The 438,061-nt window shown below is 41.1% G+C and overlaps 8 protein-coding genes across 10 annotated transcripts; 4 read left to right on the forward strand and 4 right to left on the reverse strand.

Annotated features, from left to right (window-relative positions):
• Positions 1 to 13,897: 13,897 nt before the first annotated feature.
• Positions 13,898 to 27,642, forward strand: LOC124134349. Its single transcript, XM_046499114.2, has 8 exons — positions 13,898 to 14,024; positions 14,546 to 14,624; positions 15,435 to 15,551; positions 17,800 to 17,922; positions 22,085 to 22,180; positions 24,359 to 24,481; positions 26,526 to 26,615; positions 27,365 to 27,642. Exons 2-8 carry the CDS (start codon positions 14,549 to 14,551, stop codon positions 27,517 to 27,519), a joined length of 780 nt encoding a protein of 259 aa, XP_046355070.2. The 5' UTR covers positions 13,898 to 14,024; positions 14,546 to 14,548; the 3' UTR covers positions 27,520 to 27,642.
• A 1,705-nt stretch (positions 27,643 to 29,347) lies between these two features.
• LOC124134298 (growth factor receptor-bound protein 2-like) lies at positions 29,348 to 58,064 on the reverse strand. Its single transcript, XM_046499036.2, has 5 exons — positions 57,921 to 58,064; positions 49,736 to 49,833; positions 45,948 to 46,073; positions 43,482 to 43,653; positions 29,348 to 42,069 (listed from the first exon to the last, which is right to left on the reverse strand). Exons 1-5 carry the CDS (start codon positions 57,996 to 57,998, stop codon positions 41,905 to 41,907), a joined length of 639 nt encoding a protein of 212 aa, XP_046354992.1. The 5' UTR covers positions 57,999 to 58,064; the 3' UTR covers positions 29,348 to 41,904.
• A 15,217-nt stretch (positions 58,065 to 73,281) lies between these two features.
• Positions 73,282 to 93,652, reverse strand: LOC124134297 (mitochondrial uncoupling protein 4-like). The gene is made up of 10 exons (XM_046499035.2): positions 93,509 to 93,652; positions 85,542 to 85,661; positions 85,047 to 85,109; positions 84,311 to 84,395; positions 83,165 to 83,287; positions 81,473 to 81,585; positions 80,325 to 80,409; positions 79,725 to 79,814; positions 77,288 to 77,390; positions 73,282 to 75,679 (listed from the first exon to the last, which is right to left on the reverse strand). The coding sequence occupies exons 1-10, from the start codon at positions 93,603 to 93,605 to the stop codon at positions 75,608 to 75,610; spliced, it is 951 nt and encodes a 316-aa protein (XP_046354991.1). The 5' UTR covers positions 93,606 to 93,652; the 3' UTR covers positions 73,282 to 75,607.
• A 129-nt stretch (positions 93,653 to 93,781) lies between these two features.
• LOC124134296 (growth factor receptor-bound protein 2-like) lies at positions 93,782 to 117,299 on the forward strand. The gene is made up of 5 exons (XM_046499034.2): positions 93,782 to 94,068; positions 103,915 to 104,009; positions 104,103 to 104,231; positions 105,461 to 105,650; positions 107,066 to 117,299. The coding sequence occupies exons 1-5, from the start codon at positions 93,991 to 93,993 to the stop codon at positions 107,231 to 107,233; spliced, it is 660 nt and encodes a 219-aa protein (XP_046354990.1). The 5' UTR covers positions 93,782 to 93,990; the 3' UTR covers positions 107,234 to 117,299.
• A 20,514-nt stretch (positions 117,300 to 137,813) lies between these two features.
• LOC124134295 (growth factor receptor-bound protein 2-like) lies at positions 137,814 to 156,598 on the forward strand. The gene is made up of 5 exons (XM_046499032.2): positions 137,814 to 137,930; positions 143,674 to 143,771; positions 145,649 to 145,774; positions 147,592 to 147,766; positions 148,847 to 156,598. The coding sequence occupies exons 1-5, from the start codon at positions 137,853 to 137,855 to the stop codon at positions 149,009 to 149,011; spliced, it is 642 nt and encodes a 213-aa protein (XP_046354988.1). The 5' UTR covers positions 137,814 to 137,852; the 3' UTR covers positions 149,012 to 156,598.
• Positions 156,599 to 162,182: 5,584 nt separating this feature from the next.
• LOC124134294 (nucleolar protein 12-like) lies at positions 162,183 to 168,421 on the reverse strand. Its single transcript, XM_046499031.2, has 5 exons — positions 168,306 to 168,421; positions 165,441 to 165,546; positions 164,379 to 164,552; positions 163,302 to 163,393; positions 162,183 to 162,339 (listed from the first exon to the last, which is right to left on the reverse strand). The coding sequence occupies exons 1-5, from the start codon at positions 168,386 to 168,388 to the stop codon at positions 162,219 to 162,221; spliced, it is 576 nt and encodes a 191-aa protein (XP_046354987.1). The 5' UTR covers positions 168,389 to 168,421; the 3' UTR covers positions 162,183 to 162,218.
• A 13,586-nt stretch (positions 168,422 to 182,007) lies between these two features.
• Positions 182,008 to 334,854, forward strand: LOC124134291 (guanylate cyclase 32E-like). Of its 3 annotated transcripts, XM_048392142.1 has the most exons (22): positions 182,008 to 182,403; positions 249,513 to 249,678; positions 285,047 to 285,472; positions 291,506 to 291,809; positions 293,123 to 293,284; positions 294,361 to 294,527; positions 297,281 to 297,422; positions 299,423 to 299,574; positions 301,691 to 301,790; positions 303,359 to 303,428; positions 307,731 to 307,833; positions 312,616 to 312,912; positions 316,709 to 316,780; positions 317,544 to 317,706; positions 319,615 to 319,764; positions 321,845 to 322,022; positions 324,014 to 324,154; positions 324,665 to 324,788; positions 327,741 to 327,984; positions 329,097 to 329,195; positions 331,419 to 331,510; positions 332,995 to 334,854. In XM_048392142.1, the coding sequence occupies exons 3-22, from the start codon at positions 285,092 to 285,094 to the stop codon at positions 333,454 to 333,456; spliced, it is 3,603 nt and encodes a 1,200-aa protein (XP_048248099.1). In that variant the 5' UTR covers positions 182,008 to 182,403; positions 249,513 to 249,678; positions 285,047 to 285,091; the 3' UTR covers positions 333,457 to 334,854. The 3 variants fall into 3 exon arrangements, with proteins under 3 accessions (XP_048248099.1, XP_048248098.1, XP_046354985.2); XM_048392141.1 differs by lacking the exon at positions 249,513 to 249,678; XM_046499029.2 differs by lacking the exons at positions 182,008 to 182,403; positions 249,513 to 249,678 and adding an exon at positions 277,582 to 277,706.
• Positions 334,855 to 336,875: 2,021 nt separating this feature from the next.
• On the reverse strand, positions 336,876 to 381,108 carry LOC124134293 (guanylate cyclase 32E-like). Its single transcript, XM_048392143.1, has 21 exons — positions 379,181 to 381,108; positions 367,577 to 367,880; positions 365,563 to 365,715; positions 364,634 to 364,827; positions 362,259 to 362,394; positions 360,855 to 361,003; positions 359,885 to 359,981; positions 358,686 to 358,764; positions 357,629 to 357,743; positions 356,161 to 356,319; positions 355,141 to 355,245; positions 354,666 to 354,737; positions 353,530 to 353,695; positions 352,435 to 352,584; positions 348,994 to 349,177; positions 347,960 to 348,100; positions 347,263 to 347,386; positions 345,005 to 345,248; positions 343,211 to 343,309; positions 342,232 to 342,323; positions 336,876 to 339,941 (listed from the first exon to the last, which is right to left on the reverse strand). Exons 1-21 carry the CDS (start codon positions 379,550 to 379,552, stop codon positions 339,249 to 339,251), a joined length of 3,828 nt encoding a protein of 1,275 aa, XP_048248100.1. The 5' UTR covers positions 379,553 to 381,108; the 3' UTR covers positions 336,876 to 339,248.
• Positions 381,109 to 438,061: the final 56,953 nt, after the last annotated feature.

Consider the following 438,061-nt stretch of genomic DNA (forward strand, 5'->3'; position numbering starts at 1 on the left):
AACTTCGTTATACCGTTATCGTCGTTATACTTATATCTAACTTCGTTGTACCGATAACTGACTTTGATATACCGATGTCTGACTTCGTTATACCGATATCTAACTTCGTTATACTGGGACTTAGAAATGGGAACCAAAGTGCTGGAGTGATGGCAGTGATGTTTGCATTTCAAATATAACTGAATAAACAAGAAACAACATAACTGATAAGTAAAGACATTATTCCACACAGCTGAAGGGGAGGGGAGGGGGAGGTGGGGGGGGGGGGGGGGGAGGGCAGGCACGGGTGGCCCAGTCGTTTAAGGCGCCGCGATTCGCTGTGCAGAGTTGCGTCACATGGTCACGCCAGAAACCTATGGTTGTGGGTTCGAATCCCGGTTCGCCCCGATTATCTTTCTAGGTTTGTCAGCACCATACCCGTGCTCATGGGTTTCACCGAAGTGGTAAACGACTGAGACCTGCATCACTTTCTTCCCACATTAATGAGTGAGTGAGTATGGTTTTACGCAGCTTTTAGCAATTTTCCTGCAATATCACGGCGGGGGACACCAGAAATGGGCTTCACATATTGTACCCATGTCGGGAATCGAACCCGGGTCTTCGTCGTTACGAGCGAACGCTTTAACCACTAGGATACACGACCGTCCCCTTCCCACATTAAGCTGACACGTTGTGATATAACTGAAATAATGTTAAAAGCGGCGTTAAAACCCAACTCACTCACTCACACAGCGGGAAACGGCATGACGACTGAGATTCTGACGTAAGTAATGGGACATTATTCGTGAATGACACATGCGTGGGCTATATTTTTCACCGCATTTCAATTAATTACGTTAGAGGGAGTGAGTATGGTTTAAGCAATACTCCAGCAATATCACGGCGGGGGATACCAGATTTTGGCTTCACACATTGTACACATGTCGGGAATTGAACCCGGGTCTTCGGCGTGACGAGCGAACGCCTTTAACCACTAGGCTACCCGACCGACCCTAAATCACGTTAAAATCATTGATGGTTAAATTACCAAACTAGTAGAACATGACAATGGCTAGAATATGACGCACGAGTCTATTGATGTTACTCTAAAATGTTCCAGAAGTATGTTTCCAAATACGGAATAACATATCCCACAAGTGTTGCTTAACATTTGGCCATCAGTACATGTATATGGTTTTTTTATTAACACCCCACAACCCCCCCCCCCCCCCTAAAAATAACAACAAAAAACAACAACAACAAAACACAACCACAGCCACGTGCAAGAACAATGATGCTTATATTCGTATCCATCATCTCAATTGTTCCCGAAGACATTGTGACATCAGCGTGCGACGTCTAATATTTCCCGGCGTGGAAGGTCGTCAAAACCCGAGACTGATATCCTAACACACTTCAGCAGTCATGGTCAATTCCTCCACCTCGACCATGTCAAGAGCTAATGCTTCCCATTACCCTCAAAGAATTCTTTAAGCGTCACCCCTACCCTAACTAGCAAGTAGGCGTGATGGACAAGTTGACCGCGGGTCATCCAGTGACGTGTGACAGCCGACATTGTCCGCGGCGTGTCACGTGACCCTCTGACCCACGTGTTCCGCACGCGCCGGTAGTTGCGTCAGTGGGAACAAAGCGTTGGATGTGACCTTGGTAGGCATATTCTTTGACGTGGCACGAGATGTGTGAAGTAGACCGGTATTTAAAATACCTCACCGGAGAAAGTACACTGGTTTCCGACAGTCGTGTTCAGCGGCCGTTTAGACGATGATAAACGACCGTGTTTTATTTTTTTGTGTGTTAAACGGCGGCGGGGATTTGACCTGAAGGCCGTAAGAAGGGGTTACTAATTTAAATTGAGGGTTACTAATGCTAAGTAACAATTTGCATGGTGCTACAAATATTTCTATGTTCGGGGGGATTTAACATGATTAACACACATATCGTAGCTTAACATGACAGAGAAATCTCTTTATGTGCATCTCAGAAAACGTGATTGTATTAAATGGTTTGTTTTAAAAGAAGAAACGCCTCTATTGATTGTTCATAAACTGAAGAGCAAAAGAAACTGTACCCCTCAGTTTTTTTACTCTTTTTTTTGTTTGATTTTTAATTGAAATATCTAAAGTTGGCGACATCATATCCAAAACATAAACAGTACTGGCTCTTAGTGAGCACTCTGAGAATACTTCTACATGGTTTATTTTTAAACTAATTAATTCTACTTAAAACTTTTAAAAATTAAAAAACAATTTGCGTAATACACAACTGATGATAAGTATTTCAGACATCTTAAATTTGAAAGTCAACAAAGTTGCTTTTTTCGGCACAAATTTACAATATTTTAAACATAGCAGGGGTCGTGAAGTTGCAAATTCATTTCTTACCCCCGTTTTCATTGAAGCAATATAATTTTTACTCAAAATTACCCAGCCACAGATTATTTTTTGCCAACTGTTTCGAGAATGAGTGATAGTTAAAGAGACATAATCAAATTTGTCAAAAGATCTTTCAATATTTAATTATATTAAAAAGAACTCGGTATGGTTTCCGTTTTGAGCCCGATCCGAATAACAAGACGCTAAAGATAGCCACCGAATCCCTCTCACGGGGTCGGGTGATCAGGCTCGCTGACTTGGTTGATGCATGTCATCGTATCCCATTTGCCCAGATCGATGCTCTTGATGTCAATCACTGGATTGTCTGATCCAGACTCGGTTATATACAGACCGTTGTCATATAGCTGGAATATAGCGACGTTAAACAACAAACAAACGAACATTAGCGATAGAAATTCTGCGCTAAGTTAACGATAGGAAACTTCCGAAACAAAGCTTTAGTGACAAATGGGTTTTGGGTGTTTATTAAACCGAATACACTGGTTAATCTTAAATAAATAAATGACGCGTATTTTATGTTAATATACCTTACATAGAATGCGTAATAAAGTGCTTTATTAAAACTTAATAGGTTTCCGCCTGCTTGATCAGTACATGTCACAAAATACCATGTTCACGCATGGTGAATTAAACTGAAAGTGGCACGTGCAGTGCGTTGACATAAGAGCAACTGAAGGCTCTCGTCCAATGAAACATCGTCATTTGATCAGGTGCTTTCTGACAATATCCTGATGAAACTTCCAGTCACTACAGTACATAGTATCGCGTGCTGCACGTGCATGCCATGCAAAATGTGATATTTGGCTTTGATTTAAGCAAGATCGAGACTTCGTGACAGTGGATTGTCCACATATACATATATTACCCCGAAAACCTCCTGTCGATTGTTATATCACATGACACAAGTATTTTTCGAACATATTCAGGGAAGCGTGACGTTTCCGTGAAAGAAAGGGATCCATCAATGTTCAAAGAGTTTTTCATCGTTCTCGAAATGTAGTTGTTTCTTTTAAGAATTGACTTCAATATTCATTTGCGTTTATGGACGTATGAACGTAAAACCTTGTGTGAGGAGTGTGCAATCATTTCTCATAAAATGTGCACACTGATGTCAATTCTTATAAATAAATAAGTCAACAATAATAACATATTCATCACGAACAAACTACTGCAGACAACGACACCAAATCAGTGACGTCGTTCAGCGCAATGACGCAACACACGACGAATGTCGCCTACTATTGGCGTGGTCAAATTGTTTCAGGTTTATGGAAACATACACGCCCAACAATTCCTTTGTTAGTCAATCAGTCAATCACTTGCAATGTATTTATTTATGAATAACACCACTAGCTTGGATAATAGTCGCATGTTTTGGCGGAATTGCACTTCTCGTATATTTTGCAATTGCATTCTGCAACTTTAGAGAGAGTGAGAAAGTATGGCTTTTCATTGCTTTTGGCAATATTCCAGCAACATTCCAGCACTATTACGGCTGGGGACATGATAAATGGGCTGTAATTTTATGTGTTAAGATAAATAACATATAGTATCAAGTACAACATGCTTTTTTGTAGATTCTAATTTGGAATAAGACATGGTCTCAAATGAGATATTAACGAACAACTAATTTCAAATCGAATTATCTAAACTAATTATTTGGAATAATTATTGATTGAAAATAATTGTAATATGCACATTTCACCATTGTATACATACTGACTTATCCCGGGTTGAGTTCCCGGGACTGATTTTTATATCTGATCTTATCATTCATTCTGACAATGATGCTTCGACGGTCCACATGTGTTCTTCTTTTGTGATTAATAAAATATGATAAACATCGATGATTAAGAGAGTGAGTATGGTTTTACGGCACTTTAAGCAATAATCCTGCAATATCCCCGCGGAGAAAACCAAGAGCAGGCTTCACATATTATACCCAATCGATCAATAAAGTGTGTTGCATATTGAATCATAGATTTCTGCACTTTCAAAGATGCGTCAAATCTCACTCACTCACTCACTCACTCAACCACTCACTCACTCACTCACTCACTCACTCGCACCCTCTCACAGGTGTATATTCTCGGAAAAATATATTAACCACACAAACGACAAATGCAGTTATAGTGATAAAATCTTCGCACAATTGCACTAATCAGCCGAACACCAACACCCGTATAAACACGGGTAAAAGAAGCTCCACTTTGTTCCCTGTCCGGACAATTTACCGCCCTGCTCTACCCGAGCTCATTATCCCGTGATTGTTGTCTTTTTAAGAAAAATCACAACCGTACACGACCGTGTTGGCGTGAAAAATTACACTTCCACGCCGTCGGTAATTATATTTTACGTTTCACTTTGATAAAATCATTTTAGAAATGATTGTTGCATTGTCAATGTTTCCGGGTGGATAGATCCGCCATTAAACACACACTAGGCTCGCCCCCTGGCGGTGACCTTAGGTCATAGTTACTTGGGGTCACGGGTAGGCGTGTGTCGGTGGGTCACTCCCTAGTAGAGGCACAATTCTAGGCCGGAGAGATTATTTCTTAATGAGATTTCTCCATACATAAATCTTGACTAAAGATTAATTGTCCAGCTATGGTGTTTGGTGAGTGGAGTTATGGCGATGAAGGTTGCGAACTCTCCAAGGGCAGGTAACCAGTACTTGACAGACTAGACAAAACAATGTACGAGCGTCTTTTGTCGACAAAATTCTAAGTATTGTAATAAAACGCCTTTGCCTAGGGAGAGAGGGGACAATTGATAGGTATTGTCTTGGGGTGAAGATAAGTGAACCATTTCTTGGTTTAACGCTTGAAGCTTTTGTGTCGTTCTAGTGCACATCTGTCACCTATGGGGCTCAAATGTTTGAAGTTTGATAGATAGATTGATATGATGCAGTCAATGATTATAATAACGTATATTACAGGTGACAATTTTTTTACGGCTTCGGTGTCTGACAAATAAAGAAACGCATTAATGATATTAAACTGATAACATAATTACAAAGTATTAGAAAAGGTCACACAAACACAATAAAAAAACATTTTAATGATTCCGCTAACGATTCCCGTCTCAAACATCACAACTAATGCATTTCGGGACTTTTTTAGCAATTTTCAAACATACACCGGTAAATCAACTAATGAATTAAACACATGTTCTGATAGCACCCAATCTCTCTATCAAGATCGCTGTGGTGATCATTATTTGGAACATTTCTATTTGTGTAATCACGTCACTACAAAGATATGGATTATAAATTTAATTTAGTTCGTATGGCAAAAACATGTTTTTCCATGTTGTATTGATTTCCATTTAAACATTCATTTCGCTGCACACACAGTTTTGATTGCAATCTACAGGAGTTTTTTTTTCTAGTTTTTAAAGATAACAATCTACATGCACCCGATTTGTTAAGTCAGGTAATAATGTTAATCCCAATAGTTAAAGAATCAAACATGAAAATAGCAGATGCGATATGTCACTTCTCGCTCACTCGAAAACATGGTCGGGATTACTTGAGGCTATGATCTAAGGGAGATAACTCGAAAATAGCAATGGTAAATATTGTGCCGTGAATTCGTCTCCATTGTAAAATAGTTACTTATCTGACACTTTATGTGAATTTAGAGGCATTTATTACATTGAAATTAATTTTATTGGTCAAATGTTTCAAAAAAAAGTTTTATATACATAATTGATATTCCTTTTCAATAAGTGTACAGAGAATATAATGGAAAATGTATCTTAAAAACCTCAAAACCAGCATTCTTGACACATTTTATTTACATTTAGTGTTTTTATTTAAAACATGTTAGTGTATTTCGTATTCTTTCAAAATAGGACGATATTGTTTATATTGTTTTAAACATGCCTGCGTTGATGAAATATTTTGGGGAAATTATTTTATTGTAAATATAATTTGACGAACAAAGAGTTTTCCACCGTGTTGATGCATCGCTTCAAAGGTTTACTTGTATGAACACAATTTATAACTTCTTTAACGATTTCTGAAGGTTTCGCTCATACCAAAAGTGTGCTGATCTCGAGGGTCCTCGTATTTTTATCAGCAGGACATTTAAAGTATAAATATGAAGTATCAAGACATGTGCCGGAGTGCCCCATGTTCGAGAACTAGGCTTTAACGTCGTGTCCAAGATTATTGCACTTATATAGTGACGTGCATGCACGTGTGTGTGTGTGTGTGTAGCTGCTTGTACTAGTCCGGACTGTTGCCGATTTATAGTGCTAGCCTACTGAGATACCATGCCGCAGTTTAACATGAATACCCCACTCAGACACAGTATACGGACTCCGAGCCGACCAGTCCTTGTTTAAGCCCCTCAATGCCGAGCCCCAGACAGGGTAACAACAAGTACCATCTTTTAACGTCTTTTGGTATGACGCCACCGGGCATCGAACCCCGGACCTTCCGCTCTCCGGGCGGACGCTTTACCACTAGATCACAGCGGCGGTCTCGAGAACTAGAGTGCTAGAGAGCTTGCACATGTCCGGACATAAACTTTATTCACAGTGCTAGCCTACTGAGATACCATACCGCAGTTTAACATGAATACCCCACTCAGACTCAGTATACTGACTCCGAGCCGACTAGTCCTTGTTTTAGCCCCTCAATGCCGAGCTCCAGACAGGGTAACAACAAGTGCATCTGTTAACGTCTTTTGGTATGACGCCACCGGGCATCGAACCCCCGACTTCCGCTCTCCGGGCAGACGTTTTATCCACTAGACCATGGAGGCGGCCGACACAGATTCTACCGATCATCTTAAGGTATTACTGTTGTGAATATATGTACCTATATTTAGCATCTCTATTTGCTGTAGTATTCGTAGTATGTTGATCATGTTGAACTATGGAATACCTGGACGACGACAATACTTAATACACATAAATGCACGACATGCTTGTACATAAGCATGGCCACCTGTGATCTGGGTTAGAAGATGTCTTCAGCAACCCATGCGTGTCGTTAGAGGCGACAAGCGAAATCGGGCGGACAGGCTTTCTGTCTTGATTGATTCGTGTCATCGCATTACAATAGCGTAGATCGATGCTCATGATGATTGACAAGAAATAGTTCTCTATCTTCACCCCAAGACAATACCTACCAATTGTCCCCTCTCTCCCTAGGCAAAGGCGTTTTATTGCAATACTTAGAATTTTGTCGACAAAAGACGCTCGTACATTGTTTTGTCTAGTCTGTCAAGTACTGGTTACCTGCCCTTGGAGAGTTCGCAACCTTCATCGCCATAACTCCACTCACCAAACACCATAGCTGGACAATTAATCTTTAGTCAAGATTTATGTATGGAGAAATCTCATTAAGAAATAATCTCTCCGGCCTGGAACTGTGCCTCTACTAGGGAGTGGCCCACGGACACACCCAAAAGGCGACAAGCGAAATCGGGCGGACAGACTTTCTGTCTTGGTTGATGCTTGTCAGCGCATTACAATAACGTAGATCGATGTTAATGGTGTCAATCACTGGATTGTCTGGTCCATACTGGAATATTGCTGAATGCGGCGTTAATGAACAGACAAACCAGCGAAATCATAAGCGTGGCACATCAGCAACAAATGGAATTCGTCCTCCCCGACACCAGACGAACAAACACTAAAATATTCTTCTTTGCGTTGGATGGTAAATTTCCTTCCAAACCAAATTCCAACTGGCGTGAACTACATCTGCACTGTGCAAGGCATGTACTGAGTTTACTGAAAGAAACATAAGCCAAATAATGCTCACAATTAATTTCGAACTTAAACTGTGCATCATTTTCGAATAATTACATGCATCGCCATACTGCCTTTGCTGTGGAAACATATTACTAAAACGCCTGTTATTTCCAAATGAATGTGACATCCCGACGTCACCAGAACATTTATATTTAATATAGTATAACATAAAATAAAAAAAGTTATTGTTATTCGAATCTGATATGCTTTAAATTTATAGAAAATGGTAACAATCAAATTCACTGCACATTTAAAAATGTTTTCTTTTTCCCCCGAAAAAGTGTTGCTTAAACTTGAATGATGTGTTTGTTTGTTTGTTTGTTTGTTGTTATACGCCGCACTCAGCAATATTCCAGCTATATGACGGCGACCTGTCAATAATCGAGTCTGGACCAGACAATCCAGTGATTGACATCGATCTTCGCCACCGGGATGCGATGACATGCATCAACAAAGTCAGCGAGCTTGACCCTCTGATCCCGTCAGTCGCCTCCTACATGGTCGCCTTTTGCGGGTTGTTGAAGACCTATTCTCCCCAGGCGAAACTTGAAATAAATTTATTAGGATTGCCAGTTATCCCGAGCTTTGTGCCCCAATAAGAATCGATGGGGGCTGAAATCTGGTTTTACGTTGCGTTTAAGATTATGGCAGTTATATAGCGATGTACGTGTGTGTATGTTGTACTAGTCCGGACTGATGCCGATTTTATAGTGCAAGCCTACTGAGATACCATGCCGCAGTTTACCATGAATACCCCACTCAGACACAGTATACTGACTCCGAGCCGACCAGTCCTTGTTTTTGACCCTCAATGCAAACGCCAGGGTAACAACAAGTACCATCGTTTTAATATTATGGAATGACACAGCCGGGGATCGAACCCCCGACCTTCTGGACCACGGAGGCGGTCTGTCCCATTAAGTACCCATAGTCTTTCTGCATGGTTTACAATTTATTAATGAAAAGTTCTGCAGAAGTCTATGATTGTCATACCTGACGACTAAATGGATCGGGTGGTCGGTTTCCGTGACTTTGTTCATAACGTGTCAACGTACCCTGACGGCGTGGATCCGGGGTAGAATAGGTCTTCAGCAACCCATGCTTGCCGTAAAAGTCAACTATGCTTGTCGTCAAAGGCGACTAACGGGATCGGGTGGTCAGGCTCGGTGACTTGGTTGATGCATGTCATCGGTCCCAATTGCGTGGATCGATGCTCATGTTGTCAATCACTGGATTGTCTGGTCCAGACTCGATTATTTACAGACCGCCGTCATATAACTGGAATATTGCTGAGTGCGGCGTTAAACAACAAACCAAACTAAAACCGACGGCGTGGTCGTTGCTCGATTATATACAGGCTGCCTTCATACAGCTGGACTATTGCCAGACCCACACACACACGCACACGCACATGCACACGCACCAACATACGCGCGCACGCACGCACGCACGCATGCACTCACACACACACGAATAGGCTCCAAATACAGGCAAATCCAAAATCATTTATGTGCGCTTCCATGAGCCTTGGTTATTGCAAATTGACGCTCTGATATTTCTCTGTTTATCAACCTTTCTGTTAGGGAGTGAGTATAAGCTGTACTTTATACTCAGGCATATTGCAGCTTTAAGTAGTCTGGAGCATAGTATAGCATTTGTTGACTATACTCGAGACAATCACGCTCTGCCTGCACCAGAGTGCCATTCTGTACGTGCTGGGGAGGTGATGGTTGAGTGATGAGGGTGGGTCATCCTGGCTGACCCCCTCCGTGACACACAGGGACATTAGACGTAAAAGGGTGGCGGGATCTGGGCAGCGGTAGGAAGGGGTCAAAGTTACTTCGTGGGTGAGTCACTCAGGAACAATAGGATTTAATTAGGTGTATGGGTAGAAACGGGATTGAGATTAGGTACCGCAGTAGAAAGTAGATAAGGATAATACAAGACAAGAGAGAGCGTGGTAGATACACATAGGAGAGGGTGTGGTAGATACACACAGGAGAGGGTGTGGTAGATACACACAGGAGAGGGTGTGGTAGATACACACAGGAGGGGACGTGGTAGATACACACAGGAGAGGGTGTGGTAGATACACACAGGAGGGGACGTGGTAGATACACACAGGAGAGGGCGTGGTAGATACACACAGGAGAGAGCGTGGTAGATACACACAGGAGAGGGTGTGGTAGATACACACAGGAGAGGTAGTGGTAGATACACACAGGAGAGGGTGTGGTAGATACACACAGGAGAGAGCGTGGTAGATACACACAGGAGAGGGCGTGGTAGATACACACAGGAGAGGGTGTGGTAGATACACACAGGAGAGAGCGTGGTAGATACACACAGGAGAGAGCGTGGTAGATACACACAGGAGAGGGTGTGGTAGATACACACAGGAGAGAGCGTGGTAGATACACACAGGAGAGGGCGTGGTAGATACACACAGGAGAGGGTGTGGTAGATACACACAGGAGAGAGCGTGGTAGATACACACAGGAGAGGGCGTGGTAGATACACACAGGAGAGGGTGTGGTAGATACACACAGGAGAGAGCGTGGTAGATACACACAGGAGAGGGCGTGGTAGATACACACAGGAGAGGGAGTGGTAGATACACGCAGGAGAGGGCGTGGTGCTTGTTTGATATAGAGCTAGCCCGCAATTTTACACGGGTACTACACTCAGACACAGTATGCTGACTTCGAGCCCACAAGTCCTTGTTTGAGTCCCCTAATGCCGAGCGCCGGGCAGCGTAACACTAAATACCATCCTTGTCATGACATGGCCGGGGATCAAACCACCGACCTTCCGCTCTCAGGGCAGAAATTCAGATACGGAGTGTATAGCACACATTGGAAGCATGAATCATTTGGGACTTGTGCATCACTGTTTTGGGGGAACGTCAGTATCAATAAGCGTTGGTTCTGCTTAACGCCAATAACGTCTTGATTCTTTGTTGATGCGTGTGGCAGCAGACATGGGCCACATTTCAAGGTCAGAGTTGTGACCTCCGTGTCGTGTGAGGTTAACACGGGTATTCACGCTAATGATGAATAGTTCTGGGGGAAGTAATTAATTGATAAGTGAAGAGGAATTTTGACACGTGGTCAAGTTGGTTGGTCAAGTGGTGTGGTCAACCCTGAACGTGGCACACGTCCACAGATCGAGGGGTCAGAACCTCAATATGGTGACAAACGTTCCATTGTGTCACTTTGAAATTCCAGTTTTCATTTTTAGTGAGTGAGTGAGTGTGTATGGTTTTACACCGCTTTTAGCAATATTCCAGCAATATCACTGCGGGGGACACCAGAAATGGGCTTCACATCATTTTTAGTAGTTTCTAAAAAGGTCTATATCAAAGAATATTTTAGGGAGCATATAAACCTCCATAGCATTCAAACCGACACGTTTTGAAGCCGAAGCTGAATGTAGAATGGCGGTGCTGTGATTACCGCCCCGAATTTCAGTTATACATGTATTATTGTTAATTTGTATGTTGCTTAACGCCGCACTCAATATCAATATCAACGCTAGGTGACGGCGCCCTGTAAATGATTGAGTCTGGACCAGACAATCAAGTGATCGATATTGTGAGCAGCGATCTAAATCATCAGGGTACCAGGCATGCCATCAACGTTAACCAATCACCGAGCCTGATCAGCCCATCCATTTGGTTGCCTCTTTAGAGAACCATAGACTGCTGGGGGCCTGGGCCAAACCGTCATCGTCTCTGACGTCCAGTTATATCACGACGTGTCAGCTTAATACAGGATGCAAGCACAAAGTGATGCAGATTCCGTGGTTAAGCTGCAACAAACAAGAGATCGGGGCGAATCGGGCAGTGGAAACCGCGATCAGCGGATCTTGGAACGACTAAGGGAGACAACTCTCGGCGCAGCAAATGTCAGCCCCTTGCCTAAGTGTATTCCAGGAACAAGGAGAGATATATATCACTATGTCCCGGCAATATATACGCAATTATTATTTTTACACGCGTTTTATTTAATCATGAATAACGGCGTATTTCTCAGTTGGATTGAACATACATTAACAAGACCGAGTGTTATGTTTTCCTTTGTTTGTTTGTTTGTTTGTTGTTTAACGTCGCACTCAGAGATATTCCTGCTATATGACGGCGGTCTGTAAATAATCGGGTCTGGACCAGACAATCCAGTGACTGACATCATGAGCACCGATCCACGCAATTGGGATACGATGGCATGCATCAACCAAGTCAGCGAGCCTGACCACCCGATCCTGTTAGTCGCCTCCTACAACAAGCATAGGCGCCTGTCGCGACAAGTATTGGTTGCTGAAGACCTATTCTAACACGGGTCGAGTGTTATGTAGATTTGGCGAAACAAAGAAAAAGTGTGGTGAACGTGTGGGTCCTGTACCACACGGACATTCCGCCCGTATTACGATGACACACTATGATAGAACTGAAATACCGTTTAGGAGTTTTTACTTAAAGTTGACAGAGAAAAAACAGTGGAGAATAAAAAATATTTTGACACTTTTCAAAATATAATATTTTTAACGAAGATATATCTACGGGGCACTTTATATTTCATTTTTGAAAAGAAGTGCTAATTAACAAAAAGTATGCGTGAGATCTGCCTTTAAAACAAACTCGCTCATGAATGTTCAGTGTGCCTGCAGTACATGCGTGCATTAGTAGATTATTTTACGTACGCTTCAAGTACAGCTCTTCATCAACATCAACGCTGATGTTTGCAATGTGGCCATGTTGAGTGTGAAATACTGATGAATATTAATACAATGAATTAATAACATTCAGAACTGTCTCAACTGTTTTCCACTTGTATTCGTACCTAGTTGGTTTAAGATATCTATAAGGCGACAGCATTACAAACAACAAAACAATAAGGAAAAGAATTTTCATCATTAAAATATTAAAACAAAGGATTGTACAAAATTAATGATGCAACTAATTAAGCATTGAAAAAGATTAACATAAAGTTATCATAAAAGTTACATTAGGTAAAGAAATGACTTTCATATTCTGCCATATTAATATGTATATTGTTGGATAAAAAGCAATATTTACAATGCTTCTAATAAACATGTGGTTTCAGGTTTTCTTTTGTTGTTGTTGTTGTTGTTTGGAACCGACGGTGATCTTTTGATTGAATGTCATTTGTGTCATACATGTGCCAATTAAAAAATAAACCCTTTCAGAATTTAATTTATTAATCTTATATTGCAGCAGCATTTTATGAATTCAACATTTGCGATAGTTACATATTTTATTTCATAATGTCGATCTAATTTTTTATTTTTATTTCAATTTTTTATTAAATTAACACACTAAGCAGCAGTTTTAAATTCTGCATGTCAGGTTTTTTTATTTATATATATATACGCTAGTTCATAGTGCCTCGTGTTACATGTTCTATAGAGTTGTTATATGTATATGCATGCAAATGCATGTATATTTACCTCTATTTCTTTATCAGGAGAGAAAGGGATTAAATAGGCGTCAGGAATTTATTACTCTTTCACACCTCGCGTAGCATGTGATAATAAAATTAAGTCAATAGTTTATTATATATCCATGATATATATACATTTCTTTTTCTATTATATTGTTCGTTGAGTCACCGGGCCTAGAGATGAATCGATGGCATGCTCACCAGTTGGTGTCCTTGTGATCGCGAGAGGTATTGACTGGTGGTTCAAACCTTGGCTAAACCTTGCGACGTTCATGGGAAGATCGCAAGCGAATTAAGATTTTATTACTGAACACAAAGAACACCTGTTGCCAGAAATCAGTCGATAGATTTAAGCCTTGGTTGCAAGTTTCATTATTGAAACTGAAGTTGTCCGGTCACCACAGTAAGTAAAGCTTTCATATAAATGTCACTAGTCACATATATTACATGGCTATGTAGAGAACTGTATTCAACGAAATATCTGTGCCATGTTTCTCTCCACATTAAAATGACCAAATAAAGGGAATAAAGGATTTTGATCAAATACGGGATTTTGTCTGTAAGAGAATAGAACCCTACATTATAAGCATTAGTGATATTAAAAATTATTCCCATTCAATATGATATACATTGCATACTGAACAAAATAACGTGTAGGATCTTGAATATAGTTTAGGATAATTTTATGAAATTGTGTGATCAGTTTTCACGACAACAAAAATCCCCGAAAATATTCACGATCCCGAACTTTTTGGCTCAGAATGTAAAGGATATAGGTCAGTGATGCAGGATAATTATTCCACTATACAAAACTAATAATGTCTACAGTGTGAAATAGATAGCACCTATCAACTGAAATGTTTCATTTTTGGTATACAACGTATTCGCTCAATATTTAATCTTTTTTCAAAATATGCTTCGTAGGCGATGTCGCCACATTTTTATAAGGCGGTGACTCTGTGTGTCGTTATCGTCTCTTTATCAGGACACAGAGTGAGAAGAGGTAAGTACTGCTTTTCTAAACATATTCAGAGTTCATAACCACGTTAAATATGTTTTCCCGATTATCGATCATGCGTAGAACGTTACACTAGAGGTTACCGTCACTGATGAATGGACAGGGTAGTTTAAGGACACTTTTATACCCACAAGATCTGCATAAATTAAGAATTGAGCAATACCTTTAGCAATTGTTTTGCATGTTATCAAATGTGTTCATATGAATGTGAACGAGAAATTGCTCATCTCAGTGATTTATGACTTATGACAACACTAAATGTATAGGTAAGTATACAATGTGGCATAAAGACTGATTTTAGAGGGGATGTGCATAACAACAATACAAGCATACGGTAAAAAAATCATCCTGGGTCACTGACTTGTTAAAAACATGTTCAAAGAGCTTATTTAAAGTTGTAAAAATCTGCCTTTTTCACTCATTTTAGTCATATTTATTTATTTGATCAGGTCAGAATTCCAAAAGTTGCAAGTGTAAATAGAAATAAGACTAGTTGGAATCATATATTTAGCTATTTAGATACTTACTTTGACCTTATATACGTTGTAATTCACCCACATCCTATCATTGGGATTAATTACTTTAACATATATTACCACCCGCAAATACAATCTGTCAACATCTTTCAGTCTTAGAACACAACTAATGTCGTCATTAAAAAGGAAAACTTTGTTTCCGTGTCCTTACGTCAGGAAAACAATCCGAACAAGACACTGACATAATTGGCTGAAACGTACTTCTAATATATGCTCTAGCTGAAAGATGTTTCTGCTAATGTCTCTGCGTTACCTCCAGACGTGAGTGACGGGTGTCAGGGTGCTGATGGGCGCCACCACGAGGACAAGGAGGTGTTCAAGGTGGGGTGCTTCAAATACAGGTGTGTCCACGGTCACGCAGCTCTAGAGAGGGGAGGTAAATGTCTTGCTGCTGCTGCTACTACTGATACTACTGTCTCTTCGACTACTACTACTACTTCTACTACTACTAATACTACTACTACTACTACTACAACGATAACTACAGTTACTACTAGTGCTGCAGCTACTACTACTACTACTACTACTAATAATAATAATAATACAACGATAACTACAGTTACTGCTGCAGCTACTACTACTACTACTACTGCTACTGTTACAACTATTACTACTATGGGTACAATGTGTGAAGCCCATTTCTGGTGTCCCCCGCCGTGATATTGCTGGAATATTGCTAAAAGCGGCGTAAAACCGTACTCACTCACTCACTCACTATTACTACTACTGTCAATACTTCTTCTACTACTACTTCTACTACTACTACTACTACTACTACTACTACTACTATTTTTACTACTATTAATACGTCTAGAACCACCAACAACAACACTACTACTACTACTACTAGTAGTACTACTACTACTACTACTACTTCTTCTACTATTACCACTTCTACTACATCCATCTCTACTCTACTATTTCTGCTACGGAAATTAATAAACCCACTATTAATACTAATACTTTTACCACTTCAACCACTACCACTACTACAACTGTCACAAGTACCGCTACAGCAACACAACAGTGATCCACTACAATGACACACCAGTGATCCACTACAGTGACACTACAGTGATTCACTACAATGAGACCAGTGATCCACTACAATGACACTACAGTGCTCCACTACAATAACACTACAGTGATTCACTACAATGAGACTACAGTGATCCACTACAATAACACTACAGTGATTCACTACAATGAGACTACAGTGATCCACTACAATAACACTACAGTGATTCACTACAATAACACTACAGTGATTCACTACAATGACACAACAGTGATTCACTACAATGGCACTACACTGATTCACTACAATGAGACTACAGTGATCCATTACAATAACACTACAGTGATTCACTACAATAACACTACACTGATTCTCTACAATGGCACTACACTGATTCACTACAATGACACTACAGTGATCCACTACAATAACACTACAGTGATTCACTACAATAACACTACAGTGATCCACTACAATGACACTACAGTGATCAACTACAATAACACTACAGGGATTGACTACAATGACACTACAGTGATCCACTACAACGTCACACCAGTGATCTACTACAATAACACTACAGTGACCCACTACAATGTCACACCAGTGTTCCACTACAATAACACTAGTGATTCACTACAATGTCACACCAGTGAACCACTACAATAACACTACAGTGATCCACTATAATGACACTACAGTGATCCACTACAATGTCACACCAGTGATCAACTACAATAACACTACAGTGATCCACTACAATGAGACTACAGTGATCCACTACAATGTCACACCAGTGATCCACTACAATAACACTACAGTGATCCACTACAATGACACTACAGTGATCCACTTCAATGTCACACCAGTGATCTACTACAATAACACTACAGTGGTCAACTACAATAACACCACAGTGATCAACTACAATGAGACTAAAGTGATCCACTACATTGACACTACAGTGATTCACTACAATGACACTACAGTGATTCATCAAAACAAGAAACATGTAGTTGCTATTTCCTCTTACCATTTTTTATCAATTTCAAGATTGAAATCGAATTTTGGATGCTAAGGAATTTCAAGCATTTACCGTTATCACTAATTCCACTACCACTGCTGCAGCTACTACTGCTACTGTTACTTCTACTACTACTACTACTACTGCTGCTACTACTGTTACTTATACTACTACTACTGCTGCTGCTACTGTTACTACTACTGCTACCACTGCTACTGTAACTAGTAGCATTTACCGATGTGTGTGTGTGTGTGCGTGCGTGCCTGTGTGTGCGTGCGTGCATGCGTGTGTGTGTGTGTGTGTGTGCGTGCGTGCGTGCGTGCGTGCGTGCGTGCGTGCGTGTGTGTGTGTGTGTGTATCAATCAATATCGATAACTCTAAATTGTTTCCAGATATCATCATCCGATAACATTTTGGTGACACCACTAATTCTTTATTACTGGAACAACTTAATAATTGATTCCATAAAATGAATTGTAGAACATTAAAAAGGGAACTAAAAGGTGTCAAGGATAAACGAGTGGAAGAAAGGCGACTCGTAATCAGCTGCAAAGTTAGTTGCACGTCACCTGTCTATTTCAGGATGTCCGAACCCGCTCGCATCTGCTGACTGCCTGGACATGGGGGAGACCTACCAGAAAGACTGCTCCACCTACACCTGCGTCATGGAACACGACGACCACTTCATTCGAATCACCACCCCCAGTAAGCTTACATGGGTCGCTTGCACGTGTGTTGAAATGTAACAACAATAACTGCTCTCCTTATGCTAAAGGACGGGTGGCTAAGAAATATGAGACTCGCTGAGTTGCGTCCCTTCGTCATGTCATGATCCGCTGAGAGTCGGTTCAAATCCTAGGTTGCGTTCAATTTCAAAACCTTGAGCTCGGGTGAGCCCGTGTTGACCAAGGTAAAACCCATGTTAAGCTTGGTTAACCAATGTTAACTCATGTTAACTGATTTACGTCATACTTCGGTTGACCTAGATTGCCCATACCTACTGAATCCTGGGGTGAGGTACTTTGGTTCACGACCTTCAGGTGACGTCATCGATAAAACCAATTAGTTTCATATACTGATTAAATCATGATAAAAGAGCATTTTAATGAATAATAATGAAGAACTTATTGACAGTATATATGTATTCTGAATGATTCCCGGAAATTTAATTTTCGATTATTGATATGAACACTTTAGAATCAATTATACAACTTCGTTGATGATTTTGCATATCTGATATTCTACGCGTTTGTTTGAACTTGCTTGTTCTTTTACATGCATAAAATAGCAAAGGCACAATGGCAGCTTTGTTAAGCAATGAAACACTTGTTAACATCTCCTAGTCGTGTGTTATAGCAATGCACATAGCTGATGTTATTCTGCTCCTTCTAAACTAATGTCCAAAAGAAACGATACCACACATTTTTCTAAATATTTTATTATGAAGAGTTAATTTTCGTCTGAAAAGGTACTTTTTCGTATCCTACGTTCCAAACCAAACGTATTCGGTCGATAAAACCGGGAACATTTGATCAATTGAGAAAAAAGCGTGCAATTTGCCCAAATGACGTTCCGTCCCGTAACACGAAATGCACGTGCATATCTTCTGTATAAAACTGCTGACCCGACACGTTGGGATCACAGCAACAAAAAGCACACAAAAGAAATGCCACGTTTGACAGCGATTGAGAGAGAGAGAGCCGTAGGAATGCTCCAACAGGGAGCTACGCACCGCGACGTCGCCAGAAGGTTAGGATGCGCACGCATAACCGTCACCAGGTTAATGCAGCGGTTGCGTCAAACAGGTCGGACAGCAGACAGGCCGAGAACCGGTAGACCACGGGTGACCACGCCTATTGAAGACCGCCACATACGGGAACTTCACCTTCGGAACCGCTTCGTAACGGCGACGTTAACGGCACGAACGGCACTGGGACACGTGATAAGTCGACAAACCGTGTACAGGATGTTCACCGGACATGAACCCAATCGAACACATGTGGGACATTCGCGGCCGCAAAGTCAGGAATCGCCCTGTGCCTCCAGTTAACCTCCAGGAACAGGAACAATGCCTCCTCCATGAATGGCAACGTATCCCCCCCCCCCCCCCCCCCAACATCATCAGACGTCTGACGTCATCAGCTCGTAGACGTGTACTAGCGTGTATTGACACTTACGTTGGACATACCCGGTACTAACGTGGCTTTGAGACGTGTGTTGTGACATTTTCCACACTTGACTCATCAACTGTGTTCAAATGAAATTTTCATTTTGGACCCCCCGCGTCTTTACATGTCTGTCCTCATGATTGTAAAGGATTGATTACAATGAATTTGTGTACACATACTGTGAAAACATTACTCACAAGTCATATACCAATTTTAAATGCCTGTATCGTTTAGTTTTTTGGTAATGTCCTTTCAAACACGTGGTATCGTTTCTTTTGGACATTAGTTTAGCAGCGGGGGTAGAATAGGTCTTCAGCAACCCATGCTTGCCGTAAAACGCGACAATGCTTGTCGTTAAAAGGCGACTAACAGGATCGGGTGGTCAGGCTCGCTGACTTAGTTGATGCATGTCGTCAATCCCTTATTGCGAGGATCGATGCTCATGATATCAATCACTGGATTGTCTGGTCCAGACTCGATTATTTACAGACCACAGTCATATAGCTGGAATATTGCTGAGTACGGCGTTAAACAAAAAAACCCAAACCAACCTCCTGGCAGCCGCTATTATATCACAAGTTGCATTTTATGCGTTTTATTTCGGGCACTGCTCTTAATTATCCTTGAATCGTGAATACCCTGGTTGCCAGAAATGTGGTACCCTCGGTTGACTCAGGTCACTGAAATTTTAATAATCAAACGAACCTAGTGTTTGTTTTGTTTGTTTGTTGTTTAACACTGCACTCAGAAATATTCCAGCTAAATGAAATAAGGTTTGTAAATAATCAAGTCTGGATCAGGCATTCCGGTGATTGACAACATGAGAATCGATCTAAATTGGGATCGATGACATGCATCAACCAAGTCGGCGAGCCTGACCACCCGATCGCGTTAGTCGCCTATTACGACAAGCATAGTCGCCTCTTACAGCAAGCATGGGTTGCTGAAGACCTATTCTACCCCGGATGTTAACGGGTAACGAACTCAGTGAGTCCTTCTGATCATGATTCTTGATTTGTCAACACCATACCCTTGTTCTTTGGTTTCACCGAGGTGGAAAATGTCTAAGGCCTGCGACAATTAAGGTCGCCCTCCAACAATAAGCTGACACGTGGTGGTATATACTTATCAAAAGAAGTTAAGGAACACCCGATCTGTTCATGGCAATGACAGATTAACTGTAGTCGCATGAGAACATCCGGTGTCCCTTAACTTCATTTGAGTTCTATAACTTAAATTCTACTCACACCCTCGTAAACGTGACCTTTCACCCTCTCGGTAGCGTTTCCTCCGGTTTTACACGCGGGTGGCTGGTATGGTGGAAGGGAGACCCGATGGGTTCATGAAAGGAAGTACTTCTTGTTTGTTGTTTTACGCCCCACTCAGCAATATTCCAGCTATATGACGGCGACCCATAAATAACCGAGTCTGAACGAGACAAACCAGTGGTTGATATCATGAGCATGTCACATGCAGTCGGGCTACAAAAAAACATGCTGCGTGTTGATTTTTCGAACAAACATTATCAACTATTTATATGTTACTTGACTGTTCAATCTTCACAATTTCCTGTAAAAAATAATAAATAAGGTTTGCATAATTTAACAACTGCAGATACAACGCAGGAATATGAATGATGTCCTTGTATTATAAACTGCCTGGCAAAAGATTATATATGCACCCATGTTTGATGGTGGCTATACATTAAACAAACAAGAAATGGTTATTCGATAGTTATTTGTCAACACGGGTTGAAATCAATCAGTATCCAGTAGTAAAGTAAAGCTGGTGTGTGACAATCAATGCACTTAAGTGCGCAACACAAGGGAAGACAAACGAACTGACAGAGCGTTACACTGCATTGTGTAGTGACCACGCCGGAGACGCCACGCCGGTCATGCAACGCTACGACGTCGTCGACCGTGACACTTGATACAATACCTTCCCTTTGTATTCTTTCAACATAAATATGTTTCATGTTGATTTCATCGTTATATTGAGAAACACGCGAGCAGCTCAATCTTGATATGTCGAAGTCAAAAGCTTTTATGAGATCTCCTTCACTTTTAATGTCTAACATAATGGTAGTGTGGGCGTTAAAATGTAGGATCAGATTTCAAAGTATTGCAGAATGAAACCTTGTTAATTCGAACTTCACATCTCGATGTTCTTTCACTTCGTTTATCTCGAAGTACGGATAACCCGACATTTATGCATTGAATTGAGGATTTCTATGTATTTTATGTAAAAACATATATGAAATGTGGCATGTATTGTTCCACCTTGTGCGAAGCAATCGGGTGTGAAACGGAAATCCCAACTGGCTGCATACTGAAAATAGGATATGTAAGGAACCGTTTCTAAAATTAAAAGTGACGCGTCGCATATACAACCAGGAACCAGTTTATACTACAACGGTTTTATAGTAGCGGGTCATACTTTACGCTCTCCATTTGGGAATTAGATATCGTTGTGTGGATACGTTCAGGATGTTTTTCATTTTGTTGAAGAAATAAATATTGTTTTATTAATTTTTTCAACTGTTACAAGTTGAAGATTAGCTATATTATTTTTTTCAAATATGAAATTATAATTGTGTACCTGAAATATTGCAAAAATATTTCTGAAATAGATTATTCATTTTGTGGTGACGTATTTACCGCTACATCCCGTTGATTACGTCATCAATCTGTTCCCAGGGTGCAACGTCAGTAACGAGTGTGTGAATGTCGACACCATCACGTATTGCAACGAGTGCCTCCCTGGCGCCAATGGACACCCTGTTCTTAACAAAGGTAAGTGTTACTTTGTCGACATGTTTATCATCCTGATTAGTCCAGGGTATTATATATGCATCTTTATCTGTACTGACAAATATCCTGCTTAAATTCTAAACATGTTTAGATTATGGGGATTTTGTGTTTAGCTGGGGCTAAAACAAGGACTGGTCGGCTCGGAGTCAGTATACTGTGTCTGAGTGGGGTATTCATGTTAAACTGTGTCTGAGTGGGGTATTCAAGTTAAACTGTGGCATGGTATCTCAGTGAGCTAGCACTATTTCATATATGAAGATCCTAAACGTGTTTATAGATGCAAGTCACCAAATATGTATTCCGATTAGGATTTAAACACATTCCTAAACATGTTTAGATCTAAACATGTCTTGTATATGTTTACATTCTTGACACACTTTTCACAGTGAGGTAGTCAGTCCGTGAACAGTTAGCTTTGCATCACAAGACAAGCAGGTCAAGCAAAGTAAAACCTGTCATTAATCAATTGATGATCGATCAATCAATCACCATAAGATTTATATGGTTATATGGATTTCCGACCCTAGATTCTATCAACAGGATCGAAATCTTCTTGACCAAGTTGAAATTTGCCATCAATAAATCATATTGAGAAACATCTGTTGGTCATTTTGGTCTGACCATTCCGTTATTATTTTTTAAATAACATGTTCAAAAAAATAATAGAAAACATAATTTTGCCTCCGGTTTTACATCCAACATTTATTCTGGGTGTCCTGGCAAATAATGTGTTGTTAAAAAACAAAACATTTTATCTCCTCTTTTGAGAGAAGTTTAATGACTGAAAAATATCTCTCTCACCGACATAGGTAATTTCCAAAGAGTGAGTGAGTTGGATTTAACGCTGCGTCGAACGGTATTCCAGGTATGTCGCGGCGTTTCAGCTTGATGTGGGAGTAAAACCCGAAGTGATGCAGGTCTCCGACATTTACCACTTTGGTGAAACCCACGAGCACGGGTATGGTGCTGACAAACCTAGAAACATATTGGGGGCGAACCGGGATTCGAAACCACGATCATGGGCTTCTGGCGGGAACTATATACACAAACAGTCCGCTCAGATTGTGAAACTGAAAGATTCGATGTTCCCGAATGTTAGTTTCGTTGTAAACGGAAACCTAATATAACCACAGCGACATCCTAGCTGATGCAATTTGGATCTTTCTGCCCATTTATGGAAGACACAATGCACAAACATGCAATTCAATGTAGGAAGCTGGAAGTGACATCGGGAATACATGGCTTTCTGAAATGCATGTAGCAGTTTTCCTTACTGTTACGAAAAAATACATTTAAAATACAGCATTTGTTCGCTTATACGAAGCTTTTGGGATTTAAAAAACAGAAATCATAAGATAGTTGTCGGCAACACCTCGACCTAGATTCGTCAGAGTGTAATCAGACCCCATTTCCACTTGTAATAAAGATGACGCAACACATATACAGCCGGTAACCAGTATATACGACACGGCCGTCATTGTACGTCGGTAGACCGCCTCCGTGGTCTTGTGGAAGAGCGTACGCCCGGAGAGCGGAAGGTCCAGGGTTCGATCCCCGGCCGCGTTATACCAAAAGACGTTAAAAGATGGTACTTGTTGTTACCCTGTCTGGCGCTCGGCATTAAGGGGCTAAAACAAGGACTGGTCGGCTCGGAGTCAGTATTCATGTTAAACTGCAGCATGGTATCTCAGTGAGCTAGTACTATAAATCGGCATCAGTCCGGACTAGTACAAGCAGCCACACACACACACGTGCATCCACATCGCTATATAATCGCAATAATCTTGGACGCGACGTTAAACCCAATTTCACCTCACCTCACATTGCAGGTCGTGAGACATTGGTAACTTCACAGTTAAGAACGGGACAACGCGTGTAAACACAGCAACACACACTGTGGGGAATCCTGGATAAAATATGTCCCCAGTTCACCAGGCTAGTCGCAAGAGCCGACTTAAATGGGGTTTGGGTGTTTTTAGTTCTGTGTGACATGACTGAGCGTGTCATCGTACCCCGACGGCGTGGAATCTCGGGGATGTGTCCTTCACTGGTTTGGCTGGATCGATTGCATTATTTTCACGCCTCTGTGGAATACTTGAACATTTTCAAACTGCGGAGTAAAATATCATTCAGCCACTCATTCATTCACTTCATTTTCAGCATGCAGAGTGGAGGACAAGTGCTACTCCCTGGGGAGCGTTATCAGGGAGGACTGTGTCGATAAGAAATGTGTTGAATTGCCAACGGGAGCTGAGTTTCAAGAAATTCCATCTCAACCAGAACGTAATGCCTGTCTAACTCATTCTATTAACTGAGATACTATACATCGTGTATGCTGTTGTCAGTAGATTGCTATTATTACTAATTACTATACATTATTTTATGTATTATTTATGCATTGTAGGCTATATGTTGTGTGATGAAGGGTTTATGCTGTGGGACGTATGTTGTAGGATATATGTTGTGTGATGAAGGGTTTATGCTGTGGGTCGTATGTTGTAGGCTATATGTAGCGTGATGAAGGGTTTATGCTGTGGGACGTATGTTGGAGGCTATATGTTGTGTGATGAAGGGTTTATGCTGTAGGACGTATGTTGTAGGTTATATGTAGTGTGATGAAGGGTGTATGCTGTGGGACGTATGTTGTAGGCTACATGTAGTGTGATGAAGGGTTTATGCTGTGGGACTTATGTTGTAGGATATATGTAATGTGATGAAGGGTTTATGCTGTGGGACTTATGTTGTAGGCAAGATGTTGTGTGATGAAGGGTTTATGCTGTGGGACGTATGTTGTAGGCTACATGTTGTGTGATGAAGGGTTTATGCTGTGGGACGTATGTTGTAGGCTACATGTTGTGTGATGAAGGGTTTATGCTGTGGGACGTATGTTGTAGGCTACATGTTGTGCGATGAAGGGTTTATGCTGTGGGACGTATGTTGTAGGCTACATGTTGTGTGATGAAGTGTTTATGCTGTGGGACGTATGTTGTAGGCTATATGTTGTGTGTTGAAGGGTTTATGCTGTGGGACGTATGTTGTAGGCTATATGTTGTGTGTTGAAGGGTGTATGCTGTAGGACGTATGTTGTAGGCTACATGTTGTGTGTTTGAGGGTTTATGCTGTAGAACGTATGTTGTAGGCTATATGTTGTGTGTGAAGGGTTTATGCTGTGGGACGTATGTTGTAGGCTACATGTTGTGTGTTGAAGGGTTTATGCTGTGGGGCGTATGTTGTAGGCTACATGTTGTGTGATGAAGGGTTTATGCTGTAGGACGTATGTTGTAGGCTACATGTTGTGTGTTGAAGGGTGTATGCTGTAGGACGTATCTTGTAGGCTACATATTGTATGTTGTATGCTGAAGGGTTTATGCTGCAGGACTTATGTTGTAGGCTACGTGTTGTATGTTGTGTGTTGAAGGGTTTATGCTGTGGGACGTATGTTGTAGGCTACATGTTGTATGTTGTATGCTGAAGGGTTTATGCTGTGGGACGTATGTTGTAGGCTACATGTTGTATGTTGTATGCTGAAGGGTTTATGTTGTGGGACGTATGTTATAGGCAATATGTTGTCTGTTGTGTGTTGAAGGGTTTCTGCTATGGGACGCATCTTGTAGGCTACATATTGTATGTTGTATGCTGAAGGGTTTATGCTGTAGGACTTATGTTGTAGGCTACGTGTTGTATGTTATGTGTTGAAGGGTTTATGCTGTGGGACGTATGTTGTAGGCTACATGTTGTATGTTGTGTGTTGAAGGGTTTATGCTGTAGGACGTATGTTGAAGGCTACATGGTGTATGTTGTGTGTTGAAGGGTTTATGCTGTAGGACGTATGTTGTAGGCTACATGTTGTATGTTGAAGGGTGTTTGCTGTAGGACGTATATTGTAGGCTACATATTGTATGTTTTATGCTAAAGGGTTTATGCTGTAGGACTTATGTTGTAGGCTACATGTTGTATGTTGTGTGTTGAAGGGTTTATGCTGTAGGACCTATGTTATTGGTTACATGTTGTATGTTGTGTGTTGAAGGGTTTATGATGTAGGGCGTATGTTGTAGGCTACATGTTGTATGTTGTATGCTGAAGGGTTGATGCTGTGGGACGAACGTTGTAGGCTACATGTTGTATGTTATGGGATGCATGTTGTAGGTTATATCTGCAGTCTGTGGGCCGAACGATGTAGGTTCTATGTTGTGGGGACAGACCCGTACATAGACTGTGTGTTATATACCGTAAACTGTATGTTGTATGATGTAGGATGTGTGTTACCTGATCTAGGCTATACCTGTAGGCTGTATGCTATATAATGATTATCGTGCTTATGTTGTAGGCTGCATGTTGAACCATGATGGTGCATGTCTGGATGTGGGCACAACTCATGACTGTCTCACCTGTAACGCCGATCTGACAATTACAACAGGTGGGTGGATAATCAGTGCTTCTGTCATCTGCAGTAATAAAGCTGTTTTGGACACATTGGCGTGTATGTTGCATGGAAAGTTAGTTAGATTCATTCAATGCCAGGACATATAATGTACTTGGCGAAAATGGGATCATTGGGAAACATGGCGATTGGTGAAAACAGGGAGAGGGGAAGGGAGAGGGGGGGGGAGAAACATAGGGAGCTGAGGAGAGTAGAGACATGAAGAGAATGAAAAGAGATGTACAGGGAAGAGAGACGTCGAGAAAGATGGAGAGGATAATTTGGTGAGATGAAGAGAAGAAAGTGAGAGGTAGAGTGAAAGACGGAGAGACCAAAGCGGAGATGGAAAAGACGGGTAGATTAGAAGAGCAAAACAGAGAGAAAGAGAAAATATGGAGGGGTGGGGATAGTGGAGAGAGGCAGATAAATGAGAGGAAGGGAGTGGAGATAGAAAGAGGGGAAGTAAAAAAAGAAAGGAGGGGATTAAGAGAGGAAGAGATCTGATAGTTAGGGAAACGGATAATCAGAAATCTGAAGAAGTCGGATAGGGGAAATCATCTGATAGTTGTGGAGAATGGGGGGAGAAAGTCATCAGTTGGGGAAGGAGAAAGCATAGTAGAATAGTTGAAGCAGAAGGGAGCTGTATCAATTTAGTGATCAAAGAACAGGGGATGAACAACTACTCACACCTTTAAGATTTAACACACTATTTAAATTATCTCAATTTAACCCCATTGTATTTGCAGCTTGTGAGTTCCACGATCCTGTGGATGGCATCAAGTGTGTACCAAATGGACAAACATCTCTCCATCTGTCTGAAGGCAAGAAGCACCGCTGTGAATGTGGCGTTCTACCCGATCACACATCCATAATGCACTGCTCAGAACCCATAAAGGATTAACAATGTGTTGGCATGTAATCAAGGATTAATCACCAAAGTGAACATCACAGTTATCTCCTCACTGAACACAATAAATCGGTTGAGAGTTACCTATCTGTACCAGTTGACTCAAGACCAAACGAAGGGTTACGAGTTTGTTTTTCTGCAGATCACCCATCAAGTCCTTTTGACATCATCACAGCAAGCTATTGATCCAATACAATTACATAAAACGGTATGGACGATGGATGACCATGACGGACTACAAGACATTCCAAAGTCATCCCATCGTCTAACTGATCCGACCCGTGAAGATCCGAGGTAAAATAGGTCTTCAGCAACCCAGTCTTGTCGTAAAAGGCGACTATGCTTGTCGTAAGAGGCGACTAACGGCATCGCTGACTTGGTTGACGCATGTCATCGATCCCAATTGCGTGGGTCGATGCCCATGATATCAATCACTGGATTGTCTAGTCCAGACTCGATTATTAACAGACCGCCGTCATGTAGCTGGAATATTGCTGAGAGCGGCGTAAAACAACTAACCAACCAACCAGCCAACCAAACCTTAGTGATCCAGTGTCTTACATTGGAAATGTCTACGACCGGTCAGTTCAGGATCTCCTTCACTTTAGTTGACTTTAGTTTAACTGAAATCCTGTAGGATGTAGGAGTCACACATAACACAAGACAGAAGTCAGCCTCGATTATCCAGAGCATTATGTTCGCATTCTGTGTTGATAAATACCCTGGATCCACTGACCACCATTGCTTGGTTTTATCAGGTGGCATGACCACCTCGGTCTTTCCAATCTCCAACCTCATAATGCTCGACAGTAACTGTATGGCTGCTGGAACTAGATCTCTGGACACCATTTGAGCTATGGTTGCACGTATATGTCCACAGTATTTATCCTAATGCAATGGAGATATCATGCACTGTATTATCGTGCGAAATCTCTCCTGCCTCTTCAACATTTTGGAGATGTACATTGTACGCATGTGGGGAATTGAGCCCGGGTCATCAGCATGATGACCGAACACTTTAACCACTAGGCTACCCTAACGCCCGCCACAGATGGGAGAGATCGGGGGAAAAGGATGGCTTCTAACAGTGTTTCAGTTGATGACAATGTCAGCAAAAGGTGGGGGACAGCCTGAAGTGATCGAGGTAGACATTTCCAAATTGGGTGGAACCACGAATACCGGAATGCTGCTGAGACCAAGAATAACAATATTGGAAGAAAGCCCACATTGCAGGTCTTAGGAGATTTCCAATCTCCGACCTCATAATGCTCGACAGTAACTGTATGGCTGCTGGAACTAGACCTCTGGACGCCATTTGAGCTATGGTTGCACACAGGTCCACAGTTTTTATCCTAATGCAATGGAGATAACATGCACTGTATTATCCTGGGAAATATTTCTGGTGGAGCACCTCGGGTGCCCAGCTCCGCTGCTGGTAGTAAAAAGGTGCAGCCTGTCTTGCTGCCCTCGTGGATAAGTGCTCATGCTGTCAATCACTGGTTTGCCTGGTTCAAACTCGACTTACAGGCTTATCAGACTTTGGCATTAAATAATGTCACTCACCCACTCCGTCGCCTTTAACAGGATCGGGTCGCCAGACTTACTGACTTGGTTGATGCATGTCATCATTCCAATTGTGTGGATCGATGCTCATGATATCAATCACTGGATTGACTGGTCCAGACTCGCTTATTTACAGACCGCCGTCATATAGCTGGAATATTTCTGAGTGCTGCGTTAAACAAACAAAGAAACACTCACTCCATCTCACTCACTCACTCCATCACCCACCACAAACTGCCCCAAAACAACAACTCACAAATAAAGTATGTATACAATTTATTGTACAGATAAACCTCTGATACGCACACACTAAAATTATCTACGTCGGAGCCAAATGATGTAAGCATGTATATATCAAAATGACAGCTACGGTTACAGTGAGAACTGTCATATAAACGCACAATATATAAAAATACGGGCTCTTGTATGCTGGCGGACATTGGCAACAGGAACACAGCCTGTACACTGCAATGACTACGGCCAACACACACTGCATGTAGGTAATCCTGTTAGCATTGTACACTAGTCGCTGAAAAACACATAGGGTAATGTCTAAATCCAAAAGTCCCCTAATACAGAATGCATTCCCGAGCCATCATATCTTACAATAGACTTGACACAAGCGTAGATAAGACTGCAGTAAGTATGGTGGGCATGAGGTATAAATCACTCCTGACTACACATTTGGGGGTAAATTAGGGACTGACTACTTGATATTAGCAGGTTGGGGGGCATAGGGGTGAGAAATAAAAAAATAAAATAAAATAAAATAATTGTAATTTTTGTTACACTTTACATGCTGGACGTTCTTATTATTTAGTTCCTTTCAAAGAAAATAGTTTTTGCTTTCAGTCTCAAACCCCTCAATTTCCCAGGATGCTATATGGTCAGTCCCTTAACATTGGCACATCACAGAGGCTACCATTGTACTGCAGGACATGCAGGACCCAGGACATATATAATATACCTTTACTCCAAAACTGTCAACAAACATGTCGATATACTTCAGCAGTGTTGAACTCATGTCAAAGATGGTCCACAAGAGATTGATATCATATTCCCATATATATTTCATCAGCAACATGGTACATTCATACTACAGTGGCATCAATGGATCTATTTAATTTACAAATTACTCACAAGCAGTCTCTATTAAGTTAGTGAGTGAGTTGGATTTTACACCACTTTTAGCAATATTCCTGCATTTTCACGTTAGAGAGGACACCAGAAATGGGCTTCACACATTGTACCGAAGTGGGGAATTGAACCCTGGTCTAGCGAACTCTTTAACCACTAGGCTACCCCACCACCCCAGGTTTCTATTGCCAACATTGTTTCCATGGTAATAAGAATGAAACCCTATCTAACTTTTCAGGTACCATATTTTCTTGAGTATAATGCGCACCCCCCTCTAGCGGGTTCAATATTTTGGAAAAAAAGAATCTATTTATATTTTGGCAAAGGTTTCTTCACAAAGTCCAAGGAAACTTTCTATAAATTTCTACAAGATAATGATGCCATCAATTACCCTTTTTCAGAAAAGAAGCATATTTGCTTAAAGGCAAGTTATTTATAGTGTTAGTGTTGTGTTAGTGTGATAATGAATTCATATACACAGTGAAATTTGGTTATTCCAGAACCCATAAAATCCAGAACTCCCTGTACTCCATGCGATAACTCTTGGGAACATTTACATCAAGTTTACAGGAACATTCATTTGTTACTCTGGAAACATGTTCATCTGGACGATTTCTCTGGGAAATCATATCGTCCGGATTAGAAGGGTTTCAATTAAGATCACTCACCCAAGTTAATAGAGTATAATACTTCAAGTATTATATACAGTGCAAATAATTGTACAAGCTCAGTAAAAGCAGTAGCTTCTGTTATTGTTACTATTAGTCAAGTACAATTATTCAGCATATTCAACTGGAACAACGTATTGGTAATATTGAAATCATTTCTTATTTAACACACGAAAGCCCAGTATTGTTATAACAGTACTTCTGATCACACTAATAGCAGTAAAGGACAGGCTTCAGGATGAAGTTCAATGATACCTTCAAAGATGCTGTCACGTGGACAAAGCCTCATCACTACAGGTGGGTATTTTCTCTTTACTTTGATTCATTCTAACATGTCAATATTGCAGGACAATTCCACGTTCTTATATCATACATACTACTCAAAAGAAGTTAAAGAACACCCAATTCTTTCATGTCTGGTGATGAAGGAGTAAGCATATACTGCAAATGTGTTCCTCATAATAAAGAAGTTGACATCCATATATTCTCTTCCTTATGATTAATCTGTCATGTCATGACAAATTAACTCTCATATGAACATGATGAAAGAATTGGGTGTTCTTTAACTTTGAGTAATATATATATATATATATTTAATGTCTCTCTGTATCCTCTTATAGTGACGTTAAGTCCATGCCTGTTTATCTCAGGTGCAGAAATACTAGCAATAAATCAATATAGACATAAGCAGGGCACTAACTTAGTGACATTGAGTAAGCCAGTTTCTTGAGGACACAACTTATACTAAGTCTTGTATAATCAGTAAGCCAGTTTCTTGAGGACACAACTTATACTAAGTCTTGTATAATCAGAGCATTAAGGCGACAGGTTTAATATTGAAAAAGCAAACTTTCTGTGTGAAGAATGAAAAGGTTTGATCATGTCAATTTCGTCAACCCAAATATCTGACACCATTTGGGAAACAAAGAAATTTAAACCTCCTCATTACAAAAGTGGAATATATTGACATGATGAACTCGTCTCTCCTGGACACAATGATAAAATTACAAAAATGTTTCAATTTGATGGGGTAAAATACCTGTCAAAAATATTTACAAAATAGGCAGCTATTTTGAACTGAAACGGAATAATTCTTTTTTTTTTACAGTTCTAAAAAAAACTGGCCCTTGAAACCTTAAGCAAGTTATAATTATTCTTTGTAAGAAGTCAATTTTCAAATTTTAACATTTTTAAAGAAAGCAAGCAAATCATAAATTCATAAACTCAAACAGTACAATGTTTCGTTCAGAATCCATCCTCATAAGAAAAACATCACAGTTGTATGAAAATTTAGGATTATGATGTACTGAAGATGACTTCAAAAGCAACCATCATTCACAGGCTGAAATAGCCACATGAGGGAGAACAAACCAGACAGAACAAGTCGGGTCTACACAACAGAAGGAGAGGATGACACAGCTCTATATCCTCCACAACACTGGAACGCATGGGCAGGCCTATCAGACAAAATGAGCAAAACGTCCAATGCTGACAACTTTGCATGGTACAAAACATATATCAACACTGCAGACAAATATTACTTTATGCAATGATGATCTGATGTGAAGAGCAAGTTCGGTTTAAAGTCACACCTTAACAATATTCCAGGGCCCACATGCACAAAGCGATCTTAGCGCTGATATCGTAACTCCCATACTTTAACATAGGCTTAACGCTAAGATGGCTTTGTACAAGTGGGCCCAGGCATATAGGACACACAGAAGGGCTTACCCTTTGCACCCAGTGTGGAATCGAGCCTTGGACCTCTGAGCCAATACTTTAACCACTAGGCTACCCCACCTACCTCCCAGTGTTAAGCAATACCGGTAAGTGTTTAGAGTAAGCAAGGAATAGTTAAGTCATGCCATAAATTTGCTAAAAACTGTCACTTTAGCAGCACAGACAAAGCTACATGAATACAGCGTTTTGTCAAATACTGATCTTAGGCTATATGAGTGAGGGACAGTATTTGTGAGTGAGTGAGTGAGCTGGATGTAACAGTACTTAGTTATCTCATAGCATGTCAGATTAATGTGGCAGATAGACTTCCTATTTAACACTTTACCCAGATCCTGGCCTGGGTAAGGGAGGCAACTCTACACAAACATTGCACAGCCTTAGAAATTCTGCATCTTTCAACACTGCTGACAAATGAGCTACTTGTTTCAACAGTTAAATAACTGTTTTACTATGAACACTGATAGCAAGTAAATGAGAACAACAAGACATGTAAGAATTCATATTTCAATGGAGTGAGTGAGTGAGTGAACAGACTTAACACTGTCCATCACCCATAGCAAATTCACATCACAGGGGACACACTAATAGTACAAATGCAATACAACCACATTGTCCACACAGACAGTATCATGTTCATCATGTTCATCTGATGCTTATCAAGGGCTTTTACCCTCCACAATCATCACTGACAATGGGGCTGTATTTGTACAAAGTGTGTGGGAATATTCAGAGTTCTGCCTCTGTCATAGTCACAGTCAGTCCCTGCTGTATTCCATGGCAAAAAAATATCTAAATTCTGCAGTCAAAATGAGTAAATTATGCAACCAAATTTTAATAATTCTGCATACAATTCTGCAAACCTTTAAGCTAAGATTTTGTGAATGTCGTAGTTTTGCACCTGGTTGACTTGTGGCGGGCATTTTTATGATAAACTTATCCACGGCAAGAATAGCTTATGGATGTGAATCTGGAGATCACTGGTGTGAACATACAGACATGCAATGAACCAAAGTCAATTTCACTTCAAAAACAAAATCACGTTTACACGTTTAAAACCAGCTTTTACTCACATGTTAAACTTCTGCAGTGTATTTGTCGAATTCTGCAGCTGATATAGGCAAACTTCTGCATGAGTTCTGCACAAAAAGCGATTTTCTGCAAGATAGGTACATTTGTGCAAAATATTCGGAAACTGCAAAACACGGAATACAGCGGGGACTGTACAATACACATTTAAACACAAACTGATCAACAGTCTGCAACAGTTGGCAAACACAATACAAAGATAATGAGGACACTTAAATCAATAATTAATGATCAAATCAATAATTTCTAGTTGTGATGCTGAATACAATGGAACCTTGGTAAAACAGATCTTGCTATTGTGGACATGGTGGAAATCACAACTTCTAAAAGGTCACACACAAAATAATTTTCTTTAAAACACAATGTCTTGTTAATCTGAATTATTTTTTTTTGTTTTTTTAGTTCATACTTATGATGTGCACAAATCTGGATATAAGAGGTTCAACTGTATTCAGGTCACATAATCTATTGACATATAATCAGACAAGTTTATCAACCATTTACACAAACAACTTGTTCTCAAAAGAACATGTGAACTCTAAGCATGGTAAGAGGGTGACACGATATTGGATCATCAGAACAACATGAATTGCAACTACGGTTTCCCTTTAGTTTATTCTTTGGTTTAGTCATAATGCATCATCACATATGTATCAACAGATTCATGATGAGAATTATTATAATTTTGACATAAATTTACTCATTTATCATCACATTATTGATGAGTTTCAACAGATCATTACAAGACTGAACCCCTTGGAGTCGACACAATAATGCAACCATCTTCATCTTATTGTACAGCCAATGAATTGTGAACTGATATCACAAATATGAATGGAGTTTTGATTGGGCAAGATATGCTACCAACTGATTGGCTAGGCACGTCCACATGACACACAGTCAGCCATATCATCAGCTGCAGATAAACAACTATTTTAAGAATTGGAGATTCAAGTCATTGTACAAAATTTTAGAAAAAGGAGCCTAAAATGAAGACAAATATACTACTCAAAAGAAGTTGAACACCAATTCTTTACATTTGACTATAGGTAATCTGTTACGTCATGATTTTTATTAGGATATTTTAGATATGACTATGACAGCTTAACTATAGTCATATGAAGAAATTGTGTGTGCTTTAACGTCTTTTGAGTAGCATAGATTGTTTCTCTCGCTGTCATTATTAAATGTAGTGTAAATACCTAAATCACCAGCCTCCCTACACCGACGCGCGATTCAAGAAATGAGGGCTGTTTGCAGAGATGAGAATCTTCTGCGGATCTGTGAATTTCCATGAATTTTAGTGACCACAAATTTGTTAGAATTTTATGGCTTCCTCCCTAAACACCCCCCGATTATTGACCACGCTCCATTGCAAAGATGTGTCAGGTACAAAACAAATATCTATTCTCATTCCTGTGTCTGTGAGGAGGGGTACCGGCATGCAGTCAAGCACTATTGTGTCATACACGGAAATCCAATTGTCTGTGACATCAATGTAAGATCAGATACTGACAGATTCCTTGTTTCAGTATCATTTATGTAAATATAAATGTAGCACTTTTTCAGGATGTCTTGAAGAATTCCTAGATATCAAGGTCCCAAATAGTGGTTTCAAAGAGTTGACCCGATAAGCTTGATCAATTCTTCAAGACCACGTATCCAACACCACTTATCTGTCAAAAGTGAGTATCTCTTTAAACGATTCTTTAGTTATAACAATGTTTGTAACCTTAATAGGTTAGGAATGCCAAAAGTGTCTTGGTAAAAGAAATTGAAAAGTTTGGGGAAGACACACAGATGAGGAGCTGACACACTAAAGACCATAGTCAGGATTTGAATCCAAGATCAGCAGATCCTGTCATGGTAAAGGGATGCAACTCTGCTTACGATAACTATACTACACCTGGTTATGTCAAAACTTCAGATGATGTCACTGTTTCTCATCAACATGATCAAGTCAAACGCAATAGTGCTGGTCTGACCCACTGACTACCGTATGCAACATAATAAGCACCCACGGCAACATTTGCAAAGATATTGGCTAGTGAACAATCCCAATTAGCACCCCTTCCAATTAATCAATGTACAGAAGACTTATTTATTCGCGTATAATACACACTCGTGCATCCTTGATTATGGGCATTTAATTCTGGAAAAATATATCTGTCATACTTAAACATTTCATGCTGTCAGCATAAAGCACAAAATTTATCTTTAAACTCTGTTTTTTTCACTAAAATAACATTCTAATAAGAGCCCCCTATTTCTAGTTTTGAGAGCGCTTATGTCGAATACGGTAAGTCAGCTGATTCACTTCACTTCCTCTACATTCTGCCGCTACCGATATCTTCATGATCTCCATGTTTGGTCAGCAATATCACATGTCGGATTGTTCCCTTTAACCAATTCTCTTATTCAGAAGGAAAAAAAGTCATGACAAAAAAGGTGTGTTTTTCCCCTGCATCAACAACTCGTGAAAATTCAACTTGGAGTTGTCCGTAACATTTAACAATGGTCAACTCTGTACACATATGTCTCCAAAGCTGCATAACAAGCAGATAACATCACTGGTAACCATGGTAACATTTCAACAAGGAATGTTGACCTATGAAGGTTTAATCTCGGCAAATTGAGCTGTGATCCTTTGTACATAACACTCACATCAATGCCATTTTTCACACAATTCTGCAATTGATTCTAGTACTACCGGGTTAATTATCATAGTTTTCCAAACCATAGTGCTTGCGGTCAAATTTATAAAAAAGAAAAATTATTTTGACCAATTTTGAAGTCAATTTTATTCATGAAATAAGTCAGACTTGATATGAGATAAAAAAGATTATATTTTAATAAACGATTTGTAATAAGTAATAAAATCTCTCACTGTAATGGCTCAATTTAACTGACTGTACAAGCCGGCTTGATAAGTCTCAAACGAAAGTAGACTTCCTGCCATCATATTTGTCCCTTATAATCCGCTATCAGGTTCATCAGCTCCTGTTCAGTTTCAATCAGCGAAGTTGCTGCTGTTGAACAGAATGAGGATGTTGAGACGAAGGCTCAACATCTCTTCCTCATGCTCAATTGCAATGTCGAGGTGCAAACTGTTCTACAATCTAGATAATTAACACTTACTGAACATTGTTAAGAAACAAGAAGTTAAAACCTATTGTGAGTGACCCTAAGTCATGCCTGGTTCAAAATAACACATTGGACAAGCTGAGACAATAATACCTGGTTTCCGGGTTGTTGAAGCTGAGTGGTACATGTTGTTATCCTTACCTGAAAGTTTCAGTGATTGAGGAAATGTTACAACCAATTCGCCAAATTCAAACAGAATGCTCCCCAAATATACTACTAAAAAAAAGTGGAACAACCACCCAATTCTTTCATATTTCTGATTAACTAAAGTAATATGAAAGAATCAGTTGGTCCTTAACTTATTTTGAGCAGCAGGTAAAATGCTCTGTATCTGTAAACTACCGATCCTAATTTACAAAACTTTATTTCATGCATATGTTATGCCAAAGTCACATCAGACATCATCAGACATCATCATCATCATCATCATCATCGTATTCACAATTAGCCTGCATCATCATCATCATCATCATCATCGTATTCACAATTAGCCTGCCATACTGGATACTACATTTCTTCTTAACATGTATAACTTGTCAAAGGCCAAAATAACGATCACTTGAACAGTCAATCATGTAGTCTTAAAAGATGTGATAGTGACACGAGCATAATCCATACCAAACAGCTAAAGCCGGGTCCATTACACACAAGAAGTTAGGTCTTCTATATACATGCTGAGATTAGTAACCTTCTAGCAGTGGAATGAAATGTGCCAAGGAAATCTAATATTGTACATTTTGTAAGACTCTCTGCCTGGCTTGGTCACCTTGAGTATTGTGCCTATGACAAATATACATACAATCACCATGACTACACATGGTGATACACAGGCCGATACTCTGCAGCAAAATACAGTCTGGTTTTAATCCAGTTCAACCTGACGGTTCTTGCTCAGGTGACTCTTTTTTCTTACATACCTTTTTTCATTTCCAGTTTTATCAATTTTATTTACTAATGACCAGATGACACTGTGGTTCAGAAAAACTAACTTACGAAATAAGAAAAGCCCTATATCTGTTTTTTTAAATTACAAAAAGTTAAAAACTGATGAGAAAGTCATGCACGTACATCACAAGATGGATGTGCCCAGTGGGGATTCCAGGTCAGAATTGGTCTCCAGCAACCATTGCTGGTAAAAAGGGGCAACCAATGGATCGGGTGGTCCAACTTTGTGACTTTGTTGATAGTATATCACTGGATTGCCTGTAGGGCTGGGACAGCAACTTGATCGGCTGGGTCCTGAGTAGGACCCAGGTACCACACAACTACCTGGACCCATGGTTAGTCACGTGATATACTGTTTAATGACATTAACAAAAAATAAAACTCCATGGTTACACTACAAGTCACTAATGTTCGCATATCTTTCTGACTATGCAAGCATTCATTCTGAATTTAATATGTACGAGTAAGGACAAAGCATCTATGCATGATCAGATCTTTTTACATATCTAAATAGTTTTTGCCAGGGCTGCGGAAACACAATTCCTACCGGGTATTTGGATATTTTGTACCCAACTCGTGAGAGTAGGGCCAGGTAATAGGGTGTTGGATACCTGGGTAGTAAATTTGGACTCATTCCAGCCCTTATTGCCTGGTCCAGACTTGATTGTTACCCGCCGCCTTCATATGGCTGGAATATTGCCGAGTACGCCATTAAACAACAAACATAACATATATGTCTCCGTATTAGTAATGTTCCTATCCTTTGTCATGCAGGATCATAACGATCTTGTTCCCCATCTATAGGAGCCCATGACAACAGCTGTCCACAATATTTACATCAACAATATAGATGTCTTAATGCTGATTAGCTAGTAACCATGGTAACCAAAACAATCATATTTCCCAATCTCCTCCAGAATACTTCTCAAACAAAATGCCACTTGTACATCCCTGTATGTTCCATTGAATATACATCTTATTTATCAACTTTCTTAGCACAAAGAGTCATTCTTTATCATGAAATGACCTCACCAAGACCTTCAATATGAAGTCTCCACAGACTACGACAGAGGTGACTCATGTCAGTCTACTGTCTACGTAACAGATGGTGAGGTTAGCATGGTTAGAACTGCAAAGATGCACTGCATCCCGGACGATGGTACATCACTATACTACATCGCAGTAAGATGCAAGATAAGGTACTCTCAAACACAATCTGTGAGTGAAGGAGTTCGATTAAACGTGATTTGAACAACAATTTAGTTCTATCACAACAAGTCAGCTTGATGTGGGAGGAAAGCCCACCAAAGTGACGCAGGTCTTAGAAGTTTACCACTCTGGTGCACAAACCTAGAAGCATCACCAGACCAAACGCGGGATTTGAACCCACAATCATTGGTGTCGGCATTCCTAAGAGAAACAACTCTGCAGAGCAAATTGAGACACCTTAGAGTGAGTGAGTATGGTTTTGCCCCGCTTTTAGCAATATTCCAGCAATATCACAGCAGGGAGACACCAGAAATGGGCTTCACACATGGTACCCATGTTGGGAATCGACTCTGGGCCGACCCCGGGTGAAAAGCCAACACTTTATCGGTTTGGCTACCCAACCGCCCCACGACATCTTAGATGACTGAGCCACTTGTTGAAATGAGTGAGTCAAGAAAAAACATGCTTTGTCATCAATGCATAACTGCCTGTTGATATGGTGGAGCATTGTATACTGTAATAATCACTCTTGTCCAAACACTAAAAAAAGGAACCAATTACTTTCCTTCGGGGGATGAGGAACACAGTCTTAAATTAACAAATGACCGATTGACATAAATGTGTAATGCGTGAGTGAGTGAGTTGGGTTTAACGCCGCTTTTAACAGTATTACAGTTATATCGTGCGTGTCAGCTTAATGTGGGAGGAAAGCCCGAAGTGATGCAGGTTTCAGACGTTTACCACTTCGGTGAAACCCATGAGCACGGTTATGGTGCTGACAAACCTGGAAACATAATCGGGGCGAACTGGGATTCGAACCCACAATCATAGATTTCTGGCGTGCCCAAGGGACGCAACTCTGCACAGCGAATCACGGCGTCTTTAGACAACTGGGCCACCCGTGCCCCCAATGTGTACTGCGACGAAGTGTTGTGATGTACCGTTAGTTCAGTGAACCATGACAGTCCTACATCTACATGTCATCTTTCATTCACTGTCACTCACTCTACACTATAGCTACAAAGTAGTAGTTAGGATTATTCTAGAATTCTGAGTACCAAGGGTAGAATACATCATATATTTTTTACTCCAAAAGATGAACACAAAACACGTCTTTATGTCAAAATACATTCACCTCCAATCATACTTTAATATGTTAATGAAGGATATGGTGTACTTTCACAAACATTTGAGAAGAAAACATGTTTCTGTGAACTGCATTAATCATTTGGAAGTTGAAAAGCCTGTTTTTAAAAAAAGTTCAAGGATTTTCCAAGCTCTTTATCCTAATTCATTGGGCCTTACAAAGTATTTTTTTTTAATTTTACTTTTTAAAAATAGCATGATCATGATCCAAGCCTTAATTATTACATTTATTCAACTTTGTTAAAGTGCTTTTCAAAGTATTTTCAAATTTTATGCTTTTCAAGAAGACTCTTAACCCCATTTGGACACTACTGAACCCACCTGATGTGTGTGGTATGGCAGAAATAACTTTTTAGACATGCAAGATGAGCAGGAAAGATTGTTCTCGCAAACCTGACTTTAACCTACACAACATATACAAACAAATACACATACGGGCCAAAAATGATAGGTGACGGCACAATTCCTGGATCTCAAAGACATAATCATAATAATCATATACAATAAGCATGGAAAACAGAACAATGATCATAATAGTTGCTCCTTTTCTCAGTCTGTATCAGTTTTTTGTTGAATAGGTGTAACCATGGCAACCATGTACACTATGGTACATACTGCAATACAAGGATCACAATATGGTACATACTGCAATACAAGGATCACAATATGGTACATACTGCAATACAAGGATCACAATATGGTACATACTGCAATACAAGGATCACAATATGGTACATACTGCAACACAAGAATCACAATATGGTACATACTGCAATACAAGGATCATCACTGATCACAATATGGTACATACTGCAACACAAGGATCACAATATGGTACATACTGCAACACAAGGATCACAATATGGTACATACTGCAATACAAGGATCACAATATGGTACATACTGCAATACAAGGATCACGATATGGTACATACTGCAATACAAGGATCACAATATGGTACATACTGCAACACAAGGATCACAATATGGTACATACTGCAATACAAGTATCACAATATGGTACATACACTTTTGTTCATGTGCATCTCAATACGAACCATATTGTTGAACCCTAACATTCAGACATATCTTAGTATGAACTGTTTTGTTAAACATGAGTGTTCAGATGTACTGATTTGAACCGATCGTTACACCCCTAACCTGTATACAGACACATCTCAGTATGAACTAGTGATTTGAACCAATCGTTACATCCCTAACATACAGACACATCTCCGTATGAACTAATGATTTGAACCAATCGTTACACGCCTTACATACAGACATATTTTCATCATCATCCCTATCACTACATCCTATCAACACTGATCAACCAGGCACATCTCAATATGTTCAGCTTATGTATTACAACTCATCTCTACCTGTATCTCTACCTGTAACAGCAGCGGAACCAGATAACATGACTTCACAAGCCTCTATAGTATTTTTCTTCTTTTTTTTTGTTTTGTTGTAAAAATCAATATCGACCATTTAAACAAAGTATGACAATCCTTCTACAGTACCCAATGACAATGACATATAAGGAGAATATGGGTAAATAGTCAAACATCCCCTCTACTGATCAGGTGTGTGGTCTCGAGGTTGAACAATGGCATCGGTTGACCAAGGAGCGTGATCTAAACAGAGCGTCTTTCGTTACACCACAATGTCCTGCAAACTGATGTCACAAACCGCACTGAGCTCCAATGTCAAATTTGTCAACTCTTCGCGAGAGTTCCTCTTATTCCTGGACGTATGACGCAGGGAACAATCCTGTCTTGCCATCCTTCTCTCCCTTCCACCAGTCTTTGTCCACCTTCTGTACCAGTTTGACCGTATCGCCCCTGCTTAGTGGCAGTTCCTCGTCTTCTTGGGGGGAAAAATCAAACAATGCCTTGACAAAGATCTGGAATCAGAAACAAGTAAGGATGATTTATGGTACCTATATCTACAGAGATTTATCTGGCATTCCAAACCTAGTCCCTTTGGCAGGTACTGGTAAGTTGGGGGCAAAATTTCGATTATTTTAACTTATTATTTTCTTCATTACAGAGGTATTTTAGTCATTCTTTCAATGTTTGTTTGTTTGTTGTTTTACGCCGCACTCAGCAATATTCCAGCTATATGACAGCGATCTGTAAATAATCGAGTCTGGACCAGACAATCCAGTGATTGACATCATGAGCATCGATCCACGCAATTGGGATACGATGCAACCAAATCAGTGAGCCTGACCACCCGATCCCGTTAGTCGCCTCTTACCACAAGCATAGTCGCCTTTTACGGCAAGCATGGGTTGCTGAAGACCTATTCTTCACGGGTCTCTTTCAATGTAATAATGTAAAATCAAGGTTAAAAGCATCTTCATCTTCATTGATCCTATCACTGTAAACATGGTCTACAAGGAACACTTTTTATTTTTTCTACCAAGAACACCAACAAAACAAGTGGGAACACTTGGTTCTTACATACAATGTGAGTATTATTTTGTGGATTACAGACCTATGCTTCATAAAATCATGTCATATAATCCAGGAAATTTGAAAAATATTTTGTTTCATTTGCAATAAAAAACGACAGATGCACAGAGTGTAAAGTGATTCTCAGATGCCTGAGAAACATTTTATTTTTATTTTTTAGCCTAACTGGCACAGCAAGTTGTCACAGACAAACCAGTAACTGACAGCATGAGCATCACACAATACTGTTACCATGGTTAGTGTATTTCCCTAAAGGAGGTAACTCTCCTGTGAAGGGTGGCCCTAGCATACTGGCTTGTTGCAAATAGTGAGTATGGTTTTACGCTGCTTATAGCAAAATTCCAGCAATATCAAGGTAGGGGACACCAGATATGGGCTTCACACATTGGACCCATGTCGGAGATCGAACCCGGGTCTTCGGCGTGACGAGCAAACGCTTTAACCACCAGGCTACCCGACCACCTCACGTCGCAAATACAGTTACATGATTAATCAGGTTGTCATTGGGCTTGAGCATACAAACCATAGGCTAATAGCATGAGCAACAGCAACACAACTTATATCAATTATTAATGTTCAGCATGCTCAGGTTGTTTCTCAAAGGAAGGAATAATTACTATACAGTCTATAAACCTGTAACCATGGTAACAGGAGCAGAGATGACATGACACTTTTGATACTGCAAAAATACCACTCCAAAATGATTTCGATAGGGTTAGTCAGATATATTTGAATATACACTTGACACATTATGAAAATCGTTTTTGTGTATCTTGGTAAGATAAAAATGTCCCTATCAGAAGTGGAGTAGAATACATATAATAAAGAAATGACCTACTTCTTTGTTGGCATCCACCATGTCCTTCAGGTAAATTGTCTGTCCTCGGCTCACTGATGCTGTGCGATGGTAGGTGATAAGGTCATTGAGAGAGTTGAATTTCACTACCCACATAAAATACTTTCCTGATCCGTCACGCAAGACCTTAAAATGCTGAACGTTTTCTTGGAATCTGAAGCAGCAGAAAAATGGAAACAATTGACTGGTTGTGTGAGGGATTTAACGCTGTTTTGAACGTTATTTCAGTTGCATCACGGCATGTCAGGAGGAAAGCTCCAAGTGATGCAGGTCTTTGACATTTACCACTTTGGTGAAACCCATGAGCGCAGGTATGGTGCTGACAAACCAAGAAACATAACCAGAGCAAATCTTGGAATCCAACCCAGAATCATAGGTTACTTGTTCAACAAAAGGTGCAACTCTCCGAAGGAAATTGTGTCATCTTAGACTGTCTGTTACAAGAGTGAGTGAGTGAGTGAGTATGATTTTACTCCGCTTTTACTAGTTTTAGCAATTTTCCAGCAATATCATAGGGTCAACAAAAACGATGTGATGAGGGTGACAAGCCCTTACCACCAGGCTGCATCGCTGCCCCAGTTGCAATCTCATTAAAATCAGATCATAGTTCTCGCAACCACTAAACTAAGATCTGAGGACATTCCATTACGGGTCAAGACAGAACGACCTTTCGCGAATTTTGACCGACCAATGAAATTTCTGACAAGAAATTGACATTAGCCAATCAGAAGGCAGCTTTCTCGAGCTTTACAACACTAGTTTCAAACTGACGACTACACTTCGAAACATATTTTGACGTATTCTCGATTTAAAAAAATTAAAACTGATAACAAGAACACTCTGGAATGGCTTATATATGGCCTAGATTGTATGGGTATAATCATAAAACCCGTAACTGTCATTCGGAATACCTCGTGTTAAATATTTCGTAATTGTTTAATTAGAAAACACATTCCGACTGTCACTTTCATGATCTGGTAAACGACGTTCTGATTGGTCGGATGAAAGGTCGTTCTGACGTGACCGCTAATGGGATGTCCTCAGATCTTTGTTTAGCAGTAGCAAGTACAAAGATCTGATTTTAATGAGATTGCCCCAGTTGATACATGTAATGACACTTACAACATGTACAATACCATATAATACTGAACAACAGGTTGTGCCGAAACCTGTGAGTCAACTAGCAAAGTTATTTGACATCAGTTCCAGTAGAAAAAAGTAAGACTAGTAGTACAAAAAAAGGCTAGTAGTATAAAATAAGGGCTATCTTTAGCTGATGTTGCTGGACATGTCAGATAGAAATTATACAAGTCTTTTGTTTTAGACAGATAGTTCAAGTAGCAGACTGCGCTTGTTGTAAGAGGCGACCAACAGGATTGGGTGGTCAGGCTTGCTGACTTGGTTGATGCATGTCATCGTATCCAAAATATGTAGATCGATGCTCATGATTTCAATCACTGGATTGTCTGGTCCAGACTCAGTTGTTTCCAGACTGGCGTCATATAGCTGGAATATTGCTGAGTGTGCCATTATCCGGGTTAGAATAGGTCTTCAGCAACCCATGCTTGCCGTAAAAGGCGACAAACGGGATTGGGTGGTCAGGCTTGCTGACTTGGTTGATGCATGTCATTGTATCCAAAATATGAAGATCGATGCTCATGATTTCAATCACTGGATTGTCTGGTCCAGACTCAATTGTTTACAGACTGGCGTCATATAGCTGGAATATTGCTGAGTGTGCCATTATCCGGGTTAACGCCGCACTCAGCAATATTCCAGCTATATGACGGCGGTCTGTAAATACCAGAGTCGGGTCAAAACAATCCAGTGATTGATATCATGAGCATAGATCTACGCAATTGGCAAGCCAATCAGCAAGCCTGACCACCCAATACTGTTAGTCGCATCGTACGACAAGAATGGTCGACCGAAGACCAATTCTAACCCGGATCTTCAAGGGGACAAGCATGGCTTGCTGAAGACCAATTCTAACCCGGATCTTCAAGGGGACAAGCATGGCTTGCTGAAGACCAATTCTAACCCGGATCTTCATGGGGACAAGCATGGCTTACTGAAGACCAATTCTAACCCGGATCTTCATGGGGACAAGCATGGCTTACTGAAGACCAATTCTAACCCGGAACTTCATGGGGACAAGCATGGCTTACTGAAGACCAATTCTAACCCGGATCTTCATGGGGACAAGCATGGCTCACTGAAGACCAATTCTAACCCGGATCTTCATGGGGACAAGCATGGCTTGCTGAAGACCAATTCTAACCCGGATCTTCAAGGGGACAAGCATGGCTTGCTGAAGACCAATTCTAACCCGGATCTTCATGGGGACAAGCATGGCTTGCTGAAGACCAATTCTAACCCGGATCTTCATGAAGGTGACCTGCACCCTGTGACATCAGTTAAACAAGTTTTGGGGTTTCCATGACTTACTTGACAGAAATTGAAAATTCTCCTGGAGCACTTTCACTGTTGCGCACAAGGAAAGCCCCATCTGGTTGGTAGGAAGGCAATAATTTCCTTTCTGCTTCCAAGCGTGAAATACTGCCAATGTACCAGCTGAAATGAACATAGTTTTGACATTGAAAATGAGATAAATATGAGAAATATGTTCATAAAACCGTGACTGGTCATGTTCAACAGTTTAATGTCATCGCAAGCATCACTATCAGCACTAACACATATTCTACTTCTAACAACTGGAACCCCTTCAGTTGCAGAATAAAGAAAAAATCAGAGCTATAGATCTGCGTCTGCTTGCGTCTCCCTCTCCATTTTTATTTGCAAAAACTAGCACTGTAAGAATGGCACTATTTTTTTAATCACCAATCAGTGACTGTTTAAGATACCATATGTACATTGACTATGCACAATACGCTTTTCAATTGGCATCTAGTATGTTTGTCGCACAAGCTTTCTCTGAATGTAACTGTTGGTAAGTGAATTTCGCGATCAACTGATACACAATCATTTTATCTAACAGTTGTAATATACACAATCGTTTTATCTTATGGTTGTAATATACCCATTAAGTATATTTTAATGGCGTATTTATAGTTTTTGTTGCTTATTTGATATCCTGGGATTTGATTTGTCTGCGTATTTCAGTTTATTTAAAGCATATATTACACAAATAAGCAGCTTATCTCGAGCTCTGAAAATAGTGCCACAGCACTGTAGCTCAACTGGATACTTAGTCAACAGTTTAAAACTGTACTGCGTTAAACAATAAACAAACAAATGAACTGTTTCACCTGCTTGATAAAGGTGTTAGGATCTACACCGAAACGTCGCACTAATTGTAATAAGGAAGTTGTTCATCGATAGAACTTGTCTTACTTCAACAGTTTGAAATGTCAATAAAGATAGATATTTAACAATTCAACAAAAGTTGCTGTCAGCATTTATAAACCAAATATGTTCTGCAATAATGAGGACTAAAACGAGCACTAAAATCTAATGACTGGAACAAAATATGATGTAATCAAAAGATTAAAGAGTCAGCTTCTTCAGTCTGGCAATTTCAGAGAAGACGTTTACAGATCCAAATAAGCATTTTGATAGAACACAAGAGCATGGTCATAAACTATTCATATGCTGATAAAAGGCCAAAATTTAAAATAATGTAAAATTGGAACATAATGGGTTGAGAACCACAAACCATGCTAACTATACATATACCAAATTTCATTACAGTATACCCCAGGTATTTAAATTTTCATTGTGTTATTGTAATTCTTGCATTCAGAAAAGCTGACTTGGGTCACGATTTGTGGCGTTCATTTCCCAATGGAAGAAAAAAATGAAGCCACGCCCTCTGAAATGGACTATTTTCATCACTGTGGAATGTCGGGGAATCCCAATTACAGTCAAGGGAATTCCCTTTCTGCTCACCTGTATCGTCATGATGTTATCAGGCCTGGTCACAGATTAGTGCTATTTTTCAGTATCAAGCATACTAACAAGGAAACACAGTTCATACAGATCACACATCGTTTTTTTTATTCATACCTCAATGAACTGGGGAAAAATACATACTCAATCCTTAATTTGGAACAAAAATGGCTGGATAATTATAACAAAAGCCGTATCAGCTTTAACCAAGGTCGAGGTGCAAAGATCAAATACATTCAAAATTGAAATATGGGGAAAATCAGAACATGTGTGAGGAGACCTCTCCTTACTACACATATAACAACTTGCATTATATGTTGGACAAACATGGCTGTTTAGTAAAATGAAGTTCCGTTTTAAGTATGGTCAAAGTGCAAAAGTCCGCAGAAACTGAACACATGACTCGCACTAGTATCTACACATCCACAAAATGTCATCACATTGTGAACTAAAATGACTAATGACCATGAGTAGGTTTTTGAATGACTGCGAGGTTTCATTTGTTCAATGGTGTCTAAGGAGGAGAGGTTTCATTTGTTCAATGGTGTATGAGAGGTTTCATTTGTTTAATGGTGTCTGAGGAGTAGAGGTTTCAATTGTTCAATGGTGTCTGAGGAGTAGAGGTTTCATTTGTTCAATGGTGTCAGAGGAGGAGAGGTTTCATTGGTTCAATGGTGTCTGAGAAGGAGAGGTTTCATTTGTTCAATGGTGTCAGAGGAGGAGAGGTTTCATTTGTCAAATGGTGTCTGAGGAGTAGAGGTTTCATTTGTTCAATGGTGTCAGAGGAGGAGAGGTTTCATTGGTTCAAGGGTGTCTGAGAAGGAGAGGTTTCATTTGTCAAATGGTGTCTGAGGAGTAGAGGTTTCATTGGTTCAATGGTGTCTGAGAAGGAGAGGTTTCATTTGTCAAATGGTGTCTGAGGAGTAGAGGTTTCATTTGTCAAATGGTGTCAGAGGAGGAGAGGTTTCATTGGTTCAATGGTGTTAGAGGAGGAGAGGTTTCATTGGTTCAATGGTGTCTGAGGATGAGAGGTTTCATTTGTTCAATGGTGTCAATGGTTTGTTTAGTGTGCGAGGAAATGCATCTTGAGAAATATCGGCACATAGTCAATGTGCAAAGGTCAAATGAGGGTTAAACTTTAACTTACTGGAAGACACGGAACATTTTTTATCAATGAGTAACATAATATTCAAATTGGGTAGTGACAGTTTCTTTTAGATAAACAGGATAATTTTACTCCCTTGGGTCCAGTGTTATGGGGATCTTCACAACAATGAGTGTGAGCAGACACTTTTTATAAATAATTCTGCTAAAAATGTTTCAGGTAACTTCTAATTTGTATCAGTTCATGTGCTGCCCCAAGTGTGCAACACGTCGCATAAACTGACTAACAACAAGCAGACATAGCAGCTTTCTGATGCATTATTCACTGCAGTAGAAGTCATGTATGCGTGATGTCAGTGAATGATGACAAGTTGAAACTCACCCAAGTACTTACAGCCTTTTATATATTAGACAGCAAACTTCATTGTATTTTAACTCAAACCATTAAACTCTTATCGTAGTTCCTCAGATGTAGTTCTATTATTAGACAACCCATGCTAAGCATTCCATGTTACAGCAATGTGCAGGTATTGATACTGTAATACCATGAGCCTCTATGATTGTAAGTTATCGTGTTAGGAATAAACATAAAACCCAACAAGACAGTCAAGCAGGTGACCCATAAATAAGTTGTCGCATTCCGACATTATAAACGTTGAAAATTTGCAAAATATAACAATCTTGATTCAGTTGAAATAATGCAAAAAGTTACTTGAGAATCTACAAGGAGTTATGATAAAACTGAAAACGTAAGCAGCCTTAAAACATCTGCCAGATAGTCGGGCAGATAGAGGAAGCTTTATGCAGCCCAAGAAAAAACTTACCAACCACGGCAGGCAGGCATTTTACAATAATAGAGATTTGAGTTTAAATACAATGAAGTTTGGAGTGACATGCGGCAGTAATAAGTATCCTTACAGTGATAATCAGTCATTCTATTTTTGTGTCAGGGCTAAAATCTCGAAACTCTTCACTATCTGATTAACTAGGTCATCTGCTATGTCAGTCATTATTCTTGTGAAGCCATTCGAAATAAGAACAGCAATCTGATAGGCTATCGCATTTTCTTTACAATGGTCAAAACTAGAGCTCTACACAGGGTGGCATCACGATCAATCAATGAAAAGTTGGCTTGAAAAGTCAAGGGCGAACACTAGACTTTGATATTGGCTAATGGACTCTCCTGCCTCGGGACGATGGGTCTGGGGGTAAAGACGACCTACCTGTTGGGTTTCAGGGTGATGTAGTTTGCAGGGACGTAGCCCTCTTTCCCTCCGTACTCGGCCTTGTACCAGTTCTTGTCCTCATCCATGTTTAACACCTGGAAACCATGGAAACATGATGTACATCCTTATCATTTCACAACAATCAAATCTGATCATGCTGATTGGCTAGTCCTGTTCTTGGAAAAAGTCCTTGTCATACTGGTGGGTGTGTGAGGCTGCACCAGTGCAGGTAAAACATTGCTAGTGCAGGTAACTGTTATTGCCATGTTGCACCCAGTGCAGGTAACATTTCCCACCACAAGTGCACAGCAGCAGTTATATTTGATAAAAAGTGGAAAACTGAATTCTTTTAGAACTGGCTGCAAATCTTTTTGAATCCAGAAAAAAAGAGACCTTGAAATTAGTGAATCAGCAGGTCTGAATGCAGTGAACTTGCAGAACTAATTCTTCACAATTACCACTAGAACAGTCACTCATAAGGTTACAATCACATCAAACAGACACTTTGAAACCTCTTTTTTAAGTTGTTTTCTGGATATTATGATGTGGAAAGCAATATACAGATTTACCCAAAATAAATATGGGTGCACATGCTAAAGTTTGTTTTCCCTCTGAATTTATTTAATATCCAAAATAACTGAAAATACAGTGTTTCAATTAATAAAATGGTGCAGCCAATATTTTGGTGGTGCAACCTGATTAATTTACTTGGTTGCACCTGGTGCAGGTGGTAAAGCAGAGTGAAATCGTACCCTGATATACCTAATATTGACACACAAAAATAAATACAGTAAACTATGTATATAATAAACATGATTATAACATATTAACAGATATACTGAACCGTTCTTTAGGTCCTGGACATATGCTGTCTATATGCTGTCTACATGCTGTCTATATGCTTATAATGAGGGGCGGTTGGGTAGCCTAGTGGTTGAAGCGTTCGCTCGTCACGCCGAAGACCCGGGTTTGATTTCCGACATGGGTACAATGTGTGAAGCCCATTTCTGGTGTCCCCCGCCGTGATATTGCTGGAATATTGCTAAAAGCGGCGTAAAACCGTATTCACTCACTCACTCACTATAATGAACTATGGTTATAACAAACTAGAATTAGAGCTCCCTTTGAGTTTGTTATAACCATAGTTTACTGTATTAATAACCTCGTTTTCATACCGATAAGTTGTTCCATGTGACGATAAGAATGAAGTGAAATTTATGGCCCATACTTGCCCAAAATGGCCATAATTTCATAAACATGAAATGCCATGAAGACAATGTCTTTCCCAATCACAGCTACCATGGTCAGCTGTTGATCAAATGGTCAATGACAATATTCAGATAACTCTGAGCGTATATAACAGTAGTGTATGCAATAATCATAATAATTATCATGATGATGTGTTTGAAATAAACTATGTAAACAAAATTTGTACTTGAGGCCACTGGCCCATATACACAAGAATATTATAGTATAACATCTATCAGAGATGAGGTTCGTACATGTATAGGATATCAATAATTATTGTACACTTTCATTGAGGAAATCCCATTGCAGTTTATGTCATGTTACATACAAGTAACCTGTTAAGACAGGAACTGCTGCCCTACATTTAGAGCTTCATGGACAAAGAATTGAAGCTTTTCAATAACAGACTTATTTTTTGAAGACATACAAAGGAATGTAAAGAACATAATGTGATATACCTGTTAGCATGGTTAAGGCTGGGATGGGTAACTCTGGTACTCTAGTCAGGTGGGTCCTGAGTAGGACCCGGGTACCCACAGGACCACCCTGAGCCGTGGTTAGTCACGTCATATATTTTTTAATGACAAAAACAAAATAGGACTCTATGGTTACACTACAAGACACTCATGTTTGCATTTCTTTCTGACTATGCACCCAAACCTTCTGACCTTTGTACATGTGTAGGTTTGAATAAAGATAAAACTTCAGTCAAATTCAATGTATGCATGACCAGATCATTTTATACATGTATCTAAATACATTTTACCAGGGCTACAGTCAAACTATTCCCAATCGGACATTTTGTACCCAACTCTTGAGACCTATAGCTGGTACCCTGGTAGGGTCAGGTAATAGTAGCATGGGTAGCTGGGTAGTAAATTTGGACTCATCCCAGCCCCTACACCTGTATACTGTACAGAGAGATACTCAGAGAGATTTTTTTACAACTGGACAGTGTAACAATGTTAACCAACCCTAAATTCAATGAATTACTCCTCCCCAAAATAAATCATGTTTATTGCAACACAGGACATCAAACACATGAAAAACCACCCTAGATCAAGTAATCTGTCATTGATGGATTGGACCTGACACACTTTTACACACAAGCAGTTCTTAAGAGCTTCTCTCAAATCCATCACTGGTTGACAACTGTCAAGAAGACCCACACTTACCAATTAGGCTAGTTTGTGTTACGAAACCAGCCCTGATTACATATGACATGTTTACCATGTTTACCATGTTTACTAATTGAATTTGATGTAATTAATCAGCTGCAGCTGGCAGCTGTGAAACACTATCACGACAGTTTAAGTCCATGTGTGCATGACCGCTGACCTTGTTACCCGGAGTGATGGATTTGGCGGATTATTGAACTTGACCTGTATCTACATAATCAAATCTAAAACTGTCATTGACCATGTTGACTGTTGACTGATTGAAATATGGAAGCAGATCGGGTAACAAAACTGAACATTGCTACAAATATTATTAGGATTATCATGTTGAAAATAGTTACCATGATTAAAAATATTAAATCAACATGATCAATTTTCATTGGAATTTTTCATATTCTATTAAGTTTATACATGTTAATTGTTATATTCATGCAGAGTTAAAGAGGGATTTGGTTCAGACAAATCGGCAGTCCAAGTATTATATATATACTACTCAAAAGAAGTTGAAGACATGGTCATGACAGATTAACTATAGTCTTTAGTTCTTTAACTTCCCTTGAGTAGTATAGATTCAAGTCATTCAAAACCCACCTTTGTGTGTCTGCTAACAACATTGCACAGGGAGATATCTAGGATTGAAACTAAATGCCCTTGGCAGGCAAATTTTGGGGAAAAATCATCACTAATCTCTCTGCCACTGAAGCTGGTTGGCTAGACTAACATCGAGTCTCTGAAATGAACATATCGTAGAGAAAAAACAGTTGTTCAATTATCTTAATAAAAACATAATAAAAGGGAGCCCAGAGACTCTCTTCAGTTTCAGATACTGCAGTAATCTAGACTTGCCAAACATCATAGACTTGCATGGGCTATATTTGATATATATTTGTATCAGGGTCTGTAAGACAGACTACAGGTTGGCTATACCTTTATACTTTACTCTGGTTATTACTGGTTACAAGCGGAAAAAGTTGGAAGAATGATTTTGGATGATAAATAGAATCTCACCCTTGTGTCTTTTGATATTAAATATATCGACACAAGGCAATTAAACTTTTTTAACTCAGAGGCTTTCAGAGGAGTTAAAATAATAAATTTGAAAAAAGTTTTAAACTGAAACCCTTGGGAGTTTAAAAAGTTTTATCGACTTGTGTCGATATATTTGATATCAAAGACAGCAATAAGCAGTGTCTAGAGACTCTGTACAGAACACGCTGGTGGTGACAACACATCTCCAATAATGTGATCCATGTCTTCCTATTTCTATTGATATTGTTCAGCATCAGTTGATGAACTGGTTCTGAAAATAAATCTGAGGATTTTCTAGTACGGTCCTAGCCAACAGCCTTATTACATGATTAATACCTTGATTAATATCTTTCATATTTCTGACGTTTCAAATTCTCCATATATCATAAAGTAATTTTGTTTAGACTCACTTGGCATAGAGGAATTGAAAACTATCTTGTCCAAAGAGACAACCTTGGACAAGTTAGAGTGAAATTCATCTCAAACTTACGACATATGTGTCACATAAGATTCTGTTCCATTTCCTAACTTTACTATTGCAATCACTTTCTAAATGTGTTTTGGGACTGTGAACAGTCAGAGTGACCTCTTGTTTATGTGGCTTATCAAGGAGGTCAATTTACATAACATGCATAAGGCCATGCTAACTCCATGAGTGAGCGAGTATGGTTTTACACAGTTTATAGCAATATTCCAGCAATATCATGGCAGGGGACACAAGAAATGTTGGGAATCGCACCCGGGTCTTTGGCGTGACGTGCAACTACTACACTTAACACAACAAATGGTTTCTAGGGCTGGTACGAATCCAAATTTACTACCCGGGTACTCAACATCCTATTACCCGACCATATCTGGGTACCCAACACCCTATTACTCGACCCTACCCGGGTACCCAACACCCTATCACCCAACCCTTCCGGGGTACCCGACCCTACCTAGGTACCCAACACCCTATTACTCGACCCTACCCAGGTACCCAACACCCTCTTACCCGACCCTACCTAGGTACCCGACACCCTATTACCCAACCCTACCCGGGTACCCGACACCCTATCATTCAACCTCGGTACCCGACACCCTCTTACCCAACCCTACCCGGGTACCCGACACCCTATTACCTGACCCTACCTAGGTACCCGACACACTATTACCCGACCCTGCCCAGGTACCCAACACCCTATCACCCGACCCTGCCTAGGTCTTAACTATTGCAGGAGTCCTGTCAAAAGCTGCAGAAAACGATCTGATAATGCATACACTGAAGTTGACAGAAGCTATATCATGTATATCTTTACTCAACAAATAAAAGTCAGAAGGAATGCTTGCACAGTCAGAAAGAAATGCAAACATTTAGCGACTCATTGTGTCCTTAAAATATCACATGACTAACCATGGGTCCGGGTAGTCCTAAGGCTACCCAGGTCCTACTCAGGATCCACCCGATCCAAGTCCCCGAGTTACCATGGTTACCCTAGTAGTTTCCTTATCCTGCACTTGTAATTGACATTAATACATCACAAGCATCAAAGTCAGAATAAATCATGAAAAGACCATTGATCCAATAATGAGATCAAGACTGATGACATGCTTATCATAGTGATACATTATCCATCAGCTTAAATTAGCATTGTGCCAATATCTACCATCCCACACTGAAGCACATGTAACACATGTTGTGTCTCCTTGGGCAAGTGACTTTGTTCGAAATGTGCATCTGTTAATCTGGTAGGATGAGATGGCAATGTGGCTGTTAACCTTCTTGTGCCTGACAGGCAGCTTGGGTTGTATACTCCCCAGGGAGCTGAGAATGACTGTCGAGTGACCAGGGAAGTAATAACACTTTGAGGATGCCCCTGTGTGGTTTGGAAATATGCACAACATAAATGGCCTATAAGCATGATAAGTAGTAGTAGTAGTAGTAGTAGTAGTAGTAGTGTGCTTCCACAGTAAACATCTTCCCGAGGCTAGAGAGTTAACTGACAATAAAAGTCCAGTTTCCACCCTTGCCGAACTAGGCTGGTATTATGGAGTTACTGTTTGGCTGGACTAACGAGTCTATGCATAGACCAATCAAAATCTCGCAACGAAATCGAAATCAGGTTCGTAAACTGTCGTGCAGATTTCGGTCGAATGCAGGATTTGCAAAGCATGTGCACCGCCAACTCGTTGTCAACAGATATTTTGCAAACCTTTTCATGTTTTTAATCAAGGTGCTCGCGTGATTTGATGCACTTCGCGATGTAAGACCCGTTTTATCACAATATAGATCTTGATTATCAATCCTCTCATCTTGACTGGGGCCGCCATTTTGTTTAAAACAAATGCAAGTGATGGAATCGGATTGGTCCATAGGAGAGGCTCAAAAGGGACATAACTCATAATAACCACCGGTGGCGCTACAATCGAGCCCAGGAATTCCAGCCTAGTTCGGCAAGGGTGGTAACTGGACTTTTAAAGTCAGTGAACTCCCTTGCCTCAGGAAGGTGACAGTAGATGAGGGGATGAACTTAGGTAAATTTGAAAGAAACACAACTGTGTTTAGGCTGTAAGCTTGTTCAGTGCCAATGTTGTATTCTAAATTTATCAACAACATGACTAAGCATGCTAAGTGTGTGGGTAGATGGGTGTGTGGGTAGATGTTTGTGTGGGGGTGGTTGTGGGTAGATGTTTGTGTGGGGGTGGTTGTGGGTAGATGGAAATGGGGAGCTGGATGGTGGGTTAGTCTCAGAGCTATGGAATTACTGTGTACTTTCTTCATTGATCCCGTTTGGACATCCACCTTTATAACACCTCCCCCAGTACACTTTGGTTTTGTCATCAGTAAATCTAGTTCCAGAAACTGATGTACTGTACTAGTAATATCACACCCACTGTTACAATTAACTAGGGTGGTGTATTGCCTGGTATTTAGTATTGCAATATTTCCGATATATTGCAATAGTCTGTATTGTGATACATATTGTGATACATATTGCAAGATATTGCCATTAACATACTGTTATGTTTTCTTCAAGTTTCAAACTGCCCTTCATCATCGTCAAAGAGCCAAAACAGCTCCATACTACAGCAACGCTTAATCAAGGGAGGTAATACAGTGACAAACAGCAGTGAATACAAGAAATATTATTCTGTAGGTTAGTTGTACAAGGAAGATATTAATTTGTTTCATTATTGATAAATCCAAAAGAAATACACTTATTGAAATATTTTGTTTCACATTCCGACCCATTTAGAAAAGAATACATAATGACAGCTTACATCACGGTTCACTATGCGTACCTCTGTGTGTGTGCATGTAGTCACTGATAAACCAAATATGAGATAAGATTATCATCCATTTTGGTGGAAGATGTGAGGAAATATTTATGTTTTTAATAATATAACTTTCAGTTTCAAAGAATGAATGTGATCCCCTGTTTTGTCATCTTAGCACACATGACAAATACCAAATCACACACAGAAATGGACGCAGATATTCTAGAAGGAGCATAAAGGGCTCACAACATTGATTACATTAATCACATTTAAGTTCAACCTGCTTCAAATCCACATGTAACCAATATGAGAACCTCCATCATTTTACCACTCAATCATTCACAAGAAAAATATGATATGACAGGTAATTTAATATTTTATACAAACATCTAACACAAGATCTAAGATAATAGATATTTCAATAATAATTTTCTGTTCTGTGCTGTCTATTATTGTTCTCTAATATTACATAATAGTCAAGAAAGTTTGGTACATCACTAACTGATTGGCAATTATGCTGGCAAGTTTTCCTACAAAACGTGGAAAAGAATATGGCCTAACCTTGTATATCATTATTGTGGATGAAGACCTCGACTAAGTCCTGCACCATGACTGTGGAATATATTTATTTTATGAAAAAATAATAATCTAGAAATGCATACAAAAGCAAGTCTAGCCAGCTCAAGCTAGCTCTATTCCACATGAAATCAGCATAGGGAATTTATTTTATTTTTAGAGTCAAGAAGGATATTGTGTAATATAAGATTTCAGAGACTAAATGTTAGTCTAACCTCGACTGTGAGTTTGTTTGTATAGAATATTAGTTACATGGTCCTGTGTTGTTGACTGCATGTGTAACATTTGTGTAAATGAGTTGATAACATGATAATTATCTAAGCATGATAAAAATCTGGATACACTGTGCAACTTTATCAGTTAAATGGAAACACATATCAAAAATGTTAAACTTTAGGGGTATATACACCAGTTAGGGGTTTATACCCCAGTTCTACAATGGCAAAATAATCGTATGAGACAGATAAACACAACGAACAGGAAATACACGCAATACCATGACAAATGATGACGCCGACTCGTATGTTGCATTATGTCTATATTCAGGCCTAAATACTTCAATGATGTGTAATATTATGAAACTGAAACTTATTCTGAACTTTAAGTCAACAATTATCGGTTAACATCAATGACAGTAGTGATCTATTTAATCAAAACGGTTCCTTGGGACACTATTTATAAAAAACAATCACAAGGACGTGCCCCTCTTGGAGCGGATGTGATATTTTACGTGACACAAATTCTACGCAGATTTGATACATTGACTGAGACAAAATCATTCGACCAGGAAGTGAGTCAAGATACCCTTAAAAGTCACCATATCCATTCATAGGAACCCTGAAATAAGTTTTTGATTTACAAATGATTTGTCTTGACTCGATAAGGCACCCTACCTTGATGACGGAGTTTTTTCCGAAGCTAAGTTCATCCTCCGCGGTAGCATTGAAGTCGTGGTTGCAAGAGGCCTCCATTTTGACGTAGACAACTGACTTCCTGCAAGGGAGTAAACAGCCCTTAGCTCCACACAGGGGAGATAAATGGTCGGTCGCTATACGAGATTATGCTATCATGCGTCCATACAGTGTAAGGAGCTTCTTCTGAATCCGACAAGGCACGATCAGTGTTGAAGAGTCGCAAATCGAGGGAAGCGCCAGTATATTTTCCTTTATTGTGCGTGACTTTGAGATCCGGGGCGAAACTATCATTTCAGCAGGAAAGCAATTGCTTACAACTAAAAAAAGCACAAATTTTAAAAGTAAACCTCAATTTACCATCTATGCAGTAAATTATTAATTCAGACTCTACACGGTCAAACAATGTATTTATTGTCTAACTTGAAAATCGGATTCTTTTCGCACAAGAATGAAAAGTCATGTAAAAACACAAAAGTAATATCGATTCGTTTTTAATTTTTAAATTTCATTTGTCGTCAGAAATGTTTCTTGAATGAAAGTCGAAAAATGTGTTGGGGGAATCCTCGTATATATATTGATAAATGAAACATTATAATAATTAAATTACCAATATCAATTAAAATCTAACGTAAACTGTCCCCAAATGCACGAAATAACGTTTAAGAGCATCTAAACAAAATTATTTCTGGTGAAACCAAATGAGTGAGTGAGTATGGTTTTACGCCGTTTTGAGCAATATTCCAGAAATATCACGGCAAAGGACATAAGAAATAGGCTTCACACATTGTACCCATGTGGGAAATGGAACCCGGGTATTCGGCGTGACGAGCGAATGCATTAACCACTAGGCTACCCCGCCGCCCCTAAACCTAATGAGCGAACTCAGTAATTAATTAAGAGTTTACTATGACTTGTGTATCGAAAACGAAATAATAATGATAATAATAACTGACTCAGAGGTCCATCCATGGTACGAGCTAGAATATGTTGATGGCGTCGTGGAAAATGATAATTAGAAAATTCTTTGGAATAGGCCCTTTTCAGCCTCAGACCTATCCAGGCCAACAAACCTGACCTTGTGCTTTTCGATAAGTCCAATGAAATCATTAATATCATTGAATTCTCTGTCCCTTTTGAAACAAATGTCATTGACAAGATTCAGGTAAAAAACCCATCCAATATGCGGACCTCACTTACGAAATGTGTCCAGCATCCGCAGGACCAAATTGTCCGACTCCCCATTGTTCTCGGTGCCTCAGGTTTGGTACCTCCCAATCTGTTAACTGACATTGGGAGAGTACCGGGTTTGCTACCAGGAATACAGCCCTTCTGACAATCTGGGTAATGCAGAAGGCCGCAGTGTTGGGGAGTTTTCACATTCTCAGAAAGGTTCTGGGTGGGTTTGACTAGGCAGCGCTTCCTGGGGAGAAGCCCCTTTCGCTGTCTGGGCTGCGTGTAGAGGGGGCAAGGGCTACTAATAAAATGTTACTCGATGATTATGTATTTGATACGGGTATTCCAGTTCGTAATGATCAGTAACGTTTTGATAACGTTTGTAATTTCTGGGTCAGATCCAATTTTCAAGGGTATACTTTCCTTTGGCCGGCAGTTTAGTGACCTTAAATCTCCCAATAGTAGGAAATATGCGTGAGTTCTGATAATCCGCCAATGCTGATTTAGAAATAGGCAATTATATGTGGGAGATTGTAACATGAGATTAGCTGTTCTGTGTGAATGCGTGATGTAAGTTCTTTGGTGAGGGATATATTCCCAACAAATAATCCCTAATCCCCAGCATCAGGTAGGTTATTCAACATAATACCCATTGTTATTTAGGGAAGAATGATAACACATCTATAAAACGTTAACCCTACAAAGAAACTTCATTGAATTTAACATATTGTTCTGGTGATGTAAGCGCCGAGACGTCAAATAACCGAATCCCGGCAGTGCTAAGGGGGGCAACTCTGCAAATGGCGTCTTTGGACTACTGGGCCCAGCGATCCTCAGACACGCAGTGATTGGTGGGATAATAAACATAGAGTAATGACAAAACTAATTTTCAAATCTATGATTTACACCACATGACTTTATTGTTAATGAAATCTCCATATGACCTTTATCTCTTTTTTTTGTAAATTCACCCATCTGATATCACCTTTCACAGAACCGTGAGTGTGCCGGTGGAATATATTTCCCGGCCACGCTTGCATAATATCCGACTGAAATAAGATCATGGAAACTTTAACAGACGACTGAAAGAAGGACACACTGTCGCACGGGTGAACACTGTGTTAACGGTGTCAAAGTTTAAAATATATATCAATAAATACAGAGCAGAAGCAATGCTACATTACCTTTTGTGCTCAACGTGTCACGTGATTGTAATGTTTTGTTTTCCTCTTTGTACAAAAATGAAACAAACAAAAAATAATTATTCGATGGTGATGTTTGGATACGTTTCCCAGTTGCGTTTTGAACCTTGAGTTTGTTGTATTTAGTACAAATGTCTCGAGGAAATCTTTAGAACTGAACATTCAATTTGTGAGCATCTGGCAATTGACAAAAATATCATCTTGTCTAAGTGACTATTACGAAGGTATTCAGACTGTATTAGAAACACTGATGTGATTCGAGTTTCATATGCCTCTTTATCAGGGTCATATTTGCCCAATCATGTACATATTGACATACTACACCCTGTTAGTTGTCATGGACACGAAAAACAAAAAGTAAACAAATAACACCACCTTTCAAAGGTAAATAACTATTGGAGAGGGAGTGAGTGAGTGAGTTGTGTTTAACGCCGCTTTTAACAGTATTTCAGTTATATCGCGGCGTGTCAGCTTAATGTGGGAGGAAAGCCCAAGTGATGCCGGTCTTAGACGCTTACCACTTCGGTGAAAAACACGAGCATGCTGCTGACAAACCTAGAAACATAATCGGAGCGAACCGGGATTCGAACCTACATAGGTTTCTGGCGTGTCCAAGTGACGCAACTCTGCACAGCGAATTGCGGCGCCTTAGACGCTCTTCTATAGCTGTTCGGATAAAATTTGTGGTTTCCACCTCTAATGTCTGTAAAAGGAAATTTAAACTATACTCTTCATCTCGTAATAAGCGTCTAAGTTTCTCAGAAACTGGCCGATTTTACTCAGACTTTAGGTCCTTTATTTCACAAGTTCACAATGTCAAGGCCAGTGACATTGCATGTGTCCGATGTTCAAGTGTAACACGACATACTTCCTTTAATGGAGGGGGGCACGGGTGGCCCAGTCGTCTAAGGCGCCAATATTCGCTGTGCAGAGTTGCGTCCCTTGGGCATGCAAGAAACCTATGATTGTGGGTTCGAATCCCGGTTCGCCCCGATTGTGTTTGTAGGTTTGTCAGCACCATACCCGTGCTCGTTGGTTTCACCGAAGTGGTTAACGCCTGAGACCTGCATCACTTCGGGCTTTCCTCCCACATTAAGCCGACACGCCGTGATATGACTGGAATACTGTTAAAAGCGGCGTTAAACCCAACTCACTCACTACTCCCGTAATGACTCGACAGGTTAGGCACTCACAGTTTACAGTGCTGGTAATTACCAGTCGACATGGTGTCTGATTTTGACTGTTTAACAAAGAAAGAAGCAATTGTTTAAAAAACATCAATTTTTAGATTTATACTCATCATTAATATGTTTACGAGTTCAGCAAATTTTATTTTATTTTGTTTGTACTGACTTCAAAGTGCAAGCACTTGCTTTTTGTGCCTCTTAGTAGCAACGACACTGGTAGTGATATAGGTGTACCAACATACACTCGCTCTCTCAAAGATCCACCCGTGAATATCCGGGTTAGAATAGGTCTTCAACAACCCATGCTTGCCGTAAAAGGCGACTAACGGGATCGGGTGGTCAGGCACGCTGACCTGGTTGATGCATGTCATCGTACCCAGATTGCGTAGATCGATGTTCATGATGTCAATCACTGGGTTGTCTGGTCCAGAGTTGATTATTTACAGACCGATGTCATATAGCTGGAACATGGATGAGTGCGGCGTTAAACAACAAACACACAAAGATCAAGCTGACATGCCGTGATATAACTGAAATGGTATACTTTCTCCTGTTTTTGCCTGTACTAAAGCCGAGAGTGGCGGTGGGGTCAACAGTCAAAACATGACCTTATACAGGTTCTCCGCTTAGCTTTTATGAACCTGTGTTAACAAAACAGTGTCAATTTGATATCAACACATGCTCTGTATTCCAAGTCACATTCAAGTTTGTTTGTTTAACGCCACCTATATTCCTAACCGGAATCCCTTGGTTTCATATAGTAAGTACACTGACACTTTAAAAGATGCGGTTTATATATTAACCACTCAATGAATGAATTTGCATGTAGTGATTTTTTTCTATGTAGAAGTCTAATGAGATCAAGTTGGCTACGTTTTCCTTTATTCATTGTTGACTTTTGGGGCTGCAGGTGTCCTTGTAGATCCAGGGGTTACAATTCGCTGTACAGAGTTGCGTCCATCGACCACTTCAGGATCCGCTGGTCATGAGTTGTGATCTCTATACTGGTGAGTTTCAGGGAAATGGTCAACGTCGATCTTTGCTTTCCTCCCACACCAAGCTGACACATCGTGATGTAGCTGAAACTCTTTTCAAAGCGGCGTTAAACAAAGCTGTGTACGAGTACCAGGGTACACAAAACAGATATCGTTGTCAACTGCATTTCGTTCCACTATCAAAATTTTCCACATAATGTGGCTTTCGGTTAATGTTGTTTAACGCCGCACACAGCAATATTCAAGATATATGACGATGTTCTGTAAATAATTGAGTCTGGACGACACAATCCAGTGATTGATATCATGAGTGTCGATCTACGTCGATGACGCGCGTCAACCATGTCAGCGAGCCTGATCACCCGATCCCGTTAGTCGCCTTTTTATACGACCAATTCTTAACTGGGCCTTCACGGGGTTTGAATAATGCGTCAAAGAACGGGAAAGCAAAACTGAAGGAATATTTGTTATGGCCGTCATGCACTGATTTCACATGACATGCATACTTTCCAAGGTAAATCCAACTAAATTACTTGATTTGCAGATCCGATAAAACAAACCATAAAAACGACATCTGTAACGGTAGATAATTGTGTGTATCATCTTCTTCTCAAAATGTACAGTTACACTGACACTAGTGGCTGTGTATACTCACCCACTCTCCCCAGGAAAAACTAAATCCCGGGGGATAAGGATGGTGTTAACCAGATCATTGTGTTCTGCACGTCATTCTTTAACGTGGCAAACGTTGCATGTGTTATATCACGAGGACGATATTCCCGCATGACCTCGCAGGTTTATTCATTCTCATTCCGTTCTCCGAAAATGATCCTTGTCTGAACTGCGTAACGTCCTCACATCAAATACAAAACACGGAAATGATTTAAAATTAGTTATTAATAGAAGTGGACAAATGCATTGGCTTTACACTAGGATATTACTAATACCGTATACCGGCGTAAATACACGGAAGCATAGAGATAATCACATCAATGCTCTCACACTGACTTTTCAAAGCGAATGTCACACACTCATACACTGATTTTGTGAAGCCAGAACCATCTTCCCGAGGCAAGACAGCTAACTGACTTTAAAAGTCCAGTTTCCACAGCCAGAACATTAACACGCAATGAATATACTGAAGTTTATTTGTTGTTTAACGCCGCACGGAGCAATATTCCAGCTATACGACGGCGGTCTGTAAATAATCGAGTCTGGACCAGACAATCTAGTGATTGACATAATGAACATCAATCTATGGGTTGCTGAAGACCTATTCTCTACCTTGATCTTCACGGGTCTGACCGTCATACTGAAGGGCATTCATCAGCTGCATCCACAAAATCAACAATCAGTTGTGACACAGTGGTCAATGTGGTGCCACAATTTGTTCTACATTGTTTTTGTTTGTTGTTTAACACCGCTTTGAGAAATATTCCAGCTACATGACGGCTGGTACATAATCTGGACCCACATATCCAGTTGTCGATATTGCAAGCAACGATCCACCCGTTGGGGTACCAGGTCACGCTACCAACCGAGTCACTGTGTGTGACCATGTGAAATATTTGTTCCCCGCTTACAGCCAATATAGGTTGCAAGGGACCTATTTTAACACTACTGCTTGTAATAAATAGCTGCTTCCCTTAGTTCTGCCACTATACATGGGATCCAAACCCACTTACGCCCTGAATACAAAATCTTGCTTTATCAGCACCATATCCCTGCTAGAGGGGTTCACCTTAATAATAAACATCTATGACGATCATCAAATTAGGTTGAATGCTGCCTTTGAAACTTTGAGAGTTGACAATGTTAAATGTCAGGAGCAATATTCCAGTGGTCTGTAAATAATCAAGTCTGGACCAGACAATCCAGTGATTGACATCATGAGCATCGATCCACACAATTGGGATCTCTGACATGCATCTCACCAAAATACAAATGGTCAATGACCTCGTCACTTTGGGTTTTCCTTGCACATATGGTAAGGTAAGATAAGTTGAGGCAAGGTGAAGTTGGGTCTAACATTGTGTTCAAGATTATTGCCCTTACAGCGATGTGTGTCGGCCAGCTGCTTGTACTAGTCCAGACAAATGCTGATAATATAGTGCTAGCCCACTGAGTCTCTATGCAGTTGGACATGAATAACCCATTCATACATAGTTTACTGACTCAGTCCTTGTTTTCCCCGTAGAGCCGAGGGCCAGGCAGGACAAGAACAAGTACCATCTTTTGGTATGAGGCGGCCTGGGATCGAACTCCTGACCTTCCACTCTCCGGGCGGACGCCCTACCACCAGACCACAGAGGCGGTCGATAACATCATGACGATACAGGTGACCAGAAGGGGAATTCACTTTGCTATAATTGGGATTCCCCCACATTCTATAGTGATTCAAGTAGTCCATTTCGGAGGGTGTGGCTTCATTTTTTCTTTAATTGGAAAATGAATGCAAAAACATGTGATTAATTCAGCTTTCTGAATGCAGGAATTACAATGAACACAACAAAAATTAAATTATGATGTAATGAAATTTGGTATGTGTAGTTAGCATGGTTTTTGGGGCTTAACTCATTGTGTTCCGATTTTTTTTATATTTAAAATTTTGATCTTACTGTTGCATGTTGACTGTACTGAAAGCTGAAACTTGTTATGGCCATATGTGAAATGGCTGCAGTACTGCAGATGCTCTATCACTAGACCACACCATATATAGTGTATGTGGTGTGTGTGTGCATGTCTGTCTCTCTTTGTGTGCGTGTCTGTGTGAGTGTCTGTGCATGTCTTTCTTTGTGTGTGTGTGTGTGTGTTTCAGAGGTGCAGTGATCTGAAGCAGCTCAGCACAGCTCCAATAGGAACTACTTGTACAGTCAAACTGACGAGAAGACAGTTAGCTGAAGATGATTGTAGAGTAATTGATTTCTATTGATGTTTTTGTTTACACTTTTATCAAACACTTGTGTCATGATAATGCCAGGGTTTTTGGACAAGCAAATCAATGCAGCAAAGTTATTCTAACGCTTTCCCATGAACTGACTCTTCCAGAGATGCAACCCTTCAAATGTTGTAAATGATTACAAACAAGACCGCATTCACCTGAATGTTTTATTTCCCCTGAATATAGTGTCTCTCAGACAAAATGCCCTCTAAAAAAAACAACAACACATATACACATGTGTAACAAGAATGGTGTACAGCGTACTGTAAGATCCATTATTGTTAATGAGATTATAACAATATACAAAACATTTACTCCAGTGAGGAAGAAGTGATGCGCAAAGTGCAACCACTATGACATTATTATATATATATATATATATATATATTCTGTAACACTAGGACAAGGCAAAGTTGATTAAAAAAAAAAAAAATTCAAAAATTCTGATTGTACACTTTTCTGATGGAGCATGATGTGATTGATTTCAGACCAAATTACAGAATACATACATGACCTGTTAAATAACAAAACATCTCCATGTTCTGCATGAATGCCATAAGAAACTGTCTGTTGGAATTGTTAACATATTAAGTAAAGTTCATCATTATGTTTTCTCAATCTGACAAAAAGTAATTGATGAATACTACAACATACATTGAGCACAAAACATGTGCACACGCAAGCACGCACGCACACATCCAGTTATACATATGAACATTCTGTTATCACAGAAGAGACATCAGTCTTTACTTCTCTGAAGACAAATTCTAACGATTATCAATAGAATATTGTCATTGAAGGCAGAAGAATTCCTTCCACTTTATGTTAAAAAAACCCTTTACAATATATTTTACCTGACTGACAATACTTATACTAAGAGATGACATGAATGTTTACTTTCAGCAGAGACCATAAACTAATTTTATGGTCTGTTTTCAGTTACCATTAGTATGTTGACAAGGCAATTATCCAGCAAGAGACATCATGCAATAACTGTCATCAAGCATGACATACATTGTTATGAAATGACAAGTGACAAAGGAACAGTAAAAGTGCAGTTTAACTGCAACATAAATATCACATGCCCCCTACATTAATACAATACATCTTCCCATGAAGAGTTCCAGTTTCCAGGACCAGCCACATCATCTTCCTATATAGAGTGTGTGAATGTTGTTTCATGCCACAATCCACCTCTATCCAGGCATCCTTGAATAGTTGAGTCTCGGCCATACAGACAAGTGATTGAGCAATGATCCATACTATGATGACACATAAGTTAGCCAGGTCACACACCGAGCCATCTGATCCACACAGATTACCCTTGATTATCTACACCATCCCGAATCCTTGATTATCTACACTATCCTGCATCCTTGATTATCTACACCATCCTGCATCCTTGATTATCTACACCATCCCGAATCCTTGATTATCTACACTATCCCGAATCCTTGATTATCTACACTATCCCGAATCCTTGATTATCTACACTATCCTGCATCCTTGATTATCTACACCATCCCGAATCCTTGATTATCTACACTATCCTGCATCCTTGATTATCTACACTATCCCGAATCCTTGATTATCTACACTATCCTGCATCCTTGATTATCTACACCATCCCGAATCCTTGATTATCTACACTATCCCGAATCCTTGATTATCTACACTATCCTGCATCCTTGATTATCTACACTATCCTGCATCCTTGATTATCTACACCATCCCGAATCCTTGATTATCTACACTATCCCGAATCCTTGATTATCTACACTATCCTGCATCCTTGATTATCTACACTATCCTGCATCCTTGATTATCTACACCATCCCGAATCCTTGATTATCTACACTATCCTGCATCCTTGATTATCTACACCATCCCAAATCCTTGATTATCTACACTATCCTGCATCCTTGATTATCTACACCATCCCGAATCCTTGATTATCTACACTATCCTGCATCCTTGATTATCTACACCATCCCGAATCCTTGATTATCTACACTATCCTGCATCCTTGATTATCTACACCATCCCGAATCCTTGATTATCTACGTTATCCTGCATCCTTGATTATCTACAAACCCATGAATCCAGTGTATCATTATCCAGTCTATGATGAAACAGATGCCAATCAAATGACAGTGTTCTTTCATGATTGAAACAACTGATTTGTCTTGTAGCATAATAAACGCCTCCCCTGTCTCATACAACAGAAAAAATATCTTCCAGCTGAAACGTCATTCCTAACAATCTTCTAGTAAATAAATTGAGTGCTTGCTTAAATATGGTCATCATTTTGAAAGTAGATCTAAGCGTTTACAAGAGCATTTTGATTAGTTGTTGACTTCAAGGTACCGAGTGAGCAAACTTCTGTGGTAAGCAGGTAATGATGAAGGTGGAGCTGGTGATGCTGCTGTGGGTTTGGTGGCAAATAGGTTCAGGATTTTTATCAGAATAGAATGACAATATGATTAACTGGATAATTGAGTAATACCATGACGTGACTATTTTGAATATAACCGACACAACAGCAATATATCATAACAGTAAACCATTCAAGTTCATCCATAGCAATCTGACAACAATAGGCAACCATCTTCCTTGGAGGTAGAACTGGACAAAATACAGATTATTGTACATAACTATTTGAAAATATTCATTGAAAATAGTATTTGCACTCTACATAAATTCTTTTAAGGCAAACATATCAGTGTGTAAAACAAATATGTAAATGGTCAAAAGAACCAGAAGCTCTTCAAAATCCCTTCCCTGCAACAACAAATTGGATATGTCAAAGATTGTCATTCTTTGCCTATAGAATCATTATTCTAATTTAATTGATAATACAGTGTTGTAAATACCTTGAATCAGTTAAATGTTCAAATATTGTTCGCAGCTGCAAATATTCTAAATATAGACTGTGCCTCGGACTACATGACCAATACCGCTGTTTGTAATTTCAGCGGTCACAGGTTACCCTCTCGCTTGAACCGCTGTGGTCTGATTCCCAGGTTAAAACTTGCAACTACACTGTAAAGCAGACATATTCACAGGTGATGGTTGAGGATAGTATAAATGAACCCATGAATTATGGGCGATGAATCCTCATGAAACAGCTCTTACAACAACCACCAAAGGCCTGAAAGCATACTTAATATATTTCTTATGATTAACAAAATTAACCCATAGCAACTATCAAACAACAGGATTGACACAGAACCTCCATTTGTCCGAGTGTAGTTTCTGCCATTTGTCCGAACTCTTGACCTGTTGTACTTTCATGAAAGTGAAAGACGTTATTCAAAATATTGTTTTAATGTACATTCTCTTAAGTGCAATTGCCAAAATAGTTGGATCCAAATATTCGCTGTGAGTAGAAAACATGAAAGATGGAATAAAATTTTCAGAATTTTTTTTTAAATGGATCTAAAACAATTGCAACACACAATAGGCGAAATAAGTCTGACATGGTCACTCAAAGTGAGGATCACATCAATATCTCTGGAAATGTAACGTGGCATGTCATAAAAGTTAACAAAAACCAGTTGATGACTAATTCTCACCTGAATGTTGGGGGCATGGCAAACTCACTCTGGTAACAAGAGATATTAAAAAAGCTTACTCTCTGCATATCATTTAATCAACATATTTTTTTATTCTTCCAATAAAACCATGCAAAAGATGAGGGTTAATTACAAAAACATAAAAACATATCATCATGTATACCAGTACATTAACGTCTTAAAGGTTCAGGATAAAAGACACACAACACCCAACCTGGTTCCTGTTTGAACATAATAACATTTACAACATACAGCTCAGTTTTTATCAAGAGTGAGTGGGTGAATATGGTTTTACGCCGCTTTTAGCAATATTCCAGCAGTATCACGGCGAGGGACACCAGAAATGGGCTTCACACATTGTACCCATGTCGGGAATTGAACCCGGGTCTTCGGCGTGACGAGCGAACGCTTTAACCACTAGGCTACCCAACCGCCCCTTTTTTATCAAGAAACCAGATTGATAACCTGTTTAAAAATGGCACATAGTGTGCTGAAGAGTAATCATGGTTATGAGTAGTTGTACAATGAACACTCTTCTACCGTCATCAGATACAACATCAAAGCATAGGACTTACCTGCTTACAACACTGATGACAGTGATAATCGACAGATGGTATCTGAATCCTTGAGGCATGAATACAAGTTTTTGTCTAAATGTCACATGAAATTTCCAGTATGAACATGTAAAAAGTAGGATAAAGGACATTTGAAACAATGGTTACTATGTAGCAGCATTAATCTACTTATAAATTCAACAATAAAACGCAATTCTTACAATATGGGGCTACAGATCGACCCATTAAAAATATCTGCCAATGTGAGCTGTAGGATTTGCAGAGTACCCGGTATGTAGAACTACTTATCTGATTTGCTAAAAATCAGGATTTTTTAAAAACCTATAAATAACAATCTTTTCTAAATCAATACTATGTTTTATTTCATTGAAAGTGAAATTTAAAAGAATTGCAGTTTTGTGTGGTTACCACCTTGTTGTCCAAAACCTCTTAACTCCTCATCCAAAGATTACTTCCAAAAAGTATATGTATTCGGAGGACAGAGATTAAGGAACACACTGGGACATAGTTTCTAAAGTTTAGTAACTTCCAAACAGATGAATAGTCAGTGTTTTTGACTGAGTCATCACAAGACCTGATTTGTTTACCATCTCTATAGGCAGTTTGACATTACATCTACAGTCGTGCCTCGTTTATACGGACACTTGCGTCATTTCACAATTCGTCCGTATAAACAAATTTCCGTATAACTGAAACCAGCTTCTTACTTGAAGAGTTACTTCCCTTCAATTATGCAACTCATGACAGATGACAGAGCAAACAGATACATCCACTCAATCTTTATTCAAGACATACACGTTTCAAAAATTCTGTCATGGAAGTTTGAACTTTACCACATTTTGAGGTTTGAATTTTAAACAATAATTCCAAATTGTCCACATCGCCTGTGTTCTCGTTATATGTAATCAAGGTCTCTATACAAGCACAAGCTTCCTTGTGAGTGACTGTAGTGGGTTGGAGGGGCTGCTCGTCTTGGTCATCGTCTGGGATTACATGTACAATAAACAAGCGAAAGCGAGTCATATACCAGAACTATTCACAAGTTTAGTAGTTCGTTTAGTATTTATAAGCTTCTCTCAGTGATCTATCATCTCTACACACAACGTTGTTGAATAGGCCCAGAGATGTTGAGAGTTTTCAATTTTTGTTCTTGAAACTTGTTCCCCCAGTACATAAGAACACGCTTTGGTATTACACGATGTGTAATACAGCTGTATGTTTATTAAACAAGGGATCTCTTCATGGGCAAAAAATAAATGGAACATATCAAAACCTTAAAATCAAAATCATATCACTGATTTCATGAGTTAAAGCATCTTCCTGAGGCAAGAGTGTCCACTAGGCCACATTAAAGCCTGGACTAAGATATAGGCTAGTGGACACTCTCACCTCGGGAAGATGGGGTTATGGTAAATGTAATGTAACCAAAAATCAAAGCTGTGGTACCTACCGGTAATCAACAAACAAATTATTTGTCAAAAGCACAAACATTCAACAACCATGGCATCAAATGGCTTGCTTATTCCCTTTGCCTGTTTCCATAATGTAAATATCTGAAATAATATAGATGAATTGTGCTTGCTTGATACAATTTTTATTTCGAATATATTGTTACGATATGAACACACTCAGCTTATAATCTCCGTATATTTTTATATAATATGGTGATTGTAGCAAGTTGATAAAACGGCAAAATAAATATGCAATTATGACTGTGTCTTCATTCTTGACAACCTTGTGAAGTGCTATAATAATTAAAGGAAAAACACTGTTCACCCAAACTTATGAAACACCATAATTTCATGTGATTCAAAGACACTCTCTAGCAGCTACTGAAATCATGAGTGGATGACGTGATCAATCGAAGACTGCAGCATTAATAATGCATGTAGGCACAAGGGGAAGCAACTTTGGTTGGAGCTGAATTTATGAGTGTGTGTGTGTGTGTGTGTGTGTGTGTGTGTGTCAAACACTCTGAGGCGATGTAGTGCAGTAAGGGTTTGTATACATTCATAACCCCGGGCAGCACAGTGTATGTCCTCAATAATATCGGTCACACTCACAGATACATGAAGGTCAATGGTGCAAAAATATACACGTTTGTTGTTTAATATACCACTTTGAAATGTCACACACCTATATGAGAGACGCCTGTTAAAAACTGAATGTAATCACACACCCAGTGATTGAAATAATGAGCATCGATCCATGCTATCAGAGTACGATCAATTTATTTCAACCAAGTTACTGAGGTTGAACACTCGATCTCCTAAGTCACCCCTTACAGCAAGTACCGGTATAGGTTTCTGGGGACCGGACCACGACACATATAGGTTATCGTGGACCGGACCACGCTATACATTATATCACCCCTTACAGCAAGTACCGGTAGAGGTTTCTGGGGACCGGACCACGACACATATAGGTTATCGTGGACCGGACCACGCTATACATTATATCATCCCTTACGGCAAGTACAGGTTTCTGGGGACCGGATCACGACACATATAGGTTATCGTGGACCGGACCACGCTATACATTATATCATCCCTTACGGCAAGTACAGGTTTCTGGGGACTATTTTAAAACAGGTTCCAAAGGGGTTTACATGCATTGCAGAATGCCAAAATGTACACTGACTAACCTAAAGGGGATGAATACATTATGGCCACTTTAGTTAAATAATTTCCTATTAATCACATACTTCCTCTAACTATTTCCTCCACTGAATCCTGACACAATCTAATTAATTTCATATAAGAAGACGCCCACATGAGTCGTGATCTTTCAAAATGCTATGTTGAGAGGAAGTGTTAGTTACAAAAACAACATTTTTATATTGTTTTCTGACACATAAAAAACATGTCGGTATTGGTAAAGTGTGTTGTAAATTTCTGCTTTCAATGCGACAAAATTGCTCTACATGTGGACAATTGCTTTACATGTGGACAATTGTTTTACATGTGGACAATTGTTTTACATGTGGACAACTGCTTACATATGGGCAATTGCTATATGTGTGGACAAATGCTTTACATGTAGACATTTGCTTTACATGTGGACAATTGTTTTACATGTGGACAACTGCTTACATATGGGCAATTGCTATATGTGTGGACAACTGCTTTACATGTAGACATTTGCTTTACATGTGGACAATTGTTTTACATGTGGACAACTGCTTACATATGGACAATTGTTTTATATGTGGACAACTGCTTACATATGGGCAATTGCCTTACATGATGACAATTGCTTCACATGTGGACAATTGTTTAACATGTTGACAAGTGCTCTACATATGGACAATTGCTTACATATAGACAATTGCTATATGTGTGGACAAATGCTTTACATGTAGACATTTGCTTTACATGTGGACAATTGTTTTACATGTGGACAACTGCTTACATATGGACAATTGTTTTACATGTGGACAATTGCTTACATATAGACAATTGCTATATGTGTGGACAATTGCTTTACATGTAGACATTTGCTTTACCTGTGGACAATTGCTTTACATGTGGACAATTGCTATACATGTGGACAATTGCTATACATGTGGACAATTGCTTTATATGCAGACATTTGCTTTACATGTGGACAAATGCTTTACATGTGGACAAATGCTTTACATGTGGACAATTGCTTTATATGTAGACATTTGCTTTACATGCAGACAATTGCTATACATGTGGACAATTGCTTTACGTGTTGACAATTGCTATACATGTGGACAATTGCTTTATATGTGGACAATTGCTTTACATGTGGACAATTGCTTTACATGTAGACAATTGCTATACATGTGGACAATTGCTTTATATGCAGACATTTGCTTTACCTGTGGACAATTGCTATGCATGTGGACAATTGCTATGCTTACATATGGACAATTGCTTTACATGTTGACAATTACTATACATGTGGACAATTGCTTTACATGTGGACAATTGCTATACATGTGGAGAATTGCTTTACCTGTGGAGAATTGCTATGCATGTGGACATTTGCTATGTGTGTAGAATTGTTATGCACAATAGTCAAATGCTACACATATGAACATCTGAAACACCCATGGAATGAGTATGGTTTTATGCCGCTTTTGGCAACATTAACCACTAGGCTACCCCACCGCCCCGAAACACAGAAAATTTATATACCTTTGGACAATTAATACACACATGAACAGCAGCCATGCAATAACTACAGACAATTGATACACATATATATTTGGCATACTTCATTGCACATATGGACAATTGCTGCATACATAATCAGCTGGTTTTAATTACTGCAGACACAGCAGTTTCCTGTAACAATATCACATGGCTTATCGTGTAGCTCGAACACTTCCTGTCAGCACTCTCCAGGTTACAAGACAGTGCCTGTAGGCGTGTTACTCTGGCACAGCAAGCAATAGGACAACACATCATGAGCTCTTGTAGCTACGTATTGGAAGGAACTACAAATATTCTGTTCACATGAACACGAAGAAATAACTTCTTACGAGCAGGAGGGACTGACCAATTGATATTTGGTTAGATGGGGCTAGGATCTAAAAAATATATAATAATTTGAAAGAAAGTACTTGAGAAAAATCATATGGCTTCAGGTTTATTGGATGCCCTGAAATAAAATATAATCTCTTTTGTATGTCTTGATGCAGTGATTTAAAAAATATTTTTACTCTAACAAAAAACATCTCTTCCCCCATACCACAAATTAACTAGTCAGTCTCCAACTGATGAAGAGATAGTATGACTGAACAACTTCCTTTGTACAATGGTAGAGATGGATCTCTACTGGAACACATTTGTTAGTTAGTAGATGATCCCCCATACTATCTTGTCATCAGCTACATATCCAACGATTAAATGCCACTCAGAAATCCCAAATAGTAGATATCACAAATATCAGACAGGTCAGAAACTAGAAACTAGCTCTTCTAAAAATAACAACGATGGATTTTCAAACATGCATCTCACTTTGTCATGATCGATGATAATTCATTTTAGCTACCTCCTCATAAAACTGTACATGGATAATTGAGGCAGTAACACACAGAATAAACAATAATTCTGACTGAGAAATCCTACTCCACAGCATAAAATCATGTTAATAAATTCATATTTCATTTGAAAATGACATCTATATTGAGTGTGAAATAATTTTCACTCAAGATGCATTATTTCATAAATTCCTTGTGTTTTCAAAGAATCTATAACTAATTATGACTCAATCATAACCTTCTCATCAAAGTCACAATTCAAGTAACTCCAATATATTTTGAAGCATAATACACTCTGTTATATTACTGCATTCCAAAACAGGACAAAATCAATATTAAATTATTGATCTTTACAAACAGGTCATGTTAGTGTGAACTGGACCACAGGGTAGGATATATTTTACATACTTTCACTCAAAATATTCGAATCATTTTTAATGAGTCATACTTCAAGCTAATGATTTAATATCAGTCAGAGACTAATGTAAAGTCAATTGCTTCATTATTTCATAACATGTTTCAATCAACAGAATTATTGTTTGTGAGCAATACATGACTCTCAATTGTGTTTCTGACTCTCAAACAATATGCAGTGAGTAATCATGACTCCCATTCTTCAGATGAAATCCTTGTTTAGGCCAGTGTAGTTTAGTGAATAATGGATCATACCAGTGCATTTTAGTTTTGCCTTGATACCAGTGTATTTTCATGTCACATGATCATACCAGTGTATTTTAGTGTAAACTGGATCATGCCAGCCTTTTTAGCGTAAACTGGATCCTGCCAGTGTATGCTAGTGTGCAGAATGTGCATCACATGCTGCCTTCTGTCAGCTGTCTTCCAAGAGCAGGTCATGGTGGATATGTTTCAGCTTGTGAGTGAGTGGATGGGTGGGTGGGTTTGAGTGAGTGAGTGAGTGAGTGAGTGAGTGAGTGAGTGAGTGAGTGAGTGAGTGAGTGAGTGAGTGAGTGAGTGAGTGAGTGAGTGAGTGAGCTCAGTGGAGCTCAGAAGGACTTCACTCCTGTCATCTTGCGAACCTGCTCATAACTCAGCCAGAACACCAAGGACCAGGGAGCCTGTAATCAAAATATCTCTAGTAGCATCACCTCCTATTGAGTGAGTGAGCATTATTTACGCCACTTCAGTAATATTCCAGTAATATCAAGCCAGGGTACTCCAAAAATGGGCTTCACACTCTCCACCGACGTGGGAACTCGAACTGTGGTCTTTGGCATGACGAGTCAACACTTTAACAACTAGGCTTCCCCCAGTCCTTCCTCACATTGAGACTAAAGCATATCATTTACCTGTGATACATAAAACATATACACAAAGGATACTTTTGTCTATTTCTATTGACATGATCTATATATATATATACCAAACACCGAATTATTGCACAAGTTTGATCCAATATGGTTAAAATTGAAAGGAAGTATATTAGTTCAGCCAATCTGGTGATAGTTTATTTAACACAAATGTTGGATTAGTGAGTTGGGTTAATGCTCCTACAAAAGACAGTATAAGTGGGAGGAAAGCCCAAAGTGACAAAGGTCTAAGACGTTTTCCACTTTGGTGAAACCACCGAGCACAGATTTGGTGCTGACAAACCAAGCATGAATTTGGGTTTCAAACACATAATCAGCACATTCTGGCAAGAACAATGGATGCAACTCTGCACATCAAATGGCTGTTCCTTAGACTGAATGTGGCCTCCTGAGACAAAGTCCAGATGCACTGAGGCTGGTAATGGTAGCGACAGTCTCTTTTACATGACCCATTACAACAAAGGGATGATGGATTCTATAGATAAGAAGCAGCACATAGGGTGCTGGCCAAATGGCACAATGTACACCCTAATGCAGCCATCCATGCTGAGAGATAGTGCCCAAATAGTCGCAACCAACATACATAGTCCCAGGTAGCTCCGCACACCATCACCAGCAACTGCAGATGTGCCTGAGCATCACTCCCACAGGATTGTAGAGGCAGGACATTGTTCGACGGGACACTCAGTAGGTTTGCTAAAACCCAAGTTCCAGGCTTCTTCTGTATCATGAGCAACAAACCAGTAGATGTCAGATGGAGCCATTTCTCTCTTCTCAGTTACTCTATCAGCAGACTGGGCAGAAGATGTCTGGCAGAAATGGGGAGTAAGCTTCAAACAAAGGAAGCACCATGTGGCAATATCTGCACTGAGAGTGTAGGCCTTGAGATCTTTACCATTTGACAATATCTGTGGCCTTCTGTAGGTGATCTTTTGGCTTCCTGATGTTGGTCATAACTATCCATGGATTCCAATTTGAATGTAATCACCAGAACATACATGTTGAGCTGTGGGAAAGTTGCCTCCAGCCTAGTTATGTTTACAAGACCAGAAAGAGCCAAGAACAGAATCCTTGGATTGAAAAGGTCACTGCCTCTGCCACTCCTTTCTTGAGAAACTCCACAAGGGGTGGAGAAGACCAATCCATCATTCAATGGTACCAACGAGCACCAAAACGAAGAAATGGTAACCCATGAAACTGAATGAAAGGACCTAAAGCACTAAGGATTATACTTTTACGTAAGTTTTTTGGGGTATAGGGATGAACAATTCATAAACTCTACATTTTACTATGTACATATATTTACTAGTATTTCACATACAGTTATCTTAAGGATATCAACATGTCTACACTTACCATTCTTGCCCAAATAGGCAGCAGTCCTTTATATAAAGCAAAGAATCCTTCCTGAGATACAGTCTTTATTACACAGTCAACTGACCCTTTGTACACCAGACCTCTGAAACAATGAAAAAGTCAACTGACCCTTCGTACACCAGACCTCTGAAACAATGATACAGTCAACTGACACTTCGTACACCAGACCTCTGAAACAATAAAACAGTCAACTGACACTTTGTACCTCTGAAACAATAACACAGTCAACTGATACTTTGTACACCAGACCTCCGAAACAATAAAACAGTCAACTGACCTTTCGTACACCAGACCTCTGATACAATGAAACAGTCAACTGACCCTTCGTATACCAGACCTCTGAAACAATAAAAGTCAACTGATACCAGACCTCCGAAACAATGAAACAGTCAACTTACATTTTGTACACCAGACCTCTGAAACAATGAAACAATGAAACAGTCAACTGACATTTTGTACACCAGACCTCTGAAACAATGAAACAGTCAACTGACATTTTGTACACCAGACCTCTGAAACAATGAAACAGTCAACTGACCCTTTGTACACCAGACCTCCGAAACAATGATACAGTCAACTGACCCTTTGTACACCAGACCTCTGAAACAATAAAACAGTCAACTGACACTTTGTACCCAGACCTCTGAAACAATGAGACAGTCAACTGACACTTCGTACACCAGACCACTGAAACAATGAAACAGTCAACTGACCCTTTGTACACCAGACCTCTGAAACAATGATACAGTCAACTGACCCTTTGTACACCAGACCTCCGAAACAATGATACAGTCAACTGACCCTTTGTACACCAGACCTCTGAAACAATAAAACAGTCAACTGACCCTTTGTACCCAGACCTCTGAAACAATGAGACAGTCAACTGACACTTCGTACACCAGACCTCTGAAACAATGAAACAGTCAACTGACCCTTTGTACACCAGACCTCTGAAACAATGATACAGTCAACTGACCCTTTGTACACCAGACCTCTGAAACAATGAGACAGTCAACAGACCCTTCGTACACCAGACCTCTTAAACAATAAAACAGTCAAATGACCCTTTGTACACCAGACCTCTGAAACAATGAGACAGTCAACTGACATTTTGTACACCAGACCTCTGAAATAATGAAACAGTCAAGTGACCCTTTGTACACCAGACCTCTGAAACAGTGAGACAGTCAACTGACATTTTGTACACCAGACCTCTGAAACAATGAAACAGTCAACTGACCCTTTGTACACCAGACCTCTGAAACAATGAGACAGTCAACAGACCCTTCGTACACCAGACCTCTTAAACAATAAAACAGTCAAATGACCCTTTGTACACCAGACCTCTGAAACAATGAGACAGTCAACTGACATTTTGTACACCAGACCTCTGAAATAATGAAACAGTCAAGTGACCCTTTGTACACCAGACCTCTGAAACAGTGAGACAGTCAACTGACATTTTGTACACCAGACCTCTGAAACAATGAAACAGTCAACTGACCCTTTGTACACCAGACCTCTGAAACAATGAAACAGTCAACTAACACTTCAGTCCTCTGAAACAATGAGACAGTCAACTGACCCTTTGTACACTAGACCTCTGAAACAATGATACAGTCAACTGACCCTTTGTACACCAGACCTCTGAAACAATGAGACAGTCAACTGATCCTTTTTACACCAGACCTCTGAAACAATGAGACAGTCAACTGACCCTTTGTACACCAGACCTCTGAAACAATAAAACAGTCAACTGACACTTCCTACCTCTGAAACAATGAAACAGTCAACTGACACTTCGTACCTCTGAAACAATAAAACAGTCAACTGACACTTCGTACCTCTGAAACAATGAGACAGTCAACTGACACTTCGTACCTCTGAAACAATAAAACAGTCAACTGACACTTCGTACCTCTGAAACAATAAAACAGTCAACTGACACTTCGTACCTCTGAAACAATGAGACAGTCAACTGACCCTTTGTAAACCAGATCTTAGAAACAATAATTTTCAATGTATTTTCTATTTTTTTAACATTTTGCAACACATTTTTGGTAATGACCTCTGGGTGGATACCGGTATTCATCTGATGTGCTCAAAATTAAAACCATATTTCCTTGTAAAGAAGGAGCTAATATGAACATCTACTAAACATTTGAAAGCATGATGCATGATTTGAAGGTTTTGAGTTTGGCACAGTCAATTGAACTGCAGCTGTGGCCAATTTAAATTGAAAGACACACAATGTTGTTGTTTTCTCAGAAAGGGGGCATCAAACATTTTGTTCATTCTGGACATCCAGCATGCTCAACAAACAGTTTATTGTTTTCATGACAACCTGAGACAAAATGGCTCTGTCCCCCTACCCCAGAATATGGTTGGTCCCTCAGCAGACCAGCTACAGACTTACCTGCCATTCTCTGTGGGCTGGTTCATAACTCGTGACTTCACAACATCAGCTGGCGTACCCACCAGTGCTGCTACAACCCCCGAACATGCACTGTGTACGAAGAAGCAACATCCCATGTACTAAATCATAACTAGTTCTGATTGACCCAAATAGTATAACTGTCACAAGTATGGAGTAACAACACAATTGCCTTTGGATAGTAACAGAAAGTTTATTCCAAAATACATTTACAAGCTGCCCCAATAGGATAATTACTCCTCATATTGACCCTCAACTAAGTAAACAAATGGCAACTTTTCTAAAATAAATTTCATGAATAATACAAACATTTTGTTTTTGAAAGGTAAGAATGCATTTATTCTTTTCTATTTTCCTTTATTTTATCCATGAAGGTGTATGGTTATATAAACAGGGATAAAACTGAAATTTCAAGTATTCTTTCATGTTTTTCTTCATGATCTTTCTTTAAAACACTTAAACTTTTCAGCATAGTTACACGCGGATTAATTTGTATCTATTTATCCAAGTTACATTTACACAGGTATAAGTTTTGTTGTCTTTTTAGCTTTAGTGTAGCTAGCTAACTGACAGTCTAGCTACCTTGCTAGCGTATGCGTCATATAGTTGTCCTCAAGGCTTGTGTGAGCAAGGATCTTGTGTTTGGCAGTGTCGTATGTTGCAAGATCTGAGATCAAAATCACATTGATACATATCACACATGGTAACCTGAAAATATCAAACAACTAAAACGAACGGTGTATTTGACTTAAAACTGTGACCCTGCTGATTTTGGTGTCATCTTATCCCAGAAGCATGAATCAATGTGAGTGATATCAATCACTGGTTTGTCTGATCCAAGCCTGATCACTTACAAGTATATATTCTCCTTGATGATAAAAATGGAACAGAACAAAATCAGCATGGTGTTTTGTTTCAAATTTCAAATTGGACTGTACACTCGAATTGCAAGATCCATACTTCTATTTATATACATATATAATATATAGGACGGTGGTGTTTATTCAATCACTTTTCTACAAAATGGTCATAATCTCTCAAATAAAACTGAGAATAATATATTTCATTCATAAGGTTTGCAAGTGTAGTGAACTGAAATTCATATCTATTTACTTACAACTGACAAATAGCATTGTAATGATTCATCACAAGTTGACCTTATGATATGATTCAAGCGTTGTATTATGAGTTTAAGTATTGATGTGAGGTGAAATGGGTATTAACATTTCATTCCAGGTAATTCCACTTATGTAGTGATGTCCACACACTTGTGTGTGGCTGCATGTACTAGGTCTAGGTCATGAGATACCATGCCACAGATTAACATGGATTCTACACTCAGGCACTCCGACTTAGAGCCATCCAGTCCTTGTTTTATGCCCTTAATGACGAGAGCCAAGGAAACAACAAGTACCATTTTTAAAGGACTTTTGGTCCCTCCACTATCCAGACAGATGGTTTATCAACAAGACCACAGAGGCGGTCGTATTGACTTCTAGGGGATTAATGATTGAATACATGTTGCCGAATGCAGTAGTCAACAATATTCCAGCTGTATCACAGCAGCCTGTAAATAATCGAGACTGGGCCACAAGAAACAGTGATTGAAGGTATAATCCATTCTTACTGTCAACATGCATATCACACATGGAGAAAATATGTTGTAAAAGCCCTGTTGACAATGAAGTGGTTTTATGATAGTGAAGTTCAATATCTAGCGTGCAACTGACCTCCCATGTTGACAAGTGCTGCCCTCTGTACATTGGGTATCCAGCCCCGCCACAGTCCTCGAACTCCGCTCTCCTTCAAGATCTGACGAAATGCCTGACCTGCATTTTTCACTCTGCCAAAGGTAAAAGGACAAAGTTAGAAGGAAGTTTTTAAAGTGTAACTGGAGGACGAAATACTGCAACATAATATCTTTTCAGTAACTTTCTGTCAATACTTATTCAACTTCCCTTTGCCCTTCCCAAAATCTATTCCATCTTGAATTATTATCCGATGTTTGACCTTCGCCACACAAACCAGCGATAGCCTCCAAGTCCGGCTGTCAAGTGGCCTCTCAATTAGTTCCTGATTGTAGTTTCATGAAAGTGTTCATTAGATAGAACGGAAATATTTTTCCTCCACACACAGAGATAAACATATTGTGTTTTCAAAACAGAGCTAGTCTACCTGTTAATTAACCAGAAACCAGTTGAACAAACGAACATAAGATAAAAACAAGTTTAATTCTAAATTCATGTCAGTCATCCTCACACATTCAACACATTGATATTATCAGTCAGCTCCATATACCATCCATATGATATTATCAGTCAGCTCCATATACCATCCATATGATGTAATCAGTCAACTCCATATACCATCCATATGATATTATCAGTCAACTCCATATACCATCAATATGATATTATGAGCCAACTCCATATACCATCCATGATATTATGAGCCAACTCCAAATACCATCCATGATATTATGAGCCAACTCCATATACCATCCATATGATATTATCAGTCAACTCCATATACCATCCATATGATATTATGAGCCAACTCCATATACCATCCATATGATATTATCAGCCAACTCCATAAACCATCTATATGATATTATCAGCCAACTCCATATACCATCCATATGATATTAGCAGTCAACTCCATATACCATCCATGATATTATGAGCCAACTCCAAATACCATCCATGATATTATGAGCCAACTCCATATACCATCCATATGATATTATCAGTCAACTCCATATACCATCCATATGATATTATGAGCCAACTCCATATACCATCCATATGATATTATCAGCCAACTCCATAAACCATCTATATGATATTATCAGCCAACTCCATATACCATCCATATGATATTAGCAGTCAACTCCATATACCATCCATATGATATTATCAGTCAACTCCATATACCATCCATATGTTATCAGCTACCAGCACATTGAGATCACCAGTCACCATCTACCTGGATTGTTTGCCTACCTAACTGGATTGCTTGCCTGAATACCTGATTGTTTGCCTACCTACCTGGATTGCTTGCCTGAATACCTGATTGTTTGCCTACCTACCTGGATTGCTTGCCTGAATACCTGATTGTTTGCCTACCTACCTGGATTGCTTGCCTGAATACCTGATTGTTTGCCTACCTACCTGGATTGCTTGCCTGAATACCTGATTGTTTGCCTACCTACCTGGATTGCTTGCCTGAATACCTGATTGTTTGCCTACCTACCTGGATTGTTTGCCCACTTACCTGGATTGTTTGCCCACTCACCTGGACTGTTTGCCCACTCACCTGGACTGTTTGCCCACCTACCTGGATTGTTTGCCCACCTACCTGAATTGTTTGCCCACCTACCTGCACTGTCTACCTGGTACCTGGGTTATTTGCCCACTCACCTCGGCGGCTTGCCTTCCAATTTGCGTTTGCCCTCCATCTGCATCTGTACCTTGATTAGATCAGTTGGACTGGCCACAAACTGACCTGCAGCACCAGCGATCACCCCAGCCAGCGATGCTTTCCTGAAGCCAAGGGTTAACAGTTGATGGGTAGTTAATGTAATACAGCTAAATACTGCCTCTAATGTTTACGCAGACAACGAGAGTCACTGAGTGAGTTAATATTGTTTCACACAACAAAGGTCAAACTTCCACCTGAGGGACTGACCATTGATGTTCTGGAGGGGGTGGGACGATGGGGGCACCTGGTATTTTGTATATAGACTAGACATTTTTTTCAGTTACAGCTGCAAAAGAAGCGGTTTTTTTAAATTAATAGTATGAGCCTTAATATTCATAATACAAAAAACTTTGCAAAACATGTAATTTCTTTGGCAGACATTCTTTTCTTTTTTAACAGTCTGAATCTTTTCAAGCTTTTTCTGGGTCAATTTTTTTTAAAAACATCCCACTAATCTGTATGTGATTTTGAAACATATAACAGTAAAGAGGTTTGGGAGAATCTGCAAACCCAACAGGCATTTCACAGTGACATAAAGAGGGAAGTGCATGTTAATGAATGAGGGAGAGTGTTGAAAACTGAATTAGAAACATCTACAAACTATTGAAAGTACAAATGAAACATTTCTCATCTACACATATTCCAAGGTACTGCTTTATAAATATCTCCAAAGGCAACTTACATACTTTTTATATAAAGATTAGTAATTATGTATACATGATACAGTCTGAGTAAGCAAGGATTTGGTTGGTTGGTTTGTTGTTTAACGCCGCACTCAGCAATATTCTAGCTACCGGTATATGATGGCGGTCTATAAATAATCCAGACAATCCAGTGATTAATATCATGCACATCTATCCACGTAATTAGGATCGATGCGAGCATCAACCAAGTCAGCGAGCCTGACCACCCAATCCCTTTTGTCGCCTTTTACGACAAGCATAATCGCCTTTTACGACAAGCATGGGTTGCTGAAGACCTATTCTACCCAAAACTTAACACATTTATTGTCCTGTTGTGCCATCAGGCTTCCTACCAAAAATTACAATGCCACAGTGCCATAAGGGTTTCTACCGAAAACTTACCACACTGACAAAGTGCCATCAGGGTTTTTACCAAAAACTTTGTCTCGGAGGATTTCATAGAATGTCATTCTGCATCCCGTATACACTGTAATCAAACATAGGGTACATGCTTCTACTCCCAAGACTAGGAACTCAAAGTACAACAGTCAGCCCTTTCACAATCATATTAGAATCAACACAAACTGGACCAAATGATCATCAATCATGGGACACAACCTTATTTTCCAATCCCAAGTTTCAAAAACACGACAATCAGCATGAGTGAGTGAGTTTGGTTTTACTCCGCTTTTAGCAATATTCCAGCAATATCACAGCGGGCGACACCAGAAATGGGCTTCACACATTGTACCCATGTCGGGATTCGAACTCGGCATGGTGATAAGAATATTAAATTCATTACACATTGAATTGGATGAATATTTACCAGGACAACCTGATTTAGTGACTGACTGACTGACTGATGTTGCATTCAGCTGGCCAGGTGGTTCAGATGCCATGCAAATATGACATCAACCATTAGCATTAGGCTGTCATAATACGTCTATCTCACAGGTGTTTCAGTGCACTTTGACAAAGTTTTTTTACCGAACCAAATGAGACCGATAACTTTCTGTATTCACAATGTCAAGAAACATTACATGTGCCATTGAGTATCTGTTGCTATAAAATTGTAACATTTGAAATCGTCTTTAATAACCACAACAACACCAGCAAATCCAACCTGATAGACACATACCTATATGTCTGTAGAGAGCAGGGGTAACACCTTGCCACAGTTTACGGACACCTTCTTCTTTCACTGGCAAACAAAACAAAACCAACTTCAAATGTCTGGTGCAAGTGCAATGAGCATGATGAATGTGCAAACTGAAGCCTCAGATGCAGATATGTGACAAAAAAATAATTCTCAAGACTGAATTCAGAAAACATAAAACACCAACGCCAGACAAGTCTCATTTATCTGCCAAAACAGATATTCCAATGGGCGTAAAGCGCAAAATAGCAGCAAAATTTATGTTTGAATCACTGAAAATCAGTGGTGACATCAAGTGTTCTCAAAAATGTTTAATGTCAAATTGCAAAAGTGACAGTTGTATATAAAGGCTCTTGTAAGTTTAAAGCTGCAAGTTACAATGGACCTAGGGCACATGGCCTTTCCTTGAGCTGAAGATTCATACAGTATGTGTCTGCCCCCAAAATCATCATTGATGAAGGCATCCTAATTGCTTACCAATACCAGCAGCTGTTGCCAACATGCCCCGATGGGCCGGAGGTCGACCTTGGTCAGTTTGGAAAGCCATCTCCCCCTGGATCTGGAGTCGGGTCTTGGTCAGGTCGAGTGGGTAGGTCACTGAAAACATGCAGGGTGAGTGAATTGAGTCTAATTCCGATGATGTTGGAATACTTTCTCTTTTGGACCCTTTGTTGGCCCTCGTTGTTATGATGCTGTTGCTAAGGAAGTAAAGGCCTGATTGGATAAAAATCATGATTGCTGCATTTGGGTGAGAACCTTGAATGTTCGACCTTTTTACTCTCCACTTATACTCCGTTCACATGCACAACATTTACTCACGTAAATAATTTTGCACATGTGTAACTGAACATATGTGTGTATATGTAAATTTACTATGCGTTTACATGACAATAGGTGTGTAAATAAGGTATGTAAATGGTGTGAGGAACACATATTCATCAGTCTGTTCACGACGTTCAACATGAAAAGCTTGTTTTCCAATCAAAGTCGATTGGAAAGAGAGTTACTTTACAGAAATCTTCACATGAAGCAATGTGTGCAAAATTTTGACTCCTTGAAATCCAAGGAAAACACTATCTGCCCAGCTCTGGATGCCTGTATGATAGTTGGTATGGCTCTATACTGAATAGCGTCAGAATACAGAACTGTTGCCAATTTGTTTGGTGTTGGCTAATCAACACATACATTTATTAGATCACCCTCTGACGTTGGCATGACAACTTGTACATACAGAGCACATTTGCATTTCCATTTGCACCAGCTCCAGACATGATGCAAATCTGCTCAAGTGTAAATATACACATGAGTAAACACGTTCACGTAACAAGTGTACTCACGTGTGTATATTTACACACATATGCAAATATACACACATGTATAGAGGTGCATATGAACGCGGTATATTAGTAGTCCTGCAGTTAGACCATTCCTAGTGTTTCAGATAAGACATTATCCTGTTAATGCATAGCATGCTGTTTGTAACATATACTATACTATAGATTACTTCAGTGATGAAAAATAAACAGTTATGTTTCACATGTCCATAAAATCACATAATGTATAACTCAAGCTATTAATGGGTCTCAGTGTGTTCCTAGTAAACATTTCTTTAATGTGAATTTCAGCTCACCATTATTGTTTTAAACATTGTTTTAAGTGCACAAGGAAACTCCAATGAACTATGGCTAAAGGAGTGTGTTACAGTACTTTGGACAGTGAGTGAGTGAGTTTTAACAGTATTCCAGTTATATCGCGGCGTGTCAGCTTAATGTGGAAGGAAAGCCTGAAGTGATGCAGGTCTCAGACGTTTACCACTTCGGTGAAACCCACGAGCCTGAGTATGGTGCTGACAAACCTAGAAACAGAATCGGGGCAAAATTTGAACCCACAATCATAGGTTTCTGGCGTGCCCAAGGGACGCAACTCTGCACAGCGAATCGTGGCGCCTTAGACGACTGGGACACCCGTGCCCCCACTTTGGACATTGCTTGGCCAGGGCTTCAGATGATTGTATGAGTCATTTGAGTGCTTACTTGCATGTTATCATTCACATAGTTGATAGTTTTCTTTGAGTATTCAATATATAGTTAATCACTAGGGTCCAATGGGGAGATCTTTGTAAGAAATTCTACTTAAAATTCAATTTCAGGTGACTTAATCTGTATCTGTTCATCATGTGCTGCCCCAAATCAGTAACATGTAATGTATGCATAAGCGATATTCATGACAGTCACAATAAGCAGGATGCAGTGCCATTTAGCAACATCCACCATGGTGTTGTTATGCTTTTATTATTTTCATATTTTTCATTCATATTTGTATGTGAACAAACAGTCTGGCAAGCTGACATGATGTTCAGTCAGGCAAGTAAAACATGAATAACATTATCAATTTGGTAGAATGGTAATTCAAAATTGCAATTAAAAGAGCATTATCTTTTTTAATAATCTACTAATTTTTAAAACAAATTAGACGCAGTCACTGAACATCATCATTTGAGGTTTAACACTGTTACCATGGTTACTACCATCGTTGTAATACATATTGATAATTATTATCATGCTAATCATTCATGTGTTCCTTTTTTCAATTTATTAAATACAATTGTTTCAGACCTTCACCTGTCACTTACCATCACCTTGCTACTATACTCAGCTGCATGCACATAATTAACAAAGCTGCAGAGCTCCAGATAAGCTGCGTATCTGCGTAAAATACGCATCAGAAATGCAGAAATATGCAGTAAAATAATATCCACGCGTATCAAATACGCAACAAACATTACAGATACGCTACAAAAATAAAACTTGTGTGTATCATCAAAATATTGTGAAGTAACCCTGCGTATTCGATTGGCAAATCAGCAACTTATTTTGAAATTATAAACGGGCATTCCATCAACCTTGCCAAACTCTACAATTACGGTTACATCATGATCATTTGCCATCACACTTTCTTGTGGAAGTATTGTGGTATTTTGGAGTCCTATAAAGCTCTCGAACCCACACAACACAAGTTTGCAGGGACCAGATGAATAGTGTTTTAAAATATTTGAGTTAAATATCCACATGTGTAAAAACTAGTGGGTAGCAGAAATTTGAATACCCAGATAGAATCACTGAAACCCAGTGATTTTAAAATGCATGGGTAAAATACCCACAACACCAAAAGCTTATCTGGAGCTCTGACGCTGTATGTCAACAAACCCACCAGGAAGGAACAATCAGCTGATCCCAAAGCTTCTGAAGGCCATTAAGTGGATTATTATTATAACTCAGAACAGACATGGTCATCCCTGATCTAACGCTGCATCAGGAAACATATATTTCAGGACAATACATGCACATGTATATATATCATGGCAACAGAGCATGGATGCATGGCAACATCATTATTCCTATTGCTAAATCTGACACCGATGTTCACAATCCTCTGTCAGACAGGGTTATCTCTCTTATTTCTGTACCCTGTAATATTTATTGTGACATTTTAAATGCGAGATTGGATGAGTGTTGCGAAAGAAATAATATTTTAGCTGAGGAGGAAAACGGCTTCAGAAAAAAGGAGCTGTTTGGATCACCTCTACAGCATTTGTACAATAATCAAAACTCAAAAACAATAAAAATTGTCAACTTTTTGCTGTTTTATTGACATGAAAAAGGCGTTCGATAACGTAAACAAAGATTGTTTATGGTTTGAAATATTTAAAAAATGGCATAATTGGAATAATGTTTGAAGCTGTTAAAAGTTTATACAGCAATGTGAAGTGCGCTGTGAGAGTAAATGGTTTGCTTTCACCCTGGTTTAAGGCCCCACAGGGACTAAAGCAAGGATGCCTTGTCTCTCCATTATTGTTCTCTATTTACATCAACGACCTGGTGGCCAAAATAAAAAGCATAAATTGTGGTATTATGTTATCATGGTTATATGCTGATGATATTTTATTATTGGCGCCCACAGAGGATAAACGTAATCAGCTTGCTGACGGGGTTAACCTCTTTGGTCATGTGGACAAGGCGTCCGACCTCGGATCAGAAGGTCCGTGGTTCGAATCCCATCACGGGACTCGGACATTTTATGGCCGCTACATTGGTGCCCAGCATGGGGCTGAGCACGTTCATATCAAATTTGAACAAAATAAGCCTCAGTACCCTATTATGCAGCCCTGGACGTGCCTTCTGTTGACGAGGGAGTATGTAGCAGGACGTGGAGTCATCCCTCAGATGACTTCCTTACCTTGTCAGCTTGGACGGGGTTAACCTCTTTGGTCATGTGGACAAGGCGTCCAACCTCGGATCAGAAGGTCCCTGGTTCGAATCCCATAATAGGACTCGGAAATTTTATGGCCGCTACAAACGCAATGTGTGAATGTATGCCAGATTTCTTAAACTTATCTTCAACAGAGAAATTTATTACATTACTCAGATGTGAACAGGGTTATTAAGTAAACATTTGTAAACTAACTGATCAAATGTTCCAAAGGCACTGTGTGTGTAAGGGGGGGGATGTGGGGGTATGGTGTGTGTGTGTGTGTTCGTGCGTAAGTGTGCCTCTGTGTGTCTAATTGTTTGTATATGATTGCGTGCGTGCATGACTGCATAAGTAATTTGGTGTGTGTGTGTGCGGGCGCCTGCATGTGTGTATATTCAATGAATCCATAACTTAATCTTAACTTTAAACATTGTGTTGGTGTATGTCTTAATCTATCTTATCCGGATCATGACATTATGCATATGATTTCATGTCTAGTGTCTCGTAGCCCATACCTTGTCAGATGTTATATTTTATTGTTTGTGTACGTGTTTTAGTATGAAGTGTATATAACATGTGACACTATAATAAACATTATTCTCTCTCTCTCAGATTGGACTGGCTTGGTCAGCGCACCTAGTGAAAGGGAGACAAGTTAACTAGATCGCCCCTTGACAAGCTGCCCTCAGGTCACCCACCTTTAGACCATAATTCAAGTCAAACATGGATTAAGTAGACATGTTAATTAGTTAACAAGCAGCATGCTGGATCCACTGGCTGAACTGCATGCACCACTGCCAATCTCATTAAAATCAGTTCTAAGTTCTTGCTGCTGCTGTACAAAGATCTGAGGACATCCCATTACGGGTCATGTCAGAACGACCTTTCGCGAACTTTGACCGACCACTGAAATGACTAACAAGAAGTTGACATCAGCTAATTAGAAAGCAGCTTTCTTGAGTTTTACGGCACTTGTTTCAACCTGGCGACTTCCATTTCAGACTACGTTTGAAAAATATGTTGGACACAGTTCTCAATTAAAATTTTGAAAACTGAACAAACGAACATTCCGGAATGTCTAATATATGGCTGAGATCGTATGGCAGTGCTTCCCAAATATTGTGCAACTACGCCTACTCTGTTCAAATGTTTATCCCACGGAAGCAAGACATAGACGATAATTTTGACGGAATCAGTCATACGGACTGTAACTGTCTTTCGAATACACCATGTTAATGTTTTTGAGTTGCATGATTAGAAAACATATTCCGACAGCGACGCTTTGATTGGTCTGATGAAAGGTCGTTCTGACGTGAACCGTAAAGGGATGTTCACAGATCTTTGTTTAGCGATAGCGAGAACTAAGATCTGATTTTAATGAGATTGGCACCTCAGCTTGCATTACACGGTACTGAGTGAAAACGTTCAAAAGTTCAATCAACAAGTGAGTGAACATATTAATCATTTAGTCCAATTTGGGCTACAAAAGGGATTACAGACAAGAAAAAGTATTCCACCATGGAAAATGTGCAGGTTGATTTACAGTTTATTCTGAATTCTGAGACGGATCAGCACTTGGTTTTTGACGGAAACAAGTAAGACCAGAGCCAAACTTCCATTCAACCAAACACAAAAGATGACTTTGTCATGAACCACAATTATATGTCTCTGAGCAGTGGGATCCCGCCACAAATCATCTCGAGGGGTGCATCCAAATATGTTAAAATTCATTGAGATACTGCAGGTTGAGCAAGATAATACAACGACCACAATCCACATGATCCAGGTAGTTTGATGCCACCCAAGAAGAAGAAGAAGAAGAAGAAGTACTGAAACCAGCGGCCTCACAAGCAGGGAGTCACTGTTAATGGTACCCAAACAGAATGTTAGTCGTATAAGCTTCTAACAGACATAAATTGTCATTTTAATTTTTACACAATGTCAAGATCAAAGGTCGTTTCACACACTCAGCAATGTATGCAATGTTATTTTTGTAGGATTAACAGAAACAGCAACACTCTCAAATTGTCCGTTTCCCTTTGTGTCAGTACAGCTGCCAAGCATTACAAGTCAGCCAATAAAAACATTTGTCACGCATCATTGTGCCCTTGCGCCAGTAACTTTAGGCCACGTCCATGAATAGTTTTGTTTGGGAAATCTGATTACAGAGCATGTGATTTCAACACTTTTACTTGGACATATTTTTCTCTCTTGGCAATTGACTTAACTCTGTGACAACTGATATTCGCAACCGAATCACAATCAATTTTTTTCATGTTACTTGCCCTTAAAGGATGTCAGCTAGTATGGCTTTGTTCACCGCACTACTCTAGCTGTTAGGAATCAGGAGTGTATCAAGACATCGTTTAAGTCTATCTATCGCTAAGACCATGTAATCAAATACGCAAGAACATTACAGATACGCTACAAAAATAAAACTTGTGTGTATCATCAAAATATTGTGAAGTAACCCTGCGTATTCGATTGGCAAATCAGCAACTTATTTTGAAATTATAAACAGGCATTCAGTCAACCTTGCCAAACTCAACAATGACAGTTACATTATGATCATTTGCCATCACACTTTCTTGTGGAAGTATCGTGGTATTTTGGAGTCCTATAAAGCTCTCGAACCCACACAACACCAGTTCGCAGGGACTAGATGAATAGTGTTTTTAAATATTTAACTTAAATACCCACATGTGTAAAACTAGTGGGTAACAGAAATTTGAATACCCAGATAGAATTACTGATACCCAGTGATTTTAAAATGCATGGGTAACACCAAAAGCTTATCTGGAGCTCAGATTAAATATAATATATTTGAAAAATACCTATATTTATAGAAAAAGTTAAATACTCAGCACACAGATCAGCAGATATTTAAAGGAAAATGACAAAATTATTAAAACAAAAAAATTCTGAATGCGAAATTGCATCACAAGATTCATATTTCTATTGATTTGACAATGACAAACAAATAATTGCATACCCTCTGATGTGTTTTCAACACTCATGACAGGGAACAAGACGTATCACTATCATGTGTGTGAAGGTTAATGCCTCATGCAGCAATAATGCTGCTTCATGACGAAGGTCGGCAAATAATCCAGTCTGAACCAAACAATCCAGTGATAGACATCATGAGCATTGTTCCATGCACAGGGGCCAAGATGACATGAAATCAACCAGGTTACCAAGCCTGATCACCCGATTCATTTAGTCGCACCTTAAGACAAGCATATAGGTTTCTGGAGGATTAATGTTCTTATCCCATAAATTGTGGTTCCCTGGCAATGCTTGGTCTAATCCACGACCTAAACTCTTCAGTCCCTCTTTTAAAAAACTGCAGCTAATTGTGATAATATATCGACACAGAAATTTACTGCAGGCCATAAGGAACCATACAAATTTAAAACTATGCGCCAGACACAAGATCTACCTGCCACGGGCCTAAGGGCAAGCGCTTATTTCGAACACTGGTCATATACATGTCTTATTTATAGTAGTGGGTTCGAATCCCAGTTTGCCCCATTTATATTATGTTTCTAAGTTTGTCAGCACCATAACTGTGCTCATGGGTTTCACAAAAGTCGTAAAGTCTGAGACCTGCATCACTTCGGGCTTTCCTCCAACATTACTGGTATACTGTTAAAAGCGTTGTCAAACCCAATTAACTCACTCACATTTTTAGCCTATAATCCTTGAACAAAATTCAATTTAAATGCTAATAAAATGAATACAAAAAAAACTCAATAAATCTACCTGACATGAGAATGCAAACGAAAACTACGGTAAATACTGTGAGACAATATATATATATATATATAATAAAATAATAAAGTCCACGTTAGTCCATCATCTTCTTTATATCAGTTTCATACATAGTACTTTCGCTGTCTCATGACAGCTCTTCAGTGTAACTGACAATGACACTGAAGAGCTGTCATGAGACAGCGAAAGTACTATGTATGAAACTGATATAAAGAAGATGATGGACTAACGTGGACTTTATTATTTTATTATATATTACATGTACACCGAGTGAACATTTACCTCATTTTTGTATATATATATTCTGTACAATCCCTAATGTCCAAATGTTGCACGAACCGTGCAGAGTCTTTCTGAAGCAAACTAGTTCAGAAATTTGTACTTTTATACGTGACATTGGTCACCTCCTACAGTCTTACCCGACTCTGCGACAACTGCAGCAACAGCAGAGAGGCTGTACTTGAAGACAAATGTCTCTCGGGGTCGACTGTTTCCGACTGTCTTGGAGCTCTTCATGATTTTTAATGGATGTTTACACTTCAGATATTGTCAACCAAAACACGTGTCTGGTGCATTATGGGAAATTTACCAACCCGGCAACTTTGCTATTTTTAGAAACAGGTGCCCGTCTGCTTCTAAACTAGTTCTTCTGTTATAATACGCAACCGCAAGAGAACCTTTCACCATCTTTTATTCGAAGACAAAACACAGTCAAATATGTACCTTGGACTTTCCCAAACTGCAACAATTTATGAAAACCTAACTAGTGTGCCAATACTTCATTTGTTTACGTAAAATTTGAAAGAAGAAACTGTAAGTCGTATTTCAGTTTGTATTATCTTTGTGACGTTTCTTTTCTGTGGGGAAACTAGGGTACGCAACTCTTGTCACAACAAACAAGATGGAGGCGTCTGCAGCCTACGAGTTCAAAGCAACTCAACCCGACGAACTTTCGTTTCCAAAGGAAGCCACATTGAAGGTATTTAAACAATATTGTACACACAACCATGGTGACAAGTAGTAACCCATGTGTATGAACTTTTAAGTTGACATATTTATTCTAGTTGACAGAATTGGTTCATGTAATTCACTTCCTCCTTCCTGGATGTGAACTGTCAGCTATTACAATACATATCGTAGTATGATACGTCAATTTGAAGTATGAATCATAGCTTCACTGGACGACATCCCATATTCGGACTCTAAAAATCATATACGGCAAATTTCAGGAGGGAGATATTGCTTAAGTTTAGTGACAATAGTGTACAGTGAGTGTTGTAGAATAGCTTGCATGCCGGCTGCCTAACCAGCTATCTGTCAAATGTCAATTATCGATGAAATCTTGATAGAACCAACAAAAGTTTTGAGAAAATGATTGTTTATTGGGTTCTGTAGAATCACAGTAATGAAAATGACTATTTACTTAGACATTTTGTGCCCAAACCCTTTAAGACTACTTGCCCAAACATGGCCGTTATTATCATTTTCAGTCGATTTTAGTGTTGTTATATGGACTAATATTTTCTGAGCTTACTACCTTCTGACTGGTGGCAGACTGCTTTAGTTCTTAATACAAGCACACCCTTTACCTTCATTAGAAACATTTGTAGACTGAACAGAGATTTATCTAGGATTTCAAACTAAATGCTCCTGGCAGACAAATTCGGGAAAAAAATAGTTATTTTGTTCAAAATTGGGATGTTATTGGTCCTGTTATCAGCGATATACAGGAAATCTCTACAAAGCCATAAAATTAGTTGTTACTTTTAATAGATCTATATATAGAATTATTAATTCGAATTTGTTTAATTCCATTGTAGGAATTTTTTAATGACTATTGCAGTAGGCTTGTGGTCAAATATTGGCATTTGAGCAGGTCTTATTAAGTCCCTGATGTATGAAATAAATGAACGAAAGTGAACACACTATACTTCATGAACATGATAAAAGGAAGTGGAGAGTGTGTGTGTCAGTTTCATTGTGTCAGCAGTAGGAAATGTATCTTATCTCGCTTATGCATACAATGAATGAAAGTGTGTGGATGAGCGGATATTGCTTTAAGTTTGGAAACTGTTCAGTACCAAGTATGGGAGAAAAGATCATAACTTATTTAGGTTCACGCTGACGCAGCATTATAAATTAGTTTTCTTCTCATCATGCTCATTATGGTCCCAAACAAATTCTGTGATTCCACAGTTATGGAAATATTTGCAGAAAAACTTCCTGCAGAATTGTAGAAAAATCATGGAATTTGCCTTTTTATCTGTACATGGTACACTAATTTTTTTCATTATTTTCAAGCTTTTAAAACATACAAAATATGAATCCTACAATAAAACAAAATTTGAAACAAGTAATTCTCACTTTTAATCGTTCTTGTGGTATTACGTCTACAGGGCTAGAAACTAACAGTTTTCGTCCACTAGTCCTTATAATGATAACATATAGCAAAACCCTTAAAAAGGGCAAATTTCTACTAGTCCTTATGATACCTTTACCATTGGGCAGTTTGGCAAGGACTTCAGGACTAGTGCCATTTTCTAACGCTGGTCTACATAAACTATGGTTACATCTAACTTTAAATGTGATTAAAATTTTAAAGAACAAAAATGAGTTTGTATATATTTTTGAGGGGGAAATGGTTATGTTGTTACTGCAGAACTTACTGCAGGATGTTGTAATTTGATCCACAGAATTTTGATTATTTTACCACAGAATTTGTCTGCGGCTATCATTAACATGATTATCTTGAAGTATTTAAATGACTATGTCATGTAAGTACTGTCAAGTGAAACAATAGGTTATGTTAAAATCAGAGTATTACTGACATGAGCTTATATCACAGGAACTGAAATTAACACAAGCCCTCTAGTCCAACTCCAAGCAGGGGCCCCATACTACAAAGTGATCTTAGGCCTCAGACATTTGTAATTCAATGTTAAAGTATGGGAGTTACGAAGTTGTCAGTGCTAAGATTGCATTATGGAACAGGCTCTGGTTTATATTTGCTGTTAACAATATCCCGATGAGAAGTAGAATTGCACTATATTTTGTTTTGTTAGGTTGGGGGAGAGGTGTTCCCATATGTTCTTACTTGAATCTGTACAGGCTATTAGGCAATGTTTTATACATATGTACTCAACCACAAAAGAAACGTAAGTTGTACATAAAATACAGATAATGATAAGAGCATAAAAGATATGAAGATAATATTAACAATTTATAACAGAGAAAGAAAAATTTGACAACAAATGGGCGTTGATTGTTTGATGACAACCATCCGTGTATTGAAAAATGCCCCCGAAAACAGGGTACCCCGCCAAATCAGAAAAAATGACAAGAATCAGTTGTGTCCATCAATAGCTTGTGGCCTCTGTTAGCTGTGCCGCCCATCACTGTTACATTGAGTCGACAAGTCTTTGGAAGAAGGCTTGAGGAATCCCGTTTCATTCCCGTACCGAAAAGGTCTTCAAGTTCCTGAAGTTTATGTGGCTGCCTTGCATCCTAAAGATGTCTCCCAATCTCGTCCCAGACATGCTCAATCGGCACCAGGTCCTGTGACAAAGACAGCGAGGGCATCACAGGAATATTATTCACTTTGAGGAAGTCCATAGAGACCCGTGCTGTATGGGGATGAGCTTTGTCCTGCTGAATGACCTGGAGGTTGAGGTTGACCCAAGAAGAGAGGTCTGATGTAATTATGAAGAACATCATCCCTACACATGACAGTACATGCTGATGGAACACGTGTAGAGGGGTCCTGTGATGATAACTGAAGCCTCCCCACACCATGATGTTTCCTCCTCCCCACCGGTCGGCCTGTAAGATACAGCAGTAACACTCATTACATCGTTTCCACATTCTGATGCAGCTATAGGCATGAGGGAGGTTGAACCTTGATTCGTCTGAGAAGACAACTTGTTACCACTGTTGACATCGTCAACGCAGATGCTGTTGGGCCCAATGCAGATGTTGTTGGCCGTGATGTTGAGTCAATAAGGGCCTGACAGAAGGACAGTGACATCTGATTCCCGCCTGGTCAAGCAGATGTGTCACCTGGATGTAACTGGAGTAGTGACCAGCAGCCTTCAAGCCTTTTGATAGTTTGGGATTAAAAAATTAATTTTTTTTCGAGTTTCCATGGCAACGACTTTGACTTAGACTGAAAAAGTCCTCGTTTCCTGAGCAGATCTTGAAAACCGTACAATATTTCTTCACCATGTTTCCTTAGCAAGAGCATAACTCGGAAACTGCTTACATATTCTACAAAAACATCTACGCAGTGTTGTCTGAAAACCATTACCATAATTACCTAATTGAGATCTATACCACTTGACAAAGGAACTTGGTCAAGATATATGGTGAATTATTGTGGAAATACACTTTACAAGTGGCACCTGAACTAGCCTACTTCATTGCAGTGCATGGTGGTAACATAAACAGTGGCACCCGAACCAGCCTACTTCCTCACAGTGGGTACCGGTAACATGTACAAGGGCACCTGAACCAGCCAACTTCCTCACAGTGGATAGTGGTAACATGAACAGGGGCACCTGAACCAGCCTACTTCCTCAAAGTGGATATTGGTTACATGAACAGGGGCACCTGAACCATCCTACTTCCTCACAGTGGGTAGTGGTAACATGAACAGTGGCACCCGAACCAGCCAACTTCCTTGCAGTGGGTAGTGGTAATATGAACAGGGGCCTCGAACCAGCCAACTTCCTCACAGTGGATAGTGGTAACATGAACAGGGGCACCTGAACCAGCCTACTTCCTCACAGTGGGTAGTGGTAACATGAACAGGGGCACCCGAACCAGCCAACTTCCTCACAGTGGATAGTGGTAACATGAATAGGGGCACCTGAACCAGCCTACTTCCTCACAGTGGATAGTGGTTACATGAACAGGGGCACCTGAACCAGCCAACTTCCTCACAGTGGATAGTGGTAACACGAACAGGGGCACCCGAACCAGCCTACTTCCTCACAGTGGATAGTGGTAACATGAACAGGGGCACCCATACCAGCCTACTTCCTCACAGTGGATAGTGGTTACATGAACAGGGGCACCTGAACCAGCCTACTTCCTCACAGTGGGTAATGGTAACATGAACAGTGGCACCTGAACCAGCCAACTTCCTCACAGTGGATAGTGGTAACATGAACAGTGGCACCTGAACCAGCCTACTTCCTCACAGTGGATAGTGGTAACATGAACAGTGGCACCTGAACCAGCCTACTTCCTCACAGTGGGTACCAGTAACATGAACAGTGGCACCCGAACCAGCCAACTTCCTCACAGTGGATAGTGGTAACATGAACAGTGGCACCTGAACCAGCCTACTTCCTCACAGTGGATAGTGGTAACATGAACAGGGGCACCCGAACCGGCCTACTTCCTCACAGTGGGTACCAGTAACATCAACAGTGGCACCTGAACCAGGATACCAGTAACATGAACAGTGGCACCTGAACCAGGATACCAGTAACATGAACAGTGGCACCCGAACCAGCCTACTTCCTCACAGTGGGTACCATTAACATGAACAGTGGCACCTGAACCAGGATACCGGTAACATGAACAGTGGCACCCGAACCAGCCTACTTCCTCACAGTGGGTACTGGTAACATGTAATAGGGCACCGGAACCAGCCTACTTCCTCACAGTGGGTACTGGTAACATGAACAGTGGCACCTGAACCAGGATACAGGTAACGTGAACAGTGGCACCCGAACCAGGATACCAGTAACATGAACAGTGGCACCTGAACCAGGATACCAGTAACATGAACAGTGGCACCCGAACCAGCCTACTTCCTCACAGTGGATAGTGGTAACATGAACAGTGGCACCTGAACCAGCCTACTTCCTCACAGTGGATAGTGGTAACATGAACAGGGGCACCTGAACCAGCCTACTTCCTCACAGTGGGTACCAGTAACATGAACAGTGGCACCCGAACCAGCCAACTTCCTCACAGTGGATAGTGGTAACATGAACAGGGGCACCTGAACCAGCCTACTTCCTCACAGTGGATAGTGGTAACATGAACAGTGGCACCTGAACCAGCCAACTTCCTCACAGTGGATAGTGGTAACATGAACAGGGGCACCCGAACCGGCCTACTTCCTCACAGTGGGTACCAGTAACATGAACAGTGGCACCTGAACCAGGATACCAGTAACATGAACAGTGGCACCTGAACCAGGATACCAGTAACATGAACAGTGGCACCCGAACCAGCCTACTTCCTCACAGTGGGTACCAGTAACATGAACAGTGGCACCCGAACCAGGATACCAGTAACATGAACAGTGGCACCTGAACCAGGATACCAGTAACATGAACAGTGGCACCCGAACCAGCCTACTTCCTCACAGTGGATAGTGGTAACATGAACAGTGGCACCTGAACCAGCCTACTTCCTCACAGTGGGTAGTGGTGACATGAACAGGGGCACCCGAACCAGCCAACTTCCTCACAGTGGATAGTGGTAACATGAACAGGGGCACCTGACTCAGCCTACTTCCTCACAGTGGGTAGTGGTAACATGAACAGTGGCACCCGAACCAGCCTACTTCCTCACAGTGGGTACCAGTAACATGAACAGTGGCACCCGAACCAGCCTACTTCCTCACAGTGGGTACCAGTAACATGAACAGTGGCACCTGAACCAGCCTACTTCCTCACAGTGGATAGTGGTAACATGAACAGTGGCACCCGAACCAGCCTACTTCCTCACAGTGGGTAGTGGTAACATGAACAGTGGCACCCGAACCAGCCTACTTCCTCACAGTAGATAGTGGTAACACGAACAGTGGCACCCAAACCAGCTTACTTCCTCACATGGGGTACTGGTAACGTGAACATTGGCACCCGAACCAGCCTTCTTCCTCACAGTGGGTAGTGGTAACATGAACAGTGGCACCCGAACCAGCCGACTTCCTCACAGTGGATAGTGGTAACATGAACAGTGGCACCCGAACCAGCCTACTTCCTCACAGTGGGTAGTGGTAACATGAACAGTGGCACCTGAACCAGGATACCGGTAACATGAACAGTGGCACCCGAACCAGCCTACTTCCCCACAGTGGGTACTGGTTACATGTAATAGGGCACCGGAACCAGCCTACTTCCTCACAGTGGGTACTGGTAACATGTAATAGGGCACCGGAACCAGCCTACTTCCTCACAGTGGGTACTGGTTACATGTAATAGGGCACCGGAACCAGCCTACTTCCTCACAGTGGGTACTGGTTACATGTAATAGGGCACCGGAACCAGCCTACTTCCTCACAGTGGGTACTGGTAACATGAACAGTGGCACCGGAACCAGGATACCGGTAACATGAACAGTGGCACCCGAACCAGGATACCAGTAACATGAACAGTGGCACCTGAACCAGGATACCGGTAACATGAACAGTGGCACCCGAACCAGCCTACTTCCTCACAGTGGATAGTGGTAACATGAACAAGGGCACCCAAACCAGCCTACTTCCTCACAGTGGGTAGCGGTAACATGAACAGTGGCACCCGAACGAGCCTACTTCCTCACAGTGGGTACTGGTAACATGAACAGTGGCACCTGGACCAGGATACCAGTAACATGAATCATGTCGCCCGAAGCAGCCAACTTCATCGCAGTGCATGCTGGAAACATGAACAGGGGCACCCGAACCAGCCTACTTCCTCACAGTGTAAGTTTGTTGATGTGCTTGATGTTTTGTGTTTCACAGAAACACACATCAATGATTACAGTGAAAGAGACCTGCCAGGATATCAAGTCTATCCAGGAGACACTACACATGGTATTGCTGTGAATGTTTCAAGAACAGTGTCCAGCTATGTGATGTAATGTCATCTCGCAGTATTGAATATATTTCCTTTCTTGTTGGCAAGTTGTGCATTGCTTGTGTGTATGCTCCTCCAAACATGCCAAAAGTGTCATGGATTCGGTTGAAACTTCAGGATCTCTCCAAGCAGCATGAATGTGAACATGTCCTAGTTACTGGGGATTTTAACTGTGATCTGAGTGAAAAGCTGTATCTTGAAGATTTCTTTAATGTGCGGAAAATGACTCAACTTATTCACTCTCCAACTCACTGTCTAGGAGCTACACTGGACTTGCTGTTTACTGATCATGTCTGTGCTGTAGCATTCCAGACTCCAGTCTACTACTCAGATCATCAGATGATTGGTGCTGTACTTCTCAGTACACTTCATGGTGACCCCTGCTCTCATTAATCTCTAAGTAAAGTAAGAACTCCCTTACTTCTCTGATTATTGTTTAAGTAATAACACAACTCATTACTAATACAGTTACATATTCTATCATAAACTGCAGAGGGCATAACAACACCAGTAATAACTTTATTAGTGCTGCAATTACGCCATTTACAAGAAGGTCCAGTGAACATAGTTCACAGGAGCTAATGCATTGCACACAACCGGACATGTAATATTGGCAGGGGATATGATTATTTGATGCTTGTTATATTTGCCTTAGGGCTCCAGATATATGTTTGAGACATGGAATATTTTCCCACATGTTGTCATTCACATTGGTGATATCAGTATATTTGCGCTCTCTTGGGTCCATAGAGTAAGAAGCATTCATTACACATCAAGAAAAGCCACTGAAAACGACATTCAGCTGTCTATAATAAATTAATAATTACTAATACACCTGGGTTCTCGAATCATTTGTCAAGGTTGTTTTAAAAGCAGTCATCTGTATGTAAAAACCTACATATACAGATAACCCGTAAGTGAACAAAATACTGAAGTCGCGGAGACATTTTCAGAAAAGCAATTTGATTTATGTTTAAAATAGGTACCTTTACATGGTTAGAACTAAACTCAAAAGCTTAAATAGCCTGACTAAAGATAGAATGCCATGGTAATGTTAAAACAAAGGGTAAATTTGTAAATTTGTACAAGCCCACAGGAATTTGTACTATAGCCACAGGCTACCAGGTTAGTGTTAAGTTCTTACTCTGTTTTTGTCAGTTAGTGTGGAAATAAATAAATAAATATATGAGTATTTGTAGGCAGATTAAACACGCTTATCAAGAAAGAAAAGCAGATGTTAAAACAAACAACAAAATATAATCCTGCTAGACCTTGGAGGGTACTTTGGATATATTAACAGTGACTCTCATTCTAACACTTCGTTATCAGTCAGAATATGTGGTTTGCATATTTTAATGAAATGTTCAAGTCGGACAGCTAAATATCAATGACAATCAGATCAATAGTGATGACACTTTTAGATGAAATTGTTTCTGTTATCCAGAAATCACCTATTTAAAAGCAATGCTGGTGCAGATGAAATTTTAATGGAAATGTTAAAATATACATCAGGCTGTTTTATGCGGTTTCTTTTTCACCTTCTACAACTCTGGTACAAAAGAAGCGAATAAGAAATTTCCAGACAATTACAGGGGCATATCAACATTAAGTGTGATGAGGAACAGACTTTCTGCTTTGGCAGAATTGAAGGACAAAATACCTCATTCGCACGCAGGTTTTATCCACGATAGATAAAATTTTCACTCTATTATCTATTATGAGAATGTGTTTGTTGTCGTAAGTACTCAAATATCTTTCAGGTTCAAACGATGTTTTATATTGTTATACATCACATATCAGGTGCGATTGTTGAATGTTAACATCCAATTTTCACGAAATTCATTTACAAGCAACGTTTTAGATACCTTAATAAAAGCTATGTTGTCCCCAACCGACTGATTTGACTATAAATCCCAAACCATGGAAAATAAAATGTTATAAACAGATGCTTCCCAAGTATTATGACCACTGTTGTTGAAATACATCAATATGTTATATATATACCATTTGGGGGATAAGCCCTTAGTGCATTCTGGTTAGTTTTAACCAATACTTAATAACACTGACTTGGCAATGACGTAAAGCAGGTAGAGGTAATTTTCACCTTTTAAAAAACCTTTACTTGACCAAAGATGAACTCATTCTAATAACTTACCCCCATACTTCTTCTGAACCATATAAGACTAAGAGAGTATTTGCAATACCTGTGTATCAAATATTTTAAAATATACATTTGGATCAACCATTCCAGTCTTATTAAATCATGACATAAACATATGATAAACGTATCGTGTACCGAACGTGCAGCTTGAGGTTTCAAATGATAAATGTAGCGCGACCAAGGCTCGCTAAATCCAATGTTTATTCCTAATACAAGATATTTACCACCCCCAAACACACTTGTGTGATAACCTCTATGTATCTGAAAAATCCCAAGTATATTTAGCTGGATGTGTAAACTCACTCTATACAAGAATGACATCATCAGCAAATTACAGTAACAAAATTTCATAAATATCAGGAATAATAATGTGCCATGTTTACTATGTTTAAGTATAATGTTTGATAGTTCCCCTATAAATAGGGAAAATAACAAAGGGCAAAGTATGCAATTTTGGCGTACACCATTTGGACATTCAAATAAATCTGTACATGAGGAAGTGTGTTTAACACATAATGTAACAGAAGAGAAAATGGCTTCCATTGCTGATAACATTTTTCCACCCGGGCCATTACATTGGAAATAATACCATAGTTTATCTCTTTTTACACAATTGAGGTTTTCTTCAACATGTTTAGGTCCGTTAGGCGTAAATGAATCATATATTGTTTTCCACTTTTTAATCAGTGTTAAAATTTAATGATTTAGGGGGTCCCTGGATTCAAATACAAAAGGAGAAGACCTCAAGGGGACCCTAGGATCCCATTCATTATGAACACTGCTGATCAACCTTATACATGTGTTTCAGATTCTCAACACTGAGGATCCCCAGTGGTACAAGGCTGAGTATGAGGGGCATCAGGGCTACATTCCTTCGAACTATGTACACTTTGACGAGCCACAGTGAGTCCAACCATTTCCACAAAACTCTGAAGTAGTAAATGTGTATGGTTCATATCCTTTGAACTGTGTTGACTTTATTGACTGTTATTTCAGGTGGTACAAGGGCAAGATTCCACGTTCAACAGCAGAAGAGATGCTGTTATCAGGCGGTTCGCAACCTGATGGAGCTTTTGTTGTCCGCAAAAGTGAATCGGATGACAATGGACACTCACTTTCTGTCAAGTAAGTTTCAATTACAATAAGTTGCAATATATCACGGTGGTTATATTGTTATCAAGGTTCGAGTTAAGTAGTGTGTTTCCTACCATGGAGATCCCAGGTTAGAATTGATCTTCAGCCAACCATGCTTGTCATAAGAGGCGACTAATGGAATCTGGTGGTCAGGCTCTCTGACTTGGTTGATGCATGTCATTGTATCCCAATTCCGTAGATCGATACTCATGATGACAATGACTGTTTGTCTGCTTTAGACTTGATTATTTACAGACCGCTGTCATTTAGCTGGAATATTGCTGAGTTGTGGCGTTAAACAACAAACAAACAAAGTAGGCTATTTCAGATGTGATAGGAGGCATGGGGATGTCAATTCAATCTGCAGGGTTGTGTCACTTTATAGCTGTAGCAGGGATCCAGGTGCTGTGGTATTCATTCTGAGATTCAACCCTGTAATAGTCCTTGTCTGTCATAATTATACCTCAGGCGGTGGGGTTGCCTAGTAGTTAAAGCATTGGCTTGTCAAGCAGTACATCCAAGTTTTATTCCCCACCACTCTTACTCTAAAATTTTTTTGTTTAATTGTCCCCCGCCGCGCGAAAGCGCGATGCGGGGGATATAGTATTCACGACCGTCCGTACGTCCCACCTGTTTGTTGCCGCGATATCTCAAGAACTAAACACTGGATTGTCTTCATATTTGGAACTATGGTGAATATACAAATTCCGCAGACACCAGTCAGTTTTGGTGACCTTGACCCCATTTTCAAGGTCACAGCAGGCAAATCTGCTTTTGGAGTTGGAAAACGGTGTTGCCGCGATATCTCAAGAACTAAACACATTTGATTGTCTTCATATTTGGAACTATGGTGTATATACAGACTCCGCAGACACCAGTCGGTTTTGGTGACCTTGATCCCATTTTCAAGGTCACAGCAGGCAAATCTGCTTTTGGAGTTGGAAAACGGTGTTGCCGCGATATCTCAAGAACTAAACACTGGATTGTCTTCATATTTGGAACTATGGTGTATATACAGACACCACAGACACCAGTCGGTTTTGGTGACCTTGACCCCATTTTCAAGGTCACAGCAGGCAAATCTGCTTTTGGAGTTGGAAAACGGTGTTGCCGCGATATCTCAAGAACTAATCGCTGGATTGTCTTCATATTTGGTACTATGGTGTATATACAGGCGGGGAACATTTCGTCACTTTGTGACAAATACTTGTTATTTTCAGATATGGAAATGGCGTTCAACATTTTAAGATACTACAGGACCAGTCATCAGGAAAATACCATCTGTGGAACATGAAGTTTAATTCCATTAATAAACTTGTTGCACACCATCGAGATAAGTCTGTTTCCAGACTTGATACCCAACCAAAGATCCTGCTATGTGACATGTCGTCAGGAGGAGGGGGAATAGTGGTGAGTACAAATAATGCAATGGATGTATTCTACCGCTTCCTGACAATCCTGCTGTTTTACGAGAGTAGGTCTTCAAAAACCCATGCTTGCCGTAAAAGGCGCTTATGCTTGTCGTAAGAGTCGACTATCGGGATGCTCATGATGTCAATCACTGGATTGTCTGGTCCAGGCTCGATTATTTACAGACTGCCGTCATATAGCTGGAATATTGCTGAGTACGGCATTAAACAACAAACAAATTAAAAAAAAGCAAAGAGTGTTACAAATACTGCATGCTGGTCTGTTTCGTGGTATTCTACTGCTTGACAATCCTGCCGTATAACATTGAGAGTGCTACAAACACTATGAATAGTATGATATTCTGAAATAATGTTCAAAGCAGTGTCAAGACATTGTTATGTTATTATGCAGTGTTAAAGGTTATAGGGAATCCTGTTGTAGTATTTGAATCTGGGTAACTCTGAACCATGAAGATGTCTGTCTGATTTCAGTGGGGACAAGTACAGTAAACTACAGTTATAACCAGCGGTAGAAATTGGCATTAGTCTTATAGTCCTTTCCAAATTGCCAAATACTTAAGGTATCATAAGGACGAGTAGAAATTTGCCATTTTTAAGGGTTTTGCTATATGTTATCATTATAAGGACAAGTGGACTAAAAATGTTAGTGTCTATCACTGGTTATAACTATGATTTTAGTTCTTTATAACCGTAGTTCATTATAAGCATACATATATGTACAGCATATTTTCAGCAAATGCCCAGGACCAAAAAACTGTACGTTATATCCATCAGTTCATTATAAGCGTGTTCGTTATACTGTTATAAAGATAGTTTGCTGTACGTCATTAAGTTGATCAAGTTAAAAAAACATAATCAGAAAAGTTATTATTTACAGAGTTGTGGCCCTTTAGACATGATGCACAGGACCCCCAATGCTGACAAGTATTTTTGGCAATCACTATGGCTACAAGGGTGACATTATGCATACATCATTAAGGGATAGATATATTTAGGACTTTTATTTACAAATGTAAGCATGCAAAGATGGCAGGGCAACTGTTATCTGACCATGTGGAATATATAAATACATATACAGTAAACTACATTTATAACGAACACACTTATAATGAACTGGCAGGTATAACAAACTCTTTTTGGCTGTATATATATGCCTATAACGAACTACAGTTATAATACTATTAAAAGTATATTAAAAGTCAGTGTCCCTTTGAGTTCGTTATAACCGTATTTTACAGTACTTGAAATTGTTTAGAAGAAAGAAATTGTTTAGAATGTTACCACAGTTTACAGGACTTCTCTAAGAAACCTCTTCTCTTTGAGAAACAGCATAGACTTCCCACAACAGTAAAAGATGATTTTGAAAGGCCGTAAACATATCTATTACATTTCCAGTGCAAGTGTCGTGCTGCATACAACTTCGCACCGAGCGATGCTGAGGAACTCAGCTTCCAGAAAGGGGATGTTCTGAATATTTTGGAGAAGGTGGACGACAACTGGTGGCGTGGTGAGCTCAATGGCAATGAGGGACTCGTGCCAGCCAACTACCTGAAAGAGATGTGATTTAAACTCTGTTAAAGACTTCCGATTATGGGCAACAACTCTTGGTATCTATAGTGCCATGGATACTAAACACTCAATACATATTTGTATTTGTGAAAGATAGTCACCAGCAAATCCAAACCCACCACTATATAGATTAAGATTTCTCATTTTAGTATCTGGTTTTTTTTCACAATTTAGACGTTTCCATTTATTTGTTTATGCGTTTATTTCTAAGCAAAAAACCTAAGCATAGCCTCTTTTTGTATTCATAATATTTATTTTCCAATTGTAGAATGTATATCTATACTCGCTGTTTCTCAGGCATTGGCTATTTAGCTCACCTTACTAGGGTTCATCTGAGCTTGAGTCAAGGCAAAGGAAGCAGTATCTCCATATTTTGAGCCAAGAAATTATATGTTGCAAATATCCAAAAGCTCAGGTGAGCTACAAGTATCATGGGTCAATAGTTATAAAAATATTGCAGACAGTTTACCACGATAGTTTGAAATTGAATCTTTTTATCCAAGATCAGGAATAAATTAATTTCATGCATAAATGTTCCCATTGAACACAAAGAGCATGAGAGCCAAGTATTGGTTTGCAGTATTTAGAGAAAAGGTCAGATTTTCTGATGTTAGAAGGTGTAACAGTGAAGATGAATTTACCTGTAATCCTTCGTTCTGTGTAGTATAATCATTCCCATTTAAGTGTGCTGTATGTTGCACTGGTGCTTTGAATTATGATAATAAGTATATTATCTGAACATGTGATATATGAAAACACTTATAGACATTAATACTTATTAAATTGCCAAAAGAAGTGGTTTTGAATGTTAACAGATTTACCAGGACTTTTATGAGGCCTTCTTTAACATAGCTGTACTGTACAGAAGGATTGTTTGTATCACATCACTGTCTGGTCAGTGGATATGTACTTGCTCAACTGACCTAAGGGTCCATTTCATACCATGGGATGAGAAATTGCTGGCATCAAGATCTGAAGTTTTTGTATTTTTGACTCCTGTTCAAGACAAACAAACCTCTTGGAAAAAAATTAAAAAAGAGATATCTTCTTTACATGAATTAATAACATAGATGAGCTCAGCTTTTTATTTGTAAACTGTACTGGTTGCATGGCAACGTGTACAACATCTGAAGCCATTTGACATGTGGAAAAGAAGCTTTAGAAATTGGATGTTCAAAATGTAAAACTAGCTTCAGTTTATGGCAACTTTTGACTTGTTTTATCAACTGGTTTGAGATATTTTGCGTAATCAACATGTCAAGATTAACATTTTCACAAGAACAGTGGAGAGAAAATGCCTGATGTGTTGCTTGTTCATGTTGACTTTTTTATTTTTATTATAGAGAGACTATGAGCAGTTGAAAATTGTAATACAGACATACAAGGATAACATATTCTTCCACAATGTCAATTACATACACAAATTATGTTTACTACTTGTGCCATATTCAGTTTATTAACACCTTGGGGGCATAAACATTTTGAATGCTGACAGCATATTGTATATTTGTATCTATTTGCTATGCTATACTTCTGAGTTCATCAACATATGGCAAACAGATACAGTTTTCAGTAGAAAGCTTCCAGCTAAAAGCACAAACAAAAGCATGATCATGCATGCACATTTTATATCAGACTCACAGTTGAATGTTTCTTTTAATATTTACATGATATAGAAATAAACAGACATTTCTGATAATATCAGTGCTCTAACTCTGCATAATAGAATTATTTATTGTAGGATATTTACGAAAATACTTTGTTAAAAACTTTTTCTTCAATCTCAGTTGGGATCTCAGACATGGAAAATATGACATAAAAATAACAAAAACTACAGACATGAAGGAAACCTGTTTGAACTTATCAGAGGACACCTGTTGAACAGGTTGTTAACACACCAAATACTGTAATATGTTGATGGATCCTTGTTGGAGGTCTTCATCCTTCTGCTTAGTGCGTTGTTTATATTAATCTTATTTGTGCTATTTTCTTTCATTTTCCTGAGAACAAGTGTTCTTTTTTATTCTTTTATCTCACCACTTACCAGTAGTTTTTTTTGCATTAGACAAGCTGTTCACCAGCTCCACATTTACTAGAACAAGAATGATTTGAGAATTAACTTCAATTTTTGTTGTATTCATAGAAGTATAAATGTAAATAACAGTGTCCATGCTGTGTAAATCTGCTTAGATTTACCAAAGTGTGCACACTGGTTTTTATGTTTATGTTTTTATATATTACAGCTGTACAGTGTTTTGTGTGTTAATGTTTCAGACCTGTCAACCCCTCATCATGACAATGTGGGAGATTTGACTTCAAAATGGGGGAGATTTGACTCCAAAGGGGGAGATTTTTAAGATAGTGAAGATAAGATAATTTCCAACTTTTATTTTTAATAATGTTACAAAGAAAACCAAATATTTTGAAACAATAAATAATCAATAAGTTTCTTATACGTACAGCTTGCTTAATTTCCGTTTGCATTTTCCTCCTCCAAAAATAAACCCAGCACAATCTACCCATATAACTTTCGTTCAAAGATCATCTCAGATAAACGCTAACAGATATTGAAATTTCACAATCGGTAGCTTGACCAGTTGACGACGTGTTCAATCCGACCAGTTGTCAGGCTTCGTTACGATGCAGGTTTTCTGAGTATTTGGCGCGATGTTGGTTACAAAATTCGCCAAAGAAATATCAAATGCATTTATCCTGACGCAACATCATCGCCCTTAATTTCAATAAGATATACTGGGTTTTTTTCTGTCTGCGGCAGTCTGTTGACAGTCCCATTACTTAGCTCCTTAAATTTCCTAGAAATGTTCATGTTATTCCATTCCAAGAAATGTATGCCATATTTGGAAGTACTATTACGTTTTACTACAATTTATGAATGAAATAAGTCTCGTTGTCGTTGTTGACCTTTCTGACCTTGATGTGTATTAATCTCATTGGTTGACTAGTACTGTTGTATGCAAATTAGATTGCAGATCTGGGACGCAAGCAAACTATTAGCCAATCAAATCGTGTAAAATAATCACGACACATTCTCGCGAAATTTGATAAAGTTCTGTTTTGATATTTTCTGTGCACACAAGTCACGATGTCAGTCAAAAGGAAATTTATAAGTTTCACTTTAAACTTTGACTTTGAAATCCTATCTGTGAGGAAGCCTGATCGTGTAACTCATTGTTATTTCGACTACCGAATCAACCAATCACGCATAGTGTTGTTTCTGAAGACGGCGCTTGCAGGACATATTTTGTTTTTATTTCCAAGAGTTCAATGACGTAACTTTGAGGTATGTTGATGTTTTAACAAAGTTTCTGACAAATCTGATAACCAATAAAGTTATGTATAACTGGACTGGCCATATGTATCTACGTTCTTAAATTATGGAAGAATAAACACGCTAAGAACATGAAGACAACAGTTCATTTCATGAAGTGATGAATACTTGGCTGATTTTTCATTACAAGTTCAACCCTTTAGGCACCTGTTAGGACTATCCGAGTTTTCTTAACAGTTTACATTGTTCAATCGTTCACCATATGAATTTAATTACCAGTTGATTACTGGACAAAGGCCCATCTGGGTCCCCCTGCGGGTGGCTGTGATAAGGGTCGCTAATCCGGGAGCCTACCGGACAGATCAGGACGCAAACTTCCCGTTCATTGTTTTCACTCACGGGACAATGGAGGCGATTTTTTTAAATAATGAAAAAATTCTGTTTTGCGGGAGAAATTGTCCATCTTGCGGGAGACTGGGAGATTTCATCAAATTGCGGGAGTCTCCCGCAAAATGCGGGAGGGTTGACAGGTCTGATGTTTAAGTAGGAAGATTGTGAAGTTATTATTTTTTTTGGCAAAACTAATTTCAATATTTGTTTGTGTTTATCGAGTTACAAATGTAAAGAAAACTGTATGGACACTGTCTAAGTCCATGTAAATCTGTCTAAATCCGCTTATTTAATCATTGACACACAAAAATACTGTCAACACCAAATCAATGACATTGTTCAGCATAATAATGCAGCACAAGCCCCTCCCATTCTATTTTCAGCCATTCAGGAAACAGTAGTACGTTAGTGGGTATGGCATAATATTTTGCAAAAAGCATTTCTTGGTTAGCCAATCAAATGACACTTATATGTATCTATATTTTTATCACCAGATTTAGAAAAGAACCAACCCTTTAGGTATATGAGAAGTATTGAAACACAGCCAGTACATAACTGTTAATTGATGATGATATTTCATCCAGGTAACTGTGATTCCACAGGAGTGTGTTGTCATAATCAAAACTGTCTTACGTTAAGTCTGCACGTTCTGTGAATGCTTGATAAACCTGTTGGTGCAAATAAAGGACAAGAGGGAGGCGGTGACATACCTCCGAAATACCATCACATTTAAGCCTCACACAAATAACTTATCATTTGCATTGTAACTACACAAAATGATATGTTCCCGCCAATGTTTGCCATTATGATGATATGATATCAACTTCAATGTACAGTGAAACCCCTTTAATCCAGTTACTTGTGAATTGTGTGATTAATGTCCAGATGTTTCTTTTGTCTGTTTGTCTGTTCTTTAACGCCGCACACAGCAGAATTCCAGCTGGAGCAGACAATCCAGTGATTGACATCATGAACATTGATCACCCACGCTACTGGAAAACGATGACATGCACGTTTGTTGCCCCTTACAAGCATGGGTTGGTGAACACACAATTCTGACCCAGATCTTCTTGGGGGAATTTTAATGTGTTGTTCCTGACATAACTTGTCCTGCAGGCAGGGTTACCAGACTTACAAGGTTTCACTGTATGAGCCCTTGAGCTGTTGATAAAATAATTAGTCTATCATTCTCTCCGATTATGTTTCTAGGTTTGTCAGCACCATACCTGTGCTCATGGGTTTCACCAAAGTGGTAAACGTCTGAGACCTGCATTACTTCGGGCTTTCCTCCCACATTAAGCTGACATGCCGTGATGTAAATGGAATACTATTCAAAGCTGTATTAAAACCAACTAACTCACTCACTCATATCAGCTTAATGCTACTTAGAAATTAGTCAGTAACTTTAGTATCATTATATAAAATAACTGTATAAAACACTGTCGACATATCAGCTGTGATAGAGATTGATGCTGATGCTGAAGTCAGGGCAGCTCTTTTTTTCAGCAACAAATATTTTTAATGTTCGTGCAAGCCATCTGGCACAAGTGTTTCAAGGTTAAAAAATCAGGGTTTTGTTTGAAATTTTATTAAAAACAGTGACCATATCATGCCATTCCAGTGTAATGTGTTCGAATTGTGATATTACGATAAAACATTCAGATTAATCACTGTTTAATTTTGATAATGTAGCTCAAAGTTCAAGTTATCAGGAATTAAGTTTGACATGTCATTGCCATTTTGCGATTATTATCAAAGGTTCTACCGCCTGCCATTCAAATTTAAAGCTGAGTTCAAGGCAGATTTAATGGTTGATGGGTAACTCAGCTAAATGTTCAGTTTTCCAGCCAAAGACACGGTTTGATTCCTCTCATGGATCATTGTGTGCAACACATTCCAATGCTAGAAATACCACAGTATTGCTATCAGCAGAGAAAGACATTTTCACTCACTCACTCACTCACTCACTCACTCACTCACTCACTCTTTCACACATTCACACACTCAAGACAGATTAGGTAAGTTTCTATCCCAGATTAGGTAAGTTTCTATCCCAGATTTTAAGACATGATATGGGACTGGTGGTGTCGGGGAAGAATACATCTTGAAATTGAAGTGCCAAACTGATTGTTTGAAATAAAGCATGTTAAGTGCTATGCCTGTGTCAGTATGGTTGTGTGTGTACACCCAAGTTGTCTCCCTTGTTGCTGGTCAGTCCATAATGGTGTTTTAGCGTGTACATTATTTATGCCATGCTTCCATGTGTGTATGTAGTTTGTCGGCATAAGTGTTACTTTGGACACTGCTATGTCTATTATCTTTGTGACAGTCTTATCTGTATATTTCTTAATGTCTCTTGTGTGTCAGATGATGTGTTTAAAAGATTTCAGTTGTTTAATTTTTGGAACAAAATTTTATTTTTTTCTAAAATAAATATTTTTTGTTATATCTTATCATTTACTTAGGACATTTGCTTGAAAGAGGTCATACACTAAATAAAACTGATCTATATGATACAGACATTGTAACAGCCCATGGGTGGTCCAGTCGTGTAAGATGCTGCGGTTTGCTGTGCAGCGTTGCATCCCTTAGTTATACCAGAATCCTAAATAACCTCCTTGGCAAAGCAATCTTAGTGCTACATCTGTTGTAAGTCTGTGTTAAGGTATGTGAGTCCCACAAAGCACAATGTTCGCTTTGTGGAACGAGCCCCTGCACTGCGTGCAATTCTAAGCAATGATGTCTTCATTGGACACTGCTATGTCTGATATGTCTTTATATATGCTGGAGACAAGCTACATTGGGCTCATTTCCAGAAACAGCTGACAGTTAATAAGGACCTGGGCAATTTGTCTATCTTGATGGATGTCTCATTCTGTTATATAATACCCAACTAAGGATACTGTGCAAGCTCACAAAAATCTGGAGACACCAGCATTTATACTTTTGTTTATAGTTTCTTGAAATGAAGCTTAACATGCATTTGTGTCATGCCCAAATCGCATCTTATTCATACGCCAACATCTCCAAACAACTAGTCTGATTTTTTCCCCATCTGGACACTCAGAATATCCCTGTCAAATGTTGAGTAGCATACATTACAACAGAGGTACTGCTGCCTATATTTGTCATATTGATTTACTGACAGGCTCATGAAAGACGGTACCTCAGAATTTGTTTCTTTATTGATAGTAACTGTAACATATCATTAATTTGTTGTTTTAAACAGGTTTACTAAGGTTACAATGACTTTGACAATCAACAAGAAGAAACATGTTTGTGATTTATTAGATTTTAATGATTTTAAATTTATGTAGAAATCAACCATATTTTTTATTGATCTCCACGTGTCAAAATACTCAACATAACTTTATAAGCATTCAAATTGACAAGACAAGACTTGTCTTCTTGCATTCAAATTATTGAAAATTGACAATGTCTTCATGTTTTAATATATTTTTTGAAGGGCTCTTTCTGTAAGATTGTCACATAACATGGCGTGCATAATGTAATGATGATGTCACTTTGTGACAGAAATTGTGTAAAATTTTGATGTCTGAAATCAGGATTCCGGTGGCCACCACAGGGTAGGTGTTGTTGGGTTATGGTCTTGACCCATCACATTTTCTGTAGAATTTGACTGATTTGTAAAATGCGTAGAGTACTGATTTTGTATGATTATTAAAAGGTCAACAAATGTATTTTTCGGTCAGAAGAGTTTCTTTTTCTATTTTTTTATAAGTCATATATTTTTCATGTTTATTTAATAGGAAATTAACCTCAATCAATCAGACACTTTTTATTTATTTTATTTGCATTGGTATGATTGAAAAGAAATTGAAGTGGTCTAGCCTTAAATGGGTTATATACACGACATCCAATGGATTACACTGACTTTGATATTACTGAGCATGTCTATTATCACTGAGTCTTTATAGAATATCTTGTAATGTAAGCACGAGATTGTACATGTTACTTTGGACCACTCTCCTGACATGCCATTTTATAAACCCAGTGATACACTGGGGAAAGCAGTGTTAAAACATGTAGTTTGAATGGTGAAAAAGATATAATTTGTTTTGTTTGATCTGTTTTTTAGAAGATGTTTGATAATCTGATTACACTTGCTGCCAGACTCCGTTATTGATTTAATGACCGAATACTTTCACAAATTAATCTTTTATCTTGTCTCCTGGATATATCACTTCAAAACCTGTATGCCGAGGAGTACTTTACCATGTCTGTTAATCTGTCTGGAGATTCTTTTGACTTTACCGGTATGTCATTATCACTACTTTTTGCATTCCACCACGTTATACTATTATGCCAAAACTTTTTAAAATATTGTCATGATATTTCTGAGACATTCCTTTCCTAACTCCATATCTTTCAAATATGTACACATATCAGCTGCATAGTCAATCATGCACATGTGTGTGACGTGACCATATGTTGATGTGATGTCACCATGCAGATGTTTGACATGTGACATACATATGGTGACACTGACATGCATATCTGACACCTAACCATGCATACATATGTGACCATGCATATTTGTTACATGTTGTCATTCATATATGTGACTTGTAAGATGCATATTTGTTACATGTAGTCATTCATATATGTAACATGTGACATGCATATTTGTGACATGTTAAGTGTATTTCTGACATGACCTGCATATCTGACCATGCATATTTGTTACATGTCATTATTCACATATGTGACATGTAACATACATATTTATGATGTGACATATGACATGAATCTTTGTGTGACATACTTACATGTGACATGTCCATGCATATATGTGTGACATACATAATAGAGAAATGTGACAATGAATTCATATTTGACATGAGATCATGCATACACGTGAAGTATGACACAATTCAGATACTGTACATATATATGTGTGACCAGGCACTTGACTTAAGACACATGAACGTAATCAGTGTTAAATCAATGCAACACAGTCTTGTATTTTACAGATTTATCAGATATATAGCATTGCTCTTGTAACTGACATATGGCACTACCATTATTCACAGCACTGGTGAATGCATGCTCTCCCACAACTATTTTGTCTCAGGGACGAACCATTTAATATCCGGGGTTGATGGGGTGTTAGGGTGGGGTGGGGAGGATTTGTGTCATGGACAGAATAGTGGTGAGGGTCACTGCTTCATGACCAACATTCTTTTTCTTTGGAACAAGGAGCTGAATACATGTGTTTCAACAAACATTTTATTTAGGTAATCCAGCATGTACAAAATGATTCTTTTCCTGGTATTTCTTGGAAAAAAAATTTCATTAAAAAGAATACCATTAACACCACCACCTACCCACAACCCCCCAATTGAAACTTCAAGTGGTTTGTCCCTTGTATATTTTTATACACTTGTATTTTTAATTTTGTCTCTGTTGTGTTTTTGACAAACATTACAGTAGTGTTTGTACCAGGACTGTTCAGGTGCTTGTTTGTTTGCATTTTCAATGCACTGGTTGTAGACCAGTGTGCTTATACAATTGTGTTTCTACACATGTCTGTCGTGCACCATCCATCATGCCACCACCTCAAGTTAGCATTGAAGAATTTAGGCACAAATAATTGAGAACAATCTCTCATGAAAGGAAGCACTTCGCTATGAGTGGGTTTTTTGGATAGTTTTATGAAATTCATAAGCCATTGATATTTCTCTTAAAAGATTAGAAATATTGGTGAAAAGTAACAATATCAGGTCATATGAAAATGACCTGACAAGTTTTCAGACAGTAACATTAACAAGTATTGACAATATTTAGATTTCCAACTATATCTCAATTTGTGGTCAGGCCATACATATGAATGGGCAGGTACAATACAAAACCAGTTGAGCACCAACCTGCAATGTTTTATTTTTGATTGTGTTCTAAATTATAATATGCCTGTGACATCAGTCGGTTAATGAAGACAGAGAACTACAGAGAGGGTGACTCCATTTATGAATCTCGAGCAGCGACCTCCATATTTGGTTCATATACGTCAAAAAGAAATAGTTTTTCTGTCAGTAAGGTATGCCTCTTATTCAATAGAAGAGAAAACTGTTTGATACAGCTTAAGAGGTCAACAATCATGAGGCTGTTATGTACCATATGTGGAAAAGTCATTTGTATCGTTTGTTTGACATGTGTATTGTATTGATAGCTGTACATCAGTCTTGTAAGATTGGGCCATTCTGCTATGTAATGTATGTTTCGTGATTCAACAAGGAGTAGAATGAATTCCATAGTATTGCTACATAGACAAGTATGATGACATTCCATTTCTGTTTGAAAAAATGAAATGATTGTTATGTGTCACAGTTTCTTTCAGAAAGTAAACGTCAATTATATAAAGGCGAGTTGTGTTCTTGGTTGTGATGATCTGCAATCAAATGTGGTTCTTGTGGGTGTTCCCAACTGGAGCGTGGCTATTATAAGTACATGTAGTACAGCAGTCAACATGTGATCCCTGTGTCTAGCCTGGGTCCCCCACAAGTATTCCTGAGAGACTCAGATCCTGGGACTCACAAATCGATAGATAGGTAAGTTACAGTACACAGCAACATCAGCTCTTGGTTTCAAAGTAGCAATGAGTAAGTGGATGAATGTTGTGTTACATCAGCAATGTCCACAAACTGTCTCCACATTCTCCCTTACCAGTTTTCCATGGTTCTCCTTTTGTGCATGACAGAGACAGAATCCTTGAGGAGGATCAATGTCTGAAAAGATTTACTTCCAAGAAGTAAGTCTTGAAAGTTGCAACTACATGTTCGAGTAGATAAAACCAAATATATATTTTTTTTATTCAGATTTACAGGTTTTAATGACAAAGGTAGCTCTTGCTCCCAGGTAAATGAGTCACATATCAATGTCTGATTTAATATCTTTAGTATAAGTGTAGCAATGAACACAGTCGGTTAGAATGAATTTCATTCGGGAGCATCTGAATGTATTAAATGGTTCCATAAGGCTAATGCTAACTATTTGGTTAAAACATTTGTAACACTGTGTGAAGCCCATTCTTGGTTTCTTTGGTTTTCCCTGTCATATTTCTTTTTAATGAATGACACATTTCACTGAGCACGCCAGTCCTTGTTTTATCCAAAAACTCTTTTGATATGATGCGGCTGTTGATGAAATCACCAACCTTCCACTCCCTGGGCAGACGATCTGTCCACATTACCATGGAGACCAACGGTTCTGGAGGAGACCACTCGGGCCTCCCTGTTGAAATCACCTGTTTTTGTTCACATTAAAATAAGATCTTTTATTCTGATCCAGTACCTGACCTTGTAATGGAGGGAAGGTCAGATCTTGACGGAGAGAGGTATCAAAACAGTGTAAACGTTCAGATTTTAATGAAAGCTGGATGTTTTTACATGTGACATCTGACTTGCTGAAAATCGAGGAATCCTTCATTTTTATTGTGTGGGCAAAGATGCTTTGAATTCACCTAAATGGCCTAAGGAGGGTTAGTCAGATCTTGACAAAGACCAATATTGAGTCAGAAAATGGTTTTAAGTTCATTTAAATGAGTTCAACTGGGTTCCCTATTTACAACTAAAGTAAATATGGCCAGCCAGGTGCTGGTCAGGTGTGTGTAGCTCTAAACAATTGCTCACATCAGCAGATAACACAGGACTTGATCTATGCTCTTGCAGGGTGTCTGTATTAGCCCAATGGGCCTAGTCGACTCAGCGGGTAACTTCTGTCACAGACGGGGGCACGGGTGGCCCAGTCGTCTAAGGCGCCGCGATTCGCTGTGCAGAGTTGCGTCCCTTGGGCACGCCAGAAACCTATGATTGTGGGTTCGAATCCCGGTTCGCCCCAATTATGTTTCTAGGTTTGTCAGCACCATACCCGTGCTCGTGGGTTTCACCGAAGTGGTAAACGTCTGAGACCTGCATCACTTCGGGCTTTCCTCCCACATTAAGCTGACACGCCGTGATATAACTGGAATAATGTTAAAAGCGGCGTTAAACCCAACTCACTCACTCACTCACTCACTCACTCTGTCACAGACTGTCAACCAAAAAGAACAGGTCTTTGAAGTTAAGTCCTGCCTTGCAAGGTCAGAGCATTCACTGGAACTGCAAAACTGTGGCTGGGATCTGACTCAAGTCAGAAAAGTGTCTTGTCATCTAGCTTCTCCAAGGGAAATACTTTTTGCATCTATTTAAACAAACTTGATCCATCAACACTTAATAAGCAAGGGTAAACGACATTTTGATTTTGAGCATTATCAAGGAAAGGGTCTTTGTTTGGAACGAACCCGTGAAGATCCGGGTTAGAATTGGTCTTCAGCAACCCATGCCTGCCGTAAAAGGCGACTATTCTTGTCGTAAGAGGCGACTAACGGGGTCAGGCTCGCTGACTTGGATGATGCATGTCATCGTATCCCAATTGCGTAGATCGATGCTCATGAAATGGAGGGAGGAGGGGGAATAGTGGGGAGTACAAATACTGCAATGGATGTATTCTACCGCTTCCCGACAATCCTGCTGTTTTACGAGAGTAGGTCTTCAGAAACCCATGCTTGCCGTAAAAGGCGATTATGCTTGTGGTAAGAGGCGACTATCGGGATGCTCATGAGTGCGGCGTTAAACAATACACAAAACAAAAAATCAACAAAAAGCAAAACGAGAGAGTGTTTCAAATACTGCATGCTGGGCTGCCATGGTAATGGGCCCCTTTCCGAAAAATGATTTTAGCGCTGTGACCATCGTTAATCTTGGTTAAGAGTGTTTAGTGGAGCGAGCCCATCTGGACCTATTTCTGCATTCTATACCATGAGCATAAATCATGCTTTCTCTGTTTCATATATCCTCTGGCTTTCCTCTGTGATGCTCTGGTGTTAGACTCGATGTAATTACTGGTGACACATTTCACTTTGTGCTCTAAAATGCACCCTGTTTCTGGTAGCTTCAATTACTCTTCTGTTGTTTCCTCGCCTGCTGGACATGATGCTAGAGGTCTTCAAGAATCAAAACGCGACAATGCGAATTTAGCAACTGAAATGAAAATATCGGTGATTGTGTCGGAACAATGAGAGATGGAACTTAGATTCATCTTGGGGAAACAATTGTCAATTGTCAACGAAATGCACAATTATCACCTTGCCTCCTTGACATCAAATGGACAATGAAAGATAAACCCCGAGTGTCTTTTTTTTCTTTTAAGGAAGCAACTAAGCTATACCGAAAGGCTGGGTGACCTGTAGCCGTTGTATAGTATAGCTGTAGGTTTCAATTCCAGCACACGACACCAGTGTTATAACCACCAATGATGAAGTGACGAAAAACTCTACTCTAAATATAGTACAATAATGTAAGTCTTGTTTGGGGGACTGAGCAGCTCAAAGAAAGAGGGGGACACCGCTGGCCCAGTCGTCTTAGGTGCCGCGATTCGCTGTGCAGAGTTGCGTCCCTTTGGCGCGCCAGAAACCTATGATTGTGGGTTCGAATCCCGGTTCGCCCGATTATGTATCTAGGTTTGTCAGCACCATACCCGTGCTCGTGGGTTTCACCGAAGTGGTAAACGTCTGAGACCTGCATCACTTCGGGCTTTCCTCCCACATTAAGCTGACACGCCGCGATATAACTGGAATACTGTTAAAGCGGCGTTAAACCCAACTCACTCACTCACTCAAAGAAAGAGCGCTGATGTCTGCCTTCAAAAAACGCTCTTTCAACTGGTCAGGTGCCGATTGTGACCTACGAGGAGGTATTCCTTGAAGCATCAACATCAACTTACTTCAAGGGAGTCGTAAGCAAAGTGATCTCGCCTGCATAATGGCAATGAATAAATACAAACAGAGCAAACCGTTCATGGTGTGTAGTAAGAGCAGGCTGAACTGTCGACTATTTTTACAGTGCATTTCAATTTAGGGAATAAGGAGGAAGCTACGGTGAAATACAGATTATCTGTTACGAGTGATATAAGTCTCGAACCCTCAACGAGTACAGTTAAATGAGGGAGGGACAGGACCCGTGGGGATTCCGGGCAAGAATAAAGGCCCCCAGCAACCCATGCGTGTCGTTTGATGCGACTAAGTGGATCTGGCAGCCAGGCTTGGTGATTCCATGTCATTGTATCCCATTTGAGTGATCGATGCTCATAGTGTCAATCACTTGATATTTTACAAACCGCCGTAATATACTAGTAGCTGGAATGTTGATGAGTGCGTCATCAAACAACATACAAACAAAAACAACATGGGGGACAGAAAACCCCTAATACTGATATCCGAGTATGAACAATAGATGGCGCCATTTATCATTCCAAGAACCATGTCAGTGTGACACGACATGACAACCTAAACCTGTATGGACTTGATTTATATTTGACTGGGAAAGTCTGATTACTTTGTGTAAGATAATAATCTTTAAGCAGCAAGCTATACCAGATGACCTACCAGCTAAACGTGACATTCATCCCTTGTTACTCGTTGAGGACTGGATCAAGATGACATTTTCAACAAAGAAGAGTGTACACAGTACATCATTAGTATAGGTTAAGGTGCTGTATTTGGCTTGCAGTTACGTCCCTTAGGCGTGACAGAGAACTTTGACCGTGGGTTCGAATCCCAGATTCGCCCTGCTTATGTTTCTTGGTTAACCAACACCATACCCGTGATTGTGTTTTCTGCACCAGAGTGGGAACCGTCTAAGACCTCCATCACTTCGGACTTTCCTTCCACATGGAACTGACACTCCGTGATGTGACTGAATAATACGGTTCAAAGCGGCGTTAAACCACCCTCACTTACAGTTCCTCGAGAAGAAGTATTCTCTTTTTCTTGGGAAATTTGTTGTTTGTTTTAATAGACATTCAAGAGATATGTTTTAGAAATTCAAATTCAAATAGGTTAAATAGCTGGCTATTTTAGGAATGTTACATATGTACCACAGTTAGATTAGGAAAGCAAATTTTATACCTCATGTAAAACTCGTTACAACGCGTTAAACTACGTTGGTATGTTTTGACGAGTGTTTCTTGTGTACACTGTTTGAAGACAGTAATAATAATAATTATAGGCTATCTATACTACTCAAAAGAAGTTAAAGAACACCCAAATAAGTTATCAAAATCACTCAAAAAATAAATCGTGGCCACAGGAACAACACTGATTGGGAAAGATAAGTATTTAATCATGACATTTCATTGACGAAAGAAACGCTGGCATACAGCTGACCAGAGCAAATCAATATGCATTGCATGTACCCTATAAATCAAAAGTCACACACTACAGTTCAGGATAATCCTGTTCCTTCAATATCGGGTAGGCCCACCCCTGGAAGCAATACAGTTCTGACATCTTCTACGCATAGATCGAACAAGCTGCCGCAGTGTTGTCTGTGGAATTGCTTGCTATTCCTGATGAAGAAATCCTAACAGTTGCTGGAGATTAACAGGAGTTGGGTGGTTAGCTTGAACGGCTCTTCCCAAGGCATCCCAAAGATGTTCAATGGGCGCCAGATCTGGCGAATAAGCAGGCCATTGCATAACGGTAATCTGCCTTTGTCTGTGATAGTCAGTGATAATCCGAGCGCGATGGGGTCTTGCATTGTCGTCCTGAAGGATAGCACCTTGACCAATCTGACGAAGTGTGGGCAATACCAGGGGTTCAAGAATCTCATCACGGTACCTGGCAGCATTCAGATTCCCGACAATATGGTACAAAGGAGTCCTATGATTCCAACTGAATCCTTCCCATACCATCACTGATCCCCCACCAAAAGCGACACGTTCACGTACTGTGGCATCAGTGAATCTCTCTCCAGTACGACGCCACACCCGTATTCTTCCATCATTGAGCTGCAAACAGAATCGCGACTCGTCTGTAAACAGTACACGCGACCATTGCTGTCTGTTCCAACGCACATGTTGTCGACACCAAGCCAGACGTGCTGTTCTGTGAACTGGACGTAAAGGTGGTCTCACTGCTTGTCGTCGACTTCTCAAGTGCGCAGCTCGTAAACGGTTTCGCACCGACTGATCACTAACGACAGTGTTATTGACAGCCCTTAACTGTAACCTGAGGTTGTTTGCTGTTGATGTACGCTGCCTGAGTGCTTGGAGAACCAGGTATCGGTCATCACGTTGTGAGGTACACCTTGGCCGTCCAGAACGATGTCGCTCTTGCACTCCGCCAGTGGCAGCAAAACGATGCCAAAGGTGTGAATGACAGAGGGGGTTACCTGCAATCTTCTGCCCACTTCAGGTAAAGAAAGGCAATCCTGGAGCCAACCAATAGCTCGTCCTCTATCAACATCAGTCAGATGTCGTCTCTGTGGCATGGTTTTGGAAAGTGTGATAACACGATCATCATCATCGCCTTCTTAAAGGGAAAGCATGCACGTGCACCATGAACATCACCACTTTCATATGCTGAGCATGAAAATTGTGTTGGTTGTTGCTAAGGACAGGTGCAGCGTTGTGTTTGGGCGACAATATTCCTGTGTTTTGCTCATGTTTTCAATTCATTTGCATGACTACCAGAAGTGTTTCCAGAAAGTGTCAGGAGGATCAGCAATACCCCAGACGTGGTGCAACATGTTGCCAAACATTAGATGATAGTAATGTTATAACACATAATGCCATGACCAATTTGCTAAATCGTGTATTATATATCTGGTGTTCTTTAACTTCTTTTGAGTAGTATATATTGCGTATGTTTTCTCACCACTCAGGGGCATGCTCAAAGCGCTATTATTACCCCGATCAATGTGCACTCAAGAATCATTCTCAGCTCCCTGGGCAGTATACAACCCAAGGTGCCTGTTAGGCGCTAAAAGGGTAACAGCCATATTGCCATCTCATCCTACCGGGTACTCAATCACTGCTGGGTGAACAGAGGCACATTTCGAACAAAGTCACTTGCCCAAGGAGACGCCACACGTGCACACACATAGATCATATCATATCCGGCTACAGTTGGAGCCAGATCAGGAAAATATGATGGGTGCTGAAGGAGTTCAAAGTAATGACTGATGGAAGAGCACACATTTTCTCAGCTTCCCGCGTCTCGTAGTCTTATTTTTATCCCGTATTTGTCTCAGAAGAAGTATGATATGCTCCGTTTATTATCGGGCTGTTTGAAAGATTACCCACCATGATGACACCCACGGCATCCCAAGAAACGGAAGCCATACCCTTTCCAGCCGATGGGACAGTATTTGCCTTCTTTGGTGGTGATGATGTCAAATACTTCATTCTCTTGAGTGGTATCGGTGAAGCCAGCTTAATTGCATTCATAGTCACAACTCGTTGCAAAAATCTTTTTGGATCAGCTTCCAATAGAGCTAGATTATCATAAGACAGGCGGTGTGTTTTTGATCAGATGTCAGAAGCTTTGTAACTTAGCGAGCTGATACTTTTTCATTGCCAAAGTTTTTGTGGTGATGGAATGTACTCACTTCTGGTAAATACAAAGTTTCTGTGGTGATGGAATGTACTCACTCCAGGTAAATACAAAGTTTCTGTGGTGATGGAATGTACTCACTCCTGGTAAATACAAAGTTTCTGTGGTGATGGAATGTACTCTCTCCTGGTAAATACAAAGTTTCTGTTGTGATGGAATGTACTCTCTCCTGGTAAATACAAAGTTTCTGTGGTGATGGAATGTACTCTCTCCTGGTAAATACAAAGTTTCTGTGGTGATGGAATGTACTCTCTCCTGGTAAATACAAAGATTCTGTGGTGATGGAATGTACTCACTCCTGGTAAATACAAAGTTTCTGTGGTGATGGAATGTACTCTCTACTGGTAAATACAAAGTTTCTGTGGTGATGGAATGTACTCTCTCCTGGTAAATACAAAGTTTTTGTGGTGATGGAATGTACTCTCTCCTGCATGGTAAATACAAAGTTTCTGTGGTGATGGAATGTACTCACTCCTGGTAAATACAAAGTTTCTGTTGGATGGAATGTACTTTCTCCTGGTAAATACAACGTTTCTGTGGTGATGGAATGTACTCTCTCCTTGTAAATACAAAGTTTCTGTGGTGATGGAATGTACTCTCTCCTGGTAAATACAAAGTTTTTGTGGTGATGGAATGTACTCTCTCCTGCATGGTAAATACAAAGTTTCTGTGGTGATGGAATGTACTCACTCCTGGTAAATACAAAGTTTCTGTGGTGATGGAATGTACTCTCTCCTGGTAAATACAAAGTTTCTGTGGTGATGGAATGTACTCTCTCCTGGTAAATACAAAGTTTCTGTGGTGATGGAATGTACTCTCTCCTGGTAAATACAAAGTTTCTGTGGTGATGGAATGTACTCTCTCCTGGTAAATACAAAGTTTCTGTGGTAATGGAATGTACTCTCTCCTGGTAAATACAAAGTTTCTGTGGTGATGGAATGTACTCTCTCCTGCATGATAAATACAAAGTTTCTGTGGTGATGGAATGTACTCTCTCCTGGTAAATACTAATACCTACTGAACTAGCTATATGACGCTGAGTCTCTCGCCGGTCGGTCATCAAAATGTCATGGATTCTCTAGGTCATTTCTGGTGATGCCGACGTCACAGGCCTTCTGGGACGGGTGTCGTCACCAAGGCTCTTCCTGTCACGCTTAAACTCTGCTGGCCACCTTTTTTCTGTGGCAAAGGAAGGGGCATCCTTCTCTTTACTGTACTCATATCTTCATGGAGGGCTTTTGGTGTTGAGCCCCTTTTCTGCAAGTTCTTGGTCACTGCACGCTCCTCAAGTTTGTCCATTTTCAAAAAGTCTTCAGCAACCCATGCCTGCCGTAAAAGGTGACTATGCTTGTCGTAAGAAGCGACTAACGGGATCGAGTGATCACTCCCGCTGACTTGGTTGATGCATGTCATCGATCCCTACTGCGTGGATCGATACTCATGATATCAATCACTGGATAGTCTAGTCCAGACTCGATTATTTGCAGATCGCCGTCATATAACTGGACTATTGCTGAGTGCGGCCAAACCAACCAACCAACTGTATAAGTGCAATAATCTTGAACGAGACGTAAAGCACCTTTTCACCTCGCCCACCTCACCAAGTGACACCTCCGTGTTGCCCACATCGTTCTAACAATCACACTTACAAACGACACAAGTTCAGTTTGAATATGCAACACTGATGGATCTATTACAGACAGGTGGAAGCCCCACCCCCATCGTTCCCCTGGAGCCATGTCCTGACCAGGGTCCTGCGAGACGACACATCCATTGACGTCATCTACCCCAAGGCACGAACCAACGCTCTATCAATCAATGTCCATGTCATTCACACCCACAGATTTGTAACATCGATGATAAGCTTATAAGTTCCCTAGCTATGTCATACCGGATTAGATAACGGTTTCTGGATCAATAATATCAGATTAACTGATGCTGGTTGTATAAAGTGCAAACAGATACGTTTTAAAACATATGAGTTTCAATCACGTTTTTAAAAATATTAGTTTAATCAGCAAGGGCGATTTAGTTTGTAAACGAAGGCACCATTCGACGAGGTAGAAATGAAATATTATAAGACCTTATGAGAAATTGCGGAACTTTGAATGTTTCGGCTCTTAGTCATACTGAAAGTCAATCGAGTCAAACTGACATTCACGCATATTTGAGCTATTTGGAAAGCTCGAGAATATTATTAGCTTATGTGTGGGGTATTTAACACAAACTGTTCAAAAGTATTCTCAAGATGTTAAAATTCTAATTAGACATGTGTATTCTAAATATTTTGAAATCGTTGTGTGTATTTTACTGCTAAGGTGATAGAAGCATCATACACTTGCCAGTCTATTAACAGTATTTGTTTATTGCTTATATAGTATTATGGCTTATCTGTACCCCGTGGTTTTCATACTAGGATATCAGTATTAGGGGTTTCCTGTCCCCCGAAGTTGTTTTTGTTTGTTTGTTGTTTAACGTCGCACTCAACAATATCCCAGACACTAGTATATAACGGCAGTCTGTAAATAATCCAGTGATTGACATCATGAACATCGATACACGCAATTGGATTGCCGCTTCTTACGACAAGAATGGGTTGACATCCCCAGGGTCTACAGTAGGTCATGGTTAAAACAAACACGGATATAACGATCTATCGGTTATAACGAACTATTTCGAAAGCCCCGAATGCTTTAATATGCATTGACATACAAATTTGACGCGAGTTGCGAATTCGGAATTACCACAACACAGACATAAAACTCAATAAATTCTTCGTGAGTAACGAACTGGTTGAAGTTGGTGTTAGTCAGCAGCGGTGAATCAAACAAAGGGGATGTAAAAACCTCATTATCACTACAGTACCCGACCCCTGAAGACCCAGGTGAAGAAAAGGTCTCCACCAACCCATGCTCGCCGTAAAAGGTGAGCGTCCGCCCGGAGAGCGGAAGGCCTGGTGTTCGATCCCCGGCCGCGTCATACTGAGAGACGTTTAAAGGTGGTACTTGTTGTTACCCTGTCTGGCGCTCGGCATTAAGGGGTTAAAGCAAGGACTGGTCGGCTCGGAGTCAGTATACTGTCTGAGTGGGGTATTCATGTTAAACTGCGGCATGGTATCTCAGTGGGCTAGCACTATAAATCGACATCAGTCCGGTCTAGTACAAGCAGCCACACACACACACACACACACACACACACACACACACACACGTGCATGCACGTCGCTATATAAGTGCAAGTGCAATAATCTTAGACGGACGCGACGTGGGGCGGACGGGTAGCCTAGTGGTTAAAGCGTTCACTCGCCACGCCGAAGACCCGGGTTCGATTCCCGACACGGGTACAATGTGTGAAGCCGATTTCTGGTCCCCCGCCGTGATATTGCTGGAATATTGCTAAAAGCGGCGTAAAACCATACACACTTGGACGCGACGTTAAACCCAATTTCACCTCACCGTAAAAGGTGACTATGCTTGCCTTAAGAGGCGGCTATGCTTGTGGTAAGAGGCGACTAACGCTATCGGGTGGCCAGGCTCGCTGACTTAATTGATGCATGTTATCGTATCCCAATTGTGTAGATCAGTGCTCATATTGTCACAGGATTGTCTGGTCCAGACTCGATTATTTACAGACTGCTGTCATAGAGCTTGAATATTGCTGAGTGCGGCGTTAAACAACAAACAAAACACAAAACAACGAGCATGTAATAAACTCATTGTCACTGCAGTACACAGATACGTGAACATCTATTAGTGTATGTGTTTACACGTAAGTGTCTGTTTGGATTCAGCATGTGGTGATATCGTGATATCAACACCTTGAAGCACTGCATTGTGTATCTTTATCGCAGATGTACCTATAGGGGCGTTCTTGGTAGAAACAAATAGTGGGTGTTCTATACAGACACACGTTAGGAGTGTTGTAAACAGACACATATAGACTGTGCAGACACACATATAGAACCGTTCGATGCAGACACGCACATAGAGCCCTTCTATGCAGACACATATAGAATCCTTCTATGCAGACACACATATAGAACCGTTCTATGCAGACACACATATAGAACCGTTCGATGCAGACACGCATATAGAACACTTCTATGCAGACACACATATAGAACCCTTCTATGCAGACACATGTAGAACCCTTCTATGCAGACACATATAGAACCGTTCTATGCAGACACATGTAGAACCGTTCTATGCAGACACACATATAGAACCGTTCGATGCAAACACGCATATAGAGCCCCTCTATGCAGACACATTTGCACCGTTCTATGCAGACACGCATATAGAGCCGTTCTATGCAGACACGTGTAGCACCGTTCTGTGCATACACACATATAAGGCTGATGCATGCAGACACAGGCATAAGACAGTTCCATGCAGACACACATATGAGGCTGTTCCATGCAGACACATAAAAGAGTGTTTCATGCAGACACACACATATTGGATTGTTCTATGCAGACACACATATAAAACCATTCAATGCAGACAGGCATATAGAGCCGTTCTATGCATACACATATATCAGCTTTCTGTGCGTATATACACATATAGGGCTGATGCATGCAGACACAGGCATAGGCATAGACTGTTCCACACAGACGCACATAGGATGTTTCCATGCAGACACAAACATAGGACTGTTCCATGCAGACACACATATGGGACTGTCCCATTCAAACACACATATTAGACTGTTCCATGCAGACACACATAAAAGAGTGTTCCATGCAGACACTAACATAAGACTGTCGAATTGTCCATGCAGACACACACATAGGATTGTTCACGCAGACACACATATAAAACAGACAACTAACTCACACGCTCAAAGTACACATCTTGCAAATTAACAGCAAGGATCTTTATATCGTTACAACGAGGTTAAACTAGCGTTATAGCGGAGAGTCACCAGTGGGTCAGTTGACTCCAGCGATCTGTTGTGAACAGGAAACGAGGACGATTCAGTTGCATCAGACTAATTGCCCCGGAAGCGAATATATTTCTACATGGTCACGCTCCTGTTTCCGACAAGTTATGGAAACTAGAGCATGTATACTTACAGGCAAGACCAACTGTACTTTGTCATCATGTTCGTATTCATTGTACTGTTACACGCATAATACAAAACCAGTCCATTCCTACTTTATGCTTTAACGAGACACAGTATAGTTTTGTATAATTTGGCTTCGATGAATTGTATTGACTTTCTAAAAAAATATATTTTTATTCAATTAAAACGGTAACAAATTTAAAATGCAGCTTTTAATATTGCCAAGCATTTTTTGTGTTTGTTGCACAATGTACGAATAAAGGGTCGGTTGTTTCCATTGTCCATAATAAATAAAGATTTACAGCAGTTTGACGTTAAAGAAAATTTTAGGTTATATTTTATTTTCAACCCAAGAAGGCCTTAAAAAGGTTTAAACTACAATTGCATGTTTTCACAATTGTATATTACCTTCCTCAAAATACTGCTGAAGATCCGGGGAAGAATAGGTCCTCAGTAAACCCATTCTTGCCGTAAAAGGCGACTAACGGGATCGGGTGGTCAGACTCGCTGACTTGGTTGATGCATGTCATCGTATTCCAATTGCGTAGATCGATACTCATGATGTCAAACACTGGATTGTCTGGTCCAGACTCGATTATTTACAGACCGCCGTCATATAGCTGGAATATTGCTGAATGCGGCGTTAAACAAACAAACAATCAAAATACTGCTGATAATCTGTTCCACCAGACGCCACCTCACACGACTAAATATGTCCTCTGATCCTCATGCAGACAGTCGATCCACCAAATTGGCACACGATGACATTCAATCAACCAAGTCACCGAGTCTGACCACCCTGTCCACTACGTCGTCTCTCACGACCAGGGCCCCGTTCCTCAAAGCGATCTTAGCGCTGCGATGATTGTAAGCCTATGTTAAAGTATGGGACTTACGATCACCTTGGTGCTAAGATCGCTTTGGGGAACCGGGCCTAGCACAGGTTGCTTGGGCCTATATTTTTACCCGGACTCCTAACGGGTTTTGTCTCAATCAGATTGTACGGGGTACACAGTTAGAAGACTGTAAAGCTTGGAACTTCATGTCATCATAATCATTATCTATTTTCTGTTTTCAGTAAAACTACAAACGAAACATGAAATGATACGACATTCAGTCATATACGAATTGTTCACTTTAAGTTTGTTGGTTGGTTTGTTGTTTAACGCCGCACTCAGCAATATTTCAGCTTTTTGACGGCAGTCTGTAAATAATCGAGTCTGGACCAGACAGTCCAGAGATTGACATCATGAGCATCGATCCACGAAATTGGGATCGATGACCTGCATCAACCAAGTCAGCGAGCCTGACCACCCAATCCCGTTCGTCGCCTCTTACGTCAAGCTTAGTCAAGCATGGGTTGCTGAAGACCTATTCTACCTCGGATCTTCACGAGTTGACAAGCTTAGTCGCCTTTTACGGCAAGCATGGGTTGCTGAAGACCTATTCTACCTCGGATCTTCACGGGTCTGTTCACTTTAAGATGTCGATTGTTTGCATCCAAAGAGCAGGGGAGAATGTGACATTTAGTACGATTAGCAGTTTTTATAAAAGGAAACCAAATTTAACAAAGGATTTCATCTTGATCATAAAATTCGTCTGACAAAAAATAAATGTTGAAACTGTTAGCGTGTTTTATCTGTTCTCTGTGTGAAGCGTTCATGCTGAAAATGGTGATGGGAGCTCACTGATGCGGAAGCACTAAACCTTTCCTTGCGTGTTCAGTGTTATATTCAGGAGATAGACATTATGTTCATGTGGCGAGTGTTTAATTGTAAGGGCTACATTGGTAATGTATTTCCTCTAATTACAATACGCGCACGTATCTTTTTCACAGGCAGCTCACAGGCCCGCGGCTAGTAGAGGCCTCGTGGTAAGTTGAGAAAATAGAATTGTACTATATGGGCCTGTGACTTTTCAGTGTGGAATAAAAGTTATCCTGTTACACAGACCCGTATGTTAATGGAGGTCCGGCGGCTAGTAGAGGCCCCGTGGTAAGAAGAGGCTCGGTTTTTATTGGAAAAACTTAGACCAACAAGCAAATAAAACTGCCGGGCAAAAGAAAGTACATCTATTCACTTGAAAAATGGATTTGTCCAAAATATTACAAAGTTTATCAAAACGTTACAGGACTGAAAACAGTCCCCGAAACACTGCAAACTTAAGGTCCAAAACACAACTATGATTTCCGTATCAAATAAAACAACATCGAATAGCCATATTTTTTTTATTTTTTCATTTTTAACCATCATCACATACTTTCTTTTCCCGGCAGTTTAGTTCAACGGGCTTCATGTGCTTTGAGAAGATCAGCTCCCGAGCTTCCAGTCTGAATCATCTGTGTCTCTGATACATCCACCGAAGATGTATATAACAGTTGGTATACATATCTCGCGCTGGCAGGTATTTCGTGTACATTGTTTCCCAGGCGTGGAATGCGTTATGCATGCACGTGTGTGTAAAGCTGCCGCTTCAGCTGTGTGTCTATTTCTGTGGAAGGTGATGGTGTGGACTGGGCCCCGTCTCTCGGTGTATGTAGACTAAGGACGCGTTTGTTTGTTGTTTAACGCCACACTCAGCAAAATTCCAGCTATATGACGGCGGTCTGTAAATAATCAAGTGTGGACCAGACAATCCAGTGATTGATGTCATGATTGGTTGGTTTGTTGTTTAACGCCGCACTCAGCAATATTCCAGCTGTATGACGGCGGTCTGTAAATAATCGAGCCTGTTTCAACAAAAAAAGAAAGAAACAAAGCCTTCCTAAAAAATGGTCATTAAACGAATTTCAGATGTATTCATGTGAATGAGAACTCTTTCGATACTATTTTTTAGCGATTTTCGTAAATTTATTTTAAATATTTGAACATGAGCAAGTATTTGGCCTACGCTAATTGTCAAAGTGAGTGAATTTAACTGCGCTTTTAACAGTATTTCATGACAGTTATATCGCGACGTGTCTTCTTAATGTGAGGGGAAAGTCCGAATTGATGCAGGTCTCAGACGTTTACCACTTTGGTGAAACCCACGAGCAGGGATATAGTGCTGGCAAACCTAGAAACCTTCGAACCGGCATTCGAACCCACGATCATAGGTTTCTGATGTGCCTAAGGGACGCAACTCTTCACAGCGAATTGCGGCGCCTTAAACGACTGGGTCATCCGTGTCCTCCCTTGTCTTCACAGATGTAAATAACGACAGCGCAAACAACTGTGTCACCGAGATTCTCATAGTTAGACTTTCTGTTCAAATTGGATTTATTGTTTTCATGTTTCGCTCATTTTTAGCTCTTATATGTATTTAGTCATACAAGAAGTGACCGCCTCCGTGGTCTAGTGGTAGAGCGTCCGCCTGGAGAGCGGAAGTTCCAGGGTTCGATCCCCGGCCGCGTCAAACCAAAAGACGTTAAAGGATGGTACTTGTTGTTACCCTGTCTGGCGCTCGGCATTAAGGGGCTAAAACAAGGAGTGGTCGGCTCGGAGTCAGTATACCGTGTCTGAGTGGGGTATTCATGTTAAACTGCGGCATGGTATCTCAGTGAGCTAGCACTATAAATCGGCATCAGTCCGGACTAGAAAAAGCAGTCACACTAACACATACACGTACATGCACGTCGCTATATAAGTGCAATAATCTTGGACGCGACGTTAAACCCAATTTCACCTCACCTCACCTCATACCAGAATTCCCAAACTGAAAAGTGTTAGAAAACAAGGAAACACTGAGTTGTTAAACATCTGACCATGTCTCATACTTTTCGTACCAACTATTTTCTAATTATTGAATTGTCAGTGAGGGAATGAGTTGTGTTTTAGGCCGCAGTCACATATATTCTAGTTATCCTACGACAGCCTGGACACGTTTGTATCAGTGAGTGAGTATGGTTTTTACGCCGCTTTTAGCAGTATTCCAGCCATATCACGGCGGGGGACACCAGAAATGGGCTTTACACATTGTACCCGTAAGGGGAATCGAACCCGGGTCTTCGGCGTGACGAGCGAACGCTTTGACCACTAGGCTACCCCATCGCCCCTGCATGCATAAAAACACGACTCTACGCAAAAGGTCTTGTAAAAAAACCTCCCAAAAACAGTAAAGTACAACATAAGCGTCAAAAGCGTTGTATAAAATATGTCAGTTGCGACTTTACCTCAAGGCCGCGAGATGGGCCATTTCCTATGTACTACTTGCGCCTCTTGACAGATGAGAGTGAAGAGGAAGTGCTTGTTTGATAAAATGGAATTATGGGACAATTTTTGGGGAATACCCTACTTTAATGCCACGTTAATGGAAATCCTACACGTAACGTATCATTTTAGTGCCGCCATTAACAAAGAGTGAGTATGGTTTTACGCCGGTTTTAGCAATATTCCAGCAATATCACAGCGGGGGACACCAGAAATGGGCTTCACACATTGTACCCATGTCGGGAATCGAACCCGGGTCTTCGGCGTGATGAGCGAACGCTTTAACCACTAGGCTACCCGACCGCCCACCATTAACAAAGAGATCATTAAGAATTTAATAAACCGTTATGGTAAATGAACCCTTAGTTAAAGGGGATTTGCCGTAATCTGGTCCTGTACCTAATCCAGTCCGAGCCAGACAAACTAGTGGTTGATAGCATGAACAACACACCCCTCTGTCGGAGCCACACATTTCGAAACTCGATCCTAGTTTTGTCGTCTCTTTCGACTATCATTGGTGCTATTTGGATTTAGCCTGATCACGGAGGACTATCTAAAACACTACTCAAAACAAGTTAAAGAACATTCTAATTTCTCATACGACTATAGTTAATCATGACACGACACATTAATTATAGTCATATGAAAAAATCGTGTGTTCTTTAACTTCTTTTGAGTAGTATATACAGGAAATCTTTAGGTGCGAGTCAGTTCTCCCTTGTGAATGGGATATCTCCAGGAATGCTGCATGGATGCTTGGCGGGTTGAGACAGTGGACACGTGATAACAATTAACAGCAACTCCATTGTGTTATATATAACTATATGGGCGACAAACACGTATCCTGGCACACAAATATGCCATCCATGTGAAACGGGATGTGTGTACGTGATGCCAGGCACGTGACGTGAATGCGTCGCACTAACAGGGTGATTTGGAACCGATGCTCCATCCTCGATAATTCGGTATGTTATATCCCATTATGTTTTATAAATAAAATAGAATGGATATATAATACACTGCAAAAGAAAGCACATGTATATACACTTGAAAATTGGATTTGACTAAAACATTACAAATGTTATTGAAACGTTACAAGGATGAAAACATTCGCCAAAACACTGCAAATTAAAGGTCTGAACCACAACTATGATACCCGTCTCAAATACATCACCATCGAATAACCATTTCTTGTTTGTTTCATTTTTAGCCACCATCAAACATGGGTGTATACTTTCTTTTGCCCGACAGTTTATAATACTGGGCTCCTCCTTCGTTTTCATATTTTAAAAAAATCGAATACCCGAATGAAAAATGTTCAGCTTTAATAACCAAGGTTATTAGTTATTTTGTTATAAACATTTCATAATGGATTCACAAAGATGAGTTGTGTGGTATATACAGAGTTTATGGACATTATTATTATAAATTTAATCATTTGCAACAATTAAACGATTAAATATATTTAAATTCATATTTATGTAAAGTATTTCAGTGCCTGTAACAAAAATATAAATTGTTTGATAGGCATTACTTAGTTGACGGATGACTGTGTCTTGCTTGACAACGGTATAAAGATCTATACCGAAACGTCGCCTTTACAGTATTAAAGAAGTTAATCTATAACTTGTGTTGACTTTAACAGAAATAAAGTTTTACACCGTAATACTTAATTTAATAGCCGAGTAATGACTTGACAACGGGTAATATTTAAGTAATAAGTGAAAACAGCTAGGATATTGGTGAGTTAGTGAGTTTTGTTTAGCACCGCTTTGAACAATTTTTCAGTTTTATCCCGGCGTGCCAACTTGATGTAGGAGGAAAGTGATGAGGCCTTTAAGTTTACCACTTTGGTGAAACTCACGAGCAGGTGCATGTGGTGCTAACAAACCACTTTGGTGAAACTCACGAACAGGTGCATGTGGTGCTAACAAACCACTTTGGTGAAACTCACGAGCAGGTGCATGTGGTGCTAACAAACCACTTTGGTGAAATGCACGAGCAGGTGCATGTGGTGCTAACAAACCACTTTGGTGAAACTCACGAGCAGGTGCATGTGGTGCTAACAAACCACTTTGGTGAAACCCATGAGCAGTTGCATGTGGTGCTAACAAACCACTTTGGTGAAACTCACGAGCAGGTGCATGTGGTGCTAACAAACCACTTTGGTGAAACTCACGAGCAGGTGCATGTGGTGCTAACAAACCACTTTGGTGAAACTCACGAACAGGTGCATGTGGTGCTAACAAACCGCTTTGGTGAAATGCACGAGCAGGTGCATGTGGTGCTAACAAACCACTTTGGTGAAACTCACGAACAGGTGCATGTGGTGCTAACAAACCACTTTGATGAAACCCACGAGCAGGTTCATGTGGTGCTAAGAAACCTAGAAACATACGCAGTGCGAATCTGAGATTCGAACCCACTGTCACCCAGGGTCACACGGAAGACGCGCCAAAGGGTAACAACTCTGCACAACAAATATATCTCCGCATGGATAGTAGAGCTTTAACGAATTATATATTATATGCACTGCAATTAAAAAGAAAAATTAAAAACGTCCAACTTTGATGAATACAATGGCGTGGGGTGTGGATCCAAGAGAGTTCTTTTGTATACTCCTAGTTCTGTGGCAATCCGTGAAGATCCGGGTTAGAATGCATCTTGAAGAACACATGCTTGCCGTAAAAGGCGACTATGCTTGTCGTAAGAGGCGACTAACGGGATCGGGTGGTCAGACTCACTGACTTGATTGAAGCATGTCATCGTATCCCAATTGCGTCGATCGATGCTCATGATATCAATCACTGGATTGTCTGGTCCAGACTCGATTATTTACAGACCGCCGTCATATAGCTGGAATATTGCTGAGTGCTGCGTAAAACAATAAAACATCTATCCATTAATGAAATTGGAGATATGATACACTGGATAATCGGATATGGTGAAGACATAGGTATTTATTTGTCCATGGCTGAATATGTAATGTATGTAATATGTCATCCTCACATTTTTACACATGTATATTATTTTTAAACAAACTTATTTATATTTACGAGTATATTTAACTCAACGCTAGACACACCCATATTTTTGACGGTCTAATGATTGTGACGTTGTTATTGCGTGCGTTTACGATCGAAAGCAAGACACATGTACTATATGATCTCATTATGCCGGGGACCCGGGTTCGAATCCCCACATGGGTGCAATGTTTGAAGCCAATGCTGTTGTCCCCGCCGTGATTTTTCTGGACTATTGCCAAACGCGTTGTAAAACAATACTCACTCACTCACTCTCTTTTATGCATGCAGTCTATTCCAATGAACCGACAGGATAGGCAATGATAATTATCAAAAGCGCTTATTACTGTATTAACCGACAGTCATATTGAGATTTTCATATTTTTGAAAGCAGATATTTTCTCGTAATGCACTTTGATAAAAGCTATTCTTTTATCTGCTCCCCTATATCAAGATAGAACTCAAATAAGAAATTGAATTAAAAAATATATTTTGAAAACCCAACTTTGAACAATTTTACAAGAAAGATATAACATAATGTGCGAAGTCTATGACATTATTCACAAATCTAATACAAAGGTATTCATATTCACAATACACAATAATATACATATACAAAGAAGATATATCCATTTATAATGAGCGGTGATTTATTTCACAAAGTGAATGCTCATGCTGCTACATTATTATTACCGCGGCCAATGGATCAGTGTGCACTCGATTTTCATTCTCAGCTCCCCGGGATGTATGCAACCCAAACAGCTTGTATAGTGAAGTTTCTACTGATAACGTCCAGCTAGCTCCATTATAGGTAGTTCTCCGCGCTATTGAAATGGACCTAGTTTAACGTTGTGTTCATTAAACGGTTAAATCCTTGCCTAACCAGAGAAATAAACATGATTCGGTTTTACCTGCCCGGTACCATGTTTATAATTAATGTTCTTGCAAATTTGTTCGCGAAAACGTTTATATTCGCGCAAACGCAACCACGGAACTTTTTACAAGTAACATATAGTTCCCGCGATTACTAATATGTTTTCAAACATATCTCGGATAATGCAGATCTCGTAGACATAATATGTATAACATGATCTTTTGATGATATTGCAATGATATTCATGGAATTACTTTGAGTTTATATAAATAAATGACAAATGGCGGTGTCGCGGAAGAATTGATCACTACCCACAAGCCTCTATGTTTCAACATGGAAGCATGTGCGAGGCACGACTTTACACAAACAGCTGATGACGAATTAAGTTTTAAGAAAGGAACCATATTAAAGGTAATAATACCAGTTAAAACATTAATCTAACATGTGATTTTGGAAATTTGAGCAGCCAGACTAAGCGTGCATGCACGTTCAGACACCTGTTGTTGTGTGCACTGCGATCACTCTGATGCTTGTTTTGATTTTAAACGGGGCATTTCTTTGACATCCAGCTTATCAATGAATCGCATTTTGTTAGTAATTTATTGAGTTGTGAAGTCATTAATCTGTGGGTATGCCTCGTTTCGATATTTCATGCAACCTCCGTGTACGCAACAAGTAAGAGAGCAGTTGTCTGCTGCCATGACAAGTGCAACTGTAACTCGAATCCGTATTACTCATCGACAGCTAGCATTTGACGATCGACTGTCATCGATACCAAACAGGAAATGAGAAACTATACGTTATTTATTTGTGGAGCAATAATTGTAGCATTATATCCCATAACACACGTATAATTCCGCTTCATTTCCTGTTGTTATTTACAAACCAAAGCTCTTCAATTTTGCTCATAATGATATTGTGAAATAATGTCAATACTATTGATATTATGTATTGGAATGAGATTCAATGTGATGCACCATAACAGTCTTATTAGAAAATATCATAGGATGTGCTTGGTAAACATTAAGTATGTATATTGTAAACATTATCAAAGAATTTGTTCAACAGGGTATTGTGTAATAGCAATACACCCTTGGTTGCCATTTAAAGATGTCAGTACAAATATTTGTTTCTAAAATGACAGGGTTGTTGAGTGCATGAGTGCCTGTTTTCAGTCATTAATGTAAGAAGTTGGAAATGAGTCTTCCTATCAGAAACATGCAAACTCACATTATTTTACACTTGGTATACCTCCATACTATGCCAATAATCAATGTCAGAAACATGAATGATGCTACTTATTATTGTTTTGCATCAAGAGCCCATCTTTAAGAAATGTTATATTTGCACGTTGATGTTTTATTCAAACTCAGTATCTATGCTGCATTTAAATTATCATTGATCAATATAAATTGGTTGTGAGTTTATCATTTACCATGTTTACAGTATACAATTTTTATCAGAATCATTTATATCTACATATCTGTATATTGCTAGTGATTCTAACTTAATCAGGTAAGCTGCTCTCATTAAGACATAAACTTTGATAATACAGAAATGGATGAACTATTTCAGCAGTGGAAGACATTTACTGTCCCTCTAACCCTGCTAATAGCAGACTGCTGTTATATTTATGGTAGTATCTCTGACAACATTAACAGCATTAGGCTTGTCATTTGATTGTGAATAGCAGGAGTGCCGGAATGTTGGCAATATTTATCTGCAGCAGTCTACTTTCTAAAACTGTTTTAAAAATCTTTAATTCATGCTTCCTACAAACCCCTACCGCTCTGTCACCTCCTACGGTTACTCTCCCAAACATAGGCTGTAGTTTCAACAGGTACAAAACTCGACCATTTATGAAAGGGTGTTGGCATTGAAATCTGAAAAACTGCTTGAGAAGTCTTGAACGTTTATATTCCAAATGTGTCATGCTTGTGTTTACTTGTATTGGCAGTGTGCTCTGTATTATTACTATTAATACCTGACCTGATTATCCATCCAATAACATGTCAATCATTATCACAATTATGGCATATGTGTGTGGTACATACTTTATAGATAAACATGTGTTTTCAGATTTATGCAGAGCTCCAGATTACTTTTTTGAGCAATTGAGTTTTTACTCTAGGGTTTCTATTTTAATTGGGCTATTACATTTTTCATTGGGTAACCAATATTTTTTCACTCAAATTAGTGAACATTTTAAGATTTTGAAAAAATGAAATAATGTTTTATATGTATATTATATACCTGTTCTCAATATATAGGCTTGACTCGGAAAGTAAATAAACTTGTAATTGTGTTTCGGAAATTAGCTCCTTTGTGCGCCTGCTGAAAAAGCTTCATTGGATAATTATGCAAGCTATTTTTATACATTTGAGTTTTTCATTTAATGCATGCGTTACTGTACACAAGTTAATTGAAAGTAATTGGGTTTTGAATATTTTTGGGGTATATTTTACCCAAGTACGCTGCTTATCTGTAGCTCTGGATTTATTTGTGTTTTTGAGTGGTCAATGCCCAGTATTTTATATTTGGAACCAATAGGGTTTTTATCGATATAGTAAAATGCAGGGGTTATAGTCACTTTCTCACGTGCGCTCTTGGCGTGAACTTCTATATAGTTGTGAGACGGACATGGCATCCTCTGGAATGCTATGAAGTCATCCTGGAATGTGATTTGGCATTCCTTTTACAATAACACTTTGATTGTAGTTTGCAGTTGTCTTGTTGACACTTGGGATGAACATGTTAATCAGTATGTTGAAGGGAGATATACTCCTTCAAAATATATCTTTGGAAGTTTGATTTGAGGTTTCATTAGAATATTGTTCTTGGTCGTGATCATGGACAACCGAAATGGAGAAACCAAATACCACTTGTGTGGGATTTTAATAATGCCACTGCATAAAAAAGGTAGTAAAAGTGATCCTAATAACTTTCGTGGTATATCACTTCTCAATATAATGGGTAAAATGTTTTCTTATGTTCTGAATAAAAGACTACAATGTTTCTTAGACTACCAAGGCATAATTGGTGAATATCAAGGGGGGGTTTAAGAAAGATCATTCAACTATTGATAACATTTTCATTTTGCAAGCTATTATACAAAAGTATATCACTCGCAAAAAAGGAAAAGTATCAGCTTTTATTGATTTTCGAAAAGCATTTGCTATGGTTGATAGGAGTAAGTTAATGTGTATTTTATTGCAAAATGGTATTCATGGCAAGTTTTTATGTATTATCCAGAGTATGTATAATCATGTTAAAGCAACTGTAACATACGATTATGGCAAGAAAATTACTGAGTATTTTTATAGTTCATGTGGGGTAAGACAAGGGTGTACTCTTAGTCCAGTACTGTTTTCTTTGTTTATCAACGAATTAGTTATATGTTTGGAAAGTAAATTCCAGGATGGTGTTTTTATCTCAGAGGAAATGTTAAATATAATTGCCCTGTTGTTTGCCGACGATTTAATACTTGTTGCAGACAGTGTATTAAAATTACAAAAGCGTCTTATATTTATACTCTGATAAATGGGGTATTGATATTAATACTGAAAAGAGTAAAATTATTGTGTTTAAAATGGGAGCAAGTAAGCAAAGCACTTTGGTCAGTTAAATCGTTAATAAGACGTTATGACATTTCGGTTACGGAAGCATTCTTTATGTTTGATAAAAAAAATATTCCGATATTAATGTATGGTGCTGCGATTTGGGGATACCAAAAATGGAATACGAAATTGTTCACCGCAAATTTTGTAAATTTTTATTTCACACGGGCTACAGAACTGCAAATCCAGTAGCCTATGGTGAATGTGGTAGGTATCCACTTCATACTATTTATTATGTAAAATGCATTAAATTTTGCAAATGAGTCCAAACAGATACCCATACCAGTGTTATAAAATGTTATTATCCATTGCTGATAGAAAACGTCCTAACTGGGCATCGCATATCAGACTTTTGCTAAGTCATCATGGTTTTGGGGATGTATGGGCTGCACAAGGCGTTGGCAATGCAGAATTATTTGTACATATGTTCAGCGAAAGAGTTAAAGATTGTTCGTTTCAAGATTGGCATGCATCTCTAGGCAGCAAGACCCTCTCATTCTATAAACTTCATAAATCTAATATCGTTTGTGAAAAATATTTATCAAATATTAAGCATTGTGAATATAGAAGGCTAATAACCAAATTTAGATGTGGACAGAATACTCTTGGTATTCAACTTATACGTAGGGGTGTTGCTAATATTGAGGAGGATGTCGTCTTATGTAAACACTGTCATGTAATTGAGGATGAACTTCATGTTATATACAACTGTCCTCTTTATGCAAGTCGGCGGGAAATGTATATCCCAAAGACAGTAAATCATAATTATTTTTGTTAAGAAAGACTCTGTCAACTATCCAACAACGATGCAATGATAAATTTTGCAAAATTTCTTATGTACGTGTTCTCAACACACACACACAAAAAAGTATCAATTAGGTAACTCTTAGATAAATAAAATTTAAATGTATTTTGTACAATGGGTCAAATGGCCTTATACAAATAAATCTGTCTGTCTGTCTGTCTGTCTGTGTGGGAGTTTAACATATGGTGGGGGTGTTGGGTAGCCTTGTAGTTAAGTGTTCACTCGTCATGCTGAAGTCCGGGTTCGATTCCCCAGGGGAAACAATTTCTGATGTCCCCTAATGTGATGCTGCACAGCGTGATCCAACTCAGTGATGTCAAAATAATGATTAGCTCTGCTCCTGATCTGCCTTGTCAGGGTAAATTGATTCACTATCAGGCAAATCTTACATTAACCATGTTAACAGTGGTGATTCTGGCTCAGGATAAATGGTTTGGGTGGTTAGGATCAGAGACTTGGTTGTTTGAGTGTTGGCAGACCTAGATGGCGTGGATCGTTGCTCACAGTATCAATCTGTGGTTGTCTAATCAAGACTCCGCTAGTTGCAGGTCGCCGTCACCTAGCTTATATAGTTGAGAGTGGTGTGGTGTTTAACAACAAACATGCATAAATGTACATGTAGAATTATAAATACTGACCTTTATGATAAGGATGTTATTTACAAGATACAAATGCAACTACTGACTTCAATAAGCAATTTTTTGTAAAGTGGCCATCTGTACAGGAGGGAAAATGTGACAATGATGTTATGCAGAATTGTTCCTTTTGTATGATCAGAGCTAAGTTTCACCCCACTTTTAGCAATATTAAAAAAAATTCAAATGTATTACAATACAGACAATATACAAGAACCATGTTCTTATAATATGGGCGATATGGTTGCCAAGTGGTTTAAGCGTTCGCCTGTCATGCCAAAGATCCAGGTTCGATGCCCCACATGTGTACAATGTGTAAAGCCCATTTCTGGTGTCCTCCGCCGTGATATTGCTGGAATATTGCTAAAAGCGGCGTAAAACCATATTCACTCACTCATGTTTAACTGTAGAGGGTCATAGTTATGTCCGTTGTTGGGGATGTAATTGTTGTTGACGTGTATTGGATGTCAATTCAACACCATTATTACTGTAATCTGGTACTTGTTTATATTTGATCGTAACAATCATCAGGTGAGTGAGGGAACACTCGGCTGCCTCAGTCCATGATCACATGATCCAGACACAATCATTTTCCACTTAATTACAAGCTAAACAACAAACACCAAACACCAAACAGCATGAACAGAGTCATAGTCGAAGGTCAAGATATTCCCTTGTTATCCGAGAGTTTTATTCCAAAGGTCATCTTGGAGAAAAATTACATGTATGTACCAGCATTCCTAGTTTTGTCCCCTGTCTAATAGTGATCAGGACTGTGGTGATGTAGTTCATGGCACAAAACAACATGCTCTTACTCTCACTATTTAGCGGGGTGGTCGGGTAGCCTAGTGGTTAAAGCGTTCGCTCGTCGCGCCGAAGACCCGAATTCGATTCCCGACATGGGTACAATGCGCGAGGCCCATTTCTGGTGTCCCCCGCCGTGATATTGCTGGAATATTGTTAAAGCGGCGTAAAATTATACTCACTTACTATTCAGTCTATGTAGATTGGCTACTTGGGCCTATCCTGTCCCAGAACAACAATGTGAAACTATTTATGTGACAGGTATGAAGACATTTCTTATGGTTCTGTTTCAGATATTGAGAACCGATGAAGACAAGAACTGGTACAAAGCTGAACAAGATGGAAAGGAAGGATACATACCAAATAATTATGTAGAACTAAAGCCACATCCGTACGTTTCCTCATCTGATTTGTGCTCTAGCCAGGAATTCCTTGCAAATTCTCCACAGAGAAGATAGTGTGATAAGTGAACCAAATTATTATTTGTATAACAATTAACATGTATAAATGTTTCTTAGGTATTGCCACAAAGTGTCTCAATTCAGTGTGGAAATAAATTTCTGCCTGTGGCAAGTAACTTTTCTGTTGGGCTGCATGACTTTTTCTTCCATCTGCCTGACTGTCTGGCAGATAATTTTAAGACTACTTACATATTCAATTTTATCATATTAATTCTCATAGATGCTCAAGTAACATTTGCATTATTTCAACTGAACAAAGATGCAATTTGTCCCCGTTTTTTCACAATGTTTCAATATTTATAATGGTGGTTGGACGTAACACCGATGCATTGATGGATCGCGAGTAAAAAATATCGATTCATGTCTTAAATGTTTACTTTAATGGTTGTTACACCAACCACTAATAAGTAGTGAAATTTAGTAGCGAAAAAGTAAATATTTTAATACACCATACTTGACACTGCCAACTGTAAATCGTCAGTGTGCCAGGTATTTGGCCATCCTGTCTATGAGAAAGATGGCTTAAGCACCACAGATAAGAGCACATACAAGTATCGTGATACGTATCGGATCGTGAACAACATATCGTGATATGTATCGGATCGCACAGTTGATGTATCGTCCCAGACCGAATTTATAATGTCTGAATGCAGGCAGGTAACTTTGAAGATGTGCAGGCAACATTTATGGGTCACCTGCCTGACTGTCTTGTTGGGTTTCAAAATTATTTCAAACACTGTCTCTATTTATTAAAAAGTTGTTACAAGACCTGAATATAGGCAATATGGTTATTTTACCAAGTATGTTCTTAATTTCTATCTTACAACATGTACAACATGCACAAAATCTGTATATAAATATGTCTCATGTATAACCTACTTAACCATTTACATGAGCATGATTAACAGAATATTGTCAAGATTATTTTACTCACAAATACTTTCTTCTCATTTTTAACATGTTCAGCAGTGTTCCTTTAAACTGGTAAAATAAAACTTCGTGCAAGAATTGTTGACGTATCACAAGAACAAAACTTGGCATTCTCATAAATGTGATATCATTACGCCAGGTAAAATGTTAGCTGACTCATCAAGTTCATGTTTTTGTTGTCGTGTTTTACATGAGAGGTTTGCCTTGTATCTGTTTATGACAACTGAAGGTTAAAACTGTATTATTGTGATTAAAAACCTGCAACAATATGTATTGCAAAACGATAAATGGGTTGGTGTATTGAGAAAAGACTTAAGTGTGTATCAGTAATGACATGAATGAAAATCTTCAAAAGTGGATGCAAGCAGAATGTTTAGGGCAATATATTCCAGTACAATATTCCAGTACAATATTCCAGTACAATATTCCAGCTAATATGCAGGGGTTATCTGGACCTGCTCAGAGACCAATATTCGGCCCCAACTCTGCAGTAAATGACAATACAATACCCAATTTGAATATTAAAAAATACCAATACCTCAGAATTTTCAAAAATAAGTACTCTAAAAAAGTCAAATTTTGAACTGTCTCTCATTTCTCCCCCCTCAGTGACCCCCAGTAGGTCTGCCAAATGCACTTTGTTTAGAGTCTGAGATAAATCCCTGACACAGCTCTACTGAGAGTTGGTCAGCTGCTTATCCTACATCAGTGTCAGGTCAGAATTGGGCCCAAATTCTTGAGTTTGAATTCTTGGAGATATTTGAGCATTGTGTAGATGTTCATGATCAGGTGGAAGCATGTGACTTAGTCTAGTTAGAATTGCTGGAGTCTGTCTGTTGTGCTCTTCCATGTGCAATGGTGGCCATGTTTGTTGCAGGTGGTATGTTGGTTCTATATCACGGATGAAGGCGGAGGAGATGCTACTGAATGGGAACCATCAGGACGGGGCCTTCCTTGTACGGAACAGTGAGAGCACGCCGGGGGAGTTCTCTATATCAGTCAAGTAGGTTGTGCAGTCACTTCACACAGGTCCAGAAAAGCTGTGTGTTCGCACGAATATAAATCATCATTAACAAATTACTTTTGAGCCGACAAATTTGAGTCTACTGGCTTGAATTTGGCTCTTTGGGTCATTTTTGGTAGATGTAAGTGTTATGAAGCTTTAATATTAAAAGAACTAAAATTAGTTCTTAGGCAATAGCTTTTGGAAAATTTGAACCTTTTTAAATTTTCATTTTTCAATTGTTTTTTTTGTTTTTTGGAGTGTCCATACTAATATGTAACCAAATAACCAGTACATGCATACATTGAGTACATTTCTCATGAATGAGTCTTCTGAATCTCGCTATCAGGATGAAAAATGAAGTAAACATAAATCATCTGCTTGCAGCAAATCTGATCCACAATTGGGTAGATCCCTCTAGGAACGTAATGACAGACGATCGTGATTGGCAGATTGACTAGTTCTATTTTTAGCCTGAGGGAATCCCAGAGCAAAGAGAAAACAATGTCTACACAATAATTTAATAATTTTGAAAATTTCATTCAATAATAATAATGTTGTTTACAATAATTTCGGCAAAATCGTATGTGAAGTGATCAGTAGATCACCGTTATTAACAGCAACCATGGTCTGATTACCGCTATTGACGCCTTGAAACAAACTTTAGTTGACAGAGAATGGATACATATATCATAAATGCCATGATTTGATTCGTTCAAAGTCATATTTGTTTTTGTTGGACGATTCCATGTCAACACGTAATTCTCGCAATCACGTGCACGGGAGCCTTGACGGTGACTGGTCAGACGGGTTCCATGTAAAAAATAATACCCGGCAATAGCGATCAGCTGCTTTGTTTAGGGTTATTATTATTTTAAATATGTTTAGTAAAAGCTGCATCTAAATTAACAAGATATTGGAATATATTATTCCTGATAAAAAAATAGTTTCAGATACAACTTTTGCTGATCCTTGCATTAAAATCCTGTAAAGTTATATCATTGGGTGTGTCTTGACCGAATCACCGGTAGATTCCAAGAAAACATGTGTACAGCTGATTGCTGTGTCTGGCTTAGTTTACGAGGAAATACACAAGGTAATCTTAATCCCTGGATATAAAACAATGCCTAGCTGAACCAAAAATACAATTTAAACGGTATATCAACATGTCTGGTGATTTTTTATCTCAAATTTCGAATTTGTACTGACGAAGTTTCTCATCACCGTTCGTTTGCCTGACTTCGCTGAAGGGGTACGGTGTTCAAGACACTCTAGAGTTGCCTGTAGGCTTCACACTGGCCTGGAAAGATATTTGTTGTTTAATGCCGCACACAGCAATATTCCAGCTGTATGACGGCGCTTTGTAAATTATCATGTCCTTACCGGACCATCTAGTGATTGACATTCATGAGCATCGATCTAAGCAATTGGGGTACAATTACATGCATCAATCTGACCACCCAATCCCATTAGTCTCTTCTTACAGCAAGCATAGCACTTTTTACGACAAGCATGGGTTGCTGAAGACCTATTCTACCCCGGATCTTCCTGGAAAGTACTTGTATTTCTCAGGGAAGATTGAGAATTAAAGAAAAGAGTTCTTTTCTTTTAAAGTGCTAGCATTTCCTTTTCATTTATCATGTTGATGAACAGTTTCACTTATATTCAGGTATTAAAATTAATAATTACTGAACATATGCTTGAAAAATTGAATTATTCTTGGAAAAAAAGGAAACTTTTTCAAACACACTTGCAAATAGTAGTCTCATTCATCTGTTTAGTTGATTTTCACTTTGGTATAATTTTCTGACTTTCAGATATCAAAATGGTGTCCAGCATTTTAAAGTATTACGAGATGGAAATGGCAAGTACTTCCTTTGGGTGGTGAAGTTTAATTCCCTGAACGAACTCATTGAGTACCATCGGACATCCTCCGTCAGTCGCCAACAACCTAAGCCAATTTACTTGAAGGACATGGAACCTCAGGTCCAGGTAATAGAGCTCAAGTAAATCTGCTGATGACCATGTGTGTCTCTCTATTTGTGTGTGTCTGTGTCTGCCTGTGTCCGTGTGCTTGTCTCTGTCTCTCTGTCTCCATCTCTCTGTGTCTGCCTGTATCTGTCTCCATCCCTGTGTCTGTCTCCATCTCTGTCTCTATTTGGGGCCACGGGTGGCCCAGTTGTCTTAAGGTGTTGTGTAGAGTTGTGTCCCCTGGACACGCCAGAAACCTATGATTGTGGTTTGAATCCCGGTTCGCCCCGATTATGTTTCTAGGTTTGTCAGCACCATACCCGTGCTTGTGGGTTACACCAAAGTGGTAAACTTCTGAAACCTGGATCACTTCAGGCTTTCCTTCCACATTAAGCTGACACGCCGCGATATAAGTGGAATACTTTTGAAAGCAGCATTAAACCCAACTCACTCACTCACTTGCAACAATAATACATTTGTCTTCCACAGAAAAAAAATGATATAATTGCCTAGTAACTATAATCAAAATTTTAGTTTTATCAACATTTGAACATGATGCTCATGATGTCACTCACTGAATTGTCTGGTCCAGGCTCGATTATTTACAGACGGCCATCATATAGCTGGACTATTGCTGAGTGCAGCATTAAACATAAACAAATCGAATATATCGATATACGATAGTCCAATGTGATTAGTGCCTAGAACAAGTGACTGCCTCCGTGGTCTAGTGGTAGAGCGCCCGCCCGGAGAGTGGAAGGTCCGGGGTTCGTTAAAAGATGGTACTTGTTGTTACCCTGTCTGGCTCTCGGCATTAAAGGGCTAAAACAAGGACTGGTCGGCTCGGAGTCAGTATACTGTGTCTGAGTGGGGTATCCATGTTAAACTGCGGCATGATATCTCAGTGTGCTAGCACTATAAATCGGCATTAGTCCGGACTAGTACAAGCAGCCACACACACACATACACGTGCATGCACGTCGCTATATAAGCACAATAATCTTGGACGCGACATTAAACCCAATTTCACCTCATTTCACCTCACCTCACCTTGAACAAGTGACATTAGCTGAAGTATGAACTGTTCATCTTCATTTTCAGTATGTGGAAGCCATGTATGACTTTTGTCCAGAAAGCTGTGATGAGCTGGCATTCAAGAAAAAGGAAGTGATCAAACTTATCGACAAGGTGGATGAGAACTGGTGGAAGGGGGAACTCAAGGGGGTGATAGGTGTCTTCCCAGCCAAATATGTCAAGATGAAATAACACCGGGAGGGACAGCGCCACAGTGACATGCTTCGTGATCGGCATCTGCTGCACAAGTGTTCTCTTCAGTGACTTGAGCCAGACGAGATTGTGAACTTAAAAGTCATATTTAATTCCTACATAAAGGTATTCTCATTGAGTATCATGATACAGTTATTTGCAAACTTGTGTTTGTAATTTAGCTTGTACACCAAGTGCCAACTTCATTTTATCAAAACCAATTTTATGTGTTGTTTACGTTGTGCAGATTTGCTTGAAAGCAATTTTTACGGATTATTTGAGCACCCCACCAGTCTTGGAGTATTTGAGATATTTCTTGGACAGTGTTATGTTAGTGTATGGGATAAGTGTGAATGTAGTACAAGCTGTATCTAACTAGAGCAATAATTATTTCCTGGGTGCTCTCAGGCTTCTGTGTCCTGGTGGATGTGTTGAGCTTTGTACTAACAGTGAACAGGACACTTGAAAATGATGCATGATAGATTTGCGTGATTTTTTATGTTTTGTATTACTAAATCTGCTCATTTGTCTTTAGTTAGTTTTGAGGTCTGATATTGATCTGATAGAAAGAACCTGAACGTGTTTGGTGGTTTTCAGTGTAAAAGTCATCTGACTAGAGGTTTCAAATGTAATTTGGACGTATCAAATCAATAACATACCTCAAAATTCTGAGCAAACATAGCAGGTTTATATAGTCTACCATGACAAAATAAAATGAAAAGTGAACGTCAGTGGTAATGTGGTACTTGGCTAAGTCTGTTGTGAGTAGTTTAAAAATGATGTTCTCACTTATAGTCAATTGCCTTTGAGCAAAGTATGCTGTGTACTTGATTTATAGATTTCCAATGATATACATTACTCACAATGTTAAACTAACACAATGTAGAAGAGCAATTGTGAGAAAAAATAGAAGGCCACCCCTCAAAACAAATGAAGCGGATATGGCATTACTTGCAGGGTTTATTTCTATACATACATAACCATAGAAACGACACTTCAACAATGTGATGTTGTGAATGTGACCTTGCAGTCAATGATAGAGAAGAGTCAAATTTCAAGCAATCTGTGTCCCTGAAGTTTATGATATACTCACATATTCGTTCATTATTTGGTGTCAGTTCAGTATGGATTGACACACAGGTTGAATGTTCGAGGAACCTCACTGTGACTGTTTGTACCCTACATTTGCTACTATCATCAGTATTTGAAACTGCCTGCAAATAAGGAAGGAGAAATAATGATTTCTCTAATGATTTGCTATTACAATGATGCAGTTGTGAATGTTTTGAAATAGAGGTGTGTTATTGAGATTTGAAACTTCTGATTTGCCAGCAGGTTCTACTAAGTCATGGAAGAATATATGTGTTGACAGCAGCATCAGTGGTCATGAGAATTGTTCCTTGAACAGTGATTCACGTACAGCACATGTGTAATTATGTGACACTGCTAGGATGGGTTTGTACCAAAATTTTACACGCTTGATGCTCCAACATTCTCTCACAGTTTGCCATAATTGATAGTTCCCTGTAGAATATGAATAAGAATTTCTGCAATGCAACATTTTGAATAATTTAAGAGCTATCTTTTTTAAATTTTTGAAAGGAAAGACTTTTCAGGTGTTGAACACTTTACCTCAAATTGATTCACTGTTGAATAATTGTCCTATCTTGATAATCCTTATGATTGATAAGCCTGTTATCGTCAACCTAAATATTATCATTATTATTACAATGCAAAATATTTTACATACTTTGATTTGCCATGTCTTCATATCTGTAAATATTGTACATTGTAAAAAGAAAAATGACATTTCTGAACTTGCACAATATATCTCCTTACTATGGCTGCATTCGACAGGGAGTACTTTTTCAGCCAAACTGTATATTTGTGTTGATGGAAGTATGATTATGAGGGCTGTTTCAGTGAAAGCAGCTGGAACCATGGTAACCTGTAATAAGGTGGCTGGATAGTTTAAACTTGTTGCCACGGTGACTATTGTTTGAGAGCTACTGTAACTATGGTAACTGTTTGACAATTGTCTGCATTAGTTATATTCACATTTGCTGCAGTTTGTAGTTAGATATATAGAAAATATTCCACCTTTTACATGCTGTAGACAAACCATGGGTAATCCCTCCCAAGCATTTTGACTCGAGTCAGAAAAATGCAGTAAATGTTTGTAATGGTTTATGGTGAGGCTTTTTATCAGCATTATTGTGTTATGTGAAGATATTGCCCTGATTTATGCAACGAATATGCCTGATTTACTTTGCTTTGAGAGTTTTTGCATTTACTAGTGTAGCGATAATTCTTTTCATAGTAAGGAGCATAGCCACTGCAGGGTTCGCATAGGCTTGAAAAGGTCTCGTTTTGAGGCCCATCTTGAAAAATCCTGGAATATAACTTCTGCCTTAAATATGCCTTAAAAATGCCTTTAAAATGAACAGTGTGCCTTGAAAAGGCCTTGACATTTTCTTACCAATGCCCATTATAAAAGAATTGCTTAGTACTCATAAATATGTTTTTTATATTTTTTGAAAAAAATGTATAAAATAAACATTTGAAGAAAGCAATTAGTAGGGATCTCTTTACTGTTGGAAACCATAGTTATCTCCCTTCCAATGATCGTCTGCTTCTCTTAAGAGTCCAATATATAATTTGGATTTCCTTGCATTTGTTGGAGGGACCCTTGAAAAGATACTGGTATTTAATTTTGTGACAAATTCACAGCGAACCCTGTACTGCAATGATGCAGATTTTGTTTTTAGTTCAATTGGTCATTGACTAGGGAAGCTCATTGTGCATGGTTGTTACCTGTCCTGTAGAATTCAACTATTTTTATCAAAATGTTTTAAATTTGTGACTTGAGTTTTAGAATTGAACTTTATTTTGGAATTGAATTTGGGTCATTTGATATTTGAAATGCTCTCTAGGCATGAATTTCTTATAATAACATTACACATTTAGCACGTTAATATACTTAGATCATGGGTCAAGGTCATTCTCAAGGTCATGTTTTTAAACAAATGTTTAAGATGCATTGACTGTGGCTAAATAAACTTGATGCATGTCATCCTGGCAATCTAGGCTTGAAACTGGTAAATGTTTTTGAGTGACCTTGCATGATGTAAAAGTCACTGTGAAGGTCATCTATTAAGTATGTGACCTTGATATTTATAGTGGAACCTGCACAAGTGTTTGCATCAGTAAAGAAATTGTAGCTTTGTCGATTTTGGACTGCAATGCAGACTCTTCAATAGGTTTAATACATTTTTTGTTAAAAATGAAGGTTTTTGCTCTGTCATAGCTTTTGCTAATAGACTGAGTAAATCTATATCACGAATGTGTGGAGCATGGAGAGATTTGTTGATCTCCTGCAAAAGATAGGACTTTTTCACACTGTCATGCAACCACAAGCTTTAAGCATCTAGAAAAGCTGAACTTTGGTGATCAATATTAACATTTGCATGATGATATAGCCAACTGACTGTGGTGTGTAGCCGGTGTCATAAAATGATTACTGTGTTTTCATAATGGTTGGCATGGATTATTCTGTCATTCAGTATTATGTATAAATAGTTAGCATAGATTTTACTGATTTTCCTTTGGTCAAACCAATCTGGATATATATTGATGCGTCCACCTCCAGTATGCCCACGCATACGGACACAGCATCCTCTTTGTCCATTGTAGTAATATTGCAGGATCTCAGATTTGCTGTCTCCCTTTCACTTGTATAGTGTGCAGACATAGATTGTTCTATGGTGGTTAATTATGCCTTATTATGTATATGGTCCTGTGTTTGAAATAGAGAGTGTAAGTCATGGGGTCCTTGTCATAAACTAAATGATGCAATGTCCATGTCATTAAAGTCGTATCTCGTGTTCCGATATAATAGCTCTCTGTGTTAGGATTTGTGGTCACCTCTATTGAAGGTTGAGTGAATTCAATCCTGAGTGAACTTTGACCGCCCAACCTGAATACAGGAAGGGTTGGTCCTTGGGCCAATCAGATGTCAGCTTTCTAAAACAATTAGGCTTATATCTTTACCATCTCGATTCAGAAAATTCTATTGTTAACAAATGAAAACCCTCACAGAACATTTCTTCAATTGTAGTAACTAACATTTGGCTCTTCTGATACTACAGGGTGAATTATATGTCAACAACAATGATGGCACAACATTTATCGTATGAATTCGGAACAAGCAGAATAACTTCATTTTCAAGATACAGAAATGAGATATGCAGGTCTGAATGCTTTGCTAACTCTTTGAGAAGTTTGGAGCCTAGACGCTGATTAGCTGATCAGAAAGTTCACTTGGTGCGATTCCTGGAGATGTTGTCACATATAAAAGTAACTGATTTTTAGTGAAATTGATGGTATGTCAGGTTCAAATACTGTAGCAGCAATCATGGAGGACCCCAGGACCCTCTTTCCTCTAACACTGTATATCTATCACAGAGCTGAAATAATACAGCATGTTTCTGTAACAGACTCGGACTGAATTTCAGTAAATGCCAAATCCTCTGTAATTGATTTCATATTGGGTTTGATCAGAATATGTCATTAACATGGTAATTAAGACATGTAACATGATAATTAAGACATGGTGACATGGTAATTAAGACATGTAACATGATAATTAAGACATGGTGACATGATAATTAAGGCATGGTGACATGATATTTAAGACATGGTGACATGGTAATTAAGACAAGGTGACATAATTAAGACATTGTGACATGGTAATTAAGACATTGTGACATGGTAATTAAGACATGGTGACATGGTAATTAAGACATGTAACATGATAATTAAGGCCTGGTGACATGATAATTAAGGCATGGTGACATGATATTTAAGACATGGTGACATGGTAATTAAGACAAGGTGACATAATTAAGACATTGTGACATGGTAATTAAGACATTGTGACATGGTAATTAAGGCATGATTACATGATAATTAAGACAATGACTTGCATGTGCAGCCATTTTGTGTATAGTGTGCAAATCAGTACTCTTCCATTATTTGAAGTTTGTGAGGTGTTGGTGACTGCTGTGAATGGAGCCCGATATCAAGCCTGGGGCAAATCAAAGTACCTGTGTGATCCATGGTGGCCAACAATGTGATCAGTTCAAGACGTGTATGTACATAATAACTATAAGGGAGCATTCCAAAAGTTGGATGTTGGATAAAATCTTAATTCTTCTTTCTCAAATTTTGCTCTGAAATAAAGCCCATCTCCCTCACAGGGAGAAAAAGCAGTATCCGAAAAAGCAGTCAAGTTGACAACTTCCAAATCTCTTAAGTAATAATGATGGAGGATTTGTATGACAAAAGAGCCTCTTTTGGATGTTGACATTTTCACTGGAGGTTCTTTAGGGTTTGGTATCCAACACTGAACTTTTAAACTGCTCACTTATGAGAATAATGTTGAAATATTTGTACTTTCGTTATTCTTCAATGAACCTGTCAGTGCAATGAGTGTCCAAACATGTACTCATTGAAATATGGAATCATTTGGTGACCTTTTGCAATAATAAGTTTCCTCTGGACATAGGTGTATGGCATCCTGTGATTTAAAAGAAGGAAATGTATTGGCGTTCAGGTTTGAAATGGAGAAAGTTTAGTTACAGTGATTATCAATGTGGATGGTCTTACACCATCCAGTCTTAACATGTGACACATTCGGCCTGTTACTTGACTAAGTATTGTGTATGTCTAAGTGCTGGACTGTGCCAGGCATCTGTTGTTATATGTATATGGTTATTGTATACATTTTGCTTTGTGTGCTCATGTTTTCAATATGCTGTGCATTTGAAATCTGTTTCCTCTTCATGTGTAGCTGTCTGGAACTCTGTGCATCCTTGAATTAGCCCTGGGTGTGTTGACATCTGAATTGTCTATGGCCTGACATTTAATTGGGCAGGCATTATTTTGTTTCAAAGGTTTCAAATATCTTTTTTTTTTAACCTATAAGTTTTAACATATAAAAGGGAACACAGTTTGACCTGGGGTTTAATGGCAGGCGTGTATTTCTGATTTCTGTGCATTGTTATGCCTGGTGTATATTCAAGGCTGGCGTTTATTCATGGCATCACTTGTTCAAGGATTTACAGTAATATTAAGTCCTTACTGAGTAACTTCCATCATTATCGGTTTATGCTATTTCAGTTTCTTGCACTTTCAATCTTGTATGAGTGTCGTGCTTCAGTTGTCAAACCAATATGGAATCTTTGGTAAAAGAAGCATTTTCACTTGGCATAGGAACATGTTGGGTTTAGTCAAGAATTATTTTTCACAATAAGTATGGAAAATACAAACTCCCTTTTTCTGAAATTAACAGTGTTTGGATGAAACTGTAAACAAGATGTTGACCTTGACACTTCTTATTAATATCCCTTATACCGGTAAGTGAGGGATGTTTGTAGGATAATTTGCCTCTGTTAGTCCGGATCACCACCATCCTGACAAATTCAGTTTGGATAATCAAGTGACATTATGATAAATGCATGATTCATTTAGTGTAAAACTTAAAAATCAGGAGGCTTGCACTCTGAATACTGTCCAGAGTAAGACTTTGTACAAGTTTTGATCATAGAGACACTGAAATATTCACTGTCAATGCTTCACAGATTTGTATACACTGTTCCTCCATCAACCATGAATACATACATCCACTTGTTGCGTAGTCCCTCTTTTTAACCAAGGAACCAGTCTGGTTCCAGCGAGATGGAAACCTGCGGATTTTCAGACAAATCAGAGCGCTGACTACATCGCACAAACAGCAGTATTTCTTGTGCAACATGCACCACACATGACTTCAATGTCGGGCTTGGGTTGGGTTTGCACCAAGTTCATGCAGTCATACACATGCACTGTAAATGGCCTAATTTCATTAGCTAGAAATAGACATGTCATTACTACGGCACAAAGCGGCGTACATATTCACGGGTGATGGAGGTGTGTAGAGTATACAAACCTGTGAAGTATTGACAATGTCTCTAAACTTTGATTGCGTCAAGTCTGAATGAAACAGGCCTTGTTTCCCGGGCAGTCGTCCGTATTTGCACCCCTCAGCTTGTGTTTGATTATTCCTCGGGTTTTAGGTTGTTACTGCAGGTTTTACACGTTGTTATGCCTCGAGTACAGAAGCGGTTCTGTAAGCTGCTGAACTGCATGATTATGGCCCGATTCTGTGGTATGCCCAAGGAAAAGGCCGTACCTCAGACATAATGAAGCCTAAGTTATAAGTTGAGAGTATTTTTATCTTGTGTTTTATCTCTGATACGTGTACCAACAAATGTGATGACTGCTTATACTGTTAGTTAGGTCTACTGCATCCTTGATTATACAGTGCATTATATCTCCATACGCTTTTGATACATACCCTGGACCATTTGTTACGTTGCTTCGTTATGTGCCCTATTCAGTTGGCACACCATTAAAACTAGCTATCCAATCAAATTATTCTCATGAGCAAGAGAAATCCTGTGGAAATAAGAGTGATGGAGGTTGTGACATTACTTCCGACATGACCAATAGTGGCGAGAGGGTCCAGGGTTTTTATCACAGACTTGAGAAAAATACCCTGGATGATAAAGGATGGGTCTACTAATGCCCAACAATGTCTATGCTCAGATATATTATACAAGCTGCTTCTATTTAATGCCACAGATGATATTTTTAATCATAATCATATGCTTTTTTCATATGGATATGAAATTCAATGGTTGTAAGCCACAGTAGGTTTCCCATAGGGGATGTAACCCTCGCCGATGTGTTAGAGTATTAACTATCATTGAAATTTTGACATGGAAGTAATCAATCTTTGTATATGAGGTGTAATACTAGCCACTAGCATCATCTTTTCAACTTGTTGGTCCATTAGAATAGTGGTCCACGTGTCCAATATGTATTTGCCAAATTAGTTTTCTTGTCAAAACAGCTACCGTAGTCGAGGTAAATAACACCCTATGTTAAAAGAGGTCTGCTGTGATTTTGTTCACGGAGCAAATTAAATTGGGCGTGTAGTGGGTCATTCAATGACATATTTTAAGTATATTTGAAGGGATGACACCTTGAATCATAAACTGAAAGTTAAATCAACAAAGATGTCGGGTATATCAAATAAAAAATTGGATTTTAAAAGAGGTCGATCATTGCTTCTGGCTAAAGTGAATGAAAGTAGTGCAGCTGTAAACTTTCTTTAGACTATTGATACCATTTCGCTTCATGTTCAAAATTGATGAACTACAATATTTGCATGTTTATCCATATGTAATAAATTTGAAAACGATTAATTTTATGCAAACTGATAACATGTTAAGTGATTTCCTTAAATGTCTCTACAGTAAAGTATAATTTAGGGTGGTATGTAATCTGTTCAGCCCAATAGAATTCTCTTTTGATCAAAGGGGGCATGGGTGGCCAAGTCGTCTTAGGTGCCGCGATTCGCTGTGCAGAGTTGCGTCCCTTGGGCATGCAAGAAACCTATGATTGTGGTTTCGAATCCCGGTTCTCCCCGATTATGTTTCTAGGTTTGTCAGCACCATACCCGTGCTCGTGGGTTTCACTGAAGTGGTAAGCATCTAAGACCTGCATCACTTGGGGCTTTCCTCCCACATTAAGCTGACACGCCGTGATATAACTGGAATTCCTTCTGTTCAATGCAGCATTAAACCCAACTCACTCCATGTTCTCTAACTGAGGAGTAATTAAGTTTTGTCAGGAATAATATTCATGACTTCTAAGTATGAAATATTATGGTTAATGTTCTCTATACATATGAATTAGCATGAACATTTTGACATGTGGATTAGTCACATACCATGTAAACAGAGGGTAAGAATCTTCGAACACTTAACATGAAAACCGTTTTAACAATGAAGGTACTATTTTGTGTTGGATATGCTCAATGTTCCATGCTGGGAAGTTATCTCAGAGACAGCTATATACTCCTGGATCAAAGTTTTTTTATGATAAAAGTTATAAAAGATACGAGACAAAGTGGTAGTTAGTGAATGAGTGGTTGTCTTAGGTGCTGCATTTCGCTGGCACGGTTGTGTCCCTTAGATGAGCCAGAAACCTATGATGATGGGTTCGAATCCCAGAATTCTCATTTGGTCTCGGGTTAGTCAGTATCATACCTGTGCTTGTGGGTGTCACCTTGTTGTTAAGTGTGTGATAATTAAGGGGAGGCTGGGTGCTAATTACGTCGACTACGGTATATCTTGAGGACAGTTATTTGTATAGTAGAGCCTGTAGCAAAGTGTGTTCTATTCATCGTGTGACTTGCAGATTATGCCAACACATATTTTGAACATCTGCAACGAATGGGAAAGTCATTTGTGTGGACAATGTTCAGTACAGTGTTCAGCACGAGTCAGATGCTGCCAAGTTAGAAAGCTAAGCTTCAACATCAAAGCCGTCTAGTCGTGTGAGGAAGTTAAAGAAACTGTGGATACAGTACAGTCAGTGTTGGCAGTCTGCCTTTTTATTACTGCTGACAATGGCCAAACTATTAGAAGACTGTCCACTTTTGTTTAAAGTAAGTCAGTGTTGTGAGCATTTGGCATTCAATGGTTTTTTATGTCCAATATACAAAACAGTATACATTATATTACTCATTTAGTTAGCTTCTGTACAATGTTTTCATTAGATATTAGTGTTTCTTAACTTCTCTTCTTGTGAAAAGTAAAACTGATTTCCAACGTTGCATACATGATCATGAAGATTTGTGTTATTTCTAAAAACAATTATGGGTGAAGATTTGGTGAAGATAACTGTCATTTGAAAACAAGATTTTCTATGACATCAATTGATAATAATTGTGTCAAAAGTATACATTGATGATCAGAATTAATTTTAAATTTTACCAAAATAATCAATAAAATATTTTGACAGGAAATTAATAATTTAAAAAAAATTACATATATATCAAACATTGTTGATGTAAATTGTAAAAGTTACTGGTATGGGCTAGGTTTAACAATAAGTGAAAGTTGTTTCCGCTTGCCCATTCTACAGTCACTGATTTTGTATGCAACATTGTAATCAGTATGATGGTGGCAGGAACAACAGCACAACTGAAGGTCAAACCATCATCTTTTTGTGTTTGAAACTTAACGATAAATATGCCCAGTTCTTGTATGTACCTTTTATTATTGACAGGTAAAACTTTACAAGAAAATTTTCAGAATGACTGAGGCTGTGGCTCGACTTCGAACACACTTTGTGGTTTTGACCGGACAGAGGTGGCTGAAAGTGCCTGGACACTGTCCACTGTAACCAGCATCTCCAGCTGTGAGTTGTGACTACTTCAGCGGGTCTGGAGATGATGTCGTTCCTCACGCTGTAGCTAGTCCCCCATCCCCTCCCTTTTGTACTGTACAGAACTTTCACCCAGTGTCTGTCTCACTCATCCTTACTTTCTTCGCCAGTGTCATGTATATTGATGAAGCTTTTTCTTCAATTAAAGGTGTTGATATTGATGATGTTTGTTTGTGTTTTGTGTTGTACAAAGTGATATGGAATGGGAAGTATATTTGATGTGGGCTTGCCCAGTGGTTAAAGTGTTTGCTCGTCATGCTGTTTCAGGGGACACGGATGGCCCAGTTTTGAAAGGCACCATCCCTTGGGCACGCCAGAAACCTATGATTGTGGTTGCAAATCCTGGTTTGCCCCGATTATATTTCTAGGTTTGTCAGCATCATACCTGTGCTCGTGGATTTCACTGAAGTGGTAAACGTCTAAGACCTGCATCACTTTGGGCTTTCCTCCTACATCAAGCTGACATGCCGTGATATAACTGGAGTACTGTTAAAAGCGGCGCTAAAGCCAACTCACTCGCTCATGCTGTTTCACGGGTTGATCACAATCATAGTGTCCTCAACGGTGATGCAGCTTGTACCCAACTCACCCGCATAGAACGAAGAATCCTTAAACTGGTACATGTGAAGCAAAGTATGAAGTAGGAAAAGGCACATTCTGGCCCAAATTTCAAAGTTGTGACAAAATTTGATATATTGGTATGAAAAATCTAAGACATGTTAAAAAAATCAGCCTTTTTTATGTATTTTTATTTTTTTCAAAACATGCATTGAAATCAAGTCCCATTTTCTCAGGCAAATGAATACATCTGGTTACTTTCATAATGGTGAGTGAATGTTTTCCTCACTTCTGAAATAATCTTGGGGCAGGGTTAGTGAAGTTAGTTAGTGGTTAGGGTTGGTTAGTAGTTCAACATGCTGGTGGTCTGGGCACAAAACCATTATCAGAGTGTAATGTCTGATTTTAATGAGATTTAATGAGAAAGAACACAGATTCTCATGGCCTCTGACAATCACTAGGTGCTCATACTCAGATTTTGAGATTCGAACCAATGACTAAAAGATCCTGAAAGACAACTTTTCACATGGAGTTCATCTTCCCATGGCAAGGGAGTTAACTGACTACTAAAGTCCAGTTTCTTTGCCGAACTTGCTGAAATGTATTCGCTTGATTGTAGCCCCACCAGTGGCTATTACAGGTTATGTCACTTCAATGTCCCTATATTGACCTATCAGATTCCACCTCTCTTATCACTTGCATTTGCTTTAGACAAAATGGTGGCCTTCAGTCAAGACAATCTGATCGATAATCAAGATCTGTATTTTCATAAAACGGGTCTGACCTCGCTAAAAGTGCATTAAATAATTTGAGCACCTTGATTGAAACATGAAAAGATTTGGAAAATATCTGTCAATGCCCAGTTGACGGTACAGATGCTTTGCAAATCCTGCAATCGATCCAAATTTGCACAATGAAACGTTGTTTATGAACTGGACGTCTAGTTCATTTGGACTCTGCAAAGGCTCGTTAGTCCACCCAAATGTAACTCCAGAATTCCAGCCTAGTTCGGCAAGGGTGGAAACTGGACTTTTACAGTCAGATAACGCCCTTGCCTTGGGATGATGGAAGTTGCTGCACTTTAAGGCCACTGGACCACTTATGGCTCACTAAAAATAATAGCGATCAGCATGTCCTTCTGTCTATCAGTCTTCCTTTTCCGGAGCATTACTCCAAAACTGTTGAACATTTCTTGATGAAACTTGCTATACAGTCCAGTGGTGAACTGGTTCGTTTTGATGATTTGGGATACCGGTATTTAAAATCGTTACTTTTATCTTCGCTGTACTGAAGACATCCAATGGCAATGAACCACAAGAGGGGTATACCGTATTCGACTTAATAAGTGCCCACGGCGGTATTTGCGAATATATTGGCTAGTGAACAATCCCAATTAGCACCCCTTCCGATTGATCAATGTTCACAAGACTTATTTATTCGCGTACAATACGCACTTGTGTGTTATATGCACCCTTAATTATGGGCAATTAAATTCTAGAAAAATATATCTGTCGTACATTAACATTTCAGGCTGTCAGCATAAACCACAAAATTTATCTTTCAACCGTTTTTTTCACCAAAATAATATTCTAATAAGAGCCCCCTATTTCTAATTTTGAGAGCACCCTGGGCGCTTATGATGTCGAATACGGTAAGTCGCGTAACTTCATTTCTGAATTGCACTAGACCTGGGGGATATGTTATCTCCTGATGACTGTTTGTTAATGCCATATGAAGGTGGCCTGTAAATAATCCATTTGACAATCCAGTGATTGACATTTTGAGCAATGATCCTCCCCTGTCAAAGTCCGACGACACGTTGTCAACCCAGTCTGACCACCCAATCCATTAACCCACTGCCTGGGACCATTTGTAATGTTCATTCCTGGGTCCCCTCGGGACACTAAGAACAGGTAAAATGAGGTTAAACGTCCCGTCCAAGATTACTGCACTTATATAACAACGGCCATACATGTGTGTGTGTGGCTGCTTGTAGTAGTCCGGACTGATGCCGATTTATAGTGCTAGCCTACGGAGATACCATGCCACAGTTTAACATGAATACCCCACTCAGACACAGCATACTGACTCCGAACCGACCTGTCCTTGTTTTAGCCTCTTAATGCCGGGTGCTAGACAGGGTAACAACAAGTACCATCTTTTAACCTCTTTTGGTATGATACGGCCGGGGATCAAACCCGCTCTCCGGGCAGATGCTCTACCACTAGACCACAGAGGCAATCTCACCAAGGACAGACAACATAAGAGCTGACAGTGAAAATACAAGTTTTTATCAACACAATATACAAGTTCACTTTTTCTTTCTTGCTTTCTTTGCTTTGTTCTTTCCTTTGGGCTTAACACTTTTTGACTTTATCTTGGAGCCCCCAGATCTTTTCTTCTTCTTATCAGCATTTCCACACTTTTGAAGTCTGTGAAAACAAAGCACAACTGAATTATGTACATGCATGGGCGTTCATTATATTCCAGGGATGTGAGAAGGTTTTCCCGAAAAAAGAGAGGAAATGTCTAGTTTTTTATACATCTGATTCCATTTTAAGCATTTTCCTGCAGTTTGGACAACATTCACACCCAGAAATGTCAAATAAACAAATATGGCGGATGCAGTAAAATTTCGAAGTTAAATCAGTACTTTTTAAAAATCAGGTTTTACAACTAAAAGATTGCGCAAGATTGCGCAAAAAGGCCTCATTAAGTTCAAGAGAAAACAAAGGTTTTTAGAAATGACAATTTAGAGAATCCAGTAGATATAATATCACATTGATATAATCTACCCAAGGTATGCCTGAACAAACCTGTGGTTGATAGAGTGAGCACCAACTCACTGCTGGGTTTACAATGTGGGATCAGAGAGGCCCAAACAGAGATTATTCATTACTGGCAACCATAATGGCCAACAAGTCAGTGTTGAAGTTAATGGCAGTCCCTGTTTTGGGGATTCCCACATTCAAATACTATAGACATGATAGAAGACACAAACCAGTACAAAAATATGGAAACAATTAATCGCTGATTTTATTATAAATTCCTTGGCTGGAAACTAGAACCAAACAATTGTTCATAAATCAAACACATCACAAATATAGACCCGTGAAGATCCAGGGTAGAATGGGTCTTCAGCAACCCATGCTTGCTGTAAAAGGCGACTATGCTTGTCATAAGAGGCGACTGACGGGATCGGTTGTCCAGGCTCGCTGTCTTGGTTGAAGCATGTCATCGATCCCAATTGCATGGATCAATGCTTATGATATTAATAACTTGATTGTCTGGTTCAGACTTGATTATTTACAGACCGCTGTCATACAGCAGGAATATTGCTGAGTGGGGCGTTAAACAACAAATAAATAAACAAACAAACATCACAAAGGCTTACTTCTTCTTGAGACGGGCCAGACTTTTATCTATCTTCTTGATGTTGGGTTGTTTCATTTCTGATTCTTCATCTTCTTCACTATCTTCTGCAGCCTGCAATGTTGGGATTCAGAATAGACATCAGATAGATATGGGCCATCAGTTAAAGGCAACATCAAAAAATATTTTGTCATGGGCCTTGTAGGCAATGTGTAGAGTGTTTGGTTTAACGCAAGTTTGTACAGTATTTCATGTTAATGTTGGAGGGATGCTGAAGTGATGCAGATCTCAGATGTTTACCACTTTGCTGAAACCCACAAGCACGGGATTGTGCTGACAAACCAAGAATTATAATCGTATAAGTCTGGCATATCCAAGGGACACAACTCCGCTCAGCCTTTGCCAACTGAGCTACATCTAAAAATCTACCAGAGAAAACCAGTTAAGAGCAACAGAACTATGGAACATGTACACATTTTAAATAGTAAGAGCCCCACAATTTACAAACAAGACACAATCACAATAAACTGTGGATTGTAATGATTAAAACCCACCACATTTTCAGAAGAGACTGCAACAAACCGAGGTTTACTTTGTTTGCTTCCATTGAAAATGTGGCAGGTTCTAATCATTGCTATGCACATGGTTACTGTGCAAGTATATCTTTGTACAGAGAAACTTTATCAATCCAGAGCCCTTTTTGTCCAGACAACCAGCTTTCAGGATATAAAATGAATTTGATGATTTCGCAGGAATCAAACGTTAAATAATGAAACAATATGGAGTTTTACTATCAAATTCTCCTCACTGTTCTTTCTATAGACATGACAGTGAACAAAATTGTAAAAAAAAACAAGAAAATTCATTATTTAATCAGGGATTTATGAGATGCACAAATGTGTGTCCAGTACGCACAATTGTTGAGATTGGGTGCCAAGATTTACAGTACAATAATAAATAAACAAACAAACAAGGTGACGACATGACACCAGTGACCAAAATTCAGTGGGAAACCAAAAAGCTGTAGTTATAGATGATCACATGGCACCAGTGACCTAACCATGAACAAGAAATGAGAAACACCAGTTGTTAATCATACCAAATTCTGTCCCAGACGAAGTCCCCCCTCAGAGGAGAAGTCAACATCGGCGATGTCTGTGATGGTGACGGTGTGGTTGGGCAGATCAAACTCTGTGGCATCCACCAAGTGTTCCACCTCAGGCACCGTGAACACCCGCTGCTGATTCATCCTCGTCTTCATCATCTCTCGTGTCTACATGAACATGTTTCCATGGTTACTGCGTGTGTATATCGATGTCAGTCTTATGTCACAATCAGCTATATTCAAGCTACATCATTTATAACTACAGCATGAAAATAGTCAAGTCTAGGTCAGACCAACCAGTGATTGATAGCATGAGTATACCTGCATGCCACCCCACACCCCCACTAGTTACAATGTAGACAAACTAGTTGTTTTATCCCCAAATCTAATTATTTTAAACAAACACCAGTCTGAAATGAGCTGTGGACTTGTTGGATATGACCAATGGTATCAACCGCTATGTCACACAATCAGTAACAAAGCCAGACCACCCAATCCCCACTTTAGTCAGCTTAGATGACTAGCAGTCTCTGGAGACATATTCTGACCCAGGGTCTTGACAGGGTCGATCATTCTATGTGTTGTGTGAGAGTGACTGATTCTTCCCCCTCTGTATACATGGTATGCAAAATGTTTATGCTAATTCATATGTATAAAGAGACATAAACAATTTTTTTAGATTCAATGACCATTAACCATATTATTACTTCCTTAGTAGTCAGGAATATTAATCCTGACAAAAAATAATTACTCCTCAACCCTAAGAGATGCAAGCCTCAGGACATTTACCACTTTGGCTTAACCCCCGAGCATGGGTATGATGCTGACAAACCTAAAAAAAACCCAATAATGTTTGAACCCACTATCACAGGTTTCTGGTGTGCCCAAGGGACACAACTCTGCACAGCAAACTGCAGCGCCTAAGACAACTGAGCCACCCGTTCCCCCTTTTAAGAAAGTGTTATCCCAAATATAACATTTGTTATAAAATATTCTTCCTAAGGATAAAGACCTTCCACTTCTCCATTTGTAACAAGTCCTGCAGCAAGAACACACCTGCTTCCTTAGTTCCTTCCTTTCTTCAGTCATCCTCTTCTTCACCTTCTCTTCATAATATTTCTTTCTCTCAGCTTTCCTCTTTCTGAATCCTGTCAGGTAGTCTCTGTAGATATGGGAAAATTAGGAAGTATCAACTATTGTTCACCAGATTAACTAGGAGTGTCTGTATTAGACATTTTAGAACCATTTTCCGAGACAAGGGAGTTAACTGATTATAAAGGTCCAGTTTCCACCCTTGCTGAACTATGCTTGAATGTTATGCAGTGCCACCAGTGGCTAGTATGAGTTATTTCCCTTCCAAGTCCCTACAATCAGATTCCACCTATCATATTACTTGCAATCGCTTCACAGGAAATGGCAGCATTCAGTGAAGGCGTTCTGATCAATATTCAAGACCTAGATTGTAATAGAATGGGTCTTACCTCGCAAAGTGCATCAAATTACTTCAGAACCATGACGAAAAATATGAAAAGATTTGGAAAATATCTGTTGATGCCCAGTGGACAGTACACATGCTTTGCAAGTCCTGCAATCGACCAAAATCTGCATTTCACTTTACGAACCGGATGTCAATTTTATTACGTGATTTTGATTGGACTATGCATAGCCTCTTTAGTCCAGCCAACACACAACTCCGAAATTACAGCCAAGTTCAGAAAGGGTGGAGTCTGGACTTTTATAGTCAGGTAAGATGTTTCAGAACATGCCTCAGATAAACAACCATGGAAGTTAAACATGTTAAACACAAACTTGTTAATTAGTTGTCAGTCCAGCTGTACTGAACATGCGGAATTTCACACAAAATGCTGCAAATTAAACCTAGAAATAAGTATGGAATAAGTATTGTATCTTTGGGTAGGTATAACATTTGACATTTGGGATTTCATCGTATCCCAATTGCGTGGATCGATGCTCTTGATATCAATCACCGGATTGTCTGGTCCAGACTCGATTATTTACAGACCGCCATCATATAGCTGGAATATTGCTGAATGCGTAGATAAACAAACAAATAGGCATATCTGATCATTCAGACTGATGATTCTCTGGCGCAGATGTTTCATGTTTATATTCAGTGAACAGTTTTATGTTGATATTACAATGGTTTCACTGACTCAGAGTGCGGCGTAAAACAACAAACCAAACCAAAAGGTATAACATTACCATGATTACCCCACTATGTTAAGTTTTAACCAGAACCATGGGCTACGACTGCCTACTGGCAAATACTGAGTGTTTAACCTGTGCCAGAGTGGAGTGTCAAACAGTGGTAGTCATTTCAGGTGCTATGGCTGAGTTCACTAATGCAGGCGTAGTGGCCACATCATTTCCGATTCCTGTGATGGGATTTGAACCACAGGTCTTCTAATCCCAGTTTCGACGCCTTGTCCACATGACCAAAGAGGTTAGCTCCATCAGGAAGCTAAGAAGGTGTGGAATGACTCTACGTCCTGCAACACCCCCGTCAACAGAAGGCACGTCTCGGAACACATAGTTGTTACTGAGACTTATTTTGCACAAATTTGATATGAACTTTCTCAAACCCATGGTGGGGGCCAGAGAAGCAACCATAAAATGTCTGATTTTCATGATGGACTTGAACCACAGACCTACCCTGTCCACATGACCAAAGAAGTTAGGACCGTCATCAAGCTGACAAGGTAAGATGTAAGGAATTGTAATTCCTCCACACCATCAACACTCTCAAGGAGTATCTCTTCCACACAGAACCATTCAGCTCAGCTACAACCATTATTAAATGTACCAATGTCCTAACTATACCCTTCACCCCTGGAACATAATGGGACAATGCTGTTCATGCACAGTCATATTTAGGTTTTACTTTTACCAGTTTACAAGACTCTGGCTTCAGGCCTGTGGTATGCTTAATTACTGCCCCACACTCAAATGCACTAAAGCATAGCAAGGCTGGACAGCTGTAGATCCAATTAGTGCCATCTACCTCTAATGTAGTCTTGTAGACTGCTTGGATAATGAGCAATGATCAAATTGTGCTGTGAAATTAGCATGATTAGACTTGATTTCAGAGCAATGTTTTTGTGACTATAGATTAAATTTCCTAAAGTGTATTATTCTTCTCTGGTTAATGATTCGGAAAATTGATGCTCGGCTGTTTGATGGTCCAGTGTAAACCAATCTCATTGAAATCAGATCTTAGTTCTCGCTACCGCTAAACAAAGATCTGAGGACATCCCATTACAATGCGTGAAATCCCTTCTGGTGTCCCCGATGTGATATTACTGGATTATTGATAAAAGTAGCGTAAAACCATACTCACTATCGACCCATAAGTATCGTATATGGCCGTATTTGTGTACAGTTATGTATTTATTGACACTTAATGATATGAGGGTCAATGATGATGATGTTTTAACCTACATATCTAAATAGTCATATGTGAATACACGAATCAGTTCTCATGAATTAAATGCACCACATACTGATGAGAATAATATCTGATAAAATCAACATGTTAAGGATAAGCTAACCATACATGTTTTCACTCAAAATACGGTAATAGAATTCCGTGATTTTTCCAAAGAAACGCTCTCAACCTCTTCAAATAAATTTGACGTGGAAATTGGGAGAATCTGATAATATTCATCGCACATGTAACCAGGGGGTGACTCTACCTCTTAGCTACAACTAAATGGCTCAGAACCATGAATCCAATTTTCCTAGCCGTGAGCTATGATGCAAAGTATTGACCATTTGTGTTGACAGTGGTCTAGACTGCCGGACCCACTCACGCCTCTCGGCTACAATTATCCATGAACCGCATAACCCACACTCGAAAGGAAAGGACGGTCATGTGTCATTCATTCCATACTATTCACTTACGCCCTTGCTTTTTCGTCAAATACTAGAAAGTGTTTAGTTTTTCGATTCTTTGGCGCTTTGATTTTCTTCTTCGTGAAACCCATGCTCGTTGTTTGTTCCGGAAGTCAATGAAGGGCGACAACTCTTGTACCTTCCGTTGCAAATAAGTATTTTGTGAGAGCATCGATAGTAGTTACTTTGTGATGTTTGTGTGTTCGTATCACCACGTTCGTGTGACCAGGCGTCATTCTTTTTGCAAATAATATCAAATCTACTGTAAAATAATTCAAAGTTGGTGCACACAGAACACCCATTTCCAGGAAAGGAGGAAATATACACCATATGTGAAACGACACAGCATGTCGCATCGTCAGGCAGACGACGTCATGGGAGCAAGAATGTACAGGTACGACCAATAAGGTGAGTATTTGACATAAATGAGATGTTTAACTGATGAAAATTACAGCTTCATTCACCCAGTTTGCCTTCATGTCGACCCGGTTTAAAAAGGATAGCAATTCTTGTTATGTTGTTTGACGCGAGGTAAATCGGGGACTTGGTTGATATCGTGCCATTGTACCCTGTATGTCTATCACCAGAGAGTACCCCCTGTGATCAGAATCCACTAGCTGTGTCTGTCACCAGAGAGTACACCCCGTGTGTCATCAGAGTACACCTTGTGTCATCAGAGACTACACACTGTCTGCCATCAAAGTGCATCCCGTCAGTTATAAGAGAGTGCACCCTGTCTAACATCAGAGTACACTGTGTTTGTCATAAGGGAGTACACCGTCATCAATGAACTCCCCATCTGTCATCAAAGTGCACCCTGTCTAACATCAGAGAGTACATTATGTTTGTCATAAGGGAGTACACCGTCATCAGTGTACTCCCCATCTGTCACCAAAGTGCACCCTGTCTGTCATAAGAGAGTACACCGTGTGTGTCATCAATGTACTCCCTGTCTGTCATCATAGTACACCCTAAAATGTTAATCATATAAAAAACCGAACACGCAAATGTGAGGTGTTGAATTAAAGAAAGAGGATGGGAAAGGCAAAGCTCAAAGAATCTCAGCGAAATCAAATTCCGTTTCTCTTGTTTCTATTTTATCTAGCCAATTTCATTATTTTTCTTTCTATTTCTTTTATTTGGCGTTAATAGCCAATTAATCATATCCATCTCCGTGAGACATTTCAAAGATGTAAGAACGTCAATGGCGATAGTCTGCTAGACTAATAACGGAGCGCGTTGATGATGATGACGAAAGTGGCGGTAAATGTTACACTGATGTTCGAGTAAACATGATAAAGGTCGGACACCAACAATTCAATATCTTCAAAGTCGTCTGTCATTTTTTTTGTTTCAAGACAAACAATTATTTTGATGAGATTCAGAAAAGAATAAAACCTGACGCAGACGTATTCTTTTTCTGAAACAAAAACGTCCCCCCAACCCCGGTCGAGCCTCAACCAACACCCCCCCCCCCCCCCCCCCCCCCACACACACACACACCCAACCTCCAGCCCGCACCCCCAGAATATCACAAGGTAGGTCCCTTATCAGATACTCCGCAGTGATATTTTCTCGTTCAAACGGGGATCGACAGATGGGGCGTTGCGTCTTATTGATGAAGCATTTCGATGAACTCGTGAGGGGACACGGGTGGCTTCATACCGGCGTTTACCCAAACTCGCCCTCTCTATTCAGTGGGGTGGTCGGGTAGCCTAGTGGTTAAAGCGTTCGCTCGTCACGCCGAAGACCCGGGTTTGATTCCCGACATGGGTACAATGTTTGAAGCCCATTTCTGGTGTCCCCCCGCCGTGATATTGCTGGAATATTGCTAAAAGCGGCGTAAAACCATACTCACTCGCTCACTCTTTTAGTAGAATCTATGTTGTGGACGCGGCTGTGAAGATTCCGGGTCTAAATAGGTCCACAGCAATCTATGCTGGTCGTAGGAGGCGACTTATCATTAAGGGATCGGGTGATCAGGATCGCTGACTTGGTTGATGAGGTGGCCTCATCACTCACAGGATTATCTGGTGCAGACTCTATTATTTACAGGGGTCATATAGCTGGAATATTGCTGAGTTCGAGTGCGGCGTCAAACAACAAATAAACAAACAATCTTTGTTTTCGATACATACAGCGCAGGACAATAATGCAATATTTTATTCAATATTTTAATTTAATCCAACAATACTGAAACATAAAATATAAATTACAAAAATGAAATCCGATCTTGTACCTTTCTAACATGGCACTTCATTTCAACATGTCACGAACGACTATCTATAGTATGTCGATTTCAATTACCCCTCCCCCTCAGTCCAAGGTCCCTCACCCCGTCTCACTGTTTCCCACAATAGCCGGATGTCAGAGTAACCAGGAAGTCATCGTCACAGTGAATAATGCCATCTCTCTCTGTCTCCACACTATAAATACACCACAGATAGGTCATGGCCTTTGTCTCTATGACACTGGGAGTTTATATACTTACCAACAGGTCTGGTTTCCTGTGTCATCTATTTTATAGACATGTATATTAGTGTCCATCACATCGTGTGTCTATTTATATTAAAATGAATCGCAGTTATTTAATGTATACGTTATGAACTATTGAAGCTGTGGCAGTCATGTTGGTGCGAACGAAATCTTAATGCTTCCCTCGCATACGGCATAACTCGTCCTAGACATGACCCCTTTAATTCCGAACGAATAGTATAAGGAACGTCTCCCCTCCGTAGGGACCTGGATTAGAGTTAGTCCCAGGGTCTAGATTTTTCAAAACGACGTTAGGGCTAAGATGATCTAAAATTTACCGTAACGAAAATGTAATGTAATATATTATATAGAACTAGCATGTAAGAATGCCATATATATTAAGATAGATACATACCTTTCGTAAGTATAATTTACATCTTCATCCAGGATGTTCTGTCATAGATATATTTGATGATGATGATGGATTGATAAGAAAACCAAGAATATTCCGAGACAGAATTCGTCGTCTCCATACGCTGGATTTATGGAACTTTCCTCACGCTAGCAAATACACTGTATATTTTTTGTCGTAAGAGGCGACTTAATGGATCGGTTCGGTTGCCTCGGTTGATAGTGTGTCATCGTACCCCAACGGCGTGGTACTTTGCTCATAATATCAACCCCTGGTTTGTCTGGTTCAAAATCGATTATGTACAGGCCGTTGTCATATGGATAGATTATTACTATGTGGGGTGAAACAACAAAAACAAATTCAAAAATAAAGAACTTCTACATGTCTACATGTACCGTGCCAGTGTTTCCTCAATCCAGACATTTGTTAATTCGGATTATTTCAACGAGAAGTTTTCTGAAAAGCGTAGGGATGGCTGTAAATGGGTCATGGCCTCCTACAGAATTGTTATCCTGATATTCAACACTTCACAGCTCCGAACATCCGCACTTGGCAATTCATGAGGCTATTATAATGAGTTATAAATAGTCACCAACACAACTATTAAATACACGTTTTATTCCAAGGAACTCGGCTTCCCAAACATGTATACAATATCACACGACATTTTGAAATGTTAAGTGTACTGGATATTTGTAGTCTGTCGCCTTAGAAATGTTGATTGATAAGTTCTGTGCCTCAAATTGAAGGGAAGGGTGGGGTGGTGGGGTGTAACGGGGGTGGTGTGTGTGTTTGTGCGTTTGGGGGTGGGGGTGGGGGTGGGGGTGGGGTGGGTGGGTGTGTAACGTGTGTGTGTGTGTGTGTGTGTGTGTGTGTGTGTGTGGTGGAGGGGGGGGGGGGGGGGGGGGGGGGTAACCTTTTAGTTAAAGCATTCGCTCGTCACGCCAAAGTCTCGGGTTCGATTCCCCACATGGGTACAATGTGTGAAGCCCATTTCTGGTGTCACCCGCCGTGATATTGCTGGAATATTGCTAAAATCGGCGTAAAACCATACTCACTCACATATTGAAGGAATTTTGTGACCATGTATTGGCACTTTCAGTTTGTCCATTTTCCAAAGGTCACAGACCTCTGCTTAGTTTACTGACTTGTCACATCGAAACAGTTTGCTCAGTTGACTCAAGTGTTTGTGGACATACCTCTATGACATCATGTACTGTTAACAACAAAGAACTGCTCTATTATGCAATTCCTTCTTTGTGAGACTCATGGCTTATCAAGCAACTCTAGTCAGTATGGCTGGAGAGGGCACGGTAGGCCCAGTTTTCTAAGACGCCGTAATTCGCTGTGCAGAGTTGCGTCTTGGGCACGACAGTTGTTAACCGTTGGTTCGAATCCCAGTTTAACCTTGATCGTGATTCTTGGTAATGCCTCAGTCACATATACAACGGTCGCCGGACGAAGTGGGGGCATCGGTGGTTTTCACCGGGTTTCACCGGGTTTCACCGATTTCGCCGTCGAAATTGCTGCAAGTGCTGTATCGCCTTTCAGTTTGTGAATTTGTGTCACAGATCCATTAACGATTTGGGTGTGGACCACCGGTCGCCGCAAGAAAAAAATTCCGAGTTATTTTCTTCCGATGTGTCCACCGGGGTCTTCCCGATGTCAAAAACATGGCCAATGCTCACAAATGATCGTCCGGCGCCCCGTCGGGTATCTCTCGATTCTGCCGATTTTCAGCCTTTTCGGGCATCGTAAATTAATCTTTCCCGGCATCGGTGGATATGTGACTGAGGCATAAGCACCATACCCATGCTCGTGGGTTTCCCCAACATGGCACGCCCGGAATCTGCATCACTTCGGGCTTTTCTCTCACAGTAGTACTAATCTATATCTGAAATACTGTTCAAAGCGACATAAAATACAACTCACTCACTCTCGTTTCTAGCTCTCAAAATATACGCAAACTGATGAAGATCCTCGCATATCTTAAATAAATCGCACCGAAATAGTACCACGCGTCTTCCAGAATCAGCTGGCAGTTCTTTGGGTTGAGTATGTCGGACGGTCACGCAACCCACACGCCTAAACTATTTGCTAATGAATAAGAGATCTCAGGGACAGCTAGTTCCTTAATGGATAGTGCCTTGAAAGATCAAATGTTTCCATGACATGAATAGGATGCCGGGATATAAGTGATGGTTTGGTCGGGGGAACTGAAGACATTGGAGGGAAGCAAGAACACAAGTGATGGCATGGGAGGGAAGCAAGAACACAAGTGATGACATGGAAGGGAAGCAAAAACACAAGTGATGGCATGGAAGGAGTGCAAGAACACAAGTGATGACATGGAAGGGATGCACTAACACAAGTGATGACATGGAAGGGATGCAAGAACACAAGTGATGGCATGGAAGGGAAGCAAAAACACAAGTGATGACATGGAAGGGAAGCAAGAACACAAGTGATGGCATAGAAGGGGAGCAAGAACACAAGTGATGGCATGGGAGGGAAGCAAGAACACAAGTGATGACCTGGAAATAATAGAGTCTGGACCAGACAGTTCAATGATTGATATTGTGATCAATAACACACGTCATCAGAGTACGCTGACACACAATCAACCAAGCCTGACCACCCGATCTATTATGTCGCCTCTTTGGTTGCTGGGGACGTATCCAACCCGGGATCTCCATGAGATTATTTTCTTCCATGACATGGCAGTGTGTAAGCAATTGTCATCAGATACATGGGCATTGTTGGCACTTGAATCCAAGCGTCCTTATTTGCCATCAATTATCTCGACGTATGTTCGATATCATCATGTGTGTTCTTCAACCCTGCCATATCATCACTTGTGTTTGTGCGTCCCTTAAATGTCACCACTTGTGTTTTTGCACCCCTTCCATCACTTGTGTTCTTGCTTCCCTCCCATGTCATCACTTGTGTTCTTGCACCCTTCCCTGTCATCACTTGTGTTCTTGCATCCCTTCCATGCCATCACTTGTGTTCTTGCTTCCCTTCCATGCCATCACTTGTGTTCTTGCTTCCCTTCCATGTCATCACTTGTGTTCTTGCTTCCCTTCCATGCCATCACTTGTGTTCTTGCACCCCTTCCATGCCATCACTTCTGTTCTTGCATCCCTCCCATGCCATCACTTGTGTTCGTGCATCCCTTCCATGACATCTCTTGTGTTCTTGCTTCCCTTTCATGTCATCACTTGTGTTCTTGCATCCCTGCCATGTCATCACTTGTGTTCTTGCACCCTTCCCTGTCATCACTTGTGTTCTTGCACCCCTTCCATGCCATCACTTGTGTTTTTGCACCCTTCCCTGTCATCACTTGTGTTCTTGCACCCCTTCCATGCCATCACTTGTGTTCTTGCACCCTTCCCTGTCATCACTTGTGTTTTTGCACCCCTTCCATCACTTGTGTTCTTGCTTCCCTCCCATGTCATCACTTGTGTTCTTGCACCCTTCCCTGTCATCACTTGTGTTCTTGCATCCCTTCCATGCCATCACTTGTGTTCTTGCTTCCCTCCCATGTCATCACTTGTGTTCTTGCACCCTTCCCTGTCATCACTTGTGTTCTTGCACCCCTTCCATGCCATCACTTGTATTCTTGCATCCCTTCCATGTCATCACTTGTGTTAGTGCACCCCTTCCATACCATCACTTGTGTTCGTGCATCCCTTCCATGTCATCACTTGTGTTCTTGCACCCCTCCCATGCCATCACTTGTATTCTTGCATCCCTTCCATGTCATCACTTGTGTTAGTGCACCCCTTCCATACCATCACTTGTGTTCTTGCATCCCTCCCATGTCACACTTGTGTTTTTGTACCCCTTCCATGCCATCACTTGTGTTCTTGCACCCCTTCCATGCCACCACTTCTGTTTTGCTTCCCTCCCATGTCATCAATTATCTTCTTGCATCCCTCCCATGCCATCACTTATGTTCTTGCTTCCCCTCCATGTCATCACTTGTGTTCTTGCATCCCTCCCATGCCATCACTTGTGTTCGTGCATCCCTTCCACGTCATCACTTGTGTTCTTGCACCCCTTCCATGCCATCACTTGTGTTCTTGCATCCCTCCCATGTCACACTTGTGTTTTTGTATCCCTTCCATGCCATCACTTGTGTTCTTGCATCCCTCCCATGCCATCACTTGTGTTCTTGCTTCCCTTCCATGTCATCACTTATGTTCGTGCATCCCTCCCATGTCATCACTTGTGTTCTTGCATCCCTCCCATGCCATCACATGTGTTCTTGCACCCCTTCTATGCCATCCCTTATGTTCTTGCTTCCCTTCCATGTCATCACTTGTGTTTTGCGTCCCTTCCATGCCATCACTTGTGTTCGTGCATCCCTTCCATGACATCTCTTGTGTTCTTGCTTCCCTTTCATGTCATCACTTGTGTTCTTGCATCCCTTCCATGCCATCACTTGTGTTCTTGCATCCCTTCCATGCCATCACTTGTGTTTTTGCTTCTCTTCCATGTCATCACTTGTGTTCTTGCTCCCCTTCTATGCCATCACTTGTGTTCTTGCTTCCCTTCCATGTCATCACTTGTGTTCTTGCATCCCTCCCTTGCCATCACTTGTGTTCTTGCATCCCTCCCATGCCATCACTTGTGTTCTTGCATCCCTCCCATGCCATCACTTATGTTCTTGCATCCCTCCCATGTCATCATTTGTTATCTTGCATCCCTCCCATGTCATCATTTGTGTTCTTGCATCCCTTCCATGTCATCAGTTGTGTTCTTGCTTCCCTTCCATGTCATCACTTGTGTTCTTGCATCCCTCCCATGTCATCATTTGTGTTCTTGCATCCCTCCCATGCCATCACATGTGTTCTTGCACCCCTTCTATGCCATCCCTTATGTTCTTGCTTCCCTTCCATGTCATCACTTGTGTTTTGCGTCCCTTCCATGCCATCACTTGTGTTCGTGCATCCCTTCCATGACATCTCTTGTGTTCTTGCTTCCCTTTCATGTCATCACTTGTGTTCTTGCATCCCTTCCATGTCATCACTTGTGTTCTTGCATCCCTTCCATGCCATCACTTGTGTTTTTGCTTCTCTTCCATGCAATCACTTGTGTTCTTGCTCCCCTTCTATGCCATCACTTGTGTTCTTGCTTCCCTTCCATGTCATCACTTGTGTTCTTGCATCCCTCCCTTGCCATCACTTGTGTTCTTGCATCCCTCCCATGCCATCACTTGTGTTCTTGCATCCCTCCCATGCCATCCCTTATGTTCTTGCATCCCTCCCATGTCATCATTTGTTATCTTGCATCCCTCCCATGTCATCATTTGTGTTCTTGCATCCCTTCCATGTCATCAGTTGTGTTCTTGCTTCCCTTCCATGTCATCACTTGTGTTCTTGCATCCCTCCCATGTCATCATTTGTGTTCTTGCATCCCTTCCATGCCATCACTTGTGTGCTTGCTTCCCTTCCATGTCATCACTTGTGTTCTTGCTTCCCTTCCATGTCATCACTTGTGTTCTTGCATCCCTCCCATGTCATCATTTGTGTTCTTGCATCCCTTACATGCCATCACTTGTGTTCTTGCTTCCCTTCCATGTCATCACTTGTGTTCTTGCTTCCCTTCCATGTCATCATTTGTGTTCTTGCTTCCCGTCCATGTCATCATTTGTGTTCTTGCATCCCTACCATGTCATCACTTGTGTTCTTGCATCCCTCCCATGTCATCATTTGTGTTCTTGCATCCCTTCCATGTCATCACTTGTGTTCTTGCACCCCTCCCATGCCATCACTTGTATTCTTGCATCCCTTCCATGTCATCACTTGTGTTAGTGCACCCCTTCCATACCATCACTTGTGTTCTTGCATCCCTCCCATGTCACACTTGTGTTTTTGTACCCCTTCCATGCCATCACTTGTGTTCTTGCACCCCTTCCATGCCACAACTTCTGTTTTGCTTCCCTCCCATGTCATCAATTATCTTCTTGCATCCCTCCCATGCCATCACTTATGTTCTTGCTTCCCCTCCATGTCATCACTTGTGTTCTTGCATCCCTCCCATGCCATCAGTTGTGTTCGTGCATCCCTTCCACGTCATCACTTGTGTTCTTGCACCCCTTCCATGCCATCACTTGTGTTCTTGCATCCCTCCCATGTCACACTTGTGTTTTTGTATCCCTTCCATGCCATCACTTGTGTTCTTGCATCCCTCCCATGCCATCACTTGTGTTCTTGCTTCCCTTCCATGTCATCACTTATGTTCTTGCATCCCTCCCATGTCATCACTTGTGTTCTTGCATCCCTCCCATGCCATCACATGTGTTCTTGCACCCCTTCTATGCCATCCCTTATGTTCTTGCTTCCCTTCCATGTCATCACTTGTGTTTTGCGTCCCTTCCATGCCATCACTTGTGTTCGTGCATCCCTTCCATGACATCTCTTGTGTTCTTGCTTCCCTTTCATATCATCACTTGTGTTCTTGCATCCCTTCCATGTCATCACTTGTGTTCTTGCATCCCTTCCATGCCATCACTTGTGTTTTTGCTTCTCTTCCATGCCATCACTTGTGTTCTTGCTCCCCTTCTATGCCATCACTTGTGTTCTTGCTTCCCTTCCATGTCATCACTTGTGTTCTTGCATCCCTCCCTTGCCATCACTTGTGTTCTTGCATCCCTCCCATGCCATCACTTGTGTTCTTGCATCCCTCCCATGCCATCACTTATGTTCTTGCATCCCTACCATGTCATCATTTGTTATCTTGCATCCCTCCCATGCCATCACTTATGTTCTTGCATCCCTTCCATGTCATCACTTGTGTTCTTGCATCCCTCCCATGTCATCATTTGTGTTCTTGCATCCCTTCCATGCCATCACTTGTGTTCTTGCTTCCCTTCCATGTCATCACTTGTGTTCTTGCTTCCCTTCCATGCCATCACTTGTGTTCTTGCACCCCTTCCATGCCACCACTTCTGTTTTGCTTCCCTCCCATGTCATCAATTATCTTCTTGCATCCCTCCCATGCCATCACTTATGTTCTTGCTTCCCCTCCATGTCATCACTTGTGTTCTTGCATCCCTCCCATGCCATCATTTGTGTTCTTGCATCCGTTCCATGCCATCACTTGTGTTCTTGCTTCCCTTCCATGTCATCACTTATGTTCTTGCATCCCTCCCATGTCATCACTTGTGTTCTTGCATCCCTCCCATGCCATCACATGTGTTCTTGCACCCCTTCTATGCCATCCCTTATGTTCTTGCTTCCCTTCCATGTCATCACTTGTGTTTTGCGTCCCTTCCATGCCATCACTTGTGTTCGTGCATCCCTTCCATGACATCTCTTGTGTTCTTGCTTCCCTTTCATATCATCACTTGTGTTCTTGCATCCCTTCCATGTCATCACTTGTGTTCTTGCATCCCTTCCATGCCATCACTTGTGTTTTTGCTTCTCTTCCATGCCATCACTTGTGTTCTTGCTCCCCTTCTATGCCATCACTTGTGTTCTTGCTTCCCTTCCATGTCATCACTTGTGTTCTTGCATCCCTCCCTTGCCATCACTTGTGTTCTTGCATCCCTCCCATGCCATCACTTGTGTTCTTGCATCCCTCCCATGCCATCACTTATGTTCTTGCATCCCTCCCATGTCATCATTTGTTATCTTGCATCCCTCCCATGCCATCACTTATCTTCTTGCTTCCCTTCCATGCCATCACTTATGTTCTTGCATCCCTTCCATGTCATCACTTGTGTTCTTGCATCCCTCCCATGTCATCGTTTGTGTTCTTGCATCCCTTCCATGCCATCACTTGTGTTCTTGCTTCCCTTCCATGTCATCACTTGTGTTCTTGCTTCCCTTCCATGCCATCACTTGTGTTCTTGCACCCCTTCCATGCCACCACTTCTGTTTTGCTTCCCTCCCATGTCATCAATTATCTTCTTGCATCCCTCCCATGCCATCACTTATGTTCTTGCTTCCCCTCCATGTCATCACTTGTGTTCTTGCATCCCTCCCATGCCATCATTTGTGTTCTTGCATCCGTTCCATGCCATCACTTGTGTTCTTGCACCCCTTCCATGCCATCACTTGTGTTCTTGCATCCCTCCCATGCCATCACTTGTGTTCGTGCATCCCTTCCATGACATCTCTTGTGTTCTTGCTTCCCTTTCATGTCATCACTTGTGTTCTTGCATCCCTGCCATGTCATCACTTGTGTTCTTGCATCCCTTCCATGTCATCACTTGTGTTCTTGCATCCCTTCCATGTCATCACTTGTGTTCTTGCATCCCTTCCATGCCATCACTTGTGTTTTTGCTTCTCTTCCATGCCATCACTTGTGTTCTTGCTCCCCTTCTATGCCATCACTTGTGTTCTTGCTTCCCTTCCATGTCATCACTTGTGTTCTTGCATCCCTCCCTTGCCATCACTTGTGTTCTTGCATCCCTCCCATGCCATCACTTGTGTTCTTGCATCCCTCCCATGCCATCACTTATGTTCTTGCATCCCTCCCATGTCATCATTTGTTATCTTGCATCCCTCCCATGCCATCACTTATCTTCTTGCTTCCCTTCCATGCCATCACTTATGTTCTTGCATCCCTTCCATGTCATCACTTGTGTTCTTGCATCCCTCCCATGTCATCGTTTGTGTTCTTGCATCCCTTCCATGCCATCACTTGTGTTCTTGCTTCCCTTCCATGTCATCACTTGTGTTCTTGCTTCCCTTCCATGCCATCACTTGTGTTCTTGCACCCCTTCCATGCCACCACTTCTGTTTTGCTTCCCTCCCATGTCATCAATTATCTTCTTGCATCCCTCCCATGCCATCACTTATGTTCTTGCTTCCCCTCCATGTCATCACTTGTGTTCTTGCATCCCTCCCATGCCATCATTTGTGTTCTTGCATCCGTTCCATGCCATCACTTGTGTTCTTGCACCCCTTCCATGCCATCACTTGTGTTCTTGCATCCCTCCCATGCCATCACTTGTGTTCGTGCATCCCTTCCATGACATCTCTTGTGTTCTTGCTTCCCTTTCATGTCATCACTTGTGTTCTTGCATCCCTGCCATGTCATCACTTGTGTTCTTGCATCCCTTCCATGTCATCACTTGTGTTCTTGCATCCCTTCCATGTCATCACTTGTGTTCTTGCTCCCCTTCCATGCCATCACTTGTGTTTTTGCTTGTCTTCCATGTCATCACTTGTGTTCTTGCATCCCTCCCATGCCATCATTTGTGTTCTTGCATCCCTCCCATGTCATCATTTGTGTTCTTGCATCCCTTCCATGCCATCACTTGTGTTCTTGCTTCCCTTCCATGTCATCATTTGTGTTCTTGCATCCCTTCCATGTCATCACTTGTGTTCTTGCATCCCTCCCATGCCATCACTTGTGTTCTTGCATCCCTCCCATGTCATCACTTGTGTTCTTGCATCCCTTCCATGTCATCACTTGTGTTCTTGCACCCCTTCCATGCCATCACTTGTGTTTTTGCTTCTCTTCCATGTCATGGAAGAAAATAATCTCATGGAGATCCCGGGTTGGATACGTCCCCAGCAACCAAAGAGGCGACATAATAGATCGGGTGGTCAGGCTTGGTTGATTGTGTGTCAGCGTACTCTGATGACGTGTGTTATTGATCACAATATCAATCATTGAACTGTCTGGTCCAGACTCTATTATTTCCAGGCCGCTGCCATACAGCTGGAATGTTGCCGAATGCGGCGTTAAACAAACAAACAAACAAACAAACTCTCGTGTAAGGATTAATACCCCATTATCTCTGCCCTGCCTGCCCACACCCATCTCCGACTTTAACAACTTGCATCAATCATCACACTTTCCCGCTGTTTTGTTAATGTAATCAGCCAAATGTAACGAAGTGTGAATGGAACATACAGGTGTGAGCACGTCTGCCTTGTCGGGTCAGGGTACCTCGTTTAGGTATGTACATTAGCCATGATCAGCTTAGCGGGAAATGGAGCATGGCGCACCGATCCGAACCGACGTGTTCCAGTGCGGCTCGCTGCTCCCGTCTGTCGCCGTACCGGGAAGGTGTTGTCGTCTGCTCTCCCGTCACGTGCAGCTTGTCGGATGTTGACTCTTGACTCCGTATGATCCCCCCACTATACTGTGTCAACATATGTGTGCAGGATATTGCGGACTCCAAAATAATCGCATGTAGTCGATATTAGATTGTGGAATATAAAATGTATTGGTCAATTTAGCCAATGTGATCACATTGAATATGGAGATGGATGTGGTCAATGCTAAAAGCTATATTTGGGGTAGACTAACATTTAGTCTCTGAAATCTTATATTACACAATATCCTTCTTGACTCTAAAAATAAAAAAATTCCCTATGCTGATTTCAGAGCTAGCTTGAGCTGGCTAGACTTGCTTTTGTATGCATTTCTAGATTATTATTTTTGCATAAAATAAATATATTCCACGGTCATGGTGCAGGACTAAATTTGGGGATAATGGGATTATATTGCAGATTGACGTCGAAAGAAGTGAATCTCATATAGATATATTGTTTTCTTAGAAAATGATTACAGTATACAGTCAAAATTTGACTGTGAAAATATTGATGAACTGCCATAAGTTGTGCATATATATTGTCGTACCTCAAACTCCAGATATCAGAGATCGTAAAATAGATTATTAAATGGTCTTAGTCTGAAAAGTTTACAACACAATATATACCTCTGTCCATCCATCTGAAACGTTAACAACGCAAATCTCTTCCCCACTCTACAACTATTAAATCTCGTAGTGGTGTATAAAATGCCGCGGCTGTTTAACGACCAGACTCTGCCTGACTACCTCCCCCTCCCCTAGTCCTACCCGCTCCCGACACACGCCCCCTGCAACACTCTCCGGCGCTCCTACCCTGCGTGTTAAATCGAGATTGAGATGGCGAGTTTCTCCCCGTAAGGCAGCAATCGCTATCACAGCGACCAGCCGTTTCCTGGCACAGGGGCCACTTGAACCTCCAGCCATCACCCTCACTAGCGGATCCCCTCTCTACCCTCCGACTCCTCGCTGCCCCACACAGTACTTGCAGTAACGCTGTCGGTTACATCCTTTGTGTCAAGCTTTTGTGGAGTCGTCCTGACTATGTGTGTTTGAATATCGTGATGTCAACACCCTACTCCCAGTGACTAGCGTTATACCGCAGTGTTCCGCACAGGACAAGGATATTCGTTCATTGGATACATTGCAAGAAAGGCCCCACCGTAAGTTTTTTTTATTAATTTCGTACACTCATCATGACTCTATGAAGTACATTGGCATATATATATACATCTATCTCCCAATGTCAACAGACTTCCCCCCGCCTCTTACAACTGTGTAATGTGATCTCGGGTCGCCTATTTAACTAGACCATATTGCCTTCGCTCTACCAGGTTCGTTTACTTCCCTGTTTCTATATATGCTATAGTAAAGTGACGACAAGCAACCGATGAATACCGTCAAGAGAGTGATGTATATTTCAACGAACAGCTGATCGGAAAGCTTTCCAGCCACGTGTCCGGCAGATTGCATTACAGTTGAATCGTACAATAGGACAGCGTTGGGATGTTAACACAAAACAGATGAGTCAAGTGGAAACGTATTGACATACATGCTTATTATTCTTTCACATTTTCATCACTGGGATTGCTGTACCGAGTTGTTTTGCATACCGCTCATTTATCAGATTTACAAGCTATTTGACGCCGAGCTGCATTCGTACACGGACTATATATATGACGCTATAGCTTTTGGTCCTCTAAGTAATACATTTCAATGTTGATATGACATAATTTATTATATATTCGACATGTAGCGTCCTCATATGGCCGTCATTTCCTTGGTTCAGAAGGTGTACACACAGCGATCCATGGTGTGTGTGTGTGTGTTATTAAGGGGTTTATGGTATAGGCGTGTGTATTGTGAAGAAGGTACTCTACAAACACATTTAAACACACCACTAGACTTGCACACGTCTCTAAGGCAATAATTATTAGTTTAAATCATAATTTCTAGATTACATGTATGTAAATAATAACAAGTTGGCCCTCCGTATAAGAGACAGGAGTCTTAGTGAACTGACCACATATCTAGACTTGCCTATTAGGAAGATAGAATTATTACACATTTATGGACGTTTCTTTCAGTACAGCCTTGGAGCAAGGCTAAAAAACATATAATGACACACTTAAGGTGGGAAACATTGTAAGGTCCCCACCCACCCACACATGCTCACATACACTAAAGGTTAACATTCCACGACACCCCCCTCCCCCTCCCACCCTTTATACACACTGAGGTAACGACCCCACGACACACACATACACACACGCACGCACGCACGCGCACACACGCACAAGCATATACACAGGCACAACCAGGGCGGTCGGGTGGCCTAGTGGTTACAGCGTTCGCTCGTCACGCTGAAAACCCGGGTTCGATTCCCGACATGGGTACAATGTGTGAAGCCCATTTCTGGTGTCCCCCGCCGTGATATTGCTGGAATATTGCTTAAAGCGACATAAAACCATACCCACTCACTCACTCACTCACTCACTCACTCACAGGCACACCCACCCTTCCCCTACTTTAAATGTTACCATCCATAATATGACCCCCACACCACACTTCAAACAAAGCTTTCACTATCTGTTTCATTGATTCACGTTATTAGAACCTATCGATAATCTACAGTAATATCGATGTCAATAATACTGATATTTTAATTTTGCCTTGATCGATTACGATGCACCAATATTTCGATGCACCTTTGATATTATTTATGTACTAATATCCCCAAGGTTATATTTTATAACTGCCATTGATCCCATTACACTCAGCCGTGCAGTCATTTCGAGTCTAATTCGAACCGTGTAATTATATATTTGATCGTTCATATGTTTGCACTATTTATTGGTTCAGTTATTCTCAATTATTACTCATTAAACTATCCCTGTTTGATAACCACGCAGAGAAAATTATTCAAACACGCAGCGTCGTGTTTTATCATGTTCGGTTGTTTTGCTCATTCTTTTGAAAAATCAAAACTATTATTTGAAGTAGTTAATTTTTAACATCTCAAGCTAATGAAACTTTGCAGCCACGAATTGTTATATCTAAACAGTACGTTATAGGTGTTGAAATTAACATCCAGGTGATTGACGTGACCATGAACTTTTTCAGCAAAATGGTTTGCTATAGATGTTGAAATTGACATGCAGGTGGTTGACGTGACCATGAACTATACAAGCAAAATGGTTTGCTATAGATGCTGCAATTGACATCTAGGTGATTGACGAGACCATGAACTATTTCAGCAAAATAGTTTGCTATAGATGTTGAAATTGACATGCAGGTGGTTGACGTGACCATGAACTATGCAAGAAAAATGGTTTGCTATAGATGCTGCAATTGACATCTAGGTGATTGACGAGACCATGAACTATTTCAGCAAAATGGTTTGCTATAGATGTTGAAATTGACATGCAGGTGGTTGACGTGACCATGAACTATTTCAGCAAAATAGTTTGCTATAGATGTTGAAATTGACATCTAGGTGATTGACGAGACCATGAACTATACAAGCAAAATAGTTTGCTATAGATGTTGAAATTGACATCTCGTTGATTGACGTGACCATGAACTATTTCAGCTAAATAGAATGCTTAAGGATACAACATACTTGATATTCTGGAGGGTGTATAATACCACACCACCTCCAGAACATCAAGTATTTTGTATACTTTATGAATATACCTAGGCGTATCCACACACTATTGTGTGTTATAATGTGACATGGATCTGTTGCGATATCTCAAACCACCATCTCTAAAAGCCGATTCGAAATATTCCATTAACATAAAGAGTTTCAAATGGACCACACTTTAAGAATAGCGAATCAAAGTTAACTCCAACGCTTTTAACTTGATGTAAGGTTTAATCGACGCAATGGTTGAGGCAGAATTCTCCTTGGCACTATAAAGTGTAATATCGGTACCGTTTGTTTCGGACTACGACTAACACATTTCCGCTATATTTCCGAATGTCCCGGGACTTCAAAACACATTTCCGATATATTTCCGAAGGTCCCGGGACTTCCAGACGCATTTCCGATATATTTCCGAAGGTCCCGGGACTTCAAAAAGCATTCCGATATATTTCACTCTATACACTCTACCTCTCTTTTTGAATATTTGATATAAGGACTAAAAACAGTCGAGAGTCCTTTAAACTACTCCATGTTGTAACAGAAATACACCACCAAGATACACATACCAGTGGGGAGCTCTAATGTTTATGCAAGGCTGCAATACGCCTTCATGATACTCTACGATCTCATATATATATATACGAGGGGGGTATTTCCAAAGCTTCCGTGATGTTAGTTGGTCGATAGTGGATTCATTCCGGTCTCTGTCTGAAGTAAATACTTGTTCAATTAAGGTTCTCGGTGGTCGAGTCATAATTAAAGGAGGACAGTCGATGACAATGTCAACATCCACTTCTCAGGTAACAACGTCATCCTTCACAGGGTGGTCATGGTAGCTGATAAGCCTCGGAGAGCCTCCAGCACAAGGGAGCGATCAGTGCCGTAGATTTTAAAGATTGTTGCCTTGATTGATAACCTGTATAAGCACTGTAGATTCCTGAAGAATGTGATGGTTAGTGGGTATTGCTAGTTCCGCAGATTCCTGATGTCTGCGTTAATGGCTAGTGTTATTAGTACCGTGGATTCCTGAAGACTGCGTTAATGACTAGTGTTGTTAATACCGCCGATTCCTGAAGACCGCCTTTATGGCTAGTGTTGTTAATACCGCCGATTCCTGAAGACTGCCTTTATGGCTAGTATTGTTAATACCGCCGATTCCCGAAGACTGCGTTAATGGCTAGTGTTGTTAATACCGCCGATTCCTGAAGACGGCGTTAATGGCTAGTGTTGTTAATACCGCCGATTCCCGAAGACGGCGTTAATGGTGGGTATTGTTTATACCGCCGATTCCTGAAGACTGCGTTATTGGCTAGTGTTGTTTATACCGCCGATTCCTGAAGATTGCCTTAATGGCTACTGTTGTTAATATCGCCGATTCCCGAAGATTGCGTCTATGACTAGTGCTGTAAATGATAAGCCGTCTATACTGTAGATTCCCGAAGACTGCGTTAATGATCAGCTATGTCAGTACTGTTGAATATTGAAAACAGCGCCCTTGTCTACTGATTGAAGCGCTTATATCGGGGGTACTGGGCATGGGGCATAACCTCCAGTTCAACACGTGTATATGTTTACCCGCGGGCAAGCTCTAAGTCAGCAGTATACACTTCTAAGTGGCACTGTTTTGGATGCCTGATTCATCAAATGTCCACATACATGTATCAACATTGTAGACACCAGCGTTCTCGTTCAAGATTAATGATGTATATTTATACCGTGTTTACGGCAAGCCAAGGGTCGGACTAAGGTGAAGACAGAACGTGTGATATCTTGAAGAGTGTTCTCTGCACAGCCAGATTGATGGTGTATACAATGACGATAGATGTTGGAACTGATACTGTGCATGTCCGTGATGGATCAGCCTGGTGCATCAATTGTACCTGAGAACATTCACTCTGCATCAGTTGTACTCGAGAACGTCACTCTGCATCAGTTGTACCCGAGAACGTCACTCTGCATCAGTTGTACTCGAGTTCGTCAATGTACATTCGTTGTACCTGAGAACGTCACTCTGCATCAGTTGTACTCGAGAACGTCACTCTGCATCAGTTGTACTCGAGAACGTCACTCTGAATCAGTTGTACTCGAGAACGTCACTCTGCATCAGTTGTACTCGAGGTCGTCAATGTACATTAGTTGTACTCGAGAACGTCACTCTGCATCAGTTGTACTCGAGAACGTCACACTGCATCAGTTGTACCCGAGGACGTCACTCTGCATCAGTTGTACCCGAGGACGTCACTCTGCATCAGTTGTACTAGAGGACGTCACCCTGCATCAGTTGTACTAGAGGACGTCACTCTGGATCAGTTGTACTCGAGAACGTCACTCTGCATCAGTTGTATTCGAGAACGTCACTCTGCATCAGATGTACTAGAGGACGTCTGTATGCCTCAGTTGTACCCGAGGACGTCACTCTGCATCAGTTGTACTAGAGGACGTCACTCAGCATCAGTTGTACTCGAGAACGTCACTCTGCATCAGTTGTACTAGAGGACGTCACTCTGCATCAGTTGTACTAGAGGACGGCACTCTGCATCAGTTGTACTCGAGAACGTCACTCTGCATCAGTTGTACTCGAGGTCGTCAATGTACATTAGTTGTACTAGAGGACGTCACTCAGCATCAGTTGTACTTGAGGTCGTCATTCTGCATCAGTTGTAGTAGAGGACGTCCCTAGTCCTCAGTTGTACCCGAGGACGTCAATATGCATCAGTTGTACTCGAGGACGTCAGTGTACATCAGTTGCATCGAGGACGTCAGTGTACATCACTTCTACTTGAGGACGTCACCCTGCATCAGTTGTACTCGAGGTCGTCAAAGTACATCAGTTGTACTCGAGAACGTCACTCTACATAAATTCTACTTGAGGACATCAGGATGCATCAGTTGTACTCGAGGACGGCTGTGTGCCTCAGTTGTATTAGAGGACGTGTGTATGCCTCAGTTGTACTCGAGGACGTCAGTATGAATCAGTTGTACGCGAGGACGTCAGTGTACATCAGTTGCACTCGAGGACGTCAGTATGCATCAGTTGTAATCGAGGACCTCACTATGCATCAGTTGTACTCGAGGACGCCAATATGCATCAGTTGTACTCGAAGATGTCAACATGCAACAGTTGTACTCGAGGACGTCAATATGCATCAGTTGTACTCGAGGATGTCAACATGCAACAGTTGTACTCGAGGACGTCAGCGTGCATCAGTTGTACTCGAGGACGTCAGCGTGCATCAGTTGTACTCAAGGACGTCACTTAGGATGAGTTGTATCCGTGGACGCCACTATGCATCAATTGTACTCGAGGATGTCAAAATGCAACAGTTGTACTCGAGGACGTCAGCGTGCATCAGTTGTACTCGAGGACGTCAGCGTGCATCAGTTGTACTCAAGGACGTCACTTAGGATGAGTTGTATCCGTGGACGCCAGTATGCACCAGTTGTATTTGTGGACGTGAGTACGCTTCAGCTGTAATGGCGGACATCGGAGTGCCGGCAGATTAGAGGAAGGATATGGCTTAAGTAATGCTATGCGATAGGGCAGCCCAGTTATTAAAGTGTACGCTCGCTGTATCTAGGGCCTGGTTTGGATCCCTACGTGGTATGGTCTATTTTCCTTTGCTTTGGCTGTTCGAAGCATACTGCGGACCGAATCCTGTCTCGTTGTTCTGAACGCGTCACATAATGTCGGAGATTTACACCACAGGCTAAGCATGAAAACGAAAGCGAAACCCGCCCGTATGAAACAGCTGTTAATAATCACTGATAATAACGCCCTTTCACTGATAACACAGCTCCTCATGCATGCAAACATGCTCGTTATTAATTATAAAAATGACGCCGCTTCGCTTTGATAATGAATCCTGGTCTAGCTTATCCGAGGGTGTCAACTATTGAAAAATAATATCTTTTACCCTTTGGATTTCTCCCGCAGCAAGCCGAAACGCCGAACTATCGTATTATTCACCCTCTACCGTACGCGACACTATCAAGTATCAGTTTAAAATGAATAATCTGCACTTGACAAACAGGAAATGTCTCTATAGGATATATTTCATCATAGATTTAACAGACGGTCTCCGTGGTCTAGTGGTAGAGCGTCTGCCCGGAGAGCGGAAGGTCGGGGTTCGATTCCCGGTCGCGTCATACACGTTAAAATATGGTACTTGTTGTTACATTGACAGACGCTCGGCTTTAAGGGGTAAAACAATTATTAGTAGGCTGAGATATTTCTTAAAATAAAAATAATTGCTTTCTCTTAGGCGAAACCGCCTCCTTTGTCTGGTGGTAGATCGTCCGCCCGGAGAGCGGAAGGTTCGGGGTTCGATCCCCGGCGGCGCCACACCAAAAGGGTTAAAACAAGTATTGGTAGGCTGGGATATTTATTAAAATAAAAATAATTGCTTTCTCTTAGGCGAAACCACCTCCTTTGTCTGGTGGTAGATCGTCCGCCCGGAGAGCGGAAGGTTCGGGGTTCGATCCCCGGCGGCGCCACACCAAAAGGGTTAAAACAAGTATTGGTAGGCTGGGATATTTATTAAAATTAAAATAATTGCTTTCGCTATTGGTCTAGTGGCAGAGCGTCCGCCCGGAGAGCGGAAGGTTCTGGGTTCATACCAAAGGCGTACCTGGCGTACCTGGCGTCATACCAAAGGGCTTTAAAAGATGGTACTTGTTGTTACCCTGTCTGACGCTCGACACTAAGGGGCTAAAACAAGGACTGGTCAGCTCGGAGTGTACTGTGTCTGAGTGGGGTATTCATGTTAAACAGCGGCATGATATGTCAGTGGACTAGCACTTTAAAAGAGGCATTAGTCCGGACTAATACTATCAGAGAGAGAGAGAGAGAGAGAGAGAGAGAGAGAGAGAGAGAGAGAGAGAGAGAGAGAGAGAGAGAGAGAGAGAGAGAGAGAGAGAGAGAGAGAGAGAGAGAGAGAGAGAGAGAGAGAGAGAGAGAGAGAGAGAGAGAGTTTGGCACGTCGCTGTATAAGAGCAATAATCTTGAACGCGACGTTTAACCCCACTTCACCCCACTTCCTTGGTTTTCTGTACCCTTTCAAAAACACCCGGGCTTTGAATGAACGCCAGCATAATCTTGGGCCCAGGTGGTTATAATAGGCGCCCAGCAACCATTGTTAGACGTAAGGTGACTAAATTCGATCAGGTGGCCAGGCTCAGTGACTATGCCGAGTAAGGGTCACCGTGCCCCCATGGTGCTGGTCGTTGCTCATGTTTTCAACCTCTGCCTTGTCCAGTCTACAGGCCATCGGGTCGGAATATCGCTCTCTACGTGTTCTCAATAACCTCATGTTATATTCATTCTATTAGCAATACCCTGCGCCCTTGTCACCATAGCTTCGTTGTGAGTCCGATTCAAATTCACATTTCTGGCGGAATTGAACCCGGGCTGTCTGCGGGACTAGCGAACGCTTTAACCCCCAGGCTACACCAGTGTCCCGTTCTATGTTAGAGAAAGTGTGAGTGAGTGAGTTTGGTTTTACGCCGCTTTTAGCAATATTTCAGCAATATCACGTCGGGGGACACCAGAAATGGGCTTCACACATTGTACCCATGTCGGGAATCGAACCCGGGTCTTCGGCGTGACGAGCGAACGCTTTAACCACTAGGCTACCCGACTGCCCCGGTAAGAGATAGGGGCGATGGAGGTCGTGAGTTGATTCCCAAAACGAAGTTGCCAAATCAGTCCAGGGTATCTGTAATACTATAATCCTAATAGTATGGAGATATAATGCACTGGATAACAGAGGATGATGCCTGCGTCGGTAAACAACATTCATCCACCCTCTCTCACGGTCGGTAAACAGGCATATGACATATTGAACGTGTCGCTGTTCTGTTTCTCCAACTGTAAATAGGTTGTGTGTCCTAACTGTGATATTCTAGGTTACTCTAATGAGGTGTGATATTGACCAGGGGACCAACGTCACGTCCAGAAGAGAACACTTGTCTAAAAATCAATAGTTTATAATGTCAGACGTCAAAGTACTGATATAATGTTAATAAAACTTCACTCAGCTTGTCGCGCCACGGGGGCCAAGTCGTCTAAGGCGTCGCAATTAGCTGTGCAGATTGCGTCCCTTAGACATGCCAGGAACTTATTATCGTGGGTTCGAACCCCGGTTCTCCCTGATTATATTTCTAGGATTATCAGCACGTGCCCATGCTTGTGAGTTTCATTAAGGTGTTTTGGGGGAACCAGTGGTTAAACAGGGGTTTCAATTTCAGTACAGTGTTTGAAGCCGTGATATTGTCGCCGAAATTGTTAAAAGCGTTGGTGGAAAGTTTTACTCACTGCATTGAGAAATAGGGGGCATGTGTAGCCCAGTCGTTTAAGGCGCCGCCATTCGCTGTGCAGAGTTGCGTCCCTTGGGCACGCCAGAAACCTATGATTGTGGGTTCGAATCCCGGTTCGCCCCGATTATGTTTCTAAGTTTGTCAGCACCATACCCGTGCATCACTTCGGGCTTTCCTCCTACATTAAGCTGAGACGCCGCGATATAACTTGAATTTTGTTAAAAGAGGCGTGAAACCCAACTCACTCACTCACTCATTGAGATATAACAGAAAAACTGTTCAAAGCAGCGTTAAACCAAACTTTACTCACTCGTACCTCAACGGTGTAAGACGTCATTACGCTTATCAACAGCTTGTTCGTCTGGCCCAGACTCGATAATATGCAGACCGCCATTATGTAGCAGGGATAGTGCTAACTGCGGCGTAAAACAACACACTTGACACACGAGGCGTTTGTGGATTAGGTGATGTCCAAAACCTGATGTTGTTTAGGCACTGTTTATATCAGGACGGATGACCATCCATAAAATATATCTTCCGGTCAAGCAGTTGTACATTTTCCTTTCGACAAGGCCTGAGGAATACACAAGGAGGAACACAACTTTATTCAAACAAAACACTGCTTCTCATCAGAATGTATTGGGGACGGTGGGGTAGCCAAATTACCATGATATTGCTGGAATATTGCGTAAAACCATACTCAGTCACTCACTCAGAATGTATTGCATTATGTTCTACAGGCCTGAGGCCTCTTCAGTAGGGAAATAGAAGATTATTATAAATACACAATGACATGTTTCCGAGCAAACTCCAGATTGTTGTGTATGGTGCTGTCTGGAACTTATCATAGACGGACAATGGTAAATTATGAAGAATGAACGTTTTCATGGTTCACGGAAATAGAAGATTATTATAAATACACAATGACATGTTTCCGAGCAAACTCCAGATTGTTGTGTATGGTGCTGTCTGGAACTTATCATAGACGGACAATGGTAAATTATGAAGAATGAACGTTTTCATGGTTCACGGAAATAGAAGATTATTATAAATACACAATGACATGTTTCCGAGCAAACTCCAGATTGTTGTGTATGGTGCTGTCTGGAACTTATCATAGACGGACAATGGTAAATTATGAAGAATGAACGTTTTCATGGTTCACGGAAATAGAAGATTATTATAAATACACAATGACATGTTTCCGAGCAAACTCCAGATTGTTGTGTATGGCAATGTCTAGAACGTAAAACTATCATAGACAGACAATAGTAAATTATGAAGAATGAACGTTTTCTTGGTTCATAATGACATCACATAAACGTAGAATATCGGCCCATGTTCTGTCGGTGTCTCTGACATTTCAGTTTCCCAATGGTTAAAAGATGAACAGCCTCCAACATCAACATTGCTCTCCCACTTTTATTTTTAAGAGGTTTTTAATTCTTGTTTTAAAACAATGAAATGCTCAAACGTTTGAATTTGCTCTGGAAAATACATAGCTTAAAACCTTCTTATATTGTATAATTGCTATTCTATTTGTTTGTCGTTGCTGAAATCTCCGAAAAGACCCACTGTTTTTAACTTTGATAACTATCAAAACCAGTTATACTTCCTTTGAATACCATCTTTGGTTTGGCATTTGGCAACACAAATTTAACAATCAAACAATCAACTCTCATCTTATTGTGGTGTTATGTATGGCGAGAGTTGCGATCTTTATAGAAAACAAGAAAGAACATTGCAGCACGCTTAAACATCTCACTCCCCTTCCCACCTAAAATCTACAATTCATCATAGGACTTTGGAATACATGTATAATATGACGTATGTGTACCGTGTTGCCAGACAGAGACATTGTCTCCATGTTGTTAGGCAATCGGGAATAATAAAATATCAAATATAAGAAACGCTATTTGTCTTACGAAGGCGGTACAGGCACTTGTAGTACTGTACTTCTATATTGTCACCTGAAGTACAGAAAGCTGTGACAAATCGGGAAGTTTTGAGACTTGCAAAGCTGGATAACGAGATCGAAACTAAACCTCTGAGCCATTCGTGACCAACTCGTGTTATTCCGGGACAAGCCGAATAGCTCTTCTTGCAGGTTACGAAAAGGGACGAATGGTGACGAATGCCTCTGAGCTTTTCATCCTTCGCGTCAAATGTTAACAAGCTGCGACAGGAGAGCGATGCTGATTTATCTTTGTACAACATATCATGATGGCACAACCGAACCTGAGCTACCGATCGATGTTTTTACTTTCTGAAAGGTAATACTATCTTATTATAGGATGAAATGGAACGTTTATTGTCCAGTTTGAAACTGTGCGTACAAGGTTTTTTGGAAACAAGCTTTAGACAAATTATATTCATGTGTCTGAGTCGTATTTCAACATAGACTGAGCACGGGGTTAAAAATTTATATTCTACCAGATTACAGTTACACGACTCATAATCAGGGTCACCTTCCGCAAAGCGGTTTTAACGTTACGACAATCTTTGCGATAAGGTCGCTTTGTGGAACAGGGCCCTTCTGTTAATATAAGAAAAATAATTTCATTTTTCAAAACGCTAAGAAAACAATCTGCGTCGCACGTGCTACATGGGATTGAGACGTGGTGTGAGACAAAGTTACGAAATTCAATGATTTTCTCGAGAGGTTGAACAATGATTTAATTTCCTGGAGATTCATATCTTTTCTTCCAAACCATTGATCCCAATCAGGACGAATTTGAGATTGATGTGGGTTTGATGTGGGTTTTAATCATAAAAGAGAGCTGAGATTTTTCCAGTCGCATTTCAAATTATACATATGGACGGAATGTTGAAATTTTCTCACTATCTACTTAAATATAATTTAACAGTACAGACATATGTGGTTTTATAACAATCCACGTATTTCTGCGTAAAAAAGAATTTGATTGATTTATGGCCCTATTTAGCTATTGGACCCCCCGCCCCCAGGCTAAGTTATCAAAACAAATAGCAAATCACACCGCTCAATAGCGCTGAGTAGTACGTACTTCCTAAAAAACAATCCCAATAAGCACCCCTTCCGATTGATTAATGTGCACAAGACTTATTTATTCGCGTATAATACGCACTCGTTATATGCACACTTAATTATGGGCAATTAAATTCGGGAAAAATATATCTGTCTTACATAAACATTTCAGGCTGTCAGCATAAACCACGAAATTTATCTTTCAACTCCAAAATAATATTCTAATTTTGAGAGCGCCCTGGGCGCTTATTACGTCGAATACGGTAATTAAGTCTACGCTAATTTTTTTGCATTTATAATTAACTCGAACGTTAATTTCAAGATTTACAGTACATACTATTCAAAAGAAGTTAAAGAACACCCGATTCCTTCATATGACTATGGTTAGTCATTAGAGGAAGCGATAGAGCGAGAAAGCGAGAAAGCGATAGAGCGAGAAAGCGATTAAGCGAGAAAGCGATAGAGCGAGAAAGCGAGAAAGCGATAGAGCGATGGAGCGAGAAAGCGATATTTCCCATAATGCCGTACATTAAAACGGTTTTTGCTGATATTTAGTGATCCTGTAATTCTCACCGCTATTTTGCCCCTTAAGACTAGATTTTTTAAACATCTTGTAGTAGATAAATATGTTACAAAATACACACGTAATTTTTTCTCGTTTAGCTTGTATATTTTCTTGTAGTGTAATAAATAAGCCAGATTCACGGAATACAGATAGTCACTGTTCATATTTTCATAATGTTCATAGTATCCCCACCCCCATTCCTCCATCAATCTTAAAACTTAAAACTGAAAAAAAGGAGATCATATATGTCAGTTTTATTAGCCAGTTGGTATTGTTTGCAAAGTTATACATGTACAAAGTTATGTTTCCCTTACAAAATACAGATGAATTAGATATATGTCTCTACCTTAAGTCACATATACGACTTTCGAGAGCGTCATTAACCCGTAACCCCATTCCTTGGACAATAGAAATGAAATGCGTTGTAAATAATTTTAAAAACAACTCGTTTCTTATAATGACTTTCGATCAAACTGCCTTCGGGAATTAAATGCTAAAGTGCTTGTAAAATAAAGTTTAACTTTCCCGCCAGGAGAGACTAGATATCCAATTATAGTATAGGCTCAGGCAGGAATATACATATTTATGTAGCAAAACTATACTTAAGATATACATAACATATCACAATGATAGCTGATTTAATATATGTTATAGATAATCATAGTAATGCATTTCATATTGTTAACTATGTGGCCACACTAATTATGTCTCTCCATATGTGTAGTTTACACAAGTACACATGTGGTAACGCCACAGCGATGGGGGCAGTGGGGTAGCCTAGCGGTTAAAGCGTTCGATCGTCAAGCCGAAGACCCAGTTCGATTCCTCACATGGGTACAATGTGTGAAGCCCATTTCTGGTGTTACCCGTGATATTACTGGATTATTGCTAAAAGCGACGTGAAACCATTCTCACTCACTCACTCACTCACTCGGGGCGGTCGGGTAGCCTAGTGGTTAAAGCGTTCGCTCGTCACACCGAAGACCCGGGTTCGATTCCCGACATGGGTACAATGTGTGAAGCCCATTTCTGGTGTCCCCCGCCGTGATATTGCTGGAATATTGCTAAAAGCGGCGTAAAACCATACTCACTCACTCACTCACTCACAGCGGTGTTTATCAAATTACTATATGCAAGTACATATATTTGTAGATTTGCACAAGACAAGAAATACAATTCAAGTTAAACATACATCAAATGTCAAAAAGAACATTTACGGACCTTATGACACACTGTAACATCATATACTACCGAAAACATGTTATGAAACACCCACAATTATAAGATGTATTTTTGCAAAACAATCAGCCATGACTAATTAACTATAGTCTTCTTAACTTCTTTTGAAAAGTATATATTTAGATTTTAACCTGATTTATTTAGAGCGTATTGCCATGATCTACCACGCGCTTTCGGCGTGATGGTCACATACAACTGAATAGGGCCATAAATAAATCAATTACATTTTACGCAAAAATCGGTGGATTGTTTTAAAATCACCTACGCCTGTACAGTTAAATTATGTTTTAAGTAAATAGTGAGAGAAGTTCAACATAACCTCCCAATTGCAGCTGATATCACATGCGGCCCCAGTAGTGGTCAAGGGGGGATATTGCTTAACCGCGAGAAAGCGATAAAGCGAGACAGCGATAGAGCGAGAAAGCGAGAAAGCGAGAAAGCGATGTCCCCTCTCGGCCACCATAGTATGCAGGTACGTAGCACATTGAGTTAATGCCGCTTTGAACAGTATTGCAGTTATATAAACTTGATTTGGGAGAAAAACCCGAAGTGATGCAGGTCTTAGGGACTTATCATTTGATATTTGTTCGAGGGGCCCGCGATTTTGTATGAGGATTAGATATTATTACTGCTGCAGCTGCAAAACCAAATATTTTCTTATATTAAAACTATGTCTAAATAGACTTTTCTAAAAAAACATCTTGCAGCATTGTAATTTTTGTGGCAGACAATTATTATTTAACAGTATGTAATATAAATATTTTTTCAAGTATTTTTGTTTACAAAATCAAATGGTCGGCACCCTTTGGTGAAAAGCAACAAAAATGTTATGATATATATTCGGAATGTATCAGGGAATGATATCACAGGTACCCAACTCTTTATATGGTGAGTGTGTGAGTGAGTAGGGTTTTATGCTTTTAACAGTATTCCAGCAATATCGCGGCGGGGCACACCAGAAACGGGCTACACAATACATAAACCACGACTTTAAATTATTAAAACTCTGAATTACAATCATTCCCTTGTGACGGAAAGTCTAAATTGACACGGACATATGTGATGATATAATTTTTACAATATTAATAATTAATGCGTACATTGTAATACGACTTTTATTTACATGATAATGAACATTTTAGATTGCCTCGTGACTCATTTGTCGTGGGTTTTTTTTTATCTCAAGAATCGTTTACAAACACAGTTGTATGTTAAAAAGGTTTCAAGGCAATATGTTTATAAACGTACACTTTTCGGTATCCACAAGGTTATATGTTTATAACGTACACTTTTAGATATCCACAAGGTTATATATTTATAACGTACACTTTTAGATATCCACAAGGTTATATGTTTATAAAGTACACTTTTAGATATCTACAAGGTTATATGTTTACACCCTACACTTTTAGATATCCACAAGGTTATATGTTTATAACGTACACTTTTAGATATCTACAAGGTTATATGTTTATAACGTACACTTTTAGATATCCACAAGGTTATATGTTTATAACGTACACTTTTAGATATCTACAAGGTTATATGTTTATAACGTACACTTTTAGATATCCACAAGGTTATAAGTTTATAAGGTACACTTTAAGATATCTACAAGGTTATATGTTTATAACGTACACTTTTAGATATCTACAAGGTTATATGTTTATAACGTACACTTTTAGATATCCACAAGGTTATATGTTTATAACGTACACTTTTAGATATCTACAAGGTTATATGTTTATAACGTACACTTTTAGATATCCACAAGGTTATATGTTTATAAGGTACACTTTAAGATATCTACAAGGTTATATGTTTATAACGTACACTTTTACAATGTTATATGTTTATAACGTACACTTTTAGACATCTACAAGGATATATGTATGTTTAAGAAGGAAGTTTACATATACCATTGTTATGTGGGAAACGCCCATATTCCCACGTGCAATGCAAAGGTTCGAAATACACACTGCCATAATCCTTCCATTTATAAACAATTCATAGCTAAATATCAACATGATAGCTTAAAAGGTGTCTCAAAATACACCATGGACACCTTGCTTTTAAAAAGCCATAATAAAGCGAACACCGGACCACTGGGTCTATTCCCAGACACATAAACAGAACTGGGAACATTTCTATCACATATCGTCCACTTTGTAGTGGGGATGGCCCATTACGCGCACTCCATCAAGTTGACAGGATTGCTATAAATTTCCACCACCAGCACTCGCCATTACACCTCCTTTAACCACAATACACAGAGATCTCTCCAGCCACAGATCCAGTTAATACCGCGACCATTACGATCTGAAACTTCCCATAAAGTGCTGCCTCTGTCCACAAAGTTTGCAATTATATACGGTTTACAACAATCATAAACAACCATTTATAAAGGCGTATTGCTGCCTAATAGCTTCAGTATATTGGAGACAACGAAGTTTTTGCCATTTCTCTGATAAATGATATTACCCCAGCCTGTAGACTTCTTATCGCTGTTACGGCACTATGGCTTAATCATGGCAGAATACGTTCTATATTGCGTGAGGAGGAGAGCTTGAAACGTGCCCTGTGCTCCAATATCAATCTTCTGCCAGGTTTCTGATAATACTCAATTTTGTCAGCTAACCTCTCGCCCTTGCCAATAATAGGATTCATATTGTCAAATCTGAAAACAGGGACTTGTTAAATCTGGTGAACAGGAACCATCGCGTTAAAATCTCTAGAGAATTTACAAATCATATAAAATTAACTGCTTGATATCTGATATGCTATGTGAATGCTTGTTGAAACATGCCTGCATGGCCTCGTGCGGTCGAACTCGTCACTCGCCATCAATCAAAACCAGTTCATTTAATCGGCTCGGTTCCTGGAATCAGCATCCGTCTTATTCTGTATCCATTTGAAAGTGTATGAACAACCAGTTAAATAACTAGGACTCCGAAACTGTGATTAAGGCTGTTGATTATTTTAAAATCGTCAAACGTAGCTTAATACGATTTGATTGACGTCCCATATTTTATGTCATTGATTTACGATAGTCGTAGGTTTAAGATCTCATTGAGGCCAAGTTTATATTAGATCATATTATAAGCGGTGATAGACCGCTTTATGAAATTCATATTGATGTGAGAGAGAGGCTTCGAAACTTGGCCAGCCTATTTTCATCTAAATGCACTGAACACTCACAAACCACCCATATTAATCGTGCTGGCCTGAATAATGCGCTTGATACATCATATAAGAAGAGTTTACCGTATCCATTATGCCTTCCTCGTTTAATATAACTTATTTTTTCTATATGACACTACTAGATGCAACGAATCGTTCCGCTGGAAAAGTAAGCGGATTAGCGCTGTTGGATTTACCGCATTTCTACATCTCCGATTGGCTATAAATCACCAAAAACTGAAATCTGTACACCACTCTCTTCCTTAATCACTTAACCCCAAACACCTATACTTCACTTCTACGAAAGTGAAGTTTAAATAAGGATCCGAGATCGAAAAACAAAGACGGGAGTGATTTGGAGGGGGCCGCCATCTTGTTTTCCAAAACTCGAACTGGTTTTCTGAAATCCTTTGTCAAATTTCACTTTCGATGACAATCCTGTTAAGTGATGAAAAATGTTATTGAACGTGGAACGAATAAGAGGATACCGTAACTGCAACTAACATATATATCAAGTAGTTTATATATCAACATTGCATTTGAATACTATGTTTGTAATATCAGCTGAAATTAACTGAAACAGACTTTAGACAAAATGTAATTATGAGATTGTGTTTATGTTTCTAAAGCCATCTACATATTCATATCTGCTAATGAGTTTGACTTGAAAAAGCTAGAGTTGCCTTCGTATGATACCACATGTCGCCTGCTTGTTTCGTATTGTTTAGATTAACATTGATATCGTGCGTATATATCACGTGAATATTCATGTCATATTAGGACCATCAGTTCTGATCTGAATGCCTGGATATCGCCAGGCTATTTGCATTATGCACAGAATTCGATCGTATCCGTCCACATTCTGTACGCTGATCCAGGCTAAGTGTTGGAATACCCTTCAAGTTATTTATGCATAGCTATTAGATGAAACTTTTTCTGATCTTGAAATTGTTTGAGCCCCTGGAAAAATGACTTTACTTGATCACAGGAGGAATGAGTGAGCTGGGTTTAAAACTTATTATGACAACATTTCACAACGTGGGCGGTGGCTAGCCTTGTGGCTAAAGCGTTCGCTTGTCACGCCCGGGTTCGATTCCCAAAATGGGTACATCGTGTGACTCCTGTTCCCTGCCGTGATATGCTGGTGTATTGCTAAAAGCGGCGTAAAACCACAATAACTCACCCACTATGTCACCACACGTCTGCTCAATTTGGGAGGAAATCACACAATGACGTAGGTATGAAAGGTTTAATACTTTGTTGAGACACATTGTTAGGCAATGAACATCATAATCAGGGCGATTTGACCCACAATCAGTGGATCTTGCTACGTCTAAGGGACGCAACTGTGTATAGAACAATGCCGCGCCTTGCACCGCTAGACCAAACATGGATATCACAAGTGGATATGACACTGTAATGTGTTCCGTACTGTCGAATCATCTAAACCGCCTCTGTGGTCTAGTGGTAGAGCGTCCGCCCGGAGAGCGGAAGGTCCGGGGTTCGATCCCCGGCCGCGTCATACCAAAAGACGTTTAAATATGGTACTTGTTGTTACCCTGTCTGGCGCTCGGCATTAAGGGGCTAAAACAAGGACTGGTGGGCTCGAAGTCAGTTTTCTGGTTGTGAGTGAGGTACTCGTGTTAAACTGCGGCATGGTATCTCAGTGGGCTAGCACTGAGTCCGGACAAGTGCAAGCAACCACACACACGTGCATGCACGTCGCTATAGTCTTGAACGCGACGTTAAACACCACTTCAGCTCACCCCTGATATTACATTAATATCCTTTTAACCAGTTTCAGCATAAAGTTTATTTAGCTGGAACAAAGTGCTTTTAGTTCTTTATTATTACTACTATTAACTAATATTATTAATAAGTAAAAAACAAACATCAAACGTTCAAAATGGAAAATTATATTATGTTTTTATCTCCTATATCAGTAACAGTTTGATACATTATTATTTTGACGTATGTATGTTCTTAAAAAAATGGCATTCCCCGATTTTTTTTTATGAATATTCAAATGCTGAGCATTGTGTGTTTTGTAAAGAGGGCATGCATGTTCAAAGCATTTGAAGCTTTCTGTTCCTAAACATGTGACATGTTACATACCTCACTCATTACATTGGTCATTTTGTTCAAACGATGTCGTTATCTTCAAATACAGCTGTTACGATGCGCGTTTCAATACGTTCTGTGAAATATTTTATATCTCACATCGGTTAAATTTTACTATTGAAAAATCAGGATCGGTTCAAATCAGGAACAGTTGCTCAGCTTCAGCTATTTCCGTTATGAAATAGTTCTCAGTGAGACGTGGTGATATGATCAGCGTATTAATATTTAGTATCGTGGAGGGTTTTAAATATAATATAAACACAGTGCAGTTAACGTTATTGAAGAGTGATCTTTGATTTGAACGATACTGAAACATTTTCAATTGTATCGCAGAGTCAATGGTAATATTGTCGTGGTCATGTAGTCTTGTCGCGAATTAAGTCATTGGTAATATAGCATAAAACGTAGACTTGTTCTATTGTTGTAGCCATGTACAGTTGTTATATATTAGGTAATATGAACGTACAACTGTATATGTCTCCGTGTATGAAGACCGCCTCCGTGGTCTAGTGGTAGAGCGTCCGCCCGGAGAGCGGAAGGACCGGGGTTCGATCCCCGGCCGCGTCATACCAAAAGACGTTAAAAGATGGTACTTGTTGTTACCCAGTCTGGCGCTCGGCATTAAGGGGCTAAAACAAGGACTGGTCGGCTCGGAGTCAGTATACTGTGTCTGAGTGGGGTATTCATGTTAAACTGCGGCATGGTATCTCAGTGAGCTAGCACTATAAATCGGCATCAGTCCGGACTAGTACAAGCAGCCACACAAACACACACACGTACATGCACGTCGCTCTATAAGTGCAATAATCTTGGACGCGACGTTAAACCCCAATTCGCCTCACCTCACCGTGTATGAACTGTGTGGGGAAAGTCATTGAAACCATTGTAATATCAACGTAGAACTGTTCACTGAATACAAACATAAGACACCAACGCCAGAGAATAACCAGTCTCGATTATCAGATAAGCCTTTTTGTTTCTTTGTTTTTTTCGACGCACTCAGCAATACTCGACCTATATGACGGTGGTATTTACATAATCAAGTTTGGAGAGACAATACAGTGATGGACATCATGAGCATCGATCCTACAATTGGGATACGACATACATTCGACGAAGTCACCGAGCCTGACCACCCGATCCATTTAATCGCCGATTACCGGATGCCCACTGTTAACGCAAGACTTGCCTGATGGTGAATAAACGTACCCTGACAAGGCAGATCAGAGCTAAGCCAACCATCATTTTAACATCACTGCCAATTTCATTTCACTGAGCTTCCCACCTAAACTAGAAATAAAAGTGACCGGTGAAACCGCCTCATCTGGTTCATATTTAGATCTAAAAAGATTTAAAGGGACAAAAAGCTCTGGATGACAAGAGGGATGACTTTCCAAAAGTCATCTTGCCCTTCATATCGAGCAATATTCCAACAGCTCCAGCCCTTGGTGCCTACATTTAACAACCTTTGAGGTAATTCGAGCATGCTATTTCTACGAAGATTTCAAAGTGATTCATTCGACTCCTGCTTAAAGGTTGTTAGATCAAGATTACAACATTCATTGTCCCAGTAAAGCTTTCAAAATATTTTTACGGTAGAAATGTGAAAGACACTTCCAAATTTGGAAATGATGTCCGATGCAAGTCCATATTTGACTTGTACCATACGTTCCCGTGCTTTTTTCAGGTGAACAATTACCTTGCCTTTGCATGTGTTTGTTACGGGTGCCAACAATGGGACTTGATAGTCTGGTTCGTGTACAAGCCACCATCGCATGACAGTAGTTCTGCTATGCGGCAACATGTAATGCATACTTACATACATAATTTTCATTCAAATTGTATGAATGGCGGGTGTTACCGGTGGGGCAGGACATGATCACACTTTTCGCAAACACCTGGTGTCATCACTGATTTTCAGTGGTCCATTCATTTAATTTTCACAGCTATTTGCTGTTTACGCCAAAGGGAATGTGGTTTGTTGGATACTCTAGGTAGGTTATTTTCTTGCATTGACAATTTATATTTATGAATATGGAAAGGTTTTTTTCGCTTTTATTTACAAACACTATGCACAGATTGCCCCACCCTGTACGACACGTGCAGGTGTCTGGGGACCTGTATTTTCACAGAATCCAAATGGTCTCTATATCCTGTATATGTATATTATACTGATAAGTGTAAAAATATGTCAATGGCAATATAACATATATAGTATGGCACTGTTCGATTATTTGCAGACCGCCGTCAAACAGCTGGAATATTTCTGAGTACGGCGTTAAACAACAAACAAACAAAATCACGTATAGCGCCAAGGATATTCTCCTGTTATCGCCATGTAGAGTGTAGAGCATGTTATTTAAGATACTTAAATATTGATACAAGCGCCGACCACAGGTGATATTGATATTGTCATGCTTCCAACTTATTATTAAAGTACACGGTCGAACATTCCATTGGTATATTTTTAGGTTTGCTTTACAGCTTCACATCATGTCGAAATGAGAAATTAATTACTATGTAGCCATAGTATTATATCATTATAGCGTCAGTATAATATGTTTCCCAATCAAGGATAGTTGACATTAACACCAATTAAAGTGTGGCAATGAGTGAGTGAGTGAGTGAGTGAGTTTAGGTTTACGCCGCTTTTAGCAATATTCCAGCAATATCGCGGCGGTGGACACCAGAAATGGGCTTCACACATTGTACCCATGTCAGGAATCGAACCCGGGTCTTCGGCGTGACGAGCGAACGCTTTAACCACTTGGCTACCCGACCGCCCAGTGTGGCTTCACGGTTTTATTCATCGTATCCTTCACTTAGTCCGGCTTCACAGCATTTGTTATTCTACGCTCAACGTACAGTTTTATACACCGTATCCTTCACTTAGTCCGGCTTCACAGCAATTGTTATTCTACGCTCAACGTACAGTTTTATACACCGTATCCTTCACTCAGTACGGCTTCACAGCAATTGCTATTCTACGCTCAACGTACAGTTTTATACATCGTATCCTTCACTTAGTCCGGCTTCACAGCAATTGCTATTCTACGCTCAACGTACAGTTTTATACACCGTATCCTTCACTTAGTCCGGCTTCACAGCAATTGCTATTCTACGCTCAACGTACAGTTTTATACACCGTATCCTTCACTCAGTACGGCTTCACAGCAATTGCTATTCTACGCTCAACGTACAGTTTTATACACCGTATCCTTCACTCAGTACGGCTTCACAGCAATTGCTATTCTACGCTCAACGTACAGTTTTATACATCGTATCCTTCACTTAGTCCGGCTTCACAGCAATTGCTATTCTACGCTCAACGTACAGTTTTATACACCGTATCCTTCACTCAGTCCGGCTTCACAGCAATTGCTATTCTACGCTCAACGTACAGTTTTATACACCGTATCCTTCACTCAGTACGGCTTCACAGCAATTGCTATTCTACGCTCAACGTACAGTTTTATACACCGTATCCTTCACTCAGTCCGGCTTCACAGCAATTGCTATTCTACGCTCAACGTACAGTTTTATACACCGTATCCTTCACTCAGTACGGCTTCACAGCAATTGCTATTCTACGCTCAACGTACAGTTTTATACATCGTATCCTTCACTTAGTCCGGCTTCACAGCAATTGCTATTCTACGCTCAACGTACAGTTTTATACATCGTATCCTTCACTTAGTCCGGCTTCACAGCAATTGCTATTCTACGCTCAACGTACAGTTTTATACACCGTATCCTTCACTCAGTACGGCTTCACAGCAATTGCTATTCTACGCTCAACGTACAGTTTTATACATCGTATCCTTCACTTAGTCCGGCTTCACAGCAATTGCTATTCTACGCTCAACGTACAGTTTTATACACCGTATCCTTCACTCAGTCCGGCTTCACAGCAATTGCTATTCTACGCTCAACGTACAGTTTTATACACCGTATCCTTCACTCAGTACGGCTTCACAGCAATTGCTATTCTACGCTCAACGTACAGTTTTATACACCGTATTCCTCACTCAGTACGGCTTCACAGCAATTGCTATTCTACGCTCAACGTACAGTTTTATACACCGTATCCTTCACTCAGTCCGGCTTCACAGCAATTGCTATTCTACGCTCAACGTACAGTTTTATACATCGTATTCCTCACTCAGTACGGCTTCACAGCAATTGCTATTCTACGCTCAACGTACAGTTTTATACACCGTATCCTTCACTCAGTCCGGCTTCACAGCAATTGCTATTCTACGCTCAACGTACAGTTTTATACACCGTATCCTTCACTCAGTACGGCTTCACAGCAATTGCTATTCTACGCTCAACGTACAGTTTTATACATCGTATCCTTCACTTAGTCCGGCTTCACAGCAATTGCTATTCTACGCTCAACGTACAGTTTTATACACCGTATCCTTCACTCAGTACGGCTTCACAGCAATTGCTATTCTACGCTCAACGTACAGTTTTATACACCGTATCCTTCACTCAGTACGGCTTCACAGCAATTGCTATTCTACGCTCAACGTACAGTTTTATACACCGTATCCTTCACTCAGTCCGGCTTCACAGCAATTGCTATTCTACGCTCAACGTACAGTTTTATACACCGTATCCTTCACTCAGTACGGCTTCACAGCAATTGCTATTCTACGCTCAACGTACAGTTTTATACACCGTATTCCTCACTCAGTACGGCTTCACAGCAATTGCTATTCTACGCTCAACGTACAGTTTTATACACCGTATACTTCACTCAGTCCGGCTTCACAGCAATTGCTATTCTACGCTCAACGTACAGTTTTATACATCGTATTCCTCACTCAGTACGGCTTCACAGCAATTGCTATTCTACGCTCAACGTACAGTTTTATACACCGTATCCTTCACTCAGTCCGGCTTCACAGCAATTGCTATTCTACGCTCAACGTACAGTTTTATACACCGTATCCTTCACTCAGTACGGCTTCACAGCAATTGCTATTCTACGCTCAACGTACAGTTTTATACATCGTATCCTTCACTTAGTCCGGCTTCACAGCAATTGCTATTCTACGCTCAACGTACAGTTTTATACACCGTATCCTTCACTCAGTACGGCTTCACAGCAATTGCTATTCTACGCTCAACGTACAGTTTTATACATCGTATCCTTCACTTATTCCTCACTCAGTACAGCAATTGCTATTCTACGCTCAACGTACAGTTTTATACACCGTATCCTTCACTCAGTCCGGCTTCACAGCAATTGCTATTCTACGCTCAACGTACAGTTTTATACACCGTATCCTTCACTCAGTCCGGCTTCACAGCAATTGCTATTCTACGCTCAACGTACAGTTTTATACATCGTATTCCTCACTCAGTACGGCTTCACAGCAATTGCTATTCTACGCTCAACGTACAGTTTTATACATCGTATCCTTCACTTAGTCCGGCTTCACAGCAATTGCTATTCTACGCTCAACGTACAGTTTTATACACCGTATCCTTCACTCAGTCCGGCTTCACAGCAATTGCTATTCTACGCTCAACGTACAGTTTTATACATCGTATCCTTCACTCAGTACGGCTTCACAGCAATTGCTATTCTACGCTCAACGTACAGTTTTATACATCGTATCCTTCACTCAGTACGGCTTCACAGCAATTGTTATTCTACGCTCAACGTACAGTTTTATACACCGTATCCTTCACTCAGTCCGGCTTCACAGCAATTGCTATTCTACGCTCAACGTACAGTTTTATACACCGTATCCTTCACTCAGTACGGCTTCACAGCAATTGCTATTCTACGCTCAACGTACAGTTTTATACATCGTATTCCTCACTCAGTCCGGCTTCACAGCAATTGTTATTCTACGCTCAACGTACAGTTTTATACATCGTATTCCTCACTCAGTACGGCTTCACAGCAATTGTTATTCTACGCTCAACGTACAGTTTTATACACCGTATCCTTCACTCAGTCCGGCTTCACAGCAATTGCTATTCTACGCTCAACGTACAGTTTTATACATCGTATCCTTCACTTAGTCCGGCTTCACAGCAATTGCTATTCTACGCTCAACGTACAGTTTTATACATCGTATTCCTCACTCAGTACAGCAATTGCCATTCTACGCTCAACATACAGTTTTATACATCGTATCCTTCACTCAGTCCGGCTTCACGGCAATTGCTATTCTACGCTCAACGTACAATTATATAACCGTATCCTTCACTCAGTCCGGCTTCACGGCAATTGCTATTCTACGCTCAACATACAGTTTTATACATCGTATCCTTCACTCAGTCCGGCTTCACGGCAATTGCTATTCTACGCTCAACGTACAATTATATAACCGTATCCTTCACTCAGTCCGGCTTCACAGCAATTGCTATTCTACGCTCAATGTACAGTTTTATACATCGTATCCTTCACTCAGTCCGGCTTCACAGCAATTGCTATTCTACGCTCAACGTACAATTATATAACCGTATCCTTCATTCAGTCCGGCTTCACGGAAACTGCTATTCTACGCTCAATGAACAGTTTTATACATCGTATCCTTCACTCAGTCCGGCTTCACGGCAATTGCTATTCTACGCTCAACGTACAATTATATAACCGTATCCTTCATTCAGTCCGGCTTCACGGAAACTGCTATTCTACGCTCAATGAACAGTTTTATACATCGTATCCTTCACTCAGTACGGCTTCACGGCAATTGCTATTCTACGCTCAACGTACAGTTTTACACATCGTATTCCTCACTCAGTCCGGCTTCACAGCAATTGCTATTCTACGCTCAATGTACAGTTTTACACATCGTATTCCTCACTCAACCCAGCTTCAAGGCAATCTTGATCGGTAATATTCGTGCGTTCAAAACCGCGTATCCAGCTCATGCCTGGTCTATTTAGCAAAGCGGGTTTTATAAGGCTGCTGGCTGACATGGATGGTTTTAAATAAGTGACAGATGTCAATTGCATATGAGTTATACCATGTGTTGGATAACTGACAACTGTGAAATGTACATATCAGACACTGATGCATGAAAGGGGCTCAGTGCATACATTAACCGTCCATATGATACAGGCTCACCGACCCCAATCTTTTGACATAGTCATCAGGTGGATTGGCAGGTTTTATTGCAGAAGGCTCTTCTATTTCATCATCGACTATGTTAAAAACGCAATGGGATTATTCGTACAATAATAACAAACTTTGCTTTTGAAGGAATAATCAAATACGGCGCACGTGTATATACAAATAAATTGATTACCGTTGCAGATGTGTTCGAAGGATGTGTTTCTTAAATCATTCCGAAAGCAAGGACAATATGTGAAAAACCCTCAAAAGTCTCTTTGTTGTACCATGATCCGATGATCGTGGGTTCGAATACCAGATTCACCTCGGTTATGATCCTTGGTTGATTATTACTATTCACGTGCTCATGGGTTTCCCCAAACTGGTTTCAATAAAAGATCTGCATCACGTTGGACTTTTCTCCCACGTAAAGTTGACACGTCGTGATAGAAAAGAAATAAGCGACAGAGCCAACAAAATATGCACTTGAAGATTGGATTTGACCAAAAAACGATACTAGGCTGAAAAGAGTCTCCAAAACACTGCAAACTTAAGGTCATAACTATGATACTCGTATCAAATACATCACCATCGATCCACCATTTCTTATTGTTTCATACAGTCAAGTCTCGTTAATCCGAAACTCTCGCACTCCGACTCCGACACAGCTAATATGCAACGAATTACCGAATCACTCATTTATCAGCCCTGACTGTATTTAGCTACCATCAAACATGAGTGTATACTTTCTTTTACCCGGCAGTATATTTCAACGCTAACTCATTAACTGAAAAGTCGACCATCTGTCTGCGTATTTGACAAGTCGTTGATAAATATAATGACGAACGCCGTTTTTTTCGCCAAATGGAACGAATTAACTGTGTTGCAGAGAAATCAGACTTTCAAAATGTTGCACAGCTCTATCAAGGATATTTCCTTCGGAAGTTCATTCATGAAAAAAACATGTCGAGTAATCTGTGGAGTCAACTCATTTGGTCATTTGTACTCACCATGCTTCCAATACCATGTCCGATCTCTTGTAGTGCGTCGGCACTTCTTTTCATCATCAACGGTCCAGTACATCACCAACCTAGTTACTATTGTCAATATTGACAGCAGTCTGTATAATATATGTTTATGGAAAGTACATCTTAAGTAACTTCATGTGACCTTTAGATGTCGTCAATAAAATATGTAAAAAGAACAACCCCGAAACCTAGTCAGCTTAAAGGGGGGCTGTGATCGGGCAAATTGGCAGGCCCAGCCTATTAGATTCAAGCCCTTCAAACACCGCTTGGTGTGCTGCTGGTTCACATTTTGTGATGGATATTAATTTAGGAGTTAATGTACCCAAACTGCACAGAGACAATTAGTTTCTCACGCGACTAATTAAAATGTCCAGAACGAGGCACAAGATGGACTGTGAAGCATATATCGTCATTGTTATCAGCCGCCCTGTGAAACGAGACGGCTTTAAGCTTCTGTTGGAATTTGACAGCAACAGATAATGGTTTTTCTAATGACTTCTACATAAACATTATTAACATGAGAGATTATTCGTCCATCGTCCAATTTGCCTCAGGAAATTCTTTAGGAACATGCCATGAATAGATCAAAGGTCAACGATAGAATAGAACTTACAAAAAGGTTTGTGGTTATATGTTATCAAAATGCACTTAAAAGTCTTAAACTTGGTATCAACCTTCTCGGGGACGGGGCCCTTCTTTTTAAAGGTTTGGGTCAAGCGTAGTCAAAGGTCAAGGTCAGTGTTCATTTTCTGTATGAAACATTGTTATATGATTGTCAGTTTCTGAGACATAGTTACCTCTCTACATGACACTTTATATTTGCATGTACATTTAAAAATGTCTATTTGCTATGTCAGTCAAAGGTCAAGGCCATCTTCGAGGTTATTGTGAAAATGGCTATATAATTTATTGCTAGTTACTGTAACTTTACCTTACACTCCTTGTAAGATTAATGTCAAGGTCTGGAAGTGAAGTTTGGACTGGAAGTACATAATGATTTGAAATTTTGATTAAACGGTGGTGTTGGGTGCCCGCTCCTGTTTTTGCCAAAAAATGCAAACACCTCTGGTTTTGTATTAATTCGTTAGATTGGTTTGTTTATGAATTTGTCATACATTTTGCTTAAATATAAATAGATACGTATGTCGCCAAACAAAATATTTCACATTCTGTGTTTTACTGACAACAGAACCACCTGGATAAAAAACAAAACGGTTTTCTGACAAAAACTAATACAATGTGAAACGCAATGAATACGGAATTCACGTACCCATGCTAAGTACCACGTTTTTCAACAGAACCACCTGGAAAGATAAACAAAACGGTTTTCTGACAAAAACTAAAACAATGTGAAACACGATGAATAGGGAATTCACGTACCCATGCTATGTACCACGTTTTTCCCGTTTGCAACTGAAAACAACAACAGTTAGGAAACTACTCATACCCGTACGTTATTCCGAACGAGTCAGTGCCACTTGCACAAAGTGGGTTTAGCGTTAAAACCAAGGCAATGTTGGAGTATAGAGTTAAACTTTGAACGATTCCCGACTGTAAAATGAGCATATGTTTATGAATCTCTATCAAATAGTGATTATACCAGGTATTCGCGAAAATGTGGGCGTATCCTGCCCCACCGGTGGAATCCGTCACAAACACACGCAAAGGCAAGTCAGTAGTCCTGCACCATGACTGTGGAATATATTTATTTTATGAAAACAAAAACACAATTTAGAAACGTATACAAAAGCAAATCTAGCCAGCTCTAATTAGCTCTATTCCACATGAAATCAGCTCAGGGAAAATTATTTTTAGAGTCAAGAAGGGTATTGTGTAATATAAGATTTCATAGACTAAATGTAAGTCTAGCAAGTCAGTTGCTCACCTGAAAAAACCCACAGGAACATATGGTACAAGTCAAAATAGGGACTTGTATCGGAAGATGTCAATGAGTAATTTTGAATGAGCATGATGCGTCAAATTGTGTCTATCATTAAACTTTTTTTTCTGAGACGACGATTTTCAACAAATCAAATTACAGATTACATTTGTTTTGCTATTATGTTCCATCATATCAACGATGGTGGGATGGACAAATTCAGAGATGACACTGAATATACCATGGCTGATCAGTCAGCGTTATGGGACTTGGTTATGTCTGTGGAAAACTGGTTATGGCTTTATGATGCGATAAATAAGCCCTAGGATCCCGATAGTAATCTGAAACGCCCCTGAAAGCATACCGAGTATTCTGTTGTGAACCTGCGTGTATCGAGCGTTATCACTTGAATATTACATCTGCGCCATCAGCATGTCACCATTAGCATCCTTGAAATTGCAGCGAAACTGTGCGTACTTCAGCCTCGGGGAAAAGGGTGGTATTTAATACAGCTTATAACGTTCTTCGTGTGTAGGGATTGTATCTGCAGCGCCGCGGTTGTAGCTGTGGGGTTCATGTTATATTTCGGAACATTTTTTTACATTTTAATAATACGTGAAACTTATTATAAACACGCAGCTGACTATTGACAATCGTTAAGATTTGCTTTAGGTTGTATTGCCAGAGAGGATGCCATGTACGGTACAGTGCATGTCATGTTTGGTAACGGTCATGGATGAAACACAAACAAGCGTTACAAACATCACGAACTGTGGCTTCCCCCGTCTGTTGAAATCTATACGTAACAAGATGACTCAGTTTGCCTCTGCATGTGTTTGGGTCGGGTGCCACCGGTGGGACAGGATACGCTCACCTTTTCGTGCACATGATTATTTGTTATTGATTTAATAAACACATGCTCATTGTGTAGTCGGAATCGTTTTTGGCAGATATTTCTTATTAATATGGAAAACAGTTTTGTTGCTTTTACTTGCCATTAGTGTCGGCATCTGATTCTTCAATCAGAGGGGCGGTCGGGTAGCCTAATGGATAAAGCGTTCGCTCGTCACGCCGAAGACCGGGTTCGATTCCCGACTTGGGTACAATGTGTGAAGCCCATTTCTGGTGTCCCCCATCCCGCCGTGATATTGCTGGAATATTTCTTGAATATTACTAAAAGCGGCGTAAAACCATACTCACTCACTCTTCAATCAGACAACCTATCGGACGGTTACATTTCTGGTAATGCCCGACTGTTTAGACGACGTAATTGACTTCAGTAGGCGAGAGGCATGCGATTAAAAGTGGCAGTCATGATTCGACACCTCTTGTTCCTAATGGGATCATCCTCGAGTATCCAGGGTATTATTATATCTTGATGGCGTCACCATCACCATCACCATGCCTCTCTCTCGACTAACATAGAGTCTGTGAAATACTTTATTACACAATACATTTCTCTCCTGAACAATTAAAAAAACCATGTCCTGATCCCGTGGAATGGTGCTGGCTAGACTTGCTTTTATATAAATCTAGATTGGATTTGTTTTCCTAAAATACCTATAATTCACAGTCAGGGCGCAGGGCTAATTCTCTGTCCCATGAGTGCAATTTAAATGGACTGCTAATTCTAGCGCCATTTATACGGATCAAACACAGTGCTATGTCAGCGAATGGGTCGTGGGTATTTATTGGAATAGACTGGATACGCATTTACACTGGACGATCTTGGGTGGTTTCATCAACAGTACAACTGTGAAAGTAAATTTACGGAGCCAGACATTAATATTATATTGCAATTGGATCGGCATGCATGACCATAGTCTGTCTCCCAAACCTTAGAGAATAAATTAAAACATGAATCCCACTTAAGTCTAGAATGATTTGGCAAGTCTAGAACCTCATCTTCCCAAGGCAAGCGGGTCTACTAGTATCTATGTATTTCAAAGCCTAGTTGTGGAAACTAGACCTTGATATAGACTAGTGGACACTCTTGCCTTGGGAAGATGAGATTGTCTCAGCTCTGAAATAAAGCATTATTTTTGGCTTTATTTGGATTTTAATGTTAATTTTTTAGATCTATATTTTTTAATGAAATAACTATGTTTCGGAGACTAAGTGTTAGTCTACTCTGGACTGTGTAAATGACACTCCACGTAATGTAGTCATTACCAACAAGCGTATGTACATTGGAGTAGAGCTCTGCTTGGTTAAATGATATGAAGCGAAAATGACACTGATCACACGTGACAACATGATTATTGTGATCCCACTTATAACTGTGTTTGAATAACACCACTCACCAATTATAGATATTATTGACAAGCAAACAGTGTTCCACGGATCTCGTTAGTGCTTGTTGAGTGCGGCGCAGTGATTACCTAGGAAGTCATTTGCGACGGCTCTTGTCCTCGTGTAAACAACCCGACCGCTAATCAGCACCATGCCATACTCATGTATTGAAAGTCGTTAGATTCTGGCGAATGATTCTGACATTAAGCTCTCACTCACTCACTCACTCACTCACTCACTCACCCACCCACCCACTCACTCACTCACTCACTCACTCACTCACTCACTCACTCACTCACTCACTCACTCACTCACTCACTCACTCACTCACTCCGGTTTAGAATGTGTCTTCAAGATCAGCAACCCATGCCTGCCGTAAGAGGCGACTAACGGAGTCGGGTGGTTAGGCCTCCCGGTCTTGGTTGATGCATGTCATCGTATCTCAGTTGCGTAGATCGATACTCATGATGTCAATCACTAGATTGTCTAGTCCGGACTCGATTATTTACAGACCGCCGTCATATAGCTGGAATATTGCTGAGTGCGGCGTAAAACAACAATCCCAACCAACCAATCAATTAGAAAGTGGCACACTTATCACATATAACAGAGCGTGTTAAACTGGAAATACATCCAAGTCAGACACAAATATGAATGCACCTATGTATAGCTTCCCGACAAACTTAATATGACTATGTGGCAATAAGGATATATTATTACGCGAGATGCTCTTGACACTAATACCTATTAGCATTTGGAACCATTCGCCCGATGCTTATTAATGTGATATCACTTACCGAACCGTCGTATGAAGGTCGGACTGACAGCAAAATGTGCATTTTATATGTTAATGTACAGTGAATCTAACAAATTAGTGCGTTATTGTTAACTTTTTAACATAAAAGAATTAATTTCAATATTTGTTTGTGTTTATAATGGTATTACGCGGATTTGCACAATGCGCTAACATATTATTACATTAACCACCTTACACGCAGAAACATATTATTATATATTCAAATCAATTCTTAATATTACTACCTGTGTGTGAAAATATTAATTTGCATGTGATTCGATGACATTGGCTGACCTTGCATTTTTTCGCGTTCATCGATTATGTTTATCACATACTTTTTAAGAATTAGGCCACTCCCAGTAGCGGTTTACTGTTTCCTGATTGGTCGGTAATAGAGTGCTCGGGGCTTTTGGGTTTATTGCGCTGAACGATGTCACTGGTTTCATTGAGTGGGTTTCTACGTTAAGCCTGTATTCGTGTTCAGTATGTCAAGGGCGGGAACATCTGAGCCTAAATTCATGATTGTGACGGTAGGAACATCTGAGCCATAAGGCATTTTTGATGTGTGCAAGGTATGAACTCTAAGCCTGGAGCACAATTAATGCACATCAACTGTAAATGTTTAAATGCCCCTTTAAAAAACACCCCTCAGACGTTTACCACTTAAATGAATCACAACGAGCACGTGCATGGTACTAACGCATCAGAGATAAAATGTGGAAAGAATGAGTGAGTGAGTATGGTTTTACGCCGCTTTTAGCAATATTCCAGCAATATCACGACGGGGGACACCAGATATGCGCTTCACACATTGTACCCTTGTCGGGACTCGAACCCGGGTCTTCCACGTGACGAGCGAACGCTTTAACCACTAGGCTACCCGACCGCCCAAATGTGGAAAGAACCTTGGGTTCGAAACACCAATCCTTTCAACAAAGGGACGCAACTGTTAACACAGAGTTGTGTTGCCTTATGTTTTTGGATATCGTTGTGCAAGCGGACCGTAGCTCTTAGGTGATGTAAACTCCAATAGACCCTTGAAGTTCCGGGGTAGAATAGGTCTTCAGCAACTTATGCTTGCCATAAAAGGCGACTATGCTTGTCGCAAGAGGCGACTAACGGGATCGGGTGGTCAGGCCCGCTGACTTGGTTGGTGCATGTCATCGATCCCAATTGCGTGGATCGATGCTCATGATGTCAATCTCTGGATTGCCTGGCCCAGACTCGATTATTTACAGACCGCCGTCATATAGCTGGAATATTGCTGAGTGCGGCGTTAAACATCAAACAAACAAGTAAACTCCTATACCTGAACATACACTTACGTCAGTTTTAACGCCCAGTTTGTATTTTACAACGGCATCCTGGACCACACGTTCCCTCACATCGTGAAAGAGGGCCTGTTACGCAGAAAATGCAGTTCCTAATCATTTGGTTACATGCCCACGTTAATGTTTTTTAAAGTTTGTTTACCAGTAAATGTTAAGATAAATGTTCAGATAAGAGTTCCTTATCGCAGCCGAGATCCGAGGTTCAGTCAAGACCGACCTCATTCCGTCTTGTCATCAAATTTCCTTATCCAACCAGGCAATGAATGTGAACTCGCTCGGTGGAGATAGCGCGTCAATGTCAACACAACCACTATGTGTGTATGTCAATTTCATATTTATAAATGCGGATTACATCAGCCTCTTGTGATTTTGTTGATTCTACGCTTATTTCTGTTGTTAAATTAAATATTTATGATTGTGCGTCCCCATACTGTAATTATAGTCCATGAAGTGTCCGACGGAATCTGTAAGGGGATGTGACAGAGAAGTGTTTTACATTGATAACGTATGATATATACAGTGAGACACCAGTGTTATTGAACATACGCACGCTTCATATATCCCTTGCACGCTACGTCTATAGATATATGTGTACAGGGAAGATACTCGGACCAGGGGAGATTTTGCGAATAACCACTGCGCCCCGAGGAATGACGGATTATCCGTCCTGAGTGAAGCAATGGTGGTTTTCCCGAACTTTTGACGAGAGTGAGTTTCGTGAAGATTATTCTATAATAAATAAATTGTGTGATTTCGTATCGTTACCTGGAGTTTCCTTGTTTTAATGATTAAATAAGCAGTCTGAGAAGTTGTTTTTGTTGACTACGTTATTGATAAGATTTGACTTCAACATTTGTTTGCGTTTACAGAGGTAAAACGCGGATTACACTTTGTGAACATCGGTTATTACCAAAAATATTAAAGTCTCTTCTTAATATTAATACATTTGCATATGAAAAGATTGCAAGTAATTTCTATGGCATTTGCTTGGCTAACGCAGCCTATAGTTTAAGCAATCTTTTCCTTCAGTAAAAAAATAGAACTGACCCCGGCTGAAATTAGTTCTTTATCTAGATGCGGTGTTTCTTCCCTCCCAGGGATGTTTGATGTATAACGAGCGTGTACCTTACACAAGGTGCGTTATCTAACAGTAAACTTTGGCTGGTTCCATCTATGGAGACGGAAGCAGTATTGGCACTTTGGTTTTCCAGTTTACTACTAATACTAGTGACAATACCAGACCGTGTAACATTGTGAGTACATGAAAATAATGTTACGCTATAAAATAATGCTCCAGTATATCAAATAGGCCAGAAAACCGGCGATTGATAGAGTTGGGTCCACGACGTTAGGTTACGTGACACGACACCAGGTCCTTTTCTTTTCAACGTCTTGGAGCATACGGGGATAGGGTGGGTGTGGGTGTGGGTGTGGGTGTGGATGTGGGTGGGTGTTAGTTGGGGGGGGTTGTGTGTGTGTGTGTGTGCTGAGTGAGTGAATATGGTTTAACGCCACTTTTAGCAATATTACAGCAATATCATGGCGGAGACACCAGAAATAGGCTTCACACATTGCACCCATATGGGGATCGAACACGGATCTTTGGCGTATCGAGCGAATGCTTAACTAGGCTACCCCACCGCCCCGGGGGTGCGGAGTATAGAATCTGCCACACGGCTGGTATCAGACGGAAAATACCCATATTCATATACTGTAAAACAGTGAATTAAATTTGTGACTTAAGTTATTTTTGTTTGTTTGACAAGATAGGTCGTAACGTCTGTACTGTAACCACGAGTGATCTTAGCGCTAAGACCGTCAGAGGTCTCTGTTAATGTGAAGAAAACTCTCAATATCGTTTTGTTAAACGACTCCGAACCTCGGTCCTGTCCCTCTCCCTTTGGATTCGTATCCAAGTTCGCCCCGATTATATTTCTAGATTTGTCAGCAACATACCCGTGCTCGTGGATTTCACCAAAGTAGTAACCGTCTGAGACCTGCATCACTTCGGGCTTTGCTCTCACACCAAGCTGACAAGCCGTGATATAACAGGATCCTCTTCAAAGCGGTGTTAAAGCTCACTCACTCCAACATAGACATAGATATAAGATCGCTTTGTGAAGCAGGACCCCGGACACAATAACAGAAGTAACTGACATACCTTAACACCATGACCAACGTAACTGCCGTATCATAACACCATGACCAACGTAACTGCCGTATCTGAACACTTTGACAGACGTAACTGACGTATCTGAACACCATGACAGGCGTTATTGACGTATCTGAACACCATGACGGACGTAATTGACGTATCTGAACACCATGACCAACGTAACTGCCGTATCTGAACACCATGACCAACGTAACTGACGTATCTGAACACCATGACCAACGTAACTGACGTATCTGAACACCATGGCCAACGTAACTACCGTATCATAACACTGTGACAGACGTAACTGACGTATCTGAACACTGTGACAGACGTAACTGAGGTATCTGAACACCATGACGGACGTAATTGACGTATCTGAACACCATGACGGACGTAATTGACGTATCTGAACACCATGGCCAACGTAACTGCCGTATCTGAACACAGTGACAGACGTAACTGACGTATCTGAACACTTCGACAGACGTTACTGACGTATCTGAACACCATGACGGACGTAATTGACGTACCTTAACATCATGACCAACGTAAATACGTCAAAATGAATAGTGTGCTTCAACGATCTGTCCTAATACTATGAAAGTCGCAACTGCAACGATGCGAGTCGTAACACTTTGACACTCGTAAGTGCTCTTTTGTGACACCTCGAGAGTCGTAACTGATATCGTAAAACAACGAGAGTCGTTACTGCCGTCGTAACACTCTGCCAGTCGTAACTGCTCGATCGTAACACTTTGACCGTCGTAACTGCGGTCGTAACACTCTGCCAGTCGTAACTGCTCGATCGTAACACTATGACAGTCGAAACTGCAGTATCTGAACAGAACATGATTTCGGTGAGTTTTGCATGGCGCTCTGTTATAAAACATAAGCAATCTGACCTTTAACATTTGACAGACGTTGTATCAAAGACTAGTGTCTCTGTGTGGAGACGTTCTGATTTGTCAATTTCAAAGCGTTAGGGACCGTTTATTGATTTTCTTCACTTTACTGAAGGGGAATGGCGCGGGGGTTGGGCGTGGGGCTGGGTCGGGGCTGGGTGTGGGGGCGACAAAACTATTTCCATAATCGTAACAAATCTGCTAAAAGCAAACTCCATTGTAGGATTCCGATTTTTTCATAATCATGACAGCATATTAATCACTTTCAATTAATGATGACACTAATGGGTATTAACTTGAGGAAGGTCACAATGCAAATACAATACAATAATTTGATTATTCTTTAAGTAGTATACACGGTACATCCAGACATGCAGACCAGAAATTGATTTTCATTACTTAATTCATGCTGGTCACACCTAATTAAGGAATTGATCAATCAAACAATGTTCATTATTCTTATTTCCTTATCTAGAAGTCTTATGAAGATTAACTTTCTTGTATTAAGGATACATGAACTAATTAATTATTTTACTCAGTTTCTTTTGAGTTTCCATAATGTTTGCGGAACAAAGATCAAAGATACATATGTGACAAATGTTATCACCGGCCGCCCCTACCCCGCTTATCTCCCTTCCCACCTTTCGCCGCAAGCGCCTCACAGCGACAGCCCGTTCGCCGAGCTCTCTTTTCTATCGCTGCCACCGGTCAAAGCTCCCCACTGTGATAGGTGGCTACAACCATGATTGGACATGAACTCGCAACCCACTGACCGTTATGTTTACAAACAAGTGCACGCGATGACTGCCGTTACGTCGAATGCTCTTATCCCAGCTAAATTATTTTCTTTGTCAATTTGAATTAAAATTTTCTATTTCATTTCAACTGTCGTGTAATTGGTATAGTAAGAATGTAACGGGAGAGTTGGGTGATTTTCCGTAATTCTGCAATCTCGAACTAATCTTATTAAATAAACAAACAGTTAAAATCATCTGGGAAATCTGATCAGCCGTAAACCTTTTAAAATTCACTGTGATGAAATTCCAAAAGACATAAACAAAATTTCAAGATTCTTGTAATGGCCGCTTCCATACTGACGGCAGCAATGTTACCGAGAGTGTAACGAAGGTGTCACGCACTGGGAAGGAGCTCGCTTTCACGGTTCTTCAGTAAATGCCCGGATGATGAAAATATATGTATTTGTATCACTAAACGCATTCTCAATAATTAAAAATTGTTATTCAGTAATGTACATGTACTTAATATTGACACATATATCGACACATTTTAATCGCAGAGACGGGGCGGTCGGGTAGCCTAGTGGTTAAAGCGTTCGCTTGTCACGCCGAAGACCCGGGTTCGATTCCCGACATGGGTACAATGTGTGAAGCCCATTTCTGGTGTCCCCCGCCGTGATATTGCTGGAATATTGCTAAAAGCGGTGTAAAACCATACTCACTCACTCACTTTAAATCGCAGTTAAATCAGACTTAAAACAGACCATGGTTATGTATATATCAGTCACTCAGTGTTAGTTGAATACTTTATGAGTTCGCAGCGTGAGTGATTATTGTTTAACGCCGCATCACCAATCTTGCAGCTATTCGCGGCGTGAGTTCAACAGAACACCCCTCTCTCAGTGCACATTGCCAGCATTGACACATACATCGTCAACATGAACGCCGACAAACCTTAAGAGCCAATTTCTCGCTATCTGCCGCCACGGGAACGTAAAAGCTTTCACGTGTCGCAGCCCCCGGGATCCTCCAGGGATCTTCCAATGCCCAATATGACGTTGTCTGTTACCGGGACATCCCACACCCACCACTCCAGACGCTTCTCTACTAAGGGACAAGGAGGCGCCTTAAGGACCTGATGAGGATGTTTGTGACACCGCTACCAGTTAATGAAACCGTTATCATTGATGCTGCGGATGTATTCCATCGATTTCAGCAGTGATGTGGGGGTTTAAAAATTAAGTACTCAAAACAAAATACACGGCTCTCATCTGCGGAGTCGCGTTAATATTGTTCCATCTGTTTCTGAAAATAGCACCAAAAATACAAACGCCGTTTTAAAAAAGTGAAATGAGATAATTATATCGTAATTTTGTGTTTGTTGTTTAACGCCGCACTTAACAGTATTCCAGCTATATGACGTCGGTCTGTAAATAATCGAACCTGGACCAGATAGTCCAGTGATTGACATTACGAGCATAGATCTACGCAATAGGAATATGACATGCACCAACCAAGTCAGCTGGTCTGATCACCCGATCCCGTTAGTCGCCTTTTACGACAATATGGGTTGCTGAAGACCTATAGCCGCATTAAGAAATACAGGTGGTATTTCATTTATGTTTGGACGGTAGGTTGGCACTCGTGTTCACTCGTCACGCTGAAGGCCCGGGTTCGATTCCCCACATGGGTCCGATTTATGAAGCCATTTCTTGGTGTCCAATCCTTGATATGATTGCGGGTTGTGCATAGCTTGTCATTCAGACCCTTGAAATATTTTTTCATGAAGTTTAGATTACTTCAGTCCCGAACATTTATAGCGATGGGGCAGCCTAGTGGTTAAAGCGTTCGCTCGTCAAGCTGAAGACCCGGGTTCGATGCCCAGCATGGGTACGATATGTGAAACCCATTTCAGGTGTCCCCCGCCGTGATATTGCTGAAAGCGCCGTAAAACAATACTTATTCACTCACTCTGAAAATTTTGAATTTCTATTTCTATTATAAACTAGCGGGCAAAAATACGCCACCAAATAAATAATGGTCGTCATTTTTCAACAAATTTGTCAAACAGCACGAAAACAGTTGGTAACACTTAGCTGGAATGCAACTTGCCTATTCCCTGTGAACGTGCTTGACGTGATTTGCGAGAAAAGTGAATTTAATCACTAACTAATTTAATCCTAACTGTGACGTCATCATCCGCTAACAGCCTTGGACATCCCGTCAGCAGAATGACCGTTGCTATACGGCTCCGCCTGTATGGTCTCCGTGCCTATCGACCTTTCAAGGGCATGACGTTAACGTTTCTACACCGATGTCACAGACTGAGATGGGCCAGGACTCTACAGCAGTGGCAGCAGAGAAATTGGCGAAGAGTGCTCTTCATCAACGAGAGGTGATGTCAGCTCTTCAATTCTGATAGCCGGGTTCGAATCTACCGACGACGTGGTGAAGGGACGGTACGTTATTGCGTCCAAGAAGTGGAGCCTTATGGAGGTGGTAGTGTCATGGTCTGGGGTGGCATCTGCGGGGACCCGAAGACAGATCTGGTCATCATCGATGGAAATCTCACTGCACGTCGTTATATTGATGAGGCTTTGTGGCCTGTGGTACTGCCTTTCCTGCAACGACACCCACGGACACTGTTTCAGCAGATAAACGCCACCCCTCACACAGATCGAATCACTAGCGACTTTCTAAACGCCAACAACGTGACCGTATTGCAGTGGCCAGCCAGATCACCGGACCTGTCGCCCATAGAGCACCTCTGGGACGCAGGATTCGGAAACGTCAACAGCCGCCATTGACGAGGGATGCCGTGGCAATTGCCCTGCAGGAAGAATGGCGTAGGATCCCTCATCAGAATGGCAGGACACTCGTGTACTTAGCTCGACGTCGTGTTAGGGCCTGCATCGTTGCTGGAGGGGGTCACATCCGATACTGAGCCATGTGTGTAGCACGGGACTTTAAAAGAGATCGACGTCTCTTCTGCGGGTGTGATCGAATACTAGACACTCAACCCAGCATGATAAACGTGTCTGCATAACTTTAAGTACATGTTTTTGATCTTGTCATTTTCAAATAACGTTTTTGAATAATTGTTTTTTTTATAATAAAACATCAACTGTTTTGCGTCAAATCAAATAATGTTTGCGTCTGTTTTGTTTTAGACCAAAAATTGTTTGGTGGCGTTTCTTTTGTCCGTCAGTTTATATTGAAACCAACGCAACACATTTAAAATATTTTCATTTCAGAGACTAATGTAATTCTAGAATATGGATTAAAAACGCACTAAAAGCACAAAATTCGTTAACACATATACCGATTTAACATTTTCACGCCGGCATGATCTGTTAGATTTCCAGATACAAGCAACTCTGTGAACAGTAATGGTGTATATGAGCTCACAGAAAACGTGCCATTATGCAAGTAGCGCTGCAATCCACCCTCGAGACACACGTCATATTTCTGTTGAAGAGATTTATTGACTGGTTATCGCCGTTCGTTGCGCTGTTAACGACTATTCTAGATTGTGTGTGATATACATGTACGTGGTGAGTTGGTGATAAGGGTTATCAAAAGACGTGTGCCTAGTCTATGAATAGCGGCCCAATATAAATATCGTATACAGGACATGTCTGTTGTGTCACTGTTCTATACTCAACAACAAAAGTTCCAGTGACACCAATCATTTAGTGTATTTTTTAAACAAGTAAAGTTTGGTTTTCAATATTGTAGTACATGTATGGAATCAAGTCACAAAAACGCAACTGCTACAGAAAAGCATGCATTCCATGCAAAAGTTGACTTTTATGCAAGCCCCATGCATTTCACTACTCAAGAATGGGTATAGAAACGTGTGCTTTAACAGGATTCCATATGCATTGTTTAGCATCGTGCTGACAACAACCACTCAGAAATACAACAAAATTACGCAATTATTCAACATTACGAAATGCCACGCCTGTCCGAAAATGAGCGTCTGCGAGCCATTGGTATGCTTGAAGGATCGAGTCAACGTGATGTTGCAAGACAATTTAACGTCCACAGATGAATGCAGTCAGAGACCATCCTCGGAGTGGTAGGCCACGCGTAACCAATAATCGACAAGACAACTGGATTCGAACAACACACCTACGAAATCGATTCCAGCCAGCAACAGTGACTGCAAGAAGCATCCCTGGCCTTCGACGAATATCTTCACAAACCGTACGTCGCCACCTCAGATGTGCAGGGATTGTCTCCAGAAGACCCACCAGGCGTAGCATTTTGACAGGAAACCACCGTCATGCACGCCTACAGTGGTGCAGACAGCGTCTACGCTGGACGCCCATGCAGGGGGGACAAGTTCTATTCATTGACGAGTCTCGTTTTCACCTCAGCCACAGCGATGGACGGATTCGAGTGTACCGACGTCGAGGTGAACGTTACATTAATCATTGTGTCATGGAAGAAGATCGGTTCGGTGCGGCAGCGTTATGGTATGGGATGGGATTACAGCAAGACAGGGGACCCGTTTGATAGTGGTAGAGGGAAATCTCAATGGACAGCGCTACCGCGACGAGATCATCGGCCATGTAGTTCTACCGTTTTGCGTCGTCATGGCCCAGGCATTACCTTTCAACATGACAACGCCCGGCCTCATATAGCTCGACTTGTTCAGGATTCTCTTCAACAAAACGACGTGAATGTCATCCCCTGGCCGGCTCGCTCCCCTCATCTCTCACCAATCGAGCACAGGTGGGATGAGATGGATCGGCGCCTTCGACGTCAACCACTTGTTCCACAGACACTCCAGGAACTTCGAAACGTGCTCTAGCAGATATGGACAGATGACCCACAGGACGAAGATGTGTTGCTTGCATCGCAACCAGAGGTGGACACACACGCTATTGATTTGTAAATTGACATTTTGGCATGTTCATGGGTTTTGTTTTTTTATGAAATCACGCATTTTCCGAAGTTCATATGGCAAATTAAACCATTTGAACACTTACAGGAGTCTTTTATCTGTTGCAAACCGAAATTGTATTTCTTTGCATTAAATCTTATTTAATTTAATCGTGATACATTTACTCTCAATTACACAGAACATACAAAATAACAATGGTATTGTATTCAGTTGTGATTGGAGAGAGATAGAGAGAGAGGGAGAGAAAGAGAGTCTTCATTTGAGGAGGGGGGGGGGGGGGGGGGGCAGAGACAAATAATAATTATTTGAAGCATATAAACATAATTATCTATATAGTGAGAGTTCACACTCGCAGCCTGCAGTTTAAGCAATCTAGCTATTCCTTCAGTCAAAAAATAGAACTGGTCCCGGCTGAAATTAGTTCTTTATCTAGATGTGGTGTTTTCTCCCTCCCAGGGATGTTTGATGTATAACGAGCATGTACCATGTGGGTTATCTAACAGTAAACTCTGGCTGGTTCCATCTATGGAGACGGAAGCAGTATTGGCGATTGATAGAGTGGGGAGTCCACGGAGAGAGAGAGAGAGAGAGAGAGATAGAGAGAGAGAGAGAGAGAGAGAGAGAGAGAGAGAGAGAGAGATGTATAATATATAAACCATCAGTTGACCCTATCAAGTCAAAGGGGCATGGTGTATTCAACACAGTAGGAAATCCATGAAGTTGTCGTTCTGACCACGTCCTCCCAATACTTAATTCCGACCGGGGACGACAGAGGAAGTTGCAACCGATGTTCGTGACAGCCGGACAGTGCGACGCAGTCAACAAAGACCTGTATGGAAAATACGGCAATGTTCCACCATCCATGACAACCCTTAAGGCAATATAAGGAATCGGCTTGTGGGTCACATGCGTATTATGTACAAGAACATTAGACTAACACCTTGGGCTAAAAATCACGCATTTTCCGAAGTTCATATGGCAAATTAAACCATTTGAACACTTACAGGAGTCTTTTATCTGTTGCAAACCGAAATTGTATTTCTTTGCATTAAATCTTATTTAATTTAATCGTGATACATTTACTCTCAATTACACAGAACATACAAAATAACAATGGTATTGTATTCAGTTGTGATTGGAGAGAGATAGAGAGAGAGGGAGAGAAAGAGAGTCTTCATTTGAGGGGGGGGGGGGGGGGGGGGGGCAGAGACAAATAATAATTATTTGAAGCATATAAACATAATTATCTATATAGTGAGAGTTCACACTCGCAGCCTGCAGTTTAAGCAATCTAGCTATTCCTTCAGTCAAAAAATAGAACTGGTCCCGGCTGAAATTAGTTCTTTATCTAGATGTGGTGTTTTCTCCCTCCCAGGGATGTTTGATGTATAACGAGCATGTACCATGTGGGTTATCTAACAGTAAACTCTGGCTGGTTCCATCTATGGAGACGGAAGCAGTATTGGCGATTGATAGAGTGGGGAGTCCACGGAGAGAGAGAGAGAGAGAGAGAGAGAGAGAGAGAGAGAGAGAGAGAGAGAGAGATGTATAATATATAAACCATCAGTTGACCCTATCAAGTCAAAGGGGCATGGTGTACTCAACACAGTAGGAAATCCATGAAGTTGTCGTTCTGACCACGTCCTCCCAATACTTAATTCCGACCGGGGACGACAGAGGAAGTTGCAACCGATGTTCGTGACAGCCGGACAGTGCGACGCAGTCAACAAAGACCTGTATGGAAAATACGGCAATGTTCCACCATCCATGACAACCCTTAAGGCAATATAAGGAATCGGCTTGTGGGTCACATGCGTATTATGTACAAGAACATTAGACTAACACCTTGGGCTATATATAGACAAGAACAGGATCCGGTATCGATATTCGTTGTCGTCAGCAAAACTCACTTATGTAGAACTTATCCCAGCTCCCAGCTCAAGAAATAACATGGATTATGTGTGATTCGCTCATCGTAGAATATGAGCAAAATCTGCGATGGCTTGCCACTTGCAAACAATAATGTAAAATGATATAAGCGATTTTGTCTGCCAAGCAATTGACAAGCAATTGACAAGGTCTGTAGAAGTCTTAATTTCCTCAGGGCATAATGAAGCTTGAGCATTGGCTGTAGAGGGAATCCATTTACCCCGAGTCCCCCTCCCCGATCGAATAACACCTTCTTGCGAATAAGTGCGTCAATCAGTCATCTTGCCAGTATCTCGCGAAGGCAGATTGTGTTCTCTGACTGGGGAATGTGAGAACATGGTCTGGTGCAGTCTGTTGGCCATTGTCCTTTAGGAACTGAACTGAACGTTGTTATACCAAGTAGGCAATAGAACCATAAGGCATGCATATATTTATTTGTTTATATGTTGTTTAACGCCGCACTCAGCACTATTACAGCCCTATGACGGTGGCCTGTATATAATCGGGTCTTGATCAGACAATCCAGTGACTGACATTACGAGCATCGATCTACGCAATTGAGATACGATGACAGCTATATCAACCAATTTAAGTCATCGAGCCTGACCCTGCACCCGATCCCGTTAGTCGCCTCTTACGACAAGCATGGGTTGCTGAAGACCAATGTTAACCCAGATCTTCATGGTCCAAGCATGGGTTGCTGAAGACCAATGTTAACCCGGATCTTCATGGTCCAAGCATGAGTTGCTGAAGACCAATGTTAACCCGGATCTTCATGGTCCAAGCATGAGTTGCTGAAGACCAATGTTAACCCGGATCTATATGGTTCAAGCATGGGTTGCTGAAGACCAATGCTAACCCGGATCTTCATGGTCCAAGCATTGGTTGCTGAAGACCAATGTTAACCCGGATCTTCATGGTCCAAGCATGGGTTGCTGAAGTCCAATGCTAACCCGGATCTTCCTGGTTCAGGCACATGCATATGCGAGGGGTTGCTGAAAAGATCTAAGTCTATCTACGAAAGACTTATAGTACACTCATAACAGTTTGCCTGATCAGCTCTCCTGATCAGAAACGCTCCCGGGTAATCATCTCATATATACGTCGATTTGAAGCAGACCCAGCTGAGCTTGGAGAACGATTTGTAACCATGAAAGAGTCTTGGGTTCGCTAAAGTTCCACTAGGACAAATGCACCTGTACACAAGTATGTTGTCGCCGTGGCTAAAGTGCATGGTTGTGGCTTTGAACTCATTGAACACCCTCCGTATTCACCAGGTTTTGGACAGTCAGATTATCACTGTACGAAAAAACGGGAGGAAAGAACTGTCTATGCTTATGATTACATCATTTCTGCATCTCCAGGAGGAGGCCTTCTACACCAGAGGGATCCAGGCTCTCCAGCAACGTTGGTAGACGAGTTTGTGGACCTCGGAGGGTTGGGGAGTGTTGGAAAATATTTAGCAACCAACACCTCAACGCAGTCCATCATAGTTAGGCTCAGATCATCCAGCCACTCCACGTACATGTATCAATAGATTCATGCAATAAAACACAAGAACATATTTTTGTATTACGGTTATGTACGGTTATAACAAACTCAAAGGGACTACTAATTTTAGTTCGTTATAACCGTAGTTGGTTATAAGCATATATACAGCATAACTACAGCAAATAGTCGGGACCAAAAAAGTAAGTTCGTTATATCCGTCAGTTCGTTATAAGTGTGTTCGCTATAACCGTAGTTTACTGTATTTAAAAAAACATGATGTGCTGGTACAGCTGAAATCTTTTTCACGCGATTGATGCTTTGTCGTCTCTTATTTGTAAATACAGTGAACAACTCGTTAATCAAGATCCCGCAAGACCGGACATCTCGCTTTCCGGACAATTGCTGTTAAACCCATACAGATGTTAAAGGACATACATTAACAACGATTCGTTAATCCGGAAATGCGTTAATGCGGACGGTTTATCTAGGAACGGTTGTGTACGGATTAACGTTGTTTTTTTGGATTTTATAACTAAAGTGAAGGTTGTGGTCTTTGTGGTTTGAAAAAAAGCCCCTGTAAAGAGATCATAAATTTACTACTAGTGTCAATCACTGTGAGGATGCCTGTCAGGGACGGGCAGAGGTTTCCACCTTGTCTCAGATGGTAGTTCATTATTATAGGTCCTATGTATTTCGACAGATGTCACCAAATGCGCTTCAACAGCTACGAATCTCATGGACATCCGGAATGGCTTTCCGTTCTGCTTCAGCCCTGCTATTATTCTATGATTGCTGTCTTAAGGGATATTGTGAATATGAACCATTGGTAAAAGATTTTATGGACGATATGCACGAGGATTTGGAGAATGAGTGGCAGACTTAAGGTCTGTGTGGTTTAAAGTGCCGTATTCTTCCCTTAGCCGTACCAGGATACGCTGATCGTGGGTTCGATTCCCAGATACACTCTATTATGATCCTTGATGAGACACCATAGCACCCGTTGCCGTACACCGCAAATGGTAAACCTCCAGAACTTGCATCCCCTCGGCGAGGTAAGGTGAAATAGGGTGTAACGGCGCGTCCAAGATTAATTCACTTATATTGCGACGTGCATGCGTGCGTGCGTGCGTGCGTGCGTGTGTGAAGTTCGGACGAATGTCGAGTTCATGGTGCTAGCCCACTGAAATACCATGCCGCAGTTTAACATGAACACCACACTCAGACACAGTATACTGATTCCGAGCTCACCGGTCCTTGTTTTAGCCCGATTATGCCGAGCGCCAGGCAGGGTAACAACAAGAACCATTTTTCGACGTCTTTTGATATGACGCGGCCGGGGATCGAACCTCGGACCTTCCGCTCTCCGGGTGGACGCTCGACCACTAGACGACGGAAAACAGCATATATAGTCATTATTTGGTGTATTGACTTTTCAATATATTTTTGTCGGGAAATACAACCCGAAGGAAAACTGTTAATTGTGTAATATTCTCCAATAATCAAACAGCTGGGGTGATCTCATGTACTCTTTCGTTTCGCTAAACTAATTTCAATTTCTTTACAACATTGCAATTAAACCGCATTTGATCTACCATAAAATATAAATATCCAATTCGGCGAACTAATGTTTTTATGCTTTATTCAATTAAGAGTCCATGGTGTTCAGTTAATTGGATTAACATTTGGTTTCATGAATTCAAATTCAATTTGCATCTGCTAACCCAGACAACATGCCCATGACATTATTATTTCATGTTACAGTGCATGCAGTATGTTGGATAGGTGAATTCATGAAGCGGAAATAAACCCCGGGGCGTATGTTTAAGCGTTAAAACATTCCCTTTTACATTTAATACATTTACATTCGACCCAGCCATGCTTAGCGAGATCAGATAGAAAAAAATCACCTTATGATACGTAATCATGTAAGGGTAACGCTATTTTTCAAGGCATTGTCATTTGCGGAAGCCCGAGGTCTTCCATTAACTGCCCGAATGATAATGGCCTGAAAAATAGCGTTGCCGTCATTATAGCTAAAATGGATGGAATTTGTTATCAAATAAAAAGAAACAATAATATCGGTTTTGAAACATTTACTACAATCGACACCAATGTCACTGACCAACTTTTACAAATATGGAAATGTCATAGAACAAACCAGACGTCACCAATCCCTATCCTATGACGTCACATAACAACGGGCGTGATAATGGCCCGTCGTCAAGCAATATGATTTTTTATAACATGCGGGCGGTTTAAGGATAATTCTATCCATTTTAGCTATAATATATGTGTAAGGGCGGTTGGGTAGCCTTGTGGTTAAAGCGTCAGTTCCTTACGTCGAAAACCCGAGTTCAACTCTCCATATGGGTACAACGTCAACTCTTCGTGTTTTAAAGCGCGTAAAACACAACTCACTCACTTGGTGTCCATGACGTTATGTGTTGCCTGTTGTTTTATGCCGCACTTCCGCTTTCCAGCTCTCCCAATGCGTTATAAATAATCGCGTTTGAATAAATAAACCGGTGGTTAGTGTGATGATCAACTACCCACGCCAGGTACGATAAGACGCGTTCAGACTAGTCACAGTCTTGCGTAGAGATTACTACGCGAGTGGCTGTCGGATACCATTTATCCTACAACGAGTATAAATGAGTACAGCTACCTTACACATCCTAAAATCGCTCCATTTTCGCTTCGAATCGATGCATATTTTGTCTGTTTTCATGATCAGCAATGGCGCATGAATACATTACAGAACCGTCATGAGTGACGTCATCCGTCATACTGCTTACTACTCATACCTAGTGTATCCCTCCACAAAAATACTTATTATATTTAGGCGATAGATAATGCAAACTATATACGATCAAAGAACATTTCTTTGACACTCTAAAACAATAAAGTTTCGACACAGACGTAGATGTTTTACCGAAGTACAAGACGCTTATCAATGAATTATGATCATGAAAATTATCCGTCATAATCTGACCTTGGGTCAACACTATGGTGTAGCCAATCACACACCTGGAATTCGATTTCACACATAAAAAATAATAATGTTGGACACCCACCGGTATGTTAGGAAACCCGAACCAATTTTCGCCGTTTCTAAAGACAAGTTTGAGACAGGGGAACTATTGTGATGTGAAATAACGACAAGTACTGTTGCGTCACAACTTTCTCACGAACTGTTTCAGTATAAAGTCGTAAAAATGTTTCTGTTTGGTCAGTTCACGGCGATAATAAGAACATGAAATATTCATATTCGTGCATCTGTCAAGATCTGAGCTGAGGTTAGGTGAATTGGGGTGTAGCGAATTGTGTGTGTGTGTGAGAGAGAGAGGGAGTGTGTGTGTGCGTGCGTGCGTGCGTGCGTGCGTGCGTGCGTGCGTGCGTGTTAGTGTGTGCGGATGCTTGTACAAATCCGGACTAATGCCGAGTTTATAGTGCCAGCTTACTGATATATCATGCCGCAGTTTAACATGAATACCCCACCCAGACACAGTATTCTGACCCAGAGCCGACCACTCCTTGTGTCATCCCCTTAATACCGAGCGCAGGCAGGGTAATAACAATTGACGTATTTTGGTAAGACGCGGACGTGTATCGAGCCTCCGATCTTCCGTTCTCCGTTCAGACGCTCTACCACCAGACCGAGGAGACGGTCAAAACGGCTAGAACAAAGGAGATGATTATAATATTAGACAAGCTTTCGATGACGGACATTTTAATACGAATTGTTGGTGTGTACGACATGACTGATGTATATCGTGGCAGAAGTCCGGTGGGGAAGATGGCCAGCAGAACAGGAAACAGATACCAGAGGCGCGGTTACCTGTCTGGGAAGTGTGCGACATGTACGCGTGATAAGAGAGCCGTCTTGATGACTGTATAAGTGAAAGGTGATATCTCTGGAGGAAGATGAAGACACCAGTGATGAATCGGCGCAAATAAAAAGTTCTTCGTCTCAGAGATCCTACCATTTTATTTACGGGATATGGGTGGCTGTGCTTTTTGAACGAAACAAATTGTTCAAGAAAATACCGAAAAAAATATATTTGTGGGTTGTAGAATGACATTGTCTAAAGAGAATATTACAGTGTTGATAATCATAGCATTAGAAAAAAGAGAAAAAAAGAAGGAAAAAGGAATGTGACGTAGTTTTTGTAACGTAGCAATCAGCAATACTCCAGCTATATGGTGGCGGTCTGTAATAATCGAGACTGGACCAGATAAACAAGTGATTGACGTCATTAACGTCGATCTACTCAATTGATATACGGATATTCTATGCAGGTCAGCGAGCCTGACCACCCGTGCCCGTTAGTCGCCTCTTACCACAAGCATTGGTTACTGAAGATCAATTCTACCCATGATCTTCACGGTGACAATAGAATTCACAATGCTTTTACGACAAGCATGGGGTACTAACCTAATCTGATCACGAATCCCCAACGATTGTCTAAAACAAGTAAAAAATAACAGCAGCCCTAGTTTAACCCAAGGTTTAATATGAACATGTGCTTGTCTTACAAATAATTGCATTCTAGATCATTAATAAGTAAGAAACAAAATGAACGAGTAATATGAATATGTAATATGAATAAATACCTGTGCCCTACTTTACGTTGTCGCACAACTGGTTATTTGACTATTTATATAGTCCTATTTACTCGTTTAATAACAGGGGGCACGGGTGGCCCAGTCGTCTAAGGCGCCGCCATTCGCTGTGCAGAGTTGCGTCCCTTGGGCACGCCAGAAACCTATGATAGTGGGTTCGAATCCCGGTTCGCCCCGATTATGTTTCTTGGTTTGTCAGCACCGTACCCGTGCTCGTGGGTTTCACCGAAGTGGTAAACGTCAGAGACCTGCATCACTTCACTGCAACTGGAATACTGTTAAAAGCGGCGTAAAACCCAACTCACTCACTCACGTTTAATAACACAGGTCCAGGGGTTTGGTTATCTCATTAAATGAGATCTTATACTCCGATAGGATGTCTCTCTATGTTAGGGTCTGAGAACGCCTTTAAAGAGGATCGCGCCGGGTGAACTCTGCATGAACCTTTACCGCCATGTCTAAATGAAGAATGTATGGGTTCTTGAGTCAATCAGACGTCAGCTTTCTGAATTAATTCGGCTTCATTTCACTGTCGCCTTGATTCGGAAATTTCAATCTTAGCAAAGGAAAATCGCAACAGAACACCACTATACCCTCGATAGTATACCGCTTTGGGTAACGCCATGGCGCTCAGAAACGACAGGATGCGTAAACTACCCACACCAATATAATGTCGTTTCTTTCAGAACTTGACGTTTTAGTTCGTTTTCGAGATTAGAAATCATATAATTTGGTGGTTAGAATGTTTCGCTGACTCGTACCGAGAATTTAGAAACCTCGGCGCTGATTGGCTGATTAGAAATGTTACCTGACGGGGTATCCTCAGATCTTTTGACAGTGAGGTATCGTTTCGGAGTTAAAGATCTGATTTTATTGAGATTAGGAGTTATGAAAACTCGCACAGAAACAATTGTTACATATTAGCATTCCAAAAAAAGGTGGCGCCATGTCAAGTATAGGTTAGCTCCCTCGGGATATGTTGATAAGGGACGGATGTTCATTACAATATTACCCGCTGGCGTGTCGCTAACTGATTTATACAGAGTGGAAAGCAGTCGACATGCTCGAAAACGGGACAAATCTGATTAAGTCTCATATCCAACAATGACTTAGTTATATGGAAAACGTTCAAAGCTGACATTTCTTGCACCACTTCACCGACACCAATCTTGCCAATCCTTCCTAACCTGCTTTGTATAACAATCGCCGTAGGTTCAAGGTCACCGAGTTCCGCAAGTGTCCGGATTATTGGAATTTGTAAAATTACTTGAACTTTGCTTTTCTAACAAGGAGGCGGTAGGCTAGGTCAGTACTTAAGGCCATCGCTCTTCACGCTGAAAGCCCGGGTTCGACTCCCCACATGGGAACATTGTCCTAAGACCATAATGTGATGTTCACCGCCATATAAGCTATTGGTTGACTATTGCGTCGCAAACCATACTCACTCAGTTTCGGCGTGACGAGCGAAGGTTTTAACCACTAGACTACCCGACAGGCCCCCAATTGAGTGAACAAAAGATGGCTGTAAAGTAGAAAAGAAGTATTAAGGCGTCTTCTGTTCCTGAAATATGAGGGCGGTCGGGTAGCCCAGTGGTTAAAGCGTTCGCTCGTCACGCCGAAGACCCGGGTTCGAATCCCGACATGGGTACAATGTGTGAAGCCCATTTCTGGTGTCCCCCGCCGTGATATTGCCTGAATATTGCTTAAAGCGGCGTAAAACCAAACTCACTCACTCACTCCTGAAATATGAAGCTATAATACATATCTGGTGTCCAAACGTATGTAGATAGGCTATTGCTAAAAGTTTTGTTTGTTTATTTGTTGTTAAACGCCGCACTCAGCAATATAGCAGCTATATGACGGCGGTCTGTAAATAATCGAGCCTGGACCAGACAATCCAGTGATTGACATCATCAGCATCGATCCACGCAGTTGGAGTGAGTGAGTGAGTATGGTTTTACGCCGCTTTTAGCAATATTCCAGCAATATCACGGCGGGGGACACCAGAAATGAGCTTCACACATTGTACCCATGTCGGGAATCGAACCCGGGTCTTCGGCGTGACGAGCGAACGCTTTAACCACTAGGCTACCCGACCGCCCCTCACGCAGTTGGAATACGATGACATGCATGAACCAAGTCAGCGAGCCTAACCACCCGATCCCGTTAGTCGCCTCATACGACAAGCATAGTCGCCTTTTACGACAAGCATGGGTTGTTGAAGACCTATTCTACCCCGGATCCTCACGGGTTGTGTTAACGGTGATTTGAAAACCAAACTCACACACTCACCAACTTACGTCTGAAATGAAAAAAGGTAAAAGTCGCAACAATTCGATATGCAGAGTTGCATCAACTCCAGGATCTGCTGATCGTGGGTTCGAATCCCAGCTCCATACCCGTTCTCGTGGGTTTCATTAAGGTGATAAACGACTTAGACCGGCATCACTCAGGGCGTTCATCCATATCAAGCTGACACGCCGTGATATTCGACTGAAACAATGTCCAAAGCAAGGTCACCGCCTCCGGGGTCTAGTGGTAGAGCGACCGCCCGGAATGCGGGAGGTCCGGGGCTTCGATCCCCGGCCGTCTCATACCAAAGACGTTAAAAGATGGTACTTTTTGTTACCCTGCCTGGCACTCGGCACTAAGGGCCTAAAACAAGGACTGGTGGGCTCGCAGTCAGTATACTGTGTGTGAGTGAGGTATTCATGTTCAACTGCGGCATGGTATCTCAGTGGGCTGGCACTATAAAACCGGCATTTGTGCGGACTAGTACAAGCAGCCACACACACGTGCATGCACGTCGCTATATAAGTGCAATTATCTTGGACGCGACGTTAAAGCCCATTCACCTCACCTCTAAATTAACGTTAACGAATTCACCAACTCCGCACTGTTAGATTCAAAACCACAGCCATACAGCTTCCTGCAGCGTTGTCTGTGGTGCCCATTACGGGTTTACTATGCGGCCCCGCATCGCCTATAAAAAGCTGTTCTAAAAACAGCGAGCAAAGGCACAGGTTTTCTTTGCTCCTCCGTGGCCACCGCTGCGTCTACCGCCGAACTGTAACAGAATATTCCCTAATAGTTTCTGTGGTTGTCGGAACCAATCCAGCGAAAAAAGTCTTAAATATGACAAAAGATAGACTTTGAAAAGTTTGCAAAAAGTCCTTTTCAAATAAACAAAAACCTCACTGAAAAAATACCATGTGTTGTTGTCAGTCAATGCTTCTGTTTCATCTTGAGCAAGTATGTGCACCACTCTGACGGGTAATCGTGTAAGCTCCTTACTCTGCACAGGTGTTAGGAGTTGTGTGTTCTCTTCAGTCTCAGACGCGTGTGGATGTTCCGCATACCTCTTTAGTGTTCCAGGAAGAGGATCAGCCTGATGTCGCTCCAGAAAGGTATATTTAGAAGAAGAATGTTTGCGCGTCCGAAACTGACATTTATCACCAGTCGTGAAATGAATGTTCTTGAGAAATAACTTTCATGTTGGCCATGATGTCCCTCAAGGAGCATCACGTAATACTGGGTAGAAGTGAGCTCGAGTAGTGTTCTTCAGAGGAGGTAAAGACCAGAACTATTTTTATTGTGTTTACGATTTGAAGCTCACCTGGCCGAAGTTTGCATGCATGCCACATCCAATTGTAAAGGTTTAGTTTATTAAAATAAAATATCCTTATTTAAAATACCATATATATTTTTTATATCCTTTAAGAAACATCTAAAATAAGTCTGTGAATTTGAAAAGAAATTAAGCTTGGTATGTAGGTTCGTACCAGTGGCTTTGGTTCCGTGAAGATTCCGGGTTAGAATTGATCTTCAGCAACCCATGCTTGTCGTATGAGGCGACTAACGGGAACGGGTGGTCAGGTTCGCTGACTTGGTTGATGCATGTCATCGTATCCCAACTGCGTGGATCGATGCTGATGATGTCAATCACTGGATTGTCTGGTCCAGACTCGATTATTTACAGACCGTCGTCATATAGCTGGAATATTGCTGAGTGCCGCGTTAAACAGCGAACCAAAACAAACCAAACCTGGTTGATTGCGCGTCATCGTGCCCGACCGCGTGGGACGCAGTTTGTGATATCTTCCTCTGATTTGTGTGGCCCGACTCAATCATGTACAGACCTCCGTCACATTGCTTGAACATTGCCGACTGCGGCGTTAAACAACAAACACCAGAGCCGACGATGTAACAAATTTCCAAATGGTTCCGATTTATTGCTTTTTTTACAGTGTGCCAGAGACATACTGATAAGATTATGTTGCTGCGTTGCGGCGTCATTACCGGCACCTAACGTTAGTCGTCGAAGGCGATCTTCCAAAATTATTTTTTCTTACTTTCTGCTTTTTTGTATAATCGCCTCAATATAATGTGTTGAAAGCTGACATGGCTATGTTTTTTAGCTTGTGAAAGACACTTTTTAACTACACGTTTAAGGGATATGTTCACAAATAGAGGGACATATATTTCAATTAAATTCTCGAATATTTTTTTGGTGATAGGTGTGTGGTAGTCAATGTGACCGTGACACGTTTAAAATATTTCTCGGATTTTTCACATAATACGGCTATAAATCTAGGTTTGTCAGCACCATACCCGTGCTCTTTGGTTGCACTGAAATGTAGACATCTGAGATGTGAAGCACTTGGGGCGTTTCTCCCACACCACGTTAAGGTATAACTGAAATACTGTTTAAAGCGGCTTTAAATTAATATTATTCATTTACTCACAACCTCTTTTTCTACATCTCTTTTGTTTTATCGTAGTATGTGTGAACGTGTATTATAGTCAGTGAGTGAGTGAGCATTGGTGCACGCCGATTTTAGCAGTAGTCCAGCAATACCCGGGCGGGGGACACCAGAAATGGGCTTCACTCATTGTACCCATGTGGGGAATCGAACCCGGGTCTTCGGCGTGACGAGCGAACGCTTTAAGCACCAGGCTACCCCACCACCCGAACGCTTATAATAATAATAATAATAATAATAATAATAATAATAATAATAATAAACATCATCATCATCATCATCATCACAGCAATGGTGTTTCTAAAACATGCTTACAGGGTTCTGGTCCAACCTGCCAGCCATATTGAAAATGCAATTTCTTTACGTATATCTATGAAATTGCGGTATACAGTAAATACGTTGTATGCCCAACAACCCATGTACGTGGGAATTTTGCCCTGTATTTTTGGCCCAACGTATACCCTTGATCTTCATGTACCGTTGTGACTGCCAACAGCACCATTCCAATCATGGTAAAAGTGTAATTTGGCCCTCTGTATTGTCATACATATATGAATGTGCAATCTCATTAAAACCAGATCTTAGTTCTCGCTACCGCTAAACAAAGATCTGAGGACATCCCATTACGGGTCACGTCAGACCGACCTTGCGCGAACTTTGACCGACCAATAGAATGACCAATCAGAAGGCAGCTTTCTCGTGCTTTACGGCACAAATTTCAAATTGGCGACTACGCTTCGAAACATATTTTGACAAATTCTCGATTACAAATTTGAAACCTGAACAAAAAAACATTCTGGAATGGCTAATAGATGGTCTAGATTGTAAGGATTCAGCCGTTAAACCCGTAACTATCGTTCGGAATACCCCATTTTAAGGTTTTCGAGATTGCATGATTGGACATTCCGACTGTCACTTTCATAATCTGGTAAACGACGCACTGATTGGTCGGATGAAAGGTCGTGCTGACTTGACCAGTAATGGGATGTTCTCAGATCTTTGTTTAACGGTAGCGAGAACTAAGATCTGATTTTATTGAGATTGATGAATGTGAAGCGTTGATGTCTGTGGAGAAACGTCTATTAATTTGCTTTTTACTTTGTATCTTCCTTATACAACCTCTCTGATCTACTATAACATATAGAGCTTTCTCGCTGTATTTCGGTACTGACGTGTGTTTTAGCTATTTCAAAAAACTCTTGTTGATGTAAAATGCATCAAAACTAAATTTATGTTTGAATCGTTGAGCCATGCGAGCGCATATGAAGCTTTCTCATTTACAATAACCTGAACCGTAAAAAAACTCTGTTAATGGTTATTTAACAGCATCTACCAGAATGTATATTGTATCACTAGAAAGATGCTGACAAAACCTAAACAATTCACTGTTAATCAGGGGCGGTCGGGTAGCCCGGTAGTTAAAGCGTTCGCTCGTCACGCTGAAGACCCGGGTTCGCTTCCCGACATGGGTACAATGTGTGAAGCCCATTTCAGGTGTCCCCCGCCGTGATATTGCTGGAATATTGCTAACAGCGGCGTAAAACCATACTCACTCACTCACTCACTGTTAATCGTCTTCTGACATACAAGGGCCACTACGTATCATGTTCAATACGGACCAGTTCACTGGGAACGTTCCACCCGGATACTGACTGATCATGAGTATAAGCAGGTGAGCTCACGTTTCACATACGTTCATGTAAACTTGTAAATTCACAAAATTGTTTAGAAACAAAAAAGATAAAATATATACGCGTGCATTCGGTGAAAGAGATCTAACTGTATCATTCAATTTGTACCTTCCCCATACTACATGGAATATCACAAACTCGGCTACTGTGTTACGGAGATTTGGGTTCTGGGACTTCTGCAATAGGTACTTAGGGGCATCATCGACACCCTGTGCCTCTAAAACAATAATACCATCTGTGTTGGATCTCATGTTACATATATTTTCTGCGTGTATAGTTAAATCTTGTACATTACGTCAACTTTAATAATATTCCAGAAATATAATCAGGTGAGCTACACTCAATCACAGCTCGATTGTTTTTTGACTTGGCATATTAAAAAAAATGACCGATGGGTTTGAAGGAAAGGCTGCCAGGAACCGTTATTTTTTGTTTGGTGTAAAATCGGTGTTCCGGGCGATAAAAAAATTACACAAAAAACCAAATGACTTCGAGGTTGTTTTGAATACAGCAGTGTTACAAGAAAGTCAAGCGTATTCAAAACAACCCAAAGGTAAAAAACGGAGGGATATACGATTAAATCGAAATAAACCGATGGTTTGGGGAGCGGTACCGACGACCAGCAAAAGAGATTAGTTTCAATCGATATCGATTCTCAATTACATTGCCGATCATTCATTTTGATTGAAACAATAGATGCTAAGACAAGGCGATGCGGCATCAGTGAACAACTTTTGTTGAGGCGTGATGAAGTCTACTCGCAATCTCTCCTTCCAGCATGTTAGCAGTACTAAGTGCTTACTCCACTTCTACCCCGGCGACGTGATGAAGTGAGATCCTTATGCTAGGTAATTGCTTCAAGATCGATCTACCGCTTCCTTAACAAATTCCCGTCAATCAACCTGTGTAAGACAAGATTATGTATACCTGTTGATGGAGAAGCAGCATCCTTAATGTCACTCAGTGGATAACAGAGCATAACTGTTGTTTGACCTGCCCTTGTGTGTGAGTGTCTGACTTGACACTCCGGGAGTCCGGAGTCCCAATTGTGTGGATCGATGCTGATGATGTCAATCACTCGATTTTTTACAAACCGCCGTCATATAGCTGGAATATTGCTGAGCGTTAAACAACAAAAAACAAACAAACAAACAAAGATTGACAGCGGTATGAGGATCTATACCGAAACGTCGCAATTAAAGTAAAATAAAAAAGCAGATGTCCATAATTTTTTTCTACGTTGTGGGTTGTTTTACACCGAAGTTAGTAACATTACATGTTGTTGTGTCATCAAAAGGATGAATGTCTACGACCTGAGTCAATTTAGGCTTTCTAACTCGTGAAACAGACATTTTATAATAAGAAAAGGTATACACACGTTTGATGGTGGCTAGAATGAATCGAACACGAAATGATTATACGATGGTGATACATTGGATAACGGTATCAAAGTTATATTTTGGACCTCAAGTCTGCAGTTTTTCGGCGACTGTTTTCAGATGAGTAACGTCTTGATTGATCAAGTCCAGTTTTCAAGTGCATACTTTCTTTTTCCCCGCAATATATTTGAAATTCTTTTCAAAGCGGTGGTAACGCAATTCACTCACTTATACAACATCGCCGTGCTATTTACTCAACCAAATAAAGTCCGTCCGATTCAAATATGGTCAGCACGTCGGCCAAATTGTACATGCTTCTTTTCCTCCATGTAATCCATTTCCTCTGCCACCATGTTATCCATTATGATTGTTGCAAATAACTAAATCTTTAAGTGAAGTACAGAGTCTTAGTGGTCCGTTTGTATTACCAACCAATCATTTTAATACAGAATGGTGGGTTCTTGTGTTAGACAGTGTGGAAATAGATGTTTTTTCGTTATCTAAACGCGCCCTATTAATCAGTTTGCTATTGTCGTGTTATTGATTTTTGAGCGAAAGCCCTGAGAATGTTGTATGTAATGACACGCCAACTGATGATAGCTGTGTCACAGAACGGCCAAGTCGATGGGGAACAACTGAAGGTACTCACATGGCAATGGAAATTCGGTGCACACAAGTTACAAATACTACACGTTCATGTACAGATGTAAATATTGTGACGTCTTTCATGGGCATTTCCATTTGAGCGTAAGCGCACAAAGTTTACACAGACCTGCGAGAAACCGTCTTGTGTCTATTCATAAACACGTTCGAGAGAATAAACATTTTTATTTCACTCGATTGGTAAACATTGCATCAAGGTTTCGTTGGTGACAAATGTCCCAATACCCATCGGTGGGGCAGGATACGCGCACCTTTTCGCGACCATGTGGTATCATCTTTATTTGATTGTGAATCATTTTGATGCATCAGTGACCAAAATAATGCACGATGCAATTCCCTGCTTTAACATGTACCATATGTTCACATGTGTTTTTATGTGAACATTTGACTTGCCTCTGCATGTGTTTGTGACGGGTGCCACCGGTGGGGCAGGATACGCTCATCTTTTTGCGAACACCTGGCATCATCACTATTTGATAGTAGGTCATCAACACATGCTTATGATATAGTCGGAATCGTACAATGGACTCTGCTTTTAGAAGAGAAATCCTTTGATTATTGAAATGGTTTTGTCCGGGTTTTTTAATTTTGACACTGTCATAACTTCTTACACAAACACTCGCACTGTATAGTGTAATTGGATGACTTACTAATAGTTTTATAGTGCAAGCATATAACTGACTACAACTCGCTTGTTGAATCGACATGGCGTCATTTAATTCGTTCAAATATATTTTGTTAAAAAAATTAGCGTCCTTGACAGTTTTGATGTTTTGGAAATTTTAATTAAAGCAATATTGATTTGTCAACTGTGGCACCCAAGTGTCTGTCTTCATCTGTCTAACTCAAGCAGGGATAACACTATCAAATCATAGCTCCTGCTTTGGGTGTCTTTTTTACTTGTAATATCCACGAAGACGTCTTTGAAAGGTCAGAGGGATGTTGATTAAGTTCATGTTACTGTCCTGGTAGTGATTAATGGCCGTTCGTAGCGCATCTGCTCCAAAGGTCCAAGAGTGTTAATGCTATGATTTAGTTTGTACATTTTTTAGTCTCAACAGACCCCTCTGGGGATTCGGAACAGAATCAGCATTTTCAGCAGTCTGTGATATGTAAGGAACAGTTACGTGTTTCGATCTTTGGCAACAAGCTGCATATGCCAATAGTGCGAGATCGCGAGAATGTCCCTTACACTATTCCATAGATATGAATGATCACGATTACGTGGATCATTGATCATGTTTTTATAGTTGCTTAAGTGAGACTCGATGATGTACAGGCCGCCTTGTAATAAATGGGAATATTGCGGACTACCGTGTAAATAAAAGCCATAAATACATTTCTATATTCATAAGAAATCTCTACTAAAAGCTGAGTCCATCATACGATTCCGACTATATTATGAGTATGTTTTGTAAATCACATAGTGTTGATGCTATCCGCCCCGTCGATGGCACCCGTCACAAACACATGCAAAGGCAAGTCAACCTTAAAAGAACATTGGTACAAGTAAGAATAGGGAATTGCATTGGACATCCTTTTTATAACTGATGCGTCAAATTGGGAAACAGGTACTGTGTAGCTAGTAGCGAAACACTAGCTATAGGCACTAACATTTCAGCCCTAGGCATATACTGTTGATATGAACACAACAGTAAATTCACTCAGAAATAGTGTTGCGCGTTCCTTGATTTATTTCTGTCAGTATAATTCATTTGGTCGTCATATTCCCTCTTGGTGGTTGCCCGAGGTTTCGGAACGATCAAGATGTCAAATTGCAATCAGCTGCAGGGCATCTCTAAGGTTACCTTAATTGTCTCATTTTTTAGTAATTAAGTAATGGCATTTCACTTACGACATCAACAAAGCCATACGACCAGATCTCTCCTCGTTTGTTCCCTCGCAATTACCGATATTGAGGCATTCAACAGCTGTAGGGAGGGGGTGGATCTGCGGTTCCTTAATAAGAAGCACCAAAAATACGGATGCAGTTCCAAAAACATTAAACTAAAATCAGGTTGATGCTTTGCATTTTCATATCAGTCTTTTTACATGAAAATACATTCAACTAAGGATGGTTATTTGGTTGAAGCGTTGTTTATCATCATCATCACCATCAGAACCACCTCCACCACCATCATGATCATGGTCATCACTCTAGTCATGTTGTAATGATTACTATTATTTGCAGATTTAAATAAATAAATGCAGCAAAGAGGGTTTGGCTAATCCTGACACAGTCAGGCTGGTTAGGTTCATCATCAGCTCAGGGACCTTGCGCCCTCTACACGCATCCCAGACAGTGAATGTGTGGACTCCACAACACTGCAGCCGTCTGCATTACCGAGATTGTCAGAAGGGCTGTATTCCTGGTAGCAAACCCGGGTATTCTCCCGATGTCAGACAACAGATTGGGAGGTACCAAACCTGAGAAACCGAGAACAATGGGGAGTCGAACAAGTTGGCACTTGGGATGCAAGCGTGACATGTCGAAAGCAAGGTCCGCATGTTTTTTCTGAATCTTGTCAGTCACATTTGTATCAAAAGGGGCAGAAAATTAATATAAATGATTTAATTGTATTTATCAACAAGGAAAGGATCAGGTTTGTTGGCCTGGATAGGTCTGAGGCTGTAAACGGGCCTATCCCAAAGAATTTTGTAATTATCATTTTCCATGACGATCTTCACATATTCTGGATCGTACCATGAATGAACCTCTGAGCCAAAACCACAAGCATGGCGAAGACGGTGTAAAAAAGATCGAGCCACTCCATCATGTCGCTTAAGATACTGCGTTTGTGCCAATGCTGGGCATCCAATGACAATGTGTTTGACAGTCTCATTAAATTCATTGCATAATCTACATTTCATATTTCCATTCTGATGCAACATCACACATTGACGGTTTCGAGTGGGAAGTGACTGGTCCTGAGCAGCAAACAGAAAGCCTTCTGTTTCACTTTTCAGGCCAGACGACTTCATCCAAGTGAAGGACTCTGCAGGATTGCTGATCTTCTCAACACACTGCACATGCAGTGGTCGTTCAGATAGCCTCTCCTTTAAAAACTGAGCCTGGGCCGATTTGATATGGCACTTCGCTTGGTTGACATTCATTTCTGTACCGTCCAGCAGTACAGAACAATTAACAAAATCAACACCGACATTGAGATTATGTCCCACATCCTTGGCTCGTTTTAGAAAACTGTGGAATGCCTTGTTTTCAGCATGAGTCTTGACATGCTTCGCAAGAGAATCATCAGACAAATGTTGTTATTATTATTATTATTATTATTATTATTATTATTATTATATTTGAATAGACACTGCGTGTACGTCGGATATCAATGGCCAAGTGTGAGCCTTAACTTGTCATGCTCTGATCAGATTTCTTTGACACGGAAAATGTTCTCTGTCCTATATTCAGTAAAAACACTGATATCAAACGTAAATGCTTTAATTCTATGATATTACTGCATCACCTCGTTCTCATATTTCTCCCAAACAAGGAATGGAAAATGAACCGTCAGTGTGATTTATTACAGCTAACTTATCTTTGCCCAAGCTCTTCCTTCTTACACTGTAATTAATGGACATGCAGTTGCATCGCGGATGCAAAAGAAACATGGTATTTCCTCCGATAGAATATTTCTTTTTTTTTTTAAAAATGGAAAGATACTCTATCAGTGTTTAATCATCACCCTGTCTCAGTTAAGTGGTAAATGAAAATTTATTTGAACTTTCCTCCGACTTGATAACACGAAACTACAATCCTGCATTATTCATGAGAGACTGAATGATATTTTATGCCGTAATGCACAAACTGCTCAACGGCGGTCTGCAAGTTCATAACACGAGTAAAGATCCACCTTTTTTCATATACAGTGAAAACCCGGTTAATCCGGACATCGTCAATCCGGAAACCCCCTATCCAGACGAATACTTTGGCAACGTCTATCTTTAATTTAAGAGTCATTAGCACATGTATTCATGACTCGACATAAACCGATGACTCGTTAATCCGAAAATTTAATAACCCGTGCGATGTCCATGACAACGGCATCGTTCGGATTAGAGGGGTGTCACTGTATTACAGGCTGCTGCTAGAATTCTACATTTTAACTCTGGCTGGGATGTTTATCACAATGCCCATGCACTACAGTTAATCCTCTGTTAGTACGGACCCCGCTTATATGGAAACCTCCGCTCTTCGGACTGTTACTGTTTACGCTCTACCATGACTCTGTGTCAGTGAGTCATTAATACGGACATTTCATTATCCGGACGAATTTATTTGGGAAGGTACCTCAGGATTAACGGGGTTTTATTTTATATGAAAAAGTCCCTAAACTCTTTTGATAAAGAACAGACATAATTTAAGAAGGTTTATATTCAATTATAACGGTAGATGATAAAATGAACATATACATTTTATTTAACTGTAAACCCCTAAATCAGATGGTACTTTAATACCTCTCCATTATATATAAGCGACAGAACTCTTTCCATATCGTAAATGAATGTTTTAAGGAAATTTTAAATGTGATATTGAACTTATGTTCAAATATACAATGTTTCAAAGTTGGTTTCGTTTAATACAGACTGCGTGGTAGGTCCTCAAGGCTTTTGGTTCGAAACGTGAACTGTCTGTCCTCTGATTTAAGCATTTATTGGTTAGATGAATGGTCTGCAAGTATTAATCAGGGATTTCTCTATTTGATACTCAAGTCTGGACAAAATTATTGATATCCTATACGTACAACGTATTTGCGATCGTCGACTTTGATATCTGGATAAGTCTACGGTTATGATATTGATACGCTGAGAAGCCTGGTTGTGAATCACGATAGCTTACTCTCTGGTGCAGTTTGTGTCTGTGATACCTTATTAAACCCTATGATAGTATGTGATCTGTTAAGCCAAAAACAGTATATTAGAGTGAGTGAGTTATATCAAACTTATTTTCCAACTTATTAACGACATGACATATATATTGTACCTATTCTGTTTTCTTGGGTCCCTATTTTCATCGTATCTTGATATCACGCTCAATCTGGCACTGGAACACTTTAAAGCGCCTCCTGGTAGATTGTTTTGAAGCTAACGCTGACGTGTTTCTAATGAATGTGAAGACTCATCCTTCAAGCATCTCAATTAACTGAGCCTATCAACTAAAGTAAAACAATAAAAATATTGTGGGAGTAGTATAGACGATAGTATTCTCGCCGTCTGCTAGTCTCTGAAATGAAAGTTATTTTTCTGACAAAAACGTTGTTAAATTATCTTAATACAATATAATGAAAAGGAGCCCAGAAGCTCTCGTACTGAAACTGTGATAATCTAGACTTGCCAACTTGCATGGGCTGTATTAGGTGGTGCAGCCTTCTATCGTCAGTTCGACTTCAGTAATTGTGTTAAGGTGGGGTGATTCGACTGCACTCAGTTAATCCCACCCCTCACTTGATAATGGACAGGTCCAAGCCCCGTAGCACGGGAAAAAAACCTCAATACAATTGAAAAAACGCCGAATAATTTAAAACAACCTGCTCATGGATATCTTAGTCGTGAGTGAATGAGTGAGTGAGTGTGGTTTTACACCGCTTTTAGCAATATTCCAGCAAAATCACGACGGGGAACACCAGAAATGGGCTTCACACATTGTGCCTATGTCGGGATTCGAACCCGGGTATTCGGCGTGACGAGAGAACGCTTTAACCACTAGGCTACCCGACCGCACCAGCTTAGTAGTAAATGTGGGAAAGTATTCTTTGACATAAACAATTATGAAAAATGTATACACAATGCCATTTAGAAAGTGGTCAAATGTAACAATTGTTATGTTTGGGTTAACACTTTCTTAGTCAAGTATTGATTCTAGTATTTATTTGGGTTGAGTCCCATCCGGGATTCGAACCCACACTTCCAGAGTGAGGCACCTAATCGCCAGCACAGTCTGTACTTTACTAAAAAAGTGATATCCGAAATATGATATTTGTCACATTTGATCACTTTCTCAATGGCATTGTGTATTCGTAGCTTTCGGACATGGGAGCTGTGCCAATTTACCCTTGTCAGAGGGGTACACAAAATACGTGATCTAGACTACCAGTTGTCGTACTTTTACTTTGTGGAAGCCTCGGTGTCTGAGTGGGTTAGATCGCTGACTCTGTGTGCTGGCGATTAGGTGCCTCACTCTGGCCGTCCTGGGTTCGAATCCCGGAAGGAGCTCAGCCCCAGAAAAGTACTAGAATCTGTACTTTTAATAGTGTTAATAATTCGGAAATAGTTTAAGTCATAACGGTTGAACCTGTGATGATTGTCGATCTCGAGTTACCATCGACACTGGTTATGCGAGGATATGAGAACAAATGACGTATCCAGCAATTGTAAGACATTAGGTTTCATTTGTTAAGAACAAAAGATTCTTGACGTATCTATATGTACAGACGATTCTTGACGTATCTATATGTACAGTGGATATTTGACGTATCTATATGTACAGGCGATTCTTGACGTATCTATATGTACAGTGGATATTTGACGTATCTATATGTACAGACGATTCTTGACGTATCTATATGTACAGGCGATTCTTGACGTATCTATATGTACAGTGGATATTCGACGTATCTATATGTACAGACGATTCTTGGCGTATCTATATGTACAGTGGGTATTTGACGTATCTATATGTACAGGCGATTCTTGACGTATCTATATGTACAGTGGATATTTGACGTATCTATATGTACAGACGATTCTTGACGTAACTATATGTACAGTGGGTATTTGACGTATCTATATGTACAGACGATTCTTGACGTATCTATATGTACAGGCGATTCTTGACGTATCTATATGTACAGTGGATATTTGACGTATCTATATGTACAGACGATTCTTGACGTATCTATATGTACAGTGGATATTTGACGTATCTATATGTACAGACGATTTTTGGCGTATCTATATGTACAGTGGGTATTTGACGTATCTATATGTACAGACGATTCTTGACGTAACTATATGTACAGACGATTCTTGGCGTATCTATATGTGCAGTGGGTATTTGACGTATCTATATGTACAGACGATTCTTGACCTATCTATATGTACAGTGGGTATTTGACGTATCTATATGTACAGACGATTCTTGACGTAACTATATGTACAGTGGGTATTTGACGTATCTATATGTACAGACGATTCTTGACGTAACTATATGTAAAGTGGGTATTTGACGTAACTATATGTACAGACGATTCTTGACGTCACTATATGTACAGTGGGTATTTGACGTATCTATATGTACAGACGATTCTTGACGTAACTATATGTACAGTGGGTATTTGACGTATCTATATGTACAGACGATTCTTGACGTAACTATATGTACAGTGGGTATTTGACGTAACTATATGTACAGACGATTCTTGACGTAACTATATGTACAGTGGGTATTTGACGTATCTATATGTACAGACGATATTTGACGTAACTTTATGTACTTTGGGTATTTGACGTAACTATATGTACAGACGATTCTTGACGTAACTATATGTACAGTGGGTATTTGACGTAACTATATGTACAGACGATTCTTGACGTAACTATATGTACAGTGGATATTTGACGTAACTATATGTACAGACGATTCTTGACGTAACTATATGTACAGTGGGTATTTGACGTATCTATATGTACAGACGATTCTTGACGTAACTATATGTACAGTGGGTATTTGACGTATCTATATGTACAGACGATTCTTGACGTAACTATATGTACAGTGGGTATTTGACGTATCTATATGTACAGAAGGTTCTTGACGTATCCGGGGGACCTGCTTCACTTCGGGCTTTCCTCCCACATTAAGCTGACACGCCGCGATATAACTGGAATACTGTTAAAAGCGGCGTTAAACCCAACCTACTCACTCACTCACTGTTGACGTATCTGTATGTACAGAATTTTAGTGACATATCTATATATGTCTATATGCACATACTTACTTGACGTATCTGTATGTGAGTATATACGTCACCATATTTGTACATCATCGCGTTTTGTCGTCATGACGATCTGCGCCTCCACTGCCATACTTCAACGTTTTCACGTTTGAATGCAGCTGTACGTCATGCGAAATTATTGACACACGTTAAACGGCTTGTCCGTTTGAATAACTGAAATCAATAGTCAACTTACGCTCTTTAACCAAACAAACAACCTTGGAGTCCAGGATATAAACAGTGTTTGATGTCTATTAATACACACTGTCTCTGATCTCACTATTATTGTCTCCTAAAACAGCTAACGAAGGAAAACGAATCAATTACCTCGTTAACGGTATTTATCGAAATGATAACCACAGCACACTGCATTGAACACGCTCTGCAGCTGGACGGGCGTGTACAGCAACAGCAACATCCAACAGCATATTTTATTGCGTAGTTGCACATAATACCATAATAATATATAATAATATCATAATAGCCACCAGATTACTGGAATCACACAGACACAACTTGCATTTATATGCCGCAGAGTCGATGACAGACACGAGTCCCCGAGCACCATCAAGTGATGTATGTTCATATGTCTGCGATCATAGCCTGTGAACAGAAGATCGATAAACAGACCTACATACGTGCACGCTTACTTGACATGACCCGGAACATACTATGTGAGGTGGTTCTTATAAACTTGTGAGGTAAGTAAACGCGTTAGTTTACAATGTGTTTTTGTTGTTTACGCCACTATGAGCAGTATTTAAACTATATCACTGCGTCTGGACACGTTTGAGTCAGGACACAAAGAGACGGAATCAACACTTTACCGGCCTGACCACCCGATCCATTTGGTCGCCTGTTCATCCAGTTTAGGTTGCTGGGGACCTGTTCTAACCGGGAGCCCTCACAGGATGTAGGGTTTAGGGATTGTGGGGACAGTTTACACTTGCTTAACCATATTTATCATCTGTACATATTTCATTCCTCAAAGACAGATGGGATGAATATGTTTTTGCTTTTACATCTAACGATAGTTAAATGTACAAATATACATATTGATACGTAACAGGATTGTTTCGCAGACTGATGGCATTTGTTACAAGTATTATTGTGTGTAATTGCAGACAACATCGCTTCTTGTAAATACTTGTTGACAGGATCACACGTTTCACAGACGCTAGGTGTTGTCTTGAGGTTTTCACTCTTCAGGTGTTACATTGATGTAGGGTGAAGCGTGTGTGGTTTTTAGGGAGGCAACATAAACTAGTTGTTAACAATGGCCATGCTGGGTTGGCTATGGAACTAAATACCCTACATCATTGATTCGTATTAAAACTGACTCAGAGATGGAGAACGGGGATGATGAGGTTGGTGTTGATGGGGATGGTGGTGGTGAAGTACATTTCATATTTTCTTACTTCATTGTATGAGGATTATTCCATTATTAAGACGATTGTCACAGAATATCGATCGACAAATATTGGATGACAATGAAGTAAAACTATTGAGATGAATTTCATGAAGATAATGACGCTGACGCTGACGACGACGACGATGATGATGATGATGATGATGATGATGATGATGATGATGATGATGAAGTTCTTTGTATATTTTCCAATATGATGAAAGACATACTTCATTGTCATCCAGTAATTGTTGATCGATATTCTGTGATTAACACAGCAATAACTATTCATTACCCGCAGCGGATCTCAATCAGAATATGCGTTTAATGTTGCAATTAACAGATACGGGGACGCTACAACAGCTGGTTAACATTCGTGACCACTCGGGTCATTTCGGGAAACGTCGAGACCAATCGTGTCATTTCGGGTCAAGCCGAACTCTGACTCGTTGTCATTTTATCAACTTGGTCTTTGCGCAAACGGGCTTAGCGAAGACATTACTCAACTTGCCCACATCCGCCTTTGCTTTGCATGTTTACGTGGATATTTTCTAAAAACATAACACGGTTGACAACAATGACAACAACTTGTTATTCAGTATGGTGAAATGATTGTGATTATCACTTTGATGTAGCTGTATACACAATCTGTACTTAAAAACAAACAATATTCTTTGACCATAGTAATTATAGTCATACCCGTATTCTGACTATTTTGTCGCGCTTTCGCACATGTCATTGCTCGATAGGGAGAGGAGTCTTCGTGAAAGTTACGGAAAGGGACGAGTGGTGACGAATGGCTTTTGTATCGGGTTATCCATAGCTGTGTCGGTCAACACCATATGGCTTCTGTATGATTGATTTAAACATCAAATACACACTGTTCCGACCAAACGTATGGCAGACTTACTGGGGATAAGACCACATTAATAAAATAGGCCATAAATTCCAGAAATCGATACACATTTTGGTGATTTTATGTATACACTGGCCCTTGCCATTTGTTGGTTCAGTATGTAGCTTAGATAATTACACCATTTAAACCACAAGGTTATGCTATCACGAAGAAGGGCGGCACTGTGTCATAACATTTACACAATCAGCCTCTCTAAAGTCATCAATACTGGCTGCCTGTTAAGTTCGCTATATGATTCATGTACAAAAGGCATCAATTGCATTTGTGCATCAAAAGACGCTCCGTTTTTTTCATTAATGAGGTCGTATTTATAGTAATTAACAATAAAACGAACTCAAGGGGCTCTTAAATGTCAGTTCTTTTTATCCGACATTCATTCGTTATAATCCGAAGTTCAACCGTTGTAATTCGAAGTTTAATTATTAAAATCCCAAGTTCAATTGTATTACCCAATGTTGGTTCGCTTTAACCCAAATTAAATTGTTTTAATCCGAATTTACTCATTTAGCCCGAAGTTTATTCATTATAACTTGCAAGTCAATCTTTATAATCCGAAGTTCTTTCGTTTTGCCCGGAGTGCATTCGTTTTTATCCGTAGGGCAATCATTGTAATCGGAGCGTTGATGCATATGTCAATATCGCTTCTCATCTATCCAACCACCTGTCTGCCTGTTGTCCGCATTTCGATATGTGTCGCCATCCTTCAACACAGCTGACTCCGGTGTATTGAATCCTAGCGCATATCCAGACTGTTGCCATACATATGTGTAATTCTGTCTGGTTCAACGGTTGTATTTAAGCACGTATTGTACCTGATATGTTATGTGTATATGGATGTGCGTGCGTGCGTGCGTGCGTGCGTGCGTACTTGTGCGTGCTTGCTTGCGTGCGTGCGTGTGTGTGTGTGTGTGCGCGCGCGCGTGTGTGTACTAGTCCGGACTGATACCGGTTTAAATGTGCTAGCCCATTGAGATACCATGCCTCAGTTTAATAGGAATACCCCGATAAGACTCGCAATACTGACTCCGACCAGTCCTTGTTGGTTTCAAAGGTAGAAATGATATTGTCACAGTCAAAAATAACCGTCAGTTGGACTTCTGGACGTCAACGTATAATATCCTCGCGCCTTTCTTGAACACCTTGTGTCATTATCATAAATTTTCATCGACTCGTGAAGAATTCTATGAATTAGTTTCTTGTTTTGTATCCAGGGATGACAACATCTTACGCTATCACGCTATTATATATGCAGATGGGGGGTTTATATGCAAGATAAAACAATTTAAGTAATTTATTTTTCAGTTGTCAGTTCCCTTTTTCCTAAATTATTCCCAGAATCATATTTATCCTGAGAAATATGGTTCTATTTATTCATGACATATGTGGTATTATATACCGTACTTGCATCACAGCTTCTGTTTCTTTGCTGGTTAACGTCGCAGCAATATTACAATCATTCAAATATTTCCGCTGTTTGGAGAAACTGTATGGAGTAGAATAGTAGAGCCATGGAACTGGTCTCAGTGCACTGCACCCTTCATATCCCTACTACCACTAAAGAACGACCACCTGGGTAGTTACTTTTGGTTATTTCAACATATCATTAAAACCGATTTCTTTTAATCTTTGTGGTGAGGTGAAATTGGGTTTAACGTCGCGTCCAAGATTATTCACTTATATAGCGACGTGCATGCACGTGTGTGTGTCTGCTTGTAATCACCGGGCTAATGCTAGCCCACTGAGATACCATGCCGCAGTTTAACATGAATACCCCAGTCAAACACAGTACACTGACACCGAGCCGAAAGTCTTTGTTTTAGCCCCTTAATGCCGAGTGCCAGGCAGCATGACAACAAGTACCATTTTTAACGTCTTTTGGAATGACGCGTCTGTCCACCCCTCTCGACCAAAGGGGGTGGTCTTAACTGAACTGATTTCAAAGCGGCGTTGAACCAAAGTCACCTGCGAGATCCTGGTTATGGTTAGAGACTATAGTGTTATCTTTTGGCTGTAGATGATTCGTGAGAGACATTTCTGCCAGTAATCTACCGTCTACCAGTAATCTAAACGTGAAGACATTTCGAGCTATTAAGCATGATGTCTACCTGTAAACTATATATGAACAACAATCTATCTACAATCTCAACCTGTAAACTATATATGAACAACAATCTATCTACAATCTCTACATGTAAACCATATATGAACAATATTCTCTCTTCGATCTCTACATGTAAACCATATGTGAGCAATATTCTCTCTTCGATCTCTACATGTAAACCATATGTGAACAATATTCTCTCTTCGATCTCTACCCGTAAACCATATATGAACAACAATCTATCTACAATCTCTACCCGTAAACTATATATGAACAACAATCTATCTACAATCTCTACCTGTAAACCATGTATGAACAACAATCTATCTACAATCTCTACCCGTAAACTATATATGAACAACAATCTATCTACAATCTCTACCTGTAAACCATGTATGAACAACAATCTATCTACAATCTCTACCCGTAAACTATATATGAACAACAATCTATCTACAATCTCTACCTGTAAACCATGTATGAACAACAATCTATCTACAATCTCTACCCGTAAAGCATATGTGAGCAATATTCTCTCAACGATCTCTACCCGTAAACCTGATGAAATCACATTCTAGAAAGGAAAACAGTATGGTTACCCTTTGATAAATGTGTTCAACATCCATATATTAGTACATCTATATTATTGTACATCCGTTAATCTCTTAATTTACAATTCCATATGCAGTAGCGACCTGTAAATAATAATCATTGTGTTTTCCGCTGTTGCTGATAACAACCAGGATAGGAGGAAACAAAGGAAGTGAACATTATTGATAACGCAGAATAGAAATATACTTATCAGTCATTTAGAATGGGGCCGTCAACAGCACGTGCCACGAGCCAGGCTGATACGTATGTATATGCATGCATGCATACATACTTAATCCTAGACCAACGATTCAATTGCAACAACTATTTGAGGATAACAAAATCGATATCGATAATCCGGTTTGCATTATTCGTATGTCTAATTCATTTCCATCATGAATAAAGCGGTGATGTGATTGACATGGGGTTTCACCTGGGGTACTGAAGGTGAACGTTCGTATACAGTGAGACGTCGTTAATGTGGTCGTTAATCAATGTAATCCTTGGGATTTTGCCCTTACTGGAGTGAATTCAAAATGCCAGTCTTTATTTCCTGCGGAAACAGATTCTCCTGAACGTAAAAGGCAAAATATTGATGAAAATAATATGAATTGGTCACTGAAAATCGGTGATGGCACCAGGTGTTCGCGAACTGTGTTAGCATGCCCTGCTCGACCTGTAACGCCCACCACTCACCTAATTTGTACAACACGCTTGTATGAAAATGCCTGTACATAGTATATTTCACTTTTTGGCGTAATTTCACTTTGGCAATTTACAGAACGCCTAAATAGTTCACTCATTTTACAATTATGTTTCCGTATATTTTATGATTATGATAACGAATTGCAAACATTTTTATGTTGAATTTCATGACACAGTGATTGAAAATTTCAGAATCAAAAGCAAACGAAAGTTTTGTGATGTTTTTAAGCCCTTTTGAACTTCTCAATATGTTTCTCAGTTTGTCAAATACATGGACATATTTTTCAGTGAATTTGTAAAATGACTGAAATACTGATATTTACTTGGCATTTTGTAAAACTGCCTAAGTGAATTAACTGATTTTACACATTGACTGTAACATATATCTGATCTAAATATCTAAATTGTGGATGTTTTGCTTATGTTATCATTTTTCAGCTGCGTGTTTTAAAACATATAGCAATCAAACAAATGGTTGGTTGGTTGGTTTGTTGTTTAACACCGCACTCAGCAATATTAAAGCTATATGACGGCCGTCTCTAAATAATCGAGTCTGGACCAGACAATCCAGTGATTAATATTGATCCACGCAATTGGGATAGATGACATGCATGAACCAAGTCACCCGATCCCGTTAGTCGCCTCTTACGACAAGCATGTGTTGCTGAAGACCTATTCTACCCCGGACCTTCACGGGTCTCATACAAATGGACGTTTTATAGATCAGCGAGTATAGTGTGTAAACGTATCACAACTCTATTACGGACCCATGTGGTCACAGCTTCTCAACTACACCCGGAGCAAAGTTAGGCACCGCACACTATATGTTTCGTATACAAAATAGTTTTCATAACCCATTTATTCTAATTTACAAAGTGATACACTTATATTGAACTTAACTGAGGGGCAAAAGAAAGTATACAGAATTTGCTTTTTATGTAATTGAGAAATGAAAGAACTGTTATTAAAATGGACTCGGTCTATGTAACCATCACTCATTCCTGCAACAGTTTGTCAAAAGTGATCTGTGGCTGGGTAATTTTGTGTAAAAATAAATTGGTTTATATGTTTTCTTTTTGATTTAAAAAGTTTTAAAAATTTAGAGTGAGTGAGTGAGTTAAATGCCGCTCTTAACAGTATTCCAGTTATATCGCGGCGTGTCAGCTTAGTGTGGGAGGACAGCCAGAAGTGATGCAGGTCTAAGACGTTTACCACTTCGGTGCACGGGTATGGTACTGACAAACCTAGAAACATAATTGTGGCGAACCTGGATTCGAACCCACAATCATAGGTTTCTGGCGTGCCCTAGGGACGCAACTCTGCACAGCGAATCGCGGCGCCTTTGACGACTGGGCCACCCGTGCCCCCTTTCAAAAATAGAACCACGTAGTATTCTTTGTGTGCTGAAATCAAGCATATGATAAAATCGTCCGAGAAGTATTGTTTGTTTTGCTCCTCGGTCGGTTTATCAAAAAGCCAAATTCGTTTTTCTTATGACATGTTTTGTAACTGCTCCAGGCTAATAGTTACTTGACGACCCTGAACATTGCACTTCCTCTGCCTCTTGACATGACCTTGACCTAAGAGGCAACTAACGGGATCAGGTGATCGGACTCGCTGGCTGGGTGATGCATGTCATCGTATCCCAATTGCGTAGACTGATGATCATGATGTCAATGACTGGATTGTCTCGTCCGTCGATTATTTACAGACCGCTTGCATATTGCTGGTATATTGTGTATAGAGTGCGGCGTTAAAGAACAATAAACAAACAAACAAACAATCAATCAAACAAAAAATCTTTGACATGATCAGTTCTTGCGACCTATGTACGGTACTGTGTTCTTTGATCAATTGCCCAAACTGTATCGGCGCTATCGTGAACATCAATAAAAAAAATCAATGTCTCATATCGATATTTCCAAAACATACATAATTATTTGTTTGTTTGTTGTTTAACGCCACACTCAGCAATATTCCAGCTATATGATGGCGGTCTGTAAATAATCGAGTCTGGACCAGACAGTCCAGTGATTGACATCATGAGCATCGATTCAAGCAATTGGGATACGATGACGTGCATCGACCAAGTCAGCGAGCCTGATCACCCGATCCAGTTAGTCGCCTCTTCCGACAAGCTTAGTCGCCTTTTACGGCAAGCATGGGTTACTGAAGACCTATCCTACCCTGGATCTTCACGGGTCATACGAAAATAAAGACGGAGTAAAGCTATAACCATTTCCAGGTGTATGTTTAGACGACCATTCCAGACACAAAGTGTCTCAGATTATTTTGTGAACACACATTTCACACCTCTTCCTCATAGCTGTATCCGTGCTAAATCCCGCTAGAAATAATTAATTGACTCTTGACTCAAATATTCCAATTAACAAACTTGGATCTAAATAAGCAAGGTGTATTTTCTAAACTTCTAACCAATAAAGCTCCAACACAAAATCAGATAAACACTCTGAGAGTATGATAAACACCTTTGCTTGCAGACAGCTTGCATGTTCTTATCCCTAACCAGAACCAGCCATGTGTTCACGTGACGACAAGGGCACGTGCAGGTGTGTTTACGCAGTGATGTAATCGGAAATAACAGAGTAGATTCAGATCTCGTAAATACGTTGAAACAGCCCTGTATGTTTGTTTGAGAATACCTGTTCTTTAGTTATATGTGTGGTTGGGGTACATTAATTCTTGATGCAGGTGACAGAGCAGTTCCTTATCTTTCATCTTGCAGTTGCTGAATGGCAAGACCCATTCATCTGTGTAGGGCCTGTTGAAAGTGTTCTCTGTAGCAGCCAAATAGTTTAACATTCTCGACTGGAATGTTTTAGGCGTTTATGTTCTTTATCTAACGGATTTAATGACAGGCTAACAATGGCCGTTGGTCGAATGAAGATACAGTTAAATACGTTTATAACGAACACGCTTATAACGAACTGACGGATATTGCGAACTTAATTTTTGCCATTTGCTGTATAGATGTTCTATATACGCTTATAACGAACTACGGTTATAACGAACTAAAATTAGTGGTCTATTTGAGTTCGTTATAACCGTAGTTTACTGTACAGTAAAACTTGTTTTTAACCTTTTCATGCAAATCGTGTGAGAGGCGGGTGCTACTGGTACCCTTTTTGCGATCACCTGGTGTCATCACTGATTTTCAGTAATCCATTCATATAATTTAATTTTCATCACTATTTTGCCTTAAAGGTCCAATGAAACCTGTTTCGGATATATCGAGACTTCATCTCTGGCGTTGACGTTTTATATTTCAGGGTTGCCTACCGGAAAGGAATTAAAAAAACCAGAAGTTAAATAAAATATGTTTGTTATTAAGTCAAATAAACCCCTCTTTCCCGTCTCCGTTGAATTTGTTTTATTGGGAAAAGAATTCATGAATAAACCACGCGGGAATACAAATTATTTATTCTATTTCATATATTCTGCATTTGAGGGACTATGCTTGTCGTAGGAGGCGTCTAACGGGATTGGGTGTTCAGGCTCGCTGACTTGGTTGATGCATGTCATCGTATCCCAATTGCGTGGATCGATGCTCATGATATTAATCACTGGATTGTCTGGTCCAGACTCGATTAATTACATATCGCCGTCATATAGCTGGAATATAGCTGAGCGCGGCGTAAAACAACAAACAAACAATGAAACATTTGAGGTCAGCGGATCCGTAGAATTAGGCAATTATAGACACATTTAACAGTTCTAACTACTTAATACAATTACTTCAATAACTTTGATGGCATGGTGCATTATTTAGTATTTGATTGAATAATAGTTATGTCCATAAAAAGGGAAAAGGGTAGGTCAGTAGGCGATTTGCTTGTTTTTATAACTTTCCATTGTCTATTTGAAACAAAATAGGTTCCTAGGGTGATAGTGAGTGTGTGAATTGAGTTTAACGCCATTGTATCACGGCTGGGGACACCATAAATTGAAATTGTGGAAATTCGAACCTGGGTTTTCGGCGTATTCAACGAACGCTCCATCCACTGTGCTACCTCACCGTCCCTGTGACATAAGTGACTTGTGTAGGTATTGTGTGGGCACTCACTCACTCACCCAGTCACTCACTCACTCATCTGCAAATCCTTGCGTTATGTAACTAGGTTTGTCAGCTTCTGGTTTCCTTTCCACACCGAGCAGTCTCGTCGTGATATAAAACGCCTGTTCAAAGAGGCGTTAAACACACCTCACTCACTCACTCACTCACTCACTCACTCACTCACTCACTCACTCACTCACTCACTCACTCACTCACTCACTCACTCACTCACTCACTCAGGGGGCACGGGTGGCCCAGTCGTCTAAGGCGCCGCGATTCGCTGTGCAGAGTTACGTCCCTTGGGCACGCCAGAAACCTATGATTGCGGGTTCGAATCCCGGTTCACCCCGATTATGTTTCTAGGTTTGTCATCACCATACCCGTGCTCGTGGGTTTCACCGAAGTGGTAACCGTCTTAGACCTGCATCACTTCGGGCTTTCCTCCAACATTAAGCTGACACGTCGTGATATAACTGGAATACTGTTAAAAGCGACGTTAAACCCAACTCACTCACTCACTCACTCACTCTGCGATCTGCGATGCTGTGATGATGTTTACCTGTAAAAAATCGTTCGACCAGTCACACACACTCAACATTCTCAAGTTGAACACAAGTAGGATGAGATGGCGAGAGGAACGTCATGCTCGCCTTCCTAAAGAGAGAGTTTCTGATGATATATGTGTCGTCTCTTCAGAAAATATATCTCATTTATCCCGCACGGTTAATGATAAATAAGCACAGGTGTGTAGCACGACCTTTTTATTTCGTAAAAAGTAGGATCTCTGGAAGGAACCTTTCCGTTCAGTTTGCTCCATTTTGAAGTTCTTAAGAATACGCGTCGTGTCAGAATCTATGCGGAAGTTGAAAGGCTTGGTGGCCAAAGACAACCCTTGCTTTCACTGAACAATTTTTGCATATGTTTGAGACGGGTGTCACCTCTGGGGCAGGATACGCTCACCTTTTCGCGAACACCTGATATCATCTCTATTTGAGAGGCTACCACTGTAGTGATTCCTTAGCACATGCTCATGATATCGTCGGAATCGTACAATGGACTTTGACTTTTAGCAGAAATGGCTTATGATACTTGGGTTAGGTGTTGGTTTAGTGGTTAAAGTGTTCTCTATATGGGTGCAATGAGATAAAGCTATTCTTGGGATACACCGCCGTCATATCGCTGAAATACTGCCTCAATCAGTCTCGATCATTATCTGAGGAACTGCAAGAAATGCTGCAGAGTAATACGGACCTACGTTACTGGAAAACCCCATGGGCTATAAATAGCTTGTAAGCGAAACTGTTGCCTCGAGAAATAATTTGCATAAGCCACAATAATGATGACTCGGGAGGAACATAAAGGTCGCATGAAAGAAATACATTGTCTAAGATAAACCTATATAAGTTGAATTTCTATTTTTATGCAGGAACAAATGCCAAGACCGAGAGCGCTGAAATGTATCTTCAGATTTTGTTATTTTCAAAGAAATTACTTCTCTTTTACTTTTTTTTTCTTTTTATGGTAATGGTGGGTTTGACATAGATCATGATCAGTCTTCCAACGTCAGAAACCTTATTCCGTCTTCCATTGTAAAGAAGACCTGTCGGATTAACTTGCCTTTGTATGTGTTGAGCATAGCATACATAGAACTGAAATATTAATATTGGAGCGAGCTTTATATATCTTTCAATATAGTCTCCTTGCAGTTCAGTGCACGTGTTTCATCTCTTCTCCAGGCTTCTATTGTTTTGTTGAAGGTCAAACCCTGCTCTGTCAAATTACCCTCCACAGTAGCGAGGTCATTGTCCTCGTAATATCTTTGATCACAAACGGGTTTTTGTTTCAAATTTGGAAACAGGTGGTGACTTTGGGCAAGATCTGGTGATTATAGTGGATGGGATGAGCCCGTGTCCATATCCATATAGCAGCCACTGCAACATAATTGGTGTGAACTGGAGCATGTTCTGAACACCACGTCGAAGTTTGCATCAACGCTTCTCTTTGATAGACTTGCGCAATCGTTTCCCCTTGGTAAATAATCGATGTGTATTATGCCTTTGTTGTCCCCAAAGAAGGTGGTCATACTTTTCTTAGTGGATCTGGTTCCTTTGAACTTCTTGGTTTTAGGAGACCCAAAGTGTTTTGACTTGGACTCTTGTTTGCTGTCGGGATCATAGTGAAGGATCTCCATCTCAACACCTGGCACTAGCCAGAAAAGAAAATCTTCTGGGTTGCGATATTTCTAGTTACACAGCCTTCATTACATCCAATACCATCTGGGAATGCATCGGGCATAAATCTTTGACATAACCTGCCGAGGAAACGAAAGTATACACTTTAAAAGTAGATCAGAACAAAACGTTTCCTACGTTATCAAAACCTTACTAAGCTGAAAACTTTCGGTCCAAAACATGACAATGATAGCCGTTTCAATTACTTCACCATCTTGCTGAGGCAAGGGAGTTAACTGACTGTAAAAGTCCAGTTTCCGCTCTTGCCGAATTAGGCTGGAATTCTGGAGTTACATTTTGGCTGGACTAACGAGTCTATGCATAGTCTAACCAAAATCGCATAACGAACAAGACACCCTGTTCGTAAACAACATGATTTGATTTGCAAGGCACCTGTACAACCCTTAATGTAAAATTTACTCTTAAATGCTGACTTTTCTTTCTAGACATATCGACCGCTTTTGTGGTCTAGTGGTAGAGCGTCTGCCCGGAGAGCGGAAGGTCCGGGATTCGATCAACGGCCGCCTCATACCAAAAGACGTTAAAAGATGGGACTTGTTGTTACCCTGTCTGGCACTCGGCATTAAGGGGCTGAAACAAGGACTGGTCGGCTAGGAGTCAGTATACTGTGTGGGTTGAGTGGGTTACTTGTATTCATGTAAAACTGCGGCATGGTATCTCAGTGGGCTAGCATTAGCCCGGTGATTACAAGCAGACACACACACACGTGCATGCACGTCGCTATATAACTGAATAATCTTGGACGTGACGTTAAACCCAATTTCACCTCATCACAAAGATTAAAAGAAATCAGTTTAAATGATATGTTGAAAGAACTAAAAGAAAATCTGTAACTACCCAGGTGGTCGTTCTTTAGTGGTAGTAGGGATATATTACTCGTAGAAGGCGCAGTGCACTTAGACCAGTTCCATGGCTCTCCTAATCTTCTCCATACAGTTTCTGAGAAAACGCACAAAGTTGAATTACGAATGATTATAAGAAACCGAACAAAAACAATGAAATTGTAAACATAGCATAATGTTCCTATATGTCCAATCAAACTTCGTTTATAAGACGCTTTTACAATTAGGGGCGATATGTACGATATTAACCTTAATGTAATAAAAATATATTTTACATTAAGGGTTGATGGCACTACCATTAATGTATATTTTTTTACATTAAGAGTTAACGCGGAACCTTTAATGTAAACATATTTACATTAAGAGTAATCTTTATATTAAGGGTTGTAACAACGCAATCTGCGTTTTCTTTTGTTGTTATGGTTTTCGGTCGCCCAGAGCGGGGTCATTTTCTCTCTCCCACGTTGATATTCCTCCTTTTCTCTCTCCCACGTTGATATTCCTCTTTTTCTCTCTCCCACGTTGATATTACTCCTTTTCTCTCTTTGTCCCACGTTGATAGTCCTCCATCAATCGTTTATTTGTGGCGTCTGATGGGGCAGCCTCCCCACAAACTGCCTAAATCCATCTATCAATGTATGCGACTTAAACAGTTTTGGTCATTTCAATGTAATCTGTCTCACATTCCCTGATCCAGCTTATTGTAATGCCATAGCCTTAAATGAAGCAAGTCTAGATTTTCCACCTCTGAATCTCCCATCTCACCAGGGCTCCTTTTCAATTTAAATAGAGTTGTTTGTTTCCGTTAAACTTATATATTGTCAAAGACTGAGCGTTAGTCTAATGTCAATTCTAAGGAGTAGGGAATCGCAAAGACGAAGTCATTTAGCCTGGAGCACGCAGTAGCGTAAAAAATGACTTAATAAACACAGGTCAGTGCCAATTTATGTCACATATAACCATAGCAACAACCTAGATATACCAGGCTCCCCTCGTACACACATTCCGTCCGTAGGTAGGGATTTCCGGCGTAACACGAGCCTCACTAACGAGGTCTCGCTGTATTGTCCAAAGCGGAGGTAATCTGATGCTATTATCATCCACATTATTCAATACAACTTTATCAGCTTCGACTAAGTTCTTTGATGGAGAGAAAATAAACAACCAGGTCAGTATTATCCTTTCTACAGTATATCACCGCAGCGTAGGAATTAGTATCCAAAGTTCACTGGCCGTGGGCATGCTAAGAAGAAATGCTGCAAGTCCTCGTCATATTTTACTGATCCCTAACACTTGCCATAAACTACGAAAATAAAAACAGAATGACAGCAGACTTTGACATTAAATGACGCCTTAACTGATTTGATGACTTGTGGAAATAAATACTTATTGATTACAGTTTGCAACTAGACAGTCGGACCAGCTTCATGGAAATGTCACTAGCCCAATATAAACGTCACTAGCGTTTGACAGCTATTGCGCTCACCGTAGCACTGTCGGTATAGCCTTTATGCGAACAGTAAACCAGTGTTAGTATATTCTTTCTGCGAACAGTATATCAGTGTCAGTATATCCTTTCTGCGAACATACACAAGGAATTCCTGGTTAGAATTGATCCCTAGCACCGATGATGGTAGTAAGACGCGGTGACTTTGCGTGTCAACTTACCCTACGGCGTTGATAGTTGCTCACAATGTCGATCACTGGATTGTCATGTCCAGGTTCAGTGATCTACAGAATTATATATAATTTCAATATTAAAAGATAAACGATTTACTGGTTCTGTAACTGCGTGTATACACATCAAGCAAATCATTCGACGCCATAGACTGTGAGTGAGTGAGTGAGTGAGTTGGGTTTAACGCCGCTTTTAACAGTATTCCAGTTATATCACGGCGTGTCAGCTTAATGTGGGAGGAAAGCCCGAGGTGATGCAGGTCTAAGACGTTTTCCAATTCGGTGAAACCCACGAGCACGGGTATGGTGCTGACAAACCTAGAAACATAATCAGGGCGAACCGGGATTCGAACCCACAATCATAGGTTTCTGGCGTGCCCAAGGGACGTAACTCTGCACAGCGAATCGCGGCGCCTTAGGCGACTGGGCCACCCGTGCCCCCCATAGACTGTGACGAGGAAGTTAAATGATCCACCAGTTGCCCGGTGTTATAAGTGTATTGGGTTCAAGTATGGGCATTAGAGGAGGTTGAAATAGTTATTATCAAGATGTATACTTGAATACCACTTGTAGGTACTGTATATAAGTAATAGTGAAATATAGAACGCCAGAGAGTACAAGCAACCAGTCTCGATTACTTAGGCGGGGAATGAAGTCATTTAACCCTAAATAAATTGAAGCAATCGTTTTGCTATTTAATCATGGTTGTGCAGAGTTATATTCCTTATATTCGCCCCATTCATGATCCTTGGTTTGTCATCACCTCAGCAGTGAACCTCGGTTTCACCAAAGTGGTAAGCTTTAGAGCATGCATCGCTTTGGGTTTCCCTCCCACAGTAAGCTTACAAACCGTGATATAACCGAAATACTCTGGCGTTAAACCCAGCTTGCTCGTTCACGACATTATTATCCACATTAGATAACTCCAATCGTGAGCAGCATCCAGATAGTTGTTTTAGAGGAGGAACATGCGTACACCTGCCGACTCCATCTTCGCCTGGGTGATGAACATCCCTTCTACGAAAATAGCATGTCATTATTGACATAACATTGCGTGTTTTTAAATGTAAGCATACTTATCATTTTGTTAGATCTTTATTTTCCTTGTAATAATAGATGGTTATTAATAGATTTATGGTGCTGACATGTTGATATTAATCAAATGACTTAATTAATGTGTTGTACGTCTTTCCGACATTCACATATTTATCGAAATAAAAGTAATTGCTTTCTTGGTCTAGCGGTAGAGCGGAAGGTTCGGGGTTCGATCCCCGGCCGCGTCATACCAAAAGACGTTAAACGATGGTACTTGTTGTTACCCTGTCTGGCGCTCGGCATTAAGGGACTGAAACAAGGACTGGTCGGCTCGGATTCAGTATACTGTGTCTGAGTTGGGTATTCATGTTAATCTGCGGCATGGTATCTCCGTAGGCTAGTACTATAAATCGGCATCAGTTCGGACTAGTACAAGCAGACACACACACACACACACACACACACACACACACACACACACACACACACACACACGTGCATGCACGTCGCTATATAAGTGCAATAATCTGGACGCGACGTTAAACCCCACTTCACCTCACCTCTAAGGAGAGCAATTAAAACCATCATTGCTATGCTGAAAACATGCTACTGACACATGGCAGCCAAGAAAAGACATATTCTCATGCCACAAACCGCCAACCAGTTTCATTTCATTAGAGAGATATAAAGAAAAATAGGTTACTTAAATATTCTTCTTTACCCGCATATAAAATATAAAACACTAACAACAGAGAACAGCAAGTCTCGATTATCCGCGAAATGGATCCAATTGGGCGCAAAAGGCAAAACTGTGGAAGTTATGCGAATGAAACACTTCACATAAGTGCTGACACCAGATAGTTTCGCGATGACGGTAACCATGTCCTACCACAACAACATGTTTTTGTGGTCCGATATTCAGACTCCATTACCATGTAAAAAACAACATATTACGATACGCCATTAAACTGACCATCCTCCTCCCGATGCATGGCAGTTGACAAATATAACGGTAAACCTTATTTCTCGCCACGGAGTGATTGGGTCATGTTCCGGTCGTTCCAACAACGAAGTACATTGGTCTGGATTTGGGTCATGTTCCTGAATACAAAAACTGTCAGTTTTCAAAGACAGATGATTTATCGGTTCTTCAGTTGCGTGTATAGGACAGGCAAATCCAAGGTCTATATGACGAGCCAATGATATGACACCATGACCAATAAACCGCACGAATGCCAATTACCAGGTAACGCTGCATAGGCATTTACCGTACTACTGGGAGAAGTCTCCAGCTTCCCAATGCTAAAGTAATCATGTGCCATTGTTGATAAACATTGTTTTTACACACAATTAGGCCAGCTGGTCTCATCTGCTCGAACCATATGCCTGACTTACTTCCTTCATGGTACCTCATTTGTCCTCAATATATGAGGTCCGCTGGCATCAACGTCAGTTACAGCTTCCTGGAACAGCGTCGGTACAGCAATATTACTGGCGCCGAGCAGTGGTGAGATTTCCGAATGAAAAACTTGCCATCATCAAAGCTGATTGAAAATAACCATGGCCTGAAACGTGTTACTGATTCAGAAATAGTGCGTAAGGAGGCGGTTGAATGATCCACCAGTTGCACGCTGTTAAGTTGCAATATCTGGTGTATGGTATGGGGTGGTACAAGTGCTTGTTTGTTTGTTGGTTGGTTGGTTGGTTGGTTCACGCCGCACTCAGCAATATGTATATGACGGCGGTCTGTCAATAATTGTGTCTGGACCAGACAATCCAGTGATACCATTACATGTGATATGTGTGTGTGTTGAAACTTACCCATGTATCATCATCTTTATTATCTAATGTGTGTAGCATGTTCCATGAGCATCATGAGCAAATGAGGAATACTCCAGAAATCTATTCATCAACCAAGTCAGCGAGCCTGACCACCCGATCCCGTTAGTCGCCTTTTACGACAAGCATGGTCGCGTCTTACGACAAGCATGGGTTGATGAAGATCATTTCTAACCCGGATCATCACGGGTCACGACTGCTTGTGTATGAGGAAGTTTTGACACGATATTTTCTAAGCTGTGTACTTTATATCACAGCTAGAAAGGTTTAAGTGATGGAGAAAGACACGGAAATATATCCCCGGATATAAATATATCTAAAAATCCGTTTGTTATTTATTAGCTATGCCCTTGTCCGTTCATTACAAATAAGGTAAATAAAAGGGACACAACCCTATCCATAGCCACAAGAAATTTCTGATAAAAGCAGAGTCGATTGTACGATTCCGACTGAATCATTATGACTCACTTTCAAATAGTGATGACAGGTGTTCGCGAAAAGGTGAGCGTATCCTGCTCCACTGGTGGCACCCGTCACAAACACATGCAAAGGCAAGCCAATCGTCCACCCGTAAAAACACGGGAACATGGTGCAATACAAAAGAGGGAATTGCCCCGGAATCAAATTTGTAACTGATTAGTCAAATATGGAAATGACCACCACATGTCTGCTATAAAACGTTTTGAAAGCTTTACTAAGGCCTTGAATGTTGTAACCTTAAACATTGCCTTGAAATGTGTTTCTGATTCAAAAAATGTTTTCAATCGAAGCTGTTGAATCATCCTCCTATTGCACGGTGTTATCTGTGTGTCAGGTTGTAAAACTGCTGTATGTGTTTCGGTGATAGAGACGGAAATGTGTGTAAGTTTACATTGACTGAAATAAGGTCATGTTTTCAAACTGTTTCTCGTCATCTTGAACATGAAAAAACGTTTAGGCGATTAATAATGTTTGGCTTTGTCCGGGAAATACATCCGCAAATAACATTAATTTGTCCGTATTTTAACGAAGTAAGATTTTTTCTCGCGTACCTCTGTACCCTGTTTGCTACTGATTTTGAATTACTTCTCCACACCGACAAAAGGGAAAATAATTACCATCTGGAAAATAGGCAAATTTGCTTGTAATTAAAGACGTGATGAGATGTACCCTAGTTGCTATCGCTCGACATGCGTCTAATTAATCTGGTCGTCGTTTAACATTAAAATAAATCATTATGTCAGTTTGATATGCATCCATATTATCTTCTTGTTTATATGTGTAATCAATGACACGGAGGCGGATGAATTGGGATGGATAAGTAGAGGGCTGCACTGTTGAACTGTTAATGCTCATACTATGATCCTGGTATGGGTAAGGTATGGTGGCTTCGTTTCTCATTGCTAAACTCCTTTACAATTTATTGCTGAACCCTTAGCCTTCAGATGTGTCTAGATCAAGACTGCCCGGGGTAATCTGCCTTAAAGGTTGATATGTAACTGACATACAGTGCCCCCTACCCCCTCTCTCAACCACGCCCATACACCCCCTCCCTGAACTACGACCCCCCATGCACGATGGTACACCAGACCACAGCGCACAATCTAACCAGAAACGCTGAAGGGTTATTTCGGCTTCTTGCAGTCTTTGGTGGGCATTTGAGTAGTTTCAATGGTTGGGCTCTTAAGACTGATTTGAGGAGTATTTCCTTGATTAGTTTCGTTCACTATAAGTAGAGCGTTGCCACAGTTAATGTAGTTTTTAAAAAAAAAATGCCTTGCTTCCTTGAGGTGAGGTGAAATATCTGTTGTGATGCAAATCCGGTACAAGCTCAGTTTTAAAACTGATGAGGTGTGACGTCAGTTGGTACCAGAATGGAAAGATAACTTTGATGTGGATGTTGAATAATGGCAGTTATAATACACGTGTGGTATAATGTCATCTGATACAGGCGGGGTATAATGTCATCTGATACACGTGGGGTATAATGTCATCTGATACACGTGGGGTATAATGTCATCTGATACACGTGGGGTATAATGTCATCTGATACACGTGTGGTATAATGTCATCTGATACACGTGGGGTATAATGTCATCTGATATATGGATGGTATAATGTCATCTGATACAGGCGGGGTATAATGTCATGTGATACAGGCGGGGTATAATGTCATCTGATACAGGTGGGGTATAATGTCATCTGATACACGTTGGGTATAATGTCATCTGATACACGTGTGGTATAATGTCATCTGATACACGTTGGGTATAATGTCATCTGATATATGGATGGTATAAGGTCATCTGATACATGTGGGGTACAATGTCATCTGATACACGTGGGGTGTAATGCCATCTGATACAGGCGGGGTGTAATGTACTCTGATATACGTGGGGTATAATGTCATCTGATACAGGTGGGGTATAATGTCATCTGATACAGGTGGGGTATAATGTCATCTGATACACGTGTGGTATAATGTCATCTGATACACGTTGGGTATAATGTCATCTGATATATGGATGGTATAATGTCATCTGATACATGTGGGGTACAATGTCATCTGACACTGCTGGGGTGTAATGTCATCTAATACACGTGGGGTATAATGTCATCTGATACGGGCGGGGTGTAATGTCATCTGATACAGGCGGGGTGTAATGTACTCTGATATACGTGGGGTATAATGTCATCTGATACAGGTGGGGTATAATGTCATCTGATACAGGTGGGGTATAATGTCATCTGATACACGTGTGGTATAATGTCATCTGATACACGTGGGGTATAAGGTCATCTGATACATGTGGGGTACAATGTCATCTGATACACGTGGGGTGTAATGTCATCTGATACAGGTGGGGTATAATGTCATCTGATACAGGCGGGCCGTAATGTCATCTGATATACGTGGGGTGTAAATTATAAATGTAATCTGATACACGTGGGGTATAATGTCATCTGATACACGTGGGGTGTAATGTCATCTGATACACGTGGGGTATAATGTCATCTGATACACGTGGGGTATAATGTCATCTGATACACGTGGGGTATAATGTCATCTGATACATGTGGAGAATAATGTCATCTGATACATGTAGGGTATAATGTCATGTGATACAGGCGGGGTGTAATGTCATCTGATATACGTGGGGTGTAATGTAATCTGATACACGTGGGGTATAATGTCATCTGATACACGTGGGGTATAATGTCATGTGATACATGTGGGGTATAACGCCATCTGATTCACGAGGGGTGTAATGTCATCTGATACAGGTGGGATATAATGTCATCTGATTCACGAGGGGGATAATATCATCTGATACAGGCGGGTATAATGTCATCTGATACACGTGGAGTATAATGCCATCTGATACTGGTGGGTTGTAATGTCATGTGATACTGGTGGGGTGTAATGTCATCTGATACATCAGGGATATAAAGTCATCTGATACACGTAGGGTTTAATGTCATCTGATATAGGTTTGGTATAATGTCATCTGTTACACATGAAGTTTAATGGCATCTGATACTTGTGGAGTTTAATGGCATCTGATACACGTGGGGTGTAATGTCATATGATACAGTTGAGGTATAACGCCATCAGATACACGTGAGGTAATGTCATTCATGATAAAATCGGGTATAATGTTCATTTTCACAAGCGGAGTAATAAAGTCAATCATGAAAATGTCAAAAAACGTTAATCATGATATTGTGAGGTATAATGTCAATAAATGATACAGGAGGGATATAAGTCAATTATAGCAAGACGAGGTGTGAATGAACATTTACTAAATGTTACAGAAATTATTCCGATCTGAAACCGTGGGAAGACAAAAACATTCTTTTTACAGAAACAAACCTACCAGTCGTATTTCTTTAAAGAAAAAAAGCTATTTTAATTGCACAAAAATACATTTATCTGGAGTGTAATGCTGAATATCCTTTCCTGTTTTGAATGGTTTTCTATTTTTTTACAATGGTAAACACACACACACACACGCACGCACGCACGCACGCACGCACGCACGCACGCGCGCGCGCGCACACACACACACGCACGCACACACACACAGGGCCCACATGCACAAAGCGATCTTAGCGCTTAGACGATCGTACGCCGATCATGCTGTACGACGTTAACGTCCATAAAACGCTCAAACTCGACACGTTCGGTCATGGAAGTCGAGAGTGAACCTCGATTCGTAAAAAAACATGACAATAGCCCAACGTCGATTATTCCAGTGCTGACGTTCCCCACACCACCAGCGCCTCTGATTCAAATGACGTGCAGTTGTGGGATGACACGTGGACACCGTGCATGCAAATGCCATCTTAGCAGACGATTTCGCACCGTCTGAACATGTACTCTTACACCAGTTGCCTGTTGCAACCAGTCCCTCACCTGAGTTGCAGTTTGCAACCGATTTCATAATGCCATCGCTCTGACTAATCTGTCATGGGCTGGAGTTGTTGCCCTTGGGCTTCCATAGCGGGTCGATCTTCGGCGTTATGTGTTTGTTGGTATCGTGCCCACACTCTGCTGACGACAGATTGAGAAACATGCAAATTTTGGTCGACAATATTCTGACGCTTGCCCGCCTGCAAGATGCCTACGGCACGTAAACGTTCAGCGCTTCGCATGATCAATGTTACTTCCTTAATGATTAAATGCGTTAAATAAAGTGTCTTTGAGGATTTGGTTCCAAGAAAACAATATGCGTTTGCTCACATCCGAGTCTGAGTGACAATAGTAAATCTGGCATACCACCCCTTGCACTGCAGTCCGAGGTCACGTGCTTCATGACTCTCTCAGTGTTGTGCGTGGGAGCTTGATTTGGTCGGAAATGAGCTTGCCACATAAATAACTTACTGTCATTGCCAGACAAAACAAAATACCCCCTGTTTTTCTGCCTAATATATATAGTCTGCACAGGTTCACCTATTTCTTGGACCCGTGAAGATCCGGGGAAGAATAGGTCTTCAGCAACCCATGTTTGCCGTAAAAGGCGACAATGCTTGTCGTAAAAGGCGACTAACGGGATCGGGTGGTCAGGCTCTCTGACTTGGTTGATGCATGTCAACGTATCCCAATTGCGTGGGTCGATGCTCATGATATCAATCACTGGATTGTCTGGTCCCGACTCGATCATTTACAGACCGCCGTCATATAGCTGGAATATTGCTGAGTGCGGCGTTAAACAACAAACCAAACCAAACCCAATTTCTGGGGGGGGATGATTTTGAAATGCAAAAACCATAATATATAGCAATGAGAACATATGAAGACATCCACGTAATCAATACTACAAGACCCGTGAAGATCCGGGTGAGAATAGGTCTTCAACAACCCATGCTTGCCGTAAAAGGCGACTATGCTTGTCGTAAGAGGCGACTAACGGGATCGGGTGGTCGCTGACCAATTGCGTGGGTCGATGCTCATGACATCAATGACTGGATTGTCTGGTCCAGACTCGATTATGTACAGACCACCGTCATGTAGCTGAAATATTGCTGAGTGCGGCGTTAAACAACAAACAAACAAACAAACAAACAAACAGTGTACAACAAATCAGGGACTTACCAGATGTTTCACCACCACCGACACATAATCTAGGCTTTTGGTATTTATATGTGTCCATGTTTGAAATACAACCAACTCGTGGCAAATATTATTTGAGAAAGGCCATTTCACTTCCTAATTAGGCCATTGTTTTGAGATGGAAGCCACCACTGGTTTAGAGTACACTCACCTTTCTCGAACGTCTGGTGTCATCATTATCTGATAGTGATTCATAAACACATGCTCATCATAGAGTCGGAATCGTACACTCGACTCTGATTTTAGCAGAGATTTCTTATGAATATGGAAAGGGTTTTGTCGCTTTTATTTATACACTGGCGTCTGGCACATTAAGCAAGGAAAACGTCCTTGTAACGTAATATCCGTGGACGTAATTGTGTTTCCTCGGCCGAGGTCTCGCAAGAAATACAGGTGGGGCATTATGTCAGTTATGATGAGGCGAGTTATAATGTCAATTATGAAATGGTGAGGTATAATGTCAATTATTGTAATGCGAGTTATAATGTCAATTATGAAATGGTGAGGTATAATGTCAATTATGGTAATGCGAGTTATAATGTCAATGATGAAATGGTGAGGTATAATGTCATTTATGGTAATGCGAGTTATAATGTCAATGATGAAATGGTGAGGTATAATGTCAATTATGGTAATGCGAGTTATAATGTCAATTATGAAATGGTGAGGTATAATATCATTTATGGTAATGCGAGTTATAATGTCAATGATGAAATGGTGAGGTATAATGGCATTTATGGTAATGCGAGTTATAATGTCAATGATGGAATGGTGAGGTATAATGGCATTTATGGTAATGCGAGTTATGATGTCAATTATGAAATGGTGAGGTATAATGTCAATTATGGTAATGCGAGTTATAATGTCAATTATGAAATGGTGAGGTATAATGTCATTTATGGTAATGCGAGTCTTAATGTCAATTATGAAATGGTGAGGTATAATGTCAATTATGGTATTGCGAGTTATAATGTCAGTTATGAAATGGTGAGGTGTAATGTCAGTTATGAAATGGTGAGGTGTAATGTCAGTAATGAAATGGTGAGGTGTAATGTCAATCATAATAAGGCGAGGTTTAATGTCAATTGTGGTACAGGTAGGGTTTAGTGTCAATTATAACAGTCAATGTAATTTAACGATTTTTAATGTCAATCATGATACAGATGAAGAGGTTATATCTCAGTCAGCAGTATGACGTAAATACTCAAGCCTTGACCATGTAAGCAACACTTCGATAGCGCGAGCACCTTCACCATCCGGTGAACGTTAACACACATGAAGTATTAACAACCAGCCTCGTGTTGTTCTGCTATGGACAATGATGGGTACAAATGGATCCATGGAAGGAGACAAAAGTGGGGAACCGGTGACCTATTCTTGGAGGCGGCGGGTCGCCTAGTGGTTAAAGCGTTTGCTCGTCACGCCAAATTCCGGGGTTCGATTCCCCACATGTGTACAATGTGCAAGGCCCACTACTGGTGTTCCCCGCTGTGATATTGGTGGACTATTGCTAAATGCACGTAAAACCACACTGATTCGTTGCCCTATTCTACCACATTTATCACCACCTAACGCCTATTTTACGCCATGGCGTAAACTTTTAGTACGATGGATGACATATCGTTTCCCTCCCAACTACCATCTCCTTATCATAAAAATGCCATATTAATATTATTCCCCAGTCCCGTCAATAACCACACACTTATGTGACATCAATACATCAAATCCCCCCCCCCCCCCCCCCCCCCCCCCCCACACACACACACATCTTCTTGGCTTGCCATCGACTACATAAACGGCATAGGTCATGATATTGTAAAATCCTGTCAGAACAATATTGCCCCGGCATATTTCTTTCTTTTAAATATACCATTTTTCAGTCTTATATATCGGGGGTTTATGAGTATTCGTTGACTGGTATAATAAAACACGAATATATATATATTTCCTTCGAACGATATGATCCTCAAATTGCATCCTAAATATTGTTTTACCGAATGAACATAAATCTCTTCCGCATTTACCAAACTGGCAGACGCCCCGAAAAATTTACATAAAAGCTCAATTTGGTTGTGTCCACATATTTATCACATCCATAACTACCAATACGTGTTATTATCACGCAAATGTGACAAAAGTTGTCTATATTTGAATGTAATGCATTTAGCAGACGGTAGTCATATCCAGGCTATATCGGATTACGGTCATGCGTGTACCTAACCTGGCGACCACAAACACTCACGAGTAATAATGGAGATATCCGACACTGGACAAATCCATTTACGATGGAGACCGAAAGCCGCTGCGCCTTGTCCAGTTGACTTCTCTCTACATGATCGGCCTTCCACAGACCGCTACGACAATGGCAGCATTCTTAGGAGAAACTTTTTGTAAAAATTTGTTTTGTTTTCTCGTTACACTGGTCTCTCATCATCATCATCATCATCATCATCATCATCATCATCATCATCATTCTTCTTCTTCTTCTTCTTATTATTATTATTAGTAGTAGTTTTATGAATAATTGAGATGATTTTCAAATATAAAAACGTCAACGCCAGAGAAAAATCTCGATTTGTCGCCTAAACAGATTCCATTTTGCGTTAACCGCAAAATAGCGGTGAAAATTATTAATTTATCACCAACAATCAGTGATGAAACCAGGTGTTTGCGAAAAGGGTAAAGCATGACCTTCCCTTCCGCTAGCGCCCGCCACTGCCTTAAATAAACTGTCAAGTCTAACTTTTGTATGCAATCTGTTCACAAGCTGCTGCTTATCATTTAAGAAACCTTAATATTGTTTGGTCTCAACTGTTCTGTTGAACAGACCCCCAAGTGGTTATACCCAAGCATGGCGGCGACGGTTCAATTTGCTTTTCCGTGTTAATGAACAGATAACTTCGCCTAAATAGCGTCTAGCACAAAAAAACTTAATCAGGATTATTTCCCCATTATGTGTCTATAACTTGAGACTTTCATATCTCAATTGAATTTTCTTGACTAGGTTTTAATGGAAGAATCATAATCATTGACTAAAGTGTTCTTCTGCTTTTCTAAAGCAGTTAACGGCAACGGATTGACACATTAGCTTTAAGTTGCAAACCTCAAGTGTGTTCCAATGTTCAGTGCCCACTTGAACGACCCCCATAAGCTTGCACCATCTCCAACATCATGTATTTAGGGATCATAAGAGACGACCTGTTTAACGGATTAGATTTTCCTTTTACCCAATAACACGATTACATGGGGTTAACATTGGGCAAAGTGGTTCAGAAATTATTGGAAACTGCTGTATATAATAATGTTGGATAGCAACTATTTGAATAACTAATACCAATTCTACAAATCCGTAAGACAATCGAGAGTGAGAAGTGGGGAGCGTGAGAGAGAGCGAGAGAGTCAACGAGAGAGAGGAGCGAGAGAGGAGAGAGAGAGCGAGTGGAGAGAGAGAGCGAGACTATAACTAATTACAATTATACAAATTCGTTATACAATCGAGAGTGAGATGTGGGGAACCTGAGAGAGAGAGAGAGAGAGAGAGAGAGAGAGAGAGAGAGAGAGAGAGAGAGAGAGAGAGAGAGCGAGAGACCGTGATTGAGAGCGAGAGAGATAGAGCGAGAGAAAGAGTGACCGGGAGAGAGAGATATAGCGGGTGAGAGATATAGCGGGAGAGCGAGAGAGATAGAGCGAGAGAAAGAGTGACCGGGAGAGAGAGATATAGCGGGTGAGAGATATAGCGGGAGAGAGAGATAGCGAGAGCGGGAGAGAGAGAGGGGGAGAGAGAGAGAGAATAAGCAAGAGAGTCCCTAGCTCAAACCCCATGATGAGAGAATCGTACTTTTCACCACAGACTGTCACATCAGTAGTCCAAACCGCTGAACATTAACATTATTTCTATATAATCACTCTCATCTTCGCCTGTCGAGTCTTAACAATGTAGTTCATCATCTGCAGGATCAACTTGCCCTAACCCTCACCAACCTTCCCCACCTCCTGATCTCTGCACTAAGTACAATGTCTATCACATGAGGCTCCAAGCCCTTCAGCTGCGGGTGACCTCTCACTTAAGGAGGCTCGACATTTGGAACCGCGGTCAGTCTGTTTGCCCACTGTAATAGAATTGTTGAGAACACTGACACAGAGAAATTGAAAGATGCTATTTGCATTTATGAGTGACAGGTTGTTCATAAGGAATTCCTTTTGACCTATAGCAGCACATGTTTTGACACTTGACAATGCTATTGTGTGATGTTTGGTACCTCAAATGACATTCTCCCCTGATAAACATATCCAAGGACATTCTCAAAAAAGTTTTACTCGGTGTATTTTCAACAGAAAGCACTTCCGGTCACTCCGGGGTGAATAGTATAGTTTGATAGTGCCTAAGGTAACCGGAAGTCACGTGTTTGTCAGTGATAAGTGAGTTGCGGCGAACGCGGTTTGAACAAAATCTCAGTTGTATCACGATGTATCAAGTTGGTGTGAAAGGAAGATCAGTGTCACGTTGGTCGGAAACTTTTGCCACTTTGGTGAATAATGGAAATAATAATTACTATATCATTTATTGCCCCGGCCAGTGAAGCAGTGTGCTCCCAAATGTCATTCTCGGCTCCCTTGGGAGTATGAACGAGGATGTGGCGCTGATAATCTTGATAATAATTATCTATTCTTGATCTCTGTAAATATCAACATGTCTCGATGGAAGAAACAAATTAATCATCTGGAAAACGTTCACTTGACGAACGTCAAAGACAATGCCAAGGTAGAAACTATATTCCACTCAAAGTTTGATGGGCAAATATTATGCTTCAGTATTTGGCAATTCGGTTATATCGAACATGCTTATAATGAGCTGACGGATATAACGAACTGTTTTTTTTTGTCCCGTCCATTTGCGGTATATATGCTGTATATATGCTTACAATGAACGAACTAAAATTGATTGTCCCTTTAAGTTTATTTTTATCGTACTTAAGTTTACTGTAGTTGTTAATGGCCGAGAACAGGAGCATTATTGAAGACAGCCCCTACAAACAGTCATGTTTGTTCGAACAATCATGTTTGTTGGAATGCCTTGTCAAACCTCCCAGAAATCTCACGGAGCACCGTGTCACCTATGATATTTGATACCATCATATATCATAGTGATATGTTATTACACTTTCATAAATCAAAACTAAACTTTATTTATTTGAATCCATTATCAAACACTCCAAGTCATTAGCTAAGATGCCAAACTTAATATAATATCATGACTACATTGTATGAAGGTCATGTTTCAGGGTCTTAAAGTAGCTTGATAAAAGGAGAATGGTTTCACGCCGCGTTTAGCAATATTTAATTAATGTCATAACGGGGGACACCAGAAATGAGTTTCACACATTGTACGTATGTGGGGAATCTAACCAAGGCCTTGGGTGTGACGAGCGAACCAAAAGGCTATCCCACCGCCCCATCTTGATAAAAACAGAGGCGTATTTACATCTCCCTGTAACCGGAAACTACCATATATGACGATGGTTCACAGAAACCGGAAGTGTAAATACGGAAACCGGAAGTGTGCTGGTGACAAGCAAACCGTTATGGTATGGTCAAGTCACTACACCACACATTGTAATAGTATGTAGGTATAGGCTGTTGTGGATTGTATTCTCTTCAGTGTCGTATGTCCCCACTTGATGTACTGTTCCAGCTGGTAAGTGTAGTTCTTACAGTTTCCCGTACTTTTTAGCCCGGTAAGATCTATAATTAGAACCATATTTGGGACACATACAAAAGTATATCCCCGAATATGGATTCAAGCACTGCAGCGACCGTGCGAATAAACATGATTTCGCAATCGATTTTAAGAATCTAACGGCTGTGTACGTATGTGTTCGTATCTGTTGCAAGTTAATTGTTAAAATAAAGTTATAAGTGTGCAGAATCATTCATCTCGGTGAGACTGACTTCTCGGTACAAAAACAGGAAGTTAAATACTTCGAATAGTTTCTATAACCTGATTATAATAAAAATAATTATATAAATAATAAAGGTGGGGTTTCCGGATTAACAAGGTTTCACTGTATTGTTCAAAGCAGAGTCTATTGAATGGCATCCTTTGTATATGTATACATTCCAAGCAGTAGCTTCAGATAGAAGGATTCTGGATTAACAGGTTCCGGATAAACGAGGCTTCACTGTATTGTTCAAAGCAGATTCAAATAGAATGACATCCGTTGTATATATGTACATTCCAAGCAGTTGTAGCCTCAGATAGAGGGATTCTGGATTAACAGGTTCCGGATAAACGAGGCTTCACTGTATTGTTCAAAGCAGATTCAAATAGAATGACATCCGTTGTATATATATACATTCCAAGCAGTTGTAGCCTCAGATAGAGGGATTCTGGATTAACAGGGTCCGGTTAAACGAGGTTTCACTGTATTGTTCAAAGCAGATTCAAATAGAATGACATCCGTTGTATATATGTACATTCCAAGCAGTGTAGCCTCAGATAGAGGGACTCTGGATTAATAGGGTCCGGTTAAACGAGGTGTCGCTGTATTTTTCAAAGCAGATTCAAATAAAATGGCATCCTTTGTATATGTGTACATTCCAAGCAGTAGCTTCAGATGGAGGGATTACTGATTAACAGGGTCCGGATTAAAAAGGTTTCACTGTATTGTTCAAAGCAGTATCAAAGTGAGTGGCATCCTTGGTATATGTATACATTCCAAGCTGTATCTTCAGATGGAGGGGTTTCTGATTAACAGGGTCTGGATTAACAAGGTTTCACTGTTCATATGTGTGTAGGGGCGGTCGGGTAGCCTAGTGGCTGAAGCTTTCGCTCGTCACGCCGAAGACCCGGGTGGGATTCCCGACATGGGCACAATGTGTGAAGCCCATTTCTTGTGTCCCCCGCCGTGATATTGCTGGAATATTGCTAAAAGCGGCGTAAAACCATACTCACTCACTCACTCACTCACTCACTCACTCACTCATATGTGTGTACATACACATATAAGCACATCTTCCGATAAAATGTACTTTTTCGCATACAAATGTGATATTTGCTCCTCTTTTTATCAAAGTCAAAGGTTCTGGTATTATCTGAAAACCGTAGTCTGTCACAGTCCTGGTTATACCAACCCTCATCGCTCACGACGATGTCGTAACGAAGGGGCACTTCCCTGCCCAATTACACCGACGTACACCGAGTCCCCCCAAATCACATTAGACACTTGAGGTTTTACGGTGTCAAAACCGATATGCTTCATGCGAAGCTAAAATCAATTGCATCAAAGCACCCGCGTCACTACCAGATGCCCCGACCACAAGGCGATGACGTTCTTATTAACGCGTGCAAGCCTAAATTGCTAAAAAGCAGATTGACGGTATTTTATCGTCCATGGTACGTAGGCACAAGAAGTAGAAAGCTGATGAGATGGAGTTACAGCCCCATTTTACGATCATGAAGCAAAATCGTAGCGGGGGGCAACAATAATGGACTTCCGTTATCATATATACCTTAGCCGTCATCCCAACCAATTGTAACACGGCCATGCATCCTTTAACATTGGGATTTTTCAAACCCGCTTCTGTTGAAACCATCCATTTGATATTATGGAAGGGTGGGAAATGGAAGAATTTTCTCAGATTATTTTACAAAATGTTTTTTTTTTAAATATGGTTTTTAAAGAGAGATAATGGGCAAAAAGATCTTGATTCGCTAGACATGTTGGATATTCTGAAGAATGAAGCGGCGAAAAATAAATTGTCAGGATCCTTTTTTCAGAGAAGAAATTGGACTGAATAATTGACTGAAAGACAATTGTTTTTCTGGCAACAAAATGTATACCGGGCTTTGTCTTTGTGTAAAATTGAAAGAACTGTTGTTGGATTTGATCACGTGTCTGTCTATTCAACCATCACTCATTCCTGGAACAGGCTGTAAAAATATTATCTGGCTAGGAAATATTGGTAATAAATTGGTTCCATGAAGACTGGGGGAAGAAAAGAAATTTCAACCACGTGATCCTACTATGTAAATTTGTGCCGCAAATTTGATTCTTAAAAATAAGATGTCTAACATATCCATCAGCAGGTGTGTAATATGCTTAACTTTTTTAATTTTAAAAGTTTTAAATCACATTACTTATTTTATTTAAAAATACAACCATATATATGTATTCTTTAGGTGCTGACTATGCGCCAGTACAGTTCATCTTTTGGATATACTATCTCTAACTTAAGATATTTTCATTTGAAAATCATACATTTATTAAAATCAAATGACAACCATAATGGTTTCTCTTGTTCCCCATTTTATATCAAATGGTAGCTCCAGTGTTATTGCCGTGAGTAAATTACGAGATATTCCTGTTGCAAATTGTAACGTGGAGAAAAGGTCAAGTAGAATATAACGTAAGGCCAAGGAAAACATATAATTTATTCGACGAAATCGCTGCTACTTTACTTCCTATTTCTCATAGTGTTGAGGCTCGAAAGAAAATAGCTGCACAATTTACCTCCGTGAAGAACAAAATTCCCTACAAAGGCATATTAAGTCGGCAAAGTCCAAACTCTTTGAACCCTAAATATATATTCGCGGGTAGTACTCTGTTCAATACAGATTAAGGCGACACGTGAGTGGGACATCGACCGGGAGGACTAAAAACATTGGATCTCTGAAATGCTTTCGGCCGCAGCTTCTGAAACAATGACGATGAAGCTTATAAATGCAGTGGGAATATAGCTTCTTAAACTTGGATCTCAGATTGAGTATTCTAGCGTCTGAAATTAATTCTTTCATTTAAAACGTCAACACGAAAGAATAACTAGTCTCGATTATCTTCCGAAACAGATTTCAATATGAGTAAAATGCATAATAGTGATGATAAAATAAGGAATTTAAACAAATCGAATATAAAACAAATCGACGCAAGCTTTTTATCTTTCATCTTAAACAAACAAACAGCAAGCTGTGGTCTTACATAAACACGAATATCTGACCATAACTTACACCTGACCATGGTGTACATGTGACCATGACTTTTCATTGGCACTACGTATCATGGTAATTCCCATATATATCACCACCGACAACAATCAAATAAAGGCACCACCACACAAAGTGTGAACATATCCGCGAGGACCTCTTTGAAAGCAATTTGTACTTGTAGAGAAGTGTATCAATGCATTCCTACATAGAGCCTCTGTGCCCTAGGGGTGGGCTTACGTAGACGTAAGGTGAAGTGCCTCCAATTACAATGGAAATCACCTCAGCAATATCGTTTCTACGACGGTAAGTGGCTAGAGTACAAGATGGTCAGGAAATTGCAGGTCAGACGTGGACCATTACACACATTATCCTTGTTTGGCTGTGTCCGTCTGGGTGAGATTGGTCCTGCCTGTTTACCTTGTGCAAGACCCTGGGGACAGACGCAGGTGCGAGGGGGAGGGGCGTCTGTTCTCCGGGGGTCATGGGGAATAGGGGTTAAGCTTGGTCACGTCTCGGGCTTGTGATCAAGAACTCGACCCTTCCATTGCAATGTCAACTGTTTAAGAGTTTCTAATTGAAAAGTACTGTTTAGTCTGAAGACACTTGGATCTACTCTAAAGTTCAGGTCCCTTAGGAACTGTCTAGCGAGAGACGGCAATATAATCACAAGAATGTGTTTTCCAAGCACCTTCGGTTTAAGACTCGTGGTTGGCTCGCGTTTACCTTTTAGTTAATGGCTTCGTATTACAGTTGTAATGAAAGTGAAGGCAGTATGTTCCGTCCAACGCCTGGTGGGTTACAGATAGGGTTGTTTAAAACACGTGCTCCTGGGAGGAACCGCTTTACTGATATGTACGCCTGATCTGCTCACTGATCGTTTGATCTGACAAAGGTTTCATTTCCTTTCTGGGGAGGAAGAACACTATCTGAACACACACACACACACACACACACACACACACACACACACACACACACACACACACACACACACACACACACACACACACACACACACACACACATAGAGCTAAAACAACCGTGTACGACGATTTAACACCGAGAAGGAGTCAGGGCTCATGCTGTTCTCACCATTTTGTACTTTTGATTGTTTGTTTGTTTGTTGTTTAACGCCGCACTCGGCAATTTACCAGCTATATGACGGCGGTCAGTAAATATCGAGCCTGGACCAGACAATCCAGTGATTAACATCATGAGCATCGATCCACGCAATTGAGTTACGATGACATGCATCAACCAAGTCAGGGAGCCTGACCCGACTCCGTTAGTCACCTCTTACGACAAGCATGGTCGACCTTTACGGCAAGCATGGGTGGCTGAAGACCTATTCTACCCCGGATCTTCACGGGTACATTTTGTACTTGGTCATGAACATGTGTAAATATATTTAGAATTCTACAACTTAAGGAACGTAGCAATCGGGATCTCGCTTCTGAAACATTGGAAACCGTGCCTCTGAAACATTTGAATTTCTGCTTCTGAAACACTGGGAACCTTTGTTCTGTAACTTTGGGCATCTAGGTTCTGAAACATCAGGCATCTAGGTTCTGAAACATCAGGCATATAGCTTCTGAAACATTGGGCCTCTAGCTTCTGACATATTGGACCTCTAGCTTCTGAAATTTTGGACCTCTAGCTTCTGAAACATTGGACCTCTAGCTTCTGAAACATTGGACCTCTAGCTTCTGAAACATTGGACCTCTAGCTTCTGAAACATTATACCTCTAGCTTCTGAAACATCAGGCATCTAGCTTCTGAAACATTGGACCTCTAGCTTCTGAAACATTGGGCCTCTAGCGTTTGGAACATTAGGGATTATGCTTCTGAAACATTGTGATTCCAACTTCTGAAACATTTGAAATCTGGCCTCTTGAACATTTGGAATGTGATATGCCACATGGAGGAATCCTAGCATGTTTCGCATAATTCAGCAGTACAACTTTTTAATCAGTACAAAGCGGGGCTGACGTGTTATATGATTTTTGGTGAGAATCTGTATCTAGGAATATTGATTCTGGCTCAACTTCATGAAGAAAGTGTTCGCTCAGTGTCTCCCACTGAACGCTGGTCACATATCTGTGTGGTAAATACAACCACAAAGCAATCATTTCATCATTAGCAAGGTAGGTCATGCGATATGGTGTCAATCATTGTCTCCATCGCATAGTGATGAGCACACCGACCCGACGAGGTCAATTTACTATGTATGTTGAAGCATGGGACAAAATGCATCGTCTCATCTGCTGTCCCCTGTCGGGTAGGCAGGACCATGTCATGATTCATAACCAACTGAATCTGGCGGGACCACGGGCCAGCGTTGTCTCACACTGGATATCGAGGCTTGAATTAACGAGGTATCTATCAGGTATATCTGGTCCTCCATCAGGCTCGATTTGCTTAATTATTAACAGTACATGTATCGTCTAAATCCTTTTTATTGGCTATTCAAATATTGACACTTAGGGGCACTGAAGCATTTCTGGGACCGCCAATGAATATTCGGGTGTGCGTGAGCGGGGATAGGGCGATGTGTGTCTGTGTGTGCGTGCGTGCGTGTGCGTGTGTTTGCGTGCGCGTGCGTGTGTGTAAGGGAAAAGGAGGAGGACCTGTTTTCTGCCTGTGCTTAAAAAACAGTTGTTTTCAATATCCCATAATTGTTTTTTATCCACAACATAACTTATATCTTTTTGTCAAACCCCGATGCGTGTCTGTGACGTTTACCACTTTGGCGAAGCTAAAACTAGGAATGCGTTGCTAACCAAGATATATAACCCATCCAGTCCAATAAATGCAAATATACACATATAAAAGTAAACTTGTCAAACCTTTACCTGATATGTATGTCCGTCCGTTTATCGGCTCTTGGCACTTTGACATATTCTGTCCCAGAATCCCCTCCGAGCCGACACCCAGAATATTGGAAATTGAGTAGTAAATGTATCCAGTTCACGTTGAACAGCGGGACTGGAATGGGGATTAGTTGGAAACAATGGCTTTGCGCCAAATGGAATCTGTTGTTTCGGTGGAAAATTTAGACTGGTTATTCTCATGCATTAACAATTTATATACTTCAGCTTGGGTGATGTTTCTGCTTTTTCATCATTAGCTCAGTAGCATTATCTATGCTCCCCTCCTGTGTTGCCAAACTTATGTATTTCTTAAATGTTTTTCTTTACTTATAAGCAGAAGAATTTCTGAACTTGTACACAGCAAAATTAACAAATAGCTTTTTTTTAGTTTCAATAAACTCAGTAATGCACTATTGTGTCATTGGATTTTCGGGGTCATCGGTTACTTGATAGGTAGGCAATAAATACTCTTCATGCAAATTGTGTGAATGTCGGGTGCTACTGGTAGGGCAGGACATGCTTACCCTATTCTAAAACACCTGCTGTCATCACTGACTTTCAGAGATCCCTTTATATAATTTCAAAACAGGTTTTTTGCCCTTTGCGGCAAATGGAATCTGTTTCGATGGATAATCTAGATTGGTTATTATCTTGCATTGACATTGTATATATATTTGGAGTATTGACTATCTTGTAAAGACAACGTGGTATGTAGTATGTATGTTCCCCGACGTCGATCGATACTGATAATTTTGATTCTTTAGGGATTGTCTACGATGCCAAGGCTTAAATTCAAATATTGCTGGTTGATGTGTAAGCAGATCCCCCACGCTTCCATATTTTATGTCAACATGTTTACAAGATCAACGTTTAGAATTTGTGGCGAGAGTTATGAGGTCAAGGTCATCAGTGTATCATGGGCGCTCACGTTGACGTGATAAAACTGTTTGTTTCATTGGCTCCATAACGGTTTAATTGTGCACAGCAATTGCACCTGAGAGAGTCGATGTGATAATGTTATCTCCATTGTTCAAAGTTTAAAGGGTTAAATTGCCCATTAATCACAAACATACAATCTAAAATGAGAGTATCGTGTATTTTAACATTAAAACCAGAGCCAAGAACAGAGACGCATAAACACTAAAATGTCTAACAATTACATGAACTGTTATTTTATTCCAGAACCCCAGTCCACTGCGATACCGTTATGGCTGAAGAGGACAACCAATGGTCAACGTGAACAACGCAGCTATGTGGTCACCGACGGTCATCTGCTGGGTGACTGTGATGGCGGTAGGGGTGCTGGCGCCACCCACAGCAGCCAACACCACCATCACTCTGGCCTATCTCACTGAACACAAAGGCGGTTTCAAACACGTTGGAGGGGCGTTTTTCCTGGCGATGAAAGACCACAAACAAATGTTATCCAAACATGGAGTAAAGATTGAGTATGTGCTCCGAGACACACACGGAAGTGACGTCCGTGGTTATAAGCAGATGATGGAGGTGGCAGCTTCTGACAATGTTACAGCCTTCTTCGGACCAGACCGGTACTGTTCGTGTATCGCAAGCGTAGCTACGGCTCTGGATATCCCTTATATTGCTTATGTAAGTAGTCTTGGCCTTAACATAAACCGTAAAAAACAACGTTAAAATAAGAACAGTTCCGTTCCTGGTTAAATCGTTCAACAATTGTTCGGTTGAAGGCGCTTTATTATGGAGGTAAGGTTACATTGGGCTTAACGTACCGTTCTAGATTATTGCATTTGTATTACGACGTGCCAGTTTTGTAGTACTAGCTCACTGAGATAACATGTCGCACTTTTGGATACCCACTCACACACATTATACCGACTCTGATCTGACCGGTTCTTGTTTTAGCTCCTTAATGCCGAGGGGGCACAGTCGTCTAAGGCGCTGCAATTCGCTGTACAGAGTTGCGTCCCTTGGGCATGCCAGAAACCTATGATTGTGGGTTCGAATCCCTGTTCGCCCCGATTATGTTTCTAGGTTTGTCAGCACCATACCCGTGCTCGTGGGTTTCACCGAAGTGGTAAACGTCTGAGACCTGCATCACTTGGGGCTTTCCTCCCACATTAAGCTGACACGCCGTGATATGACTGGAATACTGTTAAAAGCGGCGTTAAACCCAACTCACTCACTCACTCACCTTAATGCCGAGCGCCAGTCAGGGAAATAACAAGTACCGTCAGGATTGGTCAGCGTACTGTGTCTGAGTGGGGTTTCCATGTTAAACTGCGGCATGGTATCTCAGATGGCGTTATGTAACCGGCATAAGTGCGATCTCGTACACTCATTCAAACACACACACACACACACACACACACACACACACACACACACACACACACACACACACACACACACACGTGCATGAACGTCGCTGTATACAGTGCAGTAATCTCGAACGCGACGTTAAATCTCATTTCACCTGATCTCACCTAAATACAAAAGCCACGGCAAGCCCAAGCAGGCACATATTCCTTAAGTAAGTAGCCACGCCTCTTAATAGTCCACTATTCACTAAATTAGCCATAAACCTTAGTCGCCTACTATTTCCTGAATGTGGGTATGACCCGAAGAATTGTAATATTTCCTATAAATGTTTCCATGACCCTTAACAGTTTAGCGTATACATTTCCCAGATGGGAATCCACCATCCAAACCTCACACCCTTGTATTTCTTCATTAAGTAGCTACGACCATTAACAGCCTTACATTTTCTCCGCAAGTCCATCAACATCCATACGTTCCCAATAGAGACGACTCTTTAAGTCTCAAGTTGCGCTGACCGCCTCCGTGGACTAGTGGAAGAGCGTCCGCCAGGAGAGCGGAAGGCCTGGGGTTCAATCCCCGGCCGCGTCATACCAAAAGACGTTTGAAAAATGGTACTTGTTGTTACCCTGTCTGGCGCTCGGCATTGAGGGGCTTAAACAAGGACTGGTCGGCTCGGAGTCAGTATACTGTGTCTGAGTGGGGTATTCATGTTAAACTACGGCATGGTATCTCAGTGAGCTAGCACTATAAATCGGCATCAGTCCGGACTAGTACAAGCAGTCACACACACGTGCATGCACGTCGCTATATAAGTGCAATAATCTTGGAAGCGACGTCAAACCCCATTTCACCTCACCTCACCTCAAATTGCGCCTGAAGTAGCGCCAACCATTACGGTTACCTTCAAGTTAACGGGGCGGTCGGGTAGCCTAGTGGTTAAAGCGTTCGCTCGTCACGCCGAAGCCCGGGTTCGATTCCCGACATGGGTACAATGTGTGAAGCCCATTTCTGGTGTCCCCCGCCGTGATATTGCTGGAATATTGCTAAAAGCTGCGTTAAACCATACTCACTCACTCACTCACCTTCAAGTTAACACTGACCACGTGACCGAATGTCCAAATGGAAAGCACGTATTGTTACCAGTATCATTATTGATGATGATTATAATTATTCCAAGGGTATTACATTAAGTCAATTTTAAAAATAATGTGTGAAAGGTCATTTACGAAATGTCTACACCATGTCTTTCAATAAAAGTGGCAAGGTCGCCCCGCTATGTAGAGTTGCGTTCCTTCACTGCTGGAGTTTGACGGACGTGATTGTCGGAATTGACGGATATTAATCCGAATCCGACATTCGTTCCGGTTATGAACCTTGATCTTTCAGGGCCGTGCACTTGCTTGTGACCTACGTCACTTCGAGCAGTCCATTATCAAGCTGACACGCTGTGATGTAACTGAAATACTGTTGAAAGCGGCGTTGAAACAAACTCACTCACTGACAGTCATTGGCTCGTGGTCAGTTTATCCCAGTAACTAGGCATGTGACATTAGTTGAACCCTTTCGCTACCACCCGCATCAGGGGAGTTGGTAATTTTGCATCAGGCCTTGACGTTGTGCAAACGTATTTGTTTACTCTGCTCTTTGTGAATAGGTTTAATGCTATCGAATATATAGTGAAACCTCAGACTACGTATACTTAGTCTCAGGTAGTTAGTATTACTTAGTCTTTTGGTCAGTTTATTCCATTAACTAGGAATGTGACGTTTGTTGAGGAAGGGAACCCTTATAAACCCTTTCGCTGACCCGTATAGTGTGCCTTGGCACATGTTGCACGTGATCGTTGTCATCTGAGCGCTCATTGACCCGAGGGGCGGTCGGGTAGCCTAGTGGTTAAAGCGTTTGCTCGTCACGCCGAAGACCCGGGTTCGATTCCCGACGTGGGTACAATGTGTGAAGCCCATTTCTGGTGTCCCCCGCCGTGATATTGCTGGAATATTGCTAAAAGCGGCGTAAAACCATACTCACTCACTCACTCACTCATTGGCCCGAGCACCTGCCGGTTTCCCCCTCGCTAGAAACAGGCCGTTGTTTGATTGGTTGGTTCAAAATAGCGACTACACTATAAGGCTTGACGATTCACGGGTGATGGCATTAGTCACACCTCGCCTCTTTCCGTAACCTGCAAGAAGACTCGTCCCCCTATCGATGAATGTTATGTGCGAAAATACGACAAACCAATCAGAATGCCCACATGATTTCAAGTTCTTCGTCAAAGAATCCCTCAGAAATAATTTTTGATTTTACATATGTCTTGCATCTAAAAATATACAAAAGGCACAGTTAAATGTGTTCAATCATACTGTATAATTCCGCTTGTCCAGATGTGCTTTAAATTGCATCTGAAATATATATATTAATATATGGGGAAATATATGTGAACCATTACGCGACGAATTGACAATTATTTTTGGTATGCCCGTTTGCGCTAAGACGGAACCCGGTCGCAAAAATGGCCACGAGAGGGGCACGAGTCGCTATTCGGCTTGTCCCGGAATAACACGAGTTGGTCACGAATGGGGTGATGGAAGAACGGAACGAATGAAAGTGACGATGCTCGGCAAGCATTGGGAGGTATCCATATGGACACCAGATTCACTAGTTTCTCAAGTTCACGTGACTGTAACACAACACAATGAAGCTCCGTTCGTGACCTTTAAATCAATGTTGCTCAACATCAAATCATAATTTGTACCGTTTTTCCATATACCATTAGAAAACCTTTCTCAAAATCGGCCGTCATGCTACACGACCGTGCATACTCGTATAGGCGGATGTTTCGGTCGGAATGAAGTAATGTGGACCCAAATATTGAACCGGACTCAGTAGAAAGCCGTTATGGACGTGTCTGTCGTATGAGCCTGTATTTCGGAAGGAAACTACGTGAACCGTCTCTTCATTTACTACGAAACTGACTTAATGCCAGCAGTAGCACAGTGCAGATGGAGTTTGTATGTTGGCTGGACTTGTGATGTAGGGCTGAGGAAGTATCGCACTGCTGGGTGAGAGCCACAATGATTTTTTGACGTTCAGTTTATGCAATTTGTAATCCCTCGGTTTAGAAAGGGTCAGGTGATACAGGAATCAACTACAGCCTTCTAAATCTGCGTCATTTTAGAAATAGACAAAAATAGTTCAGAAATTGAGATGAGAAATTGCCAAGTTAGAAAAAAGAATTACATTGTGTCCAAATGGTTTTTTAAAATAATTTCTTAGGAAGATGTTTTTCTTGTTTGAGCATATGCGTGAAAGGTCTTCTTTGATCATTGATTTGTTGATTGCTTAATTTCTCTTGAAGTTCGGAAAATATGCCTTTGCCCTACAATTTGCCACTTTGTACTCGACTGACGTCCAAAACCATCCTCGGTTATCCAAGTGTATCATATCTCCAGTTTATTTTGATAAATATTTTGTGACCCAGTTGTCACCTTAACCTTGTTAGGAGTTTGCTGGAATGACACGACGCTTATACATGTAGGCGATTAATTAAATTACCCTGTTCTTTTATGATTGCAACACGCGGCAATAGCACTGCTACTTGACTCGACTGGTTGTCGCCCGTCTCCAGTAGGACACGGAACGCCTGGTAGCAAAAGGACTTCGAATCCCCCCTCACTATCTTAATACTCAGTGAAACATATGTTCTTGCTGAAAGACAATTTATATTTGTCTTCAGATAAGATTATACATATCGAGGGCACGCTCGTGCGAGGTTACAATGTATGAATAGGTCTTGTGCCGATTTCATGTTCAGAAGACTTTGATTGGTTGTTGATTTCAAGAGGTTTGTGGTAACGGAAATTGATATATGACGTCACTTCGCTTTGGTGACGAATGGATCCAGGGTTTATACTTAACAACATAAATATGAAGATTTGATACACTGGATAATCGAGGAGCACCCACACTGGCAAATGACAGGCACAGAAAACAGCTGGTTGTCGGTAAACACGTATTGACAGTCCGTTGTGATATGCATTAAGCTGGTCTCTGATAGGCATTTACAAATAGGGAGAACATGAGTGATTGAGTGAGTATGGTTTTACGCCGCTTTTAGCAATATTCCAGCAATATCACGGCGGGGGACACTAGAAATGGGCTTCACACATTGTACCCATGTCGGGAATCGAACCCGGGTCTTCGGCGTGACGAGCGAACGCTTTAACCATTAGGCTATCCGACCGCCCCTGGAAGAACATGAAGACATGATACCTTTTATGACTAACAACTTCTTCATTCATTGAAAGGTGTAAACAGACATTAAAGGAGTTGTTACTCATAAAAGAGTCTTCTTCATCAATATTATTATTATTATTATTATTATTATTATTATTATTAGTAGTAGTAGTAGTAGTAGTAATAGTAGTAGTAGTAGTAGCAGTAGTAGTAGTATACGCCAGAAACATGGCTGTGGGTTCGAATCCAAGTTCGCCCTGATTATGTTTCTTGGTGGTTCAGCTCCATACCCGTTCTCGTAGGTTTTACCTAAAGAGGTAAGCGTTTGAGACCTGCATCACTTCAGGCTGTTCTTCCTCGTCAAGTTTAGGAGACACGGCGTGATAACCTGAATGCTGATCAAAGCGGCGTGAACTATTTTTATCATCATTATCATTATAAGTATTTTCTAAGATGTTATGAATCATAACCTTCATAATCATATCAATCTCATTAAAATCAGATCTTAGTGTTCGCTACAGCTAAACAAAGATCTGAGGACATCCCATTACGGGTCACGTCACAACGACCCTTCGCGAACTTTGACCGACCACTAAAATGACAAACAAGAAGTCGACATCAGCCAATCAGAAAGCAGCTTTCTCGAGCTTTACGACACTCCTTTCAACCTGGCGACTTCCATTTCAGACTACGCTTGAAAAATATGTTGACACAGTTCTCGGTTAAAATTTTTCAAAACTGAACACACAAACATTCCGGAATGTCTAATATATTGTTGAGATTGTATGGCAGTGCTTCCCACGTACAGGGCAATGCCTCCTCCGTTCAAATGTTTAACCCACGGAAGCGAGAGATAGAAGATAATTTTGACGGAATCAGTCGTACGGGCCGTAACTGTCGTTCGGAATACACCATGTTAACGTTTTCGAGGTTGCATGATTGGAAAACACATTCCAACTGTCACTTTCATGATCTGGTACGCGACGCTTTGATTGGTGGGATGAAAGAACTATGTTTAGCGATAGCGAGAACTAAGGTCTGATTATAATGAGATTGTAATCATATGATTATCACATTCCTCATCAGTAATTCCCTATCCGTTGTCAGGACTGTGTGTACACCCCCAGCGAGAGCAACATGAAGAAGTACCACGTTGTGAGCACCCAGCCCTCTGACGTCAAGGTCGCCCCCTTCATCATCTCCTTCCTCAAGTACAACAACTGGACGTCCTACACCATCATCAGCGGGCTCACCGACCGCTGGAAGGAGACCACCCGTGTCCTTGGGAACCTCACCAGCGAAATCCACATCACGGACGTCAGAGAGAATGACGTCAACGACCGATACTTCCCCGGTGTCAACCAGACCATATTCGAGAACATGATTCGCAGTACTCGTGACAGAACGAGAAGTACGATGCTAGCTGAATTCATTTGTTTATGAGGCGACAGTAGATTGAGTACTGTACCTGTTTGTTTGAAATGAGGCATCGCTCTTCGCGAACACCTGACGTCATCACTGATTTCCAGTGGACCGTTCATATATTTTTTACAGCTATATTGTCCTAGAATAAATACGTTAGCTTTGTCTATTCGCGAATATGTCTTCGCTAGTTTCCTTGTAATCCAAAGAAGAGTTAGGACAGGTAGAATACCATCTTACCGAGCGTCCACAAGCCTTTTTTTAATAAAAGTCTTGTTTCCACCCTTGCCACATCAAGCCCACTTCCTGTGTTAAATATGATTGGACTGTCGCACATATCTATAGTCCAATCAGAGAATGTTTTACAAAATCAACATCCCCGACTGGTACAACTTCGTATGAAAGTCATTTACCCCTGCCTGTCTTTATTGACACGAATATGTCTTTTTCATCATTTAATCCCCCCAACGAATGCCTATGTTGTTGTGTTTTTGTGAAATCCCGAATGTTTGGGTTATCTGATCGCCTAGGTCCTCGCCTGTGGTAGTCGCCATCTTTGTGAAGTTATACGAGATAGAACAGCGATCTGATTGGATATCGCGTTTTCATTACAAGGGGCACAACTCGTGATCTACGCGATGTGGCGCCAGGGTCGAGCCGAGACTCAGTATTGTAAAAAAACAAGAAAAGCCGGCAGACTAGCCTCCTTGTAAAGTCATTATTGATCCTAGTTTATATTATTATTGATAATAGTCTGCCGCATACTCCCCATGGAGCTGTGAATATGAAGATCCATTGACCGGGGTAAAACTGTTTGCCCTTTGAGCAATAATTAGGTTTGCGCAATATTATTTATACAAGCGACAAAACCCTTTCCATGTTCGATTTTACGAGTTCGACTATATCATGAGCCTCTGTTTATAAATCACTATCAAATAGTGATGATAGCAGGTGTTCGCAAAAAGGTGAGCGTATCCTGCCCCAGTGATGGCACCCGTCACAAACCCATGCAAAGGCAAGTCAATTGTTCACCTGAAAAAACACGGGAACATATGGTACAAGTCAAAATATCTACACACATAAGTATTATGATTATGATTATGATAGGTGTCATTTACCGAAAGTATGTCATTGTCAGTTGTGAACTCGGATTGATAAATGGTTTGCATGTGTCACTAGCGGGGGTGTGCGGGATTTTACGAGCTGGACGTCCATGCACATCTCTCGACCTTCAATCCCGGACACCCCTTCATGACACATGTCTGTACATATCAATATAGTACAATATCCACACATTTTCAGTCTATGTCTTTCTCGGGGACTACGCAAGTCTGATTCAATTCGTCATGGCGATGCAAAGGCTTGGGCTGACGAAAACAGGAGAGTACGCTGTCATAGCAACCGACCTCGACAGGAAGTCGGTCACGTACAGACAGAAGAAATTCTTCCAGACATTGAAGGAAGGTAGGAACCGTGTCAAGGAAAGGCGGATCCAGCCTTTTTAAAAGGGAGGGGTGGGTCCAAAATATCAAATTCCCCTCTCAGTCAATTTTACTGCCTACATAATACATTTGTTTTTCAAAGGGGGCTATGTCAAGGTCATGCATTACCTTTAAGTAATCACATGTTAAGTGTGAGAGACTTGAACGACCTTTCGCGAACTTTGACCGACCAATGAAATGACAAACAAGTTGACATTAGCCAACCAGAAGCAGTTTGCTGGAGCTGTACAGTACTGCGCATGTAGTTTCAAATTGGAGATTTCCATTCTAGACTAATTTTTGAAAAATATTTTGTGAAAATTAAAAATTAAAAATTTTAAAACTGAACAAAGAAAATTCCAGATTGCTGAGATTGTATGGCAACACTCCCGAAGGGCTATGGAAACTCAAACGGAAGAGTGAGTGAGTTAAATTTTAACTTACTCACTCTTCCGTTTCAAATGTTTATCTGGGGCACGGGTGGCCCAGTCTTTTAGTGATTCTCTGTGCAGAGTTGCGTCCCTTGGGCACGCCAGAAACCTATGATTGTGGGTTCGAATGCCGGTTCGCCCTGATTGTTTTTCTAGGTTTGTCAGCACCATACCCGTGCTCGTGGGTTTCACCGAAGTGGTAAATGTCTGAGATCTGCATCACCTCGGGCTTTCCTCCCACATTAAGCTGACACGCCTTGATATAACTGGAAAAATGTTAAAAGCGGCGTTAAACCCAACTCACTCGGTCAAATATTTATCAAACTGATGAGTCAGTCATACAGCCCGTAACTGTCGTTAGGAATAACCCATGGCACTTCACCACCGTTGCCTTGTTAGAAAACACATTCCGACCGTCACTTTATAAATCTGGTAAGCGACGCTCTGATTGGTCGTGTGAAAGGTCGTTCTGACGTGACCTGGGATGGGATGTCCTCAGATCATTGTTCTTGCGAGAACTAAGATCTGCTTTTAATGAGATTGTTCCGTATCTTGATGTTTACGGTAATACAGCTTTGTCATTACATCCTTCATCCTCATAATAGTAAAATATATTATTGCATTTCAGAACATGACATGAAATTCATACCCAAGGAACGCCTACAAGCCTTCCAGAACGTTGTTATTCTCATGCGTCTAACAAACGGAAGTACGGAGTGGAATGAGATGGACGAGAGAATCGGCAAGAGAAACATGCAAGAACCGATTAACTTCGCACCGTATCAAAACTTAACGGTATGGTTCAACTTCCTTACTGCTTGTAAAGTATCATAACATTACAACTAACTAATGAACCAAGTCAGCGAGCCTGACCACCCGATCCCGTTTGTCGCCACTTACGACAAGCATAGTCGCCTTTTACGGCCAGCATGGGTTGCTGAAGACCTATTCTACCCCGGAACTTCACGGGTGCGGTTTAGAGTATATGTATAGCAACGAACAAGGTCGTGACATTGTAGAACTACAATATGGTGCACTGCGGAATAAACTGACACCAGTTATTTGTAGATAATTTTAACTTTGTTTCTGACAAAATTGTTCTATAGATAACTCAATATGATGAACGTTGTATGGTAATTGACTTTCGCAAGGGGGCGGATGTCAAGCAAATTGCTAAGTGTATAGTTAACTCAAGTTGCTGGTGTGCGGTCAATTTAGAAATGGCTCGGTCGATGACCCATAGCTTCAGCGGAGAAACTGAAACTTCGTTAGTCAGACCTCTGAAGAACACTGCTGTGTCTGTTTACGCGTGTCCAAAGTGACATTACTTCGTACATATAATTCCCTAATGACGGTGAATTTCACGGGGAATACTACCTTTCTATTTATAGCCGGTTAAAACACAAACCGATTTTTATTTTAGCTCCAGTGAAAAAGTAAATTATTTTTATTTGTAATGGTTATTTGTTGTCAGGACACCCGTGAATATTTTGCACGTCAAAATGTAAAACGATTCAGCCATGGATCGGTACGACCTAATATTTTAACTCAAGGATACACTTTATTCAGTTCCTCAAATATGTGTAGATTTGTACTCCGATGGTGTACTGTTTGAGTTAATACTATTCAGTCTTATCCTTGGAATAACATGAATATAGGCAACGAAAATGATAAATTATTCGTGTTTTTTTCTATAATCTTTGTTTGTATCAAAATTGCCCTATTTTACCTGAAATCGTGTGTGCAGTGACACAAAATGTTTTCGGAAAATTGGTGTAGCGTTCGTGACGCTGATATCATGGGCCGGGTGTGTCGTACACTGCTGGGCAAAAGGAAGTGTGCACTTGAAAAATGATTTGACTAAAACATTACAAACGTTATCAAAACATACAAACTTAAAGGGCAAGTTCACACGGAAATTAACCTATTTTTCTTGTACTTTTTCCACATTAAAAGTGTTAACCTAGAAGTGTCATAGACAAAAATATAAAAATATCACAATTAATTAACATATTTTTCGCATTAAAACGATTTATATTTTTCACATTTACCAAGTGTTCTATTTCCACAACAAAAACACCATGGCTTATGCCCCTTGCAATATGACGTCATTGGTGCCAATTGATAAACATTATGACGTCATCATGCTTTGTTAGAGCCGCTTCACGTGGTGTAGGTCTAGATGTGTGATTCTAGCGTCTCAGATGCCAGCCAGCATAGTGTTATGCTGAGTCACCACTGCGCCGGAGTGTGTCGTAGACCATGTTGTTTTACCGCAAACTGGTACTTGATATCTTTTGCGTTGAGAATAGACAGGGACCCAGTTGAATTGGCACCAATTACGTCATAATCTAAGGGGGATAACTCAGGCCTGTTTAGCTCGAAAAACGAAGGCATCATAACGGCATATCATTTTCACACTATTGTGAGCTTCCTACTTTCACTGTGAAAAAAATGAGTGTATATTTTCAAACACAGATACTAATTAATTCTAAAATTGCGTTTTGTTTAGAAAAAGAAAGAAAGTGATTTTTGCGTGTACACTTCCCCTTTAAGGTCCAAAACACAACCATGATGCCCGTGTCAGTTACATCACTCTCGAATAAACATTTTTTTCTCGTTTGTGTAATTCTTAGCCACCATCAAACATATGTGTATACTTTCTTATACCCGGCAGTTTATAATGTTATTCTTAGAATAATCGATGCTTAAGATCTACTTTACCTCACTGAAGTAACTGAGAGCCCACACATGAAGACATTGATAGAGTTAACCGCCTCATTTATCAAATTATGTCAAATTTGGCGCTGTGTGTGTTCACATAACCACCAACACACCGGGAAACCAATGTCTAAATGCGTTGGTAACGCTAGGCAATAGTTATTTAAGCAAATTTACATTGCATTGATTTCTCTTGCTTAACAATCATATTTCCTGCTGATTGACCATATTTGCTTCCTTATCGGATCGTGATACCAAGTATGTCGGATTGATTTTTCGGATCGAAAACACTATCCATTATATGATAAACATGGGTATCGTTTCATGACATGTGGATCAATCCGGTTTACACAGGATCCGCTGTAAAAAGCGCGACAAATAGGTGTGAGAACGCTACCATGAGACCGTCTTTGTGGTCTAGTGGAAAGACCGTCTGTGTGGTGAGCGCAAGGTCGGTTGTTTGATTCCCGGCAGCTTCATACCAAAAGTGAGTGAGTTGGGTTTAACGCCGCTTTTAACAGTATTCCAGTTATATCGCGGCGTTCATACCAAAAGACGTTAAAAGATGGTACTTGTTGTTGCCCTGTCTCCTGGCATAAAGGGGATCAAACAAGGACTGGTCGGCTGGGAGTCAGGATACTGTGTCTGAGTGTCTGAACTGCGGCATGGTATCATTTGGCTAGCACTATAAAACCGGCATCAGTCCCGACAAGTACAAGCAGCCACACATACATGCATGCACGTCGCAATATCACTGAACGCCACGTTAAACCTAATTTCACCTCACCACACCTTACCTGTTATATGTACGTTGTTTTTCAACCCAGTCCCCCTCGCCTTTGAAAGCCGCCTACTTGTACGACGCAGTGAAGCTGTATATCAAAGCTGTTGCGAGACAAGCCGAAGCAAAGGGGGACATCTACAACGCGACTGCCATCGTGGAACAGATGAGGAACAGATCATACACAAGTAAGATCAGATTCGCTGTGACACACTTGAGTGAGTGAGTGTGTTGGGTTTAACGGCGCCTTTAACAGTAGTCCAGTTATTTCACGGCGTGTCAGTTTAATGTGGGAGGAAAGCCCGAAGTGATGCAGGTCTCAGACGTTTGCCACTTCGGTGAAACCCACGAGCACGGGTATGGTGCTGACAAACCTAGAAACATAATCGGGGCGAACCGGGATTCGAACCCACGATCACAGGTTTCTGGCGTGCCCAAGGGACGCAACTCTGCACAGCGAATCGTGGCGCCTTAGACGACTGGGCCACCCGTGACACGCTTGGAAAACACAGGACTTTAACCCCTGTAAAATTTAAAATTGCTATAGTATTGTGTTTCTATTTTACATCGTACATGCTTTCATAAAAATGAATTATTTTTGACGACACCAGTATCCGGGACAGAAAGGCTCCCCGTTTTCCTACGATAGTGGGGATTGCATGTTCACGATGGCTGCAGGTATATTATTAATAAGGTCGAACCATTGATGCATCGCAATTGTCCTTCATGTAGGTCAAATATCAATACATCAATGACAAGTTCAAATGTCACTAGTTCCGATTGCCGCAGTAACGGGGCACGGGGCACGGATAGCCAAGTCTTCTGAGGCGCCGCAATTCGCTGTGCAGAGTTGCGTCCCTTCGGTACGCCAAAACCTATGATCGGTTTGGGTTCAAAACCCTCACTTCAGTCTTTCATCCAACATCAATGTGACACTTCGTGATGTGACTAGAATACTGTTAAAAGCGGTGTTAAACAAAAGCGTGTCCCCAATCCAAGTGAACCCTTGCTCAGGCAGTGTCTTATAGTGTCAGTGTCCTGCAGTAAAGGAGTGACATATATGTCGCAGTCAAAAACCTTTCACCTTCTAGTGCGGGGGCACGGGTGGCCCAGTCGTCTAAGGCGCCGCGATTCGCTGTGCAGATCTGCGTCCCTTGGGCACGCCAGAAACCAATGATTGTGGGTTCGAATCCCGGTTCGCCCCGATTATGTTTCTAAGTTTGTCAGCACCATACCCGTGCTCGTGGGTTTCACCGAAGTGGTAAACGTCTGAGACCTGCATCACTTCGGGCTTTCCTCCCACATTAAACTGTCACGCCGTGATATAACTGGAATACTGTTAAAGGAGGCGTTAACCTCAACTCACTCACTCACTCACCTTCTAGTGCACGAAGGCAGCCTCCCAATAATTAAGGGTATGACACTCAATGAATATCCATGCCATCGGGCTTGCATGGCATCATCCAAGTCCCACATACTTGGTACAAGCGACCTCTTTTGTCCAAGAATTTATAACGGCCATGTACAAAGTGTTTCTCATCAGAAGCTGTACTTTGGGTCACATTGTATCGTTTTCCCGTTGTGTCATCTCAGTTGCCAGTTATTTACATGAACTCGTTAGCAACCATCACAGCAAAGATTTAGAAAGGATAGATAACTCTTCCGTAACAATCCGGAAATAACCAGCCCTAAATATGTATCAATTTATCATCCAAAACTGGCTCCAACAAGAGATATCGCTTTGGTGAGATCAAGCGATATCTACACTGTAGATGGAATACTGTTAAAAGCGGCGTTAAACCCAACTCACTCACTCACTCTACACTGTAGATATCGCTGCAATGAAATTGCATCCCAATGCTTTGCAGACCATTGTGACGTCATTGGTTACATGACGTCACAATCAAATGACATCACTAATGGCTCTGCTACTGAAGCTGTAAGCAGTACTTTTTACACTAAAGACACTGCTTATTACTGTCTACAAACTGAAAAAGTTGGAAGAATGATGTTGAATGATAAATATAATCTCACCCTCGTGTCTTTTGATATCAAATACATCAACACTCGTTGATAAAAGTGGAAAAAATCCTCGGCAAGCCTCGGTGTGTTCCCACTTTTATCCACTCGTGTTGATATATTTGATATCAAAAGACACTCTGGTGAGATTCTCTATATGTCCGCACAGGCATCTATGGGTTTGAGATGCACATCGATGAGAAAGGCGACAACGTCGGCAACTACAGTCTCATGAGCGTGGAAGTGGGCGACGACGGCCCGAAACCAAAGATGAAGAACGTTGGGATGTTCAAAACGAAAGAAAACAACTCGCATGAAGTGGTACGCCTTTACATTCAATGTACAGAGAAATGTCGTTATTCTGGAAACCCCAATTTCCGAGCGAGTACTGTTAAAATCGTCTAAACCTGCCTGGCAAAAGAAAGTATAAACTTAAAAACTGGATTTGTTTTTTTTAATTTATAATCGATATAAAAACACAAACTTAAGTCCAAAATAAAACTATGATGCCCGCATCAAATACGTCACCATCAATTTACCTTAACTTGTTTTTTTTATGTTTAGGCTCCATCAAACATGGGTGTATAATTTCTTTTGCCGACGATTTATGTATCCGGATAATTCCACAGAGACCGACACTGTCTGTATTCACGGATTCAGTGAAGGTTAAAGGTTACGGGAGACGTCAGATAACCACATTTCAATTTCAAAGATTGTCACAGTTACGGAACATGTCCAAATGACAGACAACTGGCACTTCATTTTTTAAAATATGACATATATCAGACAGAACTCTGCACTTGATGTTGCATGTCAATCAATCGCAAATGTTGAAAATCAAAATGTCCCTCAAATCTTCTTCAGAAGATTTAATTTTAACTTTCCCATACGGATGCATTTTGGCAATTCAATTTGACTAATATGTTTCTTGAGCTTGTCATAAATGTCCTCTCCATCAAGTTCTGAAATCGATGTAGATAATGGATAACTCATGTAGACATGGTTTCTGCATTTGTCACGGGTGGATGTCACTGTTTATCTGTTTTTAAGTCAATATGAATCTTTAGAATTAAATGGCTGCTACTTTATAATACAACTACATAATTTTGGATTCGGTATCTATCTTTTTAAATTTATTTCACGATTACAAGACCGTGACTAATGGTTCATGGCCACTTGCACTGAGCGATTGTAGCGCTACGGCGATTTTATACTACTCAAAAGATGTTAAGGACCACCTGCTTCTTTCTTCTAACTTTGTTTAGCGGCACGGATGGCCCAGTCGTCTAAGGCGCCGCGATTCGCTGTGCAGAGTTGCGTCCCTTGGGCACGCCAGAAACCTATGATTGTGGGTTCGAATCCAGGTTCGCCCCAATTATGTTTCTAGGTTTGTCAGCACCATACCCGTGCTCGTGGGTTTCACCGAAGTGGTAAACGTCTAAAACCTGCATCACTTCGGGCTGTTCTCCCACATTAAGCTGACGCGCCGCGATATGACTGAAATAATGTTAAAAGCGGCGTTAAACCCACCTCACTCACTCACTTACTCTTTCCTCTAACTAATGGTTATCTGCCACACTTCTCTGGAAGACTTTTAGCACCACCCGATTCTTTAATACTACAAGAGTTCTTCATGGCATGACAAATTAACTGTAGTACAGTAAACTACGGTTATAACGAACACCCTTATACCAAACTGATGGATATAACGAACTGTTTTGGGGTTCCGTCTATTTGCTGTATATCTTCGGCGTGACGAGCGAACGCTTTAACCACTAGGCTACCCGACCGACCACTGCCGGGTAGAAGAAAGTATATACGCATGTTTGATGGTGGCTTATGATGAAACAAACAAGAAATGTTTCGATGGTGAAACATTTGATACTGGTTTCATAGGTTGGAACTTTAAGTTTGCGGTGTTTCGACACTGGTTTCGGGGGCGGTCGGGTAGCCCAGTGGTTATAGCGTTCGCTCGTCACGCCGAAGACCCGGGTTCGATTCCCGACATGGGTACAATGTGTGAAGCCCATTTCTGGTGACCCCCGCCGTGATATTACTGGGATATTGCTAAAAGCGGCGTAAAACCATACTCACTCGGCACTGTTTTCGGGGGCGGTCGGGTAGCCCAGTGGTTATAGCGTTCGCCCGTCACGCCGAAGACCCGGGTTCGATTCCCGACATGGGTACAATGTGTGAAGCCCATTTCTGGTGACCCCCGCCGTGATATTACTGGAATATTGCTAAAAGCGGCGTAAAACCATACTCACTCACTCACTCACTGTTTTCGGCCTATTGACCTTTTGATAACGTTTGTAATTTTCAAGTGTATAGTTTCGTTTGCCTGGCATTTTAGATGAATTGACATAGTTTGCGACACGAAATGCGTTTGGTATTCGTTGGGTCATCCTTGTTTATATAGGGACTATGTATTTTTCAGATTTTCCTTCCATCTGAAAACAATATAGGATGGATCCTTGGCAAGCCGCCCCCTAGCGAGCCTGAATGTGGATTTCACGGGGACAAATGTGCTGGAAAAAGTAAGTCCTGTGATTCCATTTAGAATGGGTCCCAGTACCAGATTCTGTTAGGCACGGTAGCCATTTGTACTGACGTTTGTCTCATCGAAGACATTCTGGGTATCATAGCCTCTTAGTGACAAGGCTTATTGTCCAACGTATCTGCCCCGAGAGGTTGGTTCAAACTCCTGGCCGCGTCATACCAAATGACGTTAATGTTGGTACTTGTTGTTACCCTGCCTGACGTTCGGCATCCAGAGCATAAAACAAGACTAAGCCGTCTCCGAGAAATGCGTCCGAGTTGGGTATCTATGTTAAGCTGCGGCATTGTATCTCAGTGGGCAAGCACTATAAAAGCGCATTGATTATGATTATGAAAATGTTTTTGTCACCTTTATATATGGAACAAGCAACAACACGTGCATGCACGTCATTGTATAAGTGTAGTAATCTAACGCGAGGTTATTATTAAATCACGTTTCACTTCACCTAATTGTCCGATGCTGCGTCAGTCATGATATAAACCAGGGCCCCGTTGCACGAAGCGGTCGTAGCACTCCCAACACAGACTTACGGTAATCAAAGCACTAAGATCGCATTGGGAAACTGGGCCCTAATATTGTTTATTTATTAACGTTATAATATTCTTTTTCAGTTCTACCAACAATCTCATTAATATCAGATCTTAGTTCTCGCTACCGCTAAACAAAGATCTGAAGACATCCCATTAGGGGTCACGTCAGAACGACCTTTCATCCGACTAATCAGTGCGTCGCTTACCATATTATGAAAGTGACAGTCGGTATGTGATTTCTAATCATGCAATCTCGAAAACTTTAACATGGGGTATTCCGAACGATAGTTACGGGTTTAACGACTGAATCCTTACAATCTAGACCATCTATTAGTCATTTCAGAATGTTTTGTTCAGGTTTCAAATTTGTTATCGAGAATTTGTCAAAATATGCTTCGAAGCGTAGTCGCCAATTTGAAATTTGTGCCGTAAAGCACGAGAAAGCTGCCTTCTGATTGGTCATTTTATTGGTCGGTCAAAGTTCGCGCAAGGTCGGTCTAACGTGACCCGTAATGGGATGTCCTCAGATCTTTGTTTAGCGGTAGCAACAACTAAGATCTGATTTTAATGAGATTGTTCTGCCAATGTCCCTGCAATATGTAAAAGTCAATGGAGAATCACTTACCCGGAACGATCCGGCTGAGAATTGGTCTTCAACAACACATGCTTTCATGCAACTGACGGGATCGGGTGGTCAGGCTCGCTGGCCTGGTTGATGTAGATCGATGCTCACTGTGTCAATCACTGGATAGTTTGGTGGAGACTCGATTATTTACAGACCGCCGTCATATAGCTGGAATATTGCTGAGAGAGATGTTAAACAATAAACACACAAGGAAACTTACCCCTTTCTGTTGTGTCTACAATTCACAGGATGAACGTTGATGATAACGGCTATTCAATAATACGAAGGTATTTTTTGTGGTGTGTATTTAACCCCATAGCGTCGTTCCGGTGGTACGAGTGTATATGGTGTTTGAATTCTGAACGTGTTCTGTCTGCTTCATCTTTTTAGACTACGTCATCATCATTAGTTGCAGCATTACTGCGGGCATAGCGTTAATCTTCGTGGTGCTGATTGTAAGGTGAGAATATTTTTTCTATGCTTGTATGTTTTACGATGTTGTCGGCAAGATCACGTTGGTTGTAAACAATCGAGTCTTGGAGACATAAACCAGTGGTTGATATTATGAGCTAAGCCACACGCCATCGGGTTACGATGACAACCAAGCCACTGAACCTGACCACCAAATTCCATTTGACCCGTGAAGATTCCGGGGAAGAATAGGTCTTCAGCAACCCATGCTTGCCGTAAAAGGCGACTATGCTTGTCGTAAAAGGCGACTAACGGGATCGGGTGGTCAGGCTCGCTGACTTGGTTGATGCATGTCATCGATCCCAATTGCGTGGATCGATGCTCATGATGTCAATCACTGGATTGTCTGGTCCAGACTCGATTATTTACAGACCGCCGTCATATAGCTGGAATATTGCTGAGTGTGGCGTTAAACAACAAACCAACCAACCAACCAAATTCCATTTAGCAATAGAGTGATAGGGATCTCCTATTCTAACTCGGGTCGACAGAAGGGTTTGAGTGAGTTGGGTTTAAAGCCGCTTAGAACGGTATCTCAGTTTCACATCGTGTCAGCATAATGTGGGAGAAAAACCCGAAGTAATGCAAGTCTTTCAACTTTAGGTACAATAGACAGTAGCGAGTGTACAAATACAAGGGCGGATCAAGCATTTAAAAGGGAGGGGTCCTAAATATCAAAATCCTCTCTCAGATAATTTTACTGCATTTGGTTTATCGGACCCCGTGGACATTTACAGACCAGCTTCATATGGCTGGAATGTTGCTGAGAGCGGCGTTAAACAAGCTAGCTAACAAACGAACCATTTTAATGAGATCAAAGCATTGTGTGAGCATAGACATTTTGATATATAGCTGTAATATTGCTGACTACGTCATAAAACAGTTCACACTCACTTCACTTCAACGGGGCCAAAGTGTTGCGTGACCATGGTGATTTCAATATAGCTGGAATATTGCTGAATACGTCTTAAAACTCCATTCATTCACTCACTTCACTTCAACGGGGCCAAAGAATTGAGTGACCATGGTGATTTCAATATAGCTGGAATATTGCTGAATACGTCTTAAAACTCCATTCACTCACTCACTTCACATCAACGGTGCCAAAGAATTGAGTGACAGCGGTGATTTCAATATAGCTGGAATATTGCTGAATACGTCTTAAAACTCCATTCATTCACTCACTTCACTTCAACGGGGCAAAAGAATTGAGTGACAGCGGTGATTTCAATATAGCTGGAATATTGCTGAATACGTCTTAAAACTCCATTCATTCACTCACTTCACTTCAACGGGGCCAAAGAATTGAGTGACCATGGTGATTTCAATATAGCTGGAATATTGCTGAATACGTCTTAAAACTCCATTCATTCACTCACTTCACTTCAACGGGGCCAAAGAATTGAGTGACCATGGTTATTTCAATATAGCTGGAATATGGCACCATGGCACATTAGTTTGCTCCAGTAAGATGGCCAAATCAAGAAGAAAATAAATGTTTAAAAAATCTTGAAAATGACACATATCAACGTACTCATTTAGACGATGTGGTGACAGGATAAAAAAGCTGCTTTTTAATATCCGATATGAGAATTTTTACGGCTGTATGGTAGCCAGCAGTTTCTCAAACGTCCATTTATATGTAAATCCGTGGAGTGATTGTGTAGACGGCGTTTCGCCCACATCGTCGGCTCGGCAGTAACCGGATTGTGTCGAAGTACATTACCTGATAACAGCTCTCTGGAAATACACTGCATGTCACCTAGTCTGGATCCAGCGACAGGTCCGTCACCATCTGACCCCATGACAGAGTTGGGCCGTGGAATAGGCCTGTGTAATGCGTAGTTTAAGGATAGACGTTGTCAGTTTTATAACCTGGGAAGATGAAGGGTCTGAAAATTGGATGCATGTTTTGGTTGCTGTTGTCCAGATGTAGGCTATGACTGGTTATTGCTGACGTATGTAATTACGACGGTCAAATGTCTTCTTGAATTATAAACCACGTGCCACAGGCTTAACGCGGACATTATAACGCTGATGCTCTTGTATCCCATCATAAAACCTGGACTAAGACTCTACATAGCGCGTGGATCGCTTTTCAGCATTGTTATGATGGCACAGGAAGAGTTTCACCAATTCATTTGAGTGTGAGGACAGAGATGAAATGAGTTTTAACGTCGCGTTCAAAATTATTGCACTTATAAAGCGGCACTTATTCAAAGCGACGCGCATGCACGTGCATGTGTGAGCGATATGTGTAAATGTACGGTGGCCCATTAGGGACATGGAGTTTGTTTTTCAATATTTGATATTTCGCTTACTTTTATCGTAACCTTTTACAAATTAACACAATTTGTCATACAAATATGTGATAAATCATGTATAAAACAACCGAAAACATGGAAAATGTACTTTCAAGTAGCTATTGAATCGCTGAAATGTGAAGCGAAAATGTCAAAAATAAAATGAAAATGTCAAAAACAAAAACGAAAATGTCAAAAACAAAAGCGAAAATGTCAAAAACTAAAATGACAATACAGAAAACTATTTCCACCGCGGTGATAATATTCCCCCCGCGGTGTAAATAGGTTTCACCGCGGTGGAAATATTATCACTGCGGTGGGAATTCTATCACCGCGGTGGAAATATTTTTATCTATTTTCATTTTAGCTTTTGTTTTTGACATTTTCATTTTAGTTTTTGACCTTTTCGTTTTTATTTTTGACATTTACAGTTTACTTTTTGACATTGTCGCTTCACTTTTCAGCGATTCGATAACTTCTTTATACATGATTTATCACATATTTGTATGACAAATCGTGTTAATTTGCAAAAGGTTACGATAACAGTAACTGAAATATCAAAATATTGAAAAACATACTCCATGTCCCTTATGGGCCACCGTATGAATGGGTCAGGACGGATGCCGTTTCATACTGCCCGCCCACTGAGATACCATGTCACTGCCCAGACACTCGGACACTCGGACTCCGAGCCGACCCTCCCTCTTAATGCCGAGCGCCAGACAGAGTATCAACTAACAAGTACTCTCTTGTAACGTATTTTGGTATGACCCGTAATCCTATGCTTACAACATTCGTAAATAAGGCCGTATGGTGAAACCAGGCATAGAACAATTAGCATTGTTATAACGCTGAGTAGAACGTCACCCAACATGTACGCGCAAGGTGGACTATCTCGAAAGGAATGTTTTAAACACAGATCTATGGATAGAGAGAAGAAAACCAAGTGTTATGTGTAATAGAACCTACTTTTAGAGCCTAGGCCTGTACGACTGCCCTACACGCATGTACTTGGACGATTTAATTTTGCTTCATTTACGACAGTTGTAACTCAGACAACGCTATGTGAAACGAGGCCATGAACCTTTCACAACTAGAGGAAATATGGCTTCTATCGCCGACATTAATTTACGCGATATCGAACGAAATGTTCAATCAAATGAATAAAATGGATTACCAAATATTATGGTCACTGTGTAAAAAACTGGCCTAAGTGGCGTACTATAAATTTGTTTGTTTGTATATTTGTTGTTTAACGCCGCACACAGCAATATTCCAGCTATATGACGGCGGTCTGTAAATAATCGAGTCTGGACCAGACAATCCAGTGATTGACATCATGAGCATCGATCCACCCAATTGGAATACGACATGCATCAACCAAGTCAGCGAGCCTGACCACCCGATCCCGTTAGTCGCATCTTACAACAATCATAGGGGCGGTCGGGTAGCCTAGTGGTTAAAGCGTTCGTTCGTCACGCCGAAGACCCGGGTTCGAATCCCGACATGGGTACAATGCGTGAAGCCCATTTCTGGTGTCCCCCGCCGTGATATTGCTGGAATATTGCTAAAAGCGGCGTAAAACCATACTCACTCACTCACTCACTACAACAAGTATAGTCGCCGACAAGCATGGGTTGCTGAAGACCTATTCCAACTGGGATCTTCACGGGTCATATAACATGTTAGGACATGTGAGTCCGGTGTTTTGTACAACACACAACCACCTCAACACTGCTGTATTTTATGGTAAAAGGTGTGTGTTGTACTCACGACGACAGTATTTAATTAACACAGTAAAGGTAGTATGGATAAGATGACTGTAAAACGGGACCTAGAACCACTGCTCACTACTATACTTACAACAGCTGCAGCTTAGAACGCTTCCTTAAACGTGGTTCAAATTCAAATTTTAAATATTTTAAGACCAAAACATGTTGGTAGCTATTTTGTATGCCGTGATACGAGTCAGGTGATTTTTGTTTCAGACATTATCTGTACGAGCAGAAGCTAGACCGACTCCTGTGGAAGATTGACCGGACAGAAATCCAGTTCATTTCTGAACCAAGCATTGTTACCAACAGAAAACCGGTGAGTAACGCTATCTGTATAAGCTATCCCGTTGTCTTCCGCGACCGTGACAACCTTGTTTTAATCAATGAATGGACTGTTGCACACTTGAATATTAGTGTTGTGTTGCTTGAACAAGACCATACCGGGAACCACCAGGGTGAGATTTCATACTATGGACCACCCAGGAGAGATTTAATACCGGGGACCACCACGGAGATATTTCACATTGGGGACCACCATGAATAGATTTAATACCGGGGACCACCACGGAGATATTTCACATTGGGGACCACCGCGGAGAGATTTAATACCGGGGACCACCAAGGAGAGATTTAATACTGGGGACCACCACTGAAAGATTTCATATCACGGACCACAGGGAAAATGTTTAATTCCGCCTACCACAGGGAGAGATATAATACCGGCGACCACCATGGAGAGATTTCATATCAGGGACCACAGGGAGAGATATAATACCGGGGAACTCAACTGAAAGATTTCATATAGGGGACCACCCCGAAGATATTTCACACCGGCGACCACCATTGAGAGATTTCATATCGGGGACCAACAGGTAGACATTTCATACCGAGGAACTCCACTGAAAGATTTCATATAGGGGACCACCATGGAGAGATTTCATATCGGGGACCAACAGGTAGAGATTTAATACCGGGGAACTCCCCTGAAAGATTTCATATAAGGGACCACCACGAAGATATTTCACACCGGGGACCACCATAGAAAGATTTAATACTGGGGACCACCATGGTGATATTTCTTACCAGGGAACACCATGGAAAGATTTTTATACCAGGGAACGCCACAGTGATATTTCATACCAGATAACACCACAGAAAGATTTCATATCGGGGACCACCTTGAGGGAAGATTTCATAACGCGGACCACAGGGAGAGATTTCATACCACGGAACACATGGAGAGTTTTCATACCGTGGACCGCAGGGAGAGATTTCATGCCGCGGATCACAGGGAGATTTCATGCCGCGGACCACCAAGTTGAGATTTCATACCGCTGACCACAGGGAGAGATTTCATACTGCGGACCACCACGTTGAGATTTCATTCTGCTGACCACCACAGAGAGATTTCATACCGCGGACCACATGGAGAGATTTCATACTGCGGACCACCACGTTGAGATTTCATTCTGTTGACCACCACAGAGAGATTTCATACCGCGGACCACAGGGAGAGATTTCATACAGCTGACCACAGGGAGAGATTTCATACCGCGGAGATATCATACCACATAACCATTGACATACCCATATCGACGTCTGGTTCTGTAAATGGTACATAATAATATACCAATTTAGCATCAGACAAAATACAGACGTACAGACAAACGAAGAACCAAAATTCGGACCCACAATCATCGGATGCTGACATGACAAAGGGACGCAATTCTGTACAATGCGACGACTCAAAAGACAGTCTCTCATAAGAAACCACACAAAAAACCAGTGCATTGATGTCACGAACAACCTTCCGTACTTTTGACATTCTGCAATGGAAACACTATCAAGCATTACCTAGTGTCATTATATACAAGCACGAAATCACGTCTACCACTTTGGTGAAACCCACGACCACGCGTATGGTGCTGACAAACCTAGAAACGCAATCAGGGCGAACCATTATAAGTTTCTGGCTAGCCTGAGGGACAAGATAACCCCCCCCCCCACACACACACACACACACACACACACATACACACATCCACCCCCCACCCCCCATCCCAGATCAAATTCGACAAGAGTACGATACTTTAGCTGAAGAACAGTCCCGTTCCGTAGAGCGACTTCAGCGCTACGACGACCCATGTCATATATTAAAGAAGGAGAGATACGATGGCCCTGGCCTTGGGGTCGCTATGTGAAACGGGACCCAGGTAAGCAATTATAAACACGCCATGTTATTAACTTTCTGGAATAGCCCAGTCCGCGCTCCGACTTGATGAACAGCCAGATGTGCAACTCAATTAACACAACTTCAGGAAAGCAACATGTAATTAAACTGTATGTAGAGAAGTGGTATAGGGAATGGAGGTTCTGGCTCACTGCCACCAAGACCAGATTCATACCCCAACAATGCTACTGCAGAGGTAATGTTTTATGCAAATTATGCGATGCGATCCAATGAACGTCATGATTGTGTTAAAGAAAGATCAATATTAATTAATGATGGATAAAATTTACTATAGCCCGCGAGGATATTGGAAAGGTATCGGGCAATACAAAAACTAGCTGCAGTGGCTAAGGTATCTAAAGATGTTGCCAAGGATTGGTTAAAGAAACAAGCTATAAGGCAAATATACTTTGATAGAGAAAAGTTTGATATTTTTACAACTAATGAAGTTCATCAGACAGACCTCTTGTTTCTTCCTCATGATAAGGTAAGACGCAAAACACATAAATACGCTTTAACACACATTTATCGAAACAAAGGCGCCTAGGTCGAGACAATGGGGTGTCGATAATAGACCGTAGTCACCAGGACGATAACAGTAAATCGTCTCTAACGGTACCTGACATTTTCTTCTTTCAGTTATGGGACAATATCGTACTGAAAGCATACTTTTCAGAATGCCGTGACTGGCGATAAGCAGACTACATCTTGATATAACTGTTTGAAAACTTTTAAAAAAAACTAAAAATTAAAAATTAACATACCAGTCCCATTTCCTAACCGACGATATTGATATACTAAATAAAATCATCAAAAACTTCTTCATATTAGCCACAAGATATCTGTGCCAGAAACAAATGTGTTTGTCAGATTCTGACTATATCATAAGCATGTGTTTAGGAATCAATAGAAAAAAGTGATGATACCAGGTGTTCGCGAAAAGGTGAGCGTGTTCCACCCCACCGGTGGCACCCATCACAAACTCATACAAAGGCAAGCAAATTGCTTAACTGAAAAAAAGGGTTCACATAAAACAAAAAATAGCGTCGTTGAGTGTTTCCACCATTACACTTTTGAAAATCAGAACCAGTTGTTACGTTTGCTAACTTCAGAGTATGGGATGATAAGAAAAATATAAACATGACAACCAGATGTTAATAACAGGGCTACTTTGTTGCTCATGCAGCTAGAATTTTGGCACAAAAATTATATGTAGCTGAATACGCTCTGAATGGATGCCAAACCCCTATTACTCTGCGAAAGCGAAACGTGGCCTGCAAATATGGCGTTTTTCCTAAACGTCTTTTTCAGACTTGTTGCCAAATGACATCCTCCCTTATTATGTCCCTATTCTATTCTGATACATTCTCTGGACCCTTTCGCTACCATGGGGGCACGGGTGGCCCAGTCGTCGAAGGCGCCACAATTCGCTTTGCAGAGTTGCGTCTCTTTGGCACACCAGAAACCTATAATCGTGGGCCCTATTACGTTTTTAGGTTTCTCAGCACCATACCCGTTGACGTTGATTTCACCAAAGTGGTAAACGTCTTGACCTGTATTTGTTTTGGCTTTCCTGAGACACGCAGAGATATAAATGGAACACTGTTCAAAGCGGCATTAAACCCAACCCACTTACTCATTATTCGCTCCATGTCTTCGTTTTTCGTCCGATTCGAATGACGCAACGCTGAGCATCCAATCAAATTAGTCAGATGAGCGAAATAATTTATGTGCGGAGCTGTGATGTCGGTGACGTCACTTCCGAATCAAACAAAGCCGTGGTGCAGAAAGGGTCAGGGGAATTATCAAAATGATGGAGATATAATATTACAGGCATAAGACGCTGGATAAAGAAGATAGCAATATGCAAACATTTGAAAAAACGTATTTCGTGCATGTGCCTTCCGTGCATGCATATGTGCTTAAAAGCATGTCGTTCATGGCAACTACACCTGATTCGAGAGGATGTTTATACTTGGGCTAAATTTCCTCACATATTTGATAGAGGTCCAAGTATTTGACACCTGTACATGTAGTCCATGTGGGGCTCCATATTCGACACCTGCTACACTGATCGTTATATTCTAATAAGAGCAAGGGTTTAACAGAACACTACTGTTCACATACCCCCTGTTACCCTCTGTTCCAAGAATGTGAAAAGTACGAAACAGACCTTTTTGTGGAATCTGCATCGTATTTATCGTTTACTCGCTAACTCATAGCCTCCGTCGGTCATGGTGGGGCCTGCGTCTACTTTAACCTTTGATAGTCACGATATGGCTGAAATATTGCCGATGTGATTTAAAACTTAACACACTTACTCACTCACTAATTTGAAAGGTGGTAAGGAAGCCTAGTTGTTGGAGCGTTCGCTTGTCACGTCGATCACGTGGGTTCGACTGGTTAAAATGTGTAAAGCCAATTTATGGTTTTCTAATTATGTCTGGAATATTGCTTAACGCGGCGTAAAACTATATAAATATGTCCATTTAATGTGTTTATTATGTTATTAATGAATATTGACATTGAACTCATTCGGGATTGATTGGCCCAGCTGTTTAAGGCAGTGCAATTTACTGTGCAAGTTGCGTCCCTTCGGTGAGTTCGAATCCCAGGTTCACCCTGATTATGTTTCTAGGTATGTTAGATGCAACTCTTTATATATCCTCGTGGTTTAACCAAAAAGGTAAAACTACCAAGACCTGCATCATTTCGGGATTTCCTCCCACACCAAGCTGACACACGGTGATATGACTCAAATGCTGTTAAAAGCCGCGTTAACCAAAACTCACTCACCTAAACCTACTAACATACTAGCCTTGCGGCAAAGACACACATTACAAAGAGGTTTTCTATTCTTTGTTCTAGAGCAAGCACTACCACCGCTTGATCAGTCTCCTGACGTCTAAAGACTCTGAGATGGAGGACCTGTGTGAGCCACCCCCCCGGGCAGAGCACGAGCTGTCGGTGGGGATGTACCGGGGGACGCAAGTGGTCATCAAGCAGATGACGAAGAAGTCTCTGGAGGTGACGAGGGCGATGAAGAAGCAGTTGTTGCTGAGGAAGGAGCTGAACCAAGAGAACATCTGCCGATTTGTCGGCGTGTGTATCGAGACTCCCCAAATCCACATCTTGTCCCATTTCTGTCCCCGCCACAGTCTGCACGTGAGTTGAGACTCCCTAAATGTTCATCGTACCTCAGTAATTTACACGTGAGTTGAGACTCCCCAATTTTTCATCGTACCTCAGTAATTTACACGTGAGTTGAGACTCCCCAATTTTTCATCGTACCTTAGTAATTTACACGTGAGTTGAGACCCCCTATTCTTTTATCGTACCTCAGTAATTTACACGTGAGTTGAGACTCCCCAATTTTTCATCGTACCTTAGTAATTTACACGTGAGTTGAGACCCCCTATTGTTTCATCATACCTCAGTAATTTACACGTGAGTTGAGACTCCCCAATTTTTCATCGTACCTTAGTAATTTACACGTGAGTTGAGAGTCCCTAATGTTTCATCGTACCTCAGGAATTTACACGTGAGTTGAGACTCTCCCATTTTTCATCGTACCTCAGTAATTTACACATGAGTTGAGACTCCCTAATGTTTCATCGTACCTCACTAATCTACACGTGAGTTGAGACTCCCCAATGTTTAATCATACCTCAGTAATCTACACGTGAGTTGAAATTCCCCAATGTTTCATCGTACCTCAATAATCTCCACTCGAGTTGAGACTCCCCAATGTTTAATCATCTGCAGTCTTGGGATTGGCCTTGTCTTTTTTGTTATGCATACAGAAAGGAATCTTTAATACGGAAAGTTATGTTGTTTCTTGGATATGATAAGGAGACATTTAGTTTTCGTTACAGGAAAGCAATCGCGTCTTTTCGAGAACAGTGTCATCTCTGATTTTCAGTGACCCGTTCATATAATTTTTACCACTATTTTACCCTTCACGCCAATTGGAATCTGTTTAGGCAGATAATCGAGACTGATTATTCCTGGCGTTGATGTTTGATGTTTTCGTTTGAACAGGCTGGAAATGTTGATATCTGATTTGTAACACGCCATAATGCACATTTGGGAGGAGGGTGCATCAACTTGCCCATCGGTACAAAGACATTTAATGTGATTAACACACAACATCATAGACTTACTATGTTTTCATTGCGTAAGGCAACATACTGACTAATTGAATCGACTTGGAGCTGCTATGTCCATGTTCATGAGGATAACAGGACTAAGTGGAACTGAATGGGAATTTGTGACGGCCTCGACAGATGTCTGTGTATACTTTTGTCAGTTACACTTGGGACAGATCCAGGCCGGATGGTGTTCTTCCCTTCCCCCTTTTTAAAAAAAAATAACCCCCTAAAATACCTTTTTACTCTGATTTAAGAAATGAACATTTAAAACCAAAGCATTCGACTGAACTGGTGATCAATCGTTCTCCCTCTTAATACGCTTATAACATGTACAAAGTCACCCGTGAAGATCCGAGATAGAATAGGTCTTCAGCAACCCATGCTTGTCGGCGACTATGCTTGTTGTAAAAGGCTGCTAACGGTATCGGGTGGTGAGGCTCGCTGATTTGGTTGATGCACGTCATCGTATTCCAATTGCGTCGATCGATGCTCATGATGACAATGACTGGATTCTCTGGTCCAGACTGGATCATTTACAGACCGCCGTCATATAGTTGGAATGTTTGCTGAGTGCGGCGTTAAACAAAAAAACATGTACAAAGTAACAACAGTCCAACGAAACAGGGCATACCAAGGAAGTATTCGTCTGTAATATCATCACAGGCTTGGTATAGCGATGACGCAAAAAATTCAAATTGGTTAAAGATGTTCTCGAAACATGTCGTTATTAGGTTAATGGTGTCGCGTTAAGCTTACCATACTTTTCCCGACCCGCCCCCAGTGTCACGGCTCAGTGTGTCGGAGGACATGTCATCTTATTGTAAGGAGGGATCAGTTCACCGATGAATCTACCCCAAATAGCCGCTTTCTAGGCCATAATTAGCAGTATGAGAGTTGATAACTGAATCAAGTAATGATCCTTGTAACAACGAGTTCTTTAGCATCCCTTTCCCATTTGCTGATTATCTTCTCGTGATAACGCTGTAATTGATACAACCACTGCGATACTAAGCAGATTCGTATTACCCAAGAATGTTGCCAATCGTGTTAAGCCTGTTCCAGATTACCCCATTACCTGTAATAAATATTGTAAATTGTGTTCGGTAGTCTGAAAAACAGCAATTGTGTTCATTGCATCGTCTAACTGGTATGAGTACAGGGTTGCTCCTGCTATAAAAGGACAGGTTAGTGGTTGGACTAACATTCCAGTCCCAGAAAAAAGTTATCTTATTTGAAAGTATATACAGTCTCTACAAAATACAAAATATACAAATGGAGCCCAGAACAATGCTTAGATCTGCGACAATATAGACTTGCCAAATCATTCTAGATTTGAGTTGGATTTCTTTTTTTATTTATTTTCTCGGGTCGCGAATACAAACTAATTACTTGTTATGGTAAAAATATGATTCGAGTTTCTCTTGTTATCTTTTCTGTATTGAGACCATTTAATATTCTATGGGTTTTTTTGTAAGAGGCACACTATCTTTTTCAGTCAATGCTTCATGATTTACATTATTTCTCACAACATTTTATACTTCACAATTAAAGCATCCAGCAGAATTATTTTTTCCAGTATTAACGGGAAATATAAAACGTCAATGCCAGAGAATAACCAGTCTCGATTATCCGCCGAAACAGTTCCATTGGGCGTAAAAGGCAATATAGATGGTGACAAATTATTAAAAAATACCCCTCTATCAAATGTTAGTGATGTAAAAGTTGTATGATGAATACCGGGAAGTTGAAGAAAATAATGTTTCTGTACTTTTTTGAGTTTGTTGTTTAACGCCGCACTCAGCTTTATTCCAGCTATATGACGGCGGTCTGTAAATAATCCAGTCTGGACCAGACAATCCAATCAACATCGATCATCGCGAATGTGATACGATGACATGCATCATCCATGTCAGCGAGCCTGACGACCCGATCCCGTTATTCTCTTATTTGAGAATATTTGGTAACCCGTGCCATTATTCAGAACGAGCTATAATGAAACTGGACTCTTCTCTCAAGATTTCTTCATCGGTTTTCATACTCTAAACTGAATCGTGATTTTTTTGTCCAAAATCGCAATCATTTATATTTCTCATGTTGAGAGTCAATACGATTAAGCTAAGAACAATACCCTGAACCTCTTTGTTTTTTTCTTTAAATGTTTGCTTCATTCCAAAGAAAGTACACACCCATGTCTGATGGTGACCAAAATTAAAACAACCAAGAAATGTTTTTTCGATGGTGATGTATTTTATACGGGTATCATAATTGAGTTTTTTACCTTAACTTCGCAGTGTTTCGGAGAGTTTTTTCAGCGAAGCAACGTTTTAATAACCTTTGTATGTTTTTGGTCAAATCCAATTTTTAATTGAAATTTTCTTTTGCCTGGCAGTTTAGAATCCGATTCCATTATTCCTTAGTAAGATTACACATGGGCTTCATTATGGATGGTGTAAGATGGAGACCATACACCTGTGTTTGGGAGAGGATGCTCCTCATCGGATGTAGGTTGTGATTATGGTCTGCATCTTTCATCATCACGCCCCCCTGTGGCAGCCAACATTCCTCCCAAATGGTACCCCGCCTAATCCACGCTATAATTAACCAAACGAGTCGCTAGTAATTGTATTGCACTGTCACTCGAGCGGTTATTAACTGCAGGGAAATTCTTGGAACGTGCCCTCGTCGATCTTGTTTCAGCGTGTCGTGTAGGTATGTACTCAGAAGCTAATTTGACCCACAAGCTGTCGTTGGGTGTTCCAGGATGCAAGATTTATTCAATTTATATCCTAACTCGAAGTTTTGTATTTCAGGATATCATAAGGAACAAGGACCCTCCACTCGACGACATGTTTGTGTCCTCTCTACTCGCAGACCTCATCAGGGTGATTATCTTCGGTTATCGATGTTTCATGGTTGATTTAACAGCTGTGGTGTATAGTTTTATCCTATTAAACATCACCAGGTGGTTTGGGGGGATTAGGGACCCTCCACACGACGACATGTTTGCGTCCTCTCTACTCGCATACCTCATCGGGGTGATTATCTTCGGTTATCGATGTTTAATGATTGACTTAACAGTGCGGTGTATAGTTTTATCCTATTAAACATAACCAGGTGGTTTGGGGGGGGGGGGGGATCACTGATGTCAACATAACCGCTTCACCAGCTGACAGAAAAATCACTAGCAACCGTGACGTCATAGCCTAGGAACCGACCTTTTAATAATCTTTCTATGTATCGTTTGCTTTTGCTTTTGAAAGGAGGTGCCGAATATTATATTTTTCACGCACATTTTGTCTTGGCTGACCCGCATGTCCAGCGGACAATGTATTGTATTTTGGTGTAACATGAGAACATTTTTTTTTCAAAAACAATCCTAGCCACTGCCTAATATCAAATGGTCGGTCCCTTAAGGAAGGAAGTGAGTTACGCTAAAGTTAAAATACGGACAATCTTGACAATCACAGAGCTAAAATTAAAACGGAATTTTAACCAGGCAAAACCAAAACGTATCACTCGCACTAAAACAGTACTTCACTCGGCTAATAATAAATGACCCGTTGAGAATAATCACTTTTTAAAAGTGTTTATACCTTAGGGAATTTCGACGCCATATATGAGCAGAATTATTTTTCTTCCCCGCAGGGTATGACGTTTATACACGACAGCCGCATCGTCTCCCACGGCAACCTCAAGTCCAGCAACTGCCTCGTTGACAGCCGGTGGGTGCTGCAGATCACGGACTTCGGGCTGTACTCTCTGTTCAGTTCCAGCCAGTCCAGCAAACACGAGAACAAGTATTACACCAGTAAGTCATCCTGGCGGTCATGGCAGGGGTTGGCGTTGTAGCTTGATATCACTTGTGAGTTATCAACGCAGCTGTAGCAGCTGTTGGGGTAGTAGTAGTCGTGGTGGTGGTGGTAGTGGTGGTGGTGGTGGTGGTAGTAGTGGTGAGAGACGTGGAAACACTATCTGTAAGCTTAGTAACTGCAGTAGAGGGCGTGTTTACAGCTTGCAGTATGTGAACATGACGTAGGAGATGTGGTTACCGTAGCGCCAGCTGTGATGTAGTAGGAGTTGGAGATAAAAGCAGTAACTGTTGCTTCAGTAGTAATAGTAGTAGAAGTAGTGGTTGTGGTAGTTGTTGTCGTAGTAATAGTAGGTGTATACGTAGCAATGGTAGTAGTAGTTGTAGTAGTAGTAATAGTAGTAGTTGTCGTAGTAATAGTAGGTGTGTACGTAGCAATGGTAGTAGTAGCTGTAGTAGTAGTAATAGTAGTAGTTGTCGTAGTAATAGTAGGTGTATACGTAGCAATGGTAGTAGTAGTAGTTGTAGTAGTAGTAATAGTAGTAGTTGTAGTAGTAATAGTAGGTGTCTACGTAGCAATAGTAGTAGTAGTAGTAGTAGTTGTAGTAGTAGTAATAGTAGTTGTAGTAGTAGTAATAGTAGTTGTAGTAGTAATAGTAGGTGTATACGTAGCAATAGTAGTAGTAGTAGTAGTAGTTGTAGTTGTAGTAATAGTAGTTGTAGTAGTAATAGTAGGTGTATACGTAGCAATGGTAGTAGTAGTAGTTGTTGTTGTAGTGGTAGAAGTAGTAGTAGTAGTGATGATGGTGGTAGTATTAGTAGTTGTAGTAGTAGTAGTAGTAGTAGTAGTAGTAGTAGTAGTAGTAGTAGCGATGGTGGTGGTAGAAGTAGAAGTATTTCCTGTATTAGATGTAGGTGTACATATTGACTTTACTTCCTCATACAAAATTCTAAAGGCAAAGGTCTGTACGCACAGGGTATATTAAAAGTTGTTAAAACAGGAAGGAGAGCAATCATCCCTCCTTCACTTCAAAGATCACTTATCCCTTCTAAACAATGGTCCGTCATCAAAGGTGGGCTGTGAAAGTCACATTATTCTGCTGGTTCAAGGTCCTGCCCTGTCTTGCATCCTGCACATCTGCTGACACTGACCGTTGTACACTGAATCTGATGGACCATCTCTTAGACAACTGCACATACAGCCATCATTCCAGTAAAACTAATCAGTCTCATCCAGCATACAGCTGCCCGCGTAGTCTTCTTAATGAAGACCTCTACCATAAGAACTCATCAACTATTCTACCTCTTGGAATCAGAATCCAGCGGTTTATTTCTACTGCCAGTATTATAATGGAAAACATATTCCCGTCGTCAGTCTTTTTAAAAACCGATATAAAAAAACTATACATATCTGAAACAAATCAAGTTATATATTCACTGTATATACATATAATCAGTTACGAAGCACAAATGATACGTACAAATCTGTGTTAACAGATGGATATAAGGATGGTGACAGTTGCTGGCGTCACTGTCACTGGATCCAGAACTGTATCGAGATTACAGATAACAGTCCTATATTTACATCTATATTAGACCATATCAATAAACAGTATTTTTTGTTTTCAGATAATTGAAATTACTTCTTAAAAACTTCCAATTGTACTTGAAATTTTAAGATTACAAATGATCTTGCTACTGGTGCGACATTGTCATTGTAACCCAGCCATGGTGGAACCATTGGCGAAAGTAGCTGCTGCTGCAAAGGCAGCACTCATCAAATACTGATTATTCACTGTAAATGTCAGAAATATTTTTGGTGAAGGGATCGGTGAATATGCACCGTCATTTGTTAGATTTAAATATATAAAACAGGTACAAAACTGATGAAAGTTGTTGTTATTCCAGGGTTAAAGTGGAAGGCCCCTGAGTTGCTGCAGGACGGCGTTCACGAGCCCCGGGGTACCCAGAAGGGGGATGTATACGCCTTCGCCCTCATCCTGTATGACATCCATAGTCGGAAGGGCCCCTGGGGGGACACTGACTTGACAGCAAAAGGTAACTACTCCGGGACAAGCCAATAGCGACCCGTGCCCCGTGCCATGTTTGCGACTGGGTTCTGCCTAAGCGCAAACGGACATAGAATTCTCAACTCGCCGCGTAATGATTCACGTATATTTCCCTCATATATCATATATATTCCAGATGCAATTGAAAAGACATCATGACTTAACTGTATCTTGGGTATTTTTTTAAATGCATAAAATCAACATTTATTCCTGAGGGATTTTTTGACCGAAGTTCTTGAAGTCATGCGCGCATCTGATTGGTTCGTCGTTTTTTCGCACTTAACATTCGTGGACATGGGACGTCTTTATGTAGGGTACGGACAGGGGCGAGTGGTGACGAATGGTAACTTGGAGTAAACGTCAGATGATGACGTCCCGCGTCCCGCCGACGACCTGGGTTCGGATGCTCATGGGTTTATTATGTGAAACCCATACTTTGAGCCTTTGCTATAATTCTGCTTCAAAAGGCGTTTAACCGCATTCATTGACAATGTCACCAACAAGACAAGACCCCGTGAAGATCCGGGTTAGCTTGTCTTGTCGTAAACGGCGACTATACTTTACCTCAGAGGCGAGGATCAGGTGGTCAGGCCAGTTGACTTGGTTGATGCATGTCATTGTATCCCAACTGCGTAGATGGATGCTCATGATGTCAATCACTGGATTGTCTGACCCAGACTCGATTATTTATAGACTGCCGTCATATAGATGGAGTTTTGCTGAGTGTGGCGTTAAACAACAAACAAACACCTTAGACAAGACATTTTCAATTTTCTTGGCTATGGTTAAACAACAGTTCTGGAACAAAATATATTATACCAATCCTTTCAAGAGTGTTAGTTTGCTCTTTTAAACGTTAACTGAATATGTGGAAGTAAGCCCGTATGACACTAATTAATACTGTCAACTCGGATTTCAACTGAGGAGCAAATGAAACTAAAAACTGTTGATTTTATCGTATGTTTGATTTTCAAATGAAAATGTCTAAAGTGTTATATCCAAAAGTGTAAATATACTGGTGCTTAGTCACCAACCATATTATATTTCTACATGGTTTAATTTTTTATCATCTAATTTAATTTAGAAAATTCAAAGCGTTAAAAATATCGCATAAAACACAACTGCTGATGGGTAGGCATGTGGTTGCAATTTCATTTCTCTTGTATTCATTGAACTAATATATTTCTACACAAATTACCCATATGACTATTTCATAACACTAATTACCCTTGCGTCTGCGTCATTGAGCACACCCACTTTCGGCACAGCACCCCTTTAAGCACTGTGTCTCTTAAAGTACATCCCCCTCCCTTAAGACAGTCATCCTTCATGCTTCTTGCTAAGTAAGTGCTGGAGATTATTCTGATTTCATGAAAAAACGTTGTAAGCTACGAAAGCCTAATGGTGACACTTTGGCAGCATTATTTGATTTTTCCTTAATCGTAATTTCTCGTTATTTCAATTATTTTCTCGAACTTTCGAGTCCTTTCTCATTGCTTTTTTACGAGGTTCTTTTTCTCCTTACTTCTATTATTTTCTCGTAATTATATAATTTCGAATTTCTCTCTCGTTTTTTTCAAAGTTTATTTACAAACCTCGAAGTTATTTTTTCGTAATTTCGATTAGTTTATCATTATTTAAAAAACTCGAAATTACAAGAAAATAATTGAAATAACGAGAAAAATATCGAAAATTCGAAGTTTTGAGATAAACTTGAAATAACGAGTGAAAAATCGAAATTACGAGAAAATAATGGAAGTACCGAGAAAATAATTGAAATTACAAAAATATAATCGAAGTACCGAGAAAAAAATCGAAATTTCGAGAAAATTAACAAAAGATGTTTTAAATAGTTTTCGATTTGAAAAAAAATACTACCAAAGTGGCACCATTAGGCTTTCGTAGTAAACAGCTGAAGCTGAATTATAGAGTTTTTCGTTTTGAAGAATCGGAATCAATTTTACTGCGAAGGCCAATTGTCCCCGTTTGTGGAAAGGTATTCATGGGGGCATGCTACAGAGAGTTGGGTGTCACGTCCCGCGGTGCTCATATTGTGTTTCTATCGACAGAGGTCGTACAACGTGTGCGGCAGCGCACCCCCAACAAGCCATTCCGTCCCCCCACAGACACCCTCAAGTGCCAGCCCTACATCATTGAGTGTATGCGGGACTGCTGGGCCGAGTACCCGGATGTCCGACCGGACTTTAAGATGATCAAACAAAAACTTCGGGTCATGCACCACGGCCTGTGAGTTGTCCATACATCGTCGTCGTTGTAGTAGTAGAAGGAGTAGTTGTAGTTGAAGTAGTAGTAGATGTATACGTAGTAATGGTAGTAGAACTAGTAATAGTAGCAGCAGTAGTAAAATTCTTCTTCTTATTCTTATTATTATTAGTAGTAGTAGTAGAAGTAGTAGTAGTAGTAGTAAAATTAAATAATAATAGTAGTGGTAGCAGTAGTATTAGTTGTAGTAGAAGTAGTAGTAGAAGTAGTAATAGATGTATTCGTATGGTAGCAGATGTAGAAGTAAAATTATTATTATTATTTATATTAGTAGTAGTAGTAGTAGTAGTAGTAGTAGTAGTAGTAGTAGTAGTAAAATTAAATATTAACAGAAGGGGTAGTAGTAGTTGTGGTAGAAGTAGTAGTAGTAGTAGTAGTAATAGTAGTTATTGTAGTATTAGTATTAGTAGTGGTAGTTTTATGTGTAATTGTTGTAGTAGTCGTAGTTGTTGTAGTAGTCGTAGTTGTAGTAGTAGTAGTAGTAGTAGTAGTAGTAGGTGTAGTAGTTTCTTCAGAAACCCATGCTTGCAGTCAAGGACTATGCTTGTCGTAAGAGGCGAATAACAGGATCGGATGGTCAAGTTCGCTAACTTTGTTGATGCATGTCATCGTATCCCAGTTGCGTGGATCGATACGAATGATGTCAATCACTGGATTGTCTGGTCCAGACTCGATTATTTACAGACTGCCGTCATATAGCTGGAATCGTGCAGAGTGCGGCGTTAAACAACAAACAAACAGACATATTGGCAGATGATCTCATACCGCCTGTTATTGGAGAAATATTGTCGACATAAATACATATTTCCATAAATCAACCAAGATGAAGTGTTGATAACAGATAGTTTGACACTACTACCAAATATGTTTATGTACATCTGGAAAACGTCAAACAAACAAGTAGTTATATGACTATTGTGCAAACTGGCAATTGTAGGTGAGGTGAGGTGAAATGGGGTTTAACGTCGCGTCTAAGATTATTGCACTTATATAGCGACGTGCATGTACGTGTGTGTGTTTGTGTGGCTGCTTGTACTAGTCCGGACTGATGCCGATTTATAGTGCTAGCACACTGAGATACCATGCCGCAGTTTTAACATGAATACCCCACTCAGACACAGTATACTGACTCTGAGCCGACCAGTCCTTGTTTTAGCCCCTTAATGCCGAGCGCCAGACAGGCTAACAACAAGTACCATCTTTTAACGTATTTTGGTATGACGCGGCCGGAGATCGAACCCCGGAACTTCCGCTCTCCTGGCGGACGCTCTACCACAAGACCACGGAGGCGGTCGGCAATTGTAGACAGACATGTGACAATAATATTCATGTTCAAAATGTTGGTTAGAAATAACAGACATTTTATGTAAGCAGGAAACGTGCACACGGTCGTACAAGTTGTAGTAGTAGTTGTTTTTATTACAGGTGTAATATGTTGTAGTACTTGCAGTCGCATTTGTAGTAGTAGTGGTAGTCGTAGAAGTAGTAGTCGCGTTGTAGTAGGAGTAGTATTCGTAGTCGGAGCGGTAGTGGTAGTCGTAGTAGTAGAAGTCGTAGTCGGAGCGGTAGTAATAAAAGTCGTAGTAGTCATGGTACTCATAGTTGTACTTCTAGTTGTTGTAGTCGTAGCCGTAGTCGTAGTAGTACTAGCAGTTGTCGTGGTAGTCGTAGTAGTTGTCGTACTAGTAGCAGCAGTCGTCGTGGTTTTCGTAGTAGAAGTTGTACTAGTAACAGCTGTCATCATTGAAATCTTAGTAGATGTACCTGTTGTACTAGTATCAGCAGTAGTCCTGGTTGTTGTACTTGTTGTCGTAGTAGTAGTCGTAGTTGTTGTGATTTCGTTCGAAATTACATGTATTCGTGCAAGCGGTAACGTTTAGTCTCCGTAGCAGCTGATTGGGTGATTAGAGTACTGTGTTTGACCACTGGTATAACTGCCATGTATATCTCCACAGAAAGAACAACATATTTGACAATATGTTGGCGTTGATGGAAAAGTATGCAACGACGCTGGAGAAGCAGGTGGCGGAGAGGACGGTGGAGCTGTCGATGGAGAAGAAGTTGACAGAGAACCTGTTATTGAGGATGTTGCCAAGGTATGTGAGTGGATGAGTGAGTGGGTGAGTGGTGATCCTGGTGAGGTAATAGGGATTTTCACCGTTGTTGCCATGGAAATCGGGGACTCGAACCCTGGCGGTCGCCGTGACGAACGAACGCCTTGACCATGAGGCTACCCTACCGTACCAGATGACACAGTGACTGTTGACTCACTCTTTCCGACAGCTCACAGATTGGTTTATGTCTTCCTGTGAGAGCCCCAATCCAACTACCAATACCCAGCTTCAGCAACCACTTTGACCATTCGATTAACACTGTTATGATGCGAGGCAAGAAGGGACAGTGACCTATGACCCTTTATTAAAACCTTGTTTGATCGGGATTAACACATGCAAAGCAAGGTTCCGACACTAATTGGTTAAACATAAGAACATCGGCAATCAAAGGGAATCCCAGGAGGACTTATCCTAATCCCCTTGTAACAGCTGAAAAGAGGGCTGCGACTTGTTTCCGTCTTAGTACGCAATCGATTCTTCATTGTGTTCCAGGTCTGTAGCGGATAGTCTCAAGCAGAACAAACCAGTCATCCCTGAGCAGTACGAGTGTGTATCAATCTACTTCAGTGACATAGTCGGCTTCACTTCGATCGCGGCTCAAAGCACTCCGATTCAGGTATAGCACAACCTTTGCCTGAAAACAATACCTGCCCAGAGTCATCAACTAATTGTTTCACGATGTTTTGTGTCGATGGCTGAGGCAAGAAATAAAAACAACCCGCCAGGGTTTAGGTGGCTAAGAACCTCATCTGTATGAAGCCATTCTATGCTAATGGTGTACAGTTCGTTGGGTTGAGTATAAGTCCTTTGTATGAAGCCATTCTTTATTGATGGTATATTGGTGGTTGGTGTATGATGAGGCCAACCGTTTTTGGTTGTTGTTGTTTATATTGGGGATTGTGCAAGGCTGTGGTTGACCAAAGATCAGTTTTTCCCGAAATATGAGAAAAATGTATTTTCAAGTTTTCAAAAATAATTAATTATATAAAAAAACAAACTTTTTACATATTCATTACGGTCAGAAAGCCTTTTGAGCCCAAATGTCTATTATTTCGTTTCGTTGTTTAATTCCACTTTTGTTATATTTGATTTCGTTTCCTTTACCATTTTCCAATTTCCATATGTACCAAAATGGCAGCCTCTAGCCAGGAGTGTTAACCATGTGCTTGACCAACAGAAATACATTTTTGTGTGTCTAAAACAGCCTTGGCGTCCTATATCCATCACGAACCGCCCATCCCTCGCCCGTGCATCCAAGCACCGTGTTTTCAATTACAAATGTATGCTGAAAGAGTTGTTCCCGTTACATCCTGGGTGTTGTGAATATGAAACCGGTTTTGCTCCCTCGATCTTTCAGAGAAATAAAGCCCTGGCTTAAAATTAAATGGTCTCAAACAATCCTCTCCCCCCACACCAACAACCCCTGAGAATGTTACATGATCGGACCAATCGTATAAGTCATTAGTAAGAAGCCATTCTGTATGAATGGTTTATTGGTAGTGGTGTATGTTTCGGTTATTTTCCTCCGTTCAACGTAAGGGGGGAATGTACAATTTATTTTCATGCAATCGAAGCCAAATAATGTTTCCAAGACTACTAACTGTGATTGAAACCGGGTGTACATTTCATGCGAGATTATCATGTGAAGTCCTAGTTACTGTTTTAGCATGATTTCATTTGAGTCCTTCGTCCTGACCCTGCCTGAAAGTAGGCACCGCGATTTGTGTAAGTACGTAGTTCATCAATCTCATTAAATTCAGACCTTAGTTCTCGCTATCGCTAAACAAAGATCTGATGACATCCCATTGGGGGTCACGTCAGAACGACCTATCATCCGACCAATCAGAGCGTCGATTACCAGATTATGAAAGTGACAGTCGGAATGTGATTTCTAATCATGCATCCTTGAAAACTTTAACACGGGGTATTCCGAACGATAGTTACGGGTTTAACGACTGAATCCATACAATCTAGACCATCTATCAGCCATTCTAGAATGTTCTTTTGTTCAGGTTTCAAATTTGTAATCAAGAATTTGTCAAAATATGTTTCAAAGCGTAGTCGCCAATATGAAATTAGTGCCGTAACGCACGAAAAAGCTGCCTTCTGATTGGTCATTCTATTGGTCGGTCAAAGAGATTGGTAGTTCATAAAATGTATATTCTAACTCTCTTGTACATTTTAACAAATAACCAAACCTTAACCAAGGTTCGTGTTTTAAATGAAATGGAACTATACTTGAAAACTGAAATGTGTTTATGGAACTGATATTGGATAAATGTAATATTTCATATTTATTTCAAAATGAAATACGCATAAAAGTCGTCTTAATTATATGACATGCTACAAACTGAATATATAAACATGTCTAAGCAATTCTCAAATATTTATGATAACATTAAAATGTATCGTATATTTTTATGCTATACAATGTGCTGTACAGAAAAATCAGTTTAATTTGCATTTACTGAATACCGTGACATTGTCCAGATTAACGAAATTCCGGATTAACAAACCACTGACACTAAATAATGTCCCGTTTATAATTATCATTAATTGTCCGATAGACGAGGTTTTCGAATTAACATGGTTTGGTTGTCTCAATATTCCCGTTATTTGATGAAATAAGACTATAACATATGTGCAGTGATAAATATGAGTAATTATTATTATGTTAATGGATATGACCTACGAACCGTCCTGTTTGGTAACGTCAGCCTAGACGAAGAAATACTGCTGAATATCGTTGACTCTGTACATCATTTCTTCTCTATGAGCAAAAGATTTGTCTAAGCATGCACTCTTATATAAATCTCACAAACAACTGTTTACCCTTGATGTACCATATATGACTTAATACCAAGTCTATACTACTTTAGAATTATACTACTGCTGCTTGTTCGAATTTTGTCGGGGAGAAATATTTATATAGGCCCTGCCTGTTTATCAATCCCCTTTCACTGTACCAAGTGGAAATAAATATTGTTTAAAAAAGTATGAGTGATAGTTGTGAATATGTACACAAAACTTATTTCCAATAAAATCTCGCCTGGTCTGACAGTCGCAAATATTGGTAAGAGGTGAGCGAGTTTCAGCGCCACTTTTCGATCAGTGTAACATTGTGTCCAAACTTATTGCACTTATATAGCGACGTGTGTGTGGTTGCCTTTATTAGTCCTGACTTATTCCGATTTCATAGCGCTAGCCCACTGAGATACCATGCCGAGGTTTAATATATACCCCACTAGGACGCAGTATACTGACTCCGAGCCGACCAGTACTTGTTTTAGCCCCTTAATGCCGAGCGCCAGACAGGGTAACAACAAGTACTGTATTTATACCTTTTGGTATGACGCGGCCGGGGATCAAACCCCGGAACTTCCGCTCTCCGGCCCAGTTTCATTTAAAAAGTTCCAATTCAAGCAGATGATAGACCTTCAACTTAGTAAAACCCTCAGAACGAGTATGCTGTTGAGAAACCTAGAATCGTCATCGTGGCGACACTCTTCACATCTTCATTAGTTAATAATAATAACTGTCTCTCAGATATTAATCATTCAATACACAGGTGGTGCACCTCCTAAACGACCTCTACATCGTCTTCGACTCCGTCATCGAGCACTACGATGTCTATAAGGTAGAGACAATCGGCGACGCATATATGGTGGTCAGCGGTCTACCAATCAGAAACGAGGACAGACACGCAGGGGAAGTAGCCTCGCTTTCACTTCACCTGCTCAGCCGAATCAAGTCCTTCCGGATCAATCACATGCCAGAAGCTTCCATCAGAATTCGTATTGGTCTTCACTCGGGTAAAAAACTGTTGTTGTTGTTTTTCTGATGGATGTGGTTCTGTCACATGAAACGATCAGTTTCTCTCTTCTGATAGCTAACTCCCACGAGCTGAAAACTTCATCCTGTCGTCACCAAATTTAAACAGAGCTAATATAATAAACTCGTTAATCTTTCCGTGAGACCTTCCCATTTAGACATAGCGTGACGCCATTTATGGAAGAGAACGTTTCTTTGATTCGATAAAAGGAAATCTCGCCTTTCAGTGTTGTCATTTTATTTCTTGAAAAATTGTCGCCGTGGTGTTTTTTGATAAATCGTTAGCAATAAACAGACTTAAATGTCAGTTACGAGTTTTTGAATAATGTTTTTCTTCGTTTTTTTCAATGACACGTGTCGTGACACTTTAATGATTAAGCCTTTTGAATGCATGAAAGAGAAGTAAGACAACCCAGTGTCAAATCTTCTGAATACGTTTTAACTGAGGAGTTTACATTTAGTTTCTATAGTTGGAATCCATGAATACATATTGATATAACACTTGGTCTGTCACATGAAGAGTGTCAAAAAGAATGAGAACCTTTACATGGCGTTTCCACACCTTTCTCACTAGCACTTACTTTTTTCAAATAGAAATTTGGTGTGTGGCGGGTGCTTATACTAGAGCAGGACATGCTTATCTTTTTAGCGAACACCTGGTGTCATCAATGATTTTCAGTGACCTATTTATATAATTCACATCACTACTTTGCCTTTAAGCACTGTGGAATCTGTGTCGGTGGATATTCGAGACTGTTTTTTCTCTGGCGTTGACGTTTTAAAAATATTATATTGATACACTCGAAATAGGATAACTCGAAGTGATTGCAACAGTCCCCACCTCGAGATAACGAGGTTTCTCCATATTAGACAACATTCTAAATGTCATGTATTTCAGCGTAAACCGTGCGATGTGGTAGGCTTGGGTTTGAACCGTTCACTGGTAACGCCTGAGGCCCGGGTTCAATTCCCACATGGGTACAATGTGTGAGGCCCACATCTGGTGTAACAGCTGGAAGACCACTAAAAGCGATCTGCACCTGCGCTCGTCTCTGCGGTGTCGTTGTTTCATTATTACCGTCTATATCCCCAGGGTCGTGTTGTGCCGGCGTGGTGGGGCTGAAGATGCCACGGTACTGTCTGTTCGGGGATACAGTCAACACAGCATCAAGGATGGAGAGTACTGGCGAAGGTAAGCCTAAACAAATAGCGCTAGGTGTTCCTTAAAAGCCTTCGTGACCGGCACTTGAGCACACCGCCACCATCAGGCCGACCATTACAGACACCGACGTGTGGTCAGTCATTGGTCATTGATGAGTCTGCCAACACTTTCCTTAACGTTGTTAGAGAGTCAGTCGGCGGATGGGTCAGACTGTTTGTTCTCTGGTGTTGACATTTTGTGTTTACTTTGTGATGAGATTTTAAATATTCCTCTATAACATATCACTGACTTGATCAGCGAACAGCTGATTACATGTTGGGGGTATACTTCAATAAATACTGTTACAAAGTAGACATAATTTATGGATAACAGCTTCTTATTTTACTGTAATGGCGACGTTTCGGCATAGATCCTTATACCGTTGTCTTGCAAGGCTGAACAATGACCATGGAACAGAATATGTATAGAAGGTGGAGGATTAACAGTAACAACAATTGTTAAAAAGGGAGATTAACACGGGTACGTTTGACAATGACAACATAAGGGTAGTGCTGTAACAACATGATGGACGGAGAACACATGATGAGGAAGCCAATTGATCAGGATAAAGTATACATAGGTGGAGTGAGACTTAAGGATATATACTTGCAAAAATGGGCATCGCATGGTTTAAGTTCAGAAAAATGCAATTATTACAAGCTTTTCAAGACAACAATTTCCCCAGAATACTATTTGTTTGACATCAACTTTAAAAGGTTTAGGATAAGTTTAGCACAATTTAGATGCAGCTCTCATGGACTTAGGATCGAAGTAGGCAGGCATAGAAACATAGCCAGAGAATTGAAAATATGTGAGCAATGTGATTTAAATGTGATTGAAGATGAGTTTCATTTTCTGTTAGTTTGACCAAAATACGACCACCTTAGAAGATAATATATTGATCTACCTTGTTATGTACATCCCACTCTACAGACATTTACAACGATCATGTCAACAACTGATAAAGATACTCTAAAAAATCTATCAATGTTCATTTATCATGCTATGTTAATTAGAATTTGACCTGTTAAACGGATTTGTAACCACTCCCGAAAACAGAATTGTACTATGGGCCCGAGGCCTTTCAGTATGGAATAAAACTTATCCTATCCTATCCTAACACATGACGAGGAAGCCAGTTGATCAGGATTAAGTATACATAGGTGGAGTGATTATTGAGTTCATAGTAAGCGGATGGGATGAAACAGCCTTGATCTCTGCTGATTGATGGCTTGTGGAGGCGAATGTGGACTACTTCTGTTAGCTTTCTTTTAGCGAAGTCATGGAGGTTGTTGGAGAGGATTTGCACATTTCCTCAGCTAGTACCCTATGTTATATACTCAAAGCAGTGTTCAACCAAACTCACCCAAATATTCTCTGTCAGGCCCTGATAAGTTAATTATTACATTTATTTCCTTGTACTACAGATGAAGAAGTAACAAGACATGCCCCCTTCTTTCTGTACTTGATATAGTCCAGCTGTCTCCATCTGAATCACATCTGGCGACAGTTAATGTAGTGAACAGTTTGTTTACAAAAATATAACTCCGTCTGCCTCACATTTGAAAGTTTGGGCGAAGTCTAATAATTAATACATTGTATCCTAATTTCATTATGTTAAAGAATGTTCACTGTCTTGTTTGGCTAAAAAGGAAAATGTTTCTCTGCGCGTCACATGAAATCTTAAACCTCAGTCAGTTATTTTACCAATAAAATATTTTTAAATTTCCGCGTCATATGAAGCAGACTTATACATCTTTGTCAACTAACATTGTATTAAAGGACCGAGTTAAATCTGCGGTTAATGTTAGTAATTCTCTGTAAAAAAAGAAGTGTTCCTCCCTCATGACTTGTTTTCAATAAAAATACAAAAAGACCTACCGTCCTTCTCACTTTAAAGAGAAATCAACAGTGACACTAATACAAGGCACAATGAGGTCACACGTAAAGAATAAAGCTTTTTTGTAAAACTATAAATGTCTTCAAATGCTGACGATTATCGAGTTCGACCGGGAATTACCGATCTAAATCTTTATCGTGAACCTTAACCAATATAAATGTCACATTATTGGTTTGCCAAAATATCCCCATCCACCCCTCGTAGTATGTTAAGGTCGGTATTCTCCGGTATCTCTCGGAAATGTTCGGTTTGAAAAGGTGTATTGGCGCTATCAGTTGTATATTATTAACCTTAATAATGTTATCCCTTGCTAGCAATGAAGATTCACTGTAGCCATCAGTGCAAGGACAAGTTGGACCATCTCGGAGGGTACTGTCTGCAGGAGAGGGGCATAGTCAGCATGAAGGTATTTTTCCAGACACAAGGCCGTGGCACGGGTGGCCCAGTAATATAAGGCGTCGCAATTTGCTGTGCAGAGTTGCGTCCCTTACACGTGCTGTAACATATGATCGTGGGTTCGAATCTCAGATTTGCCCTGATGAGGAATCAGGTTTACAGCACCATACCTGTACTCGTGGCTTCATTGGAGTGATACACGTTCAAGATATTTATGACTTTGGGCTTTCATCCGTATTAAACTTACTCGCCGTGAAATACTGAAATATTGATAAAAGCGGCGTAAAACTTTTCTCACACTACTCCTACAAGCAAGGGATCCTGTGCTCAGTTGAACGGACAGTCTTAACACGCCTGATTATACTTCGAGTGCAAGGAGCTAAGAGGAATGACGGATTATCTGTCCCGAGTGAATGAGTGGTATTGATCCCGAGGGACCTACAATATTCATTCGCGAGGGACAGATGATCCGTCATTCCTCGTAGATCCTTTGTTATGGTCGAAGTATTAACAGTATTAGGTTAGTCTGTATATACTATACACCATTGGTTCAGGATCAAAATAGTCATTTTAGTTAGGCGTGGCCCTTAGCAAATGTTGAGTGGTATATTACCCACTGGCATTTTGGCAGGAGAGAAAATGAAGAAACTATGAGTGAGTGAAATGTCAACCCTACGCAGAAGGCAGATTATTGTTCTGACGTTATGTTATCGATAGTCTAGGGGTTAAAGCGTTCGATCGCCACGCCAATTTCCCCGGGTCAATCTCCACATGGTTACAAAATAGTTTTGCGTTCGTTGTTTCACGCCGCACTCAGCAATATTTCAGCTCTATGACAGCGGTCTGTAAATAATCGAGTCTGGAGCAGATAATCCAGCAATTGAGATCACGAGCATCGATCTAAGCAATTGGAATACGATGACATGCATCAACCAAGTCAGCGAGCCTGACCACCTGATTTCCGTTAGTCGCCTCTTACGACAAGCATTGTCACCTTTCACGGCAAGCGACCGCCTCCGTGGTCTTGTGGTACAGCGTCCGCCAGGAGAGCGGAAGGTTCGGGGTTTGATCCCCGGCCGCGTCATACAAAAAGACGTTAAAAGATTGTACTTGTTGTTACCCTGTCTGGCGCTTGGCATTAAGGGGCTAAAACAAGGACTGGTCGGCTCGGAGTCAGTATACTGTGTCTGAGTGGGGTATTCATGTTAAACTGCGGTATGGTATCTCAGTGAGCTAGCACTATGAATCGGCATCAGTCCAGACTAGTACAAGCAGCCACACACACACATACACGTGCATGCACGTCGCTATATGAGTGCAATAATCTTGGAAGCGACGTTAAACCCAATTTCACCTCACCTAACCTTTTACGGCAAGCATAGGTTACTGAAGACTAATTCCAGATTCAATAAGTAATGGTGTTCCCCACAGTGATATTGTTGGACTATTACTTAAAGCGGCGTTAAACCATACCAGCCCACTCTTCTGTTTCAGGGTAAAGGGGAGCAGAAGACGTACTTCCTGACCGGCGAAGATACAGCCCATCGAATACGACGGATTTCCGAAGAAGCCATGGGAAGAGATGGACGCTGTGTGTCAGTTGGTAACTTAGACTATGGGGAGAAGCCATTCTCAGACCAGAGCGTTTACAGGAACAGCTATCTCACCCCAAACGCCAACCCCACACACAGGAACTCGTGTCAGGGCGACCGACTTCCGGTGACACAGGAAGTGAACAGCGCCCCTGTCGATCCGGATAGTTCACTCGAGGAACCCGGTGAGACCCTTCATCTTCTGTCCGCGCCGGACGCACGGGAGATGACCGTTGTTTATCAGAATGGCGGACGAACGGACACTCGCCTCGGACGGTCATCATTGAGCTGTGATGACATGTCGGTCAGCAGCGGTCATTCCATGGGCCCCATTATATATTCAAGGAGCAACAGTCGAACGTGATCAGTACACTTCAACCGTTTGTGTTCATTAATCCACTGTGCAGTACATACTTCTTTAAGAGGATATTAATAATGACGTTATGAGGAGGACAAGTTATTGACTTATTGAAGGTATTATATACACTGCTGCCCAGAGGATCATTCCCCTTACACGAGGTCCATACGCGTAAGGGGAATGAACTTATGGACAGTAGTGTACTTGAGGTTCTTAAGCATTTGAAGGTACCCTCTACTCTTGTTATGTTGTACCTAGGGATTTTAATGTTAGCCACTCCCTTTATCTCAAAACTTCGGTTTTCTCGAAGATAAATGTACTCCCTTTTACCAAGGTCTGTTATTGATGTTCTCTAGGATGTGTACATACTTCTTGACCCTCTGAACGCATTGTCACAATAGTGTTCACCCTGTCTGCTTAAAGCGAATCACGAGATTGATTTTTATATATTTCTTCTCATTATAACAACTTTGATTGTCTTCACTACCTCTTTATTATGCCACGTACACATGAACACTGCATGTGTGTATGGAATGCCTACAGACCCGTGCAATAACAACTAACCCAAAGACAATCGAAGCAAGCTTGGAACACTTTGCTAATAAATATCCCATAATCCCACCAGTGAAAACGCAAATTCCATGCGAGGTCAAGATGGCCACTGAAGTTTTTTTTGCATGTTACGAGTCTCTTCGATTACACGTGGTATTGTATAAACTACAAATCGGACAAGTCTGACGAAGAAGGGATTTCAGGTCATGATTCACGGAACACGTTTCTGGATTGAATGGTACTGCAGCGCCAAAAGACGGTAGTGCGTTTTGGCGATGTGTTCTGGATTGTAGTCATGATATCTTTATGCAATGCAAACTTATAGGTGATTTGTTCTGGATCTGTGTTGTCGATGTGAGACATGTTTGATGTTAGACGCGGTCAGACAGGATGGTGTGTTCTGACGATGTCTTCAATATATGTGTGGTACTTCCGGGTGTTGACGCCGCAAACCAGGTGATGTGTTTTGGCGATATGTTCACAGTGTTCATAATTATTGCCCGAGAATGATAGAGAATGGTATGTTTATGCGATATGTTAAAGTTGTTAATAATCATTACCCACATTGGACACCGACTGTCAGAATGATGAGTTTTGGCGATGTGTTTAGGAAGATGTAATTCATAATTGCACATGTTGAATGTCGACAAACAGAATGCTGCGTTCTTGCGATGTTATCCCCTACTGCGCACGTTAAACGCCAAGTTACAGAGAATGATGTATTCTGGTGATGTGTTTAGTCATAAATACCTGTGTGTTCACAACAAGTATTGCAATGTTTCAGCTGTTCGCATTTAAATCTATTATGATGTTGATATTTGAAATATTTTGAGATTAAATAATTTTCTTGCATGTGTTTGTTATTCGTCTGATATTTCTGATGCAATATTCACCCTCTCACGTTTATAGCACCTACAGTGAGTGAGTACTTCGTCAAAGAACAAACATGTATCACGGCAACCTGTGACGTAACGGCAAACCAGTGGTCGATAGTGTGACAGTATTGATATCAGTTACCTCTACATTGGCGGTAACGGATTATGTCCAGTCAGTGTCTTAACATAATCCACACTAATCCTGCAGACAAACTCATATGACCATGTGATAGATTCCCCTATATCCCAAACTCTTGAGACACAGTGGAAACTCGAAATCCATTTTCTCTTATAGTTAGGATTATTCGATTGATATTCGGTATGACAGTGACTTCGAGTTAACAAGGTTTCACATAAAATAGCCTATGTTGATATCGCAACGAAATGGCGCATTAGGAAAGCTCGCTGTTTATATGTCTATGTCTCAAGATACCCGTTTTTCATGATACATCACTGCTTCTGTCTTAATTCCTTACAAACATTGTTTTTTTAATTTGTAAATTATTCGATTAAACAAAATAGCGGTACATAATAAAATATATATATACACACTTCCACTTACTTCAAAGTTGTTTTCCGTAAGAGGAAATTGCGTATATCGATGCTCATGATATCAATCACTGGATTGTCTGGTCCAGACTCGGTTATATACAGACCGCCGTCATATAGCTGGAATATTGTTGAGTGTGGCGTTAAACAAACAAACAAAGTTGTTTGGGGGACTAACGCCGCTTTGAACATTATTTCCTCTCCGCTTAATGCGGGAGACAAAGGCCGATGAGACTCAAGTCGGACACTTATCACTTTGGTTCAACCACTCTTACGGTTCTCATCAACCACGGACAATAGACAGGAGGATATCCCACACAAATAATGGACAGTGAATTCCGGTGAATCGACAGTTCCTACCAGATAACGGTTCCTTTTCGCAGTTCTCATTGGCAAAGTCTTCTTGAAGGATGCGGCTTCATTATTCTGCTACGTTTTCATGAGTGGCGTCTTGCTTAACGTCATCGCTCAACCATCAAGAGGGGCGGAATATTGTGAAACTCAGTGTACACCAGATATACGTGTCTTCTTTATTATATAAGACAGGTCTGGTTCGCGCGTTGATAGTTATATCAACTCATACATACTGGGTAGACTTTGCTTTGTTGTTCATGTGAGTATCATATGCATAAGAAAACAAAGTCGCAGAATAGATAAAAATTAACATTAATTTCCCTTAATTAACGAACAGACAGTTTGAGCGTGCTTCTGACGGAATGAGATAATATTATCAACGTGTTTCCTGCTTCCTGTTCAAAACTAAATGGATGTGAAAATTTCCTCCTCTGTAGCCCATTAGCAGCGCATGAGATTGTTATCTCATTATAATCAAAGACTTGTTTTTTGCGTTTCATAAAAACCCCTGCAACTTAAATATATCAATGTGGCATACATTCCACAGAATATAATGTGTGAATCAGGTTCGGTGACGTTAATACCCGCGAGGCGAGTTAATGGGAACGTTCTGCATATTTTCACCATTACTGCTCAGTTTCTGCCCGTGGGATAGAAAACTCGGGTATTGATCGACGCCCAAGTCGACGTTTTGTTCCTGGGTTCTATCCTAATGTTCTGATTCATCTGGAGTATTGTGCTTGGCGATACAGGAACCCCCCATATAGCACAATACAGCGTATGCGAGGTCTGTGAACCTATTGTACGTTGTCAAGCCTCTTCCATTTTGTTGCCGCCACCGGAACCATTAGTGGTAATCTACCTCGTTTCCCAGCTGTGATGATGCAGTTTAGGAGTTCGGTCGAACGGACATTTGTTATCGTTTTGCGGTATGGTATGCAGATAACTATATCAAATTTACTTTATTGCGAAATTTCTCTTAAGTCAATGGTCACTCCTAACTGATTTATAAGTTGGAGGACGAGCAATGCCACTTCAATGTATCCGTAACTATCGTATCGTAACATCAGCCTATTCTATCCGTAACAATCGTTGTGTAACGTTATGTCAGTTTATTTATGACAACAATCACAACGTAACATGAACTTAGTTTATCCGTAACAATCGTAACGTTAACTCAATTTGTTAATCAACAATCGTACCTTAACACATCAACATTTCAGTTTATTCGTAACATAAATATCTCAGTTTATCCGTAACACTTAAATATCTCAGTTTGTCCATAACACATATGTCTCAGTTTATCCGTAACACTTAAATATCTCAGTTTGTCCATAACACATAAATATATCAGTTTTTTCCGTAACACATATATATCTCCGTTTATCCGCAACACATACATGTCTCGGTTTATCCGTAGCATATATGTCTTTGATTATCCGCAACGCATCTACATCTCAGTTTATCCGTAACACATATATGTTTCAGTTCATCCGTACCACATCTATATCTTAGTTTCTCCGTAACACATATGTCTTAGTTTATCCGCAACAAATACATCTCAGTTTATCCGCAACAAACACCATATAACCACAATGCATTCTTTATCGATATATTACACCCTTACCGTAAAACGTAACTTCAGAATATTCGTAAATATAAAACGTCACCGCAGAGAATAACCATCTCAGTCTCGATTATCCGCCGAAACAAGGAAAAATAGCGGTGAAAATAATGAATTATGAATGCACCATTGATGACACCTGGTGTTCGCGAGTAGGGCAAGTCTGTCCTGTCTTACCGACATCAGCCATAACTCACACAATTGTATTGAAATGTAAGCGTTAGTTTGGTGCCTGACGCCGCCCCGTGGTACAACTGCCGTGCAGAGGGGCTACAGTGTATCCGCTACAAAAATAGTGCATCCGTAACAAATACAGTTACTGTGGTATAATCTCAGATCTTCCGTAACAATAAATACATTATGATATCAGTTCTTCCTTGACAGTTGCAGCATGACCTCAGTTCATCCATTGCAAATTCACCTCAGTTCAGGTGTAGCGTCATATCATCAACGTAACAGACACAGTGGAAAACGTCATACCATCAACGTAACAGGCACAGTGTAACGTTACATCATCAACGTAGCACAATGTAACGTCATATCATCAACGTAACTGACACAGTGTAACGTCATACCATCAACGTAACTGACACAGTGTAACGTTACATCAACGTAGCACAATGTAACATCATATCATCAACGTAACTGACACAGTGTAACGTCATATCATCAACGTAACTGACACAGTGTAACGTCATATCATCAACGTAACAGACACAGTGTAACGTCATAACATCAACGTAACAGACAAAGTGTAACGTTACATCATCAACGTAGCACAATGTAACGTCATATCATCAACGTAACTGACACATTGTAACGTCATATCATCAACGTAACACAGTGTAACGTCATATCATCAACGTAACTGGCAGTGTAACGTCATATCAACCAACGTAACACAGTGCCACGTCATATCATCAACGTAACACACAGTGTAACGTCCTATCATCAACGTAACTTACAGTGTAACGTCATATCATCAACGAAAGAGACACAGTGTAACGTCATATCACCAACGTAACACAGTGTAACGTCATATCACAACCTAATAGACACAGTGTAACGTCATATCATCAACGTAACAGACACAGTGTAACGTCATATCATCAACGTAACACACAGTGTAACGTCATACCATCATCGTAACACACAGTGTAGCGTCATAACATCAACGTAACACACACAGTGTAAAGTCATATCATCAACGTGACACACAGTGTAACGTCATACCATCAACGTAACACACAGAGTGTAAAGTCATATCATCAACGTGACACACAGTGTAACGTCATACAATCAACGTAACACACAAAGTGTAACGTCATACCATCAACGTAACACACACAGTGTAACGTCATACCATCAAAGTAACACACACAGTGTAACGTCAGCTCATCTGTTCTAGTCATGCTGTAGCCACAAATCAAATGTAACGCATCGAATACACCTACAGTGACATTCTCAGGTTAACGCCATGTTGCAATTCAACATGTAGAAAATCCATACAATCCTAGAACATCCTTAACATGGAATGAAGTTTACGTGTTTATCAGACCATAACAGACTCAAGTCTTTGTTAGGCATTTAGTTGGAAGAACATGAATACATGGCACTTTCTATGGGTAGCATCTTTTTTATTCTTTGTCATGATGTTAGTTCTTGCTCCTTCATCAGGTGAATGATAAGGTGAAGGAGGAGGAAGCAGCTCTGGAACATGACAAAGAATAAAAGATGTTGCTATTAATAAAACGTGTCATGCATTCACATAACGGACCTGATCTGCTAAAAGTGTCCTGCACACACGAGTATCCTTAAATACAGAACATTAAAATGAAATGTTATCAAAGAATGTCATCATCAGAAAATTTAACTGTATTCGGCTGTCTGGATCCGGACGAGTTCGTGTCCCCTGTCGTGCTTGAATCCATGGACCCCTCCTCTTTAAATCTCCCCATGTCGATCTGAACCAGAGGTACCGCGGTGCACTTCCGGTCTGAACTCCCGATGTCTGCTGACGAAGTACCGCGTGACGAATGGGAAGAACCGTTTGTTTTCAGGAGGTAGGACACCCTGGAATTGTTGGAACCACTTGGTTTGAGACTACCAGACTCCTTAGATGAATTAGAACCATTCGTCCTCAAAATTGGTAGAAGCCTGTTCACAGGTTTGATTTCAGCTTGGTCGAAATTTGGTTGATATTCTGAGACAGTGATTAGATGACTGCGACCGGAAGTGCTCGCCTCGGCTTTCGGCAGGGGCTCGCTCCTTGAACTCCCGTCGACCTGTCCTGGGAGGTCAGTGCGGGGTTGGAATTGGGGTTTCTTCTTCTCGAATATGAGAGACGGCCTGAGACAGGGGTTGAAAGACTTGGTGTTGAAGGCGGCGATGCTCTCGGGCGGCTGAGGGGTGTCTTGGGTGTCGGAGGTGTCTGGGGCATCTAGGTGAACACCGCTGTCATCTGAGTTCCGGGTTCGCTTTTCGCGAACCTTCTTGTCTTCGCCTAGCAGCCAATGCGTTCTTATCTCGCCTTTACCCTGTAAACAGAACCAGGCGAGTGTGGACACCTCACATTAACACGAAACATCGTAAATTTAATTGCCGCTTTGGTGTGTCAAGATGGGCTACTTAAGAACCGATATTGTAATATTCATTCTACATTGAAATCAGGTGTCAAGTCAAGGACTTGGGTGTTAATACATCGATCTATCGATAACTTACATTACGTCGTATAAAACAATGGTTGCCGATAACCAATTAGACCTGTATGTTTTCGAGAAAAGAACATTATCAGATGCTTTTGTCATTCACTGGTACACTGCACGCAAGCTCTTCGTTACAACAGCTTATCAAATATGATGAAATCTATTCAGAACACAAACGACTTAGTGAAACATCAGTTAACAATACACTGCGTCGCAAAAGTTAGCATCCCAGTTTGCCCCGATTATGTTTCTAAGTTTGTCAGCACCATACCCGTGCTTGTGGGTTTCATCAAAGTGATAAAAATCAAGACCAATCTCATGAAAATCAGATCGAAGTTCATGTCAGAACGACCTTTCGCGAACTTTGACAACCCACTGAAACGACTAACAAGATGTCGACTTCAACAAATTAGAAAGCAGCTTTCTCGAGCTTTACGGCAATCGTTTCAACCTGGTGACTTCCATTTCAGACTATGCTTGAAAAATATGTTGAAACAGTTTTCGATTAAAATTTTGAAAACTGAACAAACGAAATTTCCGGAATGCCTAATATATGGTTGCGATTGTACGGCAGTGCTTCCCACGTACGGTGCAACGCTTCCTCCGTTCAAATGTTTATTCCGGGAAGCGAGAGATAGATGATAATTTTGACGGAATCAGTCGTACAGGCCGTAAGATGGATTTCACCAAAGTGGTAAACGTCTGAGACCTGCATCACTTCAATTCCTCCCACATAAAGCTGACACGCCGTGATATAATTTGAATACTGTTAAAAGCGGCGTTAAATCCAACTCACTCACTCAAAAAAGTTAGCAGTCGCTCATGTTTCGGCTTATCTTCAGGTAGAAAACAGTAGCATTCAGTGTGGTTAGATTTGAGGTTGTGACAGCAGACTCACTTCTAACAGTTAATCATCAGGTTAATGTTAAACATAATTACAGATCACGACTGTCTTCTGGGTTTATGCAGTCACCGTGAAAAACTATACTGGCATTCAAGTTCACGCATCGAAGTTCGAGACTGAGAGATAATCATTCAAAAATGTATTACTGCTGGTCATTTTAACCCAACTGGGACATAAGTACCATGTCAAAATAACTAAATCTTATTTCATAATAAAATTTGTTGAAAAATATGTCAGGTTATAATTTTTTGTCACTATTTCTGTTACCTGTCACCCCTACTATGGTGGATGTCATGTTGATTTTCAAACCATGACATCGTTGACTGAGTGCGTGAGTTGGGTTTAACGCCGCTTTCAACAGTATTCCAGTTATATCACGGTGTGTTAGCTTAATGTGTGAGGAAAACCCAAAGTGATGCAGGTCTCAGACGTTTACCACTTCGGTCAAACCCACGAGCACGGGTATGGTGCTGACAAACCTAGAAACATAATCGAGGCGAACCGGGATTCGAACCCACAATCATAGGTTTCTGGCGTGCCCAAGGGACGCAACTGCAATAAGTGCAGGATGTTGCAATAGAAATCATTAAATCTATAGAGTGATATTTGATCACTTCTGTATTTTAAAACCTTCAATAGTATAAGTAATTATTCTTGAACTTGAAGTAATAATTATTACGATTTGCACTACCTATGACCCCTTTTCGGAATGTTCTAAGATTGATGACTTAATTACCCATATGTAATTACGCGTTCCAAGAGAGTACCATAATTAAACGTTTAACACCTACCGTGCTTTGAAATTTGATACCTCTTATTTCTACATTTGAGACATCGCACCAAAGCGCCCGGTTCCAAATTAAATACGAGGTATCTAATTAACGGTTAAACAACCTCAAATTTCAAAACATAATAGGTTTATCCTCTTTATATCCCGACGGGAAGGGCCTGAGTCCCTTGCAAATGGTCGGTCCCTAAGGAATACTGCGGGATCAAATCAATAGATTTTGATGTAATTTAGGGTCAAGATTTATTTATATTTATCAAGAATGACACATTGTACTATAAAGATATCACAACTCTCGTGTGTTTTCCGCTTCGCAATTTTCATATATCAGGAATAAAAAAACCATGCATAATTCCTGAGATGTGATATTTACAACACGAAAAACACTCGGTCAACCCCTATTTAACTCAGTGTTGCCAAGGATACCGTACCTTCATGGCGATAAGTCCCCGTTCCTCCAGGTAGTACCCGCCCAGCTTGTCCAATAGCGCCCTAGTAGTCGGACTCACGTGGACCCTCAGGGCTGAGACAGAGCAGCGTGTGAGTGAGTGAGTAAAAAGGTGAGTAAAAAAGTGAGGGAATGTTGATTAACGCCACAGTCAGTAATAATCCAAACATATCACGTCGGACTGTAAAATAAAGAATATTGAGAGCAAGATTCCATTCACCAAGTGAATACTCAAACTACGCGGAACTATTACTACCCAGATCAAAGGATCAATGTGCAGTGCATTTTCATTCTCAGCTCCCCGAGGATCATACTACCCAAGCTGCCCATGAAGTCCAAGTAAGCTGCCGAACATGGCCACCCATCCAACTACTCTCCGCCTTGAACGTTACTTAACACTGTTACGTGATAAACGCAGAGATAGCCCGGTTTGCGATCTCCGCCTTGTACACCGTACCACGTTGTTTTTATCCCACATTGAACTTTTACACTGCTCTCTTGCGATCCTTGGTTGTCAGGGGCCTAGTGGTTAAAGCGTTCGCTTTTCACACCGAAGACCCGGGTTCGAATCCCCACATGAGAACAAAGTGTGAAGCCCATTTCTGGTGTCCCCCGCCGAGATATTGCTGGAATATTTCTAAAAGCGGCGTAAAACCATACTCACTCACTCATGCATCCTCGAAAACTTTAACACGGGGTATTCCGTACGATAGTTACGGCCTCTTTAAAATGTATAGAAGCATCTCCGTCTTCCCGTCAAACAACGACATGACTCATGGCATACAACGAAGCACCATGTGCATGCAGACATACGGAGATTATATTTAAGTAGGTTAACGTATGTAATCAACTGCTACATGTAGTATATTATGGGGGACTTGACTCCTGAGTGGCCTGTAATATGTTTAAAATAGAGTTGATCTAATGCATGTATGCCTGTGGGAAAATTAGATTAAACTCACCTTCTCCGTTAGACTCCATCCTGGAAGAGGTGTTGACTGTGTCCCCGAACAGGCAGTACCTAGGCATGGTGAGCCCCACGACACCGGCGACACACGGACCTGGGGGTGACAAAAGGAGTGGGTGAGTGAGGACGGAGGGATGGAGAGGGGGTGGGAGAGGATGGAGGAAGAGGTTGAGCCGTGTCCCCAAACAGACAGTACCTAGGCATGGTGAGCCCCACGACACCGGCGACACACGGACCTGGGGATGACACAAGGAGTGGGTGAGTGAGGACGGAGGGATGGAGAGGGGGTGGGAGAGGATGGAGGAAGAGGTTGAGCCGTGTCCCCAAACAGACAGTACCTAGGCATGGTGAGCCCCACGACACCGGCGACACACGGACCTGGGGGTGACACAAGGAGTGGGTGAGTGAGGACGGAGGGATGGAGAGGGGGTGGGAGAGGATGGAGGAAGAGGGTGAGCCGTGTCCCCGAACAGGCAGTACCTAGGCATGGTGAGCCCCACGACACCGGCGACACACGGACCTGGGGGTGACACAAGGAGTGGGTGAGTGAGGACGGAGGAATGGAGAGGGGGTGGGAGAGGATGGAGGAAGAGGGTGAGCCGTGTCCCCGAACAGGCAGTACCTAGGCATGGTGAGCCCCACGACACCGGCGACACACGGACCTGGGGGTGACACAAGGGGTGGGTGAGCGAGGACGGAGGGAGGGAGAGGGGGTAGGGATGGAAAGAATGAGGCCCGCACGGACTGTTTAGAGGGCAGTTCGGTTGGAGTAAGGGCTGTGGAATTATCTAGGTTTCTTGATGAGTTTGTTTGGTGGTTGAGAGAATCCGTTACATACATGAATGAAAGTAAAAAATAACCACTCATCTATAAGATGTAGAAGCGGAACGACCATGTGACTAGCTACTTCTATCAAGGTCGGCGTGAGATCTGTGAGAGCTGCTTGAGAAGTAAATTTGTGTGAAAACTATTTGAGACGTATCCTCAGAAACATACGAAAACAATGTAAGAATTGTGTGAGGGTAATATACCGCTCGGGGGTAAGGTGTATTTCACTGTGTGAAAAGTGTGCGAACTGACAAATGCCCCTGTAACTATGTGAGAGAGACGGACCTACCACTATGAAGGCCCCTGTAACTGTATGAGAACTGAGAGACGGACCTACCACTATGAAGGCCCCTGTAACTGTATGAGAACTGAGAGACGGACCTACCACTATGAAGGCCCTTGTAACTGTGTGAGAACTGAGAGACGGACCTACCACTATGAAGGCCCCTGTAACTGTATGAGAACTGAGAGACGGACCTACCACTATGAAGGCCCCTGTAACTGTGTGAGAACTGAGAGACGGACCTACCACTATGAAGGCCCTTGTAACTGTATGAGAACTGAGAGACGGACCTACCACTATGAAGGCCCCTGTAACTGTATGAGAACTGAGAGACGGACCTACCACTATGAAGGCCCAAGTAACTGTATGAGAACTGAGAGACGGACCTACCACTATGAAGGCCCCTGTAACTGTATGAGAACTGAGAGACGGACCTACCACTATGAAGGCCCCTGTAACTGTATGAGAACTGAGAGACGGACCTACCACTATGAAGGCCCCTGTAACTGTGTGAGAACTGAGAGACGGACCTACCACTATGAAGGCCCCTGTAACTGTGTGAGAACTGGGAGACGGACCTACCACTATGAAGGCCCCTGTAACGGTGTGAGAACTGAGAGACGGACCTACCACTATGAAGGCCCCTGTAACTGTGTGAGAACTGAGAGACGGACCTACCACTATGAAGGCCTATCCTGAGTTTGAGGACCTGGTCCGGTTTGTGCCTCATCTTGAACTGTTTGATGGCGGTCAGCAGATGGAGGGACATAGAGGCGATCTCCCCCGCGTGGTTGTCCCCGTTCCTATTGGGCAGTCCGCTGACCACCATGTAGGCGTCCCCGATCGTCTCCACCTTGTACACGTCGTAGTTTTTGATGATGGAGTCAAACAACGTGTACAGGTCGTTCAGCAGGTCGACCACCTGGCACAGACACATAGCAGGATTAAATTTAAACAGTGAATGACTGGCTGTTTACACCACAGTCAGCAATATTCCAGCTATATCACGGCGTCATGGCATGGTTGACAGCACAAGGTACACAATAGAGACAAGGTACAAAATATCGACGAGATACGCAGTATTGACAAGGTACATAATATCACTTTATCGAGGAGCGGAGATATTATCGAAGAGCGGACATTAGGCTTATTTCGAGGCTCGAGCCAAAAAACACTCAGGTATGACAGAACATGGCTTCTAGAGAAAGCCAGCAGAAAGCAGCCAAAATATGGAAGATGTACACACAAATTATAAACAAGACACAATCACCATAAAGTTTGCATCGTAATGATTAAAACCTGCCGCATTTTCACTGGACAGAGTGCGCACGCATTCCGTTTGTTGCCATCTCGATTGAAAATGTGGCGGGTTAATCAGTACGATAACTCTTTATGGGGATTATGTCTTGTGTCAGGGTTATTCCCCCTTGGTATATTTCATTCGGAACTATCCGTTCTTAAATATCCGGAGAATGGCGTCTTTCGTCATTAATTCGAGATACAAACATGCGGTTGTTTTTTAATTCCAACAGTTTGGTAATCCGAGCGGGGACATAAGAAACTACGGAAACCTTACATGTGGGCTGGGTAAATTGCAAATAATAGAATGGGTTTCAGCCAATCAGAATCCAACATTCATGTGTAAGGTGAGATAAAGGTACATGGTAAATGGTGAGTGAGTGAGTGAGTGAGTATAGTTTTACGCCGCTCTTAGCAATACTCAAGCAATATCATGGCGAGGGACACCAGAAATGGGCTTCACACATTGCACCCATGTGGGGAATCGAACCCGGGTTTTCGGCGTGACGAGCGAACGCTTTAACCACTAGGCTACCCTACCGCCCCTCCATTTTAATAGGATAATCTAATAGGTTAGACATGTATAGACGTGTTATATGTGAGATCAGGGCGTAATATTTTTGATTGGTCATTCGTATGTATTACCTATCATACACGTATTTACTGCTTAAAAAACAAAGTATATAATCAAATGAGTAAGCAAGGAAATCACAAATTTGATTTTGAAGCCACAATCTGACTTGCAATGAAATTTGATTCGACCCTGCATATAAAACGGCGTAAGTGAATGTAATTTTGTTTTAATTTACCATTATACGTTTCATGCAAATCACAGAGAAAGAAATCAAAACTAATGGGGTAAAATACACATTCGTGGTCAGTTTTCGGAAGAAGCTGGATTAAGGAAAGACAAGGTCACACCGACATAGCTCAGGATTGTCACGCAAACCTCAGAAATTTCAAGTTTTTTTGTATTAAAAAACAAATTCCCATTTCGCATTTGATATAGTGCATAATTTTAGCCATTAAGATCTTTCCCAAGAATATGATATTTTCCAAAATCGATGATTATTTCCGTATTATTACAAGAGCGCGGATGTGAACCGCCCCTTCAGTCATCATTGCTGTACGTAGGATTAATTCAAATATTTGCTATTTGAAATACAGAATAAAGAAATGTTGAGAGTAGGAAGGCGTACTGACATTTGGGAGGAAACAGTCCGTTATTGAGAAGATGATTGATCGCCGCGTTCCGTTCCGTTTCCCCTTTCTTTGTGAAGTGGTATTAAAGTTATATATTTGTCGGAAGTTTCTTACTATAGTTTTTTGCTAATATTGTATTAACTATAAAAAAACACGATTAATTAAAGTATTCGTATCTAAAGAAATATCACAATAAAAACGTGATGGTTTCATTAGAACAGTCAAAACGAGTTGGTTTCATTATAGCAACTTCTTTAAGTGGCATTTAGAAGTTGGTGTGATGAAGTAGGACAAGTTCTATGGATGAACAACTTCTTTATTACAATTAGTGCGACGTTTCGGTGTAGATCATAACACCTTTATCAAGCAAGTGTTGGGGGGTGGGGCAAATATGTAACATGTGACAGCGAGTGGATGCTGGAATAACCACTAACCTGCAAAGGTGTGCTCTCCGCCGACAACGCTGTGAAGCCGCAGATGTCGCTGAAGTAGATGGTGACGAGGTCGAAGGCCTCAGGAATGACAGGATGTCCCCGGACCAATTGGGCAGCTACACTCCTGTGGGGGGAACATCATCAGAGAGAGTTAAAATAGGTCCACGCAGTGTAGACCATTCAACAAAGACGGATGGTTTCTACAGGACGAGCTTGACCATTAACTTATCGTATATCTGGTGTCACCATAGCCTTCACAATGACTTGTATTGGATGGTAAATGTTCTGGTTGTATGATGTTCAGTTTGTGGGTGTGTGAGTGAGTGACTCACCAGTATGAACCCAATATAGACACATGTGTCCCTGTACGTTCTTGTGGGTTGTGACATTTATATCACCTCGCCATGCGGGGTTGAGGATGTTTAAATAATTATTATATAATATTTTATCCTTTAGTTGAATTAACTGGGCACACGTTAGTTGTCTCCTTCGAATTGCGATACATTTTCAAATAAGAAAACAACAGGTAATGAGGTAGAAGAAAAAAAAGAGTGAGTGAGTGAGTGAGTGAGTGAGTGAGTCCAAACAAGGCTCCTAGTCACCCCAGCGCATTACATCCCAAATCCAATATGACCCATCTCCCCAACTCCTAAATATCGTCGTCCCCAGTATCCACGATCCCCGCGCTCTAACTCACTTCGGCAACATCCTGTACAGCAAAAGGTCCGTCTTCTTCTTCTCCTCCGCCAACTCCACCGTCCTCTCTGCGACGACAGCTTCCAGGTTGTTGGCATACCTCTCCATGATGATCATCATGTTGTCGAAGATGTTGGACTTCCTGATTCAACCAGAATAACTCAGTTGACTAGAGATATGACAAAAATATCAGTGACCTGTTCTGCTAAAAGCTACGACGGCCTAATGTGTCGCAGGTCGTTTACCAGTCTGGTGAAACCACAGAGCATAGACACAATGCTGACAAACAAAGGCCACAAATAGGACGGGGATCCTGTCACCACTAAGGGAGGCAACTCTGCACAATAGCGCTCCTTAGACCACATGAACACCAATGACTGATTAAAGCAGGCAACTCATACGGTATCCTTGCATACTTTAGGTTAAGATTGAATGAAGTGCTGTGCATGTTCAACTGTTAAGTGAACTAATCGGGATATATTCGTGAATTCGAAAGTACAATAATCATTGACGTGGTGATAATACTGGTTTGGAAATATCACGACTGAGGCTAATGCCGCTTTGAACAATATATCAAAATATCTCGGCGGGGAAAACATAAATCATCTACCCTCGGCAAGGGCGTTTACTGACTATAAACATCCAGTTTCCATCCTTGCCGAACTTGGCTGGGATTCCGGAGCTACATTTAGGCTGGACTAACTAGACTATGCATAGTCTAATCAAAATCGTGTAACGAACTAGACAACATTCGTAAACAACATGAATTTCAACGTGTAGATTTCGATCGACTGCAGGATTTGCAAAGGTAAGACCCGTTTTATTACAATATAAATTCTTGGGGGGGGGGGGGGGGGGGGGGGGGGGGGGGGTCAGACTGTCATCGTACCCCGACAGCGTGGATCGTTCCTCATGTTGTCAATCACTGGATTGGTTGATCAAGACTAGATTATTTTCAGGACCCAGTCTTATAGCTAGCCTATTGCTGACTGCGGCGTTTCACAACAACAAAAAACAAAACAAACTCAAACTCACATTCCTTTCTGCATAGGTCGGAGCATCTTTCTGACCGTCTTAAAGTCAGGTCGCTCTTCCGGATCCTCGTCCCAGCAATCTTTGATGACATCGATGACGTAACAGTCCCACGTAAGGCGGGAAAGATTGGGCCGGAAGTAGATGCCAGACTCATCAGTGCCAGCTTTAACCTTCTCCACTATCTCTGGTTAACACAAGGTAAACACATTGTCAAGGTAAACACAAGGTAAACACAAGGTAAACACAAAGTAAATACAAGGTCAATTAAATAACAGAAGGTAAACAGGTGGTTAACAGAAGGTAAACACATTGTCAAGGTAAATACAAGGAAAATGCATGGTAAACACAAAGTAAATACAAGGTAAACACAAAGTAAATACAAGGTCAATTAAAGTAAACACAAAGTTAACAGAAGGTAAACACATAGTTAACAGAAGGTAAACACATTGTCAAGGTAAACACAAGGTAAATGCATGGTAAACACAAAGTAAATACTGGTCGTATTAGAAAGCAAATGGATCGGGTGGTCAGTCCCGGTGACTTGGTGGATTGCGTGTCATCGTTTGTTTCTAACAACATCGATCAGTGGATTATCTGGTCCAGTCACTATTGTTTACAGGTAATGATAAAATGTAATTACATATAACTAGAATATTGCGGAGTGCGGCGTTACATAACAAACAAACAATAAATGAAAATGAAGCCTGACAGCGTATTGAGTGAAAAGGGTTTTACGCCGATTTCAACATTATTCAAACAGTATTGAGGTGGGGACACCACAAGTGGGTTTTATACATTGTACCCATATGAGGAATCGAAATCGTGATTTCGGCGTGACGAGGGAGCGCTTGAACCATAAGGCTACCCAGCTGTGTCATGCCACATCGGGAAAAGAAATGTCGAGACTCGAACCCATATCTTCTGCCCGACAATCGAGGGCGCTGCCAACTAGACCACTATACCGCCCGAGTTGCTCAAACTCGAGAGAGTGTCCCTTGGGGCCCCGCTGCATTTTTATTTTTCGATCTAAATAAACTGCCGGGAAAAGGTTATTCGATGTTGATGTAATTGATACGGGTATTATAGTTGTGGACCGCCTCCGTGGTCTAATTGTAGAGCGTCAGCCCGGAGAGCGGAAGGTCCGGGTTCGATCCCCAGCCGCGTTATACCAAAAGACGTTAAAAGATGGTACTTGTTGTTACCCTGTCTGGCGCTCGGCATTAAGGGGCTAAAACAGGGACTGGTCGTCTCGGAGTCAGTATACTGTGTCTGAGTGGGGTATTCAAGTTTAACTGCAGCATGGTATAAATATCGGCATCAGTCCGGACTAGTACAAGCAGCCACACACACACGTCGCTATATAAGTGCAATAATCTTGGACGCGACGTTAAACCCCATTTCACCTCACATAGTTGTGCTATTGACATAAAGTTTGCAGTGTTTCGTCGACTGTTTTCAGCCTAGTAACGTTTTGATAACGTTTGAAATATTTTGGTCAAATCCAATTTTCAAGTGTATACTTTTTTGGCTCGGCAGTTCATCGTCCGTGGTTTATAGTTCACAAGGTTTGGTAGCCTTTTACTTTGTTTAACGCCACATTCATCAATATGACGGCGGTCATTACATAATCAAAGCCGGAAAAGACCAGACAAACCCGTGATATTAAAAGCAACGAGCCACGTCGTGAGAGTACGGTGACAGGCCATCTACCAAGTCACCGAGCCTGACCACTCCATCCATTAAGCCACCCTCTATGGCCAGCATGGGTTGAGGGTAAACACGGAACATTTAAACATGTGTAAAGGTTCCTTGCTGAGATATTCCTTTAAATTCTACAAATGACTGAAATAGATTTGCGGATTCCAAAGCAAAACTAAGTTAATTTTCTAAACCACATGACTTTAAGGGGCTGTACGTCACATGGCGAGGAGTCGGTTTCTAGATTAATACCACGGCGCTGCAATGCAACCGATTAAAGTCCATCCCACAGATGCTAAACCCCACTATACTGCCTCCCTTCAGTAAAAAACATCAAAGTCTGTCCTTTCCAAAAAAACACTCCTAACTTTCTAAAAAAAATGTGTGATTTAAACCACCATATGCATGCACAGTACATGTACTTACAAAGGGCGTACAAATGAGATAAAAAAAAATCTATTCATGTTTTAATGGGAAACCGCCATTTATAAAGACTGACATTAATTATTGCATCTAAGCGAAACGGGACCTGAATAGTGTCTTTGTTCTCTGGAATACAGAGGATGAATTACAGACCTGATATTTATTCATGAAATGACTCTCGTTCAATAGGTCAGCTGAATGGTGACGGGATCCACTTACTGATATAGAATTAACTATATAATGACGTTATAAACATGAGCGATTTTCCGTTCAGATGGTTTAACAGCAAACACGGGAAATACAGCTTTATTATTTCATGCTTAATTTCGTCGGGAATTTCTAACACAGATATGTTGTCCGATTTTGAAAGGGGTGTTTCGCCCGGTTTTTATTATCGGAACAAAATAACAACTGACAGTTTTAATCTGATTGGCTATAAAATGGGATTGGAATCCGGAAATCGTTAACCTTTTAATGCGTATGAATATTTTTCTTGATAAGAATTAAAATGTGAATGCCAAATTTGCAAAACGGGGAATTTGGCTTGGTTAAATAGATACTCATTAATCAAATATTAAGATAATTCAATATTGATCAGAAGAACTTCAGGAAATCTTTTGAAATAATTTCTAGCCGCTATCACTATTTGAGATGTAAATATAGATCTCTAAATTCTGTTGTACCCTGCATTATAGAAGTTGATTGCTTTAACAGGTGTATATGCCAACAGTTCAAACCTTGCTACCTTTACAGACAAAAGCAATGTGGTTGCCATCTGTGTAAATTAAATTGTACTTGTATTTTATACATTAAACTTCTCACACACTGTGAAATATATAATGAAGGATCGGACTATAGCCTACACAACTTGATGAATAAAATATTATCATAACAACTTCGGTTTAACTGGGGTATTTTTCTCAATATAATTCCTACCAGGTAGGTTCAGTAAGCTGGTTCCCTGCTGTCTATGCGCGTCGTCTATATTGTGATATTAAGAGGCGGAGCCCAGCTGAGTGGGTTCAATTATAACAAAATGCATGACGTCATAGAATTCCAGAGTGACGTAATTTTAGTTCGAGTAGAAAGATGGGGCTGCGGGAAAAAAAACCCAGCTCAATTGTGTTAAACATGTGTTTTCATATGTGCGGGTATCATTGAATAGTTGATACCTAAAATTTAATTGGGAACCACCGGCTACAAATTAAAACTATTTACCATACCCATACCCGTGCCTGTAGGTTTCACCAAAATGGTAAATGTATGTGAGTGTCAATAGCTGCCTTAACCCGACTCACTTATTTATTCACAACAACGCACCTTTTGGTGTGAGATGACATTCCCCCCATGGGCCGACTCGGAGCAGGATCTCGTACAGGACTATACCAAAGGAGTAGACGTCCCCCTTTTGGGTCCCCCCTCGGAGGGGCTTGGACAGACGTAGCAGTTCTGGTGCCATCCACAGACTACCTGCCAATAAAAGCAAAACATGTAACTAAAAAAACTCGAGAAAGGATATTTGCAAATCTTGCACTATCTATTTCCAATTCTGATTCAAGGTTTTTTTAAGAGTAACTAAAAGAGATGTAGCTTTATCTTAGACGCAGTGAAAACATCGCTAACTCGTGGTCCGAACGACCATAATAGAATATCGAGTTATCCATAGTCCGTGACAAGCGAGGTGCTAATCTCAAATCATATTGTTGTCGATATTTCGAGTTACAGGGGTTGGATTTAAAGCGTTTCATTTTATATGAACAATCGACGTACGGTTTGAACAAATAGAAAAACGATATTGTGAGTCTAACTCAAAGGAATTTCATTTCCATTTAGGTCCGTGAGGATTCCGGAAAAGAAGCAATTGACTGTCAATAGTGAGTGAGTGAGTTGGGTTTAACGCCGCTTTTAACAGTATTCCAGTTATATCGCGGCGTGTCAGCTTAATGTGGGAGGAAAGCCCGAAGTGATGCAGGTCTCAGACGTTTACCACTTTGGTGTAACCCACGAGCACGGGTATGGTGCTGACAAACCTAGAAACATAATCGGGGCGAACCGGGATTCGAACCCACAATCATAGGTTTCTAAAGTGTCCAAGGGACGCAACTCTGCACAGCGAATCGCGGCGCCTTAGACGACTGGGCCACCCGTGCCCCCTGACTGACAATAGGATACAATAAACGTACTTAAGGCTACACGGTAACCGTACAACCAAATGCGTCAGCTGATTGATGATGTGTCAACGTAACCAGACACCTATATAGTTTCTCATACTTTTCACCACTGGTCTGGCCAAAGTGCGATTCCATTCCGTTCGAACATTGTTTATAACAACTTTAACGCATTCCCACGATATTCCAACACCATCAAGCTAGACTTGATGATTGTATGTGCGCTTCGTCTGACAACACGACGTACGTTTATAGTGCGCGTGTTCCCCGTGATAAGGTATCTCTTGTCCACTCTTGAACTTGTTGAGGCCAAAGTCGCTGATCTTGACCACCCATCGACTGTCCACGAGGCAGTTGGAGGACTTGAGGTCACCGTGGCTCCCCACGTCACTCTGATGTAGGTACACCATGCCCTGACAACACGAAAACTGGGTACATTGTGGTGTTGATGATCAGTGTAGTTTAATGATCAGTGCAGTTACTGAATAAACTCACATCACTAACTGATAAACTATGACATGTACGAATTATGGGTACATTGTCGAGTTGATGATAAGTGTAGTTAACAAAAACACTCACATCACAAAATGCTAAACTATGCCATGCACGAAAACAGGGTACATTGTGGAGTTGATCAGTGGAAACAGCTAAACCTCACATCGCTTACTGATAAACTATAAAAGGCACGAAAATTGTATTTTCAGTACAACCGACGAAAACAAGTTGCACTGGCTGACATAAGAGATTCAGCATGACTATTCAAGGATAACATTCTGCCCCCAAACAAATATATATATAATGATGTTATCAGTTGAAACAGTAGTTGTGGAGATTAACATCGAATTAACCTAGAAAGGTCTCAATCATAAAAAGTGACCTGGCTGTAGTTTGAAGGAAAGTAGTGTGTGTCATCGATAGAAATGTCATCAGCCAAGTGATCGTTTTGTGTGTTCAATCATAAACATTTGGAAAAGAAAAGCAATAAGGCGTGTAAAATATATTTCATATTTTACATAGGTTGAATAATATTATGTTCGTACTGTTAATGATGATTTTTGTTTAAAAAAATAACCCGAAACGAAATTGCCTACGCTATTTTCAGTTTCATACATATGTTGACAGTGTGGTGACCTGTCGTCATCAGTTGTTTGTTTCAGCTCGATTAACCAGCTGATAGGTGACAAGAGTTCTAAAGTCTTAATAAATGTTTTTTATCTTAAAACGCAACCTAACAGACAGCATCCTAAACCACAGTTACCTTCATCCAAAGTTATTGGAAGACCATTAGCTAATACATTACTCCGTGTTATAAAGAGGATTATGCTAATCCGTTTATCGGGAGTAAGGGATTATCTGCTGTCGAGATACTCCTTCATGTATCACCTTGAGTATGTCAGCGACGATGGAGGCAATGAACATGGTGTCGAGTTTGACGTCGTCGTTCTCCAGAATGTCCTGCAGAAGAATGTAGCTCTACTTTACAGCAGATTAACATATTACATTGTGAGAAGAACAGCCAGTGAGTTGGTTTAAAAAAGGTTTAAACGCCGGGTGGAACAGTTTTCCAGTTATATCACGGCGGGTGAGCTTGATGTGGGAGGAAAGCCCGAAGTGATGCATGTCTTAGACGTTTAACACTTTTGTGAAACCCACATTCACGAGTACGGTGCCATGAATTTAAATCATACATTAATGCTACATTATATTAGAAATATAACACTAACAATACGAATGCTATTATTAAGTTACTGAGTAATTATTACACAAAACTAGGCCTATGCTTTTCGAATATGGTATATCTAACAATCTTATAAAATACCAACTTCAAGGTTTTAGCTGCATTTCAAGAGAAAGTTACCTCCAGGCTTCCTTTGGAACAATATTCCGTGATGACGTACACCTCATTGGGTTCCACGCATGCGCCAATAAACTGCACGATGTTGTCGTGTCGTAGGTCCCTCATCTAGGATGTGACATAGTGAGTTGGATTTAATGCGGTTTGAAAGCATGTCTAGTGGTGGAATTCTAGACATTTATCATGTTTATGAAGACCCCCAGGACAGACAGGCTGCTGCGAGGCGAAGGATAATAGTCAGGACGCTGCTGGGATTCGAACCAATGAACCTCGGATCCTATCCCGGCTAAGGGGCGAAAGTCTGCCTTAAAGACCGGTAACTGGTTCAATTAGACTAACATCTAGTCTCTGAAATGAACATATTTTACAGAAAAAAAACAGTTGTTAAATTTCAGTAATAAAATATAATCAGAAGGAGCCACCAAACAGCATAGACTTGCATGGGCTTTATTGGATATATTAGTTTCAGGGTCTGTATGACTCACTATGGTTCAATGTGCGACCAATGCAAGAACATAAAAATAGGTGTGTCCTAAGTTCTTTAACATCGTTTTGTCAAAAACGGCTGTCGAAATAATGTGTTTGGCCCGCCCTGTTTGCGCCACCAGGAATACATGTACTACGATGACATGTACTGACCTTGTGGAACCACCTCGATGACCTGTACTGACCTGGTTGAACCACCTCGATGACCTGTACTGACCTGGTGGAACCACCACGATGACATGTACTGACCTTGTGGAACCACCACGATGACCTGTACTGACCTGGTGGAACCACCACGATGACCTGTACTGACCTGGTGGAACCACCACGATGACCTGTATTGACCTGTCGGAACCACCACGATGACCTGTACTGACCTGGTGGAACCACCACGATGACCTGTACTGACCTGGTGGAACCACCACGATGACCTGTACTGACCTGGTGGAACCACCACGATGACCTGTACTGACCTGGTGGAACCACCACGATGACTTGTACTGACCTGGTGGAACCACCACGATGACCTGTACTGACCTGTTTGAGCTCCAGCTTTACCTCCCTTGTGAGGTCCGGCTGTCGCTTCTTCACCAGCTTCATGGCGACCAGCGTGCTCCTGTAGACGCCGGCCTTGGTGAACTTCTGTTCGTTACGATCCTGGCCGAAACTCAGGCTTGTATGACTCTTCAGTACACCCTACAATAGTCATGTGAACGTCATATGGTGTTTTCGTAGACTGTTTTATAAAGCAAATTTATCCTGCTCCACATCAAGCATGCTAATGGCACTTGAAATTATGACACCGGTCAGAAGTATGCCTTTAAGGGTTCTAGATGTTTCGCATTCACATTACCATCTCATCCTACCGGGTACCCATTATCTGTACTCTGCTGGGTGAACAGAGGCATAAACTTGCAACACGGCCACTTGGCTGAGGACTTCGTATACCAATCCAACTACACTCCGCCGCCGACGTTGTCTGAATTGTGACGAACTAGTCTTTATCCCCTTGGTAACTTAAGCCTAGCATCGTTCTATCTTTTAACTTAAGCAATGACCTATTTACCGCCTCTGTCTCATTTTTTTGGCAATATTAGGAAGAAAACTACATAGTTAACACGAAGTCGAATATTTGAGACAAGAAAAAAAACTTTTATCATGATATGGGTAGTGTTATCGATGCGATAAAACAATTAGATAAAAGTGGTATCCGGATCCGAAAAATATGCAAATGAGGACATCTCATAACTAATAGGAATATAAAATAGGTCTCAGACTCGCCAAAGGCATAAAAATATTTATTTGTTTCGATAGGGACACACCATCAGTTAAGAAGCTCTCTTTTTAAGGCCCCGTCACATTCTTATCATTTTCATGCAGATATACCCGAGATACCATTCATGTGGTATTCGATATGGACCCGTGAAGATCCGGGTTAGAATTGGCCTTCGGCAACCCCATGCTTGTCGTAAGAGGCGATTGACGGGATCGGGTGGTCAGGCTCGCTTGACTTGATCGATGCATGTCATCGTATCCTAATTGCGTAGATCGATGCTCATGATTTCAGTAACTGGATTGTCTGGTCTAGACTTGATTATTTACAGACCGCCGTCATATAGCTGGAATATTGCTGAGTGCGGCGATAAACAACAAATAAATAAACAAACATTCGATGTGGATATCGTGTAAGAACAGCAGAGATAAGATTTTATGAGTGTTTCATTTTCCTGTAAACAGAACAAAACGCTTGTAAACATTCATCACTCAAGGTTTTGATTTTTTGTTGTTTTACGCCGCACGCAGCATACATACACACCATACGTGGTCAACAAAGTAACACTCTCCAGGATAGTGATTTTAGAATTTCCGCTCGCATTCATGGCCAACTCGTGTTATTCCGGGACAAGCCGAATAGCGACTCGTGCTCCTCTCGTGGCCATTTTTGTGACCAAGGGACGCAACTATACCGGTGTATCATGTGACATAGTACATGGTGGTCACGCACCGCGGTGTTGCTGACGAAGGAGAGGACGGAGAAGGCCGCCCCCGGTTGCTGCTGGATGTCCTTCAGATCGATCTTCCAGATGAGACTGGCCACCTCCATCTCATACCGCCAGTTCCTTACAAACAGAGTACATGTTATTTTATGCCGCAGTCAGTACAACGATAGAGTCAGCACCAGCAAAACCAGCAAACGAATGCATGAATAATACGGTAATAGTTCCTCTCTAAAGCAGACGTATGTGAATGTAATTGATCATCTAAAATTATGAAACTACAATTTAAACACTCTTTCGGTTTTGCATTGAATAATGATGACAGATCTATTTCTTATAAACATACAAGCTAAACTAACAATAATTTCCAATGGGATGAAATATTATATATGAATTCTAATATGTAATGGTGATGGTGATGAAATTGGGTTAAGCGACGTGCATACACGTGTGGGTGTGGCTGCTTGCACTGGTCCGGACTGATGCCGATTTATAGTGCTAGCACACTGAGATACCATGCCGCAGTTTAACATATATATCCCACTAAGACACAGTATACTGACTCTGAGCCGACCAGTCCTTGTTTCAGCCCCTTTATGCCGAGCGCCAGACAGGGTAACAACAAGTACCATCTTTTAACGTCTTTTGGTATCACGCGGGCAGGGATCGAACCCCGGACCTTCCGCTCTCCGGGCGGACGCTCTACCAGTAGACCAAGGACGCGGTCGAATTGTAATATGTAATCATTATAAACATAAATGTTATTTAGATAACATTAATAATAACAAAATTATTTTTTCCACAATCGTTTTTCAGAACAATCATTAATTTGGTTTGGTTCGGTAAATATATTCGTTTTTAATCAAATTCTAAAAACGAAATTATTGTCCGGAATTTAACGGAAGAGTTATCTTTTCCTTGACTATGCCGCCATAGTTGGACACAAGGTTTCTGATGTATGAGAATAAAAGCTTGTTACTTAGCCATTTTAAAAAATATTCTTCTATAAGTACATCATTTTTTCCCAAAGCCTGATCCTTGTTATTTCTCTAAGTGTGAACCCACCTGTACACAGTGAGCATGATGATTGCTGCAATCAGAGACAGGCCTCCTAGGCATCCGCCGACAATGAAGCCCACATAATCTGCGGCCATACAGGTAAAGCGGTACATTTTACAGGAAATGAACAATACGCATCGAATGCATTTATTCCCATACTATACTGGGCTGTTTAACGTTATTACGTCGATAGAGGATGAAAGCACAACCGTATATTCATACCGTATAAGTATAATTATGATGCAATTGATACCAATACAGACATGGATCGATTCCAAAATCGATTACACTATAATCATCACTAAAATGATCTGAAAAGTGATTAAATTTGGATTTCTATATTATAAACTCTGTACTTTTATGACAATTATATTTAATGGAATTTTTTGTTGAACACAAACTTCGTAACAGGTGTCGTTGGTGTGATCTTATAAAAAACATATTATTTTAATCTAATACGATACCTCTCTGCGTTAAGATCTGATGAAGATCTCAGGCTCCATAGAAGTTCACGTCAGGTGAACCCTGACCTCACTTTGACCGCCCAATCTGAATGAAGGGTTCATGTGTGCTTGATCGTGAGCCAATCAGCTGTCAGCTTTCTTAAACGATTTGGCTTCATTTTTTTAACCACTTCGATTCGGAAATTTTCGATATGTTCAAATGACAGTGAGTGAGTGAGTTGGGTTTTAAAGCCGCGTTTAACAGTATTCCAGTTATATCGCGGCGTGTCAGCTTAATGTGGGAGGAAAGCCCGAAGTAATGCAGGTCTCAGACGTTTACCACTTCGGTGAAACCCGAAGGGACGCAACTCTGCCCAGCGAATCACGGCGCCCTATACGGTTGGGCCACCCTTGTCCCCTTGTACAACTCACACTGAATGCAACAATTCCTTCTGTTGTACTCCCTTGTGTATGTAGAAGTCACGGTGCTCAGAAACGAGAGGATGTATGAATATCCATATAATATAATGGCACGGCTATACTGTCTAACTTCGGAACTGTTTTGAATGAAAGCTTTGAGACTTTAGAAGCTGATTGGCTGATCAGAAAGTTCACCTCCTTGTCTCGACCTTGTCCTCTCTTGCAGAGAGTTATCGTATCGGTGTAAAAGGTTTGATTTTAATGAAATACTCGTTCATGATGCATCATGAATAGGACATGATAGCAAATGAACAAATGAAGATATCAGTTAACTCGACTTACTCTCTACAGGTTTACACCTCTCCCCGCCATACCCGCACAGGGGTTCATCCAGGGGGACAGACGACGGGCCGTACACGGGCAGGTCCTCCACAAACTCCTGTATAGGGAAGCCAGGAAGCAGGATGGTTAAAGACGTGTGTGTGTGTGTGTGTGTGAGAGAGAGAGAGAGAGAGAGAGAGAGAGAGAGAGAGAGAGAGAGAGAGAGAGAGAGAGTGAGTGGTGTTTTCACGGCTTTTAACAGTATTACAGTTATATCACGGCGTGTCAGCTTAATTTGGCAGGAAAGTGATGTAGGTATCATACATTTACCACTTTGGTGAAACCCACGAGCACGGGTATGGTGCTGACAAACCTAGAAACATAATCGAGGCGAACGGGATTCGAACCCACAATCATAGGTTTGCGGCGTCTTAGGCCAATGGAACACCCGTAACGTAACATTGTGTCTTAATTCAATTGGCATTTAGTGGGAAACACAAATCAATAACTCAGTGTGAATACTCAACCTATATATTTACCCGGCGGATGCCATAAGGCATCGCGAGTCTTCAAATGTTGAATATCAATTCTTCCTTTTCATGCTACATACATGGATACTCATAAGGAAGTTGTTTACCGACTCTGAAACTTCACAGGCGGCGATGCGGTCTCATTATCAACTTTTAATTAGAGGCATGTTATTATGATTTGAAACCTCTGATGGCCTTCATTTGAGTGAGTGAATATGTTTTCACGCCGCTTTTAGCAATATTCCCACCACATCACAACGGGGACACCAGAAGAAGGCTTCACACATTGTACCCATGAGGGGAATCGAACCCTGGCATTCGGCGTGACGAGCGGGATTCGTTTGACCCATAATCATTTAAAAAAAGGATGCGTTTAGAAAGCTACACGAAATACATGGACACTATCGCGGTACTTGAAACAAAGACTTCCATATGTACGTGAACAGATAGACAACACCTACGATGTATTTATTGGACGAGTCTCTGAAGAACCAGCCCACGGGCTTGAGGTCGAAGCCGAAGGTGTTGTTCTTTCTCCGTAACGCCAGGACGGTGTAGTTGGCCTCCGCGTCCCCCTTCTCGTCAATGTAGATCTGGTGACCCTCAATACCTGCATCATATTATGTTTTTTTCATTAATTTTGTTCTTTAACCCTGTAATATTCCAGTTACATAAGAGCGGTCGGTAAATAATCGAATCATGGCCGGACAATCCAGTGAATGACATCATGGGCATTGATCTACCCAATTGGGATACGATGACATGTATCAACCAGGTCAGCGAGTCTGACAACCCGAAGCCGTTACTCGTCTCTTACGGCATGCATAGATTGCTTCATGGTATGTTGCGTGATTTGAAACTCCAGGTATGTCTGCATGAAAATCATAAGAATATGAGGCGACTTTCTTAACAAGAGAGATTCTTCAAAGGGGGCTAGCATCATGGAGAGGGTAGAGAAAGAATGTGGGAGCTGTTTAGGAGGTTTATGGTTCAAAATGTTTGCGAAAATACACCAAGTCTATGATACATTCATACCCCGCTTTTGAGATGAAAATTAACATAATTATGATAATTAATTTGCTACGATCGAAACTGTAAATATTTCGATTGAAAGTTTGTTCGACGTTTTCATACACCCAAGAGTACATACTGACAAAGTCCGCACATAAAAAGTGAGTGAGTGAGTGATTGAGGTGGGTTTTAACGCTGCTTTAATGAGTATTCCAGTTATATCACGGGGTGTCAGCTTAATGTGGGAGGAAAGCCCGAATTGATGCAGGTCTTAGACGTTTACCACTTCGGTGAAATCCAAAAGCACGGGTATAGTTCTGACAAACCTAGAAACATAATCGGGGCGAACCGGGATTCGAACCCACAATCATAGGTTTCTTGCGTGCCCAAGGGACGCAACTCTGCACAGCGAGTAGCAGCGCCTTAGATGACTTGGTCCCCCGCACATAAAAAAGTAAATTAATAGTCCCATAAACATACGTAAAAATGGTTCTAATATTATCCAAAAGCATCCATATGCATCGCACTAAACGAATATGCATAAAAGTGACCTCATTCAGCCGCCCTTGCCTTGTGACGCCACGGACAATGGTCGGCCATTTGGTCAGTAAACAATGACCTTGGGAACAAGATAGCTACAGCTTCGATACAAGTCTTGACGATAGTTCGAAAGCTATACTTGATAATTTATATCTCACATGTATTTGTATGTTCGAAAGCTATACTTGATAATTTATTTCTCACATGTATTTGTATGTTCGAAAGCTATACTTGATGATTTATATCACACATGTATTTGTATGTTAATCTATGAAATATTTAGGACACATTGACGAATTTAAACTGTGACTCACTTTCGTAAGTCCTGTTCCGGATCTTTTCAAACACAGCAGTTCCATTTTTCGGATCACCCCCTTCGTTGAGCAGCTCATGTATAGCACGTGCGTATACCAGGACAGCATCATACAAGTAGGCGGCGAAAATCGTGACCTAGAAGCGTTCAGAGGAACAGTTTAGATACATCGATAAGACTTCCCATTGTTTCAGTGCTTCACTATTTGCGGTTTTACTGTTACAGAATACAATCACCTCTTGTATCCGACTTCCCTAATCCGGACCCCCTTACCTACGAGTACTGCTGGGGGCGATTACCTGTATACAAAGCGGCATCACTCTGTGCCACTGGTTCGTTAATTCGAAAATTTGATAATTTTGGTTTCAATTGGGGCGCTATCGTCCGCATTATAGGAGTTTCACTTAAGACAAGAATGGGTTGCTTAAGACTGAAGAATTCTAACGCGGAAAGTCCCCGAGGGAAAACACATGTGGTGGGAGAGTAGGCACAGTCGGAGCTTTGGCAAACATGTCAGGGCGAGGATCACATGGAAAGAGTTAGTTGGTGAATTCTGTTTTGCGACGCAGTCAGCAAAATATATTCCAGCTATACAACGGCAGCCTATTTTGTATTCCAACTATACAACGGCAACCTGTATGTATTCCAGCTATACAACGGCACCATGCATGTATTCCAGCTATATAACGGCAGCCTGTATGTATTCCATCTACACAACGACAGCCTGTATGTATTCCAGCCATATAACGGCAGCCTGTGTGTATTCCAGCTATACAACGGCAGACTGTGTGTATTCCAGCTATATAACGGCTGCCTGTATGTATTCCAGCTATATAACGGCAGCATGTATGTATTCCAGCTATATAACGGCAGCCTGTATGTATTCCAGCTATATAACGGCAGCCTGTATGTATTCCATCTATATAACGGCAGCCTGTATGTATTCCAGCTATATAACGACAGCCTGTATGTCTTCCAGCTATATAACGGCACCATGCATGTATTCCAGCTGTATAACGACAGCCTGTATGTATTCCAGCTATACAACGGCAGCCTGTATGTATTCCAGCTATACAACGGCAGCCTGTATATATTCCAGCCATATGACGGCAGCCTGTATATATTCCAGCTATACAACGTCAGCCTGTATGTATTCGAGTCTTTGGATGACGAGCATGTGACTAAACCATTCAGCAAGGATAGACACAGAGCCCCATAAACACCTAAACCCCACGAATGACAATTACACAGGGTATGACTTTTTGCTTCGAAAATTGCGCTGGTCCGCTAGCCCGAGAGAACAATATTGTGCTGAAGACAAGTAAAAATACAATGATGGTTGTCCTCATTGACTAGGAGCATTTGAGGGCTATAATTCTGAGCCAGTTCTCAAGGCTTTAAATTTTTCTATGAATTGGAACTGAGTAAAACTGACAGAAATGGTGGTCTCGTTCAAGAAGGAACAGCTATAAACTCATAAAATAAGGTTCCACTTCTCCGCTGAACTAGTTGAAATAAAACGAATTTCAAAGGCTGCATGTATTGTTTCAGTGGAAGTAGTCATGTAAAACAGACAATGGTGGGAAATTTGGTCTTTTCATTTCTCATAACGAACTACTAACGAAATCAGTCCGAGTTAACCGACTATTCGACACTTCCGAATCGACTTATCAGAAGTAAAAAATGAAATAATTAAAGGAACTGGACACAACCGATTAATCGATAGTAATGATGTTCAATTGTATCTATTAAAAGCAATCCCAGGCAATTGTTCCGACGCTTGGTTGCTTCCACTGACTTCATTCCTACAATATCAATAAATAAAAAAAGAAATATACCGCTAAAGAAAAGCCTGAGGATATCCCATTAGGGGTCACACATCACGTCGGCAAGATCTTTCATCCGACCAATCAGAGCGTCGCTTACCAGATATGGATGTGAAAGTCGGAATGTGTATTCTGATCATGCAACCTCGAAATGTTTAACACGGGGTATCCCGAATGACGGTAACGGGCTGTTCGACTGATTTCGTCAAAATCATCGTCTTTGTCTCAGCGAGGCAAACGGATGAGACTTTCCATGGCCCGTGGGAAGTACTGTTATGTTATCTTGGTCATCTAAATTTATGAGACATTCCGAAATTTTCGTTTGTTCAGTTTTCAAATTTTGACTCGATATGTTTCAAAGCGTTAAAGTCAGCAGTTTGAAACTAGTGCTGTAAAGCTCGAGAAAGCTGCTTTCTGATTGGCTAATGCATGTCCACTTCTTGCTACTACTGTCATTTCATTGGTCAGTCAAAGCTTTAAGTTCGTGAAAGGTTGTTCAGACGTGACCTGTAATAGGATGTCCTCTGACCTTTGTTTCCTACTGTCTCACCTTGACCTTGAAGTTAAGAAGCACGTGTAACGGCGGCGGTGGGGGCAAGTTGATAGGGGGTCGGTACAGGAAGCTCCGCACCTCGTCTTGCCACTGGGTGTAGTTGGGGTTGGTGGGGGGTCGGGACTGAAGCTGCAGGACGGGCTGGAACGCCATCACATCTTCTACTGTTCTCTCCGACTCGTACTCGGTCTCTGTAAGAACCCCATGCAGAGTCAGCAGGACCGACTATTTGATATTCCAGGGGTGGGTGTGGGTGTGGGGGTTGGGTGTTGGGTTGGATGTGGGTGTTTTAGGAAGCTGCTGGGATTTTTTAATCGAGATTAGATATATTTTTCAGCCACAGCTACAAAACCAGATATATTTATAAATTTAAGATTGATATTTTAAAATTTTGTTTTATGTTCTACGCTGCACTCAGCAATATTCCAGCTTTTTGGCGGCGGTCTGTAAATAACCGAGTCTGGATCAGACAATCCAGTTATTGATATCATGAACATCGATCTACGCAAGTGGGATACGAACCATTCCCGTTGTTTACGATTGAAGCTCAAATTACCTGCCCTTGATTTTCAGTGACATTTTACCGACCAATGAAACGTCGAGATAAGAAAAATGGAAATGGGTAAGGGAGATAATTCGTATTGCCTAGAAGCCAAGGCCAGCGCCAGTTTTAATTGTCATGAAGACATCCTTGCTATCAGAAATATTTTTAGGGCTTTCTTTTGCGTGTCAGTCATTCTTTCAACGTTGAATTTCTCCCAAACTCTATCGTAATCAATGGGACTGGCCGCCGTAGTGTTGATATCGAGATAAGGAAATGACAATTAATTACTTATAAATTCGAGAATAAGGTTGAAAGGGTATTTGGAACACATTATCAAAACCATGCACTTACTGAATAAGAAGTGTTTAAGAGTCTGACAAACCTCTAAATATGAAATCGGTGTTGGATTCGGGGTTGTAAGTTTCGTCGTCTCTGATGCCGATGACGACGTATTCGCCGGTGTCCGTGAGCCCGAGGCGGTTGAGGAAGCGGACGAAGTCGATGAAGGCGGGGATACGGGAGTAGAGGACGTACACTGAAAGGGCGCAGATGACGTCATGACGACATTATACATTAAATATACATACAAGAATAAACATCTGTCACATAATTCAATATTTGATTACTTCTTAAATATAAAAGGCACGGGTAGCCCGATCATCTTTGACGATGGAACTGGCTGTTCAGAGTTGCGTCCCTTGGGTCCTAGGATCATAGGTTCTAATCCCAGAATCATCCTTATTGTGATGTTTGGTTTGTCAGCATATGTGGTATGTCCGCAGAACTAGACCTGCATCATTTCGTGCATCGTCCTCCCATATGAAGCAGACATGCTGTGATATAACTGATACTGTTCAAAACCTCTACCGCAGAATTCACAAACCTGCTACAAAATACAATACGTCTTTTAATGTTTCTAACTGCTGGGAATATTTAGAAGATATTTCAGAAAAAAAGATGAACCTTGTTTTCTTTCCGTAGAAATTAATTAATCTCAGAAATGAAAACATCTTCAAAGTAAGCCCCAAGCGGAAGGAAAATACATCTTTCACTCACAATAGCAATTTTTTCGTACATTTATATATATTCTCTATTCGCTTGACCCAAAGCTTATAAGGGATCACTTACAGAACAAACGCTATTTATTTAAATGGTTTTTTTTTTCATTTCGATTACAGACCGAAAAACATTATGTATTTCGAAAAATATCCGTAAATCACGTATTTAAAGAGTGGGCTTCTCAAAGAAAAAACTTGATTAAAACAACCGTGTCCCGTTATAAAAATAAATACAAAGAAAACTCTACCACGACTACTACAACTACATTGTACTTTGATGTATCTAATAGTCTTAAACTAAGTAGGGGATACTCTGATAACTTAAAATTACAAAAATTGTAAGAGATATTAGTTTTCTTGTTTCAAGTGTATGATAATAATGAACGAATTGGGGACACATAACAACCGGTAGTGAAGTATGACCGCCAACGAAGATCTTGAAGGGGTAAGATGGGAGTTTTTAAAAGTTGACGTTTTGGGATCAGTAGTGCGTAATACCGCCACGATTTGTCCAACATTCATTCACTCTACGAGGCACACTGCGTAGGAGTCTAGCAATGGCGATTTGAGGGAGTCTGTCCAACTCATCTTACAGCGGCGGCCAAGTTCGCTCGTCACACACGTGCTCAATGAGGGAAAGGTCTGGGCTCATTGCTGGCCATGACATTCTGTGGATGTTGTGCTGGTTGTGGTGAACATTGACTATTCGTGCACAGTGAGCACGGGCGTTGTCGTCCTGAAAGACAAAACGGCGACCCACACGCCTTGCAAACGGGACATCAAAAGGTGTCAGTATGTTGTCCCGATAGTATTGTCCAGTGACGTTGATTTCAACGTCGCAGGACACGATTACGTGCAAAGTGAGAGAGTGAGTATATTTTTACGCCGCCTTTAGCAATATCACAGCAGGGGACACCAGAAATGGGATTCACACATTGTACCCATTTCGGGAATCGAACCCGGGTCTTCGGCGTGACGAGCGAACGCTTTAACTACTACGCTACCCGACCGCCCCAAGTGCAAAGAGAATCGGGACTCATCTGAACACGTGGCCAGCGACGATTACCCCAGTTTCGGCATCGTGTACACCATTGACGTCTGATGGCAATATGACGATATGTAAGGGGTGATAAGTCGAGGTGGCCGGTCAGCACTGAGATGAGATGTTTTGGTGTTACGTTTTACAGACAAAAACGTTCTGGCACAGGATGCTTTTCGTCCACACTTATCTTTGTTCTAATACATCATATTGACATTTATATTAAGTTATGCCCTACTTTTGTTAAGATACAGTATATTTTTTCTACAACAAAATTGCCGTGTAGGAGTTATACCTACCCCTTGTCCTGAGATACGTCCTCATGACTATTGCGCTGATTTCCGGCAAGTTGTGGGAGTGGCTGTAGGGCCCGGTGAAGTTGGCGAGGTCGTTGACGGTCATGTTGTTAAACTCAGCAAGGTACTTGAGGTTCTCGGCAGCCCGCACCATGAGGTCATTCTTCTCGACAACGATGGTGAACTTGCTCCATCCGTAGTAGCGCATCAGCGCCATCACCTGAGTAGCAGAGTGGGAACTCGGGGGCTGCGTCCTCGCAAACGTCGGGAACTCCTTCTTGTCCGACACAACTGCGTCGTCGCATTTCTGGATGAGGCAAAAATATAATAATATTAATGATGATGATGATGATGATGATGATGATACATTTTACACATAGGCGACCAAATCAGCGAGACTGAAAACCTGATCCCGTTAGTCGCCTCTTACGACAAGACAGTTGCCTTTTACGGCAAGAATGGGTTGCTGAAGACCTGTCCTACCTCGAATCTTCACGGGTCTCATGTTATCTGCGCAAGATAATAATTCAATATTGTGTCTTATTCAAGTGATTTATCACATTACCATATAGACTAATATGTGAAGCATGTTATCGTATCCCAATGGCGTGGATCGATGTCAATGGTGTGAATCACTGGATTGTCAGTCCAGACTCGATTATTTACAGAACGCCGTCATAAAGATGAAATATTGCTGAGTGTGGCGTTAAACAACAAACAAACAAGCGCACGTCAACAATGCTCTTTGCATTACGGCGTGGCCAACAATCCTGTAAATCATGATTCGCTTCGTGAAGATGCTTTTTCATGTCGCATATTTTGAAATGTATGGATGATATATCTACGTTTCACACTCCAATCACGCTTTCAACACATGTTTACTCTACACCATGTTGTGATCAACGTCAACTTCAAGCGATGCATGACATCCCTCTATAAACCACATACCAAAGATGAAGAGAGCATTCAATCAAATCCACTTACAAACCACGTACATCAACACAATTTGCACAATCACATCGCTCTCAAACGATCGTCACTATCATCAAAGGAAGTTTTGTATTATGTATCAAAGTGCATTCCCCACAATAGACGGAGATTTTGATATTGATAACACACCAGCTGTAAGTAAAGCTTGGATAACAAGGGGGGACGATGTAATTGACATATCGCTCAGTTATACACCAGCAGCTCGTGAGAATACAGCAGGTTGCCCGGGGCGACGTTTGATTGAATCAATATCTGCAGGCTATTCGCATTCATATCTTTCTTATCAGCAGGATGGCTTTAAACGTCACGAATTTTCACACTTTTGTTGTATTTTGAGGTAATATTTCAAAACTATCTCACGAATTCCCTGTATACGAAGTGACTTTGAATTATTGTTTGAGAGTGTGCTTTGGTATATGAATTACGTTGTACGTCGTAATATGTGTTTACTGATTAGAGTACCGGGCATAACGAACGTGTTTGAATATTAAATTAATAAATTTTAAATAATATAATGATATTAAGTACAGTTTACTCAAATGACCAAAGGTTATCAATTTTCCCTTCTGATATTGTAAACGTTGGACTTTTAATGAAACCCGTGAAGATCCAGATTAGAATAGGTCTTCAGCAACCATGCTTGTCGTAAGAGGCGACTAACGGGATCGGGTGGTCAGGCCCGGTGACTTGGTTGATACATGTCATCGTATCCCAATTGCGAAGATCGATGGTCATGATATCAATCCCTGGATCGTCGATTATTTACAGACCGCCGTTATATGGCTGAAATATCGCTGAGTGCGACGTCAAACAACAAACAAACAACATAAAATACAGAGTAAGTACTTAATACATGAATTGCATGCTGTCAAACAAAACATACCAATAACAACATACCAAGGGCTGAAGTGTTCGCTTCATGCCCTATCTGTAGTTATAACATCTAAGAAAATCAGCATGTGCCCAGGATCTTATCACATTAAAATATTACAATTTTGTAAAAACAAAGTGCTCCCTAAAAACCTCGAAAATGCTTTTCGACAAATTTGAAGATACCGATAACCTTGATTTTTACCTGTGTAAACACGCATATTCTAAAGACAATCATTTATTTTATTTTTAAAATCCCTCGTCAGTTTTCCCTAAATTTAAAAGGACAAGGTACAGTATAAGGGCCTTGTCTGTCTCAGGCTTGTCTATTTTAATGAAATTAGTAATCTTTTACAAAGAATTATGACAGTCTTCAGATTATTGCTTATGAATAAGAATCGGACTTGGTTCAATTCAACAATATTGCATGTTTGGGTGCTGATGAATCAACGGGTAAAGCAAAATGTGTTTTTCTAATATTTGACCCAAGAACATGTTCTCAGGATATGAAGATAATACCGTAGAAACATATTATAAAAACTTCAGTTTGGGTCACTCACTTATTCATACTCGTAGTTTCTCTTCGAAAAATCGGCCATTTTTGCACATACTTATTTAAACAATCACGTCAGAAGTCGTAAAATCTGCAAGTGTAATAAAAAAGAAATGCTAGTCATTCATTTGGACATGTCAATGTCAATGACAATGTTCATTCCTATAGTTTCAAGTTGTAGTATTACTAAAATATTTAACATTTCAAAAAATGGTCGATATCCTACATCGTTCCTGTGAGTAACAGACATCACACACCATAGCGTGTCCTGAACTCATACGCGGAGAGATAGAACCATTAGATAATGCTCTTTAATTCTTAGAAATAATTCGATATATACTCAACACAACTATTGAATAGTCACTTATATAGTAAAGGACGATACAATAATTATTGAATGACTCCTATTTAAATATAAAACTAATACTAAGCAAAGCCCCACTTGTTAAAAAACACATTAAAGTTAAAGTTTGTGTCTGTATTAATGAAAACAACATTTGAACCTTTGCAATTAATGCAGATGCAGATAAACACTGACCCAAGTTTCACAATATTTAAGCGTTATATATGTTCATGGTAACACAATCGTATCGCCCGAACACAACCAGTTGTCACCAGCTGCACATGTCCTGCACCATGACTGTGGAATATATTTATTTTATGAAGAAAAAAACAATCTAGAAACGTATACAAAAGTAAGTCTAGCCAGCTCTAGCTAGGGTGCCGTGTTTACAGGAGTCACCTTGCTCCACATGATCTTAGGACGCAAGCAAGTCTGCTCCGGGAGGGGAACGCCATACCCCAGGCTGTGATTATGAACCTAGTCAGGAGGATGAGGGCAAGGTGCACAGAGGGATTCGGAAGTAGGGGTGAGGTGGGTGGGGTGTTATTTTACACCAGACACTGACTCTTTACACACGTCCTCAGCGTTACAACAGTTTATATGCACATGACTGTCGGGTACCCATTGATCTGTTTCAATCACTGGTGACCTTTTGCCTGTATCTCTTTTCCTTCTGTAATACATTTTGCCATGAATGACAATGTCACAATACGTTCAAGTTCAGTCATTATTTATATAAATTAGGTTTTTTTATAGGCAGGCGACCCCAAAATAGTTGCGTTGAGTGTAATGGGTATATGTTCTATAACAAAAGTTCCAACAGGAGATACCGTCTTTGCAAGATCTAATGTTATCAGGCGACTGTGTGTTCGTAGTATTTACTGATGCGTTTAAATCAACGACTTGACCTGGCCAGCTACAATAAATATCCAATAAAGCAATGCTACATTCAAACAGAAGTATTGAATGGGATGAGTGTGTGGGATTTTTGCATTATTGGTGTAGTGTTAAAAGAAACTACATTTTTGTTATACTGCAGAATAATGCTTCATATTAAAAGCACCATTTATATTTTCGAATCAGTTTAATAAAATACATGTTGATGAATTTAAATGAAAAATGTTGAGTTTAAGGTGGAGTATATAAGTACGGAAGCCTTTTAGGGCCACATGTTTTCTTTTATTCTTGAAATTTCAAGATAGTTAGTTGAAATTTTAAGATACATACGTTGAAATTTCAAGTTAAAAATCAACTTATTATCTTTCTATTTCAAGATCATTACCTTGTAATATCAACTTTGTATATATTTCAACTTAGTATCTTGAAATTTCAATAAAGCATCTTGAAATTTCAACAAAGCATCTTGAAATTTCAACTTAGTATAAATTTCAACCTAGCATCTTATCTTGAAATGTTAACTTTATTGCTTTCAACAAAGCATCTTGAAATTTCAACTTAGAATAAGTTTCAATTTGCAAATTTTGCTACTAAAGTCTTGTCAGATTCAATTTTCATATGCCTGTGACCAGAGTCAATAAAAATAAATTTATTTTATGGTCTCTGATGTGACAAATGCACGTATTTGGAAATTGTTAGTATATCGAAATATATTTCAAAAGTAAAATTGTGCATGCAAGGAATATGCATATATTTTGATATATCATGTCACTTCCAGATATCCGAGTATTTCGAGATATCCGGGTACTTCGATAGCATGTACATGTATACCTCGATACACCCATGGTCTTTGAGGTCTACACTCACAACTCACTATCTGACCCGACATGTATAACTACTCTGGGGCACCAGGTCTCGATGTCTATTCCTGGATTTTGATAAATCGTTCATCAGATATTGAAATGCAATAAAACCGACTTGTGAGAGTTTTGTATCCAGTGGCATAAAACACTTTTCGAACAAAAATCTTCAATGTACTTTAAGAAAACGACATAAAGATCTAACTATAGAGAGTTTGCCGCTGGCATCGGCGGCAGCATTTAGTACAGGCCAGTTCAGCTATCTATACACCTCTATACCTAAGGGAAGCTGTGCCGATTTTGTAAGACCGTTAGCCGACGTTTAACGGTACATATACCTCTTTACCTCAGGGAAGCTTTGCCGATTTTGTAAGACCGTTAGCCGACGTTTAAAGGTTCATGCACCTCTTTGCCTTAGTGAAGCTGTGCCGATTTTGTAAGACCGTTAGCCGACGTTTAACGGTTCATGCCTATCGAGAATTCAATTTACACGTCCCCTGAAATACATGGCAGAGAGTGAGTCTCTAAGCGTTATTTATTAGTTTAAATCATTATTTCTAGATTATTTAAACAATAAGAGCACGTTGTTCCTATAAGAGTCCTAAGACTTTCCACATATTTAGACTTGCCTATTAGGAGGATAGAATTGCAACACATCCATTGACTTAACCTTCAGTACAGCCTTGGAGCAAGGCTAAGAGTGGGCACTTAAATGTATTGGCAATCATTATTTAATCGGCCACGCTCCCTATATAAATTAGTTGACGATTGTACAAAAATTATGGAATCGTCCAAATACACTGCCGAGCATAATAAAGTACATAAATTACCCATGGCGGCTGAAAATAAACCAAACAAGAAATGGTTACTCGATGGATGTATTTCAAACGGGTATGATAGTTGTGCTTTGGACCAAACGTTTGCAGCGACTTTTTCTGCCTATGAACTTTTTGATACCGTTTGTAATGTTTGGTCAAATCCAATTTCCAAGTGTATACTTTCCTTTGTCCGGCAGTGTATAAACCGACACACCTGTATTGCCTATTATAAGTGGGTTATGCTAGACAAGAGTTTACCCTTTATTCAAATCGTCTAAACACAGCCATAAAATGGGGCATGTGTCTGTCTATAAAATACCAACCGAAGTAGGCGATTATTTATTCAGTTGATCTGAGGAAGTGTGAGAAATCCGTTTTTATTATGTCTGAAAGAAATCAGCCCTCAGCATTCAGGTGGTTAGGAGGATATTTGAAAATGTTTCACTATCTACTTATTACCGCTGATTTTTGATGTCGACATAAAAAACGATTTGATAATAGTGGAAGGTAGATAAGCGTTCAGGAGTAGATTTGAAAGGTAGGGGGCAACAACATGTATTCAATATGGGACATCGTTTCGTGTTATTTGAACTATTGCTTGTTGCCCTAACGCTGACGATAGGGTGGGATGTGAGGTGTGGAGCTGGGAGGGGAGAGCGCCTGGGTCAGAACGACAGTTGGCCAGTTCCATGGCTATGGAATGTATGTAAAATTATCAAAGTGTTTTCAAGCGTGTCCGTGTTTAATGAATGACTGCATGTTGTTTTACGGCACTGAATAGTTTCACATTTGTGTTGGAAATCACATTGATGGTCGAGTACTGGCCGAAGAAAGAGGTGTAGGGATGGGGTACGGGGTGATGGAAGAGTCAAGGGAAAAGTGTCGGTCGGGTACGGTGTGCGGTAAGAGTGGCGGTAGGTACGGGGTGGGGTGAGGAAAGAGTTGGGGTCGTGTGAGGGAAGAGATAAGGGTGTCGATGCCTCGTACGGGGTGAAGGAAAAATGTTGGGGTCGGGTACGGGGTGAGGGAAGAGTGTGGGAGTCGGGTACCGGGTGAGGGAAGAGTGTGGGAGTCGGGTACTGGGTGAGGGAAGAGTGTGGGAGTCGGGTACTGCGTGAGGGAAGAGTGTAGGTGTCGGGTACAGGGTGAGGGAAGAGTGTGGGTGTGGGGTACAGGGTAAGGGAAGACTGTGGGAGTCGGGTACTGGGTGAGGGAAGAGCGTGGGAGTCGGGTACTGGGTGAGGGACGAGCGTGGGAGTCGGGTACTGCGTGAGGGAAGAGTGTGGGTGTCGGGTACAGGGTGAGGGAAGAGTGTGGGAGTCGGGTACTGCGTGAGGGAAGAGTGTGGGTGTCGGGTACAGGGTGAGGGAAGAGTGTGGGTGTGGGGTACAGGGGGAGGGAAGAGTGTGGGAGTCGGGTACAGGGTGAGGGAAGAGTGTGGGTGTGGGGTAAAGGGGGAGGGAAGAGTGTGGGAGTCTGGTACAGGGTGAGGGAAGAGTGTGGGTGTGGGGTACAGGGTGAGGGAAGAGTGTGGATGTCGGGTACGGGGGGAGGGAAGATTGTTGATGTTGGGTACGGGGTGAGGGAAGAGTGTGGGGGTCGGGTACGGGATGATAGAACAGTGTGGGGCTCGGGTACGGGGTGATGGAAACGTGTGGGGGTCGGGTACATGGGGAGGGAAGAGTGTTGGTGTGGGGTACAGGGTAGGGAAGAGTGTGGGGGTCGGGTACAGGGGGAGGGAAGAGTGTTGGGGTCGGGTACAGGGCGAAGGAAGAGTGTGGGTGTGGGGTAAAGGGGGAGGGAAGAGTGTGGGTGTGGGGTACAGGGTAGGGAAGAGTGTGGGGGTCGGGTACAGGGGGAGGGAAGAGTGTTGGGGTCGGGTACAGGGTGAAGGAAGAGTCTGGGTGTAGGCTACGGGGTGAGTGAAGAGCGAGGGTGTGGGGTACAGGGTGAGGGAACATTGTGGGTGTGGGGTCAGGGTGAGGGAACAGTATGGGTGTTGGGTACAGGGTGAGGGAACAGTATGTATGTGGGGTACAGGGTTTAGGGAACAGTATGGGGTACAGGGTGAGGGAACAGTATGGGTGTTGGGTACAGGGTGAGGGAACAGTATGGGTGTTGGGTACGGGGCGAGGGAACAGTATTGGTGTGGTGTACAGGGTGAGGGAAGAGTATGGGTGTTGGGTACAGGGTGAGGGAACAGTATGGGTGTTGGATACGGGTGAGGGAAGAGTGTGGGGTACAGGGTGAGGGAACAGTATGGGTGTAGGGTACGGGGTGAGGGAACAGTATGGGTGTGGGGTACGGGGTGAGGGAAGAGTGTGGGGTACGGGGTGAGGGAAGAGTATGGGTGTGGGGTACAGGGTGAGGGAAGAGTGTGGGTGTGGGGTACAGGGTGAGGGAACAGTATGGGTGTAGGGTACGGGGTGAGGGAAGAGTGTGGGTGTGGGGAATGGGATGAGGAAAAAAGTGTGGGTGTGGGGTACAGGATGAGGGAACAGTATGGGTGTGGGGTACAGGGTGAGGGAAGAGTGTGGGTGTGGGGTACAGGATGAGGGAACAGTATGGGTGTGGGGTACAGGGTGAGGGAACAGTATGGGTGTGGGGTACAGGGTGAGGGAAGAGTGTGGGTGTGGGGTACAGGATGAGGGAACAGTATGGGTGTGGGGTACAGGGTGAGGGAACAGTATGGGTGTGGGGTACGGGGTGAGGGAACAGTATGGGTGTGGGGTACAGGGTGAGGGAACTGTATGGGTGTGGGGTACAGGGTGAGGGAACAGTTTGGGTGTGGGGAACAGGGTGAGGGAAGAGTGTTGGTGTGGGAAACGGGATGAGGGAAGAGTGTGGGTGTGGGGTACAGGGTGAGGGAACAGTATGGGTGTTGGGTACAGGGTGAGGGAACAGTTTGGGTGTGGGGAACGGGGTGAGGGAAGAGTGTGGGTGTGGGGTACAGGGTGAGGGAACAGTATGGGTGTTTGGTACAGGGTGAGGTAACAGTTTGGGTGTGGGGAACGGGGTGAGGGAAGAGTTTGGGTGTGGGGTACAGGGTGAGGTAACAGTTTGGGTGTGGGGAACGAGGTGAGGGAAGAGTGTGGGTGTGGGTTACGGGATGAGGGAAGAGTGTGGGTGTGGGGAACGGGATGAGGGAAGAGTGTGGGTGTTGGGTACAGGGTGAGGTAACAGTTTAGGTGTGGGGAACGGGGTGAGGGAAGAGTGTGGGTGTGGGGAATGGGATGAGGGAACAGTATGGTTGTGGGGTACAGGGTGATGGAACAGTATGGGTGTTGGGTACAGGGTGAGGGAACAGTATGGGTGTTGGGTAGAGGGTGAGGGAACAGTTTGGGTGTGGGGAACGGGGTGAGGGAAGAGTGTGGGTGTGGGGTACAGGGTGAGGGAACAGTATGGGTGTTTGGTACAGGGTGAGGTAACAGTTTGGGTGTGGGGAACGGGGTGAGGGAAGAGTGTGGGTGTGGGGTACAGGGTGAGGTAACAGTTTGGGTGTGGGGAACGAGGTGAGGGAAGAGTGTGGGTGTGGGTTACGGGATGAGGGAAGAGTGTGGGTGTGGGGAACGGGATGAGGGAAGAGTGTGGGTGTTGGGTACAGGGTGAGGTAACAGTTTAGGTGTGGGGAACGGGGTGAGGGAAGAGTGTGGGTGTGGGGAATGGGATGAGGGAACAGTATGGTTGTGGGGTACAGGGTGATGGAACAGTATGGGTGTTGGGTACAGGGTGAGGGAACAGTATGGGTGTCGGGTACTTGGTGAGGGAAGAGAGTGGGTGTGAGGTTCAGGGTGAGGGAACAGTGTGGGGTACAGGGTAGGGAAGAGTGTGGGGGTCGGGTACGGGGGGATTGATGTGTCTGGGTGTGGGCTACGGGGTGAGTGAAGAGTGAGGGTGTCGGATACAGGTTCAGGGAACATTCTGGGTGTAGGCTACGGGTTGATTGAAGAGTGAGGGTGTGGGGAACGGGATGAAGGAAGATTGTGGGTGTGGGGTACGGGGTGAGGGAACAGTGTGGGGTACAGGGTGAGGGAACAGTATGGATGTGGGGTACGGGTGAAGGAACAGTGTGGGAGTGGGGTACAGGGTGAGGGAAGAATGTTAAAGGGATAGGAGTCAGGTAATGTGGCAAGGGTGGATGGTCTGGATCAGACACAGGATATCCTTATACAAACAAGATATCTATCTCGTAATATACCCACCAAATCCCAGTGGGTCGGTGTGAGGCATGGGTTTGAGTGGAATCCACACAGGGGTTTCATGTCAAAGTACAGGGTGACAATTACAACAAAATCACTAATACTAATTATTTCAACTATAAGAATACATTTATATTACAGCTTTAATGACAACAATTTGGAAGTTGTGACAAATAAAGAGAGAGGTACGTGGTAAATGGGTTGTCCAGGCGAACGTGGGTTCGAATCCCAGATCCGCACTGATTATACATTGTTTCTAGGATTGTCAGCATCATATCCGTGCGCGTGGGTTTCATCAAAGTGGTAACCGTCTGAGACCTGCATCACTTTGATCATTCATCCCGCACTAAGCAGATACGCTGTGATATAACTTTCAAAGCGTCGTCAACCTTAACCCAGTCACACACTATTGGGATGCATCCGACAGACATCCGCATCATTTGGAAATCTGAATGTCAGTCAAAACACCAGACACTTTAAAAAACATATCCTGTTGATATAAATGATAATTATTCATAAATATTTTTAAAGATTAGTGTCAAACTGAATGAGTGAATTTGGTTAACGTGGCGTTATGTAGATTGGGCCGCAGATTGACCTTTGACACCTGGAAAAAAGTTAACTCCACCCCCTCTTTATCTTAAAATATCCTATTCTTTGTTTGTTTTTTGACGCCGCACTCAGCAATATTCCAGCTATATGACGGCGGTCTATAAATAATCGAGTCTGGACCAGACAATCCAGTGATTGATATCATGAGCATCGATCAACGCAATTGGGTTGGGATACGGTGACATGCATCAGCCAAGTCAGTGAGCCTGACCGACCGATCCCTCTTTCGACAAACATAGTCGTCTTTTACAGCAAGCATGGGGAGTTGAAGACCCATTCTAATCCGGATCTTCACGGGTGATAAAATATCCTAAGTTGGTGCACGAACACTGACAGCTATATTTGTCCTGGTGGACGTAGTACTGAGTCACATGGCGCATATTTAGAAGATGGGGAAGCAATTTAAAGGTTTCAGAACGGTTATCATGGAACAGTTAAAACATTATATAATACACATAGCTTTCTGTATTACATTGAGTGAATATGTTTTTAGCAATATTTCAGCTCCATCACGGCGGGGGACACCACAAATGGACTTCACACATAATACCCCTGAGGGGAATCGAGCCCGGGTCCTCGGCGTGACGAGCGAACGCTGTAACCACTAGGCCACTCCAGCCCCCTTCTGTATTACAACACAAGTGTGTCACTTTGTAAACAAACAAAAGTGTTTTGGTAGGAATTAAGTCAATGGTTATTTATACATATCTTTTTCCAACGTGTTTCCTGACACGATGATTGTACAAACAGACCAAGGTTCGTAGGGGCGACGTTTGAGATTCGAACCCCGACCAACAAGTCCAAACAGGGGTCGTAACTCGACTTACACCTCACAGCGACTTTGACGTGTTACACAACTGGATCTAACGTGCCCAATTAATAATATAGAGTCTTAGAAATTAAAATATAATATAAGAGTAATATACTTGTTAATGTTCATCATATACATGGTCCTGTCACATTGCTGGGTTGATGGTTCGATCCCATCGCCAAGTCATACCTAAAGACGTTAAAAGATGAGGCTCTACCTGGCGCTCGGCATTAAGTGGATATATAGGGATTGGGCGGCTAGGGTCAGTATAATATATTGAAGTGGGGTATCACGTTAAACTCAGTTGGCTAGTACTATAAAACCCGCATAAGTCCGGACTAGTACAAGTTGCCCCACACACGTCGTGAATAATGTTGAACGTGACGTTAAACACCACATCACCTCGACTGACTATAGAGTGCGGCGTTAAATAACAAACAAACACATGTTAATGTTAGTATTGCTTCAGTATTGCTTCACGCCGCTTTATGAAATATCCTAATAATACCACAGCGGGATATTCGCAAATTGTTCCCATGCTGAAAATCGAAACCGGAATTTGGTCGTGACGGTCGTGCGCTTTAACCATTAGGCTACCCTATTGCCATTAACACTTACGTAGTTTATCTAACACAATACAAGTGTAGTACTCACATAGGATATAACAGGAAGATTCCACGACGCTGCCACCTTAGCCTCGGTTTCACAAAAGTCTTCCGGTCCAAAGAAAGCGACGGCTCCATTCCGCCACTGTTCCGTCAGTTCATTGACGCTGACGAACTCATTATCTCTGTTGTCGGCGAACACGTACTGAAGGGTGTGGTTGGGGAGGATGTCAGGGTTGTCATTGACGGTATTGACGGCATGCGCCATGGCACCAGCTATCCTCCTACCCTCGGCTTTGTTGGGTTCGGGGCTGTCAATGGTGGTGATGAACCCGACCTTGATGACGTCCTTGGCCAAAAGGCCGTAGCCGAACGCCGTCAACAGTAACAACAGTCTACTCCATCGAGGACACATTGTCATGCTTTCACACGACTAAGTGCATATTTTATAAAGATATTTTTTATCTATAGGATACCGGTCTGTCAAAAGATGAAGGTTGTTAAATTCAGATACACAAGCTTCACATCCATGTATAGTAAATCCCGGTTAATCGCCCATCTCAAAATACGCACTTGTGAAATCTCATGACACATAAACACGTAGACGATCCTTCATGGTGTGGTTAGACAAGTAACGGCCTCAGTGTAATATAAGATCCTTTATTCTCTTCGCACTCCTTAGCACTGTTCTTATATGCTTGTGTTCGCTTTAAACATGTTTCAGGGAAATAATTGCGTCATCTAGCCAAAACACGTACGCATCTTCATCGAATATCACCACGGCAACACGGATGGTTTAATACATGCGTTCAGTGTGTTATGAATCATAAAATTGTTACAATGTGTAATATGCGGACGTGTGTCCACGTAAAATCTACAAAAACTGTATAAGTATATAATTATAAACACTACATACTTTCTTCTGTACCTGTCCCCGCGAGGGAGGGAGACGGAACTCACTGTACTGGGTGACTTCTGAGTGTTATGAGCGAAATATGGGTATAAGATACATCCACCGTGGTGTCCTGTGGTGTCCTGTGGTGTCCTGTGATGTCCTGTGGTGTCCTGTTGTGTCCTGGGTGTCTTTGGTGTCCAACGGTGTTACTGGGTGAAGCTCACAAGAATAATCCTTTACGCCGTATTAATGAACAGTGTGCTTGTGCTAGTTGGTAGGGTATCGTGTTTCACCTGTACGGGAACTCACAGGTTAGAGTCGGAGTGTGTTGTAACGCGGCCCTGCCCCTCGGGGAGACGGTAGATACGGCAGCGCAGTTCCTTCAGGTGAAGTCAGACAAGTCAACCATGAGATGGCGTTTCGCTGATTGTATCGCTTACCTGTGTGTCGCCTCTAGGAAATTAACACAACGGGATGTGATAGGGCACTCACGGGGCGACCGACGAGTGTTGCCGTCGGGTAAGGGGTGGAGGACGAGTGGCAGGGTCGGGGTCGGTTTGAGGGAAGAGTGTGGGGGTCGGGTACGGGTTGTGGGAAGAGTGTTGGGTTTGGGCTCGAATTGAGGGTCGTGTGTAGGGGTCGGATATAGGGACCAAGGAAGGGTGTGCGGGTGGGTACTTTTTGGGGGGTTGGGGTGTCGAGAAGCAGGGTCGGGTACTTTTGCGAGGGTAGTGTGTGAGGTCGGGTAGGGGGTGAGGGAAAAGAGTGGGGGGCGGGTACGGGGTGAGGGAAGAGTGTTGGGGTCGGGCTCGGATTGAGGGTCGTTTGCTTGGGTCAGATATAGGGACAAAGGAAGGGTGTGCGGGCGGGTACTTATGCGAGGGTAGTGTGTGAGGTCGGGTACGGGGTGCGGGAAGAGAGTGGGGGTCGCGTACCGGGTGAGGGAAGAGAAGAGAGCGGGTGTGTTAAAGTGATAGGAGTCAGGTATTGTGGCAAGGATGGATGGTCGGGATCAGACATGCAACCTGATATTTGATCTAACGGGTAAAGCTTCAAGCTGTGATCTTGTTATCCACAACCGATGACACCATTTAAGCATCTGTCTTTATACAGGCAAGATATCTATCTCGTAATATACCCACCAAATCGTGAGACGCTAACACATTTCATAACACCTGCAGTAACAAAAGACAGGAAAAGGGAATGAAATGAATTAAAAATATCCCAGACATCAGATGACACAGTTGACCGCCTTCGACACGAGTAACAAAAGATCCTTCAGATCGCTTTTCAAGTTCATTCATTTTGTCTGTATTCATGCGTCCCCAGAGCAGTAGACGTTTCGCAAGGCCCAAGGACATACCCCGTCCTCTCTGTACTCAAGGGGGCAGACAGAAACGTTGTGACCCACGTTCACAGTGGACATCCACCTGGGTCAGATGTTCTATCTAGCTTAGTGTAATGGCACCTTCCCTCGGCTCACTCCTGGTTCATTTTGTGGTCACATCTCTTCCTGAATGAACTCTCAAGGTCAAATAATTGTTAATGCAGTTATGAACTGTGATATCATTGAATAATAATGGTTGAGTGATTGTATGGTATTACGCTAACTTTTGCAATATTTCAACCTTGTATGTCATGGTGGAGGTCACCGTGCACTGAGTTGATGCAGTGGAAATCGAACTTGGTCTTAGGCGTGACGTGCACTTTAAGCGTAAGGCTAACAAAACTGCCTTGCTGCAATTGATGATACGATGATACGAGCACTAAACATCTGTTAAGTGTTTTAATACTCAAAATCTACACAAATAATTTGGAATGGCGGTTTTACACCTTGATATAAAGTCGGGGAGACTAGTACACGTGTTTGTGTATGCATTTGTGTGTATGCATTTGTGTTAGTGTGTGTGTGCGTGCGTGCGTGCGTGCGTGCGTGCGTGCGTGCAGCATGAAGGATTGTATGTGTGTCCAACATGAAGGCTTGTGTGTGTGTGCGTGTGGGCACCATGAAGGATTGTGTGTGTGTGTCCAACATGAAGGATTGTGTGTGTGTGCGTGTGTGTGCCCAACATGAACCACTGTGCGCGCGCAACACGAAGGATTGTGTGTATTTGTATGCGTGTGTGCAAAATGAGATATTTAGAATGTGTGTGCGCGCAACATCAAAGATTGAGTGTGTATGTGTGCAACATGAAGGATTGCTCGTGTGTGCCTTTGTGTGTCTGCACGCAACATGAAGAATTGAGTGTGTAGTCACAGTGTGCGTGTGTGTGCGTGCGTGCGTGCGTGCGTGCGTGTGTGCGTGTGTGTGTGCGTGTGTGTGTGCGTGTGTGCGCGCGCGCATCATGACGGATTGAATGTGTGAGTATGCAACATGAAGAATCGAGTGTGTAATCGTAGACTCTGTGTGTGTGTGTGCGTGTATGTGTGTCTGCGTGTGTGTGTGTGCGTGCGTGCGTGCGTGTGTGTGTGTGTGAGCACATCATGATGACTGTATTGAATGTGTGAGTATGCACATGAAGGCTTGTGCACATATGTGTGAATGTGTGTGCAACATAATGGATTGAGTAAGTGTGTGTGTGAACGTTTGTGCGTGTGTGTGAGTGCGCAACATGAAGGATTGAGTGTGTGTTTGTGCGTGCGTCTGTGTTTGTTTGTTGTTTAACGCCGCATTAAGCATTATTCCAGTTATATGACGGCGGTCTGTGACAAGGCCAGTCTTGATCACACAATCCAGTGATTGACACCACGAGCATCGATCTACGCAATTGGGATACCTTTGCATGCATCAACCAATCACAGAGCTGGACCACCGATCCATTATGTCGCCGCCCCACACGCATGTTGTATATATCCCTGACTCCCCACTGGTCGGGACTGTCGGACATCGCTTTCAGTGACTTACTTCAAGTCAGCAAGTCATATGGCCTCCCCTGCTTCCGCGTGACTGGCTAATCATGTTTATTACGGGTTAATCGAGCGTGACATGGTAATTCAGACTGATGCTATCGGTGAACGTTGGATGAGCGAGGAGGGTGTTTTGCATCCAAGAAATATCGAAAAAAGATATCTGTAGATACATGAATGTTTACACGAAGATGAACAAAAACAATGAAAGAAACTCTCGAAAATCACTCATGGCGACATAGGCAGAAGGGCTAAATGAGCTGTGCTATTTCTGACGTTTTAATTTTTATTAAATATTCATCCAATTATTATCAACATACTCGTGATATGTTCTCAAACGTATTATTCAGATTGGTACAACCACATTCGTGAAGATGTGAATATTCGTTAAAGTTTATAATTAATAATTAATACAAATTATATCACAATACTATTTCATCACCATCAGCATCATCATCATCGTCGTCGTCGTCGTTGTTGTCGTTGTTATCATTATTATTATTGTTGTTGTTGTTCTTCTTCTTCTTCTATTTCTTCTTCATCTTCTAGGGCGGTCGGGTAGCCTAGTGGTTAAAGCGTTCGCTCGTCACGGGTTCGCCCGGGTTCGATTCCCGACATGGGTACAATGTGTGAAGCCCATTTCTGGTGTCTCCCGCCGTGATATTGCTGGAATATTGCTTAAAGCGGCGTAAAACCTTACTCACTTACCAATCTTCTTCTTCTTATTATTATTATCAAAGTCGTGAAGATAGTTTATGTGGGTATGGGTATACAGGTATTAAAAGGAAGTATTAACACAGGATCTGTGGGCAACAATCAAACTGTTTATCTCCTCCAAATGAGGTCGAGACTTACCTGGCCCACAAATTTCGCCCATTATTTCCCGCCTCATTAACGGTCCCCTGGTCTCACGCCCTAGGACGTCGCCTGTCGCATGTGACGACATCACTGCTGCGTTGGTCAATCAGCAGTGACGTCCCTTTGATAGTATGTATGATAGTCTTTGATATAATGTGTATTTATATAACGTGTATTACCCACGTGGGCGACTTCTAGGGGTGTGGTGTGTCTGTTGTGTTATTAACATCAAAAGGAAATATTTACTTTGTGTGAATATTTCTGTGCATTTTCGTCACAATCGATGAACGTCTTTAACGGAGTTCTAATTTGGATAATTTTTCGTGTGTGTACCCCCAACATACTTTATTGTAAAACTTAATCCTACCAATGCGGACATTTAATCAACAGACCAACAAACCACGCGCATGCGTACATCAATTCACTAACTTCACATGCGTTTGTTTGCTGAATTCTAAGCCGGAATATTCTCGGGACGGCATCTTCCCGAGGCAAGGGAGTTAACTGACTTTAAAAGTCCAGTTTCCACCCTTGCCCAACCAAGCTGGAATTCCTGGACTCGATCGTAGCTCCACCAGTGGTAATTACGAGTTATGTCCCTTCTAAGCCTCTCCTATGGACCAATCAGATTCCACCTACCGTATCACTTGTATTTGTTTCAAACAAAATGGCGGGCCCAGTCAAGACGATCTGATCGGTAATCAAGATCTAGTTTGTGATAAAACGGGTCTAACATAGCGAAGTGCATCAAATCACGTGAGCACCTTGAATAAAAAACATGAAAAGACTTAGAAAATATCTGTTGACAACGAGTTGGCGGTACACATGCTTTGCAAATCCTGCGATCGACCGAAATCTGCACGACAGTTTACTAACCGGATTTCGATTTCGTTGCGCGATTGTGATTGGACTATGCATAGACTCGTTAGTCCAGCCAAAATGTAACTCCATAATACCAACCTAGTTCGGCAAGGGTGGAAACTGGACTTTTATAGTCAGTTAACTCCATTGCCTCGGGAAGATGCGGGACGGCGACAATGCGCCAACACGACATATTTTAACATTGAAAAATGTCGCGTTGTCGCATTGTGTCCCTTTGGTAAAAAAATATATTATTCAAAGCGCGACAATGCTACAACACGACAATGTAACAAATGCCCAAACGTTGTTGCATTGTCGTATTGTCGCGCTTTGGTTAGTTTTGACCCCTTTGGCTTGTTTTGGTAAGGGCGACAATGCGACAACCGGCAATTTCCCCCTAGGATTCCGTAAAAAGTGTTTAAAAAATTACACCATTCTTGTATCTAATTTCGTTTAACCAAAGATACCGGTTTTTCTTTCATCAGTGATACTTTTCATAAAAAATATGGGAGCTCGGGTGTCCCAGTCGTCTAAGGCGCCGTATGGCTCTGTGCAGAGTTGCATCTCTTTGGCGCAACAGAAGCCGTTAATTGTGGGCTTAAATCTCAGAGTTGCTCTTGTAATGTTTCTAGGTTTGTTAGCACCACGCCCATGCACGTGGGTTTCGCCAAAGTGGTAAACGTGGAAAACCTACATCACTTCGTACTTTCCTCACACAAAAAGCTGCCACGTCATGATGTAACTTAAACATGTTCAAAGCGACGTCAAACCAGACTCACTGACGCACTTAAATATCACGATAAGACCTGTTAACGACGATCCAGTCCTCCCAGACGTAAGCGACACTGAATTAGTCAGGACGGAATTGATCGATCTGGATGTCACACCACTGAAAGAGGTGTCGATGAAATAAATAAAGTGATATGAATAAAAACACAGATCGACTAAAATGTCTCGTTCATATGGGTACGACTGAATAAGACTAGGGGGGTGGGGCTTTGGTTGTGGGATGGCGGAATAGACCACAGGCCCCTGTGTCGTCTGTTAAATATTTCTAGATGGTTTAATATCACGAGTGTCAGAATACATAAAGGATAAATAAGGATAATACATTCCTGATACTCGTGATATTAATCGATCTAGAAATATTTTATCAACGACACAAGGACCTGTAGGATACACGTGTGTTGAGAGAGGGAGGGGTGGTATAATAAGCTTATCAAAGAAGCTTGGAGACTTTCCAATGAAGTGCATTCCCATTTCGAAAAGAGGCGTTTTTCACGTCTGAAGTCGATGAACATATTCGTGCAGCGGACACCAATATCTATCGGCCATACTTTCAATGTAACGTTTTATATGCGCATTAAAGGTCCGATGTAGCAACGACGAATATATCGTACTACAGGGAATTTTGCAAGGACGGAATACATAGAAGTAACGGCCACCAATCAACTTCTTTCTAGAAGGAAGGAGACAATTCCCCAGCAGCCTAGACACATAGCCCAGTCCTTGGGGAAATGATGCGTCAAATACATCAATATAATCCGAATAACCTTTCACACACCGACACGTTTTTCATCCTGTTTTGGTCCATGTGTCTTAATTACAGTGATTACTCTGAAAGAAGGCCCAGTCGCTCACATGTTTATGTGTTTTTTAAGGTACAGAAAGAAAACAGTTTAACCGATTCTTCAATGTTTTACGATTCCCAGAATACAACACGTCCAGGTTTTATCGAAATCAGCCCTATAAATTGATTAAGGCGAAGACAGGCTGCTTTATCACGCCCTTTAAAAATGACTTGACGAAGATGATGAATAAATAAATTCATTAGAAACATGTTAGGTAAAAAGAACCCTGAACACCATGGTCCTTAGGACAACAATATTCTCCCAAAAAACCCTGAGCGATGGATATTCTGGTGTCGCCTGAGGGGATTATATATGCGCTTCATTCACTTCGTGAATTGTTTAAAGCCGCACTCAACAATATTCCAGCTATATGACGGCGTTCTGTAAATAATCGAGTCTGACCAGACAATCCAGTGATTGACATCATGAGCATCGATCCACACATATGGAATACGATGGCATGCATCAACCAAGTCAGCGAGCCTGACCACCTGATCCCGTTAGTCGCCTCTTACGAAAAGCATAGTCACCTTTGACGGCAACCATGGGTTGCTGGAGATCTAGTCTACCCCTGATCTTCACGGGTCGAATTGTTAGTACAACGCTCACTTTCAACAATTAAAGTTCCATGCATGGAGTGAGTGAGTGACTTTTGTTTTAAGTCGCTTTTTACACAATTCCAACAATATGACAGCGGGGGAAAGGTGTTTATGTTTCTTTTTTTCAATATGGGAAGCGGAGCAGGACCTTCACGTTTGAGTAGCAACTATTTTACCCACTCGGTTACTAGTATATATATCCCATCGTCCCATCCTTACTCGGAGATAAGGAAGTAAGTAGTGAAGGATATTGAAAAAAGTAAATATTGTTTTTATTTTTATCAAAGGCGAGAGCCCAGATGTTTGTACACATTTTTAACTATTCCTTTCGTAGTTCACAGTGGTGGCATAAGGTATACCGAAGGCGATGATCAACGACGAACGGCTTTTGGGATACGGTACCAACATTTGCTACGTATGAAACGAACATGTAGAATGGCTATTTCAGTGTAAACATCAACGCTAGCTTTATTGTGTATAGGTAAGTTTACCGTCCACTGTAGGAACATGATTCAATTAAGCGTACATAAAATCAGTCATGTTCTAATGGGACTTAACGTCGCTTTTAAGATCATGTTGTGTACATGTCTGTTTGTATAAGTCCTGAATTATACCGGGTTTGTAGTGCTATTCCAGTAAGATGTCAAGCAGCAGTTCAACATTGATACCCCACACAGACACATTATACTGCCTCTGAGCCATCCAATCCTTGCTGCATCTCCTTAAAGCTGAGCGCCAGGCAGGGTAACAGCAGATGCCATCTGTCAACGTCTTTTGGTATGACGCAGCCAGTTGATCGAGCCATCGAACCTCCGTGATTAATCATGTAACGGTGTCTGGGTAAGCCATAACAGCCCCAATGTTCAAGAAAGTGTCTCGACAGAAAAGATGCGTTTAAGCATTATATTATTTGTTCTTTAACGCCACACTCAACAATATCACGGCTATATGATGGCAACCTGTAAATAATCGAATCTGGGTCAGACAAACAAACGAAAATATGAATGCCGTCGGAGTGCGATGACACTTAATCAATCAAGTCGCCAAGACTGACCACCCGATCCATGTAACACATACTTTGTAGACTATGTAGAATATAGACTGACCACCCGATTCATGTAACACATACTTTGTAGACTCTGTAGAATATAGACTGACCACCCGATTCATGTAACACATACTTTGTAGACTCTGTAGAATGTAGACTGACCACCCGATCCCTTTAACACATACTTTGTAGACTCTGTAGAATGTAGACTGACCACCCGATTCATTTAACACATACTTTGTAGACTCTGTAGAATGTAGACTGACCACCCGATCCCTTTAACACATACTTTGTAGACTCTGTAGAATATAGACTGACCACCCGATTCATTTAACACATACTTTGTAGACTCTGTAGAATATAGACTGACCACCCGATTCATTTAACACATACTTTGTAGACTATGTAGAATATAGACTGACCACCCGATTCATTTAACACATACTTTGTAGACTCTGTAGAATGTAGACTGACCACCCGATTCATGTAACACATACTTTGTAGACTCTGTAGAATATAGACTGACCACCCGATTCATTTAACACATACTTTGTAGACTATGTAGAATATAGACTGACCACCCGATTCATTTAACACATACTTTGTAGACTCTGTAGAATATAGACTGACCACCCGATTCATTTAACACATACTTTGTAGACTATGTAGAATATAGACTGACCACCCGATTCATTTAACACATACTTTGTAGACTCTGTAGAATGTAGACTGACCACCCGATTCATGTAACACATACTTTGTAGACTCTGTAGAATATAGACTGACCACCCGATTCATGTAACACATACTTTGTAGACTCTGTAGAATGTAGACTGACCACCCGATCCCTTTAACACATACTTTGTAGACTATGTAGAATATAGACTGACCACCCGATTCATTTAACACATACTTTGTAGACTCTGTAGAATGTAGACTGACCACCCGATTCATGTAACACATACTTTGTAGACTCTGTAGAATATAGACTGACCACCCGATTCATGTAACACATACTTTGTAGACTCTGTAGAATGTAGACTGACCACCCGATCCCTTTAACACATACTTTGTAGACTATGTAGAATATAGACTGACCACCCGATTCATGTAACACATACTTTGTAGACTCTGTAGAATGTAGACTGACCACCCGATTCATGTAACACATACTTTGTAGACTCTGTAGAATATAGACTGACCACCCGATTCATTTAACACATACTTTGTAGACTCTGTAGAATGTAGACTGACCACCCGATTCATTTAACACATACTTTGTAGACTCTGTAGAATATAGACTGACCACCCGATTCATGTAACACATACTTTGTAGACTCTGTAGAATATAGACTGACCACCCGATTCATGTAACACATACTTTGTAGACTCTGTAGAATGTAGACTGACCACCCGATTCATGTAACACATACTTTGTAGACTCTGTAGAATGTAGACTGACCACCCGATTCATTTAACACATACTTTGTAGACTCTGTAGAATGTAGACTGACCACCCGATTCATGTAACACATACTTTGTAGACTCTGTAGAATATAGACTGACCACCCGATTCATGTAACACATACTTTGTAGACTCTGTAGAATATAGACTGACCACCCGATCCCTTTAACACATACTTTGTAGACTATGTAGAATATAGACTGACCACCCGATCCATTTAACACATACTTTGTAGACTCTGTAGAATGTAGACTGACCACCCGATTCATGTAACACATACTTTGTAGACTCTGTAGAATATAGACTGACCACCCGATTCATGTAACACATACTTTGTAGACTCTGTAGAATGTAGACTGACCACCCGATTCATTTAACACATACTTTGTAGACTCTGTAGAATGTAGACTGACCACCCGATTCATGTAACACATACTTTGTAGACTCTGTAGAATATAGACTGACCACCCGATTCATGTAACACATACTTTGTAGACTCTGTAGAATATAGACTGACCACCCGATCCCTTTAACACATACTTTGTAGACTCTGTAGAATATAGACTGACCACCCGATTCATGTAACACATACTTTGTAGACTCTGTAGAATATAGACTGACCACCCGATTCATTTAACACATACTTTGTAGACTCTGTAGAATGTAGACTGACCACCCGATTCATGTAACACATACTTTGTAGACTCTGTAGAATGTAGACTGACCACCCGATCCCTTTAACACATACTTTGTAGACTCTGTAGAATATAGACTGACCACCCGATTCATGTAACACATACTTTGTAGACTCTGTAGAATATAGACTGACCACCCGATTCATGTAACACATACTTTGTAGACTCTGTAGAATGTAGACTGACCACCTGATTCATTTAACACATACTTTGTAGACTCTGTAGAATATAGACTGACCACCCGATTCATGTAACACATACTTTGTAGACTCTGTAGAATGTAGACTGACCACCCGATCAATTTAACACATACTTTGTAGACTCTGTAGAATATAGACTGACCACCCGATCCCTTTAACACATACTTTGTAGACTCTGTAGAATGTAGACTGACCACCCGATTCATGTAACACATACTTTGTAGACTCTGTAGAATGTAGACTGACCACCCGATCCCTTTAGTCGTTTCTTACAAAACGCATGGGTTAGTTTGTGTCAAAGGGTGAGTTGAGGCATGAGTTGAAGTGTGTGTTAAAATATGGGTTGAAGTATATGTTAAGGATGTGTTGAAGTATGTAATAGAGGATGGGTTGAAGTACGTGTTAAAGGTCGGGTTGAAGTATGGGATAAAGGATTCATGTACGTGTTAAAGGATGGGTTGAAGTACGTGTTAAATGATGGGTTGAAGTATGTGTTAAATGATGGGTTGAAGCATGTGATAAAGGATGGATTGAAGTATGTGATAAAGGATGGGTTGAAGTATATGTTAAATGATGGGTTGAAGTATGTGTTAAATGATGGGTTGAAGTACGTGTTAAATGATGGGTTGAAGTATGTGTTAAAGGATGGGTTGAAGTATGTGATAAAGGATGGGTTGAAGTATGTGTTAAAGGATGGGTTGAAGTATGTGTTAAAGGATGGGTTGACTTATGTGTTAAAGGATTGATTGACGTACGTGTTAAATGATGGGTTGAGGTATGTGTTAAATGATGGGTTGAAGTATGTGATAAAGGATGGATTGAAGTATGTGATAAAGGATGGGTTGAAGTATATGTTAAATGATGGGTTGAAGTATGTGTTAAATGATGGGTTGAAGTATGTGTTAAATGATGGGTTGAAGTATGTGTTAAAGGATGGGTTGAAGTATGTGTTAAAGGATGGGTTGAAGTATGGGATAAAGGATTCATGTACGTGTTAAAGGATGGGTTGAAGTACGTGTTAAATGATGGGTTGAAGTATGTGTTAAATGATGGGTTGAAGTATGTGATCAAAAATGGGTTGAAGTATGTGTTAAATGATGGGTTGAAGTATGTGATAAAGGATTGATGTACGTGTTAAAGGATGGGTTGAAGTATGTGATAAAGGATGGGTTGAAGTATGTGTTAACGGATGGGTTGAAGTATGTGTTAAATGATGGGTTGAAGTATGGGATAAAGGATGGGTTGAAGTACGTGTTTAATGATGGGTTGAAGTATGGGATAAAGGATTGATGTACGTGTTAAAGGATGGGTTGAAGTATGTGTTAAATGATGGGTTGAAGTATGTGATAAAGGATGGGTTGAAGTATGTGTCAAATGATGGGTTGAAGTATGGGATAAAGGATTGATGTACGTGTTAAAGGATGGGTTGAAGAACGTGTTAAAGGATGTGTTGAAGTATGTGTTAAATGATGGGTTGAAATATGTGATAAAGGATAGGTTGAAATATGTGTTAAAGGATGGGTTGACGTATGTGTTAAAGGATTGATTGACGTGCGTGTTAAATGATGGGTTGAAGTATGTGTTAAATGATGGGTTGAAGTATGTGATAAAGGATGGGTTGAAGTATGTGTCAAATGATGGGTTGAAGTATGGGATAAAGGATTGATGTACGTGTTAAATGATGGGTTGAAGAACGTGTTAAAGGATTGGTTGAAGTATGTGATAAAGGATGGGTTGAGGAACGTGTTAAAGGATGGGTTGAAGTATGTTATAAAGGGTGGGTTGAAGTAGACTGTAGAATGTAGAATGGTCAAACATATATTTCAGACTGTTTCATTTATATAAGTCAGCGGACACATTCAGCTTATGGAAATTGTTTATAACAAAAACGGTGCTTGGAAAACGTCAGCAATATCGAACAGTACTTTCTGGTATATTAATCAACCTTTTTATAATATCAGTCACTTTCGTCATGCCCTGGAGCACGCAGAGCACACCTATCCAAGGTTAAACAGTATACGACCCGTGACACAGCTGACTTATCTGCACTCATGCTTACATGTATGTAAACTTGAATATCAGCTGAAAATGTATCCGACCCATGACCCATGTACACTTGGAACATTTCCAATCATTCACCACGACGATCCCACTCCCCCTATATACTCTGAGTAGTGTACATACACGTTAGAATGGTAACGCACTCAAAGAATACGGAACTTTGTTCCCCAAACTTTTTTTAAAAGGTCTCTACTTCCAGAGATTTATTTTATGAATTCAGAACAAACCCGGGTAGAGGAAAAATATATCTCGGCTTTTTAAAATTCATATTTCAAACCGGGGACTGCTTCTCATCTATTTGATCAATTGATATGAAATTAAATGCGCGTTCGAAATGTCAGTCCCGGTCCTAGCACGTTTAGTGCGGGTCATTCAACATCAAACTTTGCCGGGGAAGCTGGGTGTATGATCCAGAGCAGTCTCGCAATAAATGATTACTATAATTATCAAGAGACAAATTCTCAATTTCAGACAAGGCACCAATTACACTGTCTAGACCTACATTGAAATAGCCACCGGGCGCTGATACCTAGTGTCTCATTAAGGCTGTTTACTTGACAATGTTAGTGATCATTATTGCTGGGGGTTTATTTCACGAGATACTGATTCATTAAACCATTAAACCAAGCTTAAATCATTCAACGCCCCCGCCCCCAAGATAAGATTTCGGTATTTATCTTACCTTACATATAACAAACTTTATTTGTATTGGTCAAGGACGTTTTGATAAATGTTCATGTACCCGGCTACAACCGTGCCCAACTGGTAAAATATGCCCAAGACGTTTTGTCGATCTCTCCTTACATCGACACGAATGAATATATTAGCATTGACTTAGATGTTCGTGTCGTCTTATTATTGTGGTAAATGGTAAATATGCGGATTAAAGAACGGGCTAGTGGCTGAGAATCCAAGGATCATAATCGGGAAGGGAATTATGGGATTATAAGCCACGATCAGCGGATTATGATGCTACTAAGGGGAGTAACTTGTTATAAAGAGATGTTTCAATCTGTAAAAGATTAATATCAGATCATGACATCAGATTTGACATGTATGACATTTACGGCTGTGTTTTTGTAAAGTAAACAATCAGTGGAAAGGATACTGATGTAGATTTATAGTAAACAGATACCCCTTCCCACAAATAACGAGGGGAACAACTCCATTTTGGTGACGAGCAACATGACCTCTCTGTGCTTTCCAATATAATTCGAGGGGCACGATTGGCCCAGTCGTCTAAGGTGCCGCGATTCGCTGTGCAGAGTTGCGTCCCTTGGGCACGCCAGAAACCTATGATTGTTCGCCCCGATTATGTTTCTAGGTTTGTCAGCACCATACCCGTGCTCGTGGGTTTCACCGAAGTGGTAAACATCTGAGACCTGCATCACTTCGGGCTTTCCTCCCACATTAAGCTGACACGCCGTGATAAAACTGGAATACTGTTAAAAGCGGCGTTAAACCTAACTCGATCACTCTATATAATTCGTATATGTTCCGTGTCTCTATCTATCCTGTACACTAGATCATTGGGCAATACTCTGACACACCTACTGACGACATTGCACTTTTTTGACCCACTGGAAATGTTAAGTGAACTTTTGACATATTGGCATGAAAAATATCAGACATGTTCAAAACATTGATAACTAGTCTCTATTTCTTTCTTATGCTTGCAGGTGTTGGACTTCTGGCATGATCAAATATATGAAATTTATGGATGTTAAGTTCTTTATACTGAGGAATACAACGTTTAGAGTACATGCTTTCTCCTTCTTTCTCTTCCTGGTGAAGGAGTAAGCATATACTCTGAAACGTTGTGTTCCTCATCAAAATTTGTTAACAACAATACATTCTCTCGCTTATGGGTCTCACCTCTGAATGCCATTATTCAAAAACTATAAAAAATAAAAATATGACTAAAATGAACCAAAACTGTTGATTTGATCAAATTCAAGAGAAAACCTACAAGTACCTATGAGAAAGTCTGCTGCTGAGATCACGAGCTTACCAGGTGTTTGTAAGTCTCTTTATTCAAGAAAAAAGGTTTGAGTCAAATAATCCTCAAGTTCATCTAAAAAATATTTTTGATGATATTTCCTGAAAACCTCTAAAATACTATTTTTGACACATTTTAGCTTTAAACATATATAAGAGTTGATATAAGTTATAAAACATGACAGTATTAAGATGAACAAGGTCTAGTTCTCATTCCTATGAACAAAATTGATCTTACACAATTTCTTACATGATGCAGATCCTGCTGGGCCCCATCCTACCTCGTCCTTAAAAACAAACATTTTACTCACCGTAAAACTCAAACCTACCAACGCGAACCCTCGCTCATCGAGTTTTAAATAATCTCCTTACTAATGCAACAAAACCTCCAAATGCTATATGGTCTGAATTATTTATTAAACTCTTCAAACTACGATTGGGGGAAAAGTCACAGTGTCCAACACCAGCCATCAATCTATACTATGCTATACGCCAATCCAGTTGAGAATCTAGATCTCGAACACTCCTTAACTCTAACTCCATGGACTCTATATATCTTTAAAGATAATTTGACATTATGATGCAGACTCATTATGATCTAACATTAGCAATCCGCATGTCTCGAACAATAGCTAAGTTGATATATGTTCTTATTAACGAGGTTTCATTGTATCTAAAGGAAACAGATATAAAGCTCCTTATATACGAACGTATCTGCAAGTATAAAAAATATCTGAAAATAAATTCTTTAATCTACACGTTGAGATAAGAACTGGGAATTCTTCAAGCAGCAAATCACTCTCAATAGTACGAAGTAAGTGCTGTTGACCATTTCTAATTAAGCTGTTATTGGTGTATCAGGGTACGTTAGTGAAAGGAAATCAGTTTTAAAGAGATCGCGTACCAACTAGCAGGCTGAAGCAAGGCTTGACTTCACATCCGTCTGTCGTAATTGGCTTCCAAATGTTAAATTATTGCATTGATTAACTCAGTGATTGACAGGCAAGCCGTTTGGAAGAGGATTGTATTTTCCCTAAATCTTCCCCTCAAACAACTGCTTCATATATTTAGAAGATATGACAAGTGGAATGTCTACAAACTCGAGAAAGCAGAAAGTAAGGTTCCTGAAAATGACTTTTCTCTTTTAGATCAGTTATTGTCTCTCCATCATTTGGCGTTTCTTGTCTGAAAAATTGGTCAGTGAGCACTTTGATATTTTAGAAATAGCCCCGTCGCCAGAATTGACTCAACATTGATTGCCCATGTAGGGCATTGGTCGCGAACCACTACGAGTTAATCAGTGTTAACTTAGGCAGTTCCCGAAATACAACGCATAAAATGCGACGTGTAGAACTTCAAACAGACGCAACGTCATCAGAGTTGCAGTACTGATTCTAAAGTATATAACAATTGAAACTTAAATTTCCTTGACGCATATCAAAACACACACTCTCAATATCTGGAATCATATTCATTAAAATGAATACTCAATCTATAAATGAAAGTAAAAAGATTGAACTTTGACGTCACTTGGAGGCTGCTAACTGGAGTACCACACCCCACAGTAGGTATGGGTAACTCTGGTCAACCGAAGTATGGCGTAAATCGGTTGACTTGACTTATTATTCTTAAGCTGGCCAACCAAAGTCAACATGTGTCAGAGGCCGGTATATGGTCTCTGCATGGTTTAAACCTTAACCAAACGTGGGTTCACCAACGTCGTTTACGTATGCTGTAATAACGAAACATTGAAGCGAATACAAGTGACAAAAAACATTTCCATAATCGTCCATTGTACGATTCCGACTACATCATTAGCTTGTGTTTATGAATCACTATCCAACAGTGATGATACCAGGTGTTCGCGGAAAGGTGAGCGTATCCTGCCCCACCGGTGGCACCCGTCACAAACACATGCAAAGGCAACTGTTCACGGGATAAAACCACGGGAACATATGGCACAAATCAAAATAGGTAAATACCTTTGTTACTGATGCGTTATAATTTGAAATGTCCTCCACCTGTTTACTATATATTACTGAGGCCTTGAATGTTGTAACCTTGATCAAACAGCTTCTGAGCAGGAGCTCTTTGAAACCTTGTTAGAAAGGGCTTGATCGATTGTACTTTAAAAATTCTGAAATAATAAATGATAATAATAAGTGCATTTATATGCGCCAGATTCCATTCATCAAGTGGATGCTCATAGCGCTACACTATTATTACCCCGGTCAGTGGATCAGCGAGCAGTCGATTTACATTCTCAGCTCCCTGGGGAGTATACTACCCAAGCTGCATGTGAGGCGCTAGAAGGTTAACAGACACATAATCATCTCATCCTACCGGGTACCCACTCACTGATGGGTGAACAGAGGCACATTTCGAACAAAGTCATTTGCCAAAGGAGACACCATATGTGGTACATGTGCTTCAAGTGGTACAAGCTGCTTAACGTGGTCACCCATCCAGCTACTTTCCGAGACCGACGTTGCTTAACTTCACATGACTTGTGATCTGTGCGCTGTGCATAGGACTACGTGCACCAGGTGCTGGAAACCTTTTGAAAACTTTTCTAAGGCCTTGGATGCAATTAATTATAAGTAGTATGTATTCGTATTACTAAGGTTCCGTGTCGTCCAGTATGTTGAGTGTTCGGTCAAATGGGGTCCGTAATTGGGGTTTCAGTGTACTTAAGTAACGCCTCCAGGAACGTGTCAGATCGTTGTCATATGAATAATTAGTTCATTCTTGTAGATGGCACCGTTCTTTTGTCAAAGCTTGTCCGATTACCATGCTCTCATCGCGTTGTTGAGAAACTTATAGAACACCAACACAACTTCTCCCACAACACACATGCTGTGTGTGGCATCAAATCATGGCAGCACGGGCTTCATGTGTGTTGTTGTCGGAACCCGGATGCAGCCCAGCCTGTAGGGGAGAAGCCCTTCTGATTGACACTTCACCAGGTCGGCTTTCCAGGGTTTCCTTGTGACGTCGCGTGCTTTTTCTTCGCGTTGTTTGGGGCCGCCATGTCGTTTTCTTAATGGCGACAGGTTTCACAGGCGGGATCTTCTTAGACATTTCATTATGTTTTACTGTCTTTAGGGAAACCTAAGAAAAATAATTTAGTCATGAAGCTCAAAGTTTGTTTGAAGACTTCTCTAAATTACAGCGATACGCCACATGTACATATACACCCAATTACAGAGATATGTCACATTAACGTTACACTTAATTACACATGTACTTCCCATACATGTTACACCCAATTACAGAGATATGTCACATTAACGTTACACTTAATTACACATGTACTTCCCATACATGTTACACCCAATTACAGAGATATGTCACATTAACGTTACACTTAATTACACATGTACTTCCCATACCTGTTACACCCAATTACAGAGATATGTCACATTAACGTTACACTTAATTACACATGTACTTCCCATACATGTTACACCCAATTACAGAGATATGTCACATTAACGTTACACTTAATTACACATGTACTTCCCATACATGTTACACCCAATTACAGAGATATGTCACATTAACGTTACACTTAATTACACATGTACTTCCCATACATGTTACACCCAATTACAGAGATATGTCACATTAACGTTACACTTAATAACACATGTACTTCCCATACATGTTACAACCAATTACAGAGATATGTCACATTAACGTTACACTTAATTACACATGTACTTCCCATACATGTTACACCCAATTACAGAGATATGTCGCATTAACGTTACACTTAATTACACATGTACTTCCCATACATGTTACACCCAATTACAGAGATATGTCACATTAACGTTACACTTAATAACACATGTACTTCTCATACATGTTACACCCATTTACAGAGATATGTCACATTAACGTTACACTTAATTACACATGTACTTCCCATACATGTTACACCCAATTACAGAGATATGTCACATTAACGTTACACTTAATTACACATGTACTTCCCATACATGTTACACCCAGTTACAGAGATATGTCACATTAACGTTACACTTAATTACACATGTACTTCCCATACATGTTACACCCAATTACAGAGAAATTTCACATTAACGTTACACTCAATTACACATGTACTTCCCATACATGTTACACCCAATTACAGAGATTGACGAGGGAAGCCTAGTGGTTAATGCGTACGCTCAACCCTGCTTCAATTCCAAACTTGGGTAAAATGTGTGAAGCCTTTTCCTGGTGTACCACGCCGTGATTTTGCTGGAATATTGCTAACGACGGCGTAAAACCATACTCACTTACTAATTACAAAGATACGTCACATGCTAGTTACAATTAATTACAGAGCTAAGTCAGGTGCATGTTCAACGTTCCACTTAATTACAGGGATACGTCATAAGCACGTGAGACATACCATCATGTGTGAAGCCAGCGAAGTACTGTGCACGACCAACAACAACAGGCGTCAAAGAAAACCACTAGAAACCATTGACATCAGGAGACACCAGCCAGCCATGAACCGTGACCAGGGAACCATCTGCCTCGTGCTTAGGACTTATTGCTTTGATTTAATTGTCAGTGCGACCATCTATCTGTCCCATTACAACACCTCTCCCACCGCCACCCCACCCCGACTCAGCAACCCCCACCCCGCTACCACCCCTCTAATCCAGATGGCTTCTATTTGTTCATTGCTATTGTCCATAGCTTTTACCTATCAGTGGTAAGTACCCCCTGCCTCCCTTTGCTTATTACCAATCATGATTAAATTAACTCCAGCTGGCTTCCATTTGACCATTGCTAATCACCATTGGTAATCACCTATCAGCGCTAATTAATTCTCGCTTTCCCTTGTTAAGTTTCCACCTTTGTTATCCTGTCACTTTTGTTTTCTTTCATGTACATATGTATGTTTTCTTCTTCTCAGCATTCATTCACGTCGTTTGATAGGCATTACTTAGAAGTTGACGGATGACAAGATAGACACATTTTTTATGGATAACAATTCACGTCATGAAGGAGTAAGTACAATATGTACTCCGAAACGTTGTGTTCCTCATAATAAAGAAGTTGACATCAATAATTCTCTTCCTCGCGTGACATTTTATTACAATGATTCGGAATGCGGGTTTTCCAGACTCACGGGGTGTCATTGTTATCGGTACGTACGTACGACTTCCATGGTAGGACGGATATTGTACGTTGTACATACAACTCTTAGTACGCTCAAACTGGGGGTGTTCAATGTCAAAAGAGGAAATAATTCCACTTCTATAATGGTCCATTTACACTTAATGACAGATGAGATTTATTGCATTTCGAAATTAATTCGGCTTGTTTTCCAAACGGGATTAAGTGTTTTTAATGTTAAATTATATATAAGGGCAATTTCATCCCTGTATATTTCGCTAGGATTAATATCATATCAGTAATATGAGAATTACAATGTTCATTTCAGTACATTAACAGCTATTGAAGCTCATTTCACCCGCATATCCGCCCTCTCTTCTACCTCTTCTAGCTCCTACCTATATAACCTTTCCACACACACCCTCCCACCCCCTCCCTCCTCCCACACGTCCCTACCTACACACACACACCCTCCTACCCCCCCCCCCTCCTCCCACACTCCTATCACTCCTCCTCTCATCCCCTAACCCCTACATGTCCCTACCTACACACACACCCTCCTACCCCCACCCCCTCCCACACCCCACACCCTCTCACACACACACCCTCTCACACACACCCCCACACTCCTATCACTCCTCCTCTCATCCCCTAACCCCCACACGTCCCTACCTACACACACACCCTCCCACCCTCACACCCATACTCCTATCACTCCCCCTCTCATCCCCTAACCCCTACACGTCCCTACCTAAACACACACCCTCCTACCCCCACCCCCCCCCACACACACACACACTCCTATCACTCCTCCTCTCATCCCCTAACCCCTACACGTCCCTACCTACACACACACCCTCCTACCCCCACCCCCTCCCACCCACACACCCACACTCCTATCACTCCTCCTCTCATCCCCTAACCCCTACACGTCCCTACCTACACACACACCCTCCTACCCCCACCCCCTCCCACCCACACACCCACACTCCTATCACTCCTCCTCTCATCCCCTAACCCCTACACGTCTCTACCTACACACACACCCTCCTACCCCCACCCCCTCCCACCCTCACACCCATACTCCTATCACTCCCCCTCTCATCCCCTAACCCCTACACGTCCCTACCTAAACACACACCCTCCTACCCCCACCCCCTCCCCCCCCCCCACACACACACTCCTATCACTCCCCCTCTCATCCCCTAACCCCTACACGTCCCTACCTAAACACACACCCTCCTACCCCCACCCCCTCCCCCCCCCCCACACACACTCCTATCACTCCTCCTCTCATCCCCTAACCCCCACACGTCCCTACCTACACACACACCCTCCCACCCTCACACCCATACTCCTATCACTCCCCCTCTCATCCCCTAACCCCTACACGTCCCTACCTAAACACACACCCTCCTACCCCCACCCCCTCCCCCCCCCACACACACACTCCTATCACTCCCCCTCTCATCCCCTAACCCCTACACGTCCCTACCTAAACACACACCCTCCTACCCCCACCCCCTCCCCCCCTCCCCCACACACACTCCTATCACTCCTCCTCTCATCCCCTAACCCCCACACGTCCCTACCTACACACACACCCTCCCACCCTCACACCCATACTCCTATCACTCCCCCTCTCATCCCCTAACCCCTACACGTCCCTACCTAAACACACACCCTCCTACCCCCACCCCCTCCCCCCCCCCCCACACACACACACTCCTATCACTCCTCCTCTCATCCCCTAACCCCCACACGTCCCTACCTACACACACACCCTCCTACCCTCACACCCATACTCCTATCACTCCCCCTCTCATCCCCTAACCCCTACACGTCCCTACCTAAACACACACCCTCCTACCCCCACCCCCTCCCCCCCCCCCCCCCCCACACACACTCCTATCACTCCTCCTCTCATCCCCTAACCGCCACACGTCCCTACCTACACACACACCCTCCCACCCTCACACCCATACTCCTATCACTCCCCCTCTCATCCCCTAACCCCTACACGTCCCTACCTAAACACACCCCCTCCTACCCCCACCCCCTCCCCCCCCCCCCCCACACACACACTCCTATCACTCCTCCTCTCATCCCCTAACCCCCACACGTCCCTACCTACACACACACCCTCCTACCCTCACACCCATACTCCTATCACTCCCCCTCTCATCCCCTAACCCCTACACGTCCCTACCTAAACACACACCCTCCTACCCCCACCCCCTCCCCCCCCCCCCCACACACACTCCTATCACTCCTCCTCTCATCCCCTAACCGCCACACGTCCCTACCTACACACACACCCTCCCACCCTCACACCCATACTCCTATCACTCCTCCTCTCATCCCCTAACCCTCACACGTCCCTACCTACACACACACTAACCGTCCAAACTGAGGCGAATGGTATGAGACACATCGAACACTACTACAAGTAAATGCGATCATATTTCAGAGGGTTATCAACCTTAGCAATTCGATTACCCGATTTTCTGCTATTTTAGTACCGAATATAAGGCCTTTACTCAATATTGAATAGCCGTCGTGACACGAAGTCTCGTGTGTTTCAGCTTATCAGGGGCTTTAATAATCTGTCAGCGCCATCCAGTTAATATTTCTGCTGCACTATCTCCCTCCATTGATTTAAAGATTGTTCCATTTCATTTTTTAATTGTATGTCAACATGAGAATATTGATGTATCTTATTCGATTTGCATTATATGATGCCTATGGAATCCTATAAGGGACATTGTCGCGTTGTCGCATTTTGACACTTTTTGCTTGTTTTTGTAAGGGCGACATCGCGACAGTGCGACAACGCGACAATGTCCTTTCAAGGATTCCATAGATGCCCCTTTCGGATGTATTTCGGTAATATCACGACGTGTCAACTCAGTGATGGACTTTTTACTCTAAACCACTGGGATAAACCCCACAAGCACTGTTGGAGGGGACAAACCAAGGTGTATAGGCATGGCAAACCTGGGACTCGAACATCCCCACACGTCTGCGCAGTGAATTGCGGCGGGTCTGAAGGTTGGAGCCCACGTGGCAATACACAATACCTGATGTCAGCTCTCACTCGGAGGGATTGGGTGGTACGGAACGGTACCTGATCACTGTGCGTCACCTTACGCTGTCTGTGTTGATCGTTGCTCTTGCTGTCAACCACTGGTTTGCCTGGCCAAGACTATTCACAGACCGCCGTGCTAAGGATTGAATAGTGTTTAATGGGACGAAAAAAACAATACTGATTCGCTCTTCCTTTAATCTACAATAAATATCCCAACATCAAATATAATGTGGATTAGTGGATGTTTCCAATCAACACCAAACCTATACGCCCACTCCCACGCCCACGCTCACGCCCACGCTCACGCCCACGCCACGCCACGCCACGCCACGCCACGCCACGCCACCCCCGACCCCACACCCACACCCACACCCACACCAACACCCACGCGCACGCCCACGCCCACGCCCACGCTCCACCCCCCAACCCCAACCCCCCCCCCCTCCCCACACACACACACACCCACACCCCCACCCCCCCCACACACACACACCCACCCTCCACGACCACGACCCTACCCACATCCCTATCCACCTACTTTGTGATGACTCAACACATGATACCCGACACAGTGTAATCTTACTTCAGTAACATCACTATCGTAATGACATGAAGACAAGCACCTGCCTCATTGTCAACACTGATCTCAGACAAAGCTTGGCGTCAAGACGATTCCCTAATGCTGCTAAACAGCTGTAATTACCTACTGCCCAGACAGATACCGTTAGCTCTCCGCACTGCATGTGTCTGTAGGCAGATGGGAATCAATGTCACAAGAGATTTTAGAGGTGACTTGTATCTTTGATATGTCGACCCAAAGTGAGTGAGTGAGTATGGTTTTACGCCTCTTTTAGCAATATTCCAGCAATATCACGGCGGGGAACACCAGATATTGCTTCACACATTGTACCTATGTCGGGAATCGAACCCCATTCTTCGGCGTGACCAGCGTGCGCTTTAACCACTAGGCTACCCGACCACCCCTCATAACCCAGAGATCTTGTGGTGTCCATGTACTCTAACTATACCGAATATACATACCCCTCCCCCCCCCCTCCCCATTTCTTTCTCTGCCTGTCTGTCTGCCTGTCTGTGTCTTTCTCTCGCACTCTCTATCCCTCTCTCTCTCTCTCGCTCTCTCTCTGTGTATCTGTCTCTCTAAGTCACTCTCTCTTTCTCTCGCTCTTTCTGTGTGTGTCTCTCTCTCGCTCGCTCTCGCTCTCTCTTAAACATCAAGGAGTGCCCGATGAAATTTATTGCATTTCGAAATTAATTCGGCATTAAGTAGGAGACATATCTGATGTCCATGGAAACTGCTTGTATTCCAAACGGGGTTAATTGTTTGTAATGTTAAATATAATATATAAGGGTAATTTCATCCCTGTATAATTCACTAGGATTAATATCACATCAGTGATATGAGAATTACCATGTTCATTTCAGAACATTAACAGCTATTGAAGCTCATTTCATCTTTGTGGAATCCTAAATGATCTCCTCCCCCATATTTTCATATACACGTACATTGTTGTACGCATATATACATTGTACATGCCCCCCTTCTCCGACGACACCCCCCGCCCTACAAACACCCCTACTCTGTTCTCTCCCTCCCGCTCGATCTGATGTCACACTCGTTCACACATATATATCTACTCTCATTCACCCGAGCCCTCATCTCTACCCTCTCTTCTACCTCTTCTACCTCCCGCTCATATAACCCTCCCACACATCCCCCTCCCACCCTACCCATCCCCTGCCCCCCCTCCCCATCCCCTCACGTGCCTCCACCCCTCATACTTACCTATACACACACTAACCGTCCAAGCTGAGGCGAATCGTATGAGTCACATCGAAAACTACTACCAGTAAATGCGATCATATTTCAGACGGTTATCAACCTCAGCAATTCGATAACCCGTTTCTCTGCTATTTTAGTAGGGAATATCAGGCCTTTACTCAATATTGAATAGCCGTCATGACACGAAGTCTCGTGTGTTTCAGCGTATCAGGGGTTTAATAATCTGTCAGCGCCATCCAGTCAATATTTCTGCTGCACAATCTCCTCCACTGATTTAAAGATTGTTCCATTTCATTTTTTAATTGTATGTCAACATGAAAATTGATGTACCTTATTCGATTTGCATTATCTGATGCCTAAAGAATCCTAGAAGGGACATTGGGACAGCTGAAATCACCTACTGCCCAGACAGATACCGTTAGCTCTCCGCTCTGCATGTGTCTGTGTAGATAGAGGGAAATCAATGTCACAAGATGTTTATAGAGGGGACTTGCTTTTTTATATCTCGACCCAAAGTGAGTGAGTGAGTATGGTTTTACGCCGCTTTTAGTAATATTCCAGCAATTTCTAGGCGGGGTACATCAGAAATGGACTTCACTCATTTTACCCTTCATTTTCACTCATCGAACCCGAGTCTTCGGCGTGACGCTTTAACCACTAGGCTACTCGACCGCCCCTCTCGACCCAAAGACCTTGTGGTGTCCATGTACTGTAACTTTACCGAATATATACACCCCTCTCCATTTCTTTCTCTGTCTGCCTGTCTGTCTGTGTGTCTCTCCCCCTCTCTCTCTCTCTCTCTCTCTCTCTCTCTCTCTCTCCCCTCTATCTCCCCTCCCTCTCTCCTCTCTCTGTAGTGTCTCTCTCACTCTCTTTCTCTCTTTCTCCCCTTCTCTCTCTCTCTCTCTCTCTCTGTATGCGTCTCTCTCACTCTCTCTCCCCTCTCACTCGCTCTCTCTCTCCTCCCTCTCTCTCTCTGTATGTCTCTCTCTCTCTCTCTCTCTCGTTCTCTCTCTCAGCTGGAAATACCTGATGGTATGCAAACTGTTAAGGGTGTACTGTAAATCCTTTGCAGTTAGGCTCAAAACTTTTCAGCCACCCTTCGTGGTGAAGCACTCATACATCAACCATTGCCGTTCAACATACACAGGCCAGTACGTCCAGGTATCGCTCAGCAGCATGGGCTAGCGATAGGTCAACCAAAACATGACCAGACACCACTCATTCCTTCTGTGACAAATGGCTACCTTTCGGGGCGCGAAAGGGTGAACAAATTTATGGAAAATAAATCCGTAAATAACCTCTCCCATGAATAAACCAGGGGGAAATCTTGCTCTTCTCGTAAACGGTTGTGACAAAGTGTCCTGCCATCGCTCAATGTGAACGCTTGGAGATTTTGTATGAATAAGGTAGTCCCCAAACAACGCACCAATTGTGCCAAGCTTATCTGTATTATTGTATATATGTGGACTGTCATTCAGCCTGTTAGAACAGATTTCTTAAGGTATGTGCAACATGTAATACTCCATACCCTTCTCAACTTATGCCAGAGGACATTACCGCTGCTCCGTTTCTTACTCACCGCCCCACCTTCTGTGCATACATCCCTTCTACACATCTACCCCAATTTGTGTGTCTGTATGTGTCTTACTCCCCTCCCTCCCAACCCCAACCCCCCCCTCTCTCTCTCTCAGGATGAGATGGCAATGTGGTCTTAACCTTGTGTCGCCTCAGAGGCAGTTTGGGTTGTATACTCCATAGGGAGCTGAGAATGGTGTTTGAATGCACACTGATTCATTGTCCGGGGTAATAATAGCGTTGCTCCTGTGGTACGGTCACAGCGCAATATTGAGAGGCATATTACTATTATTATTAGTTTATTATTATCATCAGCTCTACCCATCACCCCAGCCCCCCCCCCCCCCCCCCCCCCCCCACTGCATAGTTGAACCCACCCAGAATTTTTCGGATAACGTGAAGACTCCCCAACACTGCAGCCTTCTACATTATCAACATTGTCAGAAGGGCTGTACTCCTGTCAGCAAATCCGGGTACTTTCCAATGTCAGTCAACAGACTGGGAGGTGCCAAGGCTAAGGCACCGAGAACAATTGGGAGTTGGAACAACTTGGTCCTAGGATGCAAGCGTTCTGCATTACTCGGATTGTCAGAAGGGCTGTATTCCTGGTAGCAAACCCGGGTTCTCTCCCAATGTCAGTCAACAGATTCGGAGGTACCAAACCTAAGGCACCGAGAACAATGGGGAATCGGTCATTTTGTATTTGGGATGCAATCGAAATCGAGGTCTTCTTTTTTGCTTGGTTGACACTCATTTCTGCACCGTCCAGCAGTACAGACCCATCAACAAAATCAACACCGACATTGAGATTATGTCCCACATCCTTGGCTTGTTTTAGAAAACTGTGGAATGCCTTGTTTTCATCATGAGTCTTGACATGCTTCACAAGAGGATCATCAGAAAAATAAATTATTTATTATTATTATTAGTAGTAGTAGTAGTAGTAGTAGTAGTAGTAGTAGTAGTAGTAGTAGTAGTAGTAGTAGTAGTAGTAGTGTTGTTGTTGTTGTTGTTATTTTAAAACTGAAGTAATTCTGACGTATAACCTCCATAATTTATCGATCACATTGTACTACATTCCTGTTTATGATTTCAGCTTTGTTTCATCGTACATCTCTCCGCCAAGAATGTGTGTTTTGAAAACGCTGGCAGATGGCGCAAGGGGAGAATACGCTGATCAGTAATACATGCTCAATACATGATACACGCATTCACCACACATCCCTTGTATCAAGCGTATTTCTGGAATTCCTATTCAACTCCGTAATTGCAAATACATCAGTTGTTTTTGCATTATGCGTTAGTTCCATTTCTTTTGACAGGATTACCATACCAGATTTGAATATATTTTTCTTTCACTAACTCATTCACTCTAAATTTAAGGAGCTTTGTGGAGTGCTGTATTAATGTTTGTTTCTTGTTTAACGCCGTACTCGGCAATATTCCAGCTATATGACGGCGGTCTGTAAATAATCGAGTCAAGGCCAGACAATCCAGTGACCGATGTCATGATTGGTTGGTTTGTTGTTTAACGCCGCACTCAGCAATATTCCAGCTATATGACGGCGGTCTGTGAATAATGGAGTCAAGACCAGACAATCCAGTGATTGATGTCATGATTGGTTGGTTTGTTGTTTAACGCCGCACTCAGCAATATTCCAGCTATATGACGGCGGTCTGTAAATAATCGAGTCAAGACCAGACAATCCAGTGATTGATGTCATGATTGGTTGGTTTGTTGTTTAACGCCGCACTCAGCAATATTCCAGCTATATGACGGCGGTCTGTTAATAATCGAGTCAAGACCAGACAATCCAGTGATTGATGTCATGCTTGGTTGGATTGGTGTTTAACTCAAGTGGGACCGATGACATGAATCAACCGAGTCAGCGAGCCTGACCACCCGATCCCATAAGTCGCCTCTTACGAATGGATAGTCTCCTTTTACGATAAGCATGGGTTGCTGAAGACCTATTTTACCCCGGATCTTCACGGGTAGTGAAATCATTTGGTACTTCTGGGTGTATTTATCTGACTGAAACCCACTTGATTTTAGAGAGAGCTGTAACAATCGGCTGAAGATATACATATCATACATTGTTCGATGACATACCGATCTGGACACTACAACTATGTGTCCCCTGACAGTGTCAGTGTAATCACCCGATCATCACTGTGAGCGTAGTGAAAATATTTGTTTGTTTGTTTGTTGTTTAACGCCACACTCAGTAATATGCAAGGTATATGACGGCGGCCTGTAAATAATCGAGTCTGGACCAGTGATTGACATCATGAGCATCCATCTACGGATTTGGGATACGGTTACATGCATTCCGGTCCTGTTAGTCGCCTCTAACGACAAGTATAGTCACCTTTAGCATGTTAGAATGTCTTTGAGTTGCTGAAGATGTAGTTTAAATAAAATATACCCAATATGTAGGAAGTTAATATTATACTATTATAACAGTTATACTTTTTAGTCCCGACTATTTGCTGTGGTCATGCTGTATATATGCTTATGACGAACTACGGTTATACCGAACTAAAAATAGAAGTCCATTTGAGTTTGTTATAACCGTAGTTTACTGTATATATATATATATAAAATATTATTATTAATAATTAAATAAATGGAGTAAGATTGAACACAGTTTTAATAGGCTAGCGCTTTCAACTCGTACCAAGTCTCATCAGGCCATAACTGTATAACGGCCTGATATATATACACAAGCACACAACAAGTTGTGTCTTATAGGGTATGTTGGCCCACGACATGTTTAGCTAGCTAGATCTGGAGAGAGAAATGCCAAATAGTTTTAGACGTTCGTTCCATCACTTGCATGCCACACTGAATGTAAACATGTGGCAAAATGTGGCAAAACGGCAGATTTTAGTTTTTCTTCAGGTATTTTTCTGAAATTTGATTTCAACAAGTCCTGGACCCAAACAGAATTCATAACTACACGTTGGTTAAGACATATGGTGTACCATTGTGAGTTTGCATTATTGTCGACATGAGCACTGTGCTATGTTTGTGTAGGTATACTGAAGCCTGCAGGAGGCACCTGTGACGCTCATATCGGATGAAACATTGTGAATTATCTATATTTCATCTTTTCTGTGCATCTAAATAATATAATCACACGCGAACAGACCTGTCATGTGTCATATCAAAATACTAGCAAGCCATCAATCTGACGGTTGAGTGACGTGTATATAGTTTTAATATAAAGCGACATAATGCGTTCTGCAATAAAAGGACTTCGTATTGTTATATGCGGGGTTTTTTCTGCTCAGATGGATCTGATATATACCTTTTTTCTTAATATTTTATTACTAATGGCATATTATTACTTCACAGAAACACGTACTCGTAACTCGGAATTGTGGATGATCAATCCTTCGTGAATAACTGCTGTCGGCGTACTCGCCAAAGTTTCGGTGCATACACAATGCATTTACTCCGGACATAATTCGGACTTCATTGTGGCTCGTTTGTTGCTCTCTAATACCAGGATCCTAGGCGTCGAAGGTTCATTATTACACGATAATGGTCGCTTATTTCAGACGTCATAATTATCTTAACGTCACAATGGCATGTAAAATGGACATTACGTTCGCGCGTGGATTCCCCTTTTCTGAGAATGTCAGCAAGGTCTTCTGTTATCGAACACGATGACATTGATCACATCACAGTACATATTAACACTAGCAGACTTAGTGAACGATTGTACACTTGAGTAGGTTGTCGAAACCAACGGGTAGAACTTTGACGTTATGGTTTGGGCGGGTGCAACTGTCAAACTGGATGAGTGCAAAGGGTGCAAGTGTCGTGCCTCAGTTATATCACGTGTCACCTCGAAGGGGAGACAATCCCAAGGTCACAGACGTCCACCACTTTTTTGAAACCCTAAAACATGGCCATGAGTAATGTGCTGACAAACCTAAAATCATGATTATTATGAATCTTGGATCCGAACCAACGATCAACAGGTCCTGGCACGACAAAGGGACATAATTCTACACGACCATTGGGACACCGGTGCCCTCCGACACGCTGCGAATGGAATGCAGAAAAAAAATATAAAATGTTAGATAGTCAGAAAAAGTACATTCACACCACAAAATAGTCATATGTGATTCATTGTTATCTAGAAAGCAACGAACAGTTGTCCTGATCCCACAACCAGTGGGCATGGCATTGTGTGTACAAGACATGTACAAGTTGATCTAGATATCCCAAATATAACATTTGACCACTCTCTAAATGGCATTGTGTGTACAAGACAAGTAGATCTAGATATCCCAAATATAACATTTGACCACTCTCTAAATGGCATTGTGTGAACAAGACAAGTAGATCTAGATATCCCAAATATAACATTTGACCACTCTCTAAATGGCATTGTGTGTACAAGACAAGTAGATCTAGATATCCCAAATATAACATTTGACCACTCTCTAAATGGCATTGTGTGTACAAGACAAGTAGATCTAGATATCCCAAATATAAAATTTGACCACTCTCTAAATGGCATTGTGTGTACAAGACAAGTAGATCTAGATATCCCAAATATAACATTTGACCACTCTCTAAATGGCATTGTGTGTACAAGACAAGTAGATCTAGATATCCCAAATATAACATTTGACCACTCTCTAAATGGCATTGTGTGTACAAGACAAGTAGATCTAGATATCCCAAATATAACATTTGACCACTTTCTGAATGGCATTGTGTGTACAAGACAAGTAGATCTAGATATCCCAAATATAACATTTGACTACTCTCTAAATGGCATTGTGTGTACAAGACAAGTAGATCTAGATATCCCAAACATAACATTTGACCACTTTCTAAATGGCATTGTGTGTACAAGACAAGTAGTGTCCATGTAGTAAGCTAACTATGTAGCCAGATTGTGTTCCCTACTCTGTATTGAGATCAGATTGATCTTCCTCCCTTTCCTCGCTGCTGTCAAAACAATTTTGACAAACCACGGGCTCATATTGATATGGACGAATAAGCTCATTGAGTGAAAATGCAATGTTTTCAAAGATGACATTATCTGGTGATGTCATGGCGAACGCTAGTGAACTATCAAATACTAGTGATCGTCTGCAAGTCAACTCTCGACTCACTATGGAGTCAGGTCACGAGTCATTTTACCGGAATACGAATAGGTTTTTAACGTTTTATGTAACTGATATTGGCTTTAAAAAAGTTCCTTCAACATACTTGTATTAATAATATAATGCTTTAAAAATGATTTAATCCCATATTTATATTTTACTGTAGAGCTTCTTTAAGATGTCATATCGATGTCTTGGAATCGAAGAGTGAGATAACGAGCAAACACACAATACACAATTTTATATAAACACGCCATATGCTTTTTTATAGCGATACAAAACACCAATCAGTTGCGCAGAACTTGTCTAGAATGTTCAATAGAGTTCTAGTTCATTATTCTAGTTCATTATTAACTATGGCTAAGGGGCTGACAATATACACAAGGTGATGTGAAATGGGGCTCAACGTCGCGTCCAAGATTACTGCACTTATATAGCGACGTGCATGCAAGTTTGTGTGTGTGGCTGCTTGTACCCGTCCGGACTGATGCCGATTTATAGAGCTAGCTCACTAGTTTAACATGAATACCCCACTCAGACACAGTATACTGACCCCGAGCCGACCAGTCCTTGTTTTAGCCCCTTAATGCCGAGCGCCAGACAGGGTAACAACAAGTACCATTAACGTCTTTTGGTATGTCGCAACCGGGGATCGAACACCGGCCCTTCCGCTCTCCGGGAACGTCAACACAAAAACTAACCAGTTTCGATTATCCGACGAAACGGATTCTTTTGGTGCAAAGGGCATATGAGTAGTGAAAACAAACCAGACAATGAAGTGACGGGAATCAAGTCAATCATGTTCTGTTTGAAACACAATGGTGGGCTATGGAGGTCAGTTTTAATGTCTCGGCCCAGCACTTCTTTTACAAGTGCATGATTGACAAATGCTTCTGAGCTGATGATCAAACTCGGGGCTTCAGTCCACCAACAGAAACATCATCGACCCATGACACTTAAGTCACGGTTTTACGACCATCAACGATTGTGTTCTATGTTCTTCGACTCAAGGCCTCTCGCAGTCCAGTGATGCTGTTAATCCGAACTGACAAGAAGTGAACATGAAAACGTTACCGCACTATAAATACTCTGAAATTGTCACCACAAAACGCTGTGATCGAGAGTGCGGGACCTTCGGAACAACTTCTTCAACTTAAATAACATGGCAAATGAAGCTGACACAGACATTTTGGCGCGATATAAGCTATTGCCGACTGAACCATTCCAGACAATAGGTACGTAGGAAAAGATTCCGGTTTTAGATCGATGAATTGATCACTCAGACCAATCACAGATATTAAAACGGCCTAAGTGGTACTCTCCAGATCGATCAATATTTCTTTCATTTAAAAACAAGATGGACAGAAGGAACCATTTGTGAAACCCTTCTCACGGGCCAAGAATAATCTTTTCCATGCATCTATAACACGTCAGCGCCAGCAAATAACCGGTGTCGATTATTTAAACAGATTCCAGTGGGCGTGAAAAGCAAAATAGGGGTGAGAATTATATGAATGGATCACTGAAAATCATTGACGACATCTGATGTTCGCGATAATGGGTAAGCATGTTCTGCCCTACCTAATACTACAGTACGATCGGAAATTCAGTCTGATGCATTAGTCTGAGGTTAATAGAACACTCTCTATGCGAGCATGTACATGTACGGGAAATTTGACATTAAAATACAGACAGAAACAGCAATATGGTGGAAATAAGATATGAACAAACGCATAAAAATAAGAATGATTCACAAACAAAATCCTATAGCATCAATGACAATTGACAGCTCTATGTATCACGCAGAAACGCAAAGATGCATGCGTGGGTACATGCTTACATTGACACATACATATGCTCAGAAAAACAACAAACATGTCACTTCGGTTACATGGTTATTAATGGAGTTCCCCATGATGTGATTACATCTGCGACGCACCCATGAAGGTACGGGTTAGAATAGGTCTTCAGCTTGCCGTAAAAGGCGACTATGCTTGTCGTAAGAGGCGACTAATGGGATCGGGTGGTCATTCTCGCTGACTTGGTTGATGCATGTCATCGTATCACAATTGCATAGATCGATGCTCATGGTGTCAATCACTGGATTGTCTGGTCAGACTCGATTATTTACAGACCGCCGTCGTATAGCTTGCATATTGCTGAGTGCGGCGTTAAACAACAAACAAACAAACAAAAGACCTGCGACGAATCAAAATATGAGCGGCACCATTTGCAACGCATCGGAACGCATCGCATACAAAATTCGGTTTTATTTTGTTTGGTTATATAAGAACAACATGTCATGCATTAATTTTGACTGAACTGAACTGAAAATTATTGACATTCATGTCCCTATCAGTGACATACATTAGATGTACAATTCAAGTATTGTTTGTTTGTTTCTTGTTTAACGCCGCACTCAGCAATATTCCACCTATATGAAGGCGGTCTGTAAATAATCCAGTCTGGACCAGACAATCCAGGGATATTCAAGTATTGATTTACATGTATATACAAACTGTATGTACATGAAAACAACATTGCAATGTCATAAACATATTTTGCGAGCAGTCGTATGAGGTTAAATACTCAATTGGAGATTTGTACATTTATGAAAAATTAATACTTTTTAAATTTATCATAAAATTACGCATAAAACTACGATCGTGATGTGAAGTTGAACTATGATTTTGCACACGGCACGTCTCATTTTGCCATCGATCATCTGACCCAGTTCAGGGTGGAAGCCATATTGAAACGTGCTTATAGGATCAGAAAATATCAAATTTACGTTCGGAGTGAAATACATGTGAATATTCTATTTATTACCACAGATGTACTTTGAACGAAAGCAACCCAGTTTCAGTACCGTGGAAAGTCTAGGTTACAAGGTTTGCTGACCAAACCGCAGAGAAACGTCAGTGATGTCAGCGCTATCAAAATAGTTCCCCGTTTCTTTTTCTCCAGTACGTTAAACGACCAGATATGTTGTTTCAAATTGAAATGCACTATTAGTGTTTCATCCATGCCGTAACGTGCACATAAATATCATCAGAAATATGTGCACCGATATGTTTTGCCACTGGGGTAATAATCTCTCCTATCGTATGTACCTGGCATCTTCCCGAGGCAAGAGCGTCCACTGGCCTTTTTATCAAAGTCTTGTTTCCAAGAATAGGTCTTCAGCAACCCATGCTTGCCGTAAAAGGCGACTATGCTTGTCGTAAGAGGCGACTAACGGGATCAGGTGGTCAGGCTCTCTGACTTGGTTAATGCATGTCATCGATCCCACTTGCGTGGATCGATGCTCATGATATTAATCACTGGATTGTCTGGTCTTGACTCGATTATTTACAGACCGCCGTCATATAGCTGGAATATTGCTGAGTGCGGCGTTAAACAACAAACCAACCAAAATCAAGAACTCTTTCCTGTGCTCAATATGATTGGACTATCGCACATATCGATAGTCCAATCAGAGAACGTTTCACAAAGTCAACATCCACGACTGGTACACCTTAGTATGAAAGTGATTTACAGCTGCCTGTCTTTGTTGACACGAATGATTTTTTTTTCAACTTTTAAACCCTCAAAGTAATGCCTATGTTTTTTGTGTCAGGGGTGAAATCGCGAATGTTTTCGTTATCTGATCGACTAGGTCGTCGCCTATAGTAGTCGCCATCTGTGTGAAGCTATACGAGATAAGAAGAGCGATCTGATTGGATATCGCGTTTTCATTACAAGGGGCACAACTCGCGAGGTGGCGCCAGGGTCGAGCTAAGAAAAGTGGCCTTGATGTGGCAAGGGAAGAAACTAGACTTTGATAAAGGCTAGTGTACACCCTTGCCCCGGGAAGATGCACCCGGAGAGTTTTCAATGATTAGTAAGGTTCCAGATTTGCGGATGTTTTTGAGTTCTTGGCGCCAGGAAATGTCACTGGGAACTGACTCCTTTTAAACCATGACTTCTTGATGCCATCCGTGGTCTAACTGACTGATTGTCAGTTGAACGCCTCTTGGCAATAACGGAACTGTTAGTAATATACGGCTTGTCAGCTTGGTGTTGGAGTAATTAGCCATTTTGATGATCACTTGTATAGTGCTGGCAATTCCTGGATTTCTCATCATCAGTTTGCGCACGTTCCTGTGTTTGTTCAGGCATGTGGTTACTGGAACTCGATCATGGATAAAGGAATGGCCACAGAACAGAGACGGTAGTGTATCCACGACTGTGCAAGAATAGGTGGAGAATTGGGTAATTGGATGCAAGGAGCTACCAGTCGTTAAAGTACCAGGAATAACCGCTGATATGTAGGTATAAAACATGAGGACAGGGAATATGATGATTCAGAGACAAATATTTCTGTTGAAAATGTAATCAACCACAAAAACAAATCCACGCACTTTTATTACTAGATTTTCATGAAATGGGATGCTTCTTTACGAGATGATGAAGAGGTCGAGGTAAAATAAAATAAATGTATATGGTTGATGACAACATCTGTGTTATTTACAGCAAAATACTGGATACTTTATTCGTTCATTTGCGTTCATCGTAAGTCAGAGGGCTTGGCTCAACGCCTCTGGGCTCTCTGGTTGGTTGTTGTTTAACGCCGCACTCAGCAATATTCCAGCAAAATGACGGAGGTCTGTAAATAATCGAGTCTGGACCAGACAATCCAGTGATTGACATCATGAGCATCGATCTACGCGTTGGGATACGATTACATGCATCATCCATGTGTTGGAAATATTGATCTTATTGTTTTCATGTGGGTATCCTACTGAGTTTAGAAAACTCGTTACAAAATTCATGTATTTTTGTTTTGCTTGTGTTTTAATACATCCGAACTCTAGCTAATACAATATTCTAGCTATATGATGGCGGCCTGTCTGGACCAGACAATCATACGATCGATAATGTGAGCAATATGCACACCGCAAAGCCACTGAGTTGGACAACGATTCATTTGGTCACGTCCAGTTCTAACCCGGGTTCACTTTGATGAAACCAACGGGAATCTTGTTTACAAACAAAGAGTCACGGATTAGAACCCACGACTAGTGGTTCTTGAACTGAACTGAACTAGATCCCTATTCTAACGTATATCAGTGCAAATGCAATGGCCGTTTTAGAGTGAGTGAGTGAGTGAGTGTGTATCCCTTTCATCAGACTAATCAGAGCGTCGCTTACAAAATCGCGAAAATGAAAGTCCGATGGGTGTTGTTATCATGCGACTTTGAAAAGGTCAACACGAGGTATTCCGAACTACAATGATATCTCTTTTGCTCAATTATTTTCTTGAATGTTAGTCCAGTTTGTAAGTACTTCCGTCAAGCTCGAGAAAGCTGCTTTCTGATTGGCTAATTTCATTGGTCGGTCATAGTTCGCGAAAGGTCGTTCTAAGGTGACCTGTAGTGGTATGTCATCAGATCATTGTCCAGCGCTGCTGAGTGAGTGATCAATTACGTGAGTGATCAATTAGTCAATCAATTCGCGATACCATACCTGAAAATATGCTGTGTTTAGACATCAGATACGAAATCCATATAAACTTTATACTCTTCAATGTCAAACATTTCTATTGATTTTCCAATAACAATAGCCATAAAAACACCTTTCCTGTGAATTGCTCTGCGATTGTCACAAATAACGACTTAATTAGAAGCGATGATGTTACACAAGTCGAGGAGATAATGGCAACAGACGCCAATTACCCACTGTTATCAATCAAATCATGTTATGAAACAAAGCCAGTATGGGATTAATATATGTGACAAGGACACAAAACAGTGCGGACAGTGCATGGCGTGAAACAGTATATGCACAATTACCTTCACGTGATAGCTCAGGGGCATGGCGTGACTAACGACTGTTTCCTGCAAAGACATGTACACACATATGATGTCGTCTGTGGTCACCTAATATATGGACTAGCTGAACGAAGGTATCCCCTGGGGTATATGTGTGGTAGAGAGTGAGCACCTGCATGGGGGATTTGTATAGCAGGGGTAGATGTATACAACGGGTGTATGTATAGAAGGTGGGGTGGTGAGTAAGAAACGAATCAGGGGTAATGTCCTCTGGCATAAGTTGAGAAGGGTATGGAGTATTACATGCAACACTTATCATAAGAAATCTGTTCCGCTAACTGGCTGAATGACAGTCCACATATCTACAGTTATACAGATAAGCTTGGCACAAATTGGTGCGTTGTTTGGGGATTACCTTATTCATACAAAACTTCCAAGCGTTCAGATTGAGCGATGACATGACACTTTGTTTGCCAGAAGAGCAAGAATACCCTCTGGTTGATTCATGGGAGAGGTTGTTTACAGATTAATATTCTGTAAATCTGTTCACCCCTTTGCGCCCCAAATATCCATTTGTCTCAGAAGGAACGAGTGGTGTCACTTTTTGGTTGGCCTATCGCTAGTCCACACTGCTGGCCTGTGCATGTGATCGATGTATGAGTGCCTCACCACGAAGGGTGGCTGAAATGTTTTGAGCCCTTTTGATCCTTGGAAGGATTTTCAGTATACCCTTAACAGTTTGCATGCATTAAGTACAATACTTTCAATGCTTACAGGCTGCACTTAAACCAACTACACAACCAGGCAGCATATTTCTGAAGGCATCAAAGTAACAAGATATTCTCTGTTGATAAATAAGGTCAAAATTGGCTTCCCCCTGTCATCAAGTATCTCCAACCGAAAGGAGTAACCAAAACAGCCACCTTCTTAGACTTTAGGGGTTGATGCTACTTCCTTTGCACTGTTAATATGTGGGATGCACAGAGAGAGAGAGGGGGGGGGGGGGGGGAGAGAGAGAGAGAGAGAGAGAGAGAGAGACTCGACGAATACCAAAACATATGATCATATATGATCGACGACACTTCACGCCTCACATAGCGAATGTAGTAGGCATCTCTTTTTAGACAGTTGAGAACATTCTGAGGGATGAACTGGGCATGACCACGGTTTAAGCATGATGGGTTCCAAGGCTTCTGACTCTTCCCTGAAACTTCCCTGATGTAGGAGCCTACATGTATAATACTGGCCTTTACAAGCCGACGTTGATGGCAGAAAGTACGGAACAGTAACTATAGCATTCTACATACCATGCTTTGGTTACACAATCAATATGGGATTCAATGCTGAAAGTACCTTCAATAACATAATACAATCTTGGTTTCGAGGAATTGTTAATGTAAAACAGATGGTTCTACCTACAAAGCACCCACTCGGTTCGCCTTGGTCTCACACGTTGATGAAGATGGCGATTTAACAGCCATCCGATGGATCAGCTTTCGCGCTGAGACCCACCCTAACCTTTTTTTAAAACCGAACTTAGTGCAGAGGGATCTGGAGGTGTAGAAATAACAGTGTCAGTGTGATATCGCGACGCACATGAACCACTGATTCATTCCAACAGGTATATCATAACAATGGAGCCGTTGCACTGCCATATCACTCCGCATAAAGTCCTTTAAGGAAGACGTCATATTGTAGATATTAGGCAACAGATCTTGCTTTGGAGAGACAAATAGCAATTAAAAGCACTTTAAAAGTCCACACACTGTTCATTACTGACGCTCACTGGCTTGTACAGCATTAATTAAATAACAGAAAATTTCAGATACATGTAAATAGATGACCTCAAGTCTTTCAAAAATGCCAAGACAATGAGTACCTTCACCTCATCTAGCCACCACAGTTCGAAATCAAAGAAGCAGCTGAGAAACCATATTCAGTGGTTTATGTTGATGTGTGCATAGAAATGCAAAGTGTGGCAACTTGTCCCAGCTGTACGACTATAGGGATAATTTTGATTGTCCAATCGTGCATTCCCCTTTATGTCGAAAATGTATTTACCATCAAATACCATCGCGATACCATCAACTTACAGCGTCTACATTACTCAGGTGATTAGGTACTTCAGAGCATTTGCTACAACTCAGCTTTTCAATCAAAGTTTAACCATCAAAGGTCTGGTGAAGGCATTCAAGAAATGGCAGACATTGACAGGAATTTACTAAAAACGACACGTCGCATGCCAACATGATGCGCGTCCCAACACGAAACTTTTACTGGGAGTTTTCACATCTCCTTAGTCTTGACCACTGGCACTTAATATTTTTACTAGAATAATTTGAGAGGCTGGTGTAGTGGTAGATTCGCTCGGCATCTTCCGTTACCCCCAACACTCGGCTCGTCGTTCAAAACCTCCAAGCCAGAGAATAATCAGACTCGAATATCTGCAGAAACAGTTTCTCGAGGATAATAATAATGATATAATGATAAAAATGGATCACTGAAAGTCAGGCATTCGCGACATGCTTACCATTTAAATGAAAAATATGTTTTACCCCCGGGATAATAATCACCCATATCGGAACACCTGAAACGTTTTCAGTGATTTGTGAGTAGGTATTCAGATTTTCGTGTGTTATTCATCAGTTAGAAATATCCTTTGGAACTGACAGCGTTGAATGTGCGTCATGCTAAATATCTAAATTTTATGTTTTATTTCTCATGTTTCCTTCCTCGGTCTAACAAACTGATTGTCAATTAAACTCCACTTGACAGTGACGGAATTTCTTTTCTCCCTATCATTTACATTGAGGATGGAACAATTTCACCCTATACGTGTGACTGCCAGCTGGATTCGAACCCGCGAAGTCCGTACCAAAGGCAGTTGACTGTAGTGTTCTGCCACGGTGACGATGAAGAAGCTATGTGGATTTAGCAATGACATATGTACTTCCATCAAGACTAATAGTTACTCCCCTTATGGATGGGAATAAAACGAATACGTCCATACACCGGAAACACAAGTCCCAACACGTGTTGTGTCACCATGGGCAAGTGACCTATTTCAAATGTGCCTCTGTTCATCCTACAGGGATTGAGTGATGGACGTAAAAACGCTCAAGCGCCCGAAGGCAGCTTGGGTTGCATAGTCCCAAGGGAGCTGAGGATGATGACTGGAATGCATACTGATTCACAAGTCGGGGAACATATAAACCGCATTTGAGCAGATACTAGTATCATGTACTAGTACTAGTGCTGTATATAAATGGGTACTATGTAATCATTGTGATTTATTCAGTGTGTTGGGCTAACCATTGAATCTACGTATTATTTGGAATCTTTTCTTAAAATTAGTTTTCTTCTTGATCAGGGATTTTAGTTCCTAATAGGCTGGTGAATATTGGCAGGTAATATGTAGGTGATTGATCAATGCGCTCTAGATGGTCGTTAAGATTTGTATACATATCACGTGACATGTTGTCCTTAACCATAGTCGCATAAGAGCGAGGTGCACTTGATGACAGAGTAAATACTTTCTGAAAGGACTGTCTCATCAACCAGGCTCAGAAGTAGTCATTATGTACACATTTTTCCAGTCTCAGTAACTCTATACTATCTCTCTTTCTTTCAACCGCTCCATGACATCGATATTTGCCTGATTCGCTCTATACCAATCGTCTTTGTCTCAATCTCTCAATAACACTAGTCTTTTGTCTCAATCCCTCTATAACCCCCTTTTTTTTCTCAATCTCTCAATAACACCAGTCTTTTGTCTTAATCCCCCTGTAACATCTGTCTTTGTCTCAATCTCTCAAGAGCCCTAGTCTTTTGTCTTTATCCCTCTGTAACCCCCGTCTTTGTCTCAATCTCTCAAGAGCCCTAGTCTTTTGTCTTTATCCCTCTGTAACACCCTTTCTTTGTCTCAATCTCTCAATAACACTAGTCTTTGGTCTCAATCCCTCTGTAACACCCTTTCTTTGTCTCAATCTCACAATAACACTAGTCTTTGGTCTTAATCCCTCTGTAACCCCCCCCCCCCCCCCCCCCCCCCCGTCTTTTTCTCAAGCCCTCTATAACCCGTGTCAAACTGTCAATCCCTCTATAACACCTGTCCAACTGTCAATCCCTCTATAACACCTGTCGACCTGTCAATCCCTCTATAACACCTCTCCAACTGTCAATCCCTCTATAACACCTGTCCAACTGTCAATCCCTCTATAACACCTGTCCAACTGTCAATCCCTCTATAACACCTGTCGACCTGTCAATCCCTCTATAACACCTGTCCAACTGTCAATCCCTCTATAACACCTGTCGACCTGTCAATCCCTCTATAACACCTCTCCAACTGTCAATCCCTCTATAACACCTGCCCATGTCTCAATCCCTCTTTACAAATGAAACGTTAACGCCGGTGAACCAATCTCGATAATCCGTTGAAACAGATTCCAAAAATGTGGTGAATTTCATATGAATGGTTTACTGAAATTCAGTGTTATCACCACCACGTGACAATACCTCTGTAACACTTGACCGTCTTTTAACAGAAGTAATGACAGCACTCGGGGGAGATTAATCATATCCCATGTGTCATGCTGACTAGCTTCTCACTGTCGTTGATTATTAACGATCGGCATGTATGTAGTCATGCACTATGGCAATACCAACAGCACGCATACACCCAGTTAACTTTAACCTTTCTCGATTGCGGTCAAATTCATCTCGTGCTTATATATAGCTGTAATTATCACAGATGATCAACGAGTGATATTTAATTACATCTTTGACATTCTCCGAGGCAAGGAGATAAATCAGATGTTGGTGCATTGCTGTCGGTCGAGAAACGGTGATTGCAGTACTGACATGTGTTGATGATATTCCAGTTCCTGATTAAATGGTAAACTTGCACAGTTGGGTTAACCCAATAATAACCGTCTGTTTCCTGTGGCAGTATTTACGCTATTTCAGAGGGGTAATTAAACGAGAACTCATCATGTACATATCTATCTGTCGTAATGAAAACATAACAGTTCATCTCGGTTATTATGAAACTGTTCTGTAAAACCATTATTCTTCGAACTCTTTAAACCAGAAACAGCGCCATCAGGGCGATATCAGTTGGGATGCTTATTACACAGTTATACCAACCATACCCGTGTTTCGTTTATTATGAATTTCGTTAATCTGGAGGATTTCCCAGGAAGGTATTTCACTGTAAGATACTGGATGAATACAATAACGAAGCATATAGAAGAATAGGGAGTAAGTGAGTTGTGTTTAACGCCGCTTTTAACAGTATTCCAGTTATATCGCGGCGTGTCAGCTTAATGTGGGAGGAAAGCCCGAAGTGATGCAGGTCTCAGACGTTTACCACTTCGGTGAAACCCACGGGCACGGGTATGGTGCTGACAAACCTAGAAACATAATCGGGGCGAACGGGGATTCGAACCCACAATCATAGGTTTCTGGCGTGCCCAAGGGACGCAACTCTGCACAGCGAAACGCGGCGTCTTAGACGACTGGGCAACCCGTGCCAAACCCATATGGAAGAATAACAAAGAGTGAAAGAGTTTAACGCGGCTAAAGAGAGGACTGAGGTAACACCACGACGTGTCAGCTTGGTGTAGGAATCATAGATATTAGCTACTTTGGTGATCACTTGTGTAGTGCTGACAAACAAAGAAATTCCATGATTCCTCATGATCAGTTTGCGCACGTTCCTGTGTTTGTTCTGTGCATGTGGTTACTGGAACTCGATCATGGATAAGGAATGACCACAGAACAGAGACGGTAGTGTATCCACGACTGTGTAAGAATAGGTGGAGAATTTGGTAATGGATGCGACGAGCTACCAGTCGATGCACTACAAGGAATAACGGCTGATATGTGGGTTTACAAAATGAGGACAGTGAATATGATGATTCATAGAAAAGTATTTTCTGCTGAAAATTTAATTAACCACATAAACAAACCCAGGCATTTTTATTTCTAGATTTTAATGAAATGGGATGTTTCTTTTAGAGATGATGCAGAGGTCGAGGTAAAATATAATAAATGTATATGGTGGATGACAACATCTGTGTATATTAACAGCAAAATACTGGATACTTTATTCGTTCATTTGTGTACATTTGTAAGTCAGAGGGCTGGGCTCAACGCCTCTCCAGACATTATTTCAGTTACTGTGTTTGTTTGCTGTTTAACGCCACACTCAGCAATATTCCAGCTATCTGACGGAGGTCTGTTAACAGTCGAGTCTGGATCAGATAATCCAGTGATTAACACCATCAGCATTTACCAAGCAATAGGGATACGAGTGAGTGAGTGAGTGAGTGTCCCTTTCATTCGACTAATCAGAGGATCGCTTGCGAATACGCGAAAATGAAAGTCCGATGGGTTTTCTTATCATGCAACTTCGAAAAGGTCAACACAAGGCATTCCGAACAACAATCCCTTTTGTTCAATTTATTTACAAAGCGTAGTCTGGAATGTAAGTCCAGTTTGTAACTAAAAACATCAAGCCCGAGAAAGCTGCTTTCTGATTGGCTAATGTTTACTTTCTGTTCGTCATTTCATTGGTCAAAGTTCGCAAAAGGTCGTTCTGAGGTGTCCTGTAATGGTATGTCATCATATCTTTATGTAGCGCTAGCGAGCACTAAGATCTGATTTCAATGAGATTGGTGAGTGAGTGAGTGATCAATTATGTGAGTGATCAATTAATCAATCAATTCGCGTTACCAAACCTGAAAATATGCTGTGTTTAGACATCAGATACAAAATCAATATACCCTTTATACTCCTCAATGCCAATTATTTCATTTGATTTTCCATCAAACAAAAGCCATAAAACGCCTTTCCTGTGAATTGCTCTGCGATTGTCACAAATAACGACTTAATTAGAAGCGATGCTGTTACCCAAGTCGAGGAGATAATGGCAACAGACGCCAAATACCCACTGTTATCAATCAGTTTATGTTATGAAACAAAGCCAGTATGGGATTAATATATGTGACAAGGACACAAAACAGTGCGGACAGTGCATGGCGTGAAACAGTCTAAGCACAATTACCTTCACGTGATAGCTCAGGGGCATGGCGTGACTAACGACTGTTTCCTGCAAAGACATGTACACACATATGATCTCGTCTGTGGTCACCTAATATATGGACTAGCTGAACGAAGGTATCCCCTGGGGTATATGTGTGGTAGAGGGTGAGCACCTGCATAGGGGATTTGTATAGCAGGGGTAGATGTATATAACGGGTGTATGTATAGAAGGTGGGGTGGTGAGTAAGAAACGAATCAGGGGTAATGTCCTCTGGCATAAGTTGAGAAGGGTATGGAGTATTACATGCATCACTTATCTCCAAAAATCTGTTCCGCTAACTGGCTGAATGACAGTCCACATATCTACAGTTATATAGACAAGCTTGGGACAAATTGGTGCGTTGTTTGGGGATTACCTTATTCATACAAAACTTCCAAGCGTTAAGATTGAGCGATGGGATGACACTTTGTCGCAACCGTTTACCAGAAGAGCAAGATTTCCCCCTGGTTTATTCATGGGAGAGGTTATTTACGGATTTATTTTCCATAAATTTGTTCACCCTTTCGCTCCCTAAATGCTAAAGGTAGCCATTTGTCTAAGACGGAATGAGTGGTGTCTGGTTACTTTGTGGTTGACCTATCGCTAGTATCGCTGAACCAAATAAACGACGAGGCAGCATATTTCAGCAGGCATCAAAGTGTCTAGAACATCTCTCATTAGACAACTGAGAACATTCTGAGAAATGAACTGGGCATCACAAAGGTATAAACTCGATGGGTTCCAAGACTCCTGATCAGAAGGTTCCCATGTCCATCATCTCTCGAATTTGGATCCTTTTTGAAGCAGTCTTTGGAAGCTGATTTTGTAGAGCGACTTGTAACCATTGATGAGTCTCGGGTTCATCACTATCAGCCAGAGCCTAAACAACAGTCAAAGCAATGAACACATCTAAGATCTCCTGCTCGCCCAAATCTTTTCCATCAGCGGGTAAGGTGATGGCTTTGCTTTCTGGGATTCCAAAGGAGCCCTCCTGGTGGACTGCCTCTCCAAAGGTCAGCCCAGTAATGGACAGTATTATGTTGATCTGCTTTGGCAACTGCGTGAGATTATATAGGCTAGCAATCTGACTGGCATTATGCAAATCATGATGACATCATTTCTGCTGTGGAGGAAGATTTACATCACCAGGAGGAAGTTCACCAGCGGGATCCAGCCACTCCAGCATCGTTGTCAGAAGTCTGTTGCCCTCGGAGGGTATCATGTTGAAAAACAATTTCCAAACAACTCCATCATCATAGTTTTAGACTAAGAACGTTTCAGCCGCCCCTCGTGTCTATTTTCTTTTTATTAACCTAAGGTTTTGTACCTTAAAGCTATTGATCGCCGGACGTTCTTAAAAATGCATTTTAGAAAAAATGCTTGACACCCCTCCCCCCTCCGCTCACCATCCTTAATAATAATAATAATAATAATTGATTTGTAAAGCGCCTAATATCCATCGACAGTTGCTCACTGGCGCTGTGACAAGGTTAAAAAGTAATATCTATGTACATATGCCAACAATCAGGAGATCTATTGAAAAGCTGAGGTGAAGAAGTGGGTTTTGAGGAGAGACTTAAATATTTCCTTAGAAGCAGAGTTTCTCAGATTCAAAGGCAAAGCGTTCCATAACTGTGGACTGCAAAAGGAGAAGGCACGGTCAGACATAGCAGAAGTAGACAGAGGCTGATACAGTAGTGTTCCACCAGAGGATCGGAGAGTATATATTATTCTTATTGGGCCGTTTTGTAAAATTTAATTATTTGCTGAATTTTGTCACTTCAAGGAAGCCTTGTTGACCCGGACGGTTGCGATCCCTGTCAAAAGAAATGTTGGCATAATCGAATTATTCTCATAGGACATAAACCTTTGAACACACGTAGCCGTCCCTTACTGAATCAGAGGGGGCTAAAGGAAGGATGGGTTACCTAGTGGATAAAGCGTTCGTTCTTCACGCCGAAGTCCCGGGTTCAATTCCCCACATTGGTACAATAAGGGAAGGCTATTCCTGGTGTCCTCTTACATCATAGGGCTGGAATAGTGCGTTTACTGCGGAGAGCCCATCTAAATACTCATTCCCAAACATTATCGTCCGGAAATCGCGGTTTCCGGATTACCGAAGTAGGAAGCTTCACTGTCTATTTCTGCCAGGCACTTAAAACATGTATGAATTGCATCCTCGTGAGAAATAAAATCGGACCTTGTACCTGAGAACTGAACACTTTGGACTACTCCACCGCAAACACAATCGATCCTTGGCAATGGATTATGTGTGTCCATACAAACATCTTATTGAGGACTCTTGTTCAAATCCATATCTAGTGATCATCACCTCGATTCCTCGTACAGTGCACAATGTGTCCTTGACAGTAATATGTATATAAATAGAACCTTACGTAAACACTTTAATAGACTGAAAACACAGTCATATCTAATGGAACACATAACTACGAAACCGTTATGTTTGAGGTTGTCATAAATGTGTACTAACTTCAGTATTTCCTTCGTGACAATAATATCAACGCAAAATATGTTCCAGTATTTTTAATTTCTTTTCCTCACATAGCATGTTCAGTCGATTCGGATTAATGACATCTTCATCCTTGTGCTTGGTTGACCTATCTTTATGTCTGGGCGACAATATCGATAATATATGGATTGTATTTCCTGTAAAGTTTGTTCATCAAACACAATCGCAATCTTCAAATCGCGACAGTAAGTTAATGACCTCCGAATTGACCGCCGTAGAATCAAGAATCTCAAGAATTGGTAGCACTTTGACTGATACATCTACACTGTTATTTCCCAGAAGCATTTGTGTGCCAAGACAAATATATCAGCAAGCTGGGCCACACCCTTACTTGTAGTACATCATTGACGAAGGCTGTCGATTCATGATCATCCCAGAACAGAAATGAACTGTATTACTCTCAAGGATGTTATAGCTAGCAAATTTCGTCAGATTTTTTACATTTTTGGATTGGAGAAGTTAGTACTCAACAATATAGATATTTAAATAAATAGAGGTTATCATGCGAGTGTGTGTAGGTAAATATCTTATATTAGGTATAAACATTGTATTTATACATAGTGTTTATACCTAATACAGGATAATTTACCATGTCAAAGCACACAATCGGGCTAACCTCATTATCATATAATGTAATTCTTATATTAAAACCGAAAAACCGGTTCCCCTCTCTCGCACACGGTACCTAAACATCGCAGTTTTGTGGAATATCTATTACTTCAGAAGGTCAATGATTTAACTTCTTTGATAGGCATCTAGAAGTTGGACTACTAAGTAAGAAACTTCTTTATTACAATTAAGAGTGACGTTTCGGTGTAGATTCTAACACCATTATCAAGCAAGTGATATACAGAGTGTGGTTGGTAAGTATTTATACAAGTAGGAGGCAATGTTTATACAGTAGAGTAGATATTGTTATACTTGAGTATGGCCACGGACGAGGCCACGGAAATCATCAGAACCCGCGTTGAGGAAATCCACCCTAGATACCCGCCTAACACCTGACAGCATCGTCCGACTTATACACTCCTGTATCAGCTCAACATCCTTTACCTGGAGAGATAAATTCTATCAACAAACCAACGGCCTCCCAATGGGATCCCCACTATCACCCTTGATCACCGAGATATTTATGACCCACCTTAAAGGAAAAGCCCTGGAAACATCCCCAATAACTCCCCTCTGCTGGTTCCGCAAAGTTGATGACACCTTTGTCATCCTTCATCCCATCCTTACTTGGTTAGTGATGTGTCTGTCGTTCTGTGACAACAGGCATTACAGTTGCAACTGAAACCTTATTTTGGACAGTGGTGTAACTACATATAGGCAAAATAGCAGTTGCCCACACATTATATCTACTTGCCTTTGGAGGCAAGTCATCCGTTCCCGCTGCACGAGTAATTTCCCTTTATCAAGGGGAAGCTTTTCTAATCTATGAGGCGTTACGTTTGTTAAGTGTCTGCCTGGCCTGTCTTAACGTGACGAAACGCAGAGTCACATGTACACACAGCGATAAAATCAAACAAGGTAACAACCAGGACATATTTCGGATAAATCCAGCTGTTTTAAGTTGGGGAAAAGACCCCAAGCCGCAGAAGTTTCCAAGTACAGATATGGAAGCTGATACAGCAAGGTTCACTAGTGTCCTCGCATTTGATCTCTCCCAAGATGCCCAAACTTGTAAAATGTCGCACCTCAGTCCCGCTTAGACAGTATATTAGACTATTGTTTGATAATGCTAACAAAGATCCCAATAATGTCTCCAGACTCCCGATGATTAATTCTGACCGATTGACAAGGCCGACGCCATATTTGTTTTTTAAACACTGAAAATAGTTTCTTCCTGACCTTGTATATTTGCATCTTTATGCGTGTATGACAACATATACCATTTTGATCCGTTAGGTATATCATTCTGCGAAGCATACTGATTATAGAATAAACAATGATGTTTATCCCCAATATCCTGGTATGTGCAAAGTGGACGAATCCATTGCATGGTGGGAGCTTATGATACCCGCCTTTGCAACCCGACGTTGATGGCAGAATAAGGAATAGTAACTGTTGCATTCTACATACATTGCTTTTGGTAAATTACATATAGGATTCAATGTTAAAAGTACTTTTAATAACATTATACAATCTTGCTTTTGTGGAATTGTCCTTTGCAAACAGTTATTCTACCTACAAAGCACCCACTCGGTTCGCCTTGGTCTCACACGTTGATGAAGATGGCGATTTAACAGCCATCCGATGGATCAGCTTTCGCACTGAGATCCACCCTAACCTTTTTTTAAAACCGAACTTAGTGCAGAGGGATCTGGAGGTGTAGAAATAACAATGACAGTGTGATATCGCGACGCCCATGGGCCAGCGATTCATTCCAATAGGTATTTCATAACAGTAGAGCCGTTACACTGCCATATCATTAAGTCCTCTAAGGAAGACGTCATATTGTCGGTCATTCGTCACCACTCGCCCCTTTCCGTAACCTTTCCGGAATAACACGAGTTGGTCACGAATGATTGTCGGTATTAGGCAACACATTTTGCTTTGGGAAGCAAAAAGCAATTAGAAGCACTTTAAAACTCCACACACTGTTCATAACTGACGCTCGCTGACGTCATTGTATTCCTCCGTGCACTACTTGAAATTAGTTAAATCTAAGAACTTTGAGGTACTTGTATATGGATGACCTCATGTCCTCATGTCTTTCAACAATGCCAAGATCACTGAATACCTTCACCTCATCTGGCCACCATAGTTGGAAATCAAAGAAGCAGCTGAGAAACCATATCCAGTATGTTGATGTGTGCATAGAAATGCAAATTGTGGCAACTTTTCCCAGCTGTACGACAAGAGCGATGATTTCGATTTTCCAATCAGTTGATTGGGAACTTCAGAGCATTTTGCTACAAGTCGGCTTTTCAATCAAGATTTCACCATCAAAGGCCTGGTGAAGTCATTCAAGAAATTTTATAAAGTAGACATTGACAGGGATTTACTAAATACGACACGTCGCATGTCAACATAATGCGCGTCCCTATACTCAACCTTTACTGGGAGTTTTCACACATCCTTACTCATAACTACTGGCACTTAATATTTTAACTGGACTTGTTTGAGTGGCTGGTGTAGCGGTAGATTCGCTCGACTTATTCCATTTCCTACAACACTGTCAGCACCAATCGGCTCGTCTTTCAAAACGTCAACGCCAGTGAACATTCAGACTCGAATATCGGAACGCTTCTCTTGCACGAAAAAGGCTAAATACTCAATAGAATGATATAACTGATGATATTTCATCTGAGAAAAATAGCTTGGGCACGCCAGAAACCTATGATTGTGGGTTCGAATCCCGGTTCGCCTCGATTATGTTTCTAGGTTTATCAGCACCATACCCGTGCTCGTGGGTTTCACCGAAGTGGTAAATGTCTGAGACCTGCATCACTTCGGGCTTTCCTTCCACATTAAGCTGACACGCCGTGATATAACTGGAATTCCTTCTGTTCAAAGCGGCGTTAAACCCAACTCACTCACTCACTCACTGAGAAAGATAGATCAATGGAAATCAGGCGTTCGCTACAAGCTTACCATTTCCGGGAACACTTGATTTTCAGTGATCCACATTTGTCATTTTCATTACTATTTATAGGGAATAAGCTGAGTGAATCCGAATGAGATAAGACCAAATGTTTTCTTGATCATCATCGTTCAAGGCCAAACATCTGTCAAAACATATGGACCGTTCTCCAACCAGCTGTCAGACACCAATCTTCTCTCTCTATCCTGTCAATTCAGAGCTCAGGTTGCGTGTGCTTAAACCATAAATCGAAGTTCACTGATAGTCAATCAATGAAGTTAGAGTCCCTCAATTTCTCTTGAGGGTGTCAGCTCTGTGTATCAATTGCTTGTGTGGGTCCAGTCAAGGTTCCGAGAGATATCTAATAGATATTGAATAGCGTAAGAAAAGGCCGGCCGTCGGGCTGCATGCATGCAAGGCAGGGTTACAGTGAATATGCAACACGAAAACAACAGACCGTGATGGCGGTGACGTGGTCAGTAGTTCAAGTAGTGGTGGGTTATAACGGAATCATTGTGTCTGGAGATATGTATCACGGAGGTTTTCGGCAGAGTGTACAGTGCCCTCTCTTCAATCCCACATCACCGTCTCATCACTCAACAAACGTTCTTTCACTGTTTATTAACCTCGCTCCCACCGCTCTGCCTTTCTCCACTCTATCACTTATTCATTCTTCTGTCGCCCTCTTCACTCTTTCGCCGATCTACCGCTGCTCTCTCGCCGCTCTCTCTTCACTCTTTCACCCATCTGCCGCTGTACTCTCGCCTCTCTCGCTTTACTCTTTCACCGATCTACCGCTGCTCTTTCGTCGCTCTCTTCACTCTTTCACTGCTCTACCGTTGCTCTCTCTCTCTCTCTCACTCTCTCACTCTCTCTCTCTCTCTCTCTATCTCTCTCTCTCTCTCCACTCCTTCACCACCCTACCGCTGCTCTTTCACCGATCTACCGTTGCTCTTTCGCCACTCTCTCTTTACACTTTCACCGCTCTACCGCTGCGCTCTCGCCACTCTCTCTTTACTCTTTCACCGCTCTACCGTTGCTCTTTCGCCACTCGCTCTTTACTCTTTCACCGATCTACCGCTGCTCTTTCGCCGATCTCTCTTTTACTCTTTCACCGATCTACCGCTGCTCTTTCGCCACTCGCTCTTTACTCTTTCACCGCTCTACCACTGCTCTTTCCCCACTCTCTCTTTACTCTTTCAGCGCTCTACCGTTGCTCTTTCGCCTCTCTCTCTTTACTCTTTCACCGCTCTCTTTTTACTCTTTCACCGCTCTACCGTTGCTCTTTCGCCACTCTCTTTTTACTCTTTCACCGCTCTACCACTCTACCGCTGCTCTTTCCCCGCTCTCTCTTTACTCTTTCACTGCTCTACCGCTGCGCTCTCGCTGCTCTCTTTACTCTTTCACCGATCTACCGCTGCTCTTTCGCCACTCTCTCTTTACTCTTTCACTGCTCTACCGCTGCGCTCTCGCTGCTCTCTCTTTACTCTTTCACTGCTCTACCGCTGCGCTCTCGCTGCTCTCTTTACTCTTTCACCGATCTACCGCTGCTCTTTCGCCACTCTCTCTTTACTCTTTCACTGCTCTACCGCTGCCCTCTCGCTGCTCTCTCTCTTTACTCTTTCACGGCTCTACCGTTGCGCTATCGCCACTCTCTCTTTACTCTTTCACCGCTCTACCATTGCTCTTTCGCCACTCTCTCTTTACACTTTCACCGATCTACCGCTGCTCTTTCGCCGCTCTCTCTTTACTCTTTCACCGATCTACCGCTGCTCTTTCGCCACTCTCTCTTTACTCTTTCACTGCTCTACCGCTGCGCTCTCGCTGCTCTCTCTTTACTCTTTCACCGCTCTACCGCTGCCCTCTCGCTGCTCTCTCTCTTTACTCTTTCACCGCTCTACCGTTGCGCTATCGCCACTCTCTCTTTACTCTTTCACCGCTCTACCATTGCTCTTTCGCCACTCTCTCTTTACGCTTTCACTTCTCTACCGCTGCGCGCTCGCCACTCTCTCTTTACTCTTTCACCGATCTACCGTTGCTCTCTCGCCACTCTCTCTTTACACTTTCACCGATCTACCGCTGCGCTCTCGCCGCTCTCTCTTTACTCTTTTACCACTCTCTCTTTACTCTTTCACCGCTCTACCGTTGCTCTCTCTCTCTCTCTCTCTCTCTCTCTCTCTCTCTCTCTCTCTCTCTCTCTCTTTCTCTCTCTCTCTCTCTCTCTCTCCCTACACTCCTTCACCACCCTACCGTTGCCCTCTCGTCACTCTCTCTTTACATTTTCACCGCACTACCGCTGCGCTATCGCCACTCTCTCTTTACTCTTTCACCGCTCTCTCTTTACTCTTTCACCGCTCTACCGTTGCTCTTTCGCCACTCTCTCTTTACTCTTTCACCGCTCTACCGCTGCTCTCTCGCCACTCTCCCTTTACTCTTTCACCACTCTCTCTTTACTCTTTCACTGCTCTACCGCTGCCCTCTCGCTGCTCTCTCTCTTTACTCTTTCACGGCTCTACCGTTGCGCTATCGCCACTCTCTCTTTACTCTTTCACCGCTCTACCATTGCTCTTTCGCCACTCTCTCTTTACACTTTCACCGATCTACCGCTGCTCTTTCGCCGCTCTCTCTTTACTCTTTCACCGATCTACCGCTGCTCTTTCGCCACTCTCTCTTTACTCTTTCACTGCTCTACCGCTGCGCTCTCGCTGCTCTCTCTTTACTCTTTCACCGCTCTACCGCTGCCCTCTCGCTGCTCTCTCTCTTTACTCTTTCACCGCTCTACCGTTGCGCTATCGCCACTCTCTCTTTACTCTTTCACCGCTCTACCATTGCTCTTTCGCCACTCTCTCTTTACGCTTTCACTTCTCTACCGCTGCGCGCTCGCCACTCTCTCTTTACTCTTTCACCGATCTACCGTTGCTCTCTCGCCACTCTCTCTTTACACTTTCACCGATCTACCGCTGCGCTCTCGCCGCTCTCTCTTTACTCTTTTACCACTCTCTCTTTACTCTTTCACCGCTCTACCGTTGCTCTCTCTCTCTCTCTCTCTCTCTCTCTCTCTCTCTCTCTCTCTCTCTCTTTCTCTCTCTCTCTCTCTCTCTCTCCCTACACTCCTTCACCACCCTACCGTTGCCCTCTCGTCACTCTCTCTTTACATTTTCACCGCACTACCGCTGCGCTATCGCCACTCTCTCTTTACTCTTTCACCGCTCTCTCTTTACTCTTTCACCGCTCTACCGTTGCTCTTTCGCCACTCTCTCTTTACTCTTTCACCGCTCTACCGCTGCTCTCTCGCCACTCTCCCTTTACTCTTTCACCACTCTCTCTTTACTCTTTCACCGCTCTATCGTTGCTCTCTCTCTCGCTCTCTCTCTCTCTCTCTCTCTCTCTCTCTCTCTCTCCCTACACTCCTTCACCACCCTACTGTTGCCCTCTCGTCGCTCTCTCTTTACTCTTTCACCATCCTACCGCTGCCCTCTCGCCGATCTCTCTTTTCACCGCTTTACCGTTGCCCTCTCGCCGCCCTCGCTTTACTCTTTCACCGCTCTATCGTTGCTCTCTCTCTCGCTCTCTCTCTCTCTCTCTCTCTCTCTCTCTCTCTCTCTCCCTACACTCCTTCACCACCCTACTGTTGCCCTCTCGTCGCTCTCTCTTTACTCTTTCACCATCCTACCGCTGCCCTCTCGCCGATCTCTCTTTTCACCGCTTTACCGTTGCCCTCTCGCCGCCCTCGCTTTACTCTTTCACCGCTCTATCGTTGCTCTCTCTCTCGCTCTCTCTCTCTCTCTCTCTCTCTCTCTCTCTCTCTCCCTACACTCCTTCACCACCCTACTGTTGCCCTCTCGTCGCTCTCTCTTTACTCTTTCACCATCCTACCGCTGCCCTCTCGCCGATCTCTCTTTTCACCGCTTTACCGTTGCCCTCTCGCCGCCCTCGCTTTACTCTTTCACCGCTCTATCGTTGCTCTCTCTCTCGCTCTCTCTCTCTCTCTCTCTCTCTCTCTCTCTCTCTCCCTACACTCCTTCACCACCCTACTGTTGCCCTCTCGTCGCTCTCTCTTTACTCTTTCACCATCCTACCGCTGCCCTCTCGCCGATCTCTCTTTTCACCGCTTTAGCGTTGCCCTCTCGCCGCCCTCGCTTTACTCTTTCACCGCTCTATCGTTGCTCTCTCTCTCGCTCTCTCTCTCTCTCTCTCTCTCTCTCTCTCTCTCTCTCTCCCTACACTCCTTCACCACCCTACTGTTGCCCTCTCGTCGCTCTCTCTTTACTCTTTCACCATCCTACCGCTGCCCTCTCGCCGATCTCTCTTTTCACCGCTTTACCGTTGCCCTCTCGCCGCCCTCGCTTTACTCTTTCACCGCTCTATCGTTGCTCTCTCTCTCGCTCTCTCTCTCTCTCTCTCTCTCTCTCTCTCTCTCTCTCTCTCTCTCTCTCTCTCCCTACACTCCTTCACCACCCTACTGTTGCCCTCTCGTCGCTCTCTCTTTACTCTTTCACCATCCTACCGCTGCCCTCTCGCCGATCTCTCTTTTCACCGCTTTACCGTTGCCCTCTCGCCGCCCTCGCTTTACTCTTTCACCGCTCTATCGTTGCTCTTTCGCCACTGTCGCTTTACTCTTTCACCGCTCTCACGTTGCCCTCTCGTCGCCCTCGCTTTACTACTTGACCGCCTTACCGCTGCTCGTTCGCCTCTCTCTCTTCACTCTTTCATCGCGCTACCGCTGCTCTTCCATGTTCTCCCCCAAGCGTGTGTTCTTGCGTTTGGTCTTAACACTGCAACAGCCATACCTCCCACACCCCAACCGCTGATCATGATCATGATTAAAACCTACAATCAGTAGATCCTGTCATAACTAAGGGACCTAAATCTACACAGTTAACCACTTCGCTTTAGACCGAACCATCACCATCACCAGGAACAATGAAAGTAAAAATGTATTTGTAGTTAATTGAATTGAATTTTTCTAATGTAATTTCAAGGCAAATATGGGGAATATTTGGACCGTGTAATTGCAGATATCAAAGCAAAAAACATCGTTTGTGTTGGCGCTATTCCAGCAAAATCACGACAGGGGACACCAGAAGTTGACTTAACACGTTGTAGCCATGTTGGAAATCGAAACTTGGCATTCAGCGTGATGAGCGAACGCTTTAACCACTGGGACATTCCACCGCGCCTGTAAGGTTTTTGAGAGTCATGCGAGCAACACAATGACACAGATAAGGAAAGACAATATACATATCAGTTGGAACGGAGCTGACGCAGCAGGTGTTGCGTGATCAATATGTACATTGCACATATTGAACGCTGTTTCACAAGTAAAGCCACAGGTGGTATTTCTATATTCTCTAAAAACAAAAGACTCCTTCAACCGAAACTGTTAACAATGTGCAACGAAGTAAAAGGGCTATGGCGAGTTATGTCATCATTACATTATATTCAAACTATTAAACAGCAGCTAACGAATATTAGATGTTAAAAAGGTTGTCTTGCTCTCCCTCTCTGTGTATATCTATATATTTCTCTAACATGCTCCTCTCCCCCTCTCTCTCCCTTTCTCCCTCTCTCTCTCTCTCTCTCCGTTTCTCTCATTCTTTATGTCAGATTGACCGGTGACCAGCTCTCTATCTGTCCGAATCCTTATCCGTGTGTGTGTTTGTGTGTGTGCGTGCGTGCGTGCGTGCGTGCGTGTGTGTGTGTGTGTGGCTCTTTTTCTCACTCACTCACTCTGTCTAACTCTCTCTTATTTCATATTCGGTGTCCTGTTTCACTACACACGATGCATTTCATTTCCTTAAAATAAACGTATATGCCCTCCTTAGCATCCCAAGTGAGGATGTGGCAGATGATTAAGTGAGTTACACTGTCGCCTCGGTTGCCGGTTCAAAGGACGGCATTGTTTTCCATGGCCATTATTCACACCATGGGACCACTTGCTCTGATGTATAGCTGTAGAAGACCTACTCTTTGAACACATGCATTGTATTGTAGGGTTACAGCTTCCTTCCACACACTTTAAAATACCCGAAAGTTAATCGGAACCCTTCCTGATAGTCAACACGCAGTAAAGTGACGGTTTCATGGGCCGTTCAGCTACTGATCATGCATTTATTCACAACAATAAAAATCAAAGTACAAGGATAAAACACTACCACTGCATACAGAGCGAACAGTGCTAACTGTAGACTTAAAGACATTTCGAGGACGTAATTCATGTGGAGATATGCCTGTGTGTGCCTGCTCTCCGTTGACCGGAATGAAGCCAGTCATGGCGGAGATATGACAATGCCCCATACCTTATCATTAGCTTCACGCTTTGATTGCCTCTCTGCTGGTACACAGACCCTACGTTACTTCGTATACACAATGCACGGCTCTTGCTTTGCATGGACTAATATGTCAATAGTCGTAGTATTCGGAGAGACCACCACGCAGAAAGAAATATTACCGGAAGCTGGTTATATTAATAATGATGATGATGACTACTACTACTACTACTACTACTACTACTACTACTACTACTACTACTACTACTACTACTACTACTGACCGCCTCCGTGGTCTAGTGGTAGAGCGTAGACCCGGAGAGCGGATGGTCCGGGGTTCGATCCCCGGCCGCGTCATACCAGAATACGTTAAAAGATGGTACTTGTTGTTACCCTGTCTGGCGCTCGGCATTAAGGGGCTAAAACAAGGACTGGTCGGCTCGGAGTCAGTATACTCTGTCTGAGTGGGGTATTCATGTTAAACTGCGGCATGGTATCTCAGTGGGCTAGCACTATAAATCGGCACAGTCCGGACTAGTACAAGCAGCCACACAAACACACACACGTACATGCACGTCGCTATGCAAGTGCAATAATCTTGGACGCGACGTTAAACCCCATTTCACCTCACCTCACCCCACTACTACTACTACTACTACTACTACTACTACTACTACTACTACTACTACTACTTCTACTACTACTACTACTACTACTACTACACTACTACTACTACTACTAATGATGATGATGATGATGATGATTTTGATGATTTTGATGTGCATATGTATAATGCCTCAAATCCACACCCGAAACATGCCCAAACCGTTACAGTATTACCCCGATCAATGAATCAGTGTGTACTTGATTTTCATTCTCAGCTCCCTGGGGAGAGGCGCTTGAAGGTTAACAGGCACATTACCATCTCACCCTGCAGCGTTCATTGCTGAGTTACACACGTACATTTGTTTATGGATCCTCTTTTCTATAACTACCTGGGGTGCTGTATGCTTTGGAGGAATTATCACCGAACTCTCCACAAGGGGTCCTCTGGTGGGTATTTGACGTGTATTTGACGGTATTTGAGCGTTCCCTGGGTGTGTATGTCAAAATATATAACACTTCACGATTCTTACATCATGCTGAATTAAAAGAGAGCTTTCTAATTGGATATTAAAATGTGTATTTCATAATACTTTTCTCACCTGTATTAGGTATGCTAAATGTATGAATGCACCATATTGAAATGCTCTCATTACAGAACTTTTTGTGTTGATGGGATGTATGCATGAAAATGAAAGCGTTATTTTCTAACGCACTCTAGATTGGAAAGACACGTATTTTGAATGGTTTTCTGAGTAAGTTTGCTACTTGAACAAAATGCATTCATAACTCTAGGCGTGCTCGGACATATAAAGTGGGATTGAAATATGGAGTTTCAACATAATTCCCCACGACCATATATTGAATGCTCTGAAATTGTAGGGGCGGTGGGGTAGCCTAGTGGTTAGAGTGTTCGTTCGTCACGCGGAATGTCAGGGTTGGATATTCCACATGGTACATTGATGAAGCGGCGTAAAACCCAACTCACTCAATCTAAACAGGAATTGAAGCTACATTTGAGCATTTGGCATTTTTAATTTTGGTTTTACTTGGATCTTCCAGGAAGTGGGAAGAGTTCAAAACATCTT

This window comes from Haliotis rufescens, unplaced genomic scaffold (genome assembly GCF_023055435.1).
Source record: "Haliotis rufescens isolate VD_foot unplaced genomic scaffold, xgHalRufe1.0.p SCAF_11, whole genome shotgun sequence".
Taxonomy (NCBI): Eukaryota; Metazoa; Mollusca; class Gastropoda; order Lepetellida; family Haliotidae; genus Haliotis; species Haliotis rufescens.

What these genes read in the sequence shown, in the direction of transcription:
- LOC124134349 (XM_046499114.2), top strand. Translation starts at nt 14,549, where the DNA reads ATGTCGCCACATTTTTATAAGGCGGTGACTCTGTGTGTCGTTATCGTC. An exon ending in CGCAGCTCTAGAGAGGGGAG is followed by an intron (nt 15,552 to 17,799) that starts GTAAATGTCTTG and finishes TGTCTATTTCAG; the next exon opens with GATGTCCGAACCCGCTCGCA. An exon ending in ACACCCTGTTCTTAACAAAG is followed by an intron (nt 22,181 to 24,358) that starts GTAAGTGTTACT and finishes CTTCATTTTCAG; the next exon opens with CATGCAGAGTGGAGGACAAG.
- LOC124134298 (XM_046499036.2), bottom strand. Translation starts at nt 57,998, where the DNA reads ATGGAGGCCTCTTGCAACCACGACTTCAATGCTACCGCGGAGGATGAA. An exon ending in ATCACCCTGAAACCCAACAG is followed by an intron (nt 46,074 to 49,735) that starts GTAGGTCGTCTT and finishes TGTTCATTTCAG; the next exon opens with CTGGTACATTGGCAGTATTT. An exon ending in TGGTGGATGCCAACAAAGAA is followed by an intron (nt 42,070 to 43,481) that starts GTAGGTCATTTC and finishes TTCTGATTCCAG; the next exon opens with ATCTTTGTCAAGGCATTGTT.
- LOC124134297 (XM_046499035.2), bottom strand. Translation starts at nt 93,605, where the DNA reads ATGAAGAGCTCCAAGACAGTCGGAAACAGTCGACCCCGAGAGACATTT. An exon ending in CAGCCCACAGAGAATGGCAG is followed by an intron (nt 77,391 to 79,724) that starts GTAAGTCTGTAG and finishes TCATTGTTTCAG; the next exon opens with AGGTCTGGTGTACAAAGGGT. An exon ending in TGCCTATTTGGGCAAGAATG is followed by an intron (nt 75,680 to 77,287) that starts GTAAGTGTAGAC and finishes TTTTGATTACAG; the next exon opens with GCTCCCTGGTCCTTGGTGTT.
- LOC124134296 (XM_046499034.2), top strand. Translation starts at nt 93,991, where the DNA reads ATGGAGGCGTCTGCAGCCTACGAGTTCAAAGCAACTCAACCCGACGAA. An exon ending in GTACACTTTGACGAGCCACA is followed by an intron (nt 104,010 to 104,102) that starts GTGAGTCCAACC and finishes CTGTTATTTCAG; the next exon opens with GTGGTACAAGGGCAAGATTC. An exon ending in GGACACTCACTTTCTGTCAA is followed by an intron (nt 104,232 to 105,460) that starts GTAAGTTTCAAT and finishes TGTTATTTTCAG; the next exon opens with ATATGGAAATGGCGTTCAAC.
- LOC124134295 (XM_046499032.2), top strand. Translation starts at nt 137,853, where the DNA reads ATGGAAGCATGTGCGAGGCACGACTTTACACAAACAGCTGATGACGAA. An exon ending in AGAAAGGAACCATATTAAAG is followed by an intron (nt 137,931 to 143,673) that starts GTAATAATACCA and finishes GTTCTGTTTCAG; the next exon opens with ATATTGAGAACCGATGAAGA. An exon ending in GAGTTCTCTATATCAGTCAA is followed by an intron (nt 145,775 to 147,591) that starts GTAGGTTGTGCA and finishes TCTGACTTTCAG; the next exon opens with ATATCAAAATGGTGTCCAGC.
- LOC124134294 (XM_046499031.2), bottom strand. Translation starts at nt 168,388, where the DNA reads ATGGGTTTCACGAAGAAGAAAATCAAAGCGCCAAAGAATCGAAAAACT. An exon ending in TTTGACGAAAAAGCAAGGGC is followed by an intron (nt 165,547 to 168,305) that starts GTAAGTGAATAG and finishes CCATATCTACAG; the next exon opens with AGACTACCTGACAGGATTCA. An exon ending in CTGGCCCGTCTCAAGAAGAA is followed by an intron (nt 162,340 to 163,301) that starts GTAAGCCTTTGT and finishes TTGTTTTCACAG; the next exon opens with ACTTCAAAAGTGTGGAAATG.
- LOC124134291 (XM_048392142.1), top strand. Translation starts at nt 285,092, where the DNA reads ATGGTCAACGTGAACAACGCAGCTATGTGGTCACCGACGGTCATCTGC. An exon ending in GAGGAACAGATCATACACAA is followed by an intron (nt 297,423 to 299,422) that starts GTAAGATCAGAT and finishes ATGTCCGCACAG; the next exon opens with GCATCTATGGGTTTGAGATG. An exon ending in TCGTATTGGTCTTCACTCGG is followed by an intron (nt 327,985 to 329,096) that starts GTAAAAAACTGT and finishes CTATATCCCCAG; the next exon opens with GGTCGTGTTGTGCCGGCGTG.
- LOC124134293 (XM_048392143.1), bottom strand. Translation starts at nt 379,552, where the DNA reads ATGACAATGTGTCCTCGATGGAGTAGACTGTTGTTACTGTTGACGGCG. An exon ending in ATCATGCTCACTGTGTACAG is followed by an intron (nt 357,744 to 358,685) that starts GTGGGTTCACAC and finishes TCTGTTTGTAAG; the next exon opens with GAACTGGCGGTATGAGATGG. An exon ending in GTTCCAAAGGAAGCCTGGAG is followed by an intron (nt 354,738 to 355,140) that starts GTAACTTTCTCT and finishes ATTCTTCTGCAG; the next exon opens with GACATTCTGGAGAACGACGA.